This window comes from Cupressus sempervirens, chromosome 4 (genome assembly GCF_028749045.1).
Source record: "Cupressus sempervirens isolate cs-2001-9-10 chromosome 4, ASM2874904v1, whole genome shotgun sequence".
Lineage (NCBI taxonomy): Eukaryota > Viridiplantae > Streptophyta > Pinopsida > Cupressales > Cupressaceae > Cupressus > Cupressus sempervirens.
In genome coordinates, this window is record NC_143121.1 from 463,969,578 (window position 1) to 464,546,293 (window position 576,716).

The 576,716-nt window shown below is 35.5% G+C and overlaps 2 protein-coding genes across 2 annotated transcripts; both read left to right on the forward strand.

Annotated features, from left to right (window-relative positions):
• The first annotated feature begins 86,687 nt into the window (after window positions 1–86,687).
• On the forward strand, window positions 86,688–396,197 carry LOC149561989 (uncharacterized). Its single transcript, XM_089825523.1, has 17 exons — window positions 86,688–86,907; window positions 97,973–99,898; window positions 100,020–100,136; window positions 100,214–100,330; window positions 100,519–101,521; window positions 101,910–102,018; window positions 163,368–163,439; window positions 173,614–173,685; window positions 226,792–227,062; window positions 255,903–255,997; window positions 256,164–256,255; window positions 306,816–306,965; window positions 307,069–307,294; window positions 394,728–394,888; window positions 395,377–395,466; window positions 395,554–395,652; window positions 395,783–396,197. Exons 2-17 carry the CDS (start codon window positions 98,068–98,070, stop codon window positions 396,006–396,008), a joined length of 4,731 nt encoding a protein of 1,576 aa, XP_089681649.1. The 5' UTR covers window positions 86,688–86,907; window positions 97,973–98,067; the 3' UTR covers window positions 396,009–396,197.
• Window positions 367,121–368,316, forward strand: LOC149561990 (uncharacterized). The gene is made up of 2 exons (XM_089823850.1): window positions 367,121–367,439; window positions 367,569–368,316. Exons 1-2 carry the CDS (start codon window positions 367,319–367,321, stop codon window positions 367,946–367,948), a joined length of 501 nt encoding a protein of 166 aa, XP_089679976.1. The 5' UTR covers window positions 367,121–367,318; the 3' UTR covers window positions 367,949–368,316.
• Window positions 396,198–576,716: the final 180,519 nt, after the last annotated feature.

Here is a 576,716-nt window from a genome sequence, read left to right on the forward strand (position 1 = left end):
TATCCTTCTGCATGTTTGAGATCCTTGTCAATTCGGTACATTTTTCTTCAAGTCTATTTGCAAGATTCCTTTTGTCATTTTCCATCATGGCCTTATCATCAACTGCTCTTTTCTTTTTTTCAGTAATTTCACATATCATTATATCCTGTGATTCATGTTCCATCTTGAGAGATTTTATCTCATCTACTTGAATTTTATTTTTCTCCATCAATTCTGCTATTGCTGTATCAAACTCTTTAGTGTCTCCACTAGAAAATATGTTGGTGGTATCAATCTCCTTGTATTGTATATCATTTTCAGCTATGGCTAGATCCTTCCTCTTTTTTAATGATTTTCTCAATTTGTTTCTGAATTCCTCCAAGCTATGTAGAGCAAGTTGCACATCTATCACCTAATTTTCAATGATCTTTTCGAGTTTGAAAGCTTCCATCTTTAGATCTTTTCCTCTAAGATGTTAGGTTTTTCCTTGTGAGAACCTAGATGGCTCTGATACCAATTGTTGGAATATTCAAATATGAAAAGAGTACTTATGAGAGGGGGGGGTGAATCATAAGTATCATACTTTAGTCAATAAAACTTTTAACTTAAAGTAAATTGCATGCATGTGAATACATCAAATAAATATGTAACAAAACACATGCATCAAGAACACTTAACATTGGAATTTGGTAACCCAGAAGCCCTCCAGGAATAAGAAGGTAAAACTGGGGTGGGGATGATACCCACAAAATTTACTGCAGCATTATTGTTCAACCACTTTTGATGGTTTGCCCTGTTAAAGGCTTTACACTGTATTAATAGTGACTTGGTTAAAGGATTTACAAACACTTAACATGAAGTGTCACCCTGTTAAAGGATTTTAATCACCTAATCAAAAAGATCTTACAAAATAGCTATAAAGCTAACCTATCACCATAGGATTTTCATTCTAATACAATTGATAGAGACTATTAGATTCAACAAACCTGATAGATTACAATCCTTGATTGCTAAATGCAGGCTCCTTTTCCACCTTCTCTTGCTCTTGATCCTTTGTGATCTGATAACTCTTGCTTCTGAAAACACATTTGCTTATGCACCCTTGTATGTCCTTTCATATCTTTACAATGAAATTTTGTCTTCCTTATAAAGACTTCAAAGACTTAGGATTTGATTTGGATCTACGATCCATATTGAATCTCAATTTCCCACTCAATACTTGTCTTTTACTGATTGGTTGCATGCCTTTATCATTTTTCTTATTGGTTGCATGTGAATTGCATGGGAAAAATAAAAGATTTGATTTTATCATTAAATCCCTTGAAGTTTACCTTCTGTCAGCTGCAGAAATTGTTTGCATCATAATTTGTGCAATTTCAAACTTTTATGTTGATCTACTGAGTTACTCGACTCCTAAAGTATTGTTGATACTCAGCACATGCTATTTCTTGGATAGCTCAACACCTAAACAAAATTGTATCACTCGGTACTTGTTTCTCTCAGCACTTGTTAACACTCGGCACCTGTTACACTCGGCACTTGTTAACACTCGGCATCTGTTACACTCGACACTTGTTAACACTCAGCATTTGTTAACACTCGGCACCTGTTAACACTCAGCACTTTATCTTACTCGGCACTTACTCTTGATCTTGGTTAAGTGTATTGACACTCAGTTGTCAAATTTATTCTTTAAGCTAACAAAAGACTATTAGATGTATGTAGATTTATGAAGTTTGGTTTGGCCATATGAGGATGTAAAGAAGACAATCAAGTCTATAGTATATACATCAGACAAAGAGAATTATATGAAGATCATATCAAATTTTAATACTGTGTGATGTTGGTATATACAATCTACACTACACTAAGCACTAATTAACAAAATATATTCACTCAGCCAAGTGATAGTAATACAGACAGAGGGAAATATATGTAGTTAGAAGTTTTGACCACTTTAGTTTGGTTGGAAAAGTTATTTTAGGTCTATTTAAGCATTGGTAAATGTGAAATCATAGAATGGTATGAATCTTGGATGCATTATGTACAGTCAGAGTGAAGAAATCAAATAAAATTCAAGTTATCTTGCAAAAATCTTATTGTTTTTTATGCTTAGTTGATTGATCTAAACTTGAACATGGATCATGGATGATATATGGGTGTAATAAAATCATTTCATTTATGTTTTTAAGGTTCTTATAATCCTTTTTTTTTTTCAAATTTTAAAAAGTTGTTGTAAGTGATCATTTTGGAACATTGAAATAGCTTCATTTTGATCCTTTCAATGGTTTAATGGCCATTCAATGAATTTATCTTCTATTTCTTATTGAATGGATCCCATGTAAAATATGTATGATGTTACTAACCATTTGGATGAAGGAGAAGTTGATTTGGTGGGTGTACACCATGAGGAAGAGTAGGAAAAGGGCATGAAATTAATGCCACAAGTATAGCAGAAGCATATCTTAGTTAACAAGGGTATGTTTTTATGTTTAAAAAAATTACATGTCAAATAAATGGAAAATCTTGAAGGATAAGTCTGAGAAATGATTTTTGAGTCATTTTTTAGAAGGCCCTAGTTTTTAAGCCCATTTAAGGAAGGTTTTTGGGTTTGCCCACTTTTAAAGTGTTTGAGAACTTAATACCATGAAAATATTTGGTTTTGAGACAAAATAAGAGACTTTAAAGGTTTTTGAAGTTAGAGGATAAGTGTTTCTTATAGTTCCTTTGTAAATGGAGGGGTTTTTATGTTTAAAAAGAGGCCCATAGTGTAACAGTAGAGACCGCTCGAAAACAAACATACCTAATATTTTTGGTATGTTTTAAAGAATAAAAATGGGTATTCAAATATTAATTTATTTGTTTGATGTTTTTATAAATTATGGAGAAAAACATGAGGACAACATTAGAAGCCTAGTTGGGGTTTTAGGCCTAGTGGGTTGGGTAGTTTGGTTTTGCCTAGAGGATACGCTTTTGAAACTTGGTAAACTAGTTATTTGGGTTTTCTTAGGGGATTAAATTCCCTTAGAATCCTAATAATCCATTGGAGAGATCAAGTACTTGGTTTGGGCAACTTAAGCCTTGAGGTTGTGTTGGGAAACCTTAGGAAAATACATTATTTTGCACATTTTGTCATAGAAACTTGGAAGGCCCATATTTCTCTACATCAAGGTGTTTTCCTTTTAGTGTTATTTTTTCTATCTTATACACTATATTTTCAAGATGAAGTTGGAATCTAGGATCACCTATACTTCAAAATCACTAACTAAACATAATGACTTGTTGACAAAACCATAGTTGAGATTTCAATGATGTTGTAATGAATAAGCATACTACTCAGATAAAAAAAGACAACCAATATCATTCATCATATCATTCTTATAAATAAGAAATATTGGTTTTACATAAGATTTATTAAAAAATTGAAATATGGCTCTAATTATCAAGCATCTTGTTTTCACATACATAATTCTCAAAATAGAGATGCAAAATCATTGTTGAAAGTACTCATTTCTTATCAAAACACAATCTAGGAAGTTTCTGAGGATGTTGTCATAAGATAAAATAGAAAAAATCCAAAAAATAAAAAATAAAAATTGGTATTTTCTATGTTCTTGTATTTTGCATTTTTGGAGGCCTCTGGAGCATTTTTGGGCTTCAAAGATGCTTCAAAGTCATAACTATGCTTAGGACATCAAACAATAAATGTAAAATTTTAGAAGATCTTTCCAAAAATTCTGACAATTCATGGTTTTGAGCTACGAGTAGAAAGTCATGACTTCAACAAGTAGACATAATTTTTAATATAGATTTTTGTAGTTTTCATAGTTTTTTTTTAATGAAAAAGTGGCAAGCCACTATAATATTATATATAAAAATATGATTCAAAATAGGTTAACTGTGAAAGAATTAGTAAGAAAACCCAGTATCATCACTTTTAATTACATCAATATAGTTTCCATAGTTACATTTATGAGCACCATTAAACATGTATCATGAATACATTAAGGAGTATCAACTACCTCCCATGAATACGCTTCCAATTTACAAAAATAGAATACCATCACATCCAATGCTCAAATTTACAAGTTATCAAACAAAAAAACAAAAATCCAAAATTCATTTCATTTTTCACTTCTCCATATCATCACACCCATGAAGACCCTTGTTTATGTAAGCATTCATGTTCATCCTATCTTGGTTTCTACCATAACCTATGTCACCTTACACGCTTGAATTCATGCATTCTATAGATGCCTTGCCCTAGCTATGAACACCCTAAGACATGTTGGGGACCCATCCAAAACACACCACCACTAATAATTTGGGGAACCATCTAGGCCAAGCTTGTACTACATTAAGCAATGACAATAATTATGGTGCAACTAGAGAGTCCCAAGCATTCCATTCATCCTTTTGAACATACTGATAATTTGACATCCCCATATTTGAACCCTAAATATGAAGCATATTGGAAAATCTTTGCAAATCTAAAAGAGAATACCCAACTTTCTTTACTCCTTCTAACTGAAAGCTTAATGCACGGGAAGTGGCCTGCAATGCAACTCTCATTTGGGAAGGGTTGCGCTTATCAATTATCTTTTTAAGGGCTTCAAACATAAAAAAACATTTATGCTTGTGAAGAAATTGTGAATGCAAAAATAAACCCCCCACAAGAGTCATTCCACTCCAAAGATCATAATCTTACGTAGCCATAGATAGCTTATTTTCAATAATAAAATGAGGCCATATTACCTTGTGAGCCAGCAACTAAAGAAGTTGAGGAGATTGCATTATATCCATTGCATTAGAGAGGAAGATGGATACCATGTTTGAAGGATATAAGAAATGTGGCACCAAAGAAACCATGAATTCTTCTCCAATTACTTGTTTGATAGCTCTCTAAATTATAGAGGAATAGATGATAAATATCATATCCAACACTGAATCATCCACATCAGATGGCAACACAATTTCATCAAATCTTAGAGGAATCCATATATGATAGTTTTTTGGCAACAATACATGATTTTTCTTATGACAAATTTTGCAAGAAGCAGAAACATCTATTGCTTTCGACATTTTCATAACGAATAGGTAAAATGTAGTTTGGAACCAGATAAATAGCCTAGAGAAGTATTCTATGGTGAAAGTACTTATTGGTGGATATGGAAAATCCCTATTCATATGAACCTAAAGTGAAGTGACACTCTGCATTTAACTTTGCACCTGAGAAGTCATGTGAATATTGCATGATATATGTCCTTCAAAATGTCTACAACCTATACTTCCATATGTAACATTAGTGCCCAAATATTCCATATGATATACTGGTGATACTCCATTTGATTTCCTTATTGATTACTTATTACAACAAATGCTATCTATACTAAGTTGTGCTCAAATTAATGTTGCTAGCGATAGCAAGAAATCTTGTCAACTTCAATTAATCTTTTAAGATCACCATACTTTTCAATCATAGATAAAGGGTGTAATCATCAAAATAACAACCCGTCACAACCTAAATTTGAGAGGTAATCTTCTACTTGGTTACCTTCCCAAAATGTATGAGAAATGAAAACATCTTGACATTCATCTAGAAGCCTCCAAACTTGATTGAAGATATACTTTAATTTCCATTAATATACTTTTCTATGTATACAAGCATCTATGATAACTGATGAGTCTCCTTCAATGTTCAACATTCAATAATTACCTTGCTTAGCTAGAATTAGGCCAGCTAGTAGAGCTTGAACTTCTACCATGTTATTTGTACCAGAAGGTAGAGGAGATGTTGTCATAGCCACTACTATTCCATGAGAGTCCTAGATACATGCCCCCAAACTAGAGCTTCTTGGGTTTCCTCTAGATGTCCCATCAAAATTCAATTTCCAAAATCCCTTAGATGGAGATCTCAAATAAACCTCCATTCGAGACATAGAAGAGGATGTTATGTTATTAATTTTCCAACCTTTGGGAATGATTAGCTACCTCCAATACTAAATCACTTTAGAATCCCATAAAGTAACAACAAGATTAAATTTACAATTTCTCAGACTCATGTTAGTCACTTTTGATATTGCTCTCAAAATTCCCTACTAAACTTTCTCTATTGTAGATAGCTCTTTTCTAAAAATGTGTTTGTTTCATTCCCACCATAAAGCCCACACAACTAATGATGGGATACAGTTCCAAAGATTTGCAAATAACAAATTTGGGTAAAAGACTAACCAAGTTTGAAATAAGTCCCATATATTATTTTGGAGTGTAGTATTATAATTTAATTTATTCAAGATGTAACTCCAACATTTACTAGCAAATGGATATGTAAGAAGGAGGTGATGCACTATTTCTTCACACTCATTACAAAAAATGCAATTAAATTAATGCAATCCATGCAAAAAAACCTACCTTTTGAATCACAACATGATTCTAACAAAATGAGAATGCTCTACATGAAACTTTATATGTTTCATTTTGCTACAAAAAATTATATCCCTCTTTTACTAAATAGTGGCCATCCTTAGCTAGAGCCCAAATGATCTTATCTATAGACCCAAATATGAATACTTGTTTAGAGACCATAATTTATTTGAATTGAGTAATTTCTTGGGATGTCAATGGTAGTTCATCAGGGCTTTTCCAATTCACTTTACCTAAACTTTCACATACATTAGCTACATATTGATTGAGCTATGTACCCCAATGTTTTTTCTGAAGCCATGATGATGTTCTAAGATACCGTATTTTTTAATAAAGGAGGTTGACCATTCCAAGAGTCCCTCCAAAAATTTACCCTACAACCATTATTAACTTCCCAAGTAGCATATTTTACTACAATATCTCAAGAAGACATCATAAAATCCTAAATGACAGAACCTTTTGCAAGATCCAAGATAGAGATAACTCTTGTAGGATCATTATTGTCCAGATATTTTTGTTGCATAATCTTGCACCATATGGAATGAGGCTTATTGTACCTTTGCCAAATTAATTTTCCACCAAAAGCTTCATTTATTTTAGTTAAATCATGAACTCTTGCCCCTCCAAGTGTCAGGATATGTGCCATATCTTGAAGGGAAATAAGTGGAATTTTCCTTGATCATTCATACTACCTGTCTAGAGGAAACCCCTAATCATCTTTTGAATTTGATGTAATATTTTAGGAGGGGCTTTTAGAACTACAAGAAAATAATTTGGAATTGCTTCTAATACTAACTTAATCAACAAAATTATGCCTACCAATGACAATAATCTAGCTTTCCAAACAACTATTCTGCTCTGAATACGTTGAAGGACTAAAGACCAATAACTAGTTTTATTTGACCCCATAAAAAAAGGGATTCCCAAGTATATGGATTATAGGAAATCCACTGTGAAGCTTAGAATTTGAATTATTTTGCCAGATATCACTTTGTTAGTATTAAAGAAAAAAAAATTTGACTTTTGCACATTGATAGCTAACCCTAACACCTTTGAATAAAGTTGCAACACATATTTTATTTGTTGGGCCTCCTAAGCTTTTGAAAATCCAAATAGCAATGTATCATCCACAAATAAGGAGTGAGTGATAGATATATTTATACCAAAAATATTTGCACCATGCCACTTACTTATCTCATGCTTATGTTTAATAGTTTTTTTGAATGCTTTAGCCATGGTGATAAAAAGTATTGAAGATAGTGGATCTCCTTGCCTAAATCCTTGGGTTGATGAAAAAAAGCTCACTGGTTTTCCAATTACTAATACTGAGAACCAAGCACCTAAAATACATGCCTTAATCCATTTACACCATCCTTTAGAAAAACCCATTTTATTTAACACTTGAAACAAGAATTTCCAAAAAACTCTATCATATACTTTCATCATATCTATTTTGATTTCAAAATGTGATGATTGATTTGAATTTATTGAGTGAATAACCTCATGAGCCACTAATGCTCCTCCATAATTTCTCTTCCCAAGAAAAATCCACCTTGCTCTGATGAAATGATGAATGGGATAAGATGTTGAAATCTTAAGTATATAGCCTTAGTTATGATCTTATATGTCATATTACATAAGGAAATTGGCCTAAATTCATCAAATGTTTATGGATCCTTGATCTTTGGGATTATTGAGATATTTATAGTATTGAAATACTTGAGCATACTCTTGTTCTTTCTAGACTCCTCCACAACAACTAATAGACCCTAACCAATGATATCCCAATAGCTTTGATAAAATAGAATAGAAAAGCCATCCAACCTACGTGCTTTATCTAGAGGAAAGGAAAAAACCACCCTATGAATTTCTTGGATGGTCAAAGGTGTCATCAACATGGAATTTTCTTGAGATGATACCCGTTAGTCTCATAATGGTTTCGACATTTGAGTGCCAACACACTTAACCACTTTTTACATTAAAGTCGAGCAGCCTTCAGGTGCCGACTGATCTTCAGGTACTAAGCAGCCTTCAAGTGCCGAGTGAAGATCAAGTTTTGAGTGACTTCAGGTGTTGAGCATGATATAGGTGTCGAGTGATATTTAAGTGTCGAGTCATAGACGATGCCAAGAAAAACAAAACTGCAACAAGAGCCAAGTGAGATAGTTTTGTTACATGTGTCAAGCATCAGAAATTAGTAAGTGTCGAGTAACACAGAATGCACATATGAGCTTGTAACTTCACTAATTCAGATGTAAATTATTTTTATGGTTGATATTGAAGGATCTAGAAGGATCAAATAGATAAGATCAAATCTTTTATTTTTCCTATGCAAACTACATGCAACCAATTTAAAAAATGAAGAAGGCATGCAACCAATAAAAAAAGTGCAAGGAATGAGCGAGAAATAGAGATTCAATATGGATCATAGATCCACAACTAACCCTAAGTCTTTGAATGTCTTTATAAGGAAGACAAAATCTCATTGTATTATGAATGGATGAAGGAGTGTATGGGGAAAATATAGTGGAGTTCAAAGTGAAGAGTAAAAAGACTTAGAGGAAGAGAGCAACAGTTAGACATTCAGTTGATCAGAAAAAAGCAAGGGATACAAAAAAATATCAGATCTCAGAAGGATCAAGTCTAGAGAAAGTAGATCAAGTGCCTGTATTTAGAAATCAAGGGTTGTAAGCTATCAGGTTTATTATACCTAATACTCTTTAGCCATTGTATTAGAAATGAAACCCTATGTTGATAGGTTAGCTTAACAGCTATTTTGTAGATCCTTTGAAAAGGTGATTAAATCCTTTAATAGGGTAACACTTCATATAAAGTGTTTGTAAATCCTTTAACCAAGTCACTATTGACACAGTGTAAAGCCTTTAATAGGGCAGGCCTTTAACAGGGCAGACCATTAGAAGTGGTCAAACATTATTGCTGCAGTGATTTTGTGGGTATCATCCCCACCCCAGTTTTACCTTCTTATTTTTGGAGGGTTTCTGGGTTACCAAAATCTCAAGTGTTATGTGGTGATGCATGTTTGTTTCTCGTGATTGTTTAATGTTTATATGCATGCATCTTAATTTTAGTTACATGTTATTAAGGATTTAAAATAGGCTAAAGGCTAGTACTTTTGATTCACCCCCCCTCTCAAAATCATTCTTCCCATTTGAATATTCCAACAATTGGTATCAGAGCTAAGTTCTCTCAAGAAGAAGCCTAACAGCTTGGAGGAAAAGATCTAAATATGGAAGTTTTCAAACTTGGAAAGATCATTGAGAACCAGGTGATAGATGTGCATCTCACTCTACACAAGGTAGAGGAAGCTAGAGAGGAATTAAGAAAATCCTTGAAAAGAAGGAAGGAGATAGCTATAGCTCAAAATGATATAAACTAAAGGGAGATTGAAACCACACAAGTGTTTGCCAATGGAGACACTAAAGAGTTGGATGTAGCAATAGCAAAACTGATGGAGAAAAACAAAGTTCAAATAGAAGAGATAAGATCTCTCAAGATGGAACATGAATCACAGGCCATAATGTTATGTGAAATCACTGAACAAAAGAAAAGAGTGGCTAAGGATGGATTCATGATGGAAGATGACAAAAGAAATCTTGCAAATAGACTTGGAGAAAAATGTACTAAATTAACAAGGATCTCAAACATGCAGATGGATACACTTTCCCAAATGATGAACCTTCATCATGAGCTCAATATGAAAGATATTGAGATCTCTACTTTAAAGATGCAGAATGAACAACTACAGAATGAATTGAATAGAGAAAAAGAAATGGCAAAGAATCCCAATAAGTCAAGTGAAGCTATCAAGTATTTTGAGCAGTTATTGAGATCTGCAAGGTCCAGCCATGACACTCAAGGATTAGGATATACCAGTACTGAAGAAGGAGAGTCATCCAAGACTGCAGAAGAAAGAAACAACAAAGGTAAGAACACCAAACCTACTTGTCATTTCTATGGTAAGAAAGGATATACCTCTAATATATGCAGAAGCAAGAATGCCCATCAACATGATAAACCTAAAAGTGCAAGCTATTTTTGAGAGTGCAAGAAACAAGGACATCAAGCACATGAATACAGAACTAGGACTATCAAGACACCAAGATTTGAAGGTCACTACTACAACTGCAAGAAGTATGGACATAGAGCCTTTGAATGCAGATCAAAGTCTATGTGACATCAAATCAACTAGCAAAAATAAAAGGAAATTAAAATCACTACTACAGGGATTACAACACCAAGTATAGCTATCATTATTGTTAGGAATGTGGACATATTCCTAAAAATTGTATAAGGACACACTTTAGAGGGAATTATAGCAGGTGGCTAAGTCAAACTACTTGTTTCAGTTGCTTGAAAATTGGTCATATTAGCAGAAACTATCCTACAAGGTCTAATGCACCAAAAACTAAAGCCAACAAAGGAAAAGAAAAGATTGATGTCAAAAAAATAAGAGGACAAATGAATAAGACTTGGAAGAAGAAAGATGAGTGCAGCACATCAAGTGAAGGGATCACTTCACCCAATGGGTCAAGCGATCACACTTCATCAAACTAAACATGAATAGATGCATGGGACTAATATAAAAATTTATATCATACACCAATCCCAAGATAAAGAAGTGTACACTCGAATTGTGTTCCACTCTAAACCCTTCTATCCAAACAATTCCATGAGTTCGGAATGCTTGGATGCCGGCTTAGAGCTCCCTATCCATAGAGTGCAAGAGAGTGTATTTCAAGTTCAAGGGCTCTCAGATGAGCCTTAGAGATACTCTTCTTGCTAGTAAACCATGCAATGGGAGCTTCCAAAGACAAGATGCAAGAATGCAAATGTCCCAAGGAGTTCCTCAAGAATGCAATGCAAATAAAAATTAAGCTAGAATGAGATGCAAAGTGGAGCTATGCTAAAAAATGTATGAGAGTGTTACAATACCATTGTTAAGCTATGTGATATTAAGCTACATGTAAAAATGAAAGCTAAGCTAAGCTAGAATGCCATGATGCAATGGATGAGAGAATGTAGACAAGAAATAGAAGTTCTCCACAAAGCTCCAAAGAAACCTATTAGAAAACCTGCAGCATAACAATATTCAAAATGAGGATGGATTGAGGGGGAAATCTCTCTCCCTTTTAAAGTTGTATGGATGGTAGAGATCAAGATGAAGATGGTGGATGATCAACAGTGGAATTTGAAAAGAGGAGTGATCCATGTGCACACACAAGTCAACCAATAGAATATAAGTTGACTTGTCATATAAGACAAAAGTCACAAAGCCTTTTCTTTTAATTGCAAAATATTAAAAAAAACTTTATGTGTGCACTTTAAGTGGGTTAGAAGAATGGGGTCTTTTATTTAATTAAAAGGGGACATGTTCTTTTAATCAAATAATGAACTTAGGATAGCATAGTCAAACTATAGGTTATAATCAAATAAATTGATTATTAGCAATTTGGTCTAGGTAAATGATTAAATTAATTTAGCCAAAATATTGAAAAAGGGGCTAATAGTCTAGATGACCATTTTTAGGAGATTACATTTGCCCCTCTTTGACTAATGTGTGATCGATCTAGGAATATATTATGTCAAAGAAAATAGAAAGCCAAGTAGGCAGTGATAGATATCTGATTTCAAAGAATGAAATACAGAAATAGATAGCAAGTCCTGAATGCACAGCCTAATAGTGGTAGTACTGAACATTAGGAAGATGATGTTAGGATCCAAAAAGAATTCTAACATCTAGCAAAGTGAATAGATCGAGAGCAAGTGATAAGGTCAAACAAATTCTCCTAAGAAATAGATAGTTGTAGCAATCAGTGATAGAGTATTTTTGCCCCCTCGGATCGAAATCGAAATGAAGTAAAAGGAAGAAAAAAGTAGCTAGACATGAGAAAATCAAGATATAGCAATGTCTGATATGACAGATAAATGATTAGAACCCAAGAATAACTATAAGAAACTGATGAAAAGCCCCAATTTGACTAGAGTTGACCTTGAAGGATATAGCATAAAAATTAGGTCAAATCTAGCAGAAAGATGATTTAGATGTGAAAAGGTGACTAGAAGTAGATATGAAGCATAGAAATGATGAAGACATGAAGAAATGAAGATGCCCCAGTGATAATTCAAAGATTAGACCTCAAACGGTCAGCTAACTGCTCAGAAGAAGGTAAAATTTTAAAATGCAATCTTGACCATCAAGATGAACTCGAATTTGGATTTTGATCTCGAAAATGAATCCAAGATGTTGAAATTATTTAAGAGGTCAAAACTTTATATAATGTGATGATAAGATAGAAAAAAGATGAAGTGAAAGATTAAGAAGGTGAAAAGACATGAACAAGAAGAAAGTAAAGAAATATATGAAAGGAGTTAGCTGATATGTCCACAAAAAGATGAAAAGAGAGCTCTCCCCATATGCAAGAATGCAAGACTAAGCTAGAAAATGAACCTAAAATGCAAGCTAATATGCAAAGTGGTTTACCAGCAAGAAGTGTATAACATTTAGACTCTTAATTTCATCATTGAGCATTTATTAGGGACATCATGAGATCATACAACCATCACTAGTATAACTATGAGGATATGAATATGATCGATATCAGATAGGTATGTGGAAATCCAATATAAGTATCAAAGACATGTAAGTCAAGATAACTATGTGATTTGATTTCCTAAGTTTAATTTAGCAAGATTACACCTGTATTAACACATAAGTGCCAGGATAAACCCCAAGTGCAGTCTTGCAAAATAGTCAAGGATGATACATTTGTAAGTCAAAATGTTGAATAGGTCAAGCATAAACGCTTACAATAGTATAGACAAAAAAATTATACCCACAAGAAAAAATCAAGAAAACATGCCCCATGCCCCCAGTCTTCTAGTCAATGACATCCTTGAAAGACTATTAGGGATGAAACATATAGTAAAGAAATCATCATAGACATCACACAAAGTAGATAAAGATCAACATAGCTCAGTCGTTTAAGTGTTAAAGTGTGTGTGTGTAAGTCACTTGGCCATTTTTTCAAGACTTTATTTTGATAGTGAGAAATATTGCGACATCGGAGACCGTAGGTAAACTATCTGAAAAGTGTTGAAAAACACTTGATGTCAAGGTGGGGGAAGTGTTGAGAAACACTATTTTGTGAGTTTTCAAAGAAACCCTAATGCACAAGAATACCTCAAAAGGCTAAGCAGCTATGCCCCCGCGACAAGGACAAGAAACAATTCCAAGCTAAGAAATGTGTAGTGAAGTGGATGATTGAGATTGATAGACATAGGTGCGAGGGTTTCAAGTAGCGCCTCTTTCCAGGTTTTCACCACTTGATAGATTTTTTCAAGATATTTTTCAATTTTTTTTGTATTTTTGTATTTTTGAATTTTTTTTTGGTCATACATCAAAGTGTCTATTTCTAGGTTTTCACTAAGATGATCATTTTTTCAGGACATTTTCTGATTTTTTGGATTTTTTAGAAGGTTTTAGATATCACTAGTTCTCAAGCAAGATCACATCATTTTCTCCCAATGTCTAGCAAGGTATAGGATATGATGGAGCAACAAGCCAGTGGATAAGCAAAGATGAATGAAAAAAGAGTATGAAGCAAGTGAAAGTGATCCTCAAGGATTGACTCCTCAAGAGTACCCAAGCTAGGGAAAGAGGTGAAATAGTCATATGAAGCATATTTTGGATAAGCAATGGAAGTAATGAGAAATATAGCATGTAGGATAAGAAATGAAGCCAACAAGTGAGATAGCATGAAGTGTGTAGTCCAAAAGAGTAGCCATGATCAAGACCAAGGGGTCAACTAGATAGTATAGCAATGGGATAGAGCAATAAGAATAAAGCTCAAGATAGAGGCTATGAGTGAATGGGAGAGCACAATAGAAACTCTCATGGATAAGATAACCAATATGCAAAGATAGCTCAACATTGTCAAGATCAAAGAGAGAAGAGGGGATAGATGGATGATGAAAGAATTACGCATGATGCCTATTTTCCAGGTTTTCATCATGGTACTTATCCAAGGTGCCACAAGAAGTAGTTTTCACCATAGGATAAATTTATTTCTCTTTACTTTTGCTACCAAGGTGCCACAAGAAGTGGTTTTCACCGAGGCACGTTTTCATTTTTTTCTTTTTTTCTTTTTTTCTTTTTTCTTTTTTTTTGTGAATTTTTAGAAAGAGCTCAAGCTATTTGAATTTAGATAGTGCTCTTATAGAAAAGATAAGTCATGATAAGCCAAGACCATAGAAAGGTATGCTCAAAGATGTTGATAGGGTGATAAAAGAGAAATGGTAGTAGGAAGAGTATATGGAGGATAATAGTTCATGTATAGAAAGTAAGTGTAACCTTTAGAGGATTTCATGAGGGTAGTTGAGATATTGGACAAGATCAACATTGACACACACCTTGAAGGGTATTGGAATGATGGAGGAATCATGGATGAAGTAGCTTGAGGTTTAGATGTATGAGGTGGTAGAAGAGACTTGGAAAAAAGTGGAGTGGAAGGCTTTGGAATATTTTTAGAAAGATTTTTGAAAGAAGATGGAATGGAAGCCTTTGGAGGTTTGAATGTCAACTTTGAATTATTTTCAATATTCAAGTCTTTTAAAAGATACTTGGGAATCCATATAGCTTTAGATTTTCCTTTGGATACTTCAAAACACATTTCTTCAATAATGGATTTAGGAACCCATATTTTCTTTGATTTAGCTTTTATAATAGTGGACCTTTGCGGTCTCTTTTGTGCATTTTCCTTAGCATTCACATGTCGATTAGATGGGACATAGTGATCTTTCTTTTTCAATGGATTCTTATGTTTATCCTCACTTCTAAAGGACTTGAGATTTGTGGATGAATAATGATATGACTAGTTTAGATGTATAGATGGGTGAAAAGTCATCAAGGATGAGTTTCTTTGTTGATCTTGAGGTAATATAGGAGAGCTAGGGAATGAGCTATGAGTGAATGTAGGAGATGGACGAACATAAGGCCCCAATATGGATGGAAGGTTTGAATGCTTTAGCTTAGATGAATAAGTACCAAGGATAGATTTAGAAGATGCAAAGGGATAGTGGGAAGGGATATCAACATCTTTACAATGAGCAACATGGTAAAAGCCATCAATAGACTCATGAGTACTTTTGATAGGAACAACATTTTTAATAGTAGCACTTGAAGCTTGAGCACAATTTTGAAGTGGATATGGAGAAGTAGAACATGAGGGGATGCTTTGATCTTGACAAGTAGCCTTGGATAGCATATGAAGAGAACTTTTCTCATAATTTTCAGTAAGCTCAAGGGAGATAATGGAAGTGGTATCTTCATCATACTTAGGAGGTGGACAAGTTATAGGATATGGAGGGGAAAAATCTTGAAAGAGATGAAAGGGTGCTTGATCTTGATCATTCTTGACACTTATATCTTTTTCTTTTTGAGAGTCCTCTTAACATGGAGCCACTTCTAAGGACAAGGGAGAATGAAGAGTGAATGGATTAGTGCTTGGATTAGGTATAGTAGTGCATGAAGGTTGAGGATGTTTAGGATTAGTAGCATGGAAAATGTTTGCAGCCAAGTGAAGTTTAGCTTGAGTTTCTTTTAGAGATAGCCCTTGAGGATACACGTAGTGAATGTGGAAAGCAGTAGATTCTTTATTTGATGGAGGCATGTTGGAAAGATTTGAAGTGTTGGGAGATGCACGAGTGTTGGAAGAAGTGGAAGATGTAATAGAGCCACTACTAGACATAGGTTCATTAATGTAATCTTGCTCAAGAAAAGTATCCTCATCGCATGAATCATTAGAGGTATCAATAATTCCATTATCAATAAGATCTTGGATTTTATGTTTTAGCTCAATGCAATCTGAAGTACTATGCTCATTATGTTGATGATAAGCACAATAGATATGCAAGAATGGGTTTCCATATGAGCTAGACTTTGGTAACATGATGATCTTATTGCTAAGAAGTTTTTGCAAAGTGTCATCATAAGAATCTTCCAAGGGAGCAAAAGTTCTATTAGAAGTATGTCTAGGATCTTCTTGGTGTTTCTCAAGTGAATAGAATGCATTCATGTCTTCATCATTATCTTGGTCAAAGATAGGTCCATCATGAAATTTTGGCATAGGCTCAAAGAAGGTATCACTTGCTTGTTCTCTAAAGAGGTCTTTAGATCTAGAAGATGAAGACATTTGATGTCTTGAAGTAGAGCATGTAGACCTAGAAGAAGAGGATGACTTCAAAGAAGGTGACTCACATGCATGTAAAGACCTTAAGGAAGATTCATGTAATGATGCAATCTTCTCCTCCAACCTTTTCTCAAGTTTAGACTTCATTTCTGTCATGCGCTTAGAGAGATGAAGGTAAGAAAGATCATTTGTCTCTTCTAGTTCTTTGTATTTTGTATATAGATCTTGAAACTCTTTAATGACATGGAGGATATCATGATCATCTAGATTTGGTTGAAGTTTGGTAGCACAGGGTTTAGATCCCATAGTTTTAGATGCAAAGCCAAGCATAAAAGAGCCTAGAAGATAACTTGATGTTGAAACTATAGGAGGTAGAGTGTTTACTTGCCAAGATAGTAGACAGAGATTAAAGTGACTTGTCAAACAATATGTCAAAGAAACTTACGACATGAATGACTCAAGTCAATAGCTAGGAAAGATGCCCAAATAGCCAAATAGATAGAGCAAGCAAGGTGATAAGTGAACAAATCTCCAACCCAAGAGTGTAGTCAAGAAATCAAGGCAACCATTTTAGCAAAAATATAACTAGCAAGTGGACATAGACCATGAAGATAGAAAGACCAAGAGTACCAAGACCAAAAAGCCACTTTAAGCATGTTGAAGAACTAAAGACATAGAAAAAGAAAAGTCAAATGATGAGACTCCTCTTAGCAAGCAACACAAGAAAAAATGTTAAGACTTGATGCTTGGACTTGGTTGACAAAGTTTGACAATAGTTAATAGCATAGCAAGTTTGATGTTCAAAAATAATTTCTTTCCAAGCAAGATAGTGACACATGAAGTAGTCTTCAAACAATCAAGCAAGGGACAAAGCAACCTTGCATGATACAAGCATATGTGAGGTCTTAAAAGAAATCCCTAGAACTATCATCATGTGTATGTTAAAAAGATTTTCACAGGTCTAGCACATTCAAGAACACATCAAGCAATATCTACCTAAAGGACATGGTTCATTACTCAACAACTTGGCCCACACTTGATGCTCCTTTGCCTCACACCAAGTGGTTTCTCACAAGAGATATTGGCTTTGTCATGGAAAATCCATAAGCATAACCAAGGGAACACAAATGGTGAGTGTAAAATCTTGGGGTGATCCGGGTAGTCCACTAGGATTGATCCTTGCACCAAGAAGTTGAGCGGCTAAAAAAGGGTAGTTACTAACTTAGGGTGTTTAGATAAGGCTTCCGTTCATAGTGTTTCTCTTGCTCCCAATTACAGGACACCTCACCTTGCGATGAGTAGCCGATCTCGCAATCACAAGAGTACCTTAAGAATTCTTACCTAGTGATCTCCCTATGGTCGAAATCCCATAAGCGATCACACTAGGCAAGGATAAACACTATGTCTACCAAGGTTTTGTGTCCTCGATAGCCTTGAGTTTATAGTGGGTTGGAAGAGCCGGGTAATTTTCTTGTCCCCACTTGGGTCATTCCTCTCAAGTTGTCTGAGAGCAGGCCCTCTAAAGGATTCTAAACTACACAAAGAGTGGATCAACTTTTGGAAGTCAAGATTTTTGATTCACCACAAGGGTGAAGAGCATACTCTCCTATTCCAATAATTTTCTCCCAAACATGCCAACAAGATTTAGTTGCCTCTTACTCTTGAAATCAAATGGTAAGTCAAGATTTCTGATTCACCACAAGGGTGAAGAGCATACTCTCCTATCACCAAAAGATCTCAATTGTAAGTTTTAATGTGCCTAAAAATAAACAACTAGTATATGCCACACATGTAAAAGTAAAGAACAAAAAAAATTGGGTTTTTATGTGTTGGGCAGCCCTGCAAATAATCGTTAGTAGCCCTTGTGCATTTGAAGCTTTGACATGCATTCTTTTTATGCAATGTTTCAATTTTTTCATAAGGATGGCAACCTGCAATCACAACTTGTTAGCACCACAAGTTAGTGTAAAATAACATAAAATAATTCAATAAAAAGTGGTTAGTTGACTCAAAAATCCAATTTAACTTCCAACCAAGTGCATGCAAAGAAAGTGCAAGTTAATCACAAATGCTCTCATTTTTACTCTTTGATTTTGACCTAGTCAACAAGATTGGACTTGTTTGCTATTATTTCGGATCCAAAAAGAGAAATTCAAAGAATAGACCCCTACTAGAAACTAAAGAGCTTTCCAAAAATGTAAGAAATTTAAAAAAACTCCTCATTTGTGCCCTAGAGACATATTTTGTCAAAACAGGCCAAATTTATCAAATCAAGTTTTTAATCCTTAATATGATCTCAAAAATCAAAACACAAAGAAATTACCCCCTTTAGAATTCAAAAATATTTCTGAAAATGTAATTTTTTCCAAAAAAGATGTTGATTTGCGACCAGAAATGACTTTTTATGAAAAAATATATATATATATTATAACTCGCACAAATCACCTCAAAATGCTCTAAAAATTGGACTGAGACATGTTGGACACATATTCAACCCTTTAAAAAAAATTTAGAACCAAACTCCAAATGGTTTAAAAGATATGATCAAATCTTTAAACCAACTCTAAACCATTCTATCCAAACGATTCCATGAGTTGGAATGTTCGGATGCCGACTTAGAGCTCCCTATCCACGGAGTGCAAGAGAGTGTATTTCATGTTCAAGGGCTCTCAGATGAGCCTTAGAGATACTCTTCTTGCTAGTAAACCATGCAATGGGAGGTTCCAAAGATAAGATGCAAGAATGCAAATGTCCCAAGGAGTTCCTCAAGAATGCAATGCAAATGAAAATTAAGCTAGGATGAGATGCAAAGTGGAGCTATGCTAAAACATGTATGAGAGTGTTACAATACCATTATTAAGCTATGTGAGATTAAGCTACATGTAAAAATGAAAGCTAAGCTAAGCTAGAATGCCATGATGCCATGGATGAGAGAATGTAGACAAGAAATAGAAGTTCTCCACAAAGCTCCAAAGAAACTTATTAGAAAATCTGCAGCATAACAATATTCAAAATGAGGATGGATTGAGGGGGAAAGCTCTCTCCCTTTTAAAGTTGTATGGACGGTAGAGATCAAGATGAAGATGGTGGATGATCAACGGTGGAATTTGAAAAGAGGAGTGATCCATGTGCACACACAAGTCAACCAATAGAATATAAGTTGACTTGTCATATAAGACAAAAGTCACAAAGCCTTTTCTTTTAATTGCAAAATAGAAAAAAAGACTTTATGTGTGCACTTTAAGTGGGTTAGAAGAATGGGGTCTTTTATTTAATTAAAAGGGGACATGTTCTTTTAATCAAATAATGAACTTAGGATAGCATAGTCAAACTATAGGTTATAATCAAATAAATTGATTATTGGCAATTTGGTCTAGGTAAATGATTAAATTAATTTAGCCAAAATATTGAAAAGGGGGCTAATAGCCTAGATGACCATTTTTAGGTGATTACAAGAAGTATTGAAAAGAAGAAATCAGAATAAGCAAAGATGTCAAGTCATAATATGAAGATTCTTAAAAAACTATCAAGTTTTCCTCAGAGGCCAAGTAAAACTCTAGTGGGTGTCAAGTTCCTAACAGTGACCAAGTTGATGACTGATGCTGAGTTGAGTAACTTCAATGGAATCTAAGTGAAGTGGAAATTTAGTGCAAGCCGAGTAATGTTAAAAATCCTTCAGAAGCTGAGTGGGCAGTTGAGCATTTAATGAGATGGAAATAGGGTATATTATCGTAATTTTAATCATTTTTCTTCATCGTGAATGAGAAGCAAAGAAGAGAAAGAGAGTGGAGCAACTTCATAGTAGAGAATCTAGTGTTGCAAGTAGATTCTAACCTCTTACAATGTGTTTTCATCAATCTTGAGGTATTTTCATTTGTGTCGAGCTACGCAGTTTCATATTTCTTTGTAAAGGAAACCCTAGTTTGCACAAATGGCTTCAAGTTCTAAGAAAACCCATGACAAAGAGTCGTTTGAGGTCCAAATAGTATCTAATGAGGTTAAGTAGCTTGATTTCCATCCCATCCCTGAAGTTACATATAAGAACGATCCTGATGGAGCCCTTTCCCGCATACCCCTGAAAGTTGTAATGGTTCAGGACGTAAGGAGATGCTATAACTGTAAGATAGGAGCCATAGGAGATATGGAAATAAGGGAAGCCTATGAGAAGTTGTGTGTCGATGGAGTTTTGAAGGATGAATATAAAATTGCTGAGAGGAAGGGTTTAACATGAGCTTTGGGTTTTCCCACCGTATTTAAGACAAAATGGATTAGACTTGTGTTAAGCAAAATTCATGATGGTAGTCTATGGTTAGAAGATGTTCCCATAAAGATCATGAAAAGAATCATTCATAGGGTAACTAGATATCCTACCCTAGATCGGTACAAGACCTTGAGAAGTGAATCTAAGGAGGTTATTGAGAAAAACACAGGTGCCACTTGGAATAAAAGAGGAATGATAATTGACACCATTCAAGATCCTCTCATTGAATTTTCTATTAGAGTTATTGCCCATAAATTCTATCAATCCAGTAGACTCAAGAGTGTGCCTTGTATTGCAATAGATGTAGGCTACAAATTGGTGAAAAAGTATCACACTTATGATCTTGCATAGCTACAACTACAACAGATTAATGAAAACTTAGCAGCTATAAGAAGGACAAAGGGTGCCCAATGCAAATTTGGTGCAATTTTGGTTTGTATATTCTTCTATGTTCAGAATGAATTTCCTTCTTTTGGAAAAGTTGCATGGAGAAATGATAGAACTATCATAGCCCAAATTAATGAATATCTAGAACAAATGGGAGACAATTTTTACACACTGATGACAAGTTATTTTGAAGATTTTAAGAAATCAATGAAGCAAAGACTCAGGATTTCAGTTTCTTTAGTGGAGAAACATGTAAATGATGTTTGTTTTCTTGTAGATATTGACTATACCTATGTACAAGTTGTCATACCAAGATTGAGATGGTTGAGGCCTCTTGGTTATGAGATCAACATAGATGAAGCATCTATAGCAATAACTGCATTATTGGTAGAAGAGATAGACAAGAGTGTTCCACACTTTGGCACTTATGATGTGGTAAGGTCAAAGGTGGATATGGAGTTAAAGACTACCTCCACACTCAAGAAAAAGGATAAATTGATTAAAAAGCTAAAGGCAAAACTTGGTGAAGGCAAAGCAGAAGGGGATGAAGAAAATGAAGAAGCAGAAGGAGATAAAGAAGAGCAAGAGCAAGGACCACCTGCATTAACCCAAGGCATGGGTGAAGATGTTGAAGAAGAGGAAACTACAGAGAAGGATGCAGCCAAGGCTGAGTCCAAGAAAAGGAAAGCAAAGAAGCAACCAGTTGCATAGCCTAAGGCACAAAAAATTATGACAAAACCTAGCCTAGTAAAGCCAACTACAAGGGCAGATACAAGGGGAACAGCCAAAGTAGAAAAGGAACAAGAAAAGAAGAAGGCAATAGAGCAAGGTGGGCATGCAAAGTAGAAGAGAAGAAAGTCTATTGTACCATAGGAGTTAGAGGAAGAAGAAACAGAATCTGATGAAGAACAATTTAGAATGGTAAGACACTCCACTTCATCCAAATTAGAAAGCATTTGTAATGATATTAGAGATAATGCAAATTTTTCTGGTCTTAAGACCATAAAGTTCAATAAGTTGTATATAGAACAACAAAACACAGTTGAGGAGTCCATCTACACTATGATGGCAAAGTTCAAGACTACTCCACTTGAACTTAATGACTCAATACCCAAGGAGCTAAGCACATTAATTGAGAGTAAGTGGCATTACTGCCTCAAAATGGAAAAGGAAATAAGAGAGTCAACTTTGGCTCATGTAATGCCAAACCTTACAAAAGGTCAAATTAGTAAGGCAAGCAAGAAATATGCAAGAAAATTTGTACCTAAATATTGAGCCCTCAGTATCCTGCAGAATCAAATTGAAGATGTTGTCAAAAAGTCAACACAAATATGGAAGGTAATCTATGGATTGACTATAAGAAAGGAGGGAGAAGAGGACCCTTTTGAAGGGAGAAATGAAGAAGAAGATATTGATGAAAGTGAAAAAGAGGAAGATGTGGAGAAAGATGCCCAAGAAGGTGAATAGGCAACAGTTGAGGAGCAGCAATAAGAACAGAGTGTCCAAGACACCCAATTGTGACCATCTAGTCCTCCACATATTGCAACTACAACTGCAGAATCTGTAACAATAAAGGATGTTCCAGACACCTCTTGTCAGAACAACAATCCACTCACTACAAAGGATCTCAAAAATATTCTTCACCAAACAACATTGCAATCACAATTGTGCAATAGCCCTATTTTGGTGAGTGTAGACGAATTGCAAAAGGCAGTAGCTGAAATTACCAAGGAAAAGGTGAATCCACAAGAACCACCTTCACAACTTCCTAAAGCTACTAGTACTCAACCAAAAGAGCATGAAGTCATAGATACAACTGTTAAGGTTGACAATTCAGTAAGTACAACTACAGGGGAGACAACAAAAGAGAAAACTAGACAGAGAGATACCTCTTATCTATAGCACAAACACAAGGTGCATTACTTAAGATAAATGTCATTGATCAAGGTAGAAAAGAACAAGACAAGGAAGGGGAGAGCCCTAAGGAGAAGGAGTAGCAAAGAATTCAAACATTGGCCAACTTGCCTAGAATGGGGACTCCCACTGAAACTTCACAGTAGCCGAGCTTTGCAATACCATTGCAAATATCTGTACCAGGATCGAGTTCTACCAAGGTTGCAAGGGTACCTCACTATGGAGACCCTACTCTTGAAGAAGAGATAGTCATTCCAAGGTATGACTTTGACACCATGACCATTGCCCAAATGAGTAAAGTGCAAGAGCCACTTGAAAGGAAGAAGAAGCAAGAGGTACTTAGGTATGAGTACAAACAGAGGCAAGCATTAGTAGAAATTAAGTATATATTTCTAGATGCTTTCAATTTATAGGTACCTGATGAAACAAAGCCCATAATGGAGCAACTAGCCAATATAGTGGACCAGGTACAAAGTGAAGACCAAGAGACAAATGTAAAACTAATGAAATGGTTTGAAAAGAAATTTCAAGGGAAAGTAAACAAGAAAATTGCAAATGAAATAGCACTATCAGAAGTTGAACTGGCCAAGAAAATTGAAAAGGTCAAATAGGTACTTGAGAATATATTCTCATTGTACAAAAAGTTGTGTGACTTCTCATATTTCACACAAGAGACCAGCCAGAGGATAATGAGCTTGGAGAGGAATCTAACTATTTCAAGCATGTAGCTACCTAAGGATCCAGCTTAAAGTGAGAAGCATTTTGCTCAAACGCTTCGTACTCAAAAGGAATTGGCTGAATTGACAATAGAAGAGAGCACCATCAAAGCCAAATTGCTACAGCTTCAATCTTCCATCACCCCACACTTGGAAATCCTCCATAAGGAACAAGCCTATGAAGAAAATGTGCTAAAGAAATACCCTAATTTTTCTACTTTAGATGGTCTTGTTCATCCTGCTATAGAGACTGCCATCCAGTACAAATCTCTTGAAATTGCTTTGAGTAATTGGGATGCTTCTCTCAGGATGATTATGGAGGTAAATAGTACATTTTTGGAAAAATATGGTCTTAACCCTTAGAACCCTTTGACATAAGTGTCAAAAAGGGGGAGATAAAGAGAATGGGGGAGATGGGATAAAGGGGGAGATATAATTTTATATAAGCATTCAGCATTAATCATGAGACATATTTAGCATGACAATTTTGGTTACCAAGACAAAATAGATAATGGCACAATCAACTCAAGGGGAGTTACAATAATTTTGCGGTATATATTGTTTCTTACAAAATTTTGATCAAGTTTTTTTTAACCTCTATATATATACCAAGAAGATTAGTGAATGTACTCATAAGGTCAGATAAATAATGCTTAGTTAAGTGTTTTTGACACTCATGTCAAAGGAGGAGATTGCTAGTCTCAAAATGGTTTTGACATTTGAGTGCCAACACACTTAACCACTTTCTACATTGAAGTCGAGCAGCCTTCAAGTGTCGAGTGATCTTCAGGTACCAAGCAACCTTCAGGTGTTGAGTGAAGATCAAGTGCCAAGTGACTTCAAGTGCCGAGCATGATACAGGTGCTGAGTGATATTTAAGTGCCCAGTCACAAATGATGCTGAGCAAAATAGAAACGCAACAGGAGCCAAGTGAGATAGTTTTGTTACATGTGCTGAGCATCAGAAATTAGTAAGTGCCAAGTAACACAGAATGCACATATGAGTTTGTAACTTCACTAATTTATATGTAAACCATTTTTATGGATGACATTGAAGGATCTAGAAGGATCAAACAGATAAGATCGAATATTTTATTTTTCCTATGCAAACTACATGTAGCCAATTTAAAAAATGAAGAAGGCATGCAACCAATAACAAAAGTGCAAGGAATGAGTGGGAAACAGAGATTTAATATAGATCGTAGATCCACACCTAGCCCTAAGTCTTCAAATGTCTTTATAAGGAAGATGAAATCTCATTGTATTATGAATGGATGAAGGAGTGTATGGGGAAAATATAGTGGAGTTCAGAGTTCAGAGTAAAAAGACTTAGAGGAAGAGAGCAACAGTTAGACATTCAATTAATCAGAACAAAACAAGGGATATGAACAAATATCAGATCTCAGAAGGATCAAGATCAGAGAAAGTAGATCAAGTACCTGTATTCAGCAATCAAGGATTGTAAGCTATCAGGTTTATTATACCTAATACTCTTTAGCCATTGTATTAGAAATGAAACCCTATGTTGATAGGTTAGCTTAACAGCTATTTTGTAGATTCTTTGAAAAGGTGATTAAATCCTTTAACACGGTAACACTTCATGTAAAGTGTTTGTAAATGCTTTAACCAGGTCACTATTGACACAGTGTAAATCCTTTAATAGGGTAGGCCTTTAACAAGGCAGACTATCAAAAGTGGTCAAACATTATTGCTGCAGTGATTTTGTGGGTATCATCCCCATGCCAGTTTTACCTTCTTATTCCTGGAGGGTTTCTAGGTTACCAAAATCTCAAGTGTTATGTGGTGATGCATGTTTATTTCTCATGATTGTTTAATGTTTATATGCATGCATGTTAATTTCAGTTACATGTTATTAAGGATTTAAAATAGGCTAAAGGCTAGTACTTTTGATTCTCCCCCCCCCCATCTCAAAAGCATTCTTCCCATTTGAATATTCCAACAATACCATATTTGGTATGGAATCTCATTGACTTGTGAATCACTAGGAGAAGGCCATATTTTAGGTGCAAGAAGATTCTTAAAGAATTTTACCCCTTCATTCCAAATGGGATTTTCATTTGTGATAAGATTTCCTATAGTAGCATCTTTAATTTGAAAATTCATTTTGGAAACTCTCTTTTTTTTTGCTAATGCATGAAAATATTTTGTGTTTCTATCTCCATCTTGGAGCCAAAGCTCTCTTGACTTTTGTCTCTAGTAGATTTCCTCTCTACTGCATAGTTCCTCCAATTCCTACTGAAGATTTTTCTATCTTACATAAGTATCGCCATTCATACCATTTTGAATAATACAACTAAAAAATTCTTCTAATTGCTACTTAACTTCTTTTTTTGTGTAAAGACATTCTTGAACACTTGTTGATTCCATTGTCTGATTTGAATTTTAACAAATTTTAGTTTCATAACAAATTGGTGCATCCTAGATCCTACAAAATATTCCACCATTACTGAACATGAAGCAAGAACTATGAGTGGCATAGCCACATTCTTTCAAACTTTAAAGAAGAATGAAAATGAGTAGTAATGTCTTTGTCTATTTGTGTGATAGTTAATGATATTGGGAAGTAGTCCAAGACTGGCAGTGAAATAATATCTAATGTAATTTTTATGCTCTTCAATTTCAAGTCTTGTGATAAAAGAAACCTAACCAAATGAATAGCAATATGTGCAAACCCAAATCTTTTATTTTTCCAGGTGAAAAATCCATTCGTTGGATGGATATCCATGAGATTATTGTTATCCACAAAGCAGTTAAAATCTTGTAGAGTTTTAAGAGCAGGAACAATACCCCTTTTTTTCTCCTCCTAAGACAACAATGCAATGAAGTCACCTCCAAGAATAACATATTGAGAATATTGAGTCTGGATAGAGTGTGTAATATTATCCCACAATCTAGCTTTGTCCTGTGTTGAAGATGGACCATAAACATTGACCAAGATAAAGGAGATGTCAAAAGCAGAAATTTTTAGCATTACCAATTTTTGTCTTGATGGATAAGTTGTCCATTAATTGTTAGGGAATTCCATAAAATTTCTAGACCACCAAAAGATCTAATTCCTGGAACATGCAGGGACTTCCACTTATGCCATTTGGCAGTGGTTTTTTCAAATGTATCCTAAGATAACTTGGTCTCTTGTAGCATGATTATATCTGCCTACATAGAATCAACAACTTGTTTGATTCTATGCCTTTTGTCAGAGGTATTAATGCCTCCAACATTCCAAGAATTTATTTTCATTATGGACAAGGAGAACACCTTGTTCTCCTTGTCAATCTTTTGATAACAAAAAATCTATCATCCAAAGGGGTTTGTATTCCAAATGCTATTTCTATCCTAGCCTTAGAGCCCTTTAGTCTACCTCTAGACTTTGGCATTTTGGGGATATGAGTTGCTTGTGATGGGGTTTGCATTATTGACAGTGTCTGCTACTTGTTGACAACTTGGCCTTCATTAATGGATTCAATATTTGAAATCTGTGAATTCTCAACCTGACAGTAGGGAAATTGAGGAAGCAAGTAATCAATTGATTTTTGCACTTGCTGATAAACATAATTCTCCAACCTCAAGGACTCCTCTAAAGGTAAAAATTCATAGATTTCTAAATTATCATGTTGCACCCACTAAGTGTTTTAGATTATGGTAAAAATAGGTTTTGAAGGGACCCTGAAACCCTTTCACATCCTCAAAAAAGGAAAAAATAAGCCATCCATCAGGCAAGAGTCCTTATACCTACTAGAAGCAATACCAAAATTAGGTTTTACAAGGACCTGAAACCACTAACAAAGTCCAAATAAAGTACCCAAGTTTTACAAGGACCTAGAACTATCAGTATAGTTTAAAAACTAAAAGCCAGAAAATAGGACCAAATAGAGGAACCAAAAGTAACAACTAGCAAACAGGACCTGAACAGGAACCCAACCAGGAAAGAAGACCCAGGAAACTATTGCAGTTTCGTAATCATCTTAACTGCCTCCTTACCTATCTTAACCATATCTTGGATGGATTTAGTAGCTGGAAAAGCAGCAACAATCAAAGCTTTCTTCCTTGAACTTTGTCTTGTCCTCTTGCTAGGGCCCTCCAAAGATATGGTTCCTTCATTTTCTCTTTTGCCCAATGTTTTCGTAGCAATACAGATGCTTGAAGTTACCTGCTCCATTTTTGTTCCACTTTCCTTGATAAGCATTCTAAGATTCTGCTCATAATCCTTAATTTTTTTTGGGATATCTCCCATTTGCACCTCCATGTGTTGAATAATAGCCTAGTCAGCCTCCTGGTTATGTTGCAAGGTTTCCACTTTCTTCTTCAGCCCCATTCTTTCATTATAAATCCAGGAGTTGACTTGAAGGAAAGAGTCAGCTTTTTGTTTGGCAGAGTGTAGGAAGGAAAGTTTGGTTTCCCTCTCTGGGGAGTCACCTACATCATTATTGGTCGTGTGTGGCAAGGGGCCAACTTTATCAATTTGTACCTCCCCATCCAATGGCTCCTCCTCACCAGACTTCGCAGGGACATGTTGACTCGGGACCTCCTTATCTTGTCTCTTAGTCTCCTCTGCACGAGTGGAAGCTATCCCCATGTTTTCTTCCTCACTCAAAATTGTTGGATCATCGATTACATTTTCTTTCTCTTTATCACCTCCCCTAGACACAGTATGAGTACCCTCATTATCAGACTTTCTCTGTTTCGAGTTATCCTTAGTAGTATCTTCCTCTCTCCCTTCCTCATTTTTGTCTTTCGTATCCGGATAACCTTCTAGGTTAGAGCTAAAATCCCCAACATCCATCCCTTCCTCTTCCTTAGGGACATCCTTATCTGACCCTTCAGTACTCTCCACCTTTGTATCCTCTTCCACAATTGTCTTTGAGAGTTGGAGGGTTTCAGTTTAGCCTTAACTTTCTCTTTAACATTCTCATTAGTTTTACTTTTTAAGGATTTAGGATTCTTATGTTTCCTAGTTGAAGGAGACAAAGCAATAGATTTATTTTTACAAAAACCTTCAATGAGAAAAATTAGACCTTCATGTAAGATGGGTCGAGACTATTTCTTTCTATGGGCATTCAAACTTTGGAGCAAAGAAAACTGCAAATAGAAAGGGAAGGAAATTATGTCCTTGTACCTAAAATGGTTAAGAAAGACAAAGTGGAATTTGTGCACCCTTTTATTCCTTCCATCAAGGATAAAATACTCATGAATACAACCAAGTAGATCACGACAAATACCTTTAATCTATTGCACATCAAAGAAGTCTCCATTCTTCTCCAATTGCATCTCCTCTTCATCTGTCTTTGAGAATTTTCTGTAGGCCGCATTGGAAATACTGGTTTGCTTCGAGAAATTGATACCTTTCATGGGGAGACCAGTGACCTTGGTAGTGAATTCCTTAGTAAGCTTTACAGAGACTCCATGTAAAGTAACTTTGTCATCCACTTTGTTTTTGAAGAAGGTGGTGGTGACATGGGGTTTGAATCCATGCAACAACTCCAAGTAGCTAACCACCTTCCCTTTCTGGAGAATCTTCCAAACGTCCTGCGTAGCCTTCCAATCATCACATTTTTTGGGCTCCTGCTCCTTGGTTCACTCCCCATATTACAGAGCAAACAAAAAACCAGAGACAGCCAAATACCGATAGCAAAGAGGTTGAAGTGAGACCAATTTTTTGTGACAAAATGTCGAGGTCACCTTTTTTATGATACGTGCAGAGAACACATAACCTTCACATGAATGTACCTCTTCGGGGATGGTAATCTCATAGTCGTAAGGCCACTCCTACAAATCATTAAATTTCTAATCCAAGAAAATTTTCCCACTTTGGAATGAATAACATCATAATTAATAATCACTTTAAGATCCACATGCTTGTTTAATTCATCGAGCCACCTCATCTTTTGCCCCGTTTGAATAGCATGATTTGCTATCCAATCAGCGACCCCATTGGCTTCTCTATAAGTATGGGAAATGACCACTTTTTTAAAATTTTGAAATAAGGTTTTTATTTTCATAACTGTAGCCTCTATAGACCATGAGATAGAATTTTTATTATTAAGGATATTAATAATATTCAAAGAATCACCTTCCAACCATAATTTGGAATACCCCAATTCAACATCTAAAATAGTGGTATAAAGGGTAGCAGTAGCTTCAGCAATATGGCTATTCAAGTGACCAATAGGGATAGCAATAGTATTAATAACATTTCCCATATGATCTCTAAGAACACCTCCACATCCTGCTCTTCCCGGGTTACCCTTAGCAACTCCATCAAAGTTCCCTTTGATCCATCTAGTAGGAGGAACAAGCCATTTTAAAATCGATCTAGGATTATCAATTTTCAACTTAGATCCTTGAGATCTTAAAGGGTAATCAAGTTGGAAGGTTTGAGCAGGCTCCCTCTGGGATTTAGAATTCTCCTTGAAGGCTCTGATGATATTTTGACCAAGCACCCATCTTGGAAGATCTTTATTTCTGAATATCCTATTATTTCTTTCTTTCCATATGCCCCACCAAAGGTGGGGGAGGGTTAGTTTCCAAAGAAATTGAGCATCAGGATCCTTTGAGGGGAATCTCCAACTCCTGAAAGAAAGATCCACATTGTTTTGATGGACCCATGTCATATCCCAAAAATTCAAAATCTCAATCCAGACTTCCTAGGTAAAAGAGCACCTCAAAAACATATGATCTCTATCTTCAAGTCCCTTTCTGCATAAAGAACACCTATTTACCAAATTTATACCTCTTTTTTGCAAGTTGTCAAGGGTCAGAATTTTGTTTTGGAGAAGAGTCCAAAAGAAAATGTTAATTTTGGGTATGAGACCCTTAATCTAAGCTTGTGACCAGAGAGGTTGATTACTCTTATCCTTAGAAGCAAAGATAGAAGAGACTTTAAATTGCCCACTAGGATCAACATGCCAGATAATCTCATCCTCAAGATAAGGGTAAAGAGAGACAGCATTTAGGGATAACTGGATATTACTTAAACCTTGATCAACATCAGTTAAATTCACCCATGAGTCATTCTGCCAATAATGACTAACAAGAAGGCCAAATCTCTGCTTGCATCGATCAATTAAGGCCTTGTCATGAAAATCTCCAATCAAGGGATGGTCCATAAGCCAGGTATCCTCCCAAAATTTCACTTTTAGTGCATTACCAACTTTCCAGGAACAACCTTTTCCTAAAGTTTTCTTGGTCCCTTGAACAACTCCCCATATGGAGGAAGAGTGAATAACATCAGGAGAGTCGAGGTAATCAGGAAGGGAATCAGCATTGAAGAGATACTTATGTTTCCAAATGGTACTCCACTCTTTGTTGTCATGGTAAACTCTCCACCCCTATTTGGCTAAAAGGGTTTTATTCATACTTCTAATTTTCCAAATTCCCAATCCTCCTTCACTGCAAGGTTTACATACTTGATCCCAAGAAATTAAAGGCATTCTCCTTTTTTCCTCAGAGCCAATCCATAGGAAATTTCTTTGAATTTTATCAATTGACTCAACAAATTTAAAAGGAATTCTAAAAAGACTTAGAGCATAAGTAGGAATGCTTTGGAGATAGGTTTTGAGAAGAATTAACTTACCAGCCTGGCTTAAAAGAATTCCTTTCCATCCCACCAACTTTTTGCTGAATTTGTTAATAAGATCTTCCTAGAAAGCATCAGGACCTTCAAGCCTAGGAGGAGCCCCAAGTAAGAGGATGGGAGAGATCCTATAGAACATCCCAAGATTTTAGTAATTTTAAATTGTCTATGGATAGGGGTGCTAATGAAGAACACAACACTTTTATTCCAGTTAACCCATTATCCGGATGCGACAGAATATAAGTTAATAGCTTGCTTTAAAATCCCGACTTCCTTCACTTTAGCCTTACCGATGAAGATGGTATCATCAACAAATTGTCCATGAGAAAAAATTAAAGGATGGGAAGATGGTTGTAAGCCCTTAATCAAACCTCTTTGGACCAAGTCCCCAATAAATCTCCCTAAGAAATCAGCCATAATAACAAAAAGGATGGGGGAATAAAGGATCACCTTGTCTCAGCCCTTGAGAAGGAAAAAAGAAAGGAGAGGAGCTACCATTAACCAAGACCACAATAGAGATGGTAGAAACTAATTGATAGATCTAACCCACAACCTCATGGTCAAAGCTAGAAGCAAGAAAAATATTATAGAGGAAAGACCAATCCACTCTATCATATGCCTTATCAATGTCCACTTTCATAATGAAACCCTGATTGTTAGAACAAGTCAAGGAATGAATATTCTCATGACTAGAGATGATAGAGTTAAGGATTTGTCTACAAGGGATGAAACCATTCTGTTGTTCTGTAATAATCAATGGGATCATCCAAACAAGTCTGGAGGTGATAACTTTGGAAATAATTTTATAGAAAGAATTACATAGGTTGATCAGTCTAAATTGATCTGGAGAGTCAGCCCCAACTTTCTTAGGAATAATGCACAGAAAGGTGGAATTTATTTTCTTAAGCATTTGTTTTGCCCCATTGAATTCCTTAATAGCATCACAAACATCTTTACCAACAACTTTCCAAAGCTTTTGGAAGAAAAACATGGGGAATCCATCAGGACCAGGGGCTTTATCTCCTCCTAGAGAGCTAACAACTTTGAGAATTTAATCATCCTTAGGAATTGAACATAACATTTTATTATGTTCCTTTGTAATCAATGGAGGAATCACTTTGAGGAATTCAGCCTAACTATCCACATTGATGTTGGAATCAGCCGTCATAAGGGAGGAGAAAAAAGTCACCATCTCATCCATGATAGCTTTGTCTTCAACAATTTTCACATCTCCCTTTTTAAGCAATGATATGCGAGTTTTGGCCCTATGCTTCAAAGTGGAGAGATGGAAAAATTTTGTACTTTTATCTCCTTCCCTCAACCATATCAATCATGATCTTTGTCCCCAATAGATTTCTTCTTTAGTGATGATGTCATGGTATTGGGCAAGCTTTTCATTTTCTTCAAGGAGGAGATCAGAAGTATAACCTTCCTTCTAGATTTTTTCCTATATATGTAGAATTTCCTCCTTAACAGTAGTTTTGTTCTCAAAAATGTTCCCAAAGTTGTTCTTGTTCCATTTTTTGACTTCCCTTTTAACATTTTTAAGCTTGGAAGCAACTCTAAAGAGGGCAGTGCCTTCAAAATCAATATTCCACCATTCTTTCAATTTAGTTTCAAACTATGGGTGTTGCATTCACATCTTCTCAAATCTAAAAGGAAAATTCTTCTTGAGGTTAATCTTCTCAGCAGTGAATATAAGAGGGAAATGATTCAATCTGATTTTCTGACAAGCCTCCAGCTTACAAATGAAGTCTTTAGTCCAATCAGGAGAAATAAGAGCATGGTCAAGCCTAGCCTGAATACATTCATTACCAACTCTCTTGTTTCTCCATGTGAACTGGATTCCATAGAGGTCCAAATCCATTAAGCCCTCATTATTTATGAACTCCATTAAATCAAATCTTCCTTCCAACTGAGTAGCATTGCCTCCCATTTTCTCATGGTCATAAAGAGGGACATTAAAATCTCTGATAATGATCCATCGTCTAGAATATTCTTTGCTTTTAAAATTAGAAACAAAATCCAAGACCTTTTTCCTTAGATGCTTTGTATTTGGAGCATAGATATTCAAATATACCAATCTTCCTTCTAGTCTGAACTAGTAATTTTGGCTATCATAAGGTGTTTACTAGAAATCAAAATTGTTTCAGAGAAATAGTTCTTCTTCCATAACATCGGAGTTCCCCCTGATGCCCCTTCTGAATCGCTAGCATTTATTGAATAGTTTTTAAAAGCTTTAATCTGTTTTGCTTTCTCTTTATTCGTCTTAGTCTCTTGAAGAAGGAGAAAATCAACTTTTTTTCTCTAAAAAAATTCCTAACAATGTCTAGTTTATGAGTATTGTTCAACCCCCTAATATTCCAAGTTATGATCTTCATATCCAATTTTTAGGAGTAAAATCCAGAATAGTTGCCTGCCTACCATCAGCAATATTCTGCATACTTTCTAACTCTCTAGTTTTCTTAGTAGATCTTCTTCTAGGTTTGTCCGAGGAGCCAACATCTAGTTTCACCTTAGTGTGTTGTTCTATTCTTTTCCCCCAATTTTTTTCGGATTAGAAATAGGAGGTTTTTCCTTGATATGTTGATCTATTTTGTTGCTTCTAGTCTCTACCCCCTTAGTATTGTTCTTTTTTTCAACCCTTTTTCTTTGGTTTGGTTTATGAATTGAGCCATTTTCTTTCACATCATCCAGGGGAGGAGGCTCCACCATAGAAAGGTCATTTTCTACCTGGGATTGCACCTGAATCTCCCTGGATTGAGAAAAAAGAGAATCTCCTTCCTCGGGTAAATTTCCAATATTAGCCCATATTTCACCATCCTCAAGCACAATTTTATCATCAATATCTCTCCATTGTTCTTCTATCCTTTGATAAATAATGATTTGTTTTGATAAATCTTCCTAATTTTCCAATTCTTGTTCAAGTAAACTGGTTTCAGACTGTAAACCAAGACCTTCTTTCTCAGAGTTGGCTTCCTCAGAAGCGAGCTCTTTATCTGCCTCAGCTTGTGGAACTTGAAATTTTTCATTACTCTTTTGTTCTTGGCATTGGCCTTCTTTGGGTTTCCATACTTTCTTATGTTAAACCTTGTTCTTTTTCCCTTCCAAACCACTGCTAGCCTGGTTTTTACTTTTGGAAGGACAATTTTTAACCAAATGCCTCTGCTTCTTACAAGCATAGCAGGAATTAGGCAAATCTTCAAAAAGGCTTTCTTGAGTTCTTTTACCCAACTTGGAAATTAGATCCACCTTTGCTAGGAGGTGATTCAAGTCAGCCACCTTAACAAAAGTTCTAGCACGTTGAAGTTTGGATTTAGAAGCCGTAGCATTATCCATAGCCACAAGTTCTCCAAAAGAACTAGCGATACCTTTAAAGATGTCTTCATGCCAGAATTCTAAAGGGAGTCTAGGAAGTCTGGCCCAAATGGGAGTGGTTAAGAAGAAAGAGTCTAAAAGATCCATGTTGGGTTCCCATTTTTTTATTGGTGAGAGAACATTTACCAAAAGACCATGACCCTCCACAAAGAACTCTATCCATGTCTTCTTTACAGTTGAAGATAAATGAAAAGAAGACATTCAACATGGGGGCAATATCTACCTCTCCTCTAATAACCCATTTCTTTTTCACCATCTTTCTAAGAGATTCAAGATCTGGTCTAGCGCCTAAAAATTTGCCCATGAAATGTCCCTTTACTAATTTTTTATGATATTTCCAGCCTCAAATCAGAACTTTAAAATCAAACAACCAATATTACAAAGATCTGTCAATTCTCCAATAAAACCCAAATCGGGTATGTCCAAATTAGTGCAAAAAAAAACTTCACAACTTCACAAATTGTTAATAAATCTGAAAATGGACATTTTTACAGAAATTTCAGCAGCATAACAGCCTACAAAATGACATTTCCAGATTTGTACAGCCCTTACACAACAGATCACAAATGTAGAGCAAAACTATGCTCAATCGGGCTCCCAAAATTAACACCAAAATGCCCGAAAACACCAAAAAACACTCATAAATTATCTCAGAAGTTTGATCACGACCCAATACATATATTCGGCTCTATTTTAACATCATAAAGTCTGAAATACAACAGCAAACCAAACTGATATGAAACACTCAACTGAAAACCCAAATTCAAACCAAAAACAATCCCCGAAAACACCCAAATCGGCACTATTCAGCACAAGGGCAAACTCTGTATGAGCATGCACATGGAATGGCTTCAAACTCCCGTCCTTAGCCTTCCTGGAAACCTGCAAACTCCCGTTCTTGGGTCTCCTTCTCCACAGGTTTGGCAGCCTCTGAAGAACAACAAGAAAATTAGCAAGAATCAAGATGTAGAATGAGCCCAAAATGCCTCCAAACCCCTTTTAAAGAGGGCATAACCCTAACTCACGTCCAAGAGGGGTTAATAAAATATAATTTAATAATAATTTTTATTTATTAGTCCATTGGTTTCCAAAGATTAACCCCTTTTTCCGAAATTTCACCTTTTTGGAGCCTGCCTGCCTTAACAAAGTTTATTTTTTTTAATTATTTGAATAGGGGACATGACAAGTCCTCCCCTCCCAAATATTGCTTGTCCTCAAGCAATGAAGGTTGGAATTCTCAAGAATATGTTCTCCTTCCCAAGTTGCATCCTCTAGTGGTAATCCTTTCCATTTGACCAAATGCTCTATGATGCTCCTATTTCTCAACCTTTTCTCTCTTGTATCCAAAATTTCTTCTGGTATCAAAACTAATTTCCCTTCATCATCAAGAGGTGGTAATTCTGTAGATACTATGGTTTTCTGGCCTATAACCTTCTTTAAGCAAGATACATGAAAAATATTATGTATTTTGCTGTTTGGTGGGAGCTCCAATTCATAAGCTACCTCTCCTACCTTCTTGATGATTTTATAAGGCCCATAGAACCTTGGCTTGAGTTTCTCTGCCCCACTTCTCTTCAAGGTGCTTTGCTTATATGGCTGCAACCTAACAAATACCAAATCTCCCACCTCAAAAGATCTTTCAATCCTTTTCCTGTCAGCATATATCTTTTGTTGGTTTTGTGCATGTTGTAGATTATCCTTGAGGGACCTTATTATGTCTTGGCTTTGCTTGATGAAATCACTTGCTGCGGGTACTCTGCTATCGGAAAGTATTAGATCAACAAAGGAAAGGGCATCATAACCATAAAGAGCATGAAAAGGAGGCATACCAATAGACATGTGATGAGATGTATTGTAACAATACTCCCCTAGGTGTAACCATTTCACCCAAGCATGTTGTTGATTTGAAACATAGTTCCTCAAATATCCTTCTATCCATTTATTAACTACCTCTGTTTGTCCATCTGTTTGAGGGTGATAGCTAGTACTGGGAGTGAGTTCAGTTCCTGCCAAATGAAAGAGCTCCTTCCAAAAAGAGCTAAGGAATCTACTGTCTCGGTCACTAACAATGTTTCTAGGCAAACCATGTAATCTAAAAATTTCCTTGAAGAACAATTCAGCCACTTGTGATGCCTTGAAATCAGATGTGATAGGAAAGAAATGTGCATACTTAGTTAGTCTATCTACCACCACATATATGCAATCCTTACCTTGAACCTTGGGCAACCCAGTGATGAAATCCATGGAAATACTTTCCCATTTTTGTTCAGGAATAGGAAGTGGCTGCAACAACCCTGCAGGAAAATTTTGCTCACTCTTGCTTTGTTGGCATACCATACATTCCTTAATGTGTTTAAGGACATCCTCCTTCATACCCTTCCATGAAAACCGCTCTCGAATTTGCCTGTATGTCTTGAAGTATCCCTGGTGACCAGCCAAAGGTGTGTCATGAAAAGCCCTCAATATCCTCTCCTTAGTTTTTGACCCTGGTACTAAGAAGATCCTGTTCTTGTAATAAATCAATTCATCAACAACCTTGTACCTGTTATCATCCACTAACTTATCCAAAATCTTGGTGGCAAATGAATCTTTAGCATACTCTAAAATTATGGAGACTTTCCAATCAGCAGAGATAGATGATAAGGAACACAAAGTGGGCTTTCTTGAGAGAGCATCAGCAACCACATTATTCTTTCCTTTCATGTATTCAATATCAAAATCATAAGCTTGCAATTTTCTTACCCATTTTTGTTGACGATCATTCAAATCCCTTTGGTTCAAGAAGAACCTGAGGCTATTATGGTCTGTCTTTACAATGAATCTCCCACATACCAAATATTGTCTAAACTTATGAAGTGCATGCATGATTGCCAACATTTCCTTATCATAGATGGAGTACCCTTTCTCTGATTGATTTAATTTTCGACTCTCAAATGCTATTGGATGTCCCCTTTGAGTTAGGACAGCCCCTATACCTTCTCCTGAAGCATCACATTCAACAACAAAAGGTAAAGAGAAATCTAGAATTGCAAGCACAGGGCATGAACTCATTACCTCCTTAAGCTTATCAAATGTTTTTTGTGCCTCTTCTGTCCAAACAAAAGCTCCTTTCTTTGTCAAATCAGTCAAGGGGGCAGCAAGCTGAGAAAATCCCTTGGCAAATCTCCTATAGTAGCTACACAACCCGAAGAAACCTCTCAACTGTGTAAGATTAGTGGGTGGAGGCCAATCCAAAATTGCCTGGATTTTTTGTTGATCAACCTGTACTCCTTTAGAGCTTATAATATGTCCCAAATATAGGATCTCTGTCAAACCAAACTCACATTTAGATAGCTTAGCATAGAAGGATTGCTGCTCCAAGATTCTCAAAATAGTGTCTATGTGCTTTAGATGCTCTTCCCATGTTTTACTGTATATCAAGATATCATCAAAAAATACCAAAACAAATTTTCGAAGATGCTGACTGAATACCTTATTCATACAAGATTGGAATGTTGCTGGTGCATTAGTGAGTCCAAATGGCATAACAAGAAATTCAAAGTGCCCATAGTGACATCTGAAAGCAGTCTTTTCCACATCTTCACTCCTCATTCGGATTTGATGGTAGCCTGATCTTAAGTCAATTTTTGAGAAGTATACAGCACCATGTAACTCATCAATGAGTTCATCTATGCGTGGTATGGGATACCTATTTTTTATGGTCTTCTTGTTTAGAGCCCTGTAGTCTATACACATTCTCATTGTACCATCCTTTTTCTTGACAAGTACCACAGATGATGCAAATGGACTAGAGCTAGGCCTTATGAATCCCATGTCCAGGAGTTCTTTAATAGTTTTTTCAATTTCTTCCTTATAACCTCTTGGATGGCGGTATGGGGTTGTTATAACTGGTTTGGCACCCTGTTCTAACTCTATAACATGCTCAAAACCTCTATCTGGTGGTAATCCTGGAGGCAAGTCATTGAAAACTATACTATGCTTATCAAGAATATTTTGAATTTCAAAATGGAAATTACCTTGATTCTTGGGAGAGCTTGTTGGTTGGATTATGACTCCTGCTGCCCATGTTACTTGTCCTCTTCGAAAAGTCCTCTCCATCCTCTTTGCAGAGACCGCCTTAGGTGCTCCATTTGATAACCCTCTCAATATGACTTCTTTCCCATTGGAATGAAATTTAAACTCCATAGTTTGATGGTTCATGTAATAGCCTCCGATAGAGTGCAACCATTGAACACCCAATACAAGATCTGTCTCCCCAATACCAACCACATAGAAGTCATCACATAACTCATAATCTCCTAAGGTCATCTTGAGTTGTTTCACCACCCGTGTGCAAGGCATAGTGAATCCATCAGCTACAGTAACATTGAATCCCTCAAAATCTTCTGCTTTAAGCCCTCTTTTCATGACAAATCCCTCATCAATAAAATTGTGAGTTGCCCCACTATCAAGAAGAACAGTCAACCTTTGCCCTGCTAGTACCCCTCGAATTCGGAAGGGATGGTATCTTGGGACTCCTGATAATGCTGCTAAAGTGCCATCCTTGCTGATTTCTTTTACTTTCTCTTCTTCTACCTCCTCCTTAGTATCATGAAATTCCTCATGCTCATCTGAATCAGATTCTGAAGCAACTTCAATATAGTGCACTTGACCTTTCCCCAAACATCTGTGTCCTGGAACCCATGGTTCTCTACAAGTAAAACAAAGTTTTTTCCTTCGTAATTCACTCCTAGTCTCTTCATCTACCTTCTTTTTTGCCACATTTGTCACATTTTTTGGTGGTAGTGTTGGGAAAGTCTTTTTCTGAAAATTTCCCTTATGTTGCCAAAGATTTGGGGGTTTTTGATTAGTGATTGATTTCATAGGCACGCACGTTTCAAGTTGCAAGCTTCTTTTGATAGCTTCTTGTAAGGTTGAGGGTGAGAAAGCCTTAACCAAACCCTTAACAGAATCTTCTAAACCATCAAGAAAAAGATAAACGATCCTCTTTTCACTCATATCAGGTACCATAACAGCCACTTTTTGAAATTCTTCTACATACTCATTAACTGATTTGGTTTGCTTCAACTTTGACAATTCTTTAAAGTACTCTTCATCATCCTTGAGGTCAAATCTATCTATCACCCTTTGACTGAAATCTTCAAATGTAGTTACCTGATCGTGACCTTGAGTAGTCATTCCATGATACCACCAATCATAGGCTGCATCTTCCAAGTGTAGACTTGCAAATTGAATAGCATCACTCTCTTTCATGGGGTTGAGTGTGAAGAAAGTTTGTAATTTTTGTAGCCATGCTCTAGCTGAAATTTTATTTGTTCCATCAAAAGTAGGCGCTGTAAACTTGCTTATTTTATTTTTGAGCTCTCTTCCACTTGTGTCATGCTCCCTCCTATTCTCTTTCTTGGGCATCAAAGCGTTCATCATATCCACATATTCTTTAAAAGGAACTGAACTACGAAAGTCATCATCTAAGCCATTGTAAGTAGCTCTTAATGTAATCAAATTACCTGTAACCTCTTCCACTGGATTAATGGCTGGATTTGGTACTGGTGGCTCATCTGCAGGCAAGAAAATAGATTTGGATGATTTAGATGGTGTGGATCTCCCATTTCTCGGCTCCTCTGAAGTGCTCCCTTTCTCATTAATAGATGCAATTCCTTGTAATTTTTCTGTCAATATTCGCAAAGCCTCTCTAGTTTCCGCCAAACCATCCACTGTTTGCTTCTGAGTATTTTGGATGTCTTGGAAGAATTTCTTTGCCATCTCATCTGGATCAGCCATACTTTTTTCTTCCTTGGATTTTGTACTTTTGCTTTCAACTGGGGGTTTGATCAAAATTTCTTTATTCTTTTCTCGCTGCAAATATCTTTTTTCTCTTTCACTTAGTTGCATGCAATCATAAAATATGACATGCAAGATCTGGGTAGTTATCAAAACTTGACATGCAAGATCTGGGTAGTTGTTAAAACTGACATGCAACTTCTACAAACCCTCAGGCTGGCAAGATCACGGCTCTGATACCACTGAAATGTCCCTTTACTAATTTTTTATGATATTTCCAGCCTCAAATCAGAACTTTAAAATCAAACAACCAATATTACAAAGATCTGTCAATTCTCCAATAAAACCCAAATCGGGTATGTCCAAATTAGTGCAAAAAAAAACTTCACAACTTCACAAATTGTTAATAAATCTGAAAATGGACATTTTTACAGAAATTTCAGCAGCATAACAGCCTACAAAATGACATTTCCAGATTTGTACAGCCCTTACACAACAGATCACAAATGTAGAGCAAAACTATGCTCAATCGGGCTCCCGAAATTAACACCAAAATGCCCGAAAACACCAAAAAACACTCATAAATTATCTCAGAAGTTTGATCACGACCCAATACATATATTCGGCTCTATTTTAACATCATAAAGTCTGAAATACAACAGCAAACCAAACTGATATGAAACACTCAACTAAAAACCCAAATTCAAACCAAAAACAATCCCCGAAAACACCCAAATCGGCACTATTCAGCACAAGGGCAAACTCTGTATGAGCATGCACATGGAATGGCTTCAAACTCCCGTCCTTAGCCTTCCTGGAAACCTGCAAACTCCCGTTCTTGGGTCTCCTTCTCCACAGGTTTGGCAGCCTCTGAAGAACAACAAGAAAATTAGCAAGAATCAAGATGTAGAATGAGCCCAAAATGCCTCCAAACCCCTTTTAAAGAGGGCATAACCCTAACTCACGTCCAAGAGGGGTTAATAAAATATAATTTAATAATAATTTTTATTTATTAGTCCATTGGTTTCCAAAGATTAACCCCTTTTTCCGAAATTTCACCTTTTTGGAGCCTGCCTACCTTAACAAAGTTTATTTTTTTTAATTATTTGAATAGGGGACATGACAGCCCACTAAAGTGAAATCCATGGAAGACACAAAAAAATCAACTAAAGGGTCTGGAATAAAAACTTGAAACTTACCTTTCTCCCAGCAGGTCTTGGTAGTCACTGGCGAGAAGAGAGACTTTCCAGTTGGTTTCTTGCCAAACAGGGATGACCAAGTTTTTTGTTCTGAGACCCCTTGCTTCTACCCTTCAAAGGACTTTTCCTTGAAAGAAACAACATTTTCTTTCTCCTTCTCAAGATCTTGTCCTAACACATGAAAAGTAGGCAGGGAATCCATAGGTGGGACATGGACCCCACACAAAGGTTCAAAATCGCCCAAAGACTTTCCATTATCCACATCAACCAAAGATTTTGACCTCGAAAACTTTGCAGAATCCTCTATCATTCCCCCAGGGTCTATACCACCAGCCAGATTCTCCCCAACTAGTTTCCCACCTGCATGCGAACCAGCTAATTCAAACACTGAAAGAGTGCCCATCATGCAACTATTGAATCAACAATTGAATCACCCACTGAGTGTTATTCATGTGTATAATTTCTTTTTGCACATCAACAATTGAATCATCAACCTCATCAATAGTCATTTTGTCAACAGGAGGCTAATCATGAACTAGGCTATTTCAATACTAAAATTCTCTAAGAAAATTATCAATCACAGGCGAATTGTCCTCATGATCTATAATACCTTATTCTCTTGCAATTCCAAAAATGATAGAAGTGGCTATCTCTGAGATAATTTGATCTCCTACTTGGTGAGACTTCCATTCTACAAATGTTGGGTTAAAACCCAAATGCCGAATAGGGGATATAGGTAGTGTAAAGCTCCTATTGTGGAGAATGACTGGTTGAATTGAGCATGAAATCGAAATTTTTTGAGAATCAGGTGATGTTGTTAAGATCAGTTTTGGGTGAACATACAACTACTGGAGGAATGCCATAATCCATCTGAGAATGTGTGTAAATTTTGATTTTGTCATTTTATTAGCTATTTCAAAGGACCTTAATTCTTTCTTGTTAGTTTGCACAAAGGTAGGTCAAGCTACTTGTTCATATGCTTTAAGTTTTTGAGAACATCACATTGGATCAAAACAATGATCTAAACAAATTACTGTAGCATCGAGACCACCTATTTGGAAATGGGTATTTTCATCTCCAAGGAATAATGGTGACCATGGGATCCATCAAACTTGTATAAATTCTCTTTTTTGAAATGAATGGATCACTTTTTGGATTGTAAAAACATCTACTATTGCATTTTAATTGCTTTCAATTTAGTTAGAATATCCCAGGTTCTATGCCAGGTATTATAATCTATATTCCTAATTTATATTAGTGGTATTAGAGCTTTTCCACTCCTATGTGTCCCAGCGTACATAGATAACTTATCAAAGGTTGCAATTGGCCATGAGAGATCTCTCTGATTATCTTCCTTTGAGATGCACACTATCGCAAACAGCAAAACAACCACTGGAGGAGATGGATGAATCCTTCAAAATATTGGTAGTAGGGGCATTAAATAAACAACATGAAGAAATGATGAGGCAATTTTCATGGATGCTTGAAAAAGGAGAGTTATAGGCCAGTCCAAGCAATTCAAAAATTGGTAAGGAAACCCCATTCAAGGTGCACGTAAATTTTGATATTCCAACTTTTCAAGGGAAAATTGATGTAGATGTTGTTGATGACTAGTTATCCAAATTAGAGAGGTACTTTTGTGTTAATAATCTCTCAAATATTAAAAAGATAACCTTTTCCCTCCTCAAAGTTGAAAATCATGTGAAGTTGGCATGGGAGGTATAGTTAACAACTAAAGGAACCCAAGAAACTCAAGATGGACATGAACTTTCTATGTTATTTGATGGAAAACACACATAGGAAGAGTTTGTAGAGCATATAAAAAAATAATATTACCCTAAGGATAGCTATGAAAAAAAGTATATGCAATGACAATTATTCCAACAGAAGAATGACCAATCAATTTAGGAGTACACCAACATATTTCATGCTCTCTCTATAAAGTTTGGCATCAAAGACTCAGAAAAACATCAAATTTTGAAGTATAAGAGTGGTCTTCATGGATACATTCAGACTTAAATGGATTTCTTGAATATAGAAACATTGTCCAATGCTTTCAAATATGCATTATAAATTGAGAAGAAGTTAAAACAACAAGGGAGGAGGGAAAATCCAATGAACATCAAATGGAAAGGTGAAGGTAATAAGCCAATGGGAAAATAAATAGCCAAGGAACCATCTCCAAATTCACCAGTAAAGAAGACATGTGGGGTAAAGAAAATAGGGCAAGAATCAAATATGTGGTGTGAAGTCCATAAAAGTCCCTCTCATAACACTAAATTTTGTAGAACTATAAAGAATTAAATGATGGAAACCCATGGAGAAGTTATTGAACTTGAGGTGACAGATTTTGGAATTCAAAAGGAGGATGAACAAATCATTAAGCCTGACCCATATTCTACTATGGCCACTACAAATATTTTTTCTTGTGATGATGAAGAGAGATTATTCCATTCAGAAATGTGGGTAGGAGGAAAAGCTTTGCATTTTATTCTTGATAGTGGTAGTCAAAAGATTTTGATACCTGGTGAGACTATAAAAAGATTGAACCTGATGACAACATCACACCCACAACCATATTCTATGGGGTGGGTGAGCAAGGGGTATAACATTCAAGTAAATAAGCAATGTCTTCCTTCATATCCCATAAAACTAATCAAAGATAATGTGATATGTGATGTAGCTCCTCTTGATATGCATGATATGATATAGGGGCAGCCATACATGTATCAATATCATCGAGTGTATGAGCCAAGGCCATGAAGTGTGACAATCAAATTAGGTGGACAAAAGTACTAGATTCCAAAGGTAAGTCTTTCACACTCTACATCTTTGATCAGTGCAAAACAATGTAGAAGGTTAATAGCCCAAATTGATACATTTGTGTTATTATTAATGATCTATCCCGATGAAACAAAGAAGAATGTGTGTAATTCTTATTCCATGGTTTCCATCACAACAAAACAACAAAGATCAATAGATCCGATTTTAACAAAATGTCATAATGTGTTTGAGTTACCAACAGGGGTACCCTCAAATTGCCAAGTTAAAAACTCTATTGATTTGACACTAGGAACCCCATTTCCTAATGAGCTAGTATATAGGAGGTCAGTTCTAGAAAATGATGAGATAAAAAGGTAGATACAAGAATTAATTCAGAAAGGACATATCCACCCAAGTGCTTCTCCCTATGGTAGCCCAATTGTTCTTGCAAAGAAAAAGGATGGTACATGGAGGCTCTGTATTGATTACAAATCATTGAATTAGATCACTATAAAAAATAAATGCCCAATTACTTAGATAGATGATCTCTTAGACCAGCTTAGAGGTGCAAAAAATTCCATAAAAATAGACTTAAAATTTGGGTACCATCAAGTACCAATTGATCCAACCGATCTATGGAAGACTATTTTTAAATCTAAAATGGGACTATTTGAATGGTTGGTGATGCATTTTGGTCTCACAAATGCCCTAGCCACATTTATGAGGATGATGAATGATTTTCTTATGCCATTCACTAACTCATTTGTAGTTGTATATCTGGATGATATTCTAATTTTCAATAAAACTTGGGAAGAACAATTGCAACATGTTGAATGGATATTTTCTTCATTACAAGACCATGGACTCTATGCAAATAAAGAAAAATTTTATTTTGGTATCCAAAGTATTAAGTACTTGGGATATGTTATTGATAGTGAGGGTGTTCATGTTGATCCTGAAAAGATCCAAGTAATTAAACATTGGCCTACTCCAAGGAATCTCGCAGAGTTGCATAGCTTCTTGGGGTCAGCTTACCTTTATTGCAAATTGGTGTTTGAATTTTCACATTTGTCTTGACCTTTGAATTAGTCATTACAAGGAGGTATGAAAGAAAACTTTAGGTGGATAGGTTCTCAACAACAAGCATTTGAAGAGTAAAAACAAAGGTTATGTTCTATACCAATTTTATCTCTTCTTGATTTACAAAAGTGTTTTGAAATACAAATGGATGTATTAGAATATGGCTTGGGAGTAGTCCTCATGCAACATGAACATCCAGTTTCCTACCATATGAGACTTTTTATGATACAGTACGTAAATATCCCACCTATGATAAAGAATATATGTTATTGTTTAAGCTTGCAAGCAATGGAAATATTATATATTGGGAAAGGAGACTATCATCTACATAGATCACCTACCCCTTCAATTTTTTCAAAAACAAGGCAAATTACAAAATGGTAGGCATCAAAGATTGTTAGCTTATCTTTAACAATTGTATCTCAACATTCGTCATAATAAAGGAAGCACGAATAAGGTAGAAGATTATTCTAGAGTAGGCCTCCAATTATAGGAATCAGTATGGTATTAGAACGATGTGGTCACCAAATAGAAAATTGGGCCCACTTATATGGACATGCTAATGAATTTTATGATTTTTATACCCAACTTATGGAAGGTAAACATGTGAATGATTATTAATTGCAAGATGGAATGATTTTCCATGTTCGCCAAATTTGAATTCCTAAGGAAGAACATAAGAAGTTAATATGGGAAGCTCACTACAGTAAGGTTGTTGGTCATTTTGGAATAGGTTAGACTACTGCTATACTACAAAGATATTTTTACTGGCCAAAAATGAAAAAAAATGTGATGGAATACATTCAAGAATGTACAACATTTGTCATTGCAAATCCTGCAAATCGTAATTTGTGTGTATATTTACCACTTCCTATCCCAGATAAACCTTGGCATTTAATTTCAATGGATTTTATGTCTGGTCTTCCTAAAACTAAACATGAGCATGATTGTGTATATGTTGTAGTTGATAGATTTTTAAAAATGGTGACCTTGGTTGCTTGTGGAGAAGCAATATCTGTGAAAGAAACTACAAACCTCTTTTTTGAGCATGCTTGGGTTCATTTTGGGCCACCAAAAAGCATTATTTCATATGGGGATAGTTAGTGTCTTAGTAAATTTTGGTCTTCATTATGGGCAATGATGGACAAAAAACTAACAAATTCTACTACTTTCCACCCTCAAATAGATGGTCAAACAGAGGTTGGTAATTGAATGATTATTCAAATCATGTGTATGTATCACTCCAAACATCCTCATACATGGGATGATAGCCTTCTGTATGTACAACACAGTGTAATATTCCTATTTCAAGACATAATTTTAATAATAATTAGATAATACAATGTTAGTAAATAAATAATGATAATAAAGATATATTAAAACTAATACTAAAATATTAAAATATTATTATTTAATCTATATCATCAATGAAACAATATTTATTATGATATTTTAAATAATAAAATTAATATGAAAATATAAAGAAATTAAATTCAATACAAAAGACAATGTTGTAGAAAATATGTTAACTTTCTAAATAGAAATTAATAATAAATAATAATAATAAACACAAATAAGTAAGTAAATAAATAATATAACACATAATAATATAAATTAACTAAATCTAATAGAAATTCAAGAGATATTCAACAAATAGACATGACACCTAAAAATTAAGATATAAAAGGGAGGAGAGTTTATTTTAGAGAGGGAGAAATAGGAGGAGGAGGAGATAGGAGTTCAAAGAGGAAAAATGGAAGAGGAAATTAATATGAAGAAAATAAGGAAGTGACTTTCTAAAAAGGTATCAATGATATTGAAAGGATGTGAACCTTTGAAAGGATCATTCAATGAATGTACATATTTCTTATCATCTAAGTGACCCTATGTAACATATAAAGAATGTTACTAACTTGATTTACTGCAAGAAAGAGTGATTGATTGGGTGTACACCTTGAAAATGCTCATGAAAGAGTACTAAATTAATGTTTAAAGTGTAGAAGCGGTAGATCTACCTTAAGGATGTGGTAGTTTTATGTGAAACATTAAAAATAATTGTTAAATACATGTCTTAGGAACTTTTTTTTGAGACCCAAAAGTTTTTGGAGAGTATATTCCTAGAAGGCCCTAGTTTTTGGTAGCAAATGATGAGGGTTTTATACTTTGCATATAAAATGAAGTGTTAGATTCAAATGAGTCATAAAATCCTTTTATTTGAAAAAAATTACAACTCTAATGAAAGTGCGACACTTTGGTAACAATTTTTTCTATAGGTTCCTTTGTAAAAGTGGCCTAGTTAGGCCTAAATTTAGGGAAATCAAAAAATTTGCCTACATTCGGTTCAAAAAAATCATAGTTTAATTTTGCATATTTCATATAACTCAAAAAATGGTATTATAATATGTATTAAAAAAATTAGTGTTCTTTGGAAAAGTTTTGAGAAAACAACAATAAACAGTCCCAACAAGGCTAATTGGGCTACTAGGCCTAGTTGAGGGGTAACATACTTATAGAGTGGTTGGAGTTTTGAAAACTACTGTTTCATGTCATATTAGGTTTGAATAAGTGATTGGAGGCCTTAGAATCATTGGGCTAAAGTGAGTTGGAGTTTTAACCCTTTGGAGCCATAAGATGCATTTGGAACACTTAGTGAATACAAGGAGTCTTAAGCCATTTTGCAGGCACATTTGTTAGAACCTTTTTGACCCCACTACCTCTGCATTAGTGTTATACACTAACATTTGGTGAAGAGAACATGAGTGAATGATGCATTGAATGAGTGTTTCCAAAATTAGCAGCCTAAAGAATTAATGATTGAGGGGTCAAATGGTGTTGTAAGAACCTAATATTTGGAGAAAAGATAGATATTGGTAATATCTAAAACTTTCATTGTTACCAATAAAATTGGTTTGGACTTTTTTAAGGTCTAATAAAGAAATTTCCCAAAATTGTGCTGAAAAAAACTAAATCTGAGAAGGTTTCTCATCATTCTAATTTGAAGAATCTTGAACTATATGAGAAAGATAGTATAACTTCTAGGGGAGAATTTTTTGCTTCTCATCTATACTATCACATTATTATAATTGTCAAGAATAAAATTCTTATTAATCTAGAAATCCAAGTCTAAATGATGGTAAATTTGTGCATCTTGTGAGAAAGTTTTGTACATAGAGAGATTATGTGGCCAGAATAGAGTATGATAGTTTAATTTTTTACTTTCTAATCAAGCCATAGTTTTTCTTACACAAGTAGTACCTGCATGTCCAAAAAGGTTTTACAACATGATTTCCATTAGTGATTCCTTTTCACAAACTCTAAATACTTCTTTCATGGCACCTTTATTTTCACTATCACTTGTAGTCTATGCCCACAACTAATATCAAATATAGATGGGTGTCTTTTCAAATTGATTTGTAATGGTTTAAATATCCCTCTTTGGATCAAGGAGATACATATTTGGAGTTTGTTTAAATATTTGAATAACAATAATTTCATTTTCTTGTTATTTTCCTATGATTTCCATTAACATGTATGTTTTATTAAAAGTAATCAATGATGTCTTGTGATGCTAAACCAATATAGAGATGAATATTGAGGAGTTAGCTTCGATATAAATCAATTTTGGGGTTTTTTGATGACTTATTAAGGAAGATCAAACCATTTGAATTAAAATAGCTTCAAAAGCCTCACTAGCAATGGTTTAAATACAAATTGCTTGATATCTTTACATCTAACCATTGGAATTTTTTTAATTATTTGTCATTTTATAATAATTTAAATTCTTTTTTTGTGGAGATATTTATGCCCTAGGCTTATTACTTTGCGTTAATTGATTGTCAATTGCCAATTTTAGAAAGAAAAAAAAAAAGAACATATCTTTTCATTCAATTATTTGATCTTTCTATAAATTGGGAAACATTTTGTAGTTGAGCTATATAGAATATTATAGAAGAAATTGGATTCATCATCCTTTGTGTGGATGTTATAAATTATTATTCATTATAGTTTACAATGACCAACAAACCATGTATTTCTATAGACAACAAATTGATCCATAGAAAGAAATGATTTCATGTTGTTGAAAGACTATTGAGGTTGTTTCTAAATGGTTGACTAAGATTTTATGAGACTCAAGTAATCTCCCTTACATAAATGCATTGGGTTCTAAGTTGTTCTTGATATCTAATTCCTTAATGTTAGTCATGACTAGTGTATACGGTGTAAACGCGTATTCATGAAACCTTACTATAGAATGCAAATGGACTGATGATGAATTAAACTAAACCCAAGATATCATCATCATAATGTAATCTCTACGAGTGTCTCATGTTTCCCTAACTACAACTATTAAAATAGCTCTCAGACCAGCATCTTAGTGATAGTTCTAGAATGGGGGAATGCTTAAAATATAGATCTATAATGGATACATGCAAGCTAACAAGTGATAAATGATGCTAAATAACATAAAATAATGTTAAAATGCTATGAAAATGCTACAATAAGAATGCTAAATGATGAATCAAAATGTTCCTATAGTGCAAATGCCTAAGACTTGGGTTCTTTTTGCTCTTGAATTCTCCTTCTATTTATAAGATTTTAGAAGGGGTTGGGGTAAGAATTTGGGTTTTACCTTTTCACTTGGTAGGTAGAAGTGAAATTGAAAAGGAGCTCAAAAGTCTTGATTGGAGGCTCCATGTGATTTTCATGTCAACAAAAATGTCTCATGAGAGACAAGAAAGGGATCTCAAAAGTCATGATTTGTGGCTAAATAAGGCTTTATTTCAACAAAAATGTCTCATGAGAGACAAGAGAAGGAGCCCAAAAGTCATGCTTTGTGGCTAAATATGACTTTTATTTTCAGCAAAGTATATAACTTTTATTTTCAACAAAAATGTCTCATGAGAGAGAAGAGAAGGAGCCCAAAAGTCATGATTTGTGGCTAAAAATGACTTTTATTTTCAACAAAAATGTCTCATGAGAGACAAGAGAAGAAGCCCAAAAGTCATGATTTGTGTCTAAATATGACTTTTATATTCAATAAAAATGTCTCATGAGAGACAAAAGGAGGAGCCCAAAAGTCATGATTTGTGGCTAAATATGACTTTTATTTTCAACAAAAATGTCTCATGAGAGACAAGACAAGGAGCCCAAAAGTCATGATTTGTGGCTAAATATGACTTTTATTTTCAACAAAAATGTCTTATGAAACACAAAAGGAGGAGCCCAAAAAGTCATGATTTATGGCTAAATTTAGATTTCTTTTAATTCTTTATATAAAAGGAGGATTTTCATTTTGTGAGAATAAATGGATTTATTAATTTAATAAAAGTTCCATTTATTCTCAAAAGTTTGTCTTTTCCCTCTCCTTTTTTTTTGAATTTCATTTTATGATTTTGAATTATTTTTTCTCCTCTTTTGAAGTTTCTCTTCTGATTTTCTCTTTAATTTGCACTAATTGATTGGAACTGCGTGATTTAGGTCTTTGCCAATTTTTGGGTGTCTACAACTAGTTAATTAGGTGATAATGGCAGCTTGGATTGTTTTCATCTTAAATTATCATTTGTTTCTATCTTAAATTATCACCTGGGAATAAAACAGACATAGAGCAATATACCTCGATGATGTCCAAGACAATCTAAGGGTTTCAAAGACCCTGATCGCATGTTCAGAGTGAAGATTCTCTATTTCCTACAAAGAAGCAATGCGAGGCAATAACATTAGTAGACATATAATACATAGTGAAAAAAGGCAAAACATAGGAAAGGGGAAACCCACCTATGCTAGCACTTCTAAACCCTATTGAGGCTTCCAAATGCAAATGGTGATGTGATCCCACCATGAATATTTTTTCACAGGATATAGAAACAAAGAACTAAGCATGGGTACTTAAAAATGAGCCATGACCTACAAAGAAACCCTTGAGAAACTTCAAAAATCTCCCACGTAAGGTAAACCTTTTATGAAGTCACCAAGAGCAAACAAGAGATGGGAATGGTATTAGTGAGAAGATGTGGGGAAAATGGTTGGTAAGAGTGTTTATTTATCTTTTCTCATTGTAAAGTTTTGGTGATGGCTAAAACTCAATTAGGTATGTATAGATCAATAGCTAAAAATATATGTAGATCTATAACTAGGAATTGTATTTGAGTATCTCATATGGAGATATTAAATTAATTTTGATTTATTCTTGTAAATTAAAAACATAAAATGTAGTGAGAGCAACAAGCGCTTGTCACACAAACACACAGGAGGGAAATGCCTAAAACAAAACATAAAATGCAAATTATAATTAACATAGAATAAATAAAATATAAAGTAAAATATCTAAAAATTTAAAAATTGAAAGTTGAGAATTTAATTTTTTAAATTTATTTAATAATAAATTTACTAAGCCAACAAATAATTCAATAAAGATATAACTTTTATTTTATTCAAATTATTAATAAAAAATTTATTTGTATTTTCAATCAATATATTTCTAACATTTCTAACATTAATCATGTTTTTAAAATTGTTACTTGTTTAATTGTTTTTTACTTAAGTAACTAATTATTAATGATTAATTTTTTAGTCGTCTATTCAGTCATTTATTTGCAAGTATATTTAGTTATTTTTATTTGATATATCTTGTAAGTTTACCCGATGACTAAATTAGTCACCTATAGTTGCACATTACAAAGAAATAATAGAATGTGATCATTTTTAGTCATGTGACTAAAATTTTTAGTGATATGACTAAAAATTTTAGTCTCGTAGTCACATATTTACTAAAATGTACTAGTGCAAAAGCACCTAAGGTTCATGGCTTGTTTGACATATCATCCAAAAGAAATGTGTTCTATAGAACATGCCCTTATGAGGTAGAGTAGCTCAAGAAATATAGCATTCATGCATACAAAATGTGGACCAAACCCTAACACCACCAATTTTAGCTTTGTGATTGTGCATTATTTTATAAATGGCATTAATTTAAGCTTAGATAATAAGGTTTTCAAATTTGAGGTCTTATGATTCAATAAGAAATTAGTGTTCATCATGTACAAGTGTATCTGGCTACTCTTCTTATTCTACCCTATGCTCAACATGTGAGGGAAAATTCTTAACTTCTATACTTAGGTGACTGTGAGACCAATAGGATTTTAAAAATTGTAAGGATGACACTTATTACTATTTCTCTACAAAATAAAACAAAAAAAGGTTCTAGACCTGCAAAGTGACATTATTTTCCCATCTTCTAGTGCATGTCCTTTATTTCTTTGGCTTCTCTCCCTCACATCCAAAATAAGATTCAACCATTATGAATCAAGAATGCACATGCAACTACGTTCCATGCTTTCCATGTAGATATGTGTGACAAAATATAACAAAAAAAGGCTCCAAACCTACAAAGTGACATTATTTTCCCATATTCTAGTGCATGTCCTTTATTTCCTTGGCTTCTCTCCGTCACATCCAAAATAAGATTTTGCCATTCTAAATCAAGAATGCACATGCAACTGTGTTCCATATGCATGGATAGCAAGTGGACTTGAAGAAATGCACCATATTTACAATTTTTCAATAGATCTATAAGTTTTTTAATTTATAGACCATCGTGAACATTAGAATTCTGGCTACTATGGCCAAGAGAATATCCTCAATAAGCCAACAAATAAAATTTCTTGATTTGCTTACATGTTGAGGACATTACCCTCACCTATAAGAGTCAAAATTACAATTTTTGTGATGGTCTATAACTTAAGATACCTAATTAAAGACCTCTAACAAAATGCAAACCTGTAGCATTTTTTAGCTCCACTTGATGTCCTATGTATATGAATCAAGATTGCACATTGAACTAGGGCCTCCTTCTGCATTTCCTGAAACCAAGATATTGACATAGTAAACATCTAAAACTAGCACCATATTTACCACTACATTCCTATTGAAATACAATTAAAAAACAAACCTTCAATTTACTCTATTCCAAATATTTACCATTAAAAATGATGTTGTCAATTTATTTACTACTACATTCATATTGAAATTGCATAGGCAAGAAAAATGAACTTTTTTGTAAAATGCCTCAAAGAAATGTGGTCTTGTGGTAAGCCATGAGTGTGGGATATGCACAAATTGATTTTTTGAAAACACACACACAAGTATATGCACATGCTTTCAAATATATATACATTGGAGATGCACACGCATGCAAATATAGGTGGATTTAGAAAATTGTGATGCCTAAAAGTAAGGTGTCAAGGTATTAACAAACAAGTATTTGGTTCCAACATTAGGTGTTTTAGACAAGAGGACACTCCTAGATGTATAGCCTAAAACAATTAAATTCATGGGTGGAGTTATAAAGTTGTCATGCAATCATAGGTTAATATTGAGCTTCACTTGGTTTAGAGATTAGTTTAATATTCTCTACTAACTAGGGCCAACCAAATGAAGGTGGAAGCTCAACCCCCCCCCCCCCTCCCCCGCCCAACAAAATCACTCTAAATTATTCGTTAACATCTAAAATTCATTCACATTCATCTATTAATAAAATGTAACATTCGTGAATTATCACATAATAATATTCATTAACACATAAGATTCATTATCATTTATTAACACACAACATTCATCAATATTTATTAACAAATTCTATAGTTCATTACAATTCAATAGCACATAATTAAAACATCAAGACATAAAAATTAGTCATTATCAAATAAGTTGCATAAATGAGAATCATTTTTTTTGTCTTTCTTTTGCTTCCCTAAATTGTTGTAGAGGCATATCCATGTTGCCATCATCATTTCTTATTGCCCATGTACGTAATCTCAATGTCCTTTGTAGAGGCGGGTCCGCTGGTATAACAAATAAAAGGGTTAAATTAATAATATATTATCATAATTGGGATTAAATTAAAAACATATTATCATAATTGTTAATTACAAGGCACTCTTTACCTTGTCCAACCACATCATCTTGCTTGGTGGCTTGAACCTCAACACGCTTATCAGGAACAACCCCTACATCCCTGCAATTGCAATACAATTTTTTTGTTAATCCCAACACATACTATAATTAAATTTGTATTACTAGACCAAATTCAATTTAAACTATTTACTTTTATTGATAATTCAATAATCAAAATTTGAATAGAAAATGTATACCTTGAGTACTACAATGCACATTCAAATTGACCCCTCCGTCATGCTTGGATGGTGTATTGGTATTGGTAGGTTGCATTCCAATGTAAATAATTAGTGCATTTATCAATAATATATACATATAAATGCAAGATAAATAATGAGAAATGTTAATCATTCACTTTAATACATATAAATATATTGACTTTAAAGTTTTAAAAATATATATAATCATTGTTTCCTTACTTAAAACATATATATTCACTTTATGTTAGAACTTAATGTCAAATACAATAATTGGTAAGTATTCAATTTGGAGTAAAAGTTAGTTAGCTTATTTACTTGATCGGCGGATCCAACAAAAGAACCTCGCGCAATCATTGCTCATAATCATTTAGCCATAGTTGTATCACCTTGTTTGTAGGCTGTTTTCTTGTCCTCTTAAAAAAAAAAAAAAAATTAACTCGAAGCCCTACATTTTTGCTTGGTATCATGACTTTTTGTTGTAGTCAATTTCATAAAAACTAAATTGATTGCAATTTATAGATGTTTGTATACGGTTTTCATTTACTAGTACTTACAATTTGTACAAGAAGTTTTGAATACCCACCTGAGTCAAGCTTGTGTTTCCCATACTTTTGTTTTCTTGCTTATGTTGCCTTTAATGTATTAAGAAACCTATGTGAATTTTGAAATATGTTAGATCACATAAGTACAAAGAGTAATTTGTACATAATTTCATTCTTAAGATTATCACATACCTTCTTTTGTTGTGTGGTAGTATTTTTCCTTTATGTCTTTTGCTTCTCTCAATGGCATCCCTTTTGAGATTATCCCACTCATTAATAGGAACTTGGGGGGGAGGGGGGGCTTGTAATAAGGGACATGTTCTATTTTGGACCTATATTTGTCCCTAATATACTTCAAAGATTGGCCTTCTTTCTCAAGGAGCCTAAGTTTTTGAAAGATGTTGGGTCCAAAAAGTTTTTTCAAAGCCTCAATGAGTTTATCCTTTACCTCTTTATCTTGTAATTTCCACCTTTTAAGAAGAGAAAATGGTTAGATTCATAGATGAAGTGAAGCTATCTTTTAATATACTTGAAGAAATTAATCAAAGGAAATTTGATCTAGTAATGAAATTGATACCTTGTGTGTATGGTCAACTTGAATATGTGCATACATTCATCATTAAGTTTTTCATAATATAGATTATTCATTGCAAAAATAATGATGGGATTATTAGTTATTGCAAAGGACTACATAGGGGATTAGTGCATTATATTATACATATAATATTGTATAGTAAAAGAAAGGATCAATCTTTAAAGTATGTGAAATTTGGGCTACTCTCACACGAAGTTCGTCTTCAATGCTCATGAGAAATTGATCATAATTCTCTATTGTTCTCATACATCTAACATAGATATATCTAGGAATTTCCTCATCACCTCCTACAGAAAATGAATCCAATATTACAAAATGCCCCCTAAGAAAGAATAGTTCAAGTGAAATAAACACATGAAAAATGAGAGAGAAAAAGATGAATCTATGTACCAATAGGCATTTCCATCACATCTATGGCCATGCTACGAGTTGCCAACATTGCAGTCGACATTAGCTCTATAGTTATGTTCCTCGTAGTAGGTGGCATACTCAACATAGGATCAATGCTAGGTGATGAAAACTAAGATTGTTAAAGCATAAAAAATATGGACAACCATGGACAAGATTATTAAAGCTATTAAAAGAAAATTATTGCTCAAGAAAAACACAAGTAGAGAATAGAACATATGATGTACTTGAACCACCTAAAGTATCTACATCTGGGGTGTGCCCCTTTAAAGTATTTTGCATCCTCTGTAAAAATAACATGTACGCATTTTAGTTAATGACATAAATAAAAGAGTATAGTATAAAAACCATTATTGAAATTTTGTTACAAGTAAAAATTACATTAATACTTATTGTATAAGTTTGCACTAGGTGCATCAACTAATCCTCTCTCCTCTATATTTCAGGAGTTTGAGGTCAAATTGATGCCAATCAAGCTAACTCTCTTGATAGTGCATGAAGGACCTTTTGCAATGCAACCATAGGATCAATGAATTATGCAAAATCAACAATGAATGGATTGTGCTCATCCTGTAGCTCCTCATGGACTACTTGTTCCTTTTCCTTTTTCTACACTTGTTTGTGAGAATAATATTATTAACACTAATATTTAAAATTAATCCAAAATAGCAGTGAAGAATAAAACATAAAAAAAATATGCATTAACATTTTTCTTGTATCTAATTTGTACAACAACAATGAGTTTTACATGTCAGAAAGAAGAAGTCCCATGAGAACCATTATTGTTAAGTGTATTGTGTGGTTGTTGATCCATACTATAGCCCTGTAATTCAAAAATAAAAATATTGAGACATGTTAAAACACATGTGTTCTTATTCTAAGTTATGTTGAATAATAGACAATTATCAAAATGCATCAATTAAAAAAAAATATAGTTTTTTAATTTTAAAATAATTTTATATCATGTACAAGTTGATTTTACTATTTAATACCATAATAGTAGAAACATTGGCTTAAAAACTTAATAATTTAATGGTGTGTTGGAGTCATTGATTGGAGTTGATTTAAATGGTGCATAGTATGTATAACCTCATCCATGATAGTGGGTTTTTTTGTATCTATGCAATTCAAATTGTAATCAATAAGCAACTCTTTATCTCCATGTATTGATTTTATCACACATACAAATACATGATTTCCCTCGTGCACCTTATATATGCAATTGGGTTGCTTCTTAGTTGATGTAGGTTGAGTGTTGTTTATAAAACCTACAATATTCCTTAATGTTTTAGACCTAATGGCAATGTATATAGCTACTATTTTACTCTGTTCACTAACCTTTTGTTGTATATAATTTATCATGAGTGCATACCTACACCACTTTTTTTCAATCTAACAATTAGCATCCAACTATTGTAATCATAACAAGGTCTAACATACTCCATTAATTTGAAAACTTTATTGTAACAAAAAAAAATTTCATCCAAGAAAAATAGGCCCAAACCATGTAATGAGGATGGTGTTATGCAATATATTCTCTCTCTAACACAAAAATCAATGATTATTGGAGGAAGTTCAATGGGAACCCATTGTTTTTGTAAATTTGTGTACCTAAAGGACACCTCAAAATCACCTTTTGTCTCATTATAATAAGAACATGACCCTCCTTGAGCAAGTATAAATTTCATGTGTTTATTGAAATTCTCTCTAATAATTTGACCTTGAGTCAATCTCCTTAATTTAGACATACTAAATGCCTCACTTTCTTCTTCCATTCCTACATTTTCCTCATTTGAGGAAGAAAAATCTGACAAATACCTATTTGTTGGTACCTACACCCCATGAAATGAGAGAGATATTTTACAAATTGTAAAAGACATTAATGTTTATAGGGTGTATTGACTTATACCCAATGATCCATGAGACTGTGGGGGATGCTCATGAAAAGGGTTTGGGTTACTGCATATGTAAATCAATTGTCTTATGTTATCTAAAAACTTCATGATATGTATACTCAAAATTACATAGTAGACAATATGAAAAATATGTCGTCGTCATAATCATTATATATTTTGTATTCCTTCCCCTTACTTTATGTTGTCAACTAAGAAGTTAGGTTGATGATGTCTACAACCAAATACCTGTTTCCACCAAGGGTGGTAGCATCGGACAAAAATAACATGAAATCAACATCAATAATAAATATGTACTTATCACATTAAACATTAGCATCATGTATGAATTATAAACATTAAAAGGTACATCATGAGTTAATCAAATTAATAATTGATCTATTAAGAACTCAATATTCAATAGCATAGGCATTGATCACATGATTATACATTCCATTCATGTCATTGATATTCTCCTTCATCCATCTCATCATCAAGATCATCATCGTTGACGACATCATCACCACCACTATCATCATCATCGTCATCATCAACATAATCATCATCCTCATCATCATGATATTTTGATCAATAGCAGCATCATCGATGTCTTCTTCTTTTTCAAGAAAATTTTCATTAGGAACATCATCAACTAACTCTTGATCGTGATCATCATCTACATCATCTTCCACTTCTTTCTGTTCCTTGATATTTTCTTCTTCCATTACATTATACTTTATCCACATTCCTCTTGGGTTGTGTTTAACAAAAAATGACCAACTTAGTTGATGTGGAACCTTTGAGTAAAATACCTACTCACATTGGATTGGAAGAACATACCTGGCTCATCCCCAACTAGCTCAAACAATCTTGTATTAATCATTGGAAATCTATTGTCATGTTCAATAATAGTTCTATTAGGATAATTTGATTGAGTCATAGTTTATACCATTTGACAACGAAGAGAACTAATTTCAAGGAATTAAAGTCATATTCAAGTATATCAACCAAAATGACATAGTATCAATTTTGAGACTCTCAAGGATGTAAGTCATTTCTAGATGAAATATTAGTCACTTGGAAGACTACACTTATCCCAGAATCACAAGTTCTCTTCATGTCATCTAACTTTCTGATACAAAATTTATAACCATTGCATAACATAGCCTTGTGGTGTTTCACCTACAATAATGTCAAACATGTATAAATTATTGCATTGCAAGTTGAAAAGCATATGGTTAATTAACAAATTTATAAGTACCTAGAGATCTCTTAAACCATTTGTTAAATCTATTTACATTTTATGTAATATTGGAATCTCCATTACGACGAGCTTGTATAACCAATGAATACATAGATTCCCATTTTAATCAATGACTAGAATGTTGACATCATTTAATCCATACCGTTATCCAATCTTGATTTTTTGCAATTAAAAAAATATTACATCCAACTCTTTAGAAAATATACAAAAGTAAATAGATGACTTACAACATATTTATTTTGAAGTTTAAGAATTAATTAACTATAATAACATTGAGGATCATAATTTATTACCTTTCACTTTCCTCAATCTATCGTTCCCCACCAAGTACTCCCCTTCAAATTTTTTGATGGAGTCGAGATCCCAAATGCGATCTATATGGGTCTTTGTTGCAAGATTAGGAAGATATTGAGTAACTTACACCATAATCTAGTATACCATATATCCCTCAACCATATAACCCTTGGGACATTCTCTTTGTTGAACCAAACGCTTCAAAAAATTCAAGTGCCTCTCAACCATCCACATTGACCTAGCATGTACAAGTCCACACAATTCAATCTCCTCAACTTGGTGTACGAGGTAGTGTTCTTGTGCATTGAAAAAAGTTGAAGGCAAACACTTTTGAATTTTACACATTAGTTAAGGAATTCTTTTCTTCCAATATTGTATATCTTATTTGTGGATTTCTTTAGGTGACAACCACCTACAAGGGATTGAACACACAAAATAATATAATAATATAAAGACAAGACTTTACAATATATTACTTGTTTGATATATGAAACAAATATCACTACTTACCTCATGTATTTTCCAAGTTCATATATCACTTGTTTGATATTATTGTTAAAGTTATATAGGAGCAATAGGGGTAGCACATACTACACCAATTCTAAACTGATCATTTTGAATGCAATTTCACATATCTATTGTAAATAAAAAAGACTATGACTTACCTTAATGAGGTATGTCAATCCTGCATTAAGCCCTTGCCCAAATTTACTTTTATTTGATATGAGATTGCTTATATTCACAACAAATCCTATAGGAAATTTACTAAAACTAGAAGCATCAATAGTGGAAGTTTTAAATGCTCATCTCAGGAAATTAGTTAAAGAAGAAGGCTCTTTCTCCTTTTGGGATGGTCTTATGTAAAAGAATTGGACCAGTGTTATCAATCCCCCGCTGGTGTACTCCTCAAGCAATAAGGAGGCAAGAGCTAATTGCAAGTGGGTCCCCCCACCAAAAGGATGGCATAAATTGAATTTTGATGGTGCGGCCAGGGGAAACCCTGGAGTAGTAGGAATCAGGTGTATAATTAATGATGATTATGGGAAATGGATAGCAAAGTTAGCAACGCCTCTACCTCCCTCATCTGATAATCTGACCGAGCTTGAAGCCCTAGATAGAGGCTTGCAACTTTGCTGCAAACTCAGTCTATCCAAGGTTATCATCAAAGGTGACTCATAGATCATCCTCAACGCCATTAGGAAAAAAATGACCCCAAATTGGGTTCTAAATTCAAAGCTTCAAGAGGTTCTCATGCTTATAGACAAATTTGAGGAACTACAAATTGATGACATTTATTGAGAAGGTAATAAGTTAGCAGATGGGTTAGCTAACAAAGGTGCAAATGGTGAAATAATAATGGCATATAATATATAACTCAGAATATTTCTTATAGATAATATCATATAATAAAAATTTTCTATGTATTTACTGCATCGTTGGGATATAATGTACTTAGAACAGTATGGATGGATTAACTAATCTTATTAGTATTGATATTATATAGGGAGTTCGTTTATCATATGTGGGTCTAGTACTTTTTAGGATTTATACTCTTTCCTCCTCCACTATCTCTTATTCTCCTCTCACTAAACTTCTATCATTTGTAGTAATGAAGGATCTTATTTTAGCCACTGTGTCCTCTCATTATGTAGTTGCAGTACGAAACTTAAGTGCATACTCACATGAGAGAAGTCTAGTATCACTATCATCATAATTTGAGATCATGGTTGAAGGATGGCATTAGTTACAATTTTAGGGAAGACACATGTTAAGAGTAGAGTTACAGAGAAACTTTAGTAAATAGCTATGTGAAGGAATTTCAAGTTTCTTATCTCTGTAACAGTTAGTATTCCGACCCTAGGGTTTCCAACCTTTAGCTAGTATGGAGACAAACATCCATGTCTATCACGTGACAGAAAGTAGGACCATGGCCTTCTTAGGGAGGGTTAAGCCCGAGCATTGGAGTCACCTTCTTTGAGGAGTAGATGATATGACATGCTTTGTTGTTAATAGAGCCATAGGCAAGAATGTCTTTGACTATGAAGCAACTTGGAGAACCAATTGCACAATCATTGGAAGCTTTATTGGAGTTATGATAAGGGTGAAGGTGGGGAAGGAAGAAATAGTAAGGCTTTTCCATGAGATCTTTAGCCCTGTTTTGAGGAAAGGATTGGAGAAGGTTGTACATAGTATTGATGATAAATATCGAATCCCATTACCTAAAAAGTATATGGGAATTCAATTAGGTGTTGCTGATCTGGAGACAGTCCCATGTCGGCAATCCCTCATTGTCAGGGAAAGAATGGCATTCTACAGGGAATGGCCACACATGGAAACTAGCATCAACTTCCTCTTGCACTGGAGAAGAATTATCATAGAGATGAATAATGATTGGGTCACCGATTACCTCAAGCTCTTCAACGCATACGTGTAGCCGAGAGTGACCTTTGAAGACCTCAATGCGTTGGAATTTTGCATCATGAATGCAGAGAAAATGAGCCAAGAAAAGATCACTTTTGAACTACCCTTTAATGCTGGTATGGATGACTTGGATGATGTCCCTGAAGTCATTATGGTTTCATGGAAAAAATAGAAGTGATTTCAGATGATGGTTTTTGAATCCTGAAAAGGGCCAAGTGACTTAGATGTATTAACTGCTCTTTCTAGTTGTGAGTTTTGGTATTAGTCGTGGAAATAGATAGTATTAAGTTGTAAAACCAATGTAAATATGTAACCTCAGGACTGTTTAAGACAAATATCTATAAATATAGCTATACAATATAGCGGCTCTATTAAATTTTGGTATTGGGTTGTATATGTAATTGACAGTTTGTTCCTATTATAAATAGAAAGGATAGTAATTTTATCTAGTATAGATCCTGGTTATGGTGTTTTGAGATATGTTGTTGGTGATTAATTTGGAATATGATAGCAATATATTTATTTTCTAGTTATATGTTTTCATTCATGGAATGCTCTCGGACATTATTCTGGGGGCCTTAGGTCATTTTAAATAAATTCATTATTGGTCATGGTTCAATTTGCTTTACTGCATTAACCGTAGGACTGTTGAAAGATTTGAATCTTTGTAAAAGGATTAATATGAGCTGTAGTATGGCTTTGTTTTAAGCAATTGGCATACAAACTCAAGCAGTACATTATAAAATTGAAAGTGATTAGATGTTTATCTCCTGAGTCTTGGAGCTATAGGTTACAAACCAGAGTAAGTCTGGTCCAGTTTAAGCACTTTGTTGTCATAATATTCATTGTCTCAAGTTAATAGATTATAGGGACATAATAACAAAGAGATCAGATGCAGTAAGATGTATGGTAAGCACTGTAAAGATTTAAGCATATTTTCAATATGGGCTATGAAGGAGTTAGGATATGGCATGCTTGGTCCTCGCCTTTCAGATTGCTCTCGTGTTTCTTTTCTCTCAAACTCTTCTTAGATGGGGTTCCTTGTGACTCATGTTTTTATTCCTTAGTATGATTTTTGGGTTAGTTTCTTTGTTTCTTGATGTAGTTGCTTCGGTTTTTGTCTATTTGGGGTTGTTGGTTTGCTTTGGTTTCCAGTTTTCTTGGGGCTTTTCCCTTTGTTTCCCCTCTTGGTCTACTCAGTTGATTTGGGATCTGGTTAGGTGTTCTGGTTTTTAGCTCCTTTTTTCTTTTCCCCTGTATCTGTTCCCCTTTTGATGTTCTTTCTCTTTTTATATAATATCAATCTCTATCCTCTGTTATTATTAGCTAGTGAGTTAGCTTTTCGTTGGTAGATTTGTTTGGGTGCAGGTTAAGATCTCCTTCAAAATTATTTGGACTCGGTAGCTCTGTTAGGATATTGTCTTGGTCATATAATTAGTCTATGTGGTTTGGTATGAATATGATCCCGAGTGGTAGGATTTTTTGGAAGATTTTCATAGGATGTTGTATTTTTGTTATTTGCTAATTTGGGTTTGCTTCTGCATAAATGTGACATTGAGATAATCATTTCAATCTTGTGTTTTTCTTTTCATGTTCAAATGGCAAAGGATTATCTAACCTAGTTATTGTTCTAAGATGTATTGGAGATAGTTCTTTTTAGACAGGTGTATCTGTGCAATTCGAGAATCGACACAGGCTCCCTAGACTAAAAATGGTGGGAGATTTGTATTAGGCAGATTTATTATACATGGGAGTGCTCATGTAATTTTTAAAAAATTATTATAAGGTCGGGGGTATGCCCCTTTGAATATGTAATATATCTAGTTAATGCTCTTAGATATAGTGTAGATAATTCCTTTTAAACAGGTAGTTTTACGTAATTCAGGAATCGTCATAGGCTTCCTAGACTCTAATTTGGTAGGTGATTAGTATTAGGAAAATTTATTATTCATGGGAATGCCCATGAACACTTTTCTAACTACTATAAGGGTGGGGATATGCCCGTTTGAACATGTAATAAAATAGGACTAAAGTCTTGGGCAAGATTGAAGGTTTTCTTCTCTGTTCTTTCCTACGAGTGCTCATTTGAATGGAGTAATGCTATGTAACTTTACATTTTGAATTAATAAAATGAATCAAGGCCTTGGCCATTTACCCATCAAAAAAAAAATTTAAAATCCTATAGGAAATTAATATTTTCGTATGACTTATTTTATGGCATTACTTTGTTGCTCCGTTAATAACCAAGGAAGGGCACTTGCATTAATCTGGTCTCCATTGCTATTTGATTCAATGATATTTTTCATTGCATGGTTGGAATCATGAATGTCACTACAACTTTTGCCAAGTTTTTCTTTGTGACATCTTCCATCCAATACTTTTCACAATGTCTCAGTTACATTTTTTTCAATATGCATAGTGTCAAAAAAATGCATAATTTGTAGTTGCTCGTAGTAGTGTAGTCTACTAAATTTTTAGGGATAACATTTTAGTCCCTTTAGAAGGTGGTTAGTGATGCCTTGATGACCTTCACAATCATCAATTACATAATTAGCCAACAAAACACAATCAAAATTTATAATTTCCAAACATAAACCATTAGGTGGAACAATATTACCTATAATTATATTATATTCCAACTTCCATAGGTGATTTGGCATTCTTTGTGGCTTTGGTGTAGTCTCTTCTTTCCCATTGGAAAAATGTTTTTCTATACTTCAATACTTATGATTTCTATTGGAGGAAGTGCCTATACTTATGATATCTGCACTTCGATATCTAACACCTACTTTCCTAACCTTTTGGAATGATGAGATTTCATCTCTGGACCACACATTGGACATACAAATTTTCCCTTTGTTTGAAGACCTACAAGATAATGATACAATTAGATCAAATATGTTAATTTTTAGAAATAGAATTATTGCGTATAGCTAGAATTCACCATAATATACCATATAAATGTGTCAACACTAATGCATCATGAATTATCCACACAAGCATTTCATGGAATTTAAAGTGTCTTTGTCCAATTAGTCTAGAGATATCATACATAGTGAAACCATTCCATAACACCAACAACTTTTCAATAAGAGGCACAATATATACATTCATATCTTTCACTGGGTACTTACCTAGTTGAATGAACAACAACATCATATGATTATTGTGGTCATTTCACTCGAAGACTTATAATTCCATACAAATAACTATAAAATAGTAAAATATCTTGAACTATCATTGCCAACATAATGTGCTCCCTCTTTATTGACATCCATGGAGGAGGGTTATTGTTGATGACAAAAAAAGGCTACACAGAGTAAACATATCTCATCTCTCCAAATGGATTGACACCGTCTGTTGCCAAAGAAAGGTTGAGATTTTGTGGTTTTCTTTAAAGTGAGGCCACTTTTCTTCTATGTCCATAAATGTTGAACCATTTGTGGGCATTTGAATAGTGTCATCTTGACTTCTATTGTGTGCATGGTAATCCATAAGTTGGGCCAAGCTATTGCACCTGAATAATCATTTAAGATGTAGAATAATGGGGATGTAATGAAGAACCTTGCGAAGCACCTTTGTTGCCATTTGATCATCTTGATATCTTCTTGTATCAAAGTTGGGGTATTCTATTGCATATTTCTGCTCTTTATGATAAATAACATGATCTTTAGGACACACATATATTTCTTGATACTCCATTCCAATATTTTTCATAGTGGCACATATTTCTCGGTATGAGCGTGGAAGAACTTATGGTGATAACAAAAGCCCGCCTATCAATCTACAACAAAAATATAAGTCATTAGTATAAATGATCTTAATGGTACATGTTTCACCTTTTATAGACTATAATGACATACATGACAAACCTTAGCATACGCGACATTGTTATGTTTGATAAACCATTCATAACCTTCAAATTCACCAACAATAATCAATAGAGAGAAGAGTTGATTGGGAGCCTTTGTAAAGGGTTGCATTTCCCTTCTCAAGTAGAGGTATATCATGAATGAACTCAATGTCATCATCCTCCTCATCATCATCATCAACAATAACACCAGTAAAAAATGTGTCATGGATCAATGCATTTGTACCATCATCTTCAAATGTTTTTTCTAGTGCATGGTTGTCATCTTCCATGGGATCATGATCTTCATCTTCAGTACTCACACCTCCATGTTCCTTCATATTCACACCTCCATGTTCCTCCAAGATGTGGTTGTCCATATCACGTACTACCCTGGGGAGATCAACCTATATAAAAATAATGATAATCAAACCCCCCTTCAATGTGATAATCAAACCCCCTTCCATGGTTTATATGTATATTAATTGCAAAAATAATATAACAAACAAATTACCAATCAATAATAATCAAGCCCCCTTCAATGTGACCATTGTCCCTAGAATGTCTCTTAGCTATTTTGATTTTGATTCTTCTTGTCTTTAAGTTGTTACAACCCTTGTAGGGATAATAAGATTTGTTATAGCCTTCTCTTTGAAAGTTAAACAACAATCTAGCAATTATCTCCCTATTTTGATTGAATTCCCTTGTATTATCTGGCATGATCATTCTTCACAAGAATAACATACTCTTGTAACCTTATTCAATCAATTGCACTTGCTAGGTCTATCATTGATAACCATTTCACCATACACATTAATATTAAAGAGAAAACCTTGAAAAAAAATTGGACATGATGTACTTAATATTTATATCTACACATATGGTTTTGAAAGAAAAAAATGGTGTACTTAATGTGTATATCTACAAAAAAAGTGGACATATTGTAGTTAATGTTTATATTTGCACATATGGTTTTGATAGAAAATGGTCACTATATTTTTTTATGGTGACAACTCTTTATTTGCTAGAAAAATTGCAAGAGTTGTATTTAATATAACAACTCTTTATGTTTTTGGCATTCAAATTGCACTTTACAATTCACCAATTCATTTCCTTACACAATATAATTCAATTTACTAATTTCATTGGGTGTGGGGTTTGCCAGGTGTGGATGTGGGGTGCACCATAAATGTTATCCCAAATTAGTAGCAAATTGATTTGTTGCACTTAGTCATGTCATAATGAAGAAATACATGGTTTGGAATCTTGTAAATACTCCTCTTGTTTAGGCATTTATAAGTACCTTCAGAAGAATTTAGGACCAAAGCTTATAAATATTATGCTGAAATAAAAGGTTTGTTGTTTTTGAAGCTTTATTTGACAAGTTAATAGTGACCCCCCAAAATTCCCAAGGAGTCTCCTAGATCTCTTAAGGTCAAGGACAAGGTGTTTAAGTTGAAGATTAAGCATAATAGGGGAAATTTTAACCCCTATTCAATTAGGATTGTGTTGAGGGTTATGGTTTCAGAATTAGACCCCATGTTCCTCCATACAATGTGCTATTGAGGCTTGGTTTTCTAGAGGTGATCAGGAAAATTACCTAGATCAAAGAGAAAGAAATGATAGGGAAGAGAGAGGGAGTGATTAGTGTCCAGGGAAAAAGTCACTAAGAGCATAGTGGTGAAGACTATAAGGGCTAAAAATCAACTTCATCAAACAAAACATGACAAATAAGATTATAGAACTTCAACTCCCAGGCTTAGTGTTCACCACAAAAGAGTTAGAGATGTTTCAATCTCTTATGAAAATGAAAAAAAGGAGGGGAAACAAAAAGAAAATAATGAAGTGTGATAAACAAATGACCACCCCCCCCCCCCACAAAGACCATTAAAGGGAATTCACATTGTTTCTCTTGATGATGATCCTACAAGAGAACCTTATCCACCATATCCATCCCCTGCAAGATAAGTAAAAAGAGGCAAATGTGAAGAAGAAGTTGCAGAGGAGGGGGATGAGGATGATTACATTATTATTTCTAACTAGGAGCTATAGGTACGAATGATAGTTGCACAAAATGCTCCAAAAAATGATTTCATTGGCTTAGATATTCAATAAAAAAACCTATATAGATACGATAAAGCAAGCATATGATGACTTCCTTGAATATGAAAATCTTTTAAAGACTAGGGCCATGAAGAAACTATTACGAAAGGTAAAATTGGAATATTTTCGCAAGAGGTGTGAAGAGAGTCTCCTCTAGAAAAGAAACTTGATATTGTTGACATCAAGTAGTTTGATTATATAGAGGGAAAATGACATTTTTTAAGTGGATACAACCAAATTGGTGTTGTAAACAACAAAAATGGATCATACTATCACAAAAAAGGATAAAGATGAGAAGGAAGAATAAAAATAGAGATACAACTAGATGTTCACTTAGAATGATAAATTGAATGAGAGATTTATAGATATAGAGACTAAAGTATCCCTATTGTAGCAAATAATTACATAGTTGCAAGGTTTAGTCCTTACAATCACAACCACCCCATCATATTTAGAGGAAACCCCTTTATTTTCCAATATTGTAATTGTATTTATTAAAGATGGGGAAAATTATCCCACTTCTCTGACAATTCTCATCATTGAGGAGAAAACATGTTCAATAGATCCCACCCAGGGGCAATTAATACAAAGAGTTGAAGAGTTAGAAGATACATTGGTGAATACAAAGAAAATATGTATATGAAAGAAAAAAGAAATTATAAACCTACACTTTTGAACCATTTAAATGAGAAAATTGATGAGAGGATGGTACACATCATTCTGTTGTTGGAAATGATTGAAAAGATCATGAGGAAAATTGTTGGAATGATCATATGGAACTAGTAAAGAATGTTCTCAATCATTATTTTGTCATTGATGTCAAACTTGCTACTTGTAGGAATGACAATTGCTTTAGTGATCCAAATACTATCAATTGGTTGATTGACAAGGAGGAGGCAATCAATAAGATGTAACTAGAACACCTAGAGAAAGGTTGAAGTTATGATGTTGTAATGAAGTCCAAGGATCAGCTAAGTCATTGATTAAAAAGTGTATTGATGACATACTCTAAGACACAAAGAATAGGCACATTGAAACATATCAAAGATGTAAGGTTTTAGCTAAGTCATTTGTAAAGACTAATTAAGATCATTAAGGAGCCGAACAAAATCAAGTGCTGAGCAGAATCAAGTGTCGAGTGCCGAGCAAAATCAAGTGCCAAGCAGATACAAGTGCCGAGTAACACAGAGATGCTGAGCATCAGTAAACCAATAGTGTCGAGTTGCTGCATTATTTTGAAAATCAAAGATTTGCCAAATCTAAGCCGACATGGTGGTTATCTAGAAGTTTGTGAATTAAATGGAAGATAAGAATGATGAGTTGGTGGCATAGAACACCATGTAGAATGTTTATGAAGATACAACTAGACTCTAGACGAAGTTTTTAGATAAGAGCAAGATATGGGGTAGATACATTGTATCCTACCTAATCCATTTGAAACCCTAAAATTGGAGAGGAAGAATTGAGCAAAAAAGGCAAACCAAATTTTTATTTAAGGAGTCATAAGGTCATGAAGCAAAGCGAGGAGAAGGTGGTCGAGCATAAAAGCATAAAGTGTTGAAGGAGGTGCTAAGGAGAAAGAGAGCACAATTACTCTGTATAAGAAGACCCCAGATATGATTGCATTGGCATGATGAGTAAGAAGACTCAAGGAGACGAAGCTTGAGAGGAAGACAAGCTGTCAGAGCTAAAGTGATTAAAGCCAAGCGAAAGGACTGAACTGAAGAGTGATATGAAATCTGCAAAGTATGTTGTAAGTTGTATCAGATCAAAAAGCCATTATCGTTACTCTCTAGCAATTGTAACAGTCAGTTTAAATCCTATGGACTTAGGTTGGTTTAATAGCCATGAGGTAAATCCTTTAATAGGGTGACATTCCAAGTGAATGTTCTAAAGTCCTTTGATCAGGCCCATTCCTAACAGTTTGGTGAAATCCTCTAACAAGGTCACATTTAATAATGTGTTGTAAGCCTTTAACAGGGCAGGCTTTTAATAGTGCATCACTTTAGAAGAGTGAAAATCAAGTAGCATGTTACTGGTGGTTTTTCCCAAATTGTGTTCTTGTTTATTTTTCAAATCTTCTGCAGTAAGAGTACCAATTGGATCAACATGTTCAGTAACAATTGAATTTTGGGCATAATCTCCTATGGATCCAAGATGTAGTTTCATCAAACTTTTCCATGCAAAAAAGTTTGATGAAGCTACATCTTGGATCCATAGGAGATTATGCCCAAAATTCAATTGTTACTGAACATGTTGATCCAATTGGTACTCTTACTGCAGAAGATTTGAAAAATAAACAAGAACACAATCAGACAATGCTGGAAATTGCCTCTACACTCAACTATGTTGAATTTGATGATATCAAAGGATGTGACACTGCATTCAAAATGTGGAAAGCCCTATCAGACATCTATGGAGGAGATCAGAATGTCCAAAGAGCAAAAAGAGAAAGCCTCAGAGGAAAGTTTGATGATATGAAAATGGAGGAAAATGAGAATGCTGCTCAGTATGGGACAAGAATAAAGGAAGTGGTAAGTGCAATAAGATGTTTGAGTGGTCAATTGGATGAAGATACTGTTAATAGTAAGTTCTTAAGAACCTTGCTCCCTATCTATGCTATTAGAGTATCAACAATACAAGAACTAAGATGTGCACCAGGAAACAATCTAAGTTTTGAAGGAATAGTGGGTAGACTCACTACATTTGAACTATCTAACTTTGACAACTATAGACCTGAGAATGTTGAATCTGCTTTCAAAGTTGAATCTACTTTCAAGGCCAAGCTATCACTGAAAGATGTTGAACAAGTGAAATCAAAGAAGGGAGGAAAGATGAAATATGTATCCAGCGATAGTAGCACTGATGAGGAAGATGTGGAACAATTGGAAGTTTTGCTAGCTAGAAGATTTCACAGAGGTAAAGGAAAATTCAAAGATAAGATGCCTATCATTTGTTTCAATTGTAATGAAGTAGGACATATTGCTGCAAGGTGTACACAGAAAAAGGATTACAAGGAAGGCAACAAATACAAATTCAGAAGAGATGATGAAAAGAGAGATTACAAAGACAAAGGCAAGAAGTGTTATATTGTTGAAGAGAATTCTGATGATAATGACGATGAAGTTGTTTATGTAGCCATGAAGGACCAATTTGATGAAGAAGAACCTACAACATTGGTAACATATATGAACAAGAATGACAGATGGATCATAGATAGTGGATGCTCACATCACATGACAAGAGACAAAAGTAAGTTTGTTAACTTTACTCAGTATGATGGAAATAGTGTTAGATTTGGTAATGATGCTCCATGTCAAATAAAAGGAAAAGGTTCCATTAAGCTCACGGAGAAAATTTCATGTGATAATGCATACTATGTTGAAGGATTAAACTACAATTTGCTAAGTGTCTCACAGTTAGGCAATATAGGATGCAAAGTAGAATTTGGAAACAAAACTGCAAAAATCTATGATACTGATGGTAAACTGATAGGAAAAGGAGATCAAACAAGGAGTAATCTATTTTATCTTGATATGGATGATGTTTCTTGTTTTATTGCAAAATTTGATGATGAATGGTTATGGCACAAAAGGTTATGTCATGTCAACTTTGACAATCTAGTCAATATTAGTAAAATGAAGAAAGTCAGAGGTTTACCAAAATTGAAGAAGCCTGATAATATCATGTGCAAACAATGTCAGCTAGGAAAGATGACAAAGTCAAGTTTCAAAAGCAAAAACTATACATCTAAAGAAGTACTTGAGTTAGTTCATACTGACTTATGTGGTCCAATGGAAGTACAAAGCTATAGAGGATATAAGTACATAATGTTGTTTGTTGATGGCTATTCCAGGATGATGATTGTTATGTTCTTAAGACAAAAATATGATGCCTTTCAAATGTTTAAGTGGTATGTGGCTAGAGTTGAAAAGGAAACAAGAAAAAGCTTGAAATGCTTGAGATCAGACAGAGGTGGTGAATTCACATCAAAAAAATTTGAGATATTTTGTAATGACAAAGGAATCAAAAGACAAACGTCAGCTCCTAGAACTCCCCCCCAAAATGAAATTGCTGAAAGAAGAAATAGATCTATGATTGACCGTGCCAGAACATTAATGATGGAAAAGATTTTTGCTCTAAAATACTAGAGAGAAGCTGTAAGTGTAGCTGTTCACACACTAAACCGAGTACAAGTCAAGAAAGGTATAAATACAACACCTTTTGAATTATGGTATGGTCATTCACCCAATGTAAAACATTTCAAAGTATTTGGTTGCAAATGCTTTATCCTTAAAGATGCTAGAAATGGAAAATTTGATGCAAAAAGTGATGATGGCATATTCCTTGGTTACTCCACTAGAAGTAAAGCATATAAGTGTTTGAATACTAACACTAACAAAATTGTGAAAAGTGAAAATGTAAACTTTGATGAGCATATAGAAGTTCAAGCTGAAGAACCAAAGAGAACAAATGAATACAGAACCTTTGTGTATTCTTATGAAGGAATGCCTGTTGATGAGGATGATGTCAATCAAATTGAAACTCAACAACAAACTTCAGTCTCAGCCGAGTCACAACCAGTAAATGCCGAGTTACATTCGGAAGTCGAGTTGCAGAATGAAAGAAATGCACAATTTGATACTGAAGTCAGTACACATGAAATAAATGGAGAACAATCTAACAACTCAGTATATAGTGACTCTGAATCAGAAAGATCAAACATGGAAACAAGGACAGAACCAAGATTATCCAAATATGTAAAAAGACATCACCTTGCTGAACAAATTATTGGTGACAAAGATGCAAGACCAATGACAAGGAACAAACTAAGACATGAATCATGTTTGATCAACAAATCTAAACCTAAAACAGTATATGGTGCATTACAAGATGATGACTGGTATAAAGCTATGGAAGAATAAATTGATCAAATAAAGAAGAACAAAACCTGGAGTTTGGTCCCCAGACCAGTTGACAAGAATGTGATTGGCACCAAGTGGGTATTCAGAAACAAGCTAGATGAGAATGGTGAGATTACTAGAAACAAAGCTAGACTAGTATGCAAGGGTTATGCTCGAGAAGAAGGACTAGACTACAGGGAAACATTCGCCCCTGTGGCTAGAATGGAAGGAGTAAGAACTTTACTTGCATATGCTACATATAAAGATTTCAAAGTTTATCAGATGGATGTAAAGTCTGCTTTTTAAAATAGTATACTAGAAGAAGAAGTCTACATTGAACAACCAAAGGGGTTTGTTGATGAGAACAATAGAGATATGGTTTGTAAACTACATAAAGCAATCTATGGTTTGAAACAAGCACCCAGAGCATGGTATGAGAGACTTCACAAGTATCTAGTGCAAATAGGATTTGAAAGAACTGATGATAACAACAACATGTACATCAAATCAGACGAAGGTAAGGATATTATTGTATCTGAAATCTTTGTGGATGACATAGTGTTTGGAGGAAAGGAAGTGCTTTGCAAAAGCTTTGCTGACAAAATGAAACATGAGTTTGAAATGTCTATGTTTGGAGAGATCAAATTTTTTGTTGGATTGTAAGTACATCAACTAAAACATGGTATATTTGTGACACAATCAAAGTACATCAAAGAGATACTTAAAATGTTTGGATTGGAGGAGTCCAAACCAGTTAGCACACCAATGGCAACAGGAAATAAGTTATCCAAAAATGATGAATTAGCTGAAGTCAATCAAACAATGTACATATCCATGATTGGAAAACTACAATATGTTGTACATAGCAAATTAGACATAGCATTAGCAGTTGGAATAGTGGCTAGATTCTCTGCTAATCCCAAAGAAAATCATCTCATAGCAGTAAAAAGAATAATGAGATATCTTAAAGGAACTGATAACTATGGTCTATACTAGAAAAAGAATGGAAAGTTTTAACTCAATGCATATACAAATGCAGATTGGGGAGACAACATTGATGATAGAAAAAGCACAAGTGGAGGTGCATTATTTTTAGGTAAAAGGCTAGTTACTTGGACTAGCAAGAAACAAACATGCACATCCCAGTCCACTACAGAATCAGAGTATGTGGTAGTTGTAGTCAATTGCACAAACATTGTGTGGCTCACACATCTATTGATAGGAATGAAAGAAGAGGTAACAAAACTTGTGATATTGTATTGTGATAATACAAGTTCTATAAACATATCCAAAAATCCAGTAATGCATGCAAAAACCAAGCATATTGCAATCAAGTATCATTATGTTAGAGAATTGGTAGAAGACAAACAAGTGAAGTTGGAATACATTCACACAAAGGAAAAAATTGTAGATATCTTCACCAAACCATTGCCCAAGTATGCTTATGAATATCTTAGAGGCAAGTTGGCAGTAATACCCCTAACTCAAGCAGTTTAAAGCAACAAGGATGTTGCCCTGCATCAACATGAACAAATCATTGAAATATCAGAAGAATGATGCAGAGGATAATAGCAGGAGCAGAAACTCCAAATCAGTCACAAGCATGGTGACAGAGGGAGAAGTCATCAAGAAACCAAAGCTTATACTTCGCATGTTAAAGATGTTACATCTTTGGCACTTATGTCAAAGAGGGAGGAATATGCAAAAACCTGATCAATATAAAGCAAGAGGGAGATATATATGAAAGAGGGAGATATATGAGATTAGTAGTAAGGATGCAAGTAGCCAAGAAAAGTAGTAGACAACGTATACAATCTTGATGGTAACTAATTTGATGAATTGATCAGTTTGGTTTTGCCATCAATGCCAAAGAGGAAGATTGTTGGAAATGATTGAATAGATCATGAGGAAAATTGTTGGAATAATCATATGGAACTGGTAAAGAATGTTCTCGATCATTGTTTTGTCATTGATGTCAAACTTGCTACTTGCGGGAATGACAATTGCTTTAGTGATACAAATACTATCAATTGGTTGATTGACAAGGAGGAGGCAATCAATAAGATGTAACTAGAACACCTGGAGAAAGGTTGAAGTTATGATGTTGTAATGAAGTCCAAGGATCAGCTAAGTCATTAATGAAAAAGTGTATTGATGACATACTCTAAGACACAGAGAATAGACACATTGAAACATATCAAAGATGCAAGGTTTTAGCTAAGTCATTTGTAAAGACTAACTGAGATCATTAAGGAGCTGAACAGAATCAAGTGTCGAGTGCCAAGAAAAATCAAGTGCTGAGCAGAATCAAGTGCTGAGCAGATACAAGTGCCGAGTAACACAGAGATGTCAATCATCAGTAAACCAATAGTGCCAAGTTGCTGCATTATTTTGAAAATTGAAGATTTGCCAGATCTAAGCCGACATGGTGGTTATCTAGAAGTTTGTGAATTAAATGGAAGATAAGAATGATGAGCTGGTGGCACAGAACACCATGTAGAACGTTTATGAAGATACAACTGGACTCTAGACGAAGTTTTTAAATAAGAGCAAGATATGGGGTAGATAAATTGTATCCTACCTAATCCATTTGAAACCCTAAAATTGGAGAGGGAGAATTGAGTGAAAAAGGCAAACTAGATTTCTATTTAAGGAGTCATAAGGTCATGAAGCAAAGAGAAGAGAAGGTGGTCGAGCATAAAAGCATAAAGTACTGAAGGAGGTGCTAAGGAGAAAGAGAGCACGGTTACTCTGTATAAGAAGACCCCAGATATGATTGCATTGGCATGATGAATAAGAAGACTCAAGAAGATGAAGCTTGAGAGGAAGACAAGCTGTCAGAGCTGAAGTGATTAAAGCCAAGCAAAAGGACTGAACTGAAGAGTGATATGAAATTTGCAAAGTATGTTGTAAGTTGTATCAGATCAAAAAGCCATTATCGTTACTCTCTAGCAATTGTAACAGTTAGTTTAAATCCTATGGACTTAGGTTGGTTTAATAGACATGAGGTAAATCCTTTAACAGAGTGACATTCCAAGTGAATGTTCTAAAGTCCTTTGATCAGGCACATTCCTAACAATTTGGTGAAATCCTCTAACAAGGTCACATTTAACAATATGTTGTAAGCCTTTAACAGGGCAGGCTTTTAACATGGCATCACTTTAGAAGAGTGAAAATCAAGTAGCATGTTACTGGTACTTTTTCCCAAATTGGGTTTCCATGTAAATCACTGTGTCATGTGTTGATCTTGCATGTTTTATTCCTGCATGTTGATTTGATGTAACTTGCTAAGATGGTTGATTTAAGATTGGATGGGTGAAAAGTTTATAGACTCATTATAAGTTGTGAAAACGTATTATTAGGGCATTTGGACCTTGAATAACTGATTCACCCCCCCTCTTAGTTATTCTAAAGAATTCTAACATTTGTATATTCTTTATTATTTTAAATTGTAAAGAATGTAGATAGGATAGGAAAAAGGCAATGTGATTACTAGGTAAATGGATCAACAGGAAAGTGATTCGAGGTCAATGCCACTGGAAGAAAAGTTTTATGGTGATAAGCCTACTACACTAGAATCTGCATAGTAACTTGTTAGATAAATTCAAGATTTTAAAGTTTGACTAGAAAGTATAGAAATGAAGGACAAGGAGTTGAAGAACAATTTTGATGCATTATGAGACACTCTAGTGCCTAAGATTATAGGTGTCAATAGGAAAATTAAAAATTATCATCAATGGAAGGAACATACAGATAATATGACCAGTTACCAAGTTGAATTGATATGCGAAGACTTTAACACTGAAGTATTTTTTATTGAGGAAAAAAAATGTTTTGAAGGGACCCCAAAACCCTTTACAACTTTAAGACTAATATGCTAGTGAGGAATATGGATAAGATTTTTGCTACTAGCATATTTCTTCAGACATTTGGAAGGGAATCTATTTAGGAAGTTGTAATGTACACTCCCTATATAGCTAAAGAAGATGAAGTCTTGAACCATCTCTACTCCTTCGAAGAATATCATGCCCATTAGGCAAGGCTTGGAAGAGGAATAAAGGATTTTTTTTTAAAAACTATTTGATGTGATCACGAGGTTTCCATTTTGGGTATTATATCTAGTAGTTTCTTTTTAAGGTTCTTTGTTTGTTGTAACAATACCACAAAATCATATCTTCATCAAAGGGCATCTTGCATGGCATTGCATGAGGACTCTTCAAGTTATGTGATGATTATTTTGTCTTATTTAGAGTATTTTGTTGTAAGAAATTATACGTTTCAGTTAAAAGTGCTACACTTTTTATTCTCTAGACCAAAGCTTATTGCTCCCTATTTGCTTTCTCTTTGTTGAGTCTAGGCTCCATACTGAATTCCAAGTGAATATAAAATACACTTGTAACACATTTACAAAACAAGAATTATGAAGGATTTTATATCTATTTATCATAAATTTTGAGTTTATATATTGTACACTATTACATGATAGAAAAAACGACTCCAAACCAATGAAAAATACTTTTCTAACTCATTTATCTCGTGTGTGCTAATTCTATTATGTTTTGGGTGAATTGAATCAAGGGTTTTATTTCATTTAGTGCATTATTATAATGTATGCAAAATTTATTTATGCTTTGGTTCAAAGTATCAATTCAAACACTTGAAATAATAGACATGAGATTACCCCAGCCATAACAATTATGTTGTGTATTAATGGATTTCACTATGTCAATTTTATTTGCACTAACTACTTATGCTAAAGAGTGAAGACGTGGTGTAGAGGCTTGGGTAGTAATTAGGCAACAATGCATTAAAAAGCATAGGTAACCAAGCACCAAAAATCTTGAATGAAGCCAACCAAAACCAACATCCCACAAAACTCTTGTAGGCAAAGAGAAGTCATGGACATGAATAACAAGTTGTATAAGATACAAGAGTTGCCTTAGACCAGTGATCCAAACACAACAACACACAAGAAAACACAAGAATGATAATACATGAATCAAAACAAAAATAACAAAAATAACTAACATTTTTGGTGATGCAAGACTCCCTTCAATACTTTTGCATCATATAAGCATAGGCACGTCCACATACATTCACTCATATATACATAGATATGTGGTTGGAGAATAAATGCTTTGAGCAATGGTTTAGTGAATGTTGGTGTATAATCAAGTTTTGATTACAAATGCTAACAGTAAGCATCAACAAATATGCATGCTCATTGGTTTAAAGCTCAGAAGTGTCCAAAAGCACATGATAATTTTCAACATAGCACACAAAATACTCTACCTCAACCTTATTCCATATGACATACATACAAGACGACGTAACCAAATTAAAGTGTTGTTAGGAATATTGAAAGAATGACAGTTACAAAATATTGCACATAATACATATTAAACACTTCATATCACTCTTTATATGGTTGACTCTTTCCTATCTAAGAATCGTTTTGTTGGGGTTTCAGAAAAACTTGTTTTGGGATTTCAAAAAAACTTACAGTAACCTACAATTAGTATACCTAGATGGGAATCTTGAATCAATTTTGGAAAGTAGTTGGATGCATCAATTCAAACATTCTCTCCACTATGTTCTCTTTGCCCTGAGAATGGATCCACCTCTTCGCGCGCGCAAGTTGATTTGGGGGAAATGAGAAGTGAACCCTTTTTTTTCTTTTTCTTTTTGTTTATATTCTCACAAGTGCCAAAATAATAATGACATATTACGGGTCATTGGTATTACAACAACCTCTGGGACAATTCAAAAAATAAACATAAAATTCACACACAAATGATATTGCCATCGCAAATTGATGTCAGAATTCGACCCCAAATATTGTAGTGCCTCTCAATAATTGAGAAGTGACAGGGTCACTTTTCAATTTACCTAGGTGTTTGATGCATGAGCATCCTAGATGTAAGAGCAATCTTGCATCACCCAAAAATGCTTCTTTTCGATCTTTTCAATAAGGATTGTCTAGTGCAAAATTTCTATTTATGATAACTTACTATTTGTAGTAAGTTGGTCATGTGAGCTTAAAATGATCTAATTTCACACATAGTGGTTCCTTTAGATACATCAACCTACCAAGTGAGTTTCGTTGCCATATCTTATGTATTAGTGAAGTTATTGTTGATTTTTGGTATAAAACTTCAAGCTCAATTTTGAAGGCCTAAATTACTTTGAAACGAGGTCAAACCTCGACCAATGGACACTTGCAGCATCAATGGCTGAGAACAACAATTGTTGTTTCTGAAAAGGGGTTATAATAGCCAATCAGGTCAACACTTTGTTAGTTAGGGTCTCCAAAAGTTGGGCTACCCAAAAATCAAAAAATATAATTTGTAATTTTCTTCAGCTAATTGCATGTAATAAAATAATATTTTTTAGGGTTGGTTGGTCTCAAGAGTTAGGGTTAAGTGTCTAGAACCACCTTGAGCGGTGGAAAGTGCTTATATAAGGAATGTCTGTAGGTTGTTTAGAATAGTTTTGGGTGGATCACAACTTCGTTTTGCTAAATAATTATAAGGCACCCATGAGGGTTTGCATATTGTATTTCTGAAAATTTTAATTCCATATTTGTGGAGATAATAAGAAGCCCACATTTTGTTCTTGCATATTGTTGTTGTTTCTTTGTTTCTATTATATGTTTGTGGTATTAAGGGGAACACCCTTCATCACTTTATTTGAAATTTTTTTTGGGAGCAAGGTTGATTGTAGAATCAACAATTGGGAAAAATGTGAAGGAAAAGGAGCAAAAGGGCAAGTGGGCTTCAAGTCTAGACACTCCACTATTGATTATTGCATCCCTCTTTGACATCTTATAGAGAAAATATGCGACAATCGTGGGGGAGGGGGGACATCTTATTGATGTTCTATAGATTTCGAGAAGCCTTTGATATGGATCTTAGAGATAAGTTGTGGACGATAACAATTAGAGTGGTGATGCATAGGTTATATAAGAGGGTTTTGGTCAAAATTAGAACTAAAGAGGGAATGTCTAAAAGTTGTGGTAGTGATATTGGTGTTAAAAAAGGATGCCCTTTATCTTCCACTTTGTTTTCCCTGTACATTGATAAACTAGAAGCATGCTTAAGCAAGATTGAGGGTGAAGGGGTCCATTTGGAAGGGTATGTGGTGAAGCTTCTTCTTTATGCAGATGACCTTATTTTGACCTTAAAAATTGCTCAAGGGTTGAGAGATCATTTAGGGGCTTTGGAACACTTTATTCCCAAGGTTTGAATGCATGTGAACATCACCAAAATGAAAATTTGTGATTTTTTCTTTGAAAAGGAAGTAAGCACATTTATCCTTTTTTTTTCAAGGCATCCCGTTAGAAGGGGTGAAAGCGTACAAATACTTGGGGATTGACTTCCATTATTGACTCAATTGGAAGATTTGTGGAGCAAAAAAGATCCAAAGAGTGTGGAAAGAATCATACCTACTTCATAATAGATGTAGAAATGCCAAGCTTTGGTATTGGAAAACCAAGAAAGCACTATTTGGTTTGTTGGTAACATTGGTTGTTCTTTATGGCTACGAGGTTTGTGGGGACAACATGACTAAATGTGGTTGGAGATAGGTAGAAAGGATCCAAAAACACTTAATTGCAAGCAGTCTTAAAGTCAAGACTTCAGTGGCATACACAATTCTCTTAGTTGAAGCAAGTAGTTTCTAATTGGAGGTGACAATAATAACTCAACTTCTTATTTTTTCAAGGAAACTGGGAAACATGAACAACCAAAGGCGACCTAAGATTGCGATGAATGAGGACTTGTCCGTAAGAGGAAAACATGGATGAAACAAAACATAAAGTAGTAATGAGTAAGTGGAACATCAAGTTACAAGAATGCCCTAATACCAATATGGTTCGCAATAGAGAAATTTCAAACCTCCATATGGACTAATAACATAGGTCAAAAAAATGCTTATTACATCAAACTGTTCAACCCAACTTGGGAACATGATGATGAGGCTTGCCTAGGGGCAAATATTAAAGGGAAAGCTAGATTATTAGCGATTCAGTTGAGGAGGAGTTCTCACCATCTTAGATGTAAGACCAATAGATGGAAAAAACTCAAAGAAGAGTGAGAAAAAATGATTTGCAAGTTTTGTGAGACATGTTGAAATGTCCCTCTCTCTGAATTTACATGATATTTCAAGCCTCTAATCAAATCTTTAAGATCAAACAACCAATCTTTCAAACATCCACCAATTTCTCAATAAACCCCAAATCGGGTATGCCGAAATTAGTGCCAAAAGCTTCACAGCTTCACCTATTATTAATAAATCTGAAAGTGGACATTTCACAGAAATTTGAGCAGCATAGTAGCCTATAAAATGACATTTCCAGATCTGTATAACATGCACACAATAGCTCCCAAACGGAGGACAAAAATAATGCTTATCGGGCTCCTGAAAATAGCACAAAATAGCTTGAAATCACCGCAAAAACTTAATAATCTATCACAAAAGTATAATCATATCCAAATAAATATATTCAGCTCTATTTTAACATTTAAAAGTCTGATATACAGCAGCAACCCAAACTGATATGAAATACTCAACCGGAAACACCAAACTCTTACAAAAAATACACCCGAAAACTCACAAATCTGCACTGTTCAGCACAAAGGAAAACTCTGTATGAGCATGCACATGGAATGGCTTCAAACTCCCATCCTTAGCCTTCTTGAAAACCTGAAAACTCTCGTTCTTGGGTCTCCTTCTTCACAGGTTTGGCAGCCTTTGAAGAACAACAAAGCAATGCGCAAAAATCAAGTTCTGGAATAAGCCCAAAATGCCTCCAAACCCCTTAAAAGAGGGCATAACCCTAACTCACATCCAAGAGGGGTTAATAAAACATATTTTAATAATAATCTTCATTTATTAGTCCATTAGCTTCCAAAGATTATCCCCTTTTTCCAAAACTTCACCTTTTTGGGCCTGCCTGCCTTAGCAAAGATTATTATTTTTAATTATTTGAAAAGGGGACATGACAAGTCCTCCCCTTCCAAATATTGCTTGTCCTCAAGAAATGGCTAAACAATAAACCAATCAATCCACCTGGATCCCAAATGTAGTCATGAACTATACTATTGTCAATTAACACAGGCTCCTACAATATCCTTTGCAATATAACCAAGAGGAATCTATAATCAAACTGACAACTACAGTTCAACCAAACTCCAAAGTCACAACTTCCACAGTCAAAAACACATGAGACACAAACTCTTAGAACATCAAAACCCAAGTAAAGTGGACAAATCAAACTACCAACACAATAAATACCATCAACGCATCCCACTGGCCTATACAAAATGTACAATCCAACTTTGCAACAATGGTGAATGCTCTCGAATGAAACTGTACCAAGTGTGGAGAATCCACACACTGTACAACTACTGCACTCAACACAACTCTGCAAATCACTAGCCACTGTCTCATAAACATAACTCCCATGCACCCCTAATGGTGAAAAACTATCACAAGATAAACAACAAGAAATGGAACCCAAACCAAATTTTCCATGAACAAGTGATACAACCCACTATGACTGATCACGAGTTAGGTGAGGAGATGTCATAGACAAAGGAGTAGAATCAATAACAACACCCACTGAAGCATCACTCCAAAACTCCTGCTCTAAGTCATGTATTATCAATCTATCAACTGCAAAACCTATCGCCATGTCGTGCCCATCACAACTCTCATCCCGAGGTGTCAAACTATCCCATAACTGATGATAAGCACTAGGAACCAAAGTACATCTCTGTATCATCATCTCACCAACATGGTCACCAAAGGTAAATTGATGAGCATACCTCACAATGTAATGTTGATAAATGCACCAATCTCAGTCAGTGGCTTAGACTGCAATCCAGATGTAACTAACTGCAATCGATCACTAATCAAGTTGGAACTGACTACTACCTCTGAAGACATCGCCAAGGGAGTAGTATTACTAGCAGGAACCATGCCAACTGTTGGCTCACCAACATCACACATGGTCTTTGATACAACATCTCTAGTCTTCGTGCCATTAGTACTAGAGGTCACCACCATGTCAGGCATACTACAACAATCTGCTGCAGCACCCAACTCAATTGATCCTAACTCTAGTGGGGACGAACCCGATATGCCAATGTTAGTATCAAGGATGGATGCATCCCCATCTCCACTGTCTTTGACAATCTCGACCATGGACATCCTCAGATCACTAGACACCATAGCTTGTGACTGTATAGAATCTGGTAAAGACTGTAGTTGCTCTAGCTCCATGGTCACCTTAGCCAAATGAAACTATGACTCCTTGAAAGCCAACTATGTACTCTCAAGAATCTCAGAAGTCACCTCAAGCTACTGAGTAAGCTCACTCACCTCATCTTTCTTGGCCATCAATGCATCGTATGTTGTACTGCCCCACTCCATAAGATAATCTCTGTCGGCTACCAACTGCATATAATCCTGTCTCAGAATCCGGATAGCCTCCCATAAAGAGTGGAACTCTGTCAAGGAAAGATAACTACCTCCCTTCTCATCACTAGTAGGAGAACCCCATCCATACACTGCTAACAATTGATGAGCAACATCGAAATGTTGGCAAGCAATAGCAATGTCTCGCTCACTAACTCTCAACTGACTAGACACATGATGGCACTGGCTAGACTGTATCCTACAAACCTCCTCTGACGCACTATCTAAAGGAGTATCCTCAAGGTTACTGGTCTCTAGAGTATTACCATCCATATCATGCAAATTAACTCCAAAGCTCATATCAACATACAGAGTATCAAAAACTGTAGCAATGTTATCCAACTCCCCTGTACCAAAAGAAACCACCAAGGAAACTAAGTCTTCAAAACTGCCCACTACATCCTCCTGGATGTCATCAATGCCAATATGATCCTGAGACTCATCTGTACACACTGCCAAATATGAAAGATCATCAACACATTCCAGCAAAAATGGTCGACTAGATATATGAACAAAGCCCAATACCGGTGTATAAAAACTAATACCAACATCGGACAAGCTACTAACACGAGAAAAGACAACACCGTGCAATCTGCTAATCGAATCCATGATAGCACCCAAACAAACACTGCTACCAAAAAGTGTTAAAGATCTCCAGTCAAGTGAATCCCAAACGCCAATATAACAATCTCGAGTCCATACCTGTAAACTAGAATCAGCTGGTAACTCAACAAAACTCCTCACCTGAGTAATATGACCAATACCAACTAACTCCACATACCTATCATGATGAGATAATGAAGTCACAATATTGTCTTTGTTCACTTTCAGCCGGCTGGACAAATCATGTGAAGTACTACTAGCCTCAACCTCATGTGTCGAAGCATCTAACTGTGCCTGGTACTCTTTCTCAACAAAGTCATGAATGCTCAATGTCTGCTCATCTCTACCAGGTATCTCACCATCATGCACAACAACATCCTCATAATCATCATCTGAACCCACTACACTGTAGTCACTACCTATTGTAACTATACCATCCTGAATACCTATGACATCACCTTTTGACGACCTGTATACAATTGTCTCAATTTGAGTATCAAGTTGACCATTACTATCAATCTGCGTAATATCCTTTCTCACTACCTCCTGTGGCAGAGTAGAATCTGAGACCTCAGCCTGGCTATAAGCTAGTTTCTCAAACTCCTCATGCAAGTTCTTGGTAATTATGTCATCTGCCCTCTGAGAAAATTTGCCAAATAGAAATCCAGTCAACTTATCCACCTTAGCTGGGTCAGACAACATGTCATTCATTATACGGTGGTGCTCAACCAATTGTTCAGACATGTCATGACTTATTTTTCTAAGTTTATCTCGAATGTCTAAATAACCATCTTTTCTATTGTTATGATTCTGGATATCAATTGTCCAAGATCATGTCTTCTGAGACTCTGTACTATACTTGTCCATTCTGGATAAAGTAGAGTGTAACCCCAATAGGTTATAACTTCTTCAAACACCAAGAACTAACATGCAATTGATTAGAAGTAGCTTGCAACCATAGATTTTGACATGCAGCTGATTAGAAGCAACATGCAACCACCAAATTCACCAAGAACTAACATGCAAATGATTAGAAGTAGCATGCAACCATAGATTTTGACATGCAACTGATTAGAAATAACATGCAACCACCAAATTCACCAAGAACTAACATGCAAATGATTAGAAGTAGCATGCAACCATAAATTTTGACATGTAGCTAATTAGAAGCAACATGCAACCATAAATTATGTCATGCAAGATTTGGGTAGTTGTCAAAACTGACATGCAAACTTCTACAAACCCTTAGGCTGGCAAGATCATAGCTCTGATACCACTGAAATGTCCCTTTTTTGATTTTATATGATATTTCAAGCCTCTAATCAGATCTTTAAGATCAAACAACCAATCTTTCAAACATCCACCAATTTTTTAATAAACCCCAAATCAGGTATGCCGAAAATAGTGCCAAAAGCTTCACAGCTTCACCTATTATTAATAAATCTAAAAGTGGACATTTCATAGAAATTTGAGCAGCATAACAACCTATAAAATGACATTTTCAGATCTGTATAACATGCACACAATAGCTCCCAAACGGAGGACAAAAACAATCTTATCGGGCTTTCGAAAATAGCAAAAATAGCTCGGAATCACCACAAAAACTTAATAATCTATCATAGAAGTATAATCATATCCAAATACATATATTCAGCTCTATTTTAACATTTAAAAGTCTGATATACAGTAGCAACCCAAACTGATATGAAATATTCAACCAGAAACACCAAACTCTTACAAAAAATACACCCGAAAACTCACAAATCTGTACTGTTCAGCACAAAGGCAAACTCTGCATGAGCATGCACATGAAATGGCTTCAAACTCCCGTCCTTAGCTTTCCTGGAAACCTGCAAACTCCCGTTCTTGGGTCTCCTTCTTCACAGGTTTGGCAGCCTCTGAAGAACAACAAAGTAATGCGCAAAAATCAAGTTTTGGAATCAACCCAAAATGCCTCCAAACCCCTTAAAAGAGGGCATAACCCTAACTCACGTCCAAGAGGGGTTAATAAAATATATTTTAATAATAATCTTCATTTATTAGTCCATTAGCTTCCAAAGATTATCCCCTTTTTCCAAAACTTCACCTTTTTGGGCCTGCCTGCCTTAGCAAAGATTATTATTTTTAATTATTTGAAAAAGGGACATGACACATGTGCAATTGAAATTGAATGACACTTTGTTAGAGAGTGCTCAACATATGATGACATCAAAGCTTAGTACAAAATCAGTTCGAGGGTGAACAACATGCACAACTTGTTCAAAAAGAATAAGATCAATGAAACTACTAATATTAGACTCTAATATCACAATCCCTTAGACTATCTAGTCTCATCGACATTATTAAAATTCTTCATTCATCTCAAAAAATAAAAAAAATGAGAGAAAAGAAAAGAAAAATGAAAAAATGAAAATTTGAACAATGAAATGAACAAAAATACAATAATGGGTAATGGCCCGCCCTTCGCTTCTATACTCCGTTTCTTCCTCTTCCCATTACTGACGAGCGGGGCCCCCATCGAGAATCGAGGGCATCAGTCGACATACCCGATTCATGTACGCATCTATCTTACACAAATATCGCTTGGTATGTTCGACATAAGTGCATTTCGTAAACTTGGACTCATTTGGGTTGTTCATTTGAAGAAAATACCACCCGGACTGGAAGAGCGTTGCAGATAAACACATTTGGCTCATTGGTCTTTTTTCCTCTCTGTTCGGTGTAAGTAACGCACAAACACATTCCTTTTTGTGCCTCCAGATTTCATCGTTGGATTCATAGCTTGGATTCACGTTTAGGCCATCGGAAAGCAGCTTCATTCCCTGTTTGTTTTTTTGTAGTGTTCGGCATGCCAATGGAGAGCTTCTTTCGGTCCATAGTCGTTATTAATAGAGACGTGATTTTGGCAGTTAGGCTGAGAATCATTTTTGTTTGTAAGATTTGATTGTTATTTCAATGTAAATTTAGAACGCTGCTGGTTCGGAGACATGGGCTCATGGTAGCTTTAATCCATCCAAGCTAGCATCTCGTATTCTGTTGGCTGAGATAGAGGCCCTATAGCACCTTTTTTAAACATGCCAGTAAACCGGAGCTTTCCTCTTGTACATCAAATAATCCGTCAGCATTACTGTTTATTTTCTCACTGTCATTCATGTGTTAACGAGATTATATAATACAACTCTATAGAGATTGCATTGGATTCTTCCGTCGCGGGTAATCGCTGAAGAATTCAGTAGCGTTAAATAAGCCTAATGGGCACTTGAGCTAAATGGGTTCTACGTTTGTTTAGTTCTTATGCCAAACATGGCTGAAGGAGATCAATCTTCAATAACGTGAACATTGCCTCTGCCAACAACTGTATACTCCACACTATCATCGAAGATCATAGAATCTGAGCAAGCAGTGTACTCAATTATAATATTTCCTTAGGATATTTTCTCCATATTTTTATGAAAAAAATATTAATACATACAATTTTCATGCAAAACTGATTTCTATTCATCAACAGTTAACTATGAAAACACAAAATCTGAAAATAGAGATGTATATTGCCCTCAAAATAGATAAACCATTTCAACCATGTTTTTTTCCAAACAATCATGAAATTCCTCTAACGATTTTGCCTAGTTGTGAACTTTGTCGCAAATCCACCCTTCAAAAAACGAATTGGGTTTCCATCCAAGCCACTGAAAGAATCCTAAGTGTTTTTTTGTTCTCAGGAAACTAGAATTGAAACAAGAAGCTCTTAAAACTCAACTAAAGAAATGAATTAACCAAGCATGCTGAAATTAATCTATCATTCTTCTTTAAAAAGCAATGCAATGACTCTTCATTTTCCCTCTGCCTGTCTCTTCATCCCCTTTCCTTTTGTCACTTCTTTAAAATTAAAAATGACTTTGTTAATTTGTATGAAGCTCCAATAAAGTCATTTTAATGTATTTATTAAGTTATTTAATTTTAAATGTTCCGGGACATTACAGTCCTTCTTCCTTAGAGATTACTTGTCCTCAAGCAATCATAAATTTCCATTCCAATACAAGGATCTTATATAAATGTGCAAACAATTCCATCTATGACATATTTTGGAACAGTTGAAATCAAAACCTGCCACACTGTGAAGCGAAATGTTCATATGCAACTCACTTATCAATAAAATCCCTAGATCCCAACGCAATCTCAAAAACACTGCTTCACCAATCCGTTATGCTACTCTGAAAGTAACAACACCATGCCTCAAGTTGTAAAACAATGGATTATGATTCATAAGAAATTGAACACCCATCCTGTCAACAATCGGATCTCAAACCAATCTATCCATCGGAACGTGAGAGTAGAAAAAGATGTTCATCATAATACCATCTTCCTATAACATGCATGTGAATAAGTAGTCCCAAATTTTTGAAGATGGCTTCCACATGCACATACATCAACTCATTAGGCCATCAAATGCTATTGTTGTAACCCAGGTCAGCATTAAGAATGATATTGTTGTTGTCATCACACCTTTGTACTGGAAAGATAATCTTTTCAAATGCTTCTTTGATTGTGTGTAATTGTGTACTATTAAAGAATGAAAGCATGCATGAAAGATAATCTAATTGCATGCATGAAAGAATGAAAGCATTAAAACATTCATAACACTTTAACACAAGAAATGGTGATCCAGAAACCATCCAAATAGAAAGTAAAACTGGGGTTGGGATGATACCCACAAGCTTTAGTAGTGAAGTATAAAGTTGGCTGGTTAGGGCATACAATTGATCACTTCTGATGATCAGCCTTGTTAGGAGCAATAAGGACTGCTAGGTCTACCTTGTGAAAGGATTTACAAAACATACAATGAAGTATGCACTCAGTAAAGAGATTTGCAAAAGACTATTAAGTCTACCCTGTTAAAGGATGTAGTTGATACACCTATTAGGATGAACCAGTGGCTGATCTGTGATCTGCAACTCTGATTTGCTGGTTGAGATTCGTTTGAAATGTAAAGATCACCTTGCTGTGATAGATAAAACTTTGCTGTCCCTTATACTACTTGTAGCCTTCTGAATCTGCACTTCTGCTCTCTATATTCATTGGAAGACAAATTCGGTGAGGTTTTGATACTCGGCAACCATTGTCAACGCTCGGCATCGTCATGCTCTCGGTAGACGTAGAAGCTCAGTTCATACTAATCACTTCCAAGTAGTTTGAACTCAGTCAACACTTGTAGAGGAGCATTTTAAAATTGGAATGTAACATACCATTCCCCTTTGTGTGTTATCGTCCTCGATGATCTTTGCAATTTTAGACACTAAAAGAATATTCCAAATACAAGAGATGTATATATGATATCCTTTCCTTTTCAAAATTGGATCAAAATCTAAATCATAATCAAAACTCAAGGTCTATTTTTTTTACCTCATGTTTCTAGAAAGATACTTGCATGATATCATAAAATTAAACACATACTCACCTGAGTTCATTTTACCGTACTTGTGGTCATCTCAACATCACTTAGGTTGATTATGTTGTAGGATATTCTATTTCATATTCTTGTCATACTCATGTCCACACTCACCATATCATTAGTTCAATTCTCATATTGACATCTTCATATAAGAGAATTTCTAGTGTTCAATAACTAAAAGTAAGATAAGTATTCAAAATTGGAATTCTTCAACTAGCAAGTTCTAGATCATAACTTGATCACATAATTTAAATCACTTAAACATACCATCTGGCATATGGTACTCATTAATAAGTAGATCATCTTTGCAAACTTACAAGTTGCCTGAAAAAGGTTAATAGATCCATGTTTTCCATTTATGTAACTTTGGCCTTTATGGGCATCTTATCACAATAACATTTCATCAAAAAAATCATCCCATGATAGAAATATACTTCATCCTTAAACAATATAAATAGCTTAGTATGTCTTGTTATTTCCATAAGCATCAGAAACTAATTCTCATAAGATTATTATCGAGTAGCTCATCTGAGCATGCTCATCATTCACTTGTAAATATTTAGTAAGTTTATCTATTTTATTTGTGTGACCTAGGCTTTCATGCCCATCTTGTTAGTGTAATTGTTTCAAGGAATAACTTAAGGCAAACAAAAGTTACATTTATAAGTAAGCATTGATAGTTTCAATCATGCAAGTGCGTTTATTCCATACTGGAGCACAAAATGACCTTGTCGTTTAATCAACATTATGAAGGATTATCATTTAAAATCATGGTTCACAATTTTGTTTTTCCTTTAGTTCAAGTCTAAAATAGATAACAAAATATTACTACCATTTCATAAGAATAGGAATATAATTGAGTAAAGTAAATACTGGGAACATTCAACTGAAAAGAAATATTTAGCCATCATCAGGGTTTTAGATAACATCTCATCAAGGTTATAGCAGCTGGTTTGTATTGTGCAAGCCTCGGCATTTGGACCCAGTTTAATCTTCTCATTCTCTACTGAGAATGACCCTCCCTCCTGGGATAAGGCACATGTACCATTTTTGTCTTGCCACCTGAGCGTCCTAGTGTTAGAGTGCTTAGTAACAGTCAAGGTTGAGGATACACCTCCACCAACCCATCTTTCTGTCAGTTGGCACCACCGACCTCTTAGTGATCCATTTTAGGCAAGCGTGCCTTTAATCTACCTTGGCCAAGGATTTAAATGGGCAGATAAACAACCCGATCACCACATCTCATTGTCAGCTCACGAGGGCCTTGATGATGAATTGACCAATCCTGGCTACGTGGATCTGCTAAATCAGGGACATTGTGGTCCTCCTTTGTGGATTGTAACTTGCTAACCCACTTTTGTTGCCTCTCATTTAGGTCCCACTCACCTAGGAGATGCTTTTTGCTATTATGATTTGTTTCAATACAAAATTTGCTACCAACCAAATACTCCTTGAACTTGGCCAAAGCATGCATGATGGTCAACATCTCCTTGTTATAGACGTTGAGTGATCTTTTAGGACCTTGTATCTTGCTTCTCTCAAATGCTATAGTATTGCAATCCTAGGATAATACTACTCCAATATCCTCACCCAAGGCATCGAAGTGCAAGCCAAACGACCTCGTGAAATCTGGTAAGCTAATATTGGGCATGAAGTCATAATCACCTTGAACTTCTCGAAGCACGAGGAGTCCACTAAAAGGCACCCTCACGAGTCAAGTTTGTGGTAGAAAGCACAAAGTCTAATGAACCCTCTGAATTGTGTCAGGGTCTTTGGTATGGGCCAATCTAAAATAGCACGAATCTTATCTAGATCCATGCAAACGCCCTCTACTCTAATAATGCGACCCAATAAAGTAGCCTATCATACCAAGTGCACACTTGGACTCCTTGGCGTACAAGGAAGCCCTGTCCAGAATATCCAAAATTGCATCCAAATGTGCAACTTGATGGTCCCAAGTCTTACTACAAACAAGGATGTCATCAAAGAATCAACATAAACCTCTTTCGTTGATTTTGAAACACCTTGTTCATACTAAACTAAAAAGTGGCTAGGGCATTTGTCAAGCCGAATGACACGACTAGAAACTCAACTGCCCAATCAATTACATCCTCATGGCGAACCAAGTGCTGCATACATCTAAGAGAAATCTGCTTAAGATCATCATTCCTAATAGTCTTAAGGTCCTGTGGTTTACCATCCCTGATGAATCTAATCTCCATCCTCTCGATGTTGATGTAGATGTCCTTAAGGGTATGCAACCATGCTGTGCCAAGAATTACATCTGTGTTGCCCATAGCCACCAAATAATAATCTTCCTTAAATGCATAAGTATTCAGCTTAACTAGAAGATCTGAAATCATCTTGTTAGATTGAAGGGTGTTACCATCAGCCACCTAAACCAGTAGCTCCTCAAAAGCTTCTTTCTGAATCCCCCTCTTGTCAACCGATCATGAATCAACAAAGCTATGTGTAACACCTGTATCAAGGAGTGCAATCAATCGCTGCCCTACCAAGAATTCATGCATCCTGAAAGATCATTCCTTTCCCATGCTAAAAAGTTAGGCAACCTTGAGGTTGGAATCATCCACCTCATCATCACCTGTAGCTCTATGTGCATCATGATCATAATCAGCTAGCTGTCCTATCGAATCAGAATTATCCTCATCATCATAGAATCACTCCATCTTATCCTTGCTCTTAGGCTTCATAGGGCAATCATAAGTAACATTATAGGGTCCCCTACAATAAAAGCACAACTTTTTCCTCAAATCATTAATATTGTCCTGATCTAAGTGGGCTGCCATAGGACGCTTAGAGTCTGATTTTTCTTCCTTCTTAGAGGCTGCCCTATCATAAGATGAACTAGAAGGCTTTGAGGCAAACTTGCCTCTAGGTGTAAATGCCTTTAAATTCCTAGCCTTCTTTATGGCCTCCTGAAGTGAAGGTGGGTCTAAGTGCTTAACCCAACCTTTAAGTGGCTCAACCAGGCCCTCTATGAAAACTATAACTCTTCTTCGCTCAGATATATCAGAGACCTTCACTGAAAGCCTCTGAAACTTGGTGATGAAGGCCTCTAGTCTACCAGTCTGCCTGAGCTGGGCTAACTCCTAGAAATACACCTCGGGATCATTCCTATCAAAATGCTCTATCAGTCTATCTACAAACTGTTGATAGGAGGTAATTTGATCATGATGAAGAGAAATTAATTTGTGATACAACCAATCATGAGCAACTCCATCGAGGTGTAATTCTGCAAATCTAATATCGTCCTCCTTTGTCAAAGGACGCAAAGCCAAATAAGTATTGAGCTCGTGGACCCAATCTTGTGTTGTCACTCTATTACTGCCATCAAAATGAACCTGAGTCATCTTATTGGCCACCTCTTTCAAGTCAGACTATCTAGACCTTGATCTATTAGAAGTAGGCCTACCTGTAAAATGCCCTTGCTTCTGTGTCAGACATCTGTCGAAACTCAGGTTCTTCTTAACAATCCATGAAAGAGCATCCCAATCTACAAAATGTGTAACTATATCATCTACATAGGGAAACCTCAGTATTAGTACTAACTGCATCTGCTTTAGGTCTTAGAAAGGTGATCTCTGTGGCTTATCATAAGCACCAATATAACTAGTCCTATCGACCTTGTCATCAATCCTAACTATGTCCTCTGCTCTATACTTCTCACCAGCTCTGGACCTGTCATCAGCTCGAGATTTGTGTGAACTGACAAGATTTTCTCGAGCTCCCCTCTCCCTACTTTGACCTCGAGGGAGTGCAATCCATTGCAAAGTGTCTAAAAGATGCTGTAGCACATTTGCAGCATGGTGTTGTCTAGCTGCCAAGTCTCTAAATGTTTCTCTAGCCTCCTTGTCTATCTCGGAACTTGTGTCAACATCTCTGTAACCTATACTAGCTGATCCTCTTGAATCATTGACACCCTTGTTGCCAACAATACCAAATTGAATCTCTGGTTCTTCGTCCTAAGGTGAATTAAGATTTTTACGAGTATATTGCCTACCTGGAATAAACCTCTGATCCATGACGTGCTAAATAACAAATCTCAGAATAATGCATTGAACAAACTGTCATTGAGCCCAATTCCTTGTAGATTGGCGGGAAATTGCTCTGATACCATTGTAAAGACCTTATATGGCTCTCTCTAGATAAGCTGAAGATTTTTTTTTTTTTTTTTGTTTTTTGTTTTGCATTTTTTTGTATTTTTGATATATATGTTTTTAATGTTTAAGTTGTTGAAATGTATGAAATGTAGTGAATGTAACATAGTTGATACAATTAACTGCCCAACTGCAACCGTTAGTGTAACATACCAATTTTCCTAATCAAGTTTCAATCTAGAAATAAACTGATTTCCTAATTCACATGACTAAGATTTCCGATGGCTGTTAAAACTGAATTAAAATCTATTTATAATGCTGAATTTACCAAGAATACATAATGAGAAGATAACAATTAACTAACTTAATCAGCTGAAAGTAAATATCAGATGTAATCATTCAACTACTTCTATTTATTCAACTGATATTAAGTAACAAATGTTCTTGAAAAGAAATATCTAAGCTAGTTAAAAAGTAAATAACTTTCATCTTGAAATGAAATAACTAAACATTCAGAGGTGAAATGAACATACAGTGAATATTGTGAAGCTTCTTTTATTGGTTGTCCAAGCCCTGGCTTTGGTAAGAAGAGAAGCATTGACATAGGCTTAACCTCCCAACCGCGGACCATTACTCATCCCCACTTATTCTAATTTAATAGAACAACCTTCCCTACCCCAAGGTCGGGCTTGGGATGTTCATTAATCCAACCATCAGAGTATCCAGGTGGGTTGAAGTCCCAACAGTTATTCGACAAAATAACTGAAGTGTCTAGACAATCAACAAAGATCACTTGTTTTGGCAAATCTGCCTAACAAGGATTTCAAAATGTGGGTCGTCAAACCTGATCTCCACCACTCGGCTTGAAAACATACTTTATGAGTGGAGCATGCATGAGCTAATGCATTATTTATTTGATTCTGATGTCATTCTTGTTTTACAGGTATCTCTACGCCTCCTCACCAAATTCAGGCCATCAAGCTGGTGATTCCTTGGTGCCTTCAGATTAACTTCACTTAGATTCTTTACACCTTCTTCACCATATTCTGGCATTTTGCCTAGTGAATTCCTTGGTGTTCTGGGTTCAATATCTCAATCTTAGTTATCTAATATTATATCAAGTTGTAAATGATTTTATCTAAGATGATAGCTTTCAAAAGAAAAAATTCAGAGAGATTACATAATTGGATATCTAAAAGAAAACAACAGACTTGTGTAAAAATCATTGCTATGTTATTACATATGGTAGTCGGTAGACTTTCAAAGAACATGACAAACTTTAAAAGGAAAATGATAGGATTCAAGCTTTTATCACAATCATATACCACAAAGGAAAAACAATAATCTTTGTAATGAAAAACGGTGGTCTTATATGCAATTCGGGTTTTACTTTCACATATTAATATTACGTGAAACTATGATCTAACTTGTTGGCTCAAGGATTAAACTCTGCATTTGTAATATAAAAGGGAAAGTATAACGGCTAGTTGAATTTAGATTCCTTACGTGACTCTCTCTCTGTCACCAATTTCTGAGAAGGCCGCACTTGTATAACCCGCTTGTCTTGCTCAGTGACCCGCGGAAGTTGGTATTGATGTGAAGCAAGGCAAAAATATTATCTGAACTGGGTTTAGTTATTATTGCTAATAGGGAAACTTGATTGCTGAAGAAATAGGAAGGCCGATGAAGTGTGAAAGAATGCCGAGAGACCATAATAAAGATTTTAGCCTAGCTCTATGGCTACCTTCGGTTACAAGATTCAAATCGATAGTCACCAAATCAACTTAAAAGAAAAAGAAAGAAAAGAGGGAAAAGTGAGAAAGAAAGAAGATGAAAGGTTTTCATAAATTATTATTATTTTATTTTCTCATCTATGCTTATGTGTACGTAATGATAAGGTGGCATCATTGGATTATTATTAATAGAGTAATGGTGTCATTTTATTATTATTTACATATGACCATATTTGAGAATGTAAGATAATAATTAAATAATGTTAATAATTGATAATTCTTAAAGGTAAGAATTTATGTTTATTTTACATTGTTTTATTATAATGTTTCACTTTATAGCTCATGCGATTCCACCATGAAATATGTTGCCAAGTCCTAGTAACCTTGCCAGGATAGTTTTAGCTCAAACTTGTCGATTCTGATGATTGAACCATTTGACCATCCCCTTCCGATGACTTCGTTTCACAATGCTTCCCCTCTCTCTCCAGTCCTCATCCTATAATCATTCAAAACAACATTTTTGCCAAGACATCAATTCAAGATTTATAAATTGCTAATTAAAAATCATCAAGTGACTGTTAGGAATCTCATTAATGTCAAAATAGCTAACTTGCTCATCATATATGTATAACGGCTATAATTAATTGACTCAATTTCACATGATCCTGAATAGATCGATACAACAGCTATAATTAACTGACTTACTTCCATATGATAATTAAATTGATACAATGGCTAAAATTAACTAACTCAATTTCACATGATCATGAAGATATAAACAACGGCTATAATTAACTAACTCAATTTCACATTGTTATGAAGAAATAAACATTGGCTATATTAACTAACTAATTTTCACATTGTTATGAAGAAATAAACAACTACTATATTAACTAACTCATTTTCACACGATCATGAAGAGATAATTGATTCAACGGCTATAATCAGTTTAAAATTTTAGGGCAAAATTTGGGATGTAACACTTAGCCTCCATGTGCCTCCTTACAAGAAATGCAGGCACTGAAACTTCTTTCAAGTTCCCATGTAGGTAGTTGTAAGACTTTCTCTGCCTCCCAAAACTTGATCAGAGTCCCTAGACTGAGTTGCATTGCCTTTGTGCTTCCTTGTGACCTTTAAAAACTTGACAGAGACCCTCAATATTAAAACACAGGTCTGCAGTCTTGAAAGCAAGCCCTGCAAACATGAATTTCTGCCTTATCCTGAGGATGACAACCTCCCAGCTTTCAATTCAAACCTCAATCTGGAATCAGAAGTGTATAAAGATGTAACTATAGTCAATGTCTCTTCTTTACCGGTCCTCAGACTTCAGATTTACCACTTGCACAATTATCTTCTCAATTATAGTAATGATAGAGTAGAAGTCAATTTCAATTTGCTATACCTCAGCAGCAAATTGTAGCACGATTCAAGAAGAATTAATCTTCAAAAATTCACAGACCAAACTCACCAAAATATTAAAAATAATGAACAATTAATTGGATGATCATTCCTCAACATTGGAGTCATATATATAATCCCAATTGAGCAAATCGGCTTCCTGTTCACACTTCTGACTTGAGAAACTTCAACTTCACAATTTCATTTTATAACATAAAGTAACATAAAGTGCTCAATAATAATGAAACCCCAATAATAAATTAATAAATATGAATTCCATCAATAAATAGCTTAAGACTGTGCAAATGACGACCAACCAACTGCCCCACCACCTTAGTGCCAAAAATAGCAACTCTCCAAAATTAGACTTACTATATTAAGTCTACAATTGAGACCCTTAAATCTCACTCTCAGCTCACAAGGTCGTGATGGTGAACTGAACAATCTGGGCTACAGGGATCTGCTAAATCGGGGACATTACAAACTTCCTGAACAAATGATTTGTCTTCGATAATTCTCAAACATATGTCTTTACAATTTCCTCCTTGCACTGAAGGCCAAATTATTTTTTTGTCACCACCATTATATATGCTACAATCAAATATTGCAACCATAGATAGATCTTATAATCTGGAAATGACAAAGCCCAATAATAATTTACATCAAATACTTAATACTTATTTTTGCACTGCTTGAGTTTTAGTGGGGTCCAACCTTATGTGACGCCACGAATAGTGGGAGAGCCCACAATTGTAAATGGTTACATAGTTCGGCTCTTTAATAATACCAGCAACCAATAATATGAACCTTTAAAATATTGATGTCACAGAATAGGTTCGCCAATATTAAAACATTTAGGATGTTAAAATTACAAAAAGGGCAGTCTCAAGCATGGTTTCCAGACTTAGATTCAGCTTACCAATTTGTCAGTTAATGTCTTCTTTTCTTTTCTATAAATCACTTGCAAAATGTTTGATAATGTTTTTATCTTTCAACTAATGATTTTGTTCATGAATTTCATCATGTTGGACTTGAATTTGTATAATACAACTGTCCTTAATGGGTTCATTTGGCATTTGTTTTTGCAGCTCTACGGCGCGATCAGAGCATATTATGGATTGAACATTTTACAGAGGGTACTTTTTGAATTGGATTTATATAATTTAATCTATTTTCTAAATTAATGGAGCAAAGTGAACTCGCTTCATGTCCGAAAGGAAAATATAGAGAGGGAGTGTGTCATTCAAGATGTCAAAGTTGCAAAAAAAAATGTTCAGCCTTTAATTTTGGAAAATATTGTCCTTTTAACTTTATTTATGAAACAAAAGATGGAAACAAGCCAGAAAAGCACAGACCTGACATAGGCTATAGGGACTGTAATTCTCTGACAGTAGATGGGGGCAGCAATCAATGTAGAAAGAGATTAAAATGGTTAGCAACTAAATCTGGACATTATGGTCACTGTAGCAATAATAATGAGATAAGAGATGAAAATAAATCAGAAAAGCACAAACCTGACATTGATTGCAGGGATTGTAAGGAAAAAGAAATCATCAGTTATCTGACAGTAGATGGGAATGCGACTGATATTGAATGTAGTGAAAAAGAGCAGAGTGATGATGGTGGTAGGGTAGGTTGCAAGGGTCATGAAGGTGACAAGAGAAGTAAATGCGGGAGGGAAACTAAGACTATTTCTTTTTCCAGAGGGAGAAGCATGCCTAGAGAAAAGAGTTCGGATTCACACAAAAACATGAAGTTTGGATGGAAAACATGCAGGCAAGGTAGAAGGACCATACACAGATGTATTAGGTGCAGAAGCAGTAGCATAGGAATGTCAGGAAGTAGCAGTGAAGAATCAGGCTGCCAATTATTTGATGGGTTACAGATGAAGTGTAATTCTATTGTAAAGGGTGATTCTACTGCTCCCATTGATGAAGCAGAAAAGGAAAGGGAAATGTTGCATTCAGCTCGCCAATCATTTTGTTCTCTTGAAAGTAGTTATGTGACCAAGCATGATTATTGCCAATGCTGTTATGTAAACATGCCTTGCTGCTGCAATATTGTACCTTTTTGTCATAATAGGAAGAGAAAACATAAACATTATTCAACTGAATCTGATGAAACTACTATAAAAGTTGCAAGGACAAGTGATTTCGGTCAACATGAACTTGCAAATGGTTGTCGGGGACAAGTACCATCATCCTTCCACAGTGTTTGTCAGGGAATAGCATGTAAAGATTCTTTTTTCTGTTTGGATGGAACAATTAACCCTAACTGTAAGAACTTTCTAAATGGGAAGAGATGCATATCGAGTGCATTGGCATTGGGTTCTCAACATGCAGAATCCTATGTTCAAAGTCAAGATTTTGGTGATATTAGAGATGCAAAAACAATCTCAAAACTTACAGAAGGGTCTTCAGATATCTATAGGAAAACAAGTAAATTATATACAAGTTGTGCAGGTGCAAAAGCCAACTTTGATCCTGTTAAAACTGAAAACCAAGAAGATCAAGATCTGTGGCTGGAACTTAGCTTAAAAGCTTTGCAAAGATCAGAACTCAAGGTAGAAGGTGCTTCTAAAAATGATCTGAAACTTTCACTTCCAGATTGTTCAATTGAATTAAATATGGAGGTCCAGGTGCCTTCTCGGCCAACCAACTCTGGTTTTCTTTCTTCAAAGGATTCAATAGAACATATTTATGACAATCAGTTGCCTCTTGAATCCTCTAATATTCTCTTTTCAGTTTGGACTCCTATTGTGAAACCTTTATCTCTACCTCAAAGAATGGAGGAAAACATTCCTTGTCTGAGTTTCATGGACACACCAGTTGTTGAGTCTAATTCGAATCCTACAGATGGCACTGTAAACATGGTTACTGGCTCTATCCCATCAATAATTGAAGGGAAGGCGGCCTTCAATTTGGACCAAAATTGTCAGTATTCACTTTCAACTACTAGAGAACCAGAATGCACAGTACTGGAAGAGAGTAATTTAGGTTCATCAGGTATCTCAGGTACAAAACTACTGGATACATACCCAAAATCAATTATATTTCACTTTAGGAGAGGCCTTGACTTTTATTTGGAACAAACGCTAACTAATACTCTGATACCATACTCATGTGCACTGTGCAGATGACAAGCACCATCCCGTTTCTGATCATCCTGTTCCAGCAAATGAAACAAATGGCTTACCTCCACTTCTCTCCATTTCATCTCATAAGGAAGAGAGAAGAGGTTTATGTTTGTCAGGTATACCTGTTGTAAGAGAAACAATTAGCTTTGAAATTTGTACCATAAATGATACCATATTCATGTGCATTGTGCAGAGGAAAAGGACCATCCTACTTCTGATCATCCTGTTCCAGCAAATGAAAGAAAAGGGTTACCTCCAAGCCTCTCCATTTCATCTCATAAGGAAGAAAGAGGAGGTTTATGTTTGTCAGGTATACCTGTTGTAAAAGAAACAGTTCATATGAAATTTGTACCATAATAAATTGTATCTTATCTCTTCCAAATGCATTGCAATTACTGTATATTTTACAAGTGAGTCCATTTTTTTCTGTTGTTTGTTTGGCTCATACAAGTAAAGTGCCTGATTTTTTATTGTATATTGGTTTGTTTTCTCCTGCAGATTCCCAATTAAAACCTACTAGTACCAGTGATGTTACTGGTTTTGGTGTTGGTAATGAATGTGATGCTTCTGAGTTGTTTCAGTCAAAGAAAATGGAGGAATTTTCTAATTCGGATATCATAATTGATGACTCTGAAGATGATTTCACTGAGCATAGTTATTTTCATGAACTTCCTAAAGGAAATAATATTACTAAAAGCATTGGTAACATTACGATATCTAAAGAAGTATCACATTATGTCAAGGAAGATCCTTTACACAAAAGTAAGAATAATTATGTTCAAAACACCTTACTGGCTAGAAGTATTTCAGGCTCAGATACAAAGGAATTTGGTTTGAAGTGTGGGAGTGCCTCTTTGGTAAATAGACAAAGGAAAGACAAAGTATATAATTGTTCAAATATGAGAGGGATATCTTTATCTCGTTCACATAGAAACATGAGTGAGTGTACTAGTTCTGCTGAGGAATCAGCAGAGGGAAAATGCAGGATAATTGAGGTTTCCTCCAGAAAAGAGGAGTTTGTAGACAATAATGTAGACAATGTCACACTGGCATGCAAAAATAGAATCCTGCAAGATAGAGGATGTTTGACATTAGAAGGCTGTATTACTACAAGAGGTACTGACAGTATGATACCATCTGACCAGGAGAAATTTGGCCATGAGAATAATGAGAATTTTAAATTTGTTGATGGTAGTGATGAAGTTTTGCTTAGTGATGTAAAAATACACAAAAAGTTAGAATTTTTGACTGAGGATGATAATGGAAATTCCAAAGCTGTTTATAGTAGCAGGGGAATCCCAAGCACTCTAGACCCCAAGCATTTGAATCTGCAATATGTTGAAGCATTGATCCAGATAGCTTATTCCAAACATCGGATGTGGGACACTGGTATACTTTGTGATCTGTGTGGACAAGGGCCATCCTTAATTTATGGGGAGTGGTATGCTTGGTGCTGTGGTTATCGCTTATGCCACTGCAAATGTACGGAGGATCATCAAAGGTATGCTTTATTTCCCATGAATGTAAAATAAACATGCATTGCTTGAGGAAAAGCCATTTACTTAAATATTATCCTAGATTATCATATGAGAAAGTCAAATAGAAACAGAAAGTACTGTTTTCTTTCCATCAAGCAAGACACCAAGTTGTTGTTGAGCCACTCATTTTTTGAAGCCCGCAAGGGTTTTTGGTTTACATTTATTACTTGTTTTCTTAATAGTAGGCATCAATGCCCTAACCGCTATCCAGCTTTGAACTCATGCTTCCTCAATGGAGTACATACACCTCTACCATTACTCCCACTAAGGTTGCAAATTTGGCAAACATGAATGATTTTGTTTGATTAATTTGGCTATAAAATTTTTAAAATCTGTAATTGTATATTACAGAAAGTTGAAGCTCTCAATGAATCCAAAGAACAAAAGACCTTCAAAAAGATACGGTGAACATCCTTGGAGTGGCAAAGTTCATAGATTGTGTGGTCTTTGGTCCTCAGAGGTAACACTCTCACTAATTTGAAGCCATGCTTGTGAAATTTATTCTTGACATCTTTGATGATGTGGATATTGCTTGATTTTAATTTTGATGTTTATTTGTTTCTTTAGGTTCCTATCATATGCAAAGTTCAACATGTTTCTATTCATCTATAGGATCTAGTCAACAATATGATGTGGAACGTTGTCCTAGGAATAATGTAAGACACCCTTATTGCAATTGTGTATTTCACATAACATTTGTTCAAGTAATGATACTTGACTGAAATTTAATGTCCCTATATAAAAAAAAGATTGAATAATAAATAATAAAAATAAATTAACCAAAAAATAAATAATAAAAAACTATAATTTATTATTAAATATATAAAAACTATAATAAGATAAGATAATTTATTAATGTCTAACAAGAAACCACTAAAGGGTTTAAGGGACTAATAGACTAATAGTTACAACAAAGAGACAACTAGAAACAAGAACACCAAACAGTTCCCAGGGAAAGCAACCTAGAGACAAAGGAGAGAACAACGAGAACACCACCAAGGGGATGACCAAGAGTCCCTAGTCGTATGGAACTACCCCAAAATATAAGGGTAACCATCGAGATGAGAGGGGTCCGAGGCTGTTTCTGAGAATCACAATGAGTGGAGCACTGCTGCCGAGGTTTGTGGTCCTTGTGGGATCTCATAGACCTGGTATGAACTGAAGTAGAAGGGCCAAGCGAACACTTACTGCGTCTAGCGGAGGTGACGGATGTGAAGAAAGAGGTGATGAGCTGAACTGCCCCAAATCTCGAGGGAGACTGAAGCTGTAAGGTGTGGTCACGAAGATGCATATCTCTTGGAGTTAGAGTGCTAGACATTGCTGGTTGGTGTATTTGAAAAACGAAGCTAAGGACTTATAATCCAAGAACAAACAATGAAACCTCCCACATATCTCATAATAGACAGGGTAGTGGAATAGAAAGTGTAACTTTGTCTCAACCACACCCATGTCATAAAAATCGAAAATCTGATCATCTCTGTCAACTTGTTGGTTGGTTTGGATGCGAACCTAATGGGATCCCACTCTAAAAGAGCCTAGAGGAATACACGGGGCATGAGTCCAGCATTGCTCAGCATAAGAAGGATACAAACATACATCATTTGATAGTATCATTATTAATTTATTCATATGATACTTCACCATTGATGAAGATTCAAGATATTTCATATGTCAATTAAATAGCTCAAGCTTCAAATTAAAACTTCATAGGCACAAATATTCATGTTTTAGACTCCATGTCCAAACTACAAAATCCAAACATAGTTCATGATTCAATGTTCACTAATCAAAATCATAAGGTTCTTGAAAAAAATACGGATCCTCCTCGTCTCCAACCGCTGCAAGGTCCATATCATTTGAACCAAAAATGGTTCCACTTGTGCTAGATGCACCATGTGTCATGGACCTATCATCACCACCATCTATCATCATAGTAAGATCATGAAGTGTTGCATCTAAGTTTGCACACTTAGGGAGTACATTCCAAAGTTTGGCTGCCCCATCCATGTGTCCATCATCCTTACGTGACAAAAGACACAAGTTGGTATGAATCTAGACCAAGTCCTTAGCTTTCTTTGACCCCAATTGGTTGCACTTCATTGAATGGATATAGGAGTATGTAAGCCCAATTCTGTTCAGCAGTAGAAGAACTTGCAACTTGCATTGTGTTCACAAAATTAATTTAAAAAAAATAAAACTTATAGACGAAAAGTAAATTACAATATGACAGAATACAAGTTGTAATCTAAAAACAAATTTGGCTCCAAGTCCTGTTTTAACCTTTTCTATATGACTAACCTTTACCATTGGGGCACAAAGACTTCCAGAAGTAGGGAATTTTAACCATTTTTTGTGAATTTGAGACGGTAATACAGGGTACAGTCAAAGTTCCTAGTCTATGTATTGCCACAACCGCTCCCAGTCAAAACTTTGACTCCGATTGCTTCTTAAATCACTATGCTCCATAGTTTAACACACAATAATAACATGAATCAAAGACAAAAGGCACGAATTACAGTCAAAGCTTCTAATTTGCTCTATCACAATTGCTTATAGTCAAAGCTTTGAATCCAATTGCTTCTTTTATTGACCTTTCTCCCAAATTTGTACTACACATTTAAAGTTATGCTTGCACAAATGTGGTAGAGCTTTCTTGCATACAACAAAAGATGATTTTATAATAAGAGGGCAATCCTTTATATAGGCAATGGAGTTGAGAAAAAGATGGAGAAAAAAGTGGGAGCAACTCAACCAACTTTGACCTAGTCTAACTAAAAGAGAAATCATTGGGTTACATGCAATTGCACATGCAACTTGCGCTACATGTAATTATCCTTTCATGCAATGCATCCTCTCCAACTAAAAACATGAAAGAAGAAGAAAGAAGACAGAAGAGAAGGAAACAATCTTAGGGATTGTTTTGAAGGGCCTTGTACTTGGCGATGCGATCCGGATGATAAGAAGATTGAGATTTATTGTATTTCGTGTCACTGCAGTCACCTTGATAACCATGGTGATGCGTCTTTTGATAACCTCTGACTCTCTTTGATGAATTGTTTGTTGTCATTTGAAAACTTGATGTGATCAAGCTTTTCTCACTCAAGTTGTTGTGAATTCTCCTTTGTAAAATGACATATTCTGGAGTCTTCGACACTTTGAAGACCTTCTCAACAATGTCCAGATGTAAACCCGGAACAACTTTCCATTAGCACCTTTAATTTTTTTTTTTTTTTGAAAAAAAGTGCTTGTCGCATTCCCACACGAACTTAGGTTCTCAGATAACCATTAGTAAAATGGAGACCAAAAGAATTACCTCTTCTTTGTTTCGAAGCATGCCTTCTTTATTGGATGTCTTCATTCTTTATAGAAATTCTGGTATATCTTGACTTGCTGCAACATGACAATTTCAATGGGATTGAATCCACGAAAGCTTTGAGATTTGAGTTACAATGACGAATCCATGAGGAGTGGGTATTTGAAGTATGGATTAGATACTTATGAAGCATATGTAGAGGATGGAAAATAGTAGGTGGAGAGAGAGAAAAGATGAAGTGGGTGACGATTATGTTTTGGGACATGAAAGTGAAATGCATGAGAATGCGTGTAAATGAAAACTCTTGACTTTTAAAAAGTGACTTGGGCTTTCAAGATGTCATTATACGGAAAGTGAATTACACGTAATGAGAAACAGAAAGTGAGATGATATGCGAATGTGGATGGAGGATAAGCTTACATGTAAGTGCATGTGAAGGATGAGATGAAATGCTTTATGACATGGAATGATGGAATTACTTGTATTTTGCTCATGAAGTGTAAGTGCATATGGAAGGAATGAATGCAATGTGCATTGAGAAAATGAGGCGAACAGAGCTTTTATAAACGTCTTTGTGGAAAAGTAAAGTCCAAGTGCATGAGAATGCATGCACATGACAAAAAGGTACTTTTAAATAAAAAATGGGTTTTAGAGATGTAATTACATGTAAAGGAATTTCAATGTAATCATGCCATGCAATTGAGTACGGAAAGTGAGATGAGTAAGAATGGAAATGGAAAATGAGATTACATGTATGTGTGGATGACGGATGGAAATACATGTAATCACATGTGAAAAGTGAGATGCAAAATTTTATGACATGGAATGGAATGGAGATGGAGTGAAATGAGAAATATCCAAATTCTTGGGAAAGAACTTGCAAGTTCTTCACAAAGAAGAACAAATGAAATGCAAACATGCAAAACACAAAGACAAACTCGAAATGAAAAACATACCTTTGGCAAAAGACTCAAACATGTCAACAAGCAAGCTACTTCAAAATGCAAATTCGAATTTGGAGTTTAGGAAAAAAACCAAAAATATGAAAACGAACCATTTCATTATTTTTAAAGGAAAAATGCACTTTACATGGCATCTAAATCAACAAGTGTGAAGCATCAAGCCAAAATATGCGTAAAATCAACAAGATAAGCATGGATTTATTAGCAAGAAGGAAAATGTCTACTTGCTTGATGATTGTATGCAAAAAATGAAGGAGAAAGAAATTCCAATGTTGAAAAATTCTCAAATAAACTTGGACCTATTCAACCTTGCAATGATGAATTCGAAATGAGCATCTAAGGAGGCATTTTTCATGTATGTGCCCAAAAATGTGATCAATAAATACCAAAACACAAAACGTTCTTGGCAAAATGCAAGAAAAGAAACCCGTTTTTGTCAAAAATGTGGTTCTAAAAGGGCATTGCATGAATTGATTTAGAATGCAAAAACGTGCCCTCCAATGTAATCTATAATGAACAAAACTCCAAAACGACCCCTCCTTTGGCAAAAACATGAGTTTTAAAGGCCCAAATCTGGATGTTTTTGTCCTAAACGTGGCTCCAAATGAGGCTGAAACAATTTTTTTTTAGCAAGGTTGCCAAATGCATGGGAATGCATGAGGATGCAAAAATGCCTCTGGAGGGAAATATTTCAAGTCATTCCATGGAAGAAATTAACAAAAATCACCAAAAATAGGTTCTTGGAGTCCAATGACATGAAGTTTTGCCTCCAATCTTCAAAAATGGGTTTTAGAAGGGCAAACCCATGAAGTTGAATGCAAAACGAACATTTTTTTTGTGATTCCATGTTTTAAATATGCAACATAGACGCAAACACACCTTTTAGAAGCCATTACATGTTTTGAAAACATGCAATGGGCTTTCTCAAGACCAAAACACATTTTTTGGGTGTTATTGCATGTTTCAAAAAATGCCTTTTGCCCAAAAACGGGTTTAGGAGATGTAGTTGCATGTTTTATTGGCCAAACACACGTTTTGGGTGCAATTACATATATTAAAAACTTGCATTTACAACCCAAAGGCCAAAACACACCTTTTGGGTGTATATGCATGTTTTAAAAATATGTTTTTAGGCCTAAAACACACCTTTTTGGTGCAAACGCATAATACATAAATATCTCGACTTTTTGATCTCATTAGATGTTTAAGTTGAGATTACATGCATTTTCATAAAAAACGCACCTTTTAGGTGCAATTGCATATTTTTCATGAAAACGTGTTGCACACAATTTAGGTAGTAAATTAAGCACATGTCAATTTAATCTTGATGAAATATCACTTAAAGGGACATAAATAATATTTACATTATCATATTAAAAATATAATGTGCAAATATTATTTAATAAGTAATATTTACTAGAGCATTTGATTTGAATATCAAAAATTAAATTGAACTATATAGTTAATATAGTCACTTAAGTGAAAAATTAGAAAACAAGCTCAACTTAAAAATATAATATAAAGTGCGCTACAGTTACTTTTAAGTCAAAATCAAAATGATAAAGTAACTTAAAAACATAACATAAAGTGAATTTATGTCATTTCTCAAAAAGTAAAATTCAAATTAAAAATATAACATGATATTTTAATTCGTGTAGTTTCATAAAAAAGGTCCACTTTTTGGGTACTAAAATGGTCATATCTTTGGATTGACAACTCCGATTAAGCCCTAAGATACACCAAATTGAAGGGAAAGCCGAAAGCAAAGACTTGAGTAAAACCAAAGGACTAAAACCCAACAAACACACACTCCAAAATGAAGAAAAGGACAATGAAGGCCTAAGAAACCAAGCATAGGCTCGACAAACAGAAAACCGAAAAAGACTTGACAAAAGCCTTTAGTAAAAGGATTCATTATATCAATTGGGGTTGATTGATTGAGCAACGTTATCTAATTAAATAACGAACTAAACTTAGAAAAATGCATAACTAAGTTGAAAAAGTTTTGTACTATTACCTACATTTTGTGGTGACAAAATATAGGACAACATTGCAAAATTTTCTACTTCATCCTCCTCTCCCAGTTCATGTACTTGCATGAATGGATGTTTGGAAGATACAATTTGTTCCATTTCAGTGGGTGGTTGCATTTTGTTCTTTTTGAGGAAGGAGTTTGATAATAAGTCTTTTTCGATCTTTTAACCAAATTGATCAGCAACCCCTTTTTCTTTTACAAATGAAGCTATTTGTGCATTAGACAAACGCTTCCCATCTGCACCTTTGCACATTCCAAAACCTTTATCAGCAGGTCCCATGAAATGAAGCTTTACCTGAGAATAAGAGCTATTGAAAGGCTTTCTACCTACAACTTGTGATATTCTTGTTGTTTATCTCCATAGAGGAGACCCTAAATCAATTTTGAAATTATCCCCTCCTTGGCTTCCCACTAAACTCTGACTTTGTCCTCCCATTGAACTTTGACTACTAGTCGCAACCATCCTTGCACAATACAATGTAGTTTCTTTCTATAATACAAAATAAAATATAATTAAATCAATAAACAATCTATGAATATCAAGTGTACAATTAAAAAACAAAGGTACAAAACCATTCAAATAGATACTTAAACAATTTTCTCAATTTCTTATTAAAAAAAATTTGAAAAAAACTTGAAAAATTTCATCACAAACTTGAAAAAAATCATCAAAATTTGTAAAAAGTTCATTGAAATACTCAAGAATGAGATAAAATGCTTATCTGTTAGTGTTTTAATGAACTTGTGGAAGCCAACTCTCGCCCTACGATCGTTTCTCTTAAAAAATAATCAAGTTGCCTTCAAAATGCCAAAATGGAAGCCAAATGAGAAGAGCAAACCCAGCTGCAAACAAAGTGATGTTGAATGCTTACAAGGCATCTATTAGGGTCGTTTTAGGGTTTGGCAATTTAAAAAAAAAAACTCAAAATGGCACATTTTTAAATCAAAGTTAAGTTAAAAAAGTGTTTTTTGTTTGTTTCCTGTCGCTTTCCCATAGAGGCGTTTAGATGCCATCCACAAGCATTCGGAAGCTTGTAACAGGCTTTCGTCTACATCAGGATGCTTGCAAATGCCATCCGAACACCATCCGTAGGCATCTTGATGCAGATGGAAGCTTGTTACAGGGTTTTGTTTGCATTAGGATGCCTGTGGATGGCTTCTGGACGACAGGCTTCTATCTACATCAGGATCCTTGCGGATGGCATCCAGATGGCACGTGTAGGGCTTCCTCACGCCTCTGCGTGCCCATTCGCCTCCGCTTTCGCCTCCCTTGTCTCCAACAGTGCATTGATATCCTATAATTTAAGATTTAGACGTATTAATAAACATCAATCACAGTAAATGAAATAAAAGTTAAATGGATGAATCTACTGCATAGGAGATTCATAGACGATAAATGTTGAGAGTAGTAAAACAATCGATATAACGATCATTATGGAATGGATTTGGGCATTGATGAGAGGATTGGGGTCAAACACAGGGAGGATAATGCAATATAAACTAAAACAATCAATCAAATCAATCAAACATTGACCAATGCCACCTTGGGTTGGAATGATAATGAGGAATAAACAAATGAATATATATTGGTCATGATAGGTATAGTCGCCATGTTGTCCTGCATTTTGTCACCACAAAATGTTGGTAATAGCACGAAATTTTTCCAAGCTAGTTTCGTGTCTCTCTAAGCTTGAATTTGATATTCAATTGCTTAATGTTGATCGATTGATCTATTTCAATTCGAATATCAAATTGTTTTACTGAAGGTATTCATTAAGTCGTTTTTGTTTTTCTTTCTGTCGAGCCTTTGCTTGATTTTTGAAGCCTTCAGAGTCCGTTCTTTGCTTTTGAGTTTGTGTTTGCTTGTTTTTGGTCCTTTGAATTCGCTCATCTTATGCCTTTCGTTTTCCCCTTCGATTCGGTCTAACCTAGAGGTCAATCGGAGTTGTTAGTCAAGAGATATGGTCATTTTAGTGCCTCAAAAGTGGACATTTTAGGTGCAACAGCACGAATTAAAAATATGATGTTATATTTTCATTTTGACATTCACTTTTTGAAAATATAACATTTTACTCACTTTTTGTTATGTTTTAAAGTTACTTTTCATTTAAATTTATAACTTAAAGTGAGTATAGTGCACTTTATGTTATAATTTTAAGTTGAGTTACTTTTTAATTTTTCACTTAAAGTGACTATAGAACTATATAGTTACTTTTTAAATTTTTGATTTTTAAATCAAATACTTATATAAATGTCACTTTAACTTAATGTTTATGACTTATATTGATTAATATCATACATAAATATTATTTTTGGCCCATATTGTTGACATTTTTATAAAAATAAGTGAAATGCATAACTTAAAAGTCTAAAAGTGGACATTTTATATGCATATGCATGTAAAAAACTATGAAAAGTGGAAACTTTTCATGGTAATGTATATAAAAATTCATTTTGAGGACCTTTTTCTAGTCATTACATCAAAAGTTTGTAAAAATGGACCTTTTTGATGCAATGACATGAAAAGTTGAGTTTCCATGCTTGTGCATGAAAAATGTGAGATATGTTTATAAAATATATAAGTGACTCCAAAAAGTGAGATTTTTGAAGATTTGCACATTTTAAAATATGTAATGGGCTTCAAAAAGTGAGATTATAACCAAAGACATATTTTAAAACATGCAATTGCATCAAAAAGGTCCTATTTTACCTTATTACATGTTTTAAAATATGCAATGAACAAAAAAAAGTCCTATTATGTGAAGAAAACATGTTCTTGCTCCAAAAACCTCCTATTTTGATCATAACTTTTGATTCTCTTCATGGATTTGAATGAAATCAATTGCATTCATCATGTTTTGGAGAGGTGATCATTTTGCCCTCATCAAAAATCAAGTTATTGCACCCAAAAACGTGTTTGAAACTTCAAGCTAGGGCACGTTTTTTGCATAAAAATCCATAAATCTGCCAAGTTTGATCACGTTTTTGCATGAGATCAAGTCGTTTTTACCTTTTTAGGTGATTACATTGGTTGAGGATCATTATTTTGGTGTTAAATCATCAAAATACTTTACTTTGAAGATCACGTTTTTTGCTTGTTTTAACAAAAACGGCTCAAGAACTTACAATCTTTAAAACGTGGCAATGAGGAGCTAATTTAGGGCACGATTTGTGATCTTGCATAATAATCTCCTTGTTTGCTGCCCTCTATCATTCGGATTTTGGAGATTTGACAAATTCTCATCATTTTTGAAGATTTCAAAGAAAGAGCATCTTTTCCTTCATTTTTGGCACATATTCATCAAGTAAGTGGACTTCTTCTTTCTTGTGTTTTAATTCATGCTTATCCTTGCTGATTTGATGCTTGAAATTGTTGGATGGATGCCATTTGTGAAAATCTTTGCCTTAGAATGTGCATTTTTTCTTTAAATATGAATTTCTTGTTCATTTTGATGTCTTTGGTTATTCCCCAAGTTCCAAATTCGAATTCCATCTTTGGGAGTGCATTACATCTTGGCATGTTTTGAGTTATTTTGAAAGGTATGTTTTTCTCCTGTTTTAGTTTTGTGTGCTTGTTGCCGGTTTTTCTCCATTTTGGAGAAGTTGCAAGTTTTTTCCCAAAAACTTGTTTTTCCTTCACTACATGCGAAAGCATTATCATTTCATTTCACATTCCGTTTTCATGTCATTACATCTCACATTTCATCCGACAAATGCGATTACATGTTTTTTAATTCATTCGCCATCCGCACATGCATGTAATCCCATTTTTCGTTTCCATTTTCATCTATCTCATTTTTCACTTCCATTTGCACAACACGATTACACGAAATGCCTTATGTGTAATTGCATCCAAAAGGTCCGATTTTGATCAACAGTCATATTTTGAAAAGACAAAAAAGATGTTATTTTCGCTTTCCATGAATTTTGACTTCTTTCTTCCTCCAAAAGTGACTATATAATTCATTATCTCACCTCCATTGTTTCATTTTCATCTTCATATACACATTCGCACTTACATGAATAAATACATGTTTCCATACATGTTTCCACCTCATAACATATTTTACATGTTACCCTCCATCCGCATCCGCATATACATGTAAAGTATACACATTCGCACTTACACCTCATTTCATTTTTTCACCTTCTATACATATATTGCATTCACATATATGCATGCTTCATTTAATAAAGCTTTGAAAACATTTAAGTAACTTTTGAAAATCAGCAATTTCCATTTACACGCATTCCCATGCGCCAAGCACTTTACTTAAAAAAAAGAAAGAAAAAAAAAAGATTTAAAGGTGCTGATGGAAAGTTGTTCCGAGTGTACATCTGAACATCGTCAAGAAGGTTTTCAAAGTGTCAAAGACTCTAGTTTGTGCTGATCTGCAAAGGAGAATTCACGACAACTTGAGCGAGAAAAGATGGATCACATCAAGTTTTCACATGATAATGGACAATTCATCAAAGAGAGCTAGAGGTTGTCAAAAGACGCAACACTATGGTTATCAACGTGAATGTAGCAGTACAAGGTATAGGAACTCCCAATCTTGTTATCATCTAGGACTGCATCGTCAATTACAAGGCCTTTCAGAATTGTTCTTTTCTCTTTCATCTTCTTTCTTCTTCTTTCATGTTTGTAGTTGGAGAAGATGCATTACATGAAAAATTGTAATTACATGTAATGCGAGTTACATGTGTATGTAAACAATGTAATGCGAGTTGCACGTGCAGTTGCATGTAATCCATTAGTTTCTGTAGTTAGACTTGGTCAAAGTTGGTTGAGTTGCTCCCACTTTTTCCTCCCCCTTTCTCTCAACTTCTTTGCCATAAAAGAGTACCCCCCTCATTGTAAAATCATCATTATCTTTATGCAAAAGAGCTCTGGAGAAATTGTGCCAGCAGAACTTTGTTTGTGTAGCACTATTTTGAGAGAAAGTGAATACAAAGGAGCATTTGAGACTTAACTTTGATTAAGTGAGATTGTTATTTGTGTGAATTGTAAGCTTTGTCTATAATTCATTCAAGTTACCTTTGATTCATACTATCTTTTGTCATTGATATTGTATCTTGTGATTGATAGAAAAGAGTTAAGAACCAATTGAATCCCGAACTTTGACCAGGAACAATTGTGAAAATCCATAGCTAAAAGCTTTGTCTGTAGTTTGTATTTTCATCTTAATTTGCAAAATAGTTAGATTGTTATTACTTTTAGGAGTCTTTGTGCCCTAATTGTAAAGATTTTACCACATAGAAGTACAACAGGACTTAGAGCCAAACTAGTACGTTTTGGCTAGCCTTTGAGTTAGTTAAAATTTATTGGTATCACTGTTTCTAGCTCGTGATAGAAGTGTAATTAGAGATTCACCTTGCCTATTATTCGCCTTACGAATAAGTGGATCCTTTCTTGAAAGTTAAGAAGAAAGGATAATAGTAACACCCTCTTTATAAATCTCTTAATTTCTTGCTTACCTTGAGTTGATCCAAGGAACAGTGAGAAGGGGGAGCCTTCCCTTTAAGGTAGGAGAGACTTTGTCTCACAAGCTGTGGTTGGTCATCCTATTTTGCGACTGAATTTTTACCCAAAACTGTTGGTTGCAAAATATCCACCCAACACGCCAAATACATGATGATATGATTAATTCCAACCATGCTAGCAATCATGATAAGCAATAAAGGTCCACATGGTATTAAGTTGATAAACGACCATTGATGATTCCATGAAGATTTTTTAGAAATAACAGTGATGGAAAGATTGAACACCATTGATATTATATTGTGATTACGCTGTTACATCCCAAATTTTGACCTAATTTAAAATATAGCCATTAAGGTTCACATGAAGTCAGTTGACAATTATATTTGTTATAATCCTGGGAAATGGTAAGATGGTTAGTCGTTATAATGCGAAGATAACATGCTAGTTGAATATTGATCACGAATTCATGGAATTGAAAAGATGGTTAGCCATTATGATTATTTATGATTAAATAACTTGTTATGGTAATATGATTTAACTACGGGGAATTTCCTTGTAGGAAGCACGTCGAAGGGGTGGAAGCATTGTCAGAAAAGAATTGGGCACAGGAGCATCACCATTATTGTGTAATGTCCCTGTCATAAAATAAATATATTTAATTAAACCTTGTTAATGGGTCGATTGATTTAATGTATTTCAGACCCATTTTTATTTTGTTTCCCTAGTTTGTGTCACTGTCGGCTATCTTTGTTCACCCTTGGAAAGTTTTCTGACGGGTATTTAAGCACGAGTTGTAGGTAGTCTGTAGGCATGCTTTGGATTATTTTTTATGTACTGCGAATTCCTGTTGAGATTCTCTGTTGTTCGCGATTTCGGAAGTGAAAGATCCTCCCTATTTGGCTCCTGTTGTTTTAGTGGGAATCAACCTTCACCCTATTCCGTCGCCTGTAATACTCCGCTCGGATCTAGTAAATCGGAGCACCACCTTTTCGGCATATGTATTTCTTGAAGGAATTATTTGCATTCAAGTATTCCTTATTTGGTATCTGGATTCCATATAAATCTATGTGTTTGTGAATGAACAGGAGTATTCTCACTGTAGACTCATCCGTACACTTGTCCTTGTCCATACTACTCTTTCAGTAGTCGTACGGCCTTCACCCTCCTTCCACCACCTCCGTACATTGTTCTTGTCATCCCTCAGTCCAATGTACGGTCTGCCGTACGACCAACTCAGCCTCACACTATACACCCCTCTTTCTTCACCGTACACTAGCTTTGACCACTGTACGACCATCTCTGGCAACCGTACGACCTTCTGTTTGTGTCCCCTACAATCCTCCACCGTATGGCCATAAGAGAAGCTTCCGTATGGCCACTATCCCCACATTGTATGGCTATAACAGTAGCCACCGTACGACCACTATCCCCACACCATACGAGCCTCATTCTAGGCACTTGTACGGCCATCCAGATTGGTTGATACCAGACCTCCATACGTGAGAATATTACATATTGGGCAAATGGGTACGAATCGTGAATCACCATTGTTGAAGACCTAGCGACCTAAACATCAGGATACAATCGATGGAACTACATGAGTTGTTAAATAAACAATTTAAAACATAAAATAATTTAATTAAAATATAATACATATCTCGAAGGATTTTAAATGATCTTTCACCATATTATCATAATATATATCTATGTACGTACATAGATATAAAAATAAAGTGACACCATAATATTATTTTCTTATAATAAAATGATGCCACCTCACCAATATATCTATGTGTACATAGATAAATACAAACCATAATATTTTTGATTTATAACCTTCAAATCTTCTTCCATCCTTTTATTCCTTTTTTTGTTTGAAACCGATTTAACACTTGGCACATTTTGGCGTCCAAGAGCCAATACATTTCCTTTATGTTGCAGCTTCTTGGAAGCCAAGGAGTCACGTTACCTTTTATTTAAGAAGTCGAAAGTGAGAGTGAAAGACGTCTATTCTTTCAAGCACTCAACTTTTATTATTTTCCAAGCATCTGACTTGTGTGATCATTTCCGTCTCCTTCCATATTACCGATTACATTTTCATAGCATCAATATCTTTGCTGTTATCAAATTGTAATCATTGCATTGTTCCTTCCCACAAATCCTTTATTATGCTGTTATTCTGCCGAAATCATGAGTTGTCTTCATACTGGATTAGCGTTCAAGATCTTCACAGTCGAAAGTGAGGCAGTTTGCTAAGTGTCCAACAAGACCCCATTCCTTTTTAGATTATTTCAGGTTATGTGGATATCTAAAATTCAAAACATTGCAATATGAATTTCTTATTCAATTGTTACAACAAATCCGATTTACATAGGAGTGAGCTACAACTTATATCATGATGCAAAATATCTTGATTGATATCATAGGATAGACCTTCTCTAAATTAGATTTGTTTATGGCAATTAAAAGCCAAGTAGTCACGTTATGAAATCATGATTTATTATGCCATTGGAGATTAGAATTCAAATGATATTTCTGCAAGTCTTTAAGAACACATTCTTCAAATCACAGATTGTGATAAGTTGGAACATTTATCATTCATGAAATAGTTGAGAATCAACAGAAAGAGCTGGTTGCTCTGAGATTCAAACACCTGGGACTGACTCGATTGTATGGCCAAGGAAAAGGGTGAAGAGGTGCGAGAAAGAAATTTGCAATAACATGAAACAGAATTAGATGTGACATAACAATGTTTATTATTTTTAAAATGAATCATTTAATAACTCATGCATGATTATGTTTATAGTATTCTCCTGTTGTCAAGTCGAGTGGTGTGATTAGATAACAGGATGCTCAGTGGATGACAAGGTGTTCCATGTCTATTTTGGGTAGGGAGGGCTTTTCTCGTTATAGAATGTGTGGGGATAAGTTATGGTTCGAGGTTGGGTGGTTAAGCCCCTGACAATGTTTCCCCTCTCTACAACATGTTGAATGTGCATCAGATAAAAATAAGCTATGCATTCAAACGTTTGTCGGAAACAATTTTTTTTACTTTTATAATGTATATTCAAGTAGAAGGTAAGATTAATTGAGTTGTATCATCATTACAGTTATTTCTTTTAATGAAATCAACTCTTATTGTCAATATAATTGGCAATTAGTTAGGTCAGTTGATCTTCTAACTGAACGTGGAATATATTTATTTGCGAGAGATAGATTTATTTGATGGATTGTTATTTCACTATTTTATTTATAAGAATAATGATTATGAGCATATCTTTTAATCTTATGTTATTGCCACACTTAAGCAATCGGAAGGAAAGGAATGATACAGTGTTATTGATGCCCTAAATGATAAAGGGGTATCTGAATCCCTAAATGAACCAATGGTAATTGATGCCTTAAATTATACAGTGGTATCTGAAACCCTAAATGATACAGTGGTATTTGATGCTCGAAATGATCCAACGCTAATTGATGCCTTATTTGATACAGCGGTATGTGATGCCCTAATTAATATAAGTGGTATTTAATAGTAATCATCATTTGATTTTGATATAGTGGTATTGGATGGTAATTGTCATTTGATCCTAAGTGGTATTTATGGACTAAATTGGGTGTTTGCAGAAGCATCCCTAGATTGATTTCGGTTTCGAATATCATGGTATGTAAATTTTAATTTCCATAGTAAATTCATTGATGGTGTTTTCAGATGTTAGATATGAGTTTTCCGTTTAAGTAATTGTAACTGTTTATCTCATTCACATGAACATAACTAATATATTTGTTTTCCCATGAAAATGAAGTAATAATAATATTTTTTCGATATGTTAGTTGTTAATTAAGACCCGAGAAAAAGTGTATGTTACATAAGCAGTATAAAAATGTGACTAATGATATTAGCATTAAAGATTGTACAATGACACTTGACATGAGGAATAATTTGTAAAAAGGGAAGAAATTTTAGACCATGTAAGATGACAAGGAATGTGAGTAGAGTCAGACCACTGATTATCTAATTAGTTAATATAGTTGCATACGATTTGGAGATTTCCTCTTAAGTCACCAATGTTGGTGAGAGTGTTAATTTGTAAGAAGATTGTTCAAGGAAAAAGTAAATATTTGAATAGAGTGTATTGATCAAGGCAAGTTTATTGACTAATTGATAAATAGTCTTAATTATTCATAAACAAAGTTATCGTACATTGATGGACTCATTGATAAACAAAGAATTGATACTAAAGTTATGGTGACTAGATATAGTTAGCATCAAATATGATGGTTGTTATGGGGAATCAGCAGAGGCAACTCTTGCAAGATATCAAATCTATTTGCCAAGTTTAAAAATAACTTTGTCCATCTCGATTAGAACAGGAAGTCACACAGTCAGCACACAAAAATCAGAATATCGACAAACATCAAAAAATGAGTCATCTTATTGTTCATACAAATTGAGATCAAGTTTGAGTATTACGGAATAAGGGAGGATTAAAGAAAGACAAGGATAATATTAAATAATAATCCATAGTGGTAATTTGTGAATCATTTATCATACTTTGGAAAGAAAGGATTTGATATCATAAAGATTATCAGTATATCTATTACTCAATAGAAGGTGTCAAAGAATAGAAAGGGACAATCACTTAATCAATTTGGGTAAGATGTGAACATTATATTTTGTTTCATATTCAAAATATGAAAAGATAAGTGGGGTATCATTAGGAACAACTATCAATACTACACTTCCAACATATTCTATATTGAGATATTAGAAACATGTCTAATTTTTTTTGAATAACATACATTGGTTATGAGTATCAAGATATTCAGTCACAAGTAAGATATCATATATTGATCAATGTTAACATCTCATAATAAGTGATATCAAATATTGCCAATATAAGTTTACAAAGGATATTGTGATATAAGTAGAACTTTGATTAGGAAGAATTCTCTTAAATCAAACAATGAGTTAGTGGTTCCCTAATTCATAAGAGGATATATATGAGGGACATTACATGAAACTTGGCAGCATAACTAATGTAATTTACTTTTCACCAGGGGCCCTAATATAGTAAATTTCTAGCAATGTTCTACATTTATATGCATTTTAGTGTACTCTAGTGAGATTTTTAAAAACTCTATAACAAATTCTATATGTGAAATTGTGGAACAACTGAGCAGTTCTTTTATATTCAATAGTAAATTCCCTATGTTCCCCCAAGTTCACGAGACAGGGATGGTGGGGGACTGGTTTCCGGGACGGTAATTTTTTTTGGCGATTTTGGGGACAGGGGGGCACGAAGGACGGCTATATATATACTGAAATTTTAAAATATATACCAAAATTTGCAAATATACATGTCATTCATATGAAACTAAGCGCAAAGCATGCCATTTAAACATTATAGGCAAAAAAATGGAAGACCTAGAAAATTTGAAGGATGTCCAGAAGAGAGCTTGGAAAACCTAGAAAGAATATGTCGTCGGTTTTTGGATCTGCTAGCTCATAAATTGAGGCTCCCAGAAAAAATGGACAACTTAGTTGAGCTCTCGAAAATCTGACCAAGAATTTGTAATCAAAAAATTTTCCGAGGACAAAAATTAGGGTTTTGAAAAAAACCCTAGTTGCCAGCTATGAAAGCTTAGATTTGCAAAAAAATGGAGTTTTGGAGGCCAAAAAATTGTGATTTGAGGCTACAAACAGCCGAGCTAAGGTTGTTTTTGGCTTGGGAAATCAAAGAAGACCCCAAAGAGGGTGTCTGTAGTGCGTAAGTGCAGAAAACAATTGCAATTTAAAAAAAAAGGCTATGCTTGGATGTGGGTTTCTGGGCGCGTGTATGGAGACCAGCAGCTTGCGATTTGTCCAAAGCACGTGTACGGAGTGAACAGAAGAACAAATTGCGTGTATTTGTCCAACAATCACAGATGCGATTTATCCAAATTGTGTTTTTCAGGAATAACCAGCTCGGGATTAGCTTGCGATTTTTCCAAAGCACGTGTACAGAGTGAACAGAAGAACAAATTGCGTGTATTTGTCCAACAATCACAGATGCTATTTATCCAAATTGTGTTTTTCAGGAATAACCAGCTTGGGATTTTTGTAGACCAAGACGAACCAGTATGCACATGATTTTTCTCACGCCTTTGATGCCGTGGTTTGAACAGAGGAAACACTAGATGGGTTTTAGAAAAAACTCAAATTTTTTTTCGAAAATCTTAATTTTTCAATGTCATGGAAAAATACCGTATTATGAAGTAATTGGTAAAATACTTGCTTGTTATTAATAGAGACCGAAAGGTCTATATATACCATAATAACGAGAATCACGACAATTCATGCGATTTGGTGATTCGATTCAAGCGAAACAATTTTTTGTGAATCGGTGAATCGAACCACTGATAAAGGGTTTATGAAATAAGTTGCTCACTAAATTTCAAGGGTTTTAAAAATTTGCCGATTTGTGGCCGATTCGATTCCGATTCATGGTTGCTTCACGATTCGATTCGGCCTTGGCAATTCCAATTCTCATTACTTTGATATATACATTAAAATAAAGAAATGTTTCCTTAGGAAATGATCGTAAAGAATAGAAACATTCTATTCTAGCTAAAAGAAAGCTAAAAAAACTAACAATTAACTACAACTAACTAAATATTAAAAATATTCTAATATTTACAATAGATTACAAATACATTACCATAAACCAATAATAGACAATTATCTATTATCATAATAGTAATAACCGATTTCGGTACTCAATTGTCAATATGAGTATCAATATCAATATGTGAACAAAAATATTTAATATCATAAAAATCTGAAAATCTAAAAATGCCCAAAGGCTAGAGGGCCACCATAAAGTTTCATCATCATGTTCAAGCTCAACATAGAAAACAAAATATAAGAAATTGAAGCAGACTGCTGGTCCTATTCTGCCTTTGCCACGATGGCATCAAAATCAGAGTCCTCAATATCATTCTCCATAGGAAGCGTAGTCTCATCTAATGGAATCCCAACCAATCTTGGTGCTATCTCATCCTCATCTATTTTGGCCACATCCTTAGGCTCAATGTCCCACCGGAAAGCTGGTGTCTAACTATACTCTAGAGTATGACAATTCGCAAGTCGAAGAGCATTATGCATTGCCACTAGCTTTTCCGCTCGTTTAGAGGTAAGTCTGTTCCTCTTGATGGAGTGGATAAATGAATATGTGGACCAATTCCTCTCTGCAGCTAAGGAACTAACAACCTGTGCAAGGAGGTGAGTGACGAGTGCTTTAACTCAGGTGTATCTCTTCCATGCCAGGTCCACCATCCAATAGGATCTCGCTATGCCAAAACCACTCTATCCAACCTTGTTTGTGGCTTACCCAAGTTTGGGCCATGAAGGTTGGTGAAGTCAAGGAATTGTGCACGAAGAGTACAAGCCTCTTGAGCTGAATACATCTCATCAATGGCCCTTGTGAAGCCATCCAATACCTTAGGATCATTACATGGGAGGCCCCTTCCACCCAACTCTGCATACCATTTGGGATTTAGAGAAAAAGCTTCCATATGAAGCGGGGTATTCATTATGTTCCACCTTTGCTTCACAATAGGCCTAATATGCTCCTAATAAATCCCCAATGTAGAATCCTTTACTGTAACAATTCTCTTCATCTTCCCCATCATGCTGTTAGTAGTCTTATTTATCTCTCCCAAACTAGGACCGTTAGTATCAACATATCTAATGACATCTATAGTGGGTGCTATGACAGAGCAAGTATATCTGCAAGATGCAAACAAAAATTAAAATTAGAATTATAAATTAAATTTTGTAAGTTAATTTGAAAATCAACAAGCAAATATCTAACATTAAATTTAAAAATCAACAACTTACCTCATTGTGGACCACCATCTCTCATCAAGGATCCTTTGCTTCACCACATTTTTTAAGAGGACTTAGAATTGGATCATTGCCCTCACTTTGGATTCACTACCATCAATTGGAGGGCCTCATACACCTCAATCATCCTCTCCATCAAGGTGAAGTACATGCAATACCTATAGAGACAATTAGAAATTAAAACACAGTTAAACATTAATGATTAAAAAGTTAAAAACATCATATGTAAGTTTGTAACAATAATAAATAAAAATAAACTTAAAGCAAACTTAAAAGTAAACTATAATTAAAATTGACATACCTTGTCACGGTTGGTTTCAGAAATTCCTTAGAGAAGGACCTGAATAGAGCAATTGAAGTGTGGTGGTTGCATATAAACATTTGCACTTCTCTAGCTTCTAACACTGCCTATTTCACCCATTCAATCTTCCCTATATCCTTCAATGCATTGATGTGCCTATAAGCACCCTCTATCATTAAACTGGTTGATTTGCACACAGGTGCAAAATATGTGATAACCTGTACAACACTAGCTGACCCAACCTCCTCTATTACATCTCTCAAAATGGTGAATTGGAATTTTGCATCCTTCTTTCCTGAGCAATCTTTGACTTTCAAAAAAGAAGAGCTAGTGAGGGATGTGACAATGATATTGACGAGTGGCCGATGTCTAACGTTAGTCCACCCATCCATCACAATAGAATAGCTCGACCTAACTCAAGTACGTTTCATATCCTCAAACAACAAAGCTATCCTAGAGTACTCTTCATCTAGGATGGTGGTTCGTTGCTCACTAGGGGGTTCAAATTAGGGATTCATATTCAATACATCTTTCACCATTTGTTTAAAATAAGTAGAACGGGTTACATAATATGGGATACCATTAGCAACAAAGGATCTACTAATGGATGCGTCACATTTTTCCTTTGCATGTGCATTAAACAAACTTTTTACCGAGCCCTTCTCACCACTACTCATCTTCCTCTTCCCTCTAGACTAAGTAAGGCTGCCACTAGTACCAAGGGCAGATGACATATGTGTAGATGATTGTGACTGAATAGATGGTGATGTCACTGTCAAAATTTGCTCCTTCATTTCTGCCTCTAAGTGCAATCTTTGGCATTTTAATCTCTGTGCATCAGTCAAGTTAGGACAAGCTTTGATTCCATGACATGCAACACCTAAAATGTGTGAATTCACCCTTGTATAACTGCCCTTAAAATCATCAAGACAAACGTGGCAATTCCACGCCCTAGTCCCTCCTATATTCTTTTTATCTTTTGGCCTAGGTGTGACAAATTGGAGAAGAGTTTTTGTCCTATTGAAATGACTCTTTTGAAAATCCTTCATGATGGTGGAAGGGCATTTAAACAAATCAGTTTTAGGATCAGCTCCTTTCCTAGTCCCACTACTAGCAATATCACCCCCAACCACATTTTTCTCATCACCACTACTACTAGTACTTTTACTACTGCTCATTGTGCTTTGTTTTGAGAGTTAAATATGCACTGGAAATATGAGTTGAAACAATGAAAAAAAAAAAAAAATCAGACTTTTCAAGCTGCAAATCTATTTGAAAAGTGGAAAATGGAAGCATAAAGAGTTTCATACTTGGTGCACAATAGAGGAAGCTCAAACCCCTTCTCAAGATCTTGGAAGCAAAAAAATCATCTGCTCTTCTTGCAAAATGAAAACCCCATCTGGTTGTAACACACTCCAACTTCACAAGCAAAACCAAACAAATGACAAAACAACCATTATGTGGTCTTTTTTTACCTTTTAGGGCATTTGGAGGGGTGGTGCCCACCTGGGTGACCAAGTTGGAATTAAAAAGTTTATGTTTATTTTGTTTACTTTTTTTTTTCTTTTTGCATTGCGAAAATTGGGGACGGCGGTCCATCCTTGGTACGGTCGGGGACATTTGGATGTCTCCTTTCCATACCGGGGCGGCTTGCTGTCCTTTTTTTTCCTTCCAGGCGTCCCCAAGTACCAGGGACATCTCCAAGTTTTTTTGCAAATATGAGGATGGCAGGGGGACGTCCCATACCCGTCTCCCCGTCTCGAAAATGTAGTAAATTCCTCTTAATGTTTACATTTTGGTTAATAATGGCCATTCATTAACTGAACAAATAATTCATTGTAAGAGTCTGTTTCTTAATGGAGTTGGTCTCTAAGGACAGACAATGACATTATTTGGAATTATTATATTAGGAGGAATGCTGAAATATTAAGGTATATGGTATATTATGGAGGCATGAGAATGTTGGGGTAAAAGTGGATCTTCTAAATTGCTACTTTGCAAATTTTAAGTATCCATTCAAAAACCAGAGATCATTTTCTATGTGATAAATCTGAGGCAGTGCGGGGTACTTATTAGTACTCGACTTAAGGACTTGAAGTGACTTGGAACAATGGGTGAGATTATTAATTTATCAAAATTAAAATTGTCCCAATTTTCTTGATTTCATCATTTGTGAGTGTTTTACTGTCATCAATTTGCAAAAATCTCAGTCATTTATTAATGGATCATAAAAACTATACTGGTCTATGCTCTAACAACATATTTAATTGGAAAGTTGATTCGTAGCTCTAGAAAAATAAATTACATCTGGGCCTTGGCTCTAAACGGTGGTCTGGTTCACCATCTCTGCAATTTTTAAAAAAAAATTTAATTCAATATGCAAAGGTTGATCTTGTTTAAAAAGCTATAGCTCCAATGAGCGGAAAGCATGGTGGAATTCATCCTGCTTTGAGGACTCCGGTCTCAATGGACCTCAAATTTACGCTCCTAGTTGTAGAGTGTTTTTTGATTCCTTGCTAATTCTTATCATAAATAGAAGTCTTTTTAAGTTGCAAATCGAGCTTTCATGGTAAAATTCAATCTTTTCCATATAAAGAGACAAAATCATACTTCAAACTTGGAGGAATTCATGATTACCTATTACATTTTATGACAAAGGAAAGAATGAAACTCCTATCCTTGGAAAAATTCCTCAACAAACAACAGCAATCAGAACAAGTGGCATTAGTTAGAGACCACAGCAATTTGAAAAGCACAAAAAGTGATGGACATTAAATATGAAGGTTGAAAATCAAAGAAAACTTTGAAGATGAATAATCAGATCTTGAGACTAGAAAGTGAATGAAAATGTGATTTTGGACAAGGTTCAATCAATAAATGATGAAATTCAGAATGAAAAAATGTGAAGATGAACCTCAAAAAGAAAACTTGAAGTCACAAATTATGAATTGAGGAGGCTATGTAAATGAATTGCAATCAACTTCAGAATTGGAGGAGTTCTGACAACATGGGGGAATCCAACCTGGTCTCAGGATTCCAGTCCTGACAGCTAGTAAAATTCCACCCTCTCTTTCTTGATCGGTGCCAAGACCCTTTGATATTCCACCAAGGATAAGATGGTCGCCAATCTAGTATAAGGTGAAATTTGAGTTTGAGTTTATGGAAAAAAAAAACCAAGAGATGAATGAGAGGAAGAGTGAATCAAGAAAATTCTAAGAGTTACAATCAGGTTTCAAGGATCCAATGAAAATCATGTTACAAGATTCAAGAAGAGTTGGCAGATTAACGGATATCCGGATCATTGATTGATTAACAGAGGAACAAGTGTGTTCCTTATAAAGAATTACAAGGACGTTGTTACTAAAAGAAACAATGTAGATTGAAGACGGAATTAGAAACAAAACTAGAGACAGGATAGGAAACATTCCTATTTGGACTGAAGACAAAAGAGACGGGATAGGAAAGATTCCTATCTAGACTGAAAGACGAACTATAGACAAGTAGTTGACTATTATAGAAAGTATAAGATATTCTCTTAATACCCTCCCTTAATGGTCAACGTACGGATGTTGGAACATTCTGTGATAACTAAGACCCTCCCTGGATCTACAGAATGCTGAAACCAAGAAGCTTTGCCAGAAGAGTGCTATGACTCAAAATAAGTTGCAATTACAAAACTTCGTTTTTGTGAAAAAAACGGTAAAACCCAGAATCTCACGCAACCTTGCGTATTACAGACAACTTGAAATGATTTTTGAGGAGAAAATCAACAAACCCAAAAAAACAAAAACAAATTCAGAGGGCGAAAAATGCAGCTTCGCCTTGATTAGGATCCGAAGAAGTCGGACGCTGCGTAACACCCAGAACAAGTTGATCGGTGTTTCGATATTTGAAGATTGTGATGGTGCGCTGCTTCCAAGTTCCATAATTGCGACCATTGAATTTGGAATTATGTTCGAGCAGAATATTTGTCAGAGATGCCATGGCACGTTTTTCAATGAAAAACTGTGAAAATCTGTGAAGGCACGTTCTTCGAGGCAAAAATACGAAAGACCTAGAAGAATCAGAGAATGACCTAGAAGAGAGCTCGAAAAACCCAAAAGGAATCTGTTGTCGTTTTCTTGATCCGCTGGCTCGAAAATCGAGGCACCCAGAAAAAAGGACGACAACCCAGTTGAGCTCTTGAAAAACCCAACAAGAATCTGCAAACAAAATATTTTTTCGACCCCAAAATTAGGGTTTTGAAAAAAAAGGGTCCTGGCTGAAAAAGGCTTGAAAAAATTTCAGATTTCTTGATAAAAATGGCAGATTTTTTTCAGGGAGAGCGCAAATGATGAAGAATGCAAACAAAACGAATTAATCCTTGACCCTACAATCGCGATTTTTCTGTCAAATGAGCTGGAAAATATATGGATGCGAGTTGCTTCAAACGCGTGTGATTTGAACGCGATTTGCAGAAAAAAATTGCGAGCTTTCCCAAGGATACAGGCACGGATTTTGCAGACCAGGAGGCTGCAAAAAAGAGACGGCTGTCGTGGTCTGCAGATAATTTCAAAAGAAATTATAAATTTTTCGAAAAATTCCTTATCATGGCTCTGATACCATGTTACAAGATTCAAGAAGAGTTGGCAGATTAACGGATTTCCGGATCATTGATTGATTAACAGAGGAACAAATGTGTTCCTTATAAAGAATTACAAGGACGTTATTTCTAAAAGAAACAACGTAGACTGAAGACGGAATTAGAAACAAAACTAGAGACAGGATAGGAAACATTCCTATCTGGACTGAAGACAAAAGAGACGGGATAGGAAACATTCCTATCTAGACTGAAAGATGGACTATAGACAAGTAGTTGACTATTATAGAAAGTATAAGATATTATCTTAATAAATCAGGCCAAGAATTAAAGGAAGTCATGAGAAATGAGGTCTAAGAAATGAAAAGTAATAAAGAAGGCAATAGCTTGATGATCTTGGGATTTAATTCACCGAAGTGGAAATAGTCTTGAGAGGAGGTTAGATTCCGATTCACTCAGGAGTTCAGTCCTGAGGAAACCCAAATTCTGCCCCTCCTTTATGCAAAAATATGGACAGATAGTCAAATTCTGCTCAAGTTTAGGGGCATACAAAGGCAAAATTTCAATTTCCAATTGATGAAAACGGTGGAGTTTGAGGATTAAATGTGAAGATCAATCAAAATTGGAAAAAGTAATCTGATTTTGAAACAAATGGGGAAGACAATTAGACAAGGATGAGTTTCAGTCAGTCAAGTGATGCAAATTAGAGTGAAGAATATGGAAGAGAGTTCAAGAATTAAGTGGAAAACAAGAAATTCAAGTACAATGGATTGAATTGACAAATGTAATCCAAGTGAATGAGTAGGCAGCCTTGACAATAGGTCCGAATCTGACCTCCGGTCAGGCTTTAGTCCTGAAAGTACATTAACTTTCACTGGCACATAAACCTTTATTTGACTTTGAAATCAATTTGCCAGTGGATATCATTAATCAAGTTGGCCTTGAGAGGGTTAGATGAGAGATATAGCAATTGAGATTCAATCAATTATGAAAAGAAATCAGGGCAGGTTAGGGAAAAGATGCAGATCAGATGTTCAAGTTAGGATTTGGATCATGTTCATGAGTAGAGGTGGAACTATGAAATCAACATTTGTTGGACATGTTCTAATAAGGGTTGACAACTTAGAAAGTCATGACTTGAATTTGAAATCAAGAATTGTTGATGGCAATGCTTGGTTTCTGTTAAGATTGTTTGCAAGTAAAGTTTCTTTCATCCAAATGTCATGCTGGAATCATGTTGTTGCAAAGGGCAGTTATATTTTAGCAACATTTCAATTTTGTCCATATTTGTCATTTTGTATACTTGATTTATTTATCTCTTTAGTTTTGCAAGTTGAGATGGATACAAAGAAAAATTGTGGCAAGATCAAAGGGAGATGGATATGAGAAGGTTCAAGCAAAAGAAGGCTTTCACTTCAAGATTTCAAGCTGATACCATATATTCTAGGAATCCAAGTATTGACAGGACCAAGCGCAAGACTTCAAGGAAAAAGATAATTTGAGGTCTAGGATCAAACTGAAGATGCAAATCCAAGAGAACAAGAGCAAAGAGCACGGATAATGAATGAATTTACAAATCTACAAGGATAATGAATGAATTTACAAATCTACAAGTGGAGGAAAATCATCACTAACTTAAATTTCCTTTGGCAAGTTCACTTTGAAGGATCCATTTACATGAAGTACTTAGCTATTTAGAATACCAAGGCCAAGAAATTAAGATTTCAAGTTTGAGAGTTGTCAATGAGAAGATTTTCAAGGATGAAACGTTTGTGAAGATGAAACAATTTACTTGTCATCACCATCAAACTTAGGCTGGAAAATGTTGATTGTCAAGAGATATTTTCTTATCATCAAGAGATATTGATCAAGTCTGTAAGATAAAGCATGTTGAGGTGACACCCACCTATCTTCAACCTTGATTAGTACCGTTTGCAGTTAAACGCTATGTAACACCCAGAACAATCTGATTAGTATTCTGATATTCAAAGATTGCTAGTATCTGCTGCTTCCATGTGCAGTAATTCCGACCAATGAATTTTTAATTGCCTTCAAGAAGAACATTTGTCAAAGATACCATAGCATGTTTTTCAGTGAAAATGTATGAAAATCCATGAAGGTGCATACTTTGAGGCAAAAAAATAGAGGACCCAAAAAAATTGAAGAGGTACCCAGAAGAGAGCTTGAAGAACCTAGCAAGAATATGTTGTTGGATTCTGGATCCAATGGCCCAAAAGTCGAGACACGAAAATAGAGGCACCCAAAAAAAGGACTGCAAAAACTCTACGAATTGATGTTGAGAAGGGTGGCACCCATCTCCGTAAAAAAGAAATTGGAACAAGTAAATGAGCTTAACCTTACAATAACACATCTAGGAAGGGTGTTTGGAGATTTGAAAATACTAATATTTAGAACAGAATTATCATAGAAGAAGCAAGGCGATAGCGGAAGCTTGTGCACTATTATTTGAACATAGGTCTATGATTAAACTTTCTAGCCCTCTTGGAGATTTTAATAAATTTCAAGTAAGAAGACTACAGAAAAATATATGATCTCAATAGACCTACTTTGAGCATGGAGACATCAATGTAATGTAAGTGTGTTCACATCTTTGGTTATAACAGTTGGAGAAAACATGTGAACAAATATCCTCTTCATTCAAAGTTGTATTGAATGAATGCGTAGAGTAGCAGTAATAACCGACAGGGATAATTGAATCACCTTGAAGGAAACTGTGAGAGTTTGGGGATAGCCTTTGCCATATAGATATCGACACTAAACTAGGCATGACATGTCCATTTTCTGTCGGGTATCCTATCAACACTGACAACAGCGTTTAGATAGTTGGGAGGAGCTTTGGTTTGATGACTATTAGGTGGGCATCGAGATACAAGGATAAAGATTATCGATGGAGAGTGGAGTATTAATAGTTTGCTAGAGCTCTTTGTAAATATAGAGATGATTTTTTTTATTGGACGCAAACTACAGTTGGGGCATTAATTTGTGGCAAGCACCTGAAATATTGGTGCCGACTTGGATTTTGTTTTGCTGAACCTGAAGTTGTCTGAAGAGAGCTTAGTTGTGCGTCATCTCTAATATCAATGCAATGACTATTGAGATCAAATGTTGTTAGGACCAACCTGATAGAGCCGAAATTCTTGAGTCTCCATTTGAAGGGTGCAGCATGCAGTCACGAATAAGCATCAGATTAATGTTACAAGATTATATGCCCATGATAGAAACAAAATTTCTATTACTTCTGAGGCCTTATTGATATAAGACATCATTGCAAGGATCAGATTAAGACATTGTTCGTGGAAGTAAAGTTGATGGTCTTGAGAACTAGAGGGTGCCAAAAGAGGTCATTTTGATGGATGTATCACTGTATATACCTAAATGGAAGTATGTTACTGTTTGCCTCAGTGTTTTGCAAACCATCAACAATATTGAGGATTTTATTTTGTTACATACACTTTGCTTATCCTGAAAGGGCTTGAGATGAATGAAGAATGTGTCTAAAGCGCTGATGAATTAGAACATGAAGCCGAATACAAAAAGAATATTTAACTAAAGAGTTTATTTCCATTAGAATATATGCTGGAATAACAGAAAACACTGCTAATCTTCATATGAATGTCAAGAAAGGAATCCACTAACACTCAGGCATTGAAGTATAAAAAATATGATGAAAGCTTTGTGCATAAAGAATAGTATGAAGGAGATATGCGATAGAACATTAGACAGCAGCCTAACAACAAAGTTTTTGTAGAGTTATTATGATTGTATTGTACTGAAGAGATTTGATATTGACTGCATTCGTACCTTTGGAATTGTGCTTGGACAAAGCATTGCCCTTGACCTCTTTGTTCGATAGGTAGATGGTATGGTGGCAGAATTTATTAATTTGAACAAAGGAATGGAGAATATAGGCACCTTTACTGTAATGACCCTCACTATAAAGGCCACAAAAACCCTCAAACTGAACTTAGGAATTTTGTCAAACACTTGGCGTGTAACCGTAACAATATTCAGAATATGTAATTTCAGATTTGATACTTTCCGAATATAATCACAGAATTACAATATATATAAAGCCATTGAACTATATTTCAATTACAATGCAATAAATTCTGAAATTATTTTATTACCAATTCTGGACTGATTATTACAATGACTGTATGACAGCAAATTTACCCAAAAATTGACATATTTCAGAATGCAAGAACCTGGTTTGAAGAACTATGGAAGAACACCACGTTTTGCTGCGGATCGTTGATGAAGACCTCCAACCGCACCCCCAAACTGTCCTTAATTTGCTGCTGCTGCCCAAACTAGCAGGGCCGTACCAGGCCGTACCTGTTCGGCTGCTGAAATAAAATAATATTAGGGTTTTGGGACCCCCAAATGCAAGAAAAATGGGCGCCTAGGGTTAGGTAGTAACCCTGTAAAACCATAAAAAATAACTCCAAGGGGTTGAGGAGATATGAGCAATTATGTGGTTCCGAACCCTGCTTTGCCAATTCTGAAAATGCACTTATTCTGTCTTCAAACTCTTGTCAAATGCTTCTCCAATGATAGGGCAAATCTGAAATCCTTATTCCAACAAAAAACAAACCCTAACAACGAATTCTCAATAAGCTCCAATGAGATGGCTGAATACCAACTCCAATTATGCAACAATTCAGGTGATATTTCACACCCTCAAAGTCGCCAATCCAAGGGAGTGATTCGTTCCTAAAGATCGAATAATTTGCAGATCCAAAGTCCACAAATGTCTTCACAATGAAGAAGTAGAAGAGTTCTCCAATCCAAGCATGTCCAAATGAGAGGCCCAACTCTCTATTTATTCACTTTTCTAAGAAGTTGCTAGAACTTCTAGAAACATCCTTTATAATTTCTCATTATAATGCACTTTTTTATAATAAAGTAATTTTATAAAATAAAAAGTGCAATTCAAATTAAAATTATAACATGTGGGCCCCAATATCACATAATGATAAAATATAACCTCTTAACACTTTTTCATGAGCAAGATATGACTATCTGATCCGCAGAATTGACTCTCTTTCCACACCATTTGCCTACGAGAGTCTGGAATAGACAAATCCATGATCAATGCCATGTCGAACTAAAGAGGGGACATTACAGTCCGCCCCTCCTGAAATTGCTTGGCCTCAAGCAATCTCAACGCCGGGTGCTGCAAAATAGCCTCCCCCTCCCAAGTAGCATCCTCAACAGGTAAATCTTTCCACTTAACCAAGTATTCTCTGATCACCCTTCTACGAAGCTGCTTTTCTCTGCTCTCCAGGATGGATTCTGGTACTAAAATCAATTTTCCCTCATCGTCTAAAGGAGGTAATACTGCAGAAGGCACCACATTCTGACCCAACGCCTTCTTGAGGCGTGACACATGAAACACATTGTGCACTCTGCTGTCTGCGGGAAGCTCCAACTCATAAGCCACTTCACCAACTCGCCTGATAATCCTGAATGGTCCATAATAGCGTGGCTTAAGTTTCTCTGCCCCACTCTTCTTAAGAGTAGATTGCCTGTATGGCTGCAACATGAGGTAAACCATATCATCTACCTCAAAACTACGCTCAGTTCTTTTCTGGTCTGCATACTGCTTCTGCTGGTTCTGAGCTCTTGCAATATTGTCTTTGAGGGTAGCAACTATATCCTTACTCTCCTGTAATAATTCACCTGCACTGGGTACCCGGCTGTCGCTCGACAACAAATCCAAGAAACTAGGTGCTTCATAACCGTAAAGTGCCATGAAGGGTGTCATCTGTATAGTCATATGATATGTAGTATTGTAACAATACTCGCAGAGATATATCCATCTGACCCAAGCTCGCTGCTGAGCTGCCACATAATTCCTTAAATACCCTTCCACCCATTTGTTCACAATTTCTGTCTGACCATCGGTTTGTGGGTGATAGCTAGTGCTGGGTGTAAGCTCCGTGCCACATAACCGGAATACCTCCTGCCAAAAGTGACTCATGAAACGGCTATCCCTATCACTCACAATGTTCTGAGGCAAGCCATGCAATCTGAAAACCTCCCGAAAGAAAACCTCTGCCTCCTGAGCTGCTGAATGTGTAGTGGTGATAGGAAAGAAATGAGCATATTTCGTTAATCTATCTACCACCACATAAATACAATCTCGTCCTTGTACCTTGGGCAAACCTGTGATAAAGTCCATGGAGATGCATTCCCACTTCCTGTCGGGAATCGGAAGTGGCTGTAGGAGCCCTGCCGGATAGCTGTGTTCTTGTTTGTTTTGCTGGCAAACAAGACACTCTCGAACATACTGCAAAACATCAGCTTTCAGCCCCTTCCAAGTGAATCGCTCTCGAACTGACTTGTAAGTCTTGAAGTACCCGGGATGGCCTGCTGTCGGTGAGTCGTGAAGTGCTCTCATAATCAGTTGCTTAACCTTCGATCTTGGGACCAGGTAAATCCTGTTCTTGTAAATGATCAAATCATCCACAAGTGTATATCTGGTATCAATCACTGTTCCCTCTACTATATCGGAGGCCCATGTATCCCTGGCATACTCTGCTATAATCAAGTGTCGCCAATCCTCTGATATCTGAACCATAAGAGTGAGGTGTGGCCTTCGAGATAGAGCATCTGCAACAACATTCTGAGTTCCCTTGACATATGAGATGTCAAAATCATATGCCTGCAACTTACTTACCCACTTTTGTTGGCGATCATTCAGGTCCTGCTGTCCCAAGAAATGCCTCAAACTGTTATGATCAGTTTTAATACAAAACTTGCTACCCATAAGATATTGTCTGAATTTGGCCAAAGCATGCATGATGGCCAACATCTCCTTATCATATATACTGAATGAACGCTCAGGGCCTCTGAGCTTCCTGCTCTCATAAGCTATGGGGTGCTTATTCTGCATAAGAACAGCACCTACTCCCTCTCCAGATGCATCACATTGAAGCTCAAATGGCTTCGTGAAATCAGGTAATGCTAGAACTGGGCATGTAGTCATTATCTCCTTAAATCTCATAAAACAGTCCTGTGCCTTCTGAGTCCACACAAATTCCCCTTTTTTCAGTAAATCTGTCATGGGAGCTGCACGTCGTGAGTAGCCACTGACAAACCTGCGATAAAAACCACATAAACCAAGGAACCCCCTCAACTGTGTAAGGTTCTCTGGTGGAGGCCAATCAACAATAGTGCGAATCTTTTCAGGATCCATCCGCACTCCCTCTGCACTAATGATGTGTCCTAAATATAACAGCTCGGTCATCCCTAAGTCACATTTGGACTCCTTTGCATACAAGGACTCCTTCTGTAGAATGCTCAACACCGTCTCCAAATGCTCTAGATGCTCCTGCCATGATCGGCTATAGATCAAAATGTCATCAAAAAACACCAGCACAAATTTCCTCAACTGATGGTGGAAAACTCTGTTCATAGTGGACTGGAAAGTGGCAGGTGCATTGGTCAGACCGAAAGGCATGACTACAAACTCAAAGTGCCCACAATGACATCTGAAAGCAGTTTTCTCAATATCCTGTTCACGGACTCTGATCTGGTGATATCCTGATCTCAAATCAATTTTCGTGAAATAACAGGCCCCATGCAATTCATCTATCAACTCATCAATGCGAGGAATAGGATACCTGTTCTTAATGGTTCTCTTATTTAATGCCCTGTAATCAATACACATCCGAAGCGTTCCATCCTTCTTTTTTACCAAAACAACAGAAGATGCAAAAGGTGACTTACTAGGTCGGATGTGTCCCATAGCTAGCAACTCCTCAATGGTCCTTTCGATCTCATCCTTGAGTCGCTTTGGATGTCGATATGGTGTGATCATGATAGGTTTAGCACCTTCCTCCAGTTCAATAATATGCTCAATACCTCTGTCCGGTGGCCTGCCTGGTGGAATCTCACTGAATACGTTTTCGTACTTAATCCTCAACTTCTGAATATCAGGATGATATTCCGCCTTATGTTGCTCCTCCTGTGTAGGTATCAAAGTACAAACTGCTGCCCACTCTATATCATTATGCCTAGTTAATCTCTCCAGCCGCCTAAATGAGATAGTCATGATGTCTCCATTACGGATAGCCTTTAGCACATGAATCCTACCATTCATTTCGAATTGTATCTCCATATCCTCTAATCTCAGGGTAACCACCTTCAATGAATGTAGCCACTGCATCCCAAGTACTATGTCCATGTCACCCATGTTGACCACATGATAATCCGCCTTAAACTCATAGTTGTTCAAGCGCAAAGGTAAGTCTCGTACCATCCTGTCACAACGAAGAGTGTATCCATCAGCTACCTTGACTCTTAGTCCTTCGAACTCCTCAGTAATGAGTCCACGCTTCTCTACAAATCGTGCATCAATGAAATTATGCGTGGCACCTGTGTCCAACAATGTAATAACCTTCTGTCCAGCCAAGACTCCCCGAAGTCTGAAAGATCCCTCTCTCTGGATACTAGACAGTCGTGCTTCCTGTAAATGTAGCTCTGTTTCCTGCCTTTGCCCTGCACTGTCTATCTCCTGCTCTCCCTCTGCTTCATCAGGATCCTCATCATGATGTTCTGAACCATCTGAATCTGAGCCTTTGTAATAAGCCCACATTGCCCGGTTGGCCTTCCCTTTTGGCCTCATAGGACAGTCATGGCCGTACTCATACGGGCCTTTGCAATAGAAGCATAGCATCTTCCTACGCAAGTCATTAAGTGTCTCCTTGTCCAGCCTCTTACTTTCTTCCTTAGGTAGCTGTGCCTCTCTATGAAAGGGTTTCCTGTCCTTATCTTTTCCTGAAGGGAAACTTTTTGCCTGAAATTTATTTTTAGAAGCTGAAGAGGAATCCATGTCACGAGCTTTCTTAATGGCTTCCTGCAAAGTGGGAGGGTTGAGAGCTTTAATCCACCCTCTCAACGGATCAACTAACCCATCCCTAAATAAAACCAATAGCCTTCGTTCAGATACATCTGTTACTAACACTGCAAGTTTCTGAAACTCTGAAATGTATGTTTCCAATGAGCCCCACTGTTTAAGCTGGGCTAATTCCTTGAAATGGAGTTCTGGATCTTTCTTATCAAAACGTTCAATCAGTCTCTCCGTAAACTCCACATATGAGGTAATGTGTGCATGACCCATAGTGATCATACCATGATGCCACCATTCGTGTGCTAACCCATCTAGGTGAATTGCTGCATACTTAATAGCTTCTTCCTCAGACATAGGATTCAATTGAAAGTATGTGTCAAGCTTTTGAACCCAAGCTCTTGCTGTAGACTTCCCCGAGCCATCATAATATGGTAACTGTAGTTTTCCTACTTTCTTTCGTAGCTCATAGTTCTGAGTCCTGTCTTGTCCACGGGGCATATGCTTCATCCGCACATCCATATACTCTCTAAAGGTGATTGCAGCTGTAAAATCTGGTCCTCCTGCTTCCCAATCTCTCCTCAGCTGATCCTGTATGTCAGTGATCTGGGGTTCTGGTACCGGCTGCTCTGGAGCTCTAGGAAGGAACGTAGGAATCATAGGCCTTGAACTTACTGTCCGAGCTTGCTGGGGGGCATGACCGAAATTGTTCCCAATTTGTTCGCCTCCATTAGGTCTCTCATCCTGATTATTCCCATTCTGATTGTGACCATTCTGATTATTTCCTCCACCTATGTTAGCGTTCAACCCCATTTGTCGAGCCATCATCTGCATCATAAGCTCCATTCTCTGATTCTGTTCTTGTGCTCTTTGTTCGGCTAATCGCTGTCCCTGTGCCAGGGTGTCTAATAACTGTAAAAATCTTTCCTCTTGCGGATCTGGACCGGCATTCCCGCCTCTATCCATATTGTAGTCGTAGTCTTGATCAAAAAATACCTCCCCTGTGTCTGTATGACTGGATTCTATGTCCACCTAGATAGATGAGCTAGACTGTTCGCTCTGCAGGTCAGAAATCCTATCTTGTCTTGCTTTGGTATTGCGAAAATTATAAGGCCTTTGTCGCATGCTCTGATTTTAGTGTTTTGACATTTCGTCAAACACTTTCCCTCCTATCCAGCTGTTCCAAATTCCCTATAAGACCTCCACAGGATGGCAGGACTTATAGCTCTGATACCACTGTAATGACCCTCACTATAAAGGCCACAGAAACCCTCAAACTGAACTTAGGAATTTTGTCAAACACTTGGCGTGTAACCGTAACAATATTCAGAATATGTAATTTCAGATTTGATACTTTCCGAATATAATCACAGAATTACAATATATATAAAGCCATTGAACTATATTTCAATTACAATGCAATAAATTCTGAAATTATTTTATTACCAATTCTGGACTGATTATTACAATGACTGTATGACAGCAAATTTACCCAAAAATTGACATATATTTCAGAATGCAAGAACCTGGTTTGAAGAACTATGGAAGAACACCACGTTTTGCTGCGGATCGTTGATGAAGACCTCCAACCGCACCCCCAAACTGTCCTTAATTTGCTGCTGCTGCCCAAACTAGCAGGGCCGTACCAGGCCGTACCTGTTCGGCTGCTGAAATAAAATAATATTAGGGTTTTGGGACCCCCAAATGCAAGAAAAATGGGCGCCTAGGGTTAGGTAGTAAGCCTGTAAAACCATAAAAAATAACTCCAAGGGGTTGAGGAGATATGAGCAATTATGTGGTTCCGAACCATGCTTTGCCAATTCTGAAAATGCACTTATTCTGTCTTCAAACTCTTGTCAAATGCTTCTCCAATGATAGGGCAAATCTGAAATCCTTATTCCAACAAAAAACAAACCCTAACAACGAATTCTCAATAAGCTCCAATGAGATGGCTGAATACCAACTCCAATTATGCAACAATTCAGGTGATATTTCACACCCTCAAAGTCGCCAATCCAAGGGAGTGATTCGTTCCCAAAGATCGAATAATTTGCAGATCCAAAGTCCACAAATGTCTTCACAATGAAGAAGTAGAAGAGTTCTCCAATCCAAGCATGTCCAAATGAGAGGCCCAGCCCTCTATTTATTCACTTTTCTAAGAAGTTGCTAGAACTTCTAGAAACATCCTTTATAATTTCTCATTATAATGCACTTTTTTATAATAAAGTAATTTTATAAAATAAAAAGTGCAACTCAAATTAAAATTATAACATGTGGGCCCCAATATCACATAATGATAAAATATAACCTCTTAACACTTCTTCATGAGCAAGATATGACTATCTGATCCGCAGAATTGACTCTCTTTCCACAACATTTGCCTACGAGAGTCTGGAATAGGCAAATCCATGATCAATGCCATGTCGAACTAAAGAGGGGACATTACATTTACATTGAAACACAAACAATTTTTTCAACTTGTTGGACAGACGAATACCAATCTTGCAAATGTAATTTTCGAACTTGGGCTTTTTGAAAGGTCAGATGTTGCATGGAAAAATGCAAAATATGCACAAATTTGGGAGTATCTTCGAGATGAATATGAATTACAACAGCGATTTGGGAATCGGATTTTCACCCAAGAGAAAACCAAGGGTTTTTGTTTTATAGTCATTGGTTATCAGCCGTTGGTCTAAGTTCCATGCGATTATTAAATATCTAATAGTTTCTTCAACTTTGTTTCAGGGGCACACACGATATGATGATGGTGCATCACATTGTTGTTATTTCCTAGGGAGCAGTTACTAGGTTCCGCATAGTGCCAACCTCACGGAAATTGCCAGCATATACAAATCTAAAGTGGGAAGATGCAGACATGGGACCCTCATTATCATGTGTCATGTTGCAGACGGAGAACACCTAAGCCCCGATAACAAAGATGGAAAGATTCTATGCGGTTTTGGATTGTGAAAACATTTTGAATAATGTTTGGAAAGCCTGCGTCACCGGTTCAAGCTTTTGTCAGGATAAATTCTAAAATAAAACTAATCCTAACCACCGTTGAAAGTGTGGAAGCATCCAAAATCGATTGGTTATAGTGCAATTATGTTAATTGTTTTATTACAGTTTTGAGTTATGAAGAGGTGCGCTGTTTGGGAATACAAACCAAACACCTTTTGTGGCTTTATAAATATATGATGAAAAACTCAGCAAGATACAAAATTTTCAAGATATTTCTAAAAAAGAGTTTTGCACATTCTGAAACATATAGGCTATCAGATTCATCTTCTGAAAAGATTGGAGTCGAACTAAGCTCCTGCATATTGAGGGTGTTGAGCATATATTTCAATTGTTGTGAGAAATTGTGTTGGATAGAGCGTCAAAATACTGGATGTTTTCAACATGACTTTCTTGCAATAAAATCAGTAAGAGTTTCATTTACATTTGAGTTAAATATTATAGTTCATCTTTTGTGAATCATTTTCTTTCTTATAAATAATTCATTATCATGATAAGCAAGTTGAATTGTTCTGTGTTGTTTAAACTTGATCAATACAAGTACAGTAAAATAAAATTGTTTTTGTATTTGTACCTATTTTGTCCTTTTATAGGTTAAAATATTATAGGCTAGTTTAAATACACAAAAAGGTGAAATAATTTGATGAATCGTGATAACTGAATTGTTTCCAAATATTGTATATCACAAAATTGTATGTGAAAACATATACTATTGACTCTATTGCTCATTTGAAACTTGACATTGATCATTTATATTGTTCATGTTTCTCAATTCATTTGCTGGCGACTTTTCTTAATCTATTTTCTTGAAGGATTTGATACTTACGTGTTTTAGTAATTCATTTAAAAATTTTCTTTTCAGCAATTCATAATTCTACTGAAGTAAATAAAATTCGAAGAATAATACTAATTAATCACAATTCAGAAGGTTTCCTTGAATTCTTGCCACTTGAGGAAATTATCTTTGTGTTATAATTTATCCGCTATAAATCATCTTGGATCCAAGTTTTGTTGTCCAAGATTCGGGTGTACAGGCCTTGGTTTAGCGGAGCCAAAAGTGCGAAGGATTTAAGTCAATTTGACCGATCTTGTCAAGTTGGCCAAAATCAATTAGATATCCCAGCATCAAGCAGGCAAGGCTTGTAGGTTTCTAATCAACGATTTTGATAACCAACACAACCATTGTATGAAGGGACAATTAGATTGCTCGAGTTTCGCCGTAAGTGTTGGAAGGAGTGGTAATTCCAAGAGTTAGCATTGGCGTTATTATCTTTACAGGTGTATCATTGCTTTTCAGTAATTGTTGGAGGAATTTGTGAATAAAATTTTGTGGTTACGACAACTAGAGGCTATCGACTACAGACTGGAAATGGAGAATCGAAGGGAACATTTACAATAAGAAAATACTTGGCAGTAAACAACTTTGCATAATTTGTTTGCGCTTGTAAGAACATCCACTCAAAATCCCAATTTGTCATTATTTTTGGGGTGCTATAATAATTCCCGACAGTTACAGAAAAGATTGAAAACTTGCATGCGGCCACCATATGTTGAGTTGGGAATCATTGGTAATGGTAGTAATTTTGTGATATTTAGGGAAAGAGTTTTTGAGTCTTCTTTGTACCACACATTCGTTGATAAGGCATTCTTTCGGCATTACAACTATGGGTAAATGGGAATTTGGGTTGATATTTACAATGGGGAGTCGCGATAGGTGATGCTTCCATGTAAGACGATGCTAGGCAAATATTATTGTTCAAACCAATATCATGAAGAGTTTTCAAATCAATGTTCTGACATCACATAATAGATTTAAATTCACGAATCAAGACTGAACCAACACTCCACAAAAAGCAAAAACGGGTTATGGCATACACTCCTATACCATTCGTGGATATATCCAAAACAAAAGCAATTATATACAAGGGGATACAGTCTCAGCGGTCAAAAAGCATTATCAATTTAGTTGATTAAGAGAAAAAAAATATACATCGTACTGCGCATCGACACAGAGAGAAGACTTCATTGGAACCCGTTTGGGAACAACATTGAACAATTTGGTGATTCCGAAATTTCATTGATTAGAAGAGGAGTTTCCTTCACTTGGTCCAAGCGAAATAAGGAATTCATATTTGAAGTATGGTTCAAGTCAAACTTTCCAAATTGAAGGCAACACTTCCGAGTTGAAGGGGATGCACTAGTACACAGATTCCAAAAATATTAACTAGAAGTTTGTGATTGATTCACAAATTTGTGATTCTTTGGTATTGTGTTGTATCGTTTGTCTGTTGAAAGAGTCCTAGAGAGTGACTTATCTACCACTTTCGAAGAAACAGATAGTATACCTCTACATTTGATATTATTGTACTCAAATCAACTTGAAGCAATCTAGTGATTTTGAGGCATTCGATGCAGGAAATGATGTACTAGTCCAAGCTAAAAGAGGAACAACTTCCAAAAATTGATGTAGTTGTAAAGTTGCTTCCACTCTGTCAAAATCTGAAGAAACCCATTGTTGTACTAATTTTGTGTCCTACTTGAGAACTTGCAATCCAGATTGCTACAGAGTCAAATGCCTTGTTGAAATGCCATAATAACATTGGTGTCCAGGTAGTCACTAAGGTTACTAAATTATACGAAGGGGAAATATAGCTCGAAACAAATTCTTGTCAAATTGTAGTAGCTACACCTAAGAGGCTACTGGAACATATTGACAATGAACCAAACTTTTTGAACCTTTTAATGGGATTGGAATTACTTGTCCTTGATGAATTCGATTGGTTGTTAAACCTGGAGTTTAATGAGGACCTTCACATGATAATCAACGTTGTTTAAAGACACAGGTAGTCACTCATATGTTCAACTATAGTTGTGTAGAAGGTTGTTACAAAATTCTAATATCTGGCATGGAGACTTAGGCATCTGTTAATAATTGTCAAAGATTTATGCTACTGTGTGATAAACAAGGTGTCACAGTGTGTCTACTATTTTAGAATATTTGGGGTTAGTCTATAAACAAGGCAATACTGGATTACTTAAGTTGTGGTTCCAACCTCGTTGCGGTTCTAAGTTGCAGATCTGCTGCATATATACAGGTACTTCATCATTAAAGCTTGAGGAATACCAAATCCTGTTTATGTTATCAATTGATAAAGAAATCAAGTTAGTTTGATTGTTTGAAAAAGGCAATTATGGGACAGGATGTAGCTGTTTGTCAGACTTACTGTAACTAGATAATAGCAATCAACAATGGGAAAAGATTCGGATAAAATCAGGAAGGGTACTATGAAGCCACAAGAGTAGTTAGCTTGGAATTCCGAATCCGATATAAGAGCAGAAATACTCGACATTTATCGAGAGTATAAAGAACTTCCTACCTGAATTTAGAATGATTTATCATACAGTAATTACATAGATTTTCATCTAGAGCAACAAAATAAGACTGATATGGCAAAAATATAGTATTTGGAATTGGTTCAGGATCTCCTTGTAAAAGATCCGTGCAAAGATGTATATTAAGAATTTCCAACAGACCAAAATCATCTAATAGAGGGTGTTGAAAAAGAACAATCAACTACCATTGATTTGCAGCCTTCTCGCGATCATTTAGGAGATGTTATATAGGGTGCGAGTTTCTACGTTGGGGATTTAGAGGTTAGTTTTGACAAGTAGGTTGATGAGGTCAGCTGCACATGAGGTAAAACCAGGTTGGAATCTTTGTATGATGAACCATATATTTCTGATGCCCATGACATGAATTGAGAGGAACGGTCTAAGATGGCACTACAAGATGATGAACTGCTTCAACATGACAATAATGAAATGCACACTTTAAAGAACCAGCTGAAGGTTAGTGAAGACATGATTGTGGCATCTTTGGTACGTTATGACAACACTCACATGATGGTTGAAGATCTCTATAGGAAGGCTCAAAGGGAAGTGGAAAGAGTTTGGCTTGTTGCTGATTTGCAGGTGGTCAAAACAACTCTCGAAGCTATGAAATCAGATTATTTATATTTGCTTTCCGATAGGGATAACATTCTTAAGGTTGTTGAAATACATGTTGATTAGCTGAATAAAGGAAGGAACGAGATTATGGAGCTCAATAAAAAGCTTAAGTATACTCATGAGGCATTAGATAATGCTCGGATTTCCCTTCAGGAAGCAGAAAATCAGATTAGGATCATGAATCACTCTTAGGAACACGAGGATAAAGAGAGACGAGTTTTTCCAAGAAGTAATTGATGAATTTGATAGCATTCAGCAGACATATGACTTGGATAGCTGCCCCAAACGATCAAGTGCCAAAACTTTAGATCACATTCAGCTTGTAGACAATCCTTTGTTTGAAGTTGATGCTGATTGGACTTCCGATAATCCCCTTTTTGTGATATACGAGGGAACTCCTTTTGATTGCCATGAAGAGGATGATTTTGATTTTAGGATATTGGATCCGTGTATAGCTCCTAATAGTGAATCTTGGTCATAGGATGAGTGGTGAATTAATTGCGGTTATTCGTCATTGGATTGGTCCAAATAGGGTTCTCGATTTCACACCATATAGGAGTTGGTTAGATTACATACATCAACCTTTGGATAGATTTTGGTGTAGTATTGATGAGAATTATGTTTCAATATCAAGGAACGGTTTTCAGCTTCATTCTTATTCATAGTACCTATGTACTCGGAGGTTCTCCAAATTGATGATGACAGTATGGTATTTGATGTGCCCAGGGTGTTAGTTTCAATTTTTTAACGAGTTGTTTCGTACATCATCTATTTAGGATGGGTTGTCACCATCTATTGGGTTATTCATAGTTCATTGATACATTTCCACCTTATTGTATCAGTTGGTTATGACAACAGGGTTTGGGATCCAGGTGTTGATCGTATATATCTATGGCTTGTTGAGAACTTTTTTGTAGCTCTATTCGGTTTGAGGCTGGATGCAATGATAATTAGAGTTGTCCAGTCTATAGGTGCAGTGATATTTCATAGTTTTATATGGGATCCAGGGATCTGGTTGATGGATGGGTTGCAGAGTGACACCTTGTTTCACAGTGTGTCCGGATTTTCTTTCAGATTGGGCCACAGGTCTACTGGCAAATTTGTATGGGATCTTGATACCAATTGCTTGAGGACAAGCAATTTTAAGGAGGGGAGATTTGTAATGCCCCCTTTTTGGGACATTAGAAATATTAAAGGACACATTTATATGATATTAAAATTGACCATGAAAGCATGGACTCTTATTATAAAAGGTCAATTTGATATTCAAAGTGGGTTAAAGATGACAAGGAGAGATAAGACAAAAAACCAAGAGGGAAGTTGAAGAGTCATAGCTGTGAGAATAAAAGGAGAAGAGACTCCTTCATTTGGCATGTTGGGTTTATTATTTAGATTTCAGTTTCTCTCTTGTGAGAGTATTCAGAAAGCTTCAACTTTCAGCTAATGTGAGGACGTAGCCCCTCGTGTCGATAGAGAGTGGACGGAAACCCATTGTCCATTGATATGTCACTTTAGGTGTCTCGTATGCACTTACAGGTTCTTCTCTGAGTGTTCCAATTTGACTGTCAATTTTGTGTTTAAGATTGGATTCTGAATGCTGGTTATTGTATTGCTGTTGTATAATGCAATATCGTGTTTGAGGAATTTTCTAGTTTTATATTGTGGGTTTGTAATGCATTTTTATATGCTTGAATCCTGAGTATGATTTTGAGAAAGAAAGATTTAATATATGTTGGAGTTTCTGTTGGTTTTTATTGTGTTTTGTAATACATCTGCATCTGTTTAGTTCTGAACATTTTTTGAGGTAAAATTGAGTAAATATCCAGATTGGGATATTTCACAGGTAAGATTTCTAATTATAGAGCTATATTTGCAGTGTTGAGCCATGGCACCTTTGGCTTGAGCAGATATTCAGGGACTTACTATTTATAGTAAGTCATATTCGCAAAGTTACTATTTTTTGCAGGGCACCTAGACACATGGTATATGCAGTGGTCATCCTATCTTTCAGTTGGCTTAGTGAAATGGGCTTAATTGCTTAAGTTGATGCTATTTGATTATTAATAAAGAGTACTTTATTTATAATTAATTATTAAAAGGGGAAATATAAAGTTATTTAATAAATGAGGCCAAGTTGGCTTAGCAAAATGGGCTTGCATAAGTTGATGCTATTTAATTATTAATAAAGAGCACTTTTGTAATAATTAATTATTAAAAGCGGAAATATAAAGCTATTTAATAAATGAGGCCAAGTTACCTCATTAAAGTTTTTCAAATAATCATTTTATTTGGGCACCCATATCTAGTCTTATCCTAAGTCAACATCAAAAGCAAATTTATAAGTCATTAAAGAGACTTATCGGTGAAGACACACAAGTCTCACATTATCAAGGAATTATAAAAGGCCAAGTTATGAAATCGATCTCATTATGTCTTTTGAGTTTTTGACTTTGATATTGGATGTTCTTGGGAATTGTGGAATGAGACCTAGGGTTTCAGCTATATTTAGCATTAGAGGATGAAATTTCTTCAGTGTTTTGGAATCTTGAGGATTTCAAATATCAGCTGAATAATTTCTTGTTTGTGGGCTTCATATAGAGGTTCACTTTGTGCCAAATTGACAAAGAATCAGGTAGTTTTAGAAGTTTGCGTGATAAATTAAAGGGCGAATGTAGAGCTCCATCCATGGCTGCCCGGTAGCCAATGAATTAAGATGTTTCTTTTTTTGCAAAAATCATTTATCTTTGGCTGGTTGTACATGATGCCAGCTATCACAAGAATCCTCCTGCTTTGGTCTTAGATTCCTAGGCCAAAATGTGTTGGGTTTTGCACTCTTTTTACCCCAAGCTTGGATGTCTACCAGTATTAAGGAAATTGCTTAGCCTTTGGGAGGCTTTTTATCAGTTTTTCAGGGCTGGCATTGAGTTCCAGGTTCTCTTCATAGCCTCAACTTTATTTTCAGAATTAAATAAATCATCTTCTTTGGTACTGTATATATATTGCAATCAATTAAGAAAGCATTTCTTGCTTGTGGTTTGCGATATTGTTTTTAGATTTGTTTAGTGCAAGCATATCTGTTATTGTCAACTATTTCCAAAAATCCCAAAAATCATATTATTCTAAAAATACAAAATTTGGCAGAAACAAACCAAAATATAGATAGTTACAGGTTGAGTAGAGGTTGTACTAGTAGGGTTCATCCAAAATTGTTGTGCTAATGCAATCAAAGTAATCGCTAAATTCATTGTTGGTCTTCATGGTGGATTACTTGTGTTGCTTTGGAATACCACGTGGTTTCTACATTTTCTTAGAGTAGATTTCATTTCATGTTGATTAGAAGTTTTTAGATGAAAGGAATTGATTGTGTATGCATCTTTGTTGAACTTGCTTAGACTGAACCATTGGGTGTGATAGAGCCCATTTTTTTGCAAAAATCAGGGGCCTCCATTTGAGAAAATTACTACTTGACGAAGCTGTCTATGATGTCAAAATAAGATACAAATTATGAAGAGGTCTTAAAGTAAACAGCATTCCTAACTCCAGTCAATGTGGGCCTACATTCATATTGATAAAACAGCTTAATAAAGCATGAGGAAGAAATACATTATGCAAACATATTCAATTGTATGAGACTTACAGCAGAACGTAGTATCGAACATATGCTGTCATAGTATACCAGATTATAAACTATTAATACGTTGAATGCAGAGATTAAAGACAATGCCTGACAGTTCAAATAAAGCTTATAATAAACAATGAAAATATTAGAAATTGATGCAGTAATAATACAGGGCCCCAATTAGAAGATTAAGTGATTGAAGTTAAAAACTGCAATATTCATCAGCATAGTCGATTCCATAACCCAACAAAGCATATGAAGACATAATAAACTTCTGTAGTTCCTTTTGTCTTGTATTTTGTCACCAGAAAATGTAGGTTACCATACAAAACTTTTCCAACTTAGTTTTGCATTTCTTTGAGTTAGTTCATTATTTAATTGGATAACATTGATCAACCAATTGATTCCAATTGATATAATAAATCCTTTTACCGAAGGCTTTCGTCAAGTCTTTTTAGATTTTCTATTTGTTGAGTATGCTTGATTTTTGAAGCCTTCAACATCCTTTTTCTTGTTTTTTAGTGTGTGTTTGTCTTCTTTTGGTCTTTTGGTTTTGCTCAAATCATTGTTTTCAGTTTTCCCTTCGATTCGGTCTATCTTAGGGCTTAATCAGAGTTGGCAATAAAAAGAAATAACCATTTTAGTGCCCAAAAGATGGATTCTTGAGATGCACTTGTATGATGTTAAAAATCATGTTATATTTTAATGTTGACATTCACTTTTTGAAAAATATAACATAAAATCACTTCATGTTATGTTTTTAAGTTACTTTATCATTTAAACTATAGAGAACTTTATGTTATATTTTAAAGTTGAGTTGCTTTTTAATTTTTCACTTAAGTGACTTTATTAACTATATAGTTTGATTTATTTTTGAATAACTTTATATTTTATTTAAAATATATGAGACAAATATTACTTTTTGATATGATATTTGCACATAATATGTTAATTCTATTATGTAAATATTATTTTTGATTCAATTAAGTAATATTTCTTCAAATATCAATTAGACATGTGCTTAATTGATCACTTAAGTTGTGCAATTACATGTCTTTCAACCACTTCACATGTAAATATGTACATTGTAAATGCCTTTAGAGACCATGATTTTGCACTAAGAAGGCATGTCTTTAGATACAAAGATTAGAAACAATGATCTATGGGTGGGGCGTATGTTTCCCGATGATGTTCCATTTCTCTTTGCAGTACCACATCCAGCTTACAGTGTGTTGTCTATTAAGGAACAGGGCATAAGCATGCATACCGCCATTCTACCCTCTACTCTTGGAAACAATATAGATAGCCCCATACTCTCTACAGCGAACATATCCCCCGCTTCATCAGCATTTCTCTTTTCTATAGTTTACTAGTGCTATCTAGATTATGTATACCTATCATGGCATTTATCTCCTCTTTTCACTTAAACATGGCACCTTTGAACATTGATGGATCTCTCCCCCCCTGCCCCGGCCCCCCCAACAATAAGTTCAGCACACATGTCCCAGCATAGCCTTGTGACATAAGGTTCCACATCTATCCAGCAATACATACCATAGGTAGTGGACAATGGGCAACACACTGCCTATCTTGCTTTTCCCAAACTCCAAGTTTCTTAGGGCCAACAACAAAAGTAAGATTAACCTTATTGAGCCCATTCATAGGCTTTAGTTAATTTATATTATTCTATATTATATTATTTGTTTACTTATTTAAAGTGTTACACAGGCTCAAGGGTGCAGCGAGACAAGTTTGGGTGTGGGAAAAAAAAGGGCCTCATTTTGAGGAGGACAGGTAAAGGCAGGGGTGTGGAGGGGGGAGGAGGGAGGGGGGTGGACGGTGGAGGTTGCATAGTATACATATATGACTTGAAATGCCAATTATGAAATGATACTTTAACATAACATACCAAATATAGTTGAATATAGAAAATTAAAATGCGATTCACGAACCATAAGTTCAAAGTTGAAACTTGAAACTTCATAACCATTAACCATTGAACTTAGTAACATACTCATAGTAAGTCTTAAACATAGCAATGATAATGATAAATGAAAATTATAAATCATACATAGTGCCATGTAAGTCAACCATTGACTGTCAAATGACATAGATGATTCATGAAAGGTTCCAAATTCATTGTTTAAATTATAAATATGATATATCATGAAGATCAAGATTCTCATGATTACAATGAGCAGAGTAGCATGAAACAATGAAATGGAATAATGTATCATGGCTATATCAAAGTGAGTACAATCTAGAAAATGTCAATAATGAGAATGTAAGGGTGGGAGCTCTCTAATCATCTCATAAACCAAAGTCCTCATCACTAGAACTGTTAGACTTCTCATGGGTAAAATCCTGATCCTCCAAAGGAAAACCAACTAGCTCTACATCGGCTTCTATTGCATCATCATCCTCATCAATTTGATCTGGATCCTTTGGCTCTACATCCCATTGTGCTGCTGGGCTCTCCTTGTATTCATGTGTCTTGCGATCTTTGAGCCGCAAGAAACCATGTACAACACAAAAATTCTCCGCTCTCTTAGAGGTAAGTCTGTTCCTCTTAATAGGGTGGATGAAGCTATAGGTAGACTAGTTCCTCTCTGCAGCTAAGGAGCTAAAAACTTGAGATGACAAAGTTGAAAGTTACAACTTACAAACAAGCGTTCATTTAATTGTGACAAATGATAAATGATAAATCAATGAATCATAAATTATTAAAGTAAAACTCTTAAAGTTAAGATTATAAAGGGGTAAAACTACAAGCTTGAGAAATGAATTAGATGGCTAGTGAGGTGATCTTTGATTGAGGTGATCTATGACATTTGCACTACAAAATCGGATTCTTCTGTGCCATAGCTTTGAGATCCATCTTGGCAATATCCGAGTATCCTACAATTTACAGATTTACAACATAATATTAAAATAAGTTATAAGTAATAAAGAACTTATAATTATAAAGAATTTATAACATTGAATCAAGAATTAAGGATTCCCTGTAAGTCTAGCAAATTATGACCACTTAGTGTGAATCTCACTAGCAATCTCAATATCATACATTTTGTCAATGCACCAAAAGAACCCAACCTCCACCTCATCATCCCGAAGTGGTCTGACTCTACCACGCCTAGGCATATACCACTTCGGGCTCAATGGATAGGCAGTCATGTGCAAATGAGTGTTCAACTTCTCCCACCTATGATGAATGATAACTGAATGTGCTCTGTATAGAATGCTAGAGTGCCCAAGCATGAATCAACACACTCATAAACCTTTGCAAGTTTACCTGCATCCGCATCTCCATATCTAATAACCTTGCACATTGAAGTAATGATGGAGACTGTGTATTTTGCATCACTCCAAAATTGATAGCTCTTCACTATCTCCTTCACCATCTTCCCCCAGCTTTGTTTTGGACTCAGGCCAACGATTCCATTCTTGTGTCATAACCAAGAGTTGCATTGGGTCATGCAACTCAATCATTCTCTCTAAGAGAATGTAATATGAGGCATATTTGGTCTCAACTAGTTTCAAAATTTGCTTCTCTGCGAAGCCCCTGAAAAGTGCATCTGATGTATGGTGATTGCAAATAAACATTTGCACCTCTCTCCCATCATTAACCACCTATCTAATCCATCCAATTTTCCCCATGTCTTTGAGTGCATTGTTGGTGGCATGCACACATGGAGCCGACAAAATATGCCTATAGGCTACCTCAGCAAGCTTCCTTGCAGCTTTGTGCACATGCTGCATGTGTCACAACTTGGACCACATCTTTACGATGCCCTGAACAATTAATTGCCCTAAAAAAGTATGGGCCTCAGTGCATGTGACCATAATGTTGATGTTTGGATGATGACTAATGTTTGTCCACCCATCCATGATAATGCTGCGGCTTGACTCAACCCAACATGCCTTCATTTGCTCCATCAAGATCCCAATATTGTCATAAGCTTTATCGAACACCGTGGTCCTCAACTTGTGGTTACCTAGTGGCAAATATGATTGCCCTCCCTCTTTTGCCACCATGGATATCATCCTCACAAAATAGGGAGATCGAACCACACGCATTGGGATGCCATTGGAAAAGAAAAAATCACCAATGACATCATCTAACTGCTCCCTTGTGTGCATGTTAAATAATTGAGCAATGGGGTTACTACCACTAGGACTTACACTTGCTTTTCGTTTCCTCCTGTTGCTATCCCTTGCCAAACTATGTGTAGATGAAGGAATGGATGATGTGGGTGACATATTCCCTGCTCTTTGATGCAAGATACGTGTAGATGTATCTCACTGCCCCTATAACTATTGTATATTTTGTACCTGTTGCCTAGCAGCCAAAGATTTAGGCATGAAGACTGTTATATCATTAGGAACACCCCATAGTTTGTTCACTTCAATTCTGTATTTCACATTCTTTGAATTTGCCAATAATAGGCATGAACTCACATCATTACTAGTCCAAAAAACAAGGTGTGCTTTAACTCTCATAATGCTGCCAAACCATTTTGTGCCACACATATTACACTTCCAATTTCGCATGCCACCACCTACAAACTATAGGGAGTGTAATTTTCATAGCAAATTGTTTTAGAGGGGAGTTTGGATAATAATGACCCCTAGCAAACTCTGCCCTAATCTCTGAAGGGCAATCAATACAAGGCACCCCCGGTGCAAAATAAGGAGGCTTTGAATCAGATTGACAATTTAGGTCAGCCCCATGATCACTTCCCTCGAGCTCATATTCGGATGCACTTCCCTCATTGATTTCCACATCTTCTACACTTTGATTGGATGACATTTATAAAGTAAACACTCAATTCACAAAAATGAAAATGAATATGAATCGTGATACATTTCAGCCTAGTTAATTATTTAAAAATAAAATAAAATAAACTAGCTTCAACCTACTTACAACTTTAGAAATTGAAAAAATAGTAAATTAAATACGTTTCAGCCTATTTTAATAACAAAAAAAAAAGTCATAAAACAATATTAATAATAAAATTAAAAAAATAATATCATAGAAGTATAGAACTATCTAGTATCAACTTGATTCAAGAATCAAGAATGAAACATTCAAAAATTAAATGTAAAGTTGGAAATAAATACTACAAATAAATTCTAGAATCTAAATTTTTAAAATTAAAAAAAAAAAAAAAAAACCTACCTTGATCTTGATGAATCACTTGCATAATCAAATCTTCTTACTTTTGATCTTGCAATCCCTTGCAAAATCACACACTAAGCTCTCCCAAACTCCTCCAACCTCTTTTACTCACTTTGCTCCTTGCTGCTATTTTGTTTGTCATCATTCATTAATAAATCTTATTTTGAAAGGTAACATACTTTCTAAAATATTCTCTCTTGTATATAATTTTGTTAATTTGTTCATTTATTATAATTTGATTATTACTAAATATTATATTATTGATAATAGATTATATATATGTTTAATTATTATTTCATATTTTCATATGAGTTTATTATCATTATTTATTAAATAATTTTATATTATCTAATTATTACTAAAATTCTATCTTCAAATGTGGACATGGTTGTCTGCCCTTCCTCAAATTGCTTGTCCTCAAGCAATTAGATAATTTCTTCTATTTATTTGAAAGATGTACGTCTTTTAGTCCAAGTTCCTCATTTGTTGTCATGGATATGATTGGACCTCTTGCAATATCTATTGCCTTTCCACATTAATATTTAAGATGAATAATTTTTGTATATCCTCTTTTACCCTATTGGATGACAAGATCATGTTCTGATACCATTGTCATGTCCCAACCATTAGGGTTATCATGGGACAAGTGCTACTTGCAAATTAAATGTTATAATTGAACATTAACAAGTCTAATTATAGTATTCTACCCTCTATCCTAACCCCAATGTTATAGACTCTCCAAATCTGGTTTCCTAACCCTTGTTATTCCACCGTCTTCTCTAGAGTGCACCCTTTAAGGTTCTTCTTGGCTAGGACATCCTCTATCTAAGGCCAATCACATATGCATATGTTGACATCATCAAAATATCCTAGCACATGGGGATTATACTAGTCCAAGTCATGTTAGTCAGATAGAGATTACAACAATCTCACATACTAACATTATAGGGACTATACCAATCTCTATGGTGTCGGTCAGATGGAGATTATGTTAGTCTCTCATACAAACATTGCAATCTCATACATTCATTCATATGAGGTTGTACTAATCTCTTGCACTGACACGATAGCCATTCATTCGAGGTTGTACTAACTCCTGCACTAACAATATGAGGTTCCATTTATCTCATCTTAGCCATTCATATAGACAACCTCAAACCCTACATTGAAATATAGCCATTCATATAGAGACGAGCGTAGTTCCTACACTAGCACTATGAGAGTTTTAAATTATTACTTCTTTTATTCAATTAAGAAATATAACATTAAATATCATTATGTGAATTTCCCTTATTAAATATATATAAACCATTAAATATCATTTTGAGTAGACATATTTCAAATGGAGTTACATAAGCAAAAAAAATAGACACACACACACACACACACATATATAAAGAAAACTTTGAATATACATCACACCCTATATGCATACCTTATGATGCTCTTACACCTTTTGGAGTTTCTTTGCTTCTATATGCAAAGAGGTATGTGATTATATCTCTTTTGTTACCTCCTATTTTCCCCTTTTGACACAATTCTTCTTCATTTTTCTTATTCAATAATTAATTATAAATTTTGTTTAATTTGTCATCTATGTCCTTATGAACAGTCACAACTCTTCATAATCACAATCCTTTCAAAAAGTCACAATTCTTCATAATCACATCCCTTTGAAAAAGTCAAAACACTTCATAATTACAATATTTTCGAAGAGTCATAACCATTTATAATTCCAACCCTTTTGAAGAGTCACATGCTTCCATTATTGCAACCATTTGAAAAAGTCACTTCATTGTTTTCTTCTCATTCCTTTCCTCTTCCATTAATCCTTCTTTAACTCCTATCTTATAGTCCTTTAAAATGAACCCTCCTTTTATATCTTAATTTCAACGAGTCACATCTCTTTATAACATATCTTTTGATTTTTCATTAGATTTAGTTAGTTTATACTATTTTATATTATATTATTTATTTACTTATTTCATTTGTGTTTATTATCATTTATTATTAAATTCCGTTCCGAAAGGTAACATACTTTCTAAAGTATTCTCTCTTGTATTTAATTTTCTTTATTTATTCATTTATTGTATTTTATTATTACTAAATATTATTTCATTGATATTATATAATTGTTATTATAATTCTATCTTAAAATGGGGACATGACAGTGGTACATTCGTCCAACATTGTAAAGGGACAAAGTTAATCACCATTGTTGAGGTTCACCCATGTATTTGATGAAAAGTCCCTCCTTAGTGGTGTCTAGCAGCACCTAAGGCATGTCGGGCTTTTGCGTTTTTGATCAAAACCATCTTGCTCATTAATGACATCTTTGGTTCGGTGCTTGGGCCAAGGAAGAGTCAACAATTCCATTTGAGTTGTTTTACATAGTATAAATTATCAGTACCATATCAATGTTGAAAATTATATCTTTGTATACCATCCTTTCAAAGTAGGGTGGATTTTATTTTTTGCGACCAAATGTAAGCCTAACAAAATAAACATTTTATCATAGAAGCAACTATCATTTTTTCAAAATTTCTTAGTAAACCAAATTATAAAGACTTTTCCAGTGTATTGAGACAAAATTGGGAAACAACGTATAAAATATTGTGCTAGGGTTAGGTTTAGGGTGGGTACACAAAATTAACAAAATTTGCAACTAGATTCTTTAGTGAAATATGCCCACCTGCATTATTTTGAATAAATCTTTGACTTGAAACTATGAGTACCTTAGTCAGGATGGCGGATGACTTTTTGGGATGACTCTCATAGTTATGTTTGAATGAGAATTCAATGTTTAAATAATAATAGATCCTGCATCTCCCTTCAATTGCAATTTAATGATTTGAACTACTTCATCAGCCTACCCAACTTAAGTCTCCTTACTTTCATACTAAATATTGGAAGAAATGAACAAAATTTGAGAGGATAGGATGATGCATATTTGAATGTGTATGCTTGTATTTATTATTGTACAGAGAAGTAACATCGGTGGTAGTAACTTTTATTATAAGTTTTCTCTTAGACATTATTATTGTTGTGTTATTACATCCTTATAATAAGCTTAATGCCTATAGGTAAGAAGCATTGTCTACCATTAAATTACATTGTATGTAGAGCACATTCCTAATATTCTGTCATGTCCCCTCTTTAGTCTAACTAGTAGAGTCATGAGAGTTGGCCTATTATTGGAGTCTCATAGGCTAGTAGTGGTGGATAGAGACTCATTGGATACTCAACAACCAGAATTGGTTCTATTGTTAGTTTGAAAGCCAATTGGGGCAGTTCCTTAATTTTAGGGATTTTCCTAAAATTTAGGAAGTTGTGGTGGTGATCAGATTTGAGGCTCCTCGAGACCAGTATATGGTTTCAGTTTCAGGGTGATAGGGTATATTCTCTAGTTTCTAGGAGCATCCCTAGTTTTTAGGGATGGGATTGCTAGTTGGCCCACATTGCCTGACACCAGTCACAGGCAGGTGATAGGACCCGTTCATTGATTATTTGGTAGGTTTGACTTTCCAGTTGAATTTGGCTTTCTAGTTGAATAAAAGAAAATATTTTAAATATTTCTTAAGTTTGTGTTTAAATAAATTAAAATAAAGCTATTTATATAGCTAATTGGAGTAATAAGGGGATTTTTGGCTTCATCCAGTTAGGCAGGCCTATGTGTTATAGCTCGTTGGAAAGGTCTTGAATTATTATAACTTATTTTCATCATTCAGAGACCTTTCGGGCACCTAGAGTTATGTTATTTGAGGAATGGGGTGTTTTCTCTATTTGTAAAGGCCTTTTAATTGAGAAGATGCCATTTTATAAGAAAGGGAAAGACATATTCTCCCTTACGGGTTCGATTGGCTTGAGAGGGAGATAAAAGGAGATGTTGGCTCATTCTTTCATTATCTTTTACATCTTCATTTTTGATATTTGCAATTTTGCTTTGAGGAGCGATTCTAGAGGACTAGGATGCAAACCCTAGAGCTTGGCTATTAGGACGCAAACCTCAATAGATGGTTTCAGTAGCATTTTACAATATTGTTTAGCAGTTGACAAAGATTATTAAGTTCAACGTTAGGGGGTGCTTGTGCATTGCATGTTAAGGGTTTTGTTTGGAAAGTTTGGATCTTCTTGCCGCTTTAGTGTGACTATAGCAGCCATACGATTGCCTTTCAACTGACACGTGATTTGTTGGTTGGCTTACGTCAACCATCTCTACCCTTTTGGTGCATGGCTGATCCATTCTTGCAGCTAGCGTCATCATTGTTTGTTTGTAAACACCTTTGCTGGCATACTGATTACATATCTTGCACGGTATGATTTGTAGCTATTTTGGTTGATTCAATATTATATTATTTGCTGCTATTGTTAATTATTGTTTAACTTATATCTGGAAAATACAAAAAAGAAGAAACAATCTTTTTGCAACTTCTGTCTAATTCTCTAAGACCACAAGGAAAGCATCAGAAAATCTTTTATTTTAATTAAAATTTACAGAAGTTCAGTGAAAGGATCCTTTTGGGATCTTTCAGTAGTATTAGAGCTTGAATCCTACGAACCTGTAGGGTTTTAGTGAAATTATCACAATAGGCTACAGAAAAGGGTTTGATAGTTCATTTCAGCATTTGGCATCTATTTTTATATATCCTCTATGCATCCTAGTGGAGAAATACATAGGTTTTATGAGTGCAGGAGAAACCAGTGGCAAGCAGAGGCCACCAGAGACGCAGGGACACCAGCTATGGGTGAGGCACAGGGTGCTGCTAGTGATGGCATGCCTATAGAGGCAGAGGAGAGAGAGTTCATGAGAACTTTGATTGTTTCGCAATGCAAGATAGTCCAGACACTGGACAGATTACAGGAGACCCTGTAGTGGATGGAATTGGATAGGCGTGGAGGTAGAAAGGAAAGACAAGGAAGGAGTAGGTCGGTTTTCGTTGCAAGAAGCTAACACAGTCATCAATCCCATGTCTCAGTAGAGAGCTCCCTTCATTCCCATAGGAAGGAACGTCCACGTATTCCTGCTTCGGATAGACCATTGTTGCCCCAGTTTAGGTAAGTTGAGCAGCTAACACAAGTGGAGCCACTTGGGGTTGGATTCCAGGATTTGGTCATGGCAGCTACAATTGAGTAGAGAGCCCTACCTTGAGGTTAGGGATGTTTTTCCTTTTCCACAGTATTGTGCACAGTGTAGGGATAACACCAAGTTTAGAGGAGACAGAGGCTATAGACCACTACAAAACAACAACCTCAGTAGAGCCAGTAGGAAGATCACACTGGCTACCTATGATGGCATGGGTGATACGAGTGCACGAGATTGGGTGCACAAGTTAGATATCTGTTTATCATTGAGACCTATGCCTGAGAGAGAGGCTATATAGTTTGCGGTTTTGCATTTAGATGGGGTTGGCTATGATTGGTGGCACCATGGATTGGTCACCCAGGATCGCGCCATGATTCACTCCTATGCTGAATTCACTGAGCGGCTCATTGCTAGGTTTGATCATAAAGACATAGAACTTTACTACTAGGAGTTGGCACAAAGTAGGTAGACAGGGAATGTGGAGTCTTTTGTGAATGAGTTCCAGCATATTGCAATCATGGTTCTCGACATGTCTCATAGTCGTTGTGTGATGTTGTTCATAGAGGGTTCGCAGGACAAGCTGAAGGGACTGGTACGAGCATTCAGGCCAACCACCTTCAAGGAGGCTATTGATGTTACATTTAGACTAGACACCCCTCCTACTCCTTATTAGGCAAAATAAGAAACCTTTTAGGGATTCTCGACCTCCCCAAAAGGCCAACACTTCCTAGGATGGAGGGGGACCACCTTCTAGACCATCTAGGATAGACTAGGAGTTGAGGAATGAGCTGAGGAGGAAGAAACTATGCTTCTCCTGTAAGGAGCCATGGGAGCCTAGACATCGTTGCCTTGGTAAAGGCAAGGTTCATTTGATAGAGGTGATATCCAAGATAGGCAATAAGGAGATACTTGATACTGATACTGAGGATGGTCCAAAGGAGGTTGAGCAGGAACACGCACAGTTAGAGCTAGACACTTCGGAGCCTTTGGGGTAAGCTAAAGTGACTATGGCTTCTCTCTCCAGTTATCCCAAATTTCATGCCTTCCGTTTGAAAGTTACATTGAGAGGCCAACAGGTTATGAGCTTAGTAGACATAGGTGCCATGCACAACTTTATTGACAAGAAGCTAGTTGACAAGCATGGGTTCTAGTCTGAGGAGTTTGTTGGTTTTGGAGTGAAGGTTGCAGATGGTGTCGTTTTGAGCTGTACTCGGAGGACTCCTTAGCTTAGCATCTAGATGGGGGACTATAATATGACAAATGATTTTTATATGCTACCGTTGGAGGATTATGATGTAGTTTTGGGCATGCAGTGGTTACAGGGTATTGAATTATTGACCACCACTGCATGCAATTGGAGTTTCTTTCTAGAAGGAAGAAGACATCTTGTTGGCAGCTTCAGAGGATGGTGCTAAGGAGGTAACTTCCCACAGGCTAGAGACTATCATTCGTCATGATGACATACTTTGGGTTGCACGTTGTTTTGTGAAGTCCAAAATACCTACACCTCAGGATGGTAGGGCCTTTCATGTAGACATAGAGTTCATCAAGGGAGAGAATAATACTATTGTTGATGCACTTTTCAGGAAGCCATCACTTGCTGCCCTATATCCATTGAGGGAGATTTCAGCAGATTGAAAGGCTTAACATTTAGTTGAGTATTCCCAAAATCGGCATGCTTGTGAGATCATGGATGGGTTGACACAGGATGATGGATATAGTGTAGTGGATGATGTCATCTACTATAATGGTAGGGTCTACCTTGTTCTTGAATCACAGTTGAAGGAGCACGTTTTGCATGCTTACCATGATATTCGTACAACAAAACATTGGAGTTATGGTAAGACCTATAGGTCGGTGTGAAAGAGATTCTCTTGAAAGTGTCTCAAGGATGATGTCTTACGCCATGTTTGTGAATGCATGACTTTTCAGCAGAACAAGTCAGAACATACTTTTCCGGTTGGATTGTTGCAGCCCCTACCTATACTAGAGTAGAAGTGGACAGAGATATCTATGGACTTCATTACAAATCTTCCTCGAGTTCAGGGGAAGGACTGTATTTATGTTGTGGTGGATAGGTTGACTAAGTATGCCCACTTCTTTCCCATTGCAGCGGACTTCATAGCTTTACAGGTAGCCAGGTTGTTTTTCAGAGAGATATTTAGACTGCATGGTTTCCCCAAGACCATAGTGAGTGATAGGGACAATAGGTTCATGAGTTCCTTTTGGCAGGAACTTTTCAGGCTAGCAGGCGCAGAGTTGACCCCCAATACTAGCTACCATCCACAGATGGATGGACAAATTGAGGTAGCTAATAAGTGAGTAGAGGGGTATCTGCGCAACTATGTGTCAGGGCAGCAGAAGGCATGGGTGATTTGCTGTATTTGGGCGAATATTGTTATAATACTATGCACCACATGTCCATCGACATGACTCCCTTCAGAGCTCTTAATGGCTACGAGTCATTAGCTTTTTTTGATTTGGCTTTCAATGACAATAGAGTTCTGTTGGCACAAGATTGGTTGTAGGAGAACCAAGATATCATGAGATCTCTCAGGGAGAACTTGCAGCATGCTTAGAATCAACAGAAGATGTACACTGATCGGCACAGGACGGAGAGAGCATTCGAGGTGGGTGACATGATTTTCCTTCGTCTACAACCTTACAAATAGAGCACCCTTAAACGGGGAGGAGTTGAAAAGCTCAAGCCTCGTTTTTATGGACCTTACAGAGTACTCAGGCGAGTTTGATGTCGGCTACACAATATTACCCTATGAGGTAAATAAATTAATGCATACAGACAATAAACAAGAACATGTAAGAGTAGTACTCCTTTTATTATTCGCATAAATGCCAAAGAGATTACATAGTGCTTCCAACGATGATTACACTGATCTCAGATGGTGTACATATACTTCTCGAAGAACCTTCCCAAAGGGGTCTGTCGGCTACATAACAATTACCGAAGGGGTCTGTTGGCTACATAACAATTATCGACGACATCAACCCGTCGGCTACACAATATTTATCGACGACATTGAGAGGTGGCCTATGAGATCGAGTTACCATCAGATAGTAGGGTTCATAATGTGTACCACGTGAGATGCCTGAAGAAGGCACTGGGGTAACATAGTACAACATCATGCGATTTACCTCTTTTGGATGAAGAGGGCAAATTGACATTGGTCCCTGAGGAGATTCTGGAGGTCAGGGAGAGACGATTGAGGAGTAGGGTGATTCGAGAGTACTTGGTGAGTTGGAAAGGTCTACCCATAGAGGACGCCACTTGGGAGGGAGTCCATTTTGCAGCATCCAGTGTTGCAATTTCTTGTGGGCAAGCATCTCCAAGAGGGGAGGATTGTCATGTTCCCTCTCTAGTCTGACTAGCAGAGTCATGAGAGTTGGCCTATTATTGGAGTCTCGTAGGCTAGCAGTGGTGGATAGAGACTCATACTGGATACTCAGTGACCAGAATTGGTTCTATAGTTAGTTTGAAAGCCAATTGGAGTAGTTCCTTGATTTTAGGGATTTTCCTAAAATTTAGGAGGTTATGGCAGTGATCAGATTTGAGGCTCCTCGAGACCAATATACGGTTTCAGTTTCAGGGTGATAGGGTATATTCCCTAGTTTCTAAGAGCATCCCTAGTTTTTAGGGATGGGACTGCCAGTTGGCCTACATTGCCCGGCATCAGTCACAAGCAGGTGATAGGACCCGTTCACTGATTATTTGGTTGGTTTGACTTTCTAGTTGAATTTGGCTTTCCAGTTGAATAAAAGGAAATTTTTATAATATTTCCTAAGTTTGAGTTTAAATAAATTAAAATAAAGCTATTTATATAGCTAATTGGAGTAATAAGGGGATTTTTGGCTTCATCTGGTCAGGTAGGCCTATGTGTTATAGCTCATTGGAAAGGTCTTGAATTATTATAACTTATTTTCATCATCTGAAGACCTTCGAGCACCTAGAGTTATGTTATTTGAGGAAAGGGGTGTTTTTTCTATACATAAAGGCCTTTTAATTGAGAAGATGCCATTTTATAATAAAGGGAAAGGCATATTCTCCGTTTAGGGTTCAATTGACATTGAGAGGGAGATAAAAGGAGATGTTGGCTCATTCTCTCATTATCTTTTACATCTTCATTCTTGATATTTGCAATTTTGCACCGAGGAGCGATTGTAGAGGATTGGGATGCAAACCCTAGAGCCTGGCTATTGGCACACAAACCTCTATAGATGGTTTCAACAACATTCTACAGTATTGTTTCAGCAATTGACAAAGATTGTTAAGTTCAGCATTTGGGGGTGGTTCTGTATTGCACGTTGAGGGTTTTTTTTGGCACATTTGGATCTTCTTGCTGGCTTAGCATGACTATAGCAGCTGTGCAACTGCCTTTTAGCTGGCACGTGATTTGTTGGTTGGCTTACGTCAACCATCTTTGCCCTTTTGGTGCGTGGCTGGTCCATTCTTGCAATTGGTGTCATCATTCTTTGTTTGTAAACAGCTTTGCTGGCATACTGATTACATATCTTGCCTGGTACAATTTGTAGCGTTGATTGAATATTATATTATTTCCTATTGTTAATTATTGTTTTACTTATATTTGGAAAATACAAAAAAGAAAAAACAATCTTTTTGCAACTTCTGTCTAATTCTTGAAGACCACAAGGAAAGCATAGGAAAATCTATTATTTTAATTAAAATTTACTGAAGTTCAGTGAAAGGATCCTTTTGGGATCTTTCATATTCCAAGTGGTGGACAAATGTGTTGCAGTTCATTGTACTTGATGGATCACCCCTATGATGGAATATGATCTCAGGTAGGTGAAGAAGAAAATGTAGGGAACCAATAGGGATCGATAAGGTACCATTGAGCATCTTTTTATTTTAAGGGATTTGGAGTTCCTTCAAAAATTCAATATTAAAATTTGTAAAGGTTTTGTTTTGATAACTAATCTATATACATATAATATCCAGTTTTCAATACAAAGAAGTTACATAGGGAAATGAAGTGAAAGGTTAAGTTTCTTTATTTATTTTATTCTAAGTGGAAATAATGTGAAAATGGAGTTTTTTAGAGGTGTTCAAATCTTGGTCATACCTAGGCTTGGGTGTTTGTGAGGCTACTTTGAGAATGTGTATAAAAGGGACTATAGGAGACAATAAAACAAATTTAGGAGTGTCAACTAGCTATTCAATCACAAACACAATTATGCAAATGACAATGCCTAGAGTATTATGGAAGAGATGTTGGCCATTAAATTTGTTGTTACTATAAATATTATTGTAGAGACCCCAAAAACTATAAATATTATTGTAGACACCAAAATTAACCATTTTATTCTTGATATCTCGGAGATATTTTCCACAATAAGTCAATTTGATATTGCTATCATGATTCAATTGTGTAGTTTTAAAGTAAAACTTATTGATGCATGTTTCATGAGTAGTGGTTCACAAAAACTCGTCTCTCATGAGAATGAATAGAACACTCGGCACTCGTTGTGTTTAGGTGATGCTCATAGTGGTGAAGCATCAAACCTTCCTAAAATATGATCCATTGTAGTAAAGGTTTTGCAAATACCTAGCAAGATAAGTGGGCTTAACATTGGAGGCAACTCTACACTTAGGTGCACTTGAGTTGGACCAATACTGGAATGGGGAGGTCTTGGGAAGTCTTGGTGCTTCACCCTTGTAAGCATCACCTAGGTGCAACGAGTGCTTAGTGTTCCATGCGTTCCCCTGACAACAATATCATGTTTATTTCCTACCAATAATTAATTAATGTAATTTAATTTAATTATTCCTATGATTGGTCATTTTTCACCTTTTTCCATTAGCTGGATAAATTATCTTCTAATTAACATCTATTCCAATTTCCCAAAATTGAGTAAAGGATTTGGTATTCAATTAATTACTCTCCCACTTTTGCTATGGGTAATTAAATTAAATATTCAAATAACCATAGCTTCTTTCTAATGTCTTCCACCTTGACTAATTGAATAATTAAGGAAATAACATTCATTAGGACTGATAAATATTTCTTTTGTTTTAAAATTCCTAAAATCTCAAACTTAGCATTTTGTGAAAAGTGTTCAACCCTCTTTTAATTCAACCACTTGTGTGAGCATGGAACCTCAACTCATTCACTTACTCATGCATGTGTGAGCATTCAACCGTGTAGGCTTGAAATCTGCTCATCCTTCTGCCTTGTCGTAGTACCTGGTTCACATGTGTGTTCATGACCGCCTCACACATGTATAACCACCTTATTTCTTACATATGTCCTAACTTCTAACATAGCCATCCTGCCCCTTACACGTATTGCCACCCAGCTATACTTGCCCTAACATAGCCAGTTTACCTCTTACTCGTGTGATCACATATACACCTATGGACACTTGTCAACTACAGTCCTTCTCCTTGTAGTACTTGTCATTATGGTAAGCTTTCAATCTATGTATCTCCTCTCAACAAATCCTGGACATCTATCAACCTTATATCCTAGCTCTCTATTTTCTTCCCAAAAATCTATGAATGGGATGCCGTTTCCTCATCCCACACACTATCATTATAATAAACTAATGCTTGAATTTTGAGAACTAGTTCCACCCTTATGCTGTTATTAGACTAGTATAGCAAGCAATCCACATCTCCAGACTACAGCTAAATATTATCTTATTGAGCAAATCAAGTGGAGCTTGAAGGTGTACTGCATTTTTGTCCAATCAGAAGAGCAAGGTTTCTTATATTGCATTTGATTCCTTGTTTTGTGCTTTGTTTATTTTCCTTGTCTTGAATTCTAATCTGACATCAGCTGTAATAATTAAACCATTAATTAAAATAGTTTTGTATTGTTGATTGTAGCTAGCAACCAAAAAAATATGCTGGAAGCATTCGTAAACTTATGAAAGGGATATTGCACTCAGCGAGAAATCCTGAAAGCAGTGATTGACAGTTCTTAATGCAGATTAGTAGGCTTTAGACCATTGTCTTCCAGTCCGATAGAATATGTTATCTTGTTATTTTTTCCCGAACTATAAGCCTTTTTTTTTTTTTTTTGTAGTTAATCGGCTTATCTGTATTAATAATTTGTTTTCCAATTATCTTCTTGACATGATTGTATTTTATGATGAATTTTGATCCATCAGACATGTTTTTAAAATTATAGATTTATATGAAAGTTTAGATAATATTTATATTTGTATGAGATGCCTTCATATCATAAGAATTATTTTTTGTCCTGTGCAAGCCATTGGTTTAATTTGTTTTACGTGTCTTTGGTTGACTTTCTAAAGCATGTTAATTTTACAGGCTAATCCTAATTATGCTGGAATTAGCTTGAAGCATGATACAATTAAGTGAACCTGGAGGCCAGGGTATCTGAATCTATTAATTTCATTGCAAAAACTCTACGTTTCTTGTTTTATGAATCAGATGCAATGTTCCTGTTGTGATGTTGACAGGTTTTTGAAAAAGATGACGCAAGAGATAAACTTGAAGGATTATTGGCTGCTGGAAAAAGAGGGAAAGAAATGGTGAGCTGTCATGTTAGATAATTTTTCATATGAAAATTGAATTCAAGTCAGTGATTCCATTTGAGTTGTCTTACATAGTTTAAACTTTAAACAGTCAAATACTATATTAACGTTGAAAACTATTTCTTTGCATACCATTCTTTCAAAGTAGGTTGTGTTTTATTTTCTGTTGCTGAATGTAAGCCTAACAAAACCAACACTTTTAGTGGTATACAATATCATATAAGAAAATATCATTTTTGAAAATTTCTTGGCAAACGAGATGATTAAGATATTTAAGTATATTGAGATCATAGTAACAAGAATCGAAATTGGCAAGGCCAAATCGAATTGTGAATCGGCCATGAATCGGAATCAAAGTGACTATGAATTGACAAATTTAAAAAACCCTTGAAATTTTGAGATTTTAACAATTTAAAACTTATTTCATGCACCCTTTATTGAATATAACTTAAACACACTATAACATCATCGAATAAGATCAAACATACATAAACAAGGAACATAAATGATAAATCCATCACATATGTAAAATATAAATTCTAGGTTATTAAATAGAAATCATAGGATTATAATGAGTCATGACATAGATATATAGAATTATAAATGTTGCCAAATCATAAATATATGTAAGATGAATATCCGTAAAACCAATGACATCAAATCATAAATGTATGTAAGATGAAGATCCATGAAACATATGTCTATCTATAAACAAAATGAAAAGACAAGTCTATCTGCTCTAGCTCTAGCTCAAGTCTATCTCTCACTTTACCTCTCTTTTTGTCATACTCAACACTTAGAAGGCCTTTTAGAGTTATAAGAAAGAGATGTTAGAAAAAATTCATTAAAAAACTTGTATTTTTTTATGTCTTAAAGTTGCCCAATTGGGCTGCTCGATTTTCCAGCCGATTCATGGCCATTCATGGCGATCATGCCGATTGCATAAATGTTCTACCTCGGAGCTTGAAAAGGAATTTCTCATAGATGATAAAGACTTTCCCAAGTCAGAAGTTTGTGAGCAGTACGTTGAGCTATGCAGTGGAGGCATGTCATTATTGAAATTACATGAGCAAGATTTTCTTGATCATCTTGAGGTGTTGGTGATTGATGAACTAGTAAAGAAAGTTGTGGTTGGGAAGAAGATTACATAATTTGTATGCCATCTTCCATCCAACCCTCTGTACACCATTCTCCATCCCATCTACCGTATGCCATCTTATCATCCATATGCCATCTTCCATCCTACCGTCCTTCCATCCTCCATCACATCGTCCTAACATCCATATGCCTTCCGACCTATCATCCGTATGCCATCTTCCATCCTACCATACGTATGCCATCATCCATCTCGCCATCCATACATCATCCTATCGTCATGTCATCTTTTCCATCTTGTTGGGAACTAGAAGAAACTTCTTGACGGGAACTAGGCAACTTCCTACTGGGAACTAGAAGCAACTTCTTGACGAAAACCAGACAACTTCCTGATGGGAACCAAGCAACTTCCTGATAGGAACTAGGTAACTTCTCGTTGGGAACTAGAATGAAACAATACAAGAACTAGATTTTGTTTGAAGTGTTGTGGTCATTGCTGCTATCTTAACCCTTGCAAGCTAACTCATAGTTACTCCTAAAATTTAGGAACTTACCCTAAAAATTAGGAGCCTCGCTTAAAGTATTAGAAACTCCTCCTGAAATCCTTGCTCTACTCTATGGTCCCATGGGTGGTCCTCCTGTCAATTATCAGGTCTTCCTAAGTAGGAGACTGCCCTAAAAGTAGGAATTGCTATGGAAATGCTGAAAATGATTCATAGAGACCTTACAACCCTCTGTAAAGCTCCGAGTGAGTCCCCTAACCATCCCATTGGTCTACGACAACTCAGGTGATAGGTGAACCTCCTACTAGTTTGCTATCACCTAGAAGGGGACTTTACACCCAAGCTATAGAAGGGATTGGCATGCTGTGGATTCATTGCTAAACAAAGTGACAGTGACATTGTGTTGGGTGAAAAGGGTAGCTAAGCATAGATGACACATACATTAGTCTCTCATGACAAGGTAATAATGCTTGACATTCTCAGAATGCAACCTGTATAGTTGGTAAGGGTTACTATGGGACAAGTTTAGAATGATATCACAAATTCTAATTTGTAATAACAAAGTATTAGGAAGGAGTATGACGCAGGTTGCTTGAAGTCGATCACCATTTCGTGGGTTAATGAACATTTCTATGTCAAAAAGTTGGGTCGTGACATGCAAAGTGGGTTGAAGGTATAGATTAAGAAATCATAATATTTGTAGAACACTTTTGTTCTAGTATTAGAGACTTGCAATATTAAGGTTGGTGACTTCAAGCATATGCCTGAAGTTAGCAATTCTTAAAAGGTTTGAATACTGACTTTTATCTTGTCTTGATTGTAATTTGCAACTAAAGGTTAAATTGCTTTGTATAAATTATACTTTGTTATCAATCTAATACACTATGACGCATTTGATGTCCAAATCTTTGTTGTTTAAATTTTGATGTTTGTACCATCCCATAGACATTTCCAGACTACAAAAGAGGTTGGCCTATAATCAAGGTTGCCCATAAGTCAATTGAGTGGTTAGAGGGTTCAATTAGGGGTTGTGGAGGTTAGCAAGGAGCTTTATAAGCCATTTTGGATAGTGTAAGAAAATATCCTATTCTTAGGAGGGGTTCCTTTATTTTAGGTATTGATTAGAAGTTGACTGAAATGCATTAAGGGACATTAGGGATCATTTTGGAGGCTTTGGTTGCAGTTCCTAGGGAAGATCCCTGATTCTTAGGGGTGAATTGTTAATTTGCCTACTATATTTAGACATAACTGGGATGATATGTGCATTGCCTATTTTTTGTTTGGGATGGCCAGGTTGTAAAAACCCCTAGGAATCATAGTTAACAATTCCATTGAAGATCCAATACATATAACAATTATTGTTTATAATGTAATAACCCTTGGGAATCATAGTTAACAATTGCATTGAAGATCCAATACATATAACAATAATTGTTTATTTATTAATCAAATAAACAAATAGACTATGAATCTTTATTAACTCTTTAATATTCATTATTCTAAATATATTAAAAAAAAAGTAATTAATTAAAATAATAATATTCTTAAGACTATTAACAATGGTTCATGCAAATCTACGAGAGATGAACCAAGAGGATGACTATGAATGAAATGGCCAACGAATTAAGGACCTTAATGGAATGAATGAACCAAACCCTCATGAGTCAAAATGAAAGATTACATAAATCCAATCAGGCCCTTCTAAATGTATTACAAAACATGGGAAACTCTATCAATAGCCTCAAGAATTACTCTTCCCATGGGAGAGATATAAGTTCAAATGAACCAGATATTAATGAGTCATCATCTACTCGAATGTTAGGCCACCTTTTCTACCAAGGGAAGAATAGTATCTATGTGGTGGTAGATAGGCTCACCAAATATATACATTTCTTTCCAGTTACCACCGAATCATCAGCACATCAAGTAGCTGAACTTTTTTTTAGAGAGATTTTTAGGCTCCACAGCCGCCCACAAAACATAATCAGTGACAGAGATAGCAAATTTCGCAGTCAGTTTTGGCAAGAATTATTCAAGTTATCAGGAACAAGTTTGACACCCAGTACGAGTTATCACCCGCAAACAGATGGTCAAACCGAGATAATAAATAAGTGGTTGAAAGGATATTTGAGAATCTATGTAACTGGGCAACAGAAGGCATGGATCAAATGGCTACATTTAGGAGAATTTTGCTATAATACAACTCATCACATGTCCATTGGAATGCCCCCTTTTAAAGCTTTATATGGTTACGATGCACCTACATTTGCAAATCTGATTCCTCAAGAAAGTCGAGTACCAAGCGCACACAATTTTATTCAACAAAGTACAGTCATTCTAAAAACACTTAAGGTGAACTTACAACAAGCCTAGAACCAACAAAAGATTTATGCCGACAAGAAACACATCGAAAGGACATTTCCTAAGATTACAGCCATATAAACAAATGTCGATTAAAAAGAATGGAGCAGAAAAAGTCAAATCACAATTCTATGGACCATATCAAATAACAAGGAAGATTGGAGAAGTAGCATATGAACTAGAGTTGCCTGAAGGAAGTAGAATACACAATATTTTCCATGTCTCACGCCTTAAGAAAATATTGGGAAAACAAGTAAAACCTTGTACAAAATTACCCCCATTGAATGACGAAGGCCAACTTGTTTTGGAACCCGAGGTTATTCTAGAGACCCAAAGAAGGAAGTTGAGAAATCAAACTATCACAGAGTACTTAGTCCAATGGAGGAATTTACCTAAGGAGGATGCCACATGGGAGAGTGAAGAAACTATCAAATTGCTTGAGGACAAGCAAAATCAAGCGGGAGGGACTGTAATAACCCCCGGGAATCATAGTTAACAATTGCATTGAAGATCCAATACATATAACAATTATTGTTTATTTATTAATCGAATAAACAAATATACTATGAATCTTTATTAACTCTTTAATATTCATTATTCTAAATCAAAATAATAATAATAAATTAAAATAATAATATTCTTAAGACTATTATTATGAATAATAATAATAGTCAGATAAGGCAATTAAAAATAATAATAACAATCGTAATTGATTGTTATATTATTAATACTATTATAATAGCCAAATAAGGCAATTCGTAATCAATAGAAAAGACACAACAATAGAAAAGACACATAGTGGTCGTGACCCTCCACGTGAAATCACAAAAAGGGTATAAATCCAATGAAAAGGAGTAAATGTGGGAAGGCAGGAGATATCGAGATCGAACACCGACCAAAGGAGAGGCAGTCACAGGAGAGATAACAACATATACGTTGTCAAGGAAGTGAATCATGATGAAGGAAGAACATACATAGCTGACCGAAGCTGAAAAAGGATACACGAAGGCGGTTACAAAGAAGCATTTTAGATTACACTCGCATATTGGATTGATAAGATTGGTACAACACAAGAAGGGACGAATAGCAGTTACCACCGGGAACATTCTGCACACTTAGCCATCGTCAAGAAACTCAGGAATAACAAGTCTCGGGCAGGAGTAAAATAGTACAACTGACAAGGAGCCTCATTGATGATTAAAACTGTTAGAAGGAAAAAATCCAGATACGTTCAACATATAAGACACAATAGGCACAAATTAAACAAAATCTAAAGGAATCATAAAATAAGAAAAAATAGGAACATTCCCAGTGGGTGTTATAATATCTAAGGCAAAGATACAAATCTCTGAAGGTCAGTATATATTGTAGTTTAAGACATATGCATATGGAGGACTGGATATATCTAGGATGAATATTCGGGAGGCCTAGATTGAGGAAGATCTTTGTTAGGAAGGATGGATAGATCTAAACACCGACTATCCATAAGGACTTGAAGAGAAGAAATGTAGTGGGAAGAAGGTTCTTAGTGAAGAGCTGTTCTATTTAACTAGAGCCCCAAGAAGCCCAACTAAGTTTCTGACCACCGACTCTCTCCTCAAGAAGGAATTAGATGAGAATTAGGAGTTATTATGACCCCTAGATTAAGCATGTCTTGTTGTAGTTGTAAATTTATATGTAAGTTATATTGGGATACTGACACACTTGCAGGTTCATCAGCTGGGAAGTTCAAAAGATAACTAGGGAAACAAGGGACATTACACAGGTGATGGGGTTTGAATACAAATTAATTATTCAAGTATTGACTTTTATATTTAATAAAAATAAAATTAAGTGATTAATAATGTCACTTTATGATACATAATTAAAGTAATATAAGGACCCCATGTCCCTAGGAGATGATGTCATTTTATAAAGGGGGTTGTTGAGGGGTAATAAGACTTTGAATAAATTAACTTAATAGTTAATTAAATAATGTGAAATCCCTAAAATGGCCAATTAGTGTCTGCATTCAATAATATAACCTGAGGAGCTAGCATTTCATTATTATGAGATAATTTCAGAATTATTTCAGAGTAAAGGATGGAGATCCTTGGAAAATTGTGAATTGGATGAAAATGGAGTTCATCCAAGGGAATCTGTTCATTGTTTCCATTTGTGCTACAGTGGATGCTTTGTATGCAAATTTTACAGGTTTTCTCACAGCGATAAGGTTTATGGGGTTTGGTGAATTTAGATAAAAATTATTTAATAAATAAGGATGTCACCTGGAGATCGATTGGGCATTGTTTGATGTAATTTCTGCAAGATTTTTTCTATGACTTGGCTGTGGCAGACATTTAACAATTTATGAGCAGATTTTGAAGGGAAGCTCCTTCCTAAGCTAGTCCGATTCCCCTTGCATCCATAGCACTCTTCCTGCTAGCTGTTATGGAATTTTGATCTGGTATGGAATTTTGTGCAAAAGTCATTATCAGTATTCATTAGCAACAGATTCAAATTTGTGAAAAAACAGGATTGACTTGTTGATCAGTTCTCTTATGCCACTGAGGATTGCTAGTTTGAGGTTGGTAGCCTTGTCTGCAAGCCAGGTGTAGAGTTTAACACTTTTATTGTTCCTTCCATTATTTGTTTACAATAGTTATTGTTGATCAGAGATAAATTATTTGGTGTTAACTTAGCAAGCTGGACACTCCTATTATTGTGATAACTGAGTTTCATCAATAAAGTTCATTAAGGGGTTGAGCGTTGATCTCTTGTTATGCACCCTTTGCTATTTGGAATTGCAAATATGGGGTTTAAATTGCTGTGTTAAATATACCAGAACTCAGAATTTCTGTCTGTCCTTTATATATTTGCATTTTGGAATCAAACACATTGTATCTTGAATATGTTTCATGGTCAAAACCCCAAACAATCACTTGGCTTTGAATAGTCAAACAAAACCCATGGAAACAAACTCAAATCCAAAAATATATCAGAAAAATCAGATCAGATCTTGAAGGGGATCCTTCAATGCCGCATTATGATTTTTGAACAAAGTGTAACTATTGAATAAGGTGTGCTTGCAAACTGAAAAAAATTTACTTAGAAGACTGCAAATACAAAGACCATATAAACAGTGAACAATAATATACTCTGCACTATTGGAACATAGCTTAAAGATAATAGCTGGTGAATTGAAGAGGGAATTAAGAAGGGGTTCTTACACGGACACCTATTAAAACAATGTTGTCGAATGTCAACTAACTTATTTGCATGATATTTTTCATAATTCACTTCTACAAAAAATTATTGCAAAGTTAGGATGTTTTATAAGCTGATTGGTACACTAGAATTTTATTCAGATTTGGAACAAAACTAATATTGCTAACTATGAATTTTTATTGCATTAATGGGAACAATGCAATTATCCCCCATCCCTTCTACTATATGTTCTCCAAATCTATAAAACTAGACCCAGCAATGAACTTTACATGCTAGTCTTTGTGATAAGTGCAATGTTGAGAAGCACTAGAATCAAAGAACCAACTATTGGTTGCATCATTGTTATTTTAGAAAGAAGCTACAAAATTCTACTCTTTCTCCTTGGAATATTATTAGAGCGTGCAACTGCTTGTGAGATATTTCATATCACTGTTTCTCTTTTTTGTTTCTAATATGCCCTTATGACAATGATACCATTTTTTCTTTAGAATTTATAGATTATGAATTAGGAGTTGATGTTTTCTTCACTTCACCCTTAAAATCTCTCTTTATATGTCCATAACAGAACTTGACCACCTTCATTTCTCTCCCTTTTTATCGGAAGATATGAATTGACTTTTTTGAAGGTAAGAATTTGATGCTCCTTCAATAGATACAAATACTCCACAAAAGCTTCAAGTAATGCTGGAAATTTGTTGATGACTAATGCAACCACACTTACATTAATTTATTAGTTTGTTGACAGTGGAGGTTGATGTCATCGTAGTTTCTTTAAAAGTGGACTAGAGCAAGCATTCTTCTCTTTAGTTTTATAGAAGTTTGATTCTTATGTTTGAGAGTTCTGCATAAAACACAGAAAAGTGGAATGCCGGAATTTGAGGATCAGGTCATTAGAATTTCAATAACAAGGCTTCCATATGATGGCGATCAAAACTACAAATATTTGGAGCTGTTTTTTTAAAAGCATTATTCTGTCATTATTTCTATACTCAGCAATGTTGAGTATGATGGGACTCTAGACATTAAAGTTTTGCTAGTCATTTTTCATACTGTAAGTGAAACAAGACTTTAATAGTTAGCCATAATAAGGAAACCTAGAGTTTACCATAAAACTTCTAAACCATGATAAAAAAGTGCAGATTAATTACAATGCAGAGTATTATTCAAAATTTTCACTTAATAACTGCTGATTGTTAGACTGAATTTTTTGATTTAAATGCATTTTAAACACAGCAAATGTAGCTCAGTCCAAACTATTCTGTACTATTTTGTTACAGCCTGCTATGTACTGATTTTTTATTCCTGTACATTGACTGCACAACAATCATCCCCTCCTTGGAATAGACCTTTGTCGTATTCTCTTTTGACAGCGAATTGACGATTTTGGTGGCACTCTACACTTCTTACATTCAGCCTTCAAACAAGTACTTTGATAGCAGCTGGATAGCCCCTGATTTGAAAGCAATCAATAATTTGATAGACCCTATAAAGATCACCTTTTACAGCTACAATGATTTGACAGTGATTTTTCCTGTCCCCCTTCAATCCTCTTCTATGTTGGACTGGTCTAGCATATACTCTTCTAATGCTTCCTTTGAATCAGCATACCTTTCCTAAGATCTTTCACTTAGATAACACATGTTGGAAGAGTGAATGCATGCTTGTATTTATTATTGTATAAGGAAGTTACATTCGATGTTATAACTTATATTGGAATTTGTTTTTTAGACATTTCTAATATTGGGTTATTACATTGGTAACATAAGCAATCAATCCCTGTGTGTCTATATAGTATGGTTTAGCATTATATTACATTGTATCAAGAACACATTCACTTATAAGATTCTTTGAGAGTGGATGATGGTTGTTGTGGTTCAAAGTGCTTGATTAATTAGTTCTATGATGGAATATGATCCTTGGGTCATAGCACAAGTAGGTGAAGAATAAAGTATATGTATTCAACAAGGATTGTTATGGTGTTACTGAGCATCCTTTTCTTGAGAGTTTTGCAGTGGTTCTCTTTTGATAATTAATCTAGAAACTTATAGTAGACTAATTTTTCTTGCAAGTAAGCTATAGGAAATTGAAAAGATTTAAGTGTTGTTTGATGCTAAGTTGAATGGTAGTTGAAAATGGAGATGGTTAGTGATGTACTTCGGTGACATCTACTCAACAGTGTTGGTGAAGCCATTTTGAGTAAAAGCATGGCAAGGGGACAGTTAAGGACTATTAGAGTCAAGAAACAAATTTAGTAGGAGTGACAGCTAGCTATATATTTGTAAAACTAGTTATACCTACGGTAGGCAATGAATTTTCTGTCACTGTAAATACCATAATCTGACATCGGCTTTAAGAGTCTATACTAATTAAACCATACATTTAAATAGTTCAGTGAATGTGGCTAGCAACGATTGAAAAATTCTGGATGTATTTTTGAACTTACTAAAGAGACATTGCTCTCAGTGGATATATCTTTACAGTAGTCACTGACAGTCTTTAACGCAGATTACTAGGCTGTATGCCATTATGGTCCAATCTGTACCATATTCTCTTTTTATTTTAAATGAAAGACTTTTGCTCACTATTGGTAGTTACTAGTTGGTATGCTTACCTATGCACATAATCTGTTCACTTGTTATCTAGTAATCTAACTGATTTTTATGAAGGGAATTTGGATCCATAAGGGATGTTTGTATTATTTGAGATTTATATGAAAGTCTCCAACAATTATTCACTTCACTTATAAGATGCCTTGATAACATAAGCATTATGTTTTTCCCATTGTAGGTAGTTGGTTCAATATGTTTATTCATTGTCAATTTATTTCTATAGTATGCTTTTTTGATTGGCCAATCCTAATCAAAGCTGGAATTGGTTTGAATCAAGTTATGATCAAGTAAATCTGCTAGCCAACACACTTGAATCTACAATCTTCATTGCAAAAACTCTACATCTCTTGTTTTATGGGTAGAACATAATATTCTTTGTTTCTCTGATGTTGACAGATTTTTGAAAAGGATGAGGCAAAAGATAAACTCGAAGGACTATTTGATGCTGTAAAAAGAGGAAAATATTTGGTAAGGCATCGTATTAGCTGATTTGTCGTATAGAATCTGGATTTGAATTAGCAAATTCTATTCTGAAAGTCTTACATATCTTAAATGCTGATTACCAGGTGAACATCACAAAATATTTCATTGTATCCCATCCTTTCAAAGTAGGCTAGATTGTATTTTCTGTTTCTAAATGTAAGCCTAACCTAGTAAACACTGTTAATGGTATATAATATCATAGAGTCAATTCGTTTCTTGGGAATTTCTTGGCAAACCAAAAGATAAGGTTTTTTTAATTCATTGAGATAAAATTGGGGAAAAAATGGAAAATTTTGGGCTAGGTTTAGATATAGGTGGGTTAAGGGATAACTAGTGGAATGCAATGGTTGGATGTCATCACGACCAGCACTGATACATCTTGTGATGATTGTTGAATGGTTGAAGAAGAAATTGATGGAGTATGTAGAGATGATGAAGGTTTTAAGATTGGGAATTTGGAACATACGGATCCAAAACAGATTTATAGGATGGAAGATGTGTATTCTTAGCATTTGGATTAACAACTTTTGATGCCATGATGGATTTTGCTATTGGATGCATTGCCTGTTTTTGCTTTGGGGTCCACATGGTTTTTTCTTCTTCTTTGGTGGGCTGTTGTGGCCTTTGGGATTGATTTCTCTTTTGGATCTACAACTCTCCGATCCTCTTGGAGAGTGAGGATTCCTAATTGCATACTCTCCAATGCCAAGCCCCACCATGAGAATCATTGAGACAACAATGTTGAATGCCCTTCTTGTATCCATGAGTCTACTTGTAATCAAGTCCAACACACATTGCCATTCAAGCATGATGATTAAATTCTTCTTGTTTCCCAACTTGTTCCTGTGTTCCATATGCTATCCCAATCTTCCTTGATGAGATTGTCGTGACACATTCTCCTCAAGAGGGCATACCAATACCCATGTAGAGTCACCAAGCAAGAAGGATATAGTGATATTATAACCCCATAGTAGATCATGGATTTGTGGGAATTAGTGTTGTACTATATTAGCAAAGCTCTCCAATAGGGTTCTAATTGCTGAATATTAAAAAAAGTTAGCCATGTGGTCTTATCTACCTACATGTGACTGAGTGCAACCTTTAGGTGATAACTATCTAAGGCATCTTGTTGCCAACTGTGACACTCGTTATCACTTAGGCTCTCCCAAGTGACGGTGTTGACGTTAATTGTATCATGTCCGACTGCCTTCCCTAATTGTTTGTAAGGTTCAAATTTCTTTCCTTTGCTTTTGCTAGCTGGCATGCCCATAGTTTGCAAACTCGAACAAGGAGAGTACTCTACAAGCCCAAAATTTCCAACTGGGATAAAACTCGACGAAAACTTGGCAAGTTAGAAGGAACTAAAAATGAAAATCTCTTAAAGAAACATATTTGTTTTGTAAAATTCAATTTTAAAATGTATTAAATAAAAAATTGATATCTTGAAAGAGAAAATGCATGGTTTTATAGAAAAAACAACAGGCAAAAAATACATTTAACTTTCATTTTACCCGCATTGACATTTTTACCCATGGTTTTTGGTGTCATATAAAAACACAAGTTAAACTTGCGAGTACTCGCCCAACAAAAATAATAGAGTACTCAGCAACTCGTGGAGTATTTGGAGAGTTTGCAAACTATGGTCTTGCCTACAACTTGCAACAAATAACAACCCCTTAGAAATGCCTACTATAGATAATGCTTTATTAAATCATTATAATAATTGTCGTGATGAGACTGTGGTTGTATCAATTTTAATTTTTGTGTGAGCTTCTAGGATGCATAGTACCTTGCTGAATTTACTAGCTTATGCCATAGTGCCAACAATAAGCATTATAAAATCTGTACCGAAACCAAGGAGTGATTTTATATCAAAATCAAGGAGCGATCTCATATTATGCAAGAATGTGTGCGTTGTATGTTGCATAAGAGATGTGTGCAGTTTCTTTGGGTTGTGTAGTTATTACAGATTGTTCATGAAGGGATTCTTATAGCTTAGTGTGCCTTTGGTAGATCTGACAAACAAGGGATCTTTCTAGTGGAATGAATAGGTACAAGAATTTGACACTGCTAGATTTCACTTGACCTACCATTTTTAGAGTGTGACACCTCAAGAGAGGGCATCAGGGTTATATTGATGTAAGACCATCATCTGATTGCTTTTGAAAGCTGAAAACTCTCAGTAGCTTAGCGGTTGTATTCCATCTATGCAAAAGAAATGCTCTCCATCATGAACGCCCTAATGAAGTTTTGGAATACCTCGTTGGATCGAAGTTCATCGTTTGTATTAACCACAACAACCAAGGGTTTTTTTTGGAGTAGAGAGTTGAACAAAAGGCAACAAAAGTGGGTAAGAAAATCTAACAATTGGATTTTGATATTGAGTATGTAAAGGGGAAAAATATTGTTATGGCAAATGCTTTATCAAGGAGGCCTGCCATCTGTTCATTGTCTCAAATTTCGGTAGATTGGAAGGCATATTTGTTGGTCAAATACTCCAAGAGCACCTTCGCTGTTAATATATTGGACAGTGAAGTGTAGGGTGATAGGTACAAGGTGTTTGAAAATATCATTTATTTCATGGACATAATTTATTTGGTGCCCAAGTCCAAGTTGAAGGAGAAAATTTTAAAGGAGGTGGATGACTCCCCCTTGGTTGGGCATCTAGGGTACATGAAGACCTACAGAAAAATCAAATAAAGGTTTTCATGGAAGGGACTAAAGAACAATGTCTTATAGTATGTTTAGGAATGTGCTACCTGTCAACAAAACAAATCTGAACATACCCTACCAGCCAGACTACAATTGTTGTCGATCCTAAGCAAAAATGGGATAAGTGTTTCAATGGTTCCCAAGGTGCAAGGGAAGGACTATATCTTTGTGGTGATTGACTAGTTGAGGAAGTATGAGCGTTTCTTCACTATTCCAGTTGGGTTTCTGTTGTGAAGTTTTCACACCATCGCCCCAAAATTTTTGGGGACCCCCTTTTTTCTAATCGCCTTGGCAAATTTTTGGATTGTCCAACAACTTTGAGTTTTGAAAATTTTGAGCCTTGGACACCTTCAGGGCCAGTGGGGAGAAGGTTAGATTTATTTTCACTCGGTTTCAACTTGATTTTCTAGAGCCACCAATTTCATCCTTGAGTTGAACAAATTTTAAAGAGCAATACTTGGTAGGATAAAATTGTAAATTTTGTACTTAGACATTTTTCTTTTGAAAATTTGGATATAATTGTGTAAATTTGGATAATTTTCAAAAATGAAAATTTTGTTAAATTTGGTCTTTTGGAAAATCTTGATTATTTTTGGTGAAAAAGATTAATTTTTGTGATGGTGAAATAAAATTGCAAAAATCGATTTTTGGCTTTAGAAGAAATTTTATTTTATTTCTGTCAAAAAAAAAAAAAAAAAAAAAAATATTGGCATAGCAAAATCGATTTGGGTAAGAAATTGCAAAAAATTGATTTTAATAGATTAAAATTGTCTTGAAAACTTTTTGCCTTTAATGAAATTGGTAATTTAATATTGAAAAATGGTTTTTGGTTAGCCAAAATCCTATTTTAATGACGTATTAATTACTAAATCCTCATTAAATGGAAATATTTAACATCTCCAAGGCACCATTTAATTTCTTTTTGCAATTTAGAACTAATTGGCAATTTTAAAAGTTAATTTTCATCATGGCAAAATTAATTTTGGTTAAGTATTTAATTGTGGGCCATAATTTTGCATTAATTATTTGTTTTTCTTTCTCCCAGGGTCCAAGAAGAAAGTTGGGTATAAGAGGAGGCCTCTCTCCCATTTCTTCCTCACTTCTCACTTCTTCTTCTCAAGGCGTTGGTGATTTTGTAAGAGCAGATCTGCACTTTTCTTGCTTGGCGAATTTTGTGGAGGGCGAAATTTGTGGGAGCCGAAATTTGTGGAGGCCAAATTTTGTGGGAGCTGAAATTTGTGGGAGCCAAAATTTGTGGGAGATAAAATTCTGATTTTTGCAAGTGGCTGCGATTTTTGCCCTAGGTTGGAAAATTTTATTTGGAGGTGAATTGCATGATAAATTTCTAATTTGCAAAGGGATTTGAACTTCTTGAAAGTCATATCCTAGGTTCCGAAAAGTCGCTGTAAGTTTACTGGTTAAGGTGAATTTTCATCATCTAGAGTTGCAAGGAGTGCTTAAGCTGACATCCATCTTTTGTTCTAGTCTAAGGATTGCTCCGCTTAGTTCTTCTTTCCTTTTGGTCGACCACTCTACCATCCCATAATAGGGCGATGAGCATGGAGGATGATAGTGCAAGTAAGAATCCCAAGCGGTCGAACACTAAGAAAGACAAAGAGGATATGATGCCCAAAACTTCCTTCTTTTCGAAAATGAAGTGAATAACCGACACCAATATCTGTACAGTGGACATGATGTAGATGAGGGCAGACTGAAGGAAGGACAATCCCCCTTCGCAAAGAAGATGTCAATTAAACAGATTTTGGATCGAGGTTGGATGAGTTGGGAAAGGTTGCTATCAAGAAAAAGCATTTGGGCACCCTTTCCTCTCTCAGCGCTTTTATTGGATTTGTGAAAGAATATGAGAAGGATCATGAAAGGATACTACAAGTAGCAAGCAGGGCGGTGAAATCAACGGAACTCGGGACAAAGCACACACCTTGTCCTCCTATGGAAGAAGTTAATGAAAGGCTAGCTAAGGTCATTGCCTTAGCTAGGAAAATGAAAGAAAAGGGAAGATTTATATTAGAAGATCATTTGATATAAGCCCAAGTGGCAATTTCCCTTTCTTCTAGAATAGGACAAGTGTCTATTTCTGATTGGCCACCATTTTGGTGCCTTCTCATTGGTTGCCACTTTTTGCACTTTTTTCATTGGTCCATTGATGAGGTGGCAACTTCTCATTGGCCAATGGGGTGGCAACCCTAATTAGGGTTTTGAGGATCCAATTTGGATCGTTGATCTTGTTTTGATCTCCACTGTTCGTTGTATTTTTTACCCCTATAAAAGGCCATTTGCTCTCATTTGTAAAGTGTCGGAGAAATTGTTGCGAATATAATACCAAAATTGCTCTCTTTTTCATTGTTGTGATTGGCATGTTGATCAAGAACATTGGATGTTATTGCATGTTTTCTACTTCCACTTACTTCAATTTTCTTTCAAGTTGTTAAAGTTGGTTGCATTTGAAGTTGTTTAAGTGAAGTTAAAGTGGATGAATAGTTGTATGGTAGCATTGGTAAATGTTTGATAGGGATCAATACTAGGCCACTAGCATCCTAGTGGCTGGTTGGGAAGCTTTGTGTGGTAAGCTAGTTTATTATTCTTTTGAATCATTGCACCTGTGGAAGTGAGGCCACTGGTCAACTCTCATTAGGTTCAATCCCCGTCCATTTGCTAACCTTCCATTCATAGGAGTAAGAGTAGAATAGTGAGTAGTTGGGTGGTTGAAGCTTAGAGAAGTAAGTTAAGTGATAGAACTCATCCATTCACCTTCCACAACCATCGCTTTCCCATCAACATCATCACTGGCAAACACATCCTCCATCACCACCATCATCAACATTATCTGCCTCCGCAGATTTCACAAACCGAGTCACCATCACCTTCATTCCACCAAAGTCCAAGTCATCCTTGAATGAATAGCGTAAGGCTGCCTACGTGATTACCAACAAATCACATCGATAAAACTGAGCGAGTATCCAACGGTGTAAGGAACATTGGAGCTATTGCTTATGTCTTCATGAATAATAACTTTTCAAGAGAGGAGTTGCATGTTTGATATCCCATAGTGAATATTCAAATCCTAATATGTTATGTAAGTGATACAAAACTCGCATCAACAGTTTCAAGGTGTGCAAGTGACAAGCTTGTTTTCTCGTGAGGAATTCCATCTTCATGGCCTCCTACAAAACACACTGAACGATTGAGATAGCCTTTTCCTCAATGCCTTTTCGATAGAGTTATTTCATCTTGCATGAACAACGTTGTCACCAAGCATCAACTATCATTTGCAGGCTGATAGACAGACAAAGATTGTGAAGAGGTGACTAGAAGGTTGCCTCGTGAACTGCATTTTTGTGCAATAGAAGGCATGGGTTAAGTGGTTGCATTTGGGTAAGCATTGTTACCAAAGTAATGAGAATTGGAATCGGATCGGAATCGGCAAGGCCGAATCAAATCGTGAATCGGCAATGAATCGGCGATGAATTGGCGATGAATTGGAAATTTGAAAAAACCCTTTAAATTTAGAAATTTTAACAATTTAAAACTTATTTCCTGCACCCTTTATTGAATATAACTTAAACACACTATAACATCTTCAAATAGAAGTTAAAACTTAACATACATAAACATGGAAGTTTGGAACATAAAATCCATCACATGCATAACTATGTTATCTAAAATGTAAATTGTAGGCTAGCTGAAGTAAATAGATTATAGAAATCAAATGATCATAATGATTCAAATCATAGAATGTATGTAAGATGAAGATCCATAAGACATCAAATCATAAATGTATGTAAGAATCTAAAACGAAGATCTATGAAAGTTTGAAACGTATGTCTATCAATGATTCAATATCAATATCTGTAAACAAAATATAAAAACAAGGCTCTAGCTCAAGCCTCAGACTCATAGTCATCATCATCCTCAACATCATCCTCAAGCTCAGCTGCAGCCTCAGCCTCAGCCTCTGAGTATCCAGTCTGCCTACTAGAAAGGCATTTAATGTAGGTCCTAGAGGACTGTCGAGCCATATCCTCTGCATGTAAGATGGGCTCATGAACGTCGCTAGGGCCTGTGTCTGTGTGTGCGCATGTGTGTCTACCAATGCTTGAAGAACGTGCTCTAGCTGCCTCAGCCTCTATATCCACCTGGTCAACCCACGCACGGTCTTCCTCAGCGAAGACTGGATCCACAACCTTTGTGAGCCACTCTGATTCTGGATCAATCTCCTCCAGAATGATCAGAGAGGAGTCAGTGCCCAAAATCTGTTTAATCCTAAGACGGAGGTTGTAATGAACAAAGACAAGATCATTCAACCTCTGCACTGTCAACCTGTTTCTCCTCTTTGAGTGGATGTGCTCAAACATGGACCTATTGCGCTCACATCCAGAAGCGTTGCTTGGCTGACTCAGAATACGGGTGGCAATTTTTTGAAGTTTTGGGGTTGTGGCCCCAAACATTTGCCACCATCTATCTGAAATAAGGGAAAATAAAAACAATTAGTCTCATTTACAAATTAGTAAATTACAAATTACAACTCTAAAATTACATAATCAACTTTAAGTTTAGAATCTAGATTCATGAACATTGAATATATTATTTAATTTTTACCTGGCTGTATTGTTGCCTGAGCATCTGTGGCCATCCTACTAGAGAAAAGTGGCCTTTCTTTATTATTGAACTTATCAAGCTCAATAATTGCAGCAACGCTATCCTCTTCAGTACTCAACCTCTGGATCACTGTATATAATTTGGTGAGAACCTCCTACTTCGCCTTGAAGTTAGGACGGAAACGAAATGCCGGATTCAAAAAGTAAGCTGCTGCATGGATGGGTCTGTGGAGCTGATTCTACCATCTCCTATCAATGATGTCCCAAATAGGGGCATACTTCTCCTGCACTCCTACATACTCGGCTCTAATGGCCTCTTTGGCCCTATCCATGCCCTCATATATGTAGCCCATAGAGGGCTTCTCCCCATCAGCAGTTCGTAAGAGAGATACAAGGGGCTCAGTGGCCTACATATAAAGTAAAACAAAAATTTGAGTCAAAACTTAAATATAGAATAATTCAATAATATAACTTAAGGTAAAACTAAATCATTAAACAATTAGCATAGTAAACTGTAAAATACTAAATGTTAAATTGCAATAAATTCACCTTAAGGATTTCTCTAGCAGGTTCCCAAAAACCATCATCATCAAATATGCAATCCACCACATCTATCCCTGCAGTGGTCGCAACATAGGAAGATGAAATCCACTCCTGCCTAACAAACATGCTCATCAAATCATCCCTTGATGTTAATAAGGACTGCAAGGTGATGAAACTCGAGGCAAACCTCATGATCCCTGGACGAGCTAACTCCTTGCCTCTTGTTTACTTCCTCATTGTGCTAAGGACAAATGAATGATTATAAATAAACTTGCATATGTTTTTTTCCCTTTCCACACATGAGTTGACCCACTCAAGTTTGCCAATTTCCTCCAACATGAGGTCAATGCAGTGTGCCGCACAAGGGGACCAAAATATGATGGGGTGCTTCTCCATCAAAAGTTTACTTACAACAATTTTAAGTTAATTAGAAATTCAAATTTCAAACATGTTAGAACTTAGGAAACTTAGAAATTTTAAGTTGGAATTAGAAAAAGTTCAAAATTCAAATAAATTTATTTTCAAAACTTGAAAAGTTAAAAGTTTACCTGCAGCAACATAACTTGCTGCATTATCTGTCACCACTTGCACCACATGTTGTTCCCCCACCTCTGCTATGACTTCCTCAATAACCTCACATAAGTATGTGGCATTTTTTACATGAGCGGAAGCATCAATGGATTTGAGGAACATGGTATATCCTACAAGTAACAAAACAACGAATTATAATGTTAAATTGATCATCAACAAATTAGCAATCAACAAATCAAAATTTGAAAGTCAATCACGATTCAAAATTATTTATGTAAGAAAGTAGAATGATCAATCACCTCCATAGGATACAAGAAAATTGAGTGTTCTTCCCCTCCTATTTGTCCAACCATCAGTCATGATGGTGCAACCCTTTTCGATCCACTCCTTTCGGTTGTCCTCATGCTCAACCCTCATATCCTCTACCATTTCATCTAAGAGGTATCCACTCAACTCAGCCTTAGTTGGGGCTTTAAACCCCGGACCACAAATAGCAACTGCATCTATCATGTTTTGCCAATAAGGAGCCCTGTCACAAATAGATAATGATACTGATTAGAAATTTAGATGTCAAAAACTCAAATCATAAAACAAGTAGATATAATTAAAGTTTTACTATTACTTTTAAGTTTAACTTTAAAGAAAACAAAGAAAAAAGAATCAATTATCTGGTTGCAATAAATGGAATGTTGCAAAAGTACCAAAATTTGCAAATCTCTTTTCTGGCAGCATCATGAATCTCCTTGTTCAAACCCATGCCTTCAAGCATGGGTTGGGAGCTAGGAGTAGTGCGGGGCACAAAGTAACTATCGATTCTATTTTTTCGCACTCTAGGCCGCAATAGGTTGGTGTTGGACTCTGTCTTAGTATAAGACCGACTACCACTAGCACTCACATGAGCACTAGAACTAGGATGAAAAGGAGGCCTGGAAGAACCCTCTCCAACACAACCTATGGATGCGAAAGCTGATGCAGATGTAGATGCAGCTGCGGATGCGGGAGCATGGGAGCCAATACCTCTTAACCCTTCAAGTTGCATTTTTTTATTCAATTTGTCTTGTTCAATTTTTTCTAATGCCACTAAACAAGTGCGTTTTGCCTCAGCAGTTTGTTGAGTGCAAATTGTGACATAAGGTCCAGGTATGCCAGTAATGTGGTATTTCAATCTATAGATACCTCCAGAATTTATTTTTTCTTTACAAAAAATACATTTTGTTTGAAATTTGGTTCTTCAGGGAAACTCTTCATTATATTTCCAACATTCATCTTTTTTACCTATTGTGGAAAATGAAAGCAAAGGGCTGCTGCAATAAAAAAATTCATGTAAAATATCAAAGTTTGAAACTAATAAACAAAAGCTAAAAAACAACAAACCCTAGTTTGCAATTTAGTAAAAATAAAAAAATTCAAGATTTGCAAATGAAAACTAAAAAAATTTAACAAAAAATACATACTACTCTAACATGCAAAAAAAAAAAACCAACACTTACCTCTTGCAAATGAGTTGAGGAGTGTTGATATTGACTCCTTAATGCTCCCAATGCAATTTATGGCCTCCCCAGATGGACTTTTGATCTCTTTGGTACTCTTCCTTCTTGCCAGTTGGAAACCTATGGATTTTCTTTTCTCTTCTTCTCTCTCACTCTTCCTCTCTTCTACTCATACTAAGCAATTAGAAGGCCCTTTAGGGTTATAACAAAGAGGAAAGGCAAAAAAGAAAGCAAATAAAACATGTGTTCGGGCGAGTCATAGGAAAGATTCAGGCGATTCATGCAAAAAAATCGGCTCCAGTGATTCAAGATTCATAAAAAATTGGCTAGCATGAATCTTATCGCGATTTGGGCAATTTGGGCGATTTTTAGGCGATTTTTGGAACTATGATTGTTACAATACCACCTACCACATGTCGATTAAAATGACAGCATTCAAAGCATTTCACACTTACAAACCTCCATTTTAGAGAATCCATTAAGCATGGACTACATTTCAGAACGTGCAACCATATGCAAAACTTGACCCATTATCGACAATGGTTAATTGTCTTTTTAATGATAATTGATTAAGGTTCCTAAAATCCACATATGCAAATTTCTCTGTTATTTGTATGCACTTGGATAATGAACACTATCTATGTCGAATGGTGAATATGAAAAATAAGACGTGCAACTAACATCTTTTGATCTTCAAAGAGAATAATTTTTGAAATCTTTGGATTATATTGCCTCTGCTTTTATTAGAATGGAACGATATTAAACTTGAGGGGAATTTGATGTTGAACTACCTTTGGATGAAAAGATTTGAGGTCATCATATGAGTGTATGCCAAGACATCCATGTATTGACATAACAAAGAGACAAACTTCTCTCTTTCCTTTGGGGTGCAACATTTTCCAATGTTTATCATTTTTGGATCATTTTGACTCGAGTATGTTTTTGTCACATTCCTTAGTAGATGTGGTCGTTGATTGTTGTTGCTCCTTAACATATCTATCATGCTTGTCAAACAAATTCTCTAGAGAAACTAAACCTTTAGGAATTTTATTTTCAATTGAATGAATTCTTCTCCAATTTCATGATCAATATCTTGGACTGATTCTCTAGACGATGACTCATTGCCCTCAAAGTGGAGCTCATCAAAATTATCCTTTGATTCAAGGAAATTGATGATATGTTTGTTATCATTAAACACTTGCAAGTGGTATGAATTGTTTGGAACACTTGGCCAAAAAACCTTCTCAATCTAACATAGATGACCAATGAAATCCTGGTGAGAATTCAACAAGGTAGTTGATGCAGCGAGAGAATCAACTCTGTCATTGTACTCCCTTGAGACTACAAAGATGTTGAAAGCATCAAATGGATCGATGCAATCCTATACCAAGTTGCGGTAGTGTCTTAGCCTTTCATTTCTTGTTTTGTATTGATTATGCACTTGACATACCACCAATTTGGCATCACCTTGGGCACGTAAATCTCCAATGCCCTTCTTATGTGCCATTTCAATACCCAAAAACAAGGCTTCATATTTGGCTATGTTATCGGTATTGTTGAATTGCGATTTGAAGGAAAAGGGAAAGAGCTCACCTTTTGGATATATTAAAACTATCCTTGCACCACCTCCTAGAGATGTCCAACTACCATCAAATTCCAACATCCAAACATCATTGGAACTATTGGTACCTGCCTCTGTGGAGTTTTGGGTAGGTCTTGTAGCTTTTTCAACCATGGTGGAAGATTAATCTTCAACCATGATGAAAGATTCATTATAACTATCATCTGTCTCTTGATCCTCACTTGCATCAACAAATCTATCAGTATTAGAGAGATAGGAAGAACCTTCTAATCGATCAATCCAGTCTTGTGCAAATTCTGAAATTTCATTAGCATGAAGGTAGTAATTTCCCATTTGAGTTGACTCAAACAAAATTTGATCATGAATGTCATCAGACTTAACCATGTGTACTTGGTCTCCCTCTCAGGAAGTAGCTTCTGCATAACACCTTTGACTTTTATTCTTGCTTCTAACATGTCCATATTGAGTTTTCCCCCTACATCCTTACAAAAGTTATGCCCAATAAACATTCCATAGGAAGCAGGGATGTTTACGACTAAGACGATCGTCTTAGTTTTCTTTTCTGGGAAGGATGCAAATGCAAATTGTGCATCTTTTATTTGCCCCTTTAGAGGTACTTATTTTTCATAGAATAGAAGTTTCCAAAAGTTTTTGTTAGGGTAAGGCCCAACACATCTGCCACTTTGGTTGGCATGAAGTTGTCAAAGGCACTAGAATCAATGACACAATTGCTACGCTTGAAACCATTTAGCAGTAAGGAAATATAGAAAGGCTCTATTTTCTTGGAAATGGATGATGGAATAATAACTAGGTGATTGGGTAGAGACAATAGAAAGAGATTGTGATTTCTCAACAAACTTAGTAAGCCTTCCAACTGACCTTGATACGCTTGAAGGTATTCTACCTCCAATATTTGGATTTCAGTGTTTCTAGCATGATCTACAATGTCAAAGGCTTGGAAAGAACTTGCCAAAGAAGATGAGGAACTTTCAGCCTAGGGTTTTGGATTTGACATACTCGGTTTGGGTGCACTTGTAGAAACAAGAGGAGGAGGTGTACTTGATTTTTTGTTGTCCTTAAGGAAGGGTAAGCAAGGGTGTTCTTGGTTTTACAATGGTGAAAAAAATTTGCACATCATCTTATACTTTTTCTGACTGATCTCTTTGACGATCTAATTATGTTTGGGAACGCACCATAACAACATATGCTTGACCAACATCCTCCTTAGGATTTGTGTCATCATAGTGTACATGTCCAATGCTAGAATCTCCAATTGGTCCATCACTTTCATTGTATAGGGAAGCAATGTCCTTCATTTGATAATCATTTGGTAAGGTATCAACTTGATCGTTTTCAAAGTAACCCGTGGCTTGGTTGCATGACAGGGCTTCAAGCACAAGCATCTTTGGTGGAGGGGGAAGCTTTGCTTGATTTTTTGTTGCGTAGTTATGAGAAGCATTAGGATACGTCCTCCTTGGGATGTCCTTGTACGAGGCAGCAAAAGATCCTCAAGATATTTTCTTTTTGAGAGCAAGTAACTCATTTGCTAGTTTCTAGATCATGGGGTTTGTATTGCTTGAAGTTGAAGCATCATTGAAGGAGTTTCCCTTCGATCAGTCCTTGTGAATTTTTCCAACCATGACAAGATCATCCTCAATCTCTATTGCTAGAGTTTGAACATTAGCTAGACTTGTAGAAACAACTCTTGTTAGCAAGAAGCTAACTTCTAGAAGTTGAGTATTAATGAGGAAGCACTTGAGATTCTCAGGAGTGGGTTGAGAAGAGGTTGGAATCTGGTTGCCAATTTGTTGAATTTGACAATGAATTCCCTCATGCCTTATGTGTGTCCTTCATTTGAGTAAGCTCAGCATGAAAAGAATGCTCATCTTCTGCAACCTTGAAACATGCTTCAAATTGAGTCTACAATGAAACCCAATCAATGATTGCTTTAGGAGCCAAATTGTACAACTAATTGGCTGCAATTCCTTCTAAGGTCTCTATGAAGAGCCTTATAGAAATGTGCTAATGTTCAATGTGCAACACACCACATGCAATGCAGAATGCTTTGATGTGCTCATTTGGGTGCTATTTCCCATCTCCATAGAACTTGGGAAAGTTCTTCTAGGAACCTTGTGGCATTGCGTGCAAAGGCGGAGCAAGATTCAAAGGACCAAAAGCCGCACCCACAAACTTGTAGGAGCTGGAGCAGCCATCTTTGAAGATTCTGAAGCTGAACTTGAGGGCTTCAAAGGTGACAAGAAGAAGACCGAATTTTCAGTTGGCACGGGACTCTTCCTCTTGGATGGTGGAAAAATAGTAGTTCGCTTAAGAGGTGCTTTGATGGCAAGAATATCACAAGCTGCTCGTTCTGACCAGCTTAGTTGAGGACCTTTATAATCTTCTTCTTTATGGTGCCTTGAATGGTAATATAAATCTTCTAGTGTGAACAACCTGTAAAAATGTGGAGAACACAAAAACTTCAAACAAAAGTGTGAGTGTTCTGAATGTGTTCGATCCACAACAAAGTTGCTAAAAACTAGTGGCTAAATATTTTGTCAGTAAACGTAGACACACTACCTACAAAATGGGATATTTAGACATTGTGTATAAGAAATAATCTCTCCTCTCAACTTATGGGAGTTGCCCTTTTTATTGCTACTAACTGAACTGGAAGTTAACAAGAAACTTCAAATTTAATCTAAAATTGGGTGTTCACATATCACTTCCTCTTTCTTTGGTAGGGATTTTACTTTCATAAAGACATACTCTGTGAATTGATGACCTTTTACAATTTCACCTCAAAGTATTATTTGGAGCAATAATACTAATAAACTTAAAATTAACTGAAAGATTAATTGTTAAGCATGATGGAAGTCTAAATTTTGGCAAATTTTAGAGTTCCAAATACCATGCCAAAGGGAGAATCTTCATCTGTGACTGTAAATCCTCATTTTCAAACATGTTCCTGCCATTCTAAATCCTAGAAGCCAATTTGATGAATGCACTCGGTGGTAAATTTTCAGATCTTACCCACTACTTATATTAAAAAAATATGCTTCAAAACACTTAAGTATCATTATCAGAAGAATGTGGAAAAGGAAGCCGGTCCATAAATGCATGTATTTCAGCACTATACAGAAGTATCTAATATCAAACATGTCAAGGGAATGCTCTTAATCATTGTGCAGGATGCAAAATAATATTTGAGAATAGAAGGATTTACATTTGCCACCAAGTTGTTTGAATAGTTCAAGTCTTACAAAGCTGTTTATTTCTTCTCGGATAAAGATGGAGTCGAACTTCTAAGAGACTATAGACCTGATCTATATGTTGAAATATTGTAATCAATGTCAAAATTGAGTTCTAAGGAGAGATTAATCCACTGAAGATGCACTGTAAGATTACAATAGAGATGTGAAATTCTGAGAAAAGGAAACATCATCTGCAAGAAATATATTAATTATGTATATGAAAACATATATTGGACCAGCTACATGAGTGATAGAGGTGATTGCCCATAAAGTGATGGAAACAATAGCCACATAATTGTATTAGCAACGATAAATATACATACTGTTATTAGTGGAAGGCTATGTGATGATATGGAGAGAACAAGTATGATATAGATAAATATTGATCATATATGTACAAAATGTATGAAGACATTGCGAAGCATATACAATATTACAGGAAATGATTAACCAGAACAGAAATTGAACACTATCATCAACATAGCTGTGCCCATTCCTTTGAGATCTTGAAATTGTTGAAACTCCTTATCAATTTGCATTTGTTTCATATTCATCTTTACATTATTTGCTACTCTTGGATTATCAATCTCAAACACTATCACTACCTAGACAACTCAATAACTGTCATCATGTAGTGATCCAATGAACCATTGTGTCATGAAATTGGAAGTATCATCACTTGACCCTGTGTACACAACCTTCATATGTCATTTCAGGCTCGGCTGGAATTGTACAGCATGAAATATTGAATAACAGACACTAAAATCCAAGGACCTATTTGGATCAAAACATCATCAACATTATTACTAATAAAGCCATGGTAGAATGATATTACAATCCAGTTTGGTAAATGAGAATAAATGATGAACAAGGCATCTTAAATGGTCAATATATATACCATTATGCAGCAATGAAGGGTGTGACTTCAATAAAGAAGTGGACAATGAAATGAACACGTAAAAACCCCAACTGGCTTCTAACTTGAATATTGAGCACACTTTGTTGTTTTGCAATATTAAAATGTTTTCTAATTTTATTTTGTATTTTTGCCTTGAAGATATGTATCAATAATTTCAAGAAGTTGTTGGAATCAGAATTTTAAAAAAAATCAGATTATGACTAGATAGATTCTCATAACGCTTTATTATGGAAAAAACATTAAACTGAATTACAATTTTTAATTGCACCTGGATTGCACTTCAATTAGATAAGCCGTGACCCCAAATTATCTTCCAATTGTCCACGATGGCTCCCAAAAGTCAAACACCACCTGCAGAGTTCAAGCTGACTCCCAACATGGAGTGTCAACTGTTTTATTCCCAAATGCAAGTCGGAGTTGGCTGGTTATTCCATATACCAAGCCCGACTCCAACCCTGGACTAACTCACTATCATCTGAAAGCGCCCAGCAATGAGTTCCAGGCGATACCAGTCTAGCCGCAGCCCCTTTAATTCTCCAATGCAACTCCACATTGCTTTGCGATGTTTGCCTAGAAGCAATTGCCATGTGCTTGGGTTTAATCGTTCAGCCCTGAGCTGATTGCTGGAGTAGTTCGTATGCTCAACATCACCAGCTGGAAACTAATGACAGCTCCCACAGTCAATTTCGATTCACAACTCAACAGTCTTGAAGTTGTAAAGACTCCACCAAATTCTTCCTCCAAAAACCAGTAAGCCGCAGTCGATTCAATTCTCCAGAAACAGTATGAAACAATAGGAGAATGTGCAATATTTTATACCATAGCAACAAATTGCAATGAAAGAACTCAAAAATTCTTCAAACCCTATCCAGGTGATATGAGCAAATATATATAATTCAGAATTATTTTCCTTAACTACAGGAATACAGTAGGAGAAAGTTGGCCAATTGTATACTTCAACACAATTGTCAAGAACTTCTCAGACGAGACCCTTATACTTTGGCAAGGGCTCACAGGTCAGAAATTAGGAAAGCCACAAAGGCACAAAAAGAAAATATATTTTTCAAGTGTGTCTTTCCCAATGAAATGAGCTCTTATTTATAAGCTTTCGTTGGCAAAGTTTCCATTAAACTCCACTTCAAAAATCGTGGAAGTTTCCCAAAAGAACTTAACACTAGAAGCTTTCCAAGTTGCTTTTCAGAAATATCACTTAAAGTCATTATTGTAATAATATAAACATTATTATAATAATGCAACTCAATGAAAAGTAAATAAATAAGAGCTTGTGCAATTATTAACCGGATTAACTTCAAGTGACGACCAACTGCCAAGCCATCTACTGCGCTACTGAAAATAGCAACTGCCTATAATAGACTTACTAAAATTAGGAAGTAAAATTAGGAAGTACTCAACTGAGACCCCCAAAATATTTAAAAACATATTATCACATATTTTTAACATTCAATTTTTAATTTTAAAAATTAACATTACACTCTGATGATTTAAAAACAATGAATTCATTAATAAAATAACAATGCTATATTTAATAAAATTGGAAAAAAATAAAAATAAAAATATAATATAATTTAAAATCATATAAATTTTATTATGAAACAAAATAGAAAATAACTTAAATATATGTAAATATTAGTGATGACAAACTGCCAAGCCATCCACTGCGCTACTGAAAATAGCAACTGCCCATAATAGACTTACTAAAATTAGGAAGTACTCAACTGAGACCCCCAAAACACCCTGTCTGGTGTTTTGGTCGAATGCAAAATAGAAAGTTTTGGTTGAATCCATCCATCATGCAAAGTAATGTAAGAGGGGCGTTAGAGTCCATAATAATATTGTTTTTACCATTGGCATCTAGTTGGAAAACCACTTTTTTTTTTGAGAACCTGTTCCCTTTGTGAGGCCAAAAAGCGAGACTACACTGTGTGGCTGTTTTTCAGCAATGGTGCCAAAACCAATGCTTTTTTGACCGACTTAGAGTGTATTGGAGGGACTCAAGCATATTCGAACAATTAATTTGCTGTTAGACCATTGCTATTGCATTTATTTTTGTCCCATTTTTTTATTCATGCAAATACCGAAACACCCAGCAAATTGAGTTTGAACCAATCTGAAATTAGGAAATAGCACAACATAAATGATTTATTAAATCTAGCCTTTCCAAACCTTGCACTATTCCATTAGTCTTTTGAAAAAATTAATGCGAAAGGGGGGCGCAAAAGAAAACATAAGTTCCCTTCCTTATACAAGGCAGGGACTAATAAAAGTAGTAATGATACTTATGTGCCGGCAGTCATGGAGGTTAATTGAAGTTAAATCTAAAAGGCTGCGATTATAATGAAGAACATGGGTATAATTAAAAATGAAAAGACATAAACTTTGGACTTGAAAAGTCACTTACGGATGTGAATGAAATATAAATAAAAAGTGAATAAAGGAGAAGCATTGTAAGAAAGATTTAGATCTTGTACGGAGGGATAAGGAGCAGAAGATATGACTTGTAATGTAAAATTAAATATTATATTTTAACGATTAATAAAATGCCTTTTTGTTAGTTTTTACTTGAGGCAAAGTGATTATAATTAAAATGTTGATTTGTCCTTTCTAATCAATAAAAAGATTATTGTATTATTACGACAAGGCTTTTTCCTTTGCATTGGGTATTTTCTGTATTTTCCATGCATTCACTTTTAACTAACTCAAATTAGCAATTATAGCACAAAGTTCATACAAAATCAGATTCAAGACTCTTAATAACAACACAAAGAATTCCGCAAGTCTCCTCAACTCAAAGATTGAAAATACTTGCTTTTTATTCGCTCAAAAATCAACTTGCTCAAATTAAAGCAAAGTTTAAACTTGCACAATTTCACCAGAGTTTTCTTGCAATGCATAAAAGATAAAGATCTACAATGAGCCCTCTTGTATCTATAGGAGTGAGGCTATGAGAAAAACAAGGAAAACTAACTACCTACGATTGACTTATTCTACATTACAGTCCTCCGTAATGTGATTACATTTAGCAAGATGTGTAATTGCAAATTTTTACTTTACATGCGCCATTACATATGTAGTTACAATTTTATGCTTTACATATAACTTTTCAAAACTGAAAACAAAATGCATATCTAAAACTCTACACAGTAATGAATAATTTATTTGAGTGCTTGAAAGCACTTTTCACTCTTCTTTATCCAGTGCCATGAAAACTTGAAACCTGTGAATACTCTCTTGGATTTCATCTGGATATGGCACCATAGTGGTCTCTTCAACAACGCTTGTCTTGAGGATTGTATCTGAACATTTGAAGATTACAACATCGCTTTCCTCAAGAACAATTTGAAGAAGATTGAGTGAAGTTTGATAGTTTGAAAGTTTGTGAATTGAAGCTAGTGTGAAGTGCTCTACTTTAAGCTCCATGTGAACCATTACTAGGAATTTTGAGACCGCGATATTTGCTGTCATTACATCTCTGTCGTCACCTACTAATTTACATGATATCTTCATAAACTGGATTTTGATCTCCTGCTCTTTTCTAATACATTTTTTGTGCCCACCTTGAAATCTTTAATTAGGTCCTCAATGACTTGATATCTATTCAACAATAGCTCTTTAGTTTTCATGTAGTTTCTAGGAGAAGGTATTACCCCGTTCTCCCACAACACTTCTAGTTTAAGGGATGATAATTTATTCCAGATATCTAAGTCTTTTCTAAATGATTCCAAGTTCTGAGTAAAATTTTGTAAAATTACATTCAATTGGGACACCACTGTTCTTGCATATGTGAGTATCTGGAGTGCTTTCTTTATCAACTCTCTCCCTTGTGCCATCATCTGATCCACCCATGTGTTCATGGTTGTAACCATTTTGCTAGCCTTCTCAACCCGCTTAACAAACTTCTCTGCAATAGGGGATGCTAGTGGATCAACTTCTTCTAAACTCTAGTGATCTGTTAAATTATTGCCATAAGCAAGTCATTTTGTTCCTCCAACTGATTTTTCTAATTTTTACGCTCATGGCACTCTTGTGCTAGCAGTAAGACAAAATCTTGAGTTTCATTGATTAGACCAACATGTGTCTGTTTGCCCAAGTCTATTTTGGTGATTTTGAAATCAGCTATGCATCTCATCACAACATTTCTTTGTAAGGGGGTTCGCTATCTCCACATATTTGGTTTTGTTTTTATTAATCGAAACCCTTGAAACTGTTTTGGCCCTTTAAACACCTTGGTTTTAACTTGTTTCAATTGCTCAAAGTCAAAGTCATTTCGCAAGACTTCTTGTTTCTTTCTTTTAGGAGGAGCAACATTAACACAAGGACGAAGTTCAAATAGGGAAACACTAGGCTCTTCAATTGCGGTGTGCGATGACTTGGGTTGAGAACATTTTTGTTGCTCTCAATTATGCATTTCACCAAATTGGGGAAAACCTACGGAATTTTCTCATGGATTCGAAGTCGTATCCTCTTTATTTTAACACATTGATAAGGTTCCATGAAGGCAAGTCATTATTCCTAGATTGTACTCTGTGTTGCTCTATCTATGTGTTTTTTTGAAGGTTTCTGTCGAGTTAAATCTCCAATTGTTTTCTAGTAAGAGATTTTCTTCTTTGACTGCAAACACTCGATTTTTGTCAATCTTTTGTGTGTTTTCTTCGTTTTCCTTTATGTTGTGAAAAGCTTTTAGTCTTATTTTAGTCTTAGGTTAATAGACTTTGGAATTCCACTTGTTTCGAGCTAAGTTAGGTCTAAATTGGAGTTGTCTAGCTCAAGTTATAAAGGAAATGGTGAGGTTTTTCAGGACACTTGCATAGATTTATCAAGAAATCTCATAAAATTGATTTCTTTATTGGCAATTGCATAATATACAACTATATTTAATATTTAAAGTGAATTTTGACATCCAATTTCAAGTTTCAACTCATTTTGAGTTGATTTGACTATAATATTTTTATGTTTTATGAAAATTAGCCGATTTCAAGTCTATAATTATGTTACGTTAGTGAAAACTATAGATAAATATTAAATTTAATTACATGACACACTTAAATGTATTTAAGTGGGGTCTTTATTGTTCACTGCATATATCAACATGCAAATCACTATATGAAAACCCATTTCCAATAAAATAAAGTCGCAACATCATAAAAGTGGACTTTTTAAATACAATAACACATTTTCACGTGTCTAATGGGTTTTATAAATATGCTTTTGCACATTTAAATCTTATTAAATTAACGCAAGTGGAGATTTTAAATCCATTTACACATGTTGCACATATAAGCTCATTTTTAATGTTTTAATGTATTGAAGTGGAGTTTTTAAAACCTATTATATATGCATTTTTTAAATTGCCACTTAAGTGGACTTTTGAGATCAATTTACATGTTATTATAACATGTAAATACATGTTTTAAGTAAGTTTTTACTTAAGTAAACCAAAAGTGGCATTTTCTGAATCTATTGTGTTGGGTGGATATTTTGCAAGCGATAGTTTTGGGTAAAATCCAATCGCAAGATAGGTTAACGAGCCACAACGTGTGAGACAGTCTCTACTACCTTAAAGGGAAGACTTCCCCTTCTCATCGCTCCTTGAATCAACTCAAGGTAAGCAAGAAGTTGAGAGATTTTGTAAGGGGTGTTACCAATAATCTTTGCCCTTAACTTTCAAGAAAGAATCCACTTACTTGTGGAGCGAGTAATGGGCAAGGTGAAATGTCTAACTACACTTCTATCTAATAGCTGGAAAACGTGATACCGATAAACCTGTTGGTTATCAAAATCGCTGGTTAGAAACCTACAAGCCTTGCCTGCTTGATGCTGGGTATCTAACTGATTAAGGCCAACTTGATAGGATTGATTCAAATCCTCTGCGCTTTTGGTTCCGTTGGACCAAGGCCTGTTTACCCAAATCTTGGATGAAAAAACTTGGATCCAAGTTGATTATAGCGGATTATAACATAAAAAAAAAACTCTTCAACTGGCAAGTGTCAAGGAAACTTTTTGGATTGTGGTTAATGACTATTTATCTTCAAACTTTGATTACTTTATTAAGATTTGTGTGTTGCTGAAAGAAAAAAAGTTAAAATGAATTACTAAAATTGATAAGATTAGATTCTTAAAGGAGAGAATGTAAAGTATTGCCAGCTTATGGATTGAAACTTATGAGCAAACAAATGATCAGTGCCGAATTTTAATTGGGTAATAGAGTCAAATATATATATATATATATATATATACATACAACTTTATGACACTGGTTGTATTATACTTGCAAATATTTCAGTTATTACAATGCTTCAAATTGTTACACCTATCTGCTTATTCAAATCAGTCTATAATGTTTTAACCATTTAATGGACAAAATAGATACAAATAAAGAAGACAATAATGTTTGCAATATTTGTATTTATCAGATTTGGATAGGGGTGAACAACTTGATCTACATATTGTAATAATGAACTATCAACAAATAAATAATATAATGATCATAAAGGATAGATTATATGAATTTTAACTCTAAAACGAATAAAAGACTTACTGATTTTATTGTCAAAAAAATTGTATTGATGACACTCACAGGCTGATGCTCCAATCAACACAATTTATTCTTACACAATGTTAAGAATATATGCCTAGCAATTCAATATCCACTAGCTTTGTTCAAACTTTCATCTCTGCTTGTGAAGAAATTTTAAAACGTGTGCCAAAATATAGAGAGAGCTCCTGTCTTTTAAAAAAAAAAAACAATGAATAATATCTCCCTACGGTTTAACTTTACATATATTTATAAAGGAGGAAAAGACATCAGTTTCCTTCCCAAACATCGCACCTTTTCCTAACACATAACCGACCCATTACATAATATATCACCTAAACTTAATATGTCCCATGCTTAATTGTATTTTAATTAGTGGCATATTTAGTTTTGTATAATATAAACTCCCTCTTCAGAACTTTGGCATAGCCTTTTATTTCTTGCACTTTGACATCTTCAGAATATAACCAAAGACATTAGCGATGAAGAATTTAATCTATGCAGCCTCCTCCTTTTGCCATCATTCCGCACAACATCAAAGTGCAGGTGCTTGATATCGTGGATGACACCGAGTAGTGATAGTGGAAGCTTTCTGGACGCGGGTTCCTTTCTATCACGTGAATCATCCTGATGTCTTTGGCTCCTTCACGCCTGGTGACTCCTGAACGCGGGATGAAGAGCATCCATCGTATGAATATCGCTGCCGCAAGAAGGTTCCTATACTCTCCTATACACTCAGCCCTACAAGACAAAGAAAAAAAATGTCAGCAAATATAGGGAATAATTACATGCGGGTTGATGAAGAATAAATGCTGGGGCCTCTACGACATGCATGTGATCCTCTGAAAAAGAAGAACTTGAAACATGATGCATAGATTCGGATCGCCAAATAGGTTGTCTTCCACACTGCACGAGAGCAACTTCATGCCCACTTCCTGCAATATTGACAAAGCCTTGGAAAGGGTCTCTTCGGCATTATCAGAGAATGGTACGCATATTCGTTTTGTACCCCTATATAAAACAAGCCTCTGCCTTCCCCTTCCTTGATTCGTAAAGGAAAATATTGTGCCAGAAGGTCGATAATAGCTTAGTAAAGTAGCCATAACCCCAATCCTAGTAAACACCATGATTGAGGTTCCAAGAGCGTTCGACATCATCGTTGCATGGAAAGCAAACATCTCACTCATATGTTTGTTAAAATCATGACCAAGGTTAACAGGAGGTTTTTCCTTCAATGTAGTTGCTTCAGTGTGTAATGCAACTGTGTGCATGACATTCACAGCTTTTAAAGGATATTTTCCATGTGCTGTTTCTCCTGAGAACATGATTGCATCTGCACCTTCTCATACAACAATAGCAATGTTTGGAACCTCTGCTCGAGTAGGCATTGGGTTTATTATCATACTTTCCAACATGTTTGTTGCTACTATAACTGACTTGCCCATGCTTCGACATATGTAAATTATTTCTTCCTGAAGTAAAGGGACTTCCTTGATAGGAAACTCTGCTCCAAGAGCCCATCGAGCTACCACAGCCTGATCCTCTTCAAAGCCAAAATAATCTTGATCTTCAAAATATAATTAAAGAAATAGAATTGTATCTTCTGCTATTACTATAATACAAGGTATTAAAGAATTTATAGGAAAGCCTGAATTTGCAAGCTTCTGAATTGTGAGCATTCTTCTGCCTGTGTATTTCCATTGTAGGGTCACCCATCTTTTGAACTTTCAAATAGAGAAATCATGTGCATCTTTTTTGATTCCACAACTTGCTATTTAAATCTTGGCACAATCCCCCTATCACCTACTTTGGTGAGCATATATCCTCTGTTTCATTTGACTGTCGGCTGCATTACTTGTACATTTTCTTAGCAATATGATAATCAGTACACAGGATTTGCCCTTGCAGAATTGCGAGTATTCTTTCCACTAGCCCACCCTGACAAATGCATTGTCTAGAAAATGTCCAAAATTTTTGAGCTCCATCAGTGGCTCTTTCTGGGGATGTATACTCCATGTGAGGATAGCGAGATCTCAGTTATCTCTGGAGGAGCAGACCTGCCAAAAGATTAGGAACAATCAGTTTGTGAGATAATGCAAATAAAACTCTAAACAATAAAATAAAAGAAATAAAAATAAAGAAAATAAAGAAAAACAGAATAACTTCCCTTTCATGCTTATTGAAAGAACGGCTTAAGGTACTGTCCATGGACTGGAAAATGTTGTAGATGACCATCAGTATCCAGCAAAAAATAAGATTGTTCCCCAACCTTTTTAGAAATTATAAATGGTCCGAGCCATAAAGCTTCGAACTTACCATGCTTTCCTTTGTCCTGATCCTTAGCGTTTCATTTCAAGACCCAATCACCTGCTTTAAAAGATCATTTAGAGAATTTCTTGTCATGAAGGAACTTGACCTGTTGTTGCTTATTTATATTCTTTTCTTGCGCTAACCTTCTTACCTCATCTAGCTCAATCAATGCATTTAGCCTATTTTCCATAAAATTGATATCTTCTAATTGTTCCTCAGTAACGAATTTGTAAACAGGCAATAAATTATTCAAGGGAAGTTTTGCTTCTTTTGCATAAACTAGATTGAAAGGAGAGAAACCTGTTGACTTATTTACCATGATTCTGTCTACCCATAATGCTAGATTCAGCTTCGAATCCCAAGTGCGCTTGTTGTTATACAACATTCTTCTAATAATCTTCAAAATATTTTTGTTGCTAGACTCCTTTTGTCTATTGCCTTGGGGATGATACGGATACGAGTATGAAACTGCAATGCCATATTTCCTGCAAAACTCAGTAAATTCATTATATCTAAAACACATACCATTGTCTGCTATGATCTTTTGAAGCACTTCGAATCTAGTCAAGATGTTCTCAGTAAGAAATTTAATTACCACTTTACTTGTTGATTGTCGAGTGGGTATAGCCTCTACCCATTTGGTAAAATAATTGGTGGCCGCTAAAATCCAACTATACCCACCACTTGACTTATCACTAATATCTCCTATAAACTCAATTCCCCACATTTGGAAAGGTTCCTTTGCTTGTAATGTTCTTAAGGGGAGTGCGCCATCATACTTCAACTTATCAGAGAATTTCTGACAAGCTTCGCACTTTCAAACATAGGCATGGCTATCTTTAAAAAGTTGAGGCCAGTAGTAACCTGCTCGTAATATTTTATGTGCTATAGTTCTGGCTGAGAAATGACCACCACAAACCCCTTCATGCATCTCTTTGAGAATAACTGCTGATTGGGCAACATCTAAACAAAATAATAGAATCCCATCCTAGTTTTTCCAATATAAATCTCCCTGAATTAAAACATACTTTGCAGCTTGTAACTTAATAGTTCTTTTTTGATTTTCATTTAAATCATCTCTACATTTAGTATGCTACAAATAATACACTATATCTGTGTACCAAGGGCATCTCTCAATACTAACTTTAGTATGGTCATCGTCAATTTGGTTAACTTGCACGGCCTCCAAATTTGACTCCGCCATAAGCTTAGCCAATCCCTGCCCTCTAACCAATTTTGTGATTTGAATATCTATACTAAATTCTTGGATTTGATTTATCGAACGACATTGCCTCCCAGTAGTTTCAAATTGCCTAAATATGTCCTTAATGGCTGCATTCGGAACGTAAGAAATGACTTCAGCTCCAACTAGATAAGGTCGAAAGGATTTAACTGCTTTAACAAGAGCATAAGCCTGCTTTTCATTTATCTCATAATTTAGTTCAGCTGCTTGTGAACTCTTGCTAAAGAATGCAATTGGCTGTTCATGCCCCTCATCATTCTTTTGTAACATAACTGTGGCTATGGTATGGTAAGAGGCAAACGAAAATAACTGGAACGACTTCTTAAAGTTAGGAGATTTCAGAACCGGGGCTTCTTTTATAGCTTGTTTTATCTTAATGAATGCTCCTACAACCTCATTATCCAAAGCGATCTTTGCTCCCTTCTTAAGCATCTTAGCAATAGGTTTAATGATTTCAGCAAAATTAGAAACAGATCTTCTCACAAAGTTGATTTGCCCAAAGAATGATTGGATTCCCTTAGTTGTTTTAGGTATCTGAATATTGTCGATAGCTGCTACCCTTTCTAGATCAATTCTTACCCCTTCCTTAGAGACGATATGACCTAATAATTTTCCTTCAGTGGCCCCAAATTGACATTTTTTTGGATTCAAAGAAATTCCAAATTCAAGTGCTCTTATGAAAATCTTCTCTAAATGCTTACAATGGTCTTCTGCTTTCTTAGAATAAGTAGTAAGGTCATATTGGTAAACAACCATGATTAAGTCAATTAATCCATTGAAAGCAACATCCATTGCCCTTTGAAAGGTAGCTCTTGCATTTGTTAGTCCAAAAGGCATCCTAGCATAGACGTAAGTACCCCAAGGTGTCGTGAAGGCGGTTTTATAGTATTCAGACTCTTTAACTTTAACCTGATGATAACCCGAGAATCCGTCCATCATAGATAATAACTCATTACCAATTACCTTTTGTAGTAGAATTTCCATATTAGGTAATGCATACTTATCCTTAAGAGAAGATATGTTCAAATTCTTGAAATCTATACATAATCCTATATCACCGTTCTTCTTTCTTACTGGGACTAAATTCGAAACCCATGTAGACTGCCTGATAGGTTTAATAATTTTAGTATCTCCTAGTTTAATAAGTTCATCTTTCATTTTTGGAGCCAGGGTTGGGTTTATTGGATGTTGTCTTTGCCTAAAAGGTTTAGCATCAGGCTTTAGAGGTATTTCATGTTGAAACAAATCTTCCCTATATGCTTTAAGCTCATCATAACTCCAGGCAAAGACATGTCTATATTTTCTTAACAAAGCAATTAAGTCAGCCCTTATTTTGGATGACAATTTCTTCCCTATATAAACCTTTTTAGGAGAACGTTCACTTCCTAAATTTATTACCTCAATATTATTTTGGATTTTAGTGGATTTGCTATTTTTTATACTTTCCCTTTCATCAAAGATTCTCTCCAAAGCAACTAAACCCTTAGGTATCTTATTCGTTTTTAATTGCACTATTTCCTTTCCAAACAATGTTTCCTTACCATCCTTTTCTTCTACGCATCCATTCCAATCAATGAATTGATTCTCATAATCCTCCTGGTAAGTTGGGAATCTAATAATATCCTTATCATCTTCAAAAACTTGCCAATTTTGCACATTGTCTGGTATTGAAGGTCTTTTTTTCATTTCAACCTGAATAACCTCCTCAAATGGGATAACTGTTTTCCTGACAGCAAGGTTAGTCATCATATCGGCTAGGTAATTAATTGATCTATCAACTCATTTAATTGAAAAGGCATCAAAGAATTCTAGCAAATTCCACACATAATTTCGATATTGTTTTAACCTTGGGTTCCTAGTTGAAAATTTATGCCTAATTTGTGAAACAATTAGATCTGAATCCCCTAAGACAATGAGCATTTTAATCCCATATGCTTTTGCGATATCAAGACCAATAATCAACGTCTCATATTCAGCAATGTTATTAGTACATTCAAAATTTAACAAGAAAGAAAATTTAAAAGTTTTACGTGATGGCGAAATAAATATAATGCCAGCCCCATTTCCTTCCTTATTACAAGCACCATCAAAGAACATTTGCCATATGTCATTAGAATCTTCTTTTACTTAAATTGAAATTGGATTAACAATTTTAGAGGTAGGTTTAGTTATGCTTACTTGGAAGTTATCCATGTCAGAATGGCAAAAGTTAAGTTCAGGATCCGGAATATAATCCTCAACCAAATAGTATGACTGGGGTTCTCGCTCAATTCTGATTTCCTTCCCCTCTACAGGTATTGTAGCATAAGACAAATCCAACTGCACATGACCATCAACCAAATTCGACCACTATCTAGATAACAACATACCATAACTTGCTGATATCTCGACTACTGTAATGTCAATTCTATATGATATATGCGGAAATGATGGAAAATGAAATTCAACATTTTTAATAATTCCAACTATAGGTACAGATCTATTATCCATGGCATAGCATTTACCAAAAGGAGTATCAACTTTGAGACCTATTTCTTTCATTACATCAGCAGACATGATATTGACTGCTGCACCAGAATCAATTATACAATTTTTTACCAATTTATTATTTATCAACAATGTTAAATAAAACGGGTCTACTTGATTTGACTTTTTATTCAATGTTATTCCTAAATATACAATAGGTGACTCTTTGCTATTTCTAACATCATCCTTATTATTAATATCTTGCACACTAGATAATATCTTCAAAGTCTCGTCCCTGTAATTAGAAAATTTCATCATTTCCATTAGAGGCACAGTGATTTTTAACTGAGATAAAACATGACTCATAAAACTATGACAATTAGATATTTGCTTACCATTAGTTTGCATGACTGGTTGCTTGGTCATCCTATAAGATTGCTTTTACCTTCCTTTTTCTTGGCTTGAGCTTGATTACCAGGCTTTTTAGATGCTTCAATCTGCTACTGATTTTTTGCAAATATATCATTGGGACTACCCTGATCAGTATTACCGTCCTTATTTTTTCTTTGGTAAGTGTGTTTAGCATGCTCCACTGCTGCAATAGTATAATCTCTTCTTTCTTTTGTCATTAGTTTGCGAAAAGTAGGTGTATCCTCATCTGAAAACACCTACTGAGCACACCGCTGCTGATTAGAGCCCCTTTAATAACAATCAGCATTTTTGTCTTTATCCGTAGAGTCATCTTCATCTGTAGAGTCATCTTCATCTCTTCCCCACAATGGTTCTGATGATATAGTGTTGACTATAGGTTTCTCTTCATTTTCCTGATTTTCTTCCTCAAAAACAAGTTGCGCAACAATACAATGTTTAGGATCATGGGGCAACCTGCAAACATCACACCATGAGCCATCATCAACGATATTGACCTTCTTTAAAGGATCGAGGGTGTCCTTGGTATGACTTGGTCTTTTTGGTTTCCCGTCTTTCCAATTCGTATTGTAAGGCATATCCTGGAGTCTTACCCTGTCATTTTTGTGAAAGGGTGGTCTTTCATTTCTATTTGTTTTGACCTTTATTTCCTTTAACATATCCATTATTTCTTTTAGTTCATCCTTCTTAGGGTTTTTAGGATTGTATAATTTTAGATCATCCCTCTTGTTGATTCTTCTTGCTGCTTTCCTATCATTCTCAATCGTCATGGCAATTTTAAAAGCTTGTGGCAGCGTAGAAGGTCTTTGAGATCTTATCTCATAATGGGTTTCACTATCAAAAGCACTTAAGTAGAAGTCAATCAAAAACGAATCCACCGGTCTAGTTTCTCTTGGAATCCGGTTGAGAACTTTGTTAAATCTCTTATTGAATTCTGATACTGATTCATTTGAGTCTTTTTTAATGCTTGTTAATTCATGTGATGCAAAGGATGTATCATTGTGATCACCAAATTGCTTGATAAACTGGTCAGGGAAATCACACCATCCAGAAATGGATCTATCCGGCAAACTCCTATACCATTCGGCAGCATCCTCGGTTAATGATTGAACAAAAAGTTTCATGAATACATCTTCATGATCTTCTTCAAAATCTTCAATCACATTCTTTAGATTAATTACATGTCTTTCAGCTGATTCTGTTCCACTTCTTGAAAATTTTGGGAGAGCATTTCTTAAGTCATTAGATATAGGATTCGGATATCCTCAAATCCCGTTGAAATCAAGTTGTCTATATCTTTCAATTGCCATAGGCTGCCTTATTACTTGATTTCTATTACCCTGATTTTGCATCATATGTCCCTAGATGTTTTGATTATTATTTTGATTCAGCCCATAAGGCTGTCTAATATTTCCGCCATTTTGCTGAATTCCTCTATTATGTTGCCCATTGTTCCATGTCCGTTGATTGTTATGCTTCTTATAATTACTATTTTGATTTCTATCTCTTCTGTTCTCATATAGTGGATTATCATGACTAGTAGCATACTATGCTTCCAAATTCTTTTTGTGAGGCGGGTTGTACTTTGGTGGTGTATTTTGATCCGACCTTTTTTTCCTCCATCTATCAGACCTTTGTTGATTACAAGCTTTAGGCGGGGAAGTAATAAGATCTTTTGATATTCCTATTTTTGCAAGGATATCATCTAGCTGCATTTTTAATGTTTTTGCCAATATTGCACTATTACCATTTGTAGTTTCAGCCATCTTCTTTATTATCATATCCCATTGCATTATTTGTTCCTGTTCTTCATCATCCTCAATACGAGTTATCTCACATTCTGGCTCTTCATCAACCCTAGGAATGTAAAAGAATGGATTACAATTTTTCTCATCCTTTTCAGGATTGTTATGACTTGATTCACATATTTCGGGTTGTTTGTTGGTCGTTTCTTGGAAGTTTCTATGTCCTGTGTAAAACATTTTTGCTTTTTGATTTCTACCTTTCTTGTTTCTTGGCTTTCTTTCAAAAGTTAATTGTTCAAGTTTCTTAGGTCGGGGATTTACTAATCTTCTACCCCACATACACTCCAAAATTAAACAAATGTTGATCAAAATATATTATTGAAACAATATAGAGTCGCCACTTTCTCTTAAACATAAAGAAATAAAGATCTAGGTTCTTTATCGAGCATAATTAATGCCAATAATTTCAGAACAATTTGCTGAAAATAAGAAAAGAACTTTTGTTTTAATTGCTTTTAAGTATTTACGTGAAATGTAGACAACTTAGATTAAGCCAAAACTTAAGACCTTTGAACACAACTTGAAATCTCAAGAAAGACTTGTAAATTTTACTCAAATACTGATAAGAAATTTGAATATTAGAATCTGAAAATTATAAACAGCAAATGGAAATACTAAAAGAAAGCTTACTAATATGTTTACGCTTGTAGTGAAAGCAACAAAATCAGAGAATTCACCACACGGCTTGTGCTTAAATGAAACTCTAGACTGGTCTTGGACTAAGTAAACCTTATTTGCGACTTCCCCAGTAGAGTCGCCAATCTGTTGGTTATCAAAATTACTGGTTAGAAACCTACGAGCCTTGCCTGCTTGATGCTAGGTATCTAATTGACTAAGGCCAACTTGACAGGATTGATTCAAATCCTCTGCGCTATTGGTTCTGCTAGACCAAGGCCTGTTTACCCAAATCCTGGATGACAAAATTTGGATCCAAGTTGATTATAGCGGATTATAACATAAAAACAAACTCCTCAACTGGCAAGTGTCAAGGAAACTTTCTGGATTGTGGTTAATGACTATTTATCTTCAAACTTTGATTACTTTATTAAGATTTGTGTGTTGCTGAAAGGAAAAAAGTTAAAATGAATTACTAAAATTGATAAGATCAAATTCTTAAAGGAGAGAATGTAAAGTATTGCTAGCTTATGGATTGAAAATTATGAGTAAACAAATGATTAGTGCCGAATTTTAATTGGGTAATAGAGTCAAATATATATATATCACATACAACTTAATGACACTGGTTGTATTATACTTGCAAATATTTCAGTTATTACAATGCTTCAAATTGTTACACCTATCCGCTTATTCAAATCAGTCTATAATGTTTTAACCATTTAATGGACAAAATAGATACAAATAAAGAAGACAATAATGTTTGCAATATTTGTATTTATCAGATTTGAATAGGGGTGAACAACTTGATCTACGTATCGTAATAATGAACTATCAACAAATAAATAATATAACGATCATAAAGGATAGATTATATGAATTTTAACTCTAAAATGAATAAAAGACTTACTGATTTTATTGTCAAAAAAATTGTATTGATGACACTCACAGGTTGATGCTCCAATCAACACAATTTATTCTTACACAATGTTAAGAATATATGCCCAGCAATTCAATATCCACTAGCTTTGTTCAAACTTTCATCTCTGCCTCTGAAGAAATTTTAAAACGTATGCCAGAATATAGAGAGAGCTCCTGTCTTTTAAAAAAAAAACAATGAATAATATCTCCCTACGGTTTTACTTTACATATATTTATAAAGGAGGAAAAGACATCAGTTTCCTTCCCAAACATCGCACCTTTTCCTAACACATAACCAACCCATTACATAATAAATCACCTAAACTTAATATGTCTCGCACTTAATTGTATTTTAATTAGTGGCATATTTAGTTTGATATAATATAAACTTTCTATCTTCAGAACTTTGGCATAGCCTTTTATTTCTTGCACTTTGACATCTTCAGAATATAAGCAAAGACATTAGTGATGAAGAATTTAATCTGTGTAGCCTCCTCCTTTTGCCTTCATTCTGTACAAGATCAAAGTGCAGGTGCTTGATATCGTAGATGACGCCAAGTAGTGAGAGTGGAAGCTTTCTAGACACGGGTTCCTTTCTATGATGTGAATCATCCTGATGTCTTCGGCTCCTTCACGCTTGGTGACTCCTGAACGCGGGATGAAGAGCATCCATCCTATGAATATCGCTGCCACAAGAAGGTTCCTATACTCTCCTATGCACTTGGCCCTGCAAGACAAAGAAATGAAATGTCAGCAAATATAGGGAATAATTACATGCAGGCTGATGAATAAACGTTGGGGCCTCTACGACATGCACGTGATCCTCTGAAAAAGAAGAACTTGAAACATGATGCACAGATTTAGAACGCCAAATAGGTGGCCTTCCACATTGCACCAGAGCAACTTCATTTCCACTTCCTGCAATATTGACAAAGCCTTGGAAAAGGTCTCTTCGGCATTATCAGAGAATGGTACGCATATTGGTTTGGTACCCCTATATAAAACAAGCCTCTGCCTCACTCTTTCTTGATTCCTAAAGGCAAATATTGTGCCAGAAGGCCGATAATAGCTTAGTAAAGTAGCCATAAACACAGTCCTAGTAAACACCACGATTGAGGTTCCAAGAGCGTTCGACATCATCATTGCATGGAAAGCAAACATCTCACTCATATGTCTGTTAAAATCATGACCAAGGTTAATAGGAGGTGTTTCCTTCAATGTAGTTGCTTCAGTGTGTAATGCAATAGTGTGCATGACATTCACAACTTTCAAAGGATATTTTCCATGTGTTGTTTCTCTTGAGAACATGATCGCATCAACACCTTCTCGTACAGCAATAGCAATGTCTGGAACCTTTGCTAAAGTGGGCGTTGGGTTTATTATCATACTTTCCAACATGTTTGTTGCTACTATAACTGACTTGCCCATGCTTCTACATATGTAAATTATTTCTTCCTGAAGTAAAGGGACTTGCTCAATAGAAAGCTCTCCTCCAAGATCCCCTCGACCTACCATAGCCTAATCCTCTTCAAAGCCAAAATAATCCTGATCTTCAAAATATAATTAAAGAAATGGAATTGTATCTTCTGTTGTTACTATAATACGAGGTATTGAAGAATTTACAGGAAAGCCTGAATTCGCAAGCTTCTAAATTGCGAGCATTCTTTTGCCTGTGTATTTCCATTGTAGGGCCACCCATCTTTTGAACTTTGAAATAGAGAAATCATGTGCATCTTTTTTGATTCCACAACTTGCTATTTAAATCTTGGCACAATCCCCCTGTCACCTACTTTGGTGAGTATATATCCTCTGTTTCATTTGACTGTCGGATACATTACTTGTACATTTCCTTAGCAATATGATAATCAGCACACAGGATTTGCCCTTGCAGAACTGGGAGTATTCTTTCCACCAGCCCACCCTGACAAATGCATTGTCAAGAAAATGTCCAAAATTTCTGAGCTTCATCAAAACCAACACCAACTTAAAGGCTACTTGAAAGTATACCGATTTGGCTCTAAGTTCGGTTGTAATTCTATATGAATAAGCTTTACTATTGGGCACAAAGACTTCTAGATGTAAAAATAACTTAATTATTTTGTGAATCAAGAAAGAGATATAAGCTACAGACAAAGCTTCTAGTCTATATATGTATGCAACCACTCCCAGTCAAAGCTTTGGCTTCGATTGTTTCCTAACTCTTTTTATACTCAATTGTGAAGAATGCAAAATAACATGTGAATCAAAGACAAGAAATGCAAATCACAGTCAAAGCTTCTAACTTGCACAAGTAACAATCTTTCTCAATGAAAGTTAAGTCTCAATTGATTCTTTGTATTCACTTTCTTTGAAAAAGGCGCGACACAATCAAAGTTATGCTTGCACAATTTCTCCATAGCTCTCTTGCATATAATAAAAGATGATTTTACAATAAGAGAACACTCCTTTATATAGGCACAAGAGTTGAGAAAAAGATGGAGAAAAAAGTGGGAAGAACTAAACTAACTTCAACCTAGTCTAACTAGAAGAGAAATTATTGGATTACATTTAAATACACATGCAATTCGCATTACTTGTAATTACATAATTCCATGCAATGCATCCTCTTTGATCTACAAACAACAAAACAAAATAGCAATCTTAAAGATAAGTGTTGCTTGCCCCTTAGGACTAAATCTCTCTTTAATGTTATTGTAATAATAATACTTATACCTATAATACGTTCTCTTGTTTACTACTAGAACTAATTTAATAATAAATTATATTAGAACTTATTATTTAATTGATTCTTTTTTATTTTATTTTTTATTTTTTCTTATTTAATTCTACTGGCAAAATATGGGACATGATAACCCATCCTTCCCAAAATTGCTTGTCCTCAACCAATTCAATATTTTCTCCTTGTGATTTGATTGATAGTTCTACAATAGCAATTTCAATTTGGGATTAGTTATAAACTTCAATTATAAATATAATTTTAAAGATCACAATGTTTGCTCAAGTTACCAAGAATTATTTAATTATGAACTTATCTTGATTTGTTGTAGCACTTCTTCTTTGATATGTATTCCCAGCATCTTTGAATAAGTCTCTAAGATATAGGATCTCTAAAATACTCTTTGTCGACATTCTATAAGAATGCCCTCTGCCAATCCTGGTGATGCCTCACTAAGAATGCCTTCTGTCCATAATGGCGGTGCTCACTAAGAACACTTTGCTAATAATGGCGACATTCATTACAAGCGCCCTCTACCAAGCATGGTGGTGTTCATTGAGAACACTCTCTATGGCCAACATCCAGGAATGTCCTCTATGGTTGACATTCAAGGATGCCCTCTATGGCGGACACTTAAGAATGCCCTCTTTGGCCGACATTTACACAATGTCCTCTGTGGCTGACATTCAAGGGTGCCCTCTATGGCCGACATTCATAAAGAATGCTCTCTGTGGCTGACATTTAAGAATGCCCTCCATGGTCAACATTCATTAAGAATGTCTTTTGCAATTGACGTTAAAAAATGCCCTCTACAAAAATCTCTTGGGTCTCTAGATTCCCTTTAGGACATCCATTTTGAATGCCCACTTTTTTTTTCCCCTTTTTCGTTTCTAATTCTTGTAAATAACTCATTTTGTCACATATCATTCTTATATGATCTCAATATGTTCCCTATGCTTTTAGTATCACTTTGAATTAAATGTGTCTTCCTTTGGGATTTATCGGAGCTTAATTGAATCATGATGTCATCTTTCTCGTGATTACATGATGGACATTTGTTTTGTCTCTTATTTGATGTTTGTATATTATCTACCTTGTAGGATGGCAGGATCATGCTCTAATACCATTTTAATGTCCCTTATCTTGTCCTCAAATAGTCAGAGCTGATTTTCTTTAAAATTCAAGTATCTTTCTCTCTTTAGCAATTGGATGTATCACTCTTTAAATATACAATGATACGTCTCCCCTTCGGCTACTCTATATTAATTAGTGGTGGTAAATGCTTATGATAGATTGTATATCGTCTTGGTGTCAATAATAATTTCCGACTTCTCTACTTTGCATTCCTTTTTCTACTATGCAATGTATATGGCTTCTCTTTGTCCTTAAGTAATCGTGAGTCAACATTTGGGCAAGTTACAAGATTTAATATGATTTGAACATCGCTTATAGCTTTAATCCCTCCACAAGGTATTATTCTATATACTTGATATATAGGCGAATTGACGTGAATAGTTCATTTCCATCATTGCCTTTTCACAATTGTAGGAATTATTTCTATTAATATAATCAATTTGACTTGAAATCCTTAATATTATTAACGTTGATGATTCATCCATTACATTTGCTGGGAACCTTGATTCGATAGCCATAACATTTATTCTCTAATGTCTAATGTATTTTGTATATCCTTCATTGGTTCTCAAGACTAATTTCATGTGAATGATCTCGATGTGTGTATTTTTTGGCGGCTTGTATCAGGCTCTCCCTGTCAAATATCTCTAGTCTATGTTGTGTATCCCGATTGTGTATGTTCCTCTCTTGTATGGGTACTAGTTTGCAATATCCATGCAATCTCAATTGTTGTTCTTGAGATTCCAATATTTCTCTCCTATTTGATAATTAAATTGATTGTTATATAACTTCATCGCTGATTGTGTGTTCTGGCTGATTGAATGATTTGATACTTGTTGTTTCATATTATGCACAATATGCTCCCACTCAACGGTGGATGCCCTATCTCATGAATAGTCCTTTATCTTTTGTGATCCTTACATGTCGTTACTAATCTATGCTATATATGTTTGCACCCATGCTGCACAATTTGTGCTGATTTATTACAACCAAATTTGTGAACTATGGTCGCAGAATGTCGCCATGGTATGAGTCCTACTCCTCTTTGTATCCCGTCTTCCATTATGTTTTTTTCTTTTTTATATATGATATGCTCCCATATATGCTCACGTCTTCTGAGGAGAGAAACACATCCTTTGACCTATGTTCGTGTATTTTTTTATTCCTACAAAAGAAGAAGTACCTATTTTTATCATAGTATTACATTACTCTACATTTTACTTAATTGTTATTCATTATTATATATTAACAATATTGTTATATTTTTATTTGTTTGTTAATATTATAATATATTATATTAGATTTTAATAGTGTTGATAGAAATATACTTTATTAAAATATTATATTTGTATACAATAATTCATTACTTATTTATTTATTTAATTCAAAGATGTTTTTATTATTTGTTATTAAATTTTATTCTCAAGGTGGGGATATCACAAGTTTTGATTGTAGCTTGTGTTATTGTCTGAAATTTCCAAAAATAGTGAGATTTTCCTTACTTCTGGAAGTCTTTGCATCCCGATGGTAGAGTTTTTCTTATAGAATAATCTAAAACTGGACATAGAGCCAAATCGGTTCACTTTCAATCAGCCTTCCAGTTATTCGATAGAAGTGTAGTTTAGAGATTTTATCTTGTGCATACTCACTCCTCAAGTAAGTGGATTCTCTCCTAAAAGATAAGAGGAAAGATTATTGGTAACACCCCTTACAAAATCTCTCAATTTCTTGCTTACCTTGAGTTGATCCAAGGAACGGTGAGTAAGGGGAGCCTTCCCTTTAAGGTAGGAGAGACTTTATCTCACACGTTGTGGCTGGCCATCCTATTTTGTAATTGAACTTGTAGAAACTGTTGGTTGCAAAACATCCATTTAACAATATTACAGAGTGAGCAAGGATGCAAGTTCATGTTCCACATCAAGAGCTTCCACCAAACCTAAGCACGTTGACCATTTAGCATCCTCTAGTAGCATGGAGATAGAAAAATGATGATGTAATAAAAGTTGTGTCTTGTCAGGTACTTAGATTATTTTCATCAAATATCTTGTATTTGTAATTGACATATTAAATGTAATGGAAAAACAAGATGTAATTGCATGTGGTAGAATCACATGTAATGTTCTAACATATAATCAAGTTGCAACTGTATTAGGCATGCAACTTTGAATTAGTCAAAGTTAGCTAGAAGTTTGTTAGCGAATAAGTCAAGGTGGTTGAGAATTTCCCCTTTTTCCTCCATCCTCCTCTCTCCTATTGTCCTCTATAAAAGAGAGAGCTCATTGTAAATAATCATCCTTTTTTGGCAAGGCAAGAAAATTCTGCCAATTTGTATTGTGCACTCTAAGACTTTGTGCTTGGATATAAATCAGTTTGCTTTCAATTAAAGAGACAACGTGCTTTCAAAATTTTTGTTGAATCAAGGTGTTATGTGGCGACATTTTCTAGATATTGATTGTGAATTTTTATTGGTTTGTTCAAAAGAGATTTGGATTCAATTGTGTAGACTTTGAATTGTCTGTTGCATTCAGATCCAATTTGAACTTTTGAAGACTTTGTGCTGTTGTAGGAGGACAAATTGTAATAGATTAAAATGGCTGTAATTGCTTATAGTTGAAGACTTTGTGCTTTAGGTTGTATGTGTTTTTATATTGAATTTGAGTGTATCCAGTTAGAGACTTTGTGCCTTACTAGTTATTTAGTTCGAATCCTCATTCGAGATAAGCGCACGAGACTTTGTGTTCCTGCTTTTGTTTCACTCCTTAGGTAAGTGGATTCTCTCCTGAAAGATAGGAGGAAAGATTATTGGTAACACCCCTTACAAAATCTCTCAACTTCTTGCTTACCTTGAGTTGATCCAAGGAACAGTGAGTAAGGGGAGCCTTCCCTTTAAGGTAGGAGAGACTTTATCTCACACGTTGTGGCTGGCCATCCTATTTTGTAATTGAATTTGTAGAAACTGTTGGTTGCAAAATATCCATTTAACAATATTACAGAGCGAGCAAGGATGCAAGTTCATGTTTCACATCAAGAGCTTCCACCAAACCTAAGCACGTCGACCATTTAACATCCTCTAGTAGCATGGAGATAGAAAAATGATGATGTAATAAAAGTTGTTTCTTGTCAGGTACTTGGATTATTTTCATCAAATATCTTGTATTTGTAATTGACATATTAAATGTAATGGAAAAACAAGATGTAATTGAATGTGGTAGTATCACATGTAATGTTCTAACATATAATCAAGTTGCAACTGTATTAGGCATGCAACTTTGAATTAGTCAAAGTTAGTTAGAAGTTTATTAGCGAATAAGTCAAGGTGGTTGAGGATTTCACCTTTTCCCTCCATCTTCCTTTCTCCTATTATCCTATATAAAGGAGAGAGCTCATTGTAAATAATCATCCTTTTTTGGCAAGGCAAGAAAATTCTGCCAATTTGTATTGTGCTTGGATGTAAATCAGATTGCTTTCAATTAAAGAGACAATGTGCTTTCAAATTTTTTGTTGATTCAAGGTGTTATATGATGACATTTTCTAGATATTGATTGTGAATTTTTATTGGTTTGTTCAAGAGGGATTTGGATTCAATTGTGTAGACTTTGAATTGTCTGTTGCATTCAGATCCAATTTGAACTTTTGAAGACTTTGTGCTGTTGTAGGAGGACAAATTGTAATAGATTATAGTGGCTGTAATTGCTTATAGTTGAAGACTTTGGGCTTCAGGTTGTATGTGTTTTTATATTGAATTTGAGTGTATCCAGTAAGAGACTTTGTGCCTTACTAGTTATTTAGTTAGAATCCTCATTCGAGATAAGCGCACAAGACTTTGTGTTCCTGTTTTTGTTTCACAAAATAAAAATAAATTAATTGCTGCCCCTAGTGTTGCACTTATGTCAATTTCAGGGTCATCAGTATTATTGTAGCAATTAGGCACTTTTTATTACGTTGGAAGTTGTAGTTGTATGCAAAACATTCTTGAAAAAAGGGGAATTGATCAAGAGAATCGTCACTTTTGTAATTTTAGTTTAAGTTCTTATTGAAGCCACCTATGGTAATAAGGTAGCCTCCCTTGTTGCTGAGAGGAAAGAGAAATCTCATGAAATGTTGCCTAAAGTTACAATTTTGTAAGTTGTGGTTAGCGGCGTACAAATTTTTTAGCCAACAATACTGTTGTAGAAACAATAGTTGGTGTTTCAATTGGACAGTAGTAGGGGTGGTCCTTGTAGTGACATTAGAGATTGATTTTTCCATGAACTTGTCCAAATTGCTAAGTGTAGAATAACTTTCCACAAAAGGAATTGTGGGTGAACGAGGAGAACCATAGGAGAAAACACTAGCCAAGTTCTCATAAGGCATATCTTGAATAGGTTCAGTAGCTTGAGAAGATGCAAGAGAGGTTGTAGGATTCGAGACCATTGAGAATGAATCAATATCAGCATCAATCATGAAAAGGGATATATCCGCAAGAATTAATTCCTGTGTAGTCTCAACAAGGGTAGGTTGTGTGATTGGAACCTTTGAAAGTACCTGTACTTCTATTTCTTACTAATCATCTTCAAATTCTTGAATCACCACCTATTCATTTTCCTTTGATTTGAACTTCAATTTTATTGTGTTCCTAGAGGAGGAAGCATTATCTTTGTTCTTACCTCTTACCTTTGATTTCCGACCTATAGGTCGAATTGTATCATCATCTGTCCCTGATTTAAATCTTCTCATCTTAATACCATAACACTTAGCCAAGCATGGGTATTAGCCATGATTGATTGGAATTTGTCAGTAATGAAACAATTTTCTTTTAATGACCTGTAATATTTTGAAACTTTTTTTCCTTCTTTTTTGTCTACATGTAATGGAAAAGTTGAGATGTAGTTTTGTCAAACAGTTCACAAAACCTTCTGAGATAAGAAATCCAAAACCACTATATGGTTCTTTACTGATTCAGTGCATAGAGAATTCCAAACAACTCAATGTATTTGATCAACGTGTATAAGAGCTCCATTTCTCACATTTGCATTAGCCATACAAATATAGTTCACTGTTTACTGAAATATAATTATGAAATCTGATACATTAAACCAACTCGTATACATTCATTCAAGGCCCACGAACTTGGCGACATAAAATGATTCCATAATGACCAATATAAATACGACTCACATAGAAGTTGGAAAAATAGTGAACAATGTAAAACACCCACGTAACAATATATTAAATAGTGTAGAGATGGGAAAACCGACCGTGTTACTGCAGTATGTTATTGAAGGCCCACGTTGACTCACAAGCTTAGTCGGATTAAGGAAAACCCGACTCCATCTACATGATGTTGATAACAAACTCACCCACGCCGCAGGGAAAATGAGGATGCAGTTAGCCTGAACGCGGATGCTAGAAGCCGACTCAACTCTAGCTGTTGGTAGTTAGTGATAGACCTACGTTCAACACCCGACTGATATTTTTTGCCCAACCATTCTCCCCTCACGCTGTCTGTACCTCCAAACTGACTTCTCACCAACTCGTCTGCCTGCTAACCCAAGATTGGTTCCATTATGTCACTCATGCAATGCAGCTACCTCAATGGACTGTTGTAGCATTCAAGATGACCATTACAACCATCCACGCAACACCAAACTTGTATTCCTTTTTGTTGCCATCTAGAAACTTATTGTATCACTGAGAACTAGAGACTTAGTCTCACATTAGGAACTGATATGGCAATCCCGTACCTAGAATAACCTGTGATTAAACTTCCATCCAACCCGTCCCACCTGGTAATGACTGAACTTCAACAATCTGAACTTAGGAAATATGCAGCTAGTAGTTTGTACTTACTTCCAGGAGTTGAGATGATTTTTCCTCATTAAATCTTTCCATCAAATAAAGTGATCAAGAGAGAAGTTGGGGCTACGTCCAACGTCCCTTATTTGCTTCAAGGGTTTTCGTCCTCAGAGTGACCAATCACATTTAAGCAACCAGAAATGCCAAGATGTTGTGTTCATAAATTTCTTGTTTCTTGTTAGTCCCAATACAAGCTTTCATTTATAGCCTCGAAGTGAGGGAAAACACAAGGAACAAGGAATGTGGGATTAAAACTTCATTTTCGTCTTGTAGTCACTTAAAGCTATTTTATAAAGTAAATAGCTTTATAACATTAAAATGACTTAATTCCACTCACTTTAATAAAGTTCTGAAGTAAATTAAATAAAATACCCATTGTGACTGGTAGGCATCTTGTTAGATAATGTCATTAATCTATCCGGATGTGGAGATGGATTAAATTGGCGCCCAAACTCTAGTGCTGAGAAGGGGACATGACAGTCCTCCCTTCCTGGGATTGCTTTCCCTCAAGCAATCTCAATGTTGGATGCTGCAATATTGGCTCACCTTCCCAAGTGGCGTCTTCATAAGGTAAGTCCTTTCATCGGACTAAATATTCCCTAACGGTTCTGTTACACAACCTTCTCTCTTAGGTTTCAATCACTTCCTCTGGCACCAAAATAAGCTTACCCACTTCATCAAGTGGGGGCAAACTCTCTGAAGGTACAATCTACTGGCCCACAGCCTTCTTGAAGCATGAAACATGAAAAAAATTGTGGATTTGGCTGTCAGTCGGCAAATCCATCTCATAAGCTACCTCTCCTACCCTCCTGGTGATATAATAAGGTCCATAGAATCTAGGCCTAAGTTTCTCTGACCGCTGTAGACAAAGAAAAACTCTATCACCAACCTCAAAACTCTGCTCAGTGCGATGTCGATTAGCATATAACTTCTGCTGATTTTGTGGCTGCTGAATATTATCCTTGAGAGCTTGGAGGATATCTTGCTGGTCCATTATCCAATCTTTGGCCAGAGGTGCCCGATTGTCTTATAATGCCAAATCAATAAAAGAAAGGGCCTCATAACCATAAAGGGCACAGAAGGGGGTCATCCGAATGGACATATGGTAGGTGGTGTTGTAACAATACTCTCCCAAATACAACCACTTAATCCATGCTCTCTGCTGCCCTGCAATTTAGTTGCTCAAGTACCCTTCCACCCACTTATTCACTATTTCGGTGTGGCCATCTGTCTGTGGGTGATAGCTCGTGCTGGGAGTCAACTCTGTACCTGTCAATCTGAAAATCTCCTGCCAAAGGGTACTAAGAAACCTACTATCTCTGTCACTTATAATAGTCCTGGGTAATCCATGGAGCCGGAAAAACCTCCCAAAAAAACAATTCAGGTACCTGAGAAGCTGACCAGTCTGCGGCTATCACAAAGAAATGCGTGTACTTGGTCAATTTGTCCACTACTGCAAGGATGTAGTCCCTGCCCTAGACCCTCGGCAACCCGGTAATAAAATCCATGGAGATACTCTCCCACCTTTGGGTTGGAATAGGGATGCGCTGAAGTAATCCTGCAAGAAAACCCTATTCAGACTTGTTCTGCTGACAAGTTTGGCACTCTCTAACATGTTGCAATACATCATCCTTAAGCCCCTTCCATGAAAATCTCTCCCTGATCTGCCTGTAGGTTTTGAAAAAACCTGGATGCCCTGCTAATGGTGCATCATGTACGGTGCACATAATGTCCCCCTTCAGTTTAGATTCAGGTACTAGGTAGATTCTTTTTTTGTAATATATAACATCATTCATTACCTTGTACCGCTTGTCCTGAAGTATACCATCCAAAATCTGACAAACATGAACATTTTTGGAATACTCCACTAATAACTGAGACCTCCAATCTGCTGAAATAACTATATTATTTCTCCCTGTGACATATTCAATGTCAAAATCGTAAGCTTGTATCTTGTTGACGCATTTCTGTTGCCTTTCGTTCAACTCTTTATATTCCAGGAAGTAACGCAAACTGTTATGATCCATCTTAACTATGAATTTACTTCCCACGAAGTACTGCCTAAATTTGGCTAAGGCGTGCATTATAGCCAGCATCTCCTTATCATAGGTGGAATATAACAACTTGCTGCCCCTAAGTTTCCTGCTCTCAAAAGCAATGGGATGATGGTCCTGCATCAATACTGCCCCTATTCCGCTTCCCGAAGCATCACACTCTAAAACAAAGGGCCTGGAAAAATCAAGAAGTGCTAGCAGTGGACATGAACTCATCACCTGTTTCAGCTTATCAAATGCTGCCTCAGCATCCTTTGTCCAAGAAAATGCCTCGTTCTGTGTTAAATCGGTAAGGGGTGCTGCTACCTATGGAAAACCCTTGGCTAACTGTCGATAATAGGAACAAAGACCAAGAAGACTCCGTAACTCAAATACATCCTTCGGTGGTGGCCAATCCATAATTGCTTGTATCTTCTCCTGATGCACCTTAACCCCCTTGGCACCAATCACATGCCCCAAATAGAGAGTCTCGGTTAGCCCAAATTCGCATTTAGACTCTTTTGCAAATAAGAATTGCTCCTCCATGAGACTAAGGACCTCTTCCAAATGCTGCAAATGTTCTTCCCAAGTCTTGCTGAAGATGAAAATGTCATCAAAGAAAACCAATACACTTTTCCTTAGCTGTTTCTTGACAATATGGTTCATGCATGACTGGAAAGTGGCAGGTGCGTTAGTGAGCCCGAATGGCATCACCAAAAACTTGTAGTGTCCGTAGTGGCATCTGAAAGCTGTCTTATGCACGTCCTCCTCATGGACTCAAATCTGGTGGTATCTTGATCGAAGGTCTATCTTCGAGAAATAAACTTCCCTATGAAGCTCATCCAGTAACTCATCAATGCGGGGAATCGGATAGCTATTCTTAATGGTCCTCTTGTTTAATGCGCAGTAGTCTATACACATCTAAAGGGTGCCGTCCTTCTTCTTAACCAACACCATTGAAGAGGCAAAGGGGCTAGAGCTGGGTCTGATATACCCCATATCCAAAAGCTCCTTTATTGTCTTCTCTATTTCTTCCTTGTAGTTCCTGGGGTGACGATAAGGGGTAGTAATAATGGGTTTGGCTCCCTCCTCAAGTTCAATAATATGCTCAAACCCTCTATCTGGTGGGATTCCAGGAGGTATATCCTCAAACACTCTCCTGTGCTTATCTATAACTGTTTGAATGTCATAATGATATCGCTGCCCTAGATCCTGTGTCTCCTTTGAGGAGATGAAACACTGTGTGGCCCATTCTATATCATCATGTCTCAAAATGGCCTCCATCTTGTGAGCTGTAATTAATTTGGGTCCACTATCTGCTATGGCTTTGAGGACTACTAACCGATCACCCTATAAGAACTCCAACTGCATAGTCTCGTGATCAAAAGTGTACTTATGGAGAGTCCTTAACCACTGTCTACCTAGAATGGCATCCAACCCATCCAAGTCAACAATGTAGAAATCAATCTCCAAAAGATAATCATCAAACTGTATCTAAAGACCAGCTACCTTCCCTGTACACCCAAAACTTCACTGCCTGCTACCTTCACCTCAAACTCGGGAATGTCAACTATCGGCAAACCTCTCCTAGATACCATCCATGTGTTGATGAAATTATGTGAAGCTCTTGTATCCAAAAGGCATACAATGCGCTGCCCCTTAACCATGCCCTTCACTCTGAAAGGATGACATGTTGGATCACTAGAAAGAGTGGCTATAACTGGAGGCTGTTCCGTAATGGTTTTCTTCTTTTTATCTTTTAGGGGTTGCTTTTCAACTTGTTCCTCCTCGCTGTCCTCAATCTCTTCACCTTCCTGCTGCTCCCCTTCATCCTCAGAGAGAACCTCAACATAATGTATCTTGCCTTTCCCAAGGCACCTATGATCTGGGGTCTAAGGCTCCTTGCAATTAAAGCACAATTTCTTCCTTCTAAGTTCATTTGGTGTTTCAAAATCCAACCTGGGAGGAGTGGGTTTCTGTTGGTTTTTATTTCCTTGGTTTGATGTAGATCCCCTGTAAGGTTTCTTCGGAGGCTGTAATATCGATGAGGGTGAATCCAAATCATGAGCTATCTTGATCGCGTCATCTAGAATGTTTGGTTTAAGGACCTTAACCAAACCCCTAAATCTATCTTTTAAACCTTCTGTCAATAACATCACTTTCCGCTGTTCTGACATATCTCGCACCATAACTGATATATGCTGAAATTCATCAATGAACTTATCTAATGATCCACTTTGACGTAACTGAGCCAAATCCCTGTAATAGACTTCAACATCCTTCCTATCAAAGCGGGTAATCAGCTTAGAGCTAGAAGTCTCGTATGAAGTTATGAGGCCATGATTCTGCATGACTAATCCATGATGCCACCAATCTTATGCAGCTCCCTCTAGGTGCATAGTCACAAATCTGATGGCTTCCGCTTCAGCCATGGGCTTAAGTATCAAATAAGTATCCAGCTTATGAATCCAAGCTCTAGCGGAAGTTTGACCACTGTCATCAAAGGTGGGGAAAGTAAATTTGTTCATTACATGTTTTAAATCCCTATTAGGTGCTCTCGGTCTCCTGTCTTGCTGCTGCCTATCAGCCTCTCTTTTCTGCTTTAAATACTGCACGAAGGTTAGATTTTGTTTAACTTGATCCGGAAACAAATCCCACTCATCAAATGTTGCCATAACATTATCTGGTAACAAATTCGGGGCTGCAGTTGGTACAACTTCTTCTTCTTCAGCATTAAAAACCGGCATCAAAGGTTTGTCCGTGTTATGTGTGGGAGCTCTAACTGCTCGGGGGGACCCAGCTATACTACCACCTCCACCGTGATGGCTAAGAGCCCTTTTGTGGACTGGAAGCAACTACTGCATAGTGCCTACTAACTGCTGAATAGCATTTGCAATGTTATTTTGTCCATCTCTGATAGCCAGCAAAGTTTCCCGTACTTCCTTGTCTTGTTCATCTCCATTGTGTGCCATTTGAATGTTATTTTCTTGTTCAACCTGTCCCAAATGATCAACTTGTTGAGTAATATCAGCTTGTCCACCTGTTTCCAAGGTTATTTCCTCATCAACAGGAAAACTATCTTCAATGTCAATATGTATTGAGGAGTCTGCTTGTTTCAGCTGTAGGTAACTGAATTTATGATGTGTCCTACTCATTCCTGTCTGTCATTTTAGGATGATAATGTTCTGAAAAAATTTAATTGTTTCCCACAAGATGGCAGGTCTTGTGGTCCTGATACCACTGGAATATTCTGAAACTTTTTTTCCTTCTTTTTTTGTCTACAGGTAATGGAAAAGTTGAGATGTAATTTTGTCAAACAGTTCATAGAACCTTCTGAGATAAGAAATCCAAAACCACTATATGGTTGTTTACTAATTCAGTGCATAGAAAATTCCAAACAACTCAATGTATTTGATCAGCGTGTATAAGAGCTCAATTTCTCACATTTGCATTAGCCATACAAATATAGTTCACGGTTTACTGAAATATAATTATGAAATCTGATACATTAAACCAACTTGTATACATTCATTCAAGGCCCACGAACTTGGCGACATAAAATGATTCCATAATGACCAATATAAATATGACTCACATAGAAGTTGGAAAAATAGTGAACAATGTAAAACACCCACATAACAATATATTAAACAGTGTAGGGATGGGAAAATCGACCGTGTTACTGTAGTATGTTATTGAAGGCCCACGTTGACTCACAAGATCAGTCGGATTAAGGAAAACCCGACTCCATCTACATGCTGTTGATACCAAACTCACCCATGCCGTAGGGAAAATGAGGATGCCGTTAGCCTGAATGCAGATGCTAGAAGCCAACTAACTCCAGCTGTTGGTAATCAATGACAGACCTACGTTCAACACTCGACTGATATTTTTTTACCCGACCATTCTCCTCTCACATTGTCTGTACCTCCAAACTGACTTCTCACCAACTCGTCTGCCTGCTAACTTCAGATTGGTTCCATTATGTCGCTCACGCAATGCCAGCTACCTCAATGGACTGCTATAGCATTCAAGCCGACCATTACAACGATCCACGCAACACCAAACTTGTATTCCTTTTTGCTGCCATCTGGAAACTTATTGTATCACTGAGAACTAGAGAATTAGTCTCACGTTAGGAACTGATATGGCAATCCCGTACCTAGAATAACCTATGATTAAACTTCCATCCAACCCGTCCCACCTGGTAATGATTGAACTTCAACAATCTGAACTTAGGTAATATGCAGCTAGTAGTTCGTACTTACTTCTAGGAGTTGAGATGATTTTTCCTCATTAAATCTTTCCATCAAATAAAGTGATCAAGAGAGAAGTTGGGGCTATGTCCAATGTCTCTTATTTGCTTCAAGGGTTTTCATCCTCAAAGCAACCAGTCACATTTAAGCAACCAGAAATGCCAAGATGCTGTGTTCATAAATTTCTAGTGTCTTGTTAATCCCAATACAAGCTCTCATTTATAGCCTCAAAGTGAGGGAAAACACAAGGAGCAAGGAATGTGGGATTAAAACTTCATTTTCATCCTGTAGTCACTTAAAAGCCATTTTATAAAGTAAATAGCTTTATAACATTAAAATGACTTATTTCCACTCACTTTAATAAAGTTCTGAAGTAAATTAAATTAAATACCCATTGTGACTAGTAGGCATCCTGTTAGATAATGTCATTAATCTATCCGGATGTGGAGATAGATTAAATTGGCGCCCAAACTCTAGTGCTGAGAAGGGGACATGACATGACTATTGTATTGTGGGTAGGTACTGAGATGCAACTTTCCTTACTTCATACTCTAGATCTAGTATGTCTCCGTCATCTTTCATTCCTTCTGGAATGTCAACAAGATTTGTATCAATAATCTGTTCTAGGGATAATTTGTAATAGTCCATCCTGATGATGTCCTCATCTATATGAAGATCTATCCATATTCCATACATCTTCAATATGGTGGACATGAGTGAAAGATCACTTGATTTTGTCCTTCATGCCTTGAGAGTTGAAATCACCTCTGATTTTGAACTTTTTAACTTCAACTTCGTACAACTCAGTTTCCATTGCCCTAGCCTTTACAGAAGAAGTGAGTGAATACCTACCAATTACCAAGGGATGCTTAGTGGAGATTGCAAACCTAGTCTTACATGCACATGCATTAGTTGCCTCCCCAATTCCATCAGAACAATTTCATCAGGTGGATATCTTGGCAACATATACTGACTCTTGCGTAAGTAAAAGTTGGGAATTGTAAAAACATACACCTGTACTCATTTATCTTTCTCCATGTTGCCTTTGAAACCTTCCTGTTCTCAAGTATTCTGTCAAGCATGCATATGAAATTTCTGAAGAAAGCAACTTGAAGCCTACAATAATGGTGTCTCCTTACGGCCACGGGCAATTGAGTGAAGTCTATTGATATTGGCAACCTACTTTCATCTCCTTTATAGGATAACATTGGCAATGTTTGGAATGATGGAACAGTGTATACAAGATATGAATTCATATAAAATGTACGAGTAGTAGATACCTTTGCAAACTGCTCACACAATGAGTCACTGATTAACTCTGTGTAGAATATCTTTTGTTTCCCCTTCTTGACAATGGCAATGTACTGAAACATCCAAGGTTCAAAAACATTAGATTTCTTCAAACCTTGCATTATGCCAACGAGAGTGATCATATCATTGACATCTTACTTGGATTCAGTCCTGTACAATGTTGTCAGCCATTGGGTTGAAATCAATTGCCTTTGTTTGACAAACCAAAGAGTATTAATCTCCCTCTTGCAATCATCTTCATTTTTGTAGTATTATTCTAGAGCATCCTCATGAGAAATATCAACATATACCAGAGAAGAAGAAACATGGAATATCTCTTGATAACCTCCCCATCTAGCCTCATGATTATCTTACCCCTTGCATCTTTTATTGTTCAAGTCTCTTTCTCAAAGTGCAGTGCACAGGCCATCACGAATTCAAGTTCAAAAATTGCCATAGGAAAAGTTGAGAGCAAATGCGTATGGTTTTTGAAAATTTTACACATTTCATCTTTTGGACTTGGAACCTCCGTCCTCTTAATGAAATCAGACACATCCACATGCCCAACTTCTGTGTCCTTGATTAAATCCACATTTGACCATTGAAGTAGGAATAACAGTAGTCAAGTGCTTATGAATCTTCATTCTTTTCTCTAGAGTAATGATTGGCTCTTCTGTCATTGGATGTGCACCTGTAGCTCTAAGATGAAAAGACCAAAATAACATAACGTCAGAAAATTTTGATGTTAGTTCCATATCATTCTTCATTTAGATCACACTTTGGTTTTGAAAACTGATAGATCGTGTGTGCAAACAGAGCTTTAAGCGATACAAAACTGGAAAAGTTTCTTACTATGAGCCATGGATGCATTTCAAAGATTTTGGGGTAGACTGCAGATGAAGGTGTAAGTGCAGTTCAACTTGTAATTCTTTATTTAGTTGGACCAAAAAATTCCTTCTACATGGGAAGAACACGAAACTTTAAGTTAAATAGGAGTTTTTGGATGCGGTTGTACGTTGGTTGCATGTGTAGTTGCATAAGTAGTGCATTTTGCAATCAGGTCAAGGGATTTAACATATTTGATTACATGTAACAGAACATGTAATGGGTGTTAAAAGTGATTACATTTAACATTGCGGGCAGAATGACATGTTGTGAAATATGCATTGGCATTGAAAGTTCTGAAATTCAAAGTGTGGGGTTACAAAAGTGGGACTTTAAGGGGCAAATAGTAATACACTTTGAATTTTGTAAAAGGCTGCATGTAGAGGTTCTTGCAATTAGGATTAAAATCTGATTTGGATGATCGTCATCTTATTGTTTAATGATGAATATGAAAAATCAGACTTTCACAGGGTATATAGATGCAAGCCTTTAAATATTGCTGCAACTTCATATTTCATGGAAATGAAAAGGAATCTTGGATTTCTCAATTTGTAGGTATGCTTGCAATACTACAAGCTGTGGCTGCAAATGGATGAGAAATTCTGATTTTTGAATTGTGTATTACAAAGCTTTTGGAAGTTTAATCAAAATCAGATGTTTGGTTTTTCTTTTAAACATCTTGGATTTGTGTAATAACCAGATTAAGCCTTCAAATATAATACGAACAATGTATAGTCAAGGAAGAATCCTCAAGCATTATTTCAGCAATACACCCAAAACAAATGCAATCCCGTTTTTAAAACAGCAGCCACGTTTTTGAGAAAACTAGTCATTATAAATCCTTATGCACGTAACTACAAAGGAAAATAGAGCCAAAAACGTTTACTTAGATGCACCGAAATAACCATTTCAGCAAAGAGTGACCCCAGCAAACCTGTATTTGGTTGAAAAAGGACTCAACAAGTCACATTTTTGGGCAAAAATGGCGAAGGAAAACACATTTTTGGGCTAAAACAAGTTAGAAAATGATAAAATCAACAAACTTGTTGGCCAAAAATATCAGAAAAAAGAAGAAACGTCAATGCTAAATCATATTTTAACCAAAATGAACCAATAAATGCAATTTTTTTTTGCAAAAACGACTCAACAAAAGAGCATATATAGTCATATTTTTGATAAAAACGACCAGAGAAATGGCCATAAAGCCCATTAAAATGCAAAAACCACCTAAGTGAATGCTCATACTTGGATTATGCAGAAAAACGCTGGAAAAAGTGGCTTTAATAATCCAAAATTTGTCTTGAAAATGCTGGGAAGACATCCATAAGTGCAGACGAAAGAAAAGACCAGGCACTTGCTAAAAGAAAGAGAGAACAAAAATCTTTTTCAAAACCGAAAAGCTAAGTGTTCTCCATGGAATTCAGCATTTACAACTCAGAATCCCATATGACATTCACTGCAAACTGGGAGTTTATATGCTTCACATTTGGTATAAAAAGGGACTTCAAAAAAAGTTATTGCAAAACTTATTTCATGGTATTGCCTTTGCAATGACCATGAGAATGTCTGCCTTTGATATGTCGGGACTTTTGGGAGTTTTTGCAAATATTATTACATGCACTTTTACATGTAATAAAAGATGATGTCTTATAACAAAAACTCCGACCTCCTAATATTATCGCGACTTTAATATGATTAATCACTTTCACTTAACATGCTAAAATCTATGCAATGCTAAGTAAAACCTCTGATTTTTGTCAATTTTGGGAATTTCTAAAGCCTCATCATTACATAGTGCATGTAAATGCATATGTAATATGCTAACAGAGTTCAAGATTTTAAACTAACATTTCATATATTTTAATTACATTTAAAAAGGCACGCAATCAACCATAAAAGGTTGTTGAGAGTCTATATTATTTATATTATACTTAATGAAATATAAGATACAATTAATATAGAAACTCAACTTAGAGAAACACTAGTAATTTTAATAATATATTATTAAAGACTATACAAAATAAAAACAATAAACGACTAAAACCTTGTAAATAAATAAATAAAATTATTTATATACAAAAAACTTAGAGCTTAAAAACCATTACAAATTTAATCAAAATTATAATTTAATTTTTGTACAGTTGATGTAAACTTTTAATAAAACGAAATTTAGAACAACACTACTATCATTTTATGAATAATTTGGTATAATTCTGTTTAAATAGTATATACATTCTTTTTCTTTTGCCTATTTGTTACTATTATAAAAATCCTTATTTTAATATCATTCTGATGTGATTTTAGGCTACCCATTTATCATGTAATTGTAGTGAATTGTAATTGTTGCAGTATTTTGAAACTTCTTTGGGGATAATTATTTCTTTTCTAATAAGATGTTGACTACTGGTAGTGTACTTGTTGAGATTGCCTGGTTAACTTTCCTTGCTTGTCATTCAACATCATATATATAATTTTGGATAACTGAAAATTTTTGGTGTATTTGCGCTAGTTGATTTTAACCTGCCTTTCAGATACCATTTAAACTTTTCTTCTTAAACTTAGATAAATAGGAGGATATCTCTGTTACTTACATGATCTTGAAAGTCTCCATTTTCTCTTGCCCTTAACAGTTTTGAATTTGTAGCAATTCTATTACAAGCAGCTTTTTCCTGATATTATAATAATGTAGCTCTAATATCACTACACACCTTTTCTTGTCAATTATACATCTTTCTTTAAGAAACGAGTAAGGAATTTACAGTTACCATGGTGGACTTTGTGGAATGCTTGTCTTCTATATGTGATCATGATGCATTTATAGTAATTTTACAGATTGTGGCGTAGGATCGGTATCATTAGTTCTTTCCATTTGTATATCTGCCCATAATGCTGTTTATATTTCTAGTGTTTGAATAACTTGTAGACCTTTTAAGTTAACTAATAATTACAAACTCAGGAGTGTAAGGATCCGGAGTGTCGAAGACTTGGGGCAACTTTGGGATGTCGAGTGAAGAATTGTAGGCGTAGTTTTCACTATCCTTGTGCTGTTAAACTTGCCAGCCAGCTACATTGCCGAATGTGGGAGGGGTGCAGAAGACCAGTTGCTTGTAATTCACACCGACACGTTGATCAGGACTGTGTTAGTGCTAAAAATTGGAAACCACATTGGAGCTATGGAAATAAAATTGTGAATCCCAGAAAAAGAAACAAGAACACTGCCATTTGTTGTAAGCATTTAACTGATAATTTATTTTATGCATAACTCTTCTATCACATGTTTTATAAGATATGCATCATGTAGTTTGGAAATTATTTTTTAAACTTCCAAGAGTATTTAAAAAGTGTCCAATTGATCCATTTTTCATATTTTATACTTTCTGTTTGTTGTAATACTAGTTAGCTGGCCACACATCAATCATGATGCTATGCTTCAAGGAATCCATCTGCCAGATCATTTTGTTATCATTCCACTTGAACCATTGTTAATCTTCATTCAAAGTCAATACACGATGAACAATGTGCTGGAACTGAAACTAGAATATATTCTACAACTTTACCAAACCATCCAATAATCATTATTAACAAGCTATAACTCAAGCAATGCCTACGACAGGAGAACGAAAGTGCCTTATTATTTGTAAAGAATTAGCATATGGTTCCAGATATACAACATAAAAATGGGTTAAATGATGTAGTGCGAACTTTCTGTTCAGTCCATTTTCTTCATGATTTTTCATTACATAAGCATAGTAGTATGATTGGAAGATTTGTATTTATATAGAATTGGAATTCTCTTATTTCCGCACCAGTTTATGTTTTCCTTGCACTGCATGGCACTGTTTCTTTAGTCAAAGATGATCGATAAAGGTGTAAAAATACACTCAAGTAGAGAGCTTTTGTACAAAATATTTTTAACTTTTAGACACAAGTCAACATTCAGTGAAGCAAAGTTTTATTGGATGCAAGTCAGCAAGTTTGACCTCGCAAAAGGTGAAGCAATAGTTCAGGGCAGCAGCTACACAGCCATTAATTTAGACGAGTTACCAAGCGGAAGCTTAAAAAAAAAAAAAAATCTAACTATACCAAATTCCCCTTGGTAACTTATCTAAATAAATGGCTGCGTAGCCGCTGCCATAGTTTAGGATAGTCTTGTGAGTCTAGCCAAATACAGATATGTCCTATACAGTCAGAATTCTCATAAGTACATTTTTCTATTTTTCATTTGTCATTATATAATTTTGACTTTTAATTTCATGTTTCGTCTCAGATTTGCAGTATGGCAGTGTTTGAAATATTTTTTCTAAGGAATTAATATAAAGAGAAGTAAGAATATAACTTATTGTAGGTTATACTGAAAAAACATTAAAATTTTAAAAATTTATGTATTGGATTCTTATAGAAGCCTTCTCATTCATTTGCAGTATAATTTGAAACGAGAACCACAACATACTGTCAGAAGAATTTTTGAAAAAGATAGATACTTGAATAAGAAAACCCCGTTGGATTATCTCCTTATTAAGAGTATCCTAAGAATTCGGTGGTGTTACACAACCGAGCTGGCTACCGATTGATGAGTATTTGCTGGATATTCTTTGTCTATTGCTGAATCCTCTCTAAACCCTGCTATCATTCCATGCAAGTGCTGCTACCCAAAATCTGGCCTGCACTTTCTTTCCAAACACTAAGTTTTCAAGTCATGTGACTATCTCAGCATCTGTGGCTTGTATTCCTCTATTGCTGAAGCTTGGGCGGAGGTCCAAGTTTGCTAATAACCAAGGGTTTCATACTGGTAATACTGTAACCTTATTGCAGAATAAGAAAAAATGTAACTTAGATAATAGAATACCAAATAATCCTCAGTGATGCATTATGAAGACATCAAAATCCAAAAAAGACTGAACAGCTGCAAAAGCCTAGATTTCAGGCGTTTTTTCCAGAAGACAGGCCGGCCACTTTAGTTGGAAGATTATGTTGCCTGAACTCATTAATTTGCCCATAAATAAGGGTAAACCCAAAGGTCTCACTCAACATGACTGAAAACTAAAAGTCACTTAAGTCAAACTGGCTCCACACATTCATCTCTTTTTATTTCATAAAATTTACTAAGTCTAGGAGATGCACAACTAAAATAGACATAGCAAAGAGATTATTGTAGTTTGACTCTTCAATTGAGAGGGGACATTATAGTCCTCCCTTCCTGAGATTGTTGGTCTACTAGGAATCGTAAATTAGGGTGTTGTAGTATCTCCTTACCTTCCTATGACGCATCATTAGTAGGTAGCCCCTTCCACTTTATGAGATACTCATGAATAATCTTATTTCTTAGCTTCTTTTCTCTTCAATCTGCGATACTTAAGGCTCTAGAATCAATTTTCCCTCTTCGTCTAGTGTGGCGACTCAGGAGAGGTGAGTGTCTGTTGTCCTAATGCCTTATTTAGGCAAGAGACATGAAGTATTATGAATCTTACTTCCTGTCCGTAGTTCAAATTCATATGCAACTTCTACAATCTTTCTAAGTACCCAATATGGTCCTTAAAGCCTTGGTTTGAACATTGCTGCGCCACTGCTCTTCAATGAAGATTGCCTTAAGGGTTGTAATCGTAGAAAAACAAAGTCTTGCACCTAAAGGGTCCTCTCAACTCTATGCCTGTCTGCATACAGTTTTTGTTGATTTTGTGCTTGCAAGCTATTGTCTTTCAGTTTCTTTGAGAATATCTTGATAAGTCTGTATGGTTTCCTTTGCCCGAGGAATCTTGTTATCACCAAAAGCTGAATTTATAAATGAAAAAGATTTATACTCGTACAATGTGTTAAATTGATGCATCCCAATCATCATATGATCATATGATAGGTATTATTGTGACAATACTTACCTAAATGCAGCCATTTGACCCAAGCACGTTGCTGCCTTGAAACATAGTTTTTGAGGTAGCCTTCGATCCATTTGTTCACAATTTTAGTCTTCCCATCTGTCTGTGTAATGTTCCCAATTTTAATTAATTTGGGCCCAAGTTATTAATGTTTGTATTTTCAGATTGATTTAGTATTTGGACCCATTTTTACTGTATTTTCGTAGTTTGTGTCGCCGTCGACTATCTTTGTACACCCTCGGAAAGGATTTCCTGACAGGTATTTAAGCACGGCTTGTAGGAAGTCTGCAGGTATGCTTTGGAATATATTTCTTTGTACTGCGCATTCCTGTTGGAGTTTAGAATTGTTCGCCATTTTGGAAGTGAAAGATCCTCCATATTTGGCTTGTGTGGTTTCGGTGGGATTCAACTCTCACCCTATTCTGTCGCTGCATGTATTACTTTGCTTGGATCTAGCAAATTTGAGTGCCCTCTCTTGGCAAACATATACAGAAGAATTTGTGTGTTCAAATCTTTATTATTGTGCTTGGAATTCATCTAATCTATCGTGTTCATATAACAATCGTAGTAGTGTTCTAATACCTATCCGTACAACTTCCTGTCATCTCTGTCTCGCATCCTACAAGGCCGTACGGCCTCCACTCATCAACTACACCTCTGTACCTCCCTTCGTCAAGCCACTGTACGACTGTGATCTTTCCAAATCTCTTGTATTGCCTGGACTCCATACCACCTTATGGCCATTGTCTCTAATCAACCGTATGGCCTGTTTCCTTTTCACCATACGACTACTCCTTTGCCACTATACGGATTGTGACTTCCCCACCGTACAGACACTTTTATCACCCGACCCCGTACGGAATAAAATGTCCAACGTACGGCCAACAATATCCACCGTACGGACTTTCCTTCTCCACTTCAATACAGTTCGTACCTCCTTCCTGTTAGCTTACTCTCGGCCAACTCTATACGGACATTCGGGATTTGCAACCTGGCTCAGTTTGGAGTTGTCAGGAACATTACAGTCTGAGGATGGTAACTTGTACTGGGTGTCAATTTTGTTTTTGTCAAGTGAAACAACTCCTGCCATAACATGCTAATAAGCATTTTGTCCTTGTTAGTGGCAATGGTCTTAGGAAAACTGTGTAATCTGAACACTTAATGAAAAAATAATTGAACAATTTGTGAAGCTGAGTAATTTGTAGCAATGGCATAGAAATTAGAATATTTAGTCAACTTGATGACCACCACAAAAATACAACCTTTTGCCCATACTCATGGAAACCTTGTGATGAAATCCATTGATATATTTTCCTACTTTTGTTTTGAAATCTGTAGTTGTTGTAGAATACCTGCAGGATTAAAGGTGTCTTCTGATTTGTTTAGCTTACATATCGAACATTCATGAACATGTTACAACACATGATCCTTAAATTTCTTCCAAGAAAATATCTTTCTTACCTGAGATCTATTAGAGTTCCACAATCCATACTAATGCTTTTTGAGATTTCTGGATTTGATTGTGTATAATTTTTTTCCATCAACGTTTCGGATCACACTACATGATCCATCATCAGGATGCTAGAGAGAAAAGAACATTATAGTTTTTTTCCATCAACGTTTCGGATCATACTACATGATCCATCATCAGGGTGCTAGAGAGAAAAGAACATAAGATGGATCATGTAGTATGATCCGAAACGTTGATGGAAAAAAACTATAATGTTCTTTTCTCTCAGCATCCCGATGATGGATCATGTAGTGTGATTCGAAACGTTGATGGAAAAAAACCATACACAATCAAATCCAGAAATCTCAAAAAGCATTAGTATGGACTGTGGAAATCTATAAGATGTTAATGTTCTTTTCTCTGTAGCATCCTGATGATGGATCATGTAGTATGATCCGAAACGTTGATGGAAAAAAACTATACGCAATAAAATGTAGAAATCTCAAAAAGCATCTTTCTTATCTTCCTGTAAGTTTTGAAGAAGCTTGGATGTCTAACAAGAGGAGTACCATATAATGCTCCCAAAATATTGTCATTAAACATGGCCTCTGGTACACGAGAGATTATGTTTTTGTTATATATCACATCCTCTATCACATAATATCTATCATTTTATACTCCTCCATCCACTAAATCACAAGCATAAGAATTCTTAGTATACTCAGACAATAGTTGAGATTTCAAATCAGCTGAAATCTCTGTGAGCCAAGAGCGGGTCTCCTAGAAAGAGCATTAGCAGACACCTTATTTTGTTTAACATATTCTACATCAAAGTCATATGCTTGGAGTTTTTTTACCCACTTGTGTTGTTGTTCACTGAAATCCTTTTGTTCCAATAAGTACTTCAGACTATTATGATTAGTTTTAACAGTAAACTTTGCTCTTACCAAATATTGTCTAAACTTGGCTAAAGCATGCATGATAGCCAACATCTCTTTGTCATAAGTAGAATACATTTTTTTTGGATCTCTAAGCTTCTTGGTCTCAAATACAATGGGATATCTATCTTGCATTATTACTGCTCGAATACATTGTTCAGAAGCATGACACTCTACAATTAAAGGTTTTGTGAAATCATGAAGTGCTACTACTAGACATGTTCTCATGATGTCCTTGAGCCTATCAAATGTATTTTGTTCCTTTGAAGACCATTGAAAAGACCCTAAATTAGTAAGAGTGGTCAATGAAGATGCCAATTGGGAAAAACCTCACACAAACCTTTGGTAATAACAGCATAAACCCAAGAAGCCTCTCAAATTAGATATGATTTTGGGAGGTGGCCAATCCATGATTGGCTGTATTTTCTCCTTATGAACATTTACCCCTTCAATCCCAATTATATAGCCTATGTAAAGAATCTCAGACATCCCGAATTCACACTTTGAGGCTTTTGCAAACAAAGTCTACTTCTTCGTGATACTTAGAACATCCAAGTGCTGCAAATGTTCATCCCAGCTCTATTGTAGATTAGTATATAATCAAAGAACACTAACACAAGCTACCTCAACTGTTCACAAAAGAGATGATTCATGCAAGACTGAAAAGTTACAGGTGCCTTTGTGAGTCCAAAAGGCATAACAAGGGATTCAAAGTGTCCACAATGATAATGGAATGCTGGTTTCTGAATGTCTTCTTCCCTCACACTTATCTCATGATAGCTAGATCTTAATTCAATCTTAGAAAAGAAAATCGAATTGTGTAGCTCATCCAAAAGTTCATCTATCTTGGGTATGGGATATCTATTCTTCATAGTCCTTTTATTCAATGCCTTGTAATCAATATACATATGTATTTTTCCATCTTTCTTCTTGACTGGAATTTCAGGAGAAGCAAAAGGGCTGAAACACGGGCTAATTTGTCACATTTTCAGTAGTTACTTGATTGTCTTTTCAATTTCGTCTTTGAAATGACGAGAATGCCTTGGAGGAGTGATGATAAGTAGTGTTGAACCTTCTTCAAGCTCAATCCCATGTTCAAATCTCCTATTCGGAGGACACTCAAGAGGAATACCCCTAAACACTGTACCGTGTTTATCTAACACAGATTGCAAATCAATATGGTGAGAGGGTTCATTATCTATAGCGGACTTATTAGAAACAAAACAATGGGCTGCTCATTCCACATCGTTATGTTTGAAGAAAGATTCCATCCTTCTAGCTGAAACTACCCTTGGACCACTGTTTTCCATAGCTTTCAGTATTGTTTTCTTACCTTCAACCAGAAACTCCAGCTACATCTGTTTGAAGTCCTGAACATATCTTTCTAGCGATTCAAGCCACTGAAGGCTCAAAATAGCATCAACATTGCTGAGACCAAGAAAAATAAAATCACCTAAGTGTAATGCCCCATTTGAATATTCAGCTGAGGTCTAATATGATTGCAAGTTAAAGGAAAACCGTCTACCACAAAAACAGTAAATCTTGGAAAACCTCCAGTCTGAAGACCCTGTCTGCTGACCAATTCCTCATTAATCATATTATGTGTAGCCCCACTATCCACTAAACATACCATTCACTGCCCCTTCAGAACACCTTTCAATTGAACAGGTCTACCTTGAGGAATTCTAGATGAAGTTGCAATGCATGAGTTCTCTTTAATAGTAGTGTCTTCTAGTTCTATCTGTTGAGGCTGATTTTCTTGAGGTTCTTCTTCCTCACAGTTGCCTGTAGCTCAACTAGATCCTCCTCTTTTGAATGTATTTCAATCAAGTAGCTTTACTTGCAATGTCTCCTTTTTGGGATAGTAGAAATTTCAAAGCCAAATTCATAAAATATTGAAAGTTACTTAGTTGGAGTTTAATGCAAAGTACTAAAAGTCATTTTTAATCTTTTAAAAGAGGATAAAAAGGTAACAAAAGAGAAAGAAGACAAATAGATGGTAATGGGAAACCAAAGGGTCATAGGGCAATTCCTTAAAAGAGCAAAGAAGAGCTCATTTCAGCATGCTTGGATATGGGATTAGAGTTTTTGATTTCTTCTCTTAAAGATTTGGAAGGTCAGCTGCAGCCTGAATTAAGGACAGAAACTGTCTAGCCCGAAGACAGTATACAAAAACCTGTTGTCCTTGGGAGGTGTCATATCAGGTGTTGCACTTGTGCTTGAACTTTATTTCTAATTCTCCAATCTGGCTATTATTTTCTGTATGTATGATTAGAGCTGATTGTTATTCTACTGAAGAATTTGATTGTAATATATCATTGGAAAAAAAAATTGCTTCTGGTTATTTATATGGTGTGCTGAAAATTTAAACTGCAGTAACATATTTGGGTATATCAAAATCTGGAATTTTATGATTCTTTTCTGGTTAAACTGAAAGCTATTACATGAATTAGTTGTTTAAAATTATGAGAATATTAGTGTGAGGAATTTCAGAAAAAATATCCACCCAGGATATTAGAGTGGTAACATATTGGTTCTGTTGCTAACCTATGAATCTTTGTCAGAGACAATACTACAAAGGGTTTTATTGTAGAGAAAGTACAAAAAGACAAAAAGGGGGATATTTACAAGCTTGAAGCTTTTGTGGGCAAATGAAAATCTTTATTTTGTTCTAAATGTCATATCTGTAAGGGAATATTTTCTGTGAATATATAGTTGGACAAAGGAAGTCTTGAAATAATCTTAATTCGTCTAAGTATTACAGTGATATTTTCAGTGTCGGACTAGCTAATCTAATCTGATATATTTGTGTGGAATCTGTTTGCATTGGGCACATAATCCCTGAGACGTAGCATAATATTATTTTAAATGGTCTTCAGATTGAAATTATTACCGAGTGCTGGAACATAGAATTTTGATTTTTGAAGTTCTAGTTCGGAATTAAATATATTTGAGTCCTTGTGCTTGAAGAGGAGGAAAATGGAAAGCGCTCCTGTAATGATTGGCGATTATATTTTAATGGCATGCATTGTGTGAGAAGACTAACTGTGTATTGTGTGAAGAGCATAATACTAAGGATTTGTGATTTGAAATATCAAAATTTGTGGAGCTATATATTGTGTGGATATATGGTGATTTTAGTAGTTCTTCGAATTCTCTTTTACTTGGGGGACCAAAGGAAATAAACTTAATATCTCAATGAAGTATTAAATTTGTGGAATTGAATCATTGTGGCCCCCTATTACCTTCGATTCTCTAAAGTTTGTTTGTGCTCGCGAAATTGGGCCCAAGTTACATTCTGTAAAGTTCGTAATTGCTGTGAATAATATTTGAAAATCAATTGGGCAAACATTTACAAAGAGGGATTTAAATAAGCTAGACTTTTAATAAGGTTCGCTGTGGGACTTGGTTTTTGAATTGGCTATTGTAAGGGGCTATTGCACTTGGAAAGATTATTCCCATGAATAATCGCTCTCTGTTGTCAGTAAAGTTATAAAATAGCCGATGGGTAGATTAGCATGTTGTTGGTAAAGTTATAAAATAGCCGACAGGTAGATTAGCATCCGAAAGGATGCGTGATGGTTGAGTCACCCCTTCGGAATGGTATATGTACACTATCCGGAATGGACTTTGGATCATTGTTGTAATCATCTGTAGAAGCACTATGTAATCTCTTCAGCGTATATGTGAATAATAAAAGGAGTACTGCTGTGTTACATGGTTTTGTCTATTGTCTGTATGCATTAAACTATTTACCCCATACAGTAAACACTCCCCTCTCCTAAGATGTTAGATACATTTTGGAATAGATTTAAGATAGTTTGGATGACACTCTGTTGGCATACATTGTTTACTATGGGAAAACATTCTGAGAGCTTATAATATCATTGGTGGAAAGTATGTAAATCCTGAACTGAATATTAACTAATTTCCCTTTTTGCTATATAATCAGAAATAAACTTTGTAGATAAATTTCCAGCACATTCATAAACAGTAGAAATGCCAACCGACACTTTTCCAGCCTCTACTTGAATACAATATCAAACTCCCATATAAACAAATGTAATACACGACATTCAATAAAACCAATGGTTCTCCACAAGATAACAATTCGTTATTTTCAAAATAACATTCAAGATGTCAAACATATAATCATGACTTACAAACTAATAATACGAAACCAAAAAACTCTTATATCTTAAACAATGTTATTGCCTTATCCAGTGGCAATATAACAACCAACAACTAAAATGTTATTGTATTATACAACAGCAATACAATAACCAATACACAGAAACCAATCCTAAATACAGATTCAATAGTTGGATTGGAACGATAGGATAAGAACCTGTAAGTGCGAATGAAACACCTAAAGCGATGTTCCCAGGGACAATGGGTTTGCGTCCACTGTCTGCTAGCACGAGGGGCTACGTCCTCCAACTAGTTGAAAGCTGAAGCATTCTGAGACTCCCACAAGAGAGGAAATTGAATTGAATAATAAAATTAAGCATAACCAACAATGAGCCTCTTTCCCCTTTTTAATACGCAAACCAAGACTCTTCAGCTCCTCTCTGGTTTTCATCTTATTCCCTTGTGGCTCTTCAACTTTCCTAAGGCATTTCGTCTTGTTTCTCCTTGCCCCTTGTCCTTAATATAACATTAAATCGTTCCTTTTAATAGTTTGAGCCTAAGTCTCAGAGTCAATTTAATATTGCATGAATTAAACCTTCAATATTTCTAATGTTCCAAAAGGGAACGTTACAAATCTCCCCTCAAAATTTCTTGTCCTCAAGCAATTCATACCAAGATCCCATATGAGTTTGCAAGCAGCCCTATAATCCAAACTGAAAATGATTTTGGCCATACTACGAAGCCAAATGTCTCTTTGCAATCTATCTCTCAACAGAATCACTGGTCCCATATAACTCTGAAAAAACTCAGCACATGCACTTGTAAACTGATAAACACTGATCAATACCATGACCACAATAAAATCCTCGTCCAACCATAGATACAATCTACCAACACCTGGATCCCAAACTCTATTACCTTGCTTCGCTGCTATGATGAGATAAAAATATATCCAGGGCCCATGTATAATCCAGTAGAATGTAAGACCTGACCTAAATGGATGATGTAAGAAATGAGCTGCTCAAAAGTTGAAATCACCATCCCAAAGACATTAAAATTCATACTGTCGACATAAACTTGGAGAATTCCCAAGCACATAGGTGCTATGAATATGAAGGATGCTGAGAATCTAACCGCGAACCTCACATAAATACTCCACCAAGAATTGTTCAAAGGTTGATGAAGAAAATTCACCCAAATCCCAATTGGGATGAAATCGGAAAATATGTTGGGGCTGATCAAATGATAATCAACAAAAGTTGATTCATCAGTCCCATGCTGAGATCCAGATTCACTGCTAGGATCTGAGCTAGGATCCCAAAGTCTAAAATCAAACTCTTCCTCTTCATGGCAAACAAGAGAAGATCCATCATGTAACACAAGAAGAGGATTGTCGGATGTCCAATCAGCAACAACTTCAAACAAGGGCTTGTCAACAAGCTGAAAGTGTTTTGAAGCTTTGCTACTTAACCATTTGGGGCAGCTATCCAAATCATACATCTGCTGAATGCTCTCAATTTCATCAATTACCTCTAGGAAAAACCCCTGCCTCTCTTTATCCTCCTGCTCTTGAGAGTGATTCATGGTCCTAATTTGATTTTCTGCCTCTTGAAGAGAAAATCGAGCATTATCTAATGCCTCATGAGTATCCTTAAGCTCCCCTTTGAGCTCCATAATCTCATTCCTTTCTTTACCTAGCTGACCAACAAGAATTTCAGCAACCTTAAGAATGTTATCTCTGTCGGAAAGCAAATACAAATAATCTGATTTCATGGTCTCAACAGCTATTACGATCACCTGCAAATCAACAAGAGACCAATTTTCTTCCACTCCCTTTTGAACCTTTCGTTATAGATCTTCCACCAACTTATGAGTGTTGTCATAACGTACCAGAGAAGTCACAATACTATTTTCATCAACCTTCAACTGACTCCTTAAGGTGTGCATTTCATGATTGTTATTTCGAAGTGGTTCATTGTTTTGTAGGGCCATCTCAATATATTCTTCTAATTTTATGTCATGAGCATCAGAATTAAAAGATTCATTGTGCAAAGATTCCAACTAGCAATAATCTTGAGTACAACCGCCCTCATCCGCCTATTTGTCAACACTCACCTCCATTTCACCAACATAAACACTATTTTACCTCGTGTAACATCATATATGTGATCGCGAGAAGACTGCCCATCTCTGGTAGTTGTTTGCTCTTTTGTTTCAAGATCATCCAAATGATAATTCTGGTCTATCAGAATTTCTTCGTACACCCTTGTGTGCTGTTCGTTTGCAAAGAGATCTTGGGCCAATTCCAGATACTTTCTTTTTGCCATATTAGTCATATTTTGCTGACCTAGATTAAAATCCAAGTAGTTGCTGAATGATAAATTGTTTTGAATTCGGATAGGAAGTTTTTTATCCTCTCCATGAATGTTGAGTATCTCTGCTCTTACAATAGATTCTGAATTTTGGGCTAAATGTTCTTGTAGTTTCATAGTGCCTTTCAAAATTTTGTTCAAATCTCTTCCCATTGCTGAATGTTGTTATCCTATTACTGTGAGTTTGACAAATAGTTATATTGTCCCAAAATTGCCTTACCTCTGTTTAGTATAGAGAACCTTCTCTCTCTGAATTCTGCTCTTGATTAAAGCTTGGGGAAGCAAACTTTAACCCGTGATGATGGAGAGTTAACTTCTCGCTAGGACTCACCTCATCTTCCTCGCTATAGGGTGACTATACTTGCTGATGAATCGGCTTTAGCTTCTATTCTTCCTCCTTACTATAAGCATAGTGAACACATCATTCACCCTTCTGAAATGTTTATGGCTTTCTTGTAACTCTAGATGGGTGTAGTAATTATATCTCTGAGTATTTTGATTAAGGGTTCTTCTAGTGCTAAGACCCGGCCGGGATCTTCAACTTGCTATAGGATATTAACCTCAAAGTGAACCAACTGATCATGTAGGCTATCATTGATGATGCTTCCCCAATCAATAAATTGTTTACCGGCTGAGATAACATTGATAAAGAGATATATCCAAATATCGAATTTTGAAGATTTTGCACTACCTATCAGCTAGTGAAGTAATATTATCAGATTTGAAATCTCATCAATAAAGAGGGAATGATGGAGCCTTTTTGGAAGTTGAGACTTTTCTCCTTTTGATACCAAAAACCATTTCTTCGCCAAATTGTTCAAACATTTGCTTGATTCTCGCTATAATATTCCAATGCCCTTTGCTTTTTGATATTTGTGCATTGCTCTATGTATGGCAACTTGAGAACCATTGTTACGGAAATTCCATCAGTTTTAGCTATTAAGCGGTCATCACGTGTTGTGATTTCTCTTGCTTCCGGATTGGAACCCTTTACAGGTACAATTATCAAATTTGGACATTGCACAACAATTGGAAAACCAACTACCTGTGTGTAAAAGACAAGGCCACATCATTCAACGAAGACACATCCTCGCAAAAGATAACCCTGTCAAATATTTCCCCTCATGCACATGTTATAAGGCCGGTAACTCCTATTTTAGAATTCTAGTAGCAAAAATGTAATGCTAGGTGTCACTCTATTTCCCACATGAGTCGACCAGAAGGAATCCACTTTCTTTACTCTGCACACTAAACTCCAAATGTCGGTAAGGTGTCGGCTATCACAACTCTTAATGGGCAACCACCAAGGAGAGCATTTGCGTGAGGAACAGGAATATACAGAGCCGCCCTTTAAAAAATCATTACAAAATTATTTTCTAATAATCCTTTGGCATAACAAAATATTACTGCCGTTACCCAAGGTTCATACGTTTTGCTTTTCTATTCATAGAACTTGCTAGGCGCACAGGCATCACCCAACTTATCTACAACTGTGTGCGTTACTAAGTTGTCTTCCCTAGATGTGTTGATGTGTCCATGTTATTGTGTCTACTCATTACAACTCACACCCAATCCTACTTGCTACTGGACACACTTGAACATAATGGACTGGTCCCACGAAATTCCTTGTTATATCTGATAGATGTTAATCTCTGTGGATTGATAGAAATAGGCACTTTACCAACCTTCTACTATTCCCTTGGTGACGTCGTGCCTTAGTTATTGTAATAGACAATTCCCATGAAATGTCCCGATTACTCTAATCAGTATTTGATAGGCTCAACCTTCCGACAATGCTCGTGCTTCCTGTAGAATGACTGTCGCATCTACCTGAAGGTCTCCCTCCTGTATCCTGATAATAACCCTTGGTCACGTCTGCTGCCTTATTTTTTTTCTTCTTCTGATTCTCCTATAAGTGATGCATTGACTGCAATAATGGAGTTGAAACTTGGAGTGAATGAGAATATCAAATTGGTGATCTTGTTCTCAAAACAAGGATGATTTGAGAGATTTCTTAATTGCATTTATAGAACGGTGCTAGATTAAGAAAATCCCCATGGTCTCTTATCTAAATCTTTTCCTATATTTTAATCTCCCACTCTGAGCAAGTCAGTCTAAAAATCATTCAACTTTTCCACTTGACTCGACTTTGGAAGCTCCACAAAAAGTCTCGGCTGCATTAATCTCCACACTGATTCCTATACAAATGTATTTTTAAAGCAGTTGTTCACCACGATAAGGCATGCCAATATCCATCGATTACCAATATTAATGATAGGAGCTCCAAATTTTTAAATGGGTCTATTTAATTCGACCAAAGTGGAAGTGGACGAATCCTCTCTCCAATGTGTTCTTCATCGCAAGGCTTTAGATAAAATAAAACTATTGCCTTCCAAAATGTGTAGCAGAAATAATATAATCTTGAACTTGAATATGATTGCCCAGAAAAATGAAGTGCTTCATAAAAAAATTCTATAGTACTTCAAGTAAATTTGGCTTTATAAGAGTCCCACAAATCCTTTCGAAAACACCAAAAAAATTATATCTCCTTACCAATTGGGTTCCGTTGATTTAAATTAAATATTTCTTTCAATCTGGTATTTTAACACCTACTTTTCCTTCAACCAATAATAATATTTCAACGACTACACACTTTCTTTTAGAGGTTACTAATTTGCAGAAATCCACTTCGTCCTCGATGATATAGAAAAGTAGTTCTTTCATTGTTTCTACAATATAAGAATTTCCAGAGTTGCAAATACCTTAAGTTTTATTACTCATGCAATATCACAGGCTGGTAGGAAAACCAAATCTGATACCACTGTAATATCTTGAACCAGATATTAACTGATTTCCCTTTCTGCTATATAATCAGAAATAAACTTTGCAGATAAATTTTCAGCACATTCGTAAATAGTAGAAATGCCAACCGACACTTTTCCAGCCTCTACTTGAATACAATATCAGACTCCCATATAAACAAATGTAATACGAGACATTCAATAAAACCAATGGTTCTCCACAAGATAACAATTTATTATTTCCAAAATAACATTCAACATGTCAAACATATAATCATGAATTACAAACTGATAATACAAAACCAACAAACTCTTATAATATCTTAAACAATGTTATTGCCTTATATAGTAGCAATATAACAACCAACAACTGAAATGTTATTGTATTATACAACAACAATACAATAACCAATACATAGAAACCAATCTTAAATACAGATTCAATAGTTGGATTGGAATGATAGGATAAGAACCTATAAGCATGAACGAAATACCTGAAGTGATGTTCCCCGGGACAATGGGTTTGCATCCACTGTCTGCTAGCACGGGGGGCTACGTCCTCCAACTAGTTGAAAGTTGAAGCTTTCTGAGACTCCCACAAGAGAGGAAACTGAATTGAATAATAAAATTAAGCATAACCAACAATGAGCCTCTTTCCCCTTTTAATACACAAATCAAGACTCTTTAGCTCCTCTCTGGTTTTCGTCTTATTCCCTTGTGGCTCTTCAACTTCCCTAAGGCATTTCATCTTGTTTCTCCTTGCCCCTTGTCCTTAATATAACATTAAATCATCCCTCTTAATATTTTGAGCCTAAGTCTCAGAGTCAATTTAATATTCCATGAATTAAGACTTCAATATTTCTAATGTTCCAGAAGGGAACATTACACAATATTGTGTGGCAAAAATATTCAAAGGCATATTATAGTGTAGTAGAGCTTAAGTCCTCATCATTGGATATACGTAAATAATTAAATTTGTTGACCTTTGTTTAAATCTCTACTGTAGAGCTGTTTCTCGAGTCTGTAACAATCATTCACCTTGTTTCATCAAACTGAGTACAAAATGTTGATGGGAACAATGCTGGTTTACAAAACTTGAGTGAGTGTATTTCAAACTGTAATTGTTAGGTTGGGATATTTAGAGCCTCCGCAGTTGGGTGTCTCATGGTATCCGCTTTGGTAGTCTTTGATGGTGGAACCTTTGATCGCAAAAACCATTGTCGAAAGCTTTGAATATTGAGTCCAGGTGGGCAAAATATCTATAATAAAACATCTAAGAAATTGACATTGAGGCATCCTTTGAAAGTTTTTAGAGCCTCTGCAACTGGGTGTCTCATGGTATCCGCTTTGGTAGTTTTTGAAGATGATTAAGGGATCACAATGTTAAAAATACAACAGATTAGATTTGATGTATTTGAGCTTCTAATGTAAAGTGGGAATCTAATACAATTTGTTGGGGTTAATTGAGAGACTTAAAAGTGACAAGGTTAAATAAGTTATAGTGGCGACCAGTTGATGCCAAGAGGTTCAAAAGATTGATACTGCATATAAAACACAATCAAATTTTGAAAGCATATCTAGAATCTTTCGTATTGGTCGATGAAGAGAAAATGGGTTTGCAAGTTGAACTGAATATTGTAGAGCTTCAACATGGCGTGTTGAAGGAATCAAAGTTCCACGCTTAGTGTACCTTTGCGGGATTGAGAAAACTAGAGTATCAAACAATTTAGTCCTTTGTTTATTTTATAAGAGTTGAGACTCTTTGGTAATTTGTTGAAATACGTTATTAATAATTATGTGTAGCCAAAAAAAAATTAAATATCAAACAGAGAAATTCTTGCTTAGGCATGACAAGGGGGTGGCTCTTTACAATTGGAGAGCCATTTTGTGTCGCTAGAAGGTTTTCTATTTTTGGATAGAGATTACTTGGTTGTATTGACGTTGACTTGACAACAATCTAGTCCATTGGTACTTTGTGAGTATTCTGGGTAGTTTTGGGATTCTTTCAAATACTTTTGTTCTAACCTGGGCATTGGCGTAACCACTTCAGAATAGCATATGCATTGCAAATGTTGTGTAAGATCCATAAGCAACAACTTCTTCCAGAAGACTGGTTAATGGTGGTACTATAGTAGCCTTCGTCCTTTTGGCATTCATTGAGTAACATTCTTAGAGTTACCATTTTGACTATGACATTGAGAGTTGAGTATTATTGTTGCTTTAGGGTTTGAGAACTATTGTGGTTGGAGATTTTTGTTGTTGTTACTATCAGTTGCTTGAACAAGGAGCATTTTTATTAAAATGTCAAGACTTTGTGACAATTCTTGTACTAGGAGTAATTCGAGTTGTTGTTGCATGCAAAGGGAGCTCTTTTCTTGGACTACTACTAGAAACTGCTGGTGCAAGCAAAAAACTAGGAACTTCAATATGGTTTCCAAGATAGATGACTGATAATTAGACAAGATGGGGTTTAGTAGTGTCAGTGGTTTCAAAATTAACACTCAAGAATTTAAATCTCCAACATTTGCAAGATTGAAACCACCAAATTGCAAACTCGGAATATTTAGCATAGAACTAATGTTTGAAAAAATACTCTCTTTCCATCCTAAAATAGTCACATTTATAGCAAGCGAATTGAGATACAGTTTAGGATAATGGAAAATATGAAAAGCCATGTTTTCCCCAAAGAATTTGATAAAACATTTAATGGGCAACAACTGAGAGCTTTGCCGCAAGAAGAAGAAATTTGTAATGAGCTCTATACAATGGGTTTGCAATTAGAGTTTGTGAAATCTCTGAATAATCTTCTTTTTAAGTTGGAACAATTGGATTCATGTTTGTCCCAAATGGACCAGTTTGATTAGAGACTTTTTAAATTAGGCCTTGCAACCCTCAATTGTTGCTTTAGTCTAGGACAGGTTAATGGCGCATCTCAGTGAAGGCATGAGACACATAATTGTGTCTCTTTTGAATGAAGTTGCTAGAGTAACAACTCCTATTACACCTTACAAGGACAACACATTGAAGAAGGTTATGCAATTGATTGTGGATAGCCTAGGTGGATTGGAAAAAACTAGATTTTTATTGTCATGTTGGATCTCATTTTTGAAGGAATGGTTCTTCACTTGTTTCAATGTTTATTAAGTGAGTTTAGGAAACATCATCTAGACATTGTTAGAGCTTGCATAAAAACTATCATGTCCTTAATATTAGATGAGGATGATGATATATGTAAACAATTAAAATTAGATTTGATGCTGATTTGGAGAGGGGAATATAAAGTCTCACTTACATCTTATGAGCTCACGGAGGAATTAATTGGGCATAAGATTGAGATGTTCAAGAATCACATGACAGATTGTGAGTTGATATCAAGGGCATACAAGCTTTAGTATCTTTGAAAATGAGCAAGAACCAAATGAGAAATGAGCATATTTGTTTCACATGCCAGCATTCTTGGTCACTTGATCACATCTATGAGCACAACAAGGAAGAAAAGTCAGCCCAAGAAGTTCAGATCAGCGTTGAGGAAGGTAAGAATCCTATAGCTCAGCTCCAACATAATGAAGCCCAAGCTTGCAATCAGATAGAATCAGCTATGGCTATTGGTGAGGAATATACCATCCTATTTGGTTACTTGGAAGTGGTTATTGACAAGCCTTTCCATGAGGAAGTTAATTTACAAGATTTTTGTACAAGGTGAAACATGAATCCTTCCATAAGAATGAACTATTTGAAAATGATGACATGATAGCATATGAAGCCATATATTTAAAGGAGGAAACTACTACAACTAAATCTGAAGTTAACACAATAGATGAAATTTCTTCCAACCAAGGGGCTGTTAAAATTTGTGAACATGAGCTAGACCATGAGGATGACCCTTAAGGGACCGATTAGAATGATCAACTAGAAATTTCATGTCTAGATGAAGAATTTGGGGCATTTTATTTTGAGGATAAGCTTAATGTCTCAAATGATATGGTTGTTGCAGCCTTAGTGCATTTTGATAATATACATAAAAGCCTTGAAGAAACTTTGTGGGAAGTGCAAATTGAGGAAAGGAAAAAGGGGATAGTGAGTGGAATTAATAGTGCATACGTGTTAATATTATTCAAGGTCCTCGATTTTCGGGGAGTTGGGCGAATTAATAATCCAGTAACTTTAAACATTATTCACAACTTCACAAAATTGATTAACCAATAACAAATCTAACATCTACTCATTCATCAATTCATTCCATGTTAACTTGTGAAACTATCCATTAAACAACTCATAAAAGAATCCACACAAGCAATATAATAATGCCTCTTGTGTTGTCGGTAAAGTTGTTTAGCCCTCTGCTATTATTTCTGTACCCACCCGAAGTGGCACCATCATTGTTTGTGTTTTTGTTCCCTCCTGTCGTGGAAGTTGCCTGTGTCAGGAGCACTTTTTGATGTCCTCTTGTTTTCATATTGAAGGGGCATTCTTTTGTGGAATGTCCCATAATTTGGTAGATCTCACAGAACTGGTTCTTTGGACAGGATCCCTTCGTGTGACCTTTTGTCTTGCGTTTTGTGCACCATACCTTGTTTCCCTTCGTCTCTTTCTGCTTATTCTTAAATTTTTTCATCATTCTGATCATATCCTTCTGGAGAGCTAAGACCTTCTTGCTGTCCTTTTCATCACCACTGCTATCTTCTTTCGAAGATGCGCCATCTGAGTCGGATGAGCTACTTTTCTTCTTCTTTTTCATTTTTTGTTCACTCTCTAAGTCCATTCCCCAATTTTATGCTTCGGTGTATGATGATGGCAGCACAATTTTCATTTTCTTCCTTAACTCTAGGCGTAGTCCTTCAATGAACCATCTCTTTTTCAGCCCATCTACCGGCTTACTTTCCATTTTATTTACTAATTCTCTTAGTTTTCTAGCATAGACACGGACCGTTTCATTTTTCCCCTGCTTTGTGGTGTAAATTGTTGCTACGATTTCATTTTCATCTTGTAGCAATTGAAACTCGGTGATAAACTCCTTTTTAACTCCCGCCCATGTAGTTAATTTTTGGGGATCGACATCGACAAACCAATTAACTGCTACACCCCTTAGGGTTGCTGGAAATTGTTAAACCCATTCATCTGTGTTGGTTATGCCATTCGCCGTCCAAATTGTTTCACGTCTTACAGTGTCTGATTGGATTGGCCATTCCATCACCATCAAACTTTGACAATTTTTCCTTTGGTCTAGCCATTACTATTCGAGTTGGAGGTACTTATTGTGTACCCGCACTATTTTGCGCACCCGCACTGTTTTGCATACCCCCGCTATTCTACACACTCGTGCTGTTCCGGACAGTCGTCTTATTTCCAACAGTTACGTTACTTGGTGAAAAAGGGTTTTCCTCAAGTGAAGTTGTTCCTTTCGGAAGTGTATCGTAGACGAAGAGTTCACTCCACGCTTGTGCTCCCTCGGCACTCTGAGCCATACGAGTTGATTCCCTGATGTTTGGATTCTCTTCCCTCGGCATATATAGGTTCAAAAATTCTTTGTTTCTTCCACCAAATTCAACTGCTGTCGAGTCTCTTCCAACAATTCCTTGGTGCTTCGATGTCCGTCAGCAATTTGTTGAAACCTCTGTCTGTGCTTGGCCTCTTGTGCCAAAATTAAAATTTCTTGTGCGGTGTGTATTCCATCTTTTCCCTTTATCTTTTTTCTATCCTTGTTAAGTTCATTTAGCATTAGTCTTCATTCCTCTGCCTTCGTTCCAGGTCCATTGGGCAATGGCGGCAAATGTATCTATCTTGTTATAGTTAGTCAGTTAATGTATCCTGTTTTGTTAATCTATCTCAGATATTTTGTAATTGTCATTTGGAGACGACTTTTCTTTTTGGGGGGATGATGTCGGTAAAGTTATAAAATAGCCGATAGGTAGATTAGCATGTATCTGGTAATTGTTATGTAGCCAACGGGCTCCTTCGGGTAGGTGCTTCGAGAAGGTATATGTACACCATCTGAGATAGTGGTAATCATCATTGGAAGCACTATGTAATCTCTTCGGCATATATGCAAATAATAAAAGGAGTATTGCTATGTTACATGTTCTTGTCTATTGTCTGTATGCATTAAACTATTTACCTCGTACGGTAAACATCTTGGTCGCAGGGAAAAACCATGATGAGAATCAATACCCACAAGTGTTATAAACCATGATGAGAATCAATACCCACAAGTGTTATACAGTCTTCTAAAATGCGTTGTGTTAAAGGCTTGGCCTTGTTAGGAGCTTACAATAATACCCAATTAAGAGTAGACCTTGTTAGGAGTCACCTAGCTAAGGAATTTACCTTAGACGTGTTAAGATCTTTACTCTTTTAGGAGTAACCATGTTAAAGGATTTTCCTACTCAATTTTAAGCCACCCGATTAAAGGAATTAGCTTCAAATCGTGCTAAAGACCTCACTCACACTGTTACACTGACCTTGTTGGAGGCTTTTAACTTGACAACTTGTTAGGAATAACCAAGTAGAATGATTTGATAAACAACACTTGATTACTGCTTGAACTAATCCTTTGTAGTTCATCTACATCTCTTTGTAGACATTCAACTCACATCTTGATTGCACAACCCTTGTTGATAAAAAAAAAAACTCTCATTGATCTCTCTTTTTCAAAATAACATTGTCATTTACATATATTTCTCAACATTAGGTAACCCTAACCCTAAATGTGTTACACCATGAGATCCATCTATGTTTGACCATTGTATTTAAAAACCCTAATTCATCATCAGCTAGTACCATACGATCAACTACTTCAATCGAGCATCGATCTAACAGAGAACATTTGGCCTTTTTACTTTTTCCAATGAATATACACACTTCCAAGAAACTCCATCACAATCTCCAATGTATAACTGATCCATAAAATAATATTGATTCTACGTCATTGCTACATCAACAATCAATTCACCACTACAAGATATCTTGTGAAATCGAGCTACATGTTATGGGTTGAAGATCAAACATAAATATTCAACTTGTTTTCGTTTTCCTTTCAGAGCTCTCTTCAATTGATCCAAAACATGTCTTCCTGTTTTCCAAATCAATCACAACTCTGACAATGATCCAACAACCTAGTAAACATCATAAAACCTAGATATCATCTCTTGAAATAATACAAATTTAATAAATCGATCAAATCATTCATTGTCTATCATAAACTGACTAACCTAATCAAACTGCCTTACTTCAATCAATCATAACTTACTCAATACTGATGTGCAATACATGAAATTACATATATAGAAACTAGAGACATCTTTGAGTCTCACATACCAATTGCATACTCTAACTCATCAACAGCACGCTTGATTTGTCACCTACATAGTAACTTAACTTGTTGGTAAACAGTTCATAACTAACTATTAAGTTGACATCAATGACAACACAATAACTTATTTGGTCACCATCAAACATGTGATTTAGAACATTTGCATTAGTTACACAAACAATACCTCATGCACTAGAAAGGGCCTTGGAAACGATGAAATTATATTACTTGAAGTTGCTCAAAAATAAATATATGGCCATCAGATATGCAGGTGATAAAGAAGAGTTAGATGAGCTTTGTCTTCAATTAAGTATGACATACTACTCATTTTACTAGGCTGAAAATCAAGTTACTATGGAACCCACTCACAACGAAGATGTCTTAATTCTAAAACTAAAGAGATGATACAAGTTGTAGAAGGGATCCATACCCTTGGTGAGATTGAAGATGAATATGGTATTTCCATTTTTCCCTATCCTAAGGAGGTACTCTGTCCTGAAAAAGGTCCCAAGGGCCAGGAAGAAGTCAAGCACAAGAATTTTTATTTGTACATCAACAAGTATATACCTTCACAATATCATCAGGATAAAGAGAAACTAAGCAAAATTAGCTTAGAAATTCTACCTGATAATGATCTTTTTGTAGCAGGAGTTGAAGATTTGATTGTTAACACTTGTGGTGAATCAAAATTTTTAGAGTTGTCCATAATGTGTGCCGAGGGCTTCGACAATCCATCCATAGATTTATCGCCGAGTATTCATGATGTGGCAACTACTCATTATGGGTTGGTGATTTTATCTTTAAACCTATTTCAGCCATCAACAACTTCCCTGCTTGGTCCATCATTGCATTTTCAGATTTGGTTTGGCCTACAGGAGTTATTGTGTTGCAAAGGCATTTTTGGATGCATGACTATGTGCTAGATATTGCACATAATATGGATTTCTTCTCTATAAATGGGAACAATGACACTTGTACCATCAATCTTAATGCTTGCATATCTTATAGCAGTAACTCTTCCCTTTGGCTTCCTCTTTCTGTGGCACTCACAATGGCATTAATGGTGACCCTTATAGTGAGCTATTTGATAACATCTCCTAGTTTTTGATTGATGGTGACATTCTCATTATTGCGGTTTTCAATGCTCGTACTCATACTATGCAGACTCCTCACGACAAAGTTAATGATTCCTTGTGTACTGTAGATATTGATACTAAATTGTTAGGCCTTAATAGATTCTCTAGGGATTCTGTAGGCCCTCTCACTGAGTGCGGTAGACATCTTTTACAACTTTGTGAGACCTCTACTCTTGTGGTCTGCATTGGGCTTTGGTGCTTCTCGAGTTCTCATTTCTTTACTTGTAGACCTCACTATGGTGGGGTTAGTGTCATGGATTATGTCATCTCCTCTTAGTCATTCATCCCTCCATCCATTGGTTCCCCATCACCCCTCTCCCTCTGGTTGACCACTTTCTCCTTTGTCTTACCATTTCTTGCACCTACTCCCTAGCCTTCCCCCACCTCCTGGCCTCCTCTATCCCCTTTTTCTTGTCACCTTAGCCACACTAACTCCACTTTTGGGATGGTGACTTTGATCTCTTTATTTCACATCTTAGACAACTTCTAGCAGATGTTGTTTCTCTCTATGCCTGTGTCTCCACGTTGTTCTCTCACTTTTTTGCTGCTATCTGGGAGGCATCCTTGTTGTCCTTCCCCCATTTCATCACCCCTTGGGTTACCCCTCAAAGCCTAAATGTTCTTGTCCTATGAATCATTGGCACAATAATGATTCTAAGGCTCTTCACTCTCACCTCTGCCTTGCTTTGACCCACCATCACACTTCCTTCCCCTCCTTAAAGTTGTCATATCGCCTCCTCTTCTACCTTAAAAAATGTCTTTTCATTCACCAACGTAGATTTTCCCTTCGTTCTTCCCCCTTTTGTTCCCCCAAGTCTCTTTAGCATACTTTTTTGCCCCTCACTCCACCCTTTCCCTTGATCTTGTAGAAAGTGCATTATTTTCCCATGTCTCCATTCTTTATGATGTCCCTCGTCAGCCTCATGTTCAGTCTACCCCACTGTCCTATGCCATATTTTCATTTGTTTGACGATTTTGGAGGGTATCAGAAACATGAATACTAGCAGGGTTGTTGATGAGTGAGGGTTTCATGCTGAGCTCTTTAAGCATGGTGCCACTATTCTGTGTTCCTATCTCTCTAAGCTCTTCATTAGGTGGTTTATTTGGGCTTTCCTTCCTCTTGGTTCCATCATACTATTCCCTTGATCCATAAGGCGTCTCCTACTTATGATCCTAATAACTCCAAGACTATTATGATCGGCCACACTTTCTCAAAGTTGTATGCCATGGTTCATAATATCCTTCTTACTAGAGAGTTTGAACAACATCATGCTAGGGTAAGAGGCTAGGTTGGATTCAGTGAGATTAGCAAAGGCTCGATTCCATTCCTCAAAGGTTTATTGCTGCTTTGTTGACTTTTGTAAAGTTTTCAACACAGCCCCTCAATGAGCCCTTTTTCCGATACTCCATGACATTGATATCTCAAATCTCCTTATCATTGCCACTATAAGACTTTATGAGGTGGCTTTGGGTTGTCTTAGGACTCCCACTAGCTTTTCCAGCTTCTAACACCATTGGGGTGAAGCAGGGGTGCCCCCTATCTCCTACTCTATTTGGGATTTACAATGATGTGCTTGCTGAGATCCTTCTTAAGCACCTTCTTGTGGGGGATGGTTTCCTTCTTCACCATGTGTTGGTGCATATCTTGCGTTTTACGAATGGTGTGATGTTTTTGCCCTTTTCCCCATAGTGTTTATAGAGACAATCAATCTGCCTAATTCTCTCTACAATTTGAGACGATTGTGAATTTGGGTAAGACTAAGATAACGATTTTCAGTTTCCTTAAAACCTCCCATCTTCACTTCACCTTCAATGGCTCTGAGATCGAGATTGTTTCAGCTTATACCTACTGGGGGTTTATGTTTGTGGGTCCTGGTTTTAGTTTGAATAGCAGGCCTCAAGCTATAAATCATCTCTCATCTTGTCTAGAAGCGCTGATAATTCTTTTTCTCATACATGAGAGCCCAAAATATAGGTTGTTTGCATTGCTTAGAGCTCTACGATTTTAGTTTTTTTACAAGGGAGGCTGTCCTTCCAATATATAAAAAGATATATCTTTACACTATTCTGTTTTGTGTTGTTCTAAAGGGGACAAATTAAAATGCTCACAAATAACAACAGCTGCAGTAAGATTAACTACTAGAACTTGATAAAAAGATGCATCTATTGGCATTTAAAATGGATGTTTAATAACACAAGAAAGAAGTATTTGACATGGATTTTTGTTGATAACATTGACATTCCCAAACTTGGACATGGAATCTAATTCGACCATCAAATTTCCATGGCCAAATTATCTTGTCTTTCTTGATGTTTCTATAAGGGAAATTGCAGTTCTGTGAGTGTGTAACAACCGCAATGGCATTGAAATTCTTGGCAAGGTGTGATAGTAGCTACACTGTTCTATTTTGTGTTTTTCGAAAGGGGGCAAATTAAAATGCTCACTATTAACAACAGCTACATACTAAAAGATTAACTACTAGAAGTTGACCCAAAACTTGCATCTCGTAGCATTCGAATAGAAGTTTTATTAACCCAAGAAAGAAGTATTTGAGGAAGATTCTTGTTGATAACATTGTCATGCCTGAACTTGGACATTGGGATCCAATGTGACCATCAAATTTCCATGGTCAACCTATCTTGTCTTTTTTGATGTTTTAATTAGGGAAATTCTAGTTCTCTGATTGCATAACACCCATAATGGCTTTGAAATTCTTGGCAAGGTGTGATAACTTTATTACGAAGTAATTCGAAAATATTTGCTTGATATGAATAGTGATCAGAGATCAATTATACAAGAGATTGAATGATGTTTCCATAGGAAACAATCATAAGGAATAGAAACATTCTATTCTAGAAATTGGAAACTAAATATTAGAAACATTCTAATATTTATAGGAGATTACAATAGATAACCATTAGATACTAAACATAGATAATAGAAACTATCTATTATTGTAATACACTCCCTTAATGGTTAATCTATCTAGAGCACAAAGCTGTCAAAAGGCATATAAGGCAAATTTTGTCTGCTCATTGTGCTCTGTACTATTCGTTGTGGATTGCGAACCAAATTGCTTAGATAGGGAAGCGCTTCTTACATTCAATCTTTATGTGCCCATACTTGTGGAAATAGTTGCATTTAATGTTCTTTGTTTGGGAGCCTTCTAAAGCTAGACTACAGGATCTGTGCTAAGAAGATTGCTGTGAAAGAGACTTTCCCTTATCCTTCTGAAAGGATTCAACAAAAAAGGATTTATCTATGGAGGGGGAGCTGGAAATACTACCGAACTATTGTTTCCACTGATCTTGCTGAAGCAGAAGTGTATAGAGATCTATGAACTTCAAATCAACACTTGTAGAAGTGACGTTGAGAGTCTTGGTAAAATGCTCGTAGGACTTGGGTAAACTCTTGAGGGTTATGACCACAATGTTCTCTTCCTTTATCTTGTGTCGAATGGGAAGTAATTGATAACAAATTTCCTGAATTCTATTCAAAAGATCCTGTAGCAATTTCTGCTCATCCATGACAATAAAAAACAGTGTTTTTGAAAAAAAGGCTATGCTTTTGTCCGAAGTCTCATGAAGTGTCTTGAGATGCTCCCATATCTCGTAGCTGTCTTTTTGGATGGAATCAAAGGTAGCTGATCGTCAGCTATGGATAATTTGAGAAGCATCACTGACTCCCAATTATGTTGATCATATGTAATCTGATTAGGACCATCTTGAGTAGGTTGAGTTTCAGTACCCAAAATCACTTGATCATTGCCGCGATATTCGAAGATGGTTAGCATCCGCTGTTTCCACGTGCCATAATTGCGACCATTGAACTTCTAATGTCCTTTTAGCAAAATATTAGTCAGAGATGCCATAGCATATTTTTTAGTGAAAAAATGTAAAAATCTGTGAAGACACATACTTCAGGGCATAAAGAAGACCCTGAAAAAATGAAGAGGTACCTAGAAGAGAGCTTGAAATACCCAAAAAGAATATGTTGTTGGATTATGGATCCGCTAGCTTCAAAATTAAGGCACAAAAATCAAGGCACCTAGAAAAAATGGACAATAACCTAGTTGAGCTCTTAGAAACCCCACAGAGTGTAAATTTTTTTTCGGATCTAGTAGAGAATTAGGGTTTCGACCAAAAACGGCCCTGGTTACGAAACACCCCCCAAAAATGGTGGATTTGGAGAAAAAATGCTGATTTTGGGTGCGAATCAAGACTAAAAGTTTGTAAAAACCCTAGATAAACCAATGGTTTTGGAAGCAGATATGCATGAAAAATAAAATTGAAAATAAAAGGCAGATAATTTCGACCAAGAAATTATAAATATTTTGGAAAATTTTTAGAGTGTTGGCTCTGACACCATATTATGAAGTAATTGGAATATTTTTGCTTGATATTAATAGTGATCAAGAGATCAATTATACAAGAGATTGAACTATGTTTCCTCAGGAAATAGTTGTAAATAATAGAAACATTCTATTCTAGAACCAAGAAACTAAATATTAGAAAAATAATAATATTTACATGAGATTACAATAGATAACCATTAGATACTAAACATAGATAATAAAAACTATCTATTAACCTTATAACTTTTGTGTGTAATTATTCTTTTAGTATTTGCTTGTAGCTAGGAAGAGTGAGTGTTTTTTGGTTGTATAGATTGATTGCTTTAAGATAAAATTAATTATCTTTCATCTTGTGTAGAAGTGCTGATAATCCGTGTTCTCATACTTGAGAACCCAAAATATAGGTTGTTTGCTTGCTTAAAGTTCTATGGTTTTAGTAATCTTTTACAAGGGAGCTTCTCCTTCCAATTTATAGAAAGGTTTATCTTTACATTGTTCTGAATGGGATGAATTAAAATGCTAACAAGAAACAACAGTTACATACAGGAAGATCGACTACTATAAGTTGACCCAAAAGTCACATATATTAACATTGGAAAATAAGTTTTAATTACACTAGCAAGAAAAATTCAACAAAGGTTCCTGTTGATAATATTGTCATTCCCAAACTTGGACTTGGGATCCAATGTGACCATCAAATTTCCTTGGCCAAACTACGTGTCTTTCTTGATTTTTTTTCAGGGAAATTCCAGTTCTCCAATTATATAAAACCATGATGGCTTTGATATTCTTGGCAGGGCAATATTTTGTTGACAGATGTTTTTGTATGGGATTAAAAATCATGGTCTCTTCTTTCATTGTTGTCAAATTTGACATCAGTATTACTGTTGTTAAATAAGTATGAAACTTATGTATTGAAACCATACAAGTTACCTAGGGGATGGCTTGACCAATATTGATAACAACCATACGGTTAATTTGTTAGATTAATAGTGTGAAATACGTCATTAATGTCACTTTTATTTTGGAGATGAGGCATTTTTATTCATTCTGCTTCTTGAAACACACCAAACAAGCATGCATTGTATTTTAATTGGTTTGTTGTGTTTCATTGTACTATCAATCCGCTTGAGCTACTTTGAAGGTTTGAATAATAATAAATATTATTTGAGTGAACTGCAAAAGATGTTTGAAATACTGTGTAATAGCTGAAGTAGATTCTATGGTTTCAATATAAACATTCACAGTAGAAAGAAAATAATAATTTGAAAAGTAACTTCTTAGAAATTTGAAAAATCAAGAGTATGTTTTCACATGTTTATTGCAGCTTATCTCTGCCAGAATCATAGCCTTCTTACTCCTCCTCCTCGATCTCATCCCCCCGGCCCCATATATAAACAGTGGGGGCCGAGCACGGCCTACTTTGTATCACACAACCCTGCAGATCTGTTGCCAGATGAGCTCAGGATGATGAATCCTAGGGGGCCCCTCTAGACTCTAGATATATATGGGGATGGGGCCGAGTATAGCAATACAGTTTGGTACTCTTTTATGCAATTATATTTTTGTAATTTAACATTACATGTGTGAAAAGTAGCACACATTATAACTGATCGATTTAACGCATAGCTCTAGTTAGTGATGCTGCTGCTGTGTAATGTCACAATATTAAGAAATTCTGACGTTTGTTTGGGTTCAAATGCAGACACTGAAACTTGCCAACCACATCAAAACATGGCACATAATAGATCGATTATAAAGGATTTCGATCTTAACAGTTTTGTTCAAGAGACAATTGAGGTTTGATGTACAGTTTGAGACCAAACCATTTAATTTCTATTATTGAAATCAACTCTGAGGACTTTTCATGACTTTTATTTTTTAATTCAGTTAGGTTATTTGATGATTGATCCTTTTTCCTATGCAATACCATGACATGAAAAATGTACCATTTATGGATTTGCAGGAAAATGAAAGAAGAAATGCAAGTGGAACAAAAGATAAAACTGGTACTCATGAAGGAAATAGACTTGAAAGAGATGCAGTGACCCTTAGCAGGTTTCTTCTTACAGCTCAATATTGTTATTGAAGAATCTTAGCAGTGCTTTTAAACTTCTTTTTTTCACACTTGATTATTATTACTATTATTTCTTTTGAGGGGGGTCGTTGTGGCATTTGCAAAATGATATAAATGTCTTATACTTGTTTGTTTGTTATTAATGAACTTGTGGGAATTTAGCAAATGAAATGAAAATTATGTTTGGAGCCTAAACTAATTTGAAAATTTGTGACTGTACAATTGCAAAGATAATTGTTGAATTTCCTATTACTTATTTCACTGTGCTTACTGAACTTGTGGGAATTCGGTAAATGTGGAATCCATTGAAATAAAGAGTATAATTGGAGTCCAAAGTCTATATGGAAAATTCATGATTAGAAAGAGCTATTAGACTGAACCTTAGCAGTTTTCTATACACTGTAATGATGTTACCTATCAATAGTCAAAGAAAAGGTGTACAAAGGAAGATATCTACGACAGAATCAAAATGCAACTCTACATCAGCAGTAATGTTGGGAACACCCTATCTTGTTACTCCCAACAACATGCCAACTCACTATCCCTAAACATCGAAAATGCAACTCATGGGCAAGAGGAAGGTTTAGGTTGACCAACTCCATCTATAGAAGGGTCCAAACTTGTCATGTCTATTATATTCCTTTTGAAACTTCTGGTTGAACGGCCAATTTTTGATGTTTCCTTTCCATGCACAATTGGGCACAAACAAGAATAACAACTAGCAATAATTATAGATTGAATGATGAGACCTTCATATTTGATTTTATATTTATTGTAGCTGTCGAAAAATTTAGAAATATCCTGAATTAGGAAGCAGATACAAGCAGGTTTTTGAATATTTAAATCAGCAAAACATTATACAAAAAAATTCAAATGTTATAATGATCAAATCAACCATTCTTAGCCAAGGAAACATCAGCAAAACATTATACAAAAATATTCAAATGTTATAATGATCAAATTGAAATGTTATAATGATCAAATCAACCATTCTTAGAGTATGCGGGAGGTTTTCAGGCAGATTTGGGCAATTGACAACAGTCTCTTAAAATTAGAAGTGTCCCCTATTTTTTAGGCATTGCTTCAGAGTGGACTAGGAGACATCTGAGGGGCTATGGGATCATTTTGGCGATTGTGAATGCATTTCCTTTGTTTTAGAAGGTACTTCCAGTTCAGTGGGAGTGTCTCCAGAGGAACATACATCAGAGGGGATTCACAAGGTTGATAGGATCATTTCTCTTCATTTGATGAGCATCCCTAGATTCTAGGGAGAATCGACAGTTAACAAGTTGACCACTTGGGGGATTGAGGAGCTAAGTAGAGCACCATGGACAGTGTTTGGTATTGTGAGTGAGGTTCCTAAATTTTAGGGCGAGTTCCTATTTTTAAGGAGTTTTCAGTCAGCCTGCAGGGCTCAAATAGAAGAGACGATCACAACATTTCAGATAGATTTTGATTGCGAGCTTCAGATTGGATTTTACTATTAAATAAGGAAATATTTAAATATTTCCTAATTTTATTTTTTAACAATATAATATTAGAGCGATAATATAATCACTCAATATTAAATAAAACTTTAATACCTTATTTGCCCTCCTTTCTAGGCGTTATACTATATAATGCTATAATTAATAGAGGAGCCAACTCAAGTACTGAAGAACTACCTCTTGTGGTTGGATTTTCATAAGGAGGCATAAATAAAATAAAAATATTATCTTAAAAAAGAGGGCAAATGAAAGCCTAATTCGAAATTAGGGTTGAGGCTGAAAACAAAAGTGAATAAAAACAAGTTCTGGGCTCATTTTTTCATCATCCGGGTTGATGATTTCATTTGAGAATTGAGGAGAGCTCTAAGTTCAGGGTTTTCAGCATGAAATTCAGTCACAAGAACAGAAACCCTTGAGGATTTATAGGCTGGATGACACCTCAGCTTGTAGGAGAAACAAGTTCCAGCATTGTTCGGCTTTGTGAACCAATTCATGTTGGAATTTGTTTTGATAATTTATACTGACTACAGAGAAAGCAGAATTTCAGCATTTAGCATTCAAATTAGAGTATTTTTAGTGGATTTGGACATCCAGACATGCTGTATAGATCTAAATAATTGACGTCACCACCTGAGGAAGGGTTTTACTTTCATTTTTTGCAGTTATGTGTAACCAGAAGTCAGCTGGAAATCAGGTTGATCATATGAGAGGACAAAACTGGAGTTTATAGTTGCAGATCCAGCAAATTTAAAGTGTTATGAAATCTGTGCTTGCATTAACAATAGCCAAATTGCATTATTCCAGGCTGATGTAATCGAGTGCAACCAGCTATAGCATTTAGACTCTTGGGAGCTTGCGATTGGCCAAAATCTGCTCGTAAGGGCTGTGGGATAGTTCTGAAACTCAACATTACATGTCTGATCCTCATTGTATCTGGTACAATGTATTATTTATGTATTTGGATGCAATGAAGAAATAGAAATCAGAGTCCTTCAGTAGTGAGTACAATTACTTCTTCTTGTTTACTATCGATGGTTAGTTCCTATTATTTATTATCCCATAGCATTGAGTGAATACTTAAAAAAATTGAAAACATTAAAAACACTAAACCATAAGCATTCTTGCAAAAATTTATACTACCATTTCACACTGGTCAAAGACAACTTTAGTAAACAAAAATCAGTATTTACTTAATTGTTCCTAGCCAACATCTTTCAGTGGTACCAGAGAACGTTTCCTCTAAGATTGAAACAGTTATCTATGCATCCAGGTAGAACAAAGATTTACATATATTATGGTTGCAAGAGAACAGAATTTGATTTGGGTACAGGAATAGTGTAGACATGGGTTATCTTCAGGGCATGGCAATGTATAGGTCTAGCAGGAGGAACACGAGAGAGAGAGAGAGAGAGAGAGAGAGAGAGAGAGAGAGAGAGAGAGAGAGAGAGAGAGAGAGAGCTCATTAATACCCAGTTGATGATAGTACAGGCCTTGAGTAGGCTGCAGGTTACATTAGACCAGTTGGAGCTGGGGCATTGTGAGGGTTGGACTGGTAGACGTGACAAGGTAAATTATGTTGGCCCATCCGTTGCTGATAATAGAAGCAAGAAGAAAGCACTCAATGTAGAGTAGAGGGATGTGCAAGCCTCATCACCAGTTAACCAACATTTAAGGAAGGGACATGCTTATATTTGGCCTTCAACAAAGAACGAACCAATTTTAAACAAAGCTGTAGAAAGAGATTCTCAACAGGCAGTTCCTAATGTACCAGTTATGCAAAAGAATCAGCAACAACAAATTACTGCTCAAGCGAAGATGTCAATTGCTGCTATCATTGAAGATGCCCCTCCTAAATGTCAAACTAGGATTCTATCCCTCATTTCAATACTCTAGATTATATAAAAAAGGCTTGTGTGTGGGATTTGTTATCTATAACTGGCCAAAAGGACTTTCTAGAGTCAGCCCTATCTAATTTGAGCTTAACCATTGAGCCTAATCAGGGAGAGTCTATGGTTATCCTTACAAATTTTATAGTTGATGTTAAAGAACATGTACCTAAACCCGTGTTTTGGCATTCACATGTTGAACCCAAAAAACTTTTCTTTATATGGTTGCTGTTGCTTAAAAAGTTGGTGGTTGGATTTTTCCTATCTCCTCTTGGTAACTGTCCATTACTTGCTCATTGTGCAACTGTGATGAAACTTTTGAACATCCTTTTGTTTATTGTAAGTTTGCTTCCAAAGCGTGGTCTGCTTTTGTTGGGCATGGTGTTCATTGGAATCCTAAATCTGGTCTGTCATGACAAGAAGTTCTTACTGGATTTGTTGAGACTTTTGATCCCAAAACTAATGCTTTTTGGTTTTGTCTTACTAATGAGATTTTATGGTTCATCTGGAAGCAAAGGAATGAGGAACTCAAAAGCAAAGGGAACTTATTGGTGTTTACTGTACAGGGTAAAAGAATACTTAACACGTAGTATAGTAAGATATAACGCAGAACAGATACTTTATTCATATATGCAATATGCTTATTACAATAACTCCAATGATTACAACGATCATCAAAAGTCCATTTCGGACAGTGTACATATATCTTCCCGAAGGGGTGACTCAAGCATCATGTGCCCGTTCGGATACTATTCTACTGGTCAGTTACACTATAGATTTTACCAACAACATCATCCCCCCAAAAGAAAAGTTGTCTCTGGATGACAATTAGAAAATATCCGAGATAGATTAACAAAACGGAATATTAACTAACTGTAACAAGATAGATTTGTTTCTGTCACTTCACATTCACATTCCTCCCGTGCCTGCACCAAACTGGTCTCCAAAAACATGTTGCATTTGTAGCCTCTGCTAACACAATACTGTCACCTTAGCCAATTTGAACTTGAAAGCCACTTGTGCTGCTTTCTTTGCTTCCAACTCTTGGGTACATTGAGCCAAGTGTCGCTCTACTGCCTCCAACTGGATGGTCTACTCCTCTCAAGCTTTCTATGCATCCACCAAGATAGCCTCATGTCCAACACCTACTCCGAGTGCCTCGAAGCGTAGCACCCTTCTTGAAAGGCTTGCTCTAATGCTCTCTCCACCTTTGGCACACAAACATTTTATGCTTGTAGCGGCTCCAGGTTTCATCAACTGGTTACACTTCCCACGACTGATAACTGTATTGACTGGGGGTCTAAGGGGCAACGCCCCCAATAGGGTCGAGGGGCAGCGCCCTCGTGGGGTTGAGGGTTAGCGCCCTTGCCGTCAAGACCAAATTAGCACTCTCAACCCCACACAAAATCCTATGGAACACACCATTTTTGCGATTTTCTTCTGATCCCACACTCTTTCTGCCAATCGCTTATGTTTTTTGTTTATGTCTATCCCTTCGGTACCATACGTTTTCCATTCTCAACTATTTTGATTTGTCGTCGTTTATTTATTTATTATTGCACCTGCTTTCTGAAGAGTACGGCTCCTTCCTCTTGGTACGGTTGCTCTCTTCCAATGTGCGGCTACTTTTCTTGAGGGAATATGGCTTCTGTTGCCTGAATGCTCTGGTACAGCCTCCAGAGGGTTACTTTATTGCTATGGTTTCTCCAATTCCTTTCTATACTGTTGTCCATACGGCCTAATCACTTCTTGGCGAATATTGATTTACAATGTTTGGCAAGGTATCTTTTATGCTAGCTTTTTCGTGTTGCCATAAAGTCCTTTACTCACAACCGTACGACCTTCTTAGTTGACTGAGTGTATTCATACAGCTGTACGTTAGTGCTTAAATGTCTTCTCCCTCTACGTCCGTACGGACCGTACAGCGTATGCTGTTACTTTGTCCAATCGTGATTCTTTCAAGCCATACGGTGTTTCACTTGTCCGTATGGTATATTGTTGCTCCTCAAGGCCGTACACTATCTGCTTTAACTTGTTCTCTGGCCGTACGATGTTCTTAGGACCCATAGGCAGTATGGTCATCAATGTCTCCCCCATGCTGATCAGGTAATCTCTTAGCCGTACAGTGTTTGCTTGCCATATGGTGTCAACTTTGAGACCTTGTCGTACGGTGATTACTTTGCCCTGTTTATTTCTTTTATCAGCCGTACGGCTACAATTCTCCTTCCTTGTTCGTACGGTCTCATAGAAAATGTCATATAGTGTTTTTATCCCCTCTATGATATTGATGAATCTCAAGGGTCGTACTTCTACTATTCTTTATCACTTTATTACTTCCGTACCCATACTTAGGGTTTATGTTTGACTCTTTATTACATTTACTTACCTTACATATATACATTATTTACTGCTTTTATACTGTCTCTCAGTTGTTCATCCACGAAAGTGCATTATTTCTTTCATGGTAGACTTTCAACTTCGACCCATTCATTGCATCGACCACTTCTTTTTCGTCTAGTGTCCATAGTTTGATTGCTCTGTTATCACCCACTTCGCGGATTTTATATGGCTTGACCCAATTTATTTTAAATTTGCCTGGTCTGATTTCGTTATGCCCATTATACTTCAACAGTGGTTGTCCCGATTGAAATTTGCTCAATTTCGAGTGCTTGTCGTGCCATGCCTTTTGCCCGTTCTATGTAACCTTCATGGCCATACCATGAATTCCGTCAGCTGCCACTCCTTGTTGTCTATAGTTGTATTCTTGATTCTAGAACCTTCACTCCGTACTGCTGAAGTTTTTATTAAACCCTTCCTGTTTGTTTCCTGTGCAGACCGTATGATGTGTTTTCCTTGCTGCTGATACCTTTTTACTAAATCTGTGATGTGGCGTAGCATTTTCTTTCCATGCAGTTCATTCATCGTGTATCGTACAGTGGAATCTTTCTTTTCTCTGGGTTTGTACAGTATGTTCCTCCCTTTAGCTTCAGCCGTAACCTCCTTTCCTTCTTTCGCTTCTCTATATTCCTTTGGACATTCATTTTCCTCTTCTTTTTCACCTTTGTCGACCCTTAACATATTACAGCTCGGAAAGAGCTTGTAATCCTCCATTTGCCCATGGAATAGGCCGTTCATTGAGTCTAGGTCATCATCATTTGACCCTCCTTCTAATCTCAATACCCCTTCTTCATCTAGTTCCATTATCTTTTTTCCTTCATCATCACTCCCGCCTTCTGAGTCTGATGAAGCTGCCTCCTCCCCCACCATCTGTGTGTGTAGGTCAATTATGAATCTTCTACCTCCACGTTCCATGGATAGGGTGTTTTGTTTCCAGTCATATTTTACTTTCGCTTGCACCAACCAACCTCATCCAAGGATAGCATCATACCCTCTTCTTTTCAGTGGAATGACCACAAAATCTAGTAAAAATGGTTGTGTCCCCAATCATTACCGGCTGTGCCATCAAGGTTCCCAACGGTTTTATCCCATTCTGATCTGCCTGAGTAGCTGGAAAGTAGGTGGCCACAACATGGGTTGTCGTAGCTTTTTCCAAATATCTTCCGGTAGCACATTCACACTTGATCCTCCGTCTACAATTGTATCTGTCAGCACAGTGCCCAAAATGCCCATCTCCACTACTGCCAGATGCCTTCCTGTCATAAGTGCCAGTACCATCGGGTCTGTTGCCATTGTTCCATTACTTTCCCTTCCTATTTCCTCTGTTACTCTTGGGGGCAGTGTCATATTCATAATAGCTATTTGCAATTGTGGCATCGTGAGGTCATTTAATTTAATAGAAACTTCTATTTGTATTATCTACCTCATCATGTTTTGTTCCGCCAAGTTCCTTTTTGAAGTTTCAGCAATGCCTTTTACTTGTGATTTCCCTGTTTTCATCTGCCTTTCTAGCTTTGTTCATGCTTTTTGTAGCCTCTCCTTCTCTTCTTCTACATCAGGGTATGTTGCTTTCTTCGCCTGCTCCTATGTGACTATTAGGACCTTCTCATCACATGTTTCAATGCTTAATAGATTTACGCCTTGCTTTGGGCATTTTGAATCTTTGTGGTCCCTCGAACCACACCATTTGCATAGTAGTTGTGGTGTCTCCTTCGTAGTACAATCTTTAGCGAAGTGACCCCAAAGATTGCACGCCCAACAATGTATCTTTAGCCGTCCATTCGCATTGTACTGTATTTGATTCTGGCCTCCATTGTTATTGTCACCCTTTCTATGTCTATTATTGTTGCGATATCCTCCCGAAGTTGCATCGTTATTTGTGTTATTTCCGGTGGACAGTTCTTGCATTAGTAACACTTGCTAGTGTCCTTTTGATTTCATGTTAAACGGGCAGTTTTAGGGAATGTCCCGCAACCTGACTGATGTCACAAAACTGTTTCTTTGGGCATGAGCCCTTTGTATGGCCATCTTGTTTACAATCTATGCACCACAGTTCTCCCTTCACTGTGTCCGAATTCTTTTTCAAATTCTTAAATACTTTCATCATTCGAAGCATATCTTTCTGTAATACTCGAACCTTCTTGTTCGATTCCTCATCACTACTGCTACTTTCAGATGATGAATCATCTGAACCCGATGATTTATGCTTTTTCTTCTTACTTGTCTTTTGTTCACTTTCTAGATCTATCGCACGATTATATGCGTCGGCATACGACGTGGGTGGTAGAATCTTCATCTTTTTTTTTAGAGCCGACTGTAGCCCTTCTACAAACCATCGTTTTTTCAAATCGTCCACTGGTTGACTTTTCATCTTCCCAACCAGCTCTTTCAATCGTCTAGCATAGGCTTAGGTTGTTTCATTCTTTCCTTGCTTGGTGCTATATATCTCCGCTACTATATCATTGTCATCCCGTAGTAATCGAAACTCTGCTATGAACTCTTCTCTTACATCTACCCATGTAGTCAGTTTCTTAGGTTCAGCGTTCGAAAACCAATCAATTGCCACACCCCATAGGGTTGCTGGGAACTGTCTGACCCGATCGTCCTCATCCGTCATGCCATTTGTTGTCCATATGGTTTCGCACGTCTTGCAATGTCTGATTGGATTTTCCGTTCCATCACCATTAAACTTCGGTAATTTTTCTTTGGGACCTGCCATTACTACTTTCTTTTGATTCTAAGGTACCTGCTGAGCACTGGTGCTATTCAGAGTAGCCGCGTTGTTCTGCATAACCGTGTTGTTCTGCACAACACCCATGCTATTTTACACACCTGCGCTGTTCTGTACAACCACGCTACTTTGGACAACTGTCCTACTTTTGACAACCACGTTACTTGGTGAGAAAAGATCTTCCTCAAGTGAAGTTGTTCGATTCTCTTATTGTATCCTTTCGTCAAGTGTATCGGGAACAAAGAGTTCACTCCACACTCATGCTCCCTCGGCACTTCGAGCTGTGCGAGTTGCTTCCCTTCCGTTCGGTTGCTCTATTCTTGGCGTATACAAGTTAATGAACTCCTCTCTTGTTTCTTCCACCAAATTCAATCATTCTCGAGTCTCCTCTAGCAATTCTTTGGCACTCCTTGGCTTACTAGGTGAGTACACTCCCTCTAGTGTCCGTCGGCAATCTGCTTAAGCTTTTGTCTACGCTCTGCCAGTTGTGTTAAAAGTAAAACTTGTGCTGTACGTGTTTCATCCTTGTCTTTTACTTTGTTCCTATCCTTGTTAAGCAAATTCGTCATTAATGTTCATAACATTCCTTCATTCCAGGTTCGTCTGGCAACGACACCAAATGTTTACCATATAGGGTAAAAGAATACTTAACACATGTAGTATAGTAAGATATAACGCAGAACAGATACTTTATTCATATACACAATATACTTATTACAATAACTCCAATGATTACAACGATGATCCAAAGTCCATTTCGAACGGTGTACATATCAGTGTTACGGGACTCGCCGAGTCATGCCAGGACTCTGCGAGTCCGACGCAGAGTCCATGTTTCCGAGGCAATCTGCCTTTGGACTCGGACTCGGCCGAGTCCTGGTAGAGTCCATGTGGACTCGCCGAGTCCAAGGACTTTGCCGAGTCCTGGGCGAGTCCAGAGCCCAGGACTCTGATTTTTTAAATTTAAAAAAAAAAAAAAAAAAAAATTTAAATTTTTTTATTTTAAAAAGATAGAGATTTCCGGAAGATGTTTTTTACAATGTATATGAATTCTGAAAATGATGTGGCATGTCAAGAATCTATTAAGGATTGAATCTTAAATCTTAAATCTTCAACTTTATATTATGTTATTCAATTTTTTCCTTCAAAAGTTTGTTATTATACTTTTATGATTTTCCGAGTCCTTGCCGAGTCCTGGCCGAGTCCGGTCGTCGAGTCCGAGTCGGATTTTGACTTTCCGAGTCAGAGGCGAGTCTGAGTCCCGTAACACTGGTACATATACCTTCTCGAAGGAGTGACTCAAGCATCACGCGCCCGTTTGGATACTATTCTGCTCGTCAGCTACACTATAGATTTTACTGACAACAACTGAGTTTTTTTCTAAAACTCACCCAATCTAATATAATGTCATAGGTGATGGCCAGACTGGAGATCCCGACGAAAAGATTATTGTAATAACCCCTAGCCAGTTATAACTTTAACCCTATCAGTTATGACCTCAAATGAACATCAGTTCTCTTTACTAATCAATAATTTGTCATTTTGTCAAACACTTGGCAGACTGCAGTATCCTCACTGCACAAATGAAATTGTAAAATTCCAAACACCAACTAGAGAATGCAATGAAGAGCTTATATTATAAGGAATTATTTGGTTCTAATTAATTTGCAGAGATGAAAGCGAAATATGGATATACAGTTCTACACTATAGACTTTACAAATAGATAAATCTGGAATGATAAATGATTCACACCAAACCTCTAGGTTTATTCAGTAGTAATCAATCCCACTTGATTACAATTTATCACACTGAAATTCACAATTGCATAATTAAATTGAATGATCTTAAATGGAACCTGAATAGATTGCAATAGCTTTCATACAGATCTGATACAATATTAATTATGTGAACTGCTTGCCACAATGGAGCCTCCAATACACACAACAGTCCCAAACAGAAATGCAGGTCTGAAACTTATAATTGCTGTTATCAAACCCTTCCAAATCAGACAATTACACTCGCATAAACCGACTCTTCTTGCCAGTAATCACAATTCTGAAAAATAACCAATTCCTCTCAAGAAATCATGCCCAGAACTAAACAATAATAGTGTCCCAATCAGATGTATCTAGTTTCAATTTCTTCAGTCATCAGCAAATTTCCCAGTCACAACATGTACAATAGGAAAGTCCAGGTAGCAGCAAATTGTAAATAACTCCAAACAATCTCGACTACAATGTAACTCCCAGTCACGATCAAGACAGTAAGGAGAGAGACAATTTTCAGAATTAAATCACTATTCTTCAGCAGTGATTCAATGTACCTCTGAGCTTCAAACTCTTATACCTCAGCAAGGGCACATAAAACAACCCAAGAATACGTCACAAAGACGACAAGCAAATAGACAAATCAATCATCAGATGCTTTTTTCATCAAATCTCCTCATATTTATAATCTCCAAATGGCATCAATTTCCCAAAAGAACTCCACTTAATAAGCTTCCTGTACACAACATTACAATATAATAAAGTCCTATTAATTTGTTGATTGCTTTTGGCTCCAAAAATGACCTTTTCCACCATAACTTAATATTTTGACATGCAAGACCACTATTTCTTGTTCCCACGATTTAAGACTTTTGGTCCCGGTTCCAACACACTATGATATTGAGGTGACCAACCAACAACACCAACAAAAATAACAACTTCAGCATATTTAGATGAATAATAATAATTCACTCGTCTTCTGAAAACAATTGAAGAAGCATTAGAATTGAAATCTGACAACACCAAAGTGATCCTGATGATGAAAGATGATGAATGAACTTGACAAGTTAACTTACTATAAATAGTTTCTCCCTCCAAGATTCTTGGAGTTGAAATTAGAAGCCCGAAATAAAAATTGAGAGCATCACCCAACTGCTCTAACTCAACTGAGCTCATTAGAACCAACAGATTGACATACTATAAATAGTAAGACCCTCAAACAGAGCCAAAACACACCAAAGGTTAATGGAAAGCCTAGAACCATACAATTGAGACCCTCAAATCCCCCTGTCAACTCATGAGGGTCGTGATGGTGAACGGTGAGTTGACCAAGCCAACTATAGGAATCTGCTAAAAATGGGGACATTACAGTTCTCCCTCCCTAAGATTGCTTGTCCCTAAGCAATCCTGGAGCAAAATGAACATCACAGTCCACTTGGATCCCATAGGTAGAACTGCGTATTATCCTTGTTGTGTACAAGCAACTCCGGAAGCACCATTACCCTAATAACGAACAACAACTTCAGAATCATCTGAAAACTCACCCTGGGCACTCATTAAGACAACAACTCATCAGAACTCAACTCAACTGAAATACTAACTCTGTCCACACTTGAGTCCCCATCAAATTGACACTCACACCCAACTTCATTGTGGAGACAGTAACAACCATAGGTAACTGAATCACTATCATCAACTTCAACTACTGATAAAGTGTCCTGGGTGTGTGGATCTTGCAAGTGGTCTAACTTCCAGCTGATGATCCCATCTGTAGAAAATGGAGCTAACCCATCCCATAATGGATGGTATGGAAGTGGAGTCAACCCACAATTATGGTAAACCAAATGCTCTACTTATGTGTCAAACGAAAAATGATGAGCATTCCTCATGGTGTAATACCGATAAAACTCCCAATCTCTATCAAGTGCTTTAATGGAGGTCTAATTTTTTACAAAATTAAGGCCTCCATTTATATATTTTCACTCATCTTATTAGCTTTATTTTTTGGATCATTATCATCTTGTCATTAGGATGAGTTTTTATATCTAAATAATTGTGATAATCTTTTTCTCTTCAGTTTCAGATTTCGTGACACTATGCAAACTCATTGTAATAATATAACCATTCGGTATTCAAATTATTCAGATTATATGTTATTCTGCAGATGAAAGTGTTGCATCTTCACGTGAAACCTCCGATCATTTTAAGGACTGTATATTTGAAGTAATGGCTTCGTTATCTCCTTCAGTGGAATGAATAGACTTTTTAGATGATGACTAAACCTATCTATGATCTATCAAGCCAAATTGCAAAAAGTCTATTACAGAACTGTGCTTCCTTTGTCGAGAGAAGAGTGTGGTGATTGTAATAAGACTTGTATAGATGTAACTATGAATCTGTTTTCTCCAGCATAGGAGAAAAGGTTAACGCATTACCTAGAAGCAAAAGCAATGGATATGGCAACTGCATCAGAAGGCTTCAGTTCTGAAGGAAGAAGAACCATATTTTATTTCAGCCAATACTCTTGGCCCTGTTACCTTGCTTTCAGATCCTTCGTTTGACATCTTATCAGAAATAGAAAACAATGATTTGCAAAATTCATTGAACAGTTGTTCATATAGGAGCAAAGAGGTCTCAAGCATAAATGCAAGCATGGATTTATGTTTTTTCAAAGAGATCATGCCAGTATTTAAGAATGCACTTACTGGAAATTAAGAGAGAAGGTATTGTCATCAATCACTCCAATTTTGGCTCAAGACCTGAATTATTCAGATTCATATGGAAGAACAGAGACGTTATTAGTGAAGATTTAATTAAAGAAGCTCACATAGGTGGAGATTGCAGTAAATAGTGCCTATCCACAATACTCTGTGATGTGTCATAACAAGTTTTTGAGATTAATAACATTTTTTAATGCAGCAGCAGTTCTGAATATCTCAGGATACTGGACAGAGTATATATGCATGCAGGTAAAGTCTAAGCAGTTGCAGCTCTAATAAAGAAAGTATGAAGAATCATGGTGAAGGATAAACCCCCATAACAAAAACAATAAAAGCGCCTTTATTTTATAGCAACTATAATTCTGGATTTTGTGACAAAGATGTTCTGCGTAAGTATGTGAAGATATGGTAGTATCAAAGGTAGTGATACTTGTGATGTTCAACTCCAGCAAAATACATGTGCTGTGATACACATGAGAGGCAATTGAGAAGTAGAGTAAAGGTAGTCCTCCTTACAGGGATGCCGTCAGCACCCTTCTACCAAAAGATTTTCATTGACAAATATTTGGAACAGAATAGTATTCATCATTCAAGTGAAATTGATCGAGCATCGGCAATTAACTCTACATATAGCAGCGATGAAACATGATGGTATAAAAACAGCTAACTTAATAACCAATGGTAAGAAAAAGATTATTGCAGAGAAATTAGCAACATATATTGGGACAATGTCAAGAATATAAAAAACCCCATGGAGAGACAAAGGGAATAGCCGTGCACAAAAATAATTCAGAGCATGTACACACATATGAGGATACACAAACAGTTGTGTGCAAACATAGATCCTTATGAACGTGCATGAAACGAGAAGTTGAATCAATTCCAATCAAGGCCATGGTGGTGGTTTAGAAGCATGAGTATGAGAAGATGTATCGTGTCCTCCTAGCACAAATACCTTAATAGACTGCTGCACCTGTAGATGAAGTAAATCCTGGTGGAATCTATCCTCAGTGCCTAGGTCGAACAATCGTGGTTTCCAAAGTAGGAGACACATTGTGATGTTTCCACAGTCTATCTTACCCCACACAAATGTTTGACACTGAGTCACAATTGATGTAGGAATTACCTGGAGATGGACGATTGAAACAAGGTGGTGTACGGAGTGCTTGACTGTATGGATGGACAACTGGAGGATGTACACACCTATGTGAGGGTTGTACGTGATGAGGAGAGGAGGCATTGTTACCTGTACGGTAGACCAGGGATGGCCGTACAGCCACCAATATGCAATCGTACGGTGGAAGGAGGATTGTGTATGGTGGTGGGAAGTGATAGCCATACAAAAAGGATAAGGTCGTATGGGGGAGGACTTGCTATGGCTGTACGGTGTGCTAAGGAGGCTGTACGGCTGGATTAGGAGGCCATACGGTAGACAAAAAGTACAATGAAGGATGGATGAGGGTCGTACGGTTGAGGACTGAGCAGAACGAAAAATGACAGGAGGCTACATGGCTAGGTATTTGAGCCCAATATGGAATACAATCTGGTTCATACACAATAGATCTTGATAAAAATTTACACAATAATAGAAACTTGAATGCGAATAATAATTGTTGAAAGATGGTGCTCTGATTTGTCAGATCTGAGTGAAGAATTATGAGCAACAACAGAATAGGGTGAGGTATGAATCCCATCGAAACCGCAAAGCCAAATATGGAAGATCTCTCATTTTTGAAATGGCGAACAATCGATAACCGCAACAAGAATTCAGAGTATAAGAGAAATAATCCAAAAGCATGATTAAAGAATACCTACAAGCTATGTTTAAATACCCGTTGGGAAACTTTTCGAGGGTGTATAAAGATAGCCGACTGTGACACAAACTACGGAAACAAAAATAAAAATGGGTTTGAGATACATTAAATCAATAGACTTATTACAATAGTTTGATAAATGATTTATTTTATAATGGGACCATTATAGTCCTCCCGTCCCAAATTTTGCTTGTCCTCAAGCAAATGCAATGTCGGGTGCTGCAGAATGTGCTCGCCCTCACATGTAGTGTCATCCAATGGCAAGTTTTTCCAATGCACCAAATATTCCTTCACAGTGGGGTTCCGAAAAGTCTTCTTATGAACTTCAATGATCTCGGCCGGTTCCAATATGAGCTTGCCTTCATTGAGTGGTGGGAGGTTTGTGGCTACCATGACATTCTGCCCTATGGCCTTCTTCGAGCATGAAACATGAAAGATCTTATGAATATGGCTTCCCTCCGGAAGTTCTAGCTCATAAGCGACTTCACCAATGCGATGGATGATGCGATAGGGGCCATAAAAACGTGACTTCAATTTTTCTTTTCCCTTCTCCTTCAATGAAGAATGTCGATATTGCTAGAGCTTGAGATAAACCGAGTATCCTACTATGAAACTCCTCTCCATTCGGTGTCTGTCGGCATACATCTTTTGTTGATTCTATGCCTGTTGAAGTTTTCTTTGAGGTGTCGTAGGATGTCTTGTCCCTCTTGAAGCCAATCCTTTGCCCTCGGTGCGCGACTGTCTCCCAATACCTTGTCGATGAAGGATAAGGGTTTGTATCCATACAGAGCTTTGAATGGTGCCATCCTGATGGACATGTGATACGTGGTATTGTAGCAATATTCTCCTAGGTGTATCCACTTGACCCACGCCCGTTGTTGCGTCGAGACACAGATTCGAAGGTAACCTACGAGCCACTCATTCATAATCTTCGTTTGTCCGTCTGTTTGAGGGTGGTAACTAGTACTTGGTGACAATTTTGTCCTTGCCAATCAAAACAATTCTGTCCAATAGATCATGATGAACCACCTGTCCCGATCACTGACAATGTTTCGGGGTAATTCATGTAGATGAAAGACTTATCTAAAGAATAGTTCGACAACTTGTGCGGCCTGAAAATTTGAGGGGACTTTGTCACTTTGTCGACCACCACGAAAATACAAACCTTTCCATTCACCTTGGGAAGCCCTGTTATGAAATCCATCGAGATACTTTCCCACTTATGTTCTAGAATTGGCAGAGGTTGCAGTAACCCGACAGGTAGAGTATGTTCGGATTTGTTCTTCTAGCAGACCGTACACTCCCTTACATACTGCAACACGTCCCCTTTGAGTACTTTCCATGAAAACCTCTCCTAAAGACTTCTGTAAGTTTTGAGGAAACCTGGATGTCCTGCCAAGGGTGAGTCGTGTACTTAAAGATTTTCTGCTTTAATTTGGATTTCGACGCCAAAAATATCCGATTCTTATAGTAAATGATGTCATCCACCACTTTGTATCGATCATCCTGGGTGTTGCCATCCATTAGCTCACAGGAAAATGCGTTTTTGGAGTATTCTACCAACATATGTGCCTTCTGGTCAGCTGAAATCTTGTTTAGTGAGTAGATGGTAGGTTTCCTAGACAAGGCATTTGCAACCACATTGTTCTTCCCTTTCACATATTCAATGTCAAAATCAAAAGCCTAAACCTTGCATACCCATTTTTGTTGCCTTTTGTTCAAGTCCTGTTGCTCCAAAAAATATCTCAAACTGTTTTGATCCGTATGGACGACAAACTTGGTACCCACTAGGTACTGCCAAACCTTGGTTAGTGCATGTACAATGACCAACATTTCTTTGTGTAGATGGAATATAAGCATTCCGTTTGTGTTAGCTTCCTGCTCTCATAAGCTATGGGGTGTCTATGCTGCATCAGTATTGCGCCAGTGCCTTCTTCGGATGTGTCACACTCCAGAATGAATGGTCGAGTGAAATCAGGTAATGCAAGTACGAGACAAGTGCTCATTGCCTCTTTTAATTTATCAAAAGTGAGTTGTGCCTTTTCGTTCCTGTGGAAAGACCCCTTCTTTGTCAGATTCGTTAAGGGTGCACTGAGTTAAGAGAAACCCTTCACGAACCTCTAGTAATAATTGCACAGTTCGAAAAATCCTCACAAATCTGTGAGTGATTTTGGGGGTGGCCAATCAAGGATAGCTTGAATCTTCTCCTTTGCACTTGAATTCCGTATTTATTGACAACATGCCCTAGGTACAATATTTCTGTCATACCGAATTCACATTTGGATTGGTTGGTGGACAAGGGCTGCTCCATGATACTTAGGACTTCATTCAAATGCTTTAGGTGCTCTCCCCATGTCCTGTTATAATTAAGATCATCAAAAAATACCAATGAGTACTTACGTAATTGTTTGTTGAAGGTGCGGTTCATGCATGACTGGAATGTAGTAGGTGCATTTGTCAAGCCGAACAACATGACCAAAAACTCATAATGTTCGTAGTGACAATGGAAGGCTGTCTTTTCTATATCTTCCTCCCTCATGCGGATCTGATGGTATCCATAACGGAGATCTGTTTTCGAAAAATAGATTGTGCCATGCAATTCATCCAACAACTCATCTATCTTTGGAATAGGATATCTATTCTTTATTTATTTTTGTTCAAGGCATAGTAGTCCACACACATGCGCATCATCCCGTCCTTTTTATTGACCAACACCACCGATGATGCGAAAGGGCTAAAACTGGGACGGATCCATCCTTTCTCTAGCAATTCCTGAATTGTCTTTTCGATCTCATCTTTGAATTTCTTGGGATGGTGGTACGGTGTGGTTATGACTGGCTTGGGAATAGTATGTTCAAACCCTCGATGAGGCGGTATGCCAGGAGGAATGTCAATGAAAACTTTATCATGTTTACTCAAAATATCTTGGAGTTCATCATCCTGTGGAGGTGTCCGTTGTCCTTTTATAGCTTTCGCCAAGATTAAACAATGTGCAGCCCACGGAACGTCATCACGTTGAAAAATTGCCTCCATCTGATGCATTCAAACTTCCTTTGGATCCTTATTTTCCATTCCACGGAGAACAACCTTCTTTCCATCGACAACAAAAGTGAAATCCATCTGTTTGAAGCTCTGAGTGTATTCATCAAGTGTCTCCATCCACTGTATGCCCAAAATAACCTCAATGTCATCAAGGTCCACTATGAATAAATCCTCGGTGTGTGATTTGCCATTGTGATACTTAGCTGAGGAACAAGGTGTGTGTAGGGCAGACGAGTCCTTCCGACAAACTTGACCTAAAATCTTGCGTGTGTCTCCATAGGTAGACCCCTTCGCTTCACCGGAGATGAGTTTATGAAATTTAGAGTAGCTTTGCTATCTAGCATCACCATAACTTGTTGTCCTTGTAGGGTTCTCTGTACACAAAAAATTGTGCACCTTGGGCTACCGGCTAGGGCAATGGTTCCTCCGCGCCGTACCAAAGTTGCAATTCTTTCTGTACGATTTAAACTGACCATGCTGGTGTTGTCGTGAGGTTGGTTGTCTTCGGCAGGCATTTCTTCTTGTTCATCCTCATCATCAGACACGACCTCAATGTAATGGATCTTCCCTTTTTCGAGGCATCTATGGCCAAGCTCCTAAGGTCCCTTGCAATTGAAACACAATTTCTTCCTTCGGAGTTCCTGTCTTGTAGCTTCGCCTAACAACAGCTTCCTGGGCGGAGGTTTATTTTCCCTCGGAAATGCCAATGGTTTGGCATGTAACTTCGAGAGAATGACATGGATGACGATGCCATACTCTGTGCCTTAATGATAGTCTCCGACAGGGTGGCAGTGTTGAACCCCTTTACCCAACCTTTCAGAGGTTCTCTCAGTCCATCCATGAAGAGTACTACCCGTCTTCTTTCGAAAATGTCCGTGACCAAAACAGAGTTTCTGAAATTCCGCAATGTACTGATCGACTAATCCAGTTTGCCTCAGCTGTGGAAAATCTTTGAAATTGGGTTTTTGATCTTTACCATCAAATCGATCTATCAATCTCTCAATGAATTTTGTGTAAGTATTTATCTGATCATGCCATAGTGTGATAGTGCCGTGATGCCACCATTCATGTGTGACTCCCTCCAGGTGCAATGCCGCAAATTTGATTGCTTCTTCTTCTGGCATAGGATTCAACTAGAAGTAAGTATTGGTCTTCATTACCCATGCTTCCTCAGATATGGATCCGGATTCGGATCCGTCAAATGGAGACAAATTTACTTTACTCAACTTTCTTCTGAGATCATCGTTAAAATATCCTCTGTTTCCAACTCTTGAATATCTCATTCTTAGATCCATGTAATCTTTGTAGTATATATCTTGCTCAAAATTTGCATTCTTCCAGTCTTCTCTTAGTTGTTCTTGCATCTCTTTAAAAGTTGGTTGTTTCCCTCCGTGTTGTGCCTCCATCCTTGAAGGAAAAGTCGGCATGGAAGGTTGAGAGTGTGCTGGATGAGGGTTTGATTTACCCGACACCGAGTCTGTGTTGTGACCATTTTGTTCTCTAGATATTTTATTGTCTGCCAACTTCTTGAGAGTCTCTTCCATGAGTCGTTGTGTATTAGTGATCTGTGCTTGGTTCCTGGCAAGTTCCCTAAGTAGTGCCACGAGTTCGGCAGTTGTCGGTTCCGATTTGGTAGCCATTCGATCAACGGAATGTGTCCTCTCATTCACTGTCCATAGGTTGGCAGTATCAAAGAGCTCTGATACTACTATGATGTTCCTGTAGTCTATCTTATCCCACACAAACGTTTGACACTATGTCACAATGGATGCATGGAATTGCCTGGAGATGGACGATTGAAACAAGGTGGTGTACAAAGTGCTTGGCCGCATGGATGGACGATTGGAGGGTGTACGCACCTATGTGAGGGTCATACGTGATGAGGAGAGAAGGCATTGTTACTCATACGGTAGATGGAGATGGCTGTATGGTCACCAATATGCAGTCGTACGATGAAAGGAGGATGCTTGGAAGTGATAGCCGTATGGAGAGGATAAGGCCGTATGGGGGAGGACTTGCTATGGTCGTATGGTGTTGAGATGGCCGCACAGTGTGCTAAGTAGGTTGTACAGCTGGAACAGGAGGCCGTACATTAGACAGAAAGTACAATGAAGGATGGATGAGGGTCGTACGATTGAGGATTGAGTAGAACGGAGAATGACAGGAGGCCACATGGCTAGGTATTCGAGCCCAATATAGAATACAATCTGGTTCATACACACAATAGATCTTGATAAAAATCCACACAATAATAGAGACTTGAATGTGAATAATAATTGCCGAAAGATGGTGCTCCAATTTTCTAGATCTGAGCAAAGAATTACATGCAACAACGGAATAGCGTGAGGGATGAATCCCACCGGAACCACAAAGCCAAATAGGGAAGATCTCTAACTTCCAAAATGACGAACAATCCAGAACCTCAATAGGAATTCACAGTATAAGAGAAATAAACCAAAAGCATGATTAAAGACTACCTATACGCTGTGCTTAAATACCCGTCGAGATACTTTTTGAGGGTGTACAAAGATAGTCGACGGTGACACAAACTATGGAAATAAAAATAAAAATGGGTCCGAGATAAATTAAATCAATTAGCCCGTTACAATAGTTTGATAAATGATTTATTTTATAACGGGAACATTACACACATCATCGCTTTTTCCATCCTAGTATGATTCACATTACTTGTTAAAACCTTTTAATCTTGAAATGTCTACTGAAAGCTGGTGAAATGTGTTTGGCAGGTTATACTTGTAGTCACTGTGGAGAGTCTCAATTGAGTGCGGTTGCGGAAATCTCTATCGCCCTCTTCCTATAACGGCTCCTGAAGAAGGAATTCATCCCTTGATGATTATGTATTCATATCTAACAACTTTTTGTGTTTGATGTAGCCATACAGGATATACAATTGGAAGGAGCAGCTTATACATCCATAATTGAATCTTCTTCTTTCATGATGATATGAATCTGCAGTACCAGGAGCCATCCTTTGAATCTTAGATGAGGTAATAAGTATAATAAATTTGCTACAATTATCATAGTTTTCAAACCAAGTGTATGATCAGTTATAATATTTGTTATATAATTAAAGAAATCAAAACCAATTATTTATGTTTCGAATATAATGAAGGGGTGTGTTGGTTTGCTTGCACCCTTTGGTTTCTATAAAAGGGATACACAAAAATGGACAAGGGGACACAATTGATATAATACATATACTCCAAAATTTTGCATACTATATGCACCATTGATATATTATTTTTTCATTGGAAAAGAAATAAAATTTTGAACTTAGCTCGTGGATATTGGATCTTTGGATAAATTTTTCTATGCGATCCTAGAATCAAATTGCATTGGATGGATCATCTGTAAGGAGTGCCTGTAGTGCACTTTTATTCCAGCATATTTTGTAAGCAAAAATATTTATTTTAAGTTTTAGAGTTGGAAATATTATAGAGTTTCATCCTTTGTAATTATTTTTTAAATTCTATAAATAATTTATATGATAGGTAAGTGGACAGGGTTAATTATAGCATTTTAAAATAGATCATCATAGATATAGTGAAATATTTAATTGTTCCTATATCGATGTTTTGTTTTTCTCCCAACCATAGGAGTTAAAATACATTCTAGACTATTTAAAAATTGCATGTAGATATTTGATTTGTCGCATCTTGATTATTAAATTGTTTATAGTTGATGTGCGTAGAATTTTATAAATTTGTATGTTATAAGCTTATAAAATTGACTCTATTTGCACTTTTAATCAGGCATTGGTCTTTATATTATTCAAAATTCATAATCCACATGCTAGCAATTATTTCATATCTTTCTCATAAAGAATTAATATATTCATTTGTTGCAATAATCCATAATAATAATAATTTTTTTAGAACATCCTCATATTTAAACAATCATTTACTTTCGTTATTAATTCATAATTTTCAAGTTGAAAGATTTTTGTAATTCTTACCGTTTGGAACGATTTCGTCGCATTCTCATTCTAATCAATTTGCTTCAAGTATCTTGGATCTAAGTGGTTTGTCCAAGATCAGCTGCACCGGCCTTGGTCTTGTAGAGCCAGAAGTGCACGAAACTCTGATTATACTATTAAGTTTCATCAAGTTGGCCATAATGGGTTGGATATCCCAACATCGAGTTGGCAAGACTCATAGGATTCCAATTTGCAATTTTGAGAACCAACAAGCTCATCGGTATTAGTTTGGGAATCAAAAAATGGATCCAATCTCTGACTCCGAACTATCGGTCAGGTAGGATATTGGGCAATCCTCTTAGCAAAGCTAACCTCTAAATCTATGTGGGTAAGCATAGAAAATAGAGTCTCTACAATTTTCACCACCAACCTCTAAATAACATGAGAGCCTCAGATGAGAGTACCCTTGGACAGTTTGTATGAATCCTCTTGCACATCCGAACTCTCCAATAGATACTCCATGAAGGATTTTGTGTAGTAGAAATTATATGTGGAAGGATCAACCTGCTCCCCTGCGACCCACAATTGATACCTATAAAAATGTGGCACTGTAAATTGCCCAATGCAATCAGCTATCTAAGATGAAGAAATAGATTTGCTTCCAGTAGTAGGAAGAAAATCATCATGAGAGCTCGACTCTAGTGATACTCTTACCTCATCCATACCTACTACACCCATTTCCTGGACAGATGTGTTTGCCAGATCATCACGTCCCTCATCCCCAACCATAGTCCAATGCTATCAGCTATATGAGATGACAAAATAGATTCTCTTCCAGCAAAAGGAAGAAAATCATCACGAGAGCTTGACTCCATTGATACTCTTACCTCATCCATACCTACTGCACCCATATCTTGGACGAATGTGTTTGCCACATCATCATGTCCCTCATCCTTAACTGTGGAAGAAAATTCACCACCAACCACAATATGTAACTGAATAGGGTCTGGAGCTGCTGTGGACTGTACCCGCTCTAACTCTACAATAACCTCATCCAACTATGATTATGACTCTTGAAGAGTGAACTGAGTATACTGAAGAGAGTCCACAGTCACCTAAAGCTCCTGGGTGAGCTTGGCTACCTCCTCTTTCTCTAACAACCTCTCATAACAGGTGCTAGCCCACTCCAGAAGGTAATCCTTGTTAGCAACTAATTGAGAGTAACTATGCTTCAAGATCCTGACAACTTCTCAAAGTGCATCAATCTTTGCTAGGGAAAGACTACTATCATTGTGCTCATCTATCATAGGAGCACCTCAACCGAATGTAGCTAGCATTTGGTGGATAACATCATAATGCTCAAGAGTTGAAGAAATGACACTGTCACTCACCTTCAGCTAACTGGTCACATGATGCCTTTGTAACCCATCTCCTACACAAGTTCTCTGTTTCATTGATTGCACCGTGATAGGAAATTGAATTAGAACTGCCCACCACAAGATCGCTCACTGCATGTGTGCTATCGTCCTCACACACCTCTATATTCGAGATACAGCTACTCGGTACCTCAACCAACACCTCATTCGAAGAAATGGAAGCCTTCCCAGCATCAATCTCCTCGCATGTTTCAGCTTCCACCTCAAGAATAAGATCCTGTAAACATCAATCATGAGGCCCATCCAAAAACTCCGTAGAGTCATCACCCAATATTTGACAAGTGGTGTCATACCTAGTGCAACTCATAGCATTATCAAATAGATCATCAGATGTGTCCATACTATTTGCATCCACATCTCCCAATAAAGTCTCAATTGCTGACGCCTGACTCTGCACACACAACTCAATGTCAGGCTGTAAATCAATAATACTAGAGCATGAACCCAAATCTACTAACTTTGTTGTAACACCCATATCACCAACATCACAGTTGGGTGACTCCATACGTGCCTCAATCCCACCTAAGGAAACAACTACCTCCTGCATAAGAGCAACACTACGATGGTTGACATATAAGTCTCAATAACAACTCCCTCCTTAGGAGAGTCTGAAAAGTCAGCGACAACTTCAACATCAACTACCTTTGAACTAATGTAATGTCCCCATTTTTAGTAGGTTCTTGCAATTGGCTAGGTTAGTTCACCATTGCGACCCTCATGAGCTGACACTAAGATTTGAGGGTCTCAGTTGTGTGTTTATAGGCTTTTCAACAGCCTATGGTGTGTTTTGGCTCCATTTGAGGGACTTACTATTAATAGTAAGTCAATCTATTGATTCCAATGAGCTCAGTTGAGTTAGAGGAATTGTGTGATGCTCTCAGTTTTTTGTTTCAGGCTTCTAATTTCGGCTCCAAGAATCTTGGACAGAGCTTCTATTTATAGTTAGTCACCCCATCAAGTTCATTTATTATCTTTCATCATTAGGATCACTTTGGTGTTGTCAAATTTTGATTCTAAGGCCTCTTTAGTTGTTTTTTCAAGACGAGTGAATTATTATTATTATTCATCTAAATATGCTGAGGTTGCTATTTTTGTTGGTGTTGTTAGTTTGTCACCTCAATATCATAGCTCGTTGGAACCGAGACGAAAAGTTTTAAATCGTGGGAACAAGAAACAATGGCCTTGCATGTCAGATTATTAAGTTATGGTGGAAAAAGTCATTTTTGGAGCCAAATTAATACATTATATTGACACTTTATTATATTTTAATGTTGTGTAGAGAAAGCTTCTTAAGTGGAGTTCTTTTGGGAAACTAGTGTCATTTGGAGATTATAAATATGAGGACATTTGATGAGGAAAACATCCAATTATTTGATTATCTTATCTTTCTTTGTTGTCTTTGTGATACTTCTGAAGTTCTGATTTTTGTGCCCTTGTTGAAGTATAAGCGTTTGGGATCTACAGCTGAAGTATTGTAGATTCAATCATAAGAATTATTCTGAGATTGGTTGACAACTTATGCTAAGGTATGCGATTTGTCATTCCTCCCAACTGTTGCTACTATTTCTAAGGAGAGGGTTTTAGTTGGCTGAATTTGTGAAGGAATTTGGAGGTATTACTGATAATTGCATTTGCTATATAGAGGCACGTTCTGGGCATTTCACATCTCTGTTTTCTAGCGCCAACTTTTGTTGCATATTGGCATTGGGTTTTTTAATTGTTGGTGATATATATTGGGCAACATTGGATAGCATTTGTGTCCTATTTATTACCACACAGCTGTAGCTTTCAAATGCCATTATTGGCGCTTTCCCAAGCTACTGCAATCACAGGTCTGTTTTTAATGCCATTATCTAAGCAATTAAAGGGCTACAATATTGGAGCCATTGTTGGCATTGTTTGTGACTACTGAAGGATGTGGGCCTTTCCTACAAAACCTGTGATTGGTGTCGTTTAAAACTGAAGGCAGAATGTGTTCAGTTTGCTACAAATTGGAATTATATCAAACATTTCAGGTTCCCCTTATATTCAATTGTAATTTTCAATTTGTGAAACAATAAATTTGCAAGTCATTAATTGCAAGATTGTTATGAATTTGATATTTGGCATTATTAGTTGAGTTATTTACTTGCATATTTCAGTATTTGATATACATTAAACCATTTATACATTCTAAAAAAAGCACAAAATTGCAAGACATTTCAAAAAAAATAAAATCTTATCTAACATTACAGTAGTGTGAGCCAGTTCGGGTTATTACAATGGTATCAAAGTGGTTTCCTGCCATCCTGTGGGGTAGGAAAGTTATTTTATTTTCAGATTTGCTGTTGCATTTGGAGTGACCAGCACTTTAGCATTTTCTAGCCATGGACAGATATAGGAGGATTGGTAGTTCTAAAGTCGGTGGAGTAATGAGGAAGGTAGGACGAAAATGAATGCTTCGCAGGAGAGTATTGAGAAACTTAAGCTTCATCAACAGAGTTTGGCAGAGAGCTTGTTAGATCCCGAAATAGTTGAGAGGGCACGGAGTACATAGTTTTTGCCTTTAAAAGGCCAACATCGAGCTTGTAGGGAAGGAAGCTTTTTTCCCCAGTTGGTGTCCATGATGCAATTGTACCTATATTTAGTATTGTGCCTGGTAGTCCTATTTGCAGTGTTGATGATAGACTTATTTTGCAGGGACATGTGGTTGTGTTAGTGGCAGCGGAGGATAGTGACGCTGAGTTTCAATAGGTTAAGGCTCCTAAAGCTATTGTTGTTAGTGTAGAGATAGTCGATACAGTTGTTACCACTGATACTTCTGGCTCTCTGAAAGACGAGATACCTATTGGAGATTTGTATGTGAGTTGTCATAATGTTGCTCTAGTATAGGAGGCCGTTGCTTTTTGAGGTGGGACTGATGCATGTATGGGGTCACTCAGCTATGATGTTGGTGATTTGGGTGTTACAATGGAGTCAGTAGATGTGGGTTCATTCTCTAGTGTTATTGATTCACAACTTGGCATAGAGTCTTGTGTGTAGAGTCAGGCAACGATAGTTGAGGCTTTGTTAGGTGGTGGTGATGCAGAAAGTATGGACACCTCTTATGATTTGTTGCATGATGCTGTGAGTTGCACCGCGTATGATACCCCTTGTCAAATATTGGGTGATGACTTTGAGGAGGTTTTGGATGAGTCCCTGGATCCATGTTTACAGGTTCTTAGTATTGAGGTGGAAGCTGAGAGATGGAGGGAGATTGATATTGCGAGGGCTTCCATTTCTTCAGATGAGGAGTTGATTGAGGTGCATAATAGTTGTATCGGGGATGCAAAGTTGCGCAAGGACGATAGCACACATATGACCAATCTTATGGTGGGCAGTTCTGATTCTGTGTCCTATCAGAGTGTAGTTAGAGAGATAGTGAGCTTGCATAGGAGTTAGGGGTTACAGAAGCATCACGTGACTTATCAGCTAAAGGTGAGTGATAGTGACATTTCTTCAACTCTTGAGCATTTTGATGCTATCCGTCAAATTTTAGCTACATTTGGTTAGGGTTCTACTATGTTAGCTGAGCATGGTGATAGTTTTTATTCCCTAGCAGAGGTTTATGCGCTTCGAGAGGCTGTCAGGATCTTGATGCATAGTTACTGTTAGTTAGTTGCTGATTGGGATTACCTTCTGAAGTGGGGTAGCAGCTGTCATGAGACATTGTTAGACAAAGAGGAGGTAGCTAAGCTCACCTAGGAGCTTGAGATGACTGTGGACTCTCTTCAGTATAATCAGTTTAGGAGTCATAGTCACAATTGGATGAGGTTACCGTGGAGTTAGAGTGGGTATAGTAGGCACCAACTCTAGACCCTATTCTGTTACATATTGTAGTTGGTGGTAAGTTTGCTTCTATGGTTGGGAAAGATGGACATGATAATGTGGCCGACATATTTGTCCAACATATGGATGCAATAGGTACAAAGGAGGTGAGGGAATTAGTGGAGATGAGCTCTCATAGTGATTTGCTTCCTTCTGCCGAAAGTGGATCTATTTCTTCATTTGATATAGGTGGTACCATTGGACAGTTGGCAGTGTCACATTTCAGATGGATCAACTGTGGGTCGTGAGGGAGTAGGTGTATGTTTCCACATATAATTTCTACTGCACAGAGTCTTTCATGGAGCATTTTTTGGAGAGTTCCGATGTGCAGAACGATTCATATAGTGTTTGAGGGTTCTCTCATTCGAGGTTGTCGTGCTGTTTAGAGATTAGTGGAAACGATTGTAGAGACTCTATCTACTATGCTTCCCCACAGGGATTTTGAGGTTGGCTTTGCTGAGAGGCTTCCTTGGGATCCTACAAACGAATAGTTCGGAGTCAGAGATTGGAGCCATTTTCTTATTCCTAGTTTGATGATGATGAGCCCTTGATAGAGATTGGGAGTTTTTATCGGCTTTACACTGTGAGGAGTGCTCATCACTTTTCTTTTGACCCATAGGTAGAGGACGTGGTTTCATGTTCGTTGTGGTTGGCTCTAGCTTCATACCATCCATTATGGGATGGGTTAGCACCATCTTTTGCAGATGGGATTGACAACTGTAAGTTACACCCCTTGCAGTATTTATACATCCAAGACAATTTGGTAGAGGTTGGAGTTGGTGGTAGTGTTTCAGGTACTTATGGTTGTTACCAACTCTATAGTGTAGTTGGGTGTGAGTATTAATTTGATTGAGACTCAGGTGTGGACAGAGTTGGTATTTAGTTGGATTGAGTTCCGATGGGTTGTTGCCTTCACCAACACCTAGAGTCAATTTTCAGATGATTTTGATGTTGATGTATGTTATTTGGGTGTTGGTTCTACAGGAGTTGCTTGTACATAGAAGGGATAGTACACAGTTCTACCCTTGGGATTCAGGTGGACTGTGATGTTTATTTTGCTCTAAGATTGCTTGGTGACAAGCAATCTTAGGGAGGGAGGACTGTAATGTTCCCATTTTTAGCAGGTTCCTACAATTGGCCAGGTTGATTCACTATCGTGACCCTTGTGACCTAACAATGAGATTTGAGGGTATCAGTTGTGTGGTTATAGGCTTTCTAAGAGCCCATGGTGTGTTTTGGCTCCATTTGAGGGACTTACTATTAATAATAAGGCAATTTGTTGATTTCAATGAGCTTAGTTGAGTTAGAGGAGTAGTGTGATGCTATCAGTTTTTGTTTCAGGCTTCCAATTTGGGCTCCAAGAATCCTGGAGGGAGCTTCTATTTATAGTAAGTCACCCGTTCAGGTTTATTCATTGTCTTTCATCATCAAAGATCACTTTAGTGTTGTCAAATTTCGATTTTGATGCCTCTTCAGTTGTTTTCACAAGACGGATGAATTATTATTATTATTCATCTAAATACACCGAGGTTGCTATTTTTGTTGGTGTTGTTGGTTGGTCACCTCAGTATCATAGCTTGTTGGAACTCAGACGAAAAGTTCTAAATCGTGGGAAAAAGAAATACTGGCCTTGTGTGTCAGACTATTAAGTTATGGTGGAAAAGGTCATTTTTGGAGCTAAAAGCAATTAATAAATTATAAATATGAGGACATTTGATGAGGAAAGCATCCAATTATTTGATTATCTTATCTTTCTTTGTTGTCTTTGTGACAGTTCTCAAGTTCTGATTTTTGTACCTTTGCTGAAGTATAAGGGTTTGGGATCGATAGCTGAAGTATTGTAGATTCAATTTTGAGAATTATTCTGAGATTGGTTGGCAAATTGTGCTAAGGTATATGATTTGTCATTCCATTTGACTGTTGCTACTGTTTCTAAGGAGAGGGTTTCAATTGGTTGAATTTGTGAAAGAAATTGGAGGTATTCCTGATAACTGCATCTGCTATATAGAGGCACATTTTTGACATTTCACATCTCTATTTTCTAGTGCCATTTTTTGCTGCATATTGGCATTGGGTTTTTTAATTGTTGGCGATATATTGGGCAACATTGGATAGCATTTGTGTCCTGTTTAATCCCATGCGACTGTAGCTTTCATATGCCATTATTGGCGCTTTCCCAAGCTGCTGCAATCACAAATTTGGGCATCTAGAAACTGATCGGGGGTCTAGTTTTAGTGCCATTATCTAGGCATTTAAAGTGCTGCAGTATTGGAACCATTGTTGGAATTGTTGATGACTACTGAAGCATGTGGTCCTTTCCTATACGTGCTGTGATTGCTATCATTTAAAGCTCATGGTGGAATGTGTTCAGTCTGCTGCAAATCGGAATTATATCAAACATTTTAGGTACCCCTTATATTCAATTTGTGAAGCAATAAATTTGCAAGTCATTAGCTGCAAGATTGCTTAGAATTTGATTTTTGGCATTATTAGTTGTGAGTTATTTACTTGCATATTCCAGTATTTGCTATACACCAAAACATTCAGATATTCTGAAAAAAAACACAAAATTGCAAGGCATTTCAAAACAAAAGCAATCTTATCCAACATGCCAGTTGGGGTTATTACAACTAACAATAGCAACTACTCTCAAAGCCTCAACCTGCTAAAGCTTAGTGTTGTTGTCCACTTAGGGAACTGACACAGCCACATGTCCTTGTTAAATAAGTCCATCATCAACACTATGGATAGAACTAGCTGGTGTCGTACTAAATATAGGTACATCTGCATCATGGAAATCTGTCAGGGAAAATTCAAGCTTCTTGCAACCTCAATGTTGGCTTTCTAAAGGCGGAAACCATATACTTTGCTGCCTTCTCAACTGTCTCTGGATCCAACAAGCTCTGCACCAACTTCTATTGATGAAGCTTAAGTTTCTCCATACTCTCCTACAAATCACTCATTCTTGTGTTAACTTCCTCATTACTCCACTAACTTCTAGAACTGACAGTTCTCTTATTTGTGTCCATGGATACAAAATGCTAGAGTGCTGGTCACTCCTAATCCAACAAAAATCTGAAAATAAAATAACTTTTCCACCCCACAGGATGGCGGGAAACCACTCTGATACGACTGAAATAACTCCTAGCTAGTTATAACTTTAACCCTTTTGGTTATGACCTCAAATGAACATCAGTTCTCTTTTCTAATCAATAATTTGTCATTTTGTCAAACACTTGGCAGGCTGCACTATTATCAATGTACAAATGAAATTCTAAAATTCCAAACACCAACTAGAGAATGCAAGGAAGAGCTTATATTATTCAGAATTATTTGGTTCTAAGTAATTTGCATAGATGAAAGTGAACTATGGATTAAAAGTTTTTCCCTATAGACTTTACAAATAGACAACTTTGGAATGAGAAATGATTCACATCAAACCTCTAAGTTTATTCATTAGCAATCGATCCCACTCGATTACAATTTATCACACTGAAATTCACAATTGCATAATTAAATTGAATGATCTTAAATGGAACCTAGATAGATTGCAATAGCTTCCATTACAAGTTTAATATGATAAATATTATGTGAACTGCTTGCCACAATGGATCCTCCAACATACACAATAGTCCCAAAAAAAATGCAGGTTTGAAACTTATAATTGCTATTATCAAGCCCTTCTAAATCGAACAATTACACTTGCATAAACTGGCTCCTCTTGCCAGTAATCACAATTCTGAAAGATAACCAGTTCCTCTCAAGAAATCACGCATAGAAATAAACAATAATAGTGTCTAGATCGGATGTATCTAGTTTCAATTTCTTCAGTTATCAGCAGACTTCTTGGTCATAACATGTACAGTGGGAAAGTCCAGCACGAGAAAATTATAAACAACTCCAAACAATCTCGACCACAATGTTAACTCCCAACCACAATCAAAATAGTAAGGAGAGACAAACAATTTAGTAATTATTTAGTGTACCTCTCAGCTTCAAACCCTTACACCTTAGCAAGGGCACATGAAACAACCTCAGAATACGTCAGAAAGACGAGAAGCAAATAGACAAATCAATGATTGCATGCTTTTCTCTTCAAATGTCCTCATATTTATAATCTCCAAATGGCACCAATTTCCCAAAAGATCTCTACTTAAGAAGCTTTCACTACACAACATTAAAATATAATAAAGTGTCAATATAATTTATTAATTGCTTTTGGCTTAAAAAATGACCTTTTCCACCATAACTTAATATTTTGACATGCAAGGCCACTATTTCTTGTTCCCATGATATAAAACTTTTCACCTTGTTCCAACAAGCTATGATACTGAGGTGACCTACTAACAACAAGAAAAATAACAACCTCGGCGTATTTTGATGAATAATAATAAAAATTCACCCGTCTTACGAAAATAATTAAAGAAGCATCAAAATCAATATCTGACAACACCAAAGTGATCCTGATGATGAAAGATGATAAATGAACCTGACAAGGTCACTTATTGTAAATAGACGCTCCCTTCAAGATTCTTTGAGTTCAAATCAAAAGGCCCAAATAAAAGTTGAGAGCATCACCCAACTCCTCTAACTCAACTGAACTCATCGGAACCAACTAATTGACTTATTATAAATAATAAGTCTCTCAAATGGAGCTAAAACATACCATAGGTTGCCAGAAAGCCTATAGCCACACAACTAAGACCATTAAATCCACTGTGAGCTGATGAGGGTTGCTATGGTGAACTGACCAAGCCAACTGTAGGAACCTGCTAAAAATGTGGACATTACATTTATCTCTTTTCCCAAAGAAGGAAACTTCTTGATTTTCAAGGAGGATATCAAGTTATCTTAATGTAGAGAGTTGTTTAATGTAAAGACTCAATAGGATGATGGATTAAATAATGCTGATGTTGTCAATTTTAACACCACAGTTCTGACCTTTAATCAGGATCTCAACTAGATTAGTTAAAGAGAAGATACCATTTAAGTTCAAAATGAAGTTGCATACTATGGAGATGATTGGGGGCCTCCATACTATAGGAACAATTGTATGGATTGATGGTATGAATCCTTTAGCTGTTAACTGTGGTGTTCTGAAGTAGTCTATAGTTTGAATATATTCATGTTTTGACTATGTTATCACTGTAATCATGCACTCTTGTATAGTCTTGACATTCCTAGTTTAGGTGCAGTCTATACAGCTCTGTTAGCATGATATTCTTTGTTGTATCAGCTTCACATTAGTGTACTTCTTTCCTGTTGATAAACTATATCTAATCCCAAAAAAATTCAATAAGGAAATGCATCTAATGAGTCAAAATGAATAAATAAACCAAACAAGTTGATTTATATATATAAATGCAATATGTAACAAAATTGTATCTTCATGTAGAATGCCGATAGATGGCATCCATATTCAAAGACTAAATTTTAAAGCAGACTAGAAATAGAAAATTGTCTTTGTAAAAAGATAAGAAAATACAAACCTCAAGTAAAATATGAAACTAATCCACATCGTCCTCTTCCCCTTCCCACTAAAAAGAAAAAGAATTTAGAAAACTCACTTGTGAATCCGGATTTGCTTGAAAAATCTCTTCAAATCTACTTCGAATCCACTTCAAATCCACTTGTGATCGATTTAGAGGGCCGCCAAAAACTATTTCTCCCCATCAAAACCCTGTAAGTGGATGGCCTTTGCGAACTCTGTGAGAACATCTTCTTGATTGTTGAGTTTGTTATCTTTAATGATGATTTCACATGATAACCCTCTGAATGCCTCTCCGATCATGCTTTCTTGGTTAGTTATCCTACCTATTGCTGCGTTCGCATCTTTTACAAGTTCTAGTAGAACTTTCTCTTTGTTGGTCATCATATGTGTGTAATCGTGGTACATTTCAACAGACGTGATGACTTTGTACTCACACAAGACATCCAAATCGATCTCCATCATGTTGTTCCAGGCACCAAGATTTTGTCCAGCAACTTAAATTGATGATTGAGTGACTTCAGAATGTCATTGAATCTAGCAGTAGTCTCTTTCCCTTTTGCTGGTGTAACTTCTCTTGAAATTGCCGAACAATGTGCCTGCGCAACTATCACATGAAAGTTCCATTGTGTATGAACATTGTCCTATGAAGGGTCCATAGAAAACTTTGGTGTGTAAAAACACATATTCGAGCAAGGTATGTATAGGGAAAGGACATGAAATAGTTAGGGATATCGAAAAAACAAATGGGTCAAGCTCAAAATGACTCAAAAATGACTAGAATAGCCAAAAATGATTTTTTGGAGTGGATTGCATATGTGAACAGCGAGCTTTAAAATGTGCTAAAGTGCAATGAAATGGAAACATAGCGTACTTTAATAGGTTTAAGTCATACTATGTATTCGGCAGGCAAGTGAGAAATTCTTCTTCATCTATAGGACAACCATATGGAGGTTCATGGAATGCATATTGGTGGGACTTGCACTTGCATTCTCATGAGGGGAAAAGAGGTACTTGCTTCCATATTAGAACGAGAGTTTATCCCCGACTGCATAGGCAAGTAAATGGGACCTTTCATATGCAACTTGAAGAAGAAGATGGAAGAAAAAGAAGTGACAACATATATACAAAAACATACAAATCTGAAAATGGAAATGACAAGACTTGCATACATAACAAAACAAATATATAGAACAAAAAACCTTATGAAAAATAACAAGGAATCATACCCTTTTATCAAAAGGCAAGAGAAGAAGTTGTTTTAAGAACTTGTGAGAAATTTGAAAATGCAATCAAAGAGATTTCTTAGATTTAGAAAGATTACATGATGAAGTGTTAAATAGACTTTGAATCTTGACTCGATCCTTGCAAGAGATGATTCAAAATTCATAGTTTGTCAAGTGTAGAAAGTTAGAGCAAAAAATTGCATCATTTTAGCAACTATGTTGACCAAGCAATGTGCAACATGCAAAGAATTTGGGAAATGACGTCCAAAGCATATCAAATGATTTAAAAGACTTGAATGCAAGCTATGAAGGATAGGAAATGCTTTCAAACTAGGGCATTTTTGAGCAAAAGGGTGCCCTAAATGGGTTGAGAAATAAAGAAAATAGTGAGCAAAATCCCTTTTTTAGTAGCCCAATGTGTTCTTTAGGTGATTTTAGGCAAAAAAGACCCTTAGATCATCAAAAACGACCAAGAAATGCTCAAGATATGAGTATTTGAAGGCTGAAAAATCCATTTTTGAAGAAAAATGTCCAAAAAACTGAAGTTTCTAGAGCTAAAAATATGTGTTTTTGGGTTAAAAATTGCCACTTTTTGGTGTTTGATAAGAAAGTCTCATGTTATGAAGTAAAAGCACACTTTTTGGTTGCGTTTGTATGTGAAAAATGTGCCCAAAAGTCCCCCAAATGCAAGCTGCAAGTCAAAACAGGATTTCCTTGTGCAGATGCATATATTATAATGCATGCAATGTGCTCCAAAATCACCACTTTGTGTTTTTTGTTAAAGATTTAGTGTAAAATGCACTTTTGGAGACCATTTACATGTTTTTGAAAGACATGAAATTGGGCAAAAAATGCCACTTTGGCTTAGGTTAAGTGAGAAGGATATTTAAATATTACACACATGCAATTGGGTCCAAAATCTCCACCTAATGCATTTACATATTATTAAAAGATATCTTTTAATTTAAAAAGTCCATTATGTAGCAATTTTAAAAGATGCATATGTAATGGGTTAGAAAAGCTCCATTTAATGCATTAATATAATTAAAATAAACTTATACATGCAACAACATATGTAATTGGGTTAGATTTTCCCACATACATTGATTAAACAAGTTTAAAATATGCAAATGCATATTAAAAATCCACTTAATGTGTTATTGCATTGAAAAAATCCTTTTTAATTAATCCCAAGACTTATATTCTATTGGAAGTGGGTTTTCACATTGTGATTTGCATGTTGATGTATTTAATGTATTAATGTTGATGTATTAAAGTTGTTTAATGTATTTATATTTAATATTTAACTATAGCTTTTAATAAATTAACTTGAAAAATAGTCTAGAAATAGTCTATTTTCATAGAACATAAAAAAACTATGGTCAAATCAACATAGATGACTTGAAATTTACAAATGGATCACAAAATCTACTTTTAGTTTTAAATATAATATTGTATTGTGCAATTGCCAACAACAGGCCCACTTTTATGAGGTTTTTAGTTAAAATATGCGGTTGACCTGAAAAGCCTCACTTTATCTCTTATAACTTGAGCTAAACAACTCTGATTTGGACCTAAGTTAGTTCGAATCAAGCGGAATTCCAGGTGCTATTCACCTAAGCAAAAACAAAAGTAAAAACTATTTACAACACAGAGAAAAAAAAAGAAAAGATGTGGAAGTTTACCAAAAATTGAGTGTTTGCATTGCGAGAAAAAAAACTCTTACCAACAAGCAATTGGGGATAATCATGACATAAAACCTTCAAAAGAACACATAGACAAGACTGCAAAAAGAACAATTTGGAGATAATGAATTGTTTTCATGATGCCTCATCAATGCATTAAAACAAAGAGGATGTGCCTATAAATCCATGAGAAAATTGCGTAGGGTTGCCTCAATTTCGACATCACAAAATTGAGGACTATAGGTACATAGGTGGATACTCACAGCCACAGATTATTTTACCTGGTCGATAGAAGCATTAGCTCTCAAAGAAGCCAACAAATTAGTTGTGTTGAATTTCTATAATGACTTGGTGACCAAGTTTGGTGTACGTCCCTAGTTAATAATATCTGATAATGCTTTGGCATTTGTTGGACTCAGGATAAGTGTTTGGGTTGTTAAATATGGAATTCATCTTTGTACGATCAAAATACTACGTTGAATGGAATGACTTAGACGAACAAACCAATAACAATTTAATTTGGGTTATCAAAAGGAGCTTGGAAAATAATCAAAGGAGCTGGTATACAAAGTTAAAATTTGCATTATGGGCTGCTAGGATAAATCCTAAGAGGTCAATTATCAGTTCTCCTTGTGTATTGGTTTATGGAAGAGAGGCATGGTTGCTTCTATTTGTTGAAATCCCAACTCTTGAAATTGTACATCAGATGGAGACTTTGGAGGAGCATGATCCTATGGCGATAAGGTATGTAGAGCTGATGGAGCTAGAAGAAACCTGAGATGAGCAGTAAAGAACATGGAGTGTCATCAGTGTCAAGTTAAAAGAGTGTTTGACAAGAGGGCCACGCTTCAGGTTTTAAAGAAGGTGACGTGCTTAGGTGGGATGTATTGAAAAGTAGACCAGGGCACTATACAAAGTTTGATAAGATGTAGAGTGAACCATTTGTCATCACTGAGTGCAAGCAACACAATGCTTTCCAGCTGTCCAAGATGGATGGAAAAGTTCTACCGATTCCAGTTCATGGAATCCATGTCAAGTGTTGCTTTGAGGTTTGATTTGTCTTCTATATGTCAATTGTGTTTATATTAAATTGCAGCTGCACCATAGGTTAGAAGCTTGTTGTTTTCGCTGATTTTTGTTTAGCACGTGGTTTGCCTAGGGTAGTCTTGCTTGTCTCCAACCGATCTTTCACTCAAGCACATTTACACATATGCCTTATTGAGGTGAAGCTTGCTTCCCCTCAATAACATATACATCTAAACAGGTCTGAGTGAAAAGATTAGTTGAGGTCAAAAGTTGAAGTGCTCCTGGTTTTGTCACAAGAATTTGTTTTTCTGTTTTGAAATGTTTCAAACAACTAGACAAGTCTTTATATCTAGTTGCATACTACGTCTACAATTTTCTGCAAAGTGAGTTCATTTTGTCTCCAACCGATCTTCCACTCAGGTACATTTACACATATAAACCAATCTTTCACTTAGGCACATTTACACATATTCCTTATTGAGGTGAAGCTTGCTTCCCCTCAATAACATATACATCGAAACAGGTCTGAGTGAAAAGATTAGTTGAGGTCAAAAGTTGAAGTGCTCTTGGTTTTGTCACAAGAATTTGTTTTTTGTTTTGAAATGTTTCAAACAACTATATAAGTCTTTATATCTAGTTGGATACTACGTCTACAACTCATAATAATGAGGTTGTACCTCATTCTTAAAGATTTACCCAGGTCCTTAGTATTGCAATTTTTTGTCTGGACTGACCTTGTTACCAATGAATTGGCTAAGGCTTTTGGTTCCTATGTTTAGCAAGAAAACATCCTTTATAGGTTGCCACAAATGTTACCTAATTTTGTACTTTACAAAAAAAAAAAGGTACATTTATTTTTGTTTTTCCCAGTAGGTTTCGTGTGCTTTAATCTTAGATGCAATAATTTTGATTGTACATCATGCAATTAAGTATTACATTTTATGAAGGAAAGAGTGCAACACAAAATGAAATATTCTACAATTCTTTTTAGAAAATGTAATATTTTATTCATCAAAGTATTGTTTGTCTTTACACAAACCATGAAACTATTTAGGAATAAATTCATTAACTTTGAATTCAAAGCATGCATATACATGTGTAATTTAAAAAGCCAGATATGCAAAGAGGGGCCAGTCATTGCTTGAATGATTGACTAGTTTTGAGTTGTCTCCAAGTGTTTGCGCACTCCACATTCCCTGCTTCCTTATTGCCCCGAGTCTTGAAAGAGTAACAACAATGAGTTAGATCCATTGGATCTAAGCAATAACTAGTCCTTGTTTACATACCTACCCACACATACATACATACTCCAAAGCCAAAATGCACAAATTTATTCCTAACATGTTCGCTTCATGAGTACGTGCATCTTATCTCTCATTGGCATGTGGATGTAAATGGGCTCTCACAATGGTTCAAGCTCATCATACATTTGAGAGATGGATATGTAGAAAGTGAAAAATTAAAGGGACATGAAACCTTTTGTTGTTGTGAAATCATGACAAGGGAATAACTAAGCTATTTTAGGGACAATTCTTTTGGTTTTGAAACCTTTCAATGTATTGCAGTCATTAATCAACTTTGGATCAACAACATAAAGGTATGGACAATAGCAGTTCTAGGCAAGAAGGAATTCATGCAATATAGTGAAAATGCAATCAGCATGAAACCTAATCAATTGGATTGATGTTCAATAATAGGATGCATGCTTAAAATTATTTTAAACGGGAAAAGTTTTATGTGTTGACATAAAACAGGGTGCAAATCTAAGAGATAACAATTCTCTTGTTCTCAAGTTTCCTCAAGAGGGCAATGATGAACAATTCTTCATGTTTTGTTACTTTCGTTGGCTATGTTGATCAGAGTTACCATTATATGGTTCCTTTGTTTGAGTTGTTTTGTTAGATTTTTCTCTTCTTTAGACATTCTACCATTATTGTCTTTGCCTTCGTGTGTATGCTTTTGGAGCAGTTGTATTATAGCTGCCAGCACTTATGCCACTATATTCTTCCGTACCTTGCAGAAGTCATGGTCTGTGATGCTTCAGTTCTGTTGAAGTTGTATCCACTCTCCTGTGTAACCTTCACCATCTATTATAATAAAAATTCAAAGCATTGTCTGAGAAATGACTAGTTGGATCTCGTGTGTTTGTTGTGAACATTCAAGTTGTATTCGTATTAAAATCTCGATCAAAATCTTTTTTTATCTTTTCTAGGTTTTTGAAGGCTTTATGATCATAAAGGTTGTGTGGTTGTTTATGTCTAGGGGAATATGTAACATGTAATGTAGTTGTGATTGGGTCTTCATTGTGCATCTTTTTCCCTACCTTTGACATAGTCATTCTTTGTCATGTTTGGTAGTAGGAGAATGTTGAGTGTTGTGTTGATTCAAGTGTAATTCTCTTACACATCATCATATCTACAATAACAATCACCTTGTTTGCTATGAATAGAACCATATCTTCCAATTGATGTATGTGATGCAAACTTTTTGTGAGTGACCTATGTGTGAGCATTTCAAGTGTCAATCATTTTGTATTCAATATTTGTGAGATACAAAAGGTTTTCGTTGTACTATAGATGCCAAGGAGGTTTTGCTCGAATTGTTAATGGCATACTCTTGGTGATCATTAAGAGTTAAAAGTCTTCGATTAGATTTATCTTGTAATTAAGCTCGAGAGCATTGTATCCAGATTTTGAGCATTCAATAAAGGATCGATTTTTTGTGTGGCTGGGATTTGTACCCTCAACTAGAGGATTTTCCCAAGATAAATAATTGTCATTTGTTGTTCTGCGTTTTTGAGTTTCTATATATTGCATCTTTATTTTTCTAGTTCTAAATTCAACAATTTTCTCTTACATCTTCCATGTTGTGCCCACTCTATTTTTGAGAGCCCATTTTTGCCCCTATCATTCCCATTCGCTTTCTTGAGAGGGCATCACTCAATGAATTTAACCAAAGTAAGGAGAATCGAAATTGGATCGTAATCGGCAAAGACTAAATCAAATCGCGAATCAACCATGAATCGGAGTCGAATCGGCCATGGATTGGCAAATTAAAAAAACCTTTGAATTTAGTGAGTAACTTATTTCATAAACCCTTTATCGCTGATTCAATTCATCGATTCACAAAAAAATCATTTGGCTTGAATCAAATCGCAAAATCGCGTGAACCGCTGCAATTCTCGTTACTATTAGTTTAACTCATTTTATTGGTAGGGGCATGTTTCCATTCCTTCTCATTGTTGATATTATATTTTTCCTCAAGATATCGTTAGTTTAAGGTCTTTCTGAAGAGTGGTAAAATGTAGAGATCAAAATTTGATCATTAAACACTTGATCAAACTAAATTATTGTAGCCTATTCTTCTAGAGCTATACTAGTTGACAAATTTATTTATTTAAATTAATTATCTTTGTCCTCTATAGTCCCAAGTAAATTAATTCATTTATTTTATCTACAGTCCTTGTTCCTATTTAACTCAATGAATGTCTATCTTTGTTTTTAATTAAATGATCATTCCCTTTCTATATTTGTTTTATTAATTAAATAATTAAGTTTTTAAATTAATATTCCCCTTTACCTCTCCAACCCTAGGTGAATTTTTTAATTTGCCTATATTGTCATCCCCTAAAATTAAATAAATGTGTCCGTTTGTTTTTAAGAAGCCATTCCTCTACATTTTAATAGTAAAAAAAAAAAGAAATTCACAAACTTCCCCTTATCCACTTGCGAAATCCTAAAAAGCCCACTTGCACCATTTAATCCCAAGTTAATACATTAAATACATCATTTGCTTGATTAATCCTTACTCATTTTCTCTCCTACTAGTTGCATTCTCCTACATGCCCACTTGCCATCTAATCATCTTGTTCATTAGGCCTAAAACCTCATTAAAAAGGTGCACATTCCTCAACAAAAATATTACTAAACCAAAGTCAAACCTTGTTGCATCAATCTCAATCTCCAACCAGATGACACAAGTCCACCTTAAGTGCACTTATAATCTGTTCCCCTTGAAATAATTTTAAATTCTTTTTTCTATTCCCCCACATGCCTTTACAGATTTGAGACAAAAGAGCCTTTATGGCATTTCTTAACCCCGAAAGTCCATTAATCCACTTTTGTGTTGACACTTGTCAACCTCTTGTGAGAGTTGAGAACCCTAACCCTTTTCCCACACTTAACCAAAAGTCTTTCCATCTTTAATTCATCTAATCTCTTTATGCGCTCATTTATGCAATCTTGGAGGTCTCTATAATTGTGCAACTTTGCAGCCATTATCATTGTCCTTTGCCAATGCTTGAGCAACAATGGGGTCTACTACTATTATGCATTAAAATCATAAGCGCACATACAAGCATAATGGCTTGGACAAATCGTTGAATAAAAGGGGTTACACATGTGTTCGCTTGGTTTGCGTTTGTCTTGTTTTTGGTCTCTTTTACTCCAATTTTTGTTTGTTTTGGATCTATTGATTTGCAATTTTTCCTGGTTATTTGCATTCATTTTTGAGTCACTTTTCATTGCACACATTCTGGTATGCCCGATGGGACCCTTGTCAGAGGTTCAAATTAATAATTTTTGGTGCTTTTGGCACTCTTTAAGTTGTAGGCTTTTGGAATTGGCAAGTGCTTCCTTAGATATGCATTGGAAAACTTACCCACTTCCACAGATTTGCTCTGCACAAGTACAGATCTGCCTACCAAAATCCCCAAAATCACTCTACGAACGATCAAACACGCGAGGCCTAATCACTCAATTTCACTCTGTCAGAGCTCAAATACGCTTGACATAATCACTCAAATTCACCTTGTTAGATCTCACATACGCTTGACATAATCACTCAAATTTACTTTGTCAAAGCTCAAATACACTTGGGATAATCACCTAGATTTGCCTTGTTAGAGAGTTGATACACTTATTCACTCAGATCGGCCCTATTAGAGCCTAGAAGCACCAATTATAATCACTATAATTTTCTTTGACAAGTCTTTGATATGCTTCAAACAATTGGAGACCACAGCTCCTGTCATGTAGATATAGAAGCTCATGTCGCCAACTTTTTGTAATCTAGTCACTATCTTATAGAAGTTCTACTTAAATTTGGTAATTTGTTGAGCTATTGCAAAAGCTTTGTGATAGATTAGAGAATATTAAAAAGGATTCATCTCCATAATATGCATGTTGCATTTACTTAATTTGCTACTTTCAGGCCTAGGTTAATAGCTACTAGGCCTTTCAAAAGATTACATTCTTTGGATTGACATAGGAACAAGTTGAAATATTACCCAAAAAATTCTAGCCTTAATTGTATGCATATCTTTTCCCCAACACTAACTAAAACAAAAACTATAAAATATTTATAACTAAATTATTGAAAACTTCATATGGCAATAAAAACAAAGTAAACAAAATAAAATAATTCTTCCGCTATCAGAAGGCTTGATGGCATTAAGACTAGTCTCAAATAAGAAGAAACCATGTGGCAAAGAACTTAGTTTTTGGTTGGTATAAGTTGAACTTTGCTTTAGCTTTGAGATGAAACTTAGGCATATCTCAAGGTGGTTTCCCTTTTCAAGATTTGAATGGACAAATAATTAGTTGAGCATGTAGACAATTTGCTAATAGGATAAATAATTAGATGAAATTGTAAGAATTAGTCCTTGGCCTTCAACTATGCCAAAAATGTTGCATATCCAAATTACAGATCAAGGAAGATTCATCCCTTGTGATCAACATCATATGAACTAACTCATTATGAAATTAGAAACCCATATCCTTTTTCATAGAGGTTGAAGCACACATGTCACATTTGGATAAATATAGTGCAAATCATGCTTATAGTGAAGCAACTAAAGAGGTGGACTCCCTTGCCAATCTAGTAATTGACAATGTTAAAGATATCTATAATGCTAATTCATGACATTATAGTGAGGTGCAATATGCCTTAATGAATACACAAACCATAGTTTGCAAACTCTCCAAGTACTCTCAGAGTTGCCGAGTACTCCCAAGTTTTTTTGCTGGGCGAATACTCTCAAGTTTAGCTTTGGCATATTTAATGATGTAAAAAAATGTTGATGGAGGGAAAACATTAGATTAGATGGATTTTTCACATCATTTTAGTTCTATTACACTACACATTTTCTCTACTGAAAAGCCAATTACTAATTTAATACATTTTGTAATTGTATTCTACAAAAAAAAATATGTTTCTTTAAGAGATTTTAAATTTTTGTACTTTCTGAGTTGCCGAGTTTTCCCCGAGTTTTTGTCGAGTATATGCCGAGTTTTTTCCGAGTTGAAAATTTTGGGCTTGCCGAGTACTCTCTAAGTCTGAGTCTACAAACTATGACACAAACATCAATTACTTGTCAACGTGACCTCATATAAGCCAGCAAGATGAGTTTGGAAGTAATGTATCATTATTTCACACCTGTGACATTTTAACACATCTGAAATGATTGTGGATAGGCTTAAAATATCTGATGTATTTCACATCTAGAAATTAGTAATTAAAAGTTCTAGTGATGGATACCCCAATTGATCTAGTCTGCTCCTATATCAAATGTCTTTCTTGGGGGGAATTTTAGCAAAAGGATGAAGATAGTCTTAAAAAATTTATCAAATGGATGTTGGGGGATAACATAATGGAAAAAACAAGAGTATACGACAAGAGAGTATATTTCCTTAGTTATCAGCTTTTTTTGGATATTGTTAAGATTTTTATTGCATCAACATTTTGGATCACGCTCTGTGATCCATCATCAGGATGAATGGGAGAGCTAACATATGTCATATATATATGGTCAACATTGATGTTTCACCCCCATTCGTTGTTTCTTTGTGGGATCATGGGAATCAAAACACAACATCAAGACCCTTGCATAGACACTTATAAAGAACTTCCTTGGATATATGGATGGTGTTTTGCACATTGTGCGTATTGGGGTCAAAATCCCTCTATTGGAAAACTTCCAAAAGTTCATTGTCAGTAAGATCTCTGTGGATTGGCTTTTGGTTCTCTCTAATATATATTCAACCTCGCCAATCCAACATTGATGCAAGGGTACAAAAGGATACTCTGTGAAGAAAATTATGAACCTGGAACCAACTCAAGGCATTGAATGGAATTAAGAATAAGGCAAGTAACAAACTATGAAATTGAAGTATTTTATTTATAGTTTAGAAATTAAATAGAATCTTTATGTGAACTCTTTCTAGTGTTTATGAAACCAGGATTTTATTCATCCTTGGTAATGCAGGGTAGACTAAGATGATGCCCAATGATAATGCAAACCTTATGTTAAGGGTCTAGGTCACCAAATTTTTGAAAGTCGCCTAGTTGTTGTAGTATATTGGATAGAGGCCCAGTACTATCTCAATGTAAATTTCTTTCTTATTATTAATATTAAGGGAGCAGCCCCATGGCTGCAATTTAGTCATAAATTTTTTAAAAAATACGTAAAATAAAATAGTTCAGTTTTTGTTTATAGATGTATTTTAAATATCTATATGTTTCTTCTATTTTTATTTGAAGAGCTAGTTTGGTATGTAATATTAGTTTTTTCTGGAAATCAGTATTCGTTGTTTGGGTAATTCTTTATGTTTTGTTTTAAATTTGAAAACTATGATTGATGTGGATAGATCATAAAGCCTCATGTCATCACTAGGTTCATAAAAACTAAAACACGACCGACAAACTATATAATATATGTCAACTATACATAATATATTATTAATCTCCAATCCCGTAATAGAGACAAAATTTAATTTGATGCTTATTGTTCTTATACTTTGTAAAAACTCTATGTATGCTCTGATAGAAATTTCAGTGCCAATTGAACAATGTTGCTAGGTTTCTTGTTTTTATTAGAATTAATTTTTAGAATACATTAAAAGTGCAGGAGGAATGCTAACAACACAACTTCAACATTTTACATAATTTTATGTAGAAAGGGAATACAAAGAACATATATTGAATTCCACCAATTAATTGAGTAAAAAACTTGATTTCCTTATAGCTTAATTCAATGTGCTTTCTGGCTGAAAGGGAAAACCAGAATATGAGTCCCACAACAGCTCCTCAACACACGTCTCCAAGGATATTCACAAATGCAGGCCGAGGACACTTCAAACCCTCCGTAGTTACTGTAGAGTGCCCCCATATCACATTGTGGCTGGAAGAGGAAAGACGTCCAGCTACTCACAAATTGCAGGTTATTAATTCCGAGTGCTACTTGGTACAATTTTGCCTGACACAAATAAACTTCAGCAATTCACAGCCTTGGCATCAAGCTGATGGGAATCTCAAACGCCAACCTTATTAGTCACCAAATTCCTCAAAACTTCATCAAATTGATTGTCAGTATGCGGCATAATACAATCAATTTCCTTTAAAAGATCAATCTCTGTAGCCACAGTAATCACAATAAGGAGACTTGGTAAATTGTTTATAATAGCACAATTTGCAATGAAATTAACAGAACAATCTCCCAGACACAGGAAACACAGATAGGAAATTTAGATAGTGAAATCACCATACATCAACAATGACTTCAAACATTAGAAACTTCAGAGACCCTTATACATCAACATACAGTTAAGAACCTAGGAAAAACCCACAAAGGCACAAAATCAAATATATAATCATTCAGATTCTTTATTCATCAAATAAGCTCATATTTATAATCTCCAAATAGCACAAAGTTTCCCAAATGAATTTCATTTAGGAAGCTTCCCACATAAAATTAAAATATAATAAAGTGCCATTATAAACTAATTTATTAATTGCTTTTGGCTCCAGAAATAACCTTTTCCACCATAACTTAAAATTTTGACACGTAAGGCCATTGTTTCTTGTTCCCAAGATTTAAAACTTTTTGTCCCAATTTCAACGAGCTATGATACTGAGGTGACCAACCAACAACACTATCAAAAAGAGCAAGCTCATTGTATTTATATGAATAATAATAATTCACCTGTCTTGTGAAAACAACTGAAGAGGCATCAAAATCAAAATTTGACAACACCAAAGTGATCTTGATGATGAAAGATGATGAATGAACCTAACAGGGTGACTTACTATAAATAGACGCTCGCTCCAAGATTCTTGGAGGTCAAACTAGAAGCTCAAAATAAAAATTGAAAGCATCCTCCAATTCCTCTAACACAATTGAGTTCATCGGAACCAATAGATTGAAATACTATAAATAGTAAGTCCCTCAAATGGAGCCAAAACACACCATAGACTGCTAGAAAGCCTATAACCACACAACAGAGACCCTCAAATCCCACTATCAGCTCACGAAGGTTGCGATGGTGAACTAACTTGGCCAACTGTAGGAACTCGCTAAAAATGGGGACATTACAGTCCTCCATCCTTAAGATTGCTTGTTGCCACTCCAAGCAATCCCAGAGCAAAATAATCACAATCCCCCTGGATCCCAAAGATAGAACTGCGTACTATCCGTGCGGTGTACAAGAAACTCCTATAGCGTTAGCACCTAGATAACTGATATGAATGACAAAATCATCTGGAAACTGACTGTAGATGTTGATGGTGATGACAACCCATCGGAACTCAATCCAGCTAAAATACCAACTTTGTCCACACTTGAGTCCCCATCAAACTGATACTCACACCCAACTGCATTGTGGAGATGGTAACAACCATTGGTAATTGAAACACTACCACCAACTCGAACCTCTGCCAAACTGTCCTGGGTGTGTAGATACTACAAGGGGTCTAACTTGCAACTGTCAATCCCATCTGCAAAAGATGGTGCTAATCCATCCCATAATGAATGGTATGAAATTGGAGCCAACCCACACCGACATGAAACCAAGCCCTCTACTTGTGGGCCAAAAGAAAAGTGATGAGCACTCCTCACATTGTAATGCCAATAAAAACTCCCAATCTCTGTCAAGGGCTCATCATCAACAAACTGGGAATTATAAGATGGCTCCAATCTCTGACTCCAAACTATTAGTTAAGAGGGATCCTGGGCAACCCTCTCAAAAAACCCAACTTCGAAATCCCTGTGGGGAGCATAATAGACAAAGTCTCTACAATCTTTCCCACCAACCTCTGAATAGCATGAGAGCCTCGGATGAGAGTACCCTCAGACACTCTGTATGAATCCTCCCTCACATCTGAACTCTCCAATAGATACTCCATCAAAGACTCTGTGCAGTAGAAATTATATGTGGAAGCATCAACTTGCTCCCCTGCAACCCACAATTGATCCCTTTGAAAAAGTGGCACTGCCAACTATCCAATGCTATGAACTATATGAAATGAAGAAATAGATTCACTTCCAGTAGAAGGAAGCAAATCAGCATGAGAGCCCAACTCCCTTAGTACTCTCATCTCATCTATATCTACTGCACCCATATCCTAGACGGATGTGTCAGCCACATCATCACGTACATCATCCCCAACTGAGAAGCAAACTCACCACCAACCACAATATGCAACTGAACTAGATTTGGGGTTGGTGTGGTCCGAACATGCTCCAACTCCACGGTCACATCATCCAATCGTGATTGTGACTCTTGAAGAGCCCACTGAGTACACTGAAGGGAGTCCACAATCATCTCGAGCTCTTGGGTGAGCTCAATCACCTCCTCCTCTTTCTCTAACAATGTCTCCTAACAGGTGCTAGCCCACTCCAGAAGGTAATCCCTGTCAGAAACTAGCTGCGAATAGTTATGCTTCAAGATCTTGACAGCCTCTTGAAGCGCATGGATGTCTGCTAGAGAAAGAATACTATCACCGCGCTCATCAGACATAGGAGCACCCCAACCAGATGTAGCTAGCATCTGACAGACAACATCATGATAGTCAAGAGCTAAAGAAATGTCATTGTCACTCACTTTTAGATGACTAGTCACATGATGTCTCTGTAACCCCTGACTCCTATGCAATCTCTCTATCTCACTAATTGCACTGTGATAAGAAACTGAATCAGAACTGCCCATCACAAGATCACTCATATGTGTGCCATCACCCTCGCACAATTCCTCATCTGAAGAAATGGAAGCCCTCACAATATCAATCTCCTCGCATGTCTCAGGTTCCATCTCAATCATAAGATCATGTAAACATCAATCCTAGGACTCATCCAAAATCTCCTTGGAATCATCACCTAATATTTGATAAGGGATATCATACCCCGTGCAACTCATAGTATCATCAGATGTGTCCATACCATCTCCATCCACATCTCCCAACTTTGTTGTAACACCTATATCACCAACATCATAGTTGAGTGACTCCATATGTGCCTTGGTCCCACCTAAGGTAGCAACTGCCTCCTTTATTGGAGCAACACTATAGTAGCTGCTATCCATCAAGGGTGTTGACACATCTACTGATATTTGTGAAATAAGTCCATCAACACTGCGAATGGGGCTAGCAAGTTTCGTACTAAATATAGGTGCATCAACATCATGGAAACGTGTGAGGGAAAACTCAAGCTTTCTTTCCTGTAACCTCAATGTCGGCCTTTTAAAGGCAGAAACTATATAACTCGCTGCCCTCTCAACTATTGCGGGATCCGACAAGCTCTCCACCAACCTCTGTTAATGAAGCTTCAGTTTCTCCAAACTCTCCTTCAAGGCATTCATTTTTACGCTAACTTCCTCATTACTCCTTTGACTTCTAGAACTGCCAATCCTATGTTTGTCCATAGTTGGAGAAAATAAAGTGTTGGTCACTCTAGAAATCAGATCTGAAAATCTTTAAAGTCAGCACCAAACAAAAAAAAGATTGAGCCCAATTCTTGTAGGTTGGCAAGAAACCGCTTTGATACCATTGTAAAAACTCTAGGTATGCTTTGATAGAAATTTCAGTGCGAATTGAACAATATTGCTAGGTTTCTTGTTTTTATTAGAATTAATTTTCAAAATACATTAAAAGTGCACGAGGAATACTAACAACACAACTTCAACATTTTACATAATTTTATGTAGAAAGGGAATACAAAGAACATATATTGAATTCCACCAATTAATTAAGGATCTTGATTTCCGTATAGCTTAATTCGATGTGCTTGTTGGCTGAAAGGGAAGATCAAAATATGAGTCCCACAGTAGCTCCTCAACACACGTCTCCAAGGACATCCACAAATGTGGGCCGAAGATACTGTCAAATACTCCATAGTTATTGCGGAATGCCCCATAGCACATTGCAGCTGGAAGAGGAAAGATGTCCAACTACTTACAAATCGCAGGTTATCAACTCTAAGTGTTGCCTGGTACAATTCTGCCTGGCACAAATAAGCTTCAACAATTCATAGCCTTGGCATCAATTTGATGGGAATCTCAAATGCGAAACTCAACAGTCACCAAATTCCTCAAAACTTAATCAAATTGATTGCCAATATGCAGCATAATACAATCAATTTTCTTCAAAAGATCAATCTTTGTAGCCACAATAATTACAATAAGGAGACTTGGCAAATTGTTTATAACAACACAATTTGCAAGGAAATTACTTGAACAATCTCTTAGACACAGGAAACACCGATAGGAAATTTAGATTGTGAAATTACCATACATCAACAATGAGTTCAAACATTAGAAACTGCAGAGACCCTTATACATCAACATACAGTTAAGAACCCAGGAAAAATCCACAAAGGCACAAAATCAAATATATAATCAATTAGATTCTTTACTCATCAAACAATCTCATATTTATAATCTCCAATGGCACAAAGTTTCCCAAATGAACTTCACTTAGGAAACTTCCCACATAAAATTAAAATATAATAAAGTGCCATTATAAACTAATTTATTAATTGCTTTTGGCTTCAAAAATAACCTTTTCCACCATAACTTAAAATTCTGACAGGTAGGGCCATTGTTTCTTGTTCCCAAGATTTAAAACTTTTCATCCTGGTTCCAACGAGCTATGATACTGAGGTGACCAACCAACAACACTATCAAAAATAGCAAGCTCAATGTATTTATATGAATAATAATAATAATTCACCCGTCTTGCATAAACAACTGAAGAGGCATCAAAATCAAAATCTGACAGCACCAAAATGATCCTGATGATGAAAGATGATGAATAAACTTGATGGGGTGACTTACTATAAATAGACGCTCACTCCAAGATTCTTGGAGCTCAAACAAGAAGCTTGAAATAAAAACTGAAAGCATCGTCCAACTCCTCTAACTCAATTGAGCTCAACGAAACCAACAGATTGACTTACTATAAATAGTAAGTCCCTCAAATGGAGCCAAAGCACACCATAGGCTGCTGAAAAGCTTATAACCACACAACTGAGACCCTCAAATCCCACTATCAGCTCACGAGGGTCGCGATGGTGAACTGACCAAGTCAATTACAAGAGCCTGCTAAAAATGGGGACATTACATACTTATTTGTATTATATTTTCTTTACATTGAAATAATTAAATATAAAAAGTTACAAACTTGGAACATTATCACAATATTTTTTAAAAAACTGGCTAAAAAACTTGTTTTGATTATTTCCTAGCCAAACTTGAATATGAAAATTGTTGCTTAGGTTTAATGTACACAAGTCAGGTGATTCCACCTTGAGTGATTGTTTCATTGTTCTTCATAGCTACAATACCAAGTTCACAATGATAAATTTTTATTATCAGCAATATTGTAATGATCATATGATAATGGATCATACATTTGTGATCAAAGTGATATTTCTTCTATCCCGATGAGCGTCACACTTTTTGATGTTAAATGTTGATTCAAAAAATTAGACTACGAATCCTAAACTGTTATCAATTTTCTAGTTGAATAAAGTTTTATTAGTTGATATTTTTGTATGGTTAGAGATTATAGTGACTTTGTCTAGAACCTTTAATCAGAAATATTCAAGGGCAGGGAGCCAAAATGCACTTAAACACCTTGGCATGGACTGCTACTTAGGTTGATGTAACTTCCACAGAAACTCATCACATCCGTAGGCAAATACTCAATTGATTCCCTCTATTGATTGCTGTGGATGGGTAAAAATATCTTGTACCTGACTAATTGAGTGCATGTTCTTTGACAGGAGGGTTCTTGAGGGCAATACTTTAGAATTTATTGGGAAAAGGCTTATATGTGAAGATCTATCACATGGAAAGGAATCTGTCAAAATACCATGTACCAATGACATAGATGATGCTCCAGCTCCATCATTGGAATACGTTACTCATAGCAAGTATTATTTCCTTTTGTCTAATTCATGCTCAAGAACCCATTCTTTTGATATGATAATGAATCTTCTGCTAGAATATTTATAAGATGGTTTTATGTTTTGACAGATTCTCTGTGGAAGCGGATGCACTCTTGAAAAATGTGCTAGTGAATGTGAAGAAACAAGCAAAGCCTTGTAGTGGCTGTTATGAGATTGACATAGATGATCCAAAAGCTAGTATTTCTGTTCACGTTGATGTCAATGCGGGAGGACGTGACCATGACAGACGGATTGATTGGCAAGGAGAGCCAATGCTTGGTCGCTTGCCATATGATTGCTATGGCCTTCTTCAGGTGCCCCTGGAAGAATCCATATATTTATATATCATTTTTGTCTTTTGTTTATTCAATTTACATAGCATGGTCTGATCTTTTGACATTTGATGTTTCGGTTTTGAAGTGGAGTAAGAGATCAGTTATACTATATACTTGTCCTCCCTTTTATAACACTTGTAGAATGTAATTTACAGCTGAAGTTAGTAGTTCATATAATCAAGTCCAAGTTTTGTGTGACTCAGTACAATACAAACAAAGGAAATAAAAACTATCGGTGACACTTAAAAGTAAATCAAGCAAAGACGGCACAAGGGAGCAAAATGATCATCACAAGCTAAGATTGCAATAATTGAAGATTTTAAATCACTGGAATGATCTCCTAGTGAGTAGATCCCAAACATGCCAAAAGTAAAATATTATTTATTAAGAGCATTGCAAATAGTCAGGACTGGTTGGCCCTAAGTTATACATAGTCATGAAAATCATTTCAAATATTGAATCTGCCTCTCCATTCAGTATGACATGGAACACACTCATATCACTCTTTATGTCCTAGCAGTTCATCAAAGACCCCTCAAAATAAAGAGCCCCCTCCCAAAAATTTGCAGTTATTGATTGCCGCAGCTTGAAAATCCTTGAGCAATGTTTGATCTGTAATTTAGGTTGATGCTTTGAGTTTTTGTACTTAAATCCTTACCTAATAAAATTTTCAGATCTACAAATTATCGAGTACTACATTGTAGCTGAATGAGATCTGTTAGTTTTGTCTAGATGTAGACCCATAATGTTAGAAGCCTATGTTTAATAAGAAGAAACACAAGGGTTACACACATTTCATTTGGTCTTGTATATTAGACACTGCATTTTTTATTTCTTGTACTTTTAATTGTCATAGTGGGGCACGAAGTAGGATAATGAATATTAAGATTAGTCACCGTGATGAATAATAAGTTATTTTGGTAGTTATAGATTCAGTTTTCTATTTTGTTACATTTTCTAGTCCTTATATGTACAGCATTTATTTGTAGAAGTTAAATGACATTTTTGGATAACCTTCTCTTCAATGCTTTGAATATCATTAATTAGTATTAAAGTACTAGTGATGAGCCCTTCATTTTTCAGAATATTGAGATGTGAATTTTTCGCTTGAGAAAAAGTGAGGTGAGTTGTATTGTCAGCACTTGGGTGTGAAGGACTTTCTTGTTTCCTTGAAGGTTGTTATGTTATTATTGCTTTGCAACATTTCAGTGTGAGTTTACCAATGACAATGCATTTGCTTGGAAAGATCGTCACATTTGGCTTGTACTGAATCCAAAATGTCGATCATGTGCTTTTTCACAAATAGGAGGACTGCTAAAGAAGTTCATGCTGTCATTGAACCACATAAATTGATGGCACTACGGTGTATTCTTGTCACCAATCTTACTAAACTGTTTTCAACTATTAGTAGTGCCAATCACTATCACTGTCTATTGTAGTTGGATTGAAAGATGAAATGAACATCAAGTTTTCACAATGTTGCAAACATTGGAAATGGAATAATGATGATACAAAACAATACTTGTTGTATTCTACCTATTATTTATTGTCTAGTTCGAGGAATGGCAAAATGCTCAAGTAGGTTCAGGGTTTGATATTGCTTTCAATAGATGGAATTATAGTTAACATCAAGCAACACACTGTGATAGTGCTTGTATCAAGTTTTTTCAATGCTGCTACCATTTGAAATGGAATAACATAGATACAGAACAATACTTGTTGGGGAAAGGATGAGAGCATTAGGGTGAAACAGGGTTGCCCTCTCTCTCCCACTTTGTTTGGACTCTACATTGATGAGTTGGAGGAGTTACTTCAAGTGCACTTCCTCCCTGGGGATGGTTGTGTATTGCATCAAGTGTTGATTTCTATCTTGCTCTTCGTGGATGATGTCACTTTGTAAGGCCCATAGAGACTCCTTGATAACCTTGCTTCTTTATATGATCTGTGACCTTTGACCTTTAGTTCCACTTCTTCCAGAAAGAGGAGATTGAGATTGCTTCCTCGTACACTTATCTGAGGGTCAAGTTCTCTAGCCCTCAATTCATCTTGAGACCAGCAGTTCAGCCTTGTATCAACAAGGGTTATGGCTCTATAGTCCTTGTGGAGTGGCAATGCTTTAGGCATCACTTCCAGGGAACCACGCCCAAGCTTTCTCTTTTGGACACTTTGATTAGAGCGACTATACACTATGGTTTTGTGGTTAGAGGGTCATCCTTATTCAAGTCGGACTGGGCTTTAGTGGAGCGTGTCCAAATGTTTTTCCTTCGGGGTATTATTAGATGTAGATAGTCTACCCCACATAGTATTGTTCTTACTAAGTTTGGGCCCATCTTTTCAAAGTTGGTACTATTTTCAAGGGATGTCAGAAATATTCATACCTGACCTATTGCTCTTTGGAGGCTATTGCACACTTCGATTCCATTGGTCGAACTCATTGTTGGTTTTCTCAAACCTTGGCTCTTCTGTGTTCTATTGGGATTGATATGGATTGCTTGCCCCCTTTCCAGTATTCCGTAAAGACCCTCACTTATCTTTTGCCATCCCAGCAAGAGCTAAACATGCATCTCAAGACGTATATCTAAACATAGTATATTCACACTACTTGGGCTTGTCCCCCAAGGGACTTCACCAAAGATGGCATTCTATGTGGAGCACTTTCTCAAGTTACAATATGGGGTTATTGTGTGCCCCTCTTACATATCTCATGGTTGGTCTCATGCACTCTATATCTCTCTTGTTTCTTTTAGAGTGGGTTCATATAGGCTCCATACCCAAATTGACCCCAATTTGCCTATGGAGGGCAAGATTGACCAGCTTTGTGATTTGAGAGAGCCTAAAACAAAGACTCACCTCAATTTTCACTACTGCGTATACTATGAGATTAGAGGGAGATTCCACTACTTATTTAAGGAGGCTCAAAGTCTCCAAACCTTTTTAATGTATGAGGACAAGAAGTGCCTTGTGCTCTATCTTCAGGAGGCATGACAACTCTAGGACCTTACCCTACAACTACTTTTACCTCTAGTATCACATTTTGTTGAGCTTGTCACCTCATATTTTACAGTGGTTCCCCATACACAAGGTACAAAGCGAGCACTAGATCCCGCTTCCCCTTCCAAGTCTCCTAAGGAGGTGAGACCTAGATCCTACACTCAGTAGTGACGTTCTAGTGCTTTTGGGGGTTCTCAAAGATGGTATGAGATTCCCTGTCCTACGACTTATCTGTCGATTCTAGACATTTTCACAATCGCTTAGAGTAGTTATCTTGCTAGGTTGTATGGTTTGGCAGTTTGCTCTTTCTTTAGTTATTTGTTTTCTGTTTTGTCTTCTTTTGGGCACTGTTTGGTGTTCCCATTATATGTCAGGTAACTATTTTGTTTCTAGTAGTCCTTTGGACCCCTTCTTTGGTCTTTTGTTGGACATTAATAAATTTATTTTATCTTATCTTATCTAGCTATTTGCTATTGCCTAGTTCAAGGAATGACCAAGTGCTCAAGTAGGAATGGGGTTTAATATCACTTTAAAAAAATGGAGTTAAAATCAAGCAAAGAGAGCTACACTTTGATAGTGCTTTTATTCTATTTTGGAGTTTATTAGGCCCCATTTTGACCTCGTCACATTTTTAAAAATTTGCATCAAAATCTTTGCATTGAGTAATTTGCAAGTCAAAAAAGTCCCTGAGAACCCTTACATGTTGAGTTGTTTGTCATTTCAAAGTAGAAACATTTGTGATATTAGTCAAAACCCTAGGAGGAATCCTTAAGTTTGCCAAGATTCAGGAAAACAATTAAATCTAAAAATGTGTGCAAGATAGTGCAAAATCCTTCTACAATGGTGTTTCTGATGCTATTCCAAGAAATGTGGGAAATTTTTGAGCTGACCCAATCAGAATATTGCTAGATTTTAAAGCTTTTAATTTCCTTAATTGAATTTTAAAATCCATTAAAATCAAGAATTTGTCAAATTCAAGAAATACTAGTTTCTCTAGATTCTTCTCATGATGGCATCTACATCATACTTGGCAAAATCCCATGGGAAAACCTTGTAGCGAGAAAATAATATGCATTGGTCTCTTTGTTTTAATTGGTGAGATTACTAGACAAAAATTCATGAAGTCTTAGGAGTAATGTCAATGTCTTTTGTAGTTTCTAGCACTCATACCAGAATCAAGGATTGTAGTTGATTGTGTTGGCAAAACAAAGTTACTGGATCATACTCATTTTCTCATATCAAAGTAATCAACTCCAATGGTTCCAAAGCATTAATCACAAGGATTTAATGGCATTCTCACATGATTCCACACTCTAAAATTATAAAAATGATGAATATTCATTATTGCTAGTGGTGACACGTAGTTTGACCATACGTTGTTAATGTGTTGAGGTAGTTGGCAAATGCAAGGACATTTATCGATGACTGAATTAGTGTTAGTCTATTCTTGCCATTTCCTTGATGGTTGTGCAAATATTCTTTTTTGTTATTAGTGGTAAAATTGGATTTGATATTTTACTTATAATACTCAATCATTTTTGAAATGCTGCCCTGTTTGTGCCATTTTTTTAAAAACTAGGTTTGTTGTAATTTGGCAATGGTTTTTTGATCACAAGTATTGTGCATGTGTTTAACTTTTCTACACCTTAATTAGAAAGAAATAGGCAATAAACTTCACAAATATCATTGTTAAAGATTCCAATGTAAACTTCGATTTCAATATTCATTTTTTCTTAAAAATAATGACAACCTAGATCATTAATTTTCATTTATTATCTTAAATAAAAATATTTCCACAAAATGCAACAATGAAAATATCTTCATTGGGCCTAAGGAGACTGATTATGAAAGAGACAATTTGGACGGGGATGATGATTACCTAACTTATAACAAGGACAATGAAGACCAGGGTTTTTTGAAAGGTATCTATAATAACCACAACCAGTTATAACTTCAATAAATACTAAATTCTTTAATAATTCAGTCATTTGACATTTCGTCAAACACTTTGCAAGCAAGAGATATATTGCATATCCAAATTCTGATTCCTTTCGAAATGCCAAACTTTAATAAATATGCTTGCAAAGAACTCCAAAACATCTAACAATGAAGATCCAAATGTTTTTGTATAACATTGATTACAAGTAGGAAAATATGCATCTACATCAATAGGACATTAGAGCAACAAATTCTGATATAAACTCTTATATAAATCAGATTACAATAGATTTAAAAAACCTACCAATGCCTTAAATATCCACTCTCAAACAATGCAAAATGTAGTAGATAAAAACCTGGAATTGCTCCGAAATATGAATTTTCCTATAGCAAATCATTGTAGTGACAACATTGTAACAGCGTCACTATAGCAAAGTTACTATAGTAGTGGTACTGTAGGAAGTTACTGTAGTAGCATCACTGTACCAGCGATACTTTAGCAGCAATATTGTAGCAAAGTTACTATAGCATTATCCAACTCCACAAATTTGGGACAATGAAAGGACTGATTTGTCTTTAGCAAGAGTTGCAACTCTTTGGAAGATATTTCACCACCTCAGTTATGCAAATTAATGGGAGTGTTCGTTCCCAACGATCAATGTAGCAACTGCAGAAACCCTTGGCTCCACAAATTATTCAAAAGAGTAGATGGCAACACATTCGATGCTCAACAATGAGGCTGCCCTCCCTATTTATTCTTTTCCTCCAATAGATTGACCTCCTTCTAGAAGAAATAAAATAATATTTAATTCCTCCTTCTAGAAGATTCTTTTAATTTAGTCACTTTTAATTAAATTAATTAAATATAAAGTCACCTTTTAATTTTAATTTATTTAATAAGAATTAATTTAATCAATTTCTCCTTATTCCTTCACTTAGCTTTTAGAGAATGTAAAGGCTAAGAACTCCACTAAGAGGCTAAACAGATGGGGACATTACATGATCTTTGGTAATCCGGTGCTAATGAAGGATATCAATAGTTTGAAGCAGCAGATGTAGGACATTTTGAGAGAGTTTGATCAGCTCAACAAAACTACTAGAGGGGAGAGAACTTTGGAACAGCATATTGATAGACTTTCTGAGGTGATTGGTAATGCTGAAGGGGTTAATAATCTTATGAAACGTGTTCCACCCCTGGAAGCCAAGAACAGAGCTTTGGATCAATTGAATAAAGATTTCCAGAAAAGGTTGGATGGTCTAGATAGCAGAGTGGTTAATATGGAGAAGACGGTTAAGAAACTAAATAATCAGAATTGTTCTATTCTGAAGACTATCGTAGACAACATTAATACTCTTCTGAACAAATTTGAAAAGGGGAAAGGTCAAGGTTCCAAGGATATGAAAGACGAGCATGGACCTAGCAAGTGTACTGGGGCTAATTCAAAAAAGATTGAGGTTGTTGAAGCCAAAGAAATGGATGATCTGAAGACCTCTACAGATAAAATGAACATCCTTGCAGATTAGGTAGTAGATTTACTGAAGACCTTGTACGTGGTTTTGTGTTGTCTTTTTGCTTTTTTTTTGCTATCTTTTCCTGTTGGTTGTTTTATGGCTACATGTTTTAGCTAGTTCTATTCTTAGGTGCTGATGCACAGTTCTTATGGATTTTTCAGCTCTTGTTCTTATGTTCTTATGTAAAAGTTTCGGGTCCTTTAAAACCTATTTTTACTTAATCAAAACAATAAAAATATCTTCACTGCTGACAAAATCTATAATTTTCAAGCTCCAAACCCTAGGAAACTTCTCCAATATGTCTTCAACATGGTGCAACTAAATAGGAAAGTCTCCTAAAAGAAAATATTAATATTTGTGAGAATTATTTGTGTCCCAAACCTTAGACAACCCCGCCTAAGCTCAGGTGTCTAGTTCCCAAGATGTGATCAACAAATAAACAATGTACATACAACAATGTAATAAGAACAATTAACAATCTCAATGAAATGTCTCTTTAAGTCAGCCTCCTTGATTGATATGCAGTGCAAATGACTTTCAATCTAAACTCTGAATGATCAATAAGTATAGTTGCACTTCCTATGAAAGCACCAAGTGACTCTCTAGACTGTATCTTTCAACAATGTGAAGAATGTTGCTCATGAGGGTTTTTGGCCCCACAAACTTCTGAGAATTAATCTCCAAGAAACAAACTCTTAAAATCTTCAACCAAGCATTCAAATGAGCTTTAAATGAGCCCTTTTATAACTCTCCAAGAAACTCCAAAAAAAACTATTTAATTTTCCCTCTCTTTAATTTTCATAATTGCTTGCAATTGGGTATAATAATATGTAATGTACCCCTTTTCACTATTCGAGAATGTTGGGACTATCAATCTAATATTCCCTTACTATGTTAATGGATATGATTTGTAGCAAGTAATGGAATCTAATGTCCCCATTTTTGTGAGCATGAGAATTTGTTTGAATTAATCATTAGCCTATTATTGGCCCTCATAGGCTAAGTCAGAGTGTTAGAGGGTTGCTAGTTGGCAAAACACAAGGCTCATTCCCATTTCAGAGGACAAAACTATTCAGGGTTTCTCTTTGTTTTGGTCAGTTTGTTACACTTACTATTTATAGTAAGTTGTCTATCCAACATTTCTATATTTGGAAGCACACCTAGACTAGCCTCAATTGTAGTAATGACCTTTGGCACCTCTGTTTTAATTAGGTATTCAGGGATTTATTCATTTTAGTAAATCAAGGGTGATAGAGATGAATCCTTACTTTTATAATATGACATCCTACATAGCAGTGAATGTAGGGGGGGTACCTCCTAGTGAAGTTCGAATTTGATTTGCAATGAATAGTGGTGGAGTCATAGTATTATAATTATTATTATACTTTAATATTAATTAAATATTAGATGCATATCATTAATTGATTAAGGATTGACTATAATGAAGTTATAATATACAGTCATTATAGTTATTTAAGCTCTCCAACTTGTTCAAAAATGTACTTCATAAGGAGGAGCTTAAAGAAAAAGAATGCTTTATCCCACATTGCTAAAAGTATAATCATTCACCAACTTAAAAAACTATATAAGCAAGGCTATTCTTCCACTTGAGATATGTTATGGGAATTGGATATTAAACTACTTGTCCATTGTTGCTTATCCAAATATCAAACTATGTGTTTGTGTTTCCTTTCAGTGTGTAAATATCTCTTGCAAATGGTCGGATGTGTTTTGCCTTAAGTTTCGATGACCACCTTAATTTCTGCAGTCGTATGGTCTCAATTTCATCTTCAATTTAGTTCCTGGTCGTTGTCTCATATAAGATAGTGGCAAAAGGAAAAGTAGCTAACAGATGTATATGACTTTGCTTGATCCAAGTCATATTCTCAGTGGTTTTAGCATTGACCCTTATGAGGAGATTTTCAATATTCATATGTGCTATATATCAATATCTCGAACCTCTTCAGTGTAAGAAGTTACTTGATATGGTGGAATGGAGTTGTGGTACTGATTGTATTGGTACTTCATCTTCTTCATGTCTTTGCCCTTTTGTAGTGCAATCTCTTTTGACATCGCATAATGTTGTGCCTATGCAATAGTTACATGAAAGTTCCATAATATAGGAACATCATCATACAAGGGGTCCATAGCAAGCTTTCGTTGTGTAAAAACATGGATTTGGGCAAGGTATTAATATGAAAAGCATATGGGATGATTATAGATAGCGAACGAGAAAATGGGTTAAACTCGGAATGACTCAAAAATGACAAGAAAAAACACAAATGGGGTTTTCTATATGCATAACACGTGCGGAGAGCATGCCTTAAGTTATGCAAATGAGGGACAAATGTGTAGCAAATGAGATGCATAGCACGCTTTTATAGATGCAACTCATGATATTTTATCCGGCAAGCATGTGGGAAATACTTTCAACCATAGGGCAGCCATATGGAGTTCCATGAAATGCATGATGGTGGGATTTATACTTGCATTCATATGAGGGGAAATGAAGAGCTTGCCTTTTCCTTAGAATAGGAGTTCACCCCGATTGCAAATGCGAGTAAGTGAAACTTTACATATGCAACTTAGAGAAGTGGATGGAAGAATAGAAAGAGCAACATATTATATACAAAACCAATGCAAATCTAAAAATAGAAATGAAAAGATTCGGAACAGCACTTAGCAAGAACCAAACTATACAAATTGCCTTAAGAAAAATACAAGGGAAACTTACCTCTCTTCACCAAGAACAATAGAACACGTCTCTTTCAAATCTTTGACAAATCTGAAAACAAATCCAAGAGATTTTGAATTTAGTATTGTTAAAGACCACAAGACTAATATAGATTTCAAAATTCAATCCTTAGGAATTGTCAAAGTTTGTTAGAGAGATAAAATGCACAAAATATGCGACAACCTCTAACCAATCAATGCCATATACAAATGTAATGAAAAACAACGTCTAGGGCATTGTTTTAAGCTTGAAATGATGAGAAATAAGCTGGAAATGGTAATACCAATCCTAGAAAGCTCCCTTGTAAGTATTGAATGCATAAATTGCTCAAAAATGAACCATTTTTGAAAAAAAAATGTGCCCTAGACGGGCTGTTTTTGCTCAAACGCATGTGTTGAAGAACATGCAATCTGTCCAAAAACGGCCACTTTGCCTTGAAGGAGGAAAACACAGCCTTTGAAGCAGATTTGTACTGCAAATGCATATGTATTTGCTTCACAAATGAGTTTGTTGCTTTGGGATGCACTTCTTGAGGGCAAACACGAGTTAAAAGGCATGTGATGGCAAGTAAAGTCACCACTTTGCCTTTGTATTTGCCAATGCAGCCCTATACGCGTTTTTGAATGGTATGTATATGTAAAAAACATATGCAATTACTTGGAAAAATGTCACTTAGTATTTGGGCAATAACTTAGTGTAAAATGTACTTTTAGTGGTCATTTGCATGTTTAAGACATATGCAATGGCTGGAAAAAGCACCACTTTGCCTTTGGTGGAGATTTAAGTCATTAAAAACGTGATTTTAAGAACCATTTACATGTTAGACTGATATGCAAATGGGGTTAAAATTAGCCACTTTGCTTAGACTCAAAAATACATGTAATGAGGCCAAAAACTGCCACTTTTGTTTAGGCTCGTGGAAATGGGTTTTCCTCTATCACATATACATGCAATTGGGTAAAAAATTGCAACTTTTGGTTAGCTTAAGTGAAAACTTACTTGAGACATATATTTACATATTATAAAAACATGTAAAATGATTTTAAAAGTCCACTTAAGTGGCAATTTAAAAATGCATATGTATTATGTTAGAAAAACTCCATTTAAAAGCATTTAAACATTTGCACTGAACTTATATATGCAACATCATGTATAAATGGTTTCAGAATCTCCCCCTAAATTGATTTAATAAGTTTTAAATATGCAAAAGCATATTAAAAACTCATTATCCACATCAAAATGTTTTATTACATTTAAAAGTGCACTTTAATGATGTTGGGACTAAAAATTTATTGGAAGTGGGTTTTCATATAGTGATTTGCATGTTGATATATGTAATGAATAATAAAAACCCCACTTAGAATTAAAATGTCTTATGTAATTAAATTTAATATTTAACTATAGTTTTCAATAAAGTAGCATAAAAATATACTTGAAATAGACTAATTTTCATTAAAAAAAAAAACTATGGTTAAATCAACTCAGAATGAGTTGAAACTTGAAAATGGATGTCAAAATCCACTTTAAATATTAATTAAAATTTATATCACGCATTTGCCAATAAAAACCCCAAAAAACTATTAATTAACTATAGTTTTTTAATCGAGATATACAGTTACCCTAGAAACCTGACATTTTCCTATATAACTTGAGTTAGACAACTCCGATTTAGACCTAAGTTAGGTTGAAGCAAGTGGGATTCCAAGGCTATTCATCAAAGGCAAAAAAGAACTAAAATCTATTTACAACACAAAGAAAAATTAAGATAAGCTGCAAAAGTTTGCCAAAAATCAAGTGTTCGCAATCAAACAAGAAAAAATCTTACTAGCAAACAATTTGGGATTCAACTTGACAGAAACCTTCAAATGAATGCATAGATAGAGCTACACAAAGTACAATTTAGGGATAACAAATTATCTTCATGACACCATATCGATGCGTTAAATCAAAGAGGATGCACCTACTAATTCATAAGAAAATTGAGTAGGGTTGCCCCAATTTTTTGAAGCCGAAATTGAGGACAACAATTCTTGTAGTAGATATGTCCATAGACAAGTCGCGTGAACTATTTGATAAAGTATACTAAAGGGAGGACTTCTCATGGATTGCAATTATTTAACAAGTAATTGGTAAAATATTAGAAATGAGCAAGACACTCATATATAATTTACAAAGGTGATGTTTCTATTACAAAAGAATCATTATTAGAAACATTCTAATAATGAGAAAATAAAAGAATATTAGAAACATTCTAATATATACGAGATACACAATATTGACCATTAAAGAATAACAAATAAGATACACAAAGATAATATTTAAATACCCTCCCTTAATGGTCATTCTATCAACTACACCAAGGAACCCCCTAAACAAATTTATCTAGGTGAGAATATCTGTAGTCTAGTCCATTGTAGGAACATACTACATATCCATGGATCCATATTCGACTAGTTGTAGGATAAGTGACAATGAATGTTAATATGCTTGGTTTGTTCATGGAAGATAGGATTTTTGACAAGTTTGAGCACCCCTTGATTGTCGCACAACAGTAGTGACAAGCCTACCTTTGACATGGATGTTCGAATGCATCTTTCCAAGCCAAATTGCTTCACAACTTGCTTTGATTGTTCCCCAAATTCGGCTTTTGCCGAGGAAAGATGTACAACCTTTTGCTTCTTATTGGTCCAAGTGATAACACCTATGCCCAAACTAAAGACATAATCAGAGTGGACTTTTTGTCATTAACACAGCCTCCCCAATCCGAATTTGTGCAACTAATGAGTCTAGGATCTTTGGTTCGTCCACAGAGGATACCAAAGTTTGAAGTGTCGTTGGCATAACACAATGTTGGTGCACTTTAGGTCTTCCCAGTTTTGAGATCCTAAGTGAACGATAATCCAATGCAAAATATGTCAAGTCTAGATTGCCATTAGGATGGCTTTTCTTCTCATCTACCCCTATGAGCCTCCCCATGCGGAAAATGGAGCAAGTCAAGCACTACTCATGAAACATGGGTCATCGAGTTTGACTCAAAAATCACACAGTTAAATCCTGATATTCACATCACAAGTCAAGCACTATCAGTCAGCTGGGTGATTCTAGGATGGGTGGGCAAGTGTCAAGCTTTTTCTAAGATGAGAAGAAAGTTGAATGAGCTCTATCGATACATCTATCCATGCTCAGTATCTGCTTGAAGTGAAGAATCAGTTATGTGTACATTAGAGGAAAAGATTCCATGAAGATCCCAAGCTAGAGCGATGAAGAAGCAACTAGTTGAACAAAGAGATAATGCAAAGCATAGACAGAAATTGGTGATGTGTTTCGGGTCGTTGATGTGATCAAAGCAATGGTCTAGATCAAATTGTGATCAGCCACGTCGGGAGGAAGGAAAGTCAAATATTATATAAGGATTCGTGTGACTAAGTATTGAAGAAGTCAAATATCCAGTCATAAAGATCCACGTGGCAACGAACCCACAGCAAGTCAAGTGAAGTGGTTAATAAGCGATTGAATCCAACGGCACTCACTTTACCGCTTTAGCTAGATGCAGACTCTTCAATCTTCATGGTGTAGCGGGAGCCGTAGATCCCCTTTCATCTAGTAAGTTGTGGGCCCAGATCATCAATTCATCCTGATTTTCCAACAAAGCTAGGATCGAATGACCCTAGTTGTATTTTGGGCCAATTTTGGGCAATAGTCGTCTTTTATTCACAAAGTCTCCAAAAAGAGGACATGTGGCATACTCGATGTCACATCTATTATGACAACGACATCCTTAACAAGTGCTACACATCATTCGATCAACTTTGATCAACAAATCTCACTATGTCGTTATGAAAAGCTACAAGTTCTTTACCCAAAGCAACATAGCGACATTGTGACGCATGTCCAGTGGGACCAGTTAACTACAGTGGCACTCAAAATTAACTTCAGCCGCAGATTGACCTCAAGATCAACGGTCGTCATTATGTTGTTATAGAAAGTTGCTAGGGTTTTAGTTATAATGGCATAATGACAATACAACACATGTCCCACTCAGCATTGGAGGGTTTTAAATGATGGTTTATGCACGAGGATTTTCTACGGCTAGGATTTAACCTTCAACAAATTGTGGCCGCCCATCAACTAATGAAAAGATTAGAAGATGAATGACTCCAAATGAATATTGGGCCTAAATGTTGAAGGAAAAGGGCTTGTGTGATCGTGGTCTTAGATTTTGAGGAAATCAACAGCGGTTGTGAAACAGTTGAAAAGATAAATGTGTGGACCCAAAGCAAATAGACTAATGCCATGTGGGTGTGCAGACCCAGCTTATTAACATGCAGTTTCCAGTCAAAGTGTGAAGACTCAATCTCAATCGTGGATCTAGATTAATCATGGCCGTCTATTTTCTCAACGAAGGAAGGATAAAGTTAAAAGGCCCAGTCAAAGCACGAAGACCAATCTTGATCGTCGATTTGGTAAATGAAGATGGTATATCGACGGCAGAGATTTAAAATTAGTGAAATAGTTAGAAATTTGAAATAGAAAAGGTGGCACGAAGGGTTTTGCTAAACCAGTAAGGGAAAATGAAGCATTTCGAGCATATTCGAGAATGACAGTGAACTGCAGAAGCCATAAAGGATGCTAGAGGTTAAAAAATCCAGAGTTGGGAATATTACCAAAACCATGTAATGATGCCAAATTGTTTTGGTTTTGTGTAATATTCCCACATATGGAGGTCTGGTGTCAACCAATCCGGATGGCCGTACAAGCGCCTAGAATGAGGCTTGTATGGTGTGGGGATAGTGGCCATACGGTGGCTACTGTTATAGCTGTACGGTGTGGGGATAGTGGCTGTACGGAAGCTTCTCTTATGGCCGTACAGTGGAGGACTGTAGGGGACATGAATAGAAGGTCGTACAGTTGCCAGAGATGGCCGTACGGTGGTCAGAGCTAGTGTACAGTGAAGAAAGAGGGGAGGGTGTACGGTGTGAGGCTGAGTTGGCCGTATGGAAGGCCGTACGTTGGACTGAGGGATGACAAGAACAATATATGGAGGTGGTGGAAGGAGGGTGAAGGCTGTACGACTATTGAAAGAGTAGTAAATACAAGGACAAGAAGTGTATGGATGAGTCTATGGTGAGAATACTCCTGTTCATTCACAAACATAGATTTATATGGAATCCAGATACCAAATAAGAAATACTCGAATGTAGATAATTCCTTCAAGAAATACATGCTGAAAAGGTGGTACTCTGATTTGCCAGATCCGAGCGGAGTATTACTGGTGATGGAATAGGGTGAGGGTTGATTCCCACTGAAACCACAAGAGCCAAATAGGGAAGATCTTTCACTTCCGAAATGGCGAACAACAGAGAATCCCAATAGGAATTTGCATTACATAGAAAATAATCCAAAGCATGCCTACAGACTACCTACAAGCTGTGCTTAAATACCCGTCAAGAAACTTTCTGAGGGTGTACAAAGATAGCCGACGATGACACAAACTAGGGAAACAAAATAAAAATGGGTCCGAGATACATTAAATCAATTGACCCATTAACAAGGTTTAATTAAATACATTTATTTTATGATGGGGACATTATAGTCCTCTTATCCCAAAATTTGCTTGTCCTCAAGAAAATGCAAACCCGGTTCTAGGAAACCTTTCGTAATGAGCTCCTTCAGTTCTGAGTCAGGCACTAAGTAGATCTTCTCGTCGAAGTAAATGATGTCATCAATAACCTTGTATCTTTCATTGCGTACATAACCATCCATCAACTCACATGTAAAAGTGTTCTTGGAATACTCGGCCAATAGATGGGCCCGCCAATTATCCAAGGAATGCGGTGAGGTGTTGACTATCTTGTTTTTACTTGCAGCATCTAGGGCCAAATCCTGTTTAAAAATTGCCTCGATCTTCTTGATTGTGACTTCCTTCGATCCTTTATTTGACATTCCTCTTAGCAACACCTTCTTGCCATCTGTCTTGAATGAAAAGTCCATCTTTTTGAAACTTTGAGCATATTGGTCAAGAGTTTCCAACCACTAGATGCCCAAAATGATATCAACATCAACCAAATCTATGACAAAGAAATCATCTGCCAGGGTATAGTTTCCCATGGAAATTTGTAGCTGTGGGATCACATGAGTGCAAGGTAACAACGTTCCTCCTACAACCTTGACCTCAAATCCTCCATGCTCAACTGTGCGCAGGCCTTTACTAGTGACCAAAAATGAATTGATGAAATTGAGTGTGGCACCACCATCAATCATGATTGGGACCCGTTTTCTATGAAGTGTGCCGCTAACTCTGAAGATACCACCTCCAGTCGATGTAGTGAGGGTAGCAATGGAACCCCCTTTTTGTATCATGGCATTTATTCTCTCCTACTAGCAATTTCTTCGTCAGTCATTGCAAGTATTTGTTCTTCATCGTCATCAGGCATCACCTCAATGTAGTGAATCTTTCCCTTCTCGCGGCAGCGATGACCAGGACCCCATTGTTTTTTGCATGTGAAACAGAGCTTTTTCTTCCGGAGTTCTTGCCGAGAATCTTCATCAAACTGAGGTTTTTCTTGAACTAGCTCCTTGTCTTTGTCTTCTTGTGGGGATGGTGTTGGTGTAACTATGTGAGTTTTGGAGGAAGATGGGGCAATGTCACACAACTTCTTAATAGCTTTGTTGAGTGTACATGGGTTGAACCCTTTGATCTAGCCTCTCAAAGGCTCTCTTAGCCCATGCATGAATAACACAATTCAACGTCTTTCAGAGACATCTGTGACTAATATTGACAGCCTTTGGAACTAAGTGACATAGTTGTCTACCGTGCCCGTTTGCTTTAGCTGAGCTAGATCTTTGAAGTTTAGTTTAGGATCATTCCCATCGAAACGATCAATGAGTCTCTTAGTGAACTCGATATAAGAGGTTACTTGGTTGTGTCCGAGAGTGACCAGTCCATGATGCCACCACTCATGCACCACTCCTTCCAGATGAAGTGCTGCGAACTTGATTGCTTCCTCTTTGGGATTTGGATTGAGTTGGAAATACGCATCTACCTTCAAGACCCACGATTGTGCGGTAATGACTCCAGATTCATCAAATGGCGATAAGTTCATCTTTCCGATCTTTCTCCTAAGATCATCAAAAAAATATCTCATTCTTAGATCAACATAGTCTCTGTAAGATATATCACCTTTCATATTTGCGTTCTGCCAATCTTCTCGAAGTTTTTCTTGCATTTCCTCAAAAGTGGCCTCTCTTCCTTTGTGTGGTGCTTCCATCCTTGGAAGGAAGATGGGTATCGAGGGTCGAGAGCGAGAGGGTTGAATGTTTGTCCTTTCGGAAACAGAATCGTCACCATGCCCATTTTGTTCTCCTATTGTCTTGCCCTCGGCCAATTTTTGTAGAGTTTCTTGCATAAGCCTTTGAGTTTCGTTGATTTGCATTTGATTTCTGTTCAGCTCTCTTAAAAGATTCATGAGTTTTGTCATAGGATCTTGATGATCTGCCATTCTATCAATAGGGTTATTTCGTCTTCTCCTCTGAGTATAAACTTGCATTCACTTCCATAGGCAAGCAAGATCAAAAGCTTTGATGCCACTGTAATATTCCCACGTACGAAGGTCTGGTGTCAACCAATCTGGATGGCCATACAAGCGCCTAGAATGAGGCTTGTATGGTGTGGGGATAGTGGCCATATAGCGGCTACTATTATAGCCGTACGGTGTGGGGATAGTGGTCGTATGGAAGCTTCTCTTATGGTTGTATCATGGAGGATTGCAATGGACATGAACAGAAGGTTGTACGGTTGCCAGAGATGGCCGTACGGTGGTCAAAGCTGGTGTACAGTGAAGAAAGAGGGGAGGGTGTACGTTGTGAGGCTGAGTTGGCCATACGACAGGCCGTACATTGGACTAAGGGATGACAAGAACAATGTACGGAGGTGGTGGAAGGAGGGTGAAGGCCGTATGACTACTGAAAGAGTAATACGAACAAGGACAAGAAGTGTACGGTGAGAATACTCCTGTTCATTCACAAACACAGATTTATATGGAATCCAGATACCAAATAAGAAATATTCGAATGCAAATAATTCCTTCAAGAAATACATATGCCAAAAAGGTGGTGCTTCGATTTGCCAGATCCGAGCGGAGTATGACAGGCGAAGGAATAGGGTGAGGATTGATTCCCACTAAAACCGCAAGAGCCAAACAGCGAAGATCTTTCACTTCCAAAATGGTGAACAACAAAGAATCCCAACAGGAATTCGCAATACATAGAAAATAATCCAAAGCATACCTACAAAGTACCTACAAGTTGTGCTTAAATACCTATCGGGAACTTTCCGAGGGTGTACAAAGATAGCCAACGGCGATACAAACTAGGGAAACAAAATAAAAATGGGTCCAAGATACATTAAATCAATTGACCCATTAACAAGGTTTAATTAAATACATTTATTTTATGACGGGGACATTACATTTTGAGGGTTTCTGACCATTTCTACTTTCTTTCTCTGATGTATTGAATTATAACGGATGACTGATGATTCCTGGGTGATTCAAGTGCTCTGTGTGGTAATCATGAAATGTAACTAGCTAGTTCTAAAGGGCCTATAAATGTAACCTTTTGAGAAGTAAATAAGATCGGAAAAATTTCTCTGTGGGCAAACCCTTGTAGTTGGGACTACTATGTGAGACTTTACGTCTACATTTTGATTCTATTGTTCATGTTAGTTTAGTTTTAGCTCTTGCATGGTCTTTGGAATGAAATTTGTTGTTAATGGAAACTATGGGATTGAAGACAAACAAGGCTTTGTTGCTTTCTTTTCAGTGGTTACATGACTTATCTCCATCATTCATAGTATTTTCCCATTTCCTCTATTCCATATAGGTTAGCTTCATGTGCATTTTCATGGCTGTATGAGATGTTTGGGGTTTGGTTAATATTACGTGTTGAGTAGGTTGCAAACGGTTGTTGTGGAATCTCAGTAAATTGGGCAATCTGGGTATTGTTTAGTCAATCACACTTTCTCTTCTTATGTAGTGTGCATTAGTAGCTAGTCTTTTATTTTGGCATCTCGCCTTCAGCATATGTAATAGATTGCATTTTAGGTATTAGAAGACCTTAAAATTGACTCATATACATTCATAGCTATGGAGATTGAGTCATCATCTGAAATCCGCCTGGATTGCTTGAAGTGTTGGGCAATCTGGTCATACCTTTTTTGCTCTCTAGTTAAGAGCATACCCCTAGTATTGCTGATCTACTAAAAACAATATTCATTGCAAATCTTTGCACACAAGGGAGATGTACCTTTCAATTAAGGGGTCCTTGATAGAGTACCTACATTGACCCATTATGTTGCTAACTACTTTGTCTTTCACAACACTGGGCACATTAAGAGTTAGGTTATAAACCAAAATCCAAGGAAGACACACTATTAACCAATAGTTTTTGGAGACTCTGGTTGGAAATCAAATGTAAAAGATCTTTAATTTACAACACAAAAATGTCTCTGTTGTTATCTTCCCCAATATTTGAAGTTACAAGGGAGATCACAATCTCTTGTGTCTTGTTATTCATTGCATAAGTATTCTCGGGAAGTCTATTTGTGGCTTCACTAAAATAACTCTAAACTTGACACTCATACAATTAGCTTGAGTCGTAAAAAATGGTGCTTCCTCATGAAGGCCAAATCCCAGTAATACAACCAAACCTTGGTTTCAAGACGAACAAGAAGACGTAATCAATTAGTTGAATACGCTCGCTTGGAGGAGCAGAAAATCCATAAATGAGTATAGAAGAATCATCTTTGTATTAGAACGAGAAGAAGCCAACATTGAGTATTAGGAAGGTGTGCCTCAAAAGAGAAGGTTGAGGCAAGCCTAAAAGCACTTATCTGTGAACAAGCTAGTTCATCCTAGATCCTAAACATACTAGGAGTGTTCATGATTGTGGTCAAATTGATTTAGTGTTTGAAGAGCTTAGGAAAGCTGATTCTTCCATATTATAAGACCCCCTGAGAAGAGGAAGAGCTTGCTCAAGGGACTTGATGTTTCAAGGTATCCATGGGGCTCTATTTCCACCACCCCATCTTGCTTCTCAGAGTCATAGTCAGTCCTCTCCCCCTCCTATTTTTTGAACACAAACTCTATCATTGTGTAATGCTCTTACATTACACGGAGTTGTAGCCCCAACTGTTGTTACTTTCCAGCCAATCCCACTTGTTCTACCTGCATCAATGGCAACACCTTGGGGTAATGCTAATGGTCCTTTGCGCCTTGCTGCTAACAACAATTTATTAAGAGCCTCTCGGAAGAATTTCCCCAAGTTTTGTGATGATGGGAAGGTTTCTGTAGATGAACATATTGCTGCTTTCTTTGCAGCATGCAGTGTTGTCTCCCCTCAACACGAAGATGTAGCCATAAGAATGTTTGTTGAAACACTAGTTGAAAATGTGCTGATTGGCTTCAACATCTTCCAATTGGATGCATCACGACTTGGGATGACATGCAAAACCGATTTGAAGCTTGCTACAAAAGCATAGAAGATGAGCATACATTGCCGTCTCAACTGACTCAGATAAAAAAGGAACCAAGTATTCCCATGAGCGATTTTGTTGCAAAGTTCAACAAATTACTTAACAAAATTATTGCTGCAAGTAGACCAACTGCAGATAATTAGAAGATGTTCTTCATTAGTTCTATGCCTCCAAATATTAGTTTTCAAATTAGAAGAATGCATGTGGCAAATCTCCAAGCTGCCCACGCTCTGGCTGTAAAATTAGAAGATGATTTGATAGTAGCCGAGAAATGGAAGAAAGACATTCAAAGTGGAACTTCCGCAACCACTACTATTGGCACTACCAACAACACGGAAGCAATACTTTAGAAATTGTCAAATGAGATGATTGCCATGAAAAGGCAAATTGGTAAGCCAATCCTCCATTTCAAGAATCTTATTAAGATATGTCCACAAGTCAACATGAAGGAAAGGCCTTACAATTACCACCTCAACAAAAGCTTGCCATTGACGCAACACCTAAAAAGCAGAACATGTGCATATTCCACTTGAGAGAAAATCATTATGGTGGCTTGTGCCCTAAAATGAATAGATACAAGTAGATGAATGCAAGTAATGAGCTAACAATGGAATATCCTGAAAGTGAAGACGATTCTACTCCCCTTGCCGACTCCGAAACATTTTATTTGGACTATGAATCAGATTCAAAAAGAGGAGGTGATTGTTTTGCCACATTGGATGGAGTACAAACAACTGTAACAACAAGAAGCTAGAAGAACAAAGGTCCGGCAAGCTTAGTCCCTATTCGGAACAATGCCCCTTCTACTTCACCAATCATGGCTAGTACCTCTACCCCCTCTACTTGATGAGGCGAACTATCAAAAGAAGAGCCAAGTGGTAAGCCTGATTCCTCATTTTGATTTGACATTATTCGATATTGTAAACATGTTCGTATTGAAGTTTCATGTCTAGAGTACATGGAGTCTAATCCTGCTGAATTGCAAAAGCTAGTCAACAATTGCAAAGGAGAAACTAGTAATAAGGCTCATTCAAATGTCAATGCTGTTGTTAGTGATAATAAGCCTAGTACTAGTACATTTCCCCCTCTTGATGAAGAATCAGTCCTACCTGTGTTGTTTAGTGAAGAAGAATATTCAGTCCTAGTTACCTCCCCTGGCCAAAACTTTGATCCCTTTTATATACCCTTCTATGTTGATAGTCATAAATTGAGTACTTGCATAATTGACTCAGGTGCATTTGCAATGTCCCCATCTTCGCCATTATTAGAGTTTGAGAGAATAGCCTATTATTGTGATCCTTGTAGGCTAATTATTGTGGATAGAGGGTTTCTTGAGATAGTGGCTTGGCTTGGGATGGTGTTATCTTCTCCACAATAAGTTATAGGTTGGTCTTCATTTGGCTCAGATCGAACTTCATTTGGATTTAGTTTTGTGTACTTACTATTTGTGGTAAGTTGGGTGTTGATTGAGATGAACCCTTTCTATTTTTTGAAAAGTGCATTTGGTCACATGGAGAAATATTATGAGTGACTCCTATTTCAGAGGACATATTTAAATGATGAGTATTTTGGGAGTTATCATATTTTTAGTGGCCAAATTATTATTAAATCCCTAAATGACTTATTATAATGTTATAATTTAAATTTATAATATTAGTTAAATTGAGAGTTGAGTCATCATTGGAAGGGGTCATTTATTTCATTAATATTATGCCTAAGCCAAGCATTAAATGTTGCCAAAAGAGTTAAGTTGAAAAGTTTCAAGAGTTGAGTTCTTTTGGGAAACTTTCACAATTTCAGAAGTTAAGATCTTTTGGAAACTTTTGTTGACAAAGGCATTATAAATATGAGCTCATTTCATTGGGAAAAACATGCTTGGATATTTTATTTTCTTTTGATGCCTTTGTGGCTTTTTCTAAGGATCTAAAGTCTATGGCCTTGCTGAAGTATAAGGGTTTGTTCTGAGGATTTGTTATCCACTGCTGAAGTATAGTGGAAGATTGTCTGAAATTGGTAGTGCAAATTGCTGGTGAAGTATAGCAATTTGATTTGTCTTCTCGAATGTATTGACTATGCAAGAGAAGCTAATGTTTGTGAGTGAATTGGTTTGATTCAAAAGCGTTTGGTGATGGAAATAATAAGTTGTAGACCTACGTTTCCTTTGGAGTTTGATGTTTTCTTTATTGGGGCAGCATCTATTACATGCTAACTGTGATCTATCTTAAGTTGGAGGGAGCATTCTATTGTATGTTTTTCCTCATACAAATCTGCTGCAATTTGATATCTACAACAATCACCTACAGATGCACACAGGGTAAAATCATATGTACATATTTGAATGGTCAAAAAAGATTGCATTTGTACTTAAGCTTCTTTGTTTGGACATCTAATAAACATTTGCATGCGTCTAAACTAAATTTGAATCATTACAAGAAAGCATAAGTAATCTAAAGATAAAAGACAGCGAGATAGAGATTTCATGCATAGTGTTTGACGAAATGTCAAACCATTAATCTTGTGAAGGAAAATTGATGTTTAATTAAGCTGTCACTTATTGAGGGTTATTATAGTAGGGTATCAAAGCGGTTTCTTGCCATCCTGTGGGGTAAGAAAATATTTTTCTATTTCAAATCTATTGTTATTTGCGAAGTGACCAACACTCTAGCTTTTTCCAGCTATGGATAGATGCTAGAGGCCTAGCAGTTCCAGGAGTTGGCAGAGTAGTGAGGAAGATAGCAGAAAATTAAATGCCTTGAGGGAGAGTATGGAGAAACTTAAGCTTCATCAACAGAGGTTGGCAGAGAGCTTGTCAAATCCAGAGACGGTTGAGAGAGCCGCGAGGTACATGGTTTCCGCCTTTAGAAGGTCAACGAGAAGGAGGCTTGAGTTTTCCCCAACAGGTGTCCATGATGCAAATGTACCTATATTTAGTACGACACCTGCTAGTTCTATTTGCAATATTGATGATGGACTTGTTTTATAGGGACATGTGGTTGTGTCAGTGCCAGCAGAGGATAGTGACACTGAGCTTCAATAGGTTTAGGCTCCAAGAGTTGCTGCAGTTACTATAGAAACAATTGATGTTGTTGTTACTACTGATACTTGACACTCTCTCGAGGAGGGGATTATTACTAGAGATTTGTATGTGAGTTGTGATAGTGTTGCTCCAGTGCAGGAGGCAGTTGCTTCCTTGAGTGGGAATGATGGATGTATGGAGTCACCCAGTTGTGATGTTGGTGATTTGGGTAATACAGTGGAGTCAGTAAATGTGGGTTAATGCTCTAGCATTATTGATTCACAGTTTGATGTTGAGACATGGTGCATATTCAGGTGTCAGCAGTTGAGGCTTTGTCAAGAGATGTGGATGCAAATAGTATGGGCACATCTGATGATACTATGAGCTGCATCGGGTATGATATCCCTTGCCAGGTATCAGCTGATGACTTCGAGGAGATTTTGGATGGGTGCCAAGATTAATGTGTACAAGATCAATCTGTTGAGGTGGAAGCTGAGATATGCAGGGATATTGATATTGCAAGGGCTTCCGTTTCTTTAGATGAGGAGTTGATTGAGGTACATAGTAGTTGTATCTTGGATGTAGAGTTGTGCAAGGTTGACAGCACACATGTAGTGGTAACCTTGTGGTGGGTAGTTCTGATTCGGTTTCCTATCACAGTGCAGTTAGTGAGACAGGGAGTTTGCATAGGGGTCAAGGGTTACAAAGGCATCATGTGACTTGTCTGCTGAAGGTGAGTGATAGTGACATTTCTTTAGCTCTTGAGCATTATGATGCTATTCATCATATACTAGCTAAATCTGGTTGGGGTGCTCCTGTGTTAGATGAGCACGGTGATAGCAGTCTTTCTCTGTCAGAGGTTCATGCGCTTCGAGAGGCTATCAAGATCTTGAAGCATAGTTATTCTCAATTAGTTGCTGACAGCTTACCTTTTGGAGTGGGGTAGCACCTATTATGAGATGTTAGGGAAAGAGGAGGTGGTTGAGCTTACTCAGGAGCTTGAGGTGAACGTAGACTCTCTTTAATGTACTCATTTGGCTCTTCGGGAGTCACAGTCATAGTTAGATGAGGTTATCGTGGATTTAGAGCTTGTATAGTCGACACCAGCCCCAAACCCTGTTCAATTATATATTGTGGTTGGTGATGAGTTTTCTTCCACATTTGGGGTTGACGAACATAATGATGTGGTTGACACATATATCCAAGATATGGGTGTAGTAGGTACAGATGAGGTAATAGTATCAGTGGAGTTGAACTCTCATGATGATTTGCTTCCTTTTGCTAGAAGCTAATCTATTTATTCATCTCATATAGTTGATAGCATTAGATAGTTGGCAGTGCCACATTTTCAGAGAGATCAGCTGTGGGTCACAGGAAAGCAGGTTGTTACTTCCATATAATTTCTACTACACAAAATCTTTCATGGAGTATCTTTTAGAGAGTTCTAATGTACAGGAGGATTCATATAGAGTGTTTGAGGGTACTCTCATCCGAGGCTTGTGTTATTCAGAGGTTGGTGGTAAAGATTGCAGAGACTTTGTCTACTATACTTGCCCACAGGGATTTCGAGGTCAGGTTTTTGGAGAGGATGCCCAGGATCTTGCCCGACCGGTGGTTTGGAGTCAGTAATTAGAGCCATCTTCTGATTCCCAGACTGATACTGATGAGCCCTTGACAGAGATTGGATTTTTCTACCGGCATTATACAATGGGGTGCTCTAATCATTTTTCTTTTGACCCACAGGTAGAGGATTTGGATTCACATCAGTATGGGTTGGCTTCAGTTTCATACCATCCATTATGGGATCGATCAGCACCATCTTTTGCAGATGGGATTGATAGCTGCAAGTTAGACCACTTGCAACATCTACATACCCTGGATAGTTTAGCAGAAGTTGGAATTGATATCAGTGTTTTAGGTATCTATGATTGTTACCATCTCCATAGTGCAATTGGGTATGAGTGTCAAATTGATGGGGACTCAGGTGTAGATAGAGTTGGTATTTCAGTTGGGTTGAGTTTTGATGTGATATTGCCTTCCTCAACGCCTAGAGTTGGTTTTCAAATGATTCTAATGTTGATGTCAATTATTTGGGTACTGGTGCCATAGGAGTTGTTTTTACACAACTGAGATAGTACGCAGTTCTACCCTTGGGGTCCAGGTGGTTAGTGATGTTCATTTTGCGCCGGAATTGCTTGAGGACAAGCAATCTTAGGGAGGGAGGACTCTAATGTCCCCATTTTTGCCATTATCAGACTTTGAGAGATTAACCTATTATTGTGATCCTCATAGGCTAATTATTGTGGATAGAGGGTCTTTTGAGGTAGTGGCCTGGTTTGGGATAGTCTTATCTTCTCCACAACTCAATAAGTTAAAAGTTGGTCTTCGTTTGGCAAAGATCGGACTTCATTTGGGCTTAGTTTTGTGTACTTACTATTTGTGGTAAGTTGGGTGTTGATTGAGATGGACCATTTCTATTTTTCGAAAGTCCATTTGGTTACATGGAGAAATATTTTGAGTGACTCCTATTTCATACGACTTATTTAAATGATGAGTATTTTGGGAGTTGTAATATTTTTAGTGGCCAAATTATTATTAAATCATTAATTGACTTGTTATAAAGTTATTGTTTAACTTTATAATATCACTTATGTTGATGGTTGAGTCATCATTGGAAGGAGCCATTTATTTCATGTAATGTTGCCGTATATGGAGGGATTGAAGAAATGTACAAAGATAAATGTTTGAGGGTCGTACAAGGTGTTTTAGTAGAGCTCGTATGGCATATAGGGCAAGGGGAAGCTGTATGGGGTGTATGTTTTAACCGAATGGTGGGTATAAGGAAGACCGTACAGTGACAGAAGGATGATCTGTTCGGCAGTAGAGACAAGGTTGTATGGTGGACCAATCTACCGTATGATGGAGGTGGGGTATATGGTGTACAATCTGGATTTCCGTATATGCTATAGGACCGTACGGACAATAGTGCAAGGATGTCGTACATTAGGTATGTTGTACGATAGAAATGGGTGAGTATGCTGTACAGTGCAAGGTCGTATGGTAGGCAAGAAGACTGTATGGTGCAAGAAGCAATTCGTACGATGGGAGCAATGGTGTGGAAAGTGTATGGAGTGTGTAATGTCGTGAGGGATGGAAGGAATTTCAAGTTGCTCCGCCAAATATTTAGGGCATGCTTAGAGTTATCCATACCAGTAATTGCATTCACTAGAGACACCAAACAACACTAGTACAATAGAGAAAACCAAATCACGGATTGATGCAGATATAAGTATATGCAAATAAAGATAGTGCACGGAATTGCCAGATCTGAAACAAAGTAATACCACAACGGAATAAGGTGAGGGATGAATCCCACCAAAACCGGGCTAGCCAAATAAGGAAGATCTTTCACTTTTGAATTGGCGAACAACAGAGAATACCAACAGGAATTTGTAGTACAAAGAAAACAATCCAAATCCCATACCTAAAACTACCTACAAGCCGTGCTTAAATACCCATCGGAAAATCTTTTCGAGGGTGTACAAAGATAGCTGACAACGACATAAACTATGGAAACAAAACAAAAAAGGGTCCGAGCTATATTAAATCAATCGGCCCATTAACAATAGTTTGATAAATGATTTATTTTATAATGGAAACATTACAATCCTCCCGTCCCAAATTTTTCTTGTCATCAAGCAAATGTAGTGCCGTGTGTTGGAGAATGTGCTCGCTCTCTAATATCACGTCGTCCAATGGCAAGTGTTTTCATATCACCAAATATTCCTTCACTGGGTGGTTCAGGTCTTCTCACGTACTTCAATGAGCTTGGCTGGTTCCAATATGTGCTTTCCTTCTTCATTGAGTGGTGGAAGGTTTGTGGCTACCGTGACGTTCTGCCCCACGGCCTTCTTCAGGCATGAGACATGAAAGACGTTATAAATATGGCTTCCCTTTGGAAGTTTCATCTCGTTAGAGACTTCACCAATGTGATGAACTATGCGATAGGGGCCATAAAATGGTGGCTTTAAGTTTTCTTTTCCCTTTTCCTTCAATAAGGATTGTCGATATGGCTGGAGCCTGAGATAAACCAAGTCCCCTACTTCGAAACTCCTCTCCATTTGGCATCTGTCAACGTAAATCTTTTGTTGATTGTGTGCCTGTTGTAAGTTTTCCTTTAGGTATCGTAGGATGTCCTATCCCTCTTGAAGCTAGTCCCTCGCTCTTGATGTGTGACTGTCTCCTAGTATTGTGTCAATGAAGGAGCGAGATTCATACTTGTACAGAGCTTTGAATGGTGTCATCTTGATGGACATGTGATACATGGTATTGTAATAGTATTCTCCTAGGTGTATCCATTTGATCCACGCCTATTGTTGTGCCGAAATGTAGTTTCGAAGTTAACCTTCGAGCCACTTGTTTACAATCTCCGTCTGTCTGTCTGTCTAAGACGAAGCTAGTACTTGGTGACAATTCTGTCCCTGCCAACCGAAACAATTTTGTCCGGAAAACATTGATGAATCGCCCATCCCGATCACTGACAATGTTTCGGAATAACCTGTGCAGATGAAAGACTTCTCTAAAAAATAGATCAGCAACTTGAGTAGCTTGAAAATCTGAGGGGATGGCGAAGAAATGTGTGTACTTTGTCAATTTGTCAACCACCATGAAAATACAATCTTTTCCGTTCACCTTGGGAAGTCCTGTTATGAAATCCATCAAGATACTTTCCCACTTATTCTCTAGAATTGGCAATGGTTGCAATAACTCGACAGGTAGAGTATGTGCGGATTTGTTCTGCTGAAAAACTGCACACTCTCTTACATATTGCAATACGTCTCTTTTAAGTCCTTTCCATGTAAACCTATCTCTGAGACTTTTGTAAGTTTTGAGAAACCCTAGGTGTCCTACCAATGGTGAGTCATGTACCTCCTTCAAGATTTTCTGCTTCAATTTGGATTCTGACTCTTATAGTAGATGACGTCATCCACCACTTTGTACCGATCATCCTGGGTGCTACCTCCATTAGCTCACAAGCAAATGTGTTTTTGGAATATTCTACCAACAAATGTGCCTTCCAGCCATCTGAAATCTGGTTTAGTGTGCAGATGGCAGGTTTCCTGGATAAGGCATCTGCAACCACATTGTTTTTTCCTTTCACATATTCAATATCAAAATCAAAAGCCTGAACCTTGCTTACCCATTTTTGTTGCCTCTTGTTCAAGTCTCATTGCTCCAGAAAATATCTCAAACTATTGTGATCCATATGAATGACAAACTTGGCACCCACCAGATACTGTCGAAACTTGGTTAGTGCATGTACGATGGCCAACATCTCTTTGTCATAGATGGAATATAAGCATTCAACTTGCGTAAGCTTCCTTCTTTCATAAGCTATGGGGTGTCTATTTTGCATTAGTACTGCGCCACTGCCTTCTCCGGATGCGTCACACTGCAAAATGAACGGCTGAGTGAAATTGGGTAATGCAAGTACAGGACAAATACTCATTGCTTCTTTCAGCTTATCAAAAGTGAGTTGTGCCTTTTCATTCCACTTGAAAGACCCCTTGTCAAATCTGTTAAGGGTGCACTGAGCTAAGAGAATCCTTTAACAAACCTCCGGTAATAATTGCACAGTCCGAAAAACCTTCTCAAATCCATGAGTGATTTTGGGGGAGGCCAATTAGGGATAGCCTAAATCTTCTCCTGATGAACTTGTACTCCATATTTACTGACAACATGCCCCAAGTACAATATTTCTGTCATACCAAATTCACACTTGGATTGCTTGATGAACAAAGACTGCTCCTTCATGATCCTTAGGACTTTATCCAGATGCTTCAGGTGCTGCTCCCATGTCTTGCTATAAATAAGAAGTTCATCAAAAAATACCAATAAGTACTTACGCAATTGTTTGTTGAAGTTGTGGTTCATGCATGATTGTAGCAAGTGCATTTGTTAATCTGAATGGCATGACCAGGAACTCATAATACCTGTAGTGACAACGAAAGGCCGTCTTTTCCACATCTTCCTCCCTCATGAGGATCTGATAGTATCCGGAACGAAGATCTATTTTTGAAAAGTAGACTTTGCCATGTAATTCATCCAACAACTCATCTATCCTTGGAATGGGATATCTATTCTTTATATTTTTTTGTTCAACGCATGGTAGTCCACACACATGCACATCGTGCCGTCCTTTTTGACCAATACCACTGATGATGTGAAAGGGCTAGAACTGGGACAGATCCAACCTTTCTCTAGCAGTTCTTGAATCATTATTTCAATCTCATTTTTTAATTTCTTGGGATGGCGGTACGGTGTGGTTATGACCAGCTTGGCTCTGGCTTCCAACTCGATGGTATGCTCAAATCCTCGATGAGGTGCTATGCCGCGAGGAACGTCTATAAAAAATTTATCATGTTTACTCAAAACATTCTAGAGATCATCATCTTGGGGAGGTGTCCGTTGCCCTTTTATAGGTTCTGCTGAAACAAAACAATATGCAACCCAAGCAATGTCATTACGCCGAAAAATTTCCTCCATCCGATGTGCAGAAACTTCCTTTGGACTCTCATTTGCCATTCCGTGGAGAACAACCTTCTTCCCATCCACAACAAAAGTAAAATCCATTCGTTTGAAGCTCTAAGTGTATTTATCAAGTGTCTCTATCCATTGTATGCCCAAAATAACCTCCATGTCATCAAGGTCCACTATGAAGAAATCCTTAGTCACTGTGTGATTGCCATTGTGATACTTAGTCGAGAAACAAGGTGTGTGCAGGGCAGAAGAGTCCCTCCAGCCACCTTGACCTAAAATCTTGCATGCGTCTTCGTAGGTAGACCTCTTCGCTTCACTAGAGATGAGTTTATGAAATTTATAGTGGCTCCACTATCGAGCATCACCATAACCCTTTGTCCTTTAAGGGTTCCTCGTACACGAAAAATTGTGCACCTTGGGCTACCGGCTAGAGCAATAGGTCCTCCACAATGTACCAATGCTGCAATTCTTTCCGTGCGGTTCAAACTAACCATGTTGGTATCATCGTGATGTTGGTTATCTTCGGCAAGTATTTTTTCCTATTCATCCTCATCATTGGATACAACCTCAATCTAATGGATCTTCCCCTTTCCGAGGCATCTATGGCCTGGTTCCCAAGGTCCCTGCAATTGAAACATAGTTTCTTCCTGTGGAGCTCTTGTCTGGTGGCTTTGTCCAACAACAACTTCCTGGGCAGATTTTTATTATCTCTGTCCCTCGAAAACATCGGTGATTTGGAATGTAAGCAACTTCGTGAGGACAATGTCGATGATAATGCCATACTTCGTGCTTTCATAATGGCCTCCAATAGGGTAGTAGGATTGAACCCCTTTACCCAACTTTTCAGTGGTTCTATCAGTTTGTCCATGAAGAGCACTACCTGTGTTCTTTCACAAATGTCTATGACCAAAACAGAGAGTTTCTAAAATTCCGCAATGTACTGGTCGACCGATGTGCCAAATCTTTGAAGTTGAGTTTCGAATCTTTACCATCAAATCGATCTATCAATCTCTCAGTGAATTCCGCATAAATATTTATTTGATCATGCCCCAGTGTGATGGTGCTGTGATGCCACCATTCATGGGCAACTCCCTCCAAGTGCAATGCCACAAATTTAATTGCTTCTTCTTTAGCATGGGATTAAGATGGAAATAAGTATCGACCTTTATTACCCATGCTTGTGCAGATATGGATCCGGATCCGTCAAATGGAGATCAACTTCCTTCTCAGATCATCATTAAAATATCCTCTGTTTTTGCTACCTGAATATCTCATTCTCAGATCTGCATCATCTTTGTAGGATATATCTTCTTCAAAATTCGCATTCTTCCAATCTTCTCTTAGTTGTTCTTGCATTTCTTCAAAGGTTGGTTGTTTCTCCCCATGTGGTGGAAAAGATGGCATGGAAGGTCGAGAGCATGCTAGATGAGGGTTTGCTTTACCCGATATCGAGTCCACATTGTGTCCATTTTGTTCACCAAATATTCTATTGTTTGCCAACTTCATGAGAGTTCCTTCCATGAGTTGTTGAGTATCATTGATTTGTGCCTGATTCCTGACGAGCTCCCTCAGTAGTGCCATGAGTTCGGTGACTGTGGGTTCCGGTTCGACAACCATTCTATCAGCGGAATGGGTTCTTCTTCTCTTTCGGTTATAGACTCTCATTCACTATCCACGGGTTGGCAGGATTGAAGCTCTGATACCATTGTAATGTTCCCGTATACAGAGGGATTGAAGAAATGTACGGAGATGAATGCTTCAGGGTCATACAAGGTGTTTTAGTAGAGGTCGTACAATATACAGGGCGAAGAGAAGTTGTATGGGGTATATGTTTTAACTGAATGGTGGGTATAAGGAAGACCGTATGGTGACAAAAGGATGGTCTGTACAGTAGTAGAGACAAGGCCGTACGGTGGACCAATCTACTGTATGATGGAGGTGGGGTGGATGGTGTACGGTGTGGATTTCCATATATGCCATAGGACCATACAGACAATAGTGCAAGGATGTTGTACATTAGGGATGTCGTATAGTAGAAATGGGTGAGGAGCAGGTCGTACAGTGCAAGGCTATACGATAGGCAAGAAGACTATACAGTGCAAGAAGCAATTTGTATGATGGGAGCAAGGGTGTGGAAAGTGTATGGAGGGTGTAATGCCGTGAGGGATGGAAGGAATTTCAAGTTGCTTTGCCATATATTCAGGCCATGCTTAGAGTTATCCGTACCAGTGATTGCATTCGCTATAGACACCAAACAACGCTAGTACAATAGAGAAAACCAAATCATAGATTGATGCAGATATAAGTATCTGCAAATAAAGATAGTGCATGGAATTGCCAGATCTAATACAAAGTAATATCACAACAGAATAGGGTGAGGGATGAATCCCACCGAAACCGAGCTAGCCAAATAGAGAAGATCTTTCACTTCCGAAATGGCGAACAACAGAGAATTCCAACGAGAATTCGTAGTATAGAGAAAATAATCCAAATCACATACCTAAAACTACCTATAAGCCATGCATAAATACTCGTCAAGAGAACTTTCCGAGGGTGTACAAAGATAGCCAATGGCGACACAAACTACGGTAACAAAACAAAAATGGGTCCGAGATATATTAAATCAATCGGCCCATTAACAATAGTTTGATAAATGATTTATTTTATAACGGGAACATTACATTTCATTAATATTATGCCTAAGCCAAGTATTAAATGTTGCCAAAAGAGTTAAGTTGGAAAGTTTCAAGAGTCGAGTTATTTTTGGGAATTTTCATAATTTCAAAAGTTGAGATCTTTTAAAAACTTTTGTTAACAAAGGCATTATAAATATGAGCTCATTTCATTGGAAAAAGCATGCTTGGATATTTTATTTTCTTTTGATGCCTTTGTGGCTTTTTTTGAGGTTTTGAAGTTTGTGCCCTTGCTAAAGTATAATGATTAAAGTATAATGATTTGTTTTGAGAATTTGTTATCCACTGCTGAAGTATAGTGGAAGATTGTCTGAAATTGGTAGTGCAAATTGCTGCTGAAGTATAGCAATTTGATTTGTCTTCTCAAATATATTAATTGTGCAAGAGAAGCTGATGTTTGTAAGTGAATTGGTCTGATTCAAAAGGATTTGGAGAGAAATAATAAGTTGTAGACCTGTGTTTCCTTTAGAGTTTGATGTTTTCTGTATTGGGGCAATGTCTATTACATGCTAATTGTGATTTGCCTTAAGTTGGAGGGAGCATACTGTTGTTCGTTTTTCCTCATACAAATCTGTTGTGATTTGATATCTACAACAGTCATCTACAAATGCACATTTTATCGGCTGAAATCATACGTATGTATTTGAATGGTCAAAAAAGATTGCATTTGTCCTTCAGCTTCTTTGTTTGGACATCTAATAACCATTTGCATGCATCTAAAGTAAATTTGAATGATTACTAGCAAGCAGAAGTAATCTTAAGATAAATGACAGCGAGATAGAGATTTCATGCAAAATGTTTGACGAAATGTCAAACCATTAATCTTGTGAAGAAAAATTGATGTTTAATTAAGCTATCACTTGTTGAGGATTATTACAGCATCAGATAATGTTGTGCCTTCTATTGGTTCTATGCCTTAGGCTTGCCCTTAACTAAGACCTTTGGGCATTGTTACTCTATGGATGCAAAAGAAGTTCCCCTATTAGGTCAAGTAAAGGATGCCCAAGTAGCCTTAGCTGCACACCCAGTAGAAAGAATGAAGTTCACCATCCTTGTGGTTGACATCTTTGCCAGCTATGTCATGCTAGTAAGTAGGAGTTTTTGCAGGAATATGGGAGGTGATATTAAACTAGATTGATCTCACACTATTATCCCTGTTGGCAACAAAAAGAGCAAGTTTGAACCTGAAGAAAAGGCTAAATTTACTATAATGAAATCTAATGATCCTAAAGCTCAAATCTTGTGAAATGGAGTGTGAGAACTATATGATGTTCGCTAATTTCAGTACTCTAGAAGAAGAAGTAGACCCTCTTAATGATCAAAGAATCTAGACCTTAAAGTTTGATGGAATTTGTGCAATTGCCGGATTAGGAGCAGGTGTGGTGCTCATTTCCCTTGATGGAGATTCGACGCAACTAGCATATAAGCTATAGTTTAAAAACACAAACAACATTGCTGAATATGAAGCATTACTTTTAGACATTATTGTTGCAAAGCAAAGAGGAGTAAAAATTCTAAAAGCCAAAGATGATGCAAAATTCATAGTGAAACAAGTTCAAAGTCAATATATTGTGAAAACCCAAGACTTCAGAATAATAGGAACAAATTTACGAGATGAGATAGAAGACCTCAATGCCTTCTCTATACAATCTATACCAAAGGAGCAAACTGTAAGGGCTGATATGTTAGCTTACTCTTCATCCCTTCTGTTACCTCATCCAAAATTCAAAAACAAAGAATACAAGGTTGAAGTCCTCTTCAAACCTAATGTACTTGATAATGTTGAATCATGGCAAGTCTTTAATGATGATAAGCAAATCCAGTGGTTTCTATAAGGAGGCGAACCTTTCATTGACCAATAATTTGAAGGAAGTGAAAGCCCCTGCCAAGAATTCTCTTCTAATAACAAGAAAGACTTGGAGCTAGGTGTTGAGCAACTGAAAGGTAACAAAATGCCTAGACACCTAATCTCTTTAGAAAGGTTGTTCAATAGATATGATGCATATATTAGGAGAGAAAGAGGAAGGAAAGGTGGAACCTCAGATGGTTATGAGGGACTAAATGTAGGCACTGAACTCAAGCCTAATATGATCAACATTGGTAATTGTAGGCACTGAACTAAATTTAGGCACTGAACTAAAGAAAAAACTAGAGCTAAAATGCTGCTTTTTGAATATCAAGATGTTTTTGCATGGGGTTATAAAGTTTTAAAAACTTTCAGGAATGGTGAGTTTAAGCACAAGATTCCCGTTAAGCCTAATGCAGTTCCTTTAAGGCAAAAGCAACACAACTACAACCCGATGATCTCAAATGCCATCTTTAGAGAAATTCATAAAATGTTAGAAGCTAGGATCATTTATCCTATACACCATTCAACATGGATAACTTATGTTGTCCCTATCAAGAAGAAGAGTGGGGAGATCAGAATCTATGTTGATTTTAGAAATCTAAATCAAGCATCTCTCAAAGACAACTATGCTCTCCCCAACATGGATCACTTATTGCAGATAGTGGCAGGTTTTGAAATGATGTCTCTATTGGATGGTTTCTCCGACTTCAATGAGATTGAAGTACACCCAAATGATCATCTGAGAACAACATTCACTACTCCATGGGAAACATTTGCTTACAACAAAATACCCTTTGGGCTGATTAATGTTGGAGCCATCTTTCAAAGAACCTTGAATTCATCTTTTGCGGATTTATAGGACAAAATCATTGTCATCTATTTGGATGATTTGACAGCATTCTCCAAGAGAAGAGATCATTTTAAGGACTTGGAGAAAGTGTTGAAGAGATGTAGGGAACATGGAATCTCCCTCAACCCTAAGAAGTTTGTCTTCTATATTATAGAGGGCAAGTTGCTAGGTCATATAGTGTCTCAAGAAGGCATTAAGATTCATCCTGAACGAGTCAAAGCTATCCAACAGCTCAACCTACCAACAAGCAAAATGGGAGTTAAATCTTTTTTTGGTCTAGTGAATTTCTTAAGGCATTTTGTTCTTGATTTCTTTGAAATTACAAAGTGTATAGTTGACATGATGAAGGGTAGTCAAAATTTTAAGTGGAGTGACTTTGGAAGAAAGGCCTTTGATGAGATCAAAATTGCTATAATTCGTGCCCCTCTCCTAGTGCATCCAAATTATACCAAAGAGTTTATTTTATATTGCTATGCATCGACCCATACATTGTCTGCCATACTCATGCAAGGAAACAACGAAGGCATCCAAGCACCTATTACTTTTATGAGCACCCCTCTCAAGGATCATGAACTGAGGTACTCCCAAATGGACAAACATGCCTATGTTGTAGTTAGAGCTCTTAAGAACTTTAGGTTCTATGTTCTGCATTCTCGTTCAATCGTTTATGTTCCTCATTCAGCAATCAAAATTATCTTAACTCGGCAAGAAATAGGATGCAATTCAAGAGGAGCCTGGATAGCCAAAGTCTAAGAGTACGACATTGAGCTAAAACCTACCAAGTTGGTCTGTGGCAATGGTTTGTGCAAAGCAATTGCAGAAAATCCAAAAGTAAGTGAAGAGGAACAAATCTCAAGAGCTCTAATGTTAAGCCTCCAAGACCCTTGGTTTTCAAATATTGCTTATTTCCTCACTTATGGAGAATGCTCGATGGACTGATCTTTAAGCAGAGAAAAGATCTTAGGTTCAAGTCTACTAAGTATGTCATTTATGATGATCAATTGTACAAAAGTGTGATTGATGGCGCATTCTTGAGATGGGTAGATAAACCTCAGCAAGAGAGGTTGCTCAAAGCATACCATAATGAAGCTTGTGGTGGGCATTACTCTTCTACAGTAATAGCATATAAAATTTTGAGGCAATATTATTACTGGCCAAGTATGTTTAAGGATGCCTACAAATGGGTAGCCCAATGTAAAAAATGCAAATTATTTGCTGGCAAACCTCAGTTGGCTTCCTTGCCTCTAAGACTAGTAGTCGTAGAGGGCCCCTTTCAACAATGGGGAATTGATTTTACTGGCCCAATTAACCCCCATCATCTACAAGACATTTATATATTATCATTGCTACAAACTACTTTACTAAGTGGGTGGAAGCCAAGCCTACTAAAAGAACCACCTCCCAAGTTGTCTATGAATTCATGAAAGAAATTATCCTTGTAAGATTTGGTGTCCCACTGAAGCTGGTTATGGAAAATGCTACATATTTTTCTTTAACAGAAATTGTTGAATTCTACTATGATAACAGTATCCACCTCGGTCACTCTTCAAACTATTTCCCTCAAAGAAATGGTCAAGTAGAATCAAGCAACAAGAATTTAGTCAATATCATGAGAAAGCTTGTCACAAGAAGCTACATGAAGCTCTTTGGGCAGATAGGGTAACACCTAAGAGGGCCATTGGTATTTCCCGATTTGAGCTAGTATATGGAGTTGAGGCTAGTCTTCCCCTTCCATCGGAGCTATCAGTTTACAAGTTGTAGCAGACAATTGAAGACCCTATATTTTAGAGTGGTTTGGAAAAGAGAATAATGTACCTAACCAAGCTGGAAGAGGAGCATGAAAAGTTGGCCAAGAAGCTACATGAAGTTCTTTGGGTAGATAGGGTAACACCTCAGAGGGCCATTGGTATTTCCCCATTCGAGCTAGGATATGGAGTTGAGGCTAGTCTTCCCCTTCTGTTGGAGCTATCAATTTGCAAGTTGCAACAGACAATTAAAGACCCTGTATTTCAGAGTGGTTTGGAAAAGAGAACAATGTACCTAACCAAGCTAGAAGAGGAACATGAAAAGTTGGTTGACCACATCACAGAGCATCAAAAGCTTGTGAAGAGCTTCTTTGACAAAATAGCAAGGCCAAGAAAATTCATGAAAGATGATCTAGTCTTGTTGTGGGATAAGAGACATGAATCTAAAGGTATGCATCACAAATTTGATTCTCTTTGGAAAGGTCCCTTCAAAATTGTGCAAGTGAATCAAATTAATTCTTTCATACATTCCTATCCCACTGGTGAGGTTCTGTCATTTTCCTACAATGGCCAGAACTTGAAATTGTATCAGTTACACAGTGGAAAGCAGGTAATCCCTGCAGTTATAGTCTAGGTAGCTTTCCTTCACACTGAGTGCTTTAGTTTAGCTTCCTATTTTTTTAGTTTAGTTTCCTTTCTCTTGTGTGTTTAGTTTAGTTGTTGTCCCCTCAAGTTTGTTGTTCTAGCTATGTGAAACCAGAGATGCTAGGTCCCTTCTTAGGCATTTGCATGTCTAAGTCCCCAATCAAAGCTAGTTGTTGGTGCACTTTAAGGTTTCCCAATTTTGAGCTCTCAAGTGAATAGTAATCCAATGCAAAATATGTCAGGTCTAGACTGCCATTAGGATGGCTTTTCTTCTCATCTACCCCTATGAACCTACCCATGTGAAAAATGGAGCAAGTCAAGCACTATCAGTCAGCTAGGTGATTCTAGGATGGGTGAGCAAGTGTCAAGCTTTTTCTAAGATGAGAAGAAAGTTGAATGAGCTCTATTGATACATCTATCCATGCTCAAAACTTGCTTGAAGTGAAGAATCAGTTCTGTGTACATCAAAGGAAAGGAGTCCATGAAGATCCAGAGCCAAAGTGATGAAGAAGCAACCAATTGAACAAAGAGATCATGGAAAGCATAGACAAAAATTGGTGTTGCGTTTTGGGTTGTTGATGTGATCAGAGCAATGGTCCAGATCAAATTGTGATCAGCCACATTGGGAGGAAGGAAAGTCAAATATCATATAAGTAAGGATTCGTGTGACTAAGCATTGAAGAAGTCAAATCTCTAGTCATAAAGATTCACATGGTAGCGGACCCACAACAAGCCAAATGAAGTGATTAATAAGCGATTGAATCCAACAGCCCTTGCTTTACCGCTTTAACCAAATGTAGACTCTTTAATCTTCACAGTGTAGTGGGAGCAGTAGATCTCCTTCCATCTAGTAAGTTGTGGGCCTAGATCATCAATTCATCCTGATCGTCCAACAAAGCTAGGACCAAATGGCCCTTGTCGTATTTTAGGCCAATTTTGTAAAGTTTCTGCTTAATCCTTGTCTCTGAATCAGATTTTTAATCCAGTCTTATTTGCTGAGAATGGTCTTCTAAAATTCTAAGTATTGATGAATCTAGTGCTTATTATGATGCAGATCCAATACTAAATATTTAACCTTCTAATGTGAGGGAGTATCTCAGATATAAATCGCAAAATGTAAATACTTAGAGGTGTAGACTCATGTAAGTATGTGTCCTTTAATCTGCATCTACAACCTACTAATATATCCTTTCTAAAAGGTATGTCCCTTAAAGGGACATAACCCTTCCTAAATAAGCACTAATCAAACTCCTTCCTAGTTGGCGATTCATGGAAGACATAACTAATAACACTTAACTAACTATTTATTAGTTTAGTTTAATATTATACTCTTGTTTCTTGAGAAGTTGCCTGCCCTTAGAGTTATATATAAAATGCTAATTTAGAGATATATTATACTGAGAATAAGAATTACGGTCTGTACTATCAGACTTGTAGGTGATCAAGTTAATATTCTTAACACTCCCTCTTAACCTGATAATCCTACAGAGATACTATATCTAGCAACACCAATATAGATGAATAAGCAAGAATTAATACTCTATATCTGTCTAATTCTTCTTAGTATGTAGTATCATAGAACACATGATACAAAGTCATACTAAACTTGTGATATGACAAATCACTGCTACTAGTGATATTATACAGGATAAATCTGAAGAGTAATCTCTTCATTTATCCAAGTTGTGATTTCATAGAAATTGGTTATTCTATATCACAACAAGATCTTGAGTTTTAAGATTTACTAGAATGCAAGACAAGTAGAGAATACTAAGATTCTTCCTTTATCCAATTTGTGACTTAATGAACATAGCAATGTCAACATCACAATATCATCTAAAAACTCATCTAGATCTTACAGTAAAATCTATTGTTTAGTACATTATCTAAAAGATCGTCATCTCTCATAATGCCTTTTATACAAGTATTCATTATTTTAGAGATCGTCACCTCTATAAATAATGAAGACACATGGTGGAGCCCATAATAGTCAATAGCTTGGCAAAATAAAAGAAAATTATTTAATTAATAATCAAAAGAATACAAATGGATTACAACTCAACCATACCAGGTCTCCTCTTGAAATGTTCTATCTTTACTCTACATAGAGGTTTGGTGAGTATGTCTGCTGTTTGATCTGTAGTGCAAATGTATTCCAATTTTACAAAATTCTTGTCTACCATATCTCTTACATAATGATAAGGAATTTCAATATGCTTGAACCTATCATGGAAAACGTGATTCACTGAGAGTTTGATGGAACTCTGATTATCACAATGAATAATCATGGGATTAATTGCTTACCCAAATAATCCCACAACTTCCTCAGCCATACTGCTTCTCAAGAGGCCATAGCTACTGCAATGTATTCGGTTTCTGTGGAACTTTGTGCTACTGAAGACTGCTTTCTGCATATCCAAGATATCATAGCTGATCCTAAACTAAAACAACATCCTGAAGTACTTTTCCTGTCTTTAACACTTCCACCCCAATTTGAATCAATGAAGCCATATAAGTCTAAAGCAACTTTCTCATATTTGAGTCCATAATTAAGAGTGCCTTGTAAGTATCTCATAATGTGTTTAACTGCAACTAGATAAATCTCATTTGGTTCACACATAAACTAACTTAAGGCATTAACTGCATAGCAAATATCCGATCTTGTATTTACTAAGTACATAAGGGACACAATCATTTGTCTGTAGAGAGTAGAATCTATGGAAGGTGATTCTACTGCTGATTCCTTAAGTTTATGTAGATTAGTCTCTATTGGAGGAGACATAGGTTTACAATTCCACATTCCAAATCTCTTCAAAATGTCTGATGTATACTTTCCTTGATTAAGTATGATACTGTTAGAATTCTGTCGTACTTCCAGAGCTAGGAAGTAATGAAGGAGTCCCAAATCTTTCATTTTGAATTCTCTAGTTAGATCTTTCTTGCACTGATCTATGAGACGATTATCACTTATTATTAGTAAATCATCAACATACAGTATCAAAATTACCATATCATCTTTATCTCTTTTAAAATATAAATTTGGATCAGCTTCATTCTTGGAGAATCCTAAGCCGGTATTCTTTCATACCAAGCCCTGGGAGCCTGTTTAAGTCCATAGAGAGCTTTCTTGAGCCTACAAACAAAAGCGTTAGGATCACGAGTTTCAAATCCTTCAGGTTGCTCCAGATATACTTCTTCTGAAATCTTTCCATTTAGGAATGTTGTTTTCACATCCATTTGATATACCTTCCATCCCTTCGATGTGGCAATTGCTAAGACTGCTCTTATAAAGGTATATTTGGCAACAGGAGCAAATGTTTCTTCATAATCAATCCCTTCTTTCTGAGAAAATCCTCTGGCTACAAATCTGGCTTTATACCTCTCAATACTACCGTCAGCAGCATGCTTATTTTAAATATCCACTTGGAAGAAACAACAAATTTTCCTATAGGTCTTGGAACAATTTCCCAAACATCATTTTTCATAATAGATTGGTATTCTTCTATCATAGCTTCTTTCCAAGCTATATGTTTAATAGCATCAAAAGAATTGGTTGGCTCTGTTTTGGATAAATCACTCATGTTTGTAGTATAATCAGAGAATCTTTTAGGTCTTTTGCTTTCTCTGACTGTTCCAGAAGGTGCAGCAAAGTCTTGAGCTGCTTTAACTATTTTTATGGCCCAAAGTGGTCTTTTCTTTGAATTTTCTTTAAGTTTCATATTTTGAATTTCATCTTCAATTTCTTCTAAGTTCTCCCGCTGGGATCCAGATTCACTATTCCTTTCAAAACTAGATAATGGAGTAGGTTCATCAAAACTTATGGTTCTCTTGAATGCAAGATCTTCTTCAAAGATTACATCTCTGTTGAGTTCAATGGTTTTTGTCCAGGTATGAAAATTCTATATGCTTTAGAAGTTTCATTATACCCTACAAAAATACCTTTCCTCTCAGAGGGTTCTAACTTGGTTCTTTTTTCTTTTGGAACATGGATATATACAAGACATCCAAAAATTCTAAGATGACTTATATTGGGTTTAACTTTAGTAAATACTTCTTCAAGGGTTTCATCTTTAAGATAGGAGTGAGGGCTTTTGTTTTGAATATATATAGCAGTACAAGAGGCTTCTGCCCAAAGATAGTATTCTAGATTTTGGTAAAAAATCATAGCCCTAGCAGCTTCTTTAATCGTCCTATTCTTTCTTTTTGCTACCCTGTTTTGCTCTGGGTTATAAGGAACAATGTACTCGCTCTTAATCCCTAATTCTTTACAAAACTTTTTCAACAAGTTTAAGGTATATTCTCCTCTGTTATTAATTCTAAGGGTTTTAATTTTATGTCCTGAAAAATTTGTTAGTTAATGTTTTGAATTCTTTAAATCTTTGTAGGATTTCTTCTGTTTCCTTGCATTTAAAAAAATAAATCCATGTTTTTCTAGAGAAGTCATCTATGAACAAGATATAATACCAGAATCCTCCAAGAGAAGAAACAGACAGAGGTCGACATAAATCTGAGTGAATTAATTCTAGTACATTATTTGTTTTCCTAGTACTATCATGAAAGGGACTTTTGGTGCTTTTACCCAGGGCACACCCTTTGCAAATACTAGGATGGCCTTTATTTAATTTGGGTAATCCAATAAGCATCTTCTCCATAGTTGATAAGGTTTTAAAATTTAGATGCCCTAATCTTTTGTGCCATATTTCATTTGTATCTGCAACTTCGTGGACTAGGGCTTGAATGGATCGACTAGATTTTGTATTTAATTCATACAAATATCATTTTCTTTGACCAATTAACTTTGCTTTCGTGATAGAAGAGTTCTTAGCCCGAGTTAATACTTTGCCATCTACGAATGCAACATTGTGTCCATCATCTTCAAGTGTTGTAATTGAGATTAGGTTTCTTTTAATCCTTGGTACATAGAGTACACCTTTGAGAAGAAGAGTATTTATTGATTTTAGTTTCGAAGTACAATTTCCAATTCCTTCAACGAGGTGTGCTGAGTTATCACCAACGGTAACTTCACCGTTAACCTTCTTTGATAAAGAATCTAGAGTTTCTTTGTATCCTGTTATATGTCTAGAAGATCCACTATCAATCATCCATGCTTTATTTGAAATTTCATTTGATAGAGAGGAATACAAAACATGGTTCTCAGGATCATAAGTATCTTCTTCTCTAATGACATTTGTACAATTTGCCTATTGTTTGGAATTTTCAGGACAATTAGATCTATAGTGTCCAAATTTTTCACATTTGAAACACTTTATTTTTTATAGATCTTTCTCAGGCTTTCCATTCTTTTGATTTCCCTTTTTCTTCTTGGAATGCTTCTTTTTGCCCTTATAGGAGTTTGCATTAAGAACGTGAAGTTCTTCATCTTCTACTTTAGATTTCCCTCCTTTCTTTAGTTTTCTGGATTTCTCTTGAAGACAATCATTCTTGAGTCAAATGTCTCCCATGAATCTGGCAATCCATCTATAGCCATAAGTGTTAATTCTGTGTCACTAATGATGGCTCCTATGCTTGGCAGTTCATTTGTAATGCCGGAAACTCTTAGGAAATAAGAATTTATCAATTTTCCTTTCTTTATCTGAATGTGATCCAGTTGCCTTTTTAGTGCAAGAACCCTTGTTGCATTGTTTACTTCATATGCATTTCGTAATGCATTCATCATATCAAAGGCAGTTTGATGTTTTGTAAGCATATGTACGATATCATTTTTAACTTCATCCAAGATGATTTGAATAGCTTTTCTATTTCCTTTTCTCCATATGGATTTGTGAGGTTCAACTGGGGGTTGTTTGGATGCTCCATCAACGAATTGTTTTACATCGTTCTCTTCAAGAATCATCATGATTATGAATTTCCAGGCTTCAAAGTGTTCCTTCCCATCAAACTTGTCCTCGGGTCTGATTGTGTATGCCATTGAAGATAGGAGAAAATTACTAAATATATATGAAGTCTGATAACTGAATTTTTTAGAGCCCTAGGTTTGATAACTTGGCTCTGATACCATGTAAAATTTCTGCTTAATCCTTGTCTCTAAATCAAACTTTTAATCTAGTCTTATTTGTTGAGAATGGTCTTCTAAAATTCTGAGTATTGATGAATCTAGTGCTTATTATGATGTAGATCCAATACTGAATATTTAACCTTTTAATGTGAGGGAGCATCTCAAATATAAATTGCAAAATGTAAATACTTAGAGGAGTAGACTGATGTAACTATGTGTCCTTTAATCTGCATCTACAACCTACTGATATATTCTTCCTAAAGGGTACATCCCTTAAAGGGATATAACCCTTCCTAAATAAGCACTAATCAAACTCCTTCCTAGTCGGTGATTCATGGAAGACATAACTAATAACACTTAACTAACTATTTATTAGTTTAGTTAAATATTATACTCTTATTTCCTGAGAAGTCACCGGCCCTTAGAGTTATATATAAAATGCTAATTTAGAGATATATTATACTGAGAAGAAGAATTATGCTCTGTACTATCAAACTTGTAGGTGATCAGGTTAATATTCTTAACAATTTTAGGCCACGTGTCCCACTCAGCGTTGGAGTGTTTTAAATGATGGTTAATGCACGAGGATTTTCTATGGCCAGGATTTAACCATGAACGAATTGTGGCCGCCCATTAACTCATCAGAAGATTAGAAGATCAACAACTCCAAATGAATTTCGGGTCTAAATGTTGAAGGATAAAAAGTATTGGAGAAAGTCTCTAGAATAATGACACTAGTCCGCACTCAAATCCATTTCAGGCCTAAATGTTGAAGGAAAAGGGCTTGCGCGATCGTGGTCGTAGATTTTGAGGAAATCAATGGCAGTTGCAAAACAGTTGAAAAGATAAATGCATGGACCTAGAGGAAATAGAGTAATGCCATGTGGGTGTGCAGACTTGGCTTATTAACATGTAGTTTCCAATAAAAGCACGAAGATTCAATCGCGATCATGGATCTGGATTAATTGTGGCCGTCCATTTTCTTAGCAAAGGGAGTATAGAGTTAAAGGCCCAGTCAAAGCATGAAGACCTATCTTGATCGTCAATTTGGTAACTAAAGATGGTACATCGACGACAAAGATTTAAACTCAAAGATATGGTTAGAAATATGAAATGGAAAAGGTGGCACGAAGGGATTTGCTGAACCAATAAAGGAAAATGAAGTGTTTCAAGCACATTCCAGGACACAGGATGCACTTCGCTACAACCCAATGATCTAAAGTATGAGTTAACATAAAGCAGAACATGTAACTCATTGCAAAGCTGAGATCTGGTCTAGAGGTGATGTGGAGGATCAAACTACCCATTAGTTGCTTGAATGTGGATTCATTCTCATCGAGAGAACCAAATTTGGTTGACAACTTTAGATCAAACTCCATAGATATAGATGCAAGTTTGTAGTCATGCATTCTAAATTTGTCAAGCAAAGTCTAAGCTTTCTTAGACTAAGAGATGAAGATTCCACGTGATTGCTACCAAACATCAACACATAAGCAATAGTGCATTAGCCCAAGGTTGATCGTGTAACAAAAAAGTGGCATTGATTCTATTTGATTTCTTGAATCCAAGATGCCAAACTGCCAGTGATGATTACATCATCAACATAAATGACCAGAAGGATGATATCACTACCATAGTTTTGAAATACTCTGGTAACCCTAATCTATGAGGTACTTATTAATGTTCACATACCATGTCTAAGGAACATGTATCCTTATTAAAAGAGTTAACTGAGAAAGCTTGTGTTTTCGAAGATGAACTAGTACTATTGCTGAATTGTTGTTTCCAAAAATCTTGTTGGATAAGCATTATGCAAAGATCAAAATGATACATCGACACGAGTGGAAGCAATGTTTAGAGTTTGAAAAAGTGCTCATAGGAAAATGTAACTCTTCAAGGTTATAACCACCATGTCATCTTCTTGCATTTTGCGTCCAATGGCTTCCAACTAATCTCGAATGCCCTTGATTTTATTGAGGTGATCCTATAGGGACACTTGTTCATCCATTATGATCGTAAAGAGCATGTTCTTCTAGAAGAATGCACAACTCATGTTAGAGGTTTCATGCAAACTTTTGTGATGCCTCCAGATTTCTGCAATTATTTTGCTAAAGGAAACTTGTGGCAATTGATCAAAAGTAACTAAGAGTTGATGAGCATGACAATTTCCCAAGTTTGGTCATCAAGTTTGTCCTGCTCTTTGCCTTCATCTATAGGACGATCAATCTTGCCCAAAATAATCTGGTCAAGACATTTGTATTCAAAGATTTTCATCATACGTTGCTTCCAAGTATTGTAGTCTCAGGCATTAAATTTTTGAGTCCCCGCAAGTAGCATATTTGTCGAAGATGTCATTGTACCAAACTGAGGTCATAGAGGGTTGGTTGAATGGTGACATGAATGTTGAGGCAGAAGTTTGATGGGTGAAATCTCGTAAATGCAACACATAGTGAACAATACCAAGGAAAAAAGAATGTTCTAATTTGAAGATTGAACATGTGTTTGGGGATGGATCCCAAGGCAAAAAATTTGGAAGATCTAAAATATTTCAAGAGAAACCAATAAAAGCTCTCGAAAAACCCACAAAGAATATTTAATTAGATTTAGAATTCAGCAAAAAAAATTGAAGGCTTTGACAAAACCCTAGTTGGCTATTACGAAGGTGTCGAAATGTTAAATAAATCGAAGCCCAGGCCACAGAAGGAAAACGAAGGGTTCAAATAAAACCAACGACAGGATTATGAGGTGGTAGAAGAAAGAAGCCTTGACTACAGAAAGAAAACACAGCTCAAGAATCCTCCAAACATGGGTGAAATGCACACAAAAAAGGAGGCCATGTGGATGAGGAGAAAGAAATAAACAAATGTATGGTCATATTTGCATATAACGGGATGAAAATGATGAAAAGACACAATTTATAACTCGCAAATGTTGTAGAAGAAAGACACAGGCCATTGCAAGTACAAGAACCACGGGAATGGACAATGAAAACCATTGCTGAGATAAAACATCATGGGTTGCAGAGATGACAGCTATAGAGGCCACAAAAGATGCCCAAAATACAGAAGAAATCATGCTTGGAGGTTGGTTGTAAAAATAATCCACAAGAAATAGAAGACGTGATATTTAAAACATAAATCCTTCCACAACCCTTTGCTTCTACATAGACACAATCAGAACATGGTCAAGAATGCAAAAAATTGCCATGATCAAGAAAAGAAAAACAACAAAGAAACAACCATGACCCATAATAGTTGTAGAAATTGTGTCAATAATGATGCAAAGACCCTAGTTGGGTTTTGAAAAGGTGAACTTTTGCAAAAATTCCCACAATTATTTCAAAAATTTAGAGTAGATATTTTCAATTATTGAAGATATAAATTTTCAAGGAAACAATTTGGCTGTGATACATATTACACAGGTAATTTCGTAAAATATTGGATAGCTTAATGAATGAACAAGACACTTATATATAGTTTACAAAGAGTATGTTTCTATTATGAAACTATAATTTTTATTAGGAACATTCTAATAAGAAAAGAATAAAAGAATATTTAGAAATATTCTAATATTTACAAGATACACAATACTGACCATCAAATAAGATATTTGAAGATATTTTGCTAATAGTGACATTAGTGGAGTATAGAAAACCATCAAAGCATAAGTGCCTGGTTTGGTATGCATGGATATGTGGAATCATAAAGGAACACCAGATTAGTTTGACAAAAATGTCTCTTGGATAGTTTTGTCATTCAATAGATCAAGACTTAGATTGCAATGCTCATCACTGAAAACTATCACAGTTGTAAGATATTGGTGCTTTCATTGCATATTGTTGTATAGAGCAAGTGGATATTGAATAGTGATACTTTCATTCGATGACTGGGAGTATCACTTTCTTTCTATAAGTGGAAGATTGTGTGTATTGTTGACTCCATACCTATGATGACCAAGAGCACTTACATGCTAAAAGGAAATTTAGCATCCTTAATTGTGAATGCATAGCTTGTGTGCCAATGGGTGATATACTATTCTGTCAACATGTTATAATGTTTAAGCATTTTCATCCTTACGATGAACTCCAAGATTATCTATCCATTTCACTAGAAAGACAAAAAAATTATATTCTCAACTACAATGATGGTTCGATTGTCACAAGAACCAAGGAGGAAGCAAATAGAGAAGGAAAAGTACTTGATCATAATGCCTACTTGCTAAAAGTTCTAAATATTCAATGGTCATTTCGTAAAAGTGTCTCATGTCAAATCATTGCAACTACAAGTTAGAAATTGTGCTATGTTTCTTAACATGTTAGGAAAATTCTAACATTTTTTCAAAAAGGTAAGTAATTAACATGTAGTTATTAGAAGTTATCACTTAGGTGATTATTCTAAGTGGTTAAGTAGCTAGCTAAATATTTATAGGGAATTTATTCTATGAGTATACATAGAAGACCTTGGCATTGTAATGGGGGGACTCTTCTAGAAGGGAAACCGTGAAGAATTTTCTTGAAAAACTTTTTGAGAACTTCTATGTTCACACTTTGTACAAAATAGTCCATGAACTTGTTATTTTCTGTAATAACCCCAACTGGTTATAACTTTGACAAACACCAAATTCTTTTATAATTCAATTGTTTGACATATTGTCAAACAGTTTACAAGCAAGCTCTGATACCAATGTAATAACCCCAACTAGTTATAACTTCATGAAACACCAAATCCTTCTCAAATTCAATTGTTTGACATTTTGTCAAACACTTTGCAAGCAAGCTCTGATACCAATGTAATATCCCTTGCCGAAACTGACTGATTTTAGCTCAACGAATATTGTCAGACATTTGTAGACTGCCTTTATCTTTTCTGATTCTTTTGTGTTTCAGATTGTTTGGTATAGTTTGAATGATGTTAGGAAATTCAGTATGTTCGCAAATGATATTACAATACCTCTTGCAATGCACTAACATGCAAGTGCAGTTCTTTTTAGTATTTTCAATGCATATACATGAAAACTAGATATGGAATGCATACCTGCAGCCAACTGACATTTTGACAAACGATTGGCATACAACTATTATGCTGATCATATATGCTATTAGATGGACATTTCGTCAAACAAATGGTTTGAAACATATATCTCCTTTATTGAATTCATTCCCATGTATAATATTGCTATGAATTTGCCAAGACAAATGGGCTTACAATAATGACTACAAAAATGCCAAATCTGATTCTAAGTTATCACTTACAACAACAAAATTATATGCTTAAGATTACAATGCTAACTACTGATAGTTGCAAGAGGAACTTGATAATAGTGATGCCCACGGATGGAGATGAAAGTTGCAATTGGAATCAACCATAAACACTGTAGCACGGGTACTGTAGTTTGGCACTATTCACATGTATTCTAGCAGCCAGCAATAAATGTATTCTCCAATTTAAGCACAAATAGAACTCCAGAATGAAGCTCTCTTGAATGCCAAATTCAGTGGATATTTCACCACCTCAAATGGTTGCAACATTGAAGAATTGACACTCCCCAATGGCTAATTGAAATAAAAAACTTTTAATCTCTTCTCCCAAGTTCATATCAAATGCAATTGACAATAATCAAATGCCTACCAATGAAGCACTTGCCTCTATTTATTCTTTTCCTTCACCCTTCTAATAAGAAATAAAATATTATTTAATTGCATTCTCTAGAAGCTTCCCCCTTTCCAATACAATAATTAGTTGTGCTTCTAGAAAATTAAATTATTTATTGACTTTAATTTAATTTATCTCTCCTTATTTCTTCACTTAGCCTTCGAAGAATGAAAATCTAAGAACTCCATTAAAGGTCTAAAAGATGAGGACATTGCAGTCCGCCTTCCCTGAGATTGATTATCCTCAATCAATCCAGCAACACAAGGAACTCCAACCTCCACCTGGATCCCAAGAAAAGTAGTATGTGACACCCTTGTCAACATTGAACCAATTGCATGCCACTATCATCATTAGGACCAACAACATAACTTGTAGTATAGCACTCAAAACCTGTGCTAATGATATAGGAAAGGGAATATCACCTGAAGAAAACCCCACAAGAAATATCTTCATCTTGGTCCCCACCCATATAATATATACTAGATTGGAATCCTAATCAACAATCCCTTGAAGAGATGTAGCTACAGGAGAACCATATGCATTCATGCCAATTGTATCAACAATAGGTATAGCCACATCAAAATTTGTGGACATAGGAACATTGCCAACTGTCGCAACACAAAACTGAATCATTACAGATGGTGAAAATTGTGCCCAACTCCACTCAGGTGGGTGATCAACATCAACCACAAACAACGGATTCTCATAAGAGAATGTTGCATCATGTCGAACATAGGATTGTCCATGAAGTGAACATCAACACTTTATTGATCGATAGTATAACATGACTGTCACTATATCACTCACCTCATCAACAATAACAAGTGTACTATCATCAGAGCGCACATCTACAACTGCATGCATACAGCTAAACTCCTTGTTGGATGACTCAACCAACATAGTTGCTGATATGACAGCATCCTCGCATGCTCCTACTCCCACTATATAATATATACTAGACTGGAATCCTGATCAACAATCCCTTGAAGAGAGGTAGCTATAGGAGAACCACATGCACTCATGCCAACTCTATCTACAATAGGTGTAGCCACATCAAAATTTGTGGACACAGGAACATTACCAACTGTTGGAACACAAAACCGAATCTTTAAAGATGGTGAAAATTGAGCCAACTCCACTCAAGTGAGTGATCAACATCAACCTCAAACAACGGATTATCATAAGAGAATGTTGCATCCATGTCAAACATAGTATTGTCCATGAAGTGAACATCAACACTTTGTTGATTGATAGTATAACATGACTCTGTCACTATATCACTCACCTCATCAACAATAAGAAGTGTACTATCATCAGAGCACACATCTACAACCGCATGCATACTACTAAACTCTTCATTGGATGACTCAACCAACACAGAAGTGGCTGCTGATATGGCGGCATCCTCGCATGCTCCTACTCCCACTATTGCTGCATCGTCATCAAATGCATGATCCAAGGAACTCATGCCAACAACTGTATCATCTGACTTAACCTGACATGAATTCTCATCACATTCCACCTCAATTGTGCCCAACTCATGCAGTGTTTCATAAGAAATGTCCTGCAAATCTGAAGCTGCAACTATATCATCACATTTTGCTCTTCGAAAAAGCGATATATGCTCTGCTCAAATTTCTGATTCAAAATCAGTTGGATCATCCGTTTGTGATTTTGATTCATCTCATTCACTAGCACGTCCAACTGTTTCACAATACCCTATATCTCAGAATCTCCATCCCTTGGCGAATAAGAATGTCCTCTATAGGTATAATGAATACCAAACCTTCTGTTACCATCCATAATATTGAAAACCAAGTCCTCTACTTGTGGGTCAAAAGAAAAGTGATGAGCTCTTCTCACAGTGTAATGTCGATTAAAACTCCCAATCTCATCATCATCGAACTGGGAATTAGAAGATAGCTCCACTCTCTGACTTTGAACTATTGGTAGGGCAGGATTCTGGGCAACCCTCTCAGCAAACTCAACTACCAAATCCCTATTGGGAAGCATTGCAGCCAAGGTCTCTACAATCTTCTGCACCAATCATCGTATAGCACGAGAGCCCCGAATGAGAGTATCACTAGATATATTGGATGGAACCTCTTGCAAATTTGAGCTCGCAAGCAAATACTCCATGAATGACTCAGTATAGTAAAATTTATATGTGGAAGCATCAATCTGCTCCCCTGCAATCCATAGTTGATCCCTTTGAAAATGTGACAATGCCAATTGTCCAATGCTACCAACTATATGAAAGAAGAAATAGATTCACTTCTAGTAAAAAGAAACAAATCACCATGAGAGTTTGTTTGCACTAATGCTCTCACCTCCTTTGTACATACTACACTCATTTCTTGGATGAATGTGCTTGCCACATCGTCACGTCCTTCATCCTCTACTGTAGAAGCAAACTCAACACCAACCACAATATGTAACTGAACAGGGTTTGGGGCTAGTGTTGATTGTACGTTCTAACTTCATGAAAACCTCATCCAACTATGACTGTGACTCCTGGAAAGCTAACTAAGTATACTAAAGAGAGTCCACAGTCACCTCAAGCTCCCGAATAAGCTCAGCTACCTCCTCCTTCCCTAACAACATCTCATAGCAAGTGCTATCCCACTCTAGAAGGTAATCCTGTCAGCAACTAACTGAGAATAGCTATGCTTTAAGATCTTGAGAGCCTCTCGAAGCGCATGAACCTTTGCTAGAGAAAGATGTAATGTTTCGAACGGTTTCGGTAATGTTTCCAAAAGTTTGGGAGATGCTCCCGAAAAATTTCTGCTCCGATACCACTATAATGTTTTGTTCTAGAGTTTCCTAATGAAGTCCCGTAGTATGCTCTAGGTAGTCTTATCGTGTGCTTTAGGTAGTTTGGTTGTATGCTCGAAGTAGTATCCCTCAGTGCTTTTGGTGGCCAGTGCTTCAAGTAGTTCTCCCTTAGTGCTTCAGGTGGCCAGTGCTTCGGGTCAGTGCTTTGGTTAGTACTTTAGGTCAGTGTTTTAGGTGGCCAATGCTTTAAGTCAATGCTTCAAGTTAGTGCTTCGGGTCAGTGCTTCGGGTGGCCAATGCTTCAGGTTAGTGCTTCGAGTGGCCAGTGCTTCGGGTGGTCAATGCTTCAGGTTAGTGCTTCGAGTCAGTGCTTCAAGTAGTTCTCCTTCAGTGCTTTAGGTGGCCAATGCTTCCGGTTAGTGCTTAACAATGTAGCCATATGGTAGCGACTATGGGGTCCGTACGGTGAGCAAGTGGAGGCCGTATAGTTGGGTATATGGGGGCCATATGGTTGCTTTGGAGGAGGTATGACTTAGCTTGGAGGCCGTACGGTAATTGTGCAGCATGTTGTGAGAAACGAAGGAGGTACGAAAAATAATGATTTCAGATTTAAACTTTAAACTATTAATTCCAAATTTATTAGACAATGCGAAACAAGAATAGAGATTCGAACACAAACAACCTTCAATTAATAATTGCCAAAAGATGGTACTCCGACTTGCCAGATCCGAGCAAAGTATTACATGCAATGGAATAGGGTGAGGGTTGAATCCCACTGAAACCAAATAAGCCAAGTAGGGAAGATCTTTCACTTCCAAAATGGTGAACAACAAAGATTCCCAAGGGAAATTCGCAGTACAAAAATAAATAATCAGAATGCTTATCTACAACTACCTACAAGCCGCGCTTAAATACATGTTGGGGAAAACCTTTCCAAGGGTGTACACAGATAGCCAACGACAACACTTACCAATGGAAACTAAGATAAAAATAGGCCCAAGATATATTAAATCAGTCAGAACCACAAATACAAATACTAATTTGGGCCACATATTGAATAATTAAAGTAACTAACTAAAGGTCCTTATATTATTTAAATTCTGGGACCGGGTAATTAATTAATTAAACTAAAAAATTACATTAAAATTTTGGGACATGACAAATCCTTGCTGCCCAAAGATTGCTTGCCCTCAAGCAATCTGTCATCTGACGAAACACCAACAGCTCCAGGGTCCCAAATCAAACGCACAGGCAAGACAAGTGAAATGACATCAATCCTCCGCAGCACCACATTGCTATCAAACTTTCGCTATGCCACTCTGATATAAATATTATCGTATCCCAAGTCACGAAGATCCCAAACCAAACACGCAGGTGAAATGAGTGAATTGTCATCAAACCTCCCTTGCACTCCATTGTCATTAAGCATCTGTTGTGCCACTCTAAAATAAACATTGTTGTAGCCTTCACCAGGATTCCAACAACACAAATTGATCAAATATTTCATGTCATTATGTTCAAAAATCTCTTTGGGTATGGTCATGCACATAGATGCTAATGCTAGCACAAACTTACCCACTGACACAACCACAACGATCACTATTATATTCCTAGTGGATGAAACCTTGACAAAAAGAGCTTCAATAGTGAGAATGTTGATGAATGGGGGCTCGACTATGAGAACTTCGGCGACATGAGCTTCGGTGAAGGGTGTCACGATGATGGGAGCCTTAGCAAAGAGTACCTTAGTAAAGGGAACCTTGGCAAAAAAATCTCAACGAAGAGTACCTCGGCGGCAAACAAAATTTTAGCTGTAGATAAAACCTCAATGGCACACAAAACCTCGGTTGAAGCCTCGATGATGGATAGAGCCTCGACAACAAGCAATGTCTCAATGACGACAAATGTAGCTATTGCGACCGATGCAACCACAATGATGACAGAGCCAGCCATGACGTCATCAATGGATACAACTACAGCGACAGATACACCCTTGACAATGGATACAAACTTGACATCGATGATAGACACAACGACGTTAACAGATGCAACAACGGTGATGAACATGATGATGGACTTGGCAATAGACATAACTGCAGTGACGAAAATGGACACAATGAAGATGACATACATGACAACAATGACGGTGTCGAACATGGCAATGGTCAAGGCGGCGGTGATGACAATAGACACAATGATAATGACGGATGTGGCAATGATGACAACAATGGACACGAACTCGATGACGGACACAGACTCAAAGTTGGTTATGGACATGGACTCAGTGTCGGTTACAGACACGCAGTGATGGATACGAACTTGATGAGGTATATGAACTTGGCGTCGTTGATGGACACGACGATAATGGACACAAACTCGATGACAATGACAGACACGAACTCGACGATGCACTTGGTGTCGGTGATGGACACAAACTCGACGACAAACACGAACTTGACTTTGGTAATGGACATGACCGTGATGGACACGACAGTGACGGACACGAACTCGACGACAGACACAGACTTGGCATCGATGATGGACACGACAGTAACAGATACAAACTCAACGAACACGGACTTGATGTCGGTGACAAACACGATGGTGACAAATACAATGATGTTGATGGACACTAATTCGACGATGGACACAAACTTGCTGTCAATGATGGACATGACGATGATGGACATGATGGTGACAGACATGAACTCGACGACGGACACAGACTTGGCGTCGGTGATGGACACAACGGTGATAGACACGAACTCAACAACGAACATGGACTCGGTGTCGGCAACAGATATGACGATGATGGACACAATGATGATGACGGACATACAACCTTAGTGACAAAGAAGACCATAATGATTGACATCGCTTCGGTGACAGTCACAGAGCCTCGGCAATAGGCACAGCTTCTATGATGGACACAACTTCAGCAATTGATGGAACTTCCTCAACAGATAGTGCCTTGGTGATAGGCACAACTTTGGTGATGGGCACAACTTGATCCGTCCATGTCTTCACAAGATCCATGCAAGCAACCTCTTTATTTTTTTAGTGTTCTCCCCATATTGGTGTAGTAGAAAGATTTAGCAAATCCTCCTGGAGGGGCCCTACAATCATGCCTTCATTCTCCTCACGTAAAGCATCACCCTTATCGTTGTCAATCATTCTCACCCACTTGTGCAAATGAGGTATTAGTTTTTCTTCACAATGCTTGAAAACATTTCTAACCAATCTATATGGCTGCTATAGAGGGAATACATTATAGATTACAAACAACCCATAACATAGATGTGATGGGTTGGGATATTTCATCCATCTCTTCAATGCACAAAATCATAAGACTCTGCATAGCAACTAAAATCTTAGAATCATGATCTTCCTTGATGGTGACCAAGAAGTGATGAAACATATCATGGTCCAAATTTTGCAATTCGAGATCTAAGAGAAGTTTATTTTGACATTTGCACAATTCTCCAATATTGTAGATCTCCTACCAAAAGGGTCAGTACTGAAGTCATTAAGACTTTGAAAGCTATCAACTATCAATTGCAATATCTCTATCATGGTGTTATCATCATATGGTACTTTAGGAGCCAAAATTCTCAAGAGCTCACTAAGACATGCTGCAACTGCCAATCTTTTATCCTTGTCATGGTGTCTCAAAAGCTTGGGTTGACTTAAGGCCTCCTTAATCGACGAGAGGATTCTCAGTATAAATCTTGAAGATAATTAGTTCACTTGACACAAACAAACTTCCAATATATCTAATGAAAGATCAACACCCTCACCGAGCTCCTTGCCAATACTTTGTAGTGCCTTCAACCACCACTCTCCATCGTTGTTCAGGGCCATAGTGTGATCCAAGTATCAAAACTTCTCAATCATCCTAGCAAGTTGGCAAGATCACCAGCTTTGATACCACTGTAATGTTTCGAACGGTTTTGGTAATTTTCTCGAAAGTTTTGGAGATGCTCTGGAAAGATTTCTGCTTTGATACCACCATAATGTTAGGAACAGTTTTGGTAATGTTCCTGAAAGTTTCGGAGATGCTCCCGAAATATTTCTGCTCTAATACCACTATAATGTTTTCTTCTAGAGTTTCCTTATGAAGTCACGTAGTATGTTCTGGGTAGTCTTGTTGTGTGCTTTAGGTAGTTTGGTTGTGTGCTCCAAGTAGTATCCTTCAATGCTTCGGGTGGCCAGTGCTTCAAGTAGTTCTCCCTTAGTGCTTCAAGTGGCTAGTGCTACAAGTCGGTGCTTCGAGTTAATGCTTTGGGTTAATGCTTCAAGTCAGTGCTTTGGGTGGCCAGTGCTTCAGGTCAGTGCTTCGGGTTAGTGCTTCGGGTCAGTGCTTCAAATCAGTGTTTCGATCAATGCTTCATGTTAGTGCTTTGGGTCAGTGCTTCGAGTGACCAATGCTTCAAGTCAGTGCTTCAGTTAGTGCTTTAGGTTAATGTTTCGGGTGGCCAGTAGTTCAAGTCAGTGCTTCAGGTAGTTCTCCTTCAGTGCTTCTGGGTGGCCAGTGCTTTGAATCAATGCTTAGCAGTGTAGCCGTATGTTAGGGACTATGGGGTCCGTATGGTGAGTAGGTGGAGGCTGTATGATTGGGTATATGGGGGTCGTACGGTTGGAAGGAGGTACAACTTAGCTTGGAGGCCGTACGATAATTGCACAGTGTTGTGAGAAACGAAGGAGGCATGGAAAAGAATGATTTCAAATCTGCACTTTTAACTATTAATTTTGAATTCATCAGACAATACCAAACAAGAATAGAGATTCATACACAAACAACCTTCAATTAATAATTTTCAAAAGATGGTGCTCCGACTTGCCAGATCCAAGCGAAGTATTACATGCAACAGAATAGGGTGAGAGTTGAATCCCACTAAAACCGAATATGCCAAGTAGGGAAGATCTTTCACTTCCGAAATGATGAACAACAGAGAATCCCAATGGGAATTCGCAATACAAAATAAATAATCAGAATGCTTATCTACGACTACTTACAAGCCATGCTTAAATACCCATCGGGGAAAACCTTTCTGAGGCTGTACAAAGATAGTCGACGGTAACACTTACTAGCAGAAACTAAAATAAAAAAATGTTCGAGATATATTAAATCAATCAGAACCACAAATACAAATATTAACTTGGGCCACATATTAATTAATTAAAGTAACTAATTAAAGGTCCTTATATTATTTAAATTTAGGGACCAGTTAATTAATTAATTAATTTTTTTTTTAATCAGTAAACGGCTGAAGCCTTGATTGTATTAATTAGGTTAAATATCATACAAAAGAGTGTTTCCGTTCAAATGGGCATTGGTAGGAAAGAACGGAGAAGAAAAGCTCTAGTCTTGCCCGGGACCGTAGTCTTTTATTATTACAACATAAAAGGGACATACCCCAGTCAAATTATTACACATCTGATCTTATTACAATATTATGAATTAAATCCATAAAATCGCTTAATCTATTGTCTTTTATACCATCTGAAAACTTATGGCCTCGAAACCAAGCCAGCCGATATCAGCTCCATTCATTGCTAAGAGTTATAGCACTGAAAATCTTTCTAACAAGATCATCAAAATGATTAGTAGTCACATATTCAAAACCTGCCTAATAAGAAACAATCAAATAACCTTGGGGAATGGATCGGAACTACTATATCTAACAAAATACTCATAACCATCCTTCCCATTCAATGAAACACACATAATTATTCTACTTGTAATTACATAAATCATAATGTCAATACAAAAAAACCCTCCATACATTACAACCTTTATTGTATTAAACCCATTGTTAGGGGACTCACTGAGTTAGACCAAGACTCTACGAGTCCGAGTCCCGATGCCAGGAATCTCGCCGGCGGCTAAGAAGGAAAAAGGCAAAAAAATAAAAAATGTTTTGTTTTATGTTGACTTTTATGGTTCTTATAACATGTTATTGACCTAAAAAGGTCATTCCACCATTTGTTTGTGCTCACAAGAGAGAGGAAAGAGTTAGAGAAGAATATTGGGGTTTTGAGAGAGAAATCAGCAAACCGGTTGGCTCTCCTGTATTGATTGCTAATGGTTTGTGCATCTTTGTAGCTTGCATTAAATCATTGGAAGGAGCTTAAGAGAGCATTTGGAGGAGGTTTTTACAAACTTGCATTTCCATTGTTTGTGTAAATTTGAAGAGGTAAGCTACAAGTTGCATTTCTTTGTGTTGTTTAACTTGTTTTGTACAATGTTTTAAACTTTTACATTCGTATTTTTTAGTATTTTTACTTCTCATTTTGTTTAAATTTGTTTGGTCTCTACTCTTTACTACTATCTACTATTTTTTACTTCTAATTTTGTTTACATTCATATTGTAGTAGGCTAGCAGCAAACACATTGAATTTTGACATTATGTCTTAGGGTAAGGAAAGTGGAACTAAGCCTCTATTTAACCCTAATGCAGACCCAAGTGCAATAGCAAGGGATAGGGCTTGGAAACATGCCATCCTGGGGCACAAAAAGGGAGTTGTTACATGTTGGCATTGCGGTGTAGTGTATAATGAGGGAGGAATAAATAGATTGAAGTATCACCTAGCACATATACCTAGACGTGATGCTAAAAAATGCAAAGATGTACCTCAAGATGTTATGCGAGACATGCAAGCTCTTCTAGAGGAAAAAATGGAGAAAAGAGAATTGAAAAAGAAGCAACATGAAGAAATGACACAACTAGCCAGAGCCCAACAGGGATCTTCTATTTTCGCTTTCCATTATCCCCTACTCCACCTACGGATGCCACTACTTCTACGAGTGGGACCATTGGGCCTTGCATTCGTAAGAAAAGATCGACACTTGATTCCATGTTTGCTCCACGCACGGCTCCAGGTGCACAACCATCGCTTGAGGGCATGGGTTGGAACAAGGATAAACATGATTATGCAAAATTGGCACTTGGAGACTTCTTCATCAACAACAACATTTCATTCAATGCAGCAAGGTACTTATTTATTTAAAATTGAATTTATGTCTTCTCTTGTTTTCAAAGTTTCAACTTTCAACTTTCAACTTTCAAGAGACAATAATATGCTTATTTTGTTTATTTTAATTTGTATTTTGTTTTCAAATTTATTTATAATATACTAATTTGTTTAACTTTAAATTTTATTCTATTTGTTTTAGGTCCCCTTATTGGCAAATTGGAATTGATGTTGTTGCTGTTTGTGGTCCGGGGTTCAAAGCTCCTAGTGCTGAAGAGCTAGGAGGCCCTATTTTGAACCAAAGGGTGGCTGATGTAAAAGTTGAAATCAAGGAGCAGCGTGAGGTGTGGAAGAGGAATGGTTGCACCATCATGACTGATGGTTGGACTCATAGAAGGAGTAGAACACCTCAACTTTCTTGTCTCCTCATTAGGTAAACCGTAATTGTACTTAGAGTCTTAGATATTATAAATTTAGAAGTAGAACTTGTACTTAAGTGATTAAGTTTAGAAATTATGAATTTATAAATTATGATTATCATTAATCATTAAACTAATTTGTTTCTTTTTCTTCAGGTGCCACGGGTTTTTTGAAATCAATTGATGCCTTAAGAAAAACAAAAAATGCTGAATATTTTTGTGGGGTAATGGATGAAGTGATAAAGGACGTGGGTGAGGAGAATGTGGTGCAAATAGTTACAAATAATGCAGCAAATTATGTTGCTGCAGGAAAACTTCTTATGGAGAGACACCTTCACTTATTTTGGACCCCTTGCGCTGCTCACTGCATTGACCTCATGTTAGAGGATCTTGCTAAAATACCTTGGATAAAAACAGTTATAGAGCGAGGAAGGTGTGTATGCAAATTCATATATAATCATACATGGGTCCTCAACCTCATGAGGAAACACAATGGGCAAAAGGAGTTGTCTCGTCCAGGGGTCACTAGATTTGCAACCAATTTTCTCACATTGAAATATTTGCTTGATTCAAAGGGAGGTTTGAGACGCATATTTGTTAGTGAGGAGTGGATTGCATCGTCATATGCAAAGACCACTGTGGGGATTGCTGCAGCTGATTATGTTTTTGATGAGGCTTCTTTTTGGACACCAATTGCTGATATTGTGACGGTAATTTTTCTTTTTGTCCTCATTTCAACTTTATTTTGTTTATGAAATTATGTTATAAATTATTGTTCATTTTTTAAAGAAAAACTTAAAGCTGATTATTTCCTTTTCAACTTTCATAATGATTGCAGTTTGTAAAGCCGCTTGTTCTCCTATGAACTGCTGATGGAGAGAAGCCTTCAATGGGCTACATTTATGAGGGCATGGATAGGGTGAAGGAGGCCATTCTCTCTTTTTTTGCAGGGAATCGAGATAGGTATGGGCCTATATGGGATGCCATTGATAGACATTGGCACAATTTACTTCACAGGCCTATACATGCAGTGGCTTACTTCCTTCATCCAGCATACTAATTCAGCCCACATTTCAAGGTTGATGATGAGGTGTGGAGCGGCCTTTACGATGTTATAGAGAGAATGTCACTTGAATCAGCAGTTGGAACAGATATAGTCCGTGAGATTGAACTGTTTAAGAAAGCTCAAGGGGACTTATTTGCACGAGAGTTGTGCAAGAAAAGTAAGACAGAATTGATGCTTGGTAAATATTAAAAATCTTTAATTCTACATCCTAGATTCCTAATTTCTAATAGTAATTCTATTACGGTATTACCATTTTAATTTGATAAATTCAAAGTTATTAATATGATTCAAAATTTTCTTGTTTCAGATGCATGGTGGGAGATGTTTGGCACAAAGGTGTCAAATTTACAGAGGATTGCAATTCGCATCTTGAGCCAGCCATCTAGTGCATCAAGATGCGAACATAATTGGAGCCTATTTGAGCACATACACTCAAAGAAGCGCAATAGGTTGGCAGAGAAAAAATTAAATGATCTTGTCTTTGTTCACTACAACTTTCGCCTTCGCCATAGACAGATCCTTGGCACCGATACATCATCGATTGTATTAGAGAATGTTGATCCTCATGTAGAGTGGAACATAGAGATGGCTGATCCTATCTTCAGTGATGAAGATGTGGAGTGGGTAGATCAGGTGGATCGAGAGGCTGAGGTAATAGTGATGGTAGTTGAGGAGGCTACAGTGTGAGGAGATAGAGTGCAGGACCCTGAGGCTAGGAGTGATGGATCTCAGTTTGATGACGAGGATTATGTGGGTGAGGATAAGGATGATGATGAGGATGAGGTTCAGGCTCAGCCATAGACACAGGGAGAGAGGATGGCTCTAGAGTCTTCCATGACTTATCTTAGGCGCACTCGTAGGAGGACATAGACTACTATGAGCCTTGGTCTTCTAGTTGTTATTTTGATTATGATATATGTTTTGAACTTATGAATTTGATACCATGGAATTTGTAATCCATGAATATTGTAGACATTTGAGTCTTTGACACTGGAGGGACATTATGTTTATTACTTTATAGTTTATAACTTTATATTGTGTTATTCAATTGTTTTCCTTCAGAAATTCGTTTTTATACTTATGTGATCTATGCAAAATTGTGTATGTGTATTAAGTAGCTTCTATTTATCTCAATTACTATGTATTTGATGTTAATTGACTAAAAGATACATGAAACAATCTTAAAATCCTTAAAAATCTTTGAATTTCATGGGTTTTTCAATTTTCCGAGTCCTTGCCGAGTTGAGTCGCCGAGTCCGAGTCCGAGTCAGATTTTGACCTTTCCGAGTTAGAGGCGAGTCCAAGTCCCGTAACTATGATTAAAACTAGCTAAAGTCTTCCATCAGAACCAAAGGAGATCTTGATTTCCTCTAAGAACATACCGCCCTACTGAAAATCAAGGACAAACTAAACATCCAATAGCAATCTTAGTAAACCCATAGACTAATTGCATCTTCCATAGCGAAAAACAACAAACATGAAATCTAAAGGACCGACAGGGCCAACAGAGAACAAGAATAGAAACAGGAAAACAGGGGAAAAGTTGAATAAATAAATTATGATAGAATTACCCATTTATGTTTGAAAAATTGCTAGACAAGCTGCTTGTTGATCATGAAGACCTAATAGACAACATAATTCGAATGGGGACTACTCCGAAGCAAACCACTTGAGAACCCAATTCCATTTTGCAACCAGCCATGTTTGCTTGAAAAACTTGAATTTTACTTTAACTCCGCAGCAGTACTATCTAGAGGTACCCAAAATTCATTTCAATCCAGCAAGTCATATCTAAGTATCTTCTCTTACTTTAACCGGAATGAAACAAGCCACATGAAACTCATTAAATTTGCAATTATGAAAATATGCTATCAACCAAATAAATCATGAGTCTCATCTACTAATAATAACACATATGTATTAAGGCTTTGAGTTCATTACAAATGTATAGAATCAGCTATATACCATAGGTCACTACTCTGCCCCTTCACTGTAAACCAGACTGAGACCTAACTGTAGAACCAAACTGCTAAATCAAAATCCCTAAAGGGCAGAACTGTACCAGAGAGAAACCGTATACTACAGATAATATGAATCTTAAAAGCTTTAAGACCAAGGAAAGGATACCAAAATTCCTTATTAGAGATACAACGTTGGACCAAAACTAGACTATCAAAACATAATGAAGCAGGCAGATGCAGACATCAAAAACCAATGAAGTCCTACTAGCATTTAGGAGCTCCTTATTTCTTCCAGAACACCATTATGACTTCTGCGATGTCATTAGGGTTTTCCGACTTGAAACAAGGAGGGAATTCCAGGGTGCACTTCTCCCTACTAGATTTCTCAAGATTGGGAGTACAAAAGTCCAGAGCCTCCAAGTTACTAAAACCGACCCTCGGGTGAATGTATGCATTAAACAAACTGAGATTATTGTTGAGCCATTCTGTGCCATTATCCATCCTAATTTTTCTTCACCTAAGCAGGAAATGATAACAGGATTCCATCTTTGGCCATACCTTATTAAAGGCAACCTGGTCCCTTACTACCAATGTCGACCACCTCAGAATTTTTGCCACAATAAGGCTCACCGGAGGGTGCTTCATGTACATTTCAGGCAGGGCCACTCTAGCCATCTCATCCAGGCTCATAACCGCTTCAATTAAGCCATGACACCAAATAGGATGAAATAAGTTCAAGCACAATCTCACTATGCCCCATTTATTAATCCTTGCTCTTTCCATACACCCTATGAAGGTCCCTATTATGTTGTTAGTCCTCTAGGTGAAATCATATTCAAAGCAACCCTCTCTAATAGCCCTGCTTACTGCAATACGCGTCATCCCATCAATTGGCCTCAGCACCCTATTCCATTGTTCTAGTTTGATACTGCCTCGGAAGGCCATGGTGCGGACTTGTGATGTGTGGAAGACACATATGAAAGTTTCCATCTTACAGTTTGCAAATCAATGACACAGACCAGGCACGACCTACACAAAAGGAATAAAGACAAAACTCCCCAAAGACTCTAGAATCACCTCAATTCTTCTTTCAAAATCTTAGTGGCTTGACGTCACATAAGTATAATCATGCTACAGACTACCCTTCAATGGGAACCAAAGCAAAAAGGAGACATTAAATAGATCGCACTTCGGCTAGTTAATGATGATAGACTGAGCTGAATAATAAGCAAAACATGCATCATAAATGCGGAATCATATTGACAAATCCCTAAATATATATTAGGATGAAAAATCATGGGTTAAGTAAAATAAAGATGAGCTTGCTAGCCTTACTAACTTACCATCATTGGAGACCTTAAATACTGATATGTTATACTACTCTTCCCTATACTAAGTTCTAGGATAAAGGCTTTATCATTCACTATTATAAATGACAGTTACATTAATCTAAAAGAACACTCCTAATAGGAAAAAAGAAAAAATTAAAATAATAATTGAAATTGAAGGTTATAACCTATCATTGATAGCCAAAGAGTTCACACCATCAGCTCCCTCATTTGCAAGGTGATCTGCCTTCTAATTACCTTTTCGATAAATATGACATATCCGAATATCTGCAAATCGATCTAGGAGCCCAAGAACTTCTTCTAGCTTAGAATTAAGAACCCAGTTGGGGGTTGCTTGATTCCTTATCACATTTAAGACAATTTGCGAGTCACCTTCAATGATGATATTTGAAAATCCTAACTTTTGACAAAGTTGCAGCCCTTTTTCTAAAACTTCAAGTTTTGCCAAGTTATTGGAAGTCGGATTAATAGACATGGCTTTTTTAGCAATCCATTTACCTGAATCATCATTAATAATACAACAAATACTTGCTGTTCCTAGGTTGCCTCTAGCTGCCCCATCAAAACTAAGTTTTACCCATCCCTTCGGAGGGGAGAACCATTTCCAATTTTCCCTAGCCTCCTTGCTTTTCTTAACATAGACTAGTGGTGGATTAATCAAATTCAGCCATTTCTTTTTCATAAGACCATCCCAGATAGAAAAGGAGCCCTCTTCTTTCCTAGACTTCCTCAGATGAGAGTTAGTTGTTTCAACTATACTGGCTTCTATTTTTAAAATTAACTCTTCAAGCTTTAACTCTGAATCACAGAAAATTCTTCTATTCCTTTCTTTCCAAACTTCCCATACCAGAATAGAAGGACAAATAATCTAGAGTTTACTGTAAATGCCTTTATAGGGGTTGACAGGCCATCCTTTGAGGAGATCAATAAATGAATTAGGTAGTGGAGAAGGCCACTCTAACATGTGCCTGAGCCAATCCCAACAAACTTGGGAATATGAACAATTGAATAATAGATGGTCAGTGTCCCCGCTACTTTGTTTACACAAAACACACCTAGAAGGACCTTCATAGCCTAATTTACGAAATCTATCTGTGGATAGAATCCTATCTTGGAATGCCAGCCATAAGGAAAATCTTGCCTTTGGCAAACAGGCAGGGTCCCAATAGAGATTAAGTCGATGTCGCCCAAATGAGTTTGTCATTTCTCTCAAACTACTTGGCATTTCTAACTTGTATAGTTTCTTCGTATGTTATAACTGCAATTGGGTCCAATTCTATGCCCTTTAGCAATCTCCATATCCATCTAGAAGTTCCTTCCATTGTGATCTCGGTCTTGTAATCACTAACTTTACTTCCCCATAGATTGATTAATTTCTCTTTGAGATCTACGGGGATGAGGCTCTTGTCTATCGAGGGATGTCCATCCCAAGAATCCTCCTAGAATAGGGCGTCATTTCCCTTACCGATATCCCAAGTTAGATATTTGTTGATAAGATGATGACACTTTATCATAAAATTCCAACTTTCTGACCCTTTAGGAAGGGTCTTCATTCTAAAAATTGATAGAGGATCATCCGCATTAAGATACTTATTATACATAATCTTTGCCCACTTACGTTCTCTCTCCTTATAGAGATGCCAAATTAATTTAGCCCCTAATGCTTCATTTTGCCATTGCAAATTCTTAATCCCTAAGCTGCCCATATCCTTAGGTTTGCATATATTATCCCATTTAATAAGAGCTAGTTTTTTGTGTTCCTCATAATCATTCTAGAGAAAATTTCTGAGTTTAGCCTCAAATTTATGAAGGTGTGAGGATAATGGTAAACAGGAAAGAGGGTAAGTTGGAATAGTTGACAAAACAAAGCTTATCTTAATGGTCTTACCCACTTTTGAGAGCCATTTGTCTTTCCAATTACCAATCCTAGCATCCAGTTTTTCGAACGTGCTATCCCATACCTTACAGGATTTCACACCTTTCTCTAGCTCAATGCCTAGGTACTTGCATGGAAACAAACCTTTCTTGTATCCCATGATGTGACAAATCTGATTTTCTATTTTTGGGTCTGTATTCAAAAAATAAATCTCCGATTTCAACTCATTAACTTTTTGCACGGATGCTTTCATGTATAGCTCTATAATGGATTTTAACGCAACTACCTCTTTTACTGTACTATTGCTAGGCAGAATCATATCATCTGCGTATTGTTGATGAGTGATATTTGCGATATTCCTAGTGGCAATAATGCCTCTAATCTTCTGTTTATTATAAGCCTCAATGAGAGCTCTCCTAAATGCTTCAGCCATAATTATATAGATGGAAGGAGATAAAGGATCTCCTTGTCTGATACCTCCCGAAGTTTCAAAAAAACCTTCAAGGGTCCCATTAATAAGCACTAAAGTTTTAGTAGATGATATGCATTTAAAAATAAGGTTGATCCATTGTTTAGAAAAATCGAAAGCTTCTAGGGAATTACAAAGAAAATGCCAATCAACCTTATCATAGGGTTTTTGAATGTCAAGCTTCATGAACATACATGTCTCTTTATTCTTGCAAGCTGAATGGATAGTTTCTTGGATGGCGAGGATTCCATCAAGAATGGATCTTCCTAGAACAAAGCCTGTTTATTCCTCAGAAATAATTTTTGGAAGGATACTCTTTAATCTATTTGCTAATATCTTGGAAATTTTTTTATAAATAGTGTTACAAAGCACAATTGGTCTAAAATCTCTAGGACTCTCAGACTCTGCTTTTTTGGGGATTAGAGTGAGAAAGGCAAAGTTGATTTCTAATAACAGAGCTCCACCATTCCTTGATGCTTCAATAGCTTTCCAGAAGTCTAGACCAATGACTTCCCAACATTTCTGGAAAAAGAAGGCTTGAAAACCATCTGGACCGGGAGATTTATCCGGATTCATATGAAAAACCACTAATTTAACTTCTTCTAATGAGATAGGTTTACTTAGAACTTTATTATCTTCCTTTGTGACAATTTTGGGGATAACTTTGAGCAGCTTTGTTTGAGCTTCTCTATTTGACCCCTCAAAATTGTTTAATGTTTTATAGAAGTGATACACAAAAATTTCTGCAATTTCGTTCAGATCTTCAATAGAGATACCTATATGATTTTTAATGCTTGATATCTTACTCTTAGCTCTGTTATAGAGGGTAGAATTGTGGAAAATTTTTGTGTTTTGATCCCCCTCCTCTAACCATCTCTCCTGAGATTTTGTCTTCAGAAAGTTTCTTATTTGGATAAAATATCCTCTTGTTTAGTGAGTAATTCTTTTTCTAATAAGTAGCTATCATTATTCATGCCATTTTTAATTACTTCAAAATTTAATTCCCTTAATCTTTCTTCAATATCAATTTTCTCTTTAAAAATGTTATTAAAATGTTCTTTATTCCACTTTAGAATCTTCTCCTTAAGCATCTTCATTTTGGAGACAAAAATAAACATCTTAGATCCTTCGAAATTACCTTGTGACCACCATTCTTTAATATTTCCCAAAAAGCTGAGATCTAAAAACCACATTTTCTCACATTTAAACGGGTTCCTTGCAGGTTTATGGGGCTCCGAAAATTCTAATCTAACTGGGTAATGATCAGACCCAACAATCGACAGAATGGAAGATTGGATATTCAAATTGTTTACATCCAAATCTCCTTTAATAAAAAACCTATGTAGTTTTTCAGCAATATAAGCAAAATCCTTCCGTCTATTATTCCATGTGAAATTCCCATTACTCAGTGGAATATCAATCAAGCTATGAACATCACACCATTCTTTAAAATCTTTAGATGCTAGAGATATTTGTTGAATACCACCTACTTTTTCATTTAAATTTAGAATAGTGTTAAAATCTCCTCCTACTAAGATTAGACTATCCTTTTAATTGTTCATAAACACGCTGATTTCTTCCCAAACTAATTTTTTCTCCAAATTACTTATAGGACCATAAATATTAATTAGAATAAACTTTAGATTGGATTTCAAACTTTGGACACGACCACTAATCCAATTATTATTTATGTTTAAAATATTTAACATTACCCTCCTAGGATTCCAAATGAATCCTATACCCCCTGATGCACCTAAAGACTCTTGGAAGGTAGAACTCCCAATACCTAATTTTTTATCTAATTTAATTCCTTCTAGCTTATTTAATTTTGTTTCTTGTAATAATATGATTTCAGATTCGAATGATTTTAGATTTAGTTTTAATAGTCTTTTCTTACTAAGAGCATTTAATCCCCTAGCATTCCATGTAGTAATCTTCGTGAGTCCTTAGGAAGGCACTTCCCCTTCCCGTTGTTCAATAACTGTTCTATCTTTTGCTGTTCTCTGTTATGACCATCCGCTTCCCTGAGTTCCTTCAAAGATTTTCTTCCTCTTTTACCTTTCACTTTACCACACTTAGGTGATTTTGAACCTTCCCGATTCATCTAAATCCCAAGCTGTTCCATGTTTTTTTCTGCATTTTGAGCAGCTATCAGCTTGGAGCTATCTTTCCCTCTTGTATCCTTGTTTTCCATTTCTCTTAAGATTTGATTTATTAAGCTTGATTGCTTTTCCATCACTGGATCTGAATATTTCTTGCTGACTTTTCCCAAAGCCTTATCCCTTTGCTCTGTATATGTTCCATTTCCATTCTCCTGGAATTAACTCTTAACTTTATCCTCGTTCTCAATGTTTAACAGGTCTCTTTTTAAATCTTCGCATGTATAATTGTCTCCTCCTAATTTGAGTACTCTCTGGATTAAGTCTTCTTTCTGAGCTTCAGTGCTTTTGTCTATCTTTTCAAAGCTAAACACTTGCATTAATTCCTCAGTTAATAGCTCAAGGCTATCTTCTTTAGATTTTGGTATGCTCATGTTCTCCAAATCTTCTTTCCATATATTATCCTTATTTGAGAAATCATGAAGTTCTTTTGAGAGAGAAGTATCTGCTCTTTTTAAATCACTATTCTTCTTCTTTTGAGTGTTGCCTGGGGTAAATGGTGAACTGATTGAAGCTGATGGAGTTTGCCAAATTTTGCATAACCTGTTAGGAGCCTCTTTGATGGGAGTTACTACTGCTTTATCCTTTATTATATGCTCATGACATTGTTCAGATTTAATCTCTTCCTCTGGGATTTTTGAATCCCCTTCTCCTACATTTAATTCAAATAAGAGTGAGTTCTCTGCATCCTCTAAACTGCCTTTTTCAATGTTGAGTGATGCCACTGTTTTCTATAATTCAGTGATATCCTTATCTTTGACTTCTTCACATATTAGATTTAAATTTTTATCCGCAATGTCTTTGTTGGAGTTTAGATTAAGTCCTTGATACTTAGTATCAATAAGACTATATTTTTCCTTCCCTATATCTTTGGATCTCGGCTATTTATCAGAGTGGTGTGAATTTGTGCTGATCTCACTGCCTTTACCTTATTTTGCTAACTTACTCTGTCCTTTATTGCTATTTGAAGCTCTTTGATTCTCTTTATAGGACCTCTGCTTTCCTATTGAATTGTCTGTTTGTTTACACCCTAGACTCGTCTTATTATCGGCCACAATAACTGACTTAAGATTTACTCTTACTACTGATACTAAATCCCCCTTCTCTTTTTTATCTAACCTTTTTGTGCATGTAGGATCTGAATGAATCTCAATCTTCTCTTGAAAATGTATAGGAGTCTTATGATCAGCATCCATTTGGCGTATCCTTTTTTTCCTAATTCTCATCATTGGCTACTTACTGTTGAAATCTAACATAAGTGGCAGTGTCTTGAATCTGATCTTTCTATTATCATATAATCTTATAATTTCTGATATTTTACCTTCAAAGGTATGCAAATTTAGATTATATGTTGCTCTGTTTGTAATTACTTTCTTTTGCATACAAGCAGAATGACTAATCTTAGTTTTGATGAGCATGCTCACATTGTTACAGTACTGATATGAGGAGTCTATGCCTATTAAGTCTCCCATTGCAGAGCCTAATTTTCTAAGAATCTCTAACTAAAGAAACTCTGGGGCAGAGACTGTATGCTAAACCATGTTGGTAACATGATATCTAAAACTTCTTCTCTACAATTCGGGAACCATTCTACAAATTTAATGGCGTGATCTTTGAAAAAACACTCAAAAGTAAAAATAAAATCTTTTTTAGCATATTCATCCATACAGTGCAGATAAAGAATTCTATCTGAAAAGTGAGAGATACTTACCTGCTCTTCGCAATTTTCCTCTAGCCAATTAGCGAGATTGAGTAAATCTTTCTTGGGACCATTCCAATAAGCAAAGACCCCAACCGTTTGACATTCATTCCATTTGTCTTTGCTTTCCTCATTGTTAATAATGATAGGATTTTCTCCAGAAAATGATGGAGCCAGACTGCCTAGCTGCCTACTGGGATTTGATGGACCATTAGAATTCTTAATCACAGATCTTCGATGGGGGGGATATATGATTTAGGAGAGGCACCTATAAATGGTGAATATGAAAGCCCTAATATATTGGATTGATCTAAAGGATAATGATATATTTGTTTATGAGACAGATCGAAGCTGTTTGATCGGGCATACTTAGTAGGATTAAAAACCCTAATCTGGTTATCTAGATTGTCAATGGTAAAGATAATCCGCTGAGATTTACAAAAACCTGTCAATTCAGAGGATCTGCAAGGAGATTCGAACTTGGAGCAGTTGAACATAAATGGATTGACCACCTGTCTTCTTGTTTCCTGTTTCGCTATCATGGCTTTATGGTGATTAAGGTCTCCCTAATTTTCTTTCTCCTCATATTTCTCCAAAATGGAGAATTTATTTGTAGTTTTGATTGCATATTCTGATCTTGCCGTTTCTTTTATGTTAGGAGGACACTATGGTCCACCCCGGGTCTTCGCATTTGCTCTAGGTCTACTGCCTGACAAAAGTTGCGAATGGGGGTTTTTAACCTTCTTTCTAAAATTGAATGTCTGACCTGATTTTTTCGCCTATCTAAAAGAGTTTGCCATTTTTCTCGATACCAAAAGTCAACTTTTTTGGACCAGTTAATTAATTAATTTAATTAGAAAATTAAATTAAAATTTTGGGACATGACAAAAGAGTACTATCGCCATGCTCATCAAACATAGGAGCACCCCAACTAGATGTAGCTAGCATTTGACGGATAGCATCATAATACTCAAGAGCTGAAGAAATGTCACTATCACTCACCTTTGGCTAACAAGTCACATGATGCCTCTGTAATCTATGACTCCTATTCAAGCTCTGTCTCACTAACTTCACTGAGATAGGAAACTGAATCGAACTCTCCACCACAAGATTGCTAATAATTGTGCTATCTTTCTCGCACAGTTCTGCATCCGACATACAACTACCATGTACCTCAACCAACTCCTCATCCAAAGAAATGGAATCCCTTGCCATATCAATCTCCTCCCATGTCTCAACTTCGGCCTCAATAGTAAGATCCTATAAGCATCAATCCTGGGACCCATCCAAAACCTCCTTGGAGTTATCACCTAATATCTAACAAGGGGTGTCATTCCTAGTACATCTCATAGCATCATCAAATGGATCATCCGATGTGTCTGTACTATCTGCATTGACATCTCCTGACAAAACCTCAACTGTGGATTCCTGACTCTGCACACATGACTCAACGTCAGGCTGCGAATCAGTAATACTAGAGCATAAACCCACATCTACTGACTCTGCTGAAATACCAACATCATCTACTGACTATATGTGCCTCGGTCCCACCTAAGGAAGCAATTGCCTCCTGCACTATAGCAACACCATGAGCTCTCACATACAAATCTCCAATAATAATCTTGTCCTCAACAGAGCCGAAAGTATCAGTGGTAACAACTGCATCAACTATTTCTACACTAATTGTAGCAGTAGCTCTAGGAGTCTCAACCCGTTGAAGCTCAGTGCCGCTATCCTTCGCTACCACTGACACAACCACATGTCCCTGTGAAATAAGTCCATCATCAACACTGCAGATAGGATTAGCAGGTGGCATACTAAATATAGGTACATCTGCATCATGGACACTTGTGTGGGAAAACTCAAGCGTCCTTCCCAACAACCTCAATGTCAGCCTTCTAAAGGTGAAAACTATATACTTCGTTACCCTTTCAATTGTCTTTGGATCTGACAAGCTCTCCATCAATCTCGATTGATGAAGCTTAAGTTTCTCCATACTCTCTTGCAAAGCATTCATTTTCATGCTAACTTCCTCATTACTCCACCGACTTCTAGAACTGTCAATCCTCCTATGTCTATCCATCGGTAGAAAATGCTAGAGAGCTGGTCACTCCAAATGTAACAACAAATTTGACAACAATTAGTATTTTCCTACCCCATAGGATGGCAAGAAACTCCTCTGATACCTTTGTAATAACCCCAACTAGTTATAACTTTGACAAATGCCAAATTATTTTATAATTCAGTTGTTTGACATTTTGTCAAACACTTTGCAAGCAAGCTCTGATACCAATGTAATAACGCCAACCGTTATAACTTCGTGAAACACCAAATCCTTCTCAAATTCAATTGTTTGACATTTTGTCAAACAGTTTGCAAGAAAGCTCTGATACCAATGTAATATCCCTTGCTCAAACTAACTAATTTTAGGTCAAAGAATATTGTTGAACACTTGTATGTTGCCTTTCTCTTTTCTGATTTTTTTTTGTTTCAGATTCTTTGATATGGTTTGAATGATGCCGAGAAATTCAGTATGTTTGCAAATGATATTACAATACCTCTTACAATGAACTAACATGAAAGTGTAGTTCTTTTTAGTATTTTCAATGCATATACATGGAAACTAGATATGGAATGCATACCTACAGCCAACTGACATTTTGACAAACAATTGGCATACAACTATTATGTTGATTATATCTGCTATTAGATGGACATTTCGTCAAACAAATGATATGCAACATATATCTCCTTTATTGAATTCATTCCCATGTACAATGTTGCTATGAATTTGCCAAGACAAATGGGCTTACAATAATGACTACAACAATGTCAAATCTGATTCTGAGTTATCACTTACAATAGCAAAATTATATGCCTAAGATTACAATGCTAACTGCTACTAGTTGCAAGAGGAACCTGATAATAATGATGCCTATGGATGGAGATGAAAGTTGCAGTCGGAATAAAGCTTAAACATCGTAGTGCGGGGACTATAGTGTGGCACTGTTCACGTGTACTGTAGCAGCCAGCAATAATTTATTTCTCCACTTAGCCTTCGGAGAATGAAAATCTAAGAACTCCATTGAGGGTCTAAAAGATGGGGACATTATAGTCCACCCTCCCTGAAATTTCTTTTTCTCAAGCAATCCAACAACACAATGAACTCCAACCTCCACCTGGATCCCAAATGAAGTAGTAGGTGATACCCCTGACAACATTTAAGCAACTGCAAACCACTATCATCATCAAGACCAACAACATAACCTGCAGTATAGCACTCAAAACCTGTCCTAATGATGTAGGAAAGAGAATATCACTGGAAGAAAACCCCACAAGAAATATCTTCATCTTGGTCCCCACCCATATAATATATACTAGACTGGAATCCTAATCAACAATCACTTGAAGAGACATAGCTACAGGAAAACCATATGCACTCATGCCAACTGTATCAACAATAGGTGTAGCCACATCAAAATTTGTGGACACAGGAACATTACCAACTGTCACAGCACAAAACTAAATCTTTACAGATGGTGAAAATTGAGCCCAACTCCACTCATGTGAGTGATCGACATCAACCTCAAACAACGGATTGTCATAAGAGAACATTGCATCCATGTCGAACATAGGATTGCCCATGAGGTGAACATCAAGACTTTGTTGATAGATAGTATAACATGACTCTGTCACTATATCACGCACCTCATTAACAATAACAAGTGTACTATCATCAGAGCACACATCTACAACCGCATGCATAAACCCCTCATTGGATGACTCAACTGATACAGAAGTGGTTGCTAATATGATAGCATCCTCGCATGCTCCTACTCCTACTATATAATATATACTAGACTGGAATCTTGATAACAATCCCTTGAAGAGATGTAGCTACAGGAGAACCATGTGGACTCATGCCAACTATATCAACAATAGGTGTAGCCACATCAAAATTTGTGGACACAAGAACATTACCAACTGTCACAACACAAAACTGAATCTTTATAGATGTTGAAAATTGAGCCCAACTCCAATCCGGTGAGTGATCAACATCAATCTCAAACAACGGATTGTCATAAGAGAATGTTGCATCCATGTCGAACATATTATTGTCCATGAAGTGAACATCAACACTTTGTTGATTGATAGTATAACATGACTCTATCACTATATCACTCACCTCATCAACAATAGCAAGTGTACTATCATTAGAGCACACATCTACAACCGCATGCATACTGCTAAACTCCTCGTTGGATGATTCAACCAACATAGAAGTGGTTGCTGATATAATAACATCCTCATTGGATGATTCAACCAACACATTAATTCTCATCACATTCCACCTCAATTGTGCCCAACTCATGCAGTTTTTCATAAGAAATGTCTTGCAAATTTGAAGCCACAACTGTATCATCACATCTTCCTCTTTGAGAAAGCAATATCATGCTCTACTCAAATCTCTAATTCAAAATCAGTTGGATCATCCATTTGTGATTTTAATTCATCTCATTCACTAGCACATCCAACTGTTTCACAATATCCTATATCTCAAAATCTCTATCCCTTTGCGGAGAAGTATGCCCTCTATAGGTATAATGAATACCAAACCTTCTATTACTATCCATAATGCTGAAAACCAAGTCCTCTACCTATGGGTCAAAAGAAAAGTGATGAGCTCTCCTCACAGTGTAATGCTGATTAAAACTCTCAATCTCATCATCATCAAACTGGGAATCAGAAGATGGCTCCACTCTTTGACTCTGAACTATTGATCGGGTAGAATCCTAGGCAACCCTCTCAACAAACTCAACCACCAAATCCCTATTGGGAAGCATTGTAGCCAAGGTCTCTACAATCTTCCTCACCAATCATCGTATAGCACGAGAGCCCCGAATGAGAGTACCGTTAAATGTACTATATGAAACCTTCCACAAATTCGAGCTTGCAAGCAAATACTCCATGAATGACTCAGTACAGTAGAAACTATATGTGGAAGCATCAATGTACTCCCTCGTAATCCATAATTGATCCCTTAGAAAATGTGACAATGCCAATTGTCCAATGCTACCTGCTGTATGAAAAGAAGAAATAGATTCACTTCCAATAGAAAGAAACAAATCACCATGAGAGTCTGTCTCCACTAATGCTCTCACCTCCTTTGTACATACTACACTCATTTCCTAAACGAATGTGTTTGCCACATCATCACGTCCTTCATCCTCTACCATAGAAGCAAACTCACCACCAACCATAGTATGTAACTAAACAGGGTCTCAGGCTGGTGTTGATTGTACTCGTTCTAACTCCACGAAAACCTTATTGAACTATGACTATGACTCTTGAAGAGCCAACTGAGTATACTGAAGAGAGTCCACAGTCACCTCAAGGTTCTGGGTGAGCTCAGCTACCTCCACCTTTTTCCCTAACAATGTCTCATAGCAGGTGCTACCCCACTCCAAAAGGTAATCCTTGTCAGTAACTAACTGAGAGTAACTATGCTTTAAGATCCTGACAACCTCTCGAAGCACATAAACCTCTACTAGAGAAAGAGTACTATTGTCATGCTCATCAAACATAGGAGCACCCCAACCAGAAGTAGCTTGCATTTGACGGATAGCACCATAATGCTCAAGAGCTGAAGAAATGTCACTATCACTCACCTTTAGCTAACAAGTCACATGATGCCTCTATAATCCATGACTCCTGTGCAAGCTCTTTGTCTCACTATTTTCATTGAGATAGGAAACCGAATCAGAACTCTCCACCACAAAGTTGCTAATGCGTGTGCTATCTTTGTCACACAATTCTGCATTCGACATACAACTACCATGTACCTTAACCAACTCCTCATCCAAAGAAATGGAATCCTTGCCATATCAATCTCTTCCCATGTCTTAGCTTTTTACCTCAATAGTAAGATCCTTTAAGTGTCGATCCTGGGACCCATCCAAAACCTCCTTGGAGTCATCACCCAATATCTGACAAGGGATGTCTTTCCCATTACATCTCATAGCATCATCAAATGGATCATCAGATGTGTCCATACTATCTGCATTGACATCTCTTGACAACGCCTCAACTGCGGATTCCTGACTCTACACATGACTCAACGTCAGGTTGCGAATCAATAATACTAGAGCATAAACCCACATCCACTAACTTTGCTAAAATACCAACATCACCAACATCATAGCTGGGTGACTCTATACATGCCTCAGTACCACCTAAGGAAGTAACTGTCTCTTGTACTATAGCAACACCATGAGATCTCACATACAAATCTCCAATAATAATCCTGTCCTCGAGAGAGCCGAAATTATTAGTGGTAACAACTGTATTAACTATCTCTGCACTAACTGTAGCAATATCTCTGGGACTCTCAACCGGCTGAAGCTCAGTGCTGCTATCCTCTGCTGCCACTGACACAACCACATGTCCCTATGAAATAAGTCCATCATCAACACTGCAAATAGGATTAGCGGGTGGCGTACTAAATATAGGTACATCTCCATCATGGACACCTATCGGGGAAAACTCAAGCTTCCTTCCTTGCAACCTCGATGTCAGCCTTTTAAAGGCAGAAACCATATACCTTGCTGCCCTTTCAATTGTCTCTGGATCCTACAAGCTCTCTGTCAATCTCTGTTGATGAAGCTTAAGTTTCTCCATACTCTCCTGCAAAGCGTTCATCTACACGCTAACTTCCTCATTACTCCACTGACTTCTAGAACTATCAGTCTTCCTATGCCTATCCATGACTAGAAAATGCTCGAGAGCAGGTCACTCCAAATGCAACAACAAATCTGACAATAATTAATATTTTCTTACCCCACAAGATGGCAGGAAACTGCTCTGATACCACTGTAATAACCCCAACCGGTTATAACTTTGACAAACACCAAATTCTTTTATAATTTAGTTGTTTGACATTTTGTCAAATATGTTGCAAGCAAGCTCTGATACCAATGTAATAACCCCAACTGGTTGTAACTTTGTGAAATACCAAATCCTTCTCAAATTCAATTGTTTGACATTTTGTCAAACACTTTGCAAGCAAGCTCTGATACCAATGTAATATCCCTTGCCCAAACTAATTGATTGTAGCTCAAGGAATATTGTCAAACACTTGTATGCTGCCTTCCTCTTTTCTGATTTTTTTGTGTTTCAAATTGTTTTATATAGTTTGAACAATGCTAAGAAATTCAGTATGTTCACAAATGATATTACAATACCTCTTACAATGAACTAACATGCAAGTGCAGTTCTTTTTAGTATTTTCAATGCGTATACATGGAAACTAGATATGGAATGCATACCTATAGCCAACTGACATTTTGACAAACAATTTGCATACAACTTATGCTGATCATATATGCTAATAGATGGACATTTCATCAAACAAATGGTATGCAACATATATCTCCTTTATTGAATTCATTCCCATGTACAATGTTGCTATGAATTTGTTAAGACAAATGGGCTTACAATAATGACTAAAACAATGCCAAATCTGATTCTGAATTATCACTTACAACAGCAAAATTATATGCCTAAGATTATAGTGCTAACTACTAATAGTTGCAAGAGGAACCTGATAATAGTGATGCCCAGGGATGGAGATGAAAGTTGCAATTGGAATCAAGCATAAACACTGTAGTGCGGGTACTGTAGTGCGGCCCTGTTCATGCATACTGTAGCAGCCAACAATAAATGTATTCTTCAATTTAAGCACAAATAGAACTCTAAAATGAAGCTCTGCTGAATGTCAAATTTAGTGGATATTTCACCACCTCAAATGGTTGCAACACTAAAGAATTGACGCTCTCCAATGGCTAACTGAAATCAGGAACCCTTAGTCTCTTCTCCCAAGTTCATATCAAATGCAATTGACAATAATTAGATGCCTACCAATAAAGCTCTTGCCTCTATTTATTCTTTTCCTTCACCCTTCTAAAAGGAAATAAAATATTATTTAATTGCACTCTCTAGAAGCTTCCCCCTTTCCAAGGCAATAATTAATTGTACTTCTAGAAAATGCGCTCTCTAGAAGCTTCCCCCTTTCCAATACAATAATTAGTTGTGCTTCTAGAAAATTAAATTAATTAAATATAAAGTCACCTTTAGATTTATTTATTGACTTTAATTTAGTTTTCTTTATTTCTCCACTTAGCCTTTGGAGAATGAAAAGCTAAGAACTCCATTGAGGGTCTAAAAAATGGGGACATTACATTTCCATAAAGATAATAAATGAAATATTTGAATCATGTGTTGGATGTTCTATGCTATCATTACTAATCTCTCTTATGTTAAATTGGTATTCCTTTTGTTTCATTGTGCTGATCATAATTTATTTATTAAAATGTTATTAGTTTGTGCAATTAATGTAATGAGAAGGCTTTGGTATCTCAATTTGAATTTGTTGAAGTACTCTATAACTTTGTAGGTTGAGATTCAACTTTCTCAGATCATTTTCATTGCATGTCTAAACATATTTGGTGATAAATCCCTTTGTAATTGTCATCACTTGTTAAATCCTATTTGGTATCATAGGTTTTCCAATAGGGTTTATGTTATTCATCTCTCTTTAGCCGTGCCTTGTATCCATTTTGTACTTTTTACTTAAAAGAACACAAAATTCTCAAATACCTCCATCATATGAGGGAGCTGCTCCTCTCAAACACTGAGGAAGATCATAAATGTTACAATAGTTTCTCCAACTATTGGCATAGTTGTCACTACTCCTTGGATAAATAGGGTTAATTTAAAACATGAATTCGTAGTACCAAATTTGTTTGCCAAGTAGAAAGCTCTTTTGTGGAAGCAAGAATGCTTAGAGTGAAAGGGTGTAAGCAGAGGTATAAGGTGATTATGTGTACTTCAGCCATAAGGATAATCTCTTTTTCATTTACAAGTATTATATGTTGATCCTCACTTACATTGTGATGAGTATTTTGCAAGTTGTTTTTTAATTTTGCATCATGGGATCTACTTTGTGTGAAGATGGTATTTCATCTTTATGCATTAAAATTGTCAACTTAAAAGAAACTAATCAAGTAGCATGTCATATCCCCTTACTGAAATATGATTAGATAATAAATAATAATAATAAATTAATAATATAGAATGAGAATACTAAAAATAAATAAATATTAGTTTAGTTAAACAAAAGGTCAAAAGGCATGAATGGAAAAGTTGTGTCCCTCAAATGAGAGATATAGAAGGAGAGATGAGAACTGCATTAAGGGAAAGGGGAAAGAGGAATAAATAGTGCAGCATAAGAATTAAGGAGGTATAAAGGGAAAGAAAAGGGAATAAAATAAGTGACTTTCAAAAGCTGAAGAGTTGTGACTCTTTAAAAAGGTTTTTAAATAAAGGATTGTAACTCTGCAGATAAGGGATGATTATGAAGGGTCATGACTCTTGCCAAAAGGCAGACATCATGAAGAGGTGTGACCTCTCCCTTACATGGGAAGATATAAAGGAGAACAATCAAATGGAATCGGGGGAAAAGTAATAGAGGAGATCTATAGAAGATTTAGAGAAAAAGTACAAGCAGAGATCTGCAATAAGAATTCGGAAGGAAAGAAGAAAATAAGATGAGGACATGCAAAGTATGTAAGGGTTATATGTGTTGAATCTTGTTGCTGCGATAGAGGTCTTGTTACCCTTGATGATTGTCGTGAGATTCTCTGATGATTTCTGTTTGCTTCCTATTCAAGGATAACTTTATATTCATTGTGCTGGTGTCCTCTCCATCTATATGCCGTACCCATGTCATGACAATTCTCCTTCTGCATTCTCCATTCTTTTCATTGTGCACTAATACAAACACAGTTGGAGGGACCTCAATGAGATCAATCCAAGCATGCAACACGAATAAACAAAGCGAAAAAAAGAAAGGAATAGAGAGAAATGTCAGATCCACCTTTATTCAATATGAAATCAAAATACAATCAGTTGGCAACACACATGCCTTCTTAAAGCTAGGCTACAACAGACCTGCTGTATGACTACTATGTTTATTTTCCTCAAGAGATCCATTGCATTATATGTATAGGCATTGCAACACACAGGTCAACCTTAAGACCATAACATTCCCCAAGAACATGAAATGCAATACAACAAATAGGTCCAGCCCTAAATCATAAGGAACTCACGGCATAAGCCATTTGATAGCTTGTAATTCTGGATTTAGCTCATGTGATCGAAGAACATAGTTACATGTGCCACCAAAGATTGCAAGCTGTAGATCTCTATCACAAATCCAAATTCCACAAGCAGGTCCAAGAACAAATAATAACATGCTTCCCAACAGAGAACAATTCATAACTCATGCAACGTAGTTCCAAATAAGCTGCAAACCTAGAGACATGATCCAAGATAGGTCCTGAATATACTCCGACCATCGCAATTCCCAACTCAATGATATGGAGAACCACTTGGTTGATCTCCCAGACTGTTCAGACTGGCAAACAGGCACAAACTAGAAACAAAATATTATTTTGGTTGATGCAAGATTGCTCTGAACCCAAGATGCTCCTGCATCATATGTTATGTTCCTTCCTATTGTCAAGCTAAGGAGATTGAAGACTTCTGCATATTCATTATCCTTGTTTGTGGATATGCTTATTTGGCATTGAGCACATGTTTTGTAATTGTCGGCAATGTGTTTTGGTATGCTATTCCTACTTGGCATCATATGTGTTGCTGACTATGAATACCATTGTGTTCTTATTGTGTTGGCTGTTTATTTCTGAAGACGTTCATTCTATTGCTCACATCGTTGAGACTCTTTATGGAGGCATCAGTTGTCATATTATTATGGATTGCACTCATTATGTCTCTTCAATTAATATTACCATGTCATGGTGTTTATTTTGTAACCGCCAACAATTTGTCTTTTGTGCAACTCTTCATTGTATGGTGTGACTTATCATTGTGCATGTTCATTTCTAGTGAGGATGATTTGAAGTTTACATGCAGATAGTATTCTATTCAGCTCAGTGTGTTTTGAAAAGAAAAGCTTGGTGATAGCCTACAATTAGAAATATATATAAGTTGTGTCATAATTTTTGTTATTGTGAAAAAATCTTACTATCTGGTCACAATCATGTTGCATTGTATGTGATACATATTATTTGCTTCAGGTTGGTACATCAGAGATTGTGAAATATCTGATAAAAGAGCTATCAAGCTTATTGATTGATCATTGTGAAGGCTTTAATCATAAGCAACAATTTTATAATTGGTTTGATAATCTGGTTCAAAAATATTAACAATATGCAGATTTGAAAACTAGGAAAGATAGGTTTAATAAGTGAGGGATATGTGAAGATTAAATAAGGAGTGAAAGGGGCAACAATTGTTATCAGACAGATGTATCTTTTCATATTCAAAGAATGTGACCGTTCATATGGGCATTGACTAATGAAAGGTTGTGAATCCCTCCAATCAAAGGTTCCATTTGAAGAAGGAATCGAAAAGGGGAGATTAATTGAAAGAATAATATATTATTGCCAAAGGCAACAATGAATAGTGGTATTAATGCATCAGAAGATATGTAAGTCCTGTAGTGAAATGAACCATGCTACATCATACAAAGGAACTAGATAAGGCCTATAGTGGAATGGGAATGTTCTACATCATACAAAGGCAATATATAAGGTCTATGGTGGAATGGGCATGGGTTGCATCATACAAAGACACTAAATAAGGTCTGCAGTGGAATGGGCATGGGTTACATCATACAAAGGACCTATTTATTGAGCATAGTCCATATGAGAGATGAAAAAAAAGTAATTGTCATTGGGTTATGGTGACACTTTACTAGGTATGTCTGCTCTTGGGTCTCCAATTAAGAGCATCCTATTGTAATCCTTCCACCAACACATAAGGGAGAGTTATTGTGATAGCTAAGGAAATGATCTTTGACCATATGAGGTGAGTAAGATAGAGTAATGAAGGGGAAAAGTGTAAGGGTTCCTCTAGGTACACCAACCCAATGAAGCATGGGGCCAAGGGGGATAGACTTTCTGCTCTTGGGCCTACTATAGAGACAGTGAGGCACCTTATTATGTCTTTCTTATCTCATTTCTCATTAGGGTTAAGATCATGGAAGCTACATGCTATTGCTTTCATAAACCTAAATATGCATGATATTGTTACCTAATCCCTAGGTCAGGATTGTATATCTCTAAAGCTTAAAGTAGATTATAATACGCTAGTAATATAATTAGTGTGTGTGTGTTTATATGTTTACTTGCCCCTTATTTGGTGATTGTGAGACCTAAATCAAGATTTACCTTCTTAAAAGACATTTTGAGTGGTAAAGTTATATCTCTAATCATCTTACATTTCTTATTTTAATGGAATTTATAATTCTAGGGAAAAAATTAGGACAATCCGAAAAGGGGGGCATTACAAGTGGGTGTGAGAGCATGTTCCTACCAGTCTGGGGGACATTACAATGAATTAATTGCCCCAAGAGATGAATCTGGTCCTCATTGGACATTCCTACCTCTTGTGTGTCAGTTAAATTATATATACACATTCATATGTATGCTTTGTGTTTTCATGCATATGCCTTGTGGCTGGATATATTCATGTGTCTACTTTGTGTATGGATTTTGTTTGCATATATCCACGTGTGTATTTCATGTTCTTATGTGTATGGTCCATGTTTAGTTCATAACTAATGTGTTTATCTAGAAAAACATCCTAGTTTATGATAGCTTGAGGGAAAACAATCTTGCAAAGGGCAGACTGTCACATCCTCTTCTTGAAATAGGATTAAATAATAAACAATAATAATCAAAAGAGTAATATTAAAAATAATTAAATATTAGTTAAGTTAAACAAAAGTTAAAAAGTTAGTGTCTCCCTCAAATGAGAGTATTAAATTGAGAGATCAGAACTTCATTTGAAGAAAACGGAAAACAGGGAGGAGTGGAGCATAAGAATTAAGGGAAAGGAAAGGCAAGAAAATATAAAAGTGACTTTCAAAAGGTGAAGGGTTGTGACTCTTTGAAGGGGTTGTAATAATGAAGGATTGTGACTCTTTGAAAGAGGGACGATTACGAAGGGCCACGACTCTTGCCAAAAGGCAACCATGATGAAGAGATGTGACCTCTCCTTCACATGGCAAGATATAAAGTAGAAGAAGAATCAAATGGAATGGGGGAAAAAGGAATTGAGAAGTTAAGAAGAGGATATGCAGATCTTAAATGGGATATCTGCAGATTTGACAAATAGTAAAGACATAATTAATAAGTGAGAGATAGGTGAAGATTAAATAAGAAGTGAAAGGGGCAATAGTTGTTGTCAAACAAGTGTATCTTTTCATAACCAAAGAGTTTGACCCTTTTACAAGGACATTAACAAATGAAGGGCATGACTCCCTCCACTCAAAGTAATCTTAAAGAGGAGAAGGTTCCATTTGAAGAACTCAAAAAGGTGAGATCTGTTGGGAGAATATATTATTCTCAAAGGCAACAACAAATAGTGGTATTAATACCTCATAAGCTAGGTAAGCCTTCATTGGAATGAACCATGCTATATCATACAAAGGCACTGGATAAGGCTTGCGATGGAATGGACATGGGCTACATCACACAAAGGCACTAGAGAAGGCCTATGGTGGAATGGGCATGAGTTACATTATACTAAGGCACATATGTGAAGGATAGTACATATAGTGGATGGAAGGTAATTGCAATAAGGGAGAATGGTGAGGCCTCACTAGGTATGCCAACCCAATAAAGCACAAGGCCAAGGCAAACAAATTATTCGCTCTTTGGGCCTAGAGTTGAGTGAAGGGTGCCATGTTGTATTCCTTCCACCACTGCATAGGGTAGAGTTATTATGACAGCTAAGGAAAGGACATTTTAACCTATGTTCCCTGGGGACGCATCCCCGGCCAAAAAACGTATGTTTCCGAGATGAGGACGTCCTAGGGATGGGAGAATGTTTAGGGGACGTCCCCTAGCCGTCCCTAAAATATGCAAATCACTAGGGGACGTCTTTGAAACTCGGTGACTTTTGGGAAAGAAAAGGGGGTTGTCTTGCCATCCTCGGTACGGAAAGGGGATGTGGGATGGCCAGCCATCCCCATTTTTTGTGAAGTTTAAAAAAAATTTAAAACAAAAAACTTTATTTTGTTTGTCCCTATATATATAGCCGTCCCCCTCTAGTCCCCAAAATTGCCATCTTGGAAACCCATCCCACTATCGCCCACCATCCCCATCCCAAAAACTCCGAGGAACATAGGTTTTAAACAAAGGAGGTGAGTAAGATGATAATGGAAGGGAATGGTGTAAAGGTTCTTCTACGTATGCCAACCCAATGAAGCACAAGGCCAAGGGGGATAGAGTTTCTGCACTTGGGCCTAGGGCAGAGACAATGAAGGCACCCCATCATCTATTTCTTAGCCCATTCCTCATAATGGTTAAGATCATGGAAGCTAAGTTCTATAAGTAGATTTCTTTCATATATCTAGATATACATGATATTAATACCTAATCCCTAGTTTAGAATTGTATATTTCTAAAGCTTAAGGCAGATTATATTACACTAACAATATAATTAGTTTGTGTGGGTATATATATCTATGTGTATGCACTAATCCCTTATTTGGTGATTGAGGATCTAAATCAGAATTTACCTCATTAAAATGTATTTTAAGTGGTAAAATTATAACTCTAACCATCTTACAATTCTAATTTTAATAGAATTTTTTATTCTAGGGAGAAAATTAGGTCAATTCTAAAAAGGGGGCGTTACATAGAAAAAATGTTAGAGGCATTATCAGCCTAGTTTTATGAAGTTTTGTACTCAAGATATTTTTCTAAAATGGGAGATAGATAGGTTGTAATATCAAACACTCTATTCTTTATGATAGAAAGATGTTGATTATGTTCTTTTCTGGCACGTCCACACAACAAGCAAGTGAGAGCCCCATAGAGTTTGAGAATCAAAAAAAATGAAGGGAAATGTGGTATTGCTTATAGGGCTATTGTTGAGTCTTATGTCCCATAGTATTCAAAACCCATCAAATTTGTATCTAAAGGGCTAACGAATATATGCCAAGTTGAATCTTCCTTTGCCAATATCAAATTGATTCAATCAAAATTGTGTTCCGATTGTGGTCACGTACTAAGTAGTTTTATTTTCTTGTTTTGATATAAACCCCTATTCTTTATTTAGTCAACATACTCGTGGCTCTTCTCATTGTTTCCAAAAGTGCACAAACATATATTGTGTTGCAAATCCTTGTTCGAACCAATATCAAGGGAGACATCAGATGCTTCCTAAGATATTGCAATTATGACACCATTGATAGAGATTGAACTAGATGCTTCAAATGAGGTTGTGTTGAGTGGTGTTGAAGTGCATTTCATCTTTACGCATTAAAATTGACAGCTTAAAAGAAGCTAATCAAATAGCAGAATGTTAGAGGCATTAACATCATAGTTATTTTTAGTTTTGTGCTCGATATATTTTTCTACAATAGGAGATAGGTTGTAATATCAAACACTTGATTCTTTAGCATAGAAGGAAGAAATTGAACATGTTCCTTCTTCTAGGACACCCACACAAGAAGCAAGTGAAAACCCCATGGTGAGAGTCTGATAATCTTAGGAAAATGAACAAGGGAAATGTGTTTTTGCCTTACGAGGGTATTGTTGGGTCTTATGCTTTAAAGCATTCAAAACTATCAAAATTGTATCTAGAGAGCTTGTCAATATATGCAAAGTTGAATCTTCCTTTGGCAATAACAAATCGTGGTTCAATCAAAATTGAATTCCTATTGTGTGTAAGAAAAATAACAAGAGTAGAAAATTACAGAGAAGAGCAAACACACATAATACAGTATTGACGTGAACCATGGTAAAAATATACTTGTAAAAAACTATGGGCAAATGTCTCTCAATTTCATTTCTCAAGAATTTTTACAGTTACATCAATGTTCAAAACGTATGAACAATCATGACTTCAAGTTGCGTATAATAACCAAGTTGCATAGTCCAAATTATAGACCACTTAATTTAGAAAGTGTGACTCGTACAGCTACATGTAAAACACTTGTCGAAATTACAATTTTCGGTAAGTCACCAAAATGAATTACTATTTATAGTAAGTAATTATCTATAATGACCCCACATTCCAATATTTATGGTCATCATACTCATAAGCTAGTTTCTTGTTTTGATATAACCCCCCTATTCTTTATGTGGTCAATATACTCTTGACTCTTCTCATTGTTTTCAAAAGGAAGTGCACATACCTATATTGTGTTGCAAACCCTTCGTTTGAAATTTGAACAATACCAAGGGAGACATCAAATGCTTCCTAAGATAGTGCAATTATGACACCTTTGGTATAGATTGAGCTAGATGCTTCGAATGAGGTTGTGTTGAGTGTTGTTGAAGCTCCTTCTGGTGATGAGAATGCTGTTGCTGACGGGCAATGTCATTGGTGATGACAAAATTGTTTATGCTCTTCTTCAAAGTGTTATAGATTCCTGTTATGCTCAAGATGCCTGTGATGGATTATATGATCTGTTTGCATGATGTGATGCTGTTATTGTGGAGGATTGTTTATATCCATTTTGTAGGTTTTGCATGCACCCATTGTAGAGGGTAACTTTGTTGGTATGTGTATGACAAATTCAAATGGAGTCTTCACAGATTTGAGCATTGTATGCTTTAGTTTGTTTGGTAGATTTGTTGGTTCTGTGGCATTGCTAGTTTATTTCAGATTTTTCTGAAGTCGTTGATAGCTTTGGAGTCTTGGACAATATTTCATCCTAAATATTGAATACTTCAAGATTGGCTATGAGACAGGTCCCAGGATTTTAAATAACCAATATGATTAATATTTTGAGATTGTAGACTACAAAATACAAAGTTTTGGACACTACTGATAGAGATGAGATGACTATGCATGGCCACGATTTGGACCAGGTACGAATGATGAGAGTGACTTTCTGATGGTCAGTTTTAGATAGATCATCCTTGATTGGACAGTGATTGTATGGATTTTTGGAAAATGTAGTTTTAACATTTTGGGGAGATGACAAGGGAGAGGATCTGAGCCTTCATATTTGGATATTTATTTATTTTTGCTCAAAGAATAGTTTTATTGTGTCGACATGTGCCTTTATTGAGTTTGAGAACTTTGGGGACTAGGATGGATTCAGTTTTTCAACTAGTACTACGACATAAATTTTGAAGTATCTTGGATTGAGTTATCTAATTTTGTTCTTTTCGGTACATGGTTTATTAGGACACACTGAATAGGTGTGATTCTTATCGCATTGGAGATGGATCGCATGTATTGATATCATCAAGATTTTGTGATTTTGGAGACCAGCAGCTCATTGAAGACTTCAATCTTTGCTTGGTGTCCTTCCAAATATTCATCATGGGAGAGAATTTAAACATTAGGATTACTTATTATGATTACTTATTTGTTTGTTATAGTTTAAACTTTTCTATTCTGTTACATTTTTGTAGTCTCTATATGAACGACATTTATTCATAGAAATTAATGGAGACTTTTGGAAAGCCTTCTCTTCTATGTTTTAAATTCCTTCATGTGGGCAACATTCACATCTCAAAAGACATAACTGAACTCCCTGAAACAATATTGGATACATCTTGTGTACGATTTTATTTTTCTACTTTGTTAAAAAAAACTTCGTGCTTACTGCTTTGTTAAAGTGATTTTGATACAAACATATTATGTTTGGATATTTTCAATTTGATTTGAAGTAATTGCTGAAAATCAAATTTACTTGGATTTTATGAGACATTTGAAGCTAATTTCTCTGCATGACATTAATTTTGCTTAAAATTTGGTTGTCATTAAGAACGTAATAGTTGCAATTTTACTGTTTTATATACTGTTCACACAAGCTCTCTAATTATATTTTATACTTTTGCAGCTGGGATGGCTCACAATAGATGTAGTAGAGTGTAACAGCAGATGCTGCTGTGGCTCTAATTGTATAAACCGGGAACTTCAAAAAGGGCTTCAACTTGCTTTAGAAGTTTTTAAAACAAAAGATCGAGGATGGGGTGTACGAACCCTTGAACAAATTCCAAGGTAGGAACACCTTTTCAGTTGCCTGTATTCTTTGCATGGTGCCTCTACACTTAAGATGCATAGAAGGGCATACATACAGTTTTGCACACAATTTCTTTCATGAAGAGATGAAGTAAATGTGCTTGGCGAGGGAATAGAAGGAACATCATTAAGGGGACGGACTCTGCTTTAATGCCGTTACTTTCATTAGTTGATAATCCATAATGTTCAAAGAGTTGTCTTTCTTCTGCTAGCAAATGTATGAGCCCCTGCTACAATAGATTTAAAGTTCATTCCAGGCAAGGAATTTTCCATTCGCTGGAAACTAATTATATGAAATTGCTCTGGGAAGAGGAAGAGTTTTGTTACTGCAAACAAGAGAATAGAAAATGTACACATTCAAACATGACGTCTGATCGTAGTATTAAGTAACATAGGCACTTAGTTGAAATTCTTCGAGGAAATCAGGAGAAACTTATATTTTTGAAATGTTATTCTGTTGACAACAGGGGAAAATTTGTTATAGAATATGTTGGGGAAGTGCTGACACAGGTAGAAGCTAGTAAACGAGGGCAACTCTATGCGGAGTACAATGCCAGGTGAACTAGACAGTAATTCCACTAGCTTTACATTTTTTTTGTCTTTAAGGGTAGCAATTAAGCTTGTTCACATTTGAAATGGTGCAGCTACCTTTGCAATCTTGATCATCCTTCTGTTGCTCAAGAAGATCACCTTGTAATTGATGGTTGCAAGATGTCAAATGTTGCTCGTTTCATCAATCACAGGTCTGTTGCTGAAAATTCCCTTTTTTGCATCATAAATTGAAGGAAGGAAATACAAGATGTTCATCCATATCAGCTAATGAACTGTAATTTAACCAACTAGATTGATATATGTTAAATTGTTAATTCGCAGTTGTGAAGGTAGCTTACGAATGTACAGAGTATATACGGAAACATTAGACCCCAGAATTTTTCGGATAGGTCTGTACGCATGCCGTGACATCGAAGTTGGTGAAGAGCTTACGTATGATTACAAGTATGTCCAGGAAGAACCTTCTGTAGAAACTGTTGATGAACCTTCAGCTGTCAAATGCTTCTGCCAGGCCAAAAATTGTAGGCAGGTGTTATTGTCAGGCTAAAACTGAATTTCTCGGTTTAACCATATGCTGGAAAGTTAATTTATGGTCATCCCTTCCATACTTAATCCGTTGTATATTGGGCTTCCTTTGAAAAATTATGATGTCGCTGCTATATATTTTGTCATCATGGGTTGTGTGTGTTCATCTGCGGTATTGCATGTTTTTATACGAGTTAGTGTTCAACCCTCATTTACTTTGCCGTCGTGCTTTGTGGAAGTTCTTTTGGGTATGTTAGATGGCATTTTTATCATTTAAACTAGTGTATGTATAATGTTTTACATCTGCTTTTAAGATATTAATAGATAAGATAGGATGAATTATATTTGTATGACAAGAATTGGTATTAAATTAGTTAAAGGCTTCTATACATCTTGGATTTGGCAAGACCATTTTGTGATACAATGGCATGCTTACTAAGATTGTATGAATAAAAGATATAGAAAATGTAATAAGAAAAATAATATGAGGAAACACTAAAATGAATTGTGAAGGTGATTTGGGGTTCTCCAAGTTAACTGAGAAAAATCTAAATTCTAAATAGAGAAAATTTCTTATAATCCACTTCATTCCGGCCTAAAATAAATAGGTTATATGAATTTACCTTTTGTGATGGTGGCAAAAGTAAACTTTTACAATTTAAAAGAATTCAGAAACAAAAGATTACTTGTTCTACTAAATAAATTTTTTGTCTATAATCAGAAAAGATGCATAAAATATTTTTAACATTTTCAAGAGATTTCCAAAAATTCTAAAATTTCTTTTTTTCATAGAATAAAAATTCTTTCAAAATAGAGAAGGATCTTGCAAGTGTCCATATGAGATATATTTTCAAATGCTTTGTTTTCTTTTAACTTTCTATTATTTTAACCCTTTCCTTTCATTTTAGTATGTTCAAATTAAGTATTTGTAAAAATATTTATTTTCTATATTATATATTTTTTAATAAAATTATTCATTATATATTAGTTAAATAAGACTTCCCTTTGACTTTGACATATCTAATTGAATCCAATTAAAACTAAAATGTTACTTTTATATATCTAATTACATGTTATTTCTTCATAAGCTAGATATATTTTTTAATGTCATCTTCACCCTTTCTTTAAAATACACAATTTATTATCTTATAAATTTTGCAAATATGACATAATTTTTTTAATGGATTAAATGTTATGCAACAAGATAACAATCATGCACAAATGATATATTTACTTTTGGATTTAAATATGATACTTAGGGACTAGAATTAACACTAGTCATTGATAAAGCTTGTCAAAATGTGTTAAAAAAAAAAGTGGTTGTATAAGATGCATATGCCTATAATTTTTTGTGGTTATCTTATGGTGTAATATTAAAATAATTAATTGATTTATACTTTTTTTTTAAAAGTTCGGAGAGGCCTAAGCTAAAGTTTTTAATTAATTAATCATATGGTTCCTCTGATTAATCAATGAGTTCTCAATCCATTACATAGTTCGTGAATAGTTTAGAGGCATCCCCCTAGTTGCATCATTAAGAGTTCCCAGATTGCATTTTTTATTTAATAATGGCATTTGTAACTTTGGTGTATAGCTTTTATGGTTATGACTTCCCTTTTATTGTTGAATATTTCCTTGTCCGTCACTGTAAAATGCCCTGCAAACATTACTTCTTGAACAAGATCATTAGTAGTAACCAATTGAAAGATTTGGTTGTATAAGGTCACCTTTAAATTATCAGAAAAAGTATTTTAACAAGAAATCAAGACCATATAAGATTTAAGATTAAAAAAAAGACTAACTTTAATCTTTGTTGTTTCCTTATCTAAATAATTTTTTCGTCCTTAATTATATATTGGTATGTATGCCCTATCCTTGATTAATATCTCAATGTGGTGATTGTTTTAGTAAGAGTTCCTACCAAATATATTCTTGTAGCTAGATAGTAGATTTTTTAATTGATTAATAAATGTATCTTTGATTATTATTTTAAGGTTATAAGTTTACGATGACTTAATTATTTTTTAGGACAAAATCCTCACCATCTCCTACTTTGTTGGCTAATATATCCCCTCTTTATTTCCTTCTCAATATATATGTTTAATACTAATTTCTTCAAATTGATCGATTATCTTTAACACATATACAAGTTTAGAGTTTAATATCCAATCAAGAGTATTTATTTTTCATAATGCATTTGGAGTAAATTATGAATCTCCTTTAATGACTTACTTTCTTATGTCCATATTAAAGCTAAGGTTTAGACCTTCAATCAAGGCCTCTAATTCCACTAGATTATTAGAGTACCCTTAAGGGCTTGGCATGTTTAATAATCCAAGAATCTTTGTCAAAATGTATAATACATCCTAATCTAGTAGGCCCTAGATTGCCTATTGAGGCATCATCACATTTAGGTTTTGCCCAACCTATTGGAGGGGGTTCCCATTTGCATGTGCCCTGGCTTGATTATTTTCTTTTGACTAATTAAAATGTCGATTAATGAATTTAAGCCAGTTTTTGTACATTTATACATCCCACTCAAAGTAAGAACCTTCTTCCTTATGAGAATTTTTGAGATTATTATTTTCCACCTCAATAATATAGGTTTCCACTTTACTGAGAATGGTGATTAAATCCAAACTTTTGTTAGAAAAAATTCTTTTATGCCTTTCCTTCCATATTTCCCATAGAAGGATGGATGGAGAAATTTTCCATAAATTATTGTAGACCTTGGAATTCCCATGTTTGGGCTAACTATTAAGAAAAATCCTAAAGGTGACAGGAAAGGTTGTTGACCAATTAAGCTTTTTACATAACCATTCCCAACATTTTCTAGCAAAGGGGCATAGGAACAGTAAATGCTCAACTGTCTCAAATTCATTGTCACATAAAGAACATCTTGAGGGCCCCTTAAGGCCCATCATAGTAAACCTATCAATTGTAAGGATTCCCTTTTGCAAAGATGCCTAAAGAAATATTTTTGCTTTGGAAAGACACATTACATCTCAACAAAGATTGAAGGAAATAACTATATTTTCCCATTGTTGAGAGTTAATTATCATTTCATATCCTCTTTTGACATTATCATTCCCACTCTTTGAGATGCCCCATATTAATTTATCCCTGTGATTAACTTGTCTATTTTCAAGAAATCGTTCATAAATTTTCTTTTTTGGAGTTGACAAATTTGATTCTTCGATCGATTTCCACTGCCAACCTCCATGTTGATCATTGTTAATAATTTGTTTGTAATCGCTAACATGATATCCCTGTAGATTCATTAGAGTATTTTAAATATTGGTAGGTAAGTTAAGGCTATCAAGTGGAGGAAGCCCATCCCATGAATCTTCCCAAAATAGAACATCCTTACCTTGGCCAATGTCCCAAGTAAGATAATCAGATATAAAGGGACGATAGTGCAACATGAAATTCCAGTCTCTTGATCCTTTAAGCATGTTTCTAGTTCAAAATAAAGATAAAGCATCTAAGCTATTCAAATATTTATGAAATAAAAAAAATTCTCATTTGCTATTGTGTTCTTGATACATCCTCCAAATTAGTTTTGCTCTTATAGCTTCATTTTGCCATCTCTAGTTCTTTATGTCTAAACCTCTATATTCTTTAGGTCTACATGTACTTTCCAATTTGATCAATGATTGTTTCTTCTTCTCTTCATTGCCTTGCCATAAGAACTTTCTTAACTTGTTGTCTAAGTTTCTGTTTACTCCCTTGGGAAGTGGAAGACATGACATCTGGTATGTTGGAATGGCAGATAAAAAAAATTAGTCATGGTTGTTCTTCCACCTTTAGTTAGTCTTTTCCCTTTCAAGCCTTCCATTGTTTTGTCTATGTTATCAAATTTAAGATTCCAAGCTTTACTTTCTCTAGTATTTTTTCCAATTCAATGCCAAAATGTTTACAAGGAAAAGTTCCCTTTTTGTATCCCATTATATTACAGATATTTCCTTCTATTTCAAGAGTGATGAGATAGAAAATCTCTAATTTATCACAATTTACTTTTTGTCATGTTGCTTCCATATAAGTTTTAATTATTTGTTCAAAGTTGCAAACCTCTTCCATTGTACGTTCTCTTGGAAGGATGGTGTTGTCTACAAATTGTTGATGTATTATTTTAGGGACTTCCTCAGAAACTGTTATTCCTCTAATTTTTCCATCTGATTGAACCATTTTTATGGCTCTGCCAAATACTATGACCATTATGATAAAGAGGAAAGGAGAAATTGGGTCTCCTTGCCTAATACCTATAGAAATGCTAAAGAAACCTTTAGGTGAGCCATTAATGAGGGACATTTTTTTGGAGTTGAGATACAGTTATATATTACATTTATCCACTAGTGAGAGAAGCCAAAGGTTTCCATAGTTTTACATAAAAATCTCCAATTTACTTTATCATAGGCCTTATGCATGTCTAACATCATTAGCATACACAATTCCTTGTTGATTTGAGCTGAATGTATTAGCTCTTGGATAATAATTATGCCATGAAAGATTGACCTACTCAAAATGAAGCTAGTTTGTTCTTTAGAAATCAATTTAGGTAATATTATTTTTGTCCTATTTGTTAATGCTTTAGAAGTATTTTATAGAGGTGTTATATAATGCTATGGGCCTAAAGTCCCCTAGTTCTTCATGTTCTAGTTTCTTCAAGAGTAACGCTAAAAAGGTATTATTAATCTCAACTAGGAAAGATCTTGAATTTTTGGTTGCTCTATAATTAATGAAAACTTATGCTATTCTGCTTGGATTGTTTATTTCATTTCCATCATTGTCTTTGATTTTGTAATTGATTTTTATTTCCAATATATTTCTTTAGCTAGAATGTTCTCCTATTTTGCAAGTTCTTTTTCCCATATATAATTATCACTATCCATTCCCACTTTTATAATGTCTTCATTACACTTTTTTTAGTTCCTCTTCATTATCTATTTTTTTTGGAAATATGTTGTTAAAATGCTCTTTATTCCATTTTATTATTTTTTCATTTATCAATTTTAATTTTGAAACAAAATGGGATTTGACCCTTCAACTTTACCCTCAAGCCACCATTGTTTTATATTTTTAAAGAAAATTATCATCTAAGAACCACATTTTCTCACATTAAAAAGGATTCCTAGATGGTTTATTTAGTTCACCTGTTTTTAGCCTAATCGGAAAGTGATAAGACCCTGCATTATGAAGTATAATTGCATTAAAAGAGAAATTGAAAGTGCTTAGAACTCCTTTATAAATGAATTTGTCTAGTCTTTTTGCTATGTGGCAAAACCCTGATCTTCTATTATTCCAAGAGAATATCTTGTTAGTGGCAGGAATATATATTAGATTGTTTTTTGAAAAACACTTTCTAAAATATGACATTGTCTGTGATACAGTTTGTAAGCCACCATTTTTTCTTTTAAGTATATGAGAGAATTAAAATCCCCCCCTAAAAAGATGTTCTCTATACGACTTACCTCCATGAAGTTGTTGATTTCATTCCATGCAACTTTCTTGTTTGTTGTTGGTATTGCTCCATAAACATTTATAAGTATGAACTGAACTTCACTTTTAAAATTTCTATTTTTTTCCTCCATGCATCTATTTTTAATTACTTGTGGAGTAAAATCAATCTTCCTAAGATCCCAAAAAAAATTGATCCCTCTAAAAGCCCCTGCTGATTATACCATTTCCATTTTAAAAAATCTCAATTTCCTGCTTATCTTCTCTCCATCTTCTTTCTTTAGTTTAGTTTCTTGAATTAGAATTATAATTGATTCAAACAAGGATAAAATGCACTATAGCAGATGCTTTTTGTTAGGGGTGTTTAGTCCCCTGACATTCCATGTTCTAAGTTTCATGGCTATGTGGGAAGGAACATCCTCTTCCCTACATGAAATAAGTCATTAATCTTCTTTTGATTAGCGACCTTATCTATAATTGTTCTGAGTTTTGCTAAGGATCACCTCCCACGTTTTTTTCTTTCTTTTTTTCCACAGTTTGGATGGACCATATCATCCTTGTTTATGGAAATGCCAAAATTATCTAGAGTGCTACTTGCATTATGTACACTAATTTTTATAGATGCATCTTCTTTTTCTTCCTTATCTTTTCTTAACTCTTGCATTATTCTATCACTTGTTCCACAATCTACATCTTTGGCTTTGATATTCAAATGCCCAATTTGATCCCCATGCCCTTTCTTATTGTTATATCCTAGTATACTTTCTCAATTTTCTTAAGCTTCAAACTCCTCCCAACATTGGATTATTTCTACCACATTCTCCTCCATTCTATCTTTATCTCATACACTGAATACTTCATCCTAGCTAATTGTCCCACAATTCCTTATGAGAGTCTCTACTTCTACTAGAATGTGTTTAAGATATTTCTCCTTATTTCCTTCAACCTCTTGATGAATAATTAGTATATTGTCATCCTCAAATTGATTTCTTCCTCATATTGGAGTTTTCTAGAACTTGTGAAGTTTCTTTTCTTTTTTTTGCTCTTTTTGGGTTCTGTTCATTTGTTACTGTGGTGGGTATACAACTCTTAGTCTCACTATCCTCTATGTTTTCTATTATTAAAACATCCATATTCATTTTATCCTTGCAATTTTTTGGGGTTCATTTTTCTATATTTTTAAATCTACCTCTTGAATATTACTCTATTTTAAGCCATTATGAGCATAGGAATCCTTAATCTAATTCTACGGTATTTCTTTGCTTGATGTGCTATTGAGATTCTGATTATTTGTTTTTCTTGATTGAGTCCCCTTTTGACTTAGCTATTTGGTTTTCAATTATCTTATCTCTGTTAGGTGTTTCTTCCTTATACATACTCTTGTCATTAATCAACAATTGGTCCTTCCAATTTAGGTGAATCTTATGTGCATCCTTCTATAAGATGAGTTAGTCACAAATGTTGTTGTGAACCAACATAAAAAAAATAACAACCTGTTATGTATCTCGAAGTTTTCCCTTATATCTTCACTATATAGATTATGATGCTTACATTTTTTGCATTGTTCCAATCTATTTATATTTTCATCAATTTTTGAGATTTCTTGAAGTTCTTTTTCCAAAATCACCACATCCTTTTCTAACTCTTCTGAATTGGCTATAATATCACATTGGTTGTTATTGTTCTTATTCTTGTCAAATGGTTGGTTCTGATATAATTTGCGATGTATTATTTCTTCCACTATCACTTCTTCTCTTTCCTAACTAGGTATCTAAATACCCTACACCTTATTATTGATATTCTCATCTTTGGCACTCTCTATATGATCATGTATTTCATTTTCAATTTATGCATCTTCCTCATTTATGAGGGTTAATTGATCCTTCACTTGTTCTTCTGATGTAGTACTAATATGTGGTCAACATATGTCATCCTACATGGTCTCTCCTTCTTCTCCATCATCACCTGAAATACATATCGTACTAAGTAATTTATGTTTAGGTCTATAAATTTCTTTGTTTTCATCTTGACTGATTGATCCAATATTCCTTAAGAGTGTCTCTATTTCACTAGGAATACAATTATGATTTTGATCATTTATTTCTTCATCCTTGCAATCTATTCCATCCTAATTTATTTTTTCAAGTTCTATTATCTCTAGGCATGCCTTATGTTTCTTGTATCTTTTGGTAAGACTTCTTTTTCCCACCTTGTTTAGTTCAACCTCTATCTTTTGGTATGCCTTCTTCTCATAAATATGCTTTGGCTCTTCCACAATTTCCCTTCATTAGGTTCACCTACCAAGAAACAAATTTGGCTCTCTATATTTCTAATGGTATCTATTGTGTTTTTGACTTGGTAGTCATTGTTTCAAATGTGGTCATCTTCATTTTTCCTAAAAAACTTGGGCATTCCTGGAAAAAAAATTATTTGGGTTTTAGCTCCTATGAATATACATAATCGAGTGTATACTAAAATTATTTTTTAAATTTAAATTTAAAAAGTTATACTTCAAATATCTCAAAGGAAATTTTCATACTATAAATTATAAGTTGATCTATATATTATGAGATTTATTGAATTACATTCTATTAAGTTGGACTTTTTGTGAACAGAATTTAACTTCATTTGATTGTTTGATGTTTGATTCAATGCCTATATAATTTCATAGTGAATCCCCTGTCCTTTTCAATATATGAATATGTAATAATTCTACTGGGAAATTTTTGAAGACTATCCATGTTGATATGTCTAATTGAAAGGCTACTTCCTCATTAAAATTTGGTGTCCATTTGATAAAATTACATAATATCCTTTGTAAAAATATAAAGGGCTAGAAACAAATTCATCCTTAATTTATTTATTCTTGCATTGTAGGAAAGCAATATTATTTGAATGTAGCATAATACTCACCTAGTCTTTGCAAAATTCCTTTAGCCAACTTAGCATCCTTGGTTTTGGGACCATTCCAATGCACAAAGAGGCCCAATGTTTTGCATCGATGTCATTGATCTTCACTGTATACATTATTGATTATTACTATTGTATCCTTGATATTTTGATTTATATTTAAGTGCTTCACATGTTTGTCTATGATACTACCTTTGGTTTTTTCTCCCAAATTGTGTTTTCTTTACGTCATTAAAGTCATATCGCTATTTTGGTTAGGAAACATTTTTCTATGTTGTGGTAATCATCATATCTCAATCCTTGTCCATCACTTGAATTGGCTCTTAATTGATTTGGGAGGGATTTTTCATTCTTAGTGGGTTTGGTAAGGTTAGGGTTTATTTTAATGTTGTGAAACCCTATTCTGAGCCACCCTAGAAGTTTTTTTCTTGATTTAATCTTGTTGTTCCTGCTAACATACATTTAAAAGCCTTTGACTGAGATGGGAGTGGGCATTTGATTGGGAAAAATGTAACTAGGGCCTTTTTTCCATTTATTCTTTCCGACTATTGTGATCCATTCGTTTGCCTTATCATTAGTTCTGAATTTAATAGGGTTTTGGCTACAAATGACCTTATTATTACTTTGTATACCTCCTAGATCCTTTTGTTCTTGGAGATGGCAATCGGTTGTACTTTTGCTTGAATTAGTTTTGGCAAAATGGTTTCTTTATTCTTCAATTGAAAGTAATTTGGTTGATTTTTTAATTCTTGATCTCCATATCTTGAAATTTGATTGGCTACATATACGCTAGGGTTGGTTCCTTTTTTCTTTCATTGGAATCTTCTTTAATTGCTTATTGATGCATTGGAGGGTTTCAAATTTATTTGAAGTTGTGATTGAATTTTTCATTGCATATCTAATTCCCCCCCCCCCCCCCCCCCCAAAAAAAAGAAAAAAAACTACCTTCTGCCTTTCGCATTCAAATATGTTGAGTTTTTCATTTTTATCCTTAGAAATAATATTACTCTTCCTTCAATTATTCATTGAATGTCCTATCTGTATTTGCTAATATTGTTTTGTTGACTTCTTACTTCTTTTTATGCAAATGCCTTCCAATGTGCATGATGCAGTCGTATCTCCCTTGTAAATTTGTAGAAATCTTCAACCATGACTTTATCACAAACTATCCTATAATTGAGGGCATGGATCAAGGAGCACCCTAGGCAACATTTTCCACATCAATTTTACACAATTTGTATTTGAAAATAAAGCTCACTGTAAACTGTTTTTGTGGTTGTATCTTACAAGTGCCTTTAGTTGTGATTGAATGCATACATAAACTCTATATCAAATGGTCATAGAGTGCTCTGATGACCATGAATTTTATACACACCCACCAGTCTTGAAAATGGTATTTTTCTTGGGTATGAAATTCTACTTTTGTTTATGAATATAGGAAAACTAGCTTTATGATAAAATTCAATTTTTGTTCACACCGAAGACATCTTGATTTATGTATTGATTTGTTTGTGCTAGTTATGTTTGAATTAATTGTAAACCATCTAAACCTTTTAATTATTTCCAAATAAAAAATAACCTTTCACAAGAGACAATGGAAAAAATATTTCACATAATTATGGTTTTGACTGAAAATGAAAAGTACATATAGCATACCTTCCTTATAAATTTGAGAGATAGGATTAGACAAGTTTGTGAGCAGTAGCAAATTACTATGCAGAAGTGAAGATTGTAATAGTTCTCACCTGTTAAGTCATGTTAGGTGTCCATTTATAATACAATCTACCATAAACAAAGTTAAAGAGAAAATCTAGTGGGAGCACAAATGAAAAATGTTTGATCACAAAATGAGATCCATCAATGATAGCATACACTTCTCTATTTAGGAAGATAGATCAATTACAAACCTAGGACTGTTTCTCATTCCAAATAGAAATTAGTTGTAAGAGAAATCCAAATGTGTAAAGATTGTGTCTACAATTTTCTTGTGTATAATCTTGTCCATGGTAGATTAATGCAGTGCAAGATAGGAGAATCCCCAAAGGAGATGTCCAAACCCGTAGCAAATAACCACACAATAGAAACACAATAACAAGCAACAACAATGCAAGATCCAATACCAAATCACAACTCTTTATTCATAAAATAACTGATTACATGTAATATGTCTGACTATAAGGCCTTCCAAGTTAGGGCCAAATACAACAACAATTACAATAACGGTTATGCAAGATCCAACAAGATCTGACTTACAATCTCAATCCCAACTAGTCCAGAACCACAACTAGATAAGAACACCAAAAAGAATCCACACTTGTACCCTCAAGTTCACCAAGAAATCCTTTGGTTCTCAAGCCATGGCTACCAGCTCATCAAAGTTCACATCTAGCCTTCATCCTGAATATTGAATCTCAAACCATCAATGTATTGAGCTACCTTCTCCTTTGACAATTCTCTATGCCTAGACTAAATAGTCAACTTGTATAACTCCTCGGTATAATCTTTCATAGTCATATCTTTCTACTTTAGATTCTGCAACCTCTTAAACAACTCAAGCTCATAATCATCAAGAATGAACTTAGCCTTCAATTTAGTCACCATCAATCTCCATCTAGTGATCTTCATTTCACCTTCTTCTCCTCTATTTCTTTACAGTTCCTTCCACCAAAGAGTAGCATGTCCCTTCAACCTAGTTTGTGCCAACTTTACTCTAAGTGGATCCTCAATATCCTCAAGCTCAAAGTCTCCCAATTCACCAATTCAATCAATTAGGTCTTCAAGATTCAAAGTACTTGAGAAATTAGAAACCTCCATCTTATGCTTCAGCTTCAACTGAGATCCAAGTCTAGAAATTGACCAACCGTAGTTGCAATAGGTCTCTCCACAGGATCACTTCTATCCTCACCACTTGATCTAGCAACTTCAAAGTCATCAACAACTTCCTCGTAGCTATCATCAATACCCACATGTAATGTCCCCATAATTTTAGCATCTCGGTGGAGTTCTTAGCCTTGATATTCTTCAAAGGCTAAGTGGAGAAATAAAGAGAAATTGATTAAATTAATTTCTTATAAAGTCATTAAATAAATTAAACTAAAAAGGTGATTTTATATGTAATTAATTTAATTAATTGAGAGTGCATTAATTATTGGAAGGAAAAAATTCTAGTAATTTAATTTTCTAGAAGCACAATTAATTATTGTATTGTAAGAGAGAAGCTTCTAGCGAATCCATTAATTATTGGAAGGGGGAAACTTCTAGTAATTTAATTTCCTAAAAGCACATTAATTATTGGAAAGGGAGAAGCTTCTAAAGAATGAAATTATTAAATATTGTATTTCCTTCTATAGGGGTGAAGGAAAAATATAAATAGAGGTGAGAGTTTCATTGTTTATCATCTAATTATTGTATCTTATTATTGTGAATTGCATTTGATATTAAGTTGGAAGAAGAAACTGAAGTTTCTAATTTCAGTTAGCCATTGGAAAATATCAACTCTTCAATGTTACAACCATTTGAGGTGGTAAAATATCCATTGAATTTGGTATTCAAGAGAGCTTCAATTTAGGAGTTCTATTTGTGCTTAAATTGGAGAATAGATTTTGGCTGCTATAGTATGCATGCACAATGTCATGTTGCAATATCTATGTTTGATTCATTTCCATTCTTGGGTATCACTATTATCAGGCTCCTCTTGTAACTATTAGTAGTTATCATTGTACTTCATAAGCATATGATTTTGCTGTGATAATTTAGAATTAAATTTTGGCATTACTGTAGTCATTATTGTATGTCAATTATTTTACATTTCGTGTCTAGTTTCCATGTCTTAGCATTGAAAATCCCAAAATATTTGTACTTGTATATTAGTTCCTTGTAAGAGAACATTACATTGGTATCAGATCTTTCTTGCAAAGTGTTTGACAAAATGTTGAACAACTGAACTAAAGAAGATTTTGGTGTTTGAAGAAGTTATAACTTGTTGGAGTTATTACATTGCTATCAAAGCTAAATCCTACCATCCTGAGGGTTTAGCAGTTACATGCAGCCACCAGGAGTTGGCTCTCACATATTTTCCACTCGTAGGCAAGCTTTATTTATCCTGGAACAAGATTTTTATAGGTAGCCAGACACCATGGGTGACAGGCAAGAGCATAGCCCACCAAGAGACAATAGGAATGAAGATAAAGAAACAAAAGAATTTTATAGAGCAATGGCTATAGGACAAGAGTGAATGGCACAAGCTTTGCAAACACTCACCACCATGGTTGAGTGCATGAATCCATAGGATAGATGGAATTGGGAGCAAGATGATAACAAGAGTGTAGTGGGATCACCTAGACCTCATAGAACTCTTTCCAGAATAGTAGATAAGCCCACACATCATATCTTTGTTAGAGAAGAACCAGTACGTGAACTAGCAAAGGAAGTTGAAGGTGAGACATTTGTAGGTCTCCTTATGGCTGCAAATGATGAATGAGAATTATTGGCACCATAGGTTTGGAAGAGGATGACTTTTGAACACTTTGCAAATCAGAGAAGAGAACATTACAAGTCACTCAAATAGGATAGGAGGCCTAGGGGTCAAAATAGTGAGCTAAAGAGGGCTATTAGAAAGCTTACTATGCCTACATATGATGGGAGTGGTAACATGACAACTCAAGCTTAGATCCATAAGATTGACACATTTTTGGTACTAAGGCCAATGATAGAGATTGAAGCTATCAAATACGTCACTTTGCATTCGAAGGGAGTAGCACATGATTGGTGGTACCATGGTATGGTAACACTTCAGCATAATTAGGTGACAATGTACTTGGACTTTGTAGATAGGTTGGTTAAAAGATTTGACAAGAAAGATCTAGAGGTTTATTTCCAAGAATTAGCACAACTGAAACAAATAGGCAACTTGGAGTATTTCATTAGTGAATTTCAACAGTTGGCAGTCATGGTGCCAAACATTTAGAGGATAGATTAATAATTCTTTTCATTGAAGGCCTATTTGAACCACTGAGAGGCTGGGTAAAAGCATTTGATCCCATTTCTTTAAAACAAGCTATGAAAAAGGCAAGAAGTATGGAACATGTAGTCCCAACAAACAAATTTTAGTCCAAAGGAGCATCTTCTAGTAAGGATAACAAACCATTTTATAAAAAACTAGAGAGGACTGATTTCAAAAATGATTTGAAAGACAAAACTCTAGCACCTTTTGATAGGGAAACATTAAATTATTTGAGAAAGAAAAAATTATGTTTCTACTGTAAGGGACCCTATGATGAAAACCATGACTATCCTCTGAGACCAAAGGGCAAAGCTAACAGAGTTTTGTGGGTATACTATGAGGAATCAGAATCAGATAATTCAGACCAGCAATCTGATATAAGGGAAATAGATGGTGAAAAAAAGGAAGATAAGGCTGAAAACTTGTCTAAAATGGAGTTCAACAATGGGGAAGGAGATGGGAAACTTAGGGAAGCTCGTCTCACTAGTATTAAGAAACAAGGATCATTTCAAATGAGAGGAGTACTTGTTGGACAACAAATTATAACTTTGGTTGATACCAGTGCTACTCATAATTTCATTGATGCTAGGTTGGTGGAAATGCATGGCATACAAATAGAGGAGTTTCATGGAATTAGAGTGAGGGTAGTTGATGGCTATGTTCTCAATTGTGATTATAAGATCACTGGACTCCCATCGAAAGTTAATAATTATGCCTTTAAGGAAGATTTCTATGTTGTGCCTATGGGAGATACAAATATAGTCATTGGAATGAGTTGGTTGCATGATATTGTTGAGTTCACTCTTAATGTCAAGGAGATGGAGATGAGGTTTAAAGTAAATGGGAAGACACATATTCTTAAGGTAATCAGGAATAGTGATTTCAGAATAGTCTCTTTCTAGAGGATGGGTAGATTGATTTGACATGATCAAATGGAATAGGCAGTAGAGTGCATGTTAATGCCATCATAGGAGGGGCAGTAGAAGACTGAACATCCTCTTGATATTTAGAATTTTAGAGTTAAACATTCTAAGATGTTCAATGACATTCCACTAGGTAGACCACTGGACAAGGGTATTGAGCACATCATTGAGTTAGAGGAGGGGGCTAAGCCCATCATGATTACACCTTACAAGCATCCAAAGAGGTTAAAGGATGAAATTGAAAAAACCATAAAGGAATTACTTGCTATGGGCCACATTAGACCAAGTAAGTCTCCTTTCATTTCTTCAGTGGTGTTGGTGAAGAAGAAGGATGGGACATTAAGGATGTGCCTTGATTACAAGGTGCTTAATAGGAAGACAATTAAAAATAGGTACCCCATTCATAGGATCGATGAGCTGATAGATGAGCTTCATGGAGCTTGCTTCTTCTCAAAAATAGATTTGAGATTAGGTTATCACTAGATCATAGTTAGAGAGTAGGACATTGAAAAGACATCCTTTAGATGTCATTTTGGCCATTTTGAGTTTGTAGTTATGCCATTTGGGCTAACTAATGCACCTGCTACTTTTCAGGCAACAATGAATAGGGTTTCCAATCCCTAGTTGAGGAAATTTTTATTTGTCTTCTTCAATGATATCTTGGTGTAGAGTAAATCTTTGAACACTTGGTTCACCTTGACATGGTGTTGGATATATTGGGCAAAGAGTGCTTGTATGCAAATGAGTCAAAATATGATTTGAGTATGATAGAGTTGTTGTATTTGGGTCACATCATTGGTGTAGAAGGGCTACACATGGATCTTGAAAAGATTTGTGCCATTGTGGAGTGGCCTTCATCAGTGAACCTTACACAGTTGAGGGGATTTCTTAGATTATTTGGTTTCTATAGGAGGTTTTTGGAAGGATATTTTAGGCATGCAACACCCTTGACAAATTTGATGAGAAAGGGAGCTTTCTTGTGGACTCTTGAGGCATAGGAGTTTTTTGAGAAATTTAAGGAGTTAATGACTTCTTTTCTAGTATTAGTGTTAATAGATTTTAGCAAATATTTTGAGCTATGTTGTGATGCTTTTGGAGAGGGCATTGGAGTGGTTCTTATGTAGGAGAAGCACTCTATTTCTTATGAGAGTAGGAAATTAAGAGGGTCAAAGTAGAGCTTCAACATATATGATAAGGAGATGTTAGCCATTATGCATGCTTTAGCTAAATTCGGGTAATATTTGGTAGGTAAATTTTTTTGTCAAAACTGACAATAATATCCTAAAACACTTTTTGGGGTAGCGAGATGTCAATGATAGGCAGTAGAAGTGGGTGAGTAAGTTATAGTTCTATGACTTTGATATTACATATTTTAAGGGGACACAAAATGTAGTTGTTGATGCTTTATTAGATAGGCCCCATTTGAGCTTATTGACAAATATATCAGAGGATTGGAGACATTTGATCCTTGCAAAGTATGCAAAGGGTGTGTGGACTATTGGATTCATAGATGAAACTATTCAGGACAGTAGATACATGCTTATGAATGAGCTCATCATTTACAGAGGGTGAATATTTTTGGTTCCAAGCTCAATAGTGAGGAGGATGGTTCTAAAATCTTTTCATTATTCACCTATGGCAAGAGATCTTGGTTTCTACAAGACATACTAGCAGATTAGAGATCACTCAAAGTAGAAGTACTTTAGTATATTAGGGAGTGTCCCACCTACTAGCATAATAAGTAGGAACACTCCTATTCATGCGAGTTACTTCAACCACTTTCGATTCTTGATAGGAAGTGGAAGTGTTTATCTATGGAATTCATCATAGGACTACCTAAAGCCCAAGGCAGGGACTGCATATATGTGGTTGCAGATCACCTTATGAAGTTTGCACACTTCTTTCTGATCACTACTACATACACTGCTACACAAGTGGCAAAGTTGTTCTTCAAGGAGATATTTAGACTGCATGGCTTACCTTAGAGCATTATGAGTGACAAATATAACAGGTTTATGAGTCATTTTTGGTAGGAACTATTCATGTTGTGTGTGATAGAGCTCACTCCGAGTACTAGCTAGCACCCTCAGACAGATGGTTAGACAGAGATAGTGAATAAATGAATAGAGGGATAACTCAAAAATTATATAGCAGGGAAACAAAAGACATGGACAAAGTGGATTTATCTCTATGAGTATTGCTATAATACCACTTGTCGCATGTCTATTCAGATGTCACCCTTTATGGCCCTGTATGGGTATGAGGCACCCAATTTTATAGATTTTCTTTTGAGTAATAGTAGAGTGCCCAGTGCAAGTGATTTGTTATAGGAGAGTCAAGACATTGTTAAGACTCTCAAGGATAATATAACTAAGGCACAAAATTAGTAGAAGTAGTATGCAAAGTAGAAGAGGATAGAGCAGACTTTTGAGGTCGAAGATATGGTGTATCTTATATTGAGGCCTTATCATTAGTCCACTCTTAAGAAGAGTGTTGTTGAGAAACTTAAGCCATGATACTATGGTCCATATAGGATTATTAGGAAAGTGGGAGAGGTGGCTTATGAGTTAGATTTGCTAGCAGAGAGAAAGGTGCATAATGTTTTTCATGTGTCATGCCTCAAAAAGGTTCTAGGACATCATATTGATCCTTCTATAGTGCTCCCACCCTTGGATGATGAGGAAAATTTGATATTGGTGCCAAAGGCTATCATTGATGTTAGGGAAAGAAACTTGAGGTAGTGCACTATAAGGGAGTATTTGGTGAAATGGAAGGACCTACCAGTACAGGATGTGACATGGGAGAATGAGGAGATTTTGCAGCTTCGAACTTGAAGTTGCTTGAGGACAAGAAATTTCAAGGAGAGGGGACTATAATGTCCCCATCTTTTTAGCATCGTAGTGGAGTTCTTAGCCTTGACATTCTCTGAAGGCTAAGTGGAGAAATAAGGAGAAAGTGATTAAATTAATTTCTTATAAAGTCATTAAATAAATTCAAATAAAAAGGTGACTTTATATTTAATTAATTTAATTAATTGAGAGTGCATTAATTATTGGAAGGGGGAAACTTCTAGTAATTTAATTTTCTAGAAGCACAATTAATTATTGTATTGCGAGAGAGAAGCATCTAGTGAGTGCATTAATTATTAGAAGGGAAAAACTTCTAGTAATTTAATTTCCTAAAAGCACATTAAATATTAGAAAGGGAGAAACCTCTAGAGAATGCAATTATTGATTTTTTTTCCCTCTAGAAGGGTGAAGGAAAAGTACAAATAGAGGTGAGAGCTTCATTGTTTATCATTTGATTATTGTATCTGATCATTGTGAATTGCATTTGATATTAAGTTGGGAGAAGAAACTAAGGTTTCTAATTTCAGTCAGCTATTGGAGAATGTCAACTCTTCAGTGTTGCAACCATTTGAGGTGGTGAAATATCCATTGAATTTGGTGTTCAAGAGAGCTTCAATTTAGGAATTCTATTTATGCTTAAATTGGAGAACAGATTTTGGCTACTATGGTACGCATGGACGATGTAGTGCTACAATATCTATGTCTAATTCATTTCCATTCTTGGGCATCACTATTATTAGATTCCTCTTATAACTATTAGTAGTTATCATTTTACTTCATAAGCATATAATTTTACTGTGATAATTTAGAATCATATTTTGGCATTACTATAGTCATTATTGTATGTCAATTGTTTTGCATTTTGTATCTAGTTTTCATATATTTTCATTAAAAATACCAAAAGAATTATACTTGCATATTAGTTCCTTGTAAGAGGATATTGCATTGGTATTAGAGCTTTCTTGCAAAGTGTTTAACAAAATGTTGAACAACTAAACTAGAGAAGATTTTGGTGTTTGAAGAAGATATAACCTGTTGGGGTTATTACACCACATCCCTAGGTACACCACCTAAAGCACTCACAATTTTAGCAATCATGTCACTCTTTATCAATGCAATCTTAGATTTTCATTTTTCTATAGTCTTCTCCAAGATCATTTCCTCCACAACATCACTAAGATCATCAATTTCCCTAGGGCCCAATCTTCTTGGAGGCATCTTCTAAAATTTTTGCAAACTCTAAACAATAGATCCAAAAATCAAGAAGAGCAGCTAACTTCACTAGGTCGACCTTCACTTCAAGTCTAGGTGTAAACTACCTCAACTTCGGTGATTCGTTCACACACTCAGAGAAAATTATGCTTTGAGAACACTTGATGTAGTGCAAGGAAAGATAATCCCCAAAGGAGATCTCCAAACCCCTAGCAAATAACCACACATCGAAAACATAACAACAAGCAACAACAATGCAAGATTTGATACTAAATCACAATTCTTTATTCATAAAATAATTGATTACATGTAGTATGCTCAGTTGTAAGGCCTTTTGAGTTAGGGCCAGATACAATAGAAATTACATTAATAGTTTTGCAAGATCTAATAAGATCCAACTTACAAACTCAATCCCAACTAGTCAAGAACCACCATTGGATAAGAATAGCAAGAAGAATACACACTTGTACCCTTAGATCCACCAAGCAATCCCATGGTTCTCAAGTCACAGCTACTAGCTCTTCAAAGTTTACATCTAGCCTTCATCCTATTCTCCAAGCTAGATGATCATGCCTAAAGACTCCACAAAACCCCCTACTTATACCCAACTAAGATACAGCTTGGCCTAGTTTTAGTAACCTATCCACATACATGAGAAAAACTAGGCTCTGATACCACCTGATGTAGTACAAGGCAAGAGAATCCCTAAAGGATATGTCCAAACCCCCAAAAAATAACCACACAGTGGAAACATAACAAAAATTCAAGATCTGATAAAAAATCACAATTTTTTAGTCATTAAATAACTGATTACATGTAATATGCATAACTGTAAGGCTTTGAATGTTAGGGCCAAATACAACAATAATTACATTAATAGTTATGAAAGATCTAAGTTACAATCTCAATCCCAACTAGTCTAGAACCACAACTGGATAAGAACACCAAGACAAATCCTCACCTATACCCTCTGGTCCACCAAGCAATCCTTTGGTTCTCAAGCTGCAGCTACTAACTCTTCAAAGTTTGCATCTAGCCTTCATCCTAATCTCCAAGACAAATGATCATGTCTAGAGACTCCACAAAACCCCCTACTTATATGCAACTAAGCCACAAGTCAAACTAGTTTCAACGATCTATCCATACACTTAGGGAAAACTAGGCTCTGATACCACTTGATGGAATGCAAGGCAGGAGAGTCACTAAAGGAGATGTCCAAACCCCTAACTAATAACCACATAGTGAAAAAAAAAAAAACAATAAACAAAATGTGAGGCCTCACCCCGACCCATCCTAGCACCGATGATACATTGTTATTTTGATACTCGTGCTGACATGTTAGAACATTATGGGATACACTGAACATTGTTATGCTATTTTGCGATGTGTGATGCTTACTTCAGTTATTTTATTTTGCCATTTAATGCTTATAAATATGTATAATGATGAAATAAAATGTATGCAATGCTAACACATTTGGTTATGCAAGTCAAAAGATTAGAAATATGAGTAGAATTAGATAAACAACTATTTATTAATAAATAGATGCTTTAACTTATATAATTCCTCTAATATGTAATTCACATTATGCATGTGGTTTTGAACCTACTAATGTGTGCAATGAGTGTGCAGGAAAATTAGCCGAGACAACTCAATGGAAAAGCGGAGTTAAACTACTTGTTAATTTTGTGCTAACCTTATATTGTAATTCTTTAAAGGTTGTAAATTGATCTTGCTATTCTCCTAACTTTTAATTGTTCCTAATAAGCCTTTAAAGGCTTAGAAACATTAAATTTAAGCACCCCTATGGATAAGGGTATGGGTGGGGGTACTTTCCAACCCTTTAGCCTCCTAGGTTGACTCTTAGGGTCTCTTAAAAACCCTATTATAGGCTGATTTCGAAAATGAGGTTGCTCTTTACTTGGGTTGGTGAAGCCAAACCTCCATCTTGAGTTACTTGAAGCTTAGTGGAGTTAAGGACCATACTTAGAGGCATTTTTGGGGGAGTTTAGTTTGGTCACCCAATCCTCTAGTTTTGGAGGAAGTTTTGAAGATTGAAGGAAGAAAAAGGGAAGCTCTTCTCAAACCACCATTGCCATAACTCTTTTATGAAGGTAGGAGATCTTCACTTCATGAATGGTTCTTTATGTGTGTTCATGTTTTGAATCTTGCTTGAATCATGTTGGAGACATTATGTAATGTTGCATTCTTGTTGTGTGTTGGGGTGGATTGGGAGGGATTTTATCTTGTTTTCTTTTGATGATTATTCATATGCCTTCTTGGTGTGTTGATTGTTTTTGAGAGATTTTCATGGGGATGTATTTGGCAAAACTCACCCTTGGATAGGGAAGAAGTGGCCATGCTTGGGGAAAGGGCATTAGTTGGACCTCAATAGTGTAGAGTCTCCTCTCATGGAGAGAGGAGGGAGAAAGGGTAGGGTGTATGGGCCCCTACTTGTCATCCCATACCTTGTTGTTATTGAGAATTCTTGAATGTGGAAAAGAATGAAAATCCTTGTGGATATAGCCCCAAAAGGACCTTGAGAAAGAATGGAAATTCTTGAAGTTTTAAGCCCCGAAAGGGCTAAGTGAAGGTATGGTGATTGACTTCTCCTATTGAGAAAATCCACCTTTCCCCTATATTGGTTCATTGTTGAACCTATTGTGCAACCGAGTGGGAATGCATGTTTAATTTTCTTATCTCCTTGTGTTGTTTATCTCCATGTTGGTTCTTGTCTCTTCCATGTTTACCCTTGATGCAATAAAGACATTTGATAAAATTTATTTTGTGGAATCCTTGAAGAAAATTCAATGAATTGTAATATTATGTAAATTGTAATCGAAATTGATGTAGTGGCAAAGATATCAGGTTTTCTTACTGGTTATTTCCCGATGGAGCCTTGAACCAGGATGAATAATAGAGAAAGAAATTGATCATGAATACCTCCTTTTATTGATCTTATGTGTTTAAAAATTTTGCATATGTTGTGAGAAAATAGATTGATAGATATTGACACTAAATTATAAATTTTCATGTTCCAATTATATTATTACAATGCAAATTGAGATGTTGAAGTTTCAATATATGGTTAAGTAATTAGATGAATTAGATATCCTACCTTGCAATCACAAAGTTAACACCTTCATTGCTAAGTTTCATTTTGAGTATAATCAATTGAACTAGAGATCATGTATTCCTTGAATTTAGAAAGGAAGGAAGATTCACCATGTGGTGTAATGAACAATTAAATCATAAATTGTAAGATGTAAGACAAACATACCCCATGCATAACCTTGGAACATGATACTTGCTATAGCAAACCATGTTGTCATTAGATTAGAATGCACTAATGAGATAAAGATGAATATATAACAAAAGGATCTATGCCATCATTTAGTCAAATTGGCTTCAAAAATGGAACTTGATACAAAATATACACACTCAGGAGCAAAATTGCTCTTTGGAAATTGTATGTGCAAGCAAATTTAATTCATGAGACAACAGAGCATATTCTCTTCCTGATTCCCCATTAAAATAATCCTTATTCGGATTTTCTCGCACATATATATATGAATAATATGATGGAAAGTAATATATATATTTTAATAATTCTTTCTTTAAAATTCCCACCAAACTAACTTTTTGGCAATAACTATTCTTATTTCCCCCCCATTTCTAACTTGTTAATCCTTCCCATCTTAACACTAGGCGTGGGCAATTTCAATCCACCTGCCTATGGGTACCGTACCGTACCACTGACGACCCTGTCACAAAAGGGAGGGGGCAAAGAAGTTTGTTTCAAAAAAAAGCCAAACTATTAATAAGTTTAGCTACCATATCTTTCCCCACCCTATGCGCTGATCTTCCCCCTTGGCACATCACTCACGCAAGGGCAGAGGGGACAGGTCTGCGCACCTGGGTCAGCGCGTAGTTCCTTTGGGAGGTGCAAGCTTGGTTGTAGGGAAGCCTAGTCCTTGGTTTGGGGGAGGGAGGGTAGGTCTAGGCTAGTTTATTAGCATGCTAGTTAGTAGATTACAATGTTAGTATAGTTAGTTATGATATATGTAGTTAGATCATATTAAAATTAGTTAGTGATAGATATAAGTTAAGATGATAACGCTTTCAGGTTAGCATGTTTGTTATTTTTTTAAGTTTTGTTTAAAAAGGTTAGTTGTAATAATGCTATTATATTGTGTTCAAGATTAGTAAGTTTTGTATTGGTCATAGATTGTTAGTTTAGCTTAGTAGTATGGAAATTTTTTAATTTAAGATAGTTTAAATGTAAGTGGTAATTAAAATTAGTATTAAAATTGTTTCATTTGAGTTAGTAGAAATTTAATGTTGAGTTAATTTAAATAAGGCTAGATTAGTTTTAGTATGTATTAGTTAGTATGTGCAGATTAGCAATGTTAGTTATACATTAGATTCATGCTTAACTTAAATAAGAGTGGCAATATATTATTGAGAGTCCTTTTTATTTATTTATTATGTTCAGTTTTAGGATAGTGTGATTAAGTGATGTAGTAATATTAATGTTAGTGCTCATGGTCATTTAGTATTAATAAAGTTATGTTAATAAATTGTTAATATAGGATTAGTTCTTTCTTTTGTTATGATTAAAAGGTATTTGGATGTTCAAATGTTAAATTAGTTTAATTGTAAAAGATGGAAATGTGAAACTAGTAACAATTCAATTAGAACGATTTTACCGTTTTACAAATTAGATTTATACTATTGCGAACTTTATAGATCGATTTTAATAAGGACTTAAATTACAAATAATTCAAATAAAGTTTAGATTAAAATATACATTTATTGAATTCATTCTTGTCATCAATTTTAATGGTAAGCAATAAATTAATTAATTAGATGGTTATGAGTAAGTTGGAGAAAATTTTATGTTAGTTTAGATTTTGGATTAAAATTTTAACACATAATTAGAATGAAGTCGAAGAAGTTAATTAATGACATTAAGTCTAAAGTAAATGATTAAAAATCATAATGACGTTTCAAGTTATCAATTAAATAAAAGGGCCTAGTTAATTAGAACATCCTTAAGGTCGTAACAATCGATCACGATTAGTTCTATTATAGTTAAACCCTATAACTTTTTTGACCATGTTGTCTTGCTTAATCTTAGTTAATCATATGAACCTTTGTTGACCCCATCATCTTAATTGTTCAAAAAAAAATTGTTGTGTGTGTTTTTGCCCCTTACTTTTGGGCATGACACAAAAATGCAAGATTTGATACCAAATCAAAACTCTTTATTCATAAAATAACTAACTAGATGTAATTTGCCTAGCTATAAGGCCATCTAGGTTAGGGCCAAATACAAAAACAATTACATTAATAGTTTTGCAAGATCCAACAAGATCCAACTTACAATCTCAATCCCAACTAGTCTAGAACTACAACTAGATAAGAACACCAAGAAGAATCCACACTTTTACCCTTAGGTTCACCAAGCAATCCTTTGGTTCTTAAACCATAGCTACTAGCTCTTCAAATTTTGCATCTATCCCTCATCCTATTCTCCAAGATGGATAATCATGCCTAAACACTCCACAAAACCCCCTACTTATACCCAACTAAGCCACATGTCAGCCCAGTTTGTCACAAATTAAATTAAATCCCTTACATTAAATATATGTTGAGCCACAATTCGAATACGACACAATTAAATACCCAAAGTCAGCTCATAGACAACTCAAGACCAACAAGAACCAACACCAAGCAGAGTGTTAGAAAGACCAAGCCGAGCATCAACAAATTCCAAGCATTGTCAAGCTCCTAGTGCATGTCGAGCACCATAGTGTATGTTGAGCTCCTAGTACATGTCGAGAACCATAGTGTATGTTGAGCTTCTAGTATATTCCAAGCTCCCTTCAATGACCAAGCAGACTTGGGAAACACTACTAACAAGCCCTCAAATCAAACTTAAGCTCCTAGTATCTACCAAGTGCCCCAATCTTTTTTGAATATCTTCACTAACTAATTCACTCAGTTAACACAACCACCAAACCAACTCAGTATGAATTGAGTCACACTTCATTCTTCAATTGGGTCCACAACTCCAAGACAAAATCCCTCCAGTCATGCAAGATTTCTAGCAAACCCAAGATGCTCCTACATCATAGATGATGATGCCACAATCAAATTAGGTACATGCCCAATTAAAACAAAAGGTACTAAACCATGATTAAGTTCTCACTAATATTAAACTAGATCCATAGGAAAAGATGTTGAAACCAAAGTTATGTCATAGTTTTTTGTAAAATAAGAAAGGTAACCCATGAATTGGTCTTCCTAATTGGAAATTTTAGAGTCCTAAAACAAATTTGAAACACCCATCCAATAATCATTTCATGAGATTGTATCTAGAAGATAATGGTTTTCTTGCTACAAAGAATCATTAGAAGCTCTTGATAAATTAAAATAAAATATTGATGTGTGATATCTATTGGAGAAGTGAGATTTACATGAGAGTTATTTCAAGATCATCAAGATGATCCTTGTTTTTCATTAAAGAAAAAAATGTTTTAAAGCTATTTAAAACGTTTATAGAAGTATACAAAAGATGCTCCATAAAATATCATCAAAATAGAACTAAATAAGATCAAAAAAATATTTTAACTACATGCTCCCATAATCAAACACAGAAGGTTGTGTAAAATAGCTAGTTAACATCCTAAAAATCACTAAAAGTTCTAGGGAAAATACTATCCCAAACACTCACAAACAAGGACCAAAAAAATTTACCTATAACATTAACCTTATGGGAACAAATGGTCATGACAAAAGATGAAGTATATGCCTTAGATTTATTTCCCTATTTCACAATAATCTCACCCTCTTCCACCTTAGCTGTCACATCGTAACAAAAATGCAAGTCAACAATGAAATACCGACACCTTCAAAATGTATGCCAAGAATGTATGCCAACAAAGGAATCACACTCCAACAAAGAGGTGCCAATACATTCACCACCAAAAACTCTAGCATCACCAAGGATGTTGCCAGAACTAATAGCCCTATCACTATTACAATTGAGTTTTGATTGAATATTTGACAATGCAAAAAATATATACAATTATAAATTACCATTCTAAGATAAAGTTTGGAGTTTTGAATTTAGTTGAAGTTGCATCAAAATGGGCCCTTAAAATAGTAGACATTCCTTTCATGTGTCTTTAGTGTGCACTTCTAGCCTTTGTAACACACAAAATCCTAGTCATGTGTTTCCCTCTTTATGTATCAATATGGTTTGTATAGCATGCATCTCTTAAACCCCAAATTGGATCTTCTCCAATCGAGAGGACCTTGTGACATTACTTTGAGTGTCATCCCCAATTATCTTGGCCATAGCATAGATTCTTATAGCTCCAAAAGAGATAAGACATTATCCTAGAAAATGTAGGCTAAACTAGATATACAGCTAGCATAAATTATGGGTAAAGATAATGTTTGACCTAGGGTTCAATAAGTATTCAAGCAAGGGTTAATATAATGGTTATAGCTAATGTGAGTTATAATAGGATTGGGTTTTGATTAAATATTTGGTTCCACCTACACTTTTAACTATGATCATAATACTAACCCTAGGGGCTTGTGAGGATGATCGTCATTATGCACTTATGTTTTATACCCTTCAATAGACTATTTAACATATACTAAGAAAGGGGAAGAAGGTGAAGTAGAAGAATAGGTAGGAGGAAGAGGAGAGGAAGAGGAGGAGGGATGATGACATGGAAAGGGAGGAGGGATGGAAGAAGAAGAACCAATAAAAGGAGGCAATAACAAGATTAAGGAGAAATAAAAAGAAGAAGAAAAAATAGAAACAATAAAAAACATAAGAAGGAGAAGAAGAGGGTGACATAGGAGGAGGATATACTTGGTTTTCTCCTTTTTCAACCTCTCGCGTATTAAGTGAAGTATATCTTTCTATCGGTGTAACCACTGCACCTCATTTACATGCAAATGCTAGTTTATTTAAAATTTAATTTTTAGTATTTTTAATATTTTTATTTATTTATTTTTAAATTAATTTTTAATTATTAAAGTAATAATTTTTTTATAGATAATAGGATATTGTCAATACTTTATTAATCTAATCATATTTAAAATTTGTTTTTCCTCATTTAAAGTGTAGGCACAAGGAGGAAAGAATAGGGAAGAAAATCCCCAGTCTATCCTAGTACACAAGTGTCTTGTCTACTTGTAGATACAATTGCCTCTGTCTTTATGAGAAGACTTTCGGCAAGCATACCCTCCCTTAAATATTCAAGCTCTATTAAATAGGAGTTTTTGCAATTGTCTCTTTCTTAAACCAGGGTATTTTTGGGAAGGCATACCTTCCCTTACATAAGTGTGCAAAAGTTTCATCAAGCTTTCAAACATCTTCCCCTATATTATAGGGAATTTTGTGAGCCATTCGATCTCTTACAAAGGTGTTTGTTTTGAAATTTCACTACCTTAATATTGTTTCAATTTCTTGTTAGTGCCACTTTTCTTTACTCTCGCACCCTTTCTTTTGACTAAGATCATTGTTAGTACTAATAAAGTAAATAATCAATAGTAAAATTTTTAATTTATTTTTCTTTATACATGTTGAAAAATTGAGCAATTAAACATTGCATTTCATTCTTAATGCTTTTGCTAATTTTCTTTAAATAAGATTCAAGCTAACTTTAAGAATTATGAATTTCCACACTGCTTGAAAGATAGCATGCTTGTTGGGGATAGTATGACACCTTAGAGAGGATAATATTTGTGCTAAAGTTTCTATAATGTTGGATTTGATATTATATTAGTAATTCAAGGAACATATGAGAGTAGGTGGGGATTATGAAGTCACAACATAGTTCTATATATATACATAACTACATACATATATACATACCTATATAGATACATACATACATACATACATACATACATGCATGTGTGTGTGTGTGTGTGTGTGTATTCAAAAAACCATCCCACTAAGACAAGATTAGAATTCAATGCATCCTACTTATGCTAAATTGTTCTACTATAACCAAACTTTGATTGATAATAGTCTAGATTATATATGGGTATAAATGATAGTTAAAGGAAATACAATTTAACCATATCTTAGTATGATAGCAAACATAGATAAACCATAATTATAATCATAAAGATTTTGAAAATAAGAAAATGATTTTCATAAAGTGGGAAGACAATAAAAAACATAACACAAACAAACTTGTAATAAGAGAATAGAGAAAAGGGAAGAAGGGAAGGAAGAACAACTACATAGAGAAAAAAAAAATAGAGGAAAGAAGGGATAGAACTAACAACTTGAGGCGAGGAGGGAACTAAGAAAACAATAAGGGACTAAGATAGGGATAGAAAGGGAAAGAAAAATAAGTCAAGGATAAGTCACTTAGACTACTAGGAAAGACCAAAGAAGGAGGGTGTTAGAAATTAAAGTCCACCAAGATAACTGAGAGGGGGTGGGGGGGGAATCAATCATCCAATTAAAACAACGTTTATCAACCTTATTAAATATGAAACTTCTAATCATTAAGTTCATTACATATAGCAAGATCACCATACACAATAACACTTGATTTGTTAACTAGGGAAACCCTTGATCAAAGGAAAAGCCCCAGTAGAGATGGTACCCACAAAATAATGTACTAATATATAAGATCCTTGCAAGAGGATGGAACTTGTTAGGAGTTAATAAAATATATATAGTACATATTAGTTCATGTTAGGAGACTTTGAATTCCTATGAGGAGATTCCAACCCTACTAGGAGTTGTGAAAGGAAGAAGGATTCACTATCCAAATAGCTTCAAGGGAAAGACCATTGAACTCACTATCAAACTAGCCTTTGTACTATCCTTCATAGAATAGTAAAAGTAAACAACTATCCATAACAACTTCTTTGCCAAATATAGTCTATTTTTCATCTCAACATGTCTTAACTATAACAAACACTTCTTTGATCTCAAGATAATCAATATCAGTTTCATTGGATCTCATATCCAAGTTTCCATACATTACACATAAATCAAACCACTTATATATATATATATATTCCATAATGTAAAATAACTTTTCTTTATACGAATTCTTAAAGCTAATTATTGAGTTGGCATTGAGGCTTTCTCAATTTATAGTTAATATAGGACCAAATTAAGATAATACAATACTTGTTACATTACATCTTTTTACAATTTCATAATACTATCAACTCACAATCTTTACAACTCTTCACACCTACAACATCAAGATGTGTGTGTTTGACCAGTACATCTTCATCATGTCTTCTACCTCCATAAAATGATGCTTAATTAGATTCTAACTCTATTAGGGGATATAATCAAAATGAGAGTAAACACTTTTTAGGAACTCTATATAAAAATTATCTTCAATAAATCTTGAATAATTGTCAACTATCTTCATCTTTATGCATGTGCACTCAACTGTATGATGTAGAAATTTCATAAAACACATCCTCAATTTCACATAGACTCGTCTTCAATCCTTGAATTTCATAACCTCAATCTTTGTTTTCTTCTCTTTCAATCTTCATATAATCATTAGTATGTCAACATAAATGACAAACACAGTTATGAATCTAACATACAATCATGCTAACAATCTCCTAAAAGCTCCAACAATGGTAGGATACTCCCCCATTAGAATAGCATCATCATTAATGTTACAATCTCCCCCTTTTGCATTCATGGCAACATGTATGAAAAACATCTGAGTCCCATGAATACTAAACACTCTTCTATAACTGCTCCCCCATTGATGCTTTCCATTAATGTCCATTGTATTGTAACCATATTCTTCCTTTCTCAAATCCTCTTCATCAATCAAAATTGAATCTCAAGAAAATCTATCCATGAATGTGCTATTCCCTCATTGACCTCTTTCCTTGTTTCATGTACTTTTCTTCCAATTTACCATGAGATTTTTTTAATGCACATCTTCTCCCCCATTGGCATCAATAGGAAATGCATCATTATGTCAATTCTACTTCATAAGATCTTCAATAAGCTCAAGTGTCCAAGGACACTATAGCAAGAGTTCTTCATGATATAGCTCAGACATAGATACTCCCCCATAGAGGAATCATCAAACATCTAGTCCAAATAAATAATGGTGCTCTATATCACTAGATAATGCAATTTATGCATCAACTACTCATAAGTAGGAAGGGGCATAACCCCAAGCATACCTCTCAAGCACTCAAATGTATCCCTCATCAAAGGCTTTGTAAATATATCTTCTATTTACTCATTTGTACTAATATACTCTAATTTGACCTCCTTCTCTGTAAATTGCTCTCTCAAAACATGATACTAAATAGATATATGTTGTCTATGAATGTAACACATGATTCTTAGACATACTCATTATACTTGTGTTATCATAATGTATGATAAAAAATTCTATAAATTCAACTCTAATCTCCTTCAATATTTTCTTCATCCACTTGATTTGATTAACAATTATTTGTTGCTTCTACAAACTCTTCTTTTGGTGTGCTCTATGAAATGCAATCCTGTTTCTTTCTTAGTTGAGAAAACAATCTTCCTCCTAAGAAAAAATCTCCACCACTTGTACTCTTCTTATAAACAAAAATGTGGAGGTGGGAGGCTTCTCACAACTAATATGGGATAATAGAGTTTGATCCATGTAAGACAAAATTCCACCAATGAGAAAAGAGGAGCGTTTGAGAAGAAAGTGGAAAGAGGTCAAAGAGGAATCCCATTTAGAGATATGTGCATTTAAGTGTAGAGAAAAAAAAATTTATTTATTTTTATTTGATTTATATCCTTCTTTCAAGTGGGGTTTTATTTAATTAAAAGGGAGAAAGTTCTTTTAATTAAATAAGAAATATTTAATTAAATTAAAGAGGGGTTTTTCTCTTAATTAATTAAATGTGGATTAATTATTTAATTAAAAGAGAGTTTTATTTTAATTAAATAAGACTTAGGATAAAATGATCAAACCTTGAGAAATATTGAAATAATTGAATTAATTACAATTTGATCAAAGAAATTGATTTGATAAAATATTACAAACCATTGATTTAGGAAATTTGATAAATTGAATAATGGGGGCCCATAGTCTAGGTGACCATTTTAGGGTGCATACATCCAACACTCAAAAGATTATGTTTTAGACCATCGACAAAATAAACATCATCATTGTTAGTTTTTCCATCAAAAGTAATAGATCTCATTCATTTTATGTGACAGGCCATAGTATTTCCAACTCTAACAATTCCTCCATCACAACTATTGAATTTGATGAACTTTTGCATATCTCTAGTCATATGGTGTGAACAACCACTATCTATAATCTAATCATATTTTTTCTTTTCTACTTGTGCCACTAGGGCTCTTTCTTCTCTAACTTATTTTTTTAGTACTTTCTTTCTTAATTGCAACAAATCCTATTTCATCACTTTCACTCAAAAATCTTTGCACACTAGCTTCCAAGTCTTCATCATTTGCATAAAGACATTCTCCAAGCTTCCTAGGCTTGAAATTCCTTCTATACTTATTTCTCTCTTCATGAACCTGGAAGCATAATGACCATATTCATTACAAGTACAATATTTAAATATTTTATTACCTTCAATATCTCTTCTCTCAAGTATGACAATTCCTTCTTCAAATTAGTTGGTTTTATGCATTCATACATGCAAAGAAGGAATATTAGAATTTTCCCTTTGTTTCTATGTAAATGGAAATATTGGTTAGATGGCCTTTGCACCATATACTTCATTTTCTTTTTAAGAAATTTAAATGAATGTTCACATTCATTTCATGTTGATGAATGGATGTTGGTGTTCCTTATGCACCTTTTGGTTAAAGGTATGATCTGAAATCATTCATTGTAAATCAAGAGAAGGGATTTGTACCTTCATTTCAAAATTCAAAGAGCACTTGACAAAATAATTACAAGTGACTCAACTATTTGTTTCAAAGTTTGTCTTTCAATTCGGAAATTTAAGAGTTATTTCTAAAATATTTTGGAAGAAGAAAAATCTATTTACTAACATACTCCAATTGTATCCTTATCCTATACAAGAACTCAAGGCATGTGTGAGGAAACATCACTATTATCTTTCTAATGTGTGTCTAAATATTTTAATTACTAAGTTATCACTTATTACAAAAATTACCATAGGTTACCATGACACTAACCACTTTGAGCCCTAGACCATTACTATAAGACACTCCCATATGATGTACCTAGACAACCTCCCCTAAGATCACAATCACAAATGTGTTCCATAAACCACATAAGAGATGATAATTGATCTTGATTCAATTATAGGTAACTAGAACCCACACTTGTTCTCAAACTCAAAATATTATAAATGCTCTCAAAGCATATACCAAAAACATGATCCTCAAATTAACCAATATATAAGGTAACTATACCAATTCACCATAAAAGAATATACTACAAAAACCTCTGGTGCACATTCCTCAATGACAGCTAAGTTTCCCAAGAGTCATACTATGGTAAAATGCCACATAATACAAGCAATAACTAATAACCATGATTTTTCAACCATATAAATAAATCAAATGTTTACAAAAGTCTAGTTTGGTCCACATGAATGTGTTTATTAATAAAGAAATAAAACAATAATATTCGTGTTTCCAAATAAGAAATATTTCCCTTCACAAATTCATAAATAATTATAAATATTTTGATCAAAAAACAATAATTATTAATTAATAAAATTAAAAATAATGATAGTAAATAAATACAATTATTAATATCTAATATGTATTAACAATAGTAGGCAAGAGCCTACAATGCAATGGTAAATTATGAGCCTCTCATTAGGGAGGTCTTAGGTTTGAATCTACACGAGATTAACACACAATAATAATTAATACTAATAATAATACTAAATGAAAAATAAATAATCTAGGCTTTGGTTGATTGCCTATATTAAAAATTATTAATAATATTTATTAACTTAATAATAACATAAACATAGGGGCTGTAATATGCGAAGTATGGTAGTGCAGTATGCGAATTTTGAAAACTTAAAACATTTAGAAAATAACCATTGAAAAACAAAATCCATATTTTGCTAAGAGCATAGTATGGAAAAATTAAGGAAAAATGACATGCTTCAAAAAAAATTCAATTGACAAAAAAAACTGGTTACAGAGTGGCCTCTAGATGAAAATAGATAGTTTTAATATTGGAAATCTATTGGAAAAGTAAGGTACTGAGGGGGGTTTTGGGTTGGGGGGGGGGGGGGGGGGTGTGTGAATCAGTATCAGGGGGTGAATCAATATCTATAAAACTTTTATCTTCTTCAATCAAAGAAAATGCATTCACCATTAACCCATCTCAAATCGCTGGCATCATGAATCATATAACCATAAACCAAAATAGATCTAACTATTTATCATATCCATAAACATGAAAGTAAATGTAAACACATAACAAAAAAGATTTGGTTACCCAGAAACCCTCCATAGTGAAGATAAAACTAGGGTGGGGATGACACCCAAAAATCTTCACTACTTCAGTAATAAAGTGTGCATGTTAAGGCTACAATAATTGATCACTTCTAGTGATCTACCCTATGAGGGGTCTACTCTACTAGGAGCTTAAATGACTTATTTAGTTTACCTTGATTAAAGGATTTAAAATTATAACTACGTAAGCACTCTATTAAGAGATTTGCATAGACCTGTTAGGACCACTTTGTTAAGAGATTTACCCTAATTCACTTGCTAGAATGTATTAGTTTTTTATCCTCTAGTTAGCACTTTGATGCTTAATTATGGATCTCCTCTCTCTAGTTTTGATCTGATCTCCTATTTGATAAACCATGTTCTTCCCTTCATTTCTAGGTCACTCCACTTGGTCTTTACTTCTAAAACATTCAAACATAGCCTCTATCACATGCACTTCTCTCTTTTTCTCTCTTATTCATCTCAATGATTTAGGGTTTGGATCCTCTTTAAATAACCAACTAGAAAATATTCTAGATCATGATCAATGATCCATATTTCTCCCCTTTTCCACTTAATCCTTCCATTTTTTTGATCGATTACACACCCTTCATAGGGATTAATGATCTCTAAAAAAATAGTAAACAACTCCTTAGTTGTCTCAACAATCATTGGATTGTGTATAGAAGTCAACCAAAATGGTTTACATAAGTGTTTGTGTCATTTCAAACACATTTACCAAACTAGTTTACTCGACACATGAATCCTCTAACACTCTGTCATGACTAATACTCCTGGTATCACTCGACTTCTCAATGCTCAATACTAATTGTGTAACTTGGCATGAACTAACTCTCTTTAGCTTGATGTTTGTTGACTTCTAACTCATTCAGCATAAACTTGCACTCAGTACATGTTGGGGTGCTTGGTAACCTAAGACTTGCTTGGATGAAATTGAAATGTAAATAAATCTGAATGCATCATTTGGCCTTCATTAGGTGGCTTGATTATAGTGACAACCAACCAATGTTGCATAGGAAATGACTGAGTGTTTAACACTAGTAGCCAACATGACTTGGAGGTCAACAATCTCCCCCTTTTACATTAGTGGAAAAAACACCTTTTTATGACTAATCATTACATCCAAAATTACAAAATAGTACTCCCCCTTAGACTATGACTCAGTCTTCATAAAGACTTCACTATATACATATCTTCAAAAATGAGTAATACATTAAATTATGTCATACCTATTGGAAATATAAGGTAAGCTAGGTTATTGAGAGGGGAGGAGTGAATCAGGAACCAATAAAACTTTATCTTAGTTCACCAATTAATCCTTCATATAATATTTTGATCTAATTGCATGCATGAAAGAATGAAAGCAATAAAACATTTATAATACTTTGAAACAAGATATGGTAACCCATAAACCTTCCAGTTAGAAAGTAAAACTAAGGTGGGGATGATACCCACAAGCTTTAGTACTATAGTATAAACTTAATCTATGAAGGCTTACAATTGATCACTTTTGGTGATCTGTCTAGTTAGGAGCAATAAGGACTATGAGGTTCACCTTGTTAAAGGATTTACTAACATACAATGAACTATGCAAATAGGTTAAGAGACTTAGAAAAAGACTTTTAAATCTACCCTGTTAAAGGATTTGACTAATGCACCTATTAGGATGAATCAGTGGTTGATCTCTGATCTGCAACTCGAATTTGCTGAGTGAGATTCCTTGTATTGCAATGATCACCTGACTATGATAGATAAATCTCTATTGTCCCTTATACTACTTGTAGCCTTCCTTAATTTACACTTATCCACTTCTCATTAATACACTTGGATATAATACAAATGAGTTACATTATATCAATCCAAATAACTAATTACTAGAGCCAGCTACAATACCATATTCATCATAATTCACAAAGTCAGCCCAACTATTGTAACTTGGGCTCTTAAGACAAAATCGATAATGTTTTGATACATGAAAAACACTATCAACACTTGGAAAACTCTATAACTCTATTGAAGTTGAAGCTCAATCTATACTAAGAACTCTTTAAGTGGCTCAAACTTAGTCAAGATTATGTGACTCAATGAATAATGAGAAACTTAGTAGTTGTTGAATCACTTGGTTGACACTGCATGACTTCGTCAACACTAGATTCACTCTATTAAGCTTGCAATCTTGGTAGACACTGTAGAGCTTGGTTAACACTACAGAGCTCAGTTAACACTAGAGTCTTCATCACTTCCACTAGATATCTTGGTAGACACTAGTATGCTTTGGCTATACTACAAATTATCTTTGATGCTCGGTAGATACTATGTAGCTTGACATGAACTGCAAACTATCTGTTTAGCTTGGTAGCAATTGAGACACTTGGTTAACACTACTGGATGAATGATAAGCTTGGTAGCAACTGTAGATATCAGTAGCAATGTAACTATTTGACTAAGTGTTGAGTCACTAATAGAAAAATTGACCTTAATGTCAACAATCTCCCCCTTTGGCATTAGTGACAAAAACACTTATCAAACCAAAAATTATGAAGACTCAAAATTATAAGTCAAAAACTTTATTTATGACCATACTATGTCTTCAACTCAATTTTGACTTCCAAATGCTATAGCTTGGTAACATACTCTATTTTTCTTATTTTTCAAAATTGCTTTTGTAAAGATATTTTCTACTTATCTGTACATGTATCTGCATAATATTTTGCTACTCCCACATACATATATCTCTCCTATATATAGTATCCAAATAGATAATCTTAAAAAATTTACTTCTCTCCCTTTGCATATTACTTCTCCCCCTTTTTGACATAAATGCCAAAGTGTATAATATCTACAAGTTAATAGAAAAATATGACAAGGAATTAGAATGTACCTTCAAAATTAATACCATATTCCTATCCCAGTTCTCTTGTAATACCTTACTTGGATACAAGGCTATCTAAATTTATGCTGGCAGTTCCATCATGTGGTCAGCTATAGCAAAGTTATTATTATGTATGAGAGTTTTTGCACGTGAAATGTGTTTCTGCAATGCATCCATTTTTGGAAGAATCATGCCTTAAATTTTTGTAAGTGTGGCCCTAATTTTGGCTTCTTCCCTTAATAATTTTGCCTATATATTTGTTAGATATATGATCCTTGTGTAATGTGTAGAACTATAACTCAGATCAAGTGATAGCTAGTGTGCACTTGCCTTCATCGCCTAATCTATCTTGGACAATTTTTCCTTGATCTTCTTTGTGAAGATAGAAGTGTCACTTAGTTTGAAAAACAATGAAACTATTAAAAATATAAGAAGAGTAACTAAAAGGGGAGGGGTGAATCAGTTACTACTAAAATAAATCCTAGATCCCTTGTATGTGAGTACAAAATAAAGTCTAAAAACTAAATATTTTTGATGCTCAATAATCACACATAAAATGTTGTAACTCGGTAAGTACTAATTACACAATTCATTAAATGTTATCTATGATTACCCTTACATTAACTTAGTTGAAAACACATTAGATGGTGAGTGTTGGAAAGGGAGGGAACAATGATTTTCAAAATTCAAACACTAAATAGGGCTTAGGATTTCTCTGGAATGTTAGAATCGAGCCCCTAGCTTGGGGCACGAGTTGCAGAAGGAGGACGGTCAGGCATCTTTAGGCATAGGAGACTAGACAGAGAAAGATGATGGGGACCCAAATGCTCCACCCAAGGTGTCATACAAGATTCCATTAGTTTCCAATGTGGGTCTACCAAACTCTACTAAATGGTCATCACTTTTTGGGGTCAAGCCTATAGGTAAGTCCTCTTTCCCACCTATTAAGATTCTCCTCGAGGTGAAGAAAGGATCCTGTGCCATTGCCATTCTAAACAAGCTTGTGGATCATAGCATTGTGTCAATGGCTTCAACTTTGGTTGATAAATTCTTAGGGCCAAGGCCAAATATAAATATTGTGAGATCATTTATTAAGAAGAAATGGGCCATCAAAGGTCAAGTCTTTGGCATGGCAACGGCTAAGGGCTTCTTGTCTTTTGATTTTTCTTGGATGGAAGACCTCTCAAACATTCTATGTGAGGGGCCATGGGATGTAGGTCATTCCACTCTGGTTCTTTAGAAGTGGTCTTCTAAGCTGAATATGAACAACGCTTTCTTTGTGCAAGCCCCTATCTGGGTAAGGCTTCTAGAGCTCCCCTTAGAATTTTGGAATGAAGATGTTTTTGTCGGGGTAGCTAGCTCCTTTGGAGAGCTCCTCTCAATAGATCTGATTACAACCTCGAAAAGATGTCTTACCTATTCTCATATCTACATAAGGGTAAGGGAAGGCATAGACATGCTAGAAATAGTGATATTCCACTCAAAACTAGGAGTGCATGTTCAAAAATTGATTTATGAGACTGTTCCATTTGCATGTTTCCTCTATTTAAAATCTAGACACAAGGCAAACCAATGTCCTAAAGTTGAGGCAAAAAGGAAAAAGAGTAATCCTATTGGTACTTCAGTAGGGGGTAAGAAAATGGTCTAAAAACATAAAATGACCAATACTTTAAAGAACTAGGATGGGATTGAGGGAAAGAATAATGTCCTCGACCAAGAAGGAGATCAAAGTAATGAAGGAGGTAAAGGATCAAAGGTTTCAAAAAATAAGGACCCCGATGTCGAGCCCCAAGCCATAGAAGTGGCAAGTATGAATTAACCGAATGAGAAAGAGTAGGAGGTCAGTATACTGGAGGACCCCCAGATGGTGAACAAGTTAGTAAAAGAATCATTTGCCCCAAACAGAGAACCAAGAGGACTCCCAAAGGACTCTGATCACAAACTAAGTGAAGGAAACAAAGGAGAAGACGTAAGCCATGTAGGGCAGGAAGTGAAAGTTGAGGTTAAGAATCAAAGGCTTTCTTTGGACCTCCCTTTGGCTCCTTTGGTGAATCTACCAACATCCAATGCCCTAAGGATGAAGTTTTTAGATCTAATCAATAACTCTTCCCCAGAATAGATCTCAAAATTGGAGGAATGGATAAACAATTTCTCTTTAGATAGTAAAGGTAAGGGGAGTATGGTTAAAAACAAGAAAAATCAAAATCAAGATCATCTCCCATTGTCTCTGATGACCAAAAGCAAGATCAAAGCAAATTTTGGGTTAAAACCTAAGTCTCCAGGTAGAAAAAGTTTGAGTCAAGCATTGCAAGAGGAGGCCATAAAGAACTTGGCAGATGGGAGCCAAAGAACCGTCGAGGAATGCTTTGTAGAAAAGAAATGAAAATCATATCTTTGAACATAAGGGGCCTAAATAGTGCCCACAAATAGGAGATAGTCTGGAATATGATTAGAGACCAAAGATATTATTTTTTATTAATTCAAGAAATAAAGATGAGAAAAGACATGGTAGGCAAGTTATCCTTTAGTTGTCATATGAGTAGTGAAGCCACAAATTTGGAGGGAGCTGTAGGGGGGGTTCTGACACTTTTCAATAAAAAGGCTTTCCAGATCTTTACTATTCTTAATGAAGGTAATGCTCTCCTTTTTAAGGTCTCCCATGTACATAGTGGTGACTCTTGGTTTATTTTAAATGTGTATGCTCCTAATACTAAAAGGGAGAGAAGGGTTTTTTGGGCCAAGATTCTTGATGCAATTCACAATAGTAATATAAATAAAGGTGTTATTATGGGGGATTTCAACATCCCCCTTTCAAATGAAGAAAAATTAGGGGGGCTAGCCCCAAATCAAGAAAGTAAATCAGACCTCTTTAATTTTATTAACAATCTAGCCTTTATGGATGTTGAACTTTCAGGGGGACAATTCACTTGGTCAAATAGGAGAATTGGCAAGGATTGCATCTAGGTTCATCTAGACAAAGCCCTCATTTCCCTAGACTAGATGTAAACCCACATGTGTAGACTTTCTCTTCTTCCCAGAGTTGGGTCAGACCACTCACCCATCTCACTTTCATTCATTCCTCTGCATAATTTCCCTTTCTATTTTGAGAAGATGTGGACTTCCCACCCAAATTTGGAAGCTAAGATTTCCTCTTGGTGGAATATAGAGGTGGAAGGTACAACAATGTTTAGGAATGCTCAAAAATTGAAAACTGTGAAAAGAAACATTAAAGTTTGGAATAAGATGGATTTCAGGCATATCTTCTAAGAGAAGGATGAGAAGGCAAGCCAACTTTGAAAAGTCTAGGAAATGATATAGTAGGAAGGATACAATGACCAAATTAGGATAGAAGAAAGCTCTATCCTATCTGATCTCCACAATATCATCATCAGGGAAGAGTACTTTTGGAAGCAAAGATCTAGAGTCAATTGGCTCAAAGAGGGGGATCAGAATACTAGGTTCTTCCATCTCTCCACCTTAAAACATTATGCATAGAACATGATTTTGAGTATAAAGAGGGGGCAGGCCACTTTGACAAAGGATAATGAGATCGCGGATGAAGCAGTGCATTTCTTTTCTTCAATTCTTTCTAAGGACTCTTCACTTTCACTGAAAGATCAAGAGGATAGTTTGACTTCAATCCCCAATCTACTACAGGAACATCATAATTCAATGCTAAAGGCTATTCCCTCCTTGCATGAAATTTATGAAGCTTTGCTATCTCTCCTTGCTAACAAAGCTCTAGGGCCAGATCGCTTCCCAACATTCTTTTTCTAGAAATATTGGGAGGTGGTCAAAGGGGATGTGGTGAAGGCAGTACAAGAATTTTTTGGGACTAGGAACCTTCTAAAGGAACTTAATGCTACATTTTTGGTGTTAATCCTGAAAACCCTGGGGGCTGATTCAATGGATAAGTTTAGACCCATAAGCCTATGCAATTCTTTCTATAAAATCATTTCAAAATTTTTAACCACTAGGATTCTCAGTGTTCTCCATTTGATTATTTCCCCATAGCAAACTAGCTTTGTCCTAGGGAGACAGATCCTAGACTCAATAATGATGGTTCATGAGGTGATTCACTTTTTGGAAGTTGGGAAGAGGGAAGGATTCCTACTTAAGTTGGACCTATCTAAAGCCTATGATAGGGTGGATTGGGACTTCTTGAAGGATATTTTCTAGGCTTTTGGATTTGATGTCCAAGTTTGTAAACTAATTCTTCAACTTGTCTCCAACCCCCTCTCTAGCCATTTTAATCAATGGAGCTCCCTCAAATTTATTTTTTCCCTTGAGAGGGCTTAGACAGGGTGATCCCTTATCCCTTGTTCTATTCATTATTATGGCTGAGTGCATTGGGAGGTTAATCCTGAGGAAAAGATAGGATCAAAGCTTGCATTGTATTAAGCCATCATCTAGATAGATTACATTCACCCATTAGCAATTTGTGGATGACACAATTCTAGGTGGGGAAGCCATGGTTCAAGAGGCTAAAGTGTTAAAATGTTTGCTGGATACCTACATGAGGGGTTCAGGATAGGCTATAAATTGGGAAAAAAACTCGATCTTTTTTGTAAACACCCCAATTGAGCAACAAAAAAAGATAGCTCACATCCTAGGATGTGGTGTGGGGTCTCTTCCAGCTAGTTATCTTGGAATACCACTGGGGTCAAGACCACCAAAATCTTTCTAGAATGGCATTATTGATAGATTTAATAAGAAGTTGGTAGGATGGAAAGGAGCTACCCTCAATCAAGTAGGTAAATGTACCTTGGTGAAATTAACTCTTCAAAACCTCCCAATTTATGCCCTCAACCTTTTCAGGATCCTGGTTAAACATGCTTATAAAATGGAGAAAATCTAGAGGGATTTTTTGTGGACAGGGGTTGAAGGAAACAAAAGATATCATTTAATGGCATGGGACAATGTTTGCCTACCTAAAAGCTATGGTAGTCTAGGCATTAGAAAAATCAAACACCTCAACAATGCTATGTTAGCGAAGCAAATATGGCACATTTTTCAAAGTTTTGGAGAATGGTAGGATATCATGGTGGAAAATTATTTGACAAGGCAATCTCTCAGCTTCATATTTAGCAAAGTTGATCTTCCACATGGATCCTTTATCTAGAATGGGATCCTTAAGGAAAAATATTTGGCTAAATCAAAGCCTAAGTGGAAAGTAGGAAATGGGGAAAGAATCTTATTGTAGCAGGATAACTAGTTAAGCCAGGGGCCCCTCATAGATCACCCTTACTATGAGACATGGGTTGATTTATGTATAAGAATATTTGGCCTGAAAGTTAGTGACTACAAAGCTAATCAGGGATGGAAAGGCCTATCCCTAGTTTCTTAGGATCTTAAACCACTGATGACTATCCTGAATGCCATGATCTTGAATTCCAATGGTTTATATTCAGTTGCTTTAGGCTATTTCTCATTGTGGAATAGGATGGAGAAATCCATTTGGGAAAAGGCTTGGATGACTGAACTCACTCTAAAAATCAACATATTCTTCTAACTGCTTCATCAAGAAAAAAATCTTATTTTGGATAACCTAACTAAGAGGGGTCAAATTATCCCAAGTAGGTGTAGTCTTTGCAAGCATGATTTGGAGACAATTAACCACCTTTTTATTCATTGTCCCTACTCCTCGGAGGTATGAGATCTCATGACCAAGGGCTATGGAGTCAGTTGGTGTAAACTAGCCAACATCCAAGATTTCTTCAGACAATGGACTTGTATGTATAAAGGAATGAAGAAATAGATGGTATGTTCCTGGTCTCTTCCACATTTCTGCTAGGGAATATGGAAGGAGAATAATAATCATATTTTTAGAGATAGGGAAGCCCCTGCTTTTTTTATTGTAGATAAAATTGTTAATACTATGAAGGAGAGCTTCACCATTAGAAAGGGGGGAGACATTAAAGAAGGAGGAAACAACATAGAAAAGAAAAAGGATAGGGAGAGGAAAAGATAGGAAGCTAAGTGGCTTTTTCCCCTAGAAGAATGGCATAAAGCCAATTTCGATGGGGCAACCAAAGGGAATCCAAGCCCTGCCGATTATGGAGGAATTATTAGAAATGGTATTGGGATGGGAGTTGCAACTTTTTCTTATCCCTTAGGGACTCAGACGAATCACTTTGCAGAGGCTAGTGTGGCTTGTCATATTGTTAACCTAGCTCTAACTACTGGAATAAAGAACCTTTGGTTGGAGGGAGACTCTTTAAATATAATAAATTATTTAAAAGGTTTCTCTAAGCCCTCCTGGACCATTGCAAATGTGATGGAGGAGATTCAATTAGACTTGGACAAATTCAAAAGGGTCGATTTCAGCCATGTGTACAGAGAGGCCAACTCAACCATGGACTAGTTTTTGAATGAGGCGATAGCCAAAAAAATGATGAAAACATGGCACAATGGTGACATCTTTTTAGTGGCTGTGAAAGATATTATAATGTTGGAATGTATCCAAGGAAGTATGAAGGCAATCTAATATTAATTATGGAAAGATATGTAAGAGTGCAAGTAAGAAAATATGTTAATGAAAATGGAAGGTAATAACTTTCCATCATTTCGTGTACTTGTGGCATGTTTTATGGGTCACTTTGCCTATCCCCATTAAAATTGCCAAAGGTAAAAAAGATGATACAAAAATTGCAAGAAGTTGAAGTCTATGAGAACTAGTGTAGGATTTTTGAGCAAGAGATTAAGATGGTTAGGGAGAGGAGCAGGAAGGACCGATCGGGGAGGCAGAAAAATGGAGGAAAAGAATGAAAGTATAGAACAAACTAGAGAAGTGTGGAATAGTGAGGTACATTGAGAAACTTCATAGTTTTGATAAGGAGATTACCAAGCTCATGGTGAATACCTGGAAGGATGGGAATGCACAAATTGATGGGGTTTCTCACTAGGTCAATTTAGAAATGATAGCTCAGGTCACAGAGATACCCATGGTGGGGATAAATTTTTACAGGGATAAGAAAACATCAGCTAATGTAGTTAAAGATTTTGTGAAGAATGAGAAAGAAAGGAAGTAGTTAGTGAAGGCTGAGACATGCTATGAAATGAATTCAATAAAAAAGTTGTGGAGGTATGTTTTAAGTGTAGTTATTGAATTTATATCTCTAGACACTAGATTCGACAGGGTCAGACCACACCACTTTGTTCTGTTCAACCATTTTAGACATGGCATAAAAATTTCCTTTCCTTTTTATCTATTTACTTTGATGAGTAAGGGCATTCAATCTTTTAAGAAGAAACCCATCGCAAACCCAACCTTTTATGAGGGTTTTCTCTTGTTGGTCTATGAGTATCTCAAGACTCAAATGAGGGGAAAATCTTTAGGTCACTCTAGGGATGCTTCAGAGGCTATTGGGAGCTCAAACTATTCTAATTCTGAGGAAGTTCAAAGTCTGAGTTTGGAAGATGAGGATAACACCTCCTCAAAAGGAAAGAAGCCTAAGGGAGCAGAGAAATTTTTTTCCTTTAGCCAACATTGTTCCTAGTAGAAAGAGCCTTTGGGGCTTAACCCCCAAACCTGTGAAATAGGAGGAAGAGGAGTATAATGAAGAAGAAGAATAGGAAATGGAGTTGGAGGAAGTGAAGAAGGGGGAGGATAGTGAGATGAAGGGGGACGGCATTACTATTCTGCCAGTAAACCCCAAGAAGAGAAAGGCTAAGGAGTTGCTACTAGAAGAGAGAAAAGATTAGACCCCTGAGGCTTTAAGCCCCTTCCCTTCTATCTCTCCATCACAAGGGATTAAGGAAATCATGGTGAAAGACAATGGGGAGATAATTATGAAATATAGAAGGAGGTCGTGGAGAAATTTCAACACTAAAATGGCAAAGATGGGGATTGTTAGGGAGATAATGAACCTTCAAGTCATTTAAGACATAGAAGGAAAATCCCATTTTGATGAACTCATAGACCCAACTCTGGTTGCAATTTTAGATAATGCAAGAGAAACAGGGCTCAATTTTCTCAATAATGCCAAAAACAACATGATAGATAACTTTCATTCTATCATGTGGTTATTCCATGAGATTGAAGCACTCAAGGAAAAAAAGAGCCAAGAGGAAGGCCATAGGATGAACAACAACTAGGGTTATCTTTCCGACCAAGAGGATTATCTCTTAAAGGTTGAGAAAAGTGTGCAAAGGATGGAGATATCAAACTAAGACCTAGCTAATCAAGTGATTGCTACTCTGAACACTCTACATGAGAACATCAATAGTCCAGGAAAATCATTGAAAAATGTAAGAACCAGTGGGGAAAAGGAAGAAAAGGCTAGCACAAACCTCAAGTAGACTAAGGGAGAAATGAAAGAGACTAGGGGCTAGGTGGAACGATCTAAGGACCTAAACCAGGAATGTGTGGGCATGGAGATCCAAAGTGCCAATGAGGAAGTAGAAAATTTGCAAGATCTAAATAGTGAGAAATAATTGCTAGAGGTCTTATTTTTAGCTTTGTCCTCTTTTTAGTTTAGAGTATCTGGCTTTTGTTTCCTAGCCACAAGCCTATCTTTTGTTATGGCTTTTTATAGGCAAATGCATAGGGTCTGGACTTTATTTAAAATTATTATTTTTGATATTATGTAAAAGCTCTCGAGTTTCAAGATCCCTATAAAACCTATTTTTCTTAGTCAAAAACTTAGTTGCAAACACATAAAGGAAAATAGCATGAACACATTTGATACTAGGATTTAACATGGAAACCCAATTTGGGAAAAATCATCAATTACAACTAGTTGCTATTTTCACTCTTCTTGAGTGAGCCCTGTTAGGAGCTAACCTTATTAAAGGTTACAAAACGCACTTTTAGGTGTGACCTTGTTAAAGAATTTAATCACCCTGTTAGGAGTGGCCTTGTAAGAGGTCTAAATACAATTCAATAGAACTGCCACCTTGTTAGAGGATTTACAAATAGCTATTAAGCCAACTCTATTAAGAGATTTAGATCATTGCTACAATGATTAGAGAGTAAGAATTAGATGACTTGATTTGAATGCAACTAAATTTTTTATTACAGATATTTGTCTTGGCTTGTACTTGATCCTTCTTGATCGAATATAACTTTTCTACTCCTTAAGGATATTATGCTTATCCTTCAAATTGACTTCCTCTTTTCACCATTAAATATTCAATACATTCATCATATCTTCACACTTGTACACTTACATACTTTTGAATTTGCAACTTGACCTTGTACATATATCATTCATATTGTCAAGTCAGCTCATATACAACTTTAGAATAACAAATATTCATCATCTTAGTCAGCTAGAACCAATAGATAAATCAATTGAGCTCAATATGCCAAAATAAGAAACTCCTTCATTAGCCAACCCAACTCAATAGACACTAACTCATAAATAGTTTCTTGTGTTAACCAATAGAATCTTGTTTAACATTGCAAAATCACAAAGATCCTTTGGTAACTAAGTGATCTCAGTTAACACTAGTTCCATCCAACTTTTCTTCATTGACCGAGTGAGCTTGGTTAACACTCATCTTCTGCAGAATTTCCTTTGATGCCCAAGTGAACTCGGTAGACACTGTTATCTTAGCTTGGCAAACTCAAGAACACTCAGTAGACACACAAAATTGCCTTCACTACCCAAGTGAGCTTGACATATACTAACTGATAATGATATGACATTTGTGTAACATCAAAGACAATGCACAATTAGTCAATTGTATCCAACAATCTCCCTCTTTGGCATTGATGGCAACACAACATGTCATAACAGAATAAAATTTTAGATTTATTCTTGAGAACTCCCTCTATCATTATTAGATCTTCCTTTCATTGGATTCTCCCTCTATCTGCAACAACTTTTGCCAAGTTCATTCATAGAACTTTCTCCCTCTTATAGAAAAATTCTCCTTCTTTGGAATGACAAAAAATTTCTCAGAGATATCACAGTAAAATTCTCCCTCTTTGAAAACACCTTCCAAAAACAATAACTCTGCTCATATCAATGTACCTTAAGTATTGATTCATTTGCAATATGCCTTGTCAATTCTGCACCAACTGATTGATCTTTAACTTGCTCAAGTTGATGCATCACTAAACTTTATTTAGTGAGCTTCAAATACGGGAATGACCCCTAGCTTACCTCTTAGATATAGAAATGCATCCTTAGGTAATGGCTCGGTGAATATGTCTACAATCTATTCTTTTGTATTTACATATTCCAATCTAACTTCTTTATTTTGCACCAACTTTCTTAAGAAGTGATCTTTTATAGCAATATGCTTTGTTTTGGTATATGTCACTAGATTCTTTGATATATTGATTGCACTTGTGTAATTACAGTATATGACTATTGGATCCTTGATCTCTATCTTCATTCCTTTGATTAATTGTTTGAACCAAACAATGTTAGAACAATTAATTGCTACTGCCACATATTCTACCTTTGTTATGGATTGGAAGATGCAATTTTGTTTCCTGCTTGTCCAAGACACTTGTCTTTTACCAAGAAAGAATGCTCCACCACTAGTGCTTTTTTTGTCATCAAGACTTCCTACCCAATCAGCATTAGTAAACACTTTCAAGTCCAAATTGCCTCCAAGTTTATACCATAAGCCATAGTCTTCAATAACTTTCAGATATCTCATGATTCTCTTGATTACCATCATGTGATTTTCTCTAGGATTTTTTGAGAATCTTGCTACCATATCAACTGCTAGAGCAATATTAGGCCTTGTATGTACTACATACTATAATTTTTCAATCATTGATCAGTATGTGGTCTAATCTACTTCTTTGGAATCATCATTCTTGGAAATCTTATGTCCAGTAGAGATAGGGGTTCCAACTAGTCTTGAATATTCTATTCCAAATTTCTTCAGTATTTCCTTGAAATACTTAGATTGAGTGATATAGATAACATTTTTGTTCTATTATATTTTCAACCCAACAAAGAATTTTATCTCACCAAACATGGACATCTCAAATTCTTTACTCATTTCTTATGAAAATGCTTTGCACAAGTCATCATTTCCTATGAATAGAGTGTCATCAACAAATATTTTTACCAACACAATATTCTTATCTAGTCCTTATTTGATATACAGATTGCTAGTATCATTTGTTCTTTGAAAGCCAATCTATACCAAGTAATTATGAAGTCTTTCATACCAAGCTCTGGGAGCTTACTTGAGACCATATAATGCTTTGTGTAACTTGAAAACCATGTCTCTTTTTCTAGGATCTACAAAGCCTTCTAGTTGTTCAATGTGGGCTTCTTCATCAAGAGTTCCATTCAAGAATGTAGATTTAACATCCATTTGGTATACTTTAAATCCTCTATGTGCTACATATGCTAGTAAAGTTCTAACACCTCTCAATCTTGTAATAGGAGCAAACGTTTCACCATAATCAATACCTTCTTCTTGATAATATCCTTTACATACCATTCTTGCCTTGTTTCATGAAACTTTTCCATCTTCATTCATCTTATTTTTGAACATCCACTTTATGCCAATTACATTCTTATCTTTGAGTCTAGGAACAAGAGTCAAACTTTTGTTCTTTTCTATCTATTTTATCTCTTCATTCATTGCTTCAATCCAACTTTCATTTTCCAGAGCATCTTTAACATTTTTAGGTTCAAATTTAGCAAGTAAACATGTACCTTTTAATTTGCTTCTTGTCATTATTCCATTAGATTTGCCTCCAATGATCTGATTAGGTGCATGATTCCTTTTGACATATCTTGCTAACATAGGTTCTTTGGGTTTTGAATGAGTTCCACTATCTTCATCATGAACTTTAGTATCAAGCTTGAGTCCTTCTATCTGTGACTTGGGTTTATCAGACTCGATTTGCACTAGCTCAGTAGCCTTTGACTGTGGCTTGGGTCTTTGACTTGAGTTGCACTATCTACACTTAGTAACTATTGGAGATTTTGGGGACTCGGGAGATGAAGACTCCTTTCTTTTAGATAGGTTTGGCAAGGTATTGGGTTCATAGTAAACAAATCTTCTGTAATCTTCTGGCTTTTTGTTGCTTTCTTCTTCACTCTTTTCTGCAAACTCATCAATTCTAACATGTGTACTTTCTATTATTTTATGAGTAGATAAATTCAAACATTTGTATGCTTTACTTCTATAGGAGTATCTTAAAAAATGCCTTTATCACCTTTTACATCAAATTTTCCTTTTCTAGATTCTTTCAAGATATAACATTTGCTACCAAATACTTTCAAGTAACTTATAGTAGGTTTATAGCTGATCTGTAAACAGATCTAGACTAAATGCAAAATTGAATACTTAATTAAAAACACATCTTAGAAAAAGACTTATTACATTTATACATTAATGAATTTAAACATTAAAACTTCAGGTGGAAAATAAAATTGAGAGAGAAGAAGATAGAAAGTGCAAACAAAGTTTGATACAGAGTTCACCACAAACATGACTACATCTCTGGGTCAGCTCGAATAGAGTATGACCGATCCAATTAATCTCCAAAAATCAATTACAATTATGCACCAAGACCATTTCTTCTATCACTTCAATGGCATAGCAATTCTCTGAAGTACAAAAATGGCTCCAAAAATCTCCTAGAAAAAAATCTCCCTATTCCTTTGAAAAACTTCACCAAGACCACCTTCTTCTCCAAGTCTAATACCCCCTCTTTTTATACATGAAATTAGCCAAAATAATGCTAAAACAAAATATGACAATTTTAGGGCCTTTAACAAATTGCTTTTTAGAAATACCCCCTTAGCCTTTTTACAAGATTTAGCTATATCAATTTGTGGGGTTAGAAAGTATAACAATGTAACAAAAAGCCTAATTTAAATATGGGTGGTTTAAGAGTTAAAGTTTAAATAAAATATGGGCCAAATACATTTCAAGTGCTGTTAATAGTGCAATGGCCATACACCATTTTGGGCGGCTGGTGGTTAGGGGTTCCACCCCTGCCGACCACCTCCACATAACCGTAATGGTGAGGTTGTTGGTTCGAATCTCCTCACAAAAAAATTTGGTTGAAAAAAATCATGTTGATGAGGTGTCATGTGGCACCACATGAGGGTGCCACATGGCATATGATGATGTCACTATTTTTAACTTTTTGCCTCCAACTTCAAACAAGCATAACTTTCACATATGAAGTTCATTTTTGACGAAACGAACATTGTTGGAAAGCTTGAGACAAGATCTTTAATTTGAAATCCATTATTGACCACTTTTGAGATGGTCTAATTTCACCTCTTATCTAGCCCTCTAGTCTACCTATTGACCAGAACTTTGACCAAGTGTAACTTTTGCATTTGAGCTCTATTTTTTTTTGTTCAAGTTGCATTGGAATCAAGATGCCAAGATATTTTTAATGGTGCAAATCTTGGAGAGAAATGAGACACTTCAATTTTCACTAAAAATATCCACTAGATTAGGCCTACCCACTAAAGACCTTTTGGACCTCCAAAAGTGAGATTTACTCTGACATAAAGTGAGGACTTGGCCTCCCCACTTGTCATGTATCATCTATATATCTGAATACCTGGCTCACAAGTACAATGAAGACTGCAAAAACATTTTTGATCATAAACATTATTCTATCAATTCCATAAACATCTACATCAATTGTCATAGCCACTAACCAACAAACATTGACTAGCATCAAGCTGAACAATAATGCAAAAATGAAAGAGAATAAGTCAACAACATACTATAGCTAATAAGGAGTTTTGTTTGAATCTTTCATCAATTGTATTTTTTTTAAGGTATGAACTATAGTGCTGATAGCTTTCTTCCAATATTTGAGAGCAATATTCTTTTCAATCATTAGGGTTCTTGCACAATCCATGATAGATTTATTTCTTCTTTTAGCTATACCATTCTACTGTGGTGTACCAGGGGCTGATATTTTTCTTTTAATTCCTCTTTCAATGTAAAAATTATTGAATTCATTGGAGATAAATTCACCACCTTTGTCTGATCTTATACATTTTAACCTCTTTCTAGTTTTTTTTTCTACTCTTATTAGATACCACTTGAACTTTTGAAAGGCTTATGATTTCTCTTTTGAATACATTACAGTCATCATTCTAGAATAGTCATCAACAAAAAGAACAAAAAACTTTTCTCCACTATAACTCTCTATTCCAATAGGTCCACAAAAGTCTAAATGAACTCTAAGATTTCTTTTGATTGATGGATTTTGCTTTTGAAACTTGTCTTTCCCATCTTACCAATTTGACAATTCTTGCATAAGCCCATATCAAGTTTCTTCAAACTAGGAATACCTCTTACTCTTCTATGTTTGCATATCTTAACTAGATTATCAAAGTTTACATGAAATAGTTTTTTGTGCCATAACTAGCTTTCTTCTACTTGAGTAGTAAAATATGAACATTCACTAAGATCAAGATAAAATAGATTACCTTTTGTTTTCTTGTCAGATCCGACCAAGTTTCCTTTTCCTTCCAGTAGTTTGGCTTGTCCATTCATGAATTCTACCTTGAATCCAATGTTATTCAACTATGCAAAACTTAGTATATTATGCTTTAGTCCTTCAACCCAATAAGAATTGTCACATACAAGTTCTTTAGTCAATGAAATACATCATTTTTATGTTACAAGGTTCATTTTTTCCAAATCTCACACTACCTCCATTATAATATTCCATGTGTTCAAATTTAATTTTCTCTCCAACCATAATCCATATATCATTTTTTCTAACATGAGAGGTAAGTGCCATCTTATCTCCATCATTAAATTCATCTTTTACAACAATATATACCATTTCATCTTCACTATTATCAAAATCTTTAGCTATATAGCAAGATTTCTTACCTTTTTCCTTTTAGTTCTTATAGTTCTTGGAATCCTTCTTGCCTTTGTGCTTATTACTTTTCTTTTCATCTTTTATTTCTTTATTTGGACACCTTGCAGTAATGTGACCAACTCCTTCACAAGAAAAGCAGATCAGAGGAACTTTGCCCTTGAACTTTCCCCTACCTTTGGAATAATTTCTTGCAAGTAAGGTTTCAAAAACTTCAAGATCATTGTCTAAAATTTCTTATGTTTCTTCTTATTCACTTCCTTATTAACTAGACTTTGATTTGTTACCCTTTTCTTTGAGTGAGAGTTTAGCTTTAAAAGTAGACTCAATAACATTTGAACTAGGAACATAGTTATCAAAGTTATCTAACTCAAAAGTTGTCAATCTTCCAACTAGAGCATCCAAATATATTTTATTATTTGGATCACATCTCATCTCTTGAATAGAAGACACTCTAATTGCATAAATAGGAAGAAGAGTTCTACATACCTTACAACTATTTTATCTTCAATGTCTCTTCCAGATGTTTTGATTGCACTTACACTTGCTTTGATTCTTTCCAAATATTTTGCAATATTTTGATCTTCTCTCATTTTCATCTAATCAAAATGACCACTTAGACTTGTAGCCTTTTCTCTTCGTACATTGTCAACTCCTCCATATATGTCTTTTATTTTAGTCCACATCTCATGAGCTCTTTTGTAGCCTTTTAACTTTATCAAATTCAACATAACTAAGAGCAGATGCAATATTAATCATTATGATGTTATGATTCTTTTTTTCAGCAATGTATTCAACTGATAATGTTCCAATGGGAGTCTTGTATTTAGTATCAAGGTATTTTCACCCTAAATCACTAATAGTAGCCAGATGTAACCTCATAAGTCCTTCCCATGCTATAAAATTGTCTCTATTTAGCTTGGGAATCTCTCTTCTATAAGACATCCTGATCTTTAGCTTAGGTCCTTGAAACCTTCTCTACAAGCACTAAAATCTCTAATACCAATTGTTGAAAATATAAGAGGAGTAACTAAGAGGGGAGGGGTGAATTAGTTACTACTAAAATAAACCCTAGATCCATTAGATGTCAGTACAAAATAAAGTCTGAAAACTGAATACTACTGATGCTTGATAAGCACACATAAAATGTTATAACTTGGTAAGTACTGATTATACAATTCATTAAATTTTATCTATGATTAACCTTACTTTAACTTAGTTGCAAACACATAAAGGGAAATAGCATGAATACATTTGACACTAGGATTTAACATGGAAACCCAATTTGGTAAAAACCACCAATTGCAACTAGTTATTATTTTCACTCTTCTAAAGTGAGCCTTGTTAGGAGCCAACCTTGTTAAAGGTTACAAAACACATTGTTAGGTGTGACCCTATTAAAGTATTTAATCACCCTATTAGGAGTGGCCTTGTTAAAGGGCTTAAGACAATTCAATAGAATTGCCACCTTGTTAGATGATTTATAAATAGCGATTAAGCCAACTCTGTTAAGAGATTTAGATCACTACATAATGGTTAGAGAGTAACAATGAGATGACCTAATTTGAATACAACTAAATTTTTTATTACAAATCTCTATTTTTGCTTGTACTTGATCCTTCCTGATCAAATATAGCTTTTTTGTTCCTTCAAATTTGCTTCCTCTTTTCATCATTAAATCTTCAATACATTCACCATATCTTCACACTTGTACACTTCCACACATTTGAATTCATAACTTGACCTTGTACATATATCTTTCATATTGTCAAGTTGGCTCATATACAACTTTAGAATAACTAATATTCATCATCTCAGTTAGCTAGAACCAATAGATAAATCAATTGAGCTCAATATGCCAAAATAAGAAAATCCTTCATTAGCTGACCCAACTCGGTAGACACTAACTCAGAAACAATTTCTTGTGTTAACCAACAAAAGCTCAGTTAACACTACAAACTCACAAAGATCCTTTGGAAATTGAGTGAGCTCGGTTAACACTGGTTCCATCCAAATTTTTTTCATTGATTGAGTGAGCTCAGTTAACACTCATCTTCTACAAACTTTCCTTCGATGCCCAAGTGAACTCGGTAGACACTGTCATCTTAGCTTGACAAACTCGGGAATGCTCAATAGCCATAGAAAAATTTCTTTACTACCTGAGTGAGCTCGACATATACTGATTGATAATGATATGAAATTTGTATATCATCAAAGACAATACACAATTTGTCAATGTATCCAACAGAAACAACATTACTGCTAGATGTTTCCAATGAAGCAAGAATGTTAGATAATTCTACTTGATCTATTGCAATGTTTAGTGGAACTTGCTCCAGCAATTTGTTTTCAAATATTATTTTATCTCTTTACAATAGTTTATCCTATCCATTTAGATCTTCATTATATTTGTGGACAATTTTAGCTAATTGATCCAGAATATGTTGTTTTCTATCAACCTCAATAATTAGAGCATCAACAAATATGCTCTTTACATCCTCAAGGACTTGATTTTTCTTCTTGTTCTCTTCTCTAAGGTTTTTTTTCTTAGCCCTTTTCTTAAATAGTTCACCCAAGGTATCCATTTGATTAGGAGTAAGGATAAAGATATCCCAATTTAAAATAACAATTTTCTCATCTAAATCCATTACTCCTCTTCTTCTTTACCCTCAACCTTTAGAATTGTAGAACAATTTCTTTACCCTTATTGGGAACTTCAATGCTCAGTTCAGAATGATTCTCAACTATTATTGCACTAGCTACAAATACACTCATAATAGAAAAATTGTAGAAACAAATGGAATAGCAATAAATGTGGAAATAACACTAACAATAGGAATACCTTGTTGTTGCTTGGTCAGGCCTAATGATGGAGGAACTTTTTTCTTAGTAGATGAAGTATTGGGCACTTTAGTAAATGAAATTCTTGGCAATATAGATCTAGAGATTGGTTGGGTGCTTAGTGTAAGAGTGGTAACCACAACCAACTTAGTAGGAGCCTTCTCTAAGCTTGATTGAACTAAGGCTTTGTTCAAAGAGTGAGGAAATGAGGTCATGACCAATGTTACCATCTTCTCTACATTAGTTTCCTCAATGCTTTGTATTTTTGGAAGACTTTCCTTAGTGGCTTCTTAACCTTCCTCATCATCAAGATCAACATCATCTATTTCATCATCTTTTATTTTTACTTCTCCTTCAACATCCTTATCATCAACATGCACTACAAAGTCACTAGGTTTGTGCAACCTATAGATATGCTTTCATGTGGTAGAAGTAGACTGCACCATAATTTTTAAAATCCTTAGTGTCATACATGTATAGAATTTGAGAGTGAGCTTCTTGCCATCCTACTTCAAGGATTCCTTCACCTCTTTTTCATTGAGACTTGACATAAGATTCTCAAGGTTTGTTCATAGATTTCCTTTGTAGTCTTCATTTCACTTTCCCATCTAGGTTTGACTACATTCAAAAGTTCATCTAAATTTTTTTATGAAAGTTCATAAGGCGAGTACTTCCATTTTCCCAATTTTGTCAAAAGAGTATCTTCTATCTACTTTTTCTCTTCATTCCTATTCTCATACTTAAGAAACTTAAAACATGCCATGCCAGATCATTCTTCCATTTTCTTCAATATTTCTTGAAGTGTAGTTGTAGACCTTTTAAATTTGATCTGTTTTGCTTCATCTTCAATTAACTTTAGCTTCTTTTTGGATTTGGTTTCTCTTCTTGTAAATACTGTAGGGTAGGATTTAGTATGTCTGGTTATAATAACCTTACCTTTCTTCTTGGGAGGCTCGTCCTTACAGATTTTGATTTCTCTACTTCATCCTCTTCATCTTCTGCATCATCTCCTTTGCCCTTGGTAATCATAAGAGGAGAACTTGATTATTTTTCATTCTTTATTGTCTTTTCTATCATCTTTCTTCCTCTACTTACTGCTTGAGGTATCTTGATCTCAATCTCAATTCTTTCCTTGGCTTCACCATAGGTTCCAAAATAGGTGGTTTTAGGATCCATAGGCTCATTTAGTAGAGTTTTAATGATATTTTTAGTGTCATCAATGTTAATCACATATTATAGAGGTTTAACCCATGCCACTCTAGGTCTAACTACTTGAATATATACTTTGTCACAATCAACCATGAAACATATATCTCACTCACAATCTTCTACAAGCTTCCTAGGTATCCTAAATCTACTTTGAATCTTTTCCTTAAATGAATCAAAGTAATTATCCATGATGCTACTAAAATTCGCACCCATTTGTGCTATGTACTCATTGATTTGATATAAAACTAGAACATCTTTTCTCCATAGAACAGATCCTTTTAAAAGGAAATACTTTTGAAAAAATAAAAATAAACATGTTAAAAGAGAACTAAACTTACACAGGTTGTTTTTTGACACTCTAATGCTCTCCATATTCTTTTTGAATTATATTAGTAATAGCTCGACAAGGTCAAAAGACAAGTTGTCCTTCACCACCTTGTATGCTAGATGAACAACCTCACATGAAACATTGTTTAATCGACTAAAGATTTATATATTGTGAAAAATCACATGGATTCCAAATTTCAACTCCATGTTTGTCATACCACTAAGCTTCATGCCTCTTCCATCCCACTCGGAAAGAGTCCACTTTGTCAATTCTACCTGACCTAGGGTTTTAGTGGTTTTAGCTTTGTTCAATATTGGAAATCTAGCGATTCTATGTATCATATTTTTTGTTATCATGATAGGGTAATCTAGCCATAACTACCCATTGTGAATTTTGCTCAAAATAAATCTAATCCATTTGACTTGAAAGTCATTTGGCATATAAAGGATATGAGTTAAGCCCTTTGTTTCCAAATGATTGTGCTCAAGTTTGAGAATGTTGTCCACACATAACTCATTGAATGCTTCATTCATTTCCAAAGTTCTAAAACTTTGGTCTCAAATTTCTTTTCAAACCACCTCATTAACTTTTCATTATCCTCAATATCATTATTGTTGACCTTCTTAACAGTGTGAACTAATTGATCTAAAATAAGTGTCTTCTCATTAACATCTTGAATTTCAAATGCATCAACAAAAATGTCCTTTATTTCATGAAGTACCTATTTTTCCTGGTGTTCTCTCTTTAATTACTCTTTTTTGGTATTTCTATTCAATAATTCTTGCAAAATTTGCATTTGATCAAATGTTATGTTCTCAGGGTCATACTTAGGTAGCATAATGACCTCATCTAATGTTATAGGCTTAGTAGGGGATATGGCCTTCTTTTTCAAAAATTTCTTCCTTGGTGTACTATTGCTTGGTACAGTGAGTTGTAAGGATGAAATTTTCATTTTTGGTCTCTACTCACCCTATTCTTGACTAGTATCAATAACAACTAAAACAAATTCCTAATGAGTAGTAATCACATATTATTTAGGTGTAGCAAGTATCTTTGTTTTAGTATGTGTAGAGGTTTCTACACTTGGTAGCTAAATTAGTGCATGTATAGCCTCTTGTTCTTTAGGCTCTTGGTGCTCCTCAATCTTTGAATGTGTATCCTCTTTTGTTCCCTCAATGTGAGGTCCTAAGGTATTAGTTGTAGACTTATCTACTTTCTCTTGCTCCTCTTAATCTACTTATTCTTTATTAATGACAAGGTTGGGCTTGGGCATTGGATGTAGAATTGTAATTCTAGCCTTGCCCTATCCCTTGACACTCACACCTTGTATCCTCCTATCTTCAACTATGACTATAGTAGAACTTTCAAGTGTTGATTCTATAGTTGGAGCACTTTCAATCCTAGCATAATCATGCAGTTGTATGAAAACTTGAAGGATGCATGGTAGAGGTGAATCTGAGGTTGCCTTGATGAATGTGTCATGCTTAAGATCTTCCTCAGTCAAGGTATTGATATTTAAGTATGTATCCTCAGGTATATCTTCAATAGTGACAATATATTTTTGTTCACTCTCCTCTATCTTTCTCCTTATTTCTTCCTCCAAATTTTTTTACTCATTTATATCTTCTTAGTTGTCTAATTCAACTTCTTCTTCCTTCTTTTCTTTTGTAGCTATTGTAGCTAACAACCCAAATGCTTTCTTCCAAACCAATTTTATTTCTTGTACTACTTCCTCAATCTTATTTTCAAAATTGTCTAAGCTGTTGTCTTGGGCACAAACTTCTTAGCATAATACCTTAGGGATATAGACATATGTCTCTTCCCTAAAGTTGGCATTGTTTAAGCTAATGTTGTTTCTCTTATTTGTCTTTTAGTAGATAATGCCCATTTCCATTTTATTATACAACTCTTCTAGGATTGCCTTGCCCAACTCTATAGGTGTATACTTAAACTTTATCATCATGTCCAAAACTTCTTTCTCAACCTTATCTTTATCAATTTTCTCTAAAGAATCATATTTAACATGTTTAAAACTTGAAATACATGCTAAACTTCTAATGTTATCACATACATTTTCAATGTATTGAGGGGGTTGCCTAGAAACAATATAAAATATACTTATGTCATCAAATTTGGTTTTTTTTCCTTCTTCCTCTTCATCATTGGGCACTATTACTTGTTTCCTCCTTGATTTCTTATTCTAACCTTTCTCAGTTCCTTTAGCTACTAGTTTCCTCTTTATTGGGGAATTTCCTTTAACTAGATTTATAACATTTACAATCCCTTTCATTGGCTTGGTATCTACAAGAGATGATTCCTTAGATCCTTTCCTAGTTGCTCTTCTCTAGGGTGGGGAGGAGGGAGGTGTAACCCCTTTCTTTAGATTTCTCTTGACCTTAGGATCTACAATAACTATTTTCTTTCCTTTAGGTGCCTAAGGCTCGACAACCACCAATTATTTTCCTTTTGATTCATCGTCTTCATCTTCTTCAATCTCCTCATCTTCTCATTTTCCTTTTTTAATTTGCAGGGGTGCCTCTCCAAGTTTACCTTCCAAATCTGCTATCATCTTCTTTCTTTTTCTGTCCATTTTGGGAACTTTTGTTTGCATAAGCATCTTTAACTTGGCAATTTCATATATGCCAAATATCTCATCATTCTTATTAATTTCTTTATCCAATAATGCAACAACTATTATAGACATCTCATCAATATTTACTTCATTTTTCATAGGCCTCAACCATGCAAGCCTTGGTATAATAGCTTGAGCATAGCTGTAGTCAATATCCATCATAAAGAAAATGTGATCATAGTAATGATCACCAACTAACTTGGGGATTCTCATACTAATCTTCATTTTCCCTTTAAATTCATCAAAATACCCATCCAAAATGGTTTCAATTTTTTCTCCTAGTTGATCAATGTTACCATTGATCTACTTAGTTATAGGTTTGGATTTGTCCCACACAATTTCTCCAATTGTAGGAAATAAATTTTGTACATAAAAGAATATGCACAATAGCACTAAGAAAAACTTACATGATGTGGTCTTAGATTTCTTAATAGCTCCAAGATTTTCTTCTCATTTGATCAATTATAGCTTGGCCAGGTCATAGCTATGATCTTTTTTCACAATTTTCTAGCCCAAATCTACTATAATATATGGTACACTATTCAGTCAGCTTAACTAATAGATTTTTTGTGTAATAACTTGGACTACAAACTCAATAATAGGATCCTCAATACCATTAATTGATATTCCTTGACCATTCCATTTTGCCTTTTTTTTTTCCTCTATCACATTCCTAGATGGAATCATATGGTCTTTGTATGATTTAAGATAGGGTACCCAATCAGCTGATGAACAATTGCCTTGGTTATCTTGACTAGCCCATTCTCTAGCCACAACCTCATGTTATGTACCCTGCTCAAAATGATTTTGATCCATTCAACCTCAAATACCTTGGAAAAAGCTAGGGCATGGGTAAGCTCTCCACTTTCAAAACTCTACTCTTGCGCAGCTTGTGATAATAATTCCTTAGCTTAAAATAATTAATTTGTCCACTATTACACATATAGCATGATTACACAACATGCATTGTGATGACTTAGGAAGGAATATATGATAATGCACCAGATGCATCTCCAGACATTGCAACTTTTAGATATGCCCTAAATTTTTCTTGAGGCATGTATCATTTCTCATAATTTGCATATTTCTATCCTTCAATGTCTACTTTCCACTTCTAGATGTAGATGATGCCTTATGAAGTAGATTTTTCAAACTTCAAATTAAATCAAAAATTAATTTACTTGGTTCCAAGAAACTTTTCAACCTTTATTTTTCTTTTATTGATAGTACATTATTGAATCTCACAAATTTTCATACAAACTACTCTATCAATCACCTTTGAATCACTCTGTAGGTTCTCAAATTGCTAGGTGAGTAAAAATGATCTTAAAAATCCATTATATAGTTTCAAACATTTGAATTAGGTATTCAATAAAAGCTCTGTATATTAGTAGGTGCAATATTGTTGGCTTGGTCTTAACTTAAGAACTCAGTTAGCACAATACCTTCCTCTTGTCACTCAGTCTAGACCACAACTCAGACACTATTACCATTTCCACACTTGCCTTAGTCAATATTTTAGCTCAATATATATGGGAGCTCAATTTACAGGACAATACTCGGTCATTAGAGAAACTGTTGAGTGGATATTTTGCAACTAAAAATTTTGGGTAAAAATCCAATCATAAAATAGGATGACCAGCCATAGCATGTGAGGCAGAGTCTCTCCTACTTTAAGGGGAAGGCTCCCCCTTCTCATTGTTCCTTGGATCAACTCAAGGTAAGAAAGAAGTCAAGAGATATTTTAAAAAGGGTGTTACCAATATCCTTTTTTCTTAACTTTCAAGAAAGAATCCACTTACTCACAGAGTGAGTAATGGGCAGGGTGAATCTCTAACTACACTTCTATCAAGAACTAGAAACAGTGATACTAATAAACCTTCACTAACTCAAAAGCTAGCTGAAAATGTATTGGTTTGGCTCTAAGTCTAGTCATACTTCTATATGAAAAAGATTTACAATTAGGGCACAAAGACTCCTAAAAGTAAGAATAACTTAACTATTTTATGAATTAAGAAAGAAGTATAAGCTACAAACAAAGTTTTTAGCTATATATTTTGACAATTGCTCCTAGTCAAAGCTCTGACTCCAATTGCTTCTTAACTCTTTTATATTCAATTCACAAGATAACATGAATCAAAGATGACTTAGATGAATTATAGACAGAGTTTATAACTCACATAAGTAACAATCTCACTTAATCAAAGTTAAGTCTCAAATGCTCCTTTGTATTCACTTTTCTCTCAAAATGGTGCTACATAAACAAAGTTATACTGACACAATTTCTCCAGAGCTCTCTTGCATAAAGATAAAGATGATTTTACAATGAGGAAATACTCTTTTATATAGGCACAAGAGTTGAAAAAAAGGTGGAGGAAAAAGAGGGAGCAACTCAACCAACTTTGATCTGGTCTAGGTAAAAGAGAAATTATTGGGTTACATGCAACTATATGTGCAAATCGCATTACACCTTCTTATTACATGGAACTTTCATTAAATGTAATTATACATCTTCTTGTAATACACACTCTTCAATTACAAGCATGAAAGAAGAAGAAGAAGAAAGACGAAAGATAATTAAAATAATCTTAGGGATTGTCCTAAAAGGCCTTGTACTTGGCGATGCTATCTTGAATGATAACAGAATTGTGAGTTCTTGTATTTTGTGTCACTACATTCACCTTGATAATCATAGTATTACATATTTTAATAGCTTGACTCTCTTTGATGAATTATCTATTGTTATTTGAAAACTTGATGTGATCACACTTTCCTCACTCTAGTTGTGAATTCTTCTTTGTAGATTGATACATTCTAAATTCTCTGACACTTTGAAAACCTTCTTGATAATGTTTGGTTATAAACTTAGAATAACTTTCCATCAGCACCTTTAGCTCATTATTTTAAAGTAAATTTTTTGGTGCATGAGAATGCATGCAAATGAAAACTTTTAACTTTTAAAAAATGACTTGGGCTTTCAAGATGTCATTGCACAGAAATGGATTTCATGTAAATGCAACATGTAATGAGGAATGGAAAGTGAGATGACATGTAAATACGAATGAAGGATGCACTTTAAATATAAGTGTGGGTGATGGGTTGAGGTGCAAAGCATGGAAAGATGCAAAAATATGTATTTTCTCATGAAGGTGTGAATGCATATGGAGAGATAGAAATGGAATATGGAAAAGGGATAATGAACTTTATAGTCATATTTGGTGAAAATATGAAGTCAAAGTACATGGAAAATGAAAATGACATCATTTTGACTTTTTAAAAAGTAACTTTAAGTCAAAATTGGGGTTTTGAGATGCTATTACACATAAGCTTTTCGTGTAATTGTGTTGTGCTAGTGGATGCGAAAAGTGAGATGAGTGAAAATTGAAATGAAAAATGAGATTACATGAATGTGCAAATGGTGAATGAGATGGAAAATATGTAATTGCATTTGTTGGATGGGATATGAAGTGTTGTGACATGGAAGATGGATGTGGAATGTGATGATGCTTTCACATGAAATAAAACAACAAGAAGTTCTTGGGAAAGAACTTGTAACTTCTCCAAAGTGGAGAAAATTAGAAAGCAAGCACACAAAACACAAAACACAAAAACTCAAAAGAAAAATGTACCTTTAGAAAGTGACTCAAGCATGTCAAGATGCAAAGCACTTCAACAAAAAAATTTAAATTTAGAGTTTGGGGAAAAATCAAAAATATGAAAATGAACAATTTCTTTATTTTTAAACGAAAAATGCACTTTCCATGGCATCATTTTCAATAAGTGGCAATCATCAAGAAAAAATGTGCATAAAATCAACAAGATAAGCACAAATTAAATAGAAAATTAGAATAATTCCACTTACATGATGATAAAAGAGCCAAAATAGAAAGAATCATAGACTTTGAAGACCAATTCTTCATCAAATCTAGATTTTCAAACAACTTTTTGACTTTTTCCATACTTACATGTAACAAATATTAATAAGAAATGAAGGTTGAATTTGACATGGAAGTGGCAAATAAATGGTCTTTAAAGACAATATCATGCATTTAAAACTCAAAAACATCATTTTTGATCAAAGGTATGGGTTAGAAATGCCAATGTTTTGAGTTTTTTGAACAAAAAATGACTTTTTTATGCAAAAATCTGGGCCATTTTTGCAAAAATGTGACCAAAAAATGTATGTTTTTGAATCATTTTTGACTTGTGAATACAAAAATAACTTCCCCAAATGCATATACATGGACCCAAATGTAAAAAAGTGGCTTCAAAATGCATAAAAACGGATTGAAACCCCAATTTTCTAAGCAAATCTCTCACAATCTCCAAAATCATGTTTTTGAAGGCCCATTACACATGTTCTTTCAAAATTGGACTTTTAAAGAGGCATGAGATGTTTTAAAATATGCACAAGATACAAATTGGACCTTTTAGGGAGGATTGCATATTTTAAATTAAAGCTAATATTTTTTATACAAAGACACATTTCAAGTGAAAGCTCACATTTTTGGTGTAATGGCACATAAAATGTCCACCTTTAATATACTTATGCTTTTAAGTTGAACTTTATATATAGTGACATGTAAAATGTCAATATTTGATAACTTAAAGTCATTTTGTTTGTGTGTGTGTGTGTGTGTGTGTGTGTGTGTGTTGAAAGCTCACATTTTTGGTGTAATGGCACATAAAATGTCCACCTTTGATAGACTTATGCTTTTATGTTGAACTTTATATATAGTGACATGTAAAATGTTCACTTTTGATAGATTGTACATGCATTTTAGTGCTTCAAAAGTGGACTTTTTTATGCAACAACATGAATTAAAAATATCATGTTATATTTTTAAGTTACTTTATCATTAAAATTTTCACATAGAGTAACTATAGTGCACTTTAGGTTATAATTTTATGTTGAGTTACTTTTTAATTTTTTACTTAAAGTGACTATATAAACTATATAGCTTCAATTTAATTTTTTATATTTAAATCAAATGCTCATTTAAATGATATTTTTGACATTTATGTGTTAAATTTTTTATATGATATATAAATATGGTTTATGTCCCATTAAAGTAGCATTTTAATGAAACTAAATTCATACACGCATCTCTATATACATACATACATACATATGTATATATATGTATGTATATATATATATATATGTGTGTGTGTGTGTGTGTGTGTGTGTGTGTGTGTGTGTGTGTGTGTGTGTGTGTGTGACTTTAATTTTATTAAAATGCTACTTTAATGGGACACAAACCATATTTATATATCATTTAAATGAGCATTTGATTTAAATATCAAAAATTAAACTTAGGCTATATAGTTTATATAGTCACTTTAAGTAAAAAATCAAAAAAGTAACTCAACTTAAAATTATAATATAAAGTGCACCATAGTTATTTTATGTAAAAATTTTAATGATAAAGTAACTTAAAAACATAACATAAAGTGAACTTAAGTTATATTATCAAAAAGTGAATGTCAAATTAAAAGGTTCACTTTTAAGGCACTAAAACGACCATATCTCTTGACTAACAACTCTGATTACGCTCTTGGCTAGACCAAATCAAAGAAAAAAATGAAATCCATGAAATGAGAAAAACCAAAGTACTAAAAACCAACAAACAAAAACTCAAAAGCAAAGAAAAGGATGATGGCCTAAAAAAACAAACAAAAAATTGACAAAAAGAAAAATGAAAAAGACTTGACAAAAGCCTTTAGTAAAATGATTTGATATAAAAATTGAAATTGATTGATCAATCAACATTAAGTTATTGAATATCATCTTCAACTTAGAGTGCAAAACTAACTTGAAAATATTTTGTGTTGCTACTTATATTTTGTGGTGACAAAATGCAAGACAACAACTAGCTCTGTCTGGGGAATGTTACTCATTTGTTCTTGGAAACAAAGAGTGATAGAATCAAGTTCTCTAAGTTCCTTCATCCACTCCATTGGGCTATAGAGTCAAGTGACCAAAAAGAAAAATACTAATCTAATAAAATAAAAATGTGCAAGTGCACTTATTAAAAATACCAAAAAACCTACCTAATTAAAACTAGCCAAAAATACAAATTTTAGATGAAACCATTTACAGGTTCAACAAAATAACTACATTTTTTAGTACCTTGCGTGTTCATATGCAACTTCATATTGATGAAACATGAAAAAATATAGCAATGATGTCAAGGCCTAATGTAACATGTCTTGGAAGAAATGAAGGAATTCACCTTTTTGAGATGAATCATGTGTACTGCTACTCCAAGAAAGGTTCATGAATTGAAACTACTCCTCCAGAGTTGAACACTCTTCTTTGACATCTTCTTTGATAGTATTTTCATGTTCAATTACATGTGAAATCTCTAACTTTCCATTAGCTTCCAACCAAGCAAGATGTCAAGTGTAACTTTCTTAACTGGTTCATCAATCACCAACACCTCAAAATGATCAAGAAAAACTTGTCATGAAATTTTTGTGATGACATGCCTATAATGCATAGATCAATATACTCTTCACAAACTTCTAACTTGGGAAAGTCTTTATGGTTTATGAGAATTTCTTTCTCAAGTTTCAGGGTAGAAAATTTATGCAAAGTGTTCCTAGCTTCATGACCTTGAGACACAAAAACATCATTTCCAACTTGATTTGAAGTTGCTTGCATGCCAACTTTTATGACACAACCATCTTGAACCTTGGAAGAAATTTTTTTCTTCCTCATATTTTCATCATGGGCCTTCTAATACTGCATACACCAAATATGAGAGTCGTTAGCTATGTCTTCTTCTTTTTCCTAAAAGAGAATAGCAAGATCACTAGAATTAGATATAAGGTGTGTCACTACTATCTTTGTTAAGTGTGCTTCAATTGCAAGCTTCTTAGATGGTGAAGCTAACTTTTTTTGATTCCCAATAATAAACTATGAGGAATAGTTGGAAGAGGCTTCCTTGGTACATCTTCATGAGGAACAAAGAACATGTCTTGAGCTTTTTTTTTTTTGAGGGCAAGTATCTCATTTGCTAATCTCTGCACTGCAGGATCTATCCTTGTATTGGAGGAAAATGAATTAGGAGAATAATAACTTTCTTCAAATCCACTTGCTATAATTCTTATCTTCTAAGAAAGAATAAGATCGTCTTCAATTTCAATAACCAATGCCTATTCAGCTACAAGAGTAGTTGAGACTTCTCTCCTTAATAGATAACCGACTTCAGGAATTTGAGAATTGACAAAGAAACATTTCATATTAGCAGATGTAGGTAGAGCAACAACAAGAATTCTTCATGTCAATTTGTTGAAATGAAAAAAAAATTCATGCATAGGCATGTGAGATAACCTCTTTAGTTGAACAAGTTGGTCTAATAATGCATGAGCATCTTTAGGTGGCTTGAACCTTTCTTCAAACTTGGCTATGAGGGTAGCCTAGTTTGTGATAGTACGTGGTGGTAAATGGTCAAACCAATCAACAACCATACCTTGTAGAGTTTCCATGAATAACCTAATAGAAACCATGAACACCACATGAAATGTAGAAAGCAACAATATTCTCATTAGGATGTTGTTCTTCACCAAATAATTTGAGAAAGTTCTTTCGTGAGCCATCAGGAAGATCATGTAGAGGTGGAGCTAGATTCAATGATCCAAAATCATTTTCCCAAGGACCTTGGGCCATTTACATGTCCTTTGTAAATGCATGAAACAATTATAAAGAATATTAAAAAAAAGACATGGATCTGTGTCAAATGAAAGCATGAGGCTTTCAAATGCATGTCGTGTCCCCAACAGAGTTTCCAAAAAAAGGTTGGATGGATATTTTGCAACTGACAACTTTGGATAAAAATCTAGTTGAAAAATAGGATGACCAGCCACAATGTGTGAGATAGAGTCTCTCCTACCTTAAAGGGAAGGCTCCCCCTTCTCACTGTTTCCATCTCTTGATAGAAGTGTATTTAGAGATTCACCCCACCCATTAATCACTCCATAAGTAAGTGGATTCTTTCTTGAAAGTTAAGAAGAAAGGGTATTGGTAACACCCTTTTAACAAAATCTCTCAACTTCTTGCTTACCTTCAGTTGATCTAAGGAATAGTGAGAAGGGGGAGCCTTCCCTTTAAGGTAAGAGAGACTTTATTTCACACGTTGTGGCTAATCATCCTATTTTGTGATTGAAATTTTACCCAAAACTATTGGTTGCAAAATATCCACCCAACAGACATTAATATTGATACTCGGCATCAATTATGTATATGAACTATTTACTTTGTTCTTGCCTTAAACCCATCCTAATGTATCTTGATTATGTAGACATGGACTTTAAACACATATTATGTTAGGAACTGGTGTATAATATAGAATTTTAATGTATAGTTCCTTACATACCTTGTTTTCTTAGTTAGAAGTAGTGTGATCACTTGATCCATTGGATTGGGTGATCTTAGCTTCTCCGGTTCCACTATTGACTTCTTCCTTTTTTCTTCAGGTTTTATTCATCTAGTTCTTTTTCATCTCAATAATATTTTCACCTTTTCTTTTTATTATTGCTAGGTGATGTTTCTCTAGTTCTACAATTTATGCTTACATGTCCAATCTTGTGACAACCATAACAAGCCAAACTTCCATTCATCCAACTCTTGGATTTTCCTCTAAAGTGTGTTCTAATAAAAAAAATTACAATATGACCATATTCACCACAATAATTACAATGGTACAATGTGTTATAATCCCAATTGTAGAACTTACCTTGTTTGGATGCCTTTGCTTGATTATTGGTTGTCCAATTATATTTTTCCTTATATCTATATTCTTGAGCTCTATCTCCATATTTATGATAGTTGTAGAAATATCCTTCAAATCTAGCTGCAACTTGTGTATTGTTGGCTTTGGATCTATACCCATGTGTTTGATGTCCTTGCTTCTTGCAATCAAAATACTATTGATTGAATTTTGGTTTAGGATTTTTCTTACCAGTCTTGCTTTTGCATATATTTTTTGTATGTCTTGGTTTTCCATAGTGAAGACATATAGGTTTTTTATGCTTTGTCTTTGCATTACTTTGTTCTCCACTCTTTGATGATTCTCCTTCTTTACTAGATTATATGTGCTTGATATATCCTAGTCTAGAGGTATCACTAGGTATTCTTAGTGTTCTCATCAGTTTCTTAAAGTATCTCCCAACTTTATTAGGTTTGTTCATCATCTCAATGAGTTCCTTTTCAAATCTTAACTCATTTATTAGATTTGAAATTTTCATATCCTTTCTATTTAGTTCTTGATTTGCAAGTAACAATCGATTCACTATATCCAACTAATTATTTGTGAGCTTCTGCACATTAGATGTCCTTTCATTAAGTCTACTATCCATTTGACTCCCTCAACTTTCATTTTCAGTTGAGTCACTACATAGAGTCTTACTAATTGAGTTTCATGCTCTCTTTTTAATCCTTTAACTGCTTCATTTAGTATATTGTTTCTCTCTAGTAGGTCTATTGTTGATGCATCACTTTCACTAGACTTTCCATCATCAAGTGTTCCTTCAATGTATTCTACTTGAAATTGAGTGTCATCTATTGGATAGCCAATTCCTATCTTCTCTTTAAGGATTTCTTCAACTCCTCTCTTGTTGCTTCAAGCTGTTGTAGCATGATTTGTATATAAAGCTTTTGATTCTCAATGATCTTCCCCAACTTATAAGCTTCCATCTCCAATATCTTAACTCTCAAGTGGTTAAACTTCTTCAAAGAGAACCTAGCTCTGATACCAATTATTGGTAGTCTATTGGGAAAGTAAGATACTGAGAGGGGGGTGTGAATCGAGATCTATGAAAGTTGTATCTTCTTGAATAAAATCAAATACATTAACTATTAACCTATCTCATATTAGCATCATGAATCACATAACCATAAACTAAAATAAATCTAACTATTCATCACATCCATAAACATGAAAATAAATATAAAAACATAACACAAAAGATTTGATTACCCAAAAACCCTCCAAGATGAAGGTAAAATTTGGGTGGGGATGACACTATAAAAATGAATACTTTGGAGAGAAGAAATAAGTAACTAAAACATACCAACACTACTTATTAATTTTCCTTTCCAACCTATAAGATTTCTCTACATTCTTTCAAGGATAGTGTTCTAATATTGAGTAGCCACCTCCTTAATAGTGAGGGGGAATCGTAGGTAAGTATCAGGAAAACTAACAACACGAGAATCGAGCACCAGAGTGATTCTTCTCTATATATATTAGTCCATATTGAAGATGTAAGTTCTTATTGAAATTTATTTTTTGTCCAGGCACATGAGCATAGTCATCCAAGAGCTTCTTCCACTACCTAGCTTCAATAACATAAGAGATTCCAAATAGGAAAGTATCATCAACAAATTATTGTAATACTTTAGGAGGGACTAAGGAGGATATTGGAACTACTATTGTAGAACAATTTTTATGTTGTCATTGATGTCAAACATTACTAGTAAGACATTTACTAATAGTGTAGAGTGTCATATCATTTGATTGATGAACCATAATTGAAAAGAATAGATCATGAGATGACCTAGTAAAAGGTTGAAGTTGAGAAGTGAAAGTGTGATAGAATTAAAATAGGCACTTGGTAAGTTAGTACTTGAAAAGATAATGTATTTTTCATTCATTAAAATAAGAAAGGAAGAAAGATCAATTGAGAAGCAAAAGAGTTGTGAATAAATTGACTATCTAAAGTAGAAGATTAAGTAACTTAAGCATTGTTGAGCAGAACAATGTTGGTCATGTATCAATATTGGACAAGCAAAAAAATAATGTCAATTGATAGTAATGATTGAGTTGCAAAGTGTAAACTAAGAAAGAGAGTTTAGTGATGACCTAGTGATCCAATGAGGACCAAACAAAAGAATGTAGCAATGACTGAGTGTTAGAAAATTAATAGTTTAGGAAAGAATTAATATTTTTATTTGACATATTGAATTCTTAAAATAATCAAAACTTGTTGATGATGAGGAATGATGAGATAGTTATTTAATTCATTGAAAAGAATAGTTGAGTGATAAAAGGCTAAGGTTAAGGAAATTTTTTCTAGAAATTTCAAGAAGGAAGAAGAAGAATAAAAGATGGCTAGATTCATTGAATATGTTGAATCTAATCATAAACCTAAGATCTATGGTTGTGTTTAATCAAAAAAATATCTAAGTTACCTATTTAAGGAGGCATATGAGATGTTTTTGTTGGTTTTTGGGCTATAATGTGTGGAGACAAGTGGAGAAGAAACTTACAAAGAAGAAGTGTGAAGTTTTTGATGTGGGATATTTCTTGAAGATTTGCTAAGAAGATCTAATTTTTGAGAGAGATGAAGTCTAGTAAATGAACCAAGATTGAGCTGAATGGAGATCTAAATTTGTAAAGTGGGTTGTATGTTATTAGATGAAACCTAGTTGTTACATTCTAATCATTATGGAAGTAATAAAATATTTTTGATTAAGGTTGACCTAATAGTCATTTGTAAATCCTTTAATAATGTGATATTATAAGGGAATTTTTTAAATTCCTCTAACAAGGATAGTCCTAATAGCATGATTAAATTCTTTAACAAGGTCATACCTAATAGTGCATTTTGTAACCTTTAATAGGGTTGGATCCTAACAAAGCTCACTTTAGAAAAGTGAAAAGTGGTAGCATGTTAATTGGTGGTTTTCCCTAATTGGGTTTCCATATTAAATACTAGTGTCAAATATTTGTGTGGATGATATTTTTGATTAAGTAAAAATAGGTTTTGAAAGGACCCAAAACCTTTTACACAGAGAAAAGTATAGTATCAATAAAAATCCAAGAGGAACTGTGCATCAGCACCAAAAAAGATAAACAAGCCAATATAGAAAGTCCTAAAATAGCATACAAATAAAAAGAAAATAAAAAGATAGTAGAAAGACAACAATGGGACAGCTAAAAGGTCTTCAACATGTCAGTAGCTTGATCAACCAAAATGTTCATGTTCACAACAAAAGACCTCATCTCATCGATCTCTTTATCATCCATGACCTTTGCCTTCTTCTAATTTTCTCTTCTGCATTTACTGGGGCCATGATCATCCTTCATCTCATTTGTGCCCTAGTTCTTTCTCCCTTGGTTCAACTTATCAAGAAGAATCTTGATATTATCAACAATAGCTTTCAAAATGAACAACTCTAATCAAAAATCTTTTTCAAAACATTCTTGGTCCCCTCAACTTTGCTATCCAAAATATCAATCTTCTTTTGCATATCCTTCACCATTTGATCAACATCTCTAGTTTTAACTTCAAGAGGTGGGACTCTCTTCATCACTCTTAGTGACTTCTTCAACCTTCCCCATCACATCCAAAAGCCTATCTAGATGTTGACCTAAAGTCATGTATTGTCTCCTTTATAATGTTAATATCCCTCCTCATCACACTAGGGTTTCTAGAGACACCCTTCATAAACCATTATCTTTTGTGATAGAGCTTTGTTCATATTATCCTCGTCCATGTCTAGATTGTCTTTCTTAGCATTTGTTATGTGTTTATACTACTTACTATTATAAGTTCAGTGTTTTTAGTAACTGTGATATTATTCTACTAGTTATAATATGTTGAACAAAGAGCTAAAGTGGAATGAATGAGTTGAATAGTGATTAACTTTGATATGTTGCTTATGAGTTTGATTAAGTTTGCTAGAATTCTTGAAAGTTGATTTTATACATCTAGACCTAAGGATAACTAATTTCACCCCCCCCACCCCCACCTCTCAACTATTCTAAATATTATAACAATTGGTATCAGAGCATTGGTGCTTGTGTGAAATTTTGAAGGACTTAAAGTTAAAGATCAAGATGTATAACAGAGAGGTACCCAAGTTGATCAAGGAGAAGTTTTCAGCATGCCAAAGGATGATAAAGTTTCATCTATCTAGTATTGGATATTTTGCACTTTATTATTTAGAGAATGAGTACATTGAAGTTCCTAGACCTAACATAGTTGAGAAAATGAAAGAGAAGCAAGAGTATAACCAAATGATGATTGAACTTGTATCATCTCTAACCTTTTTGAATTTGAAGAAGTGAAAGATTATGAAAATAAAAAGTAGGTATGGGACAAGTTGGAATTGGTATATGGAGGAGACAAAAATGTGCTAAGAACCAAAGTATAAAGTTTTTTGAGGAAAATTTTATGACATAAAGATGAAGGTGAGAATGTTGCACAATATGTTGGGAGAATCAAAGAAGTGGTGCATGCAATCGAAGGTATTGGTGATATCATTTCTAAGGAAACATTGATCAACAAGGTATTGAGAAATTTACTTCATATATGTGCTATTAGAGTTTCTATAATATAATAATTTAGATGTACACCTAGTAATGATCTGACATTTGATAGTTTAGTTGGTAGATTCATAGCTCTTGAGTTGGAAAATTTTGATACACACCTACTAATTATGTTGAAAGTTATTTCAAAGAAAAAATGACTCTTGATGAATCTAGAGAAAAGAAGAAAAGAAATCATGTGAATAGTGATAGTGAATCAGATGATGAACTTGGGGCATTATTGGCTAAAAAGCTACCAAGAGGAAAGGGTAAATACAAAGCTAAACACCCTATTATTTGTTGTACATATAACAAGGTTGTCCATATTGCAACAAGATGTCTTGACATAGAAGAAAGGGATGAAAGGAAGGATAATAAATACCAAGGAGAGACAATAGGGATAGCCAAGGAAATAGAGACTACAAGGGAAAAGGTAAGAAATCCTCTTACATTGCTGAAGAAACTACTAATAGTGATACTAATGAAATGATGAAGTTTTCTCATACACTTCATCATTAGAAAACTACTAATAGTGATACTGATGAAATGTATGAGAAAATTGCTTTAAACTTACATATAAGCAAGAATGATAGATGGATAATTGATAGTGGACGTTAACATCACATGACGAGTGATACAAGTAAGTTTGATAAGATAGTACATTATAGTGATTGTTAAGCTTGGGAATGATGCACCATGTTATTTGAAAGAAAAAGGATCAATTAAAATATAACTTGTTGAGTGTAGCACAGTTGTTCAGTTAAAGTTATAGGGTTGAGTTTTAGAATAAAACAATAAATATCTATGATACTACTAGTAACCTAAATGGAAGTAGAGAGAAAACAAGAGGTAACTTGTTCTATCTAGACCTATCTAATGAAACATGTTTGTTTGCACAATTTGAATATGTTTGGCTATTGAATAAAAGGTTGTTTCATGCAAACTTTGATAATATTATTGGGATTAGTAAGAAGAAGAGAGTAAGAGGATTACCATAGCTAAGTCAACTTGATAAGGTGATGTGCAAAAATGGTCAATTGGAAAAAATGGAAAAGTCTAGTTTCAAGAGAAAATTTTACTCTTATGATGATGTTTTAAAAATATTTCATACTAATTTATGTGGTCCTATTGGAGTTCAAAGCTACTATGGTGATACGTAATTTATCTTATTTATTGATTACTACTCTAAGATGATGACTATGATGTCTCTTAAAGGAAAATCTAATGCTTTTCAAATATTCAAGTGGTATTTGGCTAGAGTTGAGAAAAGAATAGGTAAGAGTTTGAAATTCTTGAGATCTAACAAAGAAAAAGAATTTGTATTTGAAGGATTCAACATATTTTACAATGATAGATGTCTGCACCTAGAACTCCACCATAGAATGGTATATCTAAAAGAAGGAATAGATCTGTCATGGATTGTGCAAGAACATTAATGATGGAAAATAATATCTCACAAAAATTATGCAGAGAAGTTGTAAATATTATTTTTTATACCTTGAATTGAGTATAAGTCAAGAAAGGTACCTAATAAAACAACTCTGGAATGGTCATGCACCTAATATAAATTACTTCAAATTTTTTGGAAGAAAATATTGCATTATAAAAGATAATAGGAAAGGTAAACTTGACACAAAAAGTGATGAAGGCATATTCCAAGGATATTCCACAAATAGTAAGGCATATAAGTATTTGAATACTAACACTAAAAAAATTGTGGAAAGCACAAATGTTAGAGTTGATGAATTTGTAGAAAAAATGAAGTTGAATGCAATAAAAAACATAAAGATTATAAAAAAATTGTATATGTCTATGAAGGATAACGTTGCACAATTCCTAAACCAAAGAGACTAGTTGATGTGATGTAGATTGGAGATATTGTCGAGTCTTAGCAGAGGAGTGTTGTTGAGAAACACCAACCTACTAAGTGATAGACTATTGAAGCTAAGAAATATGTAGTGACTACTGACCATTAGATGGATGAACCTATGATACAACCAGAGACACAACAAGAGGGGCATGAAGAGATTGAACATGTTGAACCAACTGAACTACCACAATAAGTAAGAAGATTTGAACCTATGCTAGCAAAATATGTAAGAATACATCATACACTAGATCAAATCATTGGAGATAAAGATTCAAGAATTATGACAAGAAAAAAATTGAATAATGATACATGTTTTTTGTGTGAGTTTGATCCCAAAATAGTTAAGGCTACACCTGAGAATGAAGAAATTTATAAAATAGAGAAGAACAAGACATGGATACTAGTATCTAGACCAAAAAACAAGAATGTGATTAGAACCAAGTGGGTATTCAAAAATAAGTTGAATGAGAAAGATGAAGTCACAAGGAACAAGGCAAGACTAGTTTGTAAGGGATGTGTACAAGAAGAAGGAATTGACTATGGAGATACTTTTTCTCCAATTGCAAGACTGAAAGTTGGAAGAACTTTTCTTGCATGTGATGCTTAAAAAGGTTTTAAAGTTTATCAAATGAATGTGAACTCTGCATTTCTAAATGAAATACTAGAAGAAGTCTAGATTGAACAACTTAGAGGATTTGTTGAGCCTAGCAAGAGAAACATGGTATATAAGTTACACAAAAAAATTTATGGTTTGAAGAAATCCCCTAGAGCATGGTATGAAAGGTTACATATTTGGTAAAGATTAGTTTTGCAAAAACTAATGATAATTGTAATTTATACCTCAAATGTGGATCTAAGAGAAAAGTATTGCTAGCTGAATTTTCTTTTGATGATATCATATTTGGAGGACAATATTCATTGTGTAAAACTTTTGCAAATGAAATGAATAAAGAGTTTAAGATGTCAATATTTGGAGAAATTAAATTATTTATTTGTTTGTAAGTCTATCAAAAGAAATGATGAATATACATTACAAATTCAAAGTATATCAAGGAGATACTGAAAATGTTTGGTATGGAAGATTCAAGACTAGTTGGAACACCTATGACCACTAGATATATACTTTCAAAGAGGTGATCCTACTAAGGTAAATCAAACATTATATAGATCAATGATTGAAAAATTGCAATATGTTATTTATAGCATACTTGGCATTGAATTAGCTATTAAAACAATAGAAAAATTGTTCACTAATACTAAGGAGAATTGCATGATGGTTATGAAATGAATAATCAAAATATCTAAAAGGAATATAAGACTATGGCTTATGGTACATGAAGAATGAAAAGTTTGAGCTGAAAGTATACATAGATTTTGATTAGGTTGGTGATGTTGATGATACTAAAAGCACTAGTGGAGGCACTTCATTTCTAGGAAAGAGGCTAATTTCATGAATGAGCAAGAAGTAGAACTGTATTTCACAATCTACAGAAAAAATTGAGTATGTTGTTGCAGCAATGAATTGTTCAAACATTATATGTGTAGTACTAGAAAATAGGCGAGATAGAATATGGGTGAGCAACCACAAACTAAAATAACATATGCTAACTATTCTAATCTACCATGAAAATTATTGAAAATAGAGAGATTATAAAAATCAAAACACCCTTTCAAATGTAGTTTCCATGTTCTTCTTTCCTCTCTATTGTTGATGTTGATGTAGTTTCAATTACCGATAGTATACCTACAATTGAAATAAAAATAAAATGACAAAATGATGTGATGAATGACAAAGAGAATAATAGAAGTGTGGTTAAGAGTGGTTAAGAAGAAAATGAGTCCAAAATGACTCAATTTATAGCCAAAATGTAAGAGGCTAGAAATGAATGAGGAGATAGACATTTGTCATTTCAAGTGTACAGTTAGTTACAATATTCCTTGGAATGTCTATAACAATATGATGTAATATGCCATATGTAGGATTCTATGACACATATGAGTCAACGTGACTAAAAGTATAAGAGAATCTATGACAAGCTTATGGCACATCATAGCTATGTGTAGACAAGAATTTGTGATGAGTGTCACTTATTATAGTCATTTCTAAGAGAGAATATATGCCAAATATGACACATATTAGCCATGTGTAGAAAGATAATAAATGATGAATTATGGCCATGTGTAAAGATAGTGGAATTTTTTATTTAGAAACTCATAATTCCACACAAATGAAAATTAGTAAATTAGAAATTAGAAATGAGAAAATAGGAATTAGGAAATTAAAAATTCTCACAATTTGTAAAGATGGATTAATCAATTAATAATTATTAATCAATTGAGAATAGTGGTCAATAAGAATTGTTAGTAAAGTGGGATAAATAAAATGATTGAAATGACATAGAAATAGATTATGGGTTGGTTGGTCGACTTGATGAAATAAACGTAGGAGTATCCTTTTGATGAATTATGATGATTATGTAGATTGACTAGGATGGTGGTGGGTAGATCAAAGCCATGATCAAATTGATTGGATGATTAGGATTGATGACATTTCAAGGACATCTAAGATGGATTAAGGACATGTGATTTTTAATGAACATTGTAAATGAAACAAGATCATAATTGATTGATAAGATTGATCGTAATAACATCAATAGATATCATCAATATTATTAAATTGATTAGATAAGGCCATGATCTGACACTAAGGGACTCAACAATAATGATGATTGAATGATAAAAATTAAAGGTTGACCTAGCACCAAGGGATATGATAGTGCTAAGGTTAGATTTGATAGATTGAAAAGGCACTGAGGGATATGACAATGCCTAAGACTGGATAAATATTGATTGATTAGGGACGTTTGACATATTTTAGATTGATTAGGGTTAACTCAAAATGGTCTAGGATTGGTTAGAAGAAACTCTAATGACATTGAAAGGGTTTAGAGTTGATTAGATAAGATTTTGATGATGTTGAAATGATTTAGAGTTGGTTCTGAATGTTTAGATAAAATAGGAACCAATTTTGAAATGATTTGCAATTAATTTGAAAAGGATGTGTAAATATGAAGAACATGTCAAAATATGCTTGAATGATGATCAAGTTGGCCAAAATATTGGAATTAGAAAAATGAGAAAATTGGACATATTAGTATGGAAATGTGATCAAATAGTAGACACAAACCATTTTTTAGCATCTACATTTTCCCCCTATTTGATACAATATGATTTAGAGTGTTGTGTCAAAGAATAAATTATGTAAAAGATAAACAAAAATGTCCTAATAGGGGAGGTATATATGGGTGACCCCTTGAGAAATTGACCAAAAAAGGCATATGATAGATCAATTTGTCAACAATAAAGAGATGAGTCCATTGCAACTAATAGATCAAGAATCAAAGCTCAAACACAAAAGATATGGGATTTGAAGTGCAAAAGCATCATGACCAAGAAAAAAGGGGCCTCTTTTACATCCATATAGGCAACAAAAAGAGCTATAAAAGGGCTTGGAGAGGGGTTTGGGGGTCATTTTTACCCTCTCATTTATAAGAAAAGAGCTCTAGAGCAAGGAAGATGGATAGGCTACCAAGGGAGTGTCACCATGAAGAATGAGTTCATAGCTACCCACAATAGGTAGACATAAAACTGCCGGTAAGTACATAAAAGCCTCTTTGTGTATTTTAAGCATTTCACACTTTTCTAGGTCAGATAGGGATCAAATAGGGTCCCAAGAGAAGTTTTAGGTGCTAGACTACCCCAAGTGCACCTAGGTCACAATTGGCATCACCAACTATGCCATGGGCATAGCTGGCATGACCAATTGTTCCATGGGTGTAGTTGGTAAGCTAAACTGTACACTTAGGTTATCAAAGTTGAAAAATAAGGAAAATGAACTCAAAAAGGGCCCAAATTTTGTTTGTAGGCTCAAAACACTAGGAAGTTGTCAAAATGTAGGTCAACTAGGTCAAACCTAGTCAAATGTAGTCAAACTTACATAGAAAGCCATAGAAAGTTGACACAAGGTATATGATCATGTAGGAGTTTCTATCCTTGTTGAGTATGATGGGACATAGGACACTAAGTCTATCATTACATCATAGGATGACTATCATCAAGTAGGAGATACTAGTCAGACTCAAGTTATATCACATTATGTTTATGCTTGAGATTAGGGGGAATGTGGGTTTGGTGAGGGTGATGACAAAGAGATGACACTTGGAGATGAATTCCTTCCACCTACCTACTAGGGAGGCTACTATGCATCCTTCAAATTCCTATTCATAGGGAGTTGGTAGTGTATGACCCCACAATAGGCCAGGTTATGGTACATCAACTATTCATATGTGGGGATGAGGAGATAGGTATCTGAGATTATGAGATTACATGGGAGGTGCTAGTAGCTCAACACAAGCACCTTATAGTAGTGATATTTTGTGTGGTGGGTGGATTGTTGATTCTAGATAGGAGAGGGCATGGGTTTCTAGTGGGATGGGGCAGGGCCTTGGAGTGGATGGTGATGGATGAGACAATTTTTTTATGGGGGTCGTACATGTTAGGGATGTTCTATTATCACCTCCACCAAATTTCCTATATAGGAGGGTTGTCCTTCAAGTATGAGGTCGCATTACTATAGATTTGGCCATATGAGCACATAGCAGCATTCAAGACTATAATAGAGAGATAGCTAATAGAGGACATTCCATATGCATATATCTATGGAGGAGAACTAACATAGAGATCATTGGGATATATATTATACTTAGAAATCAGCTAGACACCCTAACACAATTCATATGGAGGCCACATAGATATTTCCCTAAGTGGAAGGATGATGAGATCCACCTACCATAATGTCGATAGGAGTGGAACTTGATTGGGCATACCATCATTGGGCATTTGGTTATATAGATAAATTTTATAGATGCATTTGGTTAATGATGAGGGTGGAGATGATGTGGAGGAGGGTGGAGATAGTGGGGGTGGAGATGATGATGAGGAGGGTGAAGAAAATGGGTGTGGAGATAATGGGGATGAGAGTGAGTTCAATAGGGATGAGGACATAGGTGTGGATGCCACAAGAATAGATATAGATGAGGATCCTTTACATGCCCTAGAGGAGATCTAGTGACAACACAAAATAGTCATAGAGGGCCATAGGTTTGGATGAAGAAGGTGTTTAGAGGGCTTCAAAGTGAGTTAAAGGAGTGTGAGACATCCTAGGACTGAGAGTGAGTAGCTTTTATAGTAGAGATTGAGTAGTTGAGGGTTGAGTGTGATCAAGCTATAGTAGAGAGGGATATAATAGTACATGGGGTACACAAAGAAGTGAAAGAGTCCTGAGACATCATCAGTACTATTAGGGATGTAGCTATTTGGGAGGCATCTAGGATGGTGGGTGAGGCACATAGAGAGGCATAGTATTGAAGGTCTCATTATGAAATGGTAGTTCCTTAGGAGCAAAGTGTAGAGAGATACTAGGACATCATGAGATGGACATAGAGGACTCAAAGTAGTGAAGGAGTGATAGGAGTGATGAGACCACCATAGACTAGCAAGGGTCATCATTAAGGCTAGGAAGAGGCCCTATAGCTAGAGACAACATATGTTGACATAGACATGCTCTTATGTAGAGGGGATTTTTTAGTTTTGATATGCTATTACATGGTTCACACCTATGAGTGGTTATTATTGATGTAAACCATTATCATGTACTATGATAGTTGTTTGAAACATTTATGATATGCACCTATGTTATGATGACTATATGAGATTTAATACACATATGCTTATTATGGATGTATTTATGTTTTTTGATGTGGACTTTATATGATGACATCATGCTTTGGTTTATCACATCTTATGCTTAGAAAATGATATCTTTTTTTTCTTTTTTCCACATTCTTTTCTCATAAAATGAATACAAATAAAATGAAAAATGATGCAAATGCCATGTATATATGTGTATTGTTTTAGGCTTTTTGGATTTTTGACATATGCGGGAATGCAATATGATGATGTTTTTGGTGTATCAAAGTACTAGTCCATGGTGGTAGTAGATGAGAGGGATGTTAGAAGATAGAAGACATGGATGAGGACTAGTTAGTATGAGGTGGGGACTTTTTTACTTTCATAAAGTACACTATATGTCAAAGGAGCTTTATTTTGATATGGAAAACAGAAAAGGGCCAAAGCACAAATGCAAGACTTTTGTATAAACAAGAATGATGTAGACAAAGAATGACCTTATCCCTCTTGAGGCATATATACATGCCCTAGATTCTCAAAGGGAAATTCACTAGACAAAAAATAAAAAGATGACCATGAACCATCTCAACCACTCTCATAGATCAGTTTGTATCAATGAGTGGCATATGAACACAATCAAATAAAAAGTAACAAAAAAAATAAGCAATCACTAAACAATGTTAGCCACTAGCTATTCTCATCCATTATAACTTGTTCATGTATTTTTGGTTTTTAGATAGTGTTTATAAAATCAATTATGTGGTAGGTTTAATTTTTGGTTTGGCTGATAGGATCACAGGGGCAAGTGGAATTGATTTTTGGTTCATGTTTCTTACAGGATATTTTAAGGTATGATTTTTGTTGAAGTGCAATGCTTTGAGTTTTGGTCTACAAATGTGTAAGTGCTTAAGCAAAAGGGTGATTATCCATAGTGGTTACTGACAAGGTTTATTGTAAATTTTTGGTGGGTTTTTTTTTAAGGATTTTTTAGGATATTTGATGTTTTGTGTTGCAAATTTTTTTAGCACATTTTATGATTTTGAGGGTTTATTTTAGGACTTTTAATGGTTTTTTAAGACTTTTTATGAGTTATAGGGATTTTTTTGAGGATATTATATGATGTTTAGGTCTTTTCTCAAGATCATATCTGAATTTTTAGGGGTTTTTAAGATCAACCCAAGTATTAACTTAAACCTGATATGTGATAAGTTTACTGGATAACATGTGCTTAGGGACATACCCTTGGTTCAATTTTAAACATGTGCACTTTATAGGTAATATGCCTCTAAACAAGACACAAGCTATGTACAAAGGCCAAGGATGAAGTATGTAAAAATTGGTGACACTTGGGTAAGATAACAAGACGTATTAAATAGTTTCTAGGTCATTATCAAGGACTAGGGATGTCTTGCAGTATGAAGGATGTGATCAGGGCATGAAAAGGGGTGACAAACTAGATGGAATCTCGATAGATGGAGGAGAAAGAACTAATTATAAATGACACATGTTTTTCAAGTTTCCACCATGGTACTTGCCCAAATTTCCTATTTGCCAAGTTTTCATTAGGGCATCCATTTTTTGTGGCTTTTTTTGTTTTTGTTTTTTTTTTTTTTTTGAGGAATTTTATCCAATTTGTTGATTTTTTTTAGGACTTTTGATTCTATTTTTAAAATTTTCTATCAAGACATTTAGATAAAATCAAACATAATACTTGTGGAGATACATATTGTTTATGGATACAGGTAGTGGTTTGCCCTTCTGAGTTATGAGATGATATACTCCAAACCTAGATAATGTAGTGATTGCATAGGGCCCTTATTAGTTAGGTTCAAATTTGTCTAGTTTCTCTCTATTTTTTTGGTTCTCATAGTTCATCTTGAAGAAAAGATCGTTGACCTCAAAGTGACAACCTCAAAATTTCTTGTTATATCTCTTCTTGAGTTCATTTTGGTAAGATTAAAAATGTGTTAAGGAAACTCACCTTCACTTATTTAACATTTCAAGTTCATGTAGTCTAGATACTTTTTAGTTCTCACCATCAACAATATCTTGCAGGGATACTCTCAATGATGGAATTTTAATCTCAATAGGAAGGATGACCTCAAGGCCATAGACTAGAGAGTATGGTACTGTGCCAATGGGACCTATACACTTGTTTTGTAGGCCCAAAGACTTTGATTTAATTCGAAGTGTCAGTCTTGACCAAAGTCATTAATAGTCTTTCAAAGAATCTTGACTAGAGATATTTAATTTCAGGACTTTTGCCATTTTGTTGATATGTTTTTTAGAACTTTTGATTCTTATTTTTTAAATATTTTTCTTAGGAATTTTAGATAGAATCAAGTATAATACTTGTGGAGATGTATATTTTTGATGGATACAAGCAAGGTTCACCCTCCTAAGTTGTGAGATAATATACTTTTGACTCAAATGTTGTAGTGACTACATAGGGTCCTTCCTAGTTAGGTTCAAATTTCTCTAGTTTCTCTCTATGTTGTTGGGTCTTATAGCTCATCTTCAAGACCAAATCACTGACCTCAAAGTGACAACCTCAGTCTTTCTTATTATAGCTCCTCCTGAGTTAGTTTTGGTAAGATTGTATATGTGTTAAGGCAGTTAACCTTTGCTCATTTAGCATTTCAAGTTTATGTAGTCTAGACACTTTGTAGTTCTCACCATCAACAATGTCTTGCAGGGATACTCTCAATGATGGAATTCTAGTCCTAGTAGAAAAGATGGCCTTAGTTTCATAGACTAGAGAGTATGGTGTCAAGCCAATGGGACCTGTACACTTTTTTTGTAGGCCCAAAAGGTAGGATTTAATTGCAAGTGCCAATCTTGACCAAATTCATTAACAATATTTTCAAGGATCTTGACTAGAGATATTTAATTTTAGGATTTTTTTCCATTTTTTTGATATATTTTTAGGAATTTTTCTTCTTCTTTTTAAAAATATTTTTTTCAAAACTTTTGGACAAAATCAAGTATAATACTTGTGGAGATGCATAATATTGATGGATACAAGTAGCGGTTCACCCTCTTGAGTTGCAAGATGATATACTCTAGACCTAGATGTTGTAGTGACCACCTTCCCAGTTAAGTTCAATTTTTTCTAGTTTCTTTCTATGTTTATGGTCTTATAGTTCATCTTCAAGACTAGACCATTGACCTCAAAGTGACAACCTCAGACATTCTTATTATAGCTCCTCTTGGGTCAATTTTGTAAGATTGTAAATGTGTTAAGGAAACTCATCTTTGCTCATTTAGCATTTCAAGTTCATGTATTCTAGATACTTTGTAGTTCTCACCATCAACAATGTCTTGTAAGGGTACTCTCGATGATGGAATTTTAATCTTAGTAGGAAGGATGGCTTTAGTAAAATAGACTAGAAAGTATGATTTCATGCTATTTGGACTTATACACTTGTTTTGTAGGCCCTCAATGGGTTTCATTTAAATGCAAGTGTTATTCTTGACCAGAGTCGTTAAAAATCTTTTAGAGGATCTTGACAATGGTCTTATTAGATGCTTCTTCTTGGCTATTACCCTGTGGATGGTAAATACTAGAGTATCTATGGTAGATATTGTATTTTTTGCATAGCTTTTCAATATCATTATTTTGAAATGAACTACCATGATTAGTAATAATGGAAAGTGGGACTCCATAGTGGCATATGATATAATTTAGGATAAACCTTGAAATATTCTTTCTAGTAGAAAATCAAGAGGGATGATTTTAACCCAATTGGTAAAGTATTTAGTTATTGTGAATAAACTTATGGCCATTATAGGAAGGAGGAGTAATAGCTCTGATAAGATCAAATGCCCACTATTAAAAATACCATGGAGAAATGATTGGTTGAAGTTCTTGCACTAGTGCATAAATTAGGTTACTATGTATCTGGCACTTATGACATGTTTTGGAAAATTTATGAGCATCTTGTTCCATGGTGGGCCAATAATATCTAGCTCTTACTACCTTCTTCGCAAGACTAAAACCATTGAAATGGTATCCACAGATACCTTTGTGTACCTTGTGTAAGACAATTTTTTCTTCTTGCAAATCAAGGCATCTAAGAAGATTTTGGTCAAAAGATCTCTTATAAAGGGAATCACCAACAATGATGTATCTAGCAGGTTGATGGATAAAGTCTCATCATTCATTCTTGGATAAGTTAGGAGATAGGATCTAGGTATGTTTTTAGTCACATATGTCTTGGTACCAAGGGGAATTGGGATAAAAAAGTTCACACAAGAACTCAGGTTGAGAGAGCTTGAATGCATGGATCAAAAGTTGTTCTACTAGGAACTTGCAACATTCAAAATTTTGTGGCATATAAATTGTAGAATAAATAGTGGCCATAATAACAACTTGTGTCATGCCCTAAATTTACGAGGCAAAACACAACCAATTTTTTTTAAAGTATTCTATAGATCTTATGTATAGGCCCATACTTGTTACAAACATTCTATTGAATGGTGAGTAGTCTAGATAACAATTTTTATTTCCTCAAGAATGTTTGTAATTTATTAATTCTATCATTAGGTTTGGAAGTGTTGAGGTTAGTTGATGTAACAAAATTTGTTCCATTCAATATCTGGACCACAATTTTTCTTATGAGAGGTCACCTAGTTTGTCTATCAATCATTGCAAGACTAAGTTATAATGATGTTATGGTTATATACCTTTCATCTTCTATACTCCAATTAAGACACTCTGTATGTGCAAGTAAAGTTCTTTTTCTTGTCTTAATGTAGTTGTAATGGTTCTAAGGTTCCCAAACATGGTAATGTTTAATAATTGTCCTAAATGTTTTGAATACAAGTTACCCTAGCACATACATAACTTTCCCATTTATCTTCCATTTCCACTTTATTATATATATATATATATATATATATATATATATATATATATATATATATATATATATATATATATATATATATATATATATATATATATATATATATATATATATATATATATATATATATATATATATATATATATATATATATATATATCGCCTTAATGAACTTCTTACATCTTACCCCTCTTCCAACCTTGATCAATGTAATACATTACTAATTAGGTATTTTAGTTATTTATTAGGTTATAATTTAAGGTTAATTATCCATTTATTTATTTATATGATTTTGATTTAAAATTAAGTATTAAATATTTATTTGATTTTTATTTCAATTAATTAATTAATTAATTATTAATTATTTAATGTTATGAATATTCCAAGAAGAAAAGAATAAAATAATATATTTAATTAATTTGAATTTAACATGATGTGACATAAAGGACATAAACATTAAAGTATATCATTGCTAACCTCCACAATTTATTTATCCTTTTAATTTAAAATCACATTCCTCAACTAATCTATCTTACCTTATTATTACTACCTATTATTCCACATAACTTGCTGATCATTAATATATTTTATTAATCCCTCTATGAAAGAAAGGACAGTAACTAACCATAATAAGTTTAACTAACCTATCTTATTTATCCTCTAATCTTTTTCCTTAATCCTACTTGCTACATGCTCCCACTTTATACTAATTTTAATTGCACCAAGTGTCTACAACTCTACTAACACTTAACCCAAAGCTAATAATAATTTCCTAAATTACAACATGACTTCCTAAGCTGAATAGGCAACCAAAACCCTTTTCAAAGTAAATCCTACCTACCACCTACACCTATCCCTTCCCACCTAAGACATTCACTACTTCCCACATAACAACTAAACTTTCTAACAAGAATATTTTCCTTTTCCCCAAACATGGTGTTAATACAAGTGTCACATCGATTAACACTTTTTACAAGGCCCAAAGCTAACGCCTAGAGCTTGTTCCAACTTCCTAGGTGGTGATGGGGAATTTTCACCAAAGCTTTTAATTTTTTTCTTTTACAATACTTTACCCCTTCTTCCTATGGAATGGCACCAAAAAAGTGGGGAGTCCTTGCTAACTTTTGTCAACCCCAAAATAGCCCATGATTACCATGTTTCATGTGCCAAGAGGATGATAGGAAATATGGATGTTGCTTTTGAAGTTTTACGTTTTTTTCTTCTTTTTTTGTGCTATTTTGTTTATTTGAAATTAGTTTATTATTGTGTGGGGGTTTCTTACTTTCTATTTTTATAAGGTAGGTTTCTACCCTTTTATAATTATAGTCTTGGTTATTTTATATATTTTCTTTGCATTGTTTTCCAAATAGTGACACAAGGGTCACGGGATTAATGGGAGTCCTTTCTTTATATGATTTAGGACTAGGTATTTTATTTGTGTTTGAGTCTTTCATTAAGTCAAGGTATTCTCTTATTATTATTGATGCACAAGATACTAAGAATATTCTTTTTATTAATTTATTGCTCTGTATTTTGGAGGAGGATTTATTTCCTTCCTCCATACATTTTCCAGAGAGGAAATATGTACCTACAACAAGTCTCCTCATGGATTTGAAACTAGGTGTTTTATTTCTCAACTTATATTTTTCTATTGTTTGTCCTACCAAAGAATTTAAGTGAATATATTTGATGATAGAATGGTGCTATCTATCTAGAAATTTGTTTTGAACTTGAAATCCAATTAAATTAATAATCATGATATACAATGATATATCAGACATGATGATTTTCTTCAATGTTATTGAATGCATAACATATAAATTTGTAATGTAAACACCCATGTTTTAAATTTACCAACTCTACCCATGATATTCTTCCACTTAACATTTATGAAATATGTCTACCAAATAATTGACAAATAACATGAGGAGAAAGGTCTAATGCATAACTTCTTCATAATACATCAAAAATCTCAATGAATATTTCCTTACAAGTGAATTATATATATAACTTCTCAATCATTCCTTCCACAATTTTAGATGATAAAAAATGATACAAATCTATTTTAAATCTCAATTAAATCACAAGGGAGCTTGATATCACAATACATTTGAGAGGACATGGCACATTTGTCTCTCTTACACACTTGGTTCTTTTCAACTTTGTCAAGAATGAAAACCCTAACACCTTAAATGAACCCATCTTCACAAAACCTACACATACACACAAACTAGGAATCATGGAGGCTCATCTCCCATCCTAAGCTTCTATGAAGCCACCCACTAAGCAAGGGAAACAAGATCCAAATGGGTTATACACATAAATCACTTGTCATTGCATGAACACAACACATAACACAAAATAAATCTTTCCCATGGCTTGCACATTGATTCACCATTGGAATCATTTCACATTGGGTAAAGGTGGGCTCTTCAGAGAGGAGATTCCATAACCAACATAAAACATCATATTGAAATTGCATGTGCCCCTCAAGGCCATCATAAAATCTCCTTCTTCATAGACACAAATCCCTTGTGTCTCCCAAAAAAACAAAGGTATATGACTTCAATGGAGCCCATACTCCATGAAAGAAAATAACTCCTCATCATGAGGTAAATCTTCTCGACTACAATGTTGAGCCCAACTAAGCCCTTCACCCAAGGCTTCTCTTCACTTCCAAGGGTGAGTGAAGACTTCATGCCCATGATCATATTCAACACTCAAATTCAAACAATAAAATCAAGAAGGAAGAAAAACCAAGAAATCTTCAAGAACACAATACACATTGACATTGTCACAACACAACACCAAAACCCACAATGCAAAGATTCACAATACAATGCACAATCCATTGATAATCCTCCGTACTTGCAGATTTTTTTTGCAATACTAAATGAAAGAAATGAAGCATGGTTTGAAGCACCAACCTTGGTCCAAGCTAAAGGAAATGATAGTTGTAGTAGAGCTCCCTTAATCTCCCTCCAAACCTAACCATCTCTAAACTTAGAGAGTGGGTGAACAACCCACTAATTTGTCCAAAAATCTCTAATAAAGCTTTCTCAATAACTATTTTGGTAAAGACACTAAGCTACTTCTCCTTATAAATTTGTCTCCTCTAAATTTGCTACATTTGACTTAGTGGGAACATGGGAGAAAACACATGTGACAATTGAAAATTCGAATTTATGGAAGAATGCATGGGTAAAGGGACGCCCTAGGTTGTCTAGGCACTCACATGGTCAAAATTAGGTCCCTAACTTGATATACTATCATATGGATAACTTATTTTAACATAAAAGACACCTTGGGACCACCTAATGACCCTTCAAAACCCTAGCCATTTCTAAATTCGAATTTCCTTTGATTGTGACCCATCCTACCCCTTGTCAAGTGGGTTTACTTACTCATTAACAAGGTAATTAGTTTTAGGGTAAATTGCCACCATGTTCAAAACCCTAAATGACATGTCAATTACACACAAAGTTCACAATTATCAAGTGACGCATAAAAATACATTCCACATCACTATGACATGCTCCTAATGCATCTCTATGATTAAAAATTTCCACATGCAAGAAAACTCACATATATGAAGACAAATACTTTCACAATGAGGCTTTTGAATCTTCCAAAGATTCACCTTGGTTAAACTGTGTTCGCCAAGATTTGGAACTTGTTTCCCTCATGAATTTCCATGGTTCCACTTTCTGCACATTAAATTCAAGCATCAGTAGTCCAACAAGGTTGTATAAAATATATATATCATAAACGCATATAATTTCATAATTCAAATTCAATTTCCTTCCCTAGTTATTTCAAATAGTTCATTTGAAATGTTAAAATATCAAAATTTGCATATCATAAGTCATCATAATCAAATTAACATTTATTTGCATATCATAATCATTCATCTACATATCATAAATCATCATAATCAAATTAACATTTTGCATCGCATCAAAATCTAATAGTATCATGTCATAAAACTGCATCCATAATTGTTTGATCATTTCATACACAATAATAGGTTCTTAGTGCATATCATAATGTAAAACACTACTGAAGTATCAAAATCAATAGATAAAATAATCCACTATCCATCTAAGTCTTGAATAGCTATCAAAATATCAAGGTCTTGGATATCAAAATGTAAATAAAAATATCTATGCTATAACAAGTTGAGTTGAGGCCTCATATCCCCCCCTCTAGGCATGAACTTCCTCTTGGAGTTCATAAAAATTATAAGGGTACTGAGTCTTCATCTGAGTTACATCTTCCCATGAAGCCATGACCTCATCATAACATTCCCATTGGACCCTAACTTGGTCTAGCTCTCTGCCTCAAAATGTGAGGGTTTATCAAGACAAAATGTGAATGGGCTCCAATGCTATCTGTCCATCTAACTACACCTACAATCTATGATGTGAGACTCATCATAAATATACTTTCTTAATACAGATACATGAAATACATCATGAATGTACGATAAGCTAGGTAGTAGGGCTAAATGATAAGCAACTAGTCCTATCTGCTCCAAAATCTCAAAAAGACCCACAAAGCAAGGTACTAGCTTAGAGCCTTTTCCAAAATGGACTAGGATCTTATGTGGTCACACTCTTAGAAATAGTCTCTCACCAACCATGTACTCTCTATTCACCCTCTTTGCATCTGCATATTTCGTCTGTCTATCTTGGGCTTGTCTAAGGTGTTGTCTAATCAATACCACTTGATGCTCCATGTCCTTGCCTAACTGCAGCCCTATAGATATCATATCCTCAATCCTATCCCAACTTAGGGACATCCTGAAAGGCCTACCATACAAGACTTGATAGGGTGGCATGCCTATGGAAGTGTGATGGCCATGTTTGTAGGAAAATTATACAAGGTGGAGGTACTCTTCCCACTTGGATTGGTGCTCCATCACATACATCCACAACATATCCTCTAGAACCTAGTTAACTCTCTCTATTTGCCCATCTATCTGAGGATGGTAGGTTGTGTTAAAGTTGAGCTTAGTACCCAGTGATATCTATAATTCCCTCCAAATGAGGAGGTAAATAAGGAGTCTCTATTAGATATTATCTTACAAGGAATGCCATGGAATCTAAAAATATCTCGCAAGAATACCTATGCCATTGTGGGTGCTATGAAGGTAGTGTGAATAGGTGAGAAGTGGGAAACTTTGGTCAAAGTATCCACCATCACCATGATGGCATCATGATGACAAGAAGACATCAAAAGTCCAACAATGAAGTCCATAGAGATAGTGTCCCACTTCCACTCAGGTATCTCATGTGGCTACAAAAGTCCACCTAGATGTCCATGCTCTACCTTGACTCTCTGACACTCTAGGCATTTGGTTATGATGTTAGCAATCTGTATTCTCATTCCTAGCCAATGATATGACTACCTTAAATATGCATGAAGTTTCTCGACACCTGGATATACTAATAAGGTGCTCTGTGTGCCTTCAAAATGATGAACTCAAATAGGTCACCCAAGGATGGTACATAAATGTGCCCTTATGGCATAGTAATCCATCTAGACCCAATGAAAAATTAGAAAATCTTCCCTCTATGGGTCTCTTGAACTAACTAACAAATTTCTATATAAAATACATCTTTGGGAAGATGGTGCAGTATGCACTCTCTCAAATTTGTCTCAATAATCATAGAAGATATCTCATGATGTCTCCTACTCAAGGAATTTGTGGCTACATTTTTCTTTCCCTTAATGTTATGTAATGTACATCAAAATCATATTCACATAGGAACTCCATCTATCTCCACTATCGAGAATTTAGATTTGGCCGTGGAAATAGATTGCAAATTTTGGTGATCTGAATGAAGCTCAAAGTGATGTCCTAGAAGAAAGTGGCGCCATCTTTCCAAGGCATGAACTACTATTGCAAGCTCAAAATCATGGGTGGGATAGTTGACCTCATGAGTCTTAAGTTTCCTAGACTCATATGCTATGATATGACCATTATGCATGAGAATGGCTCCAACACCATCCAACAAAGCATCTGCGTATACTACAAAATTTGATGAAGGGTCAGGTATTGCTAGGATTAGTGCACTAGTGAGTGCCTTCTTGAGTTCTTGGAAGGCCTTCTCACACTTATCTATCCATTCAAACTCCTTCCCTTTCCTTTTCAAGGATGTAACGAGGTGAGCTACTCTAGAGAATCTTGCCACAAACTACCTAATAATAACCTACTAATCCCATGAAGCTTCTGCCTTTTGAAACATCAGTCGGTCCTAGCCATTCCATGATTGCTTGGATCTTGGATGGATCTACTGCAATCCCATCTCCTAATATCATGACATAAATAATGCACTTCCTTCCTGAAGAAGGCACACTTAGAAAAACTGCCATATAACTAATCTTCCCTTAAGCATTGCAATACCTACCTCAAGTGTTCTTCATTTTCCTTCTCATCACGTGATTATATCAATATATCATCAAGGAACACTACTAGAAACTTATCCAGAGATGTATGAAAAACCCTGTTCATAAGGCTCATGAAAATAGTTGGGGCATTTGTAAGACCAAACGGTACCACTGTAAACTCGTAGTGACCATACCTAGTATGGAAAGTGATCTTATGAATGTTACTTTCATGGACACTGCTTAAGTTGCATGGCAAAGATCATATGAAGGGACATTGGCTTTTGCACCCATGAAATCGCCATAGGAGTGCCACAATCATCAAGACACTCAACCTCCTTTTGTCTACAGTCCATCTTAGCATTATGTGCACATAGCCAATCCATACCAAGGACTACATCATACAATCCTAGGGAGGTAACTCAAAGATTTTTAGTCATACTCAAGTCTCCAATTTGAATATGACAATCATGAATAAAGGAATTAACTAGCACCTTATCCCCACATACCAATTCAACTTCCAAATTATCATTCTGCCTAGCTACGACTAGCCCATAATGTTCCACTATAAAAGGAGATACAAAAGAATTGGTAGCTCTAGAATCAAACAAAATAGAAACCTTAATACCCTTGATTATACTTGTAGCCTCAATGACTATAGCCTAATGCTTGGATTGGTAGTTATCAACCACTACAAATACCCTATGGGATCTACCCATGTCTCCTACCATAGGCTCTAAAATGGCTCCTTGCTGATTATTGGTTGTTGGTCCTTGAGGACACTCTCTGGCTATATGTCCCACACCACCACAAGCATAACAAGGCCCACGAGTCTAAATTTGAATGCCCTATGACCTAGGCTATTGTTGACCACCTAACCTATTGGATCTACTATACCCACCATAGGAGGACTCTTGAGTCCTAGCTAGCTATGCATATGGAGCTTGTGGCCTCTAATCTTGTTTGGACCCCTAGGACTATCACTGGTTAGGCTTAGAGCCCCGATACCCCTGTGTTGACTTCTACCTATTATCCTACTATGGCTTTCGTTGAACTTGTAGAGCCTTAGAGGACCCTACTAGTTGACCCTAATTACCCTTCCATGAGTTTTTATGTTGTCCTAAATGTTGGGAGTAATTTTGGTTGTGAGACTGATCTCAAGATTCCTATTTTTTGCAAAGATCTTTCGCAACCAATGATGTCTCAACTACCTCCCTGAAAGTGCTTGGAAAAGCTAGGCATACTGAATTCTAAAGAGACAAGTTAAGACCCTTGGTAAATCAATAGATTCATAGCTTCTCATCCTTCATGAACTCAACATAAGGAAGGAGCTCTAAGAATCTACTCTCATATTGTGTTACAGTAAGACCCCTCTGTTGGAGGTCATGGACTCCTCAATCTGACTCTGTCTGAAATGCTCTGAAAGGTACCTGTCTCTAAACCTGGCTACAAATGCTTCCCAAGTAAGTGTGTCTACTTTGAATCTTCCTATGGTCTCCTCATGTTTCCACCAATTGGAAACATTGACTTGTAGTAAGTGGATGGAAATTTGGGCCTTCAGATTGCTACCATATGGCCACAACCTGAAGCACCTCTCTAAACTCTGTAACCATGCCTCTACCTATGTACCATTCATGGCTCTAGTGAAAAGAGGTGGCTTGAGTTGGATCAAATCTATAATCTCATTCCCTATGTCCCTAGGTGCCCTTGCTACTATAGGTGGCTCTATGACTAGTGGTGGTACAATTTGATGAATTGAGGCCTCTTCCTGGCCACCTTGTCCCTCTACATCTCAAGGTGGGGCACTCATGCTTCTTTCCCTATTATCTACTCTATGATCCCTCATTCCTTGCTATTTTGGCCATGGGATTAGAGGTGGCATCCTCTCCTACACCACTCCAATAAGATTCTAAATGGCTGTAAAGAGTTGATTAAGATTTTGAGGCTACTCAGGTGGAGGTTCAAAAATTCCACATTCTACCCCTCCATATGTGACTCATACACCTCTATGGCCTCTAGCCCTCTGAAAATCATTATAGGTAATGGTAGGTATCCTACACAAGTTTTAGTTTTAATGAGTTAAGAATAATGGGTTAGGATCTAGTGTTGTAACCAATTGCTTTGATCCCAGAATGTCATGCCCTAAATTTATGAGGCAAAACATAACCAATTTTTTTTTTAAAGTATTCTATAGATCTTATGTATATGTCCATATTTGTTACAAATGTTTTATTAAATGTTGAGTAGTCCAAATTAAAAAAATTATTTCCTTGAGAATGTTGGTAATTTATTAATTCTATCATTGGGTTTGGAAGTATTGAGGTTAGTTGATGTAACAAAATTTTTTTAATTCAAAATCTGGTCCACAAGTTTTCTTAGAAGAGGTCACTTGGTTTGTCTATCAATGATTGTGAGACTAAGTTATAATGATGTTATGCTTATATACCTTTCATCTTCTATACTCCAATTAAGACACACTATATGTGCAAGTAAAGTTTAATTTCTCATCTTAATGTAGTTGGAATGGTTCTAGGGTTCGCGAACACAAAAATATTTAATAATTGTCCTAAATATTTTTAATACAAGTTACCCTATCACATACATACCTTTCCCATTTATCTTCCATTTCCACTTTATTGCATATATATATATATATATATATATATATATATATCCCCTTAATGAACTTCTTACATCTTACTCGTCTTTTGATCTTGATCAATATAATACATTACTAATTAGGTATTTTAGTTATTTATTAGGTTATAATTTAAGGTTAATTGTCTATTTATTTATTTATCTAATTTTGAATTTAAATTGAGTATTAAATATTTATTTGATTTTTATTTCAATTAATTAATTAATTAATTATTAATTATTTAATGGTACCAATATCCCAAGAAGAAAAGAATAAAACAATATATTTAATTAATTTGAATTTAACATGATGTGACATAAAGAACATAAAAATTAAAGTATATCATTGCTAAACTCCACAATTTATTTATCCTTTTAATTTAAAATCACATTCCAATACTAATCTATCTTGCCTTATTATTACTACCTATTATTCCACATAACTTGTTGATTATTAATATATTTTATTAATCCCTATATGAAAGAAAGGACAGTAACTAACCATAACAAGTTTAACTAACCTATCTTATTTATCCTCTAATCTTTTTCCTTAATCCTACTTGCTACATGCTCCCACTTTATACTAATTTTAATTGCTTACTTGCTACATGCTCCCACTTTATACTAATTTTAATTGCACCAAGTGTCTACAACTCTACTAACACTTAACCCAAAGCTAATAATAATTTCCTAACTTACAACATGACTTCCTAAGCTGAATAGGCGACCAACACCCTTTTCAAGGTAAATCCTTCCTACCATCTACACCTATCCCTTCCCACCTAAGACATTCACTACTTCCCACATAAAAAATAAACTTTCTAATAAGTAAATTTTCCTTTTCTCCAAACTTGGCATTAATACAAGTGTCACATCCATTAATACTTTTTACAAGGCCCAAAGCTAACATGTAGAGCTTGTTCCAAATTCCTAGGTGATGATGGGGGATTGTCACCAAAGCTTTTAATGTTTTTATTTTACAATACTATACCCCTTCTTCCTATGGAATGATGCCAAAAGGTGGGGAGTCCTTGCTGAATTTTTTCAACCCCAAAACAGCTCGTGATTACCTTGTTCCATGCGCCAAGAGGATAATAGGAAAACATGGACATTGCTTTTGAAGTTTTATGTTATTTTTTGTGTTGTTTTGTTTATTTGAAATTAGTTTATTATTGTGTGTGGGTTTCTTACTTTCTAGTGTTATAAGGTAGGTCTCTACCTTTTTATAAATATAGTCTTGGTTATTTTATATATTTTCTTTGCACTATTTTCTAAATAATGATACAAGGGTCACATGATTAATGAGAGTCCTTTCTTTATATGATTTAGGACTAGGTATTTTATTTGTGTTTAAGTCTTTCTTTAAGTCAAGGTATTCTCTTATTATTATTGATGCACAAGATAGTAAGAATATTATTTTTATTAATTTATTGCTCTATATTTTGGAGGACGATTTATTTCCTTCCTCCATACATTTTCCATAAGGAAATAGGTATCTACAACAAGTATCCTCATGGATTTGAAACTAGGTGTTTTCTTTCTCAAGTAATTTTTTGTTGTTGTTGAATGCATAACATATAAATTTTCAATGCAAATACCCATGTTTTAAATTTACCAACTCTACCCATGATATTCTTCCACATAACATTTATAAAATATGTCTACCAAATAATTTACAAATAACATGAGGAGAAAGGTGAAATGTACCTTTTTTGATTCTATATGAATATTTCCAACCTCTAATCAGATTTTCAAGATCAAACAACTAATATCACAAAGATCCACCAAATTTCTCAAGAAACCCCAAATCGGGTATGCCAGAAATTGTGTCAAAAGCTTCACAGCTTCACCTATTATTAATAAATCTGAAAGTGGACATTTTTATAGAAATTTCAGCAGCATAACAGCCAACAAAATGACATTTCCAGATCCGTATAGCCTTTACACAACAGTTCTCAAATGTAGGACAAAAACTATGCTCATCGGGCTCCCGAAATTAACACAAAAATGCCCAGAAATACCACAAAAACACTAATAATCTATCTCAGAAGTTTAATCATGTCCCAATACATATATTTAGCTCTATTTTAACACCTTAAATTTGGAAATACAGCAGCAACCCAAACTGATATGAAATACTCAACTGAAAACACCAAACTCATACAAAAAACACACCCAAAAACTCACAAATTTGCACTGTTCAGCACAAAGGCAAACTCTGTATGAGCATGCACATGGAATGGCTTCAAAATTCCATCCTTATCCTTCTTGGAAACCTGAAAACTCCCGTTCTTGGGTCTCCTTCTCCACAGGTTTGGCAACCTCTGAAAAATAACAAAGAATGAGCAAAAATCAAGTTCTCCAATGAGCCCAAAATGCCTCCAAACCCCTTAAAAGAGGGCATAACCATAACTCACATCCAAGAGAGGTTAATGAAACATATTTTAATAATGATTTTCATTTATTAGTCTAACGGTTTCTAAAGATTAACCCCCTTTTTTCGAAACTTCCCTTTCTTGGGCCTGCCTACCATAGCAAAGATTATTATTTTTTAATTATTTAAAAAGGGGACATGACAAGTCCTCCCCTCCCAAACATTGCTTTTCCTTAAGCAATGGCTGAATAATAAACCAATCAATCCACCTGGATCCCAAATGTAGCCATGAACTATACTACTACCAATTAACACAGGCTCCTGCAAAATCCTTTGCAATATGACCAAGAGGAATCCATAATCAAACTGAAAATTATAGCTCAACCAAACTCCGAAATCACCACTAGCATAGTCAAAAACCCATGAGACACAAACTCTTAGAACATCAGAACCCAAGTAAAGTGGACAAATCAAACTACCAACATAGTAAATACCATCAACGCATCCCACTGGTGAAATGTCCCCTTTTCTGATTTGATATGGTATTTCACACCTCTAATCTGATTTTTAAGATCAAACAACTAATATCACAAAGATCCTCCAAATTTCTCAAGAAACCCCAAATCGGGTATGCCAGAAATGGTGCCAAAAGCTTCACAGCTTCACCTATTATTAATAAATCTGAAAATGGACATTTTTATAGAAATTTCAGCAGCATAATAGCCTACAAAATGAAATTTATAGATCTATATAGTCTTTACACAGCAGCTCACAAATGTAGGACAAAAACTATGCTCATCGGGCTCCCGAAATTAACACAAAAATGCCCGGAAACACTACAAAAAAACTAATAAACTATCTCAAAAGTTTAATCATGTTCCAATACATATATTCAGCTCTATTTTAATAGCTTAAAGTCTAAAATACAGAAGCAACCAAAACTGATATGAAATGCTCAACTGAAAACACCAAACTCATGCAAAAAACACACCCAAAAATCCACAAATCTACACTATTTAGCACAAAGGCAAACTCTGTATGAGCATGCACATGGAATGGCTTCAAAATCCCATCCTTAACCTTCCTAAAAACTTGCAAACTCCCATTCTTGGGTCTCCCTGGAAACTTGCAAACTCCCGTTCTTGGGTCTCCTTCTCCACAGGTTTGGCAGCCTCTGAAGAATAACAAAAAAATCAACAAAATCAAGTTCTGGAATGAGCCCAAAATGCCTCCAAACCCCTTAAAAGAGGGCATAACTGTAACTCACATCCAAGAGAGGTTAATGAAACGTATTTTAATAATAATTTTCATTTATTAGTCCAACGGTTTCCAAAGATTAACCCCCTTTTTCTGAAACTTCACTTTCTTGGGCCTGCCTGCCTTAGCAAAGATTTTCTTTTTTAATTATTTGAAAAGGGGACATGACAAGTCCTCCCCTCCCAATCATTTCTTTTCCTCAAGCAATGGCTGAAAAATAAACCAATCAATCCACCTGGATCCCAAATGTAGTCATGAACTATACTACTACCAATTAACACAGGCTCCTGCAATATCCTCTGCAATATGACCAAGAGGAATCCATAATCAAATTGACAATTATAGCTCAACCAAACTCCGAAATCACCACTACCACAATCAAAAACCCATGAGTCACAAACTCTTAGAACATCAGAACCCAAGCAAAGTGGACAAATCAAACTACCAACACAGTAAATACCATCAACGCATCCCACTGGTCTATACGGAATGCACAATCCAACTCTGCAACAATAGTGAATGCTCTCGAATGAAACTGTACCAAGTATGAAGAATCCACACACTGTAAAACTCCTACAGTCAACACAACTTTGCAAATCACCGGCCACTATCTCATAACCATAACTACCATGCACCCCTGATGGTGAAAAGCCATCACAAGATAAATAGCAAGAATTGGAACCCAAACCAAATCTTCCTGCCATCAACTCCTCAACACAAGGATCAAATGCTAACTGATGTACATACCTTGCAATATAATGTTGATAAAAAAAAACCAACCTTAGTCAACAACTCACCATGAACAAGTGATACAACCCACTGTGATTGATCACTAGCTAAGTCAGGAGATGTCATAGCCAAAGGAGTAGAATCAATAACAACACTCGCTGAAGCATCACTCTGAAACTCATGCTCTAAGTCATGTATTATCAAGCTGTCAACTGTAGAACCTATCGCCATGTCATTCTCATCTTGAGGCATCAAATTGTCCCATAACTAATGATAAGCACTAGGAACCAAAGTACATCTCTGTATCATTATCTCATCAACATGGTCATCAAAGGTAAATTGATGAGCATACCTCACAGTGTAATGCCGATAGAATGCACCAATCTCAGTCAGTGGCTCAGATTGTAATCTAGATGAAACTAACTACAATTGATCATTAACCATGTTGGAACTAACTACTACCTCCGAAGATATCACCAAGGGAGTAGTGTTACTAGTAGGAACCATGCCAACTGCCGACTCACCAACATCACACATGATCTTTGATAAATCTCTAGTCTTTGTGCCATCAATACTAGAGGCCACCACCATGTCAGGCATACAAAAATCTGCTACAACACCCAACTCAACTGAACCTAACTCTAGTGGGAATGAACCTGATATTCCAATGTTAGTATCAAGAATGGATGCATCCCCATCTCCACTGTCTCTGACAATCTCGGCCATGGACATCCTCGGATCACCAAACACCACTACTTGTGACTATATAGAATCAGGTGAAGACTGTAGTCGCTCTAACTCCATGGTCACCTTAGCCAAATGAAACTATGACTCCTTGAAAGCCAACTGTGTACTCTCAAGAATCTCAGAAGTCACCACAAGCTGCTCAGTAAGCTCACTCACCTCATCTTCCTTGGCCAACAATGCATCATATGTTGTACTGCCCCACTTCATAAGATAATCTCTATCGGCTACCAACTGCATATAATCCTATCTCAGAATTTGGATAGCCTCTCATAAAGAGTGGAACTCTGTCAAGGAAAGATAACTGTATCCCTTCTCATCACTAGTAGGAGAACCCCATCCATAAACTGCTAACAACTGACGAGCAGCATCGAAATGTTGGCAAGTGATAGCAATGTCTTGGTCACTAACTCTCAACTGATTAGACACATGATGGCACTGGCTTGACTGTCTCCTACAAACCTCCTCTGATGCACTATCTAAAGTAGTATCTTCAAAGTTACTAGTCTTTAGAGCATTACCATCCATATCCTGTGAATCAAATCTAAAACTCATATCAACATACAGAGTATCAAAAACATTAGCATTACTATCCAACTCCTCTATACCCAAGGAAACTAAGTCTTCAAAATTGCCCACTATCCTCCTAGATGTCATCAATGCCAATATGATCCTAGGACTCATCTATACACACTGCCAAATATGAAATATCATCAACACATTCTAGCAAGTATGGTCGACTGGATATATGAACAAAGCCCAACATCGGTGTATAAAAACTAATACCAACATTGGACAAGCTACTAGCACAAGAAAAGACAACACCGTGCAATCTGCTAATCAAATCCATGATAGCACCCAAGCAAACATTGCTACCAAAAAGTGTTAAAGATCTCCTGTCAACTGAATCCCAAATGCCAATATAACAATCTTGAGTCCATATCTGTAAACTAGAATCAGCTGGTAACTCAAGAAAAATCCTCACTTGAGTAATATGACCAATACCAACTAACTCCACATACCTATCATGATGAGATAATGAAGTCAGAATACTATCTTCACTCACCTTCAGCTAGCAGGATAAATCATGTTAAGTACTACCTGCCTCAACCTCATGTGATGAAGCATCTAACTGTGCCTGGTACTCTTTCTCAGCAAAGTCATGAATGCTCAATGTTTGCTCATCTCTACCAGGTATCTCACCATCCTACACAAAAACATCCTCATAATCATCATCTGAACCCACTACACTATAGTCACTACCTGTTGTAACTATACCATCCTGAATACCTGTGGCATCACCCTTTGACAACCTATAAACAATTGTCTCAATTTGAGTATTAAGTTGACCGTTACTATCAATCTGTGTAATATCCTTTCCCACCACCTCCTGTGGCAGAGTAGAATCTGAGACCTCTACCTAGCTATCAGCTAGTTTCTCAAACTCCTCATGCAACTTCTTGGGAATTGTGTCATCTGTCCTGTGAGAAAATATGCCAAATAGAAATCTAGTCAACTTATCCACCTTAGTTGGGTCAGATAACATGTCATTCATTATATGGTGGTGCTCAACCAACTGTTCAGACATGTCATGGCTTATTTTCATAAGTTTATCTCGAGTGTCTAAATAACCATCCTTTCTACTGTTTTGACTCTGGTTATCAATTGTCCAAGATCGTGTCCTCTGAGACTCTGTACTATACCTGTCCATTCTGGATAAAGTAGAGTGTAACCCCAATAGGATATAACTTCTTCAAACACCAAGAACTAACATGCAAATGATTAGAAGTAGCATGCAACCATAGATTTGGACATGCAACTGATTAGAAGCAACATGCAACCACCAAATTATGACATGCAAGATCTGGGTAGTTGTCAAAACTGACATGCAAGATCTGGGTACTTGTCAAAACTGAAATGCAAACTTCTACAACCACCAAATTCACCAAGAACTAACATGAAAATGATTTGAAGTAGCATGAAAACATAAATTTTGACATGCATCTGATTAGAAGCAACATGCAACCATAAATTATGGCATGCAAGATTTGGGTAGTTCTAAAAACTGAAATGTAAGATCTGGGTAGTTGTCAAAACTGACCTGCAACTTCTACAAACCCTCAGGCTGGCAAGATCATGGCTCTGATACCATTGAAATGTCCCCTTTTCTGATTTTATATGGTATTTCACACCTCTAATCTGATTTTTAAGATCAAACAACTAATATCACAAAGATCCTCCAAATTTCTCAAGAAACCCCAAATCGGGTATGCCAGAAATGGTGCCAAAAGCTTCACAGCTTCACCTATTATTAATAAATCTGAAAATGGATATTTTTACAGAAATTTCAATAGAATAACAGCCTACAAAATGAAATTTCTAGATCTATATAGCCTTTACACAGCAGCTCACAAATGTAGGACAAAAACTATGCTCATCGGGCTCCCGAAATTAACACAAAAATGCCTGGAAACACTACAAAAACACTAATAAACTATCTCAAAAGTTTAATCATGTCCCAATACATATATTCAGCTCTATTTTAATAGCTTAAAGTTTGAAATACAGCAGCAACCAAAACTGATATGAAATGCTCAACTGAAAACACCAAACTCATGCAAAAAACACACCCAAAAACCCACAAATCTACACTGTTTAGCACAAAGGAAAACTCTGTATGAGCATGCACATGGAATGGATTCAAACTCCCATCCTTAGCCTTCTTAGAAACCTACAAACTCCCATTCTTGGGTCTCCCTGGAAACCTGCAAACTTCCGTTCTTGGGTCTCCTTCTCCACAGGTTTGGCAGCCTCTGAAGAATAACAAAGAAATCAACAAAATCAAGTTCTGGAATGAGCCCAAAATGCCTCCAAACCCCTTAAAAGAGGGCATAACTGTAACTCACATCCAAGAGAGGTTAATGAAACTTATTTTAATAATAATTTTCATTTATTAGTCCAACGGTTTCCAAAGATTAACCCCCTTTTTCCGAAACTTCACTTTCTTGGGCCTGCCTGCCTTAGCAAAGATTTTCTTTTTTAATTATTTGAAAAGGGGACATGACAACTAGCCCATACAGAATGTACAATCCAACTCTACAACAATGGTGAATGCTCTTGAATGAAACTGTACCAAGTATGGAGAATCCACACACTGTACAACTCCTACAGTCAACACAACTTTGCAAATCACCGACCACTATCTCATAACCATAACTCCCATGCACTGCTGATGGTGAAAAGACATTACAAGATGAAGAGTAAGAAATGGAATCCAAACCAAATTTTCCTGCCATCAACTCCTCAAAACAAGGATCAAATGCTAACTGATGTACATACCCTGCAATATAATGTTGATTAAAAAAAACAACCTCAGTCAACAACTCACCATGAACAAGTGATACAACCCACTGTGACTGATAACTAGCTAAGTCAGGAGATGTCATAGCCAAAGGAGTAGAATCAATAAAAACATCCATTGAAGCATCACTCCCAAACTCCTCTAAGTCACATATTATCAAGTTGTCAAGTGCAGAACCTATCACCATGTCATGCCCATCACAACTCTCATCTTGAGGCATCAAACTGTCCCATAACTGATGATAAGCACTAGGAACCAAAGTACATCTCTATATCATCATCTCATCAACATGGTCATCAAAGGTAAATTGATGAGCATACCTCACAGTGTAATGCCGATAGAATTTGCCAATCTCAGTCAGTGGCTCAGACTGTAATCTAGATGTAACTAACTGCAATTGATCATTAACCATGTTGGAAGTGACTACTACCTCTGAAGATATCACCAAGAGAGTAGTATTACTAGCAGGAACCATGCCAACTGTCGACTCACCAAAATCACACATGATCTTTGATACATCTCTAGTCTTTGTGCCATCAGTACTAGAGGCCACCACCATGTTAAGCATACAAAAATTTGCTACAACACCCAACTCAACTGAACCTGACTCTAGTGGGAATGAACCTGATATGCCAATGTTAGTATCAAGGATGGATGCATCCCCATCTCCACTTTCTCTAACAATCTCGGCCATGGACATCCTCGGATCACCAAACACCATAGCTTGTGACTATATAAAATTAGGTAAAGACTGTAGTCACTCTAACTCCATGGTCACCTTAGCCAAATGAAACTGTGACTCCTTGAAAGCCAACTATGTACTCTCAAGAATCTCAAAAGTCACCTCAAGCTACTCAGTAAGCTCACTCACCTCATCTTCCTTGTCCAAAAATGCATCATATGCTGTACTGCCCCACTCCATAAGATAATCTCTGTCAGCTACCAATTGCATATAATTCTATCTCAAAATCTGAATAGCCTCCCATAAAGAGTGGATCTCTATCAAGGAAAGATAACTGCCTTCCTGCTCATCACTAGTAGGAGAACCCCATCCATAAACTGCTAACAACTAACGAGTAGCATCGAAATGCTGGCAAGTGATAGCAATGTCTTGGTCACTAACTCTCAACTTATTAGACACATGATGACACTGGATTGACTGTCTCCTACTATCTAAAGGAGTATCCTCAAAGTTACTAGTCACTAGAGTATTACCATCCATATCCTGTGAATCAAATCTAAAGCTCATATCAACATACGGAGTATCAAAAACATTAGCATTGCTTTCCAACTCCTCTATACCCAAGGAAACTAAGTCTTCAAAATTGCCCACTACATCCTCCTAGATGTCATCAATGCCAATATGATCTCGGGACTCATCTATACACACTGCCAAATATGAAATATCATCAACACATTCTAGCAAGTATGGTTGACTGGATATATGAACAAAGCCCAACATTGGTGTATACAAACTAATACCAACATCAGACAAGATACTGGCACAAGAAAAGACAACACCGTGTAATCTGCTAATCAAATCCATGATAGCACCCAAACAAATATTGCTACCAGAAAGTGTTAAAGATCTCCAGTCAACTGAATCCCAAACGCCAATATAACAATCTCGAGTCCATATCTGTAAACTAGAACCAACTGGTAACTCAAGAAAACTCCTCACCTGAGTAATATGACCAATACCAACTAACTCCACATACCTGTCATGATGAGATAATGAAGTCACAATACTATCTTTGTTCACCTTCAACTGGCTGGACAAATCATGTGAAGTACTACCAGCCTCAACCTCATGTGATGAAGCATCTAATTGTGCCTGGTACTCTTTCTTAGCAAAGTCATGAATGCTCAATGTCTGCTCATCTCTACCAGGTATCTCACCATCCTGCACAACAACATCCTCATAATTATCATCTGAACCCTCTACACTATAGTCACTGCCTATTGTAACTATACCATCTTGAATACCTATGGCATCACCCTTTGACGACCTGTAAACAATTGTCTCAATTTGAGTATCAAGTTGACCATTACTATCAATCTGTGTAATATCCTTTCCCACCACCTCCTATGGCAAAGTAGAATCTAAGACCTCTACCTGGCTATCAACTAGTTTCTCAAACTCCTCATGCAAGTTCTTGGGAATTATGTCATCTGTCCTGTGAGAAAATCTGTCAAATAGAAATTCAGTCAACTTATCCACCTTAGCTGGGTCAGACAACATGTCATTCATTATATGGTGGTTCTCAACCAACTATTCAGACATGTCATGGCTTATTTTCATAATTTTATCTCAAATTTCTAAATAACCATCCTTTCTATTGTTTTTACTCTGGATATCAATTGTCCAAGATCGTGTCCTCTGAGACTCTGTACTATACCTGTCCATTCTGGATAAAGTAGAGTGTAACCCCAATAGGATATAACTTCTTCAAACACCAAGATCTAACATGCAAATGATTAGAAGTAGCATGCAACCATAGATTTTGACATGCAACTGATTAGAAGCAACATGCAACCACCAAATATACCAAGAACTAACATGCAAATGATTAGAAGTAGAATGCAACCATAAATTTTGACATACAACTGATTAGAAGCAACATGCAATCATAAATTATGACATGCAAGATCTGGGTAGTTGTCAAAACTAACATGCAAGATCTGGGTAGTTGTCAAAACTGACATGCAAGATCTGGGTAGTTGTCAAAACTGACATGCAAACTTCTACAACCACCAAATTCACTAAGAACTAACATGAAAATGATTAGAAGTAGAATGCAACCATAAATTTTGACATGCAACTGATTAGAAGCAACATGCAATCATAAATTATGACATGCAAGATCTGGGTAGTTGTCAAAACTGAAATGCAAGATCTGGGTAGTTGTCAAAACTGACATGCAAGCTTCTACAAACCCTCAGGATGGCAAGATCATGGCTCTGATACCACTGAAATGTCCCTTTTTTGATTTTATATGAATATTTCCAACCTCTAATCAGATTTTCAAGATCAAACAACTAATATCACAAAGATCCACCAAATTTCTCAAGAAACCCCAAATCGGGTATGCCAGAAATTGTGTCAAAAGCTTCACAGCTTCACCTATTATTAATAAATCTGAAAGTGGACATTTTTATAGAAATTTCAGCAGCATAAAAGCCTACAAAATTAAATTTCTAGATCCATATAGCCTTTACACAATAGTTCTCAAATGTAGGACAAAAACTATGCTCATCAGGCTCCCGAAATTAACACAAAAATGCCCAGAAACACCACAAAAACACTAATAATCTATCTCAGAAGTTTAATCACATCCCAATACATATATTCAGCTCTATTTTAATACCTTAAATTCTGAAATATAGTAGCAACCCAAACTGATATGAAATACTCAACTGAAAACACCAAACTCATACAAAAAACACACCCGAAAACCCACAAATCTGCACTGTTTAGCAAAAAGGCAAACTCTGTATGAGCATGCACATGGAATGGCTTCAAAATCCCATCCTTAGACTTCTTGGAAACCTGCAAACTCCTATTCTTGGTTTCCCTGGAAACCTGCAAACTCCCGTTCTTGGGTCTCCTTCTCCACAGGTTTGGCAGCCTCTGAAGAATAACAAAGAATGAGCAAAAATCAAGTTCTCCAATGAGCCCAAAATTCCTCCAAACCCCTTAAAAGAGGGCATAACCATAACTCACATCTAAGAGAGGTTAATGAAACATATTTTAATAATAATTTTCATTTATTAGTCCAACGGTTTCTAAAGATTAACCCCCTTTTCCGAAACTTCCCTTTCTTGGGCCTGCTGCCATAGCAAAGATTATTATTTTTTAATTATTTAAAAAGGGGTCATGACAAAAGGTTTAATGCATAACTTCTTCATAATACATAAAATCTCTCAATGAATATTTCCTTACAAGTAAACTATATATATATATATATATATATATATATATATATATATATATATATATATATATATATATATATATATATATATATATATATATATATATATATATATATATATATATATATATATATATATATATATATATATATAAAACTTCTCAATCATTCCTTCCACAATTTCAGATGATAAACAATGATACAAATCTTTTTTACATCTCAATGAAATCGCAAGGGAGCTTGATATGACAATACATTTGAGAGGACATGGCACATTTTTCTCTCCTACACACTTGGTTCTTTTCAACTTTGTCAAGGATGAAAAGCCTAATACCTTGAATGACCCCCATCTTCACAAAACCTGCACATACACACAAACTAGGAACCATGGAGGCTCACCTCCCATCCTAGGCTTCTATTAAGCCACCCATCAAGTAGGGGAAACAAGATCCAAATGGGTTACACACATACATCACTTTCCATTGCTTGAACACAACATATAACACAAAACAAATCCCTCCCATAGCTTGGACATTGATTCACCATTAGGTGAAGGTGGGCTCTTCAAAGAGGAGATTCCATAACCAACATAAAACATAATATTGAAATTGAATATGCCCCTCAATTCCATCATAAAATATCCTTCTTCATACACACAAATCCCTTATATCTCCCAAAAAAAGAAGGTACATGGCTTCAATGCAGCCCATACTCCATGAAAGAAAATAACTCCTCATCATGAGGTAAATCTTCTCAACTACAATGTTGAGCCCAACTAAGCCCTTCACCCAAGGCTTCTCTTCCCTCCCAAGGGTGAGTGAAGCCTTCACACCAATGATCACATTCAATGCTCAAATCCAAAAAAGAAAATCAAGATGGAAAAAAAACCAAGAAATCTTCAAGAACACAATACACATTCACATTTCCACAACACAACACCAAAACCCACAATGCAAAGATTCACAATACAATACATGATCCATTGACAATCCTCCATTCTTGCACATTTATTTTTCAAAACTAAAAGAAAGAAATGAAGCATTTTTTGAAGCACCAACCTTGGTCCAAGCTAAAGGCAATGATAGTTGTAGTAGAGCTCCCTTAATCTCCCTCCAAACCTAACTGTCTCTAAACTTAGAGAGTGAATGAACAACCCACTAATTTTTCCAAGACTCTCTAATAAATCCTTTTCACTAACTATTTTGGTAAACACACCAAGCCACTTCCCCTTACAAATTTTCCTCCTCTAAATTTGGTATATTTGACTTCATGGGAATACGGGAGAAAACACATGTTACAATTGCAAATTCGAATTGATTGAAGAATGCATGAGTAAAGGGGCCCCCTAGGTTGTCTAGGCACTCACATAGTCAAAATTAGGTCCCTAACTTGATATACTATCATATGCATAACTTATTTTAACACAAAAGACACCTTGGGACCACCAAATGACCCCTCAAAATGCTAGCAGATTCCAAATTCGAATTTTCTTTTATTGTGACCCAGCCTACCCCTTGTCAAGTGGGTTTACTTACTCATTAATAGGGTAATTAGTTTTAGGGTAAATTTCCACCATGTTCAAAACCCTAAATGACATGTCAATTACACACAAAGTTCACAAGTGCCAAGTGACACATAAAAACACATTCCACATAACCATCACATGCTCCTAATGCATCTTTATGATTAAACATTTCCACATACAAGCAAACTCACATTTACAAAGAAAAATATTTTCACAATGAGGTTTTTAAATCTTCCAAAGATTCACCTTGGTTAAAGTGTGTTCACAAAGGTTTGGAGCTTGTTTCCTCCAAGAATTTCCATGGTTCCACTTCCTACACATTAAAATCAAGCATCAATAGTTCAATAAGGTCATTTAAAATACATATATCATAAATGCATATAATTTCATTATTCAATTTCAATTTCCTTCCCTAGTTATTCCGAATAGTTTGTTCAAAATGTTAAAATATCAAAATTTGCATATCATGTCATCATAATCAAATTAACATTTATTTGCATATCATAATCATTCATCTGCATATCATAAATCATCATAATCAAATTAAAATTTCATATCGCATCAAAATCTAATAGTATCATGTCATAAAACTGCATCCATAAGTGTTCGATCATTTCATACACAATAACAAGTTCTTAGTGGATATCATAATGTAAAACACTACTGAATATCAAAATCAATAGATAAAAAAATCCACCATCCATCTAAGTCTCTAATAGCTATCAAAATATCAAGGTCTCAGATATCAAAATATAAATAAAATATCTATGCTATAACAGGTCGGGGTGAGGACTCACAACTTGCTTATTATGTATCCTTGGGAGATGATAAAAATATATAGTGACAAATTAAGACATGAGGAAACATAGCATCTATTTATAAGGAATCAACTTATCATCTTTGGTCTCATATATATCATTGACTTGTCAGATGAATAACTAGGAATCACCATATACTTTTAGGTGTTGTATATTCCATTTGATGGCTAGCTTTAATCCTATTATCATCGCCTTATATTCTGCTATTTTTTTTGGTTTAGTTAAATATTATCTAGTATGACTTAAGGATTATATCCCCTTGAGGTGTGACAGACATGATGTCAACTCCTAAACCATTTTTTCTATGTAAATCATCAAATTAAAGCTTCCATTAATTATCTAGATGTCCATGTTAAAGCTAGCTTCATCTAGGAAATGCATTAACATGGGATGATCATTTGTTACAGATGCTTTTACTAATTGATCATCTATCACTTATCCTTTGATTATTTTTCTATCCACATACTTTATGTCAAATTCACTAAGGATCATAACCCATTTGGCTAAACACCCTATGAAAGAAGTTTTACTTAGGATATATTTTAATGGGTCTATTTAGAAATGAGCATGGGTTTCTAATGTAGCATGTAATGTCTTATCTTCTAGGTTTCAAAGATGACAACAAGGCATGCGCATTCAATGATAAATGACTCTCTCTTTCCCTTGTTTATCATTTTATGCTAAGAGGGCTCTTAATGCTATTTTTATAGTTGATATGTATAAAGTAAATGGTTTTCCTAGAATAGGAGCCATTAGAACAAGTGGATTCAAAAGATAGTCTTTGATATGTTGAAAGGAATTATCACAATGTTTATTCTATTGAAAGGATACTCCTTTACAAAATAATAAAATATTTATTTTTCAATTTCTAAAATTTTCCCTCTAGAATTTCCATCTGGGTCAAACATGTTTGATCGACATTGACACATGCCGATGTGTGATTCATTAGATTTGTGCATAGTCACCTAACACCTGCCACTTGGGCACCATGTGGCACTACCTCATTGGTCCTTTGTTCTACCACATGGTGGCTAGTGAAATTTATTTTCCAATTGTGCAATGAAGCTATGGATAGACTATAGCTTCCCTTATAGGCTTCTTAATGTTCTTAGATTTTTTGGAAGAGGCATTTTGATTATTTCTTTTACTTTTTTACGGTCAACCTTGATGCCTAGTTGAGAAACAATATATCCTAGGATTTTTCCAAAAATAATTCCAAAGACACATTATTTAGGATTTAATCTAAGCTTATAGCCTTACATTCTATTGAAAAAAGTTTCTAATATGCCCAAGTGATATCGTCTTGTAGGGGATTGGCATAGTATATCATCTACATATTCTTCCATCAAGATGTGCATGTAATCATGAAAGATATATGTCATCGATCATTAGTATGTTGTCCCAACATTTTTAATTCCAAAAGGCATGACATTCTAGCAATATGTTCCCTAAGGCCATGTGAAAGTTGTTTTATGTTGATCTTTAGGAGCTATTTTGATCTAATTATATCTTGAGAATCCATGCATAAGTGATAAAATCTCATATCCTATTGGAAATATAGAAGGAGTAAGTAAGAGGGGGGTTGAATTAGTTACCACAAAAATAAATCCACAAATCCATTAAATTTCTTATAAACTTAGTTACTTCTGTCACTCGATAGCCACAAAAAAATATGTTTAAATCGATAGATGTATGTTAACTTATTAATCACTCACAAAGATTTAACATGTATTCATAAAAAAAAATAACATCAACACAAGAGACACCAGATTTAACTTGGAAAACCAATATGGGAAAAACCACCAAGTAACTAGCTATTAATTTTCACTCTTTTGAAGTGAGCCCTATTAGGAGCCAACCCTATTAAAGGTTACAAAACACAATGTGAGGTGTGACCTTGTTAAAGGATTTAATCACATTGCTAGGAGTGGCCTTGCTAGAGGACTTAAGAACAATTCAATAGAACTGTCCACCTTGTTAAAGGGTTTACAAAAATGTCTATTAAACCAAATCTATTAAGAGATTTAAGAATCATTGCTAAAATGATGAAAAAGTAATAATGAAGTGACCTAAATGAGATTCAATTGATCTTTGTTGTTGTACACTCGAAAGTGTCACTCTCTAAACCATTCTATCCAAACGATTCCATGAGTTGGAATGCTTAGATGCCAGCTTAGAGCTCCCTATCCATGGAGTACAAGAGAGTATATTTCAAGAATAAAAAGGCTCTCAGATGAGCCTTAGAGATACTCTTCTTGCTAGTAAACCATGCAATGGGAGGTTCCAAAGACAAGATGCAAGAATGCAAATGTCCCAAGGAGTTCCTCAAGGATGCAATGCAAATGAAGATTAAGCTAGAATGAGAATGTCAAATGCAGCTATGCTAGAATATGAATGAGAGTGTTACAATTCAAATATTAAGCTATGTGAGAGATTATTGCAAAATAGAAGCTAAACTAACATGCAACATGAATCTAAGCTAAAATGCCATGGATGAGAGAATGTAGACAAGGAAGAGAAGTGCTCCACAAAGCTCCAAAGAAAACTTGTTAGAAAACCTGCAACATAACAATGTTCAAAAGATGGATCAATTGAGGGGGAAAGATCTCTCCCTTTTAAAGATGTATGGACGGTAGAGATCAAGATGAAGATGGTGGATGATCAACGGTGGAATTTGAAAAGAGGAGTGATCCATGTGCACACACAAATCAACCAATAGAATATAAGTTGACTTGTCATATAAGACAAAAGTCACAAAGCCTTTTATTTTAATTGCAAAATAGAAAAAAGACTTTATGTGTGCACTTTAAGTGGGTTAGAAGAATGGGATCTTTTATTTAATTAAAAGGGGACATGTTCTTTTAATCAAATAATGAACTTAGGATAGCATAGTCAAACTATAGGTTATAATCAAATAAATTGATTATTAGCAATTTGGCCTAGGTAAGTGATTAAATTAATTTAGCCAAAATGTTGAAAAGGGGGCTAATAGTCTAGATGACCATTTTTAGGTGATTATAGTTGTTACAAGTCTCTGTTCTGCTTCACTAGATCCTCTCTGATCAAATACACCTTTGCTACTCCTCAAGGATATCTGATCCTTCTTGAAAATTCACTCACACTTTCCTTTTCACACAATCAACTGACTTGCATGCTCACTCATTCATTTATCCATACATGCATACTTTAGAATTCATAACTTGACCTTTTATTTATACCATACAAATTATCCAGTCGGCTCATTTACAAGTTACAATTACCAATAATCATTACATCAGTTAGCTACATTCATTACATAAAACAATTATACTTTGTTTCCCAAAACATCAAATCCTTCATTGGAAGATCTTGCTCGGTAAACACTACTCCAAAAATGATTTTTAGTGTTAACCAACTGAAGCTCGGTAAACACTGCAAATTCTGCAAAATCCTTTGGAGACCGAGTGAACTTGGTAAACATTGACTTTCCTTTGTTGGCCATGTGAGCTCAGTAGAGACTGACTTCTGCTACAAAAACTTTTGATGCCTGAGTGAGCTCAGTAGAAACTGTCTCCATAGTATAACTACCAGGAATGCTCAGTAGACTCTGTTATTCACTTTGCTAACCATCTGAGCTCGGTAGACTCTATCTGATAACTAATATGACATTCATGTAACATCAAAGACAACACACAATTGAAAAATTGTATCCAACAATCTCCCTCTTTGGCATTGATGGCAATACAACATATCATAGCAGAATGAAATTTGAGAACAAGTCTTTTTATGAAAAAATATTTCTCCCTCTTAGATTTTATTCTACAAACTTCTCAAATATAGTAATCTCCCTCTATGAAGGAACTACATAGCTTCTTTTCAAACAATTTCAAATTTGAAAAAGATATGATAATATACTCTCCCTCTTTGGCAACACAAACCAAATGAGTAACAGTGTACCTTAAGTACTAATTCATATGCAATGTTCTCTTGACTATGCTATATCAACTAAAAAGATTTACAACTTGGTCCTTGTTGATGCATCACTAAAACTTCATTTTAGTGAGCCTCAAATAGGGGAATGATCCCTAACTTACCTCTTAGATACAAGAATGCATCCTTAGGTAATGACTTGGTGAATATGTTAGCAATTTGTTCCTTTGTATGGACATATTCCAATCTGATCTCCTTATCTTGCTCCAATTGTCCAACAAAGTGATACTTTATTGCAATGTGCTTGGTTTTTGAATGCATCACTGGATTCTCAGATATGTTGATTGCACTTGTTTTGTCACAAAACATAACAATAGGTTCTTTAACTTCCACCTTCATGCCTTCCAATAACTATTTGAACCAAACAATATTAGTATAGTTTACTGCTACTGCAACATGTTTTGCTTCTATTGTAGATTGGGATGTACAATTTTATTTTTTGCTTGTCCAAGAAACCAACCTCTTTCCAAGAAAGAATGCTCATCCACTTGTACTCTTTCTATCATCAATTTTTCCTGCCCAATTTGCATTAGTAAACACTTTCAAGTCCATATTACCTCCAAATTTGTACCATAATCCATAATCTTTAGTGCCTTTCAAGTATCTCATGATCCTTTTGATTGCCATCATGTGATTTTCTCTTGGTTTTGTTGAAAATCTTGCAATATCAATTGCAAGAGTGATATCTGGCCTTGTATGAACTACATACTACAACTTTCCAATCATGGATTTATATAATATCTAATCTACCTCCTTTGATTCATCATCCTTGGTAAGCTTTAGTCCACTGCACATAGGAGTTCCAATTGGTTTACAATCTTCCATACCAAACTTTTTGAGTATCTTCTTGATGTATTTAGATTGGGTGATGTAGATTTTATTCTTACTCTACTGAATTTGAAGACCAACAAAGAATTTAATCTCTCCAAACATTGACATCTCAAATTCTTTATTCATTTGCTCTAAAAATTCTTTGCATAGATCATCATTTCCTATAAACAAAGTATCATCCACAAATATTTCTACCAAAACAATCTTTTTATCTAGTCCTTCCTTGATATACAAGTTACTATTATCATTAGTTCTCTAAAAACCAATCTGAATAAGATAGTTATGCAATCATTCATAACATGCTCTAGGGGCTTGTTTTAGACCATACAATGTTTTGTGTAATTTTTAGACCATGTCCTTCTTGTTTGGATCAACAAAACCTTCAGGTTATTCAATGTAGACTGCTTCATCCAGTATTCCATTGAGAAATGAAGATTTGACATCCATCTGATAAACTTTAAATCCTTTGTATGCAACATATGCAAGTAAGGTCCTGACACCTTCCAATCTTGCAACAGGAGCAAAAGTCTCTCCATATTCTATTCCTTCTTCTTGAGAGTATCCTTTACATACCAGTCTAGCTTTGTTCCTTGATACCTTACCATCTTCATTCAACTTATTTATGAATACCCACTTAGTTCCAATCACATTTTTATCTTTAGGCCTGGGTACAAGAGTCCATGTTTTGTTCTTCTCTATTTGCTCTCTTCATTCATAGCATCAATACAAATTTCATTTTCTAATGCATCTTTGACATTTCTAAGTTCAAAATCAGCAAGTAAACAAGAACCTTTTAGCTTACTTCTTGTCATAGTACCTTCAGTTTTGTCTCCAATGATATGATCTAAAGCATGATGTCTCCTGACATACTTGGCTAATATAGGTTCCTTTCCTTTTGAACAAATTGCATTGTCATCCTCTTGCACTTCAACTTCAAGTTCTAGCTAATCTAGTTGATCTAACTATTTCTCAGGTCCTTCAAACTTGGTAGGCATTGGCTCAGTAGCATCTGAATGTGACTCGGGTTCTTGTAGCTCAGTTTAAACTTCTTGCAACTCGATGACTAAAGACTTAGGAGTAGAAGTTTCCTGATTGATAGATGTATCTAGCACTATAATAGGTTCAATGAAAAAAAATCTCTTGTAATCTTCTAGTTCCTTTTTGCTTTCTTCTTCAATCCTTTCTGCAAACTCATCAACTTTCACATGTGCACTTTCTATGACTCTGTGAGTAGACAAATTCAAACATATATATGCTTTACTCTTGCAAGAATAACCCAAAAATATTATTTCATCACCCCTCACATCAAATTTACCATTTCTAGATTCTTTCAAAATATAACATTCACTTCCAAATACTTTTAGATAACTTACATTAGATTTATAGCCATAACATTACTCATAGCGGGTTTTGAATGAGTCCTTCTTCAGCTATACTCAGTTCAAGGTATGAACTATAGTGCTAATAGCTTCCTTCCAATATTTGATAGCAAAGTTCTTTTCAAACATTTAAAGTTCGTGCACAATCCATGATAGATCTATTCCTCCTTTTAGCTATTCCATTTTTCTCGAGAGTTCTAGGTGTTGATACATGTCTTTTGATTCCCTTTCAATGCAAAAGTTATTGAACGCATGGGAGATGAATTCACCACTTATGTATGACCTCAAGCATTTTAGTATTTTCTCTATTTCCTTCTCTACTCTGGCCAAATACCATTTGAACTTCTCAAATGCTTCTAATTTCTCTCTCAAATACATGACAATCATCATTCTAGAGTAATCATCAATAAAAAGAATGAAGAACTTTTCTCCAATATAGTTTTCAATTCCAATAGGTCCACACAAATCAGTATGCATAATTTCCAAAACTTCTTCAGACTAATAGTTCTTAATTTTAAAGCTAGTCTTTCCCATCTTACCAATCTAATAATTTTTGCATAGACCAACATCAGGTTTCTTTATACTAGGAATGCCTCTTACTTTCCTGAATTTTCTTATTTTCACCAGATTATCAAAGTTCACATGAAATAACCTTCTATGCCATAACCAACTTTCTTCAACTTGAGCAATAAAGCATGAACATTCACCAAGTTCAAGATAGAACAAGTTACTTTTTTTTGTATGCCTAATCTAATCAGCCTTCCTTTTTCATCTAGCAGTCTTGCTTTTCCATGCATGAATTCCACCTTGAATCCAATATTGATTAGCTACACCACACTCAATAGATTTTGTTTTAGACCTTCAACCCAATAGGCATTATCACATACAAGTTCTTTGGTTAGTGAGATGCTTCCTCTTCCTTTTATGCAACAAGGTTCATTATTACCAAATCTCACACTACCACCATCATAGTCTTCAAAATATTCAAACTTTGTTTTGTCACTAGTCATATGATGAGAGAAACCATATCTATGATCCATGTATCATTTTTTCTCACATGAGAGATAAGTGCCATTTTATCTTTCTCATCATTATCGGATTCATCTTTCACAGCAATATAAACAATTTCATCTTCACCATCATCAGAATCATTAGAATCCTTAGCCATGAAACATGTTTTCTTACCTTTGTCCTTGAATGATTTGAAGTCTTTCTTGCCATTGCACTTTTGACCTTTCTTCTCATCCTTATTTTTCTTGTTTGGACACCTAGAAGCAATATGTCCAATTTCCTCACATGAAAAATAGATCAAAGGAACCTTACTTTGTATTTTCCTTTGCCTCTAGAATATTTGCTTGCTAACAGAGCTTTAACCACCTCAAGATCACTATTAGAACTCTATTTTGATTCTTCTTCACTTTTTGACTGAGAATCCTTTATCTTTTTCCCCTTCTCTTTGAGTGAAAGCTTGGCTTCAAATGTTGATTCAATGTTCTTGGAAGCTGGAACATAGTTGTCATAGTTATCTAGCTCCAATGTAGTCAATCTTCCTACTATTGCTTCTAAATTTATCTTATGATTTGCTTCACATCTTCTTTCTTGAATTGTAGAAAGTCTAATTGCATAAATGGGAAGTAATGTTCTAAGAACTTTACTTACAATTGTTTCCTCCTCAATGTCTCCTCTCGAAGCTTTGATTGCACTGATGACTACTTTGACTCTTTCAACATATTTGGCAATGTTTTCATCCTCTGTCATCCTCATCTGATCAAATTTTCCTCTTAGACTTTTTTCTTTGGCTCTTCTCACATTATCATCAGCTCCATAAATATCTTTTAGCTTGTTCCACATTTCAAAGGCAGTTTTGCAGTTCTTGACATCATCAAATTCTTCATAGCTTAGGATAGATGCAATGTCTATCATCATGGTGTTATGAGTCTTCTTTTCAGCAATGTCATTGAAAGATAGTGTACCAGAAGGAGTCACATATTCTTCATCAAGATATTTCAATCATGTATCTTCAATGGAAGCTAGATGGAGTCTCATGAGACATTTCCATGCTAAAAATTTATCCCTATTAAGCCTTGGAATTTCCCTCTTGTAAGACATCCTGATATTTAGCTTAGATCCTTGGAATCCTTCCCGCAAGCACAAAAATCTTTGATACCAATTGTTGAAAATATAGATGGAGTAACTGAGAGGGGAGGTGAATCAATTACCACAAAAATAAATCCATAGATCCCTTAAATGTCTTATAAAGTTAGTTACTATTGTCACTCAGTATCCACATAGAAATATGATGTAACTCGGTAGATGTATGTTAACTTATTAAGCATTCACAAATATTTAACATGCATGCATAAAAAAAAATAACATCAACACAAGAGACACTAGATTTAACGTGGAAACCCAATATGGAAAAAACCACCAAGTAACTAGCTACCAATTTTCACTCTTCTGAAGTGAGCCCTATTAGAAGCCAACCCTGTTAAAGGTTACAAAACACACTGTGAGGTGTGACCTTGTTAAAGGATTTAATCACCCTACTAGGAGTGGCCTTGCTAGAGGAGTTAAGAACATTTCAATAGAACTATCCACCTTGTTAGAGGGTTTACAAAAATGGCTGTTAAACCAACTATGTTAAGAGATTTAAGAATCATTGCTACAATGATGAAAAAGTAACAATGAAGTGAGCTGAATGAGATGCAACTAATCTTTGCTATTTAGATCTTTGTTCTACTTCACTAGATCCTCTCTAATAAAATACACCTTTGCTACTCCTCAAGGATATCTAATCCTTCTTCAAAATTTACTCACACTTTTTTTTTCACACAATCAACTCACTTGCATGCTTTCTCATTCATTCATCCATCCATGCATACTTTAGAATTCACAACTTGACCTTTTATTTATACCATACAAATCATCCAATTGGCTCATTTACAAGTTACAATTACCAGTAATCATTACATCAGTTGGCTACATTCATTACATTAAAAAATTATACTTTGTTTCCCAAAAAAATAAAATCCTTCATTGACCAACCCTGCTTAGTATACACTACTCAAGAAATGATTTTTAGTGTTAACCAACTGAAGCTTAGTAAACACTACGAATTAAGAAAAATCCTTTGGAGATTGAGTGAACTTGGTAAACACTGACTTTCCTTCACTGACCATGTGATCTTAGTAGAAACTAACTTCTGCTATAAAAACCTTTGACACCCAAGTGAGCTCAGTAGAAACTGACTTCTGCTACAAAAACCTTTGACGCCCAAGTGAGCTTGGTAGAAATTGTCTCCATAGTGTAACTACTAGGAATGCTCAGTAGACTTTGTAATTCACTTTGTTGACCATCCAAGCTTGGTAGACTTTGTCTAATAACTGATATGACATTTGTGTAACATCAAAGAAAACACACAATTGAACAATTGTATCCAACAATATCCAACTATCATGTCTATAGTGATAACTATATTTTGTAATGTAAAGTCATATTTGGGACATGCTTTCTTGAGATCACAAAAATATTTACATATTTGGGTGCCCCTAGAGTGTTTTATCATAGGTACTAGACTAGATATCCACTCTGCATAGTCCATGGGTCTTATGAAGCTCACATCCAGTAGTTTTTTCAATTCTTCTTTGACAAGGAAAGCTACCTAGGAATGCATTTTTCTCAACTTCTACTTTATTGGTTATTTTCTTTGTTTTAATGGAAAATGATGAAGAACAAGTTTAGAATATAATCTTGGCATATCTTCATAAGACCAAAAAAAGTTGATCTATCTCTCTAGAAAGAATCTGATAAATTTATCCTTCTTTTCTTTTGACAATGAGGCTACAAATTGTATGACCTTAGGATTATTGGATGTTCCTAGATTTATTTCTTCTCTCATTTCAATAAGTAGGGTTGACTTTTCTCTAAGGTGGTATATGTCCAATATTCTATCCTCAAGCACCTCAGAGGTTTTCACCCTCAAATGCATCATTTATTTTTACTTTTTCATAGTCTAATGGTGCCTTATAGTTTTCACCAAGAGACCTATTTCTATCATTCTTTTTATTTTTTCCCTTGTTATCAATTTTGTGACTGGAAGATGGAGTTGACTACCCAAAATATGCCATGATGTTTGTCGGCTTGATTTTTCACCCTTTATGATTTTGTTACACCCTTTAGTGAAAAATCATAGCTCTATGTTTAAAATTTATGAAATTTGTTAAAACCCTAGATGAAATCATTCAAATTTCATAAACCATTTTTTGTATGCCCTAGTTCTCAAATTCTTGGAAAGTAATATTTTATATAATACATAGGAAAACCTTTATCCTAAGTTTTCATTTTCCTATATTTTATTCTTTGTTAAATTACTTTTCACAAAGTAAAACCGTTTACTAAAGGAAATTCCATAACTATGGTTATTTTTCTAAGCATTTGGAAAAATCTCTTAACTATGGTGGTTTGTTCATGCCGACTATTGATCTTGGGAAGATAAAAAATGAGCGCATGTCTACAAGATGAAGTTGAAGAAAATTTATGGAATGTAGGAAAGTGACCTTGAGCCACATAGAATTTGGTGATGTTGAGTTTTTAAATGTGCAGTAAAGACTGGAGAATGTCAAAACCTATTAGAGCTTGTTAGAATTTTTTTTAAATTGTTAGTGCACACTAGAATTTTTGGCAATCTCATTGGCTAAGCTAGATAGTAGGGATATTTTTGGGTATCATATCATTAAGTCGTTGATCTTTGGAAGATCAACGGTAAATAGATTACTACTTTGTGAAGATGCACAAGATTACTTAATGTGGTAAAGCACCCATTTGACATGTAGAAGTTGATGGGGTCATGGGACTACAAGCTTAAAAGGTAGTAATACAATATGTACTGCTAGCAATTGTCAGAACACATTGGAATATGTATTGCTAGCAACTATTAGAACACATTGGAAAAAGATAGTGCATTTATTGGTTAACCTTACTAACTAGATTTTAAAAAGGCATGATCTATATACATCTTGATCTTGGGAAGATCAATGGGTAGCACATTCTCACAAAATAAAAATGACTAAACTTTAGTCAAAGTGGGGAAGTGCCTACTTGACATGTGGACAAGTGGAACTGCTTGTTCAGAAAGTTGTCTAGTTATGCCAAGGTGGAAATACATTATGATATGGAATATGATGACTGATGGGATGATCCATGTGTTTGATAGGCTAGAAGATGGGTGTACTAGTAGGGCCATAATTTTAAAGCAATAATTGTAAAGTTATAATGATTTTTCATGATTGTCAATCTTGGGAATATCAACAATCAACACTTTACCACTTCATGAAAATGACTGAATTTTAGTCAAAGTAGGTAAGTGACTTTGCGACACCTGGAAAGTCAGCTAGTTTTTGACCTAGGGTGGTAGATACATTTGATTAAAAAATGTAGGAATAAGGCATGGTTGTGTGCGACACCAAATAGAATGAGTGAATAATTTGATTTGCAGATGCATTCCCTGTGTAAGGATTAGATTTTTCAATTGAGAGAGGATATGGTGGAAAATCATATAAAATTAGATTCTGAATGACCACCAAAGAAAAAGTAAATACCTGGAAGGCAATTGCAGAGGCAGTTGAGAATTTCATGATAATGAGCAGATGAAGGCAAAGAGAATTAAGTTAAAGGCTCCTACTTATCTAATATTTTCTAATAAAGTAATTTTTCTTGTCACTCTAAGGAGATATTTTGCAAAATAGTTATTTGGCTATGATGAGATTTGATTCTCGACCACTAAGAAGGAAGAGATACATTTCAATAGTAGTAGTAGGAAGAGTTTCAAGTGGACACATGGTATCATCAAATTTGATCCAAAAACTTCTTCTTGTCTATATATTCTCTCCTCGTCTCATTTGTAAGGGTTTGAATTTTGAGAATTTTCTCACTATTGAGAGACCAATAAAGGGGTTCCAATCTTTACTACTATGATCGCAAGGATGACTCCAATTTTATTGTTGTGATACTACCCACTCTCAACATATTTCTGTACTATGAATAGCAATATTGTATTTCCCTTGAATAAAATAGTTTATGCAATCATTTATTGTGTATATTTTGATTTTTGGCATATACCATGATGTATTGGTCTCAAGGAGATTAATACAAAGCTTCATTTTCTTAGTTTCATTCTAATTATCATCTCCCTCCTCTACTATCTACAATGTTTTTTTTTAAGAACAAAGAGATTAAACTCATTTGAAATCCCTTAAGGTTGTATGTCTAGATAGGATTGCTATTGGAACAAAGAACCAAGTAAATGCTTATTTACCTTGATAGGGTTGCAAGTTTCACCAGGAGGATATTACAATAATTATGAGAGTTTTTATGAAGATAGATGTCTATTTAAAAGGTGAATGGATAGATCAAATATTTAAATATATGAGTATATTTTAGGTATCTATGTGTATTTTTTGACTTAGCTTGTGCCCAATGGATAAGAGACTGATCAGTTGGAGATTGCATGTGTTTGTTGTTGCATATTTAGGGTTTTTCTGAAATCAACATCATTAATCAAGTATCTTTCCCTTTAATGTTGAAGAATTGAAAAGGATGCCCTCACTTGGCTTATCAATTTATTTGGTCATGTTACTAGCTATTTCATGTCTAAGATCTATGTATAAGTGTTAGAAGATTAAGGGTTTTGATCTTCTTTATTTAGATTCAATGTATGCTTTTGACAATTGGTACCATATAAAGAATCTATAGGTCCACTCACCTAGGTTTTGCAAAGCCTGAAGTAGAAGAAGGATCAAACCTTATAGTTGGCCTAGATTTTGAAATGGTATGTTGAAAATGGGAAGTATCTACCCCTAGATGTATCTCATTCTCATTGGGGTAATTTGAAACTGTGTTGTTTCAAAACACCAATAACATTCAAGGCAATGGAAAAGTCTAATTTTTGGTCACCTCATGGTATGCCTTCATGAAGTTCAAAGAATTTTCTAATGACTTCATCATTTTTGAATTGATCAAAGGTTTGTGGTCCTTGTTGGTCCTAATAAATGAGTCTAGGGTGGACTAGGGAAATATCATCATCAATGTTAAATAAGATTTGGTCAAAGATAAAGACATGGGTATCATGGTCATATGGATCATGGGCTCCATATTCAGAAGCACAACTTGGGTCCCATGATATTTTTTTTATAAGATTTAGAATGGGTTTGAGGACTAGGTGGAGTTCTAGTGACATATTTATCTTCCACCAGTAGGTCCTTAGGATCAAAAATATGGTCAAGTCCATAGGGGCTATCAAGATGATCAGTGTTGGGTTTGGTCTCTTTGGTTCTAGGCTAGGTGTTCTTAGGTACATTTTCATCATTTGAAATTTTTGCATTCTCACACAAAAATAACTTGGTACCAAGAGGGTCCAATAGGAATGGATTAAATCCAAGCCCTAGACTATGAGGTCATCCTTGTCTAGCAATAGGTTCAATTATGCCCTTTATTAGGTCCAAGACCACTAAATTTGTCATATCTCTTTTTTTTGCATAATGTTAAATCCAAGTCCATAATTTTTTATCGATATTGTAGTTGGCTTTTTTCCTTCCTTATCCTTCTTAATCCATATGGGTTATTTATTTTAAACATACTCTTCATGTAAGCCACCTCCACTAGTAAAAGTCAAGAAGGGCTTCTTCAGTAGTGTGAATTTGGGTTGTACGATCTACATGAATTGTGGTTTGTCATATGACTTGGGAGAAAGGGTTAATTTCCCAATGTGAAAGGCTTGATACATAGAATACTTTCCATAACCTTGGTCTTCAATCTTGAGATTTCCTTTGAATGAACTTGTGAGCTTAGCTTGATCAACATAGTTAGAGGAATCAAGTGGTTTAACTTTATTATTTATTGGGACTTGGTATGCGATGGTTCCTCTTAGGCTAGTACAAAATTGAAAAGGATATAGATCACCAAGAATGCTAACCTCTACATCATTATAGGAAAATTTTAAACATTGGTGACATGTAGAAGACACTTCTTTCATCGTATGAATATAAGGATGTCTATGTATCATATTGCAATTCATTTCAATATCTACTACTTGAAACAATATTGTATTCTCAGTTTTAGGACCAACTCTGACAAGTATTACTGACACCCTTGGAGAAATGTTCACCATCGTCATAGGCTTTAATCATTATTCTCCAAAAAGGATCCACACCCTCTTTAGAGTTACCAAGACCTTTGACAACTTTTAGGGTACAGACGTTTAGTCCTGCTCCACCATCTATCAAGACATATATGAATTTATATTTATGGATGAATACCTTAAGATGGAGGGAATTATTATGATTAGGTCTATCTCTAGGGACATCTCGAGGAAAAAAGGTGACATGTTGTGATGTGGAAAATTTCCCAACCATGGCCTAGAATTGGGAAACATCAATGTTATTAGGTGCTACTAACTCTTTTAGAGCTTGGTAAGGGATATTCTAATGTTGGGGAGATGAGCATAGAAAATCTAGGATGGGTATCTATGTGGGAGTGTTTCCAAGATAGTACACTATGTTGTAATTGAAAAAAGTTATAGGTTTGTGGGAGCAATAGGTCTATAGGGAACTATAGGTCTAGCAGGGGCTCCAAGTAAGGTGATCTTAGTCCAAAGCATGGTGACAACACAATGGGTATCTATTGGGCATTTGTTCTGCACAAGGTCAACAATAGGAATCCATTGCATAATTCCTCTCTTCAAAAGAAAATCTTTTTAAGGATTCTCTCCAAGGTTCTGTATTTGTCTTGTGACGTACCAAAATCCACTTAGTAGAAGATAAATGTGAGTGTTCACAAGGAGGCCTTTTTTGGTTCTAAAAACTCTTTTATCTCAAAATTGAAGTAAATCTATTCACTGTCTCAAAATATCACACCAAAAGAACAATATTTTTTGTATTTTCTATTTTTCAACTAATGCAACTCTAACAATGTAACTACTATGAGGTCCTATTCTAATAGGGGGTTAGTAAAGAAAATAAAAAAATTGAAAGCAAAATAAGATGAAATCAAATGACTTGAAATTGAAATTCCTAAATGGACATAAGCTATAGAACACAACACGTTGTGAGTCAAACCTTGGAAGAAATCAGTAGGAAACCAATAAAAATAGGAGCAATACTTCCTAGAATCCACTAATGCAATCGTTGATGAGAATCTTTAACAAATTGAATGATGTTTCAGTCTTCATCAAATTGCAAGACCATGAAAAGTGCACTCATGTGAGACAAAAAGCTATATAGACACAATCAGGTGATCTCTTCTCAAGCTCGTTACATCAAAAAAATTCATATATCTATAGAAAAAACCAAAACTAAAAGATCGCACAACCAAAAACAATGCAATAAACCTTTGGCTCAATCACAATCTCATGAATAAAATCCATAAAATAATGACACATTTAGGAAAAAATAACTACACTCTGAATGCTAGCATGAAAAGCATAATTTTATTGCATAATAATGACAACCCTTCTTACATTTTATAATAGGGTATTTATAAGAAATCATCTCCTCAATTTGTGTTGAGAGTGAGAGATGTCTTGATGCAATAAAATGCTTTTAAAACATTTAAACAAACTAAATATATAAAAACTAACCATCTAACTGGTGCTTAGAGGGACTCCATCCATATTTCATTCATTAATTAGATGCATGAGCCCTTTACATGTCAAAAAAAAAAAAAAAGCATGAGAGAGAAAGTAGGAGGAAGCCATCAATAGAGGTAGAAGTGCATGGAGGCATCAAAAATAGAAATTGGCCCTTTACTTGATGTGTGTCAAACTAAACTTGCCATCATAATGTGCTCTCGATGCATGGAAAGTGCTATTTTTGGAACTGGCAGTCAACTAGCGGTGTATCTCTAAATTTTGGAGCTGTGGGGCTATGGAACTATAGAGCTGTTGACCTATAGAACTATGGACCTCGACTGGGTCAAAATCTCAAAATTTTACTAAGTCTCAAAATTGAAATTCTGCCATCTGGGTTTTGTTCATCTTTATCCTAAAGCTATGTTTGGATGTTTGCCCTTGAATTTCTCTATCATCTCAATAATATTAGCAGGATCTGGAATATCAAAAGCCTCATACTTTTCCTTGACCTTTTGTTTTTAGTTGTCCACCTCAATTCCAGTCTCTACAAAATCTTCGAGTTTGGTGTCCAACTCTAACAGTGCTTCCTCTGTACTAAAGGCTTGTCATATGTCTTCATCATTGGATGCTTCCTCCAAAGTCTTTCTGAAATTTTCCACAACTACCTCAACTGGCAACAACTTCTCTCATTCTTCATATTCAAAAATGTCCAAGCATGCATCACTATACAACTTTTCTACTTCCAAAATTCACTCTTGGGCTTGGCCCTTGAGCCTATGTATCTCATCATGCAATGTGTCTATCACTTTATTTCCATTTGAAATATTTTATATCTAATCATCTATCATGTCTAACTCCTCTCTGGTATATATATCAATTAGAATACGGTACCTTTTCCCTTTTATGGCTTGTAGTGTTTGTAAATCTTTGCTCCATGCCCGTACCTCATCCATGTTACTGAAGTCCTACCTCAAAATTGCCACAATCTTATCAACATTCTCTTGTGTAGCATGCAAAAAATTCAAACTTCCTATGATTATAGTGACACCCTTATCCTCAAGGCTATCTCACCAATCCTGAAAAGCTCTAAAAAATGACTGAGCCATACAACTTCCCCTTCTCTAAAAATGGTATTCAAATTCTCCTTAGAGCATTCAAAATGAAGAGGACCAATAACTTTAGCTAGATATCCCTTTAGGATATCAACTTTCCTTCAAAGTGTTTTGATTTCGATCTCATCCTATTCCATGTGGCTGAGAACCTCCTTGAATCCCATAGTCATCATCTATTGGGATTATCCCATGTAGGCTTTCCTAACATAATATCTTTCACTTCATAGTCCTCAAGAATAATAGCTTCTACATCTGTACCTTTTAGAGGGTGAGCCACTTGTGCAAATAAGTCTTGGTTCTGCATAGTAGTGATGAACACAAAAGGTGTTGCATCATGTAATGGAGACTCAAGCTTGTTCAAAATATCTACAATGTCAAAAATATCATCCTCTAAATCATGGAATTGATGCTTAGCACTTCTCATTATTTCTTTCTAAAACCATCTTGGGATGTGTCTTTCTATAGCCTTGGCTCTAGATGATGAACGGATGTGTTCAATTACCTCCTTCCCTCTATTGCTCTTGCTTGGAGTCTCTTTTTGTGAGGATTCTTCTTTTGTAGTCTCAGTTTCTATAGATCTTGTAGTTTGATCCTCAACTTCCTAAGAAGGTTGTTGTACACATTCTACTATCAGTGCCTCTTTTGATGGCTCATCAGTAACCCTTGGTTTTGGTTGCCCTTGTAATGATGATTCCTTATAAACATGTTCTTCTTTTGAACTTGAAGGTGGAGGTGTTACTAAAACCTTATCTACCATCATGACCTGACGTGAAGATGGAGGAGTGAGATGAGGACCTTGTGTCTTGAGTGGCATCTGTGTCCAATCTTGCTATTGAATTTCACCTGTAGGGGTATCTGTGATCTTATCTCCAACTAACTCTATACCCACAGACATGAAATCAAAATTTGGGATGGAGAAAACATCATCACCTTGCTCCCTTTTCTCATTCACCCATCATTGTACTTCATCTTCTAAAGAAGAGAGTTCTACCATTTCAGCTTGGGTGGGTGGTGGGGTATTTGTGGCACTCTTCCTTCTTTCCAATTTTGTGGCTTCTACTAATCGAGTTCTCCTTTGTAAAGGCACTTGCTCCTCCTCTTCATCTCATTCCATTTCCCCCTCATCTAATTCTTCCTTTGGAATGGTCTCAGGAATAGATAGATTAGGCACTAATCTTTTATGAACCCTTTGCCTCTTGTTCATTCTAACCTTGATCCTCTCTTTTTTTTGTGGAACCATAGGAGAAGTGGGCTCTTCATGCACCAAAGGAATGGAGGTCATTGGAATTTCTCCCTCTTCCTGTTGACTTGAAAAAACATGAGGTAATGGAAATTCAACCTAGATATGAGAAGCTCCACCATCCTAGGGTTCTTGGAGACTTGATTCTTGTTGTTGGGAAGGGACCTGTTCTTCAACATGCACTACCTGAAACCTCTAAGGAGAAGCTCTCTTCCTTTTTTCTTTCCTCTTTGAAGGGTGGTAGTATCCCATTGGATGATCAAGTTGGTAGACTATTTCAAGCCTAATAGGATACTAGAGTGCAAAGATAGGAAGTGTGACTTTCCTTCCCTTAACCCTTTCTGGGCGAGCATATGCATGGAAGATCATTGTATCCAGAATTGGATCAAGTGGAAAGGGTTTCTTGATCCAACTCTTTGTCATTTGAATGACATGTCTCACTCGATGATTAATATCATCTCCTTCCTCTCTATCAACTTTTGCATTCAAAATGGGTCTCTCACCAACTTTATCTACATTGAATAGGGGATCTAGTAGCTCCTGTGAGTCCTATAGCCTTATCTCATCAGGGATAGTCAAATGGAGAGTCATCTTTGCTAAATACAAAGTCATCCTACAATAGTCTCTAATGTGGACATCATAGTCATTTATGGCATTCATCTAATGATCTTCAATGGAATCCTCATGATAGAAGTCTTTCCCTACCAAGTTTACCACTTTACCAACATTGTCAAAATATGGTCAAGGAGAATTATATTCTTCAAGGGGATAGTTCTCCCATTCCCACTCAAAAGTTGGGATATCTTGCTTCCTATTCACCTGATATACTCGTAAAACTAATGGCCAATTCTAATAAGGTCTCTGCTATCTTTTAATCCTCTTGTAAGCTAACTCAATCTACATGGATATTTCCATTATGACCAACTTGTCACTTGGGTACCTCGAGAGCTTCTTTGGATTGATAGATGCACCACCCACTGGAATGTATGTGAATGTTCAAAACTGGATGAAATATGCTCTGAGAGTTGTAATCTATGCCTTGGCTTCATTGGATAATCTCTTCCCATAATCTCCCTCGATAAATCAAATGATGGCCAAGATGAAAGCATCATTTACAACTTTGTAATCCTGACTCTGCGGTGAGAGCTTCTTCTTCACAAATTGGGGATAAACTATATATGGCAATGCATTAGGGTCTTGCATACTACCCTTTTTGTACAACTTGGGATAGTTGGTGGCCCTTGCTACAAGTAGATACACCACATAAGAAGTCATGTCAAACTTCTTCTTGTCCTTTACCATCTGCAACTAATCACACAAGTTCTTGCTAAGTGTGGTGGCCCAATCTAGTGGCATCTTTGTGTGTTTGATGGTCTCAATAAAGTTGACCATGAATGGAGTGAGATGACGTACTATAGGAAAATACATAACTCTACTTAGGAGAATGACTGAATATATGATGTCATCCTTCATGTATCCTCAATTCATATCCACTTTGCTGATTGTCTTTCCTCGAGGTTCCTTCTCAATGAAGTATAAGGAATATATGATGTCGATGGCCTCCTGGTAATGATTTTTATGCCACCTCTTAGCTGCTTCATACAAAATTTTGATGAATTGATCGAATCTGGGTAGATGGAAAACCCTCTCAATGTTATCTAGTCATAGATCCAAGACCACTTCCCTAGTGACACTATTTACCACCCTTTCATTAGGAACAAAATGTCAAGATAGAGTCATAATCAATTCAGCTGACTGCATAGTCTCAGGATATGATGCTACATTTACTAACCAAAATGGATTAGGGTGGACCTCAAGGATGACCTTTCAATTAGAATGTTACAAACTCTCAGGAACTCTCCCAAGTCCATGTGTCCGAGGTCTGTGTCTTTGATCTCAGCATACTCATCGTGTAATCAAAATTTTGCAGTTATGCCTTGGAACTTGTAAACCATTGGTTTTGTTGCTGATCCGAATGTGGATGCCATCTGATTATATTACTTGTGCATCACAAGAAAATATATGGCCATGCATTAGGGTCTTGCATACTACCCTTTTTGTACAACTCAGGATAGTTGGTGGCCCTTGCTACAAGTAGATACACCATATAAGAATTCATGTAGAACTTCTTCTTGTCCTTTACCATCTGCAATTGATCACACAAGGTCTCGCTAAGTGTGGTGTCCCAATCCAGTGGCATCTTTGCATGTTTGATTGTCTCAATGAAGTTGACCATGAATAGAGTGAGGTGACCCACTACAAGCAAACCCATAACTCTGCTTAGGAGAATGATTGAATATCTAATGTCATCCTTCATGTCTCCTCGAGTCATATCCACTTTGCTAATTGTCTTTCTTCGAGGTTCATTCTCAATGAAGTATAAGGAATATATGATGTCAATGGCCTCCTAGTAATGATCTTTATGCCACCTCTTAGCTACTTCATATGAAAGTTTGATGAACTAATTAGCTCTGGGTAGATGGAAAACCCTCTCAATGTTATCAGGTCGCAGATCCAAGACCACTTCCCTAGTGATGCTCTTTACCACCCTTTCATTAGGAACAAAATGCTGAGATAGGGTCATAATCAATTTAGTTGACTACACGGTCCTAGGATGTGATGCTACATTTACTAATCTAGAATGAATTAGGGCAGACCTCAAGGATGACCTTTCCGTCGAACTATTACAAACTCTCAGGAACTCTCCCAAGTTTGTGTGTCCAAGGTCTGTGTCTTTGATCTCAGTGTACTCATCATGTAATCAAGATTTTTGGGTTATGCCTTGGAACTTGTAAACCACTAGTTTTGTTGCTGATCTAGATGTGGACACCATCTGATTATATTACTTGCACATCACGGGAAAAAGAAAACATGATCAATCATTGGATAGCGAAAAAGAAAAAAAATGTAAGAGAAAAAAAAAATGTCCCCCTTAGGGACTTATTTGTTGTTTTTTATTTTTCTTTTTATTTTTTTAATTATTACTTTTATATTTTATATTTTATTTTTATTTTTTTAAATTATTACTTATATATATATATATATATTAAATGCTTGAATGACGGGGGCATGGGTGCAAGTGTCAATGCACGGGCAAGGATGTGCACATGCATGCACCATGTTGACACCACAAAGGGAGCCATGCCCAGTACTGCAAGGGTGCTGGCATGGGGCTGTATGTGCCCAAAAAAGGGAACTTCTTTAAGTGTCACATGCATAGCACCACACGCCACGTAGGCACTGCGTGCATGCCCAAAAGGGTCCTATGTGCAATCACGCCACAAAGGAGTACCACAAAGGTAGAGGCATTACGTGGGCACCATGTGCACATCAAAAAAAGGACACTGCTTGTGGCACCACACAGGTAGTGCCACATGTCAAAGCGACATGCCACACACATGCAGTGCATGCACCCATGAGGGCACACGACAAACCTAAAAAAGTGGGGAGGGGGGGGGGGGCAGGGGCGGGGGCGGGGGCGGGGGTGTTCTTACCTCTCGCTCCTTGATAAAAAAATGATAACAAAAAGGGGGAAAGGAGGGTTTTAAAGATTCCTTTCCCCACCCCCCCCATTTGCAAACATAAGTGTGGTGCCTCGATGTACGTGCACATAGGGGTAAGAACTTTTTTTTTTAGACGCAACTTTTTAAAACAAAATTCTTTCTTCTAACTCTTGAATTGAGCATCCGAGAGTCAAACAAAGATTAGGTGGTCCCCATTCCTAGCAAGGAATGGGGCATGTGTTGTGAATACCATAATAGTATCTTCCTTCTTTAAGTTAAATGTAGATATGTATGATTAAGACTCATTAAGGTAGTTGATGGTGTAGTCATACCTAATGCAAGTATAATTTGCATTAGTCTACAAGTTTTGAATTTGAGTTGCAGGCTTTCCTTTTATCATGGTTTCCCAAAGGATCCTTGAAAATGGTGTTGATGAAGCACTAATTTAGATGTACCCCAAAATGAGGTGATCCCAAAAATAGCAAACAAACACATAGCAAAAAAAGAACAATAGGAATGAGATTCAGATCTAGAGAGACATCATTTCATATATTCAAATCAAAAAGTTTACATCCAACATGCTCAATTGTACAAACTTTTGGGTTATGACCATTACAAAGAAGAAAACATCTTTCAATGAAGAATAGATCTCCAAGCTTAGATGCAGACTTCTATCTCCAAGTTGCTCCACACTAAGACTTCTCAACTAAAATGACTTCTTCATGACTCCTAAAATTATGATTAAGACTCTACCCAAGATCCCCTTAAATACTTGCATGACCACAAGTTGGCCTATTAAAAAATACTAACTAAATAAACCCTTACATTAAATGCATAACCAAGCCACAAGTTAGCTCTCAACAAATATTAAATACCCACCACAAAATTAAATACATGCAAGGTTAGCCCAAATTGGAACCAGACACAGAAAACTTAGTCAAATAAGGACCACGACAAATACTAGAACTTGGCACATACATGAACACTCAGCACCAATAGGAACACTCAGCGCATGAAGGAACACTTGGCCAATACTAGATAACTTGATTAACTCCAAAAACACTACAACTCATAAAACATTGCATGCTTAGCTCCAACTGACCAACTCGACATTTAAAAGATCTCTCGGTTGATACTAGAAAAATATATGGGATAACATGCCAACCAATATGTTAACATGATGATGGAAAAATTCAACTTAGTAATGACTAAAAATTTACTAATGCTTGGCAGCAACCAACAAAATCAGCAGGATAATGTGACAGCTAGGATGCTCCTACATCAGACTACCCGAGTAAATAGAAAAGACCTTAAATGCTCTTGCATCAGACTCCCTAGGTAAATAGAAAAATATGTCCCATATTTTGCATCCAAAAGAAAACTTTGCACTCAGCTTCATCTTCATCAAAGGTTTCCACTCCATCAAAGAAAAGAGATCATCTCTAAAAATTGACCATTTATGCTTCATCCATTCAAAAATTAGAATCTCATCCATTTAATCAACATACTCACTCAACTAAAAATCATAATGCTCCATCTCCAACTTATCATCACCATCCATAACATATCCATAAATGAAAACTAGATAAACAATAGCATCCAAATCAAAAACTCGATCAGCAACAACATATGAACTCAGATCCATAATAGTAGCATCATATAAATCTATAACAACAAAAAAATGCATATTCATTTCTCTAGCAACATATAGATCAGCAACATCATCAAAATCCACATTAGTAACAACATTTGTATCCTTTAGCATCTCATCAACAACATATAAGTTCAAATCTGTATCAACAACAATAGTGTCATGTAAATCTACATCAATAACACTTTTTAAACCCTCAACCATATTACTAGCAAGTAAATCCATCTTCTTACCACAAGTAACATCCATTATAGAATGAACATATAACTCCAGATCAACAATGACAACAACAGATAAGTCCTCAATCATATCCATTTCAACATTAAAATCATCCTGAATAATAACATCCAATTCTTTACCAACATAAGTGAAACTCTCCTCTTCATAAATATCATTGTGCACAACAAGATGCCTTGTCATTTCCATGTCAAAACTATCCATTTGCTCATGAAAACCAAAAGATACTCATCCATTTCAAAAAAATCATCATGCACTTCCACAATCTGTCTTCTTCTCTTTATAATCTTTTTAATTGGCCAAACAAGTTTCTTTCTAATCCTTAGATGCCAACTCAAATTAGACTCTTCTAGATCTTCAATCATTCATGTAAATCATCCCAAAAAGAATCATACCCATTGCTATCATCAAGATGTCTTCCACGGTCTTGCACTAACTCAATAGCTTCTACTCCAATTTCAAGTTTCCTCAACATGTCAAATAATTCTAGATCAGCATCTCTCCTTCCATGAACTATCTTTCACATACAAACAATAATTGAATAGTAAGTCATCCACAAGTGTAGGCCAAATCCACAGATCTACTACCCTACACCAAATTCACCTATAAGCTAGGACTTCTGAAATCAAAATCTTCTTAAATAAATTTCACCCAACCAAGGTCTTGGTAGAAAATAATTCATGCTTCGGTGATCTATTTACACACTTAGGAATAATTGAGCTCTGATACCACCTAATCAAGTGCTAATCTGGATGTACCCCAAAACAAGGTGATACTGAAACTAGCAAAAAAATCCACAATGGAAAAAGAACAACAAGAACAAGATTTAGATATAGATAGACAACATTTCATATATGTGAATTTGAAGTCGGATCATGGATCTTGAATGCATTATTTATTTGGTCATAATCCAGAAGGCCTTACAGCTAGGCATGTGTTGGGTAAAACTAAGATTCAACTTGATGGTATATGATCGAATCAACAATACCCTAAGAATGTCAATCTAGGATTTGTAGTGCTTACCCCTAGTTCACATTTTTGTTATCATTGCTAGACTCTTTTAGATTAGTTTTATGCTTATGATTAGTAGCATTATTTTGAGATTATCAGATAGTGTTTTATATGCAGTTGATTTTATGATGAGATTACTTGATACTCTATACTTCATGTATATATGATGATTAGTACAATGTTTTCAATTATTGATGATTATTAGTTAGATGGATTATTATGTGTCTTCTTATGGATACTTACCCCATACTGCATGTGTATGGTGTACATGTTTTTGATAAGAAAAACATGTTTTAAGGGATCCTAAAACCCATAAGTTTTACAGAAACAAGGCTGATAATAAGCAAAAGAACCTAGCCAAAATAGAGGTCCAACAGCTAAAAAAAAGCCCGAAGGCCCAGCCCAAAACAAAGGCCCATAGAAAGGCCAGAAAACAAACGAACTAAAATAGACTACAAAAATCTTGTCCAAAAGCCAAAAGCTAGGAAGACGAAAAGACAAAAGACAGCAAAACTAGTCTTCAATTATCTTCTCCATTTCCTACATAGTCTGAGCTGCCTTGACTATCTTTTGTTGCTCCTTTTCCATTTGATCCTAGACCTTATCCATGCCCTAATCCATACTGGTGAACATACTGATTATGGCCTTGTCATCATCCGGCCTGGCCTTATCCCTATTCTGTCCTCCCTCCTCCACCAACAAGCCCCTGTCCTTAAGTTTACCAGCAAGGGATTGAATGTTGTCATTCATCAAACTCAGGAGAGAAATCATCTGACTTGCCAGGTTGTGGTTGTAGCTTTCAAGATTTCTAATTCTCCTTTCATTTAAGCTTTCTGTGTTATCCTGATCCTCCTGGCTATCATTACCTGTCTTATTCTTAGTACTTTCCATCTGTGATACCCTTTCTCTAACTTCCTCCAGCTCATGGAAGAGCCATTTGATTGATCTGAAGTTGTCAATCATACTACTGCGGGCATTATTCAAAAGGTTCATTCCATTCTCCCTTGCATTGTCTAAAATGGCTAGGATAGCTGGGTCTAAGATCTCATTGAGCCTAGGTTGCTCCAGGTTGTCCACCAGGATTTAAGGGTTCATAACTTCCCTAAAAATCCCCATAGTAGCAGTCCTCACATTGAAATTTTTCCAGGCCTTTATTCTATTTTTGACCTGTACTTCCCCCTCGTTCTCACCAGTGATGACATTCCCTTTTTCCTTCGAAGGAGGCTGAGATTGGACAGGGGAGAGGGGAAGAGGAATAGCATCCATCCTCTGATTTCTAGTCTCCTCAACTCTCACTACCTCCCTCTTCCATTTTTTCCTAGGTTTCTCCTCTTCCAAATCCTCCTCTGACACTTTGTTAGAATCTTCCGTATCCATTTCCTCCTCCTCAGCATAACCCTCTTTTTCTTGAGCTTGGCCATGATCCCTAAGGATTTTCCTACTAGGAGTTGTAGCTGTGGACTATTTCCTGTCTTGACCTTTTTTCTTCTTTCCTAAGGAAACATTCTCCTCCTCTGAGCTAATGCTCTCAATATCATCAAAGTCTAAAGAAAAGCTAGAGCTGCCTTTGTCAACATCCTCAACTTGAGGAGGGTTATTGCATATAGACTGAGCTTTGAAATGCTCATGGATGAGGAGCAATAATCCCTCATGCAAAGCAGGGTTAACAGTGGCTTTCTTCTTGAAACTAGAGATTTCCTTGTTCATGGAAGTGAGAAAGTAAAAGGGAATGGAAATTCTACTCTTATTGCAAAAATGATTGAAATTCACAAAATGGTGAGTTCTAACCCGATCAGACGTAGGGTCTAGGGTAACATAATCAATGAGGGCATATAAAACATACCTCCAAAACTTCTTTATAGTATTCATCACATAAAAAGACTCTTTCTCAACCAACTCGTTCATCTCTGTAGAATTTTTCACGAACTCCTTGACTGCATTGGATGAAAGTTTCTTGTCCCTGTAGAATTTGAAACCCTCCATAGGGATACCAGTGACCTCTGCAACCACCTCCTCTATGATTTGGAAAGAAACCCCATTCACCTTGACCTTGCCATTGTTCCACGAGTTCACCATGCTGTTGGTGACCTCAGGGTCAAAACCATGGAGCTTCTCGAAAAAATTTGCAACCTTGCCCTTTTCCAATTTTTTCCAAACTTTACCCATATTCTTCCACTTCTCCACTTCACCCGCCGGCTCCTTTTTGCTCCATTCTCTAGTCATGGCATCCATTTTTACTTCAACTATTCTCATGAGCCCCAATCTCTACAAATTTTTTCCAACCAAGATTTTGGCTCTGTTTCTTTTATTGGCTTCGTGATCATTCACCTCTCTGATACAATAGCAAGTGAAAATGATAACGATCCTCCAAACATGTCAAAATGACGAAAATAATCCCTTGAGATTATGAAAACCAAGAAACTTATTATGGCTCGTACCAACATCCAATCTTTCTTTATTAAACATGATAACAGTTAGATTGTTCCATACTTTCATGGATTTTCTCCAGCTCAATTAGTTACTTAGCCTCCATCAAAAAATCTTTTCTAAAATGTCAGGTCATCTCTTTGTCTACTCCCACCCCTTTATTAGCAAACTAGTTAGCAACCGGGTTTGCCTCTCTAAACGCATGAGTGACGTGGACCTTCTCAAATTTTGTGAGGGTGGCACATGTCTCATCAATTATATTTGCAATCAACCATGAGGGGAGGGAGATACCATTGATATTTTTAATTATGTTTTTGGATTCCCCTTCAAGCCAAAGTTTGGAAATACCAGCTTCAAAAGCCATCTTTACCACACTGCATGTGGCTCTTGCTTTGGCCAAATGGTTGGTCTGGGTTCCAAGTAGGAGAGAAAAGGCCACAATCCCCTCCCCAAAATTGTTTCTTATAATTCCACCACTTCCAGAGGGGCTAGGGTTGCCCTTAGAAGTGCCATCAAAGTTGGCTTTTGACCATCCTTCCGGGGGTAGAATTCATCTAGCATCCTATCTTTTGGGTTTCCTATCTTTTTCTTTAACTGTCTTCTTGTCCCCTATATCAACTTCCCCCTCCTTCATCACTTGAAGGTTTTCTTTTATGTTTTTCAAAATATTCCTTCCCAGAATTATTGTTGGATCCTCTCTATCCCTGAAAATTCTGTTGTTCCTTTCCTTCCAGATGCTCCAGCAGAAGTGAGGCAAAAACCAAGCATAATTATCCTACCGGCCTGCAATTTTGCAAAGGCTTTTCCAATGACTAAAAAATTTGATAAGGTTATTCGACCAGCACTAGAGAATCTCCATTTCCTAATTAAGAGAACTCCACACCTCCCTAGCAAAGTCACATTGAATAAAGATATGATTTCCTGACTCAGACTGGTTTTTATAGAGCGGGCATCTACTGGGCATAACATGGCCTCTCTTCATGAGATTATCTTGCGTTAGGATTTTGTTCTAAAGGGCCAACCAATAAAATATGTTGATCTTTGGAGTGAGGCCCATGAGCCAGGCATCTGCCCAAGGGGGTTTCTCCTTTAATCCCCAGAGAGAGTTGTAGCTAGAAGCAACAGAATAACTTCCATTGGGATTATCCCTCTAGACTAGCTCATCCTTATTATTACTAGGGATCAAAGAGTTAAGCATAGTCATTATTGGTTTCAAATCCTCAAAAATGAGGGAAAGGTCTCTCCATTTCTGACCAACCCTATAATTGCTTACTTTAAACTCATATAGCTCTGTGCATTCTTGCACCCATCTCTCAAATACTGGGTTGTTAGAAAGTGGGCCTTGATATAACCACCTGTCAGACCAAAACTAAATATCCTCCCCATTGCCTAGTTTCCAAGAGACCCTCGCCTTAGCCAAGTCCCTGGCCTTCAGGATACCATTCCAAATAGTCGACCCTTTAGGGATGTCCTCATTGAATAAAGTAAAGTGAAGAGAGGGTGTATGGTGTACATGTTTGTTTTCTTTATGGATGACATTTCTGACATTGTTAAGGGAGTCGTAGTCACCTACTAGTCGGGATCTACACGATGCACCACTTCCTGTCATTGCCTATTTAGTTTAGAATATTGTGTTTGTACATGCATGGATTTTATGTAGGTTGCAGGAATCGGGTATTGACTTTTCTGAATTGCCAGGATGAGCGTACCCTATCTCATTATCTCAATGGTAAGAGAGGGGAGATAAATTCTCAAGTCCAAATCCTAAACCTTTAAGCCATTTGTCCTAATTAAAAATTAGGACAAGTATCTGAGTTGAGTACCCTCTAAATGTGTCAAATGATGTTAATTTGTGATTATAACCATTTTGTTTGATTTTGTATGTGTTTTGTTATAATGGATTTTTGTATTTTGTTTTATGAGTCTTTACTAAATTTTCTATTAATTAAGTCTAATTAAAAGATTAAATTAATGATTTAATTTAATGGGAAAATTATTATGATATTTCAATATTTAATTATATTTAATTAATTGAGAAATTAATTAAATAAAAATAATTAAATTTGAAGATAAAAGTTATAAGTATAAATTTAGAACAAGATGATATTTATTTAATTTAATAATAATATATTTAGAGATCAATTTTAAATAAATGCTAAATATTATTATTATTTAAGTTGATAAATATTTTATCAATTAAGTTTTGAAAATAGATTAAGAAGTGAAAATATATTAATTTATGAAAAAGTTATAAGTTCACATGATGTATGCATGAAACGAAAATATAAGAAATTAATTAAAAAGATTAAACATGTGAATTTAATAATGTTATTTTAATTGCATAAAGTGTGCATGGGATTAAAATTAATAAATTAATTAAAAGAGAAGTCAAGTGGAAATTAAATAAAGTTATTTAGTAATTCAAATTAACGTGCATGGAAAGAGATAAAGAAAAGAAAAATAAAAGTTAATTAGAGTTAAATTCTATGAGCAGGGAGTTCTCCCGGGTGAACGCACAAGTAATGCCCCGATTTAAGGAGAGAACTCTTTAACACAATGGGAGGGTTCATTTTCGAGAGAGACAATTTTGGACGCGAATTTTTTGGAAGCAAAATTTGGAATGAATTTTGCAAGGGAATTTCTGGGAAAGTTTCAGAGAGAGAGATTTTTTGGATAGAAGTGAATTCTCTCACAATCTTCGGGTGCTTGCATATTAGCATCAAGTTTAGGTAGGGTCTTGTGTTTTGATCACTGATTAATTACACAATTCTCCTTTCCTATCCTCTTTGTGCCTGTGAATTGTAAATCTAAATTCTCTATGATGAACACTTAAACTTTTTCAATATTGTAAATTATTAAATGCTTGCCAATATCTTTTTCATACGTGGGGATTAGAAAAGTAATAAAAAAGGCCTTGTGTTGTAGATTGAAGAATTTAGTATTTTTATTCAAAAAGGGTTTCTAATAAAAAGAAAATTTTTAAATTAGAAATTTGACTGGTTAAACTTATTTTTCCTATCAGACTAATATTGTAAATGTTATATATATATATATATATATATATATATATATATATATATATATATATATATATATATATATATATATATATATATATATATATATATATATATATATATAATCTTTTATTATCACATGAGTGGGGGGGTGTAATTGTTTGGGAAATCAAATTATATATAAAAATGATTTTTTTTTAAAAAAAATTGAATATAACAATTGGGGAGGGGTGGGTTGGCCTTTATTGCCCCTACCACAGCAAGTACTACTACAGCAACCATAGTACATTGTATTGCTACTGCAACAGCAACCTACTATGGAAAGACAACGGCTATAGCCACTTTAAATGTGAGGGCCGATAGGCCATAAAATACGGTTTGTTTTGTTTTAAAAAAATATAATATGTTTTTAAATATAATTTATATTTTATGAAAAAATGAAATATATTTAATTAAATTACTATTTATTAATAATTTTATTAATGATATAATAATTTATTAATATTTAATTCTTTAATCAGTGTTAATATAAGATTGTTTAATTGTAATTATTAACTTTAATAATGATTTTTATTTATTAATAATTAATAATTTTAATAGATTCTTAATGAATAGAAATATAGTAGTCTTGTATAATTATTAATTAATTTAATTAAAAATTAGTTTAATTGAATTTTATTGATGATTAATATTGCAGAAAAAAGACATAGAGTTATCTTATTTTTATTATTAATAAAATTGATTTTTTAATAAAGTGGTATTATTGAAACATAAATGATTATTATTGTAATAATTTAATTAATGACTATTCTTACATTATTTTGGAGGAAATTAACTTAAATTAAATAGGCGTAATTGTACAAACTATTTAAAATAAGAATGGGTTACTTGAAAAGGGTGAACCATGAAACTTATTTACTTGAAACATACATTAAACTGGGATCTAGAACCTTACATTTAACTCAACTATATACTTTCAAATCAAACCAAACTGTGAGATGATCCTATTTTCTATGTGATGTCTATGTTTAGGGTTTGGGTGGTCCTAGAGTGTTCACCAGTTTAGGAGATTTACGAGAGGTTTGGGAGTTATGTGATTGTGATGTTATGATGTTTTGATCTTGATCTTGATTACTTTCACTTAACCATGGTATGTGATGGTATGCTCTATGTTGAGTGTGTTTATAACGTTGATTGTTGTTTTCAGTGCCTTGTGGGATAGTGAGATTTATGCTATGAGATATCTGACTTAACCATTTTTGAGTCCTTGTTCAGTTATACTTGAGTTGCTTTCCAGTCACCTTGATGGGACTAAAGTGTTTTCTTGATCTTGTTGATGTCATGTTGTGACATGTTTGATTTAATTAGTATTATTGGGATACTTTCAGGTTGCTCATTGAGAACCAATGGATATTGTGATTTATCTTGATGCTTTCTAGTTGCTTGTAGAGAACTGATGTGATTATTGTGGATTATCTTTTGATGCTTTCTGGTCACTTGTGTATGACTAAGGTGATTTTTATATGATTATTGATTTGCACTTTTATGAGCCTAGGGTAAGTTATCTATTTGTAGTGTTCGGAAGTGGCTTGCAATGGAGATTGAGGCCCTAAGTGGATACCAAGGTAACTCGTTATAAGTTGTTTAATAAGTGAAAACATTACACTAAATGGGGATTAAAATGAACCTAATAAGAGTATTTGTATTTTCTTACCCATGCCTCAAGTACTAGTACAAACTAGGATGGGAGTAGAGAGAATGCTTGGTTGCGACCTTGCATTCCGTAGTATGCCTTGTTAATACGAGAGGATACTAGTGGCTACATAGGGATCACTAGGGACCCTGGAGTCCTAGAACCTATTAGGGTAACTCCAATGTGATTTGTGTGATGACACTTGTCCACTTACATAGTAGGTTTCCTATGTGTCTTGTGTGCCTCTGGGAATTAAATGTCGATCTATCTTGGAACCTTTGAGTTAGATTGTTTTTAGGATCTCCTGGACTTAGAGAGTACTTGTGTTATGTGACTTGATATCCTATTTGGGACTTGATACTATCTCCTTAGCATGGTGGGAGTGGGCCATTTAGGTTCCATGCAGTTGGGTGGTAGTTCTTTTTACTCTTACCATTGAGATCCATCTATAGTCACTATGGCTAGAGCTTCTTGGGATGCTTGTTTATCATGTTTAGATGATGTTATTTACTGAAACATTTACTTATATTGATGATTAGCATGTGATAGGTGATGTTATCTACTTAGTAGGATTATCTTACGCTTTATTCTAGCATGTTAGATTTCCTTAGGCTTATGTGTAGCATGTTTTAGTAGTGACATCCCTATTACAATAGTACCAATGATCTAATTAGAGGCTTGGAATGTTAGAAGTGGGGGATGGCTAGGGCCCACAATGGTCTTATGATGCTATTGACGGTTGGGAGGAACCATGCACTTAGTTAGCTGTGTTTTATGATGGATAGTTGTATTTCATGTTGGATGTTTATATCTTTTATGATGGATGGATGTATCATGTATGGTGGATGGTTTCATTTATTTTACGGTACTTTATATTATGGATTCAAGGAAGATGATGTATCTTTATTTCTACATATGTATATTCTTTTAGTCTTTCATACCCTGTGACATGTACAGTGGATGATTGAGCATTTCAGATTTTATTTGCCAAGAGGCATTTAGAAACAAATGTATATTATGGACATTGGACTTTCTAATTATTCTTTCATATGGATGTGGTAGTTGTTAGAGTTAGTATTAGTTAAATTTAAATGTGATTCAATGTCATGGGATCATTAAGGAATGTAACATTATATGTATGCTTATAGATGATTGTATGTTATTGCTTCCGCTACTGTGTTTGATGTGTATGTTTTATCTTTCTGGTTTTAAAAAAAATGTTTGGCAAACTTAGTAAAAACTTTAGGTTAATTCTTTTGAATCCCTTGGTGGGGTGTTACATCTGGCATCAAAGCCCAAGTTTCTACATTGGCAACTCTGGGTATATTGGAATGCCACCTATGTTAACCAGTTGGAGAAAAATGAAAACTTTAAACTATTATATGTACCTATATCAAACTGAAACTTGAACTAGTTGAATTGGAACAAAACTTAAACTTTTAGTTGTATTTTTTTCATACTTCAACACTTAAACTTCAAAACAAAAATTATACTTAAACCTAAAAATTGAAACTTATTCTGTTTGCAAAACATTTATCTTTTATCTATGCTTTAAAGTAGAATGCCTTTGATTGTCTTTGCGAGAATTATGTTGTTCTTGTTTAAAGTGTTTAGGGAGTCTATTTCTGTAATTGTTAAAAGACTGAATGTTGGATCAATATGGTTTTCAATTTACTATTAAACCATAATCATATTTCTCTAAGTGACTAAAAGTAGTATGTTTTATGGTTATCATAGTACCTTGTTATCTCAAATATTATTGTTGTAGTGTTCTCAGTAGAGTCATATCCTCCTACAGGGAGAAAGGGTTCAATGGGACCCACACAATGAGTCCTTTAGTTTTACCATTCTTGTAGGCTTTTAGGAGTAAGCCTAAGTCTAGGGGGGTTGGATGTATTGCCTACCCCTAGTTCACATTTTTGACATCATTGTCAGACTCTTTTAGGTTAGTTTTATGCTTATGATTAGTAGCATTGTTTTGAGATTATCAAATCGTGTTTTATATATAGTTGATTTTATGATGAGATTACTTGATACTCTATACTTCATGCGTGTATGATGATTAGTAAAGTATTTTCAGTTATTGATGATGATTAGTTAGATGGATTATTATGTGTCTTCTTATGGATGCTTACCTCATACTGCATGCGTATGGTGTGCATGTTTGTTTTCTTTATGTATGGCATTTCTGACATAGTTAAGGAAGGGAGTCATAGTCACCTGCTAGTCGGGATCTACACAATGCACCACTTTCTACCATTTCCTTTTTAGTTTAGAATATTGTGTTTGTACATGCGTGGATTTTATGTAATTTGCAAGTACTAAGTATTGACTTTTCTGAATTGCCAGAATGAGCGTACCCTATCGCATTATCTCAATGGTAAGAGAGGGGAGATAAATTCTCAAGTCCAAATCCTAAACCTTTAAGCCATTCGTTCTAATTAAAAAGTAAGACAAGTATTTGAGTTGAGTACCCTCTGAATGCATCAAATGATGTTAATTCATGATTATAACCCTTTAGTTTAATTTTGTATATGTTTTGCTATGATGGGTTTTCGTATTTTGTTTTATGAGTCTTTGGTAAATTTTCTATTAATTAAGTCTAATTAAAAGATTAAATTAATGATTTAATTTAATGGAAAAATTATTATGATATTTTAATATTTAATTATATTTAATTAATTAAATAAAAAGAATTAAATTTGAAGATAAAAGTTATAAGTATAAATTTAGAACATGATAATATTTATTTAATTTAATAATAATATATTTAGAGATCAATTTTAAATAAATGCTAAATATTATTATTATTTAAGTTAATAAATATTTTATCAATTAAGTTTTGAAAATAAATTAAGTGAAAATATATTAATTTATGAAAAAGTTATAAGTTTGCATGATGTATGCATGAGATGAAAATATAAGAAATTAATTTAAAAGATAAAAGGGTGTGAATTTATTAATATTATTTTAATTGCATAAAGTGCACATGGGATTAAAATTAATAAATTAATTAAAAGAGAAGTCAAGCAAAAATTAAATAAAGTTATTTAATAATTCAAATTAACGTACACAGGAAGAGATAAATAAAAGTTAATTAGAGTTAAAGTCTGCAAGCAGGGAGTTCTCCCTAGTGAATGCACAATTAGTGCCCCAATTTAAGGAGAGAACTCTTTATCACAATGGGAGGGTTCATTTTCGAGATAGATGATTTTGGATGCAAATTTTTTGGAAGCAAAATTTCGAAGGGAATTTCTAGGAAAGTTTCAGAGAGAGAGAGAGAGAGAGAGAGAGATATATATATATATATATATATATATATATATATATATATATATATATACACTTTGGATAGAAGCGAATTCTCTCACAATCTTCGGGTGGTTGCATGTTAGCATCAGATTCAAGTAGGGTCTTGTGTTTTGATCACTGATTAATTACGCAATTTTCCTTTCCTGTCCTCTTTGTGTCTCTGAATTGTAAATCTAAATTCTCTGTGATGAACACTTAAACTTTTTCAATATTGTAAATTATTAAATGCTTGCCAATATCTTTTGTATACATGGGGATTAGAAAAGTAATCGAAAAAGGCCACGTGTTGTAGATTGAAGAATTTAGTATTTTTATTCAGGAAGGATTTGTAATAACAAGAAAAAATTTAAATTAGAAATTTGACAGGTTAAACTTATTTTTCCTTTTAGACTAATATTGTAAATGTTATTAAAAATAAATAAATATTTAAAATCTTTTATTATCACATGAGTGGGGGGTGTAATTATTTGGGAAATCAAATTATATATAAAAATGAATTTTATTTTTTTTAAATTTAAATAATAATTCGGGAGGGGCGGGTTTCACCCACCCCCTACCCCCTTACCTTAACTAGTGGCCTTTATTGCCACTACCACAGCAAGTACTATTGCAGCAACCGCAGTACATTGTACTATTGTTGCGGTAGCAGCCTGCTATGGCAGGACAGTAGTTATAGCCACTTTAAATGTGAGGGTCGGCAGGCCATAAAATAGGTTTTATTTTTTTTTAAAAAAAAATTATAATATTTTTTTAAATATAATTTAATTTTATAAAAAATAAAATATATTTAATTTAATTACTATTTATTAATAAGTTTATTAATGATATAATAATTTATTAATATTTAATTCTTTAATTAGTTTTCATATAAGATTGTTTAATTGTAATTATTAACTTTAATAATAAATTTTTATTTATTAATAATTATTAATTTTAATAGATTATTAATGAATGGAAATATAGTAGTCTTGTATAATTATTAATAAATTTAATTAAAAATTAGTTTAATTGAATTTTATTGATGATTAATATTGCTAAAAAAAGACAGAGTTATCTTATTTTTATTATTAATAAAATTGATTTTTTAATAAAGTGGTATTATTAAAACATCAATGATTATTATTGTAATAATTTAATTAATGACTATCCTTATGTTATTTTGGAGGAAATTTACTTAAATTAAATAGGGGTAATTGCGCAAACTATTTAAAATAAGAATGGGTTACTTGAAAAGGGTGAACCATGAAACTTATTGACTTGAAACATATGTTAAACTGGGATCTAGAACCTTACATTTAACTCAACTATATACTTTCAAATCAAACCAAAATAAGAGATGATCCTATTTTCTATGTGATGTCTATGTTTAAGGTTTGGGTGGTCCTAGAATGTTGACCAATTTAGGACATTTACCAGATGCTTGGGAGTTATTCGATTGTGATGTTATGATGTTTTGATCTTGATCTTGATTACTTTCACTTAACTGTGGTATGTGATGGTATGCTCTATGTTGAGTGTGTTTATTATGCTGATTACTATTTTCAGTGCCTTGTGGGATAGTGAGATTTATGCTATGAGATATCTAACTTAACCATTTTTGAGTCCTCGATCAGTTATACTTGAGTTGCTTTCCAGTCGCCTTGATGGGACTGAAGTGTTTTCTTGATCTTGGAGATGTCATGTTGTGACATGTTAGACTTAATCATTTTGAGTCGTTGATCAATATTATTGGGATAATTTTTGGTTGCACATTGAGAACCGATGGATATTGTGATTTATCTTGATGCTTTCTAGTTGCTTATAGAGAACTGATTTGATTATTGTGGATTATCTTTTGATGCTTTTCAGTCACTTATATATGTATGAATGAGGTGATTTTTATATGATTATTGATTTGCACTTTTATGAGCCTAGGGTAGGTTATCTACTTGTAGTGTTGGGAAGTGGCTTGCAATGGTGGTCGGGGCCCTAAGTGGTTGCCATGGTAACTCATTATAAGTTGTTTAATAAGTGAAAACATTACACTAAGTGGGGATTAAAATGAACCTAATAAGAGTATTTGTATATTCTCACCCATGCCTTTAGTGCTAGTATAGACTAGGATGGGAGTAGAGAGAATGCTTGGTTGTGACCTTGCATTCTGTAGTATGCCTTTTCAGTATGAGAGGATACTAGTGGCCACATAGGGATCACTAGGGACCTTGGAGTCCTAAGAAACTACCAGGGTAACTCCAACATGATTCGTACGATGACACTTGCCCACTTACACAGTAGGTTTCCTACGTGTCTTCTGTGCCTCTCAGAATTAAATGTCGATCTATCTTAGAATCTTTGAGTTAGATTGCTTTTAGGATCTCCTGTATTTATAGAGTACTTGTGTTATGTGACTTGATATCATGTTTGGGACTTGAGACTATCTCCTTAGCATGGTGGGAGTGGTCCATTTAGGTTCCAAGCGGTTGGTTGGTAGTGCTTTTAATCTTACCATTGAGATTTCTCTATAGTCACCATGGTTGGAGCTTCTTGGGATGCTTGTTTATCATGTTTAGATGGTGTTATTTACTAATGCATTTTATTATATTGATGATTAGCATGTGATAGGTGATGTTATCTACTTTGTAGGATTATCTTATGCTTTATTCTAGAATGTTAGATTTCCTTAGGCTTATGTGTAGCATGTTTTAGTAGTGACATCCCTATTATGATAGTATTGACGATCTAATCAATGGCTTGGGATGTTATACACAGGGGATAGCTAGGGCCCATGATGGTCTTATGATGCTATTGATAGTTGGGAGGAACGACGCACTTAGTTGTGTTTTATGATGGATAGTTGTATTTCATGTTGGATGTTTATATATTTTATGATGGATGGATGTATCATGTATGGTGGATGGTTTCATTTATTTTACAATACTTTGTATAATGGATTTGAGGAGGATGATTTAATTTTATTTATACATATGTATATTCATTTAGCCTTTCATACCCTATGACATGTATAGTGGATGATTGAGCATTCCAGATTTCATTTTCCAAGAGGCATTCGGAAACAAATGTATATTATAGACATTGGACTTTCTGATTATTCTTTCATATGGATGTGGTAGTTCTTAGAGTTAGTATTAGTTAAATTTAAACATGATTCAACGTCATGGGATCCTTAAGGAATGTAACCTGATATGTATGCTTATAGATGATTGTATGTTATTGCTTCCGCTACTTTGTTTGATGTGTATGTTTTATCTTTCTTGTTTTTTTAAAAAAAATGTTTGACAAACCTAGTAAAAACTTTAGGTTAATTCATTTGGATCCCTTGGCGAGGCATTACAAGATTCATAAACTTGTGAGAGATATAATGGTTATTTTCTCAAGGGGTGAAAATAATAAATCAAGAGGTTTATGAATGCAAATTATTACTTGCTAATAAATTAAACTATCCAAATCACCACGCATCTAAGATTACTTCTGAAAATGGATTCTAATCTAAAGTTTGGATTATTATTAACACACATATAAACAATTAAACACATTGTCTTTATGAATGCTATTGCAAAGTTTTGTCTAATTAAAAGTTGGTTTGATTAAGAGTTGAAATCTACTTAGATTGCAATAGGAGATTCAATGGTGGCAGGAGGTTGTTTACAACAAACTAACCTTCTAAATACAGAGTGCGATAAGAAGTATGATAAGTGTGACATGAAGTATGATGAATTGCAACAAGAAGTGGTTCAATAAATGAATGGATAATAGATTTAAGAAGCAACAGAATAATGATATATAGTAAGTGAAATAGATAAGGATGCCACAACCAATTATTTCATCAAACAATTAAATCCTTGATTAACAACAACAAGCATTGTATAGATTAGCAAACATATATGCAATGAACTTCCTAATAGGTATATATAATTGATCAATATATAAATATACACATTTCATTCAATCTACAAAAAATGCACAAAATCAATCAATGCTTGAATACTCATAAAAAAAACTAAAGTAATCTCACCAAGTTTCCCAAGAGGGGGCCCTCCTTTGGTTCGCAAGGTGAGAAATGTTCTAAAACTAGCTACTATAGAAACTCCATGTTTTTAATATCACAAACTTTATAAATAATATAAATAGAGTGTTTTCATATATCATATATGTCTAGTGTCTTGCAATTAACATTTTCTTATATAGACGTAAAATGTTCAACCAAATTAATAACTGAGCTAGAATGGCCGATGGCCTTCTCCCTAAATATAGGTAATGATTTGTTTTGGCCGTTAGCCACACATAACAGATTACAAAAAAACTTGGCCAAGATAACATATGGCCTAAAACTGATCTATTTAAACATTCAAAACTAATTACCCAAAATAACATAGCAAAATTAAGGCTTTCAAACTGCTCCTCCAACTAAATGATTGGCTCCATATTCATGCATCCTTAGTTCTTGTAGTAGCACCAATCAAAATATATCATTTTCATATAATTAATATCTTTTTAGGAGTTATTCTTCCCTCTTTAAAGAAGTGCTAAATATTCTACTTTCCCATCCGTATTTTAGCAAAAAGGGAATTTCATGCCAAAGAAGTGAGAAATGTGGGAGGTAAAAGGTTAATAAAAATAGAGCACTATCAGGATTCATCATTTCCCCCCAACCAAGGGATTTGCATGTCCTCATGCAAACAATGTATACAAACTAGGTGGAATATTGTTGTTTGGGTGCTCCATGAACTCTTTTGGGACAGTAACTATACTAATAATGTTGTCCTATAGTATTACCCTGGATTTGAGTTGTTGAAGCTCCTGTTGAAGTCAGATAAAAGTGTGTAGAAATTCATTGATAGTAACCATAGAAGTGTCAAGTATTGTCATTGTCAATGGAATAGGGTTAAAAAGAAGACTAGAAGTACCCAAAAGGTCCTTTGGAGGAATTTCAAAGACAATCAAAGACTATGATGTCATGGCCTTATCAAGTTCTGGGCGAAAGGAACTCTCTACATTTTTTGTAGCATCTCCCAAAAGGGCTTCTTTCTGAGATGTTTCAATAATGTCTTCCAAATTTTTCTTTAAATGGTCTTCATCCTATCTATAAGCCATCTGGATAGTATTTTACATTATATCATTTTTCCATAAAACACCAAGTTCAAGTTCATCTCCTACATCAAATTTTTGTTGACCCATGTCTTCTTAATCAAGGTTGTTCTTTAGAGATTCTGTGGCTTTATCAGGGATCATTTGTTCTATAGGTTGAAATTCAAGTTCCTTATTAGAATTTAGGGTTTTTCTTTCAAGGGTTTCTCCCTCCTTATTTGTTTCTGGATTTTCTAATTCATCTAGAGGATCACACTGGTCTATAGTAGTATCACCTTCATTAGAATTGTCTTCTTCATTAGTAGGGTTTGGTAAACTTTCTATGGATGGTGCATTCCTCTATTTCTTCATATGTCTAGTTTGACAATGGTATTCTCTACGTGCTTTTTCTTTTTGTTTCTTGTTAGAGCTACTAGTCAAGACCTCAACTTTGGTGTCTGTAGCAGCTTGAGCAACATTGGCTAGATTGTCTAAATGACTATCAGATCATGGAGGATTCTGGTGTATTGAAGAGGGGCTAGGTTTTTTTATAGTATAGGAAGTGTGTAGGCCTTTTTTGGGTGTTTGCAGGGGTTCACCAACAAGCTTTTTCTTTGGGTTGCAACTTGGAGAGGGTTGTTCCTCAACCATAGTTTTAATTGCTTTTGGGTAGGTCCCAATGGTATTATAAGTAGGTTGTACAAATGCATCCCATGCTATGGGGGTTTCTTGAAGCTGAAGACCATGTATGACTAGTAGCCTAATCAGACCATGATGTGCCAAGGAATTCTCATGACCTTCCCTAAACTGAGTACAAGCTCTTTTCAAGGAATGATATAGGTAATAGGGAAGATTGACAAGTTGCCCTAACCTTAAGTGAAGCATGAGTCATAAATGATATGCATGAACAAAATTGAAGTGACCCTCATAGGTAATCTACTGACCTATAAATTGGTTTACTGCATCCCATGGTGAAGGAAGGGTTTTGCATTGAGCTCCTTGTCCCTTAACAACATCCATAGACTTGTTGCACTACAGGAAATTAGTTCTATCAATTTTCAATTCTATAACCCAGGTACTAGCAGTAGGAAAATACAACTCACCAATTTGGGGAAGATCACTTATAGTGGCCATCATCTACATTGTTACTAGAAAGGTAATGCCTCGTATTGTCACAGTATCTTGAACAAAGGCTTGTGCAAATTCTTTAGTGATGCCAAGGTCATAACCCTAAAACCAACAGAAGAAATGATGCCATCCCGCATGACAAAAAATATAATAAGCTTCACCATTTTCTAGTAACTTGTCCATGGAGTTTGGTTCAAACTGCTTGTGTTTTCCACCCATGACAATAGAGGATTATTGAAACTAGGATATAAGCAGAGGGGAATGGAGGGTTTGTTTTTAAGTATAAAAATGAGGAAAATTTTGGTGATAAGACTCCAACCTATTTGAAGGAGTCATAAATAGAAAGTGGTAGGGATAGAAATGATTAATTAGAGAGGAAACATAGAGGTATGACACCCCCCCAACTTTGGCATGAAAACGTCCCAATTTTGCTGAAACTAGAGATAAGAAATAGAAAATAAAGTACAACAAAAAGGAGGGTAAGAAAAATTTCCCTTAAAAGTAGAAGGATGATTAGTTGATGATGATCAGTTGATGATAATCAATATCAATGTTTCATGAGCCAAAGAAGTAGTAATGATGCTGAACAAGGTATGAAGAAGGAGGTAGATGTGGAGAAAAACCCAAGGAACAACTCTAGAAAAGTAATGTAGGAAGCAACATGTGAGAAGTAAATAAGACCCACAATAAAAAGATTTGAAAAGGAATGGTCATCAAAGTAGAAGATACCAAGTAGAGACATGTGGTAGGTGTAGTAGTGTAGTTTTCTTGAAAATCTAGAGCGATAGGAGGGTTACGAGTAAGGGAAGCCAAGGGAAGGGCGACAGGAATAAAGAGACCTCTTGTTGCATCCATCAAAGATTAGTGCTAGAGGTTGGTTGTTGTGCTTCTTTTTTTTCCTTCTTTTTTTCTTTTTTTGTTTTATTTTTATTTATTTATTTATGTACAACACTAGACTGTCGAGAAATGAGTTTTCAATCAAGTGCCGTTGGAAGTACTAGTGAACTAGTTTTCACTACCTAAGAGTCTGACAACTACAAGCCATTGGATTACCCAATTTTCAACAAGTAGTTGGCCAACAACACCAAAGATTGGTTTTCATTGTTGGATTTTTTTAAAATATATATATATATATATATATATATATATATATATATATATACATTCTAGCAATGTTGAAGGAGACCAAAGGGAACCATGGTGATATCCTTAGAAAGTTCTAGAAAGAAAGCTTCCTTAGAGAGAGGCTTTTTATATAGCTTCAATCGATGTCCATTAATGAGGAGCTTGCGACATTCAGAGTCCATAGTGTAGAGCTAAATTGAACCATTTTCATATACATGCTCAATTTCATAAGATTCAATCCATCTTGTATGAAACTTGCCTTTGAAATCCTAGAATCAGGAGTCATACAGAAGTGCCCAATCACCAAGCTAGACAGAACACTAACAAATGTGTTTGTCATGCCATAGTGCTTGTTGATTTTGAACAAGTTTAGTATGAAGAAGTGCTTCTTGATGTAACTCATCAAGGGAGTGGAGCTGTGTTATGCATTCCTTTTGAGCATTAGACTCAATCCAAGTTGAAGGGTAGTTCAAAGAGTCTTAATCTCAAACTCAATAGGAAGTAAAACCTTCTTACCATAAACCAATTTGTAAGGGGTTAGACCAATGGTGGTCTTCCACATGGTATGATAGGCCCACATAGCTTTAGGAAGCCATGTGGCCCAATCATGCTTATGAAGTTCAACAGTTTTAGTAATAATATTCTCTAGTTCCCAATTAGTTACCTCAACTTGTCCATTGGCTTGAGGATGATAAGGTGACAATTTTTTGTGGCAAATTTCATATTCTTTGATTAATGCAGCAATGAGGTCTAAAGTGAATTGAGGTCCTTGATTAGTAGCAATCTCACATGGAACACCAAAGTGAGTGAAGATCTCAGAATATAGGAATTCAACAACTTTGGTATCTCAAGCATGCTTAAGCACAACCACCTCAACCCATTTTGTGACATAATCTATACAAACAAGAATATATTCCTTATTTTTGGAAGAAGGGTTGATAGGTCCAATGAAATCAAGACCCCATTTTTCAAAAGGCTCAATAGAAAGCTAAGGGTGAAGTGGCATTTCATCTGATCATGTAGGACTACCCATGTACTAGCACTGGTCACAATATTGAACATAATGCTTGCAATCCTTATGGAGTGTAGGCCAATAGTAACCTATAGTTAGAATTTTTTGAGCATTCCATTGAGTAGAAAATGTCCACCACAAGGTTCAGTATGATAGGCATGGAGAATATCAAAGATGTCTTCCTTAGGAATACATTGATGCATAATGTTATCAATGTCGGTACAAAATAGAATATCATTGATCCAAGTATACTGTCTATTGAGGCCCAACAACTTATGATGCTCATGAGGAGAGAAGTGCGTTGGAAACTTGCATGTAACCAAATAGTTGTTGATGTCAGCATACCATGGACTCTTGGTAGAAATGGCAAAGAGGTGTTCATCAAGGAACAAGTCATCAACAAGAACAACTTCATTGTCAGGCTATTGTAACTGGGACAAGAAATCTACAACCACATTTTCTCAACCAGGCTTATCAAGTATAGTGACATCAAATTGTTGTAATAAAATCAACCACCTAATATCCCTACTAGTTACTATAGGTTTATTCATCAAAAATTGAATCGTTGAGTGATTAGTATGAAAAAACACCTTATAACTAGTAATGTAGTGCCAAAATCTATTAATAGCATAAACAACAACTAAAAATTCTTTTTTAGTTATGATATAGTTTACCTCGGCACAAGTGAAGTTCTTGTTGATGTAGTAGATTGAATAGAAAAGGTTGTCTTCTTTTTGTCCAAGTACTGCTCCCATTGAAAAGTCAAAAGCATTGGTATGAATATGGAATGGTAATTCCCAATTAGGACCTCTACAGATAGGAGTAGTTACCAGCTTGGTATTAATGGTTTCAAAGGCTTATTGACACTCAGGGGTCCAAGTGAAAACAACATCTTTAGCTAACAAAGCAAACAAAGGAGAAGCAATCTTACTGAAATTTTGAATAAATCTCCTATAATATCCAGCATGACCAAGGAAACTCTAAACATCTTTTTGTGTCGAAGGTATGGGGAGGTCTTGAATTATTTAGATCATTTTAGGATCAACTTTTATACCTTTTGATGAGATTAAATGACCTAAAACAATTCCCTCTGCCATCAACATATGACATTTCTCATGGCTTAGAGACAAATTAGTGTTAATACATCACTTAAGCACTTTCTCTAAGTTATTTTTAGCTTCATCAAAGGTATCTTCATGAACAATAAAATCATCCATATAAACTTCTACACAATCATTAACTAGATTAGCAAAGATGCTTAATACTATGCGTTGGAATGTTGCAAGGGCATTACATAACCCAAAAGGAAGAACATTGTATGCAAAGGTTCCCCATGGAAAAGTAAAGGTATTTTTGTCCTAATCTTCTAGGGCAATGCAGATTTGATTGTACCCATTGAATCCATCCAAGAAGGAGAAGAATCATTTCCCTGTAAGAGTATCCAAGAGTTGATCAATAAAGGGTAATGGAAAATGATCCTTCTTAGTAGCCTTATTTAAAGCTCGATAATCAACACAAATATGCCACTTACCATTTTTCTTTGGAACAACAACTGAAGGAGATACCCATCTACTATCTAAAATTGGATAACTGAAACCAACATTCAAGAATTTTTAGAGTCCTTCTTTAACAATATCAAACAAGGTAGGATTGACTCTGCATTGTAGTTGTCAAACTAGGTGACTTCCTTCTTCTATGTAAATGTGATGGGTACAAGTGTCAGGATGAATACCTTGCATGTCTTGATACTCCCATGCAAATGCATCTTAATGTTCTTTAAGCATACTTATGAGATCTTTAACCTAAGTTGGTACTAATTATGGATTAATATTGAGGGTACACTCAAGTAGGATCTTCATAGGTTCTAATGTTGTAAGAGCACTAAGGAGGGGTCTTGATGATGTTTCTAGTTTTTCTAAGGACAATAATGGACTATAGAAACATTGATGTGGTAGAAGCTGATGTAATGTGAGGAACTATTGAATAGATCGAGGATTTCCAACTAAAGGAAAATTCCAAAAGGATAGTCAATAGTCACATGAGAGGGGAAAACCATAGTTTCCAGGATATCATTAGACTCATACCTATTCTAAAGAAAATTGACTAAAATGGCCTCATCAGTTGGGTCTTCAAAATACTATACTTACCCAATGGTAAGGATTGGAACATAATTGTCTGAATTTCTATTGACCCATGTTGGGTCTTTGGTGTCCAATAATGGTTGAGCAGGAGGATATAAGGTCAAATCTTTTGTTTGGTCACCATTGGAAATAATCATATTACCTTACCAACAATTAATGTGGGCATTGGTTGCTGTAAGCCAAGGTCTTCCAAGAATGAGAGGATATCCCCCTAACTTAGCTTTGGGCTTAAGGATCATAAAATCAGTTGGATAATCCCAACTATCAATGGAAAGAATGACATCTTCTATAACCCCTTCTAGTTTGACTAAGGATCGATCAACCATTTGAAGCACTGTAGGAGTAGGTCTAAGTCCATCTAAGGATAATTTTATTTTTGTTTCATTTGTCATTACATTTATAGCAGCACCTAAATCTACAAGTGTATTAGGAATAACAATTGTACCGATACTTACCTGGATGGCAAGACTACTAGGATCTACATATTTTGGAATGCTAACATTTCCCAACATTAATTCTACTAGTTGTTGAATAACTTGAACAATTTTTGGATCCTTTCTTTTCTGTCATTGGGTACATAATTCTCGTATCATCTTATTGTATACTAGCATATCCTTAAGAACCTGCAAAAGAGGAATTTTGATGTTAACATTGCATAATTCATTTAAAATATCAAACCCAAAATGTGTTGGTTCTTTAAGCTCTGGCTTATGAATGAACCAGTTGAGAAAGGGAGGTTCTTTCTCTAACTCCTCTTTAGGTTCATCAGGGACCTCTATAATAGTAGGACTTTTAAGAGCCTTCCCAAATATGAGGTGTACACCATCCAACTCAACTGTGTTAATAGGGTAGGTATGAAAATTAGCCATCTTACTATGATAGAACAGTTAAGGAGGCTTATTATTAGGATTTGGATTTGGTTAAGTTTGCATGGATGTGGGTTTAGGTGGTTGTGGTGGATTTGAAGGTGGATTCAAAGAAGATGGAGGTATGAGAGGAAGAAATTTTTGAGGTTGATAGGGATTATTAGTGGTGGTGGAGGAGGAAAGGATTGTTGTGGAAGATAGGGTTGGGTATAAGGTTGTGAAGGTGGATACAATGATTGTGGAGGTGGATACAAGGGTTGCAACCTCCATGTTTGAAGCCATGGTTGCATACTAGGTTGAAAACTTTGGGGCCATTGCTGATAAGGTTGGGATTTTTTATAACCTCCATACCATGGACCTTGGTTAGAGAATTGTTGAGATGGTCTGAGAAAATATTCATTGGAGAACCCTCTAGGTAAAAACTGGCATCATTGAGCCGTATAGTAAATTGGTTCTTTGGTATATTCCATAGGAATTGTCCCTTTATGAAGAGGTCATAGTGTGAAGTCTTAATAGCTTCCTCGAGTGATGCTACATGAGCTCGATTATAAGGATAATCTTTGCATCCATGCTTCTTATGACAGGTTGGGCAATATGTTGCCAAGGCCTTTTCAACTTCCTCATGTTTCCTGCAAAAATACAAAGTGTCAATTTGTTTGCCCATATGATTTAATAAGTCATTTTTAATATCTTCAAGTAAATTACCAATCTCATGCTTAGAGATACTTGATGCATTACCCATAGTGGAAAACATACTTGCATTCTCACAAATAGATCGATGAGATTGCAAATAGTTCCTACATATATCACAAATATCCTCAAAGGACATTTTAGAAATATCACCTTTACCAATAAAATTTAAGGCATCCATGATTTCATCATGAATCCCTCTTAAGAAAAGCATCATGATAGTTTTTGAAGTTAAATTAGGATGCCATGAGCATTGTAAGCTAAAGGGAAAATGCTCCAAGAAGTCTTCAACTGACTCTTCTTCTCGTTGAGTCATGCAAAACATTTCATCCCATACTTCTTTGGTCTTACAATACTCTTGATATTTTTCTAGAAAAGAATCTTTCATTTGGTTCCATGTTCTAATGTCCCTAAGGCTCATAAACCATCACAATGCAAAATCTTTCAAGGTAGCTGGAAAGAGCTTTAGTTTTTGTGCATCACTTTGATAATCATAGCTATTAAAAAGGACATCAAATTCAAATAGGAACATATCAAGATCCTTGGATGTTGACCCTCTAAATTTGCGAAGTGCTAAGTGAGGGATGTTTTCATAGGGGTATCATCCACAAGAGGCTGAATAGGAAACTCAAAGGTCATATTGTGTTGAAAAATTGCATTCCTATTGTTTCTAGCATTATTTCCTCTTGCATTATTTTTTTTGATATTGTCATCCATGAATTCTTCCAAAAATTTGGTTACCCAAGGTGTGAAATATGTTTTAAAGGTTTTTTCTAGAGATTTTGGAGGTTACTCAACCTAATTTCATATGACTTTGTGAATTGTTCAAAAATTTCAAAAGGTGTAGTAGGAGAGGTAGATTGAGAAGATGGTTGGATTTTAACTTCATTGCTTGGTTTTATTTCAATAGTTGATGGATTTTTCTCTTTTTGTGGTTTTTGAATTTTTGAACTACCTATTGATTCCTTCTTAAGAAATCTACCTTGACTATCTCTAAGCCTATTCATGCACCTAAATTATTTACTACAATGGAAAGCAAAGGTACTATCCTAAGCAAGGTCAACAATTTCTCAAGACTTTTCAAGGGCTCACTATTCCTATCTTGAACTATTATAGTTCCATGCCTTTAATATCTCTCCCCAGCAATGGCGCCAAAAATGTTGGGTAAAACTGAGGTTCAACTTGATGGTATATGATTGAATCAACAATACCCTAAGAATGTTGATCTGAGATTCATAAACTCATGAGAGATATAATGGCTATTTTCTCAAGGGGTGAAAATAATAAATCAAGAGTTTTATGAATGCAAATTACTACTTTATAATAAACTAAACTATCTAAATTACCATACATCTAAGATTACTTCTACAAATGGATTCTAATCTAAAGTTTGGATTCTTATTAACACGCTTCTAAACAATTAAACACAATGTATTTATGAATTCTATTGCAAAGTTTTGTCTAATTAAAATTTGGTTTGATTAAGAGTTGAAATCTACTTAGATTGCAATAGGAGATTTAGTGGCGGCAGGAGGTTGTTAACAACAAACATGTTCTAAATATAGAGTGCAACAAGAAGTATGATAAGTGCAATAAAAAGTATGATAAATGTGATAGGAAGTATGATAAAATGACAATAGGAAGTGGTTCAATAAATGGATGGATAATAGAGTTAAGTAGCAACAAAATAATGATATATAGTAAGTGAAACAGATAAGGATGCCACAACCAATTATTTCATCGGACAATTAAATCATTGATTAACAACAACAAGCATTGTATATATTGGCAAACATATATGCAATGAACTTCCTAATAGGCATAGATAATTGATCAATATATAAATATACAGATTTGATTCAATCTACAAAAAATGCGCAAAATCAATCAATGCTTGAATACTCACAAAAAAAAACTAAAGTAATCTCACCAAGTTTCCCAAGAGGGGGCCCTCCTCTAGTTTGCAAGGTGAGAAATGTTCTAAAACCAGCTGCTACAGAAACTCCACACTTTTAATATCACAAACTTTAGAGATAATATAAATAGAGTATTTTTAGATATCATATATGTCTAGTGTCTTGCAATTAACATTTTCTTATATAGACTTAAAATGTTCAACCAAATTAATAACTGAGCTAGAATGGCCAATGGCCTTCTCCCAAAATATAGTTAATGATTTGTTTTGGCCATTGCCCACACATCACAAATTACAAAACAACTTGGCCAAGATAACATACAGCCCAAAACTTATCTGTTTAAACATTCAAAACTATTTGCCCAAAATAACATAGCAAAATTACAGCTTTCAAACTTCTCCTCCAACTAAACGGCTAGCTCAATATTCACGCATCCTTAGTTCCTATAGTAGCACCAGTCAAAATATATTATTTTCATATAATTAATAAATTTTTAGGAGCTATTATTCCCTCTTTAAAGAAGTACTAAATATTCTACTTTCCTATCAGTAGTTTAGCAAAAAGGGAATTTCATGCCAAAGAAGTGAGAAATGTCAGAGGTAAAAGGTTAATAAAAATAGAGCACTATCAGGAGTCATCAACATGCATTTTGATTATTTGATGAATAAATAAAAGTGTGTTGCTCTCTCTCTTTGGTGTTGGTCTCTTTGTGAATTTTCTTACATTGTGTTAACCCTACAAGGTGGTTTGGATTGTTGGGTGTAACTTTGGCCCTCATTCTTCTTTCCCACATTGTATCAAGTATGATTAGAGATGGATGAAAACACTAAAGGGTATACTATAATAACTCCATCATTTATTAGATCTTGGATCTCATGTTTAAGCTAGAAACATGAAGTTGTCTTATGTCCCTTTATATGATGGTAGTCACAGAACTTGTTATCATCCCACCAAGGGGGTTTTGGTTACTGGTTCATCCTTAACAGGGGAAGTTTGTAAGAAGTTATTATTGAGTAACTACTAAAATATAGTCTCAAGTGGTATCCTTAGGGGTGAAAATTTTATTTCTTTATTCCTAGCATGTCTTTAAGGTCTTTTATGTGTTGAGGTATTAGTTTTCTTGTGTTTCAGTGGTGCTTAGTTAAAGGTTTGTGAAGTCATGGGATTTTCACCTTTAAGAGTCATTTGAGGTTGTGTCATGTTGATTGTTTAGGCCTCAAAAATACCATCATTTATGACATTTTTATTTTTGAAGAACTTTTCCTTGTCAATAGACAAGCTTGTATCGGTATTGTGTTTGTTTTTCTTTAATATGCCTTTACAAATGAGGACATCTTCAATGCTAGCTCCCATTTTCATTAATTAGGCAATATTTGTAGGATTCTTTATCTTACGTTCATACTTTAAATTAGGGACTAAGCTATAAATGCATAGGTTGACGTGTTTTTCTTCTAGAATACCTAATGAGCATTGATAATAAGGTTTATCAAAACTAACAAGAATATCATGAATGTTCTCTTAGATTTTCCTTTGTTGAGCACAAATCAGATAATGTCATCTCATTTGTTATGTAAAAAGAAAATGGGATATGAACTTGTTTGCTAGTTTAGTCCAAGTTTTTATATTTTTGGGTAATTTAGAATAACATTCAAGTGTTGGTCCACCAAGAGAATGAGGGAATAATCTCATAAGATATGTTGGTTCATCATTGATCTTGGTACAAGAAGCACAAAACTCTCTGATATGGTCCAGTGGGTTTCCTTTTCCTTGACATTTCTCAAATCTTGGTGCCTTATAATGTCTTGGAAATGGAGGCATAGATAGACTGAAGATTGTCAAAGGGATTAGGACTTAAATCTTGTTTTGTGTATAGAATTTTCTTCTTTTGGACTTCTATTTCCTCAACTTGCTTAGCCAATTGTCTGAGTTGGTGTATCAAATCATCATTGGATTGTTGAACATTAGTTATTTCTTCAAGTCTTTTGTGTCTTTGAGTAGATGTTTTACTATGGTGATAACTATGTCTACTCAATTCAAATATATTTGTATTTGAAGAATTTGGAAATGTATAACTAGGAGGTGCAGGTATGTTGGCACCTTGAAGATGGAAAGGTCCTTCTTGTAATTTTTGTACCATTGGTTGTGATTGTTCTTCATGATACATCTGTTTGTTGAACATATGGCTCTGTCTCAAACTATTGTTGTAGAGGTATTTGTTGAGCTTGTTGTGATATATGTTGTCACAAAAAATATTGTTTGTATACAATCTATTGTTCCAATAATTTTCAATATTCTAACCATTGTCTTAATTTCTCTTGTTTCTTCACAAAGATTTCTTATTTTTTTTAGAATTGTTTTTGATACATTGTATGTATCTCAAGCATATTTTGATTATGTTTTGTATTAGGAACATTGGGTCCTTGTACTAGATGTTTTTTTGTTGATTTAGATGTTGACTATGTCCCTTAGATGTGAGTATTGATTTATGATCCTTAACTTGATATCTTTAAGATTTTAATGCTTTACCTTGGGAAATATTTTTTCTTGACAATGGGCCACATTATTTGGTGGGATTGGTGAGATTTCAATGAGACTCTTTATTTGTGGTTCAATAGGTGCATTTGCAATAATAGTTGACATTTCACATGATGCATTCATAGGGGGCCCCATATTAGTTGATGTTGTTGTAGTTGGTAGAGTTAAGAAAAAGGGGGCACTTTGTTGATTTTCTTCCAAAGGAGGCATATTTTTCATCCCTATAGTGAATTTGTATGAAATACCAAATTAAGCATATACATCCATAGCATGAAAATAAAAAAATCAACACATGTATGACACAAGATATTTGGTAGGAGAAGGTAAAACTAGGATGTGGATGACACCCACAAATCTCCACTACTACAATAATAAAGTGCACCCAATGAAGGTTACAATGTTTTGATCATGAAACATGATCTACCCTATGAAATATCTACCTTATTAAAGTCTTAGAATATTTCTACATCTCACCCTATTAAAGGATCTCAACGACTTTTTAGAAGTGTGCATGGTAAAAGGACTTTAACTTACAATGAAGTAAGTACCTTGTTAAAGGATTTACAATAGTCTATCAAGACTACTCTATTAAGAGATTTAATTGATTCAGCTGTTAGAATGTCTCAACAATGATCCTTTAGCTAGCACTTTATTGCTTGATGATAGATCACCTCTTTCCTAATGTGTACTTAATCCATTTTTATCAGATGTATCTTTGATGTCTTGTAATTCCTTTCCTCTATTCTCCTCTAATTGATCTTGCAATGTATATCAAATTAAAACTCCTTAGTCACCATGAATTCTCTATTTGCACATGCCAACTTCTCTCTTTTCTCCTTAAAACATTCATAAAAAAATTTAAGGTTTTTCCTCCTTAAGGAGACCTAGGTGACTTAGGGTTAGATATGAATCAACAATTGTGATTCACTTATATTTTCACTTAAACCTTCCCTTTTTATGATTAGATGCATGTACTACATAGGTATTCACAATTGAGATTCATCCTTATCATTTAAGATCGCCAAAAAATCCTTAAGTTGGCACAAAAATGGTTTACATAATAGTTTGTGCTATTACAAACAACTATGTCAAAGCTGTATAACTTGGCACTTGAAGTCCTTGATGCTCGGCATCAACTACAACTTCAATGTTGTAACTCGGCCTCTAAATGACTTAGTATCCATTGATCACTTGGCATCTAAATAACTTGGCACATACTATCTTCTCAAGACTTGAATAACTCAACACTTGCTAGTTACTCAACACATACTAAATATCCTTCACTTGACATATACTATCTGACAAATTTCAGCATGTATTACTTTTTTGGCATGAATTAAGTAAATGATTTAAGTATATTGTCACTCATATGTCAAAACCAATCTAAGATTAACAATCTCCTTCTTTGACATGAGTAGCGAAAATACTTGGTAACGCATGAATAACTTTATGACTTTCAAGCATAACTTAGATAATATCGAATTACATACAAAATTTCAAAACTTCAAATTTTTGCAAAAAACTTATGACTCATTAGTCATACCTCAAAATTCAATAACTCCCCCTGAGTTAATTTTTTTGTTTTGTATCTAAACCAAAATCATTCCTCCTACTGAGTAGATTTGCATAATCCAATCTATGTACTCTATTTCTATCATTGACTCCTCATTTGTCAAAAAGAGTGGCTCCCCCAAAAAATATTATCTCCTCCATTATCTCCACCATACTTATTTCTCCCCCATTTTGACACATATGTCAAAGGTTTATACACTTATAGTATGTTTTTCTAAAAATGTTTTATAGACCTCAAGAATAATTTTAAAAGCAGCATCCCAATTGTCACAAGTTACCTCCAATGATTTGATTTGGATGGCCAACTCAGTAGCAAGGTGTACTAAGCCTTCATGAGTAGAAGGGTGCAGATCTTTCTTCATGGGTGTTTTAGAAAAGGCTAGCTCCTTATGTAGTATCTCCATATGTGGAGTTAGGATAGACTGGATGCTAATCAATTTAGCCTTTTTGTTTGCCTCATCTACATGTAGCACTGCTAACTGACTTTGGGAGTTTAGGAATTTCCTAAAATGTTTCTAACTCTAGGATGTAGACATTGAAAGAGTTTATGCCAATTGACTACATATGACTCTCCAAACTCAGTATGTGGCTCCTAATTTCCTATGTGAAGAGTGTTGGATTGCACAATTTGGTGTATAGAGAGAAAATTTTCTCTAGGACCTTCTTTACATGGTCAATTTTGGTTGATAACTCCACCTATAATAGTGCAATAACATTTGATATCTTCTCCTTAACTTTATTTTGAAACTTTATTTTAGACCATTAAAGTAATTTCACATTTGAATCCAGGTTGATGTCATTAGCTTTCTCAACTAAGCTAGTTATCTATTCTATGATAGGATTTGTTTCTTTTGGTGTTGGTAGGTCAAATGCATCAAGAAAAATTCCTTGATATCTAGCAAAGCTTGCTTCTACCTATGCTCCCTTCTTATTAGTTCTTGGTTTTTCTTCTTTGTAAGAACATCCTATAGTAGGTTCATCTGTTCAATAGTGATGGTTTCAAGATCAAACTTTGATAACTCAATCACTTTATCCAAGTTCACATCACCAAATGATGTAACTTCATCTACCCTAGATGTGTTTGGACTCTGCCTTGATGATTGTAAAGGTATAGATTCTATACTTGGCCTATGAAGAGCTTAATTTGGAGGAGCCATAGTTCTGGCAAAGTCACCAGTGTTTGTATTACTAATTGCTCCTCAAGTTTTGTAGTTGAACCTAACTCTTCAATCCTATCCTTTGTTTGTTCTAAATTCTTAATTGCACCTTGATCTTGTGTTGTAGGTCCAAATGTATCATCCTATCCTATTTGTTCTTGTGTTCCTTTATTCTCCTTTGGGTGTGATCAAACATATAGTAATTTCCACAAATGGGTGGCCTTCAATACAACATCCTCAATATTATTTTGCAATATACAAAATGCTCTGTATTTAGGTGTGAATTTCCCTACATGCTTCCTGATTGCATTTGTCATTGTTTCCCTATCCAATTCTGGCATCACTTGTGCAAGTGTAGTCTCTCTAATTTGTCTTTCAATATTGAGACTATATTGCCACTTTTGCTCAACTCTATCATATAATTCCTTTGGTAGAGAGTTGGAAATATCAATTGGAGTCATTTTATATGTTTCCATCATGGCATCTACTAAATTTTCTACCTTATCCTTATCTAAATCTCCAAGTTTATCAAATTCAATATGTGAAAATCCATTTAAATCTACATTATTCTTTACATTTCCATAAATATTGTCTAAATCTGAGGAAGGACTATGACTTACCTCTTTGAATTGTCTATTGTCATTAGATTATGTCCTATTTTTATTATATTCAAGTAGAGCTATATACTTGCTTCTTGAGCCTTTTTAGCAGTAGCTCCTATGCTAGTTTGAGTAGTAGGAACTACAAGCTTATAGTTTTCAACCTTCTTTGGTTTGCTGACTACTAGGGTTTTAGCTTTCTTCTTCTTCTTTTTCTCAGTAGTTGTAGGTGCTTCACTAGCTTCTTCTCCCTTGACACCTTCTTCAATTTCTACCTCCTCTTCTTGGTCTTCAACTTGACCTTGAGTAATGGTCAATGGTGCTTGAGTAGGTACATCTTCACCTTCATCATCATCATCATCTTCTTCTTCTTCATCTTCCTATACTCCTTCACTAATTTCTTCTTTAAGCTTCTTGACAATTTTGTTCTTCTTTCTTATAACTGAGGTAGTCTTTATATCCATTATAATTTTAGATTTATCTACATTGTAATTTTCAAAAGTTGTAGTCTCAGTATCTACTTCTTCTACAAGAAAAGCTATAATAGCTATAGAGGCTTCATCAACATTAATCTCATAGCCTAGTGGTATTAATCATATTACTCTTGGGACTGTAGCCTATACATATGTGAAATCAGTGTCAACTAGAAAGAAAACATCATTGAAATGTTTCTCAACTAGTGAAATTGGTATCCTTAGTCTTTTCTTCATTGACTACTTAAAATATTCAAAGTAGCTAGTCATTATAGACTAAAAATTCTCTCCAAGTTGTTCAATAAATTCTTCTATTTGCACTGCAATAGATCTATTTGTTTTCCATGCAACTTTACCAAAAGTAGGGAATGTTTTGTGTACATAGAAGAGCATACATACAAGAATTGAACCAAATTTGCATTGTGAACTCTAGGTCTTCCTTATTGCTCCCAAATTTTTTGATAATTGTTGCATCTGCAACTCAAAAAGATCATAAGTATGATCCTTCTTAACTATTTTGTAGCCCATGTCAATAGCAATATAGGGTACACTATTGAGCCTATTGTATTAATCGAATTTTTGTGCTATAGTGCTTATGAAAAAATCAATTAGGTGATCTAAGATAGTGTCAATTATCATTCCTCTTTTGTTCCACACTACCCCTATATTCTTCTTAATAAATTATTTTGCTTCACTCCTCATGGTTTTAGGTCAGTCTAGGGTTGGATACTTTGTTACTCTGTGTACAATCTTCTTTATGATCTTCACCTATCCATTATCCAACCATATAGAATTATCATGAATTCTTCTTAGAACTATCTTTATCCATTCTATTTTGAAGACATTTGGGAAATCTAGGGCATGGGTTAACCCTTCTCTCTCTACAATTTTGAATTCATCTTTCAATGCTCTATTTTCATAGAGTTTCCCATAGGTTTCTCTAATCTACATGTCATGTATGCTACCCACCTTTCATATTGAGCAACATCTCACATCTTGAATCTTTAAAACTTGTGGTGGTATCATCAATAATGCACTAGATGGATCTTGCTTGTAAGCAATATCAAGAATAGCTCTAAATTTTGGTTTTCTAATCTTATTTCTTATCAATTGTACATTCAAAACTCCTTTACCTTCTTTAACCTTAGGATTTGAAGAACTAGATGCCATTATGAAAAACTAGGGTTTGTAAAAATTCAAACTATGTAGCTTGGAACTATTGAGATGGTGTCAAGCAATTATTGAATCATATTTGCAATCACTTGGAATGATCTCTTCAATTTTCCTTTCACTCCTCATGCTCTTATTCAAATTTGAATGATTTCAAATGAGTAGAAATTGATCAAATAGTCCTTACAACCTCACATTTAATGGTCAATGCTTACACAACCATAATCTCAACTTCAGTAGAAATTTCAACTCACTTGGTATCCATGAAGTTTACTTTATGCTTTCTATCCACTATGAGCTCAATCAATACTATCACTTGTGATAGCTCGACATTAATTATATTTCACTCAGCAGCCATAATGAAACTTTTCATGTTTAACATAAACATGAAAACTAACAAAACTTAAAGATTTCTTCTAGATTCTTAAAAACACTTTGCATCTTTCTCCACGCAAATATAATCTTTTTAGAACTATATTCTTGGAACTAATGTATGGTACATCTTTTAAATATTAGTTCCACCCACACCTCTTGATTTCTTAATTGGAGGTGGTGTGATAACTTGACCCATTGGGTGAAGTGATCCCATTTGAACTTGATGTGCTACAATCTTCCTTTCTCTTTCATGTCTTGTTCATCTCATCTCTGACATTTTCAAAATTTTCCTTTCCTTTTCCTTTGTTGAGCTCACTGCTCAATGCCTTTGACCTTGTTGGACAATTCTTGCTTATGTGATTAGTCTTCAAATAGCTAAAACATGTAGTTTGACCCAACCATATTTTGTAGTCACTTTTGAAATGTGTTCTTATGAAATTTTCAGCAACATGTCCATACTCTTGAAAATAGTGATAACTATATCTACTATTATAATCCCAATTATAAGAGTTTCCATTGTGATTTACATTTGTCTTCTTGTTTGATGACCATTTAAGCTTATATCTTCACTCATATGATCTATGTTCATAATTCTAATATTTATATCAATATCCTTCAAATCTTTAGGTGCTTATGGTCTTGGTTCTACATCTGTGTGCTTGATGTCCTTATTTGTTGTATTTGTGGCAATGACCCGTGAACTTCTACTTAGGATTTTGATTTGTAGTCTTGGTCCTATAGATATTGGTAGTATGACCTATCTTACCACAATTATGACAAGTACATTCAGAGTTCTTACCTTTGTTACTTCTTTCTACACCACTTTTGGATGATTCTCCTTCTTCAGTATTAGTGTAACCCAATCCAGAAGTATCACTGTTGGATCTAGAAGATATCATCAATTTCTCAAAGTACTTGATGGCTTCATTAGGTTTGTTGAAACTTTCAAAAAACTCCTTTTCTCTTTTCAGATCATTTCTCAGTTGTTCATTTTGCAACTTCAGTGTTGTAATGCCAATATCCTTTGCAATCATCATTTGACTGAATATTTCCAATTGCATGTTAGCAATATTATTTACCTCTGATGTTTTCTCTTCTAGTCTATTAGTCAAAATCCTTTTTTTATCTTCAATCATGACCTTTTCCTCTTTAGATTTCTTCTTTTTCTCAATCAGATCACATAGCAATACTAATTGAACTTCCTTTTCTCTCTTGAGATTTCTGACCTCTTCAGTTAGGGCTCCATTCTTTTCCATCAAATTTGTAACTACTACATCAAATTCACTTAGTTTCCATTCTTTAAATAATTTAGTACTATCAATCTCTTTGTATTGTGTGTCATTTTCTTTAATAGCTATTTCCTTCTTTTCAATGATCACTTTAACTCATTTCTTGCTTCATTTAGCTAATGTGGGGAAATTTTTATTTCAATCTTCTAGTTCTCAATAGTCTTTTCCAACTTGTAGACTTACATCTCCAAGATCTTTCCTAAAAGCTACAAAGCCTTACCTTTAGAGAACTAGGATCCAATACTAATTGTTGGAAATAAAATAGGTAAATAAACTCTAAGAAGGGTGGGGTGGAGTAGGGTGAATCAACACTTAAAACTTTAACCTCAAAATTATTCACCATGCATCCATCTCATTATTTATATATGTAAATTGAAATACTAAATTAAGAATATACTTCCATAGCATGAAAACAAAATATTCAACACATGTATGACAAGATATGCGGTTACCTAGAAACCCTCCAAGGAGAAAGTAAAACTTGGGCAAGGATGACACCCTCAAATCTCACAAACCTTCACTAATGTAGTAATAAAGTGTATCTAATGAAGGTTACAATAATTTGATCATGAAATATGATCTACCTTCTAAAAGGTCTACCCTATTAAAGGCTTACAAGATTTTTAGATCTTACCCTATTAAAGGATTTCAACACCCTATTAGAACTGTGCTTGGTAAAAGGGCTTTAACTTACAATGAAGTAAGCACCCTATTAAAGGATTTACAATAGTCTATCAAGACTACTATGTTAAGAGATTTAACTAATTCACTTGTTAGAATGTCTCAGTAATGATCCTTCGGTTAGCACTTTGTTGCTTGATGACAAATCACCTTGTTCCTAATGTGTAATTGATCCTTTCTAATCAGATGTATCTCTATTATCTTTTAATTCCTTTCCTCTATTTCCTCTAATTGATTATGCAATGTATCTCAAATCAGAACTCCTTAGTCACCATGAATGTGTTATTTATGCATGCAAACTTCTCTCTTTTCTCCTTACAACATTCATAAAAAGTTTAGGGTTTTTCCTCCTTAAGAAGACCTAAGTGACTTAGGGTAACATATGAATCAATGATTGTGATTCACCCATATTATCACTTAAACCTTCTCTTTCTATGATTGGATGCATGTACTACATAGGGATTCACAATTGAGATTTTTCCTTATCATCTAAGATCACAAAATAATCCTTAAGTCGGCCCAAAAATGGTTTACATAGTAGTTTGTGCCATTACAAACAACTATGTCAAAACTGTATAACTCAACACTTGAAGTCCCTGATGCTTGACATCAACTACAACTTCAATGTTATAACTCGGCCTTTGAATGAATCAACATCCATTGATCACTGGGCATCTAAATAACTTGGCACATACTATCTATTCAACACTAACTAGTTACTTGCCACATACTAAATATCCTTCGATTGACATTTACTATCTAACAACTTATACTTGACATGTATTACTTGTTTGGCATGAACTAAGTAAATGACTTAAGTATATTGTCACTCATATGTCAAAACTAATATGAGATTAACACAAGTATCCTTAGGTATTTCTTATTTTTGCATCATTTGGTTAAGATCAATCCTTAATGTCCTTTTAAGGTACTTTAAAAGAGTCATTTTGCCATTAAGTGATAGAGGTTGATCAAATCAAGGGTTGATGTTGATATGTACAAAGGTGCCTTAGAGAATGTCAATAGTTGATTCTTGATGAGGTTTCCTAGGTGTTACCTTTGTAGTTGATAATTCCAAAGGTTTCTTCCCCTTATCAAAGTCTAAGTTGATCGTAGGTTGCATGTTTTCTAATGTAGGGTAGTCTTGACTCTTAGATTTAGGTCCTTCCAAGTTGGTGTTAAAATTCACTATTTCTTGGGCCTCCAAGAGTTTAAAGTTCTTTTGAAAGGTTTTTTCATTGGGAATACCATAGTTTGAGTTGAAATCATCACTTAAGCCAAAGGTACCTTGTTGTATGTTTGAAGGATTAATGGTACTTGTGTTAGGTTTACCAAATTCAAATGAATGGGTATGTTCATTTTCTAGTGTTGTAGGTACACTTCCACATCTAGATGGCATAGGTACAAATAAGGGTTAAAAATTAGGACTCAATTGAACCATTCCATGTGTAGGTTGTTGGCTCCTGATTTAACAGAGTTTAAACAACCAAGTATGCAAGGCAAGAATGCGTCTATGGGAAACTATCTCCAATAATGGACACAATTCAACAAGAACTTGGGCCAACTATAAGGCTACACTCCTTCTACACTTCAGGCTCTGCAAAACTAGATAGGTGAACCTCTTAGGATCCAATTATGTGACCAATGCAATGAGCATAATTAGAATCCAGAATAATAGATAAAACCCCTAAATTCTTCTATATACTTAACCAAGAAATCACAAGCATGAAATAGCTAAGAACATAACTCATGAAAATGGAAAGCTAAGTGCAGGTTAACATTGAATAACTTTCAACATGAAAGGGGAAACATTTGATTAATGATGTTGATTCAACACAATCTTAAATATGAAAAAGTATAACAAGTGATCCTATAACTGATCACTTCCTAATCAATTGGGAAATTCCATGAATTCAAAACATACATCTATGACATCAAGACATATTTTGTATACCCAGACATCAGATCTATCTAGTCACCTTGTGATTCAGACATCAGTGTTCATTCAGATCTCATTCTCACAAAATATCCTTCTCAAGTAACTAGTAACCTTGTTAAACATATCAAGCATTTACTTGGCCCTTTGGTCCAACAACAAAACACATCAAACATACAACCTAAAGGGGATGCAAATGGATCTTAGATCTTTGTTCCAAGACCACATAAGACTTACAAATTTTTGAGATAGGAGACAAGAACTAGAATGAAACTAGTGAAATTATTGCTCATATGTATTCATTTCCTTGAAACTATACATTCAGATGCATAAAATTAAAACATGAAAACACCCAACATATCAGAACTTGTTGTATTATCTGCACTACTATTGTTCACATAAGAGAATTATGCTAAAGAATGGTCTCACAGTCAAGGAAACATGTCAAAATATTGGAAACAATGGTCTCACAACAATGAACTTTTTCTTCCCAGAAACTGGAACTAGAACAATGAGAAAAAATGAGATTGATACAAAGGAAGGAATTCCTGGATTGAATTTGCAATTGACATCTATCCACATGAAATTCCCTCTCTTTTCCATGAAAAGACCCTCTTTAATCTCTCTCCTCAACTATCTATCAAATCCCTTTTTCAATTTTCTTTCAAAGGCATCAAATATCTCAGAAATGTCATGATGAAAGATCATAACTGATTCTAAGGTAAAAGTGAACTCAAGGTAAAAGGTAAAAATCAGTTGAAATGACCTAAAGAATACAAGAAAATTGATTAAAATCAATTTTCTTCACTCTTACATTTCACCAAGCCTTTATATCTGCCTCATGACCAATTCTGATGATCAGTGATCAAATTTTCTTGTTTTGTCACCAATGCCCTAGATTTTACAAATTGGCCTATAGTGCAAACCTGTGAGGACCTGTGCAAAAATTGACATCATATTTGGAAAGTTCAGCTCATTCCAATTTTGGTGGTATATTGGAATGCCTATTTTAGATGAAAATAGCCCCTGTTATGCCTATTTGAAGATCAGACCTCTGCTCCATGGCTTCTCATTAATAATTCAAAAAAATTGAAAAATTAATGATGTCTCTATAGTTTTAACTATATGATTAAAAAAATTTCAATTTAAAACTATCCTCTTTTAAAGATGTGCATGGGAAAAATCATTAACTTCAAAAGATTTATCATTAACTTCAAAATATTTATTTTTCCTTTTTACCCTTAGCTAACTGGACACCATCAGACTGCCACATGGTAGTCTCTAATTGGACAAGAACTTTCCACATCACCCTGCAATTCAGACCCATAGTCTTCCACATCACTCACTGATAGTGTGCCACATGTCACATCTGCACCCACTTATCTCTAATTGGGTGCCACCTCACTGCATTCGCTATGTCACTATGCTTAACCAGTTAGCAACTTTGGTTAGTGACATAGCGACTGCCCCATGATCCACCACGTGGCATGATCTCATCATCTAATTTCCACTTCAACATCTTTGCATTTCAGTTCAAAATTGTAATTAGGCAACCTGCTAGCTATCTGGTCGTACCCACCATGCATCATGCAACTTCACAAAAGCTTCTTTCTTCAAGACATGTTCTCTTGTGTGTTGAAAAGTATTTAAATATCTTGAAACCATACCATATCCCCAATATGGGACTAAAGGTTTTGTCTTTGCTTTGTTCATTCGCACACGGGTTCTGTTTAGTGTGTTCCCCTTGCATTTAGCGCTAACTATTCTTGTCAGTTGCTCCCAATATCCTCTTGGGTTGAGGCTTTAGACTCCTCCTTTCATCATTATCTGCAAGTTCAATCTGCAATAAAGAACTAGTTCATGCTTAATGTGTGGGTTAATGCTCTATTTTTAATGTTAGCTCAGGCATGGAGACCTTCTATTCTCACTACCTCTTACTTATAAATCGACGGCTTTCTTATGGCGCCATAGACATTTGAAGGATTCTCCCTACTTTGGTGATTTGGTTACTCTTTATTTCAACTGAGGCCGCTTTGCTATGGCATCTACCTCTTTTCTGCAATTCAACATTTCATGCTTTGCCACGACTTATAGTTACTCCAATTCTTGTAGTTGCTTGTGTATTACCAGCATGAACACTCTACATTCTCAGCAATGTCATTGGTAGATTTTGAACTTCTTTCTTGTAGACATCACAAGTCTTGTTTCCTTTTATGCTAAACCATTTTATTTCACACTCTTCATGTGCCAATGCAAGATCCCCCTTTGACGTGGTTCACCCTACTAAAACATGGCTCCCTTAGAAAGATGAATGCATCCCCTGCTACAAACCCTTTGGAATTAACAAATAAACTCTATCTAGTGATAAGCAAATACCTCCTTGGCTACCCATGGAAGATGTGGTGAAAACACCAACCTACTCCATGTGCCCCTTTTTTTATCATTTTTTTATTACTAAAGAATAAAATTTCTTCTAGTGCCTTGTTCTAAAATATTTTGTGTTCATTATAGCTGGAAAGAGGGAGTTTAGCCTTTCACACATTTCCAACTCGCTGGAGAGTATATATATGTTTACTTGTTCCCTTACTTGGCATGGTTTTGATTGACTCTCATACAAAAAGAGTCATAAATTACTATATCATAATTGTATCATAATCTTATACTCTCCCTTTAATCTCCACATGAAGAGATGTTAATTTGGAAACACTCTAATTGTTCAAATTTTCATAATCACCTATGTTGAGCATTTTCGATCCCTGGTGACTTATTCATCTAATGAATTTAGTCAGGCCCCCAAAGTGGGTCTGGCAGAAAAAAATTTTGAATTCAAACACCTGAACTATCAAATTAACCCATCTAGACATCTCAGACTAACAGGATTCAAATTCAATCATCAATTCATTATTTAAAACTCACTTTTAATCAATTCCATGAATTGTGAATTTGTGTCTAGAGGCTTGCCAATTGGCCTAAAAAATTGATTCAATCAAGTAACCAAGCCATGAAAATTGGCATGAGTGTTCAATCCTACATGCTCTATCATAGTACAAATTCTCAACCCATGATGAATTCTCAATCAAAAGATATTTTCTATCAAAGTTGCCTTCCCAAAACTGCCTACAAGAAAACATGTTAGAAAACACTAAATTGGGTTCAGAATCGGCTTCAAAAACTGGGTAAACTGACACTTGGGAAGATATAAATTGGGGCATTAGTTCTTTGTCATGAGGAGAATATGGATCTGAAATTTGGGCTCATGAAAAATAACAACACGTATTTGGCGAGCAATCAAAGTGGGTTACTTGGAATTTGCAGATTGGAAACACTGAAAGAAAACATTTTTTGCAAATGGAAATGACCTGGGAAAGTGTACAAACGGATTCGTCATAAGTTGAAACTTGAAACATAATAAGTCTCTGATGTCTACAATGAAATGCAACTATAATTTTAAAATTTTAGTCAACTAGGTCAAAATTATAGCATGTCAAACAGGGCTTCCCAGAATTTTGCACAGTTACACAAATGCACAAAACAGTAATTGACCAACTTTGAGGGATTCAAAACCTAGATAAACGGACTCAAAATGACTCAAAATTTGAAACACAAGTTCTTAGGTATGGACACTAAACACTCCCAAAATTTAAAATCATGAAACACTTTTGGGTGCAAGATATTCAATGACAAACATGCCCTCATGTCGCTATTTGACACTTGTGAAAATGCAGATTTGACAATTACTCAAAATGGGACTTCACAAAATGGCTTGGAATGATAGTCTAACTTCATAGAACACTTAGACGCACTGAATACAGGGTGTTAGAAACATTAAACACCTTAGGGGCCTCAAAGGTACAGCTAGGTACAATCTCATTTAAAAGCATTTATAGGGCTCAATTTTCTCAACAGTGTTCAAAATTTGGGCTACAATTTTGAGCGCCAACATAGGTGATGTGTTAAGAGGGAATTTCCTATTGGACATGTCATTGAGGGTTTCTTATCTTTTTTCTTGAGGGTCACTTCTTGGAGGATACATGATATATAGGTCTACTTGTAATAGTTGTGAAACTTTGGTTTAACTTGGGTCAAACATTTGTTGAGGTTGCTTGGTTTTCTTTTGTCTTGGATGAGTTTTTGGTTGTCTTTGTTCTTGAGAAAACAATGGTTGATATAGGTCTTCTATTTTTTTAACTGAATGAGTCCTTATGAGAGTTGGAATGATACCTAAGTATGTAGATGCAATGGGGGATTTTAGACTCTGAAATAGACTTTTTCTCTACCAAGTGTGCACCTATCATACACACTACACCCAGACAGTATGAAGTGTAACCTTGGGGTGTACAACTTGGAACCCAAAAGGATGCAGTTGGTAATAAGGTGTTTGGGTACCAAAAATGCAAAGTATGTATGCACAATGTATTTTTTTGGATTTTTAGGGTTTACCAATAAAATGCAAGTTATGGAAATGTAATTTGAGACTCTTGAACCTAAATGGACTCCCTAGTTACCAAGTGTGACCAAATAGTATCAATTGCACCCCTGGGTGTGCATCTAGGTAAAATAGGTGGAAATTGTTGGGTGATGTGACGCGCTCCCCTGCCCACAGGTGGTTAATTATGTGGTGTTCCATGTTCACTAATAGTCATGGCTTTTGGTGTAACAGAAAATGGGCCCTACAATTGGTATCAGAGCCTGGTTTTGGCCTGGTCATGGGTTCAAATCTCCCCGGTGCCTTCCCGACCCGCGTAAGCACCCGGTATGCGCGTCGAGGGGGAGATTTTTGGGTGATGCGACGCGCTCCCCTACCCACAGGTGGTTAATTATGTGGTGTTCCATGTTCACTAACAATGGCTTTTGGTGCAACGGCAAGTGGGCCCAACAATTGGTATCAGAACCTAGTTTTGGCTTGGTTATGGGTTCAAATCTCCCCGATGCCTTCCCGACCTGCGTAAGCACCTGGTATGCGCGTCGAGGGGGAGATTGTTGGGTGATGCGACGCGCTCCCCTGCCCACAGGTGGTTAATTATGTGGTGTTTCATGTTCACTAATAGTCATGGCTTTTGGTGTAACGGCAAATGGGCCCTACAGAAACTTGGTAAACTTGAAGGGTGTGTATGAAAGATATGACTTTTATTGTATGTTTTGGGTTTAGGTGTGTTATGTAATTTGTGATTATGCAAAAGCCCTAAGATTATGGTATGCAAGGTGAAAATGACCTAAGGGGATGATGCACAAGTGCAAATGCAAGTGACATTTTGGACTTTAGACTAAGGGATATGAAGATGATCCTAAGGTATGCAAAGTGTAGATTTTTGTGGACCTTGGACTTTAGATTGTGGAAATGATACTAATGATTTATGTATGCAACTATGATTAGAGTATGAAAAGGGGTGTGCTAGGGTTGATGATGACATATAGGACATGCAAAATATGGATGTGATATTATGTAAAGTGTTTGGTTTGAAAAATGATTAATACCATGGGCAAGTTGATTATTGGAAATATTTGTTGGACTTAGAAGGATTTTGATACTTGGAAGAAATTCTTTGGACTGTGCAAGGTGAAATGACTATGCAACTAGGTTTTTGGATTGCAAAGTAGGGTTTAGAAATGATACACAAACTAGGGTTTGAAATTATATGAAAAATAGGGGTATAAAATGGTATGAAAACTAGGGTTTTGAAATGATGTTTAGGGAGACTAAGGGTTTGATAAGGTTATGACAAGTGTATGAAAAGGTTTGGACTTAGGAGAATATCTTTGGAAAATGCCAATCTAAGAGTTTAAACTTATGAGAATGGACTTTGGATTTTGATCAAAAGAGACAAAAATCAAAAGGATCAAGTTGATAAAAGGACTAGGTCAAATCCATCAAGATGTAGATAGAACTTGACCCAAGAAAAATAATAAAAAAGATAACAAAAAGACCAAGGTCAAGATCCTTTATCCATCCATATAAGGAGATACTCTAAGACTCACACTTTGTCCTAATTTTCAACTAAGCTCAAAGGGTTCTAGGATCAAAATGAGGTCTATAAAGGGGATCAAAATGAGGTTTATATGAGGTGATTATGAAAATGGAAAGATCAAAATGAGGTTTAGGAAACTATCAAAATGAGGACTTATGCAAGCATCTAAGGGAAAGTCTAGGGTCTAAAAATGCAATCTAGAGGTCAAAATAAAGTGCTTTGGTAATCAAGTGTGCTCAAATAGCACCAAGTGTTCTCAAATAGTGCCAACAACACTAATGGTGCAGTTGGGGCCTAGATGGGTGCAATTGACAAAAAAACATGGAAACTTGGCGATCTAGGGCTTAATGATCTTCAAACTACTATGTTGGAATGTGGGCTCAGTAAGGATGATGTTATTATCAAAATGAGGACTTTAAAGGTCATGCAAAGATAAATAATGAGGGTTAGGACATGAAAATTGAGGATCAGGTATGGAAAATGAGGTCAAAGATATGCAAAAATGCAAGTTAGGGGATGCAAGATGAAGACTAAGGGTTGTAAAATGAAGACTAGGAGATGAAAGGTAGTGACTAAGAGATGCAATATGAAGCCTAAATATTGTTCTATGGGGACTAAGGAATGGAAAATTAGGGTTAAAAGATGCAAGTGTGAGGATCAAAATATGGAAAATGCAAGAGTTTGCTATGAAAAGATGAACTCTACATCATACCAAGGATTCCTATTGTTGTAAGTTCTCAAGTTTGCAATGTTATCAAGGTTTTGACAAAGGATTTTTAATGTTTTGATAATGTGTATGTTTTAAAATATTAAAGGGTCAAAATTTCTTGTTGAGAGTTTTTAAATTTGGCAATTATCTTGATTAATTTTATACACACACACACACACACAAAAGAAATAATAGACAAGAATACTTGTTGTTAACTTAAAAGACACATCACAACCTAGACTTAGAAGACTATATCTGTTGAAGTCCCACTTGAACCAAAGTTTAGCCACACTTATCTAGAGTAGACGACCTAGAATATTGGCACCATGGGCTCCCCCTTACACTACACTCACTTTTCAAGGATACCAATATTTTCTTCCCAAGGGTCATCACTTCCCAAGAGATTGTTGCCTCTACTAAGGATTGTGATATTGTGGGATGTCTTCATAGGAATGGGTGACCCCCTGAGCTAGTGGATAGAAAGGTTTTTGGCTACTAAGATATGGTGTTTAGTTTGGGCACTCCATTGCATGGATTTCTCTTACACCCAAGATCCAAAAAAGTGAGGGGAGAGGATATATCCATGCAACTCTTTGGGATCTAAAAAATGGAGACACACCAACCAGAATAGGAAGTTCATTTTAAAGCACCAAAACCAAGTGTTTAATAATCTAAGAAAAACCACTCATGTAGTTTTGACAAACACATGGGGTCTTCATCAAACATCCTACACCAAACAAATTAGTAGTTTTCAAATGATTAGTCTTCTCCCAATTAATTTCACATGCTACAAACATATCATTAGTAACATCAAAACCCCTATTTTAAGTGTTGAAACCAAGGTGAAACCCTAAATGCAAATTCAGACTCAAACTTCACCTTTCTATGAACCAATTACATAATAATAATACCAATTGCATAGGGGAGGACTAGAGACCTATTAGAAGAGTCTCAAGTGTTCCCAAATAGTACCAATTGTTCCAATGGTGCAATTGGGGCCCAAAAGGGCACACTTGGTTACCTAAGTGCTAGAAAATTAAAAATTAAATAGCTAGATTGGGCTTTGAACAATCATGCAGGACCTTATACATGAAAAGGAAAGGGGGTCATTTCCCAAGTGCATCCTTGGTGTACGTGGGGCTTAGGTTGGCATAGTTGGGAGCCAAATGGGTGTATTTGGGGTCTTAAGACCTAAATAGGGTTATAGAGAGTCAAAATGACATCTATAATAGGTACAACTCAAACTAGGGTTACCAAGTGCATCCAGATAGTACCAACTACACCCATGGTGCAATTGGGGCCTAGAAGTGTGCACTTGGTCATTAAAGGGCATGGTTAGTCAGATTAGAGCAATAGACAAAGCAATTTTTAGGTCTTGAGACCCTATAATAGCTTCCTAAGGCACCTAAGTGTACACTAGCAATACCATGTGCACACATGGGATAGAGAACTAAAAAAATGCATAAAAATGAACAAAACCTTGTTACTCGACTCCCTAATTAGACTATGTGTGCTCACAATAAACAAAAAATTGTTAGACTCCTTCAACTAAGCTCCCTCCTTACACCTACAAGCACAAACAAATAAAACATAAGTTTGTAAGTATGATTCACGTTGGGTTCACCAATTGTACGACTAGAAAATAGGTGACATGGCATACTATGAGCAACCACAAACTCAAATAACATATGCTAACTATTCTAATCTACCACTAAAATCATTGAAAACAAAGAGATTCAAAGAATCAAAATCCCCTTTCAAATGTAGTTTCCATGTTCTTCTTTCTTCTCCATTTTTGATGTTGATGTAGCTCCAATTTCCTATAGTATACCTACAATTTAAAGAAAAAGACAATGACAACATGATGTGATGAATGTTGGAGAGAATGATAGAAGCATGTTTAAGAGTGGTGAAGAGGAAAATGAGTGCAAAATGATTCAATTTATAGCCAAAATGTGAGAGGTTAGACATGAATGAGGAGATGGACATTTATCATTTCAAGTGTGTAATTTGGCACAATATTCCTTAGAATGTCAATTAAGAATATGATGTAATATGCCATATGTAGGATTCTATGACATATATGAGTAAATATGAATAAATGTAGAAGAGAATCTATGACAAGGTTATGAAACATCATATCCATGTGTAGAATAGAATCTATGTGGAGTGTGGCTTATTATAGTCATGTGCAAGAGAGAATATGTGCAAAATATGACACATTAACCATATGTAGAAACATAATCTATGATGAATTATGGCCATGTGTCAAGAATGGGTGGAATTTTGATTTATAAACTCATAATTCTACACAAATATAAATTAGTAAATTACAAATTAGAAATGGGAAAATAGGAATTAGGAAATTAAGAATTCCCATAATTTGCAAAGATCAATCAATCAATTAATAAATATTAATTAATTGAGAACATTGGTCAATAAGAATAATTAGTAAAGTGGGATGAAAAAAATGATTGAAATGATATAGGAAGAGATTATGGCTTATTGAATCCTATAGAAAAAAAAATTAGTAAGTGTATTGCCAATTTGATGAAATAAATGCAGGGTTACTCTTTCAATGAAGTGTGATGATTATGTAGATCAACTAGGATGATGATGGGTAGATCAAAGCCATGATTAAATTGATTGGATTATTATAATTTATGAAATTTCAAGGAAATATGACATGGATTAAGGGCAGATGACATTTAATGGACATTGAAAATTCTACAAGATCAAAGTTTATTGATAAGATTGATCATAATAACATCAACAGACATCATCAATGTTATTAAATTGATTGGATAAGGCCACAATCCAACACTAAGGGACTCAAAAATATTAATGATAAATGATAGGTTGAACTAGCACCAAGAGACATGGCAGTGCTAAGATTGGATTTGATAGATTTGATAGATTGACAAGGCACTAAGGGATACGACAATACCTAGGACTATATAAATATTGTTTGATTAAGAATGTTTGACATGTTTTAGATCAATTAGGGTTGACTCAAAATATTTTAGGGTTATTTAGAAGGGATTCTAATGACCTTGAAATGGTTTAGAGTTTATTGGACAAGATTCTAATGATGTTGAAATGATTTAGAGTCAGTTCTAAAAAGTTTAGATAAAACAAGAATTGATTCTAAAATTATTTACAATTAATTTGAAAAAGAGTTGTGAATGATGAAGAATGTGTAAAAGTATGCTTGAATAATGATCAATTTGGACATATGATCAAAATTAGTGAAATGAGAAATGGGATGTATTAGTATGAAAATGTGATAAAACCTTAGACACGAACAATTTTTGATTGTCTACAGTATGGATCAAACAATTGTTAAAAGGTATGAAGGAAGATATTATTGAACCTATAGTGTTCTATTGTGACAATACAAGTCCTATAAATATTTCAAAGAATTATTGATGCATAAAAAGATAAAGCATATTGAGATCAAGTATCATTACATGAGAGAGTTAGCACAAGGTAAAGAAGTAAGGCTTGAATATGTAAACAAAAAGGAGAAAATAGCTAACATATTCACTAAAGAACTACCTAAAGAAGAACATATGTACTTAAGAGGCAAGGTAGGGTGATTCCTCTATCTAAAAAAATTGAGAAGAAATGTAGTGTTGCATAAATTTTTGTTATCAATATATCTTACATATTTATGCAAGAGATCACACTTTAGGATCTTCCTAAGGGTGTGAACTAAGAAGAGTTGAAAGGAAAGATATTACCTGATGATAGAGGAAGAAATACTATAGAATAGAAATAGATGATATTTTCATGAGAATAGAGATGTCTAAAAATGAAACTAATATGGTAACTAAGATGTCTTTGGCATTGTTGTCAAAGAGGGAGAGAAAGATTAAGAAAGGAGTGAATTACAAGGAGAAATAGAAGTGTTAGTTACCATGGCTAACTAATGACACAAAGATATAAAAAAGAGGAAGAGAAAGATATGAGAAGTATATGGTTATACACAAGATGATGAGAACAAAAAGCTGATATATAGAGGGACAATAATAGAGATGATGGATGAGAATCAAAATAAAACTAAGGATATTAATGAAGATATACCTACTTGAGGTATTGGTTACATTTTGGGTTGTATGGTAACTTAGAAGATGTTTCATTTTAAGGGTGTTTACATCAATGCAAAAGAGGTAGATTGTTGGAATTATAATTGTGGAAAAATTGTTATGCTATCATTGATGTAAAATCTTACTAGTAAGACATTTACTAATAGTGTAGAGTATCATATCATTTGATTGATGAATAGGATTTGAAAAGAATAGATCATGAGATGACCTAGTGAATGGTTGAAATTGAGAACTAGAAGTGTGATGGAATTACAATGGGAACTTGATAAGTTAGTACTTGAAAAGGTAATGTATTGTGTATTCATGACAATAAGCAAGGAAGAAAGATCAGTTGAGAATAAAAAGAGTTCTGAAGAAACTAAGTATATGAAGAAGAAGATTAAGCAACTTAAGAATTATCAAGTAGAAAAATGTTGGTTGAGTATTAATATTAGGCAAGCAAGATAAAATGTCAAGTGATAGTAACTACTAAGTTGCACAATGTAAACTAAGCAAGATAGTTTATTGGTAACCTAGTGATCTAGTGATGGAGTAGAAGAATGTATTAATGATCAAGTGTTAGAAAATTAATAGTTTGAGAAAGAATTGAGATTTTTGGCTAACACAGTTGAATTCTTCAAATAATCAAAAGATGTTCATGATGAGGATTGATGAGCTGGATTATCTAATGCATGGAAAATATTAGTTGAGTAGTCAAAGGATAAGATTTGAGGAAATATTTCTAGAAATCTCAAGAAGGAAGAAGAAGAACATAAGATGGCTAAATTCATTGAATCTATTGAATTTCATCATAACCCTAAGATCTACGATTATGTTTAAGTGGAAAAATATCTAAGCTACCTACTTAAGGAGGAATATGAGATGTTTTAGTTAGTTTTTGGACTTGAATTTGTGGAGACAAGTGGAGAACAAACTTACAAAGAAGAAGTGTGAAGTTTGTGATGTGGGAGATTGCTTAAAGAGTTTCCAAGCATATTTGAGTTGTTGAGAGAGATGGATTCTAGTCAATGAACTAGGATTGAGCTAAATGGAGATTTGAATTTACAAAGTGATTTTTATTTTAATCAAATCAAACCTAGCTATTACTTTCTAATCATTATGGTAGTAGTAAAATCCTTTGATTAAGGTTGACCTAATAGTCATTTGTAAATCCTTTAACAAGGTGACATTATAAGGGAATGTTCTAAATTCCTATAACAAGGCCACTCCTAACAGGGTGGTTAAATCCTTTAATGGAGTCACAACTAACATTGTGTTTTGTAACCTTTAACATGGTTGGCTCCTAACAGATCTCACTTCAGAAGAGTGAAAAGTGGTAGGATGTTACTTGGTGATTTTTCCCTAATTGGATTTCCACATTAAATATTGGTGTCAAAAATTTGTATGGATGATTGTTATGTCTTTATGCTACTTACTATTTTAAGTTCAAAATATGTTATTAACTATGATATTATTCTATTAGTGGGCATATACTAAATAGAGAGCTAAAATGGAATGAATGAGTTGAATGGTGATGAACAATTTTATTTAATATGTTGTTCATGATTTGATTAAGATTGTTGGAATTGTTAAAAGTTGATTTTATACAGTTGGACTTGAGGATAATGGACTCATAGCCCGCCCACCCCCCACCCCCCCCCCCCCAAAAAACAATCATAATTATTTTAAATATTCTAATAGAAGCAACTCTATTGCCTTTAATTCCTTTATTGGTCATGGATAAATAGTTTCTATCCAACACTTTAGCAACCATGATAAAGTGATAAGGGGAGAAGGGACATCAATCATTTCCATAATAATTTTAATAAATATTTCATTAAAACCAATCCTAGAGAGGGCATCATATAGGAAGTTGCAATCAACTTTGTCATAAGCTTTTGAAATATCCAATTTTAGGGTCATCCCATAATTCCCACTTTTCTTCAAATAGTGGGTAATTTCATGGTTTATAACAAAACATCAAGTATTTGTGATCCAAGAAAAAATCCTTTTTGTGAGGGACTAATGAATCTATCAAAAAGTTGCTTGATTTTGTTTGTGAGGACCTTTGATAAATTTTTATAAATAGTATTGCCTAAACTTACTACCATAATAGTTGTC

Excerpts from the sequence above, each read along its gene's own strand:
- LOC149561989 (XM_089825523.1), top strand. The coding sequence starts at position 98,068 with ATGGAGCAAAGTGAACTCGCTTCATGTCCGAAAGGAAAATATAGAGAG. Across the intron at positions 173,686-226,791 it reads TAAAAAGAGGAAAATATTTG|GAGTGTAAGGATCCGGAGTG; the intron begins GTAAGGCATCGT and ends TTACAAACTCAG. Across the intron at positions 256,256-306,815 it reads GATGCAGTGACCCTTAGCAG|GAGGGTTCTTGAGGGCAATA; the intron begins GTTTCTTCTTAC and ends GTTCTTTGACAG.
- LOC149561990 (XM_089823850.1), top strand. The coding sequence starts at position 367,319 with ATGTCACTTGAATCAGCAGTTGGAACAGATATAGTCCGTGAGATTGAA. Across the intron at positions 367,440-367,568 it reads TAAGACAGAATTGATGCTTG|ATGCATGGTGGGAGATGTTT; the intron begins GTAAATATTAAA and ends TTCTTGTTTCAG.